Here is a 499,712-nt window from a genome sequence, read left to right as displayed (position 1 = left end):
GCCATCAAAAGAAATAAAAAAGTTGGAAGAAGCACAACTTGGAAGGAAAATGAAAAATTCTACTTTAGATATGTGTTTGTAGAGCTGGCGATATTTCCTTATTTTCCTATTATTTGTCATCTGATCCAGTTCTGAAAAATCCCTACTCATGTCTCTCAAGAACTTATATCAAGAAAAGAAGGTGTAAGACTATCTTAACTCTTTATTTCCTCAAGTCAAGTGAGCAGTTCTGATGGATAAGAAACTGGAAAAATAGAATACTAAGAGCAGTGATGATTTTCATTTAATTGCTGTTGCATCTTTTTATCTCCTATACCAAATCCTTTCCCATACCTTTTGTTGTTGTTTGGTCATATTCAGTTGTGCCCAACTCTTTGTGACCCCTTTTGGGGTTTTCTTGGCAAATATACTGAAGTGGTTTGCCATTTTCTTCTCCAACTCATTACAGATGGGGAAACTGAGGCAAACAGGGTTAAGTGACTTGCCTAGGGTCACGCAGCTAGCAAGTCTAAAGCAAGATTTGAACTCAGGTCTTCCTGATTCCAGGGCTGGCATCACTGTGCCACCTACCTGCCCAACTGTGTCACCCACTTGCCCCTTTCCCATAACTAGCACAGTACTTCATATGCATCAGGGATAATAATAAATGTTTATTGAGTTATATTATTGCAGTTGTGATCCATATTCCCTGTGTCATATACAATAACATTATAACTAAAGGTAAACTATCAGGTTTTCTTTTAAAGGAAAGAAATAAAATAATTATATGCATGATTTTTAAACATACCACTCAGCTGAATCTTAACCACAATGAAGCAACAGGACATTGCCTCAGGTCAGGAAGGAAGGAAGGAAGGAAGGAAGGAAGGAAGGAAGGAAGGAAGGAAGGAAGGAAGGAAGCAAGGAAGGAAGGAAGGAAGGAAGGAAGGAAGGAAGGAAGCAAGGAAGGAAGGAAGGAAGGAAGGAAGGAAGAAAGGAAAAGAATAAGAAGAAAGAAAAGGAGAAGGCAAGTCAAGGAAAAGGTTACTGTAGTGTAATCTATTCTTGATGATTCCTTTGGTTTGGGACCACTGCTTATTTACCTATCTCTGTAATAAGATATAATAGGATATCACCAGGAATCTAAGATCATAATCTTATAATTTGCCATCTCCACTGCATCCTGACTCTTTGTGACCACTGCTCGCTTGTTTTACATACTTTGTCTTCCTCAATTTATCATTGTAAAATGGAGGTAATAATAGCACCTACCCCACAGGGTTATTGTGAGGACCAAATGAGATGATTTCTGTTAAAAAACAACAACAATAGTGCTTAGCACACTGCCTGGAACATAGTAGATACTATACAAAAGCTTATTCTTTTCCCTTTAATGACATATTCTAGGATTCCCCGAGGAAACTAAGTCAAACTCAGTTGTATAGTTTGCAGTTTCTACTCTCTTTTCCTTTTGTATAATAAATTTAATTTGACATATTGACAAGTACATGCAATCAAATACATGAACAAGAAGATAAGAAAAAGAATTAAGGAGAAAGTATGTAAATGGAAACCAAGGAAACCTCAAAATTTCTATAATTTACTAATCATTAACCCCATCCCAAAATAATTTACTTTAAGAGCATAAGGCATCCATTGTCCTTGTCCTTTAATATTCTTTATAATGTGAATAATATAATTTTATTTCTTGGGGGTTTTTTGTCTTTATGTATATGGTCATAGTTACCATGTATATGATTTGTTTCCTCCTGCTTTGTTCATTCTGTATCACTTTATATAAAACTTCCCCCTTTTAAAAACAATTCTCCTTTTGGTTTCCCTCTCTCTCAGGTCCTGGTCACTGGAGCCCTGTCCGGTGGTACCTTTCCTGAGTTTTGCACTCATATTTCTGACATTATTCTCTACCAAATGTGGTCCCTAAAACAGCCAGATATTTTCTCAGATTAGCAGTAATGGAAAGAGCAGCCATGGGACTACAAAAAGAACCCAGAAGACCTGGGTTCTTTCTCATCAGGCTTGAATAATGAACCAGATCAAATTAAATATAATAGATATGCTATAAAGTCCTATATTTGGATTTTATAAAAAGACCTGGGATTTTAGTGAACTATACATTCAAAATGAGTAGACAATACAGTAAATCAAGAATAATAAGACATCAGGCAAACATTAAAAGAAGTTAGTTCCTAGTCCAAGACTAGGAAGGCTATAGTTCCATTGTATTCTACCCTGATCAATTCACATTTAAAGTACTGGGTTCAGTTCAATTTTATCAGTCCTTTAAAAATATAACCCTTCTAACAAATATGCATACTCAGGCAAAACAAATTTCCACACTGTCCAAAAATATATATCTCATTTTGTACCCTGAGTCCATCACTTTTCTTTTAGAAGATGAGTAGCATGTTTCATCATCAGACTTCTGTAATCACAGTTGATCAATATGTTAATAAGTTTATGTAAAGACTTGGAAATATGAGGAATTAAAAATCTATATTTCATCTTTGTATATTATTCCAACTTTATCTGATCAAATCATATTTGAGTGAAGCCTGTTTTCCTTTCACTTTCCAGAAATCATGTTCCAGTTTCTTCTGTTTTCTTATGATGGATAAATAAGACCTGTGTAATCTGTATTTAAGATGGTCCTTTTATTGATCAAAATGTGGGGTTTAGTGACAATGATTCTGAGAGAAATGAATCTTATATTTTTCTCTGTGTGTCTAATAAATTCTATCAATCCATAATCTGTTTTTTGCTCTTACTAGTTCAGAAAAATTGTCTTGATCAATTTGTTTGCATTTCTTCAGGTAATTTGATGGTTGTCAGATTACCTACAAACCTTGCCTTTTAGTCATGTCATATTTCCTTTTAAGTTATCTAGCCTTGCTTTTTTGAGTTGAGCAGTGGTCTTATTTTGCTGCATTTTTTGCCACTTGTTGACTGGCCTTTCACACTGAAAATTTTAATTCAAATTCATTGTATTTCTCCATTTTACTATTTTTTAAACCAATTTATCATGTTCTATTTCCACTTATGTTAGATTTCTCATTATGGATAGATACCATCTCTTTCTTAATAAATGTCATGTCCTTCTCTAGAGATATCATATCATCCTTCATTCCATTTCAAATGTTTATTATCCAGTTTAAAGTGTCTCAATTTAGTTTCATCTTCATTTCTTGTGCTGTTGATGAATTTATTATATTATTTTAACCTCTATTATCTTTCCTTCAGAACCTTTTGATCAATTGAAAAATAATTGATATTTTTGTTGTCCTTGTTCTCCTTATCTGAGAAACTGTCCTTTTCTTGAGATTCTTTGTTCTCTTTCATTTCTCTCTCTTCCCTTTTTTACTTATTGATTTAGTGTGTTTTTATCTATTTGTGCAGGGAAGATTGAGAAACTGGGTACTATGTAATTTCTGACTCCACACACTTGCCAGAATCCTCTCTCTCTCTCTCTCTCTCTCTCTCTCTCTCTCTCTCTCTCTCTCTCTCTCTCTCTCTCTCTCTCTCTCTCTCTCTCTCTTTTGAAATTTAGGACATGTGTCCTTTTCCTTCTCTGCACAAATGAACTAATTTACTATGTGCCACGCACTGTGCCAAATGCTAGAGATAAAAATATGAAAAACAAATTAGTCTTTGCCCTCAAGGAGCTTATACATTATGCATAAGAGATTTAAACCAAGGAAGAGTCTTTGGTCTTGGAAATCAGAAGAATGACAGAGAATAGGGTAACTGACTGACATCCTTTCCAAGAATGACAGTGTTAATTTTAATTCTTATTGATGTCTTGATAATTGTTTTGGTCTTTATATCATATTCATTTCCAAACATGACTTCCTCTCATCCAACAGACCTTTACTTGAGCTAAAAGATTTGATCTCCAATATAAAGACCAAACAGAAGCTTAAAAAGGTAAAAAAAAAAAAAGGAAGGAAGAAAGAAAGAAAGAAAAGAAAAAACATAAAGAATTCAATGGAACTGAACTGTTTACTTCTCTAAATGGGAAGATGATACTTCTTAAAAATTGTACAACTAATAGTATAGTTAGAAGGAATATACATAGACAGAGAGTCTAGGTCTAAGGTAAATTGAAGGGAATGACATAAAAAATAATTAAGGGGTGAGAAATAGGAGTACACTGAAAGCAGAAGGGAGAGTTAGAATGGGGTAAATTATTTCACATGAAGAGGCATGAAAAAACCTATTACAGTGGAGGGAAAAATGGAAGGGTGAGCAATGGGCATTGCTTGAAACTGACTGTCCTCAGAATTGGTTCAAAGAGGAAATAATATGCACAATCAGTTGAACAGAGAAATCTATCTTATCTGACAAAAAAAAAAAATAGAAGGGGAGCAGACTTAGTAAGGGTCTATATCCCAAAGAGATCATAAAAAAGGGGAAAGGACTAACATGTGCAAAAATATTCATGGCAACCTTTTTTATAGTGGCAAAATATTGGAAATTAAGAGAATGTGCATTAATTGGAAGATGACTGAACAAGCCATAGTATATGAATGCAATGGAATATTATTGTGTAATAAGAAATGATGAACAGGTAGATTTCAGAAAAACCTGGGAAGACTTGTATGAACTGATGCAAAGTAAAATGAGCAGAACCAGGAAAAAAAATTGTACACAGTATTAGCAACATTGTATGATGATCAACTATGAATGACTTGGCTCTTCTCAGCAACACAATGAATCAAGACAAATACAAAGAATTCAATCATGGAAAATTCTATTCACATCCAGATAAAGAACTGATGAACTCTGAATGCAGATTGAAGCACACTTGTTTTCACTTTATTCTTTTTTGTGGTTTTCTTTTTCCTCTTAATCTGTTTCTTCTTTCACAACTGTGACTGAAATGGAAATGTTTTACATGATAGCACATGTACAACTTTTATCAAATTGCCTACCATTTTAGGAAGAGGGAAGGGGAGAGAGAGAGAAAAATTTGGAACTCAAAATCTTGTAAAAAGAAATGCTAAAATTGTCTTGACATGAAATTGGTGGGGGGCAGGAGGGAGATAAAATACTATTTTTAAAAAATCCAAACACTTTTTATTCTCCCTTTCTTCCTAACCTTAGTTCATTCTGAGATTTTGGTCTCTAAGCATTATTCTAACAGAACTATGCTTCACTTCACTTTTGTATTCATCCTCCATTACCTAGTCTTGCCTTCATCTTCTGTAAACATCTTCTCAAGTTGATCAATGATTTCTTTGTGCATCTATATTATTTGCTTTAGATAACTCCCACTTTTTCTGCTCCTTATAATCATCCCTCTTGAACTCTTCAGAATTTAATTCTTAGATACTTTCTATTCCTTCTAGACTGACTTCCCACATAGAATTTTATCCATTCTTTCTCTGAACCCTTTGGAATCTGTTCTCCCCAAATCTAGAATACATATCAGACTATGTCCATTTGTGTGTGTGTGTGTGTGTGTATAAACATAGAGTGGTCAGTTTCCTCCAAGATTCTCACTATTTTCATTAGTTCTTCCTCAGTAGATTTTTTTTGTCCTTAGTCAAGTACACTGTCACTGAAGCACAAGATGTTGGAGGAGTAGGAAACCTCAGAGATATATTAATCCAATCTCCTCAGGTTACCAATCAGTACACAAAGAATGAGAAAGGGAATATAATCCATCCAAGTTCATATGGGTACTTAGTAGCAGAGGTGGAATTAAAAACTCAGGTACTAGCAATGCTTTGCAAAATTTTAAATGCTCTCCCTAATAGAAACTAGACACAGAATAGGGTAGAATGAAAATTATGTGAGAAGGGTGGCTAAAGTATAGTTCCTAACAGGGTTTATGATAATAATAGTTTGCATGTATGATACTATTTAGAGCTAGAAAGGTTGTTAAAGATGCATTTTATTTTTTACATATGATGAAACTAAAGCCCATAGATGTTAGGTGACTTACCTAAGGTTATATGGGTAGTAAATAGCACAGCTGGGACTAATACTTGGGTGACTCTCAGATTGACTCCCAATGCATACCACTTTCTGGTTCTCTAGAATTTACAATATAGGCACGTTCCTTCTAACCAAAGGAACTTTTCCAGGAGCAGAGAGTATCAAAAGTTCACAGCACTCACTATCCCTGTTAGTCAATCAGTCAGATGGAACCTAGCCCCGAAACAGAAGATTTTTTTTTTTGAACCAAAAACCAAGAGAACAGTAAATGTCCAGTTTGTGTTTTAGATGGTGAGTCAGCAGGCAGAAAGCCAAAGTTGATTACTAAGACAATAGTCAAGTCAGTCAAGTCCAATGATTCATATTTAGCACTGAGAGATTTTTGCTGCAATAAAAACCATCTCCCAAAATACACACTATGGAGTATCTCCTCCTGTCATATCTGAAACATCTGACTATACCGCAGTCCATTATTAAGGAACTGATTTTGAAGTCCTCTGATTTGGGCTGGAAGAAGTTCAAAGCAATCCCTAAAGGAGGGCAAGTAGACTTGACTTAAAGATGGCTTTCTAAAAACAAAGTGGCTGCCATAGAAGTTGTTGGGGTGAAGGTGGTCTCAAATGGCCTCTATGAGGCTCTAGGCAAAACAAGGAGGGGAGAGAAAAAGCTTAGAATTGTAACTGCTAATTTGGCTGTGTTAAAATGCTTCAAATAGTCTCACCTCCCAATTTAAATCTTCTTACACAGTTTTTATGGTCAGCCTTTGTAATGGGAATTCTCAACTAAAGTTGTTCTGTAAGAGACAATTATTGCAAAATAGCACATTATCTATATATTTTTACATGATTAACCCCTACATCTACTCAAAGAAATTCCACAGGAAAAAAATATATACTTTTATTGTTTCTTGGTCTAAACCTGTGATTTCAGTAACAAAATTCCCTTCACCCAGTGTAGGTTGACAATTGTTCTGTGATTTTTTTTAAATTTTTTAAAACATTTTCATTTAAAGTTTTGAGTTCCAAATTCTATCCCTCCCTCCTTCCCTTCCCCACTCCCTGAGATGGTAAACAATCAAATATATATCATATGTGTGCAATTATGTAAAATCTTTCCATATTAGTCATTTTGTACAAGAACACTCAAAAGGAAAAGAAAGTGAAAAGAGCATGCTTCAGTCTGTATTCAAACAATATCAGTTCTTTCTCTAGACGTGGAGAGCATGCTTCATCTTTAGACCCTTGGGATTGTCTTAGATCATTGCATTGCTATGAATAGCCAAGTCATTCACAGTTCTTCATCAAACAATATTGCTATTACGAGCACAGCATTTTCCGGGTTCTATTCACTTCACTATGCATCAATTCATATAAGTTTTTTCAGGGTTTCCGAAATCATCCTGCTTGTCATTTCTTATAGCACAGTAGTATTACATTGCAACCATATACCAACTTATTTAGTTATTCCACAATTGGTAGACATCCCTTCAATTTCCAATTCTTAGTCACCACAAAAAGAGCTGCTATAAATATTTTTGTATATGTAGGTCTTTTCCCCTTTATTATGATCTCTTTAGGATACAGACCTAGTAGTGGTATTGCTGACTCAAAGGATATGCAAAGTTTTATAGTTCTTTGGACATAGTTCCAAATCACTCTCCAGAATGGTTGGATCATTTCACAACTCTACCAGCAATACATTAGTGTTCCAGTTCTCCCATATCCCCTCCAACATTTATCATTTTCCTTTTTTGGCATATTAGCCAATCTGATAGGTGTGAGGTGGTACCTCAGAGTTGTTTTAATTTGCATTTCTCTAATCAATAGTGATTTAAAGCATTTTTTAATATGACTATAGATAACTTTGATTTCTTTATCTGAAAACTACCTGTTCATATCCTTTGATCATTTATCAATCGGGAATGAGCTGACTTTTATAAATTTGACTCAGTTTTATATATATATATATATATATATATATATATATACGAGAAATGAAGCCTTTATCAGAGATATATGTTGAAATTTTTTTTTCATTTTTCTGCTTTCCTTATAATTTTAGTTGCATTGCTTTTTTTGTGAAAAACTTTTTAATTTTAAATAATCAAAATTATACATTTTACCATTTATAATGCTCTCTATGTCTTCTTGAGTCCTAAATTCTTCCCTTATCCATAAATCTGACAGATAAACTGTTGCATGCTCTCTTAATTTGCTTATGGTATTACCCTTTATGTGTATATCATGTACCCATTTTAACCCTATTTTGATATACAGTATGAGATGTTGGTCTATACCTAGTTTCTGCCATACTGTTTTCTATTTTTCTGATTTTCATCAAATAATGAGTTTTTGTTCCAAAAGCTTGGATTTGGGTGTTTATCATACACTAGATTGTTATGGTAATTTACTATAACATAATTTGTATCTAATATATTCCACTGATCCATCACTCTATTTCTTAGCCAGTAGCAGATTGTTTTAATAATTACCATTTAATAACACAGTTTGAGATCTGGTACAACTAGACCACCTTCCTTTGAATTTTTTTTCATTGAATCCCTTGCTATCCTAGAGCTTTTGTTCTTCCATATGAATTTTGTTATTTTTTTCTAGCTCTATGAAATAATATTCTGGAAGTTTGATTGACATGGCACTGAATAAATAGATTAATTTAGATAGACTTGTCATTTCTATTATGGCCTACTCATGAGCAATTAATATTTTTTCAACTGTTTAGATCTGATTTTATTTATGCAAAAATTGTTTTATAACTGTGTTCATACAGTCCTTGGGTTTGTCTTGGCAGGTACACTCCCAAATATTTTATATTGTCTACAGTTATTTTAAAGGGAATTTCTCCTTTTATCTCTTGCTGCTGGACTTTGTTGGTAACATATAAAAATGCTGATGATTTATGTGGGTTTATTTTATATCCTGCAACTTTGCTAAAGTTGTTAATAATTTTAAGTCATTTTTTAATTGATTCTCTAAGGTTCTCTAAGTATTCCATCATATCATCTGCAAAGAGTGATAGTTATTTTTTTTACTCATTATCTATTCTAATTTCTTTCATTTATTTTTCTACTCATTGCTTTGGTTAACATTTCTAGTATGATATTAAATAATAGAGGTGATAGACCATATAAGATTGCAAGAAGGAGGAGTGAGGGAAGGAGAGAAAAATTTAAACTTATGGAAAAGTGATTGATTAAAATGGAAAACAAATCAATTTGGAAAAATAAATAAATAATAGAGGTGATAATGGGCATACTTGCTTCACCCATGATCATATTCGGAAGGCTTCTAACTTATCTCCATTACAGATAATGCGTGTTGATGGTTTTAGATAAATATTATTTATCATTTTTAGGTATTTATTGCTATGCTCTCTAGTGTTTTTAATAGGAATGGGTGCTACATTTTGTCAGAAGTTTTTTCTGTATCTATTGAGATAATCATATGCTTTCTGTTGGTTTTGTTATTTATATGGTCAATTATGTTGGTAATTTTCCTAATATTGAATCAACCCTACATTCCTGGTATAAATCCCACCTGGTCATAGTATATGATCCTTGTGATATATTGCTGCAATTGCTTTGCTAGTATTTTGTTCAAAATGTTTGCATCAATATTCATTAGGGAAATTGGTCTATAATTTTCTTTCTCTGTTTTGGCTCTTCCTGGTTTAGTTATCAACACCATTCTTGTGTCATAAAAGGAGTTTGGTAGGTGTAACAGCAAGCACACTAGCATGACCAGAATGACCTGCTAGCACAGTTTCTTTGATCTGCTTTTCTAAAAGGAAAGCAAATTTTGAAGGGGTCAGTTTTCTTTCACTACATATACCAACAGAAAAAATACAAGTAGAGAAATAAAGAATAACAGACAGGGCTTCTACCTGTCTGACCATAAGCAATACGTACAACACAGATCAACAGATAGTTCCAACTGACTATTACATACATACATAGTTACCAGAGAGAGAAGCTTCAACATCTGGGTTTTCAAAGCTGGGGGCTGGGGGAGGGGAGGGCTCCTTAAAGGCTACCCAGAGTCTCATCTGGCACATAAAACTTCTTGCAAAGAGTAAGCCTCCAAAGCAAAATCTCATCTCAGAGCTGGAGGGCATTGTGACCTTCATGACCCAGTGCCTCATAGTAATTAACAAAAAGTGTGGGCCTTCCTACAAAACAAGCCTCCCCTAATCAAGTTTCCCTTAAAGGGCTCCACGGGAGGTGGGAGAAGATCTTTAACTCTCATTAACATTACAGTCCGATTCTTTTGTGGACTATATTTTCAAATAGTTTATATAGTAGTGGGATTAATTATTCTTTAAATGTTTGATAGAATTCATTTGTGAATCCATCTGGTCCTGGGGACTTTTTCTTATGAAGTTATTGATGGCTTGTTCAATTTCTTTTTCTAATTTCAGGTTATTTAGGCATTTTGATTCCTGATCTGTTAATCTAGGTAATTTATATTATTGTAGATATTCATCCATTTTATTTAGATTGTCTAATTTATTGGTATATAATTGAGAAAAAAAAAGCTCTAACAATTTTCTTAATTTCCTCTTCATTGGTGGTGAATTTACCCCTTTTATTTTTGATACTAGTAATATGTTTTTCTCCTTTCCTTTTTTAAATCAAGTTAACTAGTGGCTTATTTATTTTATTGGTGGTATTTATTTTCACAAAACCAGCTTCTAGTTTTATTTATTAGTTCAATGTTTTTCTCATTTTCAATTTTATTAATTTCTCCTTTGATTTTCAGGATTGCCAATTTGGTGTTTAATTGGGAATTTTTAATTTGTTTTTTTTTCTAGTTTTTTAGTTGCAAATCCAATTCATTGATCTGCTTGTTTCTCTATTTTATTGATGTAAGGAATTTAGAAATATAAATTTTCCCCTAAGTACCACTTTGGCTGTATCCCATGCATTTTGATACGTTGTCTCGTTGTCATTTTCTCTAATGAAATTATCAATTGTTTCTATTATTTGTTCTTTGACACACTTATTTTTTAGAATTAGATTATTTAATTTCCAATTAATTTTTAATCTCTCTTTCCATTGTCCATTATTGAATGTAATTTTTATTGCACTGTGGTCTGAAAAGGATACTTTTCTGCATTTGGTTGTGAGGTTTTTGTGTCCTAATACATGGTCAGTTTTTATGTAAGTGCCATATACTGCTGAAAAGTACATTCCTTTCTATTCCCATTTTTTTCCTCCAAAGATCTATCATACTTAACATTTCCAGAATTCTATTTACCTCCTTAACTTCTTTCTTGTTTATTTTTTGGTTAGATTTATCTAGTTCTGAGAGAGGAAAGTTAAGGTTCCCCACTAGGATAATTTTATTATCTATTTCCTCTTGTAACTTATTCCCTCAAAAATTTAGATGCTATACCCTTTGGTGTATATGTATTTAGTACTGATATGACTTCATCATCTATGGTAACTTTCAGCAAGATATCGTTTCCTTCCTTATCTTTTTTAATTAGGTCTATTTTTGCTTTTACTTTGCATGAGATCATAATTTCTACCCCTGCTTTCTTTGCTTCACCTGAAACAATAGATTCTTCTCCAGTCCCTTACCTTTACCCTGTGTGTATCTCTCTGCTTCAAATGCATTTCTTATAAATAACATATTATAGGATTCCGGTTTTTAATCCATTCCTCTATCTGCTTCTACTTTATGTGTGAGTTCATCCCATTCATGTTTTTAGTTATAATAACTGCGTACTTCCCTCCATGCTATTTTTCCCTCGTTTATCCCCCTCTCTTTCTTACCCAACCCTTTTCCTTTTCACAAGTGTTTCACTTCTGATTACCACCTTCCCCAATCTACCTTTCCTTTTATCAGTTCCTCATCCCTTCTATTATCCTTTTCCCTTTTTACTTCCTTGTAGGGTAAGATAGATTTCTATAACAAACTGAGGTGTATGTTTTCCCTCTTTGAGCCAGTTTTGATGAGAGTAAGGTTTATGCTTTGCTCACCACCCCCACCCTTCATGTACCCCTCTATTATAGTAGCTTGTTCATGCCTCTTTTATGTGGCATAATTTACCTCATTCAATCTCTTCCTTCATTCTTCCAGTGCAATTTTCTTTATCACCCCTTTATTTTGTTTGTTGGGGTATCATTCTATCAAAGTCACCTTATTTCTATACCCTCTGCCTATATATACTTCTTCTAATTGCTCTTATAGTAATAAAATTGAGTTACAAATATTTATCTTGCCATACAGAAATATAAATATTTTAACCTTATTGATTTTCTTATGTTTTCTCTTTCTTGTTTCTTTTTGATTTCATGTTTCCCATGAGTCTTGTATTTGGAGTTCAAATTTTTTATTCAACTCTGGTTTTTAAATTAGGAATGTTGAAAAGTCCTCTGTTTCATCAAATGTCTATTGTCCCCCTGAAAGATTATGGGAGTTAAAGGCATTTCCCCCCTTTTTTGTGAAGACCTAGGTACAAGCTAAATTCTGGTGTTCTCAGGAGAAATATTGAATGAGGTCATGAGCCAAAGAGAATATTTGCAAAAAAAAGATACTTTCAAGACTGAACTCAGTCCACACAAACTCAGTCTTTTGGTCAAGACCATGTGTTACATGATCTGCAAAGTACTTTCCTCACAAAAGCCCAAGAGGTAGGCAGTTATACTATTATTCTTTCAGTCTCTCAACTTGGTGAGGGCAAGATTCACAAAATAACAGACTATACAGCCTCATGCTCCTTATTTCCATTTCTGTTCCAAAGAATTAAAATACTGGTGCTCACTACTGGAAATTGTCAGCTCCTGGTTGGCAATTTGTGGTCCTGTGAGATCCAGATGGTTCATCTAGTATCTATCATCCTTGTCATATGATTCATCCCCAGTGTCTCTTTATATGACTCACCTGGCCTGTAGAACTCTCTACTTGTCATGAAATCATAATAAAGATTGTACACATCATTCTTTTGTGGGATGCATAGCCACAGTCTACATTCTTTGTTATGGATCAACATTTGATGCATTGATTATCATGTAGCACTGCCAGGCAGAACATTTTTGCCTCAACTTTGTTGGATACTTTTATTCTCAGTCAGTTGTAGTTAGATGTGCTTATGCCTTCTTGTCTAACTCCTTATCCATGCTATCATCCAGCAACAGAGGTGTAAGTATTATTCCTATTTTACACATGAGGCAACTGGAGCTCATGAAATACACTTTAGAATTGGGAGGAATCTTAGAGAGCATTTGGTCTACCACCATTACTTCTCTCCTCATTTTACAGATAAGGACACTGAGGCTCAGGGAGGTTAAGTTCCTTGCTCAGGCCAGCATGTAGCAGAGCCTAGATTTGTATTCAGTCCCCCTGACTTCTAACTCTCTTTCCTCTATGCTGCAATACCTGGATTGTATTTCAGGGCTTCTGATTTCAGGTATAAGACTCACATCTTTGCTAAAATGATAAGATTTCCTACCAACCCTGCTCATTGGGACTTAAGCTTTTGCAAAAACCAAACCAAACAAAAACAAAACAAAACAAAAAGGCCTTTATGGTTTTCTACTATTTTGTCTTATGTATACATCTGACAGAGCATATAAAAGATGCGGTAATAGTCAACTCTGATTCGAATCTAATGCTTAGGGGACTGGGCTGGGCTAACTTTGGAATCCTGCCTGGGATTCCAAGGGAACAGCCACAACTATAATCTTGCCACAGGTTTGAGATTATCTGGACACAGCCCTACATGAGGTTCCCCTCCATACATTTCTATTTCTATCCATGGACCAGCTAGATACTTTTACAAGGTTAACATCTCACACTAGTGCTGCAGAAGGAAACAGCCTGTTTTGTCTCTGCCTCCAGGCTTCTCCAGATCAAATCTGCAGGGAGCCTGATAAGTGGCCCCTGCCTATTTTTCACAAGTGGATTAAGCTGCATAGTCTTCAGCCTCATGGTCCAGGGCCCCTTAGAAACTCAGACACTGCCTTTGAACAAGGACTGACAAGCAGCAGCTGCAGCTACACTGATAACCTGTTTTGTGCTTCTCACTGCCTAAAAGAGCTGCTTTGTATTGATAATTTGCATTCCCGTCTGCCCCAACCCATTGCCATAGTATTGTAGCCAGCTTCAGGAACCTAGAGAATGAGAGCGCCATCTGCTGTAACACCAAGAAGATTTCAGTGTTCAAGCAAGTGCAATTTAGCTCAATTTGTTCTGTCTCTCAGGGGTTGCTTTTTGTATTAGTAACCCAAGGCAAGTCCTCTCACCTTGTGCTGGCTGCAAGGATTGTTAGCCATAGTTAGTCCTGGGAATCAGCAAGGAAATCTATTCTAGACTGAAAAACTAAAGTCAATAGCAGATTGGAGATGGGCTGTATTCCACAGGAGCAACAAATGTGTGAACTCTCAGATGTCTGCATTGAAAAAGCAATAGAATTTAGCCATATAAGGGTATATCTATCAATTAACAGAAACATATTCAAGGATCCAGGCACAAATTCACTCTACAGACAGCACTCCCCAAATTTTATAGCACTTAGGAGCAGTAGGGGGAGGCCAGAACCAGATCTCCCATCTGGCACCTGTCATTATCCCAGCTGCTACCAAACGAAGTGCCCAGCACCCTACCCTCCCCCTCCAATTTTCTCTATGTACAAATTCTATTACCTGTGCAAAGAGCTTAAATAAATACCATTTGGAAGGTTTTCAAGCTCCTATGGAAGATACTCAGCATCAACTAAATTAACTATTGGGTTAAGAATTCAAAAAATCAACAATGACACAGCATATAGATGGGTCTTCATTGCTTAACAACTACATATAATAGTAGTTGGTATGGAGATGTGGTGCCCCATTGAGCAATGAACTAAACCTATAGAACAATATTTGCAAAAACTTCTAAGCCAGTGATGCCATAAAAGGCTACTAGATGAAGATGACTGAAAAGAGGGGAAATGTTTTTTAAATGAATTACATCAGGTGTAAAATTGGGAGAACTGAGGTAATTTTACTAGGGAAAACCTTAAATCACATTTCCTAAAGATTTAGAGATTCCTGCTTCTTTAATGATAATATTAGGGTTAGAGTAAGGCAGATATCATATGGTCAGAGTTTTGATATACATTTTCATAAAATAATAGAACTTCATACTTGAAAGGGACACCACAGTAGGCATCATTAGCAACAGGAAGGAAGGGAAGGGAAGGGATAGGGAGTGAAAGGAAAAAGGAAGGGAAAGGAAGAGAGAGGAAGGAAATGGAGAAGGGAAGAAACTAAGGAAAGGAAGGAAGGAAGGAAGGAAGGAAGGAAGGAAGGAAGGAAGGAAGGAAGGAAGGAAGGAAGGAAGGAAGGAAGGAAGAAGAGAAAATCTACTTTTACTTTCATGCCCTTTTAGAATACAGCACCGTATTGCTAATATTTGGAGTTATTGATTTTGATCATTTTGGCCAATTTTGACCATTGTTATTAATATAGTATAATAGAAAAAACAATGAACTTTGATTCTAAAGGCCTGTGTTGAAGCTATTTGGCTACTTACTACCTACATGATCCTGGGCAAGACTGTTTCCATCTCTGGTCCTCAGTTTCTTACCTGTAAAATGAGGCAATTGATTTAGTTAGGTAGTCAAGGAGGTCCTGTAGTTCTAAACCTATAATCTTACAACTAGACAATCTCTAAGCTTCCTTGAGGATATAAATCCTATGATCCAGGATTTTTTTTTCCTATCCTTGAATTTCCCCATGTTTTGTTTTTGTTTTTGTTTTTTTTTGCTTGAGGTCTTACATTTACAAGTAACCCCATCTTTTGCAGAGCGACTTTTGCAATAGAGCAAAGTCCTTCACATGAGTCATTCAGCACAGGGACACCTAGATTCCTAGGTCTATGAATATGCAGGAGTCAATGACCAGGAATAGTTAGAGTTCTAAATCTAAGGGATTCAGATTATTGCTGAGAATGCTACACATTCCTATTTGGGTAATGGATGGGTTGCTAAGAGAACAGGTGGATACTACTAGGAAAATAAGTACACCTCACATTCCTCTTTGGAAGCCTTCTGTTAAACTCAAGCCCAACCCTGGCTCTGGATTCCTGTTAGTGTTTCCAACTGTTGCCAGAACAGCTGTCTAATAGACTGCTTGCATACCAGTGCCTCCCTTTGGAAGTATTAAACAACTGACAAGTATTGGCAAGAGTTAAGAGCTTGAGCTACATAAATCTCTCTTCTTCCTTCTAGCTACTTCCTCCCATACAGCTAGAAAAGAATTTGCCTAGGAATTATACAAGCAATTTTTAAAAGCCTAGTAATAGTCATTGTTATAATTATGATACATAACACATATATATGTATATATGTAGAAATAATTCTCCACTCAAGTCCTCTTTAATGATCATGATGTCTGGGAGATAACACTGGAGTCTAGAAGCAAAACGCAAGGCTGGGCAGGCCCTACCAATGTGAGAATGCTTTAAGTATGAACCTGTGACATTGTGTATCAGTCATCTGATGAGCAGCCTAGCCAGGTTTGGAGAAGCTCAGCACCAAAAGTTGGACCACCAGGTGACAAATATTCTTGATCACATCTGGATTACTAGGTAAATATATCTGAAGTGTGTAGGGGGTTAAAATCAGAGCATTTGACCATCTCCAGACCTGTGGCATCCCTCTTAGTCACCAAGATTTTTTCAATTACTTAAAACAGGCCACCAAATATATCTACCAGTTCTTTCAGTAACCTAAGATGTTATTCATGTGACTTGCTAGGTGTTCTCTTACATCTCTTTTATCTTGGGTTTCAAATTCTTCTTATTTGTGTTCTGCTCTTTCTAGTTTATACATCATTCTGCTTGACAGAGAAAACAGGACAAACAGGGGTTGAGTAGTTCTATCTCCTTTCCACCATTACTATCGTCCTATCTGTGCTGAGCAGCAATTCTTTATCACAGATACTAGGTCACTTCCTACCAATGTTCCCATCATTTCTATTTCAACAAGCCCTGTTTTGCTTTATCTGTTAGAAACAGGAACAGTATATATCAGTTCTTCTTTTTCTCCCCAACTTTTGCAGAATGAAATCTTCAGGGAGTCCAGTCAAGAATATGGAAGTTGCATTTTTTGTAGTAGTAAAGAACTGGACACAAAATAGATGCCAATCAATTAGGCGATGGCTAAACAAATTGTGTAGTGTGACTTAATGGAATATTACTGTACTACTGAAATGATAAATATGGCGAATTCAGAGAAACTTAGGAAGTTTAATAAAGAACTGATGCAAAAGGAAATTAACACAAGTCCAAAAATTATATACATAATGAATGCAATAATGTCAATGAAAAATCACCAGAATAATGTAAACTGACTGCTATAAATTATAATGATCAAGACTGATCTCCCAAAAGAAATAATGAAAAGACACCTCCCCATGATTCTTTGGAGAGGTCTTTGGCTACAGAACTCTGCCTTTAGTATCAACATAATTTTTCAACATGGTTAATTTTACTGATCTTCAATTTATTCTCTTCTTTTACTTTATTATATGTGATGGTTCTCTGGGAGTAAGAGGGAAACAGAATGCATTAGAAAATGTAGGTGATGTACATACAAATATATCAATGAAAATGTGTTCTTTTAAAAGGAATATATTATCACTCTGCCATGCCTAGATAGTTAAATCTCCCCTTATTACTATACTGTGCTTCTGTGATATAGTAGCAATGATTAGTTACTGAAGTAGAAATGACAGGAATCTTGGGAAGAAGTAACTTTCATAATAATAGATGAAAACAATAGAAGTATTCAGTTTTCATTTTGTTTATTGTCTCTGCCAAGGAAAATGATACCCAGATAAATAATACAACACAAATATTTAATAAGAAATTGAAATCCAAGATAAGTGAGATGGTAAAACGATACCTTACTGCCCTAAATGATTTCAAATCTTCAACACTGGCTGAATCACTTCCTGGGATACCAAAAAATATTATGTATGTGACTGCTAAACCAGTATCAATGATCTTTTTAAAAAAAAAATCATGGGGAACAAGAGAGGAGCCATGGGAATGGACAAAAGTTGTAAGGATTTTTGTAAAGTGAAGAAAATAGAATTTTCATAACCTAAACCAGAAAGCCTTTGATTCTTGGCAAATTATATGACATATTAATAAAAGTATAGGTTATGAGTACTATAAATAAACAAAGGTTCTCATCAATGATCAATTGGTCATTCTGAATATATTTCATTTCCTTTTCTGACAGGACAACTAAACTGTTAAATTAAAGGAATGTTACACATAATATTGGTAGAATTCCAGAAAAGTATTTAATCTGATAAAGTCACAATATCTTTATAGATAAGATGGATAGAAGTAATCTTGATGATATTGCAATTCAGAAGATTTTGAAATGGTTAAACAACTATGAGTTCAGGATCTTGGAAAGAACCTTAGTGCTACTTTATTCATTATTCTATTTTATTCATTTTATTAAAGACTTTGACAAAGGCATTGCAACCAGGCTGCTTACTGGATTGCTTATAAATAACATATGAAAGCTATAATAATGGTTCTGTGTACCATATTTGAATATTGAATCTGTCTCATGTAGATATAGGAGAAATGGGAAAGATTGCAGAAGTAGAGTAGTTGGGAGAGTGGCAAGATTGTTCTGCAGACACCACTGTTTTCCCTGCTTAGTTTTTAGTCAGTCAATAAGAATTTATTAAATGCCTACTATGTGCCGGGGATTGTACTAAGCACTAGGGATAAAAAGAAAAGCAAAAGAGAGTCCCTCTGTCCCAAATAGTTTAACCACAGAGCTTTAAAGAAGACACATTATTTGAATCAATAATTCAGGGATCAGATTTTAGACAAGATTGAATGAATTTGCTAAATGCTGAGGAGACAAATAGAAAACTGACTAGACACTGCTCTTAGGGAAAAAATATTAAAAGAAAATGGACCCTAAAAACCCATTCAAGGTCAGTCTGGGATTCTCAGACTAAAACTTGGCAGATGCTTCCCCACCCCCACCTTCTATAGTAAATTAAAATGGTCCTTGAAGTAGATAACTTAAATGTTCAATAATGATCTGCTGTAAAGCCACCTTATCTCCCTAGAAAAGAAGCAAATGTTTTCAAGGCCAGACAGACTGAAATAGAAAGATATATGCAAGAACAAAGAAATCTATCCCTACCATAGGGAAGTAGGAAACAATGATATCTATGTATTCTGTAGCTTGAAATATATGTGCAAATGTGGACTACATACTACAAAGCAGTTTGTTGGGGAGAGGGGGAGAGAGAAGCCTCCCATCTTCCTGCTCATCTTTTTACCACTTATTCTTGTTTTCGGAAGGGTGATTTTGAGTTGGTGTGGTATTTTTCCCCCTTTTATTTCTCTAGCTCAGAGGAGCTCAAAGGATTTTTTGTCTCCCTACACTACACCTTCTCTGCCTGCTTCACTGATCCCAATACCACCAAGGCTGAGAGATTCAGAAACTCTTGTTTTGGCCAGACCTGGAGGTCTAATGCACCCCAGCAAGAATAACCCAACAAGACACTGGAAAAAGTCTATTATTACTTCTTCCAACCTTCCTAGAGATATTCTAACTGCAAGCTATAACCTCTACTCCTAGTTCTCTCTGTGTAGGTCTCTTCTCTCCATCTGGGAACCTTAGACCTCTTTATCCTCCTGTGTATGTCTTCTCTGTTTGTGGTGTGAGTTACTATTAGACTTAACCTCTAAAGTGACTAATGAAAAGTAATTATTTGATTGAGCTACTTCATAGTTACTAGCTGTGTGAAGTTGAGCAAGTCACTTAACCTTTGCCTCAGTTTTCTCATGTGTAATATGGGGAGCACCTATCTCCCATGGTTGTCATGAGGATCAAATGAGATAATAATAGAGCACTTAGCACTATATCTGGCACATAGTTTTATATATATGTGGGGGAGCTGTTATTAGCTATTATAATTATTCTCATTTGAACAATGATTTGTCTATTTTCTGTAAGCCAGAATTTTCCATGATTAATGTATATATTAATTCCATACATTTGACAAAATCACTCTCCTATTTTCAAATAAAATCATGTGTGAATTATTGGTAATAACCTACCAAGTCAGAATGCTATCAAAACTAAAAAAGCCCAACTCAGAACTCAAGAAATATGTGTAAATGAAGCATATAAGTGACAAGAGTCTAAATACCAACATAGATGGTTTGCTTATCAAATGTGAAGAACACAAGACTAGTAGGTATAGCTAATATTAGAGATAATAGAACAGGGATTCCAAAAAAATCTCAGCCAGCTAGAATGATGGGTCATATCTAAGAAAAGGAAAGTTCTTAGGAACAAAAGTAAAGTCCCATACTTGGGATCTACAAATGAATTATACACAAATATAGAATGGGAAAGGCACAGTTATACCACAGTTTGTGTGTGTTTTAGATGTAGGTTTGAATAGATTACAAACTCAATATGAGTCAACAACATGAAACAGCATTTCCTTAAAATTTTAAATGTGGCAGTAGTTATGATCTGTGATTTCATCAGTATCAGAAACTCCAGGTATGGGGATTCCTTCCACCAATTCAGAGGAGTAACTTCTCCATTACAGATCGTTTTGGAGTTGCCTGGAGCACAAAGAGGTCAAATGATTTGCTTTTAGTCACTGGAGAAGTATGACAAGGGGGCTAGATCTTTCCTAACTCCAAGACTAAATCTCTAGCACCCTAAATTGGCTGTATAGAATGAGGGAGGTTATAGACTTCTCCAGGTCAGATGATATCTGAAGTGCTCCATTCACTTCTGAGCACCCCATCTGAGTAAGAACACTGACACACTGAAAAGCATAAAGCAGAAAGCCAGGAGGATGAGAGAACCGAAGACAATACCATATCAGCTTAAGGAACTGAGGATATTTAAACTTCAGGAGGCAGAAGGGCACCTGGGTACAAAACCAATTCTGCCACTTAGTATCTGTGTGACCTGGGGCAAGTCACTTAAAACTCTCGTGGCCAGAGTTTCTCATTTGTAATATAAGTGGCTTGGACTACATGGCCTCTAAAATCCCTTGCAGTTTTAAATCTATGACTTTCAAGGGAATTGATCACTCTCCTCAAGTATTTGAAGGGATTCTACATTGTGGTAGAAGGATTAGACTTGTTTTGTTTGACTCCAGGAAGCATCAGGGGCAATGAGCAGAAATTGCAGAAAGAACATTTTGGAATTATATAAGAAAAAAAAACCCTAACAACTGAAACCATCCAAAAGTGAAACAAGCTACCTTATGAGGTAATGAGTCTCCCATTAATGGAGATAATGGACCAGAGGCTAGATAACCCCTTATTCAGAGATGTAGTAGACAGTCTACCTTTTCGGGTACAGGTTGTTCTGGATGTAAGGTCCCTTTCCACTCTAACTTTCACAATTCTATAGAATGTTATTAGACAAAGGTAAAAAAAAAAACAAAACAGGAAAAAAACTAATCAGTTCTTATTTTGCTTTCATCTTTTTTTCCCCTTAGAGTAAGCTTTACACCAGAAAAGATAAATTAGATATAGCTTAGGTAGCCTTGTACAGTAAGGGAAAATATAGGTGATGTGACAAGACCAAGAGGAGATACCCTGTTTCAGTATTTCCAAAGATCTATTATTTCATTGACATAGGTAGTTCTTCCATCCAGAATGCAATCCTGAAATCTCTTCAACTCTGCCCCCATGTCCCTGAGACACACACATAAATACACTCCTGAGTATATAGTTTTGATGAGTTGCTGTGATTAAAAAAATTCATCATCTGTTGCCCATTCATTTAGTAATGAGTCTCTCTGTGCATTGGTAGTATGGTGCTCATACAACAATCAATGATCAGACTTACTCAAAGTCTTTTCAGTTTGGTAGGATTTGTCAGAATTTGCCACTAGTAAAACTGAGAATCTAAGATAAACCTCATGCTGTAATGAGGCATTGGAGAGGAATTCAGCATTTATTAAGCACTTATTCTATACAATATACTGTACTAGTTCCAAGGATACAAAAAGAAAAAAAAAAAACCTCTGCTCTCATGAAGCATTTGGCATTTACCAAAACAAATTATTATCTAGACTTAAAAAAGAATTTGCAGATATGATCAGAGAAGCAATGCCAATTATCTTTGACATATATGACTGGAGAATGATTTATAAGATTTTGAGCTAGAATGGAACTTAGAGGTCATCTACCAAAGCTTTTTAACATTTCTTTGGCATTCTGGTGAGGCTTATGAATGCCATCTTAAATGCATAAAATAAAGTACATAGGATTACAAAGGAAACCAATAACAGACCCCAGATTAAGAACCCCTGATCTATTCCAACCTAAGCTGAGAGAGGAAGAATTAAGACTGGGGAAAAGCAAATGTACTGATTTATATAACTTTTTTTTTTTTTCAAAAAAAGACGTAGAATCTAGTGACACAGCCTCAAGCTGATTTCAAGCAAAAGTAACATTTATTCTCTAGGCATGACTTCAAATTGGCATTATGATAATGTAATCACATCCAACTGTCTTTGTCATACTTTTCCTGTTTAGAAGCTTTAAAGACATAACTCACCCAGACCCCAAACTGTACTATTAATAAGGAGCAAGTCAGGAAGTATTCCAAAGCTCTATTGACCCTACAGCTTCCATCACTACTGGTGAGCAGTAAACAATCACCTACCAACAATTAATGGATTTAATGAACCAAGAGCCAACCCCAAGATGTAGTCTCCACATACTTAATCCTACATGGGATACATCTGCCATCACAAGGGTCAATTAGTTTTGTGATCAGATATTCTCAAAGATGTAAGGAAGGACATTCTGGACTAAGTGTCAGGAAGTCTCAGAAGGGACTTGTGCATTTAACCAGTGCAAGATAAAACATCTTAAGATCCAACAAATTGGAAGCTGAATGTATTTTTGTGCTTGGATCTAGTGCTTCTTGTAGGAGGCCAAGTCCCCATTGTACTGAGTGTCCCTCAAAGGAAATGACCTTTCATTCACTTGAGCCTGGGATTTACTTTGACATTTCTAAAAAAATCACCCAAATTGGTCCTTGGGTCCTTTTCAGCTCTTATGCATTATGATTATATGTAAAGGTATGGATCTAGAATAGTGGCACATGCTTATAAAACAGCAGACTTATAGAATTGGAAAAGGCCTCAGAGTTCAAATCCAACATTTACCCAAATCATAAGTCTCATATTTAACATCACCAGGGATCATTCAGTGTTGTAAACAGGAGGGGAATCTAATTAGTTCTACCCTTTTGTAGTAAGGAAAGTATAAGGAGAGGCCAGAAGGCAAATTGTGTGTGTGTGTGTGTGTGTGTGTGTGTGTGTGTGTGTGTGTACAGTGTGTGTGTATGTATGTGTATCAAACTCCCCAAATAATGCTTATTTTGTAAACTTTATTTAACTCTACTTAAGTGAAATACACTTCTGGACCATCCTTCTGGAAGACCCATGTCTCTCTCTAACTGGTGAACTCCTCTTGTGTGACTTCCATTTTATGTATAGGGACCTAGAACAGCCATCATTCCCTCCTAACCCAGCTCCTGAATTCCAAAATTCAAAACTATATTTCTCCTAATGTCTCATCCTGGAACTTCCTTCAGCACCTGAGATATCCTCACCTTAGAACATCCAGCTATCTCTGTGGCCTTCTCAACCTGGAATATCTTTCTACAAGACCTCCCTTTGGTGAGTTTTCCTAGGGTCTCCATTTTGAGGAAGGGTTCAAGTCAAACTTATTTCACCCCTTGACCCTATTCCTGACTGAATTTCAAAACTATTCGCCCATGGCAGGTATCATCATCTCTCTCATTCTTAACTTTTCAGCTCCTCTTTGTGTGTTGTTTTATATGTATGCTCCTTGAAAGCAGGAACTGTCTTTTTTTTTACTTATATTTTTATCCCTAGCACTTCTGTGCCTGGCACATAGAAAGCACTTCATAAATGTTTATTTCCTTCTTTTCTTCATTATCAATATGGGTTCAAACCATGATCAGAAACAAGGAGATGGTGGCCATGAACAAATACCACTCCAAAAGTCTCATAATACTACAGATCATTATATGTGGGTATTAGACTATGTGGTAGTCAATTAATTGAGGCAAAGTATTTATATTAACACTGTACATGGCAGTATTTGTTACTGCTGGTTTGGTGGGTAGCCCTGGGGAGATGTGGGGACTTGTTTACCAAGGGAAATTCATCATTACTCATTTCTAAAAACATTTTGTTCACTTTCACCAAACCAGAAGAGGGACCATAGTGGCTATGCAATTGATGGATTGTTGCCAGAGAGTAGTTAGCAAGGAAATCTCTAACAATATATAGTCTTTACTTTAAAACAACCACCAGGGATAAGGAATTCATTACACTTCCTCCTCACAACCCCAAGATATCCCATTTCATGTTGGGGTACGTCAAATTCTTAGGATTTTTCAAAATCTTATTTAGTTGAAATCTGCCTCACCTACAAGTCAGAGGATGAAAAGAGACACAATTATGAGTAGGGGAAAAGTTACTGTCTAAACAAATGATAAAAGGGATCACAAGATAAAAAACGGACAATTTTGATTACATAAAACTGAAAAGCTTTTGCACAAACAAAAATCAATGCAGTTAGAATTAGAATGAAAACAATTAACTAGAAAAAATATTTGAAGCCAATTTCTCTGATAAAGGTCTGATATCCAAAATATATAGGGAGACAGTGTATATCCACAGTATAGTAGAGAAAGTGCTGGTCTTGAAAACAGGAAATTCTGGCTTTGAATTCTACCTTTGACACATCCTGATCTCAGTGCTCTAAGAAAGTCTAAGAAAATAAGTCACAGAAAAGGTGTAGACCTGCCTTGGGAAGAGTTTCCTATACTGATGAAATCATAGGTGCAGTCCCTATCTTATAAGGAATTGCTACAAATATATAAAAATAAGAGTCATTCCCAAAAGATATATGGTCAAAGGAAATGAAAAGGCAATTCTCATGAGAAGAAATTCAAGCTATCAATGGCTATATAAAGAAAGCATCAAATCATTAATAAGAAGAAATGCATATTAAAATAGTTCTGAGGTTCTACCTCACAGTTATCAAATTAGTGAAGAGGTAAAAATAAAAAAGGAAATTGATGAAGATGGTGAGAGAGGGCAGGCACACTAAGTACTGTTTGTGGAGTAGTAAATTAATCCAACCATTCTAGAAAACAATTTGGAACTATGTCCAAAAAGTCATTAAACTGTGCAAATAATTTGATAGCAATATCAATACAAGATATATATTTAAAAGAGGTAAAGGAGGGCAAAGATTCATATGTGTACAGTTATTGAAGCACTTTTGGTGAAGCATGCCTAGCCCCTCTTGGTGAAGTGGGAGTTAAATGTTAAAAAATGCAGAATGAGATATATACTTCCAGACATGATAAATGCAAATCTAATGTGATTGTTATAATGAGGAAGGAAATTAGTGGAAAGGGACCAACAGGAGGACAAAATGACACTGATGCCCAAAAGAAAAAAGAAAAAATATAGAGAAGAGGGCAGAAGGGAATTCAGAAAGGGATACAAGAAGATGTTCATGTTGATACTACTAGTCCATATTAAATTGTGTGTGTGCATGTGTGTGGCATTTGTGTATAAAAATTCATGTGTAATAGATTCATATTTTCATATACAATACTCTTTCTGGTCTCCTTTACACATGGAAATGTGCATGTTGTTGATGATTTTCTAGTTCTTAATTCAAAAAATAAAATAAAAAGAAATCTGCCTGTACAATTTTCACCCATTGGTCCTAGTTCTGCCCTCTGGAGGCAAAGAGTAAAGTCTAATCTTGGTCCTACAAGTTAACCTTTCAAAAATAATAATAATATCAGGTTTTCCTCTTGTCTTTGATCAAATCTTCTCTTTATCAGGAATCCTCTGTTCCTTCAACCATTCTTCATAGGATATGATTTTTATTTATTTCATCATCCTGGGCAAACTTCCCTACATACATTCCATCAAGTCAATGACATTTCATCTAGACTATATATGTGTGTATGTATATGTGTGTACATGTGTGTGTGTGTGTATGTATTGGTGAGGTAGTTAGGGTTAAGTGACTTGCCAGAGTCACACAGCTAGTAAGTGTCATGTGTCAGAGGCCAGGTTTGAACTCAGGTCCTACTGATTGTCAGATTGGTGCTCTATGGTATGTCACCTAGCAGCCCCTAGACTGTACATATCTTGAGGATAGGAACTGTATCATGTAACACACTGTATTTCCAGTGTTTAGCCTATAGTGGGCACTGAAGTATTTTTTATATTGAATTTTAAAATGCAACACCCAGAATGGGTTACAATATTTTACATGAGGTCTGATGAGAAGAGAGTATAATGGAACTATCGATTATGCTATTTGTATTAACACAGTCTAATTTATTACTGATTTCAGAATTTAGAGTTGGAAGGGACCCCAGACATCACCAGACCAAACTATAACAAAATCATAAATCCCACCTAAAAAACATGCTCAATACATGGTCATCCAGTCTCAGCACAAAGATATGGGAAGAGAAAAGAAAAGAGAACAAGCATTAAATGCCTACTATGTGCCAATGGTACACAGCACACTTTACACATGTTATCTCATCTTTATCTTCATAACCACTGTGGGATTTAGGTGCCTTTATTATCCCCATTTTACAGTTGAGGAAACTGAGGCAGACAATGATTAAGTGATTTACCCAGGGTCACACAGCTAATTAGTGTATAAAGCCATATTTGGACTCAAGTCTTCCTGACTGCAGGACCAGCACTATACCCACTGTGTCACTTAGACACAGAGCACTTGCTATCTCCTGGAGCAACCCATAATTTTTTAGGTTGTTTAATTTTAAGTCTTCTCCTTATAAACAACAAAATTAGTCTAGGTACTTCTTCCTAGGTCAGCTAGGTGGTGCAGCTCTAGGGCTTGGAATCAGGAAGACTCATCTTCATGACTTTATGACATTTATTAGTTGTGGGACCCTGGACAAGTCATTTAAACCTATTTGCCTCAGTTTCCTTATCTGTAAAATGAGCTGGAGAAGGAAATGGCAAACCACTCCATTATCTTTGCCAAGAAAAACCTCAAATGGGGTCATGAAGAGTTGGACACAACTGAAAAACAACTGAACCACAAATAGTAACAAATTTGAAGTGAAGATGTCAAATTCAGGAAAACTAAATGAAAGGCAGATCAAGAACATTCACTTGAGAGGAACAGAAGATCTGTCAGGCAGCAATATTCTCTGTCTGCCTTCTGATTGCAGAGGAACTACTACGTGCCAAGAACTAGTTATTAAATAAGATTCAAAGTTCCCTAATACACTAATAGAGTTCAACATAGTAGGAGGGAGGATATACATGTAAATAACTAGGAAACATGATAATCCATATTGAAAGCCTGAAGAAAATGATGTGAGGTCCCAAGAAGCAAAGCTCAATACTAACTGGAGAGGGTTCCTAGAAAAGGCAGCATTTGTGTTGATCTTTAAAGGATGGGAAGAAATTCAACAAGTGGAGCAGGGAAGCATATTCCAGGTATACAGTACAGAATGAGTAATGGAAAAATGGCATGAATGGGGGTGGTTGGCACATGTGTGAGCAATAGGTAGATCAGTATGACTAGAGCATTAGAGAATGTGGAGGAAAGTACTATGAGATGTGGATGGAGAAGTAGGGTAGCACCAGACTGTAGAGGGCCTTAAATGTCAGGTAAAAAACTATGATCTTGACTTGAGAGTAGCTATGAGTGACTGAAAGTCTTTGGTCAGAGAAGTGTTGACTAGATCTAGGTGTAATGTAGAAAAATCTCCTAACTGCATGTAAGATTTGGATAAAGGAAAGAATGGAGGAATGAAGAACTGTTAGACAAGTGATCTTCATTGTTTTTGATTATGTGCTGCTATCAGTCAAAAATAATTTGAACATGAATTCTCTCTCTCTCTCTCTCTCTCTCTCTCTCTCTCTCTCTCTCTCTCCCCCCCTCTCTTTCTTCGCCCCCCAGTCTACATATATACACAAATATAACATACATATATACATATATTTATGTTCTATAAATGTATATAATGAGCTCAACTGATTTCAATAATTGATTTTCATGGCTGACAATTTTAAAAGATGTGTCATTAAGAGTATGTATATCATTGGCTGCATTTACTAAAATATGATACTCATTTTTTAACCCCAATCAAAAAGTTTATGTCAAAATTCAGCTTGACTCTTCTCTTAACAGCTTCCTTTCCACCTTTCCCAATATCATCAGTTATTCTTGAAAACTGATCCAAAGATATTGTATTTTTATATTTTTTACAAATGGGTTAAAAACATACAGAAACTCTTCATCTGGAGGATTTTTAATAGGTTAGAAAATTCCATATCCATGTTTTTAAAGTGTGTAGATATATGTTTTTATAATCAACACATTTACAACCTTTTGGCAGCAAAATCACATAAGAGTGAAAACATTTTCAAGCATTTTTCTTCAAAAAATTTTTTTCTATCTCATTGCTAAAACATTACCTTTGTCCAAAAACCAAGACATATACAGAACTAACATATAAATATGTAATACCAAAACAGAGACCCAAAAGTGCATTCCTTGATGGTCAAATGTTATGAACAAACAACTCTTGAAAGAATTGCAAACTATTAGCAACCATATGAAAGATTTCTCCATGTCACTAATGATAATAGAAATGGATACAAAACAACTCTAAAGTTTTACCTTACACACAGGAAAATGGCCATGATGACAAATATTGGAATAATCACTGATGAGTTGTGGAAAGATATACACACTTGGAGCTATGAATTGGTCAGAATCATTTTTGAAGCAATTTGGAATTATGCTAAAAGTGAAAAAAATATCCATACTATTTGATCAAAATCCAACTACTAGGTTATAGCTTAAGGATATCATAAATAAAAAGGGCCAATCTATACCCCCAAAAGTTATAGAAGTATTTTTAATAGTAGCAAAGAACTGGAAACAAAGTAGATGCTGAGAATGACCAAACAATTGAGGAATGGCTCAACAGATTGTGGTTTACAAAAGTGATGGAATATTAAGCTATAAGGAACTGTAAATATGAATAATATAAGAAAGCATGAGAAGATGTAAGAACTGATGCAAAGTAAGTAGAGACAGGAAAACAACAGGCACAGCATAAATGGAAACAACAAAATCAAAATTGAATAGTATGTAAGTGTAATGACCAAGCTGAGATGGAAATGCAAAGCTGAGATGGGAGAATGCACATCCTTTTATTCTTTTCAGAAGAGAGTGACTATGGATGTGTGCCACTGTGGTATAGTGTTGTACTTGGTTTATGTAGTCACTGGTTTTGTCAAACTGCTTTTTTTCCTCCTTTTTAAAAAATATTGGTTGTAAGGATGAAAGAAGGGATATATTAAAAAAAATGAAGTTGTTCAGGGTTAAGGTTAATTCAAGCCAGCGCCTTGGTAATTTAGGTTCAATAGCAGAATGAAATTGGACATTTGTAGGTCATTCAACAGTCAACAAAAAAGATATTTCCTTAGCCGGGCAGCTAGGTGGTGCAGTGGATAGAACACCAGTGCAGGAGTCAGGAGGATCTGAGTTCAAATGTCACCTCAGACACTTGACACTCACTAGCTGTGTGACCTTGGGCAAGTCACTTAACCCCAATTGGCTCATCCTGGGTCATCTCTAGTCATCCTGATGAATATCTGGTCACTGGATTCAGATGGTTCTGAAGGAGAAGTGAGGCTGGTGACCTGCACAGCCCTCCCTCACTCAAAAACAAAGTCAAGTCCAAGTCATGTCATTATTTCTCTGATGGCATGGTCTTCTTTGGCAATGAAGGATGAATACACACATTTCCTTAGCCATAATAAGGGAGGAATATTCAATAAGGACACCATGATGTAATTCAGCCAAGTAAAGTTCATTGCCTCTGAGTTGCTCATAATGGTCAGTCAACAAAGGATGAAAGAGGTTAAAGCTCTTCATGGTCATTTTGCACTCAGACAATCAAAAAGTGGTGCCCTGAACATTTTGTCTCCTGAGCCAATATAATCCCAAAATCAATCTCAAAACCCTGAAGGGAAAAAATTAGCCTACCCTATAAGGGGGGGGCAGACATTGGAATATTGCTCCCACCACAAAAGATGATGTAAAATCAGAAGATATTAATAAAAAATGTAATGTCATCTTTACCTTGAAGGAACAGATGTGTGTGTGTGTTTTATATATACTACTCTACTGACAGTCACTTGTCTCTCACAGAAGAGATCATCAAAATTTAGGCCACTTGTAGATTTTAGTAAAAGAAGAATGCATAATATCTTTAAGTTTTACAACATCTTTGCACATTCCTTCCAGAAGATAATCACCTAACTTCTTTTTATGAAGAATATACTGGCATAAAAAAATCTTTCAGGAAGGTAGATGGCACATTGGATAGAGTGCTGAGCCTGCAGTCAGGACGATCTGAGTTCAAATCTGGTCTCAGACACTTACTAGATGTATGACTCTAGGCAGTCACTTAACCCTTGCTTGCCTCAGTTTCCTTATCTGTAAAATGGAGATAATAATAGCACCTACTTCTCATGGTTACTGTTAGAATGAAATGAGAGAAAAATTGCAAAGTACACAGCGGAGTGCCTGGCACATAGTAAGCACTCTATAAACATATCCTTTAGCCCAACATACCACTACAAGGTCTCTTTGCCAAAGAGATTTTAAAAAGGGGTGGTGGGGGGGGGGAGGACCTCAATGTACAAAAATATAACAGCTCTTTTTGTGGTATTAAAGAATTGGAAACTGAGCAGATGCCCATCAATTGGGAAATGGCTAAATAAGTTGTGGTATATAATTGTGATGGAATGGTTGGTTGGTTGTTTTCTATTCTTGAAGAGGCCCAAAATGACATCATCTGATAAAGTGAAGTTTCAGTGTGTACAACTGTGGCTGATCAGACCAATATGAGCTAGGAATGCTCTACCATAGATTGGGCACAGATAGTCTGTGTGAACATTTGGAGTGGTTACTCCAAATCTGTGCATCCTAAGTTTCCTTTGTGCTGCCTCAATTTGATCATAGAGCACAGCACCTTTTCTGATGTGGGCACACCATGCTGAGCAGTCCTGTGCCGGTGTCTCCCATGTTGCACAGTCAGATCCAAAGTTCTTGAGAGAGACCTTGTATTGCTTCTTCTGGCCATCATGTGATCACTTGCCCCATGTGAGTTCTCCATAAAATAGTCTTTTTTGCAAGTGTACATTTTGCCTTCAAACAACATGGCCAGTCCATCAGAGTTGTGCTCTCTGACACATAGTTTGACTTCAATGTCTGGTACCTTATCCTGCCAGGTGATCCTCAGAATCTTCCTAAGACAGTTCAAATGGAAGCGATTCAGTTTCCTGGCATGGCACAGGTAGATTTGTCCATGTTTCATAGGTATACAACAATGAGGTCAGCACAACTCTGTAGACCTTCAGTTTGGTAGTCAATCTAATATCTCTTCTGTCCCAAATTTTTCTTTGGAGCCCCCCAAACACTGAGCTAGCTCTGGCAATGCGTGTGTCAACCTCATTGTCAATGTGTGCATCCTTTAAAGTACACTATCAAGCCAATACTATTGTGATATAAGAAATGATGGGTAGTATGCTTTCAGAAAAACTGGAAAAGGCTTACATGAATTGATGCAAAGTGAAGTGAGCAGAACCAGAACAGTGTACACAATACAGCAATATTGTACCATAATCCACTGCGAATGACTTAAGTTATTCTCGGCAATGCAATGATCCAAGATAATTCTGAAGGACTTATGATGAAAAATGCTATTGACCTCCAGAGAAAAAACTGATGGAATCTGAATGTAGATTGAAACATACTGTTTTTTATTTTATTTTTCTTGGGTGTTTTGGGGTTTTTTGTTTTTGTTTTGGTCTGTGGAAATATATTTTGCATGACTATATATGTAAAATTTGAATCAAATTGCCTGACTTCTCCATTAGGGGAAAGAAGGAGGAAGAGAGAGAATTTGAAATTCAAAATTTTAAAAAACAAATGTTTAACTGTTTTTACATGTAATTAGAAAAAATAAAGTATTTAATAAATATCAGTTATTATTATTGGCTCTTATTTTGGGGATAAAAACTGGGGGAGAGGATTGTTTTGGTAACATTTGCCAAATAAATAACATCATGGTAAAATATTTGCTCTTTCTGAATCCTTGCATCTAATGGTTTTGCAATGTATTGTATATTTTTTTCTCATATCTTGGTTCAGATATACACTTTATTCTTTCTGTAGCTTGTATCATGAAATTGAGGGTTCAGCTAAGTCAACAGATGGTGAAACCAGACAGGTGACTATTTCAGATACTAACAGACCCATGATTTCATCCATTTCGAAGTTCATTCCAACAGTCACTCAATCGAGATGCACTTACATGCCTTCTGCCTTCTCCATTTTGCATTGTTGATATATCTTTCTGAGTTCCTCTCTATTATTTATGTTTGTCATTTCTTATAGCACTGTAATATTCCACTGCCTTCATGTATCATATGGTTAGCCATCCCCAATTGATGGGCATCCACTTTGTTTTCAGTTCTAGTCTATTAAAAAAAGTATAGCTCCCAAACTTTTAACTGAACTTACTGAAAATTTCATTCTACAAAAGGTAAAAGAAATAAAAAGAAGGGCTATCTTCTCCCACTTTTTTGAAGAGGTAGGAGTGCCGTGGGTATGAAAACATTGTACATAACATATTTTTTCAACGTGTTCATTAGTTTTGTTTTGTTTTTTTCTTCTTCCTCTTTTAAAAAAAGTCTTTGCTATAAAGAATGGCTTTCTGAGACAGCAGATGTGGGAAGGATACACAGGGAATTGTAGGCAATGTAAAAACAAATGATATACAAATAAATTTATGTTTTAAAAAGCATCTTCTATTTCCCAGCACCATACTAGGAGGTTGGAGATAAAAGGATAGAAATGACACAGTTCTCAACTTCTAGGGGCTTATATTCTGCTGGAGAAGACAACATGTACTTAAATGAGTATACACAGAATGTACAAAAAACAAACATTTGGTATTAGAGATCAGGAAAGGCTTCTATAAGATGGCGCTTGGGCTGAGTCTTGAAGGAAACAAGATTCTAAGAGATAGAGTTGAGAAAAGAGTGCATTCCAGGCATGAGTAATAGCAGATTGAAAGATATAGAGATGGGAGGCAGAGGGTTGTATATGAAGAAAAGCAAGAAGGCCAGTTTGGCTGTACGGAAGAGCCTGAGGATGAGAGTAAACAACATTTGTCCTCCCAAGGTCCCAACCGTTCATGGAACCTGAACTTCACCACTGGGATAAGTGAGTTTTCACCCTACATTGCCCTGAACATATTTCTAAACTTTGTATACTTCTGGGATAAACCAAGCTGCAATGTATATATCGCAATCCTGGCTTTCTAACTGCACTTTATGTATCCTCTTCCTCTATTAGTAAGCTCTTGAGGGAAGGGATTGTCTTACTTGCTTTTGTATCCCCAGAACTCAACACAGTAACTTGCACGTAGTAAGAACTTGGCAGATGCAAGTACTTTGGGGCCAGGTTGGGAAGAGATTTGAATGCCAAATAAAGGAGTTTATATTTGATTCTAGAGGTTATAGGGAGCTACTGGAGTTTGGCAAAATGAAATGGTCAGACCTGAATTTTAGGAAAATCCCTTTGATGTGTGGAGGATGGATTGGGGAGAGGAGAGACTTGAGGTGAGGAGACCAATTAGGTTATTCTAATAGTCCACATGAGAGGTGCTAAGGGTCTGAATTAGGGTAATGGCTAAATAAGTTGAGGGAATGATATGAGATGTTGTGATGGTAGAAACAATAAAATTTGGCATCTGACTTGGGGTAGGTGTTTTGGAGGGAGGAGTCAAGAAAGACACCAAGGCTGAAAACTTAGAAACTGGAAGAATAGTAATGCCTTTGATAGGATTGGGAGGTTCAGAAGAGAAGTTTAGGAAGAAAAGATAATGAAATTGTTATTGCAAGCTTTGGCCCCTGCATGCTTACCTATCCTGAATGACTCACCCTCACCAAGGGATAAAGAAAGAAGGGTGGGGAAGGGAGTCTTACTCAACAGTCATAGCCCCTGAGCCCAGAGCTAGTCTATGACACAGCCTTTAGGGGATGTTGGGGACAGGGTGTGGGCATACTAGGAGAAAAACCTATAGATTGTTGATGCCTACAGTAGATCATAGTTAAATTATAAGCAAGGAAAGGATGGAATGAAATGTTGAAGAATAACAGGTGGAGCTGTGTTGGAAACAAACTCACAACTGTTTGAAGGAGGAAAGGTGAGACGAAATCCATTTTTCCACCCTCTGAATGGTATATATTCCCATGGGTGCTAGCATGGGTCCTAACACATGAGTATATGGCTACCACTTTGGAAATCTCCGTGTTAGACTATCATAAAAAAACAGGCAGATGGTAAAGAAGAGGCAGTGAGAATGGGGAAAAGGTGGTAGATGTGAGAAATCCTTCAGATTTCTTCAGTAAATTAATCATACAAGAGAGGAAAAAGAGAATAGTCAAAGATAACATCAAGCTGTAAACACAGAACAGACCAGGAGGAGAACAACCAGAGAAAAGAATGATCAAGGTGGTGAAGGGCCTCAAGATCCTGTTAGAAACCTCAACTAGAAATAAAGCAAAGCAAAACAAAACTGGGGGTGTTTAGCCTGCAGCAGACATAGAGAAAGCATAATAACCATCTTGAAGTACTGAAGGATTGTCACTTGGCAGAGGGATGAACCTTGTTCTGCTCACCCTCAGAAGGCAGAACTAAGAGCAATTACTTTCTTAGCTGTCCTGTCATGCTCCTGACTCATCTGGACATTGCAATTCACTAAAACTTCCTCTACATCTTTTCACATGAACTTCTCTCTAGCTAGAGTTATATATCCCACACTCATTATTCTGCAGGTGAAATTTTTTTAGTCCAAGAAAAATTCCCATTTGTGATTGTTACACTTCATGTGCTCAGCTTCAGCCCACAGTTCTAACCTGTCAAGATTATTTTGAATTCCAATTCTGTTACCCAGTGTATTAACTATCCATCTCATCTTCTGCTTCAAATTTCATATAAATGTCATGACTTTATCCAAAGTACTAATAAAAATGGAGAAGAAAATAGGGCTGAGAACAGAGCCCCTCCACTACAATCCAATTTTTCATTCCATTAATGATCACCACTTCAGGCCAGTGAGTCAAGTAGATGAAATTTTGTCCACCAAAGAAGACTCACATTTCCATAACAGTTGCCCTAAATTATTTTCCTTTCCTTCTCTTCCCTTCCTTTTCTTTCCTTTTTTGAGGACTGGTAGTCCCTATCTTACACAGGCTTTAAGTACAGGGGCTACTTGTGGTTCTGGCCCTGCTCTGATCACCATGAGAGTTTTAACATGCTCTGTTTCTGACCCAGACTGGTCCATCTCACTCAAGGCAACTCAAGGTAGCCCCTCACTTCCAAGGCCTCAACACAAGTAGTAAGAACTAGACTTAGCACAAACAGCTTAGCCCATTGCAACTTAGGGTCATAAGATTGACCAGCCCCAACCTCAATGGTTGTAGAGATTACAGAATGTGCCACCATGTCTTGCTCAAATTAATTTCTTGCCACAGTCATAAATTGAAGAAATTATCGCCATCATCCTCATTATGAAGGCAGAAAAGAGGGAGTTAAAGTAATCTTTCATTCTTCTTAGTAATCTCATCAGCTCCCATGGGTTATCCTAACATCTTAATGCAAATGAATCTGTTGATGGTTTTCTTGGCAAAGATAATTGGGTGGTCTGCCATTTTCATTTCCTTCTCCAATGTAAGGCAAACAGAGATTAAGTGACTTGCCCAGCACCACATAGCTAGTGTCTGAGGTCAGATATGAACTCAGGTTTTCCCAACTCCAATGCTCTGTTCACTGAGCCATCTAGCTGCCTCTAGATATAATTGGATTACCTGAGTTCAAATCTTAGCTCTAATACTTAACTACGTGGCCTCAATTGCTATATCAAGGGTTTGTTTGTTTTTTTAATATGAGAGGGTCTAAGATCTAAATTAAATTATCCACCACACTTCCAGCGAAGGTTGGGCAATCACCATATTCCTTACGTAGATATCATCATTTAATTCCAAAGAATCACATCTAAATCTGTTTTCTCTCCCTTTGTAAACAATTTTGTGACCAGCAACATCATTCTTGATAAAGATGATATTCCATATCTATCAAGCTTGTTTTTTCATCTTGTTTCATTATCCCTGTGATTCAATAGCAGAGCATCCTTTGAAGAGTTAGAATTTTACCTCAATGGACCTGATTGGAAATCTGACGAAGACGACTTTCAAAAAGAGCATTCTGAGAACCTCATTCACCTAAGGGGATTTATCCAACTAGGCAGTTTATGAGTGTTTCTGGTGTAATAATAAATGAGTACATCTTAACAAGTCTCATTAATCAGCATGTTATCAGATAAAACTTTCAACATGGAACTAAGAAAAATGAGTAAACAAGCTGCTTTTTTTTCTTGATGCTTCAAATTCTATCAGAGGTTTCCAGTAACTAACTTGAGATTATTTTCTAATCCAATCCAATAAAATGCAGTAAGCATTTATTAAACACCTACAATGTGAGAGACTGAGACACAAAGGGAAAACCAAGAGTCTCAGCCCTCAAGGAGTTTATATGTGGGGATAGGGAGAAGAGGAGCTATAACACCTAAACAGATAAAAATAGGTAAGTGCATGTGTAATCATGTAAGAGTAGAGAAAGCCTAACAACCACAAGTATCAAGAAAAGGATTCCAGTAGGTGATGGCACATGAACCAAGGATTTATTTATCTTCTATTTTACTCCTTAGAAGATATCATATCCTTAAAATTTTTAAGTTTAGCAATTTTGAATTAACTTCCTCAAGGAACTTAGGGGTTCCTTGTTCCATAGTTCTTATCAAATTTTCCACAAATGCAAACCCAAATACAAAATGTGAAAAAGCATTCACTTTATGAGAAACTATAAAGTTTTTAGTAACTGAAAATAGACAAATATGTTGAATTTATAACCAGTTTTGTAATGTTTTATACTCTGAAAGCTGTAATAAAGCATTGCTACTTCCTACATTAACTGTCATAGGAGCATTTATGTTCAAAGAAAACAACTTCAAAATCAAAAGAATTAGAACTACAAGGCTTTATTCCTCCTACATAGAACTGTACAGATTAAAGACGTCTAGAAAATGGCTAACATTCCAACACAAATCTTCAAAATGTTCACTTCCTCTGCACAAAAAGCACTACCTATGTACTAATAAAACTATCATAATTAAAATCAGACATACTAAAATGGAAATTTCCATTTCAGAAATTTTGCCTCCTAACATCCTTCATTTATTTTTCTTTATTGATCCCCCAAATTCCTCTCTGTTCTCTCTCTTTCTCTCTCTTCCCCCTCTTTAGGGACCTTATCTAGTTATCTACCCATACATAGCTCAAGGATCACCAATATGCAAATGACTCTTTCATTTCTATCTCCACCCTTTACCTATCCCCAGAGCTTCAGTACTGTATTTCCGGCTTTCCCAATGGCCCCTCAAATTCAGCATGGCCAAGACTGAATTTATTTCTCACCTCCACCCCCACCTCCCTCACCTCTGCAAAAAAACAAACAAAAAAATATGCCCCTTCTCTAGGATTACTCTTAAATCAAAAAGGTACGTTATAGGTTATCTAATTCACTCCTCTTCACTTACAATTGAGGAGGCTGAGACCCTGAGAGGTTAAGTGATTTGAACAAGTCACAAATAGTAAGTAGGAGAACCTAGGACTCAAAAAAAAGCTGTCTGGCATGGGTGGTAGTTTCTAACATCCACTATGCCACATCCTGCTGATTCAGTTTGAGCCATCTCGAATATATGTGTCCCCTTGTTCCACTTCCATTACAACTACTTTCGTTCAGATTTTCGCCCCTTCTCCCAGAGACTATCGTCACAGCTTCATACTGACCTTCTTGCCCCTGGTCTATCTCCTTGCAAAATCATCTACCCACATCCCTGCCCTGGTAATCATCCAAATGTGCCAGTCTGATGTCATTGTTCCTTAAAAACCTCCAGTGAGTCCCCATGGCCTAATAAATATAAATGATTGATCTTGGTATTCCAGGAACTCCATAATGTGGCTCCACCTTACCTTTCTACCTTTATCTCATAGTCCTTTAATAAACTACATTTCAGCCAAACTGAAACCACTCATGTACTCTGCCCTCTTCCCTGACCTCTCTTCTTGGCTCTTTCCATATCTACCTTTTATCCCATGCCTATAAAAGACCCTTGCTCCCCACTCAACTAAGCCTGTTGAAATGCCTCCTTTTTGTTGAAGGCCTGTAACAATAGTACCCTCCTCCTGTCACCCCCAACTTCAAATTTCCCCCTCATCATATTTCTTAAAGTATTTTGCCTAGAGCTTCTCTTTATATTTATCATACTCCCTCAAATCAGTTGTGTTCCTCTTATGTTTCATATATAATATTATGATGGCATGTTTGCCTGGGTCCTACATAGTGAATAATGCTCTCATGCCTTTACACTCACCAATGGGAGTGAAACAGGGCTGTGTGCTTGCTCCCATGCTTTTTAGCACAATGTTTTCAGCCATGTTGTAAAATACTTTCAATGAGGACAAACACAGCATCAAGGTCAACTACCTTACTGATGGCAAGTTCTTCAATATGAAAAGGCTACAAGCCAAAACCAAAGTGGACGGAGTGTTGGTGCATGATTTTCTCTTTGTAGATGATTATGCCCTCAATGTAGCCTCTGAAGCTGAGATGCAACAAAGTATGGATCAATTCTCTGCTGCGTGTGCTAATTTTGGCCTAATACTTAACACCAAGAAAACACAGGTGGCTCCATCAGCCACCACCACACCATCCATATGTGGAACCATCGATTACAACAAATGGAGTTCTGAATGCTGTTTGGTAGTGTACTTTCCAGGTATGTATACATTGACAATGAGGTTGAAGCTACCTCAGTGCTTGGGAGGCTCTGAAGAAAAGTTTGGGACAAAAGAGGTATTAGACTGACTACCAAACTGAAGGTCTACAGAGCCATTGTGCTGACCTCATTGTTGCATACCTATGAAACATGGACAGTCTACCAGTGCCAAGCCAGGAAACTGAATCACTTCCATTTGAACTGTCTTAGGAAGATTCTGAGGATCACCTGGAAGGAGAAAGCACCAGACACTGAAGTCCTTGCTTGAGCAGAACTGCCAAGCATTCAAACTATGTGTCAGCACAACTTTGATGGGCTGGCCATGTTGTTTGAATGCAAAATGTACACTTGCCAAAAAGACTTATTTTATGGAGAACTCACATGGGGCAAGTGATCACATGGTGACCAGAAGAAGGGATACAAAGACGCTCTCAAAGTCTCTCTCAAGAACTTTGGATTTGACTGTGCAACATGGGAGACACTGGCATAGGACTGCTCAGCATGGTGCACCCACATCAGAAAAGGTGTTGTGCTCTATGAGCAAAGCAGAATTGAGACAGCACAAAGAAAACTTAGGATGCACAAATTTGGAGTATCCACCCCAAATATGCACATGGGACTACCTGTGCCCAATCTACGGTAGAGCATTCTGAGTTTGTATTGGTCTGATCAGTCACAGTTGGACACACTGAAACTTCACTTTATCATGGTGATTTCATTTTGGTCCTCTTCGAGAGCAAAGGACAACAAACCAACCAATATAAGCTTTCTGAACTATGTCATGTCCACATTATTATCAGCTCCTTGAACACAGTGCCTTCCATAGAGTAAACATTTAACAAATATTTTATTCAAAATTGTTCAAAAGTGATTCAAAAATACAAGCTTTATTAGTTGAAATTTTATATCATTTTAACAACAAAATTCACATAGCTAGCATGTATATTGCTCTTTAAGGACTGTAAAGTGCTTTACAATGATCTCATTTGCTCCTCACAACAAGCCTGGGATGGGTTGTTATTATTATCCCTGTCTTACAGGTGAATAGACTGAAGCAGACAGAGGTCAAGTGGCTTGCTCTGGGTTACACAGCTAGCAAATGTCTGAGGTCAAATTAGAACTCATGTCTTCCTATCTCCAAACTCAGCATTCTATCTACTGTACCATATAGCTGTATAACAATCACTCGGGTATCTATATGTATTGGACACTGTGCTGGGCTCTTGGCATATAAACACATAAATGAGACAGTTCCTGCCCCCAAGGAGCTTACATCTAATGAAAGAAACAGCAGGCATATAAATCGGGATATATAAATCATGCGCAAGGTAACCTTGGAGGTAAAGGCAGTTAATAGCACCCCAGGAATGCTCCTTGCAGAAGGTAGCATTTGAGTTGTTTTGACAGAAACCAGGTATTCCAAGAAGTGAAGATAAGAAAGGAGTTCATTTCTGATTGAGGGAGACATGAAGGGAAAGGCATGGAGAAGACAGAATTTCATGGGTGAGGTACAAGGACACCAGTTTATTTGGACCAAAGAGTATGTGGAGGGGAGTAATGTAAAATAAGGCTAGAAAGGTAGGCTTTAAAATGATTTAAAGGTCAAGCAAAAGAACCTGTATTTGACGCCAGAGGTAACAGGGAACCACTGGATTTTATTGAGTGTATTGGGTAAGGCCTAAGATAGGAAGACTTAAACAGTAGACTTTCAATAGTCCAGGTAAGAGATCATCTGGATCTTATCTAGGGTAAGGTGATATGAGTGGAGAAAAGGGGACAGATGAGAGAAAGGTTGTGGAAATAGAAATGATAAGATATGGCAACTGATTGAATATCTTAAGGGAATGAAAGAGGACTGAAAGATGACAATAACATGTCAAGTATGGATAAGTGATGGTTTCCTTGACAGTGACAAGGTATGCTCAGAAGCAGTATGGATTTAGGAAGAAAGATGAGTTCTGTTTTGTACATGCAACCATCCATGTCAGGAGTTAACAAATATCTTAAAAACTATTGATAGCCACCTATAAAATCTCCAAAAACCTTTTAGACTTTGGGATGTAGTTATGAAAGGGAAAACAGTAGCCACAGTGGTTTGCATTTGTATATTATTCCACAACATTTCATAGTACATAGAGGTGGCATGATTTATGGATAAAAGTGAAGGGTTTGCAGTCAGGGATACCTGGGTTCAAATCTCTTCTATTTCGTTGTGACCATAGGCAGGTCACTTAACCTCTTTGGGGCTCATGCTATTCTCTAGAGCCTAGGATTTCTCAAAATTACAGACAGGTTATAATCTGTTTAGTGCTGAAAAACATATCCTTCCTCTATTCAGCTCATATTACTACCCCCTCCCATTTTACAAATGAGGAAACTGAGGCTGAGATAAAGTGATTTGCCTAAGGTCATACAGGGAATGAGGTACATTTAGCAGTTAAACCCAGAACTTCTGATTCCAATACTAGGAATCTTTTTATATCACCATGCTGCTTCTCATGTAACATTTGAAAACATGAGGAATTTTAATGAGTCTGCACCTTTGTTGTTCAGTCATTTTTCAGTCATGTCCAACTCTTCATGACCCCATTTGAGGTTTCCATGGTGAAGATACTGGAGTGATTTGCCATTTCCTTCTGCAGCTCATTTTACAGATGAGAAAACTGAGGCAAGCAGGGTTAAGTGACTTCTCCAGAGTCAAACAGCTAGGTAATGTCTGAGGCCAGATTTGAACTCGGGAAAATGTTTTCCTGACTTTAGGCCTCGTACTCTATCTACTATTTCACCTAGTTGCCCTGAGTCTACAGATACATAATACCATCAGTTCATCAATATATTTATGTGTACACACACATGAAGCAGCATAGCACAGTAGATAGGCCAGCACTGGAATTAGGAACCTCTGGGTTCCAATCCTTCCTCTGATACATACTGGCTGTGTGACCACAGACAAGTTACTTAAATAGTCTCCTAGGCAATTGTCTTAAACTACAAGACTAGGATTTGCCAATCTGCCCCTATGTAGAAAGTTCACAATTAAATCATAGGCCTAATCACACATTCACCAAAAAATACAAACATCTATGTATGGAGAGACATACATACAAGATCCTCATTATATAACTAAGTATCCACCTGTGTAGACCCCTAATCAATTCCTTGAAAAATCTGATTCTTTCTAGTAAATTTTTAGGTATGAAAATAACTAAATAAGTGGGAATTACAGTCAGTGTACCCCTGTTGAATTCCTTTGATGTACCTTGCTCATCTAACTAATTGAACTTACCTATTTGCCCAAGGAAGGTCCAAAAGTTCAAATCTTAAAACCACTTTGTGGCTTCCAGTGTTTTGAAGTAAGAAATACATAACTAATGTTTCTTATATCACCAACATGGGTCAGACTGGTTGTTCTTTCTATACTTCCCACAAAGGGGGTTTTCTTGAGTCATTTCCTAGCCTTGCAGGAAATGCATACATAGGCCTAGTTTAGCTAAAGGAGTGTGGGAATTCAGGCTTTCTCAGATTGTTTAACCTACTTCAAGAATATCTATTAATCACAGAACCTCTACTTACATCAGTTATTACTTACTACCCTTCTAAACTCCTTCCTCCCCTCACTAATTTAGTCAGGGCAAATCTTAAAGTAGGGAACTACCTACAAGGTATATGTGACCAGCATGAACATGGTTCCCAAACCAAAAATATCTACCCTGCCACCTACAATAGATCATGGTGTATGAAACTGGATCTTTGGAGATTTCTTTCCTTGGATTTTCGAGGAGCAGTTACTAACACTTCAGCAGAACTTGAAATGAAATATAATGGAAATAACACTGAGAATCTAGATACTTGGACTCTACTCGTTTTACCAGCCATGCAACCTTGGGAAAGTCAGTAAGTCTTTATTAGACATTTTACAAATCTAGAAAATGATTTTGTTAGGTAAGATGATTTAATGATCTTTGAAGTCCTTTCCACCTCACACATTTTATTCTGTCAATGGACTGAAAGGATCCATGTAGAATGGTCTACAGCAATGTTATCAAACTCAAAGAGAAACAGGGTCATTAAACCATATAAGACTCCCTACAGGCTACATACTGACTTAGAAAAGCATCTATTAATATTATCTATGCTTTATTGTTTTTATTTCTGTTAAGTATTTTTCAATTACATTTTAATCTGGTTCAGCGGCACAGCAAGTGGCATGTTTGACACCTCTGGTCTATAGCATGGCACCTGAGGCCACGGCTGGCAAACCAAAAGAGGGAAGACAACCAGTAAAAGAGCAGGAGGGAAAACCAGAAGCAATCTACCTACTTCAGAATTTTGTTAAGTGCCTGTCTTAGCTTCATTCCCACTCATCAATCAGTTGCCACTCCATGAGTCTACAAGGGCTTCTGAGCATTAGAGGACTGATTAACGAGGCACAAATGAATTTGTACGAAAGCCCCTAAAAGGAAAGTATGTATATGACATTGATTTTCAAGCACAGTTTTCCAATATCTTACCTCAAGTGGTGTTACAAGAGCCCTCAAGCAAAATTAGTTTAAATTCACTTTAATTTAAAAAAAACTAACAATAGTTTCTTTGGGAACATGTGCATGTACACACATGTAAAATGAATTAAAAATCGGCACTTATTAAGTCAAATATATTGAATATTGAAAACTATAATACTGGAAGCCATTGTGATTGCTAGTGAGATGGAAAAGATTCGTTTTGCTAGAAGTAGTAAAACTGGTGCAAACCCAACTATGAGAGATGCATTCTAGTTTGGAACAGTGGAAAGCAGAATGAATGTAGAGTCTGAATGTCAGTTTTGCTGCTTGTTACCTTTTTAACCTTAAACAAAAGACAATCTGTTTCTTCATCTATAAAGTGAAGAGGGTAGATTAAACTGATCTAAGGTCCCTTTCATAATCTAAGTATATTTAATTCTATAACCTACTACAACATTTCTCTTGTTAAAGTCAGTTGAGAGAAACAACCCTATGCAGGGGGCATTAATTTCTCCTAGTCATTATTTTAGGTGTCTGCCATTTGGTGAACTGAGATACCTGTTCAAGATAATAACGCCTTTCATGGCACTTTCAAGTTATCATTTTCTTTCCTTTCCATAATCCTATAAGGTAGGTAGTACAAGCATAATCCTAATTTTACAAGCAAGGGAACCGTGAATATATAATGTGATTTTACTGAAGTTGTATTGTTAATATGCTGGGATAAGAACACAACTTGACAATGGGAAAAGTGTGGTATGATGATGGGTCATGGATAAATATACCAACTGGGGAAAAAAAAGGAGGGATGTGGAGGGGAGACAGTGAGTCTTTCAACCTATAGATCATGAGTTTGACCTCAATAAAGGACTCAATAAAAGATTACTGGAGAAAAGTTGCAAATATTTAGAAAGAGAAGATAGAAAGGGAGGCAGATTGGGGGAAGGGGTAATCAGAATGTATGCCACCTTGGGGTGGGGGAAGGAAGAGATGGGGAGAAAATTTGGAACTCAAAATCTTGTGGAAGTCAATGTTGAAAACTAAAAATAAATTAAAAGAAAAAAGGGGAACAGTACTCAGTAAGAGCCAGCAGGGCTTCATCCCCCACCCCATCTCCTCCACAAAAAGTGAAGTCTGACTAATCCTATTTCCTTTTCTGACAAGGTTATACAAGAATAGATGGGGAATAACATGGGCACACAATGCCTGTATTTAAAAAAGAAAAAGGATTTGACAGTTTCTAATGATATCCTTATTGACAAATCAATAACCCAGTTAAGTGGATTTGAAACTATCTTAGTAATTAATGAATCAACGTCAACCTGGAGGATAGTCTCTAGCAGAGTGTATGTGTCCCTGCCCCCATTTCATATAATATTTTTAATGATTATTTAGATGAAGGAAGAGATGGCATGGTTGCCAAATTTTCAGATGCTGAGGAGGAGTATACTGGATAGCAAGGTGGTCAAGAAAGGAACCCAAATAATTTCTATAGGTTAGCACAGTGAATTAAATTTAATAAGACATAATTGTTTTAGGAAGAAATGTTAGGTTCTATATGAACAGTTGTCCTTCTACAGGCTAGCCTCAGTTTGTCTCTAAAACCAGAACTCTTTTTTCAGGGATGCATAGCTAGTGGAAGCAGAAACATAACACCCAATTTTCGATTTTTATCAATTATACATGGATTACTTTTTTGCCTGTGATAGAAAGAACAAGTTAAGATTTCTAAATGATAAGAGGTTTCCAAACACAAAATGAGTACCTTTGCCACTACTGAACTGTCTTTCCAAGCACTCTGTTCACTGCTTTCTTTTACACATTGAAGGTCATTATCTTTGTTAGGCTTCTATGCCTGTCCTAGTGCCTTTTACAACTCCTGATCAGTCTATTCCTCGTTGTTATTCATAGGAATTTCTTTACACGTTACTGCAAAAAGTATTTCCCTGGTTTCTTTCCACCAAGGTCGTCTTTGGCTTACCATCCAGAAAATTCAACACTCTGCATGGTATCTCTCACCACTATGTATCAAAAGTCACATAACAGATCTGCACCCACATCTTGTTCCTAATTTACTCTTAGATCTCTGGCTTCATAAAAGGGCCTAACATTTTTTCTGAGTATTTTTAAAGCACCAAATAAAACAGAACATGTTTTCAACACAGATCATTTTGGTTCACATGAGTACCTGAGTAAAAATGTGTCTCTTTTAAGACTTGGGCTTTTTTTTTTCCTCTTCCATGAACTTAGCAGCAGTTCACCCTATCTTTTGCCTCTGATTTTGCTATATCAGCAGGAGGCAAAACGAAAAGATAAAAAGCAAGATAGAACTTAAATCTAAAGGTCCGAAAGGTAATGCATTGAAGAGCAAAGTGAGAAGACCAGTTTTGCCAAATAAGTTTCTTTTAATACGGTGGCAATAGGAAGGCAGATTTGGCACTCTGCAGGGAAAAGAGGGAGGAGAGAATGGGAGGAAGGGACTTAATAAGCACCTACTATGTGCCAGACACTGTGCTAAGCACTTTATAATTATCTCACCTGATCCTCACTACCACCCTGGGGAGGAAGGTGTTAGCATGATCCCCATTTTACAGTTGAGAAAACTGAAGTTGTTGATTTGCTCAGGGGCAAATAGTAGTAAATAAGTGTCTGAGGCTAGATCTGAACTCAGGTGTCCTTCACTCCTGGTCCAGTATTCCATCTACTATACCACCTAGCTAGCTCCCTCTAAAGGAATCAGTATTGCAGTCTTGAAAACGTAAGTTCAACACCTACTTCTCAGACATAATAGTTATGTAAATCATTTAATTGCCCAATTCCCTGGACAACTAAATAATATAAATTACACATGATTTGCTGATCTGCATGAGATTCATAGGTTCTAATCTCTACCTCTCCCCTCCAAAAAATGAAGGCTGATGATTCTAACTAGCTCTTTCAATTTACAGATTCAATCACCTAAAACTTCGTGGTAGAATGAGTCAAACTTCAAGGCCTGTTTTTTTTTAACCTGTGAAATCAGGATATATTTAATGTTCCCTGAGTTATTTCAAACTATGACTTCTATAGCTTATTAAATAAATTATAAATTCTATCATTCTAAATTTCATGTTAAGATATGAACTTAACTGCACATGAAGAGCCAGTCAACATGTTTTCTCCAGAAAAGTACTAGTGGTAGTTTTCATATTAATCCTAAGAAAAATACTTTTATAATAAACTAAATGAGATAGGCAGGTATGTCACTTTGTTGACTTGGAAATGATAAGCAAGCCCCAATTAAGATTTTAATTTTCTCCTCAGCAAGTTCTAGCAGTTGTTACCAAGTGAATAGTGCCTCTTTGGGCTTAATTGTATCTTACATTTGTTTAAGAATACTGGATTGAGTATCCTTTCTAGGGCTGTATCCCAAAGAGATCATAAAAATGGGAAAAATTCTCATATGTACAAAAATATTTATAGCAGCTCTTTTTGTGGTGGCCAAGAACTGGAAATCAAGGGAACGTCCATCAATTGGGGAATGGTTGAACAAGCTGTGTTATATAAATGTAATGGAATACTATTGTGCTATGATGAACAGTTAAGACTTCAGAGAAACCTGGAAAGACCTGTATGAACTGATGGCGAGTGAAATGAGAAGAACAAGGAGAACATTACACACAGTAATGGCCATAGAGTGTGAGGACTGTTTCTGATAGACTGAGCTCTTCACAGCAACACAAGGACTTAAAACATTCCCAAAGGACTCCAGGCAAAATGCCATCCACATCCAGAGGAAGAACTATGGAATTGGAACACAGAATGAAGCAGACTATTTTCCCTTATGTTATTTTGTTTTTTCCTCAGGTTTCTCCCATTCGTTTCAATTCTTCTATGCAACGACTAATGTGAAAATATTTTTAATAAGAATGTATGTGTAGAAACCACGTAAGATTGCCAGCCATATCAGGGAAGTAGGGGAGAGGGAGGTGAAGAAAATTTAAGACATATGGAAGTGATTATTGAAAACAAATTAATTAAATTAAAAAATAATAATAATACTGGACTGAGTTAGGATACATGAGTTCTAAACCTGGCCCTGTCACTGATTAGCGATGTAATCTTAGGTAAGTCACTTTCACCTAGACTCGGAAACCTTAAGTTTCTTCATCTGTGGAATAGTTATTGAATCAGCTGACTTAGGTCACCTCCAAATTTAAAATCTGGACCTAAATCAGTTGTTTGTTCATATGTGCATATATGTATATATGTACATACGTACACACATGTGTAAAGTGATATATAAAAAGATATGTACACATAAAAATTGGCACATATACATCTATGCCTACATTTTACATTATATATATATATATGTATACATACGCTCATGTGTATGTGTATATACCCATGCATATACACAATTTACATTTTCATATATATAAACGTCCAGAGCTTTCACACACATTAGTTCCAAGTAAGACTGACCAAGGTATTGATAAAAGAGGGAAGCAGGATTAGAATATAATTTAGTCCATTTCATACTTTTCCATAAAAATCCACTGAAACTACAGCATAAGCATTAGATAATCTACTTTTCTTTTATAAACCCTAGATCATGACATAACAGTGAAGATTTAAAGGTTAGAAATACCTTCTACTAAACACTGCTTACTTAACTTACCTTCAGATTTCCTTCTGATTACAGGAAAACCTTTCCTTTCCTCATATTTTTTATGGAATTTTGCTAAAGATTACATTCCTAGTAGTTACATCCCCAGTACCTAGAAACTCCAGATGAAGTATTCCTAACACTGAGACTCCCTGTAGTAAATTAGCAAGTAAAAAAACACTCTTGGAAACCAGAGGTGGAACAGAGAAAGGTCTCACAAACCCATTATCTTTCTTCCTATAAGATTCTAGACTGCTTTGTGTCTGGTTGGTTTTGCTTAGGTGTCCAAGATACGAGGAAATTTGCTTCTTGAAGATAATACAACAAAAGCACTACAAAAGAGCTTAATTTCATCTAAGTTCTCCTTTCTCTGGCCACAATGAAACCGTACACAATCAGGATAGATGTTACACAAACAGGGACCAAAGAAATGACAGGAAACCATAGAACCTCTTTTCTTCACACTTTTCTGATCAGATAACCTCCCTTGCTCAAAATTCTCATGCCAAAGAAAAAAAGACAGCACATTCACAGAAGCAACAATGTGAGGTTTTTGCAACTTTATTACTTTTTAATACAGACAGATCACAAACAGAAATCCTCTTACACCACACACAACAGTACCATAACCAAACATTTCAGTTTCATCAACATTCATTTGCTATATACATTGTCTTTCCTTTGTGAAAGTGCAATCCAAGACATCTTGACAAGAAACCTTTACTGACAAGAACACATTTCTGAGCTGGTTTTAATGGTGCCCATCCACTATATCTTCTCTCCATTGCCTGGCAAGAATAACAGTCAGCAATAAATGGAAATCAACTGGGTTAGGCAACATCCTGCTGCAGGTATGCACGCACTGAACAGTAGTAGCACTCCCCTCCCCCTCCCAGTACCCCACCCTCCCTCTCCACCCTTCCACTTCCAATCAAAATGACTGAAGGAGCCAGTTGATTAGATAAAAGAGATATGTAAACCGTGAGTCACGATCTAAGCACAGCAGAATCCAGATGATACTTAAAATGAGGCTCTTGGACTAAATGAAGGATTGATTTCTGAAGGTCAGTTATTTTAGATAGACTGTCAAATCCACATCAACATATCTGTTAGTTCTAGGTATCCCAAAATTAGTATGTCCAAACAGACTAGACCACCACATAAAAACATCCCCCCCTTTTAAATAGAGCTGTTAGTAAGTGGTGGAATTAAAGGGAGTTTTTTGGTTTTGTTTGAGAGTTGTCCTTTGTGTATTTGGGGGATCTGAAGGAAGCGGGGGAAGGGAGGAAGAAAGTACTTTAAAAAAAATAAGATTGGCATTCCACTTGGCTACATGATACAACTTCTATCTCAAGAGACAAGCACATGGTCTCTACTGCTTCAGAGGAAGTTAAGGACAGCAAGTAAGAGTGGCAAAGGCTGGGCTGAAAAGAAAAAAAGATCTGACATCAAAACTATCTTTTCATTGTACTGTGATTTACTAATGCAGAGTATTTTATGTGCTCATGATGCAACCATAAAAAACAAATAACAAAGGCCAAATGTTAAAGAAAACAAGCAAAGTCATTTTGAAGGTAACAGTTGCACTTAAATGATGTTTCACTACAGAATGTCATCCTTCTCTACCTTCCTAAGAAACACAAACTGCATTTCTCAGGTAATTCATATCCCTTAACCCTTAATGCTTTTTCTCTCTCCCCCCCACCCCCAATACCCTGCCTCCATAACCCTTTCACTCCTCCCCTATGTCTTTAGTGGACATATTTCTTATTCTTATCAACATTCTGATCAATGAGAAGTAACTCAGGCAGCTTACTTTGTGAAAAAGTTAAGGAATATTAGTTTAGTTGGTTGGCAAAGACATTTACTGACAGCTGCTGTATCCCAGCTTTATTTTATACTCTAAAACAGAATTTCCTTTTAGGCAACAGCAGACTGCTTGAAGGCCAATAGTAGCTTTAAAATTCTAGAACGGCAGAATGTATTATCTTTTTTCCAAAAAGGTAATAAATACATAAATTTGCCTACAAATAGAGAATCCATAGCATCCTGATTTCATCACAGTGCCTTGCACATAAGTGCTTAATAAATTTTTGTTGACTTGAATGGAATTCATTTTTAAAATAAAAGCTAAAAAAGGAGACTTTATCCATTTATAGTCAAAACTTGGCATATTGTTTTTCAAAGGCCTGGGAAAAAGAAAACATAAAGGAAAAAATATGGTTTTAGGGAGAATTTACTTAGTATGTCCCACAGGAATATTTTAAGCAGGTTTTACTGTAAACTCTGTAGGGGAAAAAAAATGTACTGTAGAAACTTTACTCTTTAGTCTCTGAAACAATGTCCAAATGGTGCTCTTAAGACAGAGAAGTTCTTTGAAAATTTAGGTTTCTGCACCTGATATGCTCAACATCAAAACTGTTCATAATTATAGCTTTGTGTCTTAAAGACAAATATTCACAGTCTGCTCCCCATAAACCTTTTGGTTCAATCAAATATTGGCAGACTAAGTACAGTCTTTGGCCTCATGCAAACATTTCAAGTATTTTCCCCATGGTGAAACATTTTTCAGACCACCAAACTGGCTAAAGCAAAGCACATCTGGAATCAAACAGAGCTAAGAGATAAAGGACACCGGATAATGCTTTTGATCCTCCAATGCTGCTGCCTTTCTACTAGGTATCAAACATTGTCTGTGGTACATGTGCAACTCACTGGCAGTAAAGTCTCAACAATGTTAAATGAAAACCCAAACCTGGTTCCTCTGGGAATATAAAACTGGTATAAATTGATTAAGCACTACAAAATGTTCAAATAAACCCTGATTCTAACTTTCAATCAAGTGTGTGACAATGTTTCTGGTGTTCTTTGGGACTATTTACCTCAACACACTTGAAATGACCACAATACTAAGGTCATACTTGAAATTAGTAAATTTTTTTGTTTTGAAACAGCACATTCTATGTCAAAATCTATACTTTTTGAAAGGGAGGGAGGGGGCTATGATTCCTTCTAAGGTCACTAACAGGGATCTAAGGCTTTTAGAAATCTTCAATTGAAGTCTGCATCTTAGAAAGACAAAAAACCCAACTTTCTAAATGCTTAATATTTCTCTAGTAAAGCCAATGAGGTATTGCAAAAATCCTTAGAAGAATAACATCTTAGTGTATGCCTCTTATTAATAGCAATAACCTTCCCATGTGAAAAGGATAAATCCCAAATAGAAATATTAGCCCTTTTTTTCTTTAACACCCTCTCCCACCCTGACTCTGGTCAAATATGCAATTTTAGAAGGCTTAGCATTAACTAGGCAAGACAAGGCCATAAGTCACTCCTCAGAAATTATGGCACTGACTCCTTATGAAGCTCACCAGCATTTTCAAGGATCATGGCTGTGAAGTTCACCTGCAAAACACCAGATGCCACCACTAACTTGCAACTGGTACAAACCTGTATTTGTGAAGACCACACTACTGGTGAATTTCCCAGAGTTTTAACCACACAGCTCTGCAGCCCTGCCTTCCTGAACCAGGGTGCATCAATACAAGCCATTTAATATGCTCTCCAGGTCATGAGAAAACCTTGCCTAAAAACATCTGCTCCACAAACAGCTTCAAACAGATGTTTCATAACTTGGAACTTAATTCTGGTAGGAATCACTTGACCTGACTGCTAAACTACAATACTGATGAAAACAGTGCACCAGGGCCATTTCCAAATGATCTGTCAGTGAAAGTAAATTCCATGTCAACGTTTACTGCAAAGCACTATGCCAAGATGTAGACTCAAACACTGTTTTGCCTCCTGGCATAGATTTACATTCACATGTCACAAAGTTTTCCCAAACCCCTGGGAAAATCTGAAAATAGATCAGCTGGAACTGTCTATCATTTTAGTAAGGGCTTCTTCCTACCTCCTCAAACTGCTGGACTCTACCATGTGATCAGTACCCACACCATCCCTTCCCTAAAATCTCCCCACCCTCCCTGTCATCTTTTAACTTAAAGCTCTATCAAAGACAATCAGTGATGGTGATCCCCCTCCCCAAAACTCACAAGGTTACTCACTGGGGCTCAGGCCCTGACCACTAACTAAACACGTAGGTGTCAAAGGAGGGTGCAGGGTTGGTCCCCAGTTTTAGTAACATCCACATATAAAGAAATTCTTCTTTAAATTAGAAAAGAAACCAATGTCAACAGAGTGTTTCCTATAAAAGATATGTAATAAAGTAGTAATACCCATAAAATAGCTATTACTAAAGCAAAGCTTTCGTCAATAAGCCTCCAGAACTTTAAAAGAAGAAAATGGCTTCACGAAGTGGTAGTCTAGGTTCCCACAATGTGGGCACTGCTGGACATTACTGTATTCTGAGAAATACTGCATTCCAATCCGTACATCTATGACTGGCTTTCCACAATGCTTACAGTTCAGTCGGGCCTGTAAAGGGAGAGAAAAAGAAAGACCTGTGAATAGAAGCTCTCTGTGTTCTTCCTTTCCATAAAAGATTAAAATTAAAATGAATTGCAAATACTAGATAAGTGTGACCCATAAAACTATATGAGCAAGCAGCTAAGCTAAGCTTACTTCCTCTGGAATGGAGGATACATACATTACCCATTCCTCACCCCCAAAAAACCACACAGGATATGAGAAATGAGTCATTCAATTCTGGAGAGTTTCATATTTGTATTCTTTTTGATACTTTTAGTGAATAAAGGGAAAATTAAGTTCTCCCAATTTCTTTCTAGTGGCATAAAATGCTGCTTGTAAATTTCATGACGTTGGCAAGAACACAGAATGGAATCGTGGGAATAGCAGAGTCAAACACTGGATAAGGTGCTGTATTTGAGAGTCAAGAAGACCTAGGTTCAGATTCCACCTAAGACACTTAGACAAGCTGTGTGATTTTGGGTAAATCATTCAGCCTTTCTGTGCCTCAGTTTCCTCTTTTTAAAAATGAAGTTGACTGTACGACCTCTGAAATCTCTTCTAAGTAAAAACTAAGATCCTATGACTACAAGGCTCTTAAATGAAAGATCCAAGCAACTTATCTGAATAATCCAGGACTTGCAAGTAACCTTCATGTAAGTATCTCAATAATGAAGACCTTCACTGAGGTAGATTCATACTAAAAACATTCACTGGCAAAGGCAACCAAAACAGATAGCCTGCCATAGCACTAGTGTAACCATCTCCAAGACAAAACTACCTGTAAACATACCCACATCTCTGAATATTACTGAAAGAAAGATTCAAAGAAAATGTTTCTATTTGTCCCTCTTCTTGTTTTGAATTCTCTCCCAAAATGTTATGGCTGTTTTTAAAAAAATGCTTCCCTTATAGGATGACATTTTCATAAGTTAATAATGTATGAGATTAGTAGTGTCTTCACATGAAAGAGCTAATTAATAAGTGTACAGTTTGGTAATTAGTTATTTTCCCTCCTCATTGGGAAAAAAGGAAAATTCAAATTTAAGTTGTAATTATAAAAACTATTAAGCTATGAACAGTAGAAGCAACCTGAAGCTGTCATCTGTGTATATAGGCTTTTAGCCTGAAAAAAATTCCATTACCCAGAACTTTAAATCAGTAGGTTTAGTAGCTTGGGGTAGTAGAAAGAGCTCTTGTGAGAGCTGAGTTCTAATCCTCACTTGGCCACAAGCCAGTGATATAACTTCTATGACCAGTTTATATAACTGAGCAAATCAGTTTCCCTCAGATTTCAGTTTCCTCATATATAAAATGAAGGGGATGGACTAGATGGCATCTAAGATTCCTCCTAACTCCAAAATTCTATAAAGTAGGTTTAATATATTTTTTTTTGTTTCTTTAAAGGATACAAACAAATCTTCATTTCCTTTATATCTCTCAATTCATAATTACCCTTAAACTATTCCAAGTAGATGGATGACTCCATATTTACTATGCTTCCCATTTACCACCATAGCTCCCTGTACCTTTTAATTTCCTTTAACTTTAGTTTCACCTCTAAAAAGAACTAGTGATTCCTTCCTTTCTCAACTAATAGAGAGCTGTTATGAGGAAAGTATTATAAAACTATAAAATTACAACACAGAACTAATATTACACCAAAATATTGCTTGAAGAAACTTTAAGACAAAGAGCCAGGCACACTGCTAGGTCCTAAGGACATAAAAACAAAAATGAAACAATTCCAGACCTTAGGGGGCTACATCTTCGCAGGGCAGTCACTATATAATTGCTCTCTATGACCTTTCCAGATTTCTTACAGTCCCCCGACTGTAGCTTTCTAGAGAAAATTCAGTAGAATCACTACCTCAGACCTCTTAAACTATTTATCTTAGGGTTAAAATTCATCTGAGAAAGGAGTTTATCTTTCATGTTTCTCATAAACCTCTGAACTTCAAATTAAAGTTGAAGATCTCGCCAACCTAGAACTCACAGAGATGCAGAAGTCTATATTCTGATGAATAATTAACAGTAAAGGCATTTTCTTTTCAAAATCATTTTATTTCTTAGAAGAATAAGATTGGTAATTTATAAAAGGTTATGCAAAGTTACTTTAATGAAAAATTATATCTTATATTTTATAAGAAAATAAAACTTTTCTATTCCCATTAAGTGGCAACTACTTGAAGACTGACAATTAAATAGCAATTGTTTATTATTTTTTTTAAAAAGCATTAGAAATTACAAAAGATGTTTCTAAGCAATCCAATCAAAATTTTTTTGTGAATTACTTAAATTTATTCTGCCATATTAATCATTTCCTCCTCTCTGGATGTTAGTGAATTGAAGGATTCCCCATAGGCATCAAAAACGCATTGGAACGATTACTATTAACTTCCTTAACTCTTGGAAAATGTGGAAGCACCACTTGCAAGCTACTGAAGCTGCTTCTTCACATTACTCTACTTCCATGCACAGTAAAAACTAAAACGATTCAAATGTCTACAGTAATACTACAGAGTCACACATAGCTGACATAGGAAACAGAAAATTGACACAACTTGTTGTTCTGTTCAAGAGGGATACCAACCTGACAACATGGAGAGGCTGCCAAAATGTCATAGGTATACATGGTACCCAGCTGGTGCCAGCTTCCATCCCATCGAGACTTGCACTTGATGCAGATTATTTTATGAACCCCCTCTAAGCAGTCTACACATACAGCATACAGATGCATAAGCCTCCCTGTAAATAAAAAATAAAGAATTCTGAAGGCACTCACATTCTAAATTTTTTTTCTCTCACAGAATGAAAAGTGTTGCTCTCCTTTGTCCACCAATCAGCTATGAAGCAGATTCTTAAAAGTTAGATTTCATGGATTCAAGGAAACATAAAAGCAAAATACATTACATCATCATGTGCTCCAAGAATGTCCTCTTGTGAGAATAGAAGTAATTGGAAACAGGATAGGATGGAGGGAAATATAGTCAGTCTTGTATAACGCGACTATTATGGAAGTCATTTGCAAAACTACACAGATTTGGCCAATATTGAATTGCTTGCCTTCCAAAGGGAGGGGGAGGGGAGGGAGGGAGGAAAAGAAGTTGCAACTCAAAAGTTTTAGGAATAACTGTCAAGTACTGTTCTTGCCGCTAGGAAATAAGAAATACAGGTAAAGGGGTATAGAAAGTTATTTGGCCCAACAGGACGGAGGAGAGGATGGAGACAAGGGCAGAGAGGAATGATGGAGAAGAGAGCGGAGTGGAGATGGGGGCAATTAGAATGTTCGGTGTTTTGGGGTGGGGGGAGGGGACAAGGGGGGAGAAAATTTGGAGCCCAAAAATTCTGTGAAAATGAATGTTAAAAGTGAAATAAAAAAAAAAAAAAAAAGAATGTCCTCTTGTTACTGGACAGTGAACTGACAACCACATCAGCAGGCCACATGCTTTGAGCTGGTACACAAAGTTAAACTGATTTTTCTCAATAGTGAGAATGGTTTAGGCTAAGCTACCCTTTGAGAACAGGCATTTCTAGGACAAAAACTTCAGTTTGGGGCTACTCACCTTTTTCTCTGCAGAAAATTAACATGACCATACAAAGAAAACCTGAAACATTAGATTCACCAGTCTAAACAACTAAGCTGAAATAGAGAGTGGCACAATGCACAAAGTGCTGGACATAAGAATCAGGAAAACCTGTGTTCTGTCTCTGAAACTAACGGGTTATACGACCATAAAAAAGTCCCTTGACCTCCCTGAGCCTCAGTTTCCTCATCTGTCAAATGGGAATAATAACACCAATAGTACCCACTTTGCCAAGTTTTCATGTGGTGCTTTGGCGTTTGCAAAGAGCTTTTCATAATTTTTTCATTTTATCCTTAAAACAATCCAGTAAGGTAAATATCATTTACAAAGGGTAGTGGTTTAAGACTTTCCTAGTCATCAATGACCTGGATGCTGCCCTAAAGTGAGATGTACTGCTGTAAAAAAGACATTGCTTTTGTACTCTCGGTCAAAATGCAAGCCTAGAGCCCAGAAGTTGTAGTGCAATCAACAAAACCCCTTATTGGACAGTTCCCTTCTATTTATTTTCTTCTTTCCTGATATAATTTTTAAGGATTCATGGGATCAATCAACAAGCATTTATTAAATGTCTATTGTATTTTAAGCACTATTCTAGTTGCTAGGAATTAGGCTCATAGATTTAGCACTAGAAGAGACCTTAGAAACTTATCTGGAACCATCCCCTCACATTTTATAGATGAGGAAAACTGAGGTCAATGTTATTTTCATTGTAAATCTTAATTCAGTTTTTCTTCTGCATATTTTCTCCCTCTTCCATCCTAAATTTCAACTATCCATTTGTCTTCAACTATTCATTAGGCCCCTTTAATGAATAGAGCTCTCTATAAATGAACACATTTGCATGGTAATGAATAACCTTGATTTTAATGAAACTTCTTACATTTCAATCAATACATGTAGTCTGTATGTACTGTCAGGACCCATTTCAATAAAAGAAAGATGCATGTATGACAATACATGTCAGAATAAGAAAAAAAGTTGTTATTAAGGTCTTACTTTCAAGAGACTGGCTTCCTCATATGATAAAATATTCCAGAACTCTCCCATTACACTGTCACCTGCATTACAGGTAAAACAGTGTTAGGATAATACCTTCCTAGTAACTGACACTACAGAACCAGACTCCAAAAACCATTTGACTTGATACTGAATTACTTGCCATAGCAGGCAATATAATGAATGGCAAGGTGCCAATATCCCACGTGCCTGTATTAAATAATCTGAGAAAGACCAATCAGTCAAAAAGCATTTATTAAGAACATATATTCTGATAGGTGAGACATAAATAATTAGGTATATAAGAGACACAGAGCTCATTAAAAAAAAACCCCGAGGAAAGACAGAGCCTGGTAGAGACAGGCTTGTGGAAGGTAGGACTTAAGGTGAGACTTGAAGGCAGGAAAACCAAGAGGTAGAGATGATGAGGGACAGCACTTAAAGATTATGGAACAGCCAAAGAATTAAGATGAGAGACGGAGTGTCAAATGAACAAGTACGCCAGTGTAGCAAGAGCAGAGAATAAAGTGTAAGATCGTAAAAGTAGGAATTGGGCCAGTCTGTGAAGGCTTTAAATATACTGGGTCCTTTAAAAAGGACCTTATTTTTGATCCTGGAAGTAATGGAGAGCCACTGACACTGACTGAGCTGGGAGGGGACCATGGGGGAACAGAAAGGGTGGTGACAGGTACATGCCTTAGCTTTAGCAAAATCACTTTGGTAGATGAGTGGAAGAAGGGACTGGAGCAGAGAGTTGAGGGATGAAGACCAATTAGAAGGCTATTTCAACAAAGTGACTAGAAGTAGAGAAAAGAAGATGTATACAAGAGTTCTTAAGGCAGAAACAGTAAACTCTAGTTTTGGACTGGATATGTGGGACAAGTGAGAAAGGAGTCAGGGAAACTATGGTTTCAAATGTGGGTGAGTCAGAGAATAGTAGTTTCCTCTATAGTAATAGAGAAAATCAGAAGAGGGGAGGGTTTTGAGGGAAAGATGATGACTTCTGTTTTGGACATGCTGATGCCTATATTTCTTGGATAAAGGACATCCAGTTTGGGATGTCCAAAAGGCAGTTGGTCACAGAGGTCTATAGCTCAAGATAAAGTAGGACAAGATAATATGGATCTAGGAAATCATTGTATAAAGATTGTATAAAGATAACTGAACCCAAGAGAACTGATGAGATTTCTGGCAGTCTAGACCAAAAAGAGAAAAGCGCCCAAAACAGAGACTTGTGAGATATTGTTAGTGGGTAGGCCACTAATAATGAACCAGAAAAGGAGCCTGAAAAAGAGAGTGAGACAAGTAAGAGGAAAACCTGGAGAGGAAAGTATCCAGGAAGAGAGGGTGATCAACAATTATCAAATGCTACACAAAGATCAAGAATGATGAGAACTGGCAAAAAAGTCATTAGATTTGGCAATTAACTTTGTAGAGAGCAATTTCAATTTAATGATGTTAGGTTGAAACCCAAATTGCAGAGGATTTAGAAGAGAATAAGAAAAGTAGGCTTTCTCAAGGAGTTTAGTTGAGAAGGGAAAGAGAGATGGAATGGCAGCAGAAATGGAAAGATCAAGAGAAGGTTTTTTTAAGGATGTGGAGGCAATATGGACATTTTTGTAGGCAGTAGGAAAGGAGTCGGGAGATAGACTGAAGATAACACAAAGGGTAGGTGTGATAGTGGGAACAATCTGCTAGAAAGGGTAAGAGGCGATAGAAAGAATTAAGGGTTCATGGAGGGTTTGTCTTCTCTACTTCTTCAAAGACAAGAGCTAAGGCAAAGACATCTGAGTCACTGTGAAATGAAGAAGAGGAAAGATCCCTGAAGATGCTTATGTGACATTAATTTTAGGCACTACAGGCAAAATTTTGGTTATTTCCTACTTAACCACCTGACCAATCTCCACTTAAATCATGAGTGCAGAAACTCTCCCCCAAGGCTGATTTAACTGTCTTTAAATAAACAAATAAATAAAATTAATGAAAGACTTAAGTTAAATTTTTGATTCTAGGGAGCATATGTAGGAATATCTTTCTCAAGAAGGCAACAATCTCCCTCCTCAGAAAAGAAGGCAATAATACTAGGACAAATTCTATTTCGAGTTATCTACATACAAAAAGACACCCTGATTTGCTAGAGTGTTTTTGCAAGTTTAGTTAATTCAGTGGAAAGAATATGGGATTTGGAGTCAGAGAACCTAAATTTAAATCCTAGTTCTAGTAAACTACCTGTGTGATTTTGGGCAAGTTATTTTACCTTCTGGGTTTTTGTTTCTCAATATGTAAAATGAGGGGGTAAGACCAGAAATCTTTAAGTTCTCTTTGGGATCTGATATTCTATGATCCCAGTAAGTCTGACCAATAAAGTAATAAACTAATAAAATTTCTACTCCTAATATTTCTTGCAGTTCAATCTTCTAACTGTGCCTCAAAATCAAGTAGCTATATATATATCTATAGATATGTATACACGCACATATATATATATATATATGAATACACACATACCCACAAATCTGTTCAAAGAAAATTCCAGATATGGCTTTCTCAAACTCAAACCTAAGAAGCCTGAACAATACTCCCATCAACTACAGTGAGTATACTACAAATTTTCATTTTGTTAATTATTATTTAACCAGCAGTAAGAAGTGATCGTTTTTCTATTATATTTTTAATGAATTATTAAATTAGGATTAAGGGTTTTCCCTTCTAGGTCCTCATTCAGGTACCAGATCCCTGTGGATCAGTTAGTCTCTGAAAGACACTGCTGACAGATGAGATCGCCCAAATCCTCCAGTTACATGCTCTGTGATCTTGGGCAGGACCCCACCCAACTAGAAGACCTTACAAACAGAATTAATTTTTGGTGATTACTTAATCTTGCCCCTTGTTAACTGTTCACCAATCAAGGTTGATTTTCACATCAGGGGTACATTCTTTTCCAAAGGTATTTAAGCATTTAAAGATCTCCATAGTTTGGTCTTTGGTTACTGAGAAAAATCAATGACTGTCAATTTATTATCAGCTAGCCTAATTAATAAATTGACTCTCAAGCTTTTCATTCATCTTAGTTGTTATAAGGAAAAGAATTTCACAGACATCTTACAGAATAGGGAGGGTCCAGGTAGATTATGCTGTGGAATAAATAATTTTTAAAATGAACAAAGTTCCCCAGAGATATCTATTATTTCTTTTCTGTATAAACTGTTCTCTCCTTTCCTGACTCATGGTGAAAAAAAATCATGGTCCAAAGTTCCAAATTCCCTATATCTAATTTGGGAACTAGAATCATCTCTTACATTTACATGCCCTTTTTTCTCTGAATCAATAAACGTACTTTTATGTACAAGGCTCATAAAAACTACAAAGCAGCTAAACTCACCTCTCACCTCCTTTACTGTTACAACCCTTCATACCTATTAAGTAAAGACACCATTCTACTTTGGATAAGAGAATGCGGGATCTTAAAGGAATCTTTGTTGAGGTAAAACTGCCCCGTCTCCGTAAGTGAACATTACAAGAGTAACTCTTGCAGCACTAGGGAAAGCTACTGGATTAAAATTTGCAATTTGGGGCCTAGAGTCCAGGGATAAAGAAGTGAACCTAGGAGGTCTTTAATATTTCTAATGTGGAAAGTGCTCACTTGAAACCTCATCATGATAGAATTAGGTAGAATGAAGGGTTAACTGACAAGGGAAATGCTTAAGGGGCTAGGAGGTGGTGGTCACTCCAAGGGAGCAAACTTCAGAATTTTGAGCTATATCCCCATCCTAACCAGAAAGGCTTACAGGATATGCAGGGAAGGGCATGCACTGCAGCCACTAGCCATGCTTCTTCCCTCTAGATCTTTCCTCTCCCTTCTTGATCATGGATGCATTCCACGGGCATGGCCCTGGGGCCACAGAGAGGAAGTCATATCAGGAAGCACAGCTGGCAGCTAAAAGGCAGTTACAGTTGTAAGAGCACTGCATGTGGAGGAAGGTAAAACTGAGTCTGAGTCTTGCCTCAAACATTCAATGCCCGGCAAATCACCTAACCTTTCTGAGCTTCAGCTCAATTTCCTCCTTCATTTCTCATCTCAATTAATCTTGCTCAGTTTTCTGATCAGTAAAATGGCAATAATGATAACACTTTCCTCTAAAAATTATTGTTAGGGTTGAATGAGATAATATGTAAAGAATTTTAAAAACCTTAACATTCTTCTATAAATGCAAGTTACTGTTATTCATAACATTATACCTGATGGCCCAATAGCATGTTAAGCACTGAAGACACCAAGGAGGGCTGTGTCAGAATGCAACAGACTTCTCTATTAATCGGTGAATGCTTAAGAATGAACTGTTTAAAAACTCTGGCCTAGAATAACTTTCCAAATTTGTAGCCATGTTATAACATATTCTGAGCAGAAAATTACTCAAGAGTGTTTCAAATTTCTAGAAGCTAGAGTTGATATTCCCAGTGCAAAAAAACCTGGCAGGCTCTCTTAGGGATTCATAAACTTGTTTTTTAAAAACACATTTTGATAACTTTTTCTATAAAATTGGTTTCCTCTTTATTCTTATGTATTTTATTTTCTTCATCTAAAATAGATTATTCTGAGAAGGGGTCCATGGGCTTCAGCAGACTGCCCAAGAGGTCAATGACACCAAAAAAGTTAAGAGTTTCTGTTCTAAAGGGAAAAGGTCCAAAGAGTTGGAAAAGGAATGTAATGTTCCTTTCCTAAAGAAATAAAGAAGAACCTCACTGGGGAAATCTTATTGCATTCTAAAAACAAAACATGTTTCTTGAAGTCAAGACATAGATGGGAGCTGAGTTGGGAAGGCAGGGGTACAGAAGGAAAGGACAAGTGTTTCAATAAAGCAAAATCAACTCAAGATTTTGAAAACAATGCAGCTTAGAACAAAAGTGTATCTATTTTGTGTTAGAATTTCAAATAAAGTATCTTAAAGAATACCTAATAAGGATACAATGGTAAATGAAAGAATTTACATCAGCATTCTAGAAATGGAATCTCAACAGAATTAAGAGGCCATCCTCCCAAAAAAATGGTAACACTTGTGCTACTGGCAAGTTTGTGGGCACTAGACTTAACACTCTGATGTTTGAACAATTGTATCATAATTAGCTAACCTACTTTAATGTTCTTGTGGTACACTAATAACACCTTCATTTTTCATAACCAGGTCCTGAAAAGGTTGAATGCCTGCAAAGAGCAGGCACTTAAAATGTAATTGAATCTGTTGAATAACCAGTGAGTTACGTCCTCCAACTGTCTCACTGAACCCAAGTGTTCTTACCCCCAGGGTTCTATACTTTCCTTTCTTACACTCAACAACCACCTTGGTAAGCACATATTACCTTCATAACTTTAGCCACCAACATGATACAGATGATTGCCAAATATGTACTTCCAGTATATTCTGAATTTCAGTTGCTTATTTTTGACTACCTACCAGTACTGATCAATGTTTGGGTGTTTCATCAACATCTCAAATTAAGTTTAACAGCTCTTTCTTCCAAAATTCATCCCATTTTCCTAACTCTCTCATTTCTCCCTGCCTATTCAATCAGTTGCCATTTAAGTGGCATCACTTAAGTCCTATCACTTAAACCTCCATAATATCTCTTGTATGCACTCCCTTCACTTTTTATTCTGCCATCACTATGGTCTAGTTAACACTCTCATCACTTCATGCTCAGGTTATTGCAATAACCTACTAGGTGGTCTCCCTGCCTCAAATTTCCCCTTGCTGTAGTCTGTCCTCCATTCAACTGTCAAACTGATCTTCCCAAAACACAAGTCTGATCATACCATCACCCACTTGGCAAATTCTAGTGGCCAAATAAAAATTATCTGCTAAGCATTTAAAGCCTTTCATAACCTGGACCTTTCCTACTTTGCAAATCTTCTTATAGCTCCTTCTCTCCACTTATTATCCAGTTGAACACTGGTCTTCTTGCTGTTTATTGTACAAAACATTCCCATCTCCAGACTCCAGGCATTTTCAGTGACTATGCCCTGTATCTGGAACTCTCCTTTCTCCCCTCCATCTGCTGGTTTCTTTCAAGACTAAGCTGAAGTCTCACCTTCTATAAGAAGTCTTTCCCAATACTACTTAATCTTAATGCCTTCCCTCTATTATTTCTAATTTATCCTACATATACCTTTCTTGGACATACTTGTTAACCCCATTAGACTCTGAGGTCCTTGAAAGCAAAGACTGTTTTACTGCCTTTCTTTGTATCTCTAGCACTTAGCACAGTGCTTGGCATGTAGTGGGTGTGTAATAAATGCTTGATGACTTGACTTGACTTCTGTTGATAGTACTACATTTCTCTCTGTATCCTAGGCTAGAAATCTTGGGATCTAACTCCTTCACTTTTGTCCCCTGCCACGAAGTCCTATAATTTCTTCTTTCAAAATATTTCTGGCATTTATCCTTCTCTATTCATAATTTCAAGACCCTAATTTGTATAGTAATCAACTTTCACCTCCATTAATGCACTAACCTCCTTATCTGTCTCCATTCTCTCTCCTTTCCATCAAGTCATTCTATACACTGCTACTAGATTAATTTTCCTAAAATATGACTTTCATAATGGCACTCCTTTCAATGGTGCCCCAACACCTGCAGGATAAAATTCTAAATCCTTAGCTTATCACTCAAGACCTCCATAATCTGACCCCAACCTATCTCTGGCTCACTGCTTCTAAATGAACTGTCCATTTCAATCAAATATCTCTTCAAGTTTCCTGAAAATGGCATGAATTTTCCCACATCTGTTGTTCTGCTCCCATTTCTCAATCTATCAACCTTTCTACCCCAAATCCTACCTCCCATCAAAGGTTCAGCTCAACTCTACCTTTAAGAAAAAGCTTTCCCTGATTTACCCCAAGTCAAAGCAATCTTTATCTCCTCTGAATATGTCCACATTATTTATGTGGCATTTCTTTACATTTGGCTTTCAAGGACCTCACAGTCTGATGGGGGAGAGAATTCTTTATTACTTGGAAACAGGAGCACATTATCTTAGATTTGGATCTAGAAAACATTTTGAGGGTTCTCTCATTCAACCCTTTCATTTCAAATGCAGAAACTAAGGTCCAGATAATTAAACCCAAAGTCACATGCTACAGTCCAAACTGAGTTTCTAACTACAAATGCAATGCCCTTTTTATTGTACCACAAATTATATGTATCTGCTCTCCCCAAATATATTCTTATCTGTTTGGGGGAATGGGCCATTATTACAGTACCTATTACTGAGTAGGCACTCAGTAAATACTTAATTGAATAAAAATTTGGGTTTAGCAAGAAAGGGTAGAGGTTGACCCCACCCATGTGCTCACATGGTTCATGAGATTACAATCTCTCAATGCTTTTTCTGTCTAGGCCTTAATCCAACCTATCTTCGTGTTTTATTTGAAATGGAAGGTTTCTCAAATACAGAGAATTCTTTTGATTTTTCTTGAGGATTAAGAAAAACAAAAAGTCCCTGCAGGTTCATATAGTCAAAAGGAGCTTCTCTTAAGCCATTTTCACAATAGTCTTTAATAGTCCCAAATTTTGCTAATCCCTACTTCTCAAGGCATCCTTAAATCTACTTTACCAGAATTAAAACCTCTTCAAGCCTTTCTAGCCCTCATCTTCCTCAATCTTGATGCTGAGTGGAACAGATTCAGTGAAGACTTCTCAGAATGTGAATTCTTCTCCCAGAGGGTAAAGGAGACCGAGAGGCTCAGGTTACAGGGCCTTCAGAGTTGAGTAATTCCCATATAAGGATATAGGCTATGTAGTATATTAGGATCTCAATGACTGGATAAAATTCGCTAACTTTTCAATGCCTAATTTGCATGTGCCTAAGCAGTCAGCAGTCCTCAAACAGGTCCGCATCATTTACATATACTCTCAATGCCTTCATTTGCATGTGCCTTATTTACATGTACTCTCAATGCTTTATTTGCATATGTTGACCTGTATTTTTGCGGGCTTTGTAACGGACAGGGGGGAGGGAAATTGAACCGGATTTCAAAGGGGATTGGCTAGATTTCACGCTTAGAATGTAAGACCACATTTCTCAGCCAATGAGAATAATGGTCAGTGGTGGGAGGGGTTTTCACGTTAGAGTCTATATATATCACTGCTCTGCCTATGTCTTCAGCTTCCCTGCTCCAGACTACCTGGTGAAGGGATTGCCCTGCTTCTCAAGAATCGAAAAAAGGAACTTTCTGTTAACACTTTGAGATGCCTCTGAGTAGTCAATTTGAGTAGCGGGTCTTGCCATCTCATGCAATATCATGATATGGAATGAAAAGTTTAAAGTAACTGATTATATATAGCCTTCCAGGGACATTAACAGAAAAAAAAAATTGCAACACCAGCTTATTTCCTACAAGTTGCAGAGTAAGCTATTCAATCATTCTTTGAAATCCTGCAGGATCAAAAGGGAATTGCTACACACTAACAGCCTTGAAGGAAAGCTCTCTTCACTGGAGACACAAACACAAAATGACCTTCTCCACTAAGAAAATATGCCTGTGCTGAGAAGGATGACATCAAGTTTTAAATATATTAGGTAACGCTGAAATAACAAACATTCACATGTTATCCAGTATCTGACTAGAAACAGCATAGCAATATCTAGCTAAAATGGGACACAGAAAACCAATTCCTGGGCTTTAAAAAAGGAAAAGTTGGCAAGGCGAACTAACACCTATACCTTGAAGGTGACAGGGAACATCATATTCAATTTCATCATGTCTTGATGGACTTAAGAACAGGGTTCCATCCACTAGAGGAAACTGTTCAAATACTGGGAGGGCCCGGTGGCAAAGGGCACAGTTTACAACATTTCTGTGGCTGGCACTAAGGGCAGCAAGAATGAATTTCCGTAGATCCTCCCCTTGGCCTACTTGGGCATCATCTTCCATCCTTACGTGGAAAGTGTTCAACTTGTGCCTGGGAATGTGTGCCAGGAGCTCTGAGAGATCAAGCCTCCTCAAAAATTGCACTGGAGCATCAAAATGCCCACCCCTGTGCGCTGGCAAGCCAGCTGCCCCATAGTCAAAGTGGGCATTTCGGAACATGCTCCCTCCAGCCATATTCTTTTTGTGAGGCTCCAAGTGAATGGCATTCTTTAAAAATTCCCCAAGGTATCTTGAGGAGCGGGGACCACTGAAATGGGCTGGAGAGAGAATAGAGTACCCTGTAGGAGGAGACTGGCCAGGAGAACCACAGGGAGAACGCACTCCATAGCCCCCCGCATTGACCCCTTTCTCCTGGGAGTTTTGTCTGTCCATAGAATGCCGCCGAGGGAGGTCATGACTCAGTCCTTTCTGGGCCTTGTTAAGAGGCCTGCACTTTTTCACCTCCTCCCCAGTCTCTGCCATTGGCCTCCCAGCACTCTTCTCTGACATGGACTTCTTCTTTTTTTCATCCTGCATTCGCTTTACCTGGTACCAATCCGTATCTTTCTTCAAGTGACCCTGTCCACAGCGGCAAGAGCAGAAACGAAAGGCCAAGTCATATCCCTTCTTGGTCCACATGTTCTGGCGACACTGCTTTTCATTCCAACTCCGTGCTCGGCCAATGCAGTTAAATTGGACCAGGATACTGCTTTCCCACTCATAAAAACACTGAAGATGCATCCAGGTGCTGTAAGGGCAGTGCTCATTATTGCAGACCACCTTCTGGTAATCGTCCTTGTCAAGATCAACTGGCCTTCCAAAGCTGCAGATGAGTGGTGTGGCACAAGGTGCTTCTGAGGAAAACAAAACAGACAAGTCAACGAGGGATGAACACTTACTGCTGCTCACGTTACACTACACTGAGCTTTATGTTGATGCATATTCTGAGATTAAAGCTATCATTCTGACTCATCCTGATAAAACAAAAGATATAGTGAAGGTTTTGCAACTGAGCCAAAAAATATATATACAATGAGAAAGCACTTTGCTCTAGTTTTATGTTTCATGGACACTCCTAACTCTGGGGAGGGAGAAAAGATTCTGCTATTTATAGGTAACTATTCATGAACTTGAGAACATCAAATTCTCCAAATGGTAACTAGATGTGTGTCAAGACTAGTAGTATCTGGTATGTTTTCCTGACATGTTTTTATTCAATCATGTTCACTATTTTTTTTTTTTTTAACAAAAGTCACCACAGAGAACAACATAGTAAGCATATATAATTGCCAGTCATGGTCAAGTCATACCAACACAACTGGCAAAAATGAATCTAAAGAAGGCAGGTACCCAACTCCTACAATCAAAACAGCATTCCTATAAGACTACCTCATGTTCATTCCTTGCACAAGGAAACATATCACTGACATGTCAGAGTAAGAACTGGGACACAAATGGGACTATACAATTAATCAAAGTCCATTTAATTTAGCATCAGAACTCACTGACAGGCTGAGAGTGGGGCAGAGGGAAGACCTAACATATACACAGGGTAAATTCAAAGTAATCTGAGACAGGAGAGAGCAGTGAGGTTTCAGGAAGATTGCCTAAGGAATTGGAACCTGAGTTGCACCTCAAAGAAGCTAGGTATTCCAAAAGGTAGGGAGGAATTCTATTCAAAGCATAAGGAATAGTAAACATAGAGATACTAAAGCTAGCAAGGAACATGAGCTCCTTGAAAACAAGGACTGTCTTTCACCTCTTTTTGGATCCCCAACACTTAGCACAGTGCTTGACGGACAGCATTCACTTAATAAACTTTTACTGATTGACAGTATCAAAGAGAAATACATGAAAAGTTGGGAAAGGGAGGCTGGATCAGACTCATAGACACCTCCTACTGCCCCGATGGCAGTGCATAGTGCTACTTATGTAAAATGTTTTAAAACTGGAGCTGTAATTTCATTGGTGGAGGAAGTTCCTGGTGAAGAATTTCATCTCCCACTGTGGATTGACACCTTCTCTGCAACTTATAGGGTGAGTTTCTGGAGGCACTCAAAGATTAAGTCACTTGCAGGTCAAAATCATTAAGCTTCATAGGCAATACTTCTGACTCCTGTGTCAGCTTGCTGCCTCTCTATGTGTACATAGTATAGTACTTAGTCTGTTATCTGCTTGTGTATGTATCTTACTTTCTCTAAGGTTTGGCTTAGAATCAGTGTTCTTAACCTAGGGTCCAAAAGTCCCTTAAGGATTCTAGGTTCATGAACTTGGATGGGAAAAAAAAAATTACCTATTTATTTTCACTAACCATTGACATTTACCTTAGGATTTTCTTTCATTTTGAATGGAGGCAATAAACCATTATTCTAAGAAGGTTTTCATCACACTGCCCAAAGGGTCCTTTCATCAAACAAACAAAAATAGCCGGATAATCTCTAAAGTTTCTTCTAGCTCTAGATGATATTATTTTATGATTGTCCATCTCACTATAAATGAGGGTAGAAGAAATGTACTAAAAAAAAAAAATTCTTATATTCTGCCTCTGACAATGGCAGCAGACATTCCAAAGGCTTTTTAAGAGCCCCTAAACTAATACAGTTGGCAAGACTATCTTTGGCAATAGCAGAGTAATCATCTAAAAAGAACAAACTCAGTGAAACAAAAACTGATACAAAATTAAACCTCAGTCTGACCAATTCACCTGAACGTCAAGAAAATATCATAATTGTGCATCCCACATAAACTAAACTGAACTACCCAATACTTAATTACAAATATGAAAAATTAGAGCAGGGCTTTAAAACAGTAAGATCACTTGATTTTTAAATTGAAACAGGCAAAAAACTAAAACAACACTTTAAAATAAACTTTTATTTCCCTTTGTGATCAATGAGGGTTGGGGGGGGGGGGCGGTGTCAGTTTCCTCATCTATAAAATGAGAGTTGTCATAAAGATAAATTCCTAAGCTCTAAATCTATGATCTTGTCCCACCACGAGAGGGGCTGGGGGAGTGAGGGAATGAAAGGTGGGAAGAGATGAGATAAAAAGGATGACAGTGAAACAAGAAAGCTGAGTAGGAAGGTTGGGAAAGAAAAAAATTATAATCTTAACACAGGAAATATACAAATCCCAGCAACCCAAAGGGAAAACCACCATTAAAGGTAGACCTTGAGAGAAATGAAAAGGCAGAGAAGCATAGAACCTCCTAAAATCTAAATATTAGCCCTGTCAAGAGCTAGAACTGAGGGACTTCACTATTAACAACTTTTTTGATATGATAGTCAATCACTGTGCTCAGCCATTTGATTCTTCAATCTCAAACTACACTAAAAAAAGTAAACAAATTCAATCAAATAAACATTTTTTAAAACACCTGTTAGCTGTCAGGTCTTGTTTTCAAAATGCTGAAAACAATCTGAAAGAGACAGCAAATATGCAGGGTAAGGTACAGGGAAGGGAATTACACAGCCCCTCTTAAACTGTAGTGGCAGCACCCATAGTAAAATTAACCTAGCGGGCCAGATGCCAGGAAGCTCTGGGCTGGAGGTTCCCTAACCCTGATGACATTTTTCAGCTTGCCATGGCCAAAATTAAAAACATATGGTATGAGACTTTTTTAAAAAATTTTTAAGTATTTTAAGCAAAAACTTTTAAAAATCTAATTTTTACACTAGAGAAGCAATTATCCACTATGAATTCTTGATTCTCTCACTTTTATGAGATTCCAGCTCTACAGCAGCACTAAAATTCCCACCCTTCATCAGCTATTTGTCACTTCTGACAACCCATCTTGTCTGCTGACCTCAATTCCTTGATTTGTAAAATGAGAAGGTTAAATTACATTATCTCTTAAGATGTTTTCCAGCTCTAAAAATCTTACAATCTTACATTCCTTCCTCAGTTCACTTTAATGAGAATCTCTATATGATACCTCCATGATGCTGCTTTCTGAAATATCACAGATCTTCATCAATAAAGCTGATAAAAATGCTGCTGGGCACAAATTCACAGTACAATTTGCTAAATATGATATAAATTGTATATTCCCAAAAGAATTCTTCTGAATAGAAATCTTTCCTAAAGGGCAACAATTTTTTAGGCTAATAGGATCAAAAGAAAGACCTATTAGTGTTCAATCCAACAAAACACTTATCAAACTGCTCACTACATGCAAGGTACTGTTGGATACAAAGATTTTAAAAAGAAAAACTTGCCTCCTTTAAGAAGATTACAATTTAGAAGGATGATAAGCACACGTAAAAATAACCACGATTCAAGTCTGAATCAAATGAATGTGCACCGCACATCAGAAAGCCATGAGAAATTTATGAGCTAGCTGTGGGAGGATAAGAGGCAGGAGATTCTGGGAGAATTAGAACTCAAAACCATTCACTGGAGGGTACAACTTGGGCTGAACTTGGAAGAAAGGAAAGCCTCTGAATATTTTTCACAAGAGGATTCTACTATACCTGACTTTCCATCTAATATTTTCTGTGTCTGTGGAAATTTTCTTTAAAATTTATTTCACTAAAAATGCTCTAAATCAGTATTGATTAGAGAAATGCAAATCAAACCAACTAAGAGGTACCACTTCATACTTGTCAGATTTGTTAATATGACAGAAAAGAAAAAATGATAAATGTTGGAGGGGATGCGGGAAAACTGGGATACTGATGCACTGCTGATGGAGTTGTGAACTGATCCAACCATTCTGAAGAGCAATTTGGAACTATGCCCAAAGGGCTATAAAACTGTGCATACCCTTTGTTCCACCAATGTCACTTCTAGATCTGTATCCCAAAGAGATTATAAAAAATGGGAAAAGGACCTACACATACAAAAATATTTATAGCAGGTTCTTTTTTGGTGACAAAGAATTAGAAATTGAGGGAATGTCCATCCACTGGGGAATGACTGAACAAGTTGTCAAATGCAAATATAATGGAATACTATTGTGCAATAAGAAATGATGAGCAGGCAGATTTCAGAAAACCTGGAAAGACTTACATGAACTGATGCAAAGTGAAATGAGAAGAACCAAGGAGTATATTGTACACAGTAGTATCATGTGATGATCAACTATGAATAACTGAGCTCTCCTCAGCAATACAATGATGCAAGACAATTCCAAAGGATTCATGATGGAAAATGCTATCCACATCCAGGGAAGAACTGATGTAGTGTGAATGCAGATCAAAGCATACCATTTTCATTTTATTTTTCTGTACTTTTTTTTCCTCTTGGCCTATTCTCTCACAACATGACTAATATGGAAATGTTTACATGCCTGCACATATGTAACCTATATCAAATTGCTTACTGTTTTAAGGAGGGATGAGCAGAAAGAAGAAATTTGGAACTGAAAAATTTTTTAAATGAATGTTAAAAATTGTCTTTACATGTAATTGAAAAAAATAAAATACTATTTAAAAAAATCTGCTTCACAAGCTTGCCTTCTAGCTAAAACATGGCCCCCTCCACGCCACCCAAAGTAACTACAGTGCTAGTCCCTCACAAACTTCTGTGTTACCTTTTCAGTCTTCTTACATATTATCTACATACTTTTCAAGCACCGACCTTTTTGTGGTTCCTTAAACAAGGCACTGCATCTCCCAGCTCCAGGCATTTTCACTGACTATCCCCTATGCTTATAATTCTTTTTGTCCTCATCTCCATCTCCTGACACTTTTTTAAATCAAAGCTGTAATGTGATACCAGACAGCCCTACCCAATGAGCCATGCTGATTGATTCTGGCCTCTTTATTCATGCTGTTTCTCCCACCTGAAATGCTCTCTCTGCTTTGCACTTATCATGTACTTATTCATGTACCATTGAAAAAATATTGCTAGTCACTCACCAGTACTTAAGTGATTATTATACTATGTGCTAAACTCTGTACTAAGATCTGGATATACAAAGAAAAGCACCCCCCTAAAAAAAAAAAGTTCCTGCTCTCAAGGAGTTCACAGTCGAATGGAAACTAAAAATACAAATTTTCATCACTTATCAGATTTTCATCCAGCTTATTATTCAACTGAATAAGTTATATTCAATCAATAAGCATTTACTAAGGACTTTTTTTTATTAAATAGCATATATTTCAGGCACTAAACTAGGTTAGAACTAGGGAAAGAGTACTAATATGATAAACAAGGAGATTGTCCTACCCTTCCTACATACAAAATCTCCAGGGATATCCCTTAATATCACACCATTTACTTATTTACATAAAATGCCGATTTACTAGATTCTTTTGAGCTTGTGTGAGCACTCTGATCTTTTCTTATCATTTTAACATAGAGCCAGTGTAGCTCATCTCATATTAGCTTTCCTCCCTGTTGTTTGGCATATGTCCCTTCCAAACCTCAGTCTACTTAAGTCTAAAATCTTCAAACACTTGTCACCCTCCTCACTCTTAATTGTTACCACATTATCTAAGGTGCCTAACCCAGAGTCAAACAGAGCTGACACAGAGATCAGGAAGTCCTGAGTTCAAGTCTTACCTCTCACTTGTAAGACCTTTCCCTTTACAACCCCCTCCCTACCCCATTTCCCTGCTCCCTAGTTTTGAAAGCCTCTTATGAAATCAATTCTTCCATTGCTCTTGGAATGTCTGTGCCTCAATTCCACTCCTCCATGTACCCACTCACAACCTAAAGTACTGAGCCCCTCATTAATCACCACTCCCATAGGTGTGTGGCCTCCCTTTTTATACTAATGGAAGCTCCTATAGAGCTAGGACTGTCTTTTCTTTTGTTTCTGTATCCCCAGTATTTAAGCGGAATGTTTGGTAGGCAGAAAACAATTCATGAATACATTTTTTAAAAACAATTTTTACATCTCTTCACTGAAAATTTAATAAAAATTTAATAATCAGTTTTCCTTCACAATTATTACTTTCACTGAGAAAATCGTTCACTCTTCTCAAAACCCCTGGACCCCATTCTATCCTCTCTCTTCCTTTTCCCCTGTATCTGATAATGAGGTGACCTTTCTGGCCAAGATCAAGGGTGCCCCTGATTTCATTTTTCCCTTGACCTTTACAGCAAACTACACACTCAATCATTCACATTCTTTCTCTAACCTACAAACTCTACTTCTGTCTACTGAGGTATCCCTTACTGCTTTCAAATAAGCCCAACTCTCCTTCATCCACCTCTTCAATTCTTTGTTCTGTCTCTCCTCCTTTTCTCAGTCAACTATCAGGAAAAAAGTGAGCTATATTTGCAGCTTTGACACTTCCTTTCCTCTCATTCAATTAAAATTTTTATTATGAACTTAACAAAATATGAAAATTGCAATGTACAATGGAAAACACCACAGAAGGGTGGTATTTAAACCTGCTTTCTCACTTCTCCTCCCTTTATGATGGCTGCTGAACTCACCACAATTGAAATGGCTCTCTCCAAAGTTACCAATGATCTAAATGTCTGATTATATTTTCTCAGTCCACATCCTTTGTGACCTACATTTGACATGTATTGACAATCTCCAACTCCTACATAATGCCTCCTCTCTTCTGGCTCTCCTGCTACCTGTTCCGATCACTCTTCCTAAGCCTCCTTTGCTGGCTTATCATTCTTTCGGGTCCCCTATGTATATTCCCATAAGATTCTGTCCTGAGTTCCTTGCTTTCCTATCCCTACAAGCTACCCTGCTGACCACATTAGGTTTTATGGGTTTATGATCTCTATGCAAATGACTCGCTGATTTGTATATGCAGCCCAGTCCTCTACCCTGAACGTCAACCCTGAATCACCAACTGCATACTGTATATATTCCAAAATGAATGTGCCATGGACATCATAAACTCAACGTCCAAAATAGAGCTCATTTCTTCCCAAACCCACTTCTCTTTTCCAAACTTCCCTATTTCTTAAAGGGTGGAGTCAAAGGCAGACAAAAGGCATTGACTCAGCTGAGCTCTCCCCAAAACGTCCCTGAACAACACCTTTAAATAATGCCATAAGACGATTCCTGGAGCAGAATCCACAAAAGGACAGGGTGAAATAATTTTCCAGACAAAGACAACTTAGAAAAAAGGACTGTCACATCTGGGTGAAAGTGGAGCACAGGACACACTAGCGCAGACCTAGACCCAGTAAACCAGACGCAGGCCTTGGGAACCACCGAATCAGCAGTGCTAGCAGCTGTTTCTGGAGCTCTCAGCCCACAGCCAGTAATTGGGTGGGACAATTGATCAGAAGGAGATTACAGGGGTCTCTCTGCTGGCCGTAGAACTCTGTTGCTTTGCCCATACTCGGATCCAAGTCTCAGTCCTGGGTGGCAGTTCCAGTACAAGAAGAGGAGCACTAGCACATCAGAACCCAGGGCTACAGTGGAGCAAGAACCCTTCTCACAGTTCCAGGGCATAAAAGAGGGCCTGTGGTCACTCACAGACCAAAGCACAGGCCAGAGAGGTGTTTACTTCTCTCCTTAGATCTCACCACCTTAAAATAACTGAAAACCTACAGGTCCTACAAGTATCTCTGAAAATAGCTGCACAAAATCCCTGAAGCGTGGGACAGTGAACCCTCCACCCTGGAAGCAGAGCCCAACTTTGAATTAAAAATCAGGAAATAGGCTGGGAAAATAAGCAAACAACAGAAAAAAAAAATTCTGACCACAGAAAGTTACTACAGTGACAAGGAAGATCAAAACACACACTTAGAAGATGATAGAGTCAAAGCTCCTACATCCAAAGCCTCCAGGAAAAATTGGTCTCAGGCCATGAAGAGCTCAAAAAGCATTTTGAAAATCAAGTAAGAGAAGTAGAGGAAAAATTGGGAAGAGAAATGAAAGTGATGCAAGAAATTCATGAAAAACAAGTCAATAGCTTGGTAAAGGAAACACAAAAAAACCTGAAAAAAATAACACCTAAAAAACAGATGAGATCACATAGTAAAAGAGGTACAAAAAGCCTATGAGAAGAATGCCTTAAAAGGCAGAATTGGTCAATGGAAAAAGAAGCACAAAAATTCACTGAAGAAAAAAAATTAAAAAGTAGAATTGGACAGATGGAAAAGGAGGTTCAAAACCTCACTGAAGAAAAGAATTCCTTAAAAACTAGAATTGAGCAAATGGAAGCTAACTTTATGGAAGTCAAGAAACAATAAAACAAAACCAAAAGAATGAAAAATAGAAGATAATGTGAAATATCTCAATGGAATAACAACTGACCTGGAAAACAGATCCAAGAGAGATAATTTAAAATTCACTGAACTACCTGAAAGCCATGATATAAAAATAAAAGAGTTGAGATGACATCTTTCAAAAAATTATCAAGGAAAACTGCCATAATATTCTAAAATCAGAGGGTAAGATAGAAATTGTAAAAATCTATCAATAACCTCCTGAAAGAGAGTCCAAAATGAAAACTCCCAGAAATATTATAGTCAAATTCCAGAGTTCCCAAGTCAAGGAAAAAATACTGCAAGCAGCCAAAAACATAAATTCAAGTATTATGGAGCCACAGTCAGGATAAAGATTTAGCACCTTCTATATTAAGGATCAGAAGGCTTGGAATATGGTATTCCAGAAGTCAAAGGAGCTAGAATTATAACGAAGAATCACTTAATCAGCAAAACTGAATATAATCCTTCAGGGGAAAAATGGGGATAATCAATGAAATAGAGGGCTTTTACTTATTCTTGATGAAAACACCAGAGTTGAACAGAAAATTTGGCTTTCAAATACAAGATTTAAGAGAAGCATTAAAAGATAAACAAGAAAGGAAAATCATATGAGACTTTAAAATGTTAAACTGTTTACACTGGTACATAGGAAGATAATTATAACTCCTAAGAACTTTCTCATTTTAAGGGCAATTGGAAGGAATATATACAGACAGAAGACACAGGTTTAAATTGAAAATGAAGGGGTGATAGCTTAAAAAAAATAAAATTAGGGGGTGAGGGAGGAAAGTCCTGGGAGAAAGGGAAAGAGAAGGGGAGAATGGGGTAAATTATCTCACATAAAAGGGGCAAGAAAAAGCTTTTATACTGGAGGGGAAGAGTGGCAAGTGAAGGGGTGTGAGTTAACCTTACTCCCATCAGAACTGACTCAAAGATAGAATAATATACCAACCACTCAACTGGGTACAGAAATCTATCTTACCCCACAGGAAAATAGGAAAGGGAGGGGATGAGGGGGGGTAATAGAAAAGAGGGTAGATAGAAAGTAGGGGGTAGTCAGAAGCAAAACACTTTTGAGGAGGGACAGGGTATAATGAGAGAATAGAATAAACAAGGTGGGGGGGTATAGGATGGAGGAAAATACAGTTAGCAAGAGTAAATGTGAAAAAAATTGAAGCAAATTACTCTGATAAAGACTTCATTTCTCACACACATGGAGAACTGAATCAAATTTATAAAAATAAGAGCCATCCCCCAATTGATAAATGATCAAAAGATACAAACATTTCAGACAAAATAATCAAACCTATCTGTAACCATATGAAAAAATGCTCTATTGATTGGAAAAATGCAAATTAAAACAATTCTGAGCTACTATCTCACACCTAAAATGACAAATGGTGGAGGGAATGTGGGAAAAATGAGATATTAATGCACTGTTGGTGGAGCTGTGAACAGATTCAATCATTCTATAGAACAACTGGGAACTATGCCCAGAGGGCTATAAAACCATGAATACCCTTCGATCTAGCAATACCACTACTAAAAAGTTGTATTCCAAAAGAGATTATTTTAAAAAGTGGGGGAAAGGACTTATATGTACAAAAATATTTATAGCAGCTCTTTTCCGGTGGCAAAGAATTAAAAATTGAGGGGATGTCCATCAATTGGGGAATGGTTGAACAAATTGTAGTATGTGATTATGATGGAATACTACTGTGCTTTAAGAAATGATGAACACCTGGTTCAATATTATGAAAACTATCAGCATTATTGATCATTATCAACAATAAAACTAACAGAAATCATATGATTATCTCAATAGATGCAGAAAAAGCTTTTGACAAAATACAACACCCATTCCTACTGAAAACAATGGAGAGCAATAAATGGAGCCTTCTATAAAATAATAAGTAGTATTTACCTAAAACCAGCAGCAAGCATTACATGTAATGGGGATAAGCTAGATGCATTTCCAATAAAATCAGGTTGAAACAAGGATGTCTATTATCACCACTGTTATTCAATATGGTACTAGAAATGTTAGCTTTAGCAATAAATGAAGAAAAAGAAATTGAAGGAATTAGAATAGGCAAAGAAGAAACTAAGTTATCACTTTTTGCAGACAATATAATGACATACTTAGAGAATCCTAGGAAATCAAGTATAAAACTACTTGAAATGATAAGCAACTTTAGCCAAGTTGCAGGACACAAAATAAACCCATATAAATCATCTGCATTCCTATACATTACTAACAAAGCCTTAACTGCAAGAGATAGAAAGAGAAATCCCATTTAAAGTTACGATAGACACTATAAAATACTTTAGCAGTCTATCTGCCAAAACAAACACAAGTACTATATGAACACAATTACAAAACACTTTTCACACAAATAAAGTAGATCTAAGTAACTGGAAAAACATCAGTTGCTTGTGGGTAGGCTGAGCTAATATGACAATTCTACCTAAATTAATTTACTTATTCAGTGCCATCAAACTACCATAAAATTATTTTGTAGAGCTAGAAAAAAATACGAAAATTCACTTGGACGAACAAAAAGGTCCAGAATATCAAGGGAATTAATGAAAAGAAATGCTAGAGGAGATGGCCTGGCCATTAACAGATCTCAAATTGTGTTATAAAGCAGCAATCATCAAAACCAATTGGTACTGGCTAAGATAGAGAGGCAGATGAGTGGAACAGGTTAGGTACACAAGACACAGTAGTCAATGATTATAGCAGTCTACTGTTTCATAAACCCAAGGACCCCAGCTTCTGGGATAAGAATTCACTGTTTGACAAAAATTGCTGGGAAAACTGGACAATTGTGTAGCAGAAACTGGGCATAGACCAATACCTGACACCATACACAAGAATCAAGTCCAAACGGATACATGACCTAGATATAAAGGCTGATACTATAAACAAATTAGGGAGCAAGGAATAGTTTATTTGTGAGATTTATGGAGAGTGGAGAAATTTATGACCAAACAAGAGATAAAGAACTTTGTGAAATGCAAAATGGATAATTTTGATTAACATTAAATCGAAATGTTTTTGCACAACCAAATCCAATGCAACCAAGATTAGAAGGGAAGCAGAAAACTGGGAAAGAATTTTTACAATTAGTGTCTGTGATAAAGGCCTCATTTCTAAAATATATAGAAAACTGAGTCATATTTACAAGAATACAAGTCATTCCCCAATTGATAAATGATCAAAGGATATGAACAGGCAGTTTTCTGAGGAAGAAATTAAAGATATGAAGTCATATGAAAAAATGCTCTAAATCACTATTGATTAGAGAGATGCAAATCAAAACAACTCTGAGGTACCACATCACTCCTATCAGATTGGCCAATGTGACAAAATAGGAAAATGATAAATGTTGGAGAAGATGTGGGAGAGTTGGAACACTAATTCATTGCTTGTGGAGTTGTGAGCTTATCCAGCCATTCTGGAGAGCAATTTGGAACTATGTTCAAAGGGCTATAAAAGTGTGCATACCCTTTGACCCAGCAATATTGCTTCTAGGGCTGTATCCCAAAGAGATCATAAAAATGAGAAAAGGATTCACACATACAGAAATATTTACAGCAGCTCTTTTTGTGGTGGTCAAGAACTGGAAACCAAGGGAATGCCCATCAATTGGGGAATGACTGAACAAGTTGTGGTATATGAATGTAATACTATTGTGCTATAAAAAATGATGAACAGGCAAGACTTAAGAAAAACCTGGAAAGACCCAGATGAACTGATGCTGAGTGAAGTGAGCAGAACCAGGAGAACGTTATACACAGTAACAGCCACAGTGTGCGAGGACTGTTTCTGAAAGACTTAGCCCTTCACAGCAATGCAAGGACCAAAGGATTCTTGATGCAAAATGCCATCCACATCCAGAGAAAGAACTATAGAATCAGAATGCAGAATGAAGCAGACTATTTTCTCTTCATTATGGTTTGGTTTGATTTTTCTCATGGTTTCTCTCATTTGTTTTAATTCTTCTATGCAACATGACTAATATGAAAATATGTTTAATAAGAATGTATGTGTATAACCCATATAAGACTGCATGCCATCTTGGGGAGGGAGGGGGTAAAGAGAGGAAGAAAATTTAAAACATATGGAAGTGATTGCTGAAAACTGAAAACAAATTTCAAAAAAAAGAAAAACAAATAAACAAAAGAAATGATGAACCGGATGCTCTCCGGAAAAACCTGGGAAGACTTACATGAGCCGATGCAAAGTGAAATGTATCCTGTACAAAGCAACATCAGTATTGTTTGTAAAAGGATCAGTTGTGAATGACTTAGCTACTCTCACCAATACTATGATCCAAGACAATTCCGAAGGACTTATGATGAAAAATGCTCTTTATCCCCAGAGAAAGAATTGATGGTGTCTGAATTACAGACTGAAGTATTCTTTTTTTTTTTTTAACTTTATTTTTCTTGGGGTTTTAGTTGGTTGGTGGTTTGTTTTTTTTTTTTTTTTGGTCTGTATTTTCTTTTACAATATGACTAATATGGAAATGTTTTACATGACTACACATGTATAACCTACATCAAAGTGCTTGCCTTCTCAAGGGAGGGGGGGTTGGGAGAGGGAGGAAGGAGGAGAATTATGAACTCAAAAGTTTTAAAAACAAATGTTAAAAACTGTTTTTACATATAACCAGGGGAAAATAAAATACTAATTTTTTTTTAACTTCCCTATTTCTGTCAAAGGCACCATGATTCTTCCAGCCTCTCAGGTGTGCAACCTGGTTCATAATCCTGGTCTTATCCTTGATTCCTCACCCTCCCTCATTACACACATCTAATCAGTTGCCAAATCTTGCCATTTTCATCCCGTAACTCTTGACTCTAACCTATTCTCTCTAATCGCATAGCCACTTTAGTTCAGTCCCTCATCACCTCTCACCTGCTGTTCTGTCTTAAGTTTCTCCTTACTCCCATATGCCATCCACACAACTGGCAAAGCAATTTTCTTTAAATGTTTCTGCCCTACTCAGAAAATTCCAATGGCCACCTACTATCTCTAGGATAAAATATAAATTCTTCTGCTGTGTTTTAAAGACCTTCACAAGCTACAGCCAACCTCATCCCATTACTCCCTTTCAAACACTGTCATCCAGCCAACCTGGCCTTTGTTCCTCCACACATGACACTCCATCTCCAAACTCCAAGTCTCTGCCACAGTCCTACCTTCCACATGCCCAGAAATACATTCCTTTATCCTCATATTCACCTCACAAAATCCTTTTCTTTCAAGACTCCATCCACTCAAGAACCACTTTCTACATAAAACCTTTCCTGAGGTTCATGCCCTCCCTGCCCTCCCTTTCCCTACCTTGTATCTCTTTATTCTGTATGAGGAATGTCTCAGAAGACTCCTGGGACACTATACATAGCTAGCATCTTTGACATTTGAACTCAGGTCTCCTGACTCCAGGGCCAATGTTTTATCTACTTTGCCACCTAGCTACCCTAATATTACCCAAGCATAGATGTGCTTATGTCAGCACCTTCTTCAGCAGCTGGTGTACACCAAGGAGCTTAAATTCAGTACAGGTATATAACTAACTTGATATATATCATAGGAGGCAAATATATTTGTTAACCTTGAAACCATTCCATTATCCAGATAATTAATGAAAATATTAAAGAGCATCAGGCAATAAAAATTTTGTGAACCTTAGAATATATTTTTCCTTAATCTATTACTCAGGCCTAATCACATCTCACCAAAAAAAAAAAAAAATATATATATATATATATATATATATACACACACACACACACACACACACACACACACACACACACACACACACATACACACATACCCATAAAACCATTAAGACAGAGCACTGAAATTCAGAGTACGCTGTACCAATAAACAGTCAAGGAGATCACTGGAGATAATTTAGAAGAGCATTTTTTCTGAAATCTGAGGGTTCAAAATTACTTTTCAGTCACTTTCTATATATAACCGTGGGCAAATAATGACTTCCCTTGGGCATCTCTTCATCTAGAAAATGAGGCAGTGGGTTCTGAGGTTCTTTCAAGCTCTATGACGATATATATTCTATTAATAAACAATAGTAAAAGTAGCCAATAATTATGTAGGAAGTATTAACAAAATACTTTCATTTGAAACTCATAACCATTCTGCCACATAGGCTCTATAGATATTATTATAACTCGTTTTATAAATTTAAAAAAATGTGTCCTAGATAGAGCAAATGATCTGCCCAGGGTCACATGGTTGGTAATTGTTAAGGGGTAGAATTTCACTTTGTTTCTTCTTGATTCTAAGTCTACACTTGCCTCTGATCTCTTGTGACTTTCTCAGATCCAAAATTCTGTAGTTCTAAGTTGTGTATTTTTGTATCAAGCCTAAATTAAACACAGATTTTAGGCTCAATTCTACACATATTATAGATACATACCCATACGGGTATGTTATCTCTCTTTGCCAATAGATGAAGAAGAAGCATGTGGAAGAAAGACCAGGGGTGGGAAACCTGCAACCTCAAGGCCACATGTGTCCCTCCAGGTCCTCAAGTGCAGCCCTTTGAGTGAATCCAAACTTCACAGAACAAATCCCCTTAATAAAAAGATTTGTTCTGTAAAACTTGGAATCAGTATTACCTGTGTTCCAGAGTACTACATATATCTATATCTATTCAGGGTCAGTTCCAAAACCTCACCTCAACCAAAATATGTAACCTCTCATCAAGTTAACATTATCTTTTTTTTTTCCTAATATGAAACTGTAACCATTAATATCAATCTATTGGGATAAATACCAAAGTGGGAGAATTATTTTTGGTTGTCAATAGGTGTTCTCCACAAGTGTGCTGAGATCAATTAAACTAGTTAAGCCCACTATTAAATTTTCAGTGTTAGCACTTACACCTCAAAAATCAGCAAACACTACAAATCATGGTTTGACTTACCGTTTTGTTTACTGTTCAAACAAGAAAAGGATAGAGAAAATGTTCATAATGCAGATTAAACTTAGAAATGTAGAGTGGTACTTTTTCCCTCCAGACAGCCAGTTGTGACATATTTACCAGCATACTCCTGGCTTTTCTTCATTCAGGTAAAAATCAATTTTCCTTTAGGATACCTACATGATCAAAAAGTTTTACACCAGTGTCTTCAGATTTTCATATGACTTAACTTTCCACATAGGTCTACCTGACATAAGTAAATAAACAGCTTCTGACCTACCCAGAAATCTAATCACATTTCACCGTACTTAAACATACAGATTTTTATTCTTTTCTCCTTTTAGTGAGGATCCTCATTCTTCCAAGAGAGATATAATTAAAGCAACCCTAAAAATCTCACCTGTGGGGTTGAAATCTTGTACAACAGAGAAATCCATGGCTTTCCCAGCACATATCTTTTAGTTTTCTCCTCATCAAGGGCACTCTCTTACAGGATGGTCTCTAGCTTAATGTTGTTTCCGAAATGTAGTACTCAGAAAGGAACACAAGTAATACAAAATAATAGCTATCACTTTAAAGGCATGGTAATGTTTTATCATTAATGTCAATCAGGGATTAATTATATATCTGAGCTGTCTGAAACGAGCAATTTCAAAGAAATCTTCCAACCAAAAAACAAAACCCAACATAACCAGTAAGTTTAAATATTCAAAAATCAGTTTGAACGCAAATGAAATTAGTATAGTTGTATGTCTATTCAAAGATCTCATACGTGTATATATATACACATATGTATATATATAAAATAAATGTTTTATATAAATGTGTACATGAATGTCCAAGTCTGCTCCCCAAAATGAAATTGTTTTCAAAAAATGTAGTCTTCAAATGAAAAAGGTTTGGTATAACATTTTTATTCAAGAATAGAGTAATATTTAAATCAAGGTAGAAGAGGGATAATGCCCCTGTGTCCCCACACCAGGTGGTGAAGTAAATAGCAAGTCTGAACTGTAAACATACTGTTGTTTAAGGCTATAATTTTCCTAACAACGAATGAATTTTTTCTATCACCTTCAAAAACTAGTACAGTAGAAAGATCCACTCACTGGATGCAGAGTCATTCAACCTAGATTCAAACCCCAATTCTGTTGCTTATAACTTCCATGACCTCTGGCATGTCACTGAAATTCTCTGTTGCCTCAGTATCTTCATCTTTATAAAAAACCAGAGAACTAAACAAGCTCAGGGGTTCTCAAATTTTTTTTGGATCATGTTATCGCTTTGGTAGTCTAATGAATATCAACACTACTGTAGTTGGTTGCCTAAAGGAAAGAAGGGGGAAAGGAAGGGAAAAAGAAGGAAGGAAGGCACTGAACTCTGTAATCCCCAATCAACTAGTAATAAACATCTATTCCTAGAAAATCCTAGATACCTTTTATCTACACTCCTTCAATACATAGTAAACTCACAGAAACCTGGCCTTTTCTTAAAGACACCTCACCTCTGGTTTTACTCTCTAATACTGGTTGCCACTTCTTTCATGTCTCTACCTTACCCCAAACACTGAAAAAGGAGAAAATGCCATAGTCCTTACCCTACAATAAATAACCTTTGTTCACTAACATTAAGAAATCTTTTTATTCACATTTGAATAGCTCCCTCACTCCACAGATAAAATAACTGCTAAGTTTTATTGAATCTACCTCCACAGTATCTCTGACATCTATCCCATTCACTTCATTTTTGTCCCTCATCACCAAAAGTCCAGTTCTCATCTGGCATCCTAACTGTTCTCCTTTCTTCCATTACAACTCCTCTCCAACCCATTCTCCACACAGCTGCCAAAATAATCTAAGACACTGGTTACCCTACCTTTCCAGTCTTACTTCTGGTTCTTTCCAATCACTTGCCACATGAATTCTACATACCAGCTAAAATGGAATACTTACCATTTCCCAAGCTCAATACTCTACTCTCTGTATATCTGCAAATTATCCCTCATGCACTCTTTCTTCAAGTCTTTATTTTCCTTCAAGTCTTATTTAAGGTGCCAACTCCTCAATGAAGCTTTTCCTCATTCTCCCTCCCTGTAATTGTTAGGGACCTCTCCCTCCTCAATTCTCCTTGTACCTAACTTCCTTGTATACATATAAGCTCCTTGAGATGAGGGACTGTTTCCCTCTTGCTGTCATATCCTTTATACCTTGCACAGTGCCTTACATATAATATTCATCTTTAAAAAGTAATTTGAATTCAACTGAATGTATAATTTCTTGTACGTTATTAATAAAAATATTGAATTGAATAAACAGCTAAGAATATAGAGACTTCTGGCATTGCATATCAGACATCTTCATCCAGGTTGATATTAATCCTGCAGGGAAAAAAAAAAAACACTCTCTGGGATATAAAACTCCGTTTTTCAACTGATCATTCAGCCCAAATCTGCCTTTCTTAGGTAGAAAGGCTAATTTGGTATACAGCATATTGGTAACCTGATGTACATCGTGGGCAGAATGTCAAAAAATAGTTCCTCAAATAGATGATTTGTGAACTCTTAGAAGGGGAAGTGATGATTACTAGCAGTCAGCATGATGGACTCACTAATACTCAATTATGTAGATACTTGTCAAAATCTACATGGTAGTTAAGGGGCAAACCTGGAATTCAAACTCAGGCCTTCTGATTCTCAATCCAGTGTTCTTCGCACCACACCACACTCAGGCCACTCCTTCTTAGGGGCTTTGTTAGCATCTGGGCCAGGACCAGAACCCAACTCTGCACTCTACCATACCCCAGAGAATATTTGTTAGAAACAGTATGATGCCTACCACAGCATGCAAGTAAGAAAACCATTATAACAAAATGAACATTCCCCAGGTATATAGCCAATTCAAATTATAGTTGAACAAATCTGCTTTTTAACTTTCTCCCAAACCTAATTTCTTTCACAACTTCAGTTCAAACCCATAAATCTAACTACCTTTAAATAAAGAGTATATAAACAAGCCAAAGAATCAAGTATTTCTTTCAATAATTTAACTTTCTATTCTTTCTCAGAAGTTTCCAGGTTTCAGTGGAAGACTGACACAAATGATGCAAATGTATGCTGGAGACCAAGATAAAAAGTCCTAAAGGTCCTATATAATTAATCCATGCCAAATATCTGGAAGAAATTAGCATTACAGCTTTTCTAGCATGACTCCTTCAAAAATCAAGTAAAGTTTTAAGAATATAAATTGGGCAATTATCCTTTCTCCAGTTTTATCCACATTCACTGAAGGAAAAATAAAGACAGGGAAGGAAAAAAAACAATTTACATAATTTACAACAATTCTAACTATGTCTAATATAACTAGAATGTTCCAATCAAATTAATTTTCCTACATATTTAAAACAATGCTAGACGTGGATTCTACTCCACATGGGAGCTATTCTTGTTAGGTTCTAGGACCAAGTTAAAAAAAACTCCAGTTTTCCATGACCTAGATATTGAACTATAATACCATTTACAGTACTGACCAATTTGTAATCAACTGATTCTACTAAGAAACCATTTAACTAAAAGTTAGTTCACTAACTCCAAAACTTTAGTTCTTTACACCAAGAATGGGATATACTTTGATACAAAAAGAAAAGAAAAAGAAACATCACTTGCAAGGATCTACTTTTCGCCATCCAGTTAAAATGAAGAAATTCTCAAAGGCAATGAAGATTTAAGTGAAGGAATACTATTTTATGTGAAGTTATTTCATTAATGTTGAAAAAAAAATAAGCAATATACCAACAGAGAAAATAATAGCAGGAAGGCACTTAGGAATCGCAGCTTCTCAGTGCTTTACTTTAAAAGCTCCAACTTGCCATGTGCTTAGTCATCTAGAGGGAACACAAACTTACCAAAGAGAAGAACACACTGGGAAATTTATTATACACGCAAACTATTCAGTGATGATACGTGTCTTATAAAGTACACAATACACATACACTATATGCCTTTCCCATTTGTGCCAGTTTCATGTCAACATACCAACTCCCAAGATTGTTTTCACACTAACACATTTTAGGAAATAAAAGCCAGCACCCTGTAGCAAATTAGGCCATCACTTTCAAATTAATTTCCCTGCTTTCCCATACCCTAGACAAACTAATACCAGATATTGTCATGCAGTATGTAATCACTGCCCTATGGTGTTCCTTGAAACATCTCCTCTTCTTTCCCAACTCTCTCCTCCCAATTAACCTTTAAAAAGGCCTTAGAAAGATCCCACCCAGTCAAATTGCTATTCTCCTAGGGTGTGGAGCTGACAGATAAAGCCTTGGGGGCTACAGGTCAAAAACTGTTTTTAAGAGCAAGACCAGCCAGCAACCAACAGACAAGTTACAAGATCTGTTTCAACAAAGAGAGGCTTGCCAAAGGAGAGGGAGTGTCAGCACATTTTACATACTTAGATTAAAATTAAACCACACATTCAAGAACCACAGTCAAGCCTAAATTCTAGCAATAAACCTAGCTATCTAATAATACATACAACATAACACATAAGGTTTAATAAAATTCTCTCCAACACACAAAGTTCAAAGTAATGGGAACCACTGAAACTTTAAATTAGTCATGTCAAAATACTAATACACAGTCCTCTTTTATCCCAAAGACAGTACCTTTAGTTGGGAATACTGAGGTATTATTAAAACCCAGTAGTACTTTGAGTTAGAAGTACTGACTGGATATTCAAAAATTTTAACTTGTTTATTATAATCTAGGCCATATACCTTCTTCATCCACTAACTTTTTTTCCTGTAACTTTACTAAGGCCAATGTGTTAAGTGACTGCAGATCTCATTAGTTTCATTAAGATTCAGGACAGGAGATCTTAGAGATCATTTAATATAACTTCACTTTCCTGATGAGAAAACTGAGGTCCAGCAAAGATAAACGTATTGCCCAAGGTCACACAAAATAGTAAGTAGCAGAGTTTGAATTTGAACCAGAAGCCCTGCATCCAAATTCAGTGTTCTTGCCTATATACCACCAATAAGGAATCCCTGTAAGTGATCTAGGGTTCTATGTAAATCAGAACACCTAGAAAACCCTATTAAGAGCACAGGCTCAACCTGGGGTTAGTGAATTTGGATTTTTCTGTTTACTTGCTTTACACTGTGATAACTGTTTCAACATAATTTGATTCCTTTGTAAATCTATATTTTATTTCATGCACTTAAAATGATTATTCTATGAAGAAGTCCATAGCGTTCCCCAGATTTCCAAAGAGGTCTACGTATAAAAAATGTTTAGAACGCTTGGTCTCTAGAGGGAACGTCTCACCTATCTGGACTTTGTACAAAGTATCCTTCTTTGGTGAGTACATTTTCCTACTTTATGCCTTGTTGCTCAGTAGACTGTTGAACAAAAGTCATCTTTGTGATTGCAGCTATCATATAGAAGAGTCTTGTACAATCCTAACATATGCATGGCAGACCCTTGATCAGAGCAGTCTTAAATAGGCCACATGGAAACTGGTCTACCAACTCAAAAGCTTTTTTATAGTCAAACAAAAAACATCATAGGAACTTATAATCATTATACTCTGAAGGTGTGGTCTATGAGAGAAAATATCTGCCAAAGCCTGTTTGTTCTCTCTGAGGACAGATAGTCAGATGGCATCTGTGAAATTGTACATCACTTTTTTTTTATTTCCAAAGGGGTTCATTTTATTGCAAAAAAAATTTGCAAAAGTTTATATTATGACTTTTCAAATTACCAAAATGCTTGACAGCTTAAACTATCTCTCCCAAACCACCTTATAGCAGCAAGGAAAGACCTATAGGTAGTTCTTTGTAATGCTGCCTTTAAATGTTTTGTCAAAACCATAAATGATCTTATTGGAACATACCAGGGGTATTGAAATAGACCAAGATGTCTCGAACCATATGTTTTACAAATAATTCTTGTGCACAAATTCTCATTGTATATAATTTCCAACTTAGTGGTTCCCCCTGAGACAAACTCACAATCACTCACCCAAAACTGTGGACAACTGTAGCATTTTATTAAGAAGAGATTCATCTCTAACCAAGAGTAGTTATGTTACAGACTGCCCTCCTCAAAGGCTTTTTTGTACATCACTTCTAATGCAACCAAACAGCTCCTGCTACAAAAATCAGTATTTTTTAAAATATCTACAGGGTAACATATAGCATTTAATAAATTATGTAACAGTATGATTTCCGATGAATCAAAATTATTATTACCAACAACTAACAGCATGCAAGAATAGTAAAAGAATAAGGATCAATCATTAAGAGAGAATGAAATAGTAAAAGAATGGGAGAAAGGCCTCAAGGACATTTAAGAGATTATCTATGGAAACTATGTGGAAAAGTTTAGACAAGAATCACACAGGATGAAAAGGCATAAATGGGCTGATCTTTAAGTGAAAGAAGCATTCAGTTCAGTGGAAACACTGAACTATCAGAAAGCTATAGAAACAATAATTTGTTTAGCTTAAAAAGCGATCAAGAAACAACCATAATTATGAATTTGCTGTAATAAATCATTATTTCTGTATAATTGTGTTAATTACTTCTAAATAAGCCTGTTGAAATCCTTTGAAAAAACAAAATTTTAAGCTAATATTCTCCCCCAAGATTCCTCCTTCTTAAATTCATCTATAACCTATACAGAATAGAACAGATTTTTAAAAATAAAAACTGAACTAAATTAAGCTATTCAAATTATAATAGTTTAATTTTTAAAAGGGTCTGTCTCAAGGCTTAAACTCAAAAAGAAACGTTTTTAATTTAAACCTCAAGAAAAACTTCAAGTCAAGATGTTGAACCAACATACCCAACATCATGTCTAAATAATTCATCTCAGTAAAATTTTTAAGATATTTTCATAGAATTCATGATGCTATTACTATTTAATTTCAAAGAAATAGGTACTACACCTTTTATTTCATTAATATAAAGAACTCCCTGATGAGGAAATTCCATCTACCAATGCAGGTAGGTACGTTCTCCACTACCACCTACACTCTTTAGAGCTGCCAATAGTGTCAAGGCATTTAATCTTACTCAGTGTCACACAGCCACTATGCCATCAGGAGTAAAATCTGAATTTGAGTCTTCCTGGTTCCAAGGCCAGCACACTATTCACTAAGGAGGGACAATGTCTCCTCCTTAATTTTAAAAAGCAATATAAAGTATGATAAAGGAAATCAGTGAAACTGGACTATTGAGACACCAATGGCATTGCCCCAAATGGGACAGTTTGAGTTGAGATAAATCAACCAATAAAAGCAGGATGTGGCATTTATGTTGTTCACTTAAAAAAATTAAAGAAAAGCACAAGAATCCATTTGTCTGTGGATTTGTGTTCCTCTTACACTATGAGAATAAAATATCCCCAGCATTTAGCACAGCACATAGCTTAATAACTGCTTATTAATAGATTCACTGATCCAGTTTACCTCTTTAAATGTATTTCACAAGCTCCATATATTTACACAAATGAAAGAAAAATTCACTCCTCCTCTGCAACAAGGTTGTTTGGTTCCTCTCAACTCTTCCTTTATCAACCTGAAATGTACCTTGTGTCACTTCAGCAGCAAACCTATATTTTAAGATTACTTAATTCTGGCCCCAGCCCTGAATTTAACTCTGCCATGGAATCAGGATATGATTTGGGGGAAATGACTCACAAGTATCTTGGTAACAGATTAAAAAAACTTTCTTCAGGAGAAGAAAGGGATAAATTCACAAGGGGCAAATTCAAACATCTCAGTAAAAATCCCAGTTTAGATAGAAGATGATTGAACAAATCAAAATTAACCATCCCCTTCTCTTCTTAAAATGGTAAACACTAGCAAAAGCCATTATGTTGTACCTGAAAGATCTCTAAAATCCTTCTAAGTTTTCTGCTACTTAATACTTTTTTAACTGGGCAAATTAAATAGCATTAGCTGCCCAGGCCTCAAGTGAAATAGATAATCTCTAAATTCCCCTTCTGGTTCCAACATTCTATGACTCGATAGCTCAACTAAATAGTTTACCCAAATGAGGGGCTCATTTAAAGATCCAGATGTGATCCAAAGACCAACACTAAGACCAGCTGTTCCAGGTATCTTAGGAAGAACTGCAATGCAATGTCTCCCAACCAGAATTTGGTGCTACTCCCAAGTATTAAAACACAAATCTCATTAGTCACTTCTGTCTCCTTGGGGGAGGATCTATATTGGTACAACAGGGAAGCATTCCCCATATTTGAAGGTGTTCACTGCAAGCTCTGAAAGCAAAAGCTTCCTTCTCCAGAGGAAATACCCTTGATAATTATTTATCTCAAGGTGGAAACAAAGCACAGTAATCACAAACACATTTGTCAAAAGCCCACTTGTGCCTGGAAGAGCAACAAAGTTAAAATATGATCAACAAAGCATCACATTCAGGAAATTATTTTGGCTCATGGTCATTTGGGAAAAAGATACAAGCAAGTGGGTCAACATTAGTGCATGAAGTTAGAATAAAGTGCTGCTTTTGTTAGTGTGTCATATTCTTGTTAGTATGCAAATTTATTTTCAATTAAATAACCAAAATGAGAACCATGAGGTCTTTTTCATGGTCCAAGATTTAAGCTTGTTATAAAAGTAAGGAAGCTATGTGGCAATTTAGACCCAGTTTACAGCTGGGATGCTGGGGAGAAGAGATTCAGTAAATAAGTAAATAATGAATTTCAGCACCTACAGGTTTCACAGTAGGAAACTAAACTACCTTGGGATGAGAACAGTGTATGGGAGGATAACAAGGCAATTTAGATATGTGCAAGCAAGCAGCAGGTGGCAGGGGTTGGGGCTCATCTGTCAACAAGGCAAGGAAAGAGGAGAAAGGCAGGAGTGTGCTGGACTGAAAAAGAGAAAAACCTTAGGTATTTAGCAGGAACAGTGTACCTTACTGAGTTCAGAAACTCACCTTTTGCAAAGTCTAAGCAATTGCCGACTCTCTATACCCCACACTACTTTCCCAGTTGTGGGTTTGCCAGTCTCTCTGAAATCCTGCAGACGTAGAGGTTCATCATTTGCCCATTTTGTTTGCTGCACTGGACCTACCTCATCCAAAAAGTTATTCAGCTGGGACACTGCAGATGTTGCTTATTCACCAACTGCCAGAGGCACCTTCCCCTTTTATGGGGTTTCCATAAATTGGTTCTACGCCAGCCTTTACCATTACTCCCTTTCTAATTTTCTGCTTCAAATTTACTCTATGATGTGAAACAGCATTTGATACTACAAATTCTGTAAATAAGGTTCTGAGTAAGGGCTTTTGGAGATATCCAGAGAGAAAAGTTCCTGGCTTTGTGACAGCTTCTTTTGGGAAATTTCTTGCTTGGGTTCTCAGCTCCAATCCAGATTGCGAAGGGTATTTGAAATCTAAGATCTAGTTAGAAGGGGTATTGCTATAATAATTAGCCATGTTATAATGGGTTCTGATTGTATTTTATACTACAATAGTTGCTACATTTATATGTGCTCATTCAGAAACTTAAAACAGAACATATCAGCTTCAGAACTGGAGTGCCAAAATAATTTCTTTGGCTGCTAGCTACTATGTCTTGAAGGAAGATGGCACAACGTTAACCTGATCCTTATGCTTATTTCTGGGGAAAACAGACATACTTAAAATTTGTCAATTATCTCTATACTTGATATGAGTAACTGGGTTCCAACTAGTTAGGTTATCTAAATGTACATAGGCATTCAAAGTTGGAACTTAAAAAAAAAAACTACAAACTATTTGTACCAATGCAAAAATATAAAATACTTTATAATTTATAAGATTAGTAACTGAATCACAGAAAAACCTTACTTTCTATTAGGCTTCTGCCACAGGTATACAGTCATTTTTAAGGGAAGTCCATGATACATGAGTCCATGTGGGATAAGCTGTGCTGTAAATGTTATTAGAAAATTCAACTTGTTGCTACCACAATTCAATTAACAAGACTAACAGTTAACACACACTTCCTCTTAACTCTTCCTATCAGTTCAAACGTCCCCTAAAAATCTCTCCCTTTACTATACCTTTAAAATTGTGTTTAAGTATTTTGACAGCAAAATATTCTGGATTCAGCTTCCACTTAAAGATAAAAATATATAATTTTTAAATGATCAAAAATCACCCATTTTCTGGTGGTCATGCTTTTTTTTTTTTTTTTAAAAGAGAATGTATAAAAACTCATTCAATCAAGCTAAAACATCCTGTGTCAGAGAGTTGCAATTTCACCAGCCATTGAGAACTAGCTTTCTGAAATATAGGCAATTCAAAAGCCAAAATTCCTCATTTTTGAAGTACAAAGTTCTCCAACAAGAGTTTGTTTTAAAATGTACTGAAATAATGACCAAAATATAAAAGTATATAACAAGGTAATTAGTCCACTGTCATAAACAGGAATTAGCCACTTTCTACTGCTGCATGAAAAACAAAATGAAACCCTCCTCCCTCTCTCCTCATTGATGGAGACTTTTTACTCAGTCAGTCCCAAAGCCTTCCCCCCTGGCATTTAATTATTCAAACAGAACCTCAATTGGCGAACCTCCCATGGTTCAGGAAGCAGAGAGAGCTTGATGCCCAAAATTACCAAGGACTCTGCACACAGCAAGGTCTGTGAGACTCTCAGTCCTGAGTACTGAAGTCAGTTAGTCAGTTATTAAGTACCTACTATGTGCCAGGCCCTGTGCTAAGCATAGCGAATACAAAGAAAGGTAAAAGTCTCTGTTCTCAAGGAGTTCAATCTAATATAATGGGATATCACAACTACAGGAAGTCAGGAGGCAGATAATGGGCTGAGATGTTGAGTCTTAATTTATGGAACAGCTAGAAGGTCAACGTCACTGGATCAAAGAGTACATGGCAGGGCATAGAAGGCTGGAATGGTAAGACAGGGCAAGATTATTAAGGGTTCTGAATGACAAAGATAGCATTTTCTATTTCATCAGAGTTTACTGAGTAAGATGGTGACGTGGTCAGACCCGTGCTTTAAGAACAACCCTTTGGCAGCTGAATGAAAACTGGACCGGAGGATGGGGAGACTTGAGGCAGAGAGACCCATCATCAGCCTATGTGAGTCTGGATATGAGGTGGTGAGAGCCGGCACCAGAGTGGTGGCATCAACAGTGTATGAAGATGTAATGACCAGGTCAGATTTACGCTGAAGACCATCAGGCCCTCAGGAGGCCTCCAATTGATATATCTTCAGTTATTTTAAAGAGAAATGAAGGAAATCTTTCCCATCTAGCCATGAAGTTTATGATCTAAAGCAGTCAGAAAAGAGAGTAGAGTATTCTGGCCAAATCTTGATTCTTAGCAGTACTGAACTCATAAAAAACATTTAGCTGCAACGTCTTTCTAAAGGTCTTTTCAAAGAAGCATTTTATTGGACTGACTCAAATGGCTAAATTTCCTGACCCTATGACAAGCAATACGAAGTAAGCAACAAGAAGTCATTTTCCAGGTTGAGAATAATTCATCCTTCCCACTAATAGACAAAACATAAAGAATGGAAATGAGGTGAAAACATACCAATCCTAATTACAAAGAGGATTTTAGAAGATAAAATACTTTAAATCCCAAGTCTTTTAAAACACCTGACAACTGCATTCTAGATAGGGAAAGAAAACATCTCCAGTTAACAACCCAGAATAATGGCTGTTGAATTGAAGGGCAAGTGAATGTTCACATAGTCTTCAATGCAAGGTGGTGGAAAAGCAATTGAAATGACTAAAAGTTCAACTCATTACTTAAGCAGGAAATTATCCAATGTCTAGAGTTCAACAGACATTATAAACCTAAGACTATATGAATATAAAAAGGTAATCTAGTCCACAATAAATGGGTCATATTCTCAAAGTTCACTGACTATCTAGAATCCAAAACATATCATTCTAAAGAGGTAAATGGTACTTAGGTTCCAAGGCTAGACCACAAAAGCCATTTTCATCAGCAAAAATAAGCATTTGGTAATACACCTACCAGGTGCAAGTTGCTAGAACTAGAAAGAGTTTGTTAAAGAAAGGCAATCCGTGCTCTCGAGTTTACCAAATCAATTATTTAATCTACAATAAATTTTATTAAGATTTATTCCTCCTTACTTCCAAAAGGAGTCAGTATAATTAACCCCTAACGTAACTGAATTACAGCAGTAGGGACAACTCACATTTAAACAGCACTTTAAAACAGACAAAATGCTTTCCTCCCAATCAGGTGGTGAGATAATAGCTTACACTTCTCCAATAATATAAGGAATACAAAGCACAGTCCTCACAACAACCCTGTGAAGTGAGGTAATAGTTTACTATATCAATCTGATTTTACAGAGGAAGCCCCTGAGGCTCACAGAATAAAATTTAATTGTCCAAGATCCAGTAGGAAGAACTAGGACTCCAGACAACTCTGGTGGTCTTTCCACTATACTATCATTTCTCAAACTCTTTGATCTCAGGATCCCCTCTACACTCTTAAAAATTATTTAAAAATTATTGTGGATTAATCAATATTCATGATATTAGAAATTTAAGCTGATAATTTTTAAAATTATTTAAAAATAGCAATATTAAACACGCTACATTTTAAAATAAATATCCTGTTTTAGGAAAAATAACTTTTCTAAAATAAAAACATAGTTAAGAAGAGAGGCACTATTTTGCATATTTCTGCAAATTCTTTAATGTCTAGCTTAGTAAAACACAGCTAGATTCACATATTTCTTCTGCATTCATAATCTGCTGCAATATGTTGTTTCAATTTAAGTGTATTAAGATCTAGCCTCATACTGATGTGTAGTTGAAAAAGGGAGTAGTTTTTTAGGAAGCAAATAACATCTGAGTATCATTATAAAAATAGTGTTGACCTTTTGGATCCTCTGAAAGGGTCTCCAGGGTTCACAGACCACACTTTGAGAACTTTTGCATTACACCATATGACCCAATGAACTGAACTACCATGTATATAATTCAAACATAATTTCTATGTGATCAGAATTCAATCTCAAAATGCTAGATACACATCCTCTCCACCCTGAGAATGCAAAAATTAAAAATAAAAAATAAGAAGCAGCTAGGTGGTGCAGTGGACAGAATGCTGGGCTCAGAGACGGGAAGACCTGAGCTCAAATCCAGCCTCATACGAGCTATGTGACTCTGGGCAAATCACTTAACCGCTCTGTGCCTCAGTCTCCCCATACCTCAAGAGCATAGTTGTAAGGACAGAATGAAGTAATATTTGTAAGCATTCAGCACACTGCCTGGCATACAGTATATGCAACATAAATGTTAAGTTGTTTTGTTATCATCCTGACCTGCATTAATTTCCTTCAAAGTTCATTACCTTCTCTTTGAGGTCTTTTCTAATCCCTCCAACTATTACTGCCTTTCCCCAAAAAATTTTACCTTGAATATATTTTGTATATTCTTATATACATTGTTTTCCCTGATCATATACAAAGTTGTGAGGGCAAAGATTGCTTCATTTCTTTCTATTATGAGGTCCTAACACAGGCTTGGACCATGAATAGGAATTCCTTACATGCTTGTTAATTAACTGAAGGAGCTTATTCTACTTAAACACCCTACTTTCCTCTGCACCATGAAATAGAATTGGGGACTTTCCAGTTATCCTACCACTGGCTCCAAAAATTACAAACAACACCCAGATAAAATAATAGAGTAAGAGTAAATGAGAGGCCTCAAAGGCCAACCTCCTTACAATACAAGTGACAATTTAGGCCTAAGAGAGGTAGAGGTGAGATTTGAATTGAACCCCAGTACTATAAAGCCAACATCCTTTTTACTTACTATATCCTGCTGCTCAAGAAGAGCGCCTCACTGTGGGAAAACTGCAACACTAATGCATTGTTGGTGAAGTTGTGAACTGATCCAACCATTCTGGAAAGCAGTTTGGAACTACATTCAAACGGCTAAAAAATTGTGCATATCCTTTGATCCAGCAATACCATTATTAGGTCTGTATTCCAAAAAGATCATAAAAAAGGGAAAAGGATCCACATGTACAAAAATATTTACAGCAGCTCTTTCTGTGGTGGCAAAGAATTGAAAATTGAGGAGATGCCCATCAACTGGGGAATGGCTGAACAGGAGAGAGGGAGAAGAAATTTTGGAACTCAAAAATCTTATAAAAGTGAATGCTTAAAACTATCTTGGCATGTAACTGGAAAAAAACAAAATACTATTAAGTGGAGGGGGGAAGAAATAAAGGGGACATTAAAAGGCAACATGTTAAAAAAAAATTGAAGTCAGAAGACGAGCACTTGAGGGAACCCAGAGGGTGTTGTAATAATGAGGCAGGGCTGCAATACTAGCTCCAGCAACACTGATCTGTTCCTTCCTTTCCACCTCCCACTGCCACCAACCTAGCTGAGGACTTAATTTTTGCCCCATGCTTATTTTAACACACTTCTAATTAGTCTCTCTGTAACCAGACTAATCTTTTAAAAATACCATTTTGTGTCCCTACTCTTCTCAAAAATATTCACTGGCTCCCCACCACCTACAAAATAAGCCCAAACTAACACAAACATTATGTTCCAGATCATCTGAACTACATTTTCCTCTACATGAATTATACTTTTCAATTCCACGCCTTGCCTCATGTGCCCATACTGCCCTCACCTCACATCTTTGTCTACTAATCCTTCAAAGCCCAGCTCAAATGCTACTTCCTCTATGATGCCTTATCACATTACCTCAGCTAGTAATAATCTCCTTTTCCTCCGCACTCTACAGTATTTAGTTCAAACAACTTTTATTGCATTCACCCTAAACTCCCTTGTATTGTACCACATTTCTGTACCTCTTATCTCCCCTACTCAATCACAAGCTTGTAAAAGGCAAGGGCCAGTATCTGCTAAAATTTTGTATACCACATGGTGCCTTGTACAGTCAATACTCAATCTTTTATTGAATGCACTGAATGAATAAAAGAATTCCAGGGTGTACCTAGACAGTGGTGGTAACAGAGATAAACAATAACAAAAGTTGAGGACTATTGTAATCAATACAGTACAGAGATGTTATATAATGGATTGGGAATCAAAACCTTACAAATTTATATACCCTAAGATATACGAGATATAGTCATCAGAATTTCACAGACACCAAGAACAGGGTAATAATGTCATGACAATCTACCGCTTATGAACAACGGTATAACTGAATAACTCTATCCCTCTCCCAAAAGATGTGAATAAAGTATACACCTGAAGTCATAATGCCACAATACATGTTTAAGAACTATAAAAATGAAGCTTTTATCCTTTACTAACATATTCCTACAAAAAAATCTCAAATATCCACTTTTGTGAGTAAAAAGAGATGTCTTTATGTGTTGAATCTTTTTGCAGAAAGCACAAAGATATTACAATTAATATTCAAGTTATCCAAGATCCATATAGTAGTTCCTATCCCTCCATTCCAACCAGACTTACAATCACAACCCACAGCTTTACCCAGTGACTACAGGGTCTTCTTCACGTGTTATGGGAACCAGTTGATATTTACTTGGATAAAATGACAACTAATAACTAAAATGGAAATGCTGAGGTAAGTAAATACTGCACAAGTGAAGTTGCTAAGAGTTTTTACACCTGAAAATGATGGTCCAAGGAGAGAAGGAGAAAGAGGAAGGAGGAATAAGGAGAGTAACTGCGAGGGTAGTGACAATAATATTAAAAAAGGGCATCAATTTAAACTTTTTGAATTTTTTAAATATTGAAAGCTCAAGAGTTTATTACAGTTTAGCACCTACATGACCTTGGCCAAAATCACTTACCTTCTCAGAGATTTCACCCACAATGGTAAAAAGGAGTGGTTAAGTCTACCTAATCTCCAGTCAAATATGTGAAAGCACCCCCAAAACACTGATGTGCTTTAAAAAAACATTCCACAGATCCTTTTTCTTGCCTCTTCTTTTCATTATAAATTTACCAGAATTATTCTTCCAACACTACCCTCCACCCCAAACTGTAATCTCCTCATACAGAATACAAAAAAATTGACAATGGACAAACAGGGCTCACATGCAATTTTTTTGAACCAGAGCCTTCTCAGATTTGTACCAATTTTACTCCCATACTAGAGGTATGGATCTGATCTCATACAATCCTGTCTATCCCCTAACATGAACCCTTTAGTAATGTCTGCTTTGTCACTTCATGGCAATGCAAACATCTCTTGCTTTTCTTTCAGTTTTTCAATCTAATTATTAAACAAGACCCAACTCACAAACACATCCTCCAAAGGATTAAATATCAATCTCTCAGCTCATTCCTTCAAAGAAAAATTAGATTTCCAGTTATTTTAACACATGAAGAACTTGCCAAGAGATTCCCAGTGCCACAAGAGATGATTTCACTCATACTACCCCAGTTTACACTCTGCATGGGCAAGAAAAAAAGGGGAAGGAAATGGCCAGGAGTTTCCACATAGGCACCAAAATATACTGAAAGCTTACCGACTAATTTATTGGAGTTCTTATAGAAATAGGCATGTAAACAAAAAAGAAATATGACTCTAAGTCCCTTAGACTTTTAAAAAAGTCTCTGATAAAAAGTTAAACACCGAAGACCATAACAAAAATTGAATCACCATGGAATTAGTGTTGCAATAGGGCTCTGTTTTATCTTTGACAGGGAACTGACTGGAGACAAGAAACACTAAGGATAAAAAGTGATTATTTCTGGATATCCAAGTAAGAAGGCCTTTCTTTAGGAATAAATATTAGGATTGGTCTTGTTGAATATGTTTTATTAACTACCTGGAGAGTATACAAAAACTCCCACATCTTCAGATGACACTAAACTTTGCAAAGTAGGAAAGTGCCAAACTAATGGGGGCAGAATAAGAAGATCTAATAAATCCATTCCATGAAAGAAAAAAAAATACAAAGTGTAATACAGATAAATACAAGATATGCACTATTAAAACACTGGAGGTATAAGACGACGGTTTTTGAACTATTATTAGTCAAACACAGAAAAAGGGAATGGTCGTTTTTTAAAGGTATCATAGTAGAGTAGAAAGCACAATGGACTTTAAATAACACTTGGTTCTGTTTCTAGGCATTTTAACTTATAAGAAAATCAGATTCTCTACTAATGTCTCAGTTTCTTCTTATGTTAAATAGGTCTGATACTAATAATGAAATTACGGTTCTGGACAAAAAAATAGCAATAACTAGTCATTTAACACTGAGGTGTATTATGTGTCTTTCTCACTACCACCTTTTTGGGACAGGTATATGCCCCTATCCACCTGTTACTGAGAGGACAAAATAAAATAGCACTTATGTGAAAGGATTTCTGTAGAGGACTCAAAAATAAACTATTTCAATACTTCAACAGACTTATGACCTCAACAAGGTGACCAAACTCCTCCCCAACCACCACCACCACCAAGATGTCCATCACAATTTACTCATGCCCCCTAAATCTACATGTCTCTTGTCCAGGTCCATAAGTATTCAATGGGCCAACCCAGGAAAACGATGCATTAAAGATGCTGTTACTATTACTACTGTTCTCTGGGGATGTCCTCCCAGTAGGTTGCAACCAAAAATGGAGAAGAGGAAGGATAGGGAGGTCATACACATAGAACTGAAAGGGAACTCAGAATCAATCTGGTATAGCCTCTTCATTTTAAAAATGAGGAAACTGAGATCCAGAAAGTTTGTAAAGCAATTTACCTTGGGTAACAAAGATGATTAAGTGGCAGAAAGAAGCATGACCGAAATCCAGCTCTTTTTACTCAAGAGCCAGGGCTTTCCCCATTATATCATGCTAACACTTCTCAAAATATGACATTTGGACTATAATAAAATTAAGGAATCTTCATCCTAAAAGGCAAAGGTTAAAAGGGAGCAGAATGAAAATCTGAAAAATCACGAAAAATCTGGTAGGACAAAACAACAAAAGTTGTTCACCAAAATCTTGTATTAGGAGAACAGGGAGACACTGTCAATCTGAACAGGGTGTATTTAGGACATATCAAGTACTAATTAATGGAGCAGGTTAAAAAATGGAACTCATTATTACCTCCACCACCACCCCCAAGACATGGTAGGGGCAGATAATTTAAATGGATTTTTAAAAGCCTAGACATTGATTAACGAAAGACTATAAGCAGTTACCAAGGGAAACTGATGTTTTATAGCTATATAAACTATAGCTATATACGAACATAGATATAATTACATATATACACCTAATCTTTAAGGCTTAATTAAAGGAGGATTCATCCTTCCCCTGCAGGTCCCTTGGACCTCTCTGTAAGCAACAAATACCAACAAGAGGCACCATGGCTCTGATTATGGAAAGCCTCTGGTTCCTTGCGGAAATCAGAAACAATCTGAAAAAATCAATTTGGAGTTAATAGAGTGTGTATTTAATGCATCCCTAACAACAATTCTCAATCTTTCATTGGCACTCCACTAGTGGTATCCACACAGACCTTGCCTGGATTTCTGAAGTTCAAATCTTTTATCATAACCAAAAACGGTTGAAGAGTGCCAAAGGGGTTGGAAACCCAAACCCAAATTAAACCAATTCAGTGAATTTTAAGGTAAAATTAAGTATCCCTAAGGGAGAATCAAAAGGTCTATCAGCAAAAGTGGGCAAAAATTCACCCTAATTAGTCAGTTATTCAAAACCGTGTGTAAAAAGGTCAATTCAAAATCACAGAACCGTAAGAAATGAGGCCTGCAGTTTTGTATTTGTTAACCTGCGTTCACTTGGTCAATCTTCTCCCATTAACACCGGTGCAGAAGTGCTTAAAAAAATGCAGGTGACCCATCTACCTAAGGAATTCTTCCAAAGGTTAAAAACGACCACTGGAACTGGCTCCAAAAGCATCCCAATCTTTCTGCCTTTCCTTCACATTCTCTCTCTCTCTCTGTTACCTCTCTTCCACCCCATCCATCCACAAACCCCCATCTTCCTGCCACCTTTCCTCTAACCCTTACACACACACAGAAGCATCCCATTTTCCTACCTTTTCTACCCCTGTACACACACAAGCACCCCAATCTTCCTGCCACCTTTCCTCCACCCTTACCCACACACACAGCACCCCCACTTCATGAAAAAGGTTGCCCCAGACCAGAACAACTCCAAGCACTACTTAGAAACTTTTCTACGCCCCAAGAGCTGCAAACCCGTCCTATTTCGGCTAACCACCCCAACACGCTTCCCAAAAATGCAACGTAACTTAGGATCCCCTGAAAACCGGGGGTTCTCCGCACAAAAAATGCGTAAAGCAGGATTACAAATAGTTTGAACTCCCGATAGAGAACGGAAGTCAAGTCGAGAGTCTCTTCCTCCAGCAAATTCAGCAGCCGGTCTCACCCCGGTGTGAATGTCTCCGGGGAGCCCGGCCACCTGCGGCCACGAGGAGGGCAAGCCCCGCTTGGCGGACCTGATGCCCGCGTCCTCCCTCCTCTCGTTTAAAGGGGGGAGGAGGATGCCCAAGTTTTCCATGGGCTCATTCTCCTCAACTTCGCAGCCCCTTCCTTCCTTCGGCCGCCCTCACAAAGCGGGGAAGGAAGGGCGGGGGTCGCGAGGGCCGGCCCGCAGGGGCCCGTGCCCGCCTGGCCGCCGCGGAGCCCCCGGGCCGCGGGGCGCTGTCACCGGCGGGGGCGGGGGGGAGGAACTTCCCGACTCCGGCATTGTCCACGCGCCTCGGGCGCCGGCCCGGGCGGGCCCCGCCGGAGCGGGAGGAAGTTGCAGCCGGGGCGGCGCGGCCCGGGCCCCCTCCCCGCCGAACCCCGGACGGCTTACCGCTCTTGGCGTCGCTCGAAGCGGCCGCGGCCGCCGCTGCCGCCGCTCCCGCTCCCGAGCCCGCGCCGGGCGCCGCTCCCCCGGCTCCGGCCGCTCCCGCTCCGGCTCCCGCCGCTCCCGAGCCCGCCGCCGCTCCCGAGCCCGCCGCGGCCAGGGCTCCCCCGCCCGCCGCGCCTGCCGCGGCCGCCGCTGCCAGGGCCCCGGCTCCATTTTCCTGCTCGTCCCCGCTGCTGTTGGCGCGTTTGTTCTTGCGGCCGCCTTTACTGCTTTTGGGGTTGGGCATCTCGCGAGGATCCGGGGCCGCCGGGCTTCAGCGAAGGCGGCTCCCCCGGGGGCGGCTGTTCATGGCCCCCGCCCCACGCCCCTCGGGCGGCGGAGCGGAGAATGAAAGGCGCGGGCTGCGGTCCCGCTCTATTCATGCATCTCCCGCTCCATCCCTCGCCAGCTTCCCCCGCCCGCCCCGCTTCCCGGGGCTCGGCGGTGCACTCGCAGGGGCAGCGGCAGCCGCGGCCACCGCCTGTTTCTGGGGCGTGAGGGAGACACTTGGGAGCCGGAGGGAAAAGGCGGGTCTCCAGCTTGTTTTGATTCTGCTTCTCCTACACGCTCTGTCCCCGCCCACCGCCCGTGACGACACCGAGGAGCCCTGCTGGCCACGCCCACAGGGTGACCTCATGGGTGGTGGGGCCGCCCCTGTGGCGTCACGAGGCCCCGCCGCCAGGGGCTCACCTTCTTTTGGTGGAGTTGTGCGAATGGGCTTTTGACAGACCCCGCCCCCTGTGATGTCACCGCAGAGCCCCGTGCCATCCTTTCTTTGGAGGTTCTGAATTTACTTACAGTGGAAATTGCTAAGGAGTTGGAGACCGGGAGTCCAGATTAGCCTAAATCAAACTTTTGTCAACAGATAATAATAGCTCTCACTAATCATCCTACAAAGACAGAAATGCTGAAAACCAAGATGATAGAACAAAATTTAAGTTGGAATAAAGCATTGTAGATTTAGAGATGGAAGGGACCTTCTAGGTCATCTAATCCTGTCTCCTGTATACAGACTAGGAAGCTGAGGACCAAGGAATTGTCCAAACTTCTCCAAAATCACAAGGAGCCAGTGGAAGAGCCAGGACTTAAACCCATTTCCTCCGACTCCAAAGCCAGCCTATAGGAGAGGAAGGGAAATGGGCAGAGACCAAGCATTTATTCACCACCTACTATGTGCCAGACCCTGAGCTGAGAGCTTTACATACATATCATTTGATCCTCACAACAATCCTGGGAGGTAATTCAAGTCCAGCATCACACTTCCTAGCTGCATGACCCTGGACAAGTCACTTAACTTGTTATCTGTAAAATGGAGATAATAATAGCCCTGACCTCCCACAGTTGCATAAGATAATTGTAAAGCATTTAGCATAGTACTTGGCACACAGGAAGAGCTATATAAATGTTAACTATAATTATTATTTAACTATTATGTATATTGTTTAAAAGTTTTCAAAGTGTTTTACATTGATGACCTCATTTAAATCTCACAGATCCATTAGGTGGAGAGTATTCCCATTTTACAGGTGAGGAAACTGAGTTTCAAACTTTGAGTTAGGATTTGAAGTCAGGTCTTCCTGACTTCGAGCCCAGTACTTGACTATACCACCTACCTGCCTTCCATCAACTGATATGAAAAAGTTGCCTCTTGTACAGTTTCATATTGCTACATTGTATAGATATGTGGTCTTGACCTGACTCACAGCCCTGTAGAAGTGAAAAGGGAACGAGAATTGCAGTCCTGTTCTAGTCGCTGCTTCTAGGTTTACTAGTATGGTGACTTGTCAGTGTGTTCTCATCTATAAAATAAGGATGATGATATAAACTGTACCTCACTAGGTTGTTGAATGGAAGGTGCTTTGTAAGTAAAATCACTCTATAAATGTGACTTTATATTCTAATAAATAGTAAAGAATTCAGAAACATATTGGTAATTTTAGATCTTCTAAGACTTTAGTTATGGGGAAAAAAATCAAATGTTTCAATGGATAGGAAGAAAAAAAAAGCACTCTCTTAGACCATACAAAAACGGAGGAGATGCAGCACAAAGTGTAATATCATCAAAGGAATTTTATTTATGTAGATAGCTGTGGGTACCTTCCAGAAATTCTCATAGCTACCACCTACCATTCATCCAAGACCTGAGACTGAAATCTGTCCTTGCAAACATGATTGTTAATTGATTCAAGGGGCACCACCATCTGAGCTCCTTGTTATTCCTTCTAATTGAATGAACTATCCTTATTCAAATGAACTTGATGAATTAAAATGGGGGCTGGAGAAAAGCCAAGTGATTCCTTTCCCAGTTCATTCAAGATGCTAAATTATCAGCCTAAATCAAACTTTGTGAAGAGATAATAGATCTAGTTAATCATAATATAGAGACAGAAATGCTAAAAAAAAAAAAAAACCCAAGATAATAGAAACTAAATTTAAACAGGAGTAAAGGATATCTAAGAAGCAGCATAGCTTAATAAATAAACAGCAAGTTTTGAAGTCACTCCCTTTCTCTCACCCCACGTATCCAATCTGTTACCAAGGCCAGTCAATTTCGTCTAACATCTCTAACATATTCTTCTTTCTCTGATGTTGCCACCATCATAGTGTAGGCCCTCATGAATTCATGCTTGGGGTACTGCAAATAGCCTTTTGGTGGTTCTTCCTGCTACAAGTCTTTTGCCCACTCTAATCCACCCTCCACTTAGCTATCAATTCATCTTAAAGCACTGGTCTATGTCACCACTTTATTAATAAACTCCTCTGGCTCCCCTATCAACGTTAAAATTCTCTTTTTCAAAGACCTTCATAACCAGTCTTCTTTCCTGGCACCTAGCAATCTCCCACACACACCCCCTGCTCTTCAATACAATAACACTGATCTCCTTGTTGTTCCTCGTAAAAGACATTCCATCTTCCAATTCTGGGAATTTTCTCTATCTCCCATTCCTGGAATTCTCTCCTTCAACATCTCTGCCTCTTGGTTTCCCCGGTTCCTTTCATGGTCTAGCTAAATTCCATGGAAGCCTTTGTGTATGTGTGTGTATTATCTATCTATCTATCTATCTATCTATCTATCTATCTATCTATCTATCTATCTATCTATCTGTCTATATATTTGTGCATACCTGTTTGCATTTTACAGGGAGCCATGAACTCCAAAGCCTCCATTTAAGGAGGAAGCTTAGAACAGACATTTCATTTCCCACCTAGCTGCACTGCTTTGAGACTTTTCTGACTTCATTATGCCACAGCAAACTCATCTTTGGGAAAACCTCATCATCCTGCAAAATCAAATCAGCCTTAGTACTCATAACTCATCACTCTCCTTTGCCCCCTCTGATTGGAGGGTGGAACCACAAATTCCAAAGCACCATTCCCCACCACCACCATTGGGCCGCTTCCCCCAACCTTTCAGCTTCCTTTTGTGTTTTGCCTTCTCCCTTTAGATTGTAACTCCTTTCGGGCAAGGACTTGTCTATTTTTTTAATCTGTATTTTTAATACCACTCAGCATAGTTTTTGGCATATAGTAGGTGCTTAATAAATATTTATCGATTCTTTACTGCCTTATTTCTGAAGACTGAAATGGTGAGTGAGATCCTACAAAATATAAAAAGGAAAAATGACATATAAGAAATCCCAGAAAGAACATTAGGAGCTTTATCAGTCAGTGAAGCTATATTAATTTTGCCATTATTAGTAATTGACATTTAAATAAGTTTTGAAGTTTACAAAACACTTTAAGTACATTCTCATTTGAGCCTCAAAACAACTCTGGGATGTAGATATTGCAGATTTTATTATCTCTGTCTTACAAACAAGACAGGCAGTATGGGATATTGGTAAGTTGGTGGTCTGGGATCAGAAGGAACTAGATCCAAGTCCCACTTCTGACAAATTATAACTGAATGATCCTCTCTCACTCAACTCACTTAAATTCTCAATGCTCTAAAAAGCTGTCCAAGATTATACATAGCAGAGAAAGTAACACTCCAGGTGGTTCAAGGAGTTTCCTTCTCTAGGAGTTTCCTATACCATTAAAATCATAACCCTTTAAAGAGCAAGGAATTGAGAATTAGAGAAATTGTGGCCCAATGTCCATGGTCACACAGTTAGTGAATGTCTAAGGCCAGATACTACCATACTATATAGAAAGTCTTGTACATTTGCAACAGAATGAGACTATATTGCTTTATAATTTGGATTGCCTCAACTAAACAGTTCTGCCTCCAGCCTTATGTACTCCCAAATGAACCTCCAGAAGAAAGGGGTGGGGGTGGAGATGCCATTAAAGAAGGAAAGTGAAATCCCTAGAGAAAAGGGGCCTCCAGTTCTGGATGGTATCTTCCAGAGTTCAAATAAACAGTTATTGTTCCAGTGCCCTAGTTTTTGGACACTCTGGATCTGTGTCCTGAGATCTCAAGGTAATTGAGTTCTCCTGGTTATTAATTAGCAACACAGAAGTGGAAATGAAAAATTAGTTATCAAAACTGAGGTTATTGAGAATCTTAGAATTGACTCTGGAATTAACTTTGACTAACACAAAGAAATACACATACAGCATTCTAGAAATACAAGTAAGGATGATAGTTCTAAACCCAGCACTGCAAAAATCTTGCTTGAGGTGATACCACCTAATAATTGACATTATGTTTATGTTTCCTTTTCTTCTTTTGGAAAATAGAAATAATGATTCATTCTTTCATGGCAGGATTGCTATGATGAATACTGACATGTATGTTGTAAACAAAATGTATGAATGTCTTGTCAATGATATTCAATTAGATAGACAACACACACATGTCAGAAAACCACTTGTGAATGTCCATGCTGGAAGACTGTAATGTAAATGCTAAACAAGTATAATCATTATTCTCATTCATGTATTACTTTAAGGTATGCAAAATATTTCGTATGCATTTTCTCTTGAAGGTCCTGTGAGGTAGGTATTCTCATTATTTTACAGATGAGGAAATTGAGGCACAGAACAATTCAACGAGTTGGCCATGGTCATACAGCTAACAACTGTCAAGGGAAAGATTTAAACCCAGATCTTTCTGACTCCAAGTTCAATAGAGAGTTAACTATGTTATGATGCTTCTTAAAAGGCCTGCTATCCTCTGTCTTGTTCAGTCATTCAGTTGTGCCCCATTCTTCGTGACTGAGGTTTTCTTGGCAAAGATACTAGAGTGGTTTGCCATTTCTTTCTTCAGTGAATTAAGGTAAATGGAGATTAAGTGACTTGTCCAGGGTCACACAGTTAGTAAGTGTCTGAGACTGGATTTGGATTCAGATCTTCCTGACTCCTAGGCCCAGTGCTTTATCCACTGAGCCGTCTAGCTGCCTCTTTGCCCTCTGGCTAATCTATTCTAAAAAAACATAAATATATAAAAATACATACATATACAAATACTTACATACTTATGTACATATACATATGTGTGTGTATTACATAGTGTATATGCATATATATGTGTGTGTATGTATATATATAATATATATATATATATATAAATATATTTATGTATGACACCTAGGTGGCACATTGAATAGAATGCCTGGCCTGAAATCAGGAAGATTCTCCTTCCTAAATTCAATCTGGCCTGAGATACTTGCTAGCTGTGTGACCCTGGGCAAGTCATTTACCCCTGTTGTCCTCAGTTTCCTCATCTGTAAAGGTACAAAAAAAAGATTAATTCCTCCACTCTACTCATTTCCACCTCTGTTTTGTTTATTCTGTTGACTCTATAGAGAATGCCTTTCTCATTATTTTCTGATAATCAACAAACATTTATCAGGTATTTACTATATTCCAGACACTACGTTAGGTGCTGGGATTACTGATAAAAAGAATGAAATAATTCTTAACCTCAAGGAGCATATATTCTAACATGAGAAATTTGCTGAAATAGGGTTGAGGGAAAGACAGTCACTAATTAGGAGGTGGAGACATCAGGACAGAAGTTCTTCCAAGACTTGAAGGTCTGTGGGGATGGTCATTGAAGCTGTTGTTTAGGGATTTGTGGAGGAGATGGCCAAAGAGGTGGTGTGGCAGGAACACAACCATAGTGCTCCACTAATATTCTCATTAGGTTGGGAGAAAGCAAGAAAAGCCTCTAGTGTATTAGATAAATCTTAGGGCAAAATTGTGGTAGGGCCTATGCAGAATGGGCAGTCTTATATGGATTGCAATCTGCATCTTTGGAAAGAACATCCACATTGATCAATTAACATACTCATTTGAATAGGAAGTGTTTATTTGTGACTCTCTACCAATTTGTAAGCTACATAAAAGTAGACCTATGTTTTATTTAATTTTTACATATTCTCCAACTCATAGTATAGTGTCCAGTGCAATAGGCACTTAATAAATGTCTGTTGCATTGTAGACCCTTGAAAGCATAGGATCTGGAGTCTGAAATAGTGTGAAATATGGAATTCTTGGTCAGGGCAATGACGTAGGGATTCAAAGAAGTCTTAGCCTACGGAGAAGATATGGTAATCTTATAGGGAAAGGCAATAGCATCTCAGAGGGCCAGCAAAGGATGTGATTTGAGAAGAGAAAGCCAGCAACATTGAGATAAGGAGCAAGAACCTATAGTATCAGTTGGGAGGAGAAGCATAGAAAGGTAGGAAGGGTCAGGTTACAGAAAGCTTTAAATGCCAAATAGAGGATCTTGTGTTTGATTCTGGAGCTAACAGGGAACTCCTGGAGTTTACTGGGGAAGAGGATAACAAGGTCAAGTCTGTGCTTTAATGGGAAAAGCACTTTGGCCGTTGAGTGAAGGATCAACCTGAGTGGGAGGAGACATGAAGTAGAGAAACCAATTAGGAGGTCATCGAATTACTCCAGTCAAAAAGCAATGAGGCTCTGAGCTAGAATGGTGGCTATGTGAATGATGTGAAGAGGACCTATTACAAGAGATTTTGTGAATGTAGAAATAATATTGTGAATAAAGTGCAAGACTCCATAGCAGATTCGGTGTTAGTGTATTAGTTGGGGGATAGGGATGGCAGTGGGGAATGAAACATTTTTGTTGTGTTCCTTTGCTTTGTACTCTCTATCCACATGCCATCTCACTGAGATATCCTGAACAGTAAACCAAAATCAGTAAAGTAATAGCATTTTCTACCCTCTTAAAGCTCCTAAGGGTGGGAAATGACCCAAAGTTTTTTGATGTTTTTTTTTTTAAAGATCAAATTAAACAAATTTGTCTGACCAATTTTAAACCAAAGGAAGTTCTGTTCTGTCCCTCAGACCTGTAAACTGTAAACCCACCTATCAGTATTAATAACTCATCTATAATTCATGGTTCTATGGAGTTGCTAAATGCTAAAAGTCATTTGTCCCAGTCATGTAGGAGTCTAAGGCATCTCCAAAAACCAAATCCACCAGTCTATTTACTATACAACGCTATGTTTCTAGATAAATGACTTTAGTCTCTAAATAGATGACATAGTTAAATCAAAGTACTCCCTGAGAGGAGTGTTTTCATGCTGGCTCATGACTGATGTTAGTGGGACTGAGTTATAATCAGTTTCCCATCACTTCTTAGCTTTTGGTCTGAGAGGAAAGCTATGCCAGGAACTCCATGCCTTCAAGCTTTGTGGGTCTAAGTATTATTCCCCAGGACCCCAAAGGTGGATATCATAAGCATAGCTTTTCATTTCCTCGGTGTGTTGTGAAATAGTTCCCAACATCCTGTAAGAATTGGTGAATCGCTTTTATTTTGGGTAGATGGCTAGGTCAGTTCCACTTTGTGTTTGGTTTGGTTTTTGTTTTGTTTTGGTCTTTTGCCCTTTTACCTCCTACTATAAAGAAAATAGAATCTACAAACTACAGGGTGATTATTGACTTTTGAAACAGCAATTGTTGTTTCTTGCCTAAATGAAACAGACCAGCAAGTTCTAGCAGGAAACAGGCGTGTGAGTTTCTGGGTGTTGAGAGAGAATTTCCCTTCATTTTCATATAGAACTTGCAAGTACTCACAAGTGTCTTCAAACCCTTGGCAATGCACTGAACCTTCTCTGAATGAATGAAATATATTTTAAATGAGCATTTGTACTATTAAAACAAATGTGGTCACTTTTACAATTGCCAATGAAAACATTTTCAATGGTTTTTTTTTGCCCCGATTGACTTCTCCTATTTCAATCATCTTTTAGAAGCTATGTAAGTTTTGGCTTACCTGCTTCTTTTAAATATAAAAGTACACGGCATAATAAACTAAAAGGGCAAGATCTATGAGCCACACAGCTATGAATTGGTGCTCCTCATTATTTTTAAAAAATCTTTTGTTATTGTGAACCAGAGATCATCAACAAATATGACCTTTTTTAAACACAAAGAAGATTAGAAAAAAATTGTATATGGTACTGCAAATTTTAGCATCTACAGCTGTTTTTTTAAGTACCTACTCAGTGCAGTGCAGTGTGTTAGTGATAAAACTGTCTATTGTTTTGCCTTTTAAACCTCCTCCTAACCTTCTTTGTGCATTTTCTTTTAAAAGCTTCACTGACGTAATTTTCTTTCATTTTTTTGGCATATTATCACTTTTCTACCTCCCCTTATCCCTATTTATGACTCTTCACAGAAAATATCCCTCCTTTGTAACAAGTTAGCATAATCAGGCAAAACAAATTGGTCTGGAAAAACGTGTCTCATTCCATACCTACAGATCTTTACCTCTCTGTCAAGAGGAGTAAATGTGATTCATTATCAGTCCTCTGAAGTCATGGTTAGTCATTGCATGGTTAGTCACTGAATACAGAGTTCTGAAGTCATGTAAAGTTGTTTTTCTATACAGTGTTGTAGTTATGATGTAAATTATTCCCCTGGTTCTGCTCAAATCACTCTGTATCAATTCACATGTATTCCCAGGATTTTCAGAATTCATCCCTTTCCCTATGTCTCACAACTCAATAATATTCCATTACATTCATATATAGACCTTGTTCAATTATTCTTCAATGGATAGACACCACTTTAGTTTCTAATTCTTTGCTATAACAGAAAGGGCAGTTACAAATATTTTTGTTCACATGAGACCTTCCCTTCATTCTTTTATGTTTTAGGGGTCTATTATAGTTAAGAGTGGTATAACTGATCAACAGTATACATAATTTAATGTATTTTGGAGGTATTGTTCCAAAGTGCCGCCCAGAATTTTGGGACTGATTTGCAGTTCCATCAACAAGGCATGTGTTCTTTAAACCCACTAACAACTGTGATTGTCCTTTTTGGTCTTGTCAGTCTGATGGATGGGAGGTAGAACCTAAGAGCTATTTTGATTTGAATTCCTCTTATCATTAGTGATTTGGAGAATTTTTCATGTGAATATTGAAAACTTGGATTTCTTCTTTTGAAAATCATCTGTTTACAACCTTTGACATTTGTATATTGGTGAATAACACTTTTTCTTATAAATTTGAATATTTCCTCTATATCTTAGATATAGAAGGATTTTATATGAGAATTTCATTACAAATACCTTGTCTGATTAACTATTTCCCTTCTAAATATACCTTTGTTGATTTTGTTTGTGCAAAAACATTTCAATTTTATATAATAAAAATTGTCTGCATTATGTCCTATGATTTTCGCTATTCCTTTTTTGTGAGAAACTCTTCCCCTCCCCTCTAATATGTTAATGATATTACTTTATATGTCTAGATCATGCATACCTGAAAAGTTATTGTGGTAAATCGTGTGAGATGTTAGCTTAAAACTAATTTCTGCTAGACAGCTTTCCTGTTTTCCCAGCAGTTTTTAATGAGAAAGTTCTTACCCCACTAGTGGAGAATCTTTGGATTTCTCAAATGCTTTTTAACTGTTAATGGTTGCTGTGATGTGTACCTAATCTGTGCCACTGATCAACTTTTCTACATATAATGCCAAATAGTTTTGATGATTTCAGCTTTATGAGGTAGTTTGAAATCTAATATTCCTGTGTCCCTTTTTTCTTTCTTTTTTTGTTATTTCCCTTGAGATTTTTAATCTTTTTTTCTCCAGATTATATTTGTACTTTTTTTTTTTGCTCTATAAAGTAACTCTTTGATATTTTGATTAGTATGGCACTGAATAAGCAAATTAATTTGGGTAGTCTTGTCATTTTTATTATGTTGGTATGGCCCAACCAAAAGCAACTAATATTTCTCCACATATATATATCTCTGATTTTGTCAAGACTATTTTGTAGTTATATACATATAAATTGTGTATGTGTCTTCATAGATGAGTTCATAAATATTGTGTAAATTCTTTAGTTCTTTTGAATAAAAGTTATCTTCCTGGTAATTTTTATCGGTAATATACAGAAAGACTGATGAGTTGTATATTGTATAAATACTGATTGTTGTTTATTTCACATGCTGCTATTTAGCTGAGATTATTGTTTTATCTATTTTTTTAGTTGAATCACTAGGGTTCTCTAAGTAGATCTTTGTATCGTTTGTTTTCCTCTTGTTTATGCCTATCCCCCTAGTTTCTTTTCCTTATCTTATTACTATAGAATTCCAAGAACTATATCAGATAATAATGCTGAGAGTGAACACCTTGCTCTACTCCAGTCTTATTGGAAAGTGCTCTAGCTTTTCTCCATTAGATTTATAATAATATAAGCCTTTGGTTTTAGATGGATACTATACATATATACATACACATATACATATATATGTATTCCTATTCTTTTAACTTTTTTAAAAAAGAAATAGGCTTTTAGGGATGCAGAATTGGTTCAACATAAGGAAAAATAAAAGATAATAAACCATTAATAAGATAAATAATGGAAATATATGCTTGTATCAATAGGTACTGAAAATGCTTTTGACAAAATGCAACATTTGTTTCTGTCAAAACCTATAGAAATACAGACAGGTTTCTTTAATATTATAAATAGTGTTACTCAATATCCAAGAGCAAGCATTATATGTAATGGTAAAAAGTTAGAGGCCTTTCCAGTGAGATCAGGGGTAAAGCCCATTGCCACCATTACTATTTAACTTAGTGCTAGAAGTACTAGCAATGGGACAAAATGAAAAATGAATTCAGTGAATAATCGTAAGAAAAAATAAAATAAAATGATCGCTTTTTTCAAATTATATAATGGTATACATAGAGAACCTTAGAGTTAATGCAAAATTAATTAAAATAATTTATAAGTTCAAAGGTATAAGATATAAGATAGATCCATATGTCATCAGCATTCCTATATATATAGCCATCAAAACCCATCAGTAAGAATGTAGTTTCTGAGAACAAATCCCAAAATCTGAAATAGTTTTTAAAAAGAAATTCATTAGATTGTTTGATAGAGCAGAGCAAGATGGAAAGGTGGTATGGTTCCCTTTCTTCCAGGTTCTGAAAGTTTTACATTATATAGGACTTAGACAAGGGTACCCACACACAAACCTCACATATCCTCTTAAGCAATTTTGTGGAGAGGACAATTTAAAAGCAAGGTAGATTGAAATGGATATGAGTATATGTAAACATTCAATAAGATTTGGGCAAAACCAAAGCACCAGGGGATCCCAAAGCACAAGTTTGCCTGTAGCCAAAACAAGACCTAGATGTAGACATCCTAAAAATCCTTGTTTTAGGTGGATCCAGGACCTGGGGAAAACAAAAATCCTTTCGATCTATCTCCAGCATTCTTGGAGATTTGCTCAGGTTAGGGCAACATTCTACATTCAAACAATCTCTAGTTAGATTTAAGTAGCATCACAATTAATAAGCTTTCTGAACATTATAATAAAGCATTTTCCTACAAGAGCTAGAAAGATAAATTCCTTTCAAAGCTACAAAATTCTTGGAAGTTTATCTCCCAAGAGTCACACAAGAACTCTATGACTAGCTATAGAACCCTCTTTGAAGAAATAAAGTCAGAACTAAATAATGGGAGAAACATTAATTGCTCATTAGGAAGTGGAGTAAATATAATAAAACTGACAATGCTACCCAAATTAATTTACTTATTCAGTGTTGCATCAGTGCTTCTAATTCCATGCCTCTCAATTCTTTTCCTAACTCTACAGTCTGGCCTCCCAATCTCACCATTCAACCAAAACTACTCTCTTTGGTAACTAATAATCTCTTCGTTGCCAGATCTACTTTTCCAAATGCTTATTCTTGATCTCTTTGCAAATTTTGAAACTGTCAATCACCCTCTTCTCCTTGATATTCTCTTCTCTCTTGGTTTCCATGACACTATTCTATTTCTGTCTTCTTTCTACCTATGTGACTACTCCATCTCAGTCTACTTTGCCAGATCTTTGTCAAGGTCATATCTACTAATTGTGGGTATCCACCAGAGCTCTATCCTGGGCTCTCTTCTCATTTTCCTTTATAATATTCCACTTGGTAATCTCATCAGCTCCCATAGATTCAATTATCATTTCTACACCAATGATTCTAAAATCTGTTTATCTAGCCCTAACCTCTCTCCTGACCTCCAGACTTACAGAGCCAACTGCCTCTTAGACATCTTGAACTGGACATCTTAAACCCCATATGTCTAATACTAACCTCATTATATTTCTCCCCTAAACACTCCATTTCCTAACTTCTGAATTGCTTTTGAGGGTACTACTATACTACCAGTCACCGAGGCTCATAACTCAGATGACTCTTCCAACTGACCCTGGGTGACCCTCCCAGGCTCATGACTCATCATCCTTGTCTCTTCACTCTACCTCATCCACCCTCCCCCATATCCAATCTGTTGACAAGGCTAGTAGATTTTACCTTTGTAATATCTTTCATCAACACCCCCTTCTCTCCTCTGACTTGTTACTTCACACCTAAATTATTGCAATAGCCTGTAGCTTGTTCTCTGCTTCAAGTCTCTCCCCACTCCAGTCCATTCTCTACTCAATTGTCAAATTGATCTTCTTAATGCACAGGTGTATTAACCATGTCACCTTCTATTCAATAAACTCCAACAGCTTTATCACCTCTAGGAACAAATATAAAATCTTCTGTTTGGTATTCAAAACCCTTCATAATCTTGTCCCTTCTTACCTCTCCAGCCTCCTTATACTTTACCAATTGGTAAAAGGATATGGTCAAAGGATATGAATAAGCAATTTTCAGAAAAAGAAATCAAAACTATCAATAGTTATGTGAAAAAAATGTTCTAAATCACTAATTAGAGAATGGTACATTAAAATAATTCTGAGGTACCACTTCACACTTATCAGATTGGCTAACATGACAGAGAAGGAAAGTTACAAATGCTGGAGGGGATATGGAAAAATAAGTATACAGGTGCACTGTTGGTGGAGTGGTAAAATGGTCCAGTTATTCTGGAGAGTAATTTGCAACTATGCCTAAAGGATTACAAAACAGTGTATATACCCTTTGAAACAGCAATACTGTTTTAGATCTGTACCCTAAAGAACAATACTCTTCAAATTTTACCCAAAAGAGATTTTTTAAAAGTGAAAATGACCCACATATACAAAAATATTTATAGCAGCTCTTTTTGTGGTGACTAAGAATTGGAAATTGAGGGGATGCCCACCAACTGGAGAACTACTGAATAAGTTGTGGTATATGATTGTGATGGAACATTACTGTGCCATAAGAAATGATGAAGGTGATGATTTCAGAAAAATCTGGAAAGACTTATGCAAAGTGATGCAAAATGAAATGAACAGAACCAAGAAAACATTGCACATGGTAATAGCAATATTATAATAATAATCAACTATGAAAGATTTAGTAACTGATCAATAGGATAATCTACAACATTTCTAAAGGACTTATAATAAAAAATACTACCCACTCCCAAAGAGAGAATCTGGGTACAGATGGAAGCATATTTTTTCACTCGTTTTATTTTTCTTGCTATTTTTTTTTTGCAATGGCTAATTTTTTGTCCCATGGCTAATATGGAAATATGTTTTATATGACTTCACATTTATAATTCACATATTGCTTGCCTTCTCAATGAGTGGGAAAGGGGCTAGAGTGAGGAAGAGAATTTTGGACTGAAAATACATTTTTTTAAAAATACCCTATTTACCCCTATGTATTCTGTGATCTAGTGACACTGGCCTCCTTGCTATTCCTTGCACAAAAGACTCCATCTTTCAACTCCAGTCATTTTTTGTTGGGTGTGTTCCATACATGGAATTCTCTCCGACCTTGTCTCTGTGTCATGGTTTACTTCAAGTCCCAGATAAAATTTCATATTCAAAAGGAAACCTTTCCTAATCCTCCTAAATATTAGTGCTTTCTCTCTATTGATTATCTCCAATTTATCCCATAAAGATCTTGTCTGTACAGTCATTTGCATATTGTCTTCCTCATTGACTGTGAGTTTGTTGGAACCAAGAATGATCTTTTACCTTTCTTTTTATCCTCAGCCCTTAGCACAGTGCCTAGAACATAAGTAGTTACTTAATAAATACTTGTTGATTAACTGGTTGATTGCTATATCAATAAAACTATCAAAAGAATATTTTAGAAAAATAATAAGGTCATATGAAAAACTAAAGATCAAGAATCTCAATGGTACTAATGAAAAATGTGGGAAGGAAAGGGTAGCATATTTCAAACTGTACTATAAACCACAACCATTATAATAATTTGCTACTGATTAATAGAAAGAGAAGCGGATCAATAGTATTGATTAAGTATGTAACATATAGAAGTAAACAAACCTAGTATCATAGTATTTGATAAACCCAAAGATTCTAGTTATTAAGTTAAGAATTCACTACTTGACAAAAACTCCTGGGAAAACTAAATAGCACACTGGAAGAAATTAGGTTTGGACCAACACCTCAAGCCATATGCCAGGATAAGCTCTAAATGCATATGTGACTTAGATATTTAAAAAACACATCAAAAACAAATTAGAGGATCAAGGAAGAAATTACCTTTTGAAACCATGAATAGGGAAGTAGTTCAGTACCAAATAAGTGATTCAGAAGATCACAAGATAGAATGGATAATTATGATTATATAAAATTTCAAAGGTTTTGCACAAACAAATCTAATCTAATAAAAATTGGAAGAGAAATACTAACTAGAAAAAAGTCTTTACAATAAGCTTCTCGGACAAAGTTTCTCATTTTATTATATTCCTTGATCATCTTCCCCTTATATGTAATTTCCAAGTTATATAAGGAACTAATTTAAATTTATAAGATTAAGATCCATTTCTCAATAGATAAATAGTGAAAGGATATGAACAGGCAATTTTCAAAGTAAGAAATGTAAGCTATCATATATATAATATTATGAAAATGCTCTAAATCAATAATAATTGGAAAAATGCAAATTAAAACTACTTTGAGCTTCAGTCTTACAAATAAAAGACTGGTGAATATTAAAAAAGAAGAAAATAACAGTTTGGAGGGGCTGTGGGAAAATTGGTAACTTGAGTACTGTTAATGAAAACCCAGCCATTTTGGAAAGCAATTTGGATCTCTGCCCAGAAAATTACTAAACTGTGCATACCCTTTGACTCAGCTATATCATTACCAGGTGCATATCCTCAAAGAAAGCACAGAAAAGAGAAACAGATCTATATATACACATGTATTTATAGGAGCAATTTTCAAGGTAGCCCCAAATTGGAAAATAAGGGACTGTCCTATTGGGAAATGTCTAAACAAAGTGTGATATATAAATGTGATGAAATATTACAGTTCCATAAGAAATCCTGAAATGGATAATTTCAGAGGTAATTGGGAAATCTTTTATGAAGTGAAGCCAAGTGAACAGATCTAGAAGAATAATTTATACAATGAAAACAACACTGTAGAAAAAAGAAAAAGCTTTGAAAGACTTTAGACCTCCAATAAATATATAATGACAAATCAAAAGTCCAAGAATGAACCCCACAAATCCAAAAGAATGAAGATGAAATGTGTTACTCCCCTTCTGTCTAGACAGGTAATGAGCTTTTAAAATGCAGAAAAAACCAGACATTTTCAGATACAGCTAACGTAAGAATTTATTTTGTCAGACTATGCAGATATTTATTGAGGGTTTGGGTTTTGGGTTTCCTTTTGAAAAGAAATTTGTTCATCTAGGTTGGAGGGAAGAAGCCTGGTGGGGAGGAAAGGATCAATAAAAGTGCTTGTTAAATTTTGTCAAAAACTTTTACTATATCTATCGCTATAGTGATGCAATTTTTGTTATTAATATTTTCAGTTATGCTGACCTAATGTTGAATGAATCCTGCATTCCTCATATAAATCCAATCTTATTATACCATATTTTAAATATATATGTATGTATAATGTATATAAGTGTGTATTATATATAGTACATATATATAGTCATAGCCTCTTTGCTAGTATTTTATTCAATATTTTTTACATCAATATTTACTAGGGATATTGGTTTATAGTTTTCTTTCTCTACTTTTTCTCTCATAGTCTAGGCATCAAGATCATATTAGAGAGAGTTTCTTCATTTTCTATTTTTGAAAGTAGTTTATTTAATATTGGGTTTAATCACTTTTTAAAATGTTTGATAGAATTCATTTGTAAATTCATTTGTTCCTATGAGGTTCATCCCACCCCACCTTTGGAAGTTTCTTTGTGGATTATTCAATTACTTTTTCTGAGATTGGGTTAAATGTTCTTTCTTGTTCTGAATCTGTATTAGAGAAATTAGAGTATTTTTATAATATCTTCCCATTCATTTAATTGATCAATTTTGTTGACATATAATTGAGCAAAATAATTTCTAATATTTTCCTTTATTTTTATTTCATTTGTTGTAAATTCTCCTTTTAAAAATTTGATATTAATAACTTGACTTTCTTCCCTTTTAAAAATCAGATTAACAAATGATTTATCTATTTTATTAGTTTTTTTCATAAGAAAGCTCTTTGTTTTGTCACTTTAATGGGTTTTTTTACTTTTAGTTTTGTTAATCTCCTCTTTGATTTTCAGGATTTCTGTTTTTGTGTACTATATATGCTAAGCACTGTGGATACAAAGAAAGGCAACAAGATGGTCCCTGGTCTAAAAGATCTCACAGTCTAAAGGGAGAGACAATATTCAAGTAACTACATACAAACAAAATAAATACAGGATAAATTGGGAATAGTCTGAAAGAGAAGAGTAAGGAAGAATGGAAAAGGCTTCTCAAAAAAAGAAGAAACTTCAGTTCAGACTTGAAGGGAGCCAGGAAAGTTAGAAGTCAGAGAGGAGGAAGGAGAAAGTTGAAGAAAATATTTAGCTATATAAATTTCCATCTAAGCATTGCTTTGGTTATATCCTCAAAGTTTCGGTATATTATCTTATTGTTATTATTTTCTTCGATAAAATTATTATTTCTGTGATTTGTTTTTTAACTCACCAATTCTTTGGAATTAAATTATTTAGCTGTCACTTAAGTTTGAGTCCTATCTCTGAAAGCCTTTATTGATTGTAATTTTTATTGCTTTGTGTTCAGTAAAGAATATATTTTATATTTCTGCTTTACTGAATTTTTTAAGCTTTTGCACAGTTACTTTTTCTAAAGATGTCATGCAAAGTTCATAAACATGTACATTCTTTTTATGTCTATTCAGAAATCACCAAAAGATCTAACTTATCTAACTTTTGTAATTTTTTTCTTATGTATCTTTTTGTTAAATTAATCTATGTCTGAGAAAGAGTACATTGAGGTCCCCAGATATTATGATTTTGGTGTCCATTTTTTCCTGTAATACAATGAACTCTTCCCTTAATTACCTAAAGGCTATTGCATCCTGTACATGTGTGTTAAGTATATTGATATGATTTCATTGTCTATAATACCTTTAAGCAAAATATAGGTTCCTTATTTATCACTTTTGTTATGTCTATTTTTACGATTGCTTTATCTGAGCTCGTAACAGCTACTGTTAAATTTCTTAGTTCATCTGACACATAATAAATTTTGTCCGTCATTGTAACTTTATGAGTCTTTGTTTTTCAAGTTTGTTTCATGTAAACATGTTGTTTTCCTCATACCTTCTCAATTTTCTTTTCTGGATCTTCATCCAGGTTGTACTCTCTAACTATAGGTGTCCCTCAGGGTTCTGTCCTAGACTTTCTTCTCTTCTCTTTGTATACTACTTCCCTTGGTGATCTCATCAGCTCTAATGGACTTAACTACCATTTCTACTCTGATGATTCTCAAATATAGCTAGCCTGTCAAATTTCTCTGTGGCCTTCCATCTTCACATCTCCAATTGCCTTTCAGACATCTCAAATTAGATGTTCAGTAAACATCTTAAAATCAACATGTCTAAAACAGAACTCATCTTTTTTTCTTAAACCCTACCACTTCATCATCACGTAACTCCTTGTAATTGCTCAAGAGCATTAAGGGCATTTATCTTTCTAGGCTCCTCTTAACATGTTTTGCATTTCAAAGTTTCTACTTCTGTCCTTTTCATCAGAATTGTTTGGAAGTCCTATATTCTATTCTAAGTTCCATTTCCCCACCTTCCTTGATCCAGTATCTGCTTCAGATTTCCATCCCAACACCTCCCTGAGAATGTTCCTGGTCTAGGTGCTATTTTGAATTTCTATCCCTTGGAGTATTCCTGGTCTAGATGCTGATGCAGGCTTCCAGCTTATTCACCTGAGTTCCAACTAGCTTTCCTGTGGGGATGTCTGTTCCAGAGCTCATGGCTTCTGGCTATTTTTCTATTCTGTCCTGATCTAGGTGAAGTTCTTACTGACATTTTTCTTTGAATTTCATGATCATTACTCTATTTGGTACAATTTTTTAGATGAGTGCTGAAGTACATATGAGAGAGCTTAACTCATCCACAACTTTTATGTTACAACATTAAGTAGAAGTTCATCTTCGGTATTTCTTTCAATGTTCAATATTCAGAAACCCATATTCATAACCTTAGGGTTATTATGAACTCTTTCCTTTACCTCATCTCTCAGATCTAGTCATTAATCAGTCCTATGAATTTCATCTCTGCAATATCCCTTGAATTTAGATCATTATCTCTTTTCCCACTTCAATTAGTCTAATACATACCTTTCTGACACCCAACTGGACTATTGCAATAGCCTCACAGGTCTCCCCACCTTCACTGTTGCACCATTCTAGGCTATCCTCAATACTACTTTATGAATAATCTTTTTTATATAAAAGTCGGATCATAGAAACATAACCTAAACAATTTCACTTAGCTCCCAATAGGTCTCCACTATCTCTCAGCTTCAAATCATTTTATGTATTGCTACCAGAAAAATATTCCTAAAGCAGAGTTCTTAGTGTCTTACTCTCATGCAAAAAACAAAAAACACAGCCTTTTTGTTAACTTCTTTTTGCCTTTCAAATAAAATTTAAGCTGTTTAGCTTGGCATTCAACAACCTAGAAAAGTAAGTTGATTTCAACCTACCTTTCTAACCTCCTTTAACACCATTTTCCCCTACTTTCCCCTAGGGAAAATTTCCCTAGTTTATAGTCTTACTCATGCTCAAACATACCACATTCTTTCCTGCCTCCATACTTTGGTCCATGTCTCCGTATCTGGAATATTTTTATTACCTGCTCATTCCTTTTAACTATTGAAGTCTTTCCTATATTTAGGGGCCCAGTTTAAGTGATATCTTCTTCAGGAGGTATTTCTTGATTCATCCTTCACCTCAGTCTCAGACATATATAACTCCTTTTTGGTCAAGATTGCTGATAGCATTTATGGACCATCAAGAGATGTGGGCAGCATAACTGTGCAATTAGGCAGTGCAGTTCAGAACTAGCTGAATGATCGGTCAAAGAGTACCACTAATGTATTAATACCAACCTGGAGAGAAATCTTTTAGTATCCCTGTCCCAGTGCTATAAAACATTTTTATCAATGACTTGGATAAAGATGGAGATGTTTTGTTTATTCATTTTGAGGGAGACACAAAACCAGATTTGCAAGAGATAACTAGCATGTTGGTTGAAAGTCAGGATTTAAAATATATAATGATTTGCCAAAAGGATAAGTCTAGTGGAATAAGATGAGACTTAATAGGAATAAATATAAAGTCCTACAAGGGGGTTCAAATAGTCAACTGTACAAATACAGGATGAGGGAGGTATGGCTAGGCAACAGTTGGTGTACAAAAGACCTAGGGGATTTAGTAGACTAAATGTACACTATGAGTCAACAATGTGGCAAAGCAGCCAAAAATTGATATGAGACTATGTAGAAAGTTGTATTAAAGGAGGTATATAGTATGCATAACAATGGAGATGAGAGTTCTGTTATGCTGAGCCCATAAGTGGAAAATCATGTTTATTCTGGGAAGTACATTTTGGGGATTACACTGGCAAACTAACATATCCAAAGGAAGATGAGCAATATGGAAAGGAGTCTGAAGACCATGTCATATAAAGATCAGTTAGAAAAATTGGGTATTTCTTAACATGGGAAAGAAAAGACCCTAGGAGGAAATATAGTAACTGTCTTCAAGTATTTTAAGGGCTGTCATGCAAAAAAAAAAAAAAAAGGTTTAAAATCATTCTATTTAACCTGAAAGAGCAGAATTAGGAACATAGGGAAGCAGATTTAGAGTTGACATAAAGAAAACTTCCTAATAATTAGAGCTCTCTAAAAGTATAATAATTCACTTCAAAAGGAGTGAGCTCTCCCTCATTAGAAGTCTTCAAAGTAAAATTATATAACTACATAAGTAGAAGACTGTACATGTGTGGGTTAATGTGTTCTAAATGGCTGTTGAGGTCTTTTTCAACTCAGATATTTTCTACTCTGTGTATAGTTTTAGGTTAAGTAGATTCATATTAACAGGTTCTAACAGTAATACTTAAACTCCTAAGAAAAGGGTTAAAATGTCACAAAGTAAAATGGCATTACCATTCTGTCTTCTACTTGATAGCTGTTTCCATCTTTTTGTACTTGGGTGTTTATAAAACCCTGGTTAAAATTATGAGGTGAAAGAGGATGAAAACTAGAGACCAGAAGGTTTAGTGAGACAGACATAGAACACAATCAATCAATTACAAGTATTTATTAAATACCTATTTTGTTCCAAGCACCTGTGCTAGGTGCTGGGGATACTACACAAAGAATGAAACAACCTCTAATCACAAGACTTTACATTCTAGAGAAGAAAAACAACAAATACTTATATCTATGTGTAGCACAGGTTCTAGACTTATTCTCCCAATTCCCACTCACACTGGCAAGCTAATTGCCCAGAGATAGACTACTACTTTTCACCTCAGATCATAGGGGTACCCCTGAGGGGGTTGGGGGCTGTGTTTTTTGATTCTACAATTCAGATGCCTCCTTCCCATGATTATCAATTAATATCAATTCATCAATCAGACAATTAGCTTTTAGGAAAGAATATTTACTGAGGTAGGATAGCCAAAGTAATTCATCCAGAACATCCTTCACCCCCCAAAAAAATCTGTGACATATTCTCCCACCACTATATACAGAGTATAGAGAAAAGCAGGCTTTAGTTTATGGAATATATGGAGCAAAAATCTAAAAGTTGTTGGAGACCTCAAGGTGTTCCCCTTAGGGTTTCCCTTTAGTATCTGCTACCCTTGGAGAGCCTTGAATCTACTTTTCCTCATTATGTACAATCTGTTTTTGCTTCTGAGACAGAAATTGCCGTGAACCATTGCTATCCCAGGGACACTGCTGGGACATTGATGGAAAATTCCAGATAGTCTAACTTCTAAAGTTCATAACCTTCAATCATAAGTGAAAGGAGACTGAGACAGTCTTCCTTCACCCAGTAAATTCCTTCTCAGGGCTTTAGCTGAAACAGTCTTTCCAGGATCAGGGACTTGAATTTCTTAAGCCCAAACTGGCTCGATATTTACATGCACAAGGTATGAACAAATTTCCTCAGTCAATCTGAATACATTTTCTGGATTTAGTCAAGGACATTTACCACACTTAATCTAAAGCCTAGGACTGACTGATTCAAAAGAGAAGTATTCTCAGCTGGTTAAGGTATCCAGGCTTAGTATTTTGACATTTCCTTTAAATGAGGTTAGGTGATTTGATCATTTACTCAGTTGATCCACACTCTGATGGCCCTGGATGGTGAGGCTGGTGACTTTGCATAGCTCTCCCTCACTTAAATGCAATTCATTTGCAAGTCATGACATCACCTTACCAATGTCTAGGTCCTCTTTGAGAACAAAGCACAAATACAAGGAACAAGAAAAGAACAAGCCAAACCCTTACAAGCATATAGACTTCATGTGGAAGATGAAACTTGGGCTTTGTATTAAAAGAAGAAAGGGATTCTCTGAGGTGAGAGTGAAGAAGGAGTAAGAATCTGAGATGGCCAATGAAAAAGGATGGAGATAGGAAATGAAGTGGGGTAGAGGGGAGCACTTTGGCTGGATCACAGAAGGTGGGATCCAGAATAATGTCCAAGGAACAGAAGGGAGCACCAGACCAATGGAGTTGAACTATGGGCTGTTCTTCAGAGTCTTACCCAGTCCCTTATTCTCACACCGTAGTATGAATCTCACAAAGGATCAATTAGCTTGACATCTGTATACTCGTATTAATTTCAACACTGATCTCACCTCAGTTCTTTCAGTCCTCTAACTCAGATGAGAAGGGAGCTTCCAGTGCTTATTTCTAGTATGCATCCCCAGCTATGTTTCTTCCCCATCATGGGTTGTTCTAAATGACCTCTGAAGTCTTTTCCAACTCAGAGACTTTTGTGAAATGTTTTATTTTTCACTCTACACATGGTTTTAGGTTAAGAAGATCCATTTGAACTGGTTCTAACAAACTCACTCGTAAAGAAAAGGTTAAAATGCTACAACTGCTAATAAAGCAAATATTCTTTAAAAGAAAACACTTCAAGTAATTTTCAATCTCTTACACTTTAATTAAAGAAAAGGGTCTAAAAGCAGTTTAGAAGACTGGTGGGAAAGGGTATTCAGTTCAAATGAATATTTATTAATTACTTGATGCATGTCAGGCACTGAGCTAGGTACTTGGAATACCAAAATTTTTTAAAAAATCTCTACCATTAAGGAGCTTACATTCTATTGGGGAACATAATATCAATGAAAAGAAGGCAGAGAACATGAATAACTCAAGAAATGTAGGGAAGGGTTCAAAGAAGAAGTAGCATCTAAGCTGAGCCTTACAGGAAGAGCATTTTGAGAGGTAGTAATGAGAAAGGAATATAAACCAGGCATGGTAGACAATTTGTGTGAATGCATAGAAGGGGGAGATGGAATCTTGAATTAGGAAAATGGCTATTAGTCCATTTTGGAGGAACACAATATAAAGCAAGTACCAGATGGGAGAGGGAAGCAAAACAGGAGCCTGGGTAACATGCGATTTAGAGTTGGTGTTTATACAGTTATAACAATGGGGTAGGCACATAAATTGCTGCCTATAGACAGTTTGCTTGAAATGTACATCAGCAGGTAAGTATAAACATTCAATAAAGCTTGGGCAAAGCCAAAATATGAAGTATTAGGTAGACCTAAGACACAAAACTTTTGAGTGAACACAAGACAAGCCCTCAGTGGGATCTAAGCATTCCTTACAACAGTTTCTGGCTTCCCTGGACAATTTTCAGGGTCAGCATAACATTTACAGTAAGTTTTGAATTAGACAATTTCTAGCCACATAAAGCTAGGTTCAAACAATATTAAAAAATAAGAAAGCATTTTCTTCACATTAGAAGGTCTTTAGAATCATTTCATTCAACCCCCTGAAAGTCACACCTTGCCATTCTCACAACTTTACCTACGACTCACCCTACTTATAATATAACTAATTTAATCTAATAATAAAGTGGGCAAAAATTCACTAAGTGAAGAAAATGATTAAGGATTCAACAATGAAGTACTTAGGGAACTGGCCATGTTCTCAATAATGCCCTTTGCTCACACATTTAAAAACCACACATGCATATCAAATCTCATAGCAGAGGCCATTATAGTGAAAATTTTTGTATTCATAAAAGATTTACAAGCTTCAGCTGAGGGCTGAGGAAAAAATTCAATATGACAAAATTTCAATGCAACAGTCTCTTGGAATTCATTCTAATGGAATCTGACCTACCTATTAAAAAAAATATACAATTGATTTCTTCCTGTAAATTCACAAGATTCCACGTCAGATCATAGATTCAGATCTAGAAGAAAAGTTAGAAGCTCTCTAGTCTAACTTCTTCATTTTATAGGTGAAAAAGCTGAAGCCCAGAGAGTAGTCTTGACCACTGGGACAAATGAAGTGACTTACCCAAGGTCATGTAAGTTGTAAGTCAAAAACTGTATGGGATATCATGGATAATCTAATTCAACTTCCTCATTTTACAGATGAGAGAAGTGAGGCACAGAGAGCTAAAATTTTTCATTTGTGGGCACAGAAGTAATAAATAGCAGAGCTAGAATTCAAAACCAGGTCCCTGGACTTCAAGTCCAGTATCCTTTTCACATCATCTCCTTTTTTATTGTTCTTGTAACATTTTGATTAATCATCAAGAAGGAAGGAAAGGAAAAGAAATAAGCATTTTTAAGTAACTATTATGCACCAGGCACTGTGGTAAGCACTTTGCGAATATCTCATTTGATCTTCCCAACAACCCTGGGACGTAGATTATCCCCATTTTACCAGCTGAGGAAACTGAGGCAGACAGAGGTTTAGCAATTTGTCCATGGTCACACAGATAGTATCTTAAGCCAGATTTAAACTTGAGATTCTTGATTCCAGACCCACCACTATTTTCCTTGTGCTAGCAGAGAAAGAAGGATTTGATGGTAAAATTAAGCTTAAATTGGTTATCTGTTGCTGCTAAAGATAAGAGGTCTAAGATATCCTGGAACCTAATTTTTTAGTCAATCAAAAAGGATACTCAATCAGTAAGAGTTCATTTGCTGGCTCTGTGCTATGGGTAGCTAACACTCATAGAAAAATCCATTCTCCCATTCTTAATTAGATCATTAAAAGGAAGGAGCATTTATTTAGTTGGAGGAGTTATTTTAATTGAACAGATGGGACTAGCCTGGGAAGCCCAGAAAGGAAGAATGTTGCAGAAGCATTGTCTGGGCCTTCATTCATTCTTTCCCTAATTGTCCTATTCATTCAAAGTCTTTAGATTCCTGCTACCTCACCTCCCTCTCGCCCTTCTAAGAGAGTGAAAAGGGCTTTGTCTTTCCAACTCCTTTCTCCTTCTCATCTCCTTCAATGATCTGCCTTTTGACAGCATTGTAAAGACTGAAAATTCACTCATAAATATCAGAGTAAATAACTATTATTTACATAAGACTTCAAGATTTACAAAAGCCTTTACAAATATTATCTCATTTGGGCCTCACTTCAACTCTGGGAGGTGGATGGTATCATTATTCCTATTTCACAGATGAAGAAATTGATGTAGATAGGGGTTATTAATGGTGCAGGGTCATGTAGCCAGTGTCTGAGGCTGGATTTGAATCCATCTTCCTGGTTTAAATACCAGACAGAGGATTTTATATTTGATCTTAGAAGTGATAAAGACCTGCTGGAGTTTAAGTGTGGGAGACACAATCATGCCATATTCACTTCAGGAAAATCATTTTGGAATCATTGTGGAGAATGAATTAAAGTGGGGAAATGTCTGAGTTCCAAATAGGAGTCTATTTCAATAACATATGACAGAGATCGGCTAAGATCTGTCACACTCTATTTTTTTGAGATGGGGTAGGGGAGAGCTCTGGAAGATCAGGAGTGAGTAAGGTACAGAGGTATAAGGAGGGTAGGGTGACTACAGCTTTAGTCCAGGGCATTGAAATTAGAGTGTGTGAATAGCAGTTGCAGTCCTTCAACAAGGTTGAAGCAACAGAGTCCAGCACCTAATGAGTATGAATAATTAAACTAGGAAGTTATCAGATGTTGAGCTGGGTGAGCTCCTTCCCCAACCCTCTGTGTTCTGTTATTAAATGTCTACAAATCTCTCTCTCCACCCACCATGGGATGATGTCCTCCCATCCTCCCCTTCTCTCCTTCTATAGTAAAAGGCTTACTGTGTGCCATTTTTGCCACACAAATGTTTTTGGCCCTTGCCCTGGGAGTAAATATTCCTAGTTAATGGCTCTCTTGGGGTGCTACAATATAGGATTTTAAATATCCTAAGATATTATGAGACAGGAGGTGAGACTACCCATTTTCCAAGGCTGTGGTGGTGACTACTACTACTACCGCTACTGCTGCTACAGCTACTAGTCTTTTAAGAGCCTTTTCTGAACTTCCTCTAATTCCCTAGAGATTCCATGTGAAACTGAAACAGTTGCCAAACTAACTAGCTTTATTTCAGTGTAATTAAATACCCAGTCAGTCACCAAATCTTTCTGCCTCCACAATTTATCTCCCATGTTACAGCTTCTTGGAGGTACAGGAAAGAGCTGGGTGACAGATGGACACCAAAAGTGGATGAACAGTCCTGAAAAGGGCTAAGCAAGCTCTCATATCAGAGGTGCTAATTCCTCCTGAATACCCCCAGTAAAACTGAGCAGACAGGTTAAAGGTAACCTACAGGTCTCAAACCCATCAGCAAGTTTAGGGGATGTCTATTCCAAACATGTGAAGTCTTCCCCCAGTGGAATGAGCACATGAGAACAATTTGTTCCAACAGCCATGAAGGCAGCTGAAGCAGGTGCTGTAGAGAACTTAGAACTTGGTCAGATATTGAAGACACCAAGGTGGTAAAGTGGTGAAGACACCACTGCGTCCTGGGCCATCACCAGTTAGCCTAACTTTTGTCTAGCCACTGGATTTCAATGACTGGAAGAGAGAGTTGGGCTGACAGGTTGGTACAACTCTGCCTCATTTAAATCCAATTCATGTACAAATCATAGATGATGTCATTGGTCCTCTTTGAAAATGAAAGATAAGGGAGCAGCTATGTGGTACAGCCCTGGAGTCAGGAGGACCAGGGTTCAAATCTGGCCTCAGACACTTGACACTTGCTAGCTGTGTGATCCTGAGCAAGTCATTTAACTCCAACTGCCTTGCAAAAAAGAAAAAAGAAAAAGAAAATGAAAGATGGACAACAATAGGGCAGAGAGGATGAATTATGATGTCATTTTGAGTAGAGAAGAGGGGTTTTTTGTGAAAGAAAATGCTTGAAGGACTGTGGGTAAAAAGTGGGAGGATACAGGGAGAGGAGGAAATGGGCAGAAATCTCTAGCTCACACCAAGGAATAAAAAAGCAACTCAAAGTGGAAGGTTAATTGAAGAATCCAAATAAATTATCCAGGAATTTAAATTGCTTTTCCTCCTCTAGATTCTTTGAGGGTTTAGAAGTTAAATTCATTGTCCAGGGGTTCTTAACCTGAAATCCATGAACTTTTAAAAATATATATTTTGATATCTGAATTTTAATATAATTGGTTTCTTTTGTCATCTGTGTATTTTATTTCAGGTATATAAAACATTATTCAGAGAAGTCATCCTAGACTCCACCAGACACACACAAAAAGTTAAGAATCCCTAGTCTAAGGCATCTGGCCAGAATTCTCAATTGCTAGATGGTATTTTCAGTACTCAAGCTCCATAGGCCTATTTTGTCACTGACCCCGATATTAGTGAGAAAAATGGAAACATAGTTTCAGAACTGCAAAGCATGTTAGAGATTATCTGACTTACCTCCCTTATTTACAGATGAGGAAAGGAGGCCCAGGGAAATAAAGCGACTTACCCAATGTCACACAAGGAGCATGTAAACAGAAGAGATGGGATTCTAACTTCAAATACGGTGCCCTTTCCACTCTACCATACCATCTGTGGACTGAAGCAGGTAATTGATTTGTCAGGGTGGCTCCAACTATATGAGCTCCTGAGCCCTATTCTCTAAAAGTCGGGATTTGTTGTTCATATCTGACTCTTTATGACTCCATGGACCATGCTGTCCATGGGTTTTTTTTGTTTTTTTTGTTTTTTGGGGTTTTTTTGGCAAAGACACTGGAGTCGTTTTCCATTTCCTCCTCCAGTGGATTAAGGCAAACAGGATTAAGTGACTTGCCCAAGGTCACACATCCATTAAGTGTCTTAGACTGGATTTGAACTCAGGTCTGCCTGACTCCAGGCCCAGCTCTCTATCCACTGAGCCACCTGACTGCTTCTTAGGAGTTAGGGATACCTATGTAAAAAGGCTACTACTCCAAGATAATTTTAGTTCTAATATCTCATCTTTTTCATTACCCCATCTAAGCTTTCTTAGACTTAAGAAAGGATATTTGTTCCTTCATAAGAAGTAAAGTATAACTTCAGAAATAACATAAAGCTATCTAGTACAGATTTAGCTGGCTCTCTATGTTTATGAATATAGGCAGTTTGATAATAAATCCCCAGATGAATCCTCAGTCTGGCCCTGAATCATCCAGGTTCTGGATCCCATGCTTAGTTGTCTCAATCTCCTCTGCTCTAGCTCTAAACAAGATTGGCCTCTTTCTTCTCAGAATACCCCCTGCAGATTCGGCACTCTGGATGGAACTCATTTGTCCAATTAAAAATCTCAGGTTTATTTTTAGCCAATCAGTAAGTCTCCTGGTCAAAGGCAAACTTTTGGGCAATCCACTCACATATTCCTCTTAAAAACAAACTTGCTCAGCAAGCCACCCCTTCCCAGCTGTAACAGTAATTTAATGGAAAGATCTTTCTTATTCATTAATAGGCCCATATGATCCGCTTAAAGCACCAGGAAGCCTAAATCACATGTGGTAGGAGGAGCTTGCTGAATGGGTGAAACAGGAAGGGTGCAGCGGAACTGGGAGGAAATGAGTGAGCAGGGTCAGGTCAGAGGGGAAAGAACACAAGCCAACAGACACAGCAAGGCTCGGGCTTGTGACATTTGATAGTGAGAAGGCCCTGACTGAGCGGGGGAGGTTTGGGAACGGCTTTGTCCCCTGCTGTGATCATGGTTACTAACTTTTTGGTCACCATGACGGATTTTGCTTTCTGGTTCTGGAATTTGGCTTTCTGGTGTTTAAATAAATGGCCTTTTTCTACCTGCTATATGGAGAGTCTTTCATACTTGGCAATTGAGAACTACGCTGGCATATTCATAGTTAGCACCAGTGCTGTGAATATTGTTTTGGTGATACACCAACCCCAAAGGAAAGGAAAAGAAACATAATATCCAAGAAAATACAATCTCAAAAATGTCACAGCTGGAACTGAGAACCAGACAGGTGAAGTAATTTGACCAAAGTCACTAGTAAAGGATGAGCTGGGATTAAAACTCAGGCCTTCTGACCGTTAAATCCAATAGACAGATGAAAACATTTGTTATCAAACAAAACCAAAAAAAAGTTTTAAAAATTTTTTTAAAGTGTTACTGTATCTCATAGTATTATATACTTCTTATAGTATTTTGCAAAACTGACTAGCTTGTCTTGACAGACTCCAAGTCTGTCTTGGAGAATGATGCAGTTCCAGACATGAATACTATATCGGTGCTCAACAAATACCATATTGGTTCAAATAAAGACAAGTTTTCTATGCCTTTTCCCCAAAGTCTAGCTTATATAGAAAACTGAGTAGGGCTTATAATTGTTCTCTCTTAGTGTTGTGGTAGAAAAGCTGTAATGTAAAATGTGATCTCAGATACCATGCTGAGTTTTTGGTGAAATAGAATCTTATGAATCTCATCCATGATAAAAAAAAAAATGCTTTTTGAATTTAATGGATAGTAGTAAAGGTGACTGATTGTGCAAATCAGAGCAATTCAATTCAAAAGCACATTTATGAAGTGCCTACTATGTGCAAAACATCATGCCAAGTGGTAGAAAAAAATGCCTGCCTGCCTTCAAGAGAATAAAAATTCTAGAGATTAAAAAAGAGACAAGGGGTGACACAAGTGAATAAAACACCAAATTCATATGAAAACTAAAAGAACTGTGGAAACATTTTTCAAAGTGAATATATTTTATATGGTTACTTTGGACAAGCAAACTATTAAGATCATCTATCCATCGAAGTATCTGTAATGGTAATTTAAATGGAAAGACCTTTCCCATTCTTTAATAGGCCCATGTGACCTCTCTGGGTCACATGGAAGCCTGAGTGACATGGAACCTATGGTGGGAGGAACTTGCTGAATGGGTGGAGCAGGAGGAGGCGGAGCTAGAGCAGAGCTGAGAAGTTAGTCATGAGAGCAGTCAGAGCTAGGAAGGATGCAGGCAAGCAGGCAGCTGGCTAGTGTGAGAGCCTGTTTGTGATTTGTTTATTGGAGCTGGTTTGTGGGAAGCCGAGCACAGGGAAGGCTTGGGGATGGTATTGCCCTCTACGTTGTTATTGTGTATAGATTTTTTGTTACTTTGATGGATTTGGCTTTCTGGTGTCTGAATGAATGTCTCGGTTCTGTCTTCCATGTGGAGAGTCTGTGGTATTTTCTGATTCAGAAGTGCACCAGGATATTCATGGCCACGGTAGGGGCTGTGAATATTGCATTGTCACTATAGTATCTAAGTAATTTAGAGTAATTTTTCAGTCTTTCTTTTACACTTAAAGAATCCTCAGAAGGGAAGACAGACTGGAGGAAGGACTTGATGGGTTGCATGCTGCCCTGGGGTGGGGGATAAGGTGAGACGGGGAGAAAATTTTGAATTCAAATTCTTGTAGAAGTGAATGTTGAAAACTGAAAAATAAATAAATTATATATTTTCAAAAAATAAAAAAAGAATTCTTCTATTTTAGAGGGATGGCCTATATTTTAACATTAGTACTTGTAGATTAATATGAGTGAATCTTTCATAAGAAATGTATAAATAGGTATGAAAATTGGACAGACCTATATAAATATGGAATCTGAGGGTTTAAGTTGTTGGCTAAAGCCCTAGCAAGCTAAGATTGGACTTCATATCTGAGCATATTACTTGGATTTGGAGGATCATTTGAATTAATGACTAAATGCTGATATCTCAAAATTAATATAAAGAAGGGAAAAAAAGCTTTACCTAATAATTTTGACACAAAGAATAACATTGTCCTGCATTCTCTAAACTTGGATTTAAGAGGAAAATTGCTTAAGTAAAATGAAGAGTATATATCATCTTGATCAGGAAATATCTAAAGTATAAATGGAGCATTTTTTTCACTTTATTTGTGCTCTTTCTTTTTTCATTTATGACCACATTCTTACTGTCTATGGAAGACTTCAGATAGTGTTAGCTTCCATAAGAAGCTAACATTTATATAAAGTCTAAATGGAGATATTTTAGTCCAAAATAATTCTTTCACTAAAAATACCCTTCTATTTTGGGTCAGCTTTCTTGAATAACATGGTTTTGTTTTTTAAATTCATTTTTATCAAGAGAGAAGCTACACAGTTTGAAGGAATCCAGAAATAAGGCCAGAGAAGAGAGACTAAATTTTTTCCCCACTATATACTTTCCTAATTTGGACTGAATATCTAAGGTATTTCATTAACACTGTGTATTGTATATTTCTGCTGTGATTATCATCTCATTTTGTTGCCTCAGAAAAATCTGACAGGCATCTCTGTAGTTGCCCTGGTTATAGCCTTAGACTACAAGCCCACTGGCCAGGTGCAAGGACAATGGCTGTCTATTAATGTCACCACACCAGCTGTTATCCCCAGCATGCTCAGCGTCTGGGCCTTGAAGATGAAAACTCCGTTATAGAAGCATTGAGGTTACTTTTTAATTTTTTTATTTTGTAAAGACTAATCTTTTTCATTCTCTTTGAAATAATTCTTAGCACGTGCAGATATCATCAATTACACAGTTTATACAGATGAGGCAGATTCTAAGAAAACAAATTTAAAGCCCACAGCCAAAACTAACAAGTCTGAACACATTTTATCCAAATTCTTATACTGAGATAAGGGGAAAAGTGCAATTCTCTAATGTTTTGAAATAAAATTCTGCTGTGCTGCTTCATTCTCTCTTATATTGCAATTACTTCACACACAGAAAACATCCTATAACTGATGGCATGAGGAATAGGAAATAGAAAAGGACCTTTTGGTTATGCCAAATTGAGGAAATTAACCTCTCTGAGACTCAATTTCCAAATCTATAAAATGAGAGAGTTAGATTAGCTTAGTATTTCTCAAATATTTTAGCTTCTTTCCTTTCAACCATTACTCTAATTTCTTTTAAAATTCTGTTCAAGACTCATCTCCTCCAAGAAGTCATTCTAAAACAATCTCAACAGGTTCTAGTCATAATCACATCTTATCCTTTAACACACATATAAACATATTCATGCACATACACATAAACACGTACATCTGTACATCAGTAGCTGATTTTGTATGTAACCCTTGTGTCAGGTCGTTTCATGACACAAAGGACCCAAAGACACTCCAGGGAACTTTCTCCCATCTCTTAAGATGGTATGTACTCACTAAGAAATCTGAAGAAATATCTTTACATGATATATTAAGACCTGGTATAGTAAAACCAAATTTCTACCTAAAAACATACAGTTCACAATACTGTAGAACAATAGAAGAAACAGAAAGAACCTAAAAAGCAACCATCTCCAGAAATCTATCCAACATTCCAACAGACTTACTATCTTAATATGAGGCTTATTTTTTCAATGTAGATCCCAATGTTAAAAGAAATCTTTGTTTGAATCTCTCCTGACCAAGGAGACAAACTTAGGAAAAGAAGATAAAAGAATTTTATTAGCACACCAATACAATATGCGGTTGGGTATGGCAGGCCAGGATTCAAACTTCCACTGCTATTTTTTATAGGCAAGAGTAAGCAACTTCCATATAAAGGCAAAAGTATGGTGACTGGTACATGTAATCAATGAGGAGATGGGATTAGTGCTGCCTTAGCTCCTCCCTTTTTACACTATCCTATGGAGGTGGGATTGGTGTGCATGTGGACATCCATCTCCTACAAGCTGGCTGGGTCTAAACAAGGTTTAAAAACAGGGTTACCCAGACTGACTCTGCATAAAACTGACTTTGCACACCTGCAGCTCTGGGATACACAACTTACTCTAAGTGCTGCCCTCTACAATCTCTTGTGGTGCTAGCCTAGGAGCTGGCTCACTCTGCAGATCCCCATTGCTCCCAGGAAGTGGTTTCAAGTGCTGTCCATCCACTGCTGTTCTCCCCCAGGTGGCTGACTTGCATTTCTGTTGCTTTTTCAATTGAAAGTAGCTTTTTGGCGATATTGAAATTCTTCAATGGATCCATGATCTTATTCAATTGAGTATTCCCTTCAATTGGGCAGATTACACCCTAGTTCATTCTTGGAGAACCTCTAAAGTTTTGATATCTCAGACAGTACAGCTTCTCTTCTTGTGTGGTTCTTCTCATGACATTTATTCAGTTATATCACCCTGGAAAAGTCAATTAACCTATTGCATGTAAAGTGAAGGAGTTGGACTAAGTGACTTTATGTAACAAACTCCACACATTATTTTCAAAAGTGTTCTTGTCTGTGCATATTGCTGAACTTCATTCTGTTGTCTTCTGTGCATTTTGAAAAATGTTTCAGCAGACTTCTTTTTGGGGGAGATTGCTAACTCCTGCTTTCCCTAATTCCTTTTAACCCCACCCCTAATTAAAAACCAAGGGGGGAGGAGGAAAAAAACCAAGTGTGCTGGAGCTAGCTCTAACTGGCTCATGACAGCTGATTGTCAAGTTTTCAGAGTATTTACACCTTAGAAAATGGCAAATACAACAATTCAAGGCTTGATTTATTATTTCATTAAATGTCTGGACTTAATAAAATGATGGAGAAAATGGTAACAATTTCAGATTAAACTTAAAAGTATGTTGTTGTACATATGTATGTTGGATGTCTCCCCCAGTGAGTTAGTTGCTTAATAAGTTCAATTATTTTTCAATTATTTCATTTGTCAAACAAAAAATCCCACCCCTGCTTATAACAAATAGCCAAAAAGAACAGATTCGCAGAGTAGCCATATCCAAAAATGTGTCTATCACCTCTCTGACCAAAGATGAATAAGAGTCTTCTCCATAGGTCCTCTAGAGATGGTGGCTGGCAATTGCAATGATCAGAGTTCTTAAGTCTTTCAAAAGTTTTTCTTTACAATATCACTGTCCTCATATAAATTGTTCTCCTGGTTCTGCTTATTTCACTCTATACAATTCACACTACCCAAGATCCTCTGAAGTCAGCCCTTTTGTTCCATTAAATTCACATGCCATAAGTTTTTTAACCACATTCCAATTGTCCAAGAAGCAATCTAAGATACCCCCTTAGCTGCTAGCTCTTTGTCCCCCTCCCCCCTTTTAATGACCCTTCAGAATTTATTTTAACAATTTATTTTACTTATGACTATTCTCCCTATTCTTCCTCCTCTTTTAAACCTTGCTTGCTTTCTCTTTGTATTTGATGTATTTCTAGGCCAAATTCTTTCTGCATTAAGTGTAGGTATGTTCAACCAGCTTTGTTTCAAATAAGAGTGAGTTTCACCTGACGTCCACTACCCCATCTTTTCCTAAATGTTTTTTATATTTTTCTTATAGCACACCCAAATTATAAGAGACTGTAAGTTCCACGCCTTTCTTCTTCCTTTCTATGCCCATTAGTGTATATGTGCAATGTATTCCTCCTTTTACTTTCCTATCTTTTTCCTCTCTTAAAACCCTTGAAACCAAAGCAATTCATCCTCAGTTTTTGAGGATGGGTTTTTCTTACTTACCTCCTCACTATCCTTTGAAGAAATTAAGGCTCTCAAGGAATAGTTATGTCTTCTCTTCCAGTTAGAATACTAGCACTTTATTATCTTAGAGTCCCAATTATCAAGTAAATTAAACTTTCTAGTTTTCTCTTGATTTATGTTTGCACCTCATAGTTACTAGTGAGTTCTGATATTTTTATCTGAAATATTTCAAAAGATAGGATTATACCTAGCCTTACAAGGTAAAGTTATTCTTAAGTGAAAGCCTATGAATTTTGCCTATTGAAATGTATTCAAAGACTTTCTGTCGTTTAAACAGAAGCAGCCAGATCACGTGTGACTTCTTGGTACTTGAATTGCTTCTTTCTGGATGCTTGTAGCATTTTTTTCTTTGATGTGGGAGCTTTGAATTTTAGTTATGGTATTCCTGGACTTTAGCTTTGGGGGCTTCATTCAGAAAGCTGATCAGTAGAATCTTTCTATTTTCCCTTTGCCTCCTGGTTCTGGGTAGTTTTCATTTATTTCTTGAAATATAGCTCCCAGACTTTTAAAATCATAGCTTTCAGGGAACCGAATGGTTCTTAAATTATGTCTGTGACTTGTTTTCTAAGTCAGTTGCTTTTTCATTTCAGATATCTTACCTGTTCTATTTTTCTAATCTTTTGATTTTGTTCTAATATTTCTTACTGTCTCATGGAGTCCATTACTTGGGTAAGATTTACGACTTTTTTTCTAAGCTATTTATTCTCCTTTTAGTTCTTTCCTCCAGAGTCTTTATTTCATTTTGTAATTTTTGCTTCATCATTTTCTAGGTATTCATGTAGTCCTTGTGGAAAATCCATGTTTCCTTTGATTCTCTGCTTGCAGTTGTCACAGACTTTTACTCTCTCCTTCTTTTGAGGGAGCTCTAGAGCTATAGTAATTTTGATACTAGACTGAATATTCTTTGGTTGACTTATTTCTACAGCATTAGTTCCCAAATTAAGGCTTTGTGCCAGGCACAGGCTCCCTGACTTGCTATGCTTTGGGGCGGAATGGTTGGGCCTAAATCTTTGAGTTTTGGTGCACTGAGTCTTTTTTTAACTTCAATTATTTTTTAATTTTATAATTTGTTAAATATTTATGAAGGATGTCTGGAGAACAAAATCAAACACTTTCTACAGTCCAAATGTTTGCAACCTGGTAGCTAAATGTTGAGTTGTGGCAGGGAACCTCGTGGCACAATTACTTCAGTTTATTCTGGATCTTTAATATCCTTTATGCTATCTCAGGACAAAGTTCTAGGGGCCTTAGAGATCTTGGGCACCTGGTTTGTCCCCATCTGAGTGCCTCCATGTTGCAATACTCATTGTTAAAATTTTCAACCCTGGGGTTTTTGGCTCCTCTGCCCAGACATTTCTCAGGGGATCCCTCTGTTCTTCATGCCTTTGGACAGAGAGCATTTGTCAAGCTACATATGTCTGTGGTCTATCCCTGGTCTCTTTGTGAGACTGTGGGCTTGTTCACCTACAGTAACAGTGGCTTTGGTAGTGATGCCTTTTTCTGTTGCCTGTGGGCTAATGGCTAGCTTTTGGTGCTATTCTGGAGTAGAAGAAGTAACTTACCATAGTTTATTATTGGATTTCTTGACCATTATTTGGTCTGGTATGAATTTCAGGTTTTTGCAAGAGTAGGTATACGGGAGTTAAATGACCTACTTTCATTTGGGCAGCTGTCTTGGTCTGAGGTTCAGACTCTCTTCTAGAGGCCAAACTGAAGAGTAAGATTTAGGTGTTTGAACTAGCTATGAAAGTGAATCAAATGACAAAATGAAGACCTCATTTGTAAGAAAGGTGGACTGAGGGAGAGAGTTAACACCTTCTCTAGAGAATTCACACCTTGTTAAAGAAAAATAAGAGTCTTGCGTTTTAGAAGAGGCTTCTTCTAGGCCTGGGCACACCTGCTATACATATTCGAGCACCTGCTACATGTATATTCTATATTTCTGATTATTTGTGTGTATGTGTGTGTGTGTATGAAGGTAGATCAAGAGATACGTGGACATTGATGTGCAAAGGGCCTTGATCTTTCCTGCCAAAACTGAGGCAATCCTTTAGGGCTTTGTTTAAATTAACTGTATGAAAGAGAGCTATTAAAGAATGCTAAAGGAAAATGCCTCTGATTTCTGATAAGCAGAGCAAAACAATAAAGATCTTTTAAGGAAGTTGTGAAATATTTTGGCAGCTTGCTTTGGTAAAGCAGAACTATTTCCAACTTCGGAATAGATTTACATACTAAATCAGAGATAGTTGTCTTAATGATTTCAAAAGACCCAAAATAGGTTCTTAGCATCTGGACAAAGCTAATCTGTCCATTTCAATGCAACAAGTGTAGAGGACATGTCCATGGACTCTATTTCCAACATGCAATGGACTGGGAGAGCTTCACTCAACGGGGGAAAAGTCTCTAGAAAATATTACCCAAAAGGCTGAGTGTGAACCTACAATGTCCTGGTATCACCAAACAAAGACTGACTTAATGATAAAGTTGGGGAATAGGAGGGTTGGAAATGGAGCTGAGAAAGTCACAGTGTGATGTTGTAGAGGGACATTGAGAGGAGTGGGAAGAAGAGATCAGAAGTCAAAGAGAGATGATATGTGGCAGTGCTGGCACTGAATCCCAGCACCCCATCAGGATCAGGATAATTACAAACTCAAAGTGAAAACTGTTGGCCATTCTCCTGCCTGCTCAGAAAGACTTTAATAAGTATCCTGTAGCACATGCTGAGCATTTACCCCTCAGCCTAAGGGCAAAATGACTGCACTCTCCCACTAGGCTGAAGGAAGATTCAATTATGATTACCCTGAAGGTTTAGGACATTTGTACACTTTCATATATTAATAAAGAAGATGTTTTGCTATTTGATTTCACTTACTTGTTGTTTATTTTGCTTCTTATTTAAATTATACTTAACAATTTAACTCATTTTTTCTTTTTTTATTATTAATTTGTTTTCATTTTTCTACAATTACTTCCATGAGTCTTGGATTTTCTCCTCCTCTATCCCCCCTCCCTCCTCAATATGGCATGCAGTCTTATATGGGTTCTGCATATACATTCTTATTAAACACATTTTCACATTAGTCATGTTGCATAGAAAAATTAATATGAATGGGAGAAACCATGAGAAAAACTGAAACTAAACATAACACAAGAGAAAATATTCTGCTTCATTCTACATTCCAATCCCATGGTTCTTTCTCTGGATGTAGAAGGCATTTTGCCTCAAGAGTCCTTTGGGAATGTTTTAGGTTCTTGTATTGCTGTGAAGGGCTAAGTCTACCAGAAAAATTCTTTGCATATTGTGGTTTTTGCTGTGTACAAAGTTCTCCTGGTTCTGCTCCCTTCACTCAGCATCAGTTCAATATGAGTCCTTCCAGGCCTCTCTGAAGTCTACCTGTTCATCATTTCTTATAGCACAATAATATTCCATTACATTCATATACCGCAACTTGTTCAGCCATTCCCCAATTGATAGACATCCCTTTGATTTCCAGTTCTTGGCCACCATAAAGAGAGCTGCTATAAATATTTAGGTACACATGGAACCCTTTCCCATTTTTATGATTTCTTTGGGATACAGTCTTAGAAGCAATATTGCTGCCTCAAAGGGTATGTACATTTTTGTAGCCCATTGGGCATAGTTCCAAAGTACTCTCCAGAATGGTTGGAGTAGCTCACAGCTCCACCAACAATGAATTAGTGTTCCACCTCGCCCACATCTTCTCCAACATTTATCATCTTCCTGTTTTGTCATGTTAGCCAATCTGATAGGTGTGATGTGGTACCTTAGAGTTGTTTTAATTTGCATCTCTCTAATCAATAGTGATTTAGAGCATTTTTTTCATATGACTATAGATAGCTTTAATTTCTTCCTCTGAAAACTGTCTGTTCATATCCTTTGACCATTTATCAACTGGGGAATCTGATTTTTTTCTATAGTATTTGTCTCTGGTATGCCTAACACTACAGTGACACCTCAGGTAATAACTTTAACCATAGTTTGAGTAGTTATAACCCCCAAATGTCATGATGATAGAACTGTACATAACCAAAAGGAGTGCTAGCCAAGTACGTACCGTGTACCTAGTGCTTTCTTAGGGACCACGAGGAATACCAAAGATAATTCATAATCTCTATCTCAGAAGATCTTACAGTCTTATAAGCATCCTATGAAGAAAACACTAACAAAAAAGTCTTTTAAGTGTTCTTTTCAAAATATATTTAGGATGTAGATCTATGACCCTTATGATTATAAATTCATTTTAAAACTTCAGATAGAAAAAAAAAAAACAAGTTCTGGCCCTTTTAAGAAAGTAAGTCTCTGGTAAGAATCCAAATTTTAAAAAAACAGAACTGGGCAGAAGGTATATATGTTAGAAGTTAAGAATGAGTGAAAAAGCATATGTCTGAGCAGGGGAGAGAATACTAGAAAAACTGGCTGATGAAACACTTATAATCTATGCTTAATTTAAAGCTGTGAAGGCCTCAAGGAGGAAGGGGAACAGGAAAAGTAGGAAATGTTTAACTAGAGGATTTTTTTTTCTCCTGAAAAATTGAAGAGATAGGGAAAGTAGGAAAAAAAACCTATAAATTTTTGTTTGCTTTGCTTTTTTTTTCCTCCTAGAGACCCTTGTACCTCTTACAAAGGTACAACTCATCCCAAATTGTCTCTCTGTACTTTTCTTAAAATATAATCTTGAAGTTTTTTGTATTTGTATCCTGAAAGGCTTTTCCAGCATCAGTATCTTCTCCTCCTGTCATGTCTCCAAACCTATTGCCTAGACTAGAAGAACCTGGGGTTTCTCTTAATGGAAAAAAAGTTCTTCAGTTCTTTCTCCCTTTCTGACTCATTCTGAACAAAGATCATAAAAACACAGCATTGCATAGACAGTTCTTGTCTTTTGTGGCTCTTGTCCCCATTTCCACATGTTAGGTTAATTCAATGAACTGTAAGGTCTGTTCCAGATATGTGATGTGAAATTCTATTTCCCTGACAACTTGCTGATATTTTACTTATTCCTGAATCCTCTCCGCCTCCGTGAGAAAGTATGTTCAGGAACTTAGAAACAAATGTGAATAAGCTGTGTGCAGAGTTGAAACAGAAGCTATAACTGAGGACCAATTAAGGCGTGCCTTCCCTCCTGCTACTTATTGTCTCAGTGCTCTAGCACAGTGATCTGAAATGCCCACCAACAGTAACCCCAATTCTTTTCTTCCCATAGGCTGAGTGCTAGTTTAGCAATTGCAAAGGAAATTGTTTCACATTGTATTTAGGTCATTTCAGCTATCCTGCAAAAAAAAATCCCTATTGTTGTTTTCAGTACTCTAAATCAGATTGGGTGCTCAGCAAATGGTGACGAACATTTCATTTCAACAATGTTTCTACTATATGTGCCTATAAGGAAGAACCTCAATTTCTATGGGTGATCAGAATCACAGAAGAGTTGGAAGCCAATAAGTTCACAATGATTATCCCTCAACAATGTAACCAGCCTGTGTGGCCCATTCCACTTGGTAGGGTTATAATTGTAAAGAGTTTTTCTATGCATGGAAGCCTAAACATGCCTCTCTGTAACTCCCATCAAACTACTGTTAGCTCTGCCCCCTGGGGTCAAGCAGAAAAAAATCTAATCTCTTTTTCACATGATACACCTTCAAGAACTTGAAGGCAGTAATCTTGTGGTTCCCTCCCTACCCCACCCCTCAAATCTTCCTTTCCCCAACCTTTTTCCAGTTCCTTCAAAGGATCTTCATATGGTATAAGACCTTCTTCTAGGTACTTATTCTTCATTCCATACTAAAATATGGCATCCAGAACTAACATGATCCAAACATGATCCAGCCAGAGCAGACTATGGCAGGATTATCAAATCCTTGGTTCTAGATTGAATTCATAGTAATTGAATTTAATTTTAATTAGCCTGAAATCTTCTTAATGGAAAACTACTAGCTGATTAGAATTAAATTTTATGCTTATCATTACATCCAGTTAATCCTAAACCTGTTTTTTTTAGGGATTTAAGAATATTATGACCTTAGAATCTTTCTCTTTACTCTTTCTTTCTACTAAGAATAATCTCAGTGATCTGACCGTAATGATCTGAAATTCCCACCTACAGTGGCACCAGCTCCTTTCTTCCTATAGTTTAACATTTGCAGTTACCTCACAGAACATTTGCAGAATACCTCACATGGTATTCAGGTCACTTCAAATATTCCATAAAAATCCCTATAGTTGTTGATATAAGTACCACAATAAGATCGGGTGCTCAGTAAATGGTAATAATACAACTCAACTAGTATTTGTTAAATTTCTAATATGTGCCAGGCACTATGCTCAAGACTGTGGAGTCAGTGACAAAAATAGAAAGGTCCCTTTCTCAGGAAGCTTACAGTCTATTGGAATGCTGTATATTGGTGAGATCTTTTTAATTCGAGTCATTTCCTCTGAAAAAAACAACTTAAATGCAGAGATCTATTGAACATAGGGGTTTCCCTAATGATTGGGGCTAATATTCTAAATAAAATGAAGATATGTATATGTATATATATATATATATATATATATATATATATACACACACATATATATTTATGTAAGATATCTTTAGACATCTTTTTGACTTGGAACACTCCTTTTTTTTGATTTTAGTTCAAATGAAACTTGAAGAACTAGTGCAACATGTGGGGAAACCATTATGATAGTTAATTAAGCAATCTTTCCCTTAAAATGCAGTCTTGAGACTTTATCAGATAATGTGAAGAAAGTGGAACTAAAAGAACCTCATTCCTGCAGGAGGAATAATGTATAGAAAAGGACAACAAATCCTGATGTGACTTAGAAGTAGTTATTTAAAAGTTGATAATAAAGTTGATAATTAAAAGTTAATCTAAGCTCATCTATTTAAGTGTAAATTACTACTCAGCAAGTTTAGTTGGTTCAACTGACGTTCAGCAACAAGTTTTTTATATTAGAACACATCTATTTTTTACTTATTCTTCTATTTGTTTATTCATTTATTTGTTTGCTTGTCCATTCATTCATTTATTTATTGCCTTATTCATTTATTTATCCTCTCATTTATTTGTTCATCATTTATTTATCGTTAATTCATTTGTCAATTTATTTATTTATTATTTAATTGTTTGTTTATTTTTTCATAGACTGAATATTCTTTTCTCACCCAGGTACTAAATAACACAGGAACTTTGACCTACTCTGTTTTTGACTTGGGTCAATTCCTCCTTTAGCAACCTGGTGGCCACTGTTCCTGGGAGCTCTCTATATTCATGCTGGACTTTGTGTAGATACCTAATTGACAACCCACTGATGCTCAGAACTCCAGAAACCAAGAGATCTACTACCCTCAGCTTTACAGGTAGTGAGGATTATAGGTGCATGTCATCATGTCTCATGTCCAATATGTAATTATTAAGCATCCAGTCTTGAGAATTTGACAATCTGGATTTGCCCAACAGAAGTTTAGCAGTTTTGTTTTTGTTTTTTTGTGTTGCATCCCCAGATCTTAGCACAGTGTCTTTTGTGGAGGAGGTAGTTAGTGCTAAAAGGTGAGGATAGGACAAAACTATGTCAATGGAATGCTTGTTCTATTGGATTGCATTGAATTATATTGAACTACATTGGATAACTAAGGCAGGTATTCATAGCAGTTGGGGTAAAGAAGAGAAGAAGGATCATTGAATTTGTTTCTTGGAGTGATGGAACATGAGACAATCTAGTTTGTGGGAACATAGCCAGGCCCAAACTGGGAAGTAGGTTATAACTTTGGGTAGATGCTGTCCTCCCCACCTCATTACCAACACCCAATACTATTCCTTTTGCAACTTGTTCAGTATCTTAATGCTGCCCTCAGATTCCCAAAAACAACTACTAGGCCTGCTCATTCCTCAGCTCTCCCTCAAGCTTATAGCCTCACAGAGCTATAAGGAACTCCAGAGGTCATCTACCCAACAACCTCATTTTATAATTGAGAAAACTGAGGCCCAAAGAGGTTAAGTGACTCCCCAAAGTCACAAAGTTTTTAAGTACAAGAAGAAGGTTTTGAACCCAAGTCTACTGATTCCAAAACCAACACTCTCTCTCCTGAACCACAGTGCCCAATCATCAGAATAAATTTGTATTTTCTCCCATCTGGGCCTGATCTAGGTTAATGTGACAGCAAAGGAGAGAAAATGCATTGATAGATTTCGCAAGTAATTACCTGCCTTTTCCCCAAAAAATGTCAGCAGAAGCTTCAATTTTTGTTTTTGTGTCTGCAATGCCTAACACAGTGCCTTATATATAGTGGGCACTTAATAAGTGTTTGTTAGCTTACAATGGAGCTGCCATTTCATCAGTATAGATACCCAATGTGGAAACTCCCTCTACTAGTACAATTCTGCCACTCATGCATAACTTAACATTTTTTTTAGAGAGTTTACTGTTTATGTTGGTGTTTAGTCATGTCCAGTTCTTTCATGACCCCATTTGGGGTTTTCTTGGCAAGAGACTAGAATGGTTTGCCATTTCCTTCTCCAGCTCATTTGGTAGATGAGGAAGTTGAGGCAAATAGGGTTAAGTGACTTACCCAAGGTTACACAGCTAGCAAGTGTCTGAGGTCAGATTTAAACCCAGGAAGGTGAGTTTTCCTGACTCCAGGCCTGGCACTCTAATCACTGTGACACCTAGCTACCCAGAGAGTTTGCTAAGGTACTAGGAAATTAACTAGGTAACAAAAAAGTTAATCTACTTGCCCAAAGTAAAACAATTAAATGTCAGCAAATCAAGCCTTGAACCCAAGTCTTCTTGGCTCCAAAGGTAGCTTGCTATTCCCTAAGCCATGCTGCCTCTTAGTGTCATGCCTTGAACCCATTCAAATACACATATTTTAGAAGGCCTTTGAGAAACTATTTCAATCTCAAGCCTGATTGGTAAGAGATTTTTTGTTTGGAAAGATTTGCATCCATGCAGGTTGCAGCCTACTCTGTCTCTGGGTAAAGAATTAGGATGATCTTTAATGTAACATACATTCTAGCAATATAATGTTAAATTCTGGGCTGTTAAGAAAAAAATTCAGTCAACAGAAAATATTTATTAAGCATGCAATACAGGAGACACAAAGCTTAGATAACTACACTTGAATAAGATAATAACAGTAAGAGCTAACAGTGTTACTGTGTAATATGAGATAGTGCTGGATGTATAGAGTGATGTCAGATTATGAGGACCTTGACTATCTGGCAAAGTTTGGACTTTACAAAGTAGGCAATAGGGACCTAATGAAGGTCTTTTGAGCACACTAGTTATATGATGATCTATGCACAGTGAAGGTTAGTTTGGCAGGGGTAGGGAAGATGGATAAGAGGGAGAAGAGAGGGGAAGAAGGAAGATTTGTTAGGAAATTATTGATAAGAAGGGTGTATACTGGGGTGGCAACATTGGGAATAGAGGACGGATTAGAGAGGTGTCAGGGAGATGGAATTGATGGATCTTATTAACTGTATTTAAGAGGTAAAAGGTGGAAGCCTCAGTTCAGCCCAATAAACACTAGGTAACTGAGGATACTATAATAAAGAAATGACACAGTCCTATCATTAAAGAGCATATCATCTACTAGGAGAGGTGTGTGAATAAGCATAATATATCCTAATTTGTGATAAGGGGAAAGAGATCCAAATAAGCTGAAGTTTTCAAACATGGGAGACTGGGTGAATGGTGGTGCCACTGTTGGAAATAGTCAGAATGGAGAGTGAGATTAGGAGAAAAGATAAGATTTATTTTGGATGTGTTGAATTAGAGATGATAATTGCAGATCTGGGTGAATATGTATAATGGTAATTTAAAGTTAATGGTGAGGTGGGGGGGAGGGAAGAGTTAAAGATCTTCCCAGCCCATTAATAGGCCTTAAAATCTTTTGTTAATTTATATTGAGCCACTGGATCAGAGGGTCCTGCCCTCCAGCTCTGAAAAGTATATAAATACTCTGAGGTAAAGTTTTACTTTTGGGCTTACTCATTGGAAGGGTTTGTTTGGCCAGATGAGATTCTGGAAAGCTGCTAAGGAGCCCCCCGTCTTTGAAAACCCAGATGTTGGTGCTGGTAACTATGAATATATTGCTTATGATCAGACAGTTGGAAGCCCTGTCTATTGATTTTTATTTCTTTGTATTTTCTCTAAAGTTCAGGGTGCTGACTTTTCCCTCTGAACTAAGTGAATTATATTTGTGCTTGATTAAAGTAGATTCTCGACCCCTCAGAAGTTACTTTCCTTTTAGAAAAGTAGATCTAAGAACTTGTACAGCAGACCCTCTGTGTATGACAGGGTTCTTGCTGATATAATATGTCCTATAAACAACTGGAGATTCAAGAACAACACTCAGAAGAAGGGTCAGGGGTGCAGGTGTAGATTTGGAAATCTATGGCATAAAGATGCAAATTGAAGCCAGGGAGTGTAAGGATAGAAGAGAAGGGAACAAAAGTACATCCCTGGGGAGGAGACCCATTTTAAGAAGTCTGTAAAAGAACAAGGAAACAATTAGCAGGAGATAGAAGAATAGTATAAATGAAGGAAGAGAGCCAGGATGGGATTGCTTTAGGGAAGGAAAAACGTCCAGGGAGAATGAGTGATTAGTAGTTGTTGTTGTGTTTGTCCTTCATTGCCGAAGAAGACCATGCCATCAGAGAAATAGTGACATGACTTGCACTTGGACTTTGTTTTGAGTGAGGGAGGGCTGTGCAGGTCACCAGCCTCACTTCTCCTCCAGAGCCATCTGAATCCAATGACCAGATATTCATCAGGATGACTGGGGATGACCCAAGATGCACTGGGAGACCTTGGCCAAGGTCTATTCAGGTACTCACAGTGAGGTAACATGCATTCATTGAATAGGCCTCTTTAAGAAGTAGCCAGGGCATGGCCCCTTTAATGAGGCAACAAAAACAAAGACATCAGGCTGGGAGGGAAACCACAGCAGTTACTATTGATAACACTCTGAAGTAGAGAAGTGATAGAGTGAGATGCATGGATTTGGCAGCCATTAGTGGCTTTGGGATTATAGAATCTGAACTAGAAGAAATCTCAGCCTGTGTCTTCTAGTTCAATCTATTCCTAACAAGAATCCCTCTACAACCTTCCCAACAAGTATTCATTCAACTCAGACCTGAAGTCTCAGGAAATGAGAAGTGACTAGTTATAGAAAGGGAGCAGCAAATCAGTGCAAATGAAATCATTCAAAGGGCTTGTGGAGAGAGTGGATAGTGAAGAGACAGAGGCCTTCAAACAGGCCTTTAAAATTTTGTAATGAAAGGGAAGAGAGATGGAGTGGTGACTAGAAAGTGGGAGAAAAGTCAAGCAAAAACGCTTTCTTAGGATTGGGAGAACATGAGAATGTAGGGTTGACTGGTTGAAAGAGTGCCTTGATTACTACAAATCTATTCCTACCCCTGGAAAAGCATTTCAAAATTCCTTCCCTTTTGATGACTACATATTGGAAATAAATATACATACAAAAAAAATGAGTAAAACTGCCCCAGTCCTGTGTTCACTGTTCCTGAATCTCATGCTTAAGGAGGTGTATTTACTCTTTCATGCCAACATGGGACTATTTAGTAAAATATATTGGAATACAAACTTTTGAGAATATAGTTAAAAGGAGGGCTTTATCACCAGGAAGGTATGATAAGTTATTCAAGGACCCATTTAGTTCCATGACTATTTTAATCATCAAAAGTCACCTTAGCCTCAAAGAGTTAATACAGCTTCTCCCAGCATGTAATTTAATTAAGAAAAAGTAGATTAGTCATTGGAAAAAACTATGCACATCACTGTTCTGGTACAGTTCAGGGATTTTTGTAACTGTCGGGTATAACATATTGGTGCATCCTGATTATTTTTTAAAAATGTTCTTTGAAAGGGTGCTCTGGAACACTTTATTACTAGCAAATTTTAACAAACTCAATTTCAACACATCAAATTGTCCAAATGATTTCTAGGTTTAGTCTAAAAGTTAAATAAAGATGAAAAGGATCATTTTGACCACAGCTCCAAGAGTATAATAAACCTCTGTGTCCTATAAGGACAGTTCGATTAAAGTGCTTGATGAGAAACTATATAATCTGCTTTTAAAACTGTCATATGTTTCCATTGTAATATGTTCTGACAATTTTTTATTAATGTAAAAGTTAACATTTATCTAGTTTTATAAGATTATAAATAAAACATATAAGACAGATAGCTGACAACTAGATCTATTTCAGTTACTTATATATGATTCTTGGAATAGCATCATGTGAGTCGGTCTCACTAATATCCAAATCATATTAGGGATGTACTAGGGGTGTACATTCAATTTTATTTTGGAGGTTGGCTCCTGTATTGATACTAGGGTATCATTTCATAGAATCTTTTGTCATCAAATTTAATTCCCTGGACTTGATCCAGAATCCCCACCATAGCTTCCCCAATATCCAGCCTCCACTTGAACAACTTCTGTGATGGGGAAACGTTACTTCACAAGGCAGCTCATTGTATTTTCAGTTGATTCAAACTGTACAGAAGCTCTTACTAATACTGAACCAAAAACAACTTCCCTGTAATTTCAACCCATTCCTAGACCTGTCCTCTGGAATCACATGAAATAAGCCAACTCCATTGTTCACATAACAACCCTTTAAATATTTGAACACAGCTATCATGTCCCCTTAAGACTTCCTTCCTCTAGGCTAAACAGCTCCAATTCTTTCAACTAGTATTCATATGACATAGTTTCAAGTCCCTCTTCCGAGCCCTTGATATCCTAGTCACCCGCCCTGCTCCCTGCACATGCTTCAGTTTGGCAGTCTTCCCTTTAAAATGAAACACCCAGAACTGAACAAAATACTCCATTTGTGGTCAAATGAGGCCAGAGTACAATACTTCTATTAATTCAGTCCAAGATCACATTAGCTTTTTTTTTTTTGGTAGCTATGTCATACCCTTGGCTTTTATTGAGCTCTAAGTCAACCAAAACCCTAAGATCTTTTCATGCTACTCCCATCCTATACTTATGTAGTTGATTTCTTAAAACTAAACTTAGCTTTTTGTAGTAGGAAAGAACTAGAAACCAAGTAGATGTCCATAGATTGGGAAATAGCCAAACATATTATAATACATGAATGCAAAGGAAGAATATTGAACTGCAAAAAATGATGAACACAGAGAAGCATGAGAAGACTTTTATGAACTGATTCAAAGTGAACTAAACATAAACAGGAAATCAATAAATATAATAATTAAAACAATGTAAATGAAAAAAGAACAGCAAAAAACTAATCTAAACTGAATACTGTGAAAATATAAATACCAGATCTGGTTCCAAAGAAGGCCTGTGAGAAAGCACCTTCTCTCACTTCTTCTTTGCAGAAGCATAGATCTATGAGTCTAGAATAATGCAAGTAGCATCAGACTTCCCTTACATGTGGGTTAGTTTTGCTGAACTTTTTTCTCTCTTTTTTATTCTTCATTAAAAGTATTCTAGAATCACAGATTCAGAGCTGGAAGAGACTCTGGAGGCCATCTAATTCAACTCCTTTGTTTTTTACAGGAAACTGAAGTACAGAGAGAGGCTATATGACTTGCTCAACGTCACAAAGTTAATAAGTGTCTAAGATGGGATGGCTTTCTGAAAAGGGAAGGGATACACTGAGAAATGTAAATGATATACAAATAAAAGATATAAATTTATTTTTTAAAAATATTTTTCCCTATACAATTACAGCTTTTTAGAATTAAGTCATCATCCTAGGCTACTGAGATATTTTTGGTTCCTGATTCAGCTAATCATTTAATTATGTACCCAAAGCTCCATGTCATCCTCAAATGGCACAGGTATGACATCAACAAGTCACCAGTAAAAATATTGAATGGGACAGGGCCAAATAGTGAGCTGTCTGGGACATGACAAGAAATCTTACGGCAGGTTGACTAAAATATAAAACATCTTGGGTATAATTATTCACCCAATTATGAATCTACTTATATTTCTAACCCAAATTTCTCCATCTTATCCAAAAGGTTATCAGAGGTGATCTTGTTAAATTCCTTGCTAAGATCCACATTATCTATAGCATCTTCCTTATTTACCAGTCAAATAATGATGACAAAACAGGGAGTTTAGTGGAAGCGCACTAGATTCTGGTGATCACCACTTTCTTCTCTGTAGGCTCGCAAACCATCCATTTAATAATCTGTTCTGAAAAATTAATGGGAATTGATATCAAGTTAATTAGTTTATAGTTTCTAGAACTTTTTCTTCTTTCCAGTTTTGAAAAGAGGAAAATTTTCTTATCTCTAATCTTCTAGCACGTATCCCATTCTCTCATAGTACCTTAATAGATTTAGCCCATCAATTCAATCCAACAAGCATCTGTTAAATATCTTTGTGCCAGGTGCTGTTGGCACCTAAAATAAAAAGACAATAATAAAACATTCTCTGCTTTCTAGAAACAATTTGCTGGGGGGCGGGGGAAGTAATAAAATATATAATATATATACATTTAGTGACCCCTAGTGGCACCTTCTTTGGAATATGCTCAGTCAGCATTCCAGTCAAGGGTATTGACTCCACCACCACCCCTCCCTTCCAAGAGCAATGACAGATATCTTCTGTTTCCTGTCAACCAAGATGACTCAAGAGTTTGTACTGTGTAACAACAAAAAGTCTTATAATTGTCTAATTAGCCACAGCTCTAGGGATACACAAATGTGGCAGTCCACTCCTCTCTGCTTCTCTTCTTTTTCCAGTTTCAAACTGTGCAGACCATTTGGAATTGTGTCTAGGAGATTCAGGTAGAGAGAACGGTGGAAACTTTATCCTTCATGTGGCCCCATGCGGTCATGAGAATATATTTTTCCTAGGAAATCCTATGCCTTCAGTCTTGACATGGACAAATCATTGTGAGTTTCAGATCATGACATCTTATTGAGGCAACAACTATATAAACACCAGAACGGCTCATTTCAGATGCAACAGCAGCCACAGAAGTATGTTGGCTCTAAGGGAAAAATCAACATTGGAGAGAGAGGGGCCTCAAATATGGTTAATTTGCAAAACTGACAAACTATTAAAAGTTTAGATAAGGCTTACTCCCAACTTCTCAGACAATTGTAACCTGGCTATGCTTTGAGCTTCTGAATCCTATTTAAATCATTCTGTTAATATATAATATGCTTGTGTTTATCATGGCTTTCTAGATGGGAATAAAACTTGCTCTAGAATTGATTCATGTAATGCACTGAGTAGTTCTTTTGCTTCTGCCCCACCTTTTGGAGAAAATCCTAAATTTGAGCCAAAAGTAAATTTGTTTCTTGGGAATCCAATGCAAGAATGGAATGAAACACTAGGAAGCCCAGTTTTACAACTGAAAAGGCAGACAATCCCAGCACAATGGACTCAGGGCAAACTATGCTAGTAGATAGAAGACAAGAATTGGTAAAAAAAAAAAAAAAAATCAACAATTTTGGTCTTATTTGAATAGCTAGACACTATGCTAAAAACAAAATAATATGAAGTAATTTAGCTGTGGGAGAATCACTAATAAATGGGAGAATCATGGGAGATTATTGATAGGAGCGCATTCATTTGTACATCACTTTAGCTGAGCCTTGAAGAGAATTCAGGGTTTCAAGAGGTATAAATAAAAAGGAAGAGAAGTCATATGAAATGACCTTACAAAGACATAGAGGCAAAATATGGAATATAGGGTACTAAGAACAAGTAGTCCAGTTTGTCTAAAAAAGAGTTTGTAACAGGGAAAAAAATCTAACTGATCTAGAAAGATGGGTTGGAATCAAATTTAAATGTCAAGTAGAGGAGTTTATATTAGTTTGACAATCAAATCTATGAAGATTTTTTTCCCCTTAAGTAACCTGGATGACTTGAAAGCATTTATAAAAAGTAAGTTCAAGGCATTCAAGTGAATGGGTACAGCTGAGCAAGAAGGCCTTCTCGTATTTGTCACACAGTAGCCAATCTACTGACTTTTCCATACATAGAGAAATCATGTTCTACTGTCTGAAATGCTAGAAGCATTGCCTAGGGTTAATGTATGCTGTGTTCATCTATTGCCCTCCCACAGACATTGTGTCAGATCTCCCTCCCCCAGTATCTGGTATAACTCAACTCCCAACCAAGCTGAGTAGAAGACTGTACTTGTCCTGCATGCTTCCTGTAGAACGTAATTCTGGATTAGTGGAAAGAATGATGACCCAATCCTACATAACTGAATGAGGAGTTGGATCAAGGACTTTGGAGAGGAATAAACATTTCGTGCCAAGCACTATGGCAAGCACTTTTGCAAATATCTCATTTTATCCAGACAACAACCCTGATTCTGGGAAGCAGGTGCTATTGTTATCCTTCATTTTTATAGTTGAAGAAACCAAGGTAAACAGAGATTAAGTGATTTGCCCTGGATCGTACAATTAAAAAGTACCTAAGACCAAACATGCAGTCTTTCTAACTTCAGGCCAGGGACTATCCTCTGACCATTTAAGAGGAGAGGAACTATTCTTTCCTTCTTCAAGAGAGAACATGAAGAATTCCAGACTCTCTTTAGTATCAACTCCAGGAAGGAGAAAGAAAAAATGCATTGGAAACAGCAAACATTTGGGGGAGCTACATCCTCAGTGTGTACCTGATTCCCAACTTGTCTCACTAGAGACTTTGAGGCTATTTCCTCTTAAGTGAAATTGAATTTCTCTCTTGATTACACAGAAGTATCTCACTTCCAGTGGGAGAGCTCATTGACTCTGCTTATTTTCTAGTATATTCTAATCTATATTACATCTCTGATTTCTGTTTACTATTTATTTGGATATTTATTTACTTACTATTTGCCACTTGTGATAGTCTAGTGTTTGTGACGTGACTAGTTTTTTGTGGGAACCCTGCTGCCTTTTAGGGTTAGTGACCAGGGAAACTAGTTGCTTTTTTATTTTTTGCTTTCAAACCTAAAATCAAATCATACCCCCAGACCAGCAATATTTAGGGAGGCAGATCAATACAATTCTATTCAGGCACTCCCTCTCTTAGAGGGAAATAGAATGACTCATTTTGTGGCCCCTTCTCCCTTACTTCCCTTGAAGAAAGAGTCAAAGTCTCCCTTGAAGAAAGTAGTCAAAATTTCAGAGATATTTAACCTGTCTATATGTTTAGACATTCTATAAGGATATACACATCTTTCATGGGCAGCATACACCTTACATTGGAATTTAGGAACATTTACTAATACATAGCTATATTAAGTGTGTTACTTCTGGTTGACCCAGTTTCACTAATCATTCCCTCAAGTGTGACTCAACCAGAATTCCTGGTGAAAACAATGTAAATGTGTCCATCTGTCAAGACTTTGTTATCTATTTGCTAAAAACATAGAAACAGATTTTTCTAACCGCTTTAAAAACCTTTCAAATGAAACATTTTAGTGAACCTTGAATTCTTTTGTTAAAAATTTTAAAATGTAACAACTTCTGGTTTTCAGGAACAATTGGCTGACATTAATCAAGGAGACTGGAAAGTTATTAGCTCCATGTCAACAAAAACCTTTGCAAAATGGTAGTTATAATTGAAAAATGAGTACCATGATTTTATAAGCAGAGCTAATGATACATTTCTTCCATTTGGATCTACATCTCTTTGTGAAGTATTTTTTTTCATCTGTGCAGTCATTAAAACCAAGTATTGAAATAAATTAAACCTAGAATCAGACTTTGGCCTCACTTTATTAAGCCATGACTTTTAAAAAATAATGATGCATATATGATCACATTACTCTCACTAAAAATATAATTATTAACAAATATTTGGGTGGAAGCAAGAAAGGTTTTGTACCATATATAAAACATTATTTCTTCTTTATCCTTTTAAAATGTCTACTTTTTATATGTGTTATGATACATATAACCATTAGTATAGTAGTATATGCATATAATTTATTAAAAAGTAAATATACAGGTATTGAACTTTCAGCTCAAATTTTTTCTTAAGCAGGTTGGAGACTGCTGCTTAGAAAATAGGAGAAGAGTTGAATGGGAAAATGAAAAGGAAAAAGAGAAATTTCTAGTTTTGCTACTGCCACTAACTAGCTATATTATATCTAAACATGGAACTTAAAAAAATGGCTTTGGAAAAATAGTAATTTAGAGATTAAATTACTGGTAACTTTAAAGGGATCGTTGGTAATGATGGGGGCTCAGGAAAGATAGAGGAATGATAGAGGAACCCCAAGACTGGAGTTCCTTGTGTGGGCCATCTGGAAAAGAATTCGTGGACTCAAGCATTCTTGAGGTCAAGATAATAAAGATTTATTACTCTTTTCAGAGGGCAGATTTCTTAGGGAACCTGTAATCCTAGAGGGGTACAATTAAAGTTTATATAGGATATTCTATAGTATATGTGCCAAGTATGCTGACTGGATGATTCAGGGCAGTATTAGGGAGTGGTTAAAGGGTGGTTAGTTCTTAAAGGAACATGCACTTTTAGTATCTACTATGTAGGTATTTTACCCAGAGTTCACTGGGAAAAAGGGCAAGGTAGGGGGTGGGGGGGCAGGCTACATGGAGGTGTGGTTTAGGTTTGAAATGTCACTAAGTCAACTAATGGTCAGAAGTGACTAAGTAATACTAGTTTGCTCTCATCAATGCCTTGTTAGACAAGATAAATGTAAGGGAGTATACATATGTCTAAGTTGGATACATATGATTGGTCAGTCAGTAATAAATGTCGTTATGACATACAGCCAGTTCAGTCAGTACACAGATGGTTCAGACTAATAAATTCTATAGGTACAGCTGGCTACTGTAGCAAGAAGAGAGATAACGGTTTTTGCTGGGGCAGGCTGTTCTTGAGCTAGAAAGAAACTACCTGTGATAGCGTTTTGAAGCTAGGGAGAAATGTGATTTTTAGAGAGGCGTGATTTTAGAATTGGGGTCCAAGCACATGCACTCAAGAACCCATCAGTAATTTTGAATAAAGCAGTTTAAAGTTAAGAGAAGGGTGAGAAGACCAAAAGGATATGGTTCTGTCCATGGAAACAGGAAAATTTGGAAGAAAGATGGATAGAAAGAAGATAATGTAATGAGATCAGCAATGTAGACTGAAACTTATTCATACTTGTTCATCCTGTGATTCTCATTGTTTTCCTCTGAAAAGTGGACTTTGACTAAGGCATAAGGCCTGTGACAGTCTCAGGATAACTAAAGGAGAGGGGGAGAGGTGGAAAGGTAACTTGTGCTGTGTGGGGATAGAGGAGGGAGAGGGAATTTTGCTTGTGCAACTGCTGCAGCTAACTAGGTTTAAAGTTGTTTTAACCACCCTTAGGGACAAATACCCAGAAGGAGGTCAACAATTGTGAGGGGATAAAATGAGGAAGCGTTGACTTACAGGTGGGACATCTGGTATAGTTGTGTTGGAGATGAGTCCACACCTGGATGTGCTGGTCAGGATCGGATGCAATCCATTTTTCAATTAGTTGATCAAACACCTTTTGGAGGTTTGGTCATGACTCCCTTGGGGTCAGGTTACATATCTCCTCTAGGGGCTGTGGCCCTCATTTTGGAGATGCTTGTTCTAAGTGGCAGGTGACTTCTGTCTGCTAGTACAAACTGTCCTCCACTTCTTTGCAACCTTCCTGCTTGCCAGATATTGATCCCAGCCAGAGATTTAACATATTTATCTAAACTAAAGTGTAAATAAGACCAGAATCTAATGTGTTATCTCATTCAGGGTAATATACTTCTTAGTGAGAAACAATGCTCCTGACTCCTTAAATCAAAGGACCTTGAATGAAAGGAATGAAGCTCTATTTGCAGAATTTCAAGAAGCCCTGAGCTGAAAGGAGAAGGACTTTTTTATGTGGGGGACCAAAAGGGGGTTCCAATTGCCCATAAAGTCACACCACATAAGGATATTTGTGAACCTTTCCTAATTCAGTGGTAATACATTACATAAGGAAAATTAAATAGTAATCAAGTATATTGGATGTTTTTGAATTCACTATGTAATCCCAGAGGGCATGCCAGCCTCTGGCTAAAAGAAGTACAAATTAGTAGAGTACAAACTACGTACACAAGTGCTTAGCAGATATTGCATATCAAAGTGAACCAAGTCAGGTGGAACCCAGCGCAAAGGATTCCAAAATTTAAATCCACAAGCACACATACAAATATATTAAGTTAATAAATGCCATCAGGAGTACTGTATGGATAAAATGGCACTAATCATGAAAGTGTCTGGGAACCTTACAATATTTTCATTAGGATATGTCACTGAACATCACTAATCGGTAATAACTTGCAGATACTTCTTTGACCTCAGGCTAGAGAGGAACTAGAAACCTAGATATCTGAGTCTCCAGAGCATATCGCCAATCCCCACTGCAAATAGTGATATTAAGCATAATGAGTTGGAATGAGTCAGTCAGAATATAAAAATGGGCTGCTCAAAGCCAGAGGCTTCAATTATGTCTTAAGAAAGGCTAAAGCCCAGAGTTTACGGAACCTTTTGCTGGGTGATGAACTCCCCAGATCCCAGACTTCCAAAATCAATTCCAAAGTTGCCTTTAGTATCTACTGATCATTTGCAGATCAGGCTCCCAACACTGCACGAGTACCTAGTTTCTATTGCCTCAAAAAGTAAGATCATTGCTGTATCAGTTAAGATTGAATTGTATAATGTAAAGTGTGCCATCTCTAGCTGATTTACAATTTCAATCCTAGTACATATATTAATATTCAAGTGGCCTGTTAAATGAAAAATATATTTTTGGGAAAAAAAATAATAAAAATAATAAATATACACATATAAAAAGTATAATAGAGCCTGTGCAATGCCACCTATTTTGAAAGCAAAATCAAAGTTCTAATTAAATATTTAATTTTGGATTTGAAAAAAGAATGAATTGTGCACAAATAAAAATCAATGCATTTAAAATTAGAAGGAAAATAGTTAACTGGGAAAAATTCTTTGCAGCATATTTTTGTGAAAAAGGTCTGATATCCAAGACAAGGAACTGATTCAAATATACATAACAAGAGACATTCGTCTGTAGAGAAATGATCACAGGCAATGAACAGCAGTTCTCAGAAGACATCTAAGCCATCAATAACTACATTAAACAATGCTCCAAATCACTAGCAATAAGAGAAATGCAAATCAAAACAACTCTGAGCAAGTTACACTGACCAGACTGGCAAAAATGACAAAAGAGGAAAATGACAAACTCATATTCCAAATAACTGTGAAACACATAAAGTGTCTGGGGATCAACCTGCCAAAGCACGCAAAAACCTAGCATAGAGGTTTCCAAATTTATTTGATCTTCCACCTCCTATTCAAAAAAAATTACCCAGTGCCCCCCTGAAAATATTTAACCCTGTAACTTTTTTTGAAATTTGCATCATTTCAAAAAATTTTAAATATTTTAATGTGTTGCATCTTAAATTTAATAATTTATTACAAATTTGTGGTGTTTTTCTTGCACTGAAATTTTGATGATGCAATATTGTATCATAAAGTATCATATTATAAGCAAGTCATTACATGCACATATTCCTACTGATGTCTGTTGGACTTCCAGACAATGTGCTATACACTCACCTGCCAGCACTTACTTGTTAAGACCTGTCAACAGACTTGACCACTGATCAATTAAAACAGGCCCACAGAACATATAGCTTGTGGCCCACCACAGGATTTTGGGCAGCCAGAGAAAAATGTAGGGTTGCCATTGTGCATTCTTCTCTTTGTTATGTGACCCAAGGCAGCCAATCATTGTCAATCTGTCTCTGATCTACCCCATCTGTGCTCCAAAGAAGCTTACAAGTTGTGCAGGTCCGGGTTATAACTTGCATTTTTTGTGATTATTTGGAAAACAATGTAATCACTGCAACTTTAACTCTGTTACACAACAGATAAAACTTTCTTATCCTCTCATCTTTCTTTATTCTTCCATCTCTCCCTTATTTTTATTCAATACCCTCGAATTGCACCCAAGGCTATGACAACACCCTCCCACCATGATCATTCTAGTGCCCCCTAGGGGCAGTATTGCCTGCTTTGGGAACCTCTGTCTAGCATGTGCTCAATTACAACGTGTTTTTTCAACAAATAAAGATCTTAAATAGCTGGAGGAATATTCAGTGCTCATGGTTGGGCTGTGCCAATATAATAAAAGTGACAATACTATCAAAGTTAATTTATACTTTTAATATTATACCAATCAAGCTGTCAAAGAAAGAGCTTATAGAACTTGATAAAATAGTAACAAAATTCATTTGGGGGACAAAAAGCAAAAAAATATCTAGAATGTCAAAGGAAATGATAAAAAGAATGAAACAAAAGGATAATAATACTTGCAGACTTTAAGATATATTACAAAGCAAAAGTCATCAAAAGTATCTAGTATAGAGAAATGGAATACATTTCTCAAAGGAGAATTAGAAACAATGGAACTAAATAATCCAGTATTCAAGAAGCCAGAAAACAGAAACTGCTTAGAAAATAGATCTATATATGATAGAAACTGTTGGGAAAACAGGAAAGCAATCTGGCAGAAATTAGGCTTAGACTCAACACCTTCTGCTATTTCTAAAATGTATGCTAAATAAATATATGACCTTAATATTAAAGATCATGCTATTTTTAAAAAATAGAAGAGAAGTAGATCATATACCTCTCACAACCATGGAGAGGAGATGTATTCTTAAGCAAACAAGGAACAGAGGCAGTTACAAAAGATAAAGTAGATATATTTTACTGAATAAAATTGAAAAGCTTCTGCATAGACAGATTAATGCAGAAAGGACAAGAAAGGAAGAGATCAAATGGGAGCAGGGGGAAGAATCTATGTATCAAATTTTCTCTGATAAGGATTTGGTATCCAAGATGTACATATAATTAGCAAAAATACCACAGACACACACAAACACATATATATGACCAAAAGCCATTTCCAAATAGATAAATAAATATCAACAAATACTTCTTAAAAAATGATTTGCAAACTATTAACAACCCGCATGAAAGAATGACATCACTAAGAAGAGAAATGCAGATCAAAACAAACCTGAGTTTTCACCTCACATCCTGCAAATTGACAAAGAGGAGAAAAGATATGAAGTCAGGGTTATGAGAAGATAGGCACGCTGGTGCATTGTTGGTGGAGCTATGAATTGGTACAACTGTTTAACAAAGCAATTTTAATTATGCAAATGAAGTGACTAAATATCTATACCTTTTGACCCAGTTTCCTTTCCTAGCCTTTACTTTAAGAGAGCCAATGTTAAAAAGAAAGCCTGCATGCTAAAATATTTATACCAATACTTATTGTGATAGCAAAGAAATGGAAACAAAGTATATGACCATCAGTTGGAGAATGGCTAAGCAAATTGAGGTGCATGAATTTAATGGAATATTAATGTGCTGTAAGAAATGATAAATGTGATGAATACAGAAGGATGGAAAGATCTCTTAAATGCTGAGGGTAATAAGCAGAGTCAGGAAAACAATATACATAAGGACTACAACAATGCAAGTAGAAAGAATAAACACGTTTGCGCACACTCACACAAGCACAAACATATCAAAAACTGAACGCTGTAAAATTGTAAAGAACAAGCATCACTAGAAGAAGAGATCTGAAAAGACATCCCTGCTACACCTTTTTGCCTAGGTGAAAGGTTCACAAGTGTTGCACATTGCACATATTTTCAGATGTTTTCTATGCTGATTTTTTTTCTTTTTTGTCTTTAAAAATCCTATTTGCTGTATGAGATAACTCTCAGGGAAGGAGAAGAGGAGAAATGCTGGAGGAAACTATGTTGGTAAAAATACAAGACATCAATGAAAACTTTGGGAAAAAAATTTGAGAGAAAAATGGTGATTGGAGAAACTGTGGGAGGGCAGGCACACTAATCTACTATTGATGGAGTTATGACTTGGTCCAACCAAATATTCTGGAAAATAATTTGGAATGATACTCAAAAAATCACTGAAGTGTATGTACCCTTTGATACAGTGACATTACTATATTAGCATATGCCCCAAAAAGATCAAAGAAAAAGGGAGAGGATCCATATGTACTTCTAAGGGAGTTCCCTATCCTGGGTTCCAAAGAACCCAGAGGCAATCTGTACATGAGGCTACAAGAATGAGAATCACAAAGTAAACAGCTAAATTGAAAGGAAAAGAAATTTATTAGCGCACTAAGGAAACTGCTCATTAGGAGCAGTTTCAGCTTCTTAGGGCACAGATTGGAATTTTGTCAACAAGTGAAATTCCCTAACAGAACAGAAAATGGGAAAATGAACAAATCTTGGAGCACAGGAGTTGCTAAAGGTCAAGCTGATTTCTGTGGGAAATGCATTTCTCAGTGGTTAGTCTTATCAGAATTCCTTGTATTGAAAGGAAATATCTAAAATGGAGGAGGCCCTATTTAAAAGTAGAATCATTCTTCTTCATCCTTTTCACTTATCCAGTAACTACATTGGAAAGAAAACAAAAATTAAAAAACTTTGAACCCAGATCAATACGATGACCAGGCAATATTCCAGCAAACCATCAATGACAAAGCACATTAGCATGTTACCCATCACTTGAAAGAGAAGTGAGGGATTTGAAGGACAAATTGAGATGTATATTTTCATATATGGTCATTGTCTGGATACATTTTCTGGTTTATTCTTATTTGTTATAAAGGAGAGTTATTGCTTTTTTCCCCCACTGGAGGTGGGAATTTGAGAGGGATAGGAGGACTGTCAGATAAAAACAGAAGAAAAGAAGGTCCTTGTAGCTCATTATAATTTTTTTAATGCATAGAGGAGAACGGAAAAGAAGGAAACAGACAAGCAAGATAGCTTTGAAACAAATGTGTTGAATTTATTATATTCTTTTAAAAAATTATACTGTACCCAACCCCACCAAACGCCACTAGTATCTTCACTTCTTTCATCAGCTTTTCCTTCCCCAGGACCTTTTTCATTGGGGGTGTGGGAAGCAAGAATGTGCGGGTAAGGAAGAAGAGCACTTGATCTACCCTAGGACAAGAATGCATTGCTCTACTACTCAGGGCAGCAGCAGCCCTTATTTTTCTACAGCAGGCAGCTATGACCCCCAACTCCCTAGCAACCATGTCAAAGGGACCTGCAGTTGGCATTGATCTTGGCACTATTTACTCCTGTGTGGGAGTCTTCCAACATGGGAAAGTGGAGATATTGCTAATGACCAAGGAAACAAGACCAGCTATACCGCCTTCACCGACACAGAACATTTAATTGGTGATGCTGCAAAGAATCAAGTTGCAATGAACCCCACCAACACAGTTTTTAATACCAAATGTCTGATTGGTCACAGACTTGATGATGCAGTTGTACAGTCAGACATGAAGTGCTGGCCTTTTACATTGGTAAATGATGCAGGCAAGCCTAAGGTCCAAGCAGAATACAAAGGGTAGACCAAAAGTTTCTATCCAGAAGAAGTATCTTCTATGATATTGACCAAGATGAAAGAGATTGCTGAAGTTTACCCTGGGAAGACTGTCACAAGTGCCATAGTCATAGTACCAGCCTGTTTCAATGATTCCCAACGTCAGGCCACTAAAGATACTGGAACCATCACTGGTCTCAATGTGCTCTGAATCATCAATGAGCCAACTGCTGCTGCTATTGCTTATGGCTTGGACAAAAAGGTTGGTGCCAAGAGAAATGTGTTGATCTTTGACCTTGGAGGTGGTACTTTTGATGTCTCCATTCTTACCATTAAAGATGGCATCTTTGAGGACAAGTCCATGGCTGGGGACACCCACTTGGGTGAGGAGGACTTTGACAATGAAATGGTCAACCATTTCATTGCTGAGTTCAAGCAAAAGCACAGAAGGATATCAGTGAGAAGAAGAGGACTGTTTGCCATCTTCACACCGCTTGTGAATGTGCAAAACGCACCCTCTCTTCTAGTACCCAGGCCAGTATTGAGATTGACTTCCTCTATGAAAGTACCGACTTCTATACATCAATCACTCGAGCCTGTTTCAAAGAGCTGAATGCTAATCTCTTCCGTGGCACACTGGACCCTGTGGAAAAGGCCTTAAGAGATGCCAAACCAGATAAATCACAGATTCGTGACATTGTCCTACTGGGTGGTTCCACTCGAATTCCCAAAATCCAGAAGCTTCTGCAGGACTTCTTCAATGGCAAGGAGCTCATCAAGAGTATCAATCTTGATGAGGCTATTACTTATGGTGCAGCTGTCCAGGCTGCCATTTTGTCTGGAAATAAATCTAAGAATGTGCAGGACTTGTTGCCTTTGGATGTCACTCCTCTTTCCCTTAGAATTAAAACTGCTGGTGGAGTTATGACTGTTCTGATCAAAGGTAATACCACCATCCCCACCAAGCAGACACAGCTCTTTACCACCTATTCTGACAACCAGCCTGGTGTGCTTATTCAGGTTTATGAAGGTAAGAGAGCAATGACAAAGGATAACAGCCTGCTTAGCAAATTTGAGCTCACAGGAATCCCCCCCCAGCACCCAAAGGTGCTCCTCAGATTGAAGTAACATTTGACATTGATGCAGATGGCATCCTCAATGTTTCTGCTGTGGATAAGAGCACAGGCAAGGAGAACAAGAGCACCCTCACCAATGATAAAGGACGTCTGAGCAAGGAAGACATCGAGCGTATGGTCCAGGAGGCTGAGGAGGAGAAGCAGAGAGACAAGGTGTCTTCCAAGAATTCTTTTGAATCTTACGCTTTCAACATGAAGGCTACCGTGGAGGATGAAAAACTGCAAGGCAAAGTTGCTGATGAAGACAAACAGAAGATCCTTGACAAAAGTAATGAAATAATCAACTGGCTGGATAAGAACCAGACTGCTGAGAAGAAAGAATCTGAGCATCGGCAGAAAGAGTTGGAGAAGGTCTGCAACCCTATCATTACCGAGCTATACCAGAGTGCAGGGGGCATGCCAGGAGGCAGGCCTGGTGGGTTCCCAGGTGGTGGAGCAGCCCCATCTGGAGGTGCTTCTTCTGGACCCACCAATGAAGAGGTGAACTAAACAATGGAAGAGGGAGCATTCCATATAATTTTCCAAAAATTGAAGGACTCAAAATTTGTAGCCAAGGCAGTTGCCGTTTAAAAGTAACATTTAAGCTACTGTGTAAATCTGAATTCTTAATACTTGAATGTGTGCAGAGGGAGAGAAGTGAACAACATTGCACTTTATCAGTACTGTAAACAAGTAGAAATGCAATTCTTGTCCTGGAGAATAAAAATTATTTAAAATTGGCACCATAAAAAAAAGAAAGAACCCATTGCTCTGATCCAAGCCCAGGTAACCAACTTCAGACAAGACTTAGCCATTTGATTCTTGGCTTCTATAGCCTCCAGGGTCTTCTCAAGTACTGTCCTATTCTTGTTGAGGTTTGTTCTTCATTCTCAAAGAAGATCATGACATCAGGAAGCTGATGCCATGACTTTCAAGTTAATTTAAGTGAGGGAGGGTTTTGTAAAGTCACCAGCCTCGCTTTCTCCTCTGGAGCCATCTGAGTCCAGTGGCCAGGTATAGATCAAGACAACTGGAGATGTCCCAGCCCTATCCTTGGAAAAGATTCCTCTAACTTCTACCTTCAATGGCCTTCTGCAGCCAGACCAGCACTGCCTCTTGACTGGCCTTCCATATCTCTTCCTGGTCCTGCCTGCTATGAGGTGAATCTGGAACTCACAGGATATAACATTACCACTTGCTGTAAGGTTGATCTTCTAGTAAAGGTTTTGAACAATTTAACCCTCGTCTCTCACTGAACAGGTCACTCTCCAACAGCTGATACTATGATACTCATTCCTTAGTGGTTGGCTTACTCCTTAACCCTTAGATACTTTTCATCCCAGTTATTCCATCTGCCAATGTAAAAACCCTGTTCCGCATTCCCAACTACTCGCTTCCTCATTCCTATCTACCATAACAAAAGCACTCTAATGTGCCATTCAAGATTTGTCCAACCCTCCACCATGCCCTGAGGAAGGCATAGCTATCTAGGTGGCACAGTGGATACCATGACCTGGATTTAGGAAGACTTGAGTTCAAATCCCATTTCAGAGACTTACTAGCTGAGTGATCCTCAGTTCACCCTGCTTTTCTCAGTTTCCTCATCTGTAAAATGGGGACAGTAACAATACTTATCTCCCAGGTTTGTTACGGGTATCAGATAATATTTGTAAAGCACTTTTTAGATCTTAAAATCCTAGCTATCACTGTTATTAATTATTAATTTATGTTATCTAATCTCAACTGAGGCTCTGGTATAAAAAGGCAGTCATTTTAATTCTAGTCCATTCCCTAAACCACTCTCCACCTTCCTGTTGCAAATCTCTTCCCCAGTCATGCTTCTCATAGCACAACCCTCCCTCCCCACAATCCTGCCTGCTGAAGTTTTTACCTCATACTTTCATTAAAAAAAATTAAGGCCATTCACTGAAAGTATTCTATTCTCCCTGTCTCTCACAGCACTTAGATATCTTGTCTCATGATTTCCTTCTTTGTGGACTCAGGTAAAGAAGTCACACTTTTCTTTATCGAAGCTTCCCTGCTAAATGCACTCAATCTTCTGGCCTGTCCAGCATTTTGCCCTCATTATTATCCTCACTTATCTTCAGTTTCTCCCCACGTACTGACTCCTTTGCTGCCTAAAAGCACATTATCCCTAAACCCTTACTTGATCCTAACATCCCAGCTGTCTATAACCATAACCTGCCTCCAAAAGAGCCAAACTCTTTGAGAAAGATATCTACTCTATAGTCCATACTCTAGGTATCTCCACTTCTGTTATGCTCATTCTCTGCTACGTGTTTGGTAATCTGACTTTCAGCCTCATCATTCATCTGAAACAGCTCACTCAAAATTACCAATGACCTCTCAATTGCTAATGTCCTTCTTCAATCCCAATCCTCCTTGATATCACTGCAACATTTGACATTTCATCCCCTATGTTTTTGGATATTCTTTCCTCTCCCGGTTTTTGTGACACTGTTCTCTTCTATTTCTCCTCCTACCTGTTTGACTAATACTTTTGTGTCCTTTATTGATTTTCATCCATGTCATGCCCACTAACTGTTGTTGTCCCCCTAAAGTTCTGTCCCAGACTTTCTTCTCTTTTTCCTCAATACTACCTTGGTGATCTCATCAGTTCCTCTGGGTTTGTTTAACATCTGTATCCATGGAATTCCCAGATTTATATATACAGTCCTAGTCTCTCTCCTGAGCTTTAATATAGCACCAGCAACATCTCACACTGAACCTGTCCAAAATAGAACTTATTAGCTTTCTTCTTCTTCCTAACTAACCTATTACTACTAAGGGCACTGCCATCATCTCAGTTCCCCAGACTCAAAACCTCAGTATCATCCTCAGTTCTCACTCACCTCATCTATCCAAGCCATTGACTCTACCTTCTCTACCTTCTCTACCTTCTCACCATCTCTCATATACAATGCCTTCTTTCCACTCACAAAGCCAGATCTATTATAACACTTTCCTAACTGGTCTTCTTGTCTTATATTTCTCTGTACAGCAATCTATCCTCTAGTCAGATGTCAAAATGATTTTCCCAAAGCACCAGTCTGATCATGTCACCAACCTATTGAATTAGCTCTAGTGACTCTCTAATATCTCCACGATCAAATATGAAATCCTCTTTTTTATATTTCTTAATTCTTTTCAATCAAGAAAAATCCCCCTTCTCTCCCTCCTCCGTTCTCCCCATCCTCTAATAAGAAATAAAAACAAAACACTAGTTACAAACATATATGGTAAAGCAAAACAAATTTCCACACTGGCTATGTCCAAAATAAAAAAAAATCTCATTTTTGTGTTCTAAGCCTTTAACCTCTCTATCAAGGGATGGGTAGCATTTCTCATCCTTAGTCCTCTGGAATCATAATTGGTCAGAGTCCTTACTCTTTCAAAGTAGTTTGAGTTTACTATATTGTTCTGCTTCAGTTCCTACAAATCTTTCCAATTTTCTTTCCTCCTTTGACTGGCTACTTGCATTTTTTTTTAATTTGACCTAGATACTCTGGATATTAGTCCTAATATTCCTGGGAGTTTTTGGTTGGGGATTTCTTTTAGGAGATGACCAATGTATTCTTTTAATTTTCATTTTGCCCTTTGATTCTAAAATATCTGGACAATTTTCGTTTATTGAAACATAGTGATGTCTAGGCTCTTTTTTTTTTGTTCATGACTTTCATATAGTTCAATAATCCTTAAATTTTCTATCCTCAGTCTATTTTCCAGATCTGTTGTTGTTTACTATGAAATACTTTAAATTTTCTTCTATTTTTTCAGATCTTTGACTTTGTTTTAGTATTTCTTGTTGTCTTATGAAATCATTAGCTTCTGTTCAGTCCAGTCTAGTTTTGAGAGAGTTTGTTACTTTGGCCAGGTTTTGTATCTTTTATGCTAAGATGTCATTTCCCTTTCCAATTCTTTCTTTCATAGTTCTCTTTTTTTTCTAATTGTTTCCTTTACTGCTCTCATTTCATTTATAAAAACATACAAACTCTCTTTAAAGAAAATAGAACTCTTGCTTCGTCTCTTGTTATAATTCTAGTTGAATTTGTGCCCAAGCTCTGTTTTTCTTTAAGACTTTGTTCGTAAATGTTTTTCAGTCATTCTCTTCTTCTGGGTTTTCATCTTGAATGTCTCTGCCACTGTAATAGCTTTTTATAATGAGATTCTTTCATTTGTTTGTTTGTTTGATCATTCTTCTAGCCTACTTTCTGACAAAGGTCAGGTTCAGTTCACTTTCAGAGGGAATGTCTGGACTAATACTATTACTGCTTTCCTAGGGTATTGAGTCTCATATTATTCTAGGATCTCAGAAACAACTCAGACTGGGGACATGCAAGCTTTCAGTACTCTCAAAATGTTCTGATCCACTGCAAGTCTAATCATTATCTCCCTGCTCTGACCTTGCAAGTCCTGATCTAGGTTTAGTTCTTTGCAAGAAGTCTATGAGCTTGTCCACTTGCAGTTCCAGTAGACTGCTGATGGACTCAGTCGCTGCCATCTAACTAGAAAGTTCTGCTGGTTCATAGTGACAGAACTATAGGCTTCCCTTCAGGTTGGAATTCCTGTTCTGGTTATTCCTCTTCAGCTTTCAGATTGTGTTAAAAGTTGAAATTGCTACTTGCTTTTGATCTAGGAGAATCTTCTAGATCTGTTTGAAGGAGTTTGGTGGGGGGAGCTTGCTGCACATCTTTCTGATACCTTGTCCTATTAATCATCTTCACCCTACTTCCTCTGTTTAATACTTTAGAATCTTTGTAACCTGTCACCTTCCATCCTTTCCAGACTTCTTATACTTTACATACACTACAATCCAGGTACATTGCATACTTATCTTCTTTTACTTTCCTGCACACAACCCTGCATCTTCCCTCTCAATGCCTACAATTTTTTCCCTCTTTGACATTGCCTCTTAGTGTCTCTGTTTTCCTTCAATTTCAGTTTAAATTCCATCTCCCAACAGAGGCCTTTCTCAGTCCCCATCCCCACCATCCCAGCTGTTAGTGTGTCCCCTTTGAGAATACTTCTCTTCTACTCTGTATATAGCTTGTCTATATTTAGTTATTCTTAAATGTTCTTTCCCCTGTTAGAATGTGAGCTCCTTAGGGGCAGTAACCAATTTTGCCTTTCTCTGTTATGTCCAGTACTTAGCATAATATCTGGCACTTAGTAAGGGCTTAATAAATGTTTTTTGATTGATTGGTAATAGAGATTTGTGATTTTATAGACAATCTTCTTTATCTGATCTTGCACATGGAAATACTCATGTTTGATTATGTATGTAAAGCACAGAATAACAAGAAAAGAAATAAATTTTGCTAAAACTTGGGTTGTATGATTTGATAGGCCTTATTTTCTATATCTATTAGCTTTTTGTTTGCCTCAATTAGCAACCATAAAAATATTTAACACACCAAGAATAGAAGTGTAGAAACTAGATGATTGCAATTATTTAAAATTAAATACTTCTTAAATTCTTTTTGAGACGGGGAGTTTGGTCTCCCTTGGAGATAGCTTGGGCTCATTGAAATTGTTGCACAATTTCCCAATATAATCTAGTCTACTTTCTTCCTCCTATTCAGTTCAATTAATCTTCAGTGCCTGTTCAAGTTACACAGCTTTGTATCAACTCAAGGTATCATCGGGTCCACATCATGCCATGATCTCAGAAATATGCATTTTTCATCTAATTTCTTTTCCAGTATGGATTGCTAAACTAATCTCTTGTTAATGATCACAGATCTCACTGACCATACCCCATCCAGAGTTTTCTATAATTAGCATTTGTGGAGAGGAACACCTGTAGAAGTTTTCTGTTGGGATTCTCTTCCTTTAGAATCCTGTCAGGGAGTTTTCCTGCCTTACTGGGGAGGACCATGTGGAAATAATAAATAAATAATTACATCAAAATCTTACTTTTGTTTATATGCATACCCAGACCCCAAGCTAGGTGATAAATAAAGCTAGCAGTGTAATCGAAATTTTAAAAGAGGAATGAATGTTTAGGAGAAATTGCTCTAGGTATAAAGTCAGAAAATGTGAAGATTATCAAAAGTAAAATCATTATTCATTTATTCTTCTAACAAGCATTTTTAAAGCCCCACTACATCTGAGCACTCTACTTACACAGGACAAAAAGACCAAAAAAATCAAAAAACCCAAAACCAGAAAAGTCCCTACCCTCAGGGAGCTTACATTCCCTTGGACAGAAAACAAAAACAAAAACAGGCACATAGATGAGTTAGTATGAAATATGCAAAGTAGACACTTAAATAATTCTATGGGTCAGTATAGGGAGAGCACTAACAATGGGAAGGAAGGCAGGAAAGCAAAATGGAGGGTAGGAGGAAGGAAGAGAGGGAGAAAGAGAGGAAGGAAGGAAAGAAGGAAGGAAGGAAAGAAGGAAGGAAGGAAGGAAGGAAAGAAGGAAGGAAGGAAGGAAGGAAGGAAGGAAGGAAGGAAGGAAGGAAGGAAGGAAGGAAGGAAGGAAGGAAGGAAGGAAAAGAAGACAAGAATTTATTAAGAACTTACTATGTGCCAGACTCTATTCTAAATAATGAGGGAATGTGGGTGGTGCTCAGAAAAATCATTTGAGAAAGAGGAATTCTAAAGACCAATGTACTACAACTGTGCATGCAATTTCTAGCAGAAATAACGAACTAATAGAAATTTTAAATACAAGATAAGCACAAATTCAGTTCCATTTTGTTTAATGTAAATGCTGATGCATTTTACTGCATTAGAAAAATCCAAGTTTCTGCAGAAACTGGTGATAAGCAGGAGCTGCAGGGTTTTTTAATGAACACATCACACAAGTCTCAGTATGTTTTGTGACTTTTGGAATTTTATCATCATCTCTATTTGTTTTATGTAGCAAAACATTACTGGACATTTAGCATATCTGATTAACTCACATTGTAGAGGCCCTAACGATAGCATCCATATGTAAGTATTTAACACATATTTGAGACTAATGATGATCTTTTAATAATAATGTGCATCATTCATTTCTTTTCCAGGCTTTGGGAAACACCTTGTATTCATCATTCAAAATTATGTAATCAGGTCTTACAATAGACAATGATGATCAGATTTTTGTGGGAATATTTTAAGAAAGGTACTGAATTTTGAACAACATCTAGTCCTCATTTGGCTCCCTGTTACATGCGGTGATTAATAATTTTTAAAATAGTCATCACCTGCAGGGTTTAGGTCTTATAATGTATCTTAAAGAAAAAAGGAAGAAGATAGAATTTAAGGATATGATATTGTTATACATTAGATGTATATGGTCATCAGGAATTAACTTTTCATATTGTACTTTACATTTAATGGAAACACAACTAATAAAAATAGTATTACTATGATGTGAAATGTGCAAAGAAAGCGATTTCACTGAAATAGAATAAATTTGATATATTTATTCTGACAAGACTTCAACTGCTCTCCCCTACTGTCTTATATGCTTACATGTCCATGGATACAACTTTTATTATGAGCTTACATACTTTAGCAGAAATCATATATAACTACTGTTGATACATGTCTACAATTAAAGAACCACTCCTGGGCCCCAGTGGGGCTAAGGCAATATACTCATTTCCTTCTTCACTAAGGGCACTCTATGCTCTGGACTGAGCCAAACATGCAGTTTAGATCAGTTTCAGACCTGGAGGATCCTGGCCTCCATAGGCAAGTCTAAACTTCCATTTTCTTTGGCTTGTAGAAGCTCTACTAAAGTGCCCTGGGATGAATTTCTTAAAGGTTAGATTTTGGCTTATGTCTAGGGTCTTTCCAAGAGTTAGGAGTAGAAGTGTATTATATGCAATTTGAATCAGATATAGGATTGTTATTTATTTCCTACGCAAAAAAAGAAATGCTAAGGGACACAAAACATTCACAAGCACACATTGACAGAATGACTTTTAACAGGATTCAGTAATTTAACTACTATTAACTACTAATTGTAGCTACTATTAATCTCTCTCAGGAGACTGGTAACTTAAAACTCATCAGAATATAAAGCATTCTGTTGCATTGTCCAATCATCTCCTGGTCCAAGTCTTCTGCTAATGCTCATTTTCTCTTATGTAGAGTCTCGCCTTGCTCCTAGTCAGCTCCATCTAATAGGCCCAGGGTCTTCCAAACTCCCAGGTCACCTTCAGTTTTGAATATGTCCATTTCACGGATGTTCAGTCACTTACTTAGTAAAGGAAATGCATAGCAGAAAAGGGGCCCAGGTACAATATCATCTAGTACAATCTCCATATGGGAACAACCACCCACTCTCCTTCCCCTCACAGAAGACTAGTGATAAAGAGAACTACTTATAAAACAAGGGGACTGAAAAAGTAGACAGAACCAGAAGCTTTCTTTTCTGCACTGAAACAACACTCTCAGGGCTGACTCACACACAGGAAAAAGCAGCCAAAGACTTGTAATCCCCAAAGTACCAAAATACAGCTGGCCAGTAGCAGGAAGATCAGCTTTGCACAGTGCCTACTCAAATGCAGCTCCTCCATTACATTCTCCCCCTAGTCAAATGTCTTGAACAAATCAGCAAGATGCCATTTGGCACATTTGTCCATATCCTTAATCTTGGAGTACCAAGGAGCCTCAAGAATTTTACTTTCAAGAACCTGTATGCACAAAAATATTTATAGCAACTCTTTCTATAATAGCAAAAAACTAAAGGAGTGCCCAGCTATTGGGGAATGGCTAAATAAATTACAGTATTTGAAATAATGGAATGTTATTGCACCCTAAGAAATGACAAAATAGACCGTTTCAGAGGAAACTGGGCAGACCTCTATGAAACAATTATAGAGAAGTAAGCAGAAACAGGAGAACAGTTTGTTTAGACAATGACAACAGTATTATAAAGAAAGACAGCCTAGTAGGAATTTAGAACTCTCATCACTGCAGTGATAAATCACAATTCCAGGAAGTTGACAATGAAGCCTGCTCCCCACCACCTGCCAGAGAACTGATGGACTTAAAATGCAGAATGAGACACGCATTTCTGTGCACAGCCAATGTGGCTATCTGTTTTGTTTAACTATGCATATTTGTCCTGAATGTTCTTCCTCACTGAGTGTTCAATGCAGGGGGAGGGGAAGGGAGAGAAAATAAATGCTTGATAATTAGGAAATAATTAAATTTGAAAAACAATTGCCCTTAATATGTTTAATATGATCATATATATTCTCTATCAGACTGCATGCTGCCTTGGGGAGGGGAAGTGGCGTGGAGGGGTGGGAATTTAGAACTCATAATCTTATAAAAGCAAACATGGAAAACTAAAAATTAATTAATTAGTTTAAAAAATTATCCTTTCAAATGCTCCATGACAGTGAGTTACACTAAAAAGTCTGAAAGCGTTCATGTGGCACAGTTATTAATTGTCTTCAGTATTCCAGTCAAGGGAAGACAGCCTGTGCAACGGTATGGAGGTGGGAGAATCAAATGAACAGAACCAGGAGGTCAATGGATACACTCTTTACAACACTATAAAGAAAAAACAACCTTGAAAGACTCAGCAACTAGGATCAATGCAATGAGCAACCATGACTCCGGAAGACTGTTGATGAACGTTTTCCATCTCTTGGCAGAGAAGTGACAGACTAGAGGTGCCAAATAAGGCATACGCTTTCAGGTAAGGCTAATGTTAAATTTGTTTTGCTTCTTATGGTGGGGAGGGAGAAAGAGAATTATGAGGGATTGGGGATATTGAAGGTGACAAAAAAGAAACATTTTTGTCAATGAAGCATTTCTATATATACATATATACATGTACATATTAAAAATAGCTAACATTTCTGCAGCACTTATGATGTGCCAGTCACTGTTTTAAGAACTTTACAATTGTTATCTAATTTGATCCTCACAACAGCTCTGGAAGTAGGTGCTATTATTATCCCCGTTTCATAGATAAGGAAACTGAGGCAAACACAGTCTAATTTTCTTGCCCAGGGTCACATAGCTAGTAAACGTCTGAGACTGCATTGGAACTCAGGTCTTCCTGACTCAAGGCCAGGCACTCTATCCACTCTACACACAACATACAAATATATGTGTGTATACATATCTACACATATATATGCATAAATGTAAATAAACAATATGTGCATATATACACATATCTATCTAATCTCCTCTTACCAAGGTCAGCTCTGGATGTACTCATCTTGCTCTGTAAAGGATTAGAGACAGCCACGGAAGCTTAGAGGTCTCTGCTGGAGACAAGATGGCTGAGGTGAACAGTAGTTGCTTTTATTTTCTCCCAAGTCTACCCAGATCCCAAGTCCATTCTGTGAGTTCCAGGATCAGAGTTCCTCCAGAATTTCAGCATTCTCTTCTAATACATCAAGCGTTAGGTGGGCACTTCTTGGCTGTTTGAATGGCAGTAATTACGGGAAACTAAATAAATTCAAAATGTGCATTTCTTAGTTCTAATTCAATAAATTCAAAAAACATTTATTTAGTGTCTATGTTCCAGGCATTGTGCTAAGTTCTGGGGGTACAATTAATAAAAAGAAAGAGTTCCTACTCTCAGCTGAAAATAGGTTCAATGTGTGAGAAACTTCAAGGGTTCCGGAAAGCAGCAGGCTCAGAGCTACTTAGTATATATGTTCTATTATGTTATTTGTCATTGTGCTCTAATTCTTGCACCTTATTGTTTTGCTCATAGATTCTATGTTAAAGGTAAATGCTGACAGTATCTCGAATTACAGTATTAAGTACATGTACCCAGTATTACGGAAAGCATTGAGCCAAGGTCATGTGATTTGAACTCACTCAAATCTCAATTTTAAAAATTTAAATTCTCAATTTTAAAAAAAAGAGAGAGACAGGATCTACAAATCTAAACACTCCTTGGCAATGAGTTCATTCTTCCCCATAGTGAGGCAGAACTGAAGAGATAGAGATTTGCTGACTCTCTGAAAATCATAAAGAATAAGATACTTAATAGCAATTCCACCCAAAAGGCAAGGCACAAATGGTTAGAGAGAATAACTGTCAGTGCCACCTGATGGTTCATTCTGGAGAAAGGCATTCTTTGTAAAAGGAAGAATATGAGCAAAAACCTGGGAGCAGGAAAAGGATAAACAGCAAGTCATCTAATTTGTTTTGAGTTTGAAGGAGTAGTAGGAGATAAGGCAGGAAAGGTGTATTGGAACTAAATCATAAAAAGTTCTGAATTTCAGGAGAAGGAAAGTTATAGAAAGGAGTTCATGGTTCCAATAGATTTGAGGACCTCTAGATAACCTCAAACGTCCTTTTAAAATCTATAATTTTTTTATGAACAAAAGACTTTATTTACCGTAGATACTATAAAATATCTGGGAGTCTACCTGCCAAAACAAACCCAGGGACTATATGAACACAATTACAAAACACTTTTCACACAAATAAAGTCATATCTAAGTAAGGGGAAAAACCTCAGTTGCTCATGGGTAGACTGAGCTAATGTAATAAAAATGACAATTCTACCTAAATCAATTTACTTATTCAGTGCCATACCAATCAAACTACCAGATAATTATTTTCTAGAGCTAGAAGAAATAATATCAAAATTCATCTGGAAGAACAAAAGGTCCAGAATATCAAGGGAACTAATGAAAAGAAATGCTATTGAAGGTGGCCTAGCCCTACCAGATCTCAAATTGTATTATAAAGCATCAATCATCAAAATCACCTGCTACTGGCTAAGAAAGAGAGGGGTAGGAATAGGTTAGGTACTCAAGACACAGTATTCAATGAATATAGCAATCTACTGTGTGATAAACCCAAGGACCTCAGCTTCTGGGATGAAAACTCACTGTCTGACAAAAATTGCTGGGAAAATTAGATAACAGTGTGGTGGAAACTGGGCATAGACCAAAGCCTGACACTGTATACAAGAATAAAGTTCAAAAAGATACATAATGTAGTATAAAGACGGATATTATAAACAAATTAAGGGAGCAATGAATGGTGTATTTGTCAGATTTATGGAGAATGGAGAAATTTTTGACCAAACAAGAGAGAGAGAATATTATAAAGTGCAAAATGGATAATTTTGGTTACATTAAATTCAAAAATTTCGGCACAAACAAACCTAATGCAACCAAGATTAGGAGGGAAACAGAAAACTGGGAAAGAATTTTTACAACTAGTATCTGTGATAAAGACCTCATTACTAAAATATACAGAGAACTGAGTCAAATATACAAGAATATAAGTCATTCCCCAAATGATAAATGGTCAAAAGAAATGAAAAGGCAGTTTTCAGAGGAAGACATTAAAGATATCTATAATCATATGAAAAAATGCTCTAAATCACTATTGATTAGAGAGATACAAATCAAAACAGCTCTGAGGTTCCATATCATACCTATCAGACTGACTAACATGACAAAACAGGAAGATGAAAAATGTTAGAGAAGATATGGGAGAGTTAGCACACTAATTCATTGTTGGTGGAGCTGTGAGCTGATCCAACCATTCATGAGAACAATTTGGAACTATGCCCAAAGGGCTACGAAAACGTGCATATCCTTTGACCCAGCAATATCACTTCTAGGACTGTATCCCAAAGAGATGATAAAAATGGGAAAGGGTCCCACGTGTACAAAAATATTTATAGCAGCTCTCTTTGTGGTGGCCAAAAACTTGAAATCAAGGGGATACCCATCAATTGGGGAATGGCTGAACAAGTTGTGGTATATGAATGTAATGGAATACTATTGTGTTATAAGAAATGATGAACAGAAAGACTTCAGAGAGGCCTGGAAAGACTTATATGATCTGATGCTAAGTGAAAGGAGCAGAACCAGGAGAACTTTGTACACATCAACAAGAAGTGTTCGAAGAATTTTTCTGGTAGACTTAGCCCTTCGCAGCAATGCAAGGACCTAGAAAATTCCCAGTGAACTCTTGGGGCAAAATGCCTTCCACATCCAGAGAAAGAATATAGAATTAGATCGCAGAATGAAGCAGACCATTTTCTCTTGTGTTAGGTTTTCCTTTATTTTATGGTGTCTCCCATTCATTTTTAATTCTTCTATGCAACATGACTAAGGTGAAAATGCATTTAATAAGAATGTATGTGTAGAACCTATACAAGACTGCATGCTGTCTCAGGGAGGGAGTAGGAAGGGAGGGGAAAAAATCTAAGATACATGGAAGTGATTGTAGAAAACTGAAAACAAAATAATTTAAAAACATGCCTTTAAAAAAAAGACTTTATTTAGTAGATAATGGGGAGCCCCTAATTTGTTTATTTGTTTTAGAAAGGAGATGAAAGTGCCAGATATATGCTTTAGAAAGATTAATCTAACATAGTATTTAGATTAAATACTAAGGGGACTGAGAGAATGAAGGTAGGCAGAGTAGTTAGGAAGTTGTTTAAATACTGCATCATCCCCATTTGTCTTCCTGTCTACTCACTCACTCCCTACTCTCTCATCCTCAAAAAACCCTCACTTGATCTTTCATCTTCCTATATCTCTTCTGCCCTTTGTAGTTAAATGCCTCAGAAAGATGCCTCCATTTTCTTTCCAATTACTGTCTTCTTAACCTATTACAACCTGGCTTCCAGCCTTACCATTCCACCAAAACTGTTCTCTCCAAAATTATTACTAAATCTATTAATTTCTGACTCTAATGACCTCTTCTCCATTTTTGTTCTTTTTTACCTCTCTGCAGCCTCTGGCACTGTTGAGCACCCTCTTCTCCTTGATATTATCTTCTCTGTAAGTTTTGGGAACACCACTGTCTCCTGGTTCCCTTCCTATCTGACCATTCTTTTTCAGTCTTCTTTGCTGTATCTTCATCTAGGTTAAATGTCCCACAGAGTTTTGTCCTGGGCCCTCTTCTCTTCTATACTATTACTTCTTCTGCACTACTTGGTAATCTAATCAGCTCCTCCCATCTCTATGCAGATGATTCTCAGACTTACCTGTCCTCTCCTAACCACTCTAGTAACCCCCAATTCAGAGCTCCAACTGCCTTTCAGACCTCTTGAGCTAGTAGTAGATATCTTAAACTCATTATGTCCAAAACACAATTCCTTCTTTCCCCTTCACCCTCCACTGTCCCCTAACTTCTCTATCATTAATGAGACCAACACCATCCTCCCATTCCCTCGGTCTCAAAAACAAGATATCCTCCTTGAATTCTCACTATCTCTTACCCTCCATATCCAATCTATTGCCAGGGCCTGTTGATTTTACCTTTGCAACTTCTCTTGGGCATGCAACCTTCTTTTCATTGATACTTCCACATCACAGGTACAGGCACTCATCACCTCACAGTGGTACTATTGCAATAGCTTGGTTCTGCCTCAAGTCTCTCCCCATTTCATCTATCCTTTATTCAGTCACCAAATTGATTTTCCTAAAGGGCAGAACCAATCAGGTCGTCCCTTTCCCTACTCAATAAACTCCAGTGGCTCCCTATTTCCTTTGAGATCAAATATAAGACTCCTTGTCTGGCTGCTCCATTCAGTTTTCAATCTTTTGTGCCTTATTCCCCTCTATGTCAAATGGTTGTGGGACATTAGAGAAAAGAAGACTAGAGAGCTCACAAGAAGAATCTCTACCTTATCTGTAAAATATGAAGTGTGATCCTTTGTTTAGGAGTGGAGGGGTAGAAGATTTGAGAGAAGAGAGAAGGTTGATCTCCAGGGCAACAGTTTCAAAGTTTGGAGAATATTTCACATAGAGAAATAGCAGGAAACCACTATATAAAAGGAAGGATGGGACACTAAAGAGTGACAATTTATTTCATGTAAAGGGAGCCAAACTTAGTATCACTGTATGACAACGGTATGCTAGGGAGTGCGCTAATCTTGACTCCCCACAACTTCCCTTGAGCTGAAGGCATGGTATGTGGGTTCATACAGGAAGCTTTGAGGCTCACTCTTTTTTTTGTTAAAACTTCTAAAGTATTGCTTTAACTCTAGCAATATGTGCATGTGAGACATTTATACATCTAAATTTGATCATTGCTCTGTGTGATCAAATGGATGCGAGGTTTGCTGCCACTATACATGTTCAAATTTACAGATTCAGCCTTCCAAGGCCCTTAAGAGACTTTATTTCCAATCTATGAGAGGGATGTTGTTAAGCATTACAGTATCATTGATGGTTGTTGTCCTTTGTTTTGGAAGAGGACCAAAATGACATCACCATTGTAAAGTGAAATTTCAATGTGTCCATCTGTGGCTGATCAAACCAATACAAGCTTGGAATGCTCTACCACAGGCTGGGCACAGATAGTCCATTTGAATATTTGGGGTGGATATCCCAAATTTGCTCATCCTATGTTTACTTTGTGCTGTCTCAATTCTGTTTTGCTCAAAGAGCACAGCACCCTTTCTGATGTGGGCATACCATGCTGAGCAGTCCTGTGCCAGTATCTCCCATGTTGCAGAGTCAAATCCAAAGTTCTTGAGAGAGACCTTGAGAGTATCCTCGTATTGCTTCTTCTGGCCACCATGTGATCGCCTGCCCCATGCCAGTTCTCCATAAAATAGTCTTTTTGGCAAGCATACATTTGGCATTCGAACAATGTGGTCAGCCCATCTGAGTTGTACTCTCTTGAAGCATAGTTTGAATACTTGGCAGTTTAGCTCAAGCAAGGACTTCAGTGTCTGGTACCTTATCCTGCCAGGTGATCCTCAGAATCTTCCTAAGGCAGTTCAAGTGGAAGGGATTCAGTTTCCTGGCATGGCACTGGTAGACTGTCCATGTTTCACAAGCATATAACAATGAGGTCAGCACAATGGCTCTGTAGACCTTCAGTTTGGTAGTCAGTCTAATACCTCTTCTGTTCCAAACCTTTTTTTGGAGCCTCCCAAACACTGAGCTAGCTCTGGCAATGTGTGCATCAACCTCATTGTCAAACCATCATTGATACAGTGGAGTGAAGAGATAGAGCTTACATGTCAGCACTGTAAGAGAGAGCTGTCTTGAGCTGAGACATCTGGGATAATTTCACTGATTCCTAGTGTATTACTTCGACCATCACTGTATTTTCCCTGACCTCTAATCTCAGGCTTTGAGCCATACTACAAATGCCTTTACTCTTACCTCCTAGGCCTTTGGTTTTGTTCACTCCTTAAACCCTCAATTTCCTCTCAGATCACAACTTTGACCTCTTAAATCACAACTAGGAACATATACTCCCTCAGTGTTCCCCTTCACCTTCCATTTATTGCCTCATCACCATCCTTGATCTGGCAGTCAGCTCCACAAAGGCAGGTAGGTTAATATCTTATTCTTTTTTTACGTCTTCGATGTTTGGGGTATTGCAATATTAAGGGAAGACTAGCACCTCTAATGTGAGGGCTTGCCAAACCCTTTTCAGGGCTGTTCACTCAGCTCTTACTTGTGTCACAAGTCATGTGCCAAATGATCTAAACCAGACTGAGGGTAACTGATAGGTCTCAAACTTGTTGCAAATTAGGGGCATGTCTACCCCAAACATGTGAAGACATCCCCAGTGTAATGGGCAGATGAGAACAATTTGTTCCATTGGCCAAGAAAGTAGCTGAAACAGACTCTACGGAGCACTTAGAGTCTGGTCAGATGTCTAAGATATCAAACACAACCACTGTATCCAGAGCCATCACCAATCATCCTGGCTTTTGTCTTACCACTAGACTTTGATGACTGGAAGAGAGAGGAAGATTGATAACTTTATGAAACTGTCTCACTTATATCCAATTCACAAGAAAGTTAAGACATCACCTCATGATGCCATTGGTCCTCTTTGAAATTGAAGGACAAACAACAATCTCCCATGATGACTAGTGCTGTACTTTGCACATAGTATGTGCTGAATAAATTTGTTAAATGAATGAATGAGTGCCACTATGCTGTATGAAGATCAATTAAGTGAATTGGAAATGTTTAACCTAGAGAAGACAGGGACACCTGATTGTACTTCAAGTACATAAAGAGCTATCGTGTGAAAGAGGGATTAAATTTATTTTATGTGGTTCCAGAGGGTAGAATTAGGACCAATTAGTTTAGGTTTAATTACCTTTTAAAAGAAACATCTACACCAATAAATGCTGATAAGCAGTTCACAGATGCTAACAAGTCTCTTATCTCCATAAATTGAAGCATAGACGTTAATTACTACTCTAGAATAGATTTTTCAAGCTTTGTTAACCCAACAAATTTTTAGCACCCCAATATGAATAATTATTCTTTGATCATACAAGATTTATTGAAGTTCTCCATTTCCCATGAGAGTAATTTCCTATTTCAAAGAGGGGAGGAAATTCCCAAAGATCTAGCTATGACAAAGAAAAGAGTCAGGTATTCCTCTTTACCTTGTGGTACATTATACAATGGCATAGTCAATGGAGAACTGGCCTCAAAGTCAGTGAGTCAGAGAATTTTTTGGATTCAAGTCTTACCTTTGATATATACTACTGGCTGTGACCCTGGGTCAGTCACCTCTCAGTGTTCTAGGCTGCTCTTTAAGACTAAAAATTGAAAAGAATGTGCTGACCTGCACTGAGAATGGGAATTTCCTCTCCCAGGAGTTTCCTATAACAATAAAATCATAGGTCTAGTCCAGGGGTGGGGAACCTATGACTTTGAGGGCACATGTGGCTTTCTAGGTCCTTAAGTGCAGCCTTTTGACTGTGTCCAAGTTTTACAGAACAAATTCTTTTATTAAAGGGATTTGTTCTGTGAAGTTTGGATTCAAAGGACTGCACTTGAGGACCTAGAGGGCCACAGGTTCCCCACCCCTAGAGTCTCTCCCTCTATCTTTACACCAAAAAAAAAAAAAGCAAAAATTATAAAGCAATGCCAGGCCTAGAGGCCTGTGTGGGCTACCCGAGTCTTCTTACCTCACCTCCGAGGTCTTCGGTTGGCCAAAACTGGATGCTCATATGAGAGAAAGGACGTTCCAGAGTCGAACAAGGGTTGAGCTTTATTTCAGGGTCTCGGTTACAAGTGCAGGGGGGTCTTCCTAGGAGGAAGAGGGGGAGATTTCCTAAGGAGGTTAAGATCTTAAGGGATTGGAAGTAGAAGTACAAGCAGGGAGAGAGGGGGAGGGGAGAGAGGAAAGAAGAAAAGCAGAGCCTACTGTCCTCTTGGCTCCTCACGTGCTAAGAGAGCTTTCAGGCTTCCTCAATCCTACTTAACCTTCAGCCGCATAGTTTGCATCTAAATACCGTGCTGTTAGGTAACTAGGTGTGCTCCAATCCGGGACAATCTCGAGGGCGGGGAGATCTCTCTCCCATCACGTTTCTCACGGGAAGAGGCGGAATTACTCGAGATAGCTCGGTTCACCTCGGTTCCCTGCTGTTTCCTGGGGGGGTCTCGTGAGAGCTCTAAGATTTAGAAGCTCCCACCTTTACCCGCCCGAGACTGTCCACACGGAATTGAGCTTCCAATCCCAACAAAGCAAAATGACTGATTTGACCAAACACAAAAACCTGCCTTATTCTCTTAGTTGTACCTCATATCTATATCATGGATCATAGATTTAGAAAGGTATTTTCAAGAGCATCTATTTCATATCCCTCTGATGCAATCTAGTTGAGACTACATCTCTTCTCCAAAATGGGAGACAGAGACAGAAATAGTGAGAATGACTGATGGATCCATGGATGGATGCCCTTAGTCCCAGAAGAATTCTGTTAACCCCTGTAACTAACTTTATCTGACCAATCTGTTAATTGATATATTTTCAGTTGCTCACATCTCCTCATTCTTGATTGTTATATTTGCTAAAAGTGTTAGCTTTCCTTGGTCTACCTCAGTTATAAAAATCTGCCTACGCCACTCTGGCCACTCAATCCAGCCTGTAGTTCTGGGCAGGCCTGGTCACTCTTGGACATGTGTTGGAATCCCTACCAAGACCAGAGCCAAACAACTGGACCCCAGAATGCAGGAAATGAGCTAAGACAATGATCCCTTGTACTACCAATAAACTCTATAGTTACAACAGCTGGATGTGAGGCTCTGTTTCTTGAGATCTCAGAGCACAAGGGCAGGTCATTTCATTTCAGAGTCATTAAATGATTTGCTAATTTCACACAGGTTATAAGCAGATACACCAGGATTTGAACTGAGGTCTACTGAGACCAAATCCAACACCCTTTCCACTATATTTCCAGATTTGGCTCCACTCTGTGCACACATCCTTTTCTTCCCTTTTTCTAGAACTATAGGGACTAACTCAGGAATCAGACAAATCTGATTCATAAGCGCTAAATAAATAACCATTCAAAGAAGCAGACATTTATCTATAGCTTTTAAATTTATGACTCCAGGCTGCCAAATGATGGCTGAATTTGCAGCAACTGGAATGGGAAACTTGGGATGTGGGTTGATAATAATATGCAGAAATAAAATTTTCATCAGTTTCCAGGGAGACCAGTCATGTAGATATGATAAACTAGAGTTATCAGTTGTCTCAAATAAACTCCATGTGCAGAATTTTGCTATGATGACATTTATCAATAAAGGTAGCCCTCATTTTATGTGAAGGCATATGTCATTTTATGGCTTGTGTATACTATATGGGATCATAATCTGTAGTTGGAATGGGACCTCAGAGGTTCTCTAGTCCAATTGCCTCATATTATAGATGATAAACTGATGCTCATAGAAGTTGTTCAGCATCACACAGGTACTAAGTGGCAGAGGTTTGATTCAAATCTAGATCTCTGGATTCCAAATTCAAGGCCCTTTTCACTGTACCATAAGCAATTTTCAGGCAAGATATGAGCCCAGATCCTCTGATTCCAAAGCCATTATTGCACGTTCCATATACCATGATATTTCTGTGTACTATATATAAGACATAAATTCTCTAGTAAAGAATTTACAAAGTCTTGAAGCCAGAGGAACAAATGTCAGATGTAAGAAATTTTTTAACATGCACCCAAAAGAGTAACACGGCATAGTGAATACAGGAATGGACTTTGAGTCAATAAAAGATGAATTAAAATATTGCTTCTGATATATACCAGATATGTGACCGAAGGAAAATCACTTACTTTCTCAGTATGCCCAAGAAACTCTAAGACTGTCAAATAAAAAAAAAAAAAAAGAGTTGTAGATCTACATTGCTGGAGGGAGTTTCCACACCAGGATATCCCAACCATGCTGAAATCACAAATGTGAACAACAACAAAAACCCTCACCATCAAAATTATTTTGTATGCACACATTCTACATTTGCTGCTGTTCAGTGGTTTCAGTCATATCCAACTCTTCGTGACCCCATTTGGGATTTTCTTGGCAAAGAGTGATTTGCCATTTCTTTCATTTCATTTTACAAAGGAGGAACTAAGGCAAGCAGGATTAAGTGACTTGCTGGGGTCACACATTTAGCAAGTGTCTAAGGTCCAAATTTGAACTCAGGATGATGAGTCTTTCTCAATACAGGTCTATCCACTGTGCCAGAATGAAGTGAGGCTAGTGACTTTGCACAGCCCTCCTTCACTTGAATCCAATTCACTTGCATGTCATGGCATTACCTCCATGATGTCAAGGTCCTCCTCAAGAAGGAAGGACAAGCACCAACCCTATCCACTGAGTCACCTAGCTGCCACACTACATAAGTAGATGTTTATTAGATTATAAATTCATCAAGCTTGGATAATTTTTATCTATTTCTACCAACCAGATGTTTAATAATTTCCAAGTTACTAATGAATTTTTCTTAGGAAAGCTCTCTGACCTAAATCTTTTGTCAGCTTCTTGACAAATGTTTAATAGACATATTTGTTTTCCCTGAATATTTTTCACTGATGTAAAATTGGGTGCCTAACTTTGTCAGGGTAGGCTCTTGTATACTCTGTTAATGAAAAATATTAATTTATTGAACCTGAGAAATAAAATGATGATCACAACAAATCCTTATCATCTTCTCTGTTGAACCAGTTCCTCCTTCAATTCTTCATTCTCTAGTCTCCCAATGGAATAACTCCCCCCAATCACCATGACTCAATCTTGAAGTTATAGTTTACTCCCATTCTCCTTCCTTCATCTGCGTCAGTCATTAAATCCTGTTAATTGTTCCTTCATCATATCGTGTATTCATCTCTTTCTGTTTTATTGCCACCAAGTCAACTATGGCCTCCCTTGTATCATGCCTGTACAACTGTCACAGTAAGTTACTTCCCTAACTTGAATTTTTCTCACACCAATCAAACAACCCAGACTAGTCTTCCTAAAGCACTCGTTCCATAAAATCTTCATTCCCCTTCCAGCTAAGCTTCTGACTCTCTAGACTTCACCATGATGCCTCAACTACCTTCCCACCCTGGAACTTTTCACATTAGAACATTCTTCTGTTCCAGCCTCCTTATCACCTTGGTGAATTCATTCTGTAACTGTTCGTCCTTCATTCCCCTCAACACTGTGCTTCTGCCCTGACAGATTTTGCTATCATGATCTTGTGTGGATATCTTCTTCTCCCAGCCACCCCAATCTTTCAGCTCCCTTAATGTATCATCTTCCTCCATTAGAACATAGGCACCTTGAGGACAGGGAGCTGCCTTTTTGCTTTGCCTAACACAAAGTGAATGCTTGCTATCTGCTTTTATCTACTTATGATACTATCCTATTCTTGAACATACAATGGTGCCCTACTCCCTACCACTAATCCAAACTCTTGTGCCTGACTTTCAAAGTCCTTCCTAATCTAGTGCTATCTACCCATGCTGGTATTTTTGCAGTCACAAAAACATTCCATGATCACCAACTCTCCCCTGAAATCATCACTCATGTTGTGACCCTCTTCTCTAATGTTCCCTGATAGAATACTGGACCTCAAATAGGGAAGACCTTACTGTCTGTGTGACTTTGGAGCAAGTCACTTGATCTGTCTGTTTCAGATTCCTTATTCGTAAAATGGGGATAATAATAGCACCTAGTTTACAAAGTTGTTGTGAGGATAAAACAAAATATTTGTAAAAGTGCTTTGCAAACCTTAAGGTAATATATAAATGCAAGCTATTATTATTAGTTTAAGTCCTATCCTACTTCCCCATGAATCAATCCTTGACTCTTCTATTTCTATCTCAACCTCATCTCCCCCATCTCTCATCGCAAAGCCTTTGCGTTAGCTGTCCCCATTACTGGGGTGCTCTCCCTCCTCAATTTGAGCTTGGCTTCCTTCAGCTTTCAGCTTGCCCTTCCTGGTCCCCCCACTTGCTAATGACTTCCCCTTCAGAATGCTTTCAACCTACTTTGTGTCTATTTTGCACATACCTAGTTATTTTTGTTGATCTCTCTCATTAGAACATGAGCTCCTCAAGGGCCAGGCTGTTTTTGCCTTTCTTTGTGTATGTGGCGCTTAGCACGGTGCCTGGAACATGATAAATGCTGAATAAAAATGCTTGTTGACTAGCTCACTAGATGAAACCGCATGATTTAGAGCTTAATTATAACAATAGATAAATAGCCAAAGGTTATGAACAGGTAGTTCTCAAATAAAAGAGTGACATTAACAACCACAAGAAAAAATGTTAAGACAAGTAGAAGTTAAAATCTTCTAAGGTTCCACCTCACATCCAAAGGATTGGCCAAAAATGATAATACAAGAAAATAGCAACTGTTGGAGATGTGGAAGGACAGATAACACAGCAAAAAACTGGAAACAAAATAGGTATTCCTCATTTGGGAAGAGATGACAAAACTATGATGTATGAGTGTAATGAAATGTTACTGCACTATTAGAAATGAGGAAAGGAATATGACAGATTCAGAGACATTTGGAGTAGGTTGTATTGAACTGATGCATAGTGAAGTAGTAAGAACTCGGAGAATTTACTAAATGACCATAATACTATGAAAGAAAACAATTTTGATAGATCTCAGAATGCTGACCAAAGCCACATCCCATCATGACTTCAAAAGACTGAAGATGAAAAATAACTTGTACCCCATGGCAGACAGGAGATGTATTAGAGGTACAAGAACAGATACACATTCTTAGACATGACCAATCTGATTTATTTTAATAATATGTGTGTATGTATAGATACATACATATACATATATATAATATACACACATACATACATATATACTTGTTAGAGGAGCAGGAAAAAGTAGGTAGTAACAGACATAGGAAAAAAGAAAACAATATGTATTTTATTCATGGAAACTGATTAATTGTAAGAGATTATAAAACAGGTTTATGTAATTGTATTGATGTTCAATAATGTTTTCAAGAAAACATTTAAGAAATATAATTATTAACATTTATATAGCACCTTATGATTTTATAAGTCACTTTTCTGGAATCAACTCCTGTAAGGCTACAAGTATTATTATCTCTGTTTTACAGTTGTGGAATGTAAGGCTCATAGAAGTTATGAATTTCCCATAAGTAGCTGTATGCTTGACTTTAAAGAGGTGGCAGTTATTGCTTGTTGTTTGGTCATTTTGGTTGCTTCCAACTCTTCACAACCCCACTTGAAGTTTTCTTGGCAAAGATGCTAGAGTGGTTTGCTACTTCCTTCTCCAGCTCATTTTATAGATGAGGAAACTGAGGTACACAGGGTTAAGTGACTTGTCCAGAGTCATACAGCTACAAAGTGTCTAAAGCCAGAACTGAATTCAGAAAGATGACTCTTCCTGACTCTAGGCCCAAAACCGTGTCACCTAGCTAGCTAGCCCTGGTAGATAAAGGAGACTTCACAGATTCCTGTGGTTGTGGATTACTACCCCTACCTCCTTGCTCATTATGTCCTCACATATGAGAATATCAGGACATCTCTTCTCTTCATTACACCCCCATGCGGGTAATGGGCTTGTGTAGTTGAAAACCAGCCACTAGGTGTTAGTGTGAAATGTGAAGCAGAGACAGAACAGTGTAGATAAAGCTGTTGTTGATACTAGCGTTGGGTTTTGAGTGATTCAGGATGTATGTTAGGGAAAGAGAATGATTAGTTAAAAGTAATGGTTAGTTAGTGGAGGGAACTAGGTGGTGCTGGGCCTAGAGTCAGGAAGTCCTGAGTTCCAAGGAAGAGTGAAGTCAGGGTGTGGCCAGTATGAAAGCCAGCAGCTTGGTCTGAATTTGTGGGAGTATGGGAAGGACTGGTCCTGGTGATAAATCCTAAGAAAGCTGCCCCCAGCTCCAGTGTTCTAGCTTCCTTATAGGCCCCATTGAATAGCAGGCCCACTGCACCTACTTAGCCACTCACCCCCCTCCCATACTCAATATCCTGACTTCTTCATATAGGCCTCACTGCTCACTAGAACAATAGGTGTGTCCATGAACTCATATTTCTCATAGAAGTAGCAGGTGTGTCCCTGTGATGGGATCCCAGCCACTGCCTCTAGCTAGCCACTGCCCCCAGATCCATTCCTCATATTTCCCACAGAAACAGCAGGTGTAGCCATGTACTCAATCACAACCACATCCATCTAGTCCCAGACAGGACCACAATACTCAGCCAATCAGAAAGCAGCACCACCAGGATACCCAAGTAGGATGTGGACCCCAAAACAATAGGAGGGACTTTCCCTAAGTAGGCGCCTGCTCAGTAATAGTAAATTATTGACCTAGAGAGAACTTATGACATAGATTTACAGTATCATATATACATAACCCCTAAATGGATCTTTCTGTATGCATTGTGGGTAATCACATGTGCAGAGGCTGGGACCCCTCCCCTATTACCTAATCCTTAACAAACCCCTCCTTCCTTTTTAATATTCATAATTTGTGTTATATAATAGCATCTTTACCCTATAAAATGCAGCTTGCTTTATCTGAAGTTGCTAATTCCTCTTAGAACTTAGCCTACTTCATGAGAGGCATCAATCTCAATAAATGCCTACACTTGGATTACAGGTAGTCTGACTGAATTCTTAGAGCTCATGCCCTGGGTGAGCAGAGCCTAAAATCCAACTCTTGGTGGGCAGAGTTTAAACCTCAACAGGCAGAGAGTGCAACTGTACCTTGTTGTGCTTCTTTCCATGGAACAGTATCACTATTTTGAGAATTATGAGAGCAAGCCGTAGCAGATATAAAAAAGGGAGTATCTGTTAGGAGCAGTGGGCAAGATGGAGCTAAGGCCAAGAGAAGGCTTAGAACCTGGGAGTAGCTGAACTTGAAAATTTGTGTGAATGCATCAGTATCAGGATGACTTAAATTCAGGCTTTCTGACTCGGTCTGATATTTTTTCCTTTGCAACATGTTGGCTGTTATCTAAATATTTTGTATTGTTTTCTAACAGTGTAACTATTCTTTTCTCTTTAGCTAAATTCCAAGATCCACAGGGACAGGGACCTTGTTTTATATTTTCGCATCCTAATACTAAACAAATAAAAAATATTTGACAGAATCATCAACTGGTCAACAGAAATCTCAGTTTGAAGGAACCTCATTCATCCTTAAGGTCAATCTATACTGGACAAGTAAATACCTCAAGTGAAGGAGAACTAATTTTCTTCTATGGCAGGCCACTTCATTTTTTGATAATTTTGATAATAATTGTAGTAATAGTAATAGCTCACACATATAAGATTTAAGGTTTACAAAGTACTTTATAAATATTATCTCATTTAATTCTCACAATAATCCTAGAACTTAGATGCTATTATTATTCTCATTTTACAAAAAGAGGAAACTGAGGCAGTCAATGGTTAAATAACTTGCCCAGCATTACACATCTAGTAAGTCTGAGGCTGAATTTGAACTCGGATCTTTCTGACTCCAGATCTAGTGCTCTATCCATTCCAAAACAAAAACAAACCCCAAAAACAATCTATTAAGAATTTTTTTTACATCAAAACTGCTTGTCTTTTTCCGTCTTCTACCTATTACTCCCAAGACCAGGAAGCATAAGTCTAAGCTTTCTTCTATTTGACTAGCCATTCAAACACTTGAAAACATTTATTGTTTCCCCTCAGTTTTCTCTCCAAAGTGAACACACTTCGCTCTTCCAATTGATTTTTGCATGGCATGACCCCAAAGTTTCTCACCATTCTTGGTTGCCCTCTTCTATATACTCCCTGTTCCCTTTCTGAAATTCAGCCCCAAAAGTGAATATTCCAGCTGTTACCACCAACTGACATTAATTAAACCATTAAAATTTAAAAACCTATGGTTTAAGAGTATTTTTTCTTTGACTTTACTTTCAGAGAGTAAATTACATTGTAAAATGCACAAATACATTTAAACATAAAGAAGGCAACTCTAAAGTGATGTAAATGACTTTATTACATATTAACTGGAGATTCTGGTCATCAAATTAGGTAAATCACCATTATTTGTTGTTTTCACATGATGGCAACAATATCGAATTCACTTTAAGTATAGATTTCAAAAACAAAACATCTTCTCCCACCAAAAAAACAACAACCCCATAACACCACACAAACACACGCACAAATTTCATTTCCTACATTTTCAAAATGTATTCCTGAGAAAAATAACAGTTATCATTTTTTTTAATATTGTAATGCAATACACCAACCTGTTCTAAGGAGTACAAAAAGGACTGTCTTCCAAAATACAAGTCTTTTGATTACAAAGTTATAGAAAAATACATTAAACACTTTGATATTTTTTCTTTCAAATCAGAATCCTATCCTTAGTTTATCAGAAACAAAAACAACAATGCTCAAATGATCCACAAATTACATCAATTTTGAAGCAGTACAATCTCAACATTATCATGGACACCTTGTAAGAGCAGTTCTCCTTCGTAAGTTACAATCTTCCGACGCTTGGCTGCCTTGAGGGTTCCCACCAGGGCTTCAAAGAGGTTGGCACATCTTTCATCCTGGAAGAGCACCCCAAACTTCACACTTAGTTTTCCATCAGCACCTAACCAGTAGAAGAGAAAGTTAGCAAGGAGTTTCCTGACTCCATCTATGATGGGTTGATAAAATCTTTAACAAGCATCTTCTAACAAGCTAGTCCATGTCATAATGTAAAAGTTAATGCAGTCTCCTAAGTTTAATGAATTTCCAAATGAGCTTCAAGAAGAATGAATATATATATTTTCCTCTCATCCCCTCAAACAAAACAAACAAACAAACAAAAAGTTCATCCTTGCCATACACCAACTAGCATAATCACTACTGAATATCTTCCAAAAAGGTATTTAAGAAACACAATTCTTCATACACAGCAGGCACTTAATAAATGGTTGTTACTTTATTGTGTTATTTTTAAAATTCATTCTTCAAAGTCCTGCTGTGATGCCTCCACCTGTGTGGCAACAACTCAGGGTCCTCAAAATCTGTGCCAATGGGGAATCAGCAGGTCCTCCTTAGCTGGAAAGGCACCCTCTCTATCATCCAAGGATCAGCCTCGTTAACTCAGCTAACTCATATGCCTAGAGGGGCTGGCCACCAGGTGAAGATGATTTTTTTGGCCATAATTTTCTTGGTTAAGCCAACCAAGAAAAACCAGAAGGGGTTTCAATTTGGCAGAAGTAACACTCACACTGAAGCAATAAAGTAAAAGGTTATTATCTATAATTATATTCAGTTTGGCAGACGTAACACACTGAAGTAACAAAGTAAAAAGTTCTTATCTATAATCACATCATTTGTTTTCATGCCATCTGACTCAAGAATAGAACAAAACATTAAACACAATTTGACAATTATTAAAAAGTCAAGCCTACTATGTGCCAGATGATATTCTAAGTGTCAGGGTTACAAAGAAAGGCAAAAATAGCTACTGTTCTCAGGGGAAGGCAACATGCAAAACACGTGCAAACAAGGCATAAGCAAAACACACTGGAGATCATCTCAGAGGGAAGACACTAATATTAAAATAATATGGGAAAGTTTTCTTGCAAAACGTGTAATTTTATCTGAAAATTGAGGAAAGGTAGGAGATCGAGGTGAGGAAGGAGAAAATTCCAGGCATGGATGACAGTCAGTGAAAAGGCTCAAAACGAGGAGATGGGAGTATCTTGTATGACAAACAATGAGGCCAAAGTCACTGGATTGTAGAGTACATGAAAGGAAGGAAGGTGTAAGAAGGCTGGAAAGAGAGGAAAGGGGCAGGTTATGAAGAAAGGCTTTAAAAATCAGAGGATTTTATATTTTATCCTAGAGTCAATGAGAAGCCACTGGAGTTTATTAAATAAGGCAGTGACATGATCACCTGCATTTTAAGATGATCATTTTGATAGCCAAGTGGAGGAAGGACTGGAGTGGGAAATACTTGAGGCAGGAAGGCCAACCAGAATAGTTGCAATAGTCCAGGATTGACTGTCTATTTAAATTAGTTCTGAGGTCCAGAATCTCGTTTCTTCAAAAAACAAAAGTCAATTCTCAATTACTCTTTTGTGTGGCACAGAAATGCCAATGGTCTTCTAACCAGTACTAGAATAAAGTCTGTGATGAAGATAATACTTGACAGATGTTGTCAAATGCCAGGCTGATGCTGAATGTGCCAAAAACCAGTGAGACACATTTATATCTCCTTTTTTTCAAATATAAGGTCAGCTATGAAATGATGATGTCCATAGGAAAATAAAATATATAAAGTTTTGCCAGTAAAATAGACTTTTATCTTCAAGATTTGAGTTAAGATCCTTTGACAGAGTTCAGATATCATCTTTATCGGAATGTTCATCTCTCCAAACTACCCTGTGTTCTAACCCTGATAAATTACTGCCTTCTCTTCTGCAATGCTCCCTGCAATGTTCTTTGTTGGATTGCTTGAACAGATGGTCTGAGTTCAAGTCCTGTTTTAGACACTAACTAGCTATGTAACTCTGGACAAGTCACTTAACTTCTCAGCCTGTTTCTTCATCTGTACTTCATAGAGTTATTGTGAGAATCTAACGAGAAAACATATGTATGATGCTTTCTAAACAATAGAGCACTATATCTAGCTATGTTGTTAGCTAGAGCAGGCAATTCTGTTAAACTTGGCCCATCATTTGTCTGAAGGACTGCTCGCCTTTTGCCTTCAGTTTGTTCCCTCTTTTCAAGCCCCAGAATGTCTCTAGCAATGTCAACTCTCCTGCCATCAATGTCAATTCTCCCACCATCAATATCAACTCTCCCGCCATCATCTTCAGATGATTTAACTTTGTAAAGCACAGCATGAATTTTAAGAAATGCTCCAATTTAAATAGCTTTTCAACAGTAGAAAGATATTTCATGCTTCAAATATTTTGATGGCTATTTTAAGCTATTCCTACAAATAGGCCAGGTGATAACAAAAATAAATAAGTGTGCATACCCAGTTTTCCCACGTAGCATAAAAGCAGTATACTATGACATAGATATAAAAAAGTCAGATTTTCAACACAATTGAATGAAGCCAAGAAACATTACTAAAGGTGCCTGCAGATCTTTATATCTGTCTCTCATGGATCATAGTGTTTACAGCTGGAAAGAACCTTCGAGATAGCCTACTCCAACCCTCTTATTTTACAGATAAGAAAACTGAGGCATAAATTGCCCAAATCACCCAAATAGTTATCACCAAAGGAAATACTAAAACCCAAATCTCCAGATTTCTTTTTCTTATGACCTTTCCACTTCTATACCATGCTGTCTCCAACCTCAGAGTCCAAAATCCCCCCCAAAAAAGTGCTACTTAAAAAAGGTTATATACTTGGTTCTCTTTTACTTGGAGAGTAATGTGTCCTGACAGAACTTGGGAAAAAATGAGGATGCGGGAGGGGGCCAAAAGTGAGAGAATGAAAATAAGACTTTAAATACCAAATAGGCTGGTTGATTTTTTTTTTACAATAAAATTCTTAGTTTGTGGACAAAAAAACTCTTTCCCATATTTTGTCTCCCTCTTCCTTTGCCTTTTTCTTCATACTTGATTCATTATCAAATATTGACTCATGCTATTCAGCTCACATAACAGGCCCTCCTGTCTGCAAACCTTACCCATAATTCAAGACCCAGCTGAAGTCCCATCTGCTTCATAAAGCTTTCCCTGCCTTCTCTAGTTTCCATTAATATTCCCCCTTCTCAAAATTCCTGTTGCATATAATTTCTCCCTTGATTTTTCTCTTGATTGTTTCATGTTGTTAGATCTGTCTCCCCAATTAGACTATGAGTGTATTCTGCATAGCATCTAGCATGCTTCTGAGTATACTGTAGGTAGTCAACATTTATTTATTGATTAGTTGAATGACAGATCATTTTCACCTGGTTGGTCACACTTTTACAAACTAGTCAAAAAAAAATGTGTCTATTTTTTAAAAGGGTTATCTCAATGAGGGTGAGAGGAGGATTGATCTGTGAATTAAGGGTAAGTAAGGTAAATAAATAAGGAGCATGGTGATCAGAGAAGACATAATACAGGACAATGAATTTCTAATCCAAACAAATACATTCAATTCCAATCCACTCCAATGAACATTTGTTAAATGCCTAATTAGATAAGGAACAAAGAAAGACAAGCAAAATATAGCTCTTGACCTCAAGAAGTCTACATTGCTTATATTCATTAGGGGGGTGGGGTGGAACAGGTATAGCAGTGGGAGTGGTGGAGAGGTGTAGCAATGGAGATAGTGATAATAACATGAAAATATATAAGTATGTACATGATCATTTGAAACGGAAGGAACAAGCACCAACAACTAAGGAATCAGGAAAGGTTTCCAGTATAAGATGGCATATGAACTAAACCTTGAATGAAGCTAGGAATCTAAGAGGCAGAAAAAAGAAAGAATTTTAATCCAGGCATGGAAGTCAGCCTATGCCAAAGCATAGAGGCAGGAGATGGCAGGCCAAATTCTCAGGAAAAGCACGTAGGCCTGGATGACTGAAATATAGAGTGTGCAAAGGAAAGTAATGTGCAATAAGCCTGGAAAGATAGGCTGGAGCCAGATTGCAAAGGCCTTTAAATGCCAAACAAAGTTTGTATTTTATTTTAGGAAGCCACCGAAGTTTCTTGAGCTGGAGTTTCATGGGGAGATATGCTTTAGAAAGATTATTTTGGCAGTTGGGTGGAATATTGATTGGAGAGAGGAGAGAATGTACACTGGAGGTTATTGTCAAAAGTTTGGGCAAGAGGTGATGAGGGTCTGAAGTAAAGAGTTAATGTGAGTGCTAACGTGAGTAATGGTTATGTGAGGAGAGAGAAGTGGATAGGTGTAAGAAATTGTGGAGGCAGAATTGGCAAAAACTAGCTACTGATGAGTTTGAGCATTCTGGCATTTCAAAAGATTCTCATTCTTAAGCAAAGAAAATGGTAATAAGGAGAGATAAAGCTACAAAAACAAAAACAACTTTCCCAAGATGCTAATGTATGCTATTTGTGGGTTTATCTCATTTTTTTAAACTTTGGGTTGCATTATCCTAGTTGCTAAGTATTTATATTGCTGTTAGTGTTTTCAAAATGCTTTCCAGTGTCTTGTATAGCTAATCTGAACCAACTGAATACCTGAATTTTCACATATAATGGTAGCTTTCATTGTCACTAAAGAAAAAAGTCCAAATGCTACCAATTTTACATGTCATTATCTTCTGATGAGTGTGTAGCTGAAGGAAATGTAGATTTAAAAAAATAAACTACACAAGAATATGAGGGGAAAATAGCTTATTTTGATTCTATGTACATGAATATGCAGTTATGTAAAACTCAAGAATTCTGAGAAAATGAAGACAATTTAGTATAATTTCAATTTAGGTTTCTCATCATTTAAAATATGTAAAACAACAGCTCAGTTTAGGACAAGAAAGAAATTCAAACACTAGAGCTGACTAAGATTTGGGCCTGACTAGAATTTCCTTGACTTTAGTCAACCCAGGATGAGGAAGGTCCATGGTCTTACTCTCTTGAGAGGATGAAATATCTTTTGGCCACTGTCATCAGAAAGAGGTCATAACATGAAATAACATGGCTCCAGGGAGCATTCTGAAGGATAAAAGCAGGATGAAGGGACAAGCTGGCTCCAAAACCACCAGCTTGGTCTCCAGTTCCTGGATGCCTGCTAGTGACCTTTCCTCAACTGGAGAACTATGACAGATAATAAGAAAGAAATATAACTTTATACCTGTTGTACCCAGACGTTGCATTTCTTCAACCAAGAGGTTAATTTCATGTTCCACATTCATTGTGATCTTAAAAGAGAAGGGAAAAAGAAAGGTTGTTACCATTATTAATTTCTATCTTGTTTAAAGTGTGCCTCCCCAAACCAAAAATACAACACTTGGTAATTTTGACTGCCCCTTCCCTTCTCAAAACTCTTGCTTACCTTGGGATACATGAGGGGTCCCAAGGAAGGTATGTGTAAACTAACAGGAACAAGTGAGGAATACGTTATATTCGGGGAGGGGCGGGAGAAGTGGAATTTCCCTTCAGACAAGACAGAGTGTCTCCTGAGACTTCTCAAATTGACAACTCCAGCCCACAACTGGAGGAGCACAGGTAGCGTTTTCATGATGGATACAAACTGAAGGGAGGAATCTCAGAAAATAAAGGTGGACATGGGAGATGACTGGCTTCGTCATGAAAACAGCCTTCAGCAATAGGATCTGGATTTCTGGACCAAGGATTAAGACATAGCAATGCTAGCCTCTTGGCCACAAACAAAGTGCATTTAAAGAATAACGTGTAAAAACATTTTTTGAAGAAAAGGTTTATTACCCTGAAATCTTATGGATTTGATCATAAGGGATGCAAGCTGAAAATAACAACTAGCACTAACATAGAACTTTAAGGTTTGCAAGATGCTTTACAAATATTGTCTCATTTTATCTTAACAACAATTCTAGGAGGTAGGTACTATTGTTATCCGCATTTTGCAAGAGAGGAAACTGACACTGATAGAGATTAAGTGATCTGCCCAGCTAGTAAGGATCTGAAGCTATATTTGAACTTAGGTTTTCCCGTCTTTGGGTCCACTGTCCTATCCACTGTACCACTTTGCTGCTTGTTGTGTTCGTTCTTTGTTTTTGAAGACCACCATGACAAAAGAGAAATGAGGACATGACTTGCACTGGACTTTGTTTTGAGTGAGAGAAGGCTGTGCAAGGTCACCAGCTTCACTTTCTCCTCCTGAGCCATTTGGATCCAGTGACCAGATATTCATCAGGATGACTGGAGATGGCCCAGGATGCAATGGGAGACCTTGACCTTTTTGGATAAGGCCTTTTTAGGTACTCACTTAAAGTGAGGTAATACCCATTCAGTGAACAGGCCTCTTTGAAAGTAGAAATGGGGATGGCCCCTTTAATAGAAAAGGAAAAAAAGAGACAAAACACACTGGGAGGGTTGGGACCAAGTGGGACAGCAACCAGATTCTTAGAGAAGAAGTTAAGGGAATTACTGGAAGAAAGAGAAAGCAAAACTGTACCAGTGGGAAACCCCAACCGCTCCCTCTCAGAATTGGATAAATCTAGCCACAAAATAAATAAGAAAGAAGTTAAGTAGGTGAATTAAACTTTAGAAAAGTTAGATATGATAGAACTCTATAGAAAACTGAATGGAGGTAGGTGAGGGAAAGAATGACCAGCATATATCTCCCAAGCCAGTAACCAAAGACAGTAACAAGTATGACAAAGTAATATTATCACTGGAGAGGCCTGGCAATTTACTGAAGGCAATGTCCAAGAAAAATCACAATGATAATGACTCATAATCTCAGACATTTATACACAATTGCAGAGTATGAACTACATACAAAGTGAATCTAAGAACTTAATGCAAGGAAATAAATTTGGCCTGACAGATATTGCTAAGACCTGCTCAGATGTGACATATCTGGAATATGAGGATGAAAGATTGTATCTTATTCAAAGCAAACAAAACAGATAAAAGAACTGAGAGAATAGTGTTGTGTATCAAGAAAATATACTCAAATGAGAAAATGAAGAGCAGGGGAAAACGTGGTAGAATGCATATCCCAAATTCTACACTTCAAATCACTTTCACATTATCCTCTCACCTCCTTTGATCTAGTCTCAGAGGAAGAGCTGGCCCATCTTTGCTAATGCCAACTCTTGTATGACTTTGATCCAGTCTCTTTCCTTCACTCCCAGGAACTTGTCCCTTCAATCATCCCGTTCCTTATTCTAATTTTCAATCTGTCCTTATCTAGTGATTACTTCCCTTCTGCTAACAAATATGCCCAGCTCTTCCCCATCATTTAAAACCCTTTGCTTGATCCTCCATCCACTTAAGCTATCAACCTATATCTCTTCTATCTTTCACAACAAAACTGTATACTTATTTCCTCTACTCTAATTTTCTACTAATTTCTCTCAACCCCTTGCAAACCTGCTTCAGAAACTGTTCTCTCCAAGGTTACCAGTGATCCCTCTGTAGCATTTTGATATTGCTATCAGAGATATTTCTTCCTCTTTTCCCAGCTCTCCTCCTACATGTCTTGTTCCTCCTCCTCCTCCTCATACTTTTTGGCATAGATAATTTTGTAAGACTTTGTCTTGGGTCCTCTTATTTTTCTTTCTACACATTTTCTACTGGTGATCTCACAAACTCCCAGAGGTTCAAATATACTCTATGCAGAAGTCTCTCAGATCTATATTTATCTATATATCCATCCCTACTCACTTTCCTGATTTCCAGTTCTGAATCATCAACATCTCCACCTGACAGCTCAAATTCATCATATCCCGAACAGCATTTATTACCTTTCCCCCAAAATTCTCTCATCTTCCTAAATTTACCATTTCTGTTGGGGGTACCACATTTCTTAAAGTCACTGAGGCTCATAACATCAGTCCTCGTCCCTTTTTGCTCAATTTGCATAACAAGCAGGTTGCCAAAACTTGTTGATTCTACATCCAAAATATCTTTTTTATCCATCTTGTCCTCCCCCTTAATCAGCTATCACCCTAGTTCAGACTACCATCACTCTTTCCAAAATTGTCGCATAGTCTTCTAATTGATCTCTCTCCTGCCAATCTCTTCTCTCTCTGATCAGTCTTCCATGCACTTGCCAAATTGATCTTCCTCAAACACACTTCTGACAATGCCACCTCCCTTCTTAAGAAGTTCTGGTGGCTTCCTCTTGCCTCTGGGCTAAAATACAAACTTTTTGTTGTTCAGTCATTTCCAACTCTTTGTGACCCCATTTGGTGTTTTCTTGGTAAAGATATTGGAATAGTTTGCCATTTGCTTCTTCAGCTCATTTTACAGATAAAAAAAATGAAGCAAACAGGGTTAAGTGATTTGCTCAGGGTCACATAGCTAGTGTCCAAGGTCAGATTTGAACTCAGAAAGATGAGTTTTCCTAACTTCAGACCCAGTACTCTATCCACTGCACCACTTAAATGCCCTAAAAATTGCCATTTCCTTCTCAAGTGGATTACAACAAACAAAGGGTAAGTAACTTGCCTAAGATCACAGAGCTAATAAGTATCTGAGACTGGACTTGAACTCAGATCTTCCTGACTCCAGATCTTGAATTCTGTTCACCAAGCCACCTAGCTACTATTCTAATTTTTAAAGTCCTTCATGGTCAGACTCCAGCCCACCTTTTCAATTTTCCTGTACATTAGTCCCCTTTGCACACTATATTCTAGCTAAATTGGCCTACTTGCTACCCCCCATACATGGCATTCCATCTCATCTCAGGCTGTTGCACATTCCTGGAATGCACTTTCTTCTTACCTGTCTCAAAGAATCCCTAGCTTCCTTTAAAGGTACCTCCTACAGGAAACTTATCCTTACCAGTCCCATTTCCTGATGACTTCCTTTAAAAATTACAATGTGATTGTACTCTCCCAACCCCAGCTCAGACTCTGAAATCAACTGATGCTGGTGCTTTCCCTGAGATGACCTTCAGCTTATCCTGTCTCCATGTTGTTTGTACACAGTTGTCTTTAGTCTGTGAGCTCCCTAAAAGCAGGCACAATGCCTGGCACATAGTAACTGCTTAATAAATGTTTGTTGACTGTTTAATTTGCATGTTTACTTGTTTAGATAGGTAGCATGTCACAGGAGTTAAAGAACTTGGGACCAGGACTTGGGGCCAGAAAGATGTTGGGGCCAAGAAGACTTTGGTTCAATTTGATACATATTGACCACATGATCCTTGGCAAGTCCCTTAACCTCTCAGTATTCTAAGCAACTCTGTAAGACTCTAAATAGTAGAGAAAGTGTCAAGATGTACTGATAGAAGATGAAGCAAAATTTTTGGCCCTATATCTAACTCAATAACCTAATTTGTCTATCTATTGTACTTACTTTTCAGTGGAAATATTGTTTTCTGAATGGACAATAAGCTTCTTGAGGCTAACAATATCCCTAAGTCACCATGGTTTGTAAGGTTGGCATCAAAATCAATTCTTCATTCTAACTTACTCCTTTTCAACAATTAGTTGCCAAATCTCAAGCTCCCATTAACAATTCTCCTAGGTATCTCCTTTTCTCCACTTAGAGACACCATAATGGTTCAGGCTGAATCATTAGTTATGGTCTCAGTAAAAATCATGGAGAAGAGGTACCATATACATGGAAAAAGGAAAATGCAGCAAGTTTCAAAAAACAGGTAAAGAAGGTATATTCTTCACTCTATAAGCTAGTGAGTTTGACTTGAATTCCTAACAAAATTCAAGAATGTACTAATAAAATGATGATTTGTAAACATTTAGGAAGGGAAATAGATCAGAGGACCTAGAACTGGAAAGTGATTTTGGATGTCATGTAGCCTAACCTCCACATTTTAGAGATAAAAAAATTGAGGCCCAGAGAAGGTCCAAGGTTATACAGGTGATAAATAATACAGGACCAGCATTCAAATACAGGTGTTCCACAAGAATATGTTGAACTCATTTCCTTTTTTAACAGGGCAACCAGATTTATCCACTAGTGGGATGCTATGGATAAAATTTAATCATATTTCAGCAAAGCCTTTGAGAAAAGCTCTCATGATACCCAATAAGGGAGAAAACAAGACAAGATATAAACAGATACAATAGAGGCATAAACAAGTACAGACAAAATATAAACAGAATAAACTGGAGATTATCTCAGAGGGAAGGCACTAGCATTGAGGGGGATTGGGAAGTTTTCCTATAGTAGTAGCATTTTATCAGAGACTTCAAGAAATCCAGGAGGCAGGGATGAAGAGGGAGAGCTTTCAAGCCATGTGTCTGGGACAGCCAGTGAAAATGCACAGAGTTGGGAAATGGATCATCTTGCTCAAGGAATAGCAAAAAGGCCATTGTCAATTGACTGCAGAGTATAATGTGACTGGGGGTTGGGGAAAAGGCAAGGTTTAAGGAGGAAAGGAAGGAGGGGGCCAGGTTATAAAGGATTTCGAATGTCAAACTGAAGAGGTATTCAACTTTACAACGAATGGGAAGGACTAGCTGTTCTTTCCAGTCTCACTCATACCCATGGATAACCCTTGGCATCAGTAAAAAACATGAATCAGCTAATCAACAAGTGTTTATCGTTTACTATGTGCCAGGCACCGTTCTAACTGTTAGAGATGCAAATTAAAAGCAAAATCAATCCCTGCCCTCAAGAAGCTTATTTACATTCTTAATTTTTATTTTATTTTTATTTTCAGTTCCAAATTCTCTCCCTCCTTTAACTCCCTCTACTTCCTCTCCCAACACAGAGAAGGCAAGAAACATGATATCCATTATATACATGAAATCACACAAAATATATTTAAGCATCAGCCATGTTTGTGGGGTGGGAAGAAAAATAAAGAAAGAGGAAGAAAATATGCTTCCATCTGCATTCTGAGATCATCAGTTCCCTAGCTAAAGGTAGACAGCATTTTACATCATTAGTCCTTTGGAGCTGTGGTATATTTTTGTATCATTCAGATGTAGAGTTTTCGTAGTTGATTAGCTTTACAATAATGCTGTTACTGTGTAGATTGTTCTGGTTCTACTTACTTTACTTTATATCAGTTCATATAAGTCTTCCCAGGTTTTTCTGAAACCATCCCCTTCTTATTTCTTATAGAACACTAGTATTCCATCACATTTATATGCCATAACTTAGTCAGCCATTCCCCAGTGGACAGGCATCCTCCTCAACTTTCCAACTCTTTACCATCGCCAAAAAAAAAAAAAAAAAGCTGCTATATTTTTTATACATACGGGTCTTTTTGCTTTGATAGAAGCTTACATTCTAATGAGGAAGACAAAATACATTTTACATAAATAGGTATGTGCAAGATATATAAAGAGTAGATGGAAATTATGTGAATACCAACAGTAGTTTTGTGGTTTTGCTTAAAATGTCCTTAAATCTATTCTCAGACTGAAGATTTTCTTCCCTACAGATATCCTTTGTCAAAATACTAAGCTCTAAAAATAAAATAAAGAAAATAATCTAAATAAAAGACGTGTACTAGAGGTGCATGAAATGGAATTAATCTATCCTCGAAAGATGGATTTAGAGTAAAAAAAAATTCAGATTCTGGGAAGACTTAAATGAACTCATGCAAACAGAAGTGAACAGAACCAGGAGAACATTGTACACAGTAACAGAAATATGAAGGATGATCAACTAGCAAAGCATGGCTACTCTGATAAACATAATGATGCAAGACAATTCCAAAAAACTCATAAAGAAAAATGCTGTTCATTTCCAGAGAAGAACTGAGGAACTCTGAATGAAGATTGAAGCATACTCTTTTTTAACTTTATTTTTCTCCTTTTATTGTCTGCTTTCTTTTGCAACATGGCTAATATGGAAATGTTTTGCATGACTTCACATGTATAATTGATATTAAATTGCTTGCCTTCTCAAGGAAGGGGGTGGGGAGAGTGGGAGAGAATTTGGAACTCAAAATTTTTAAAAATGAATGTTAAAAATATTTTTACATGTAATCAAAAAATAAGTAATGAAATAAACAAAAACATATTGAAAAAAATCAGGTTCAAATTCTGATTGCCATGTGTTTCCCCCTATCTGGAATGCATTTCTTCCTCAAAATCTCTGACTTTCTTCAAGACTTGGCTCAGGCACTTTATCCTAAGCATTATCCTAATCCTTTCCTGATTCCCCTGGTTAGTGGTGCTGTCTACCACTTTCTTCGATTATCGATTTGTCATGTATGTGCTTTATCTGTTTGTATTATGCATTCCCTCTGTCAAATATAAGCTCTCTAAAGGCAAAGATTTTACATTTTATCTTTGAATCCATAACACAGTGCCTGGTACAGAATGGGCACCTCATAAATGCTTGTTGGATTGGATGAGTTACAAGTCAATTATCCTTTCACAGGCCTAGTTTTCCTTACATTTAAAATAAGGGGATTGGGAAGGCAAATAAAACACTCTTTCTTTCTCTAGGTAAAAATGCACTGTTACATATGCTATCAGGGACATATCTATCAGTTTTGTTTAACTGTTTTTCTTTGTTACAAGAGAGGAGGTCTCTTGTGGGGGTGGGATATTTTGGGGAAGTAATATTGATGTAAAAATAAAAGACATCCATATCATTTTTAAAGGAAAATAAAATAAGAAGCTCTCTAATGCACCTTCCAGCTCTAAATCTTATCATTCTAATATTATCATAACATGTTCTATACTTTAAATCAAAGGATAAAAAGGTTTACCACATACAATTCGGCTTCATAATTTCGAATCACACCTCCTATTTCCTATCTAAATACTGGATTTCATCTGTGAAAATAAAGTAAGGAAGCTGGTTGCGTATGATGCCCTCCAACTCCAAACTCCGATCTAAGGTGGCAGTACTTTTCAGAGTACTTAAAAATTCTGCTTCTCTCCCTCTCCTGCCTCTGCCTCTGACTTCATGAGTCATCTGACCAACTGATCTAAGATCTTGCTTGCCTTGACAGCTCTCGGTAAGAACTATTCACTGTTATGGAGAGGCTGAAACAGCAATAGATACCTTAGTAATATGTATAAATAGGTATATCACAAATATACGGGTTTAAAATATAAAACAAAAAAAATTGTATAACATTTTGAGTCATAGAGAGCTGGGAAAGGATGGGGTGTATGTGGGAGGAAAAATCCTGGCTCTTTCTTTGTCCTCTGTCCTACTAGCTTAGCACAGTGCCTACCTAACACATAGCAGGAACTTAATAAATGTTGATTAATTGACACTATACAGTCAAAGTTCTTGAAATTTTCAGCATCCATTACTGACATCATAGGACATACTGTCCTATCAAAATAGGACAGAAGGGAAGGGGAAAGATCATGACGATGATGCTACTGATTTGGGTGGGTCCAGGTGGGTCATTTATAAGATGGGAATGACCCAAAGGCAGCATAAGGGTCCAGGGTACCTAAAGACTTGTTATGTGGCAGAGAGATCTGACCTCTCTTCTGAGTTTCAGACATGAATTTCCAACTATATTTAGGTCCCCTTTACCTATCTGTCTCACAGGAGCCTCAAACATATGTTAGGTAGAGCAGTGGTTAAAGCTGTAGACCTGGAGTCAAGAAGACCTGAGTTCATATCTAGACTCAGACATTTAATGACTGTGATCCTGGGCAAATCATTCAACCTCTGCCTCATCTGTAAAATACAGGTGTTATAATAACACCTACCTCCCAAAGTGTAATGGTAATTTAAGGTTAATAGTGAGTAAGGGGAAGAGTTAAAGATCTTCCCCGCCCATTAATAGGCCTCAATACCTTTTGTTAATTTCTACTGAGGCACAGAGTCAGAGACTCCTGTCCTTCCAGCTTTGAAAAGTGTATTAATACTCTGAGGTGAGGTTTTACTTTGGGGGTTACTCATTGGAAGTGTTTGGCCAGAGGAGACTCTGGGCAGCTGCTTAAGGACACTCTCCCCCACTCCTGCCCCCACCTCCCGGCTTTGAAAACCCAGATGTTGGTGCTTCTCTCTCTGGTAACTATGTATCCATGTGATGGTCAGGCAGTTAGATCTGTCTGTTGATCTATGATGTATGTACTGCTTATGGTCAGGCAGCTGGAAGTCCTGTCATTTTTATTTCTCTGCTTGTATTTTCTCTGAAGTTTGGGGTGCTTTTTTTCCCTGAACTAAGTGAATGATATACACCCTGGTGAAAGTGATTGTTGACCTCTCAAAAGTTGGTTTCCTTTTAGAAAAGCAGATCTAAGAACCTGTATAGCAAGCCCTCTTGTGTACGCTAGGGTCCTTGCTGTGACACAAAGTTATGAGGATAAAATGAGAAAATATCTGAAAACTGCTTTGCAGACCCTAAAGTGCTATATAAATACTAGCCACTATTGTTGTTATTGTTATATTCCCAGATGAGCTCGTTATCATCACTCTAAACCTGTTCCTCCTTCGGACTTCACTATTTCAGTCAGTGGTGAGCAATTCCCACATTCAAAAGCCTATCACCTTTCACTCTTCCTTCTCCCTCATCTCTCAGAGTCTGTAATTCTCCAAGTCTTATAGATTCTAACTCCACAATACCTTTTATATTCATTCCCTCCTAATTACAATGCCATTTTGCTATTGTTTAGTGGATTAGTTATTTTTTAAAAATTAAATTAAAAAATAAAACAAAAAACCTCAAATGTTTATTCAACTAATTTTTTAAAAATGTAATAAAACGGAAATGAGGAAAAATCATAAACTTCATCTTAATTTTACAAAGGGCTAGGAATTTGATGCAGATATATAGCCAGGAAGACCTGTGCTCTATTCCTCCTCATACTGTGAATGTTTTTAGATCATGGGTTCTTAAACTAGAGTTCCTGAACCTTTTTTAAAAAATAGTTTAGCTGTATTACATTATAATTTGTTCCCTTTTTAAATCTGATGTCCTTTATCATTATGCATTTATTCTGAGAAGTCCACATGCTTCACCAGACTGCCATAGGGGTCTACAACACCAAGGTTGGGTTGGTTTCCAACTAAACGCTTATATATGAGACAGAATAAAATACTATTATAAAGTACACCAAAAGCTAACTTATTTTGCACAAAATATTGAAAGAAGCACCTCGTTATTGGGTAGATTGAGAACTGACCTTGGAGTTAGGAAAACCTGGATTTTGTGACGCATAATGGCTGAGGGGACCATGGGTCTCTTAGAGTCTGTAGATGATGGAAATAACCAGATAACTAGACCAAAAACTTGAACCAGTAAAGAGTTTATTGAGTTTGCCAGTGAGGGGAGATCTCATGCTTGAGTAGAATCACATCTTTTTGGAAGGGAGCAGTGCTTATATAATAGGGTTTGGGGAGATGGAGGTGGCTTTTCAGTTCATTGTATAAGGCAGTAGGCAAGCAGCAAGTCATCTTCCAGGGTGAGATTGGACTAGACAAAGTAGGCCTGACCAGAGGCATTAGAAGGGGTTTGCCAAACAAGAATGCAAGTAGTGAAAGGCCTATACTTTGACGCGGAAGATTGTGAATTTGCATTAGGACAATGAGGAGAGCAGTGACTTAGGACAGTCCCATCTGTTCACAGACTTTAGCAAATCTGGTTTCTATGTCCTGGTTCTGTTATGGTGACAAGATATGATGCAGGGTCATCTAGAGAGAATTCCAACCCAGACCATCTCCAACCCAAGCAAAGGCATTTATTGAGGATTATACTCTCCCAGTGGGCTAGGCTCTGGGAGTTGGCAACAAGCAAACCAGGAAAGGGATTTTAAAGAACAAATGATGAAATTATATAACAGAATATATGAAGATGCATTGCAGAATATATGAATATTAAAATATAGGAGGGGTTTGCTAATATGAGAAGTGGTCCTCATCTTGGAGCTGTGCATGTGGCTACCCAGAATGCACACAGAAAAGCCCACGGGGGGAGAGTATATTAATGTATGGTAATGATATTATAATAAGCTTCTCTACATCAAAAGTTCAACTGTAAGACAGCCTTTGCTGTGGCCACTTGGTAGCCTACCTGAGCCCTTGTTCCTACTGACAAGCTTCTTTGGGGATGGATTAGATCAATGAATTGACTACCTGACTCTCACACTAAGACTTGTGGCAGCCAAACTCCCTTGAGGCTGGTGCTAAGAAACCAAGGGCCACATTTTTATGTGCTGTGAGCCTAAGAGGACTCTGCTCCTCCTACCCTCCATGTCTATAACATGACTAACTTCTGCTCTTTTCTCTTTTTTAGACTTCTTTTGCTCAAATACACTGGAAGACATGTTGAAGACTTCTTTCCAACTGCCTTCAGTGAGGCTAGGCTAACATTTTTGGCAGCTGGAATACAAGAGCTCCCTGAGACCATTTACAAAAATGGGCCTTTAAACTTTTTTGCCTCCTCCAGATCTTGGAGGCCCCAAAGTTGTAAAAACAGTATTGTTAATAGGGCAAAGTAGTTTCTAGGATGTTCATTCTTTTGCTGGACACAACTAATTTCACCCCAATCTAGCTAATTAGAAAATATTTCCTTCAACCCTTATAGGACATTCTTGTGTGCCCACCCCATGTTATTCAGGTCCCAAGGGGGTTCATTAGGCCAGGCTTACTTTTCTTGGACCTGAGTCCAGATATTCTTCTGATTAGGACCTCCATTAACTGTTTGGTATCTGTTCAGGTTAGTCTGCAGGCCTCAAATAAAACTTTCAGTTTCTCAGTAAATTCCCCAGATTTTTCTTCTAATTTGGAGAAATTAGATTACAAGTATAAAATTCAGTGAGAGACCAGGGGATGTGGACAAGTTGGGGAGGGCCACTGGACTGGGGAAATTCCTGGAGGAGCATGAGAGTCTCAGGAGCTTCTCCCTCAGTTTTAGCCTCTGCCTAGTGCTTCATGGTGATTTTGGTAGACATATGCTCAGCAACCTCCCAGCAAAGGGAAAGTGCATCTGTGATGGAACCTGAGATAGGGGCATTTTTTTTCTGGGAGAAGATAGGCAGACAGAGAGGATGGAGAGAACAACCACAAATCCAGGAGGTCCTCAGGGATAGGAAGGAGCAGTTCCTTTGATAACTGAGGGATTGGTGGATATAAGGGACATGGAAGGTCAGGGTTCTTATTTTTAAGGGTCTTAATGTACTCCTTTAATTCCTTTTCATTCTCATCCTGGGAATTAACAATGGAATCAATGTTCTTTTTAGCAACCTCCTACCATAAAAAGGGGAGTCCACCTGATGTGGGTGTTTAGTTTCAATAGCCCCCCAGAGGGTAACTAATTTGGCTAGGCTGAATGGGCCTTCCAAAAGAAATTGAAATATCAAATCATCCCACATATAAAAATGCCATTTACGTAGATATTTGGTGGCTCTGAGATCATAAAGCTTAAACATTTTATCTGCAGGCATGGTCAAAGTGGGTTTTGAAGTACTGAAACCCATTTTGAGGAAAAACAACCATAAACAGGTCTGCTACGTCAGTACACCTGTGGTTGGGACACAGGAGGCAGGATACAACAGACCTCCCAGTCTTGTTTGGCTACTCATAAACTATGGGAGAAATCTGCCCAAGGAAATTCCTCCTGACAGCTCAAAGCACATAAAAATGTGGCCCTTGCTTTCAGTGCTACTTTCATAGTACCAGCCTCAAAGGAGTTTGGCTGCTACAAATTTTAGTGCCAGTGCCAGGTAGTCAATTCATGGATCTAATTTATCCTCAAAGAAGCCTGTTAGCAGAAACAAGGACTCAGGTAGGCTACCCTGTGACCACAGATGTCCCTGTCCAGGGAAATGACTTATAGTTCCAAAATACCAATATAGATCACAAACACACACAAAATAGGCAGAAGTGCTCACTGACAAAGCAGTTACAATGATCTCTGGGGTTGGTTCAGTTATTATCAAGGAAACCAGCTTCCAGAAGACCCAAAACCGTTGGTCAACCTGAAGGAAACTCACCAAATTCCTACTGCAGGAGAGATTCTGAGTAGGCAGAATGTATGAGACTTCTGGGATCCCACTCTGTATTTAGAATAATGGGAATAACCAGGTGACCAGACCAAAAATTTGAATCAATGTAGGTTTTATTGAGTTCAGCAAGGATGGCTCTCCCACTCTGGTAGTCATACCTTTTTGGGAGAGAGCAGTGCTTATTTGGGTTTGGGTGATGAAAAGGAGCAGGGATGGGTGTCTAGTGGTGACTGGTAATAGAGCTATCCCTAGGCCTCTGGGGCAGATCTTAAATCATATTTATTTGTCCACTGAACCTAGGTTTTTGCATTTTAGGGTACAAAATAGGGCATGTCAACATTCTGTTCTGTGTTGTTTGTTATTATAGGTGGAGAGACAGGCAGAGAGCATAAGGAGAGGAGGGCATTGACATGTGACAGGATGGTGGGGTCAAGACCTACAGGCCCCCAGGCAACTCAATGTGCATCAGTGGTGAGAATTTTCACATGAGGAATTACCTATGCTGATAAAATCACAAGTACAGATAAGACCAAAAAAGAAAAAGACCCATCAAATTAGGGCCTCCAGGTACATATCAATATTTAGTGCATCTCTCTCACTACACTAGGAAAAGCCTAGTAAGTGGGTGCTATCTTCTCTCCATCTGAAACACCAGAATTCTAATAGGATTCTACTGCATTAGAGTAATGTCTAGCGATAGCTCCACAGGCCCTGCCATTTGCATAACTGCTAACATAAGGTGGGAAGAATGTGTAGAATACTTTTATAACTTTCAAAGTACTTTTACATGGAAAGATCCTTTCACTGTGGACATATGGTATATGTACTGACTTACAAGTATAAGAAGAAAACCTGCAGCTGTTTAATTGTACATACTTTCAAAGAGAGCAGTTTTTGTCATGCAAATGACTTGTTCATTAGAATCTATTCCTTGCATTGTGCAAGGGTCAAATTCATCCTTTAGAATTTGAACAAGAAGTAACAGTGCATCTTAGCTCCACAGGACCATCCAGATGTGCACAGTCATCATTTTTGGAAGCCTTAAAACTCAAGAAATTTAGAATTAACTTTTGGACGCAATTTTACATACAAATCATTAAGAGCAAAATCAGATTGATGAAAAGAATGAAGAAGAAAAAGAAACTAAGAATTTCTATGGCCTACTATCTGTCCATTCATTCATTCCTTCAGTTAATTAACATTTATTAAGGATCCATGGTGTGTAATGCACTGTGCAAAGTATTGGGGAAAATACCAAAATAAATAATATACAGTCTCTGTGGCCGTATTTTATATCTGTGAATGTGATCATACTAACATTGTTAGAAATCAAAGGGTGATAGAGGAAACTGAGTCATCCACACTCTGTTGTTCAAGTTCCTTCAGAATCAATACCAGCAGTATCAGGATGGTTGCTAAAACATCATGGTCATGGAGCAAATCAGACCTAACAAAGCCACGTAGAGGTCAAACCCTTAACTGTGGTTTCATTCATTTATTCAACAAACATTTGTTAAGCCTCTAATACAGTAACAAGCATGATGATAGGGCCTAAGTAGGACCCAAAGATAAATAGATAGAGTCCTCACCTCCAATTCCTATAGTCAAGGAATTAAGATATATGCACAAATAAATATAATGTTGAATACAGCAAGTGCCTAAAAAAGGTATAAAGAAAGCTAATCAGTCAACAAGCATCTATTAAAGTGCTTACCATGTGCCAGGTACTATGCTGTGAATTCATGAAACTAGGAAGGAAAAGAGTTAACTGGGAAAAAAAAATCTTTGAATAAAAAATCTCTAAGAGCCTGATATCTAAGATACAGAAATAACAAACTTATAAATACCTAAGATCAAGCGCCATTCCTCAATGGATAAGTAGTCAAAGAATATAAAAAAAGAGTTTTCAAAAGAAGAATTTTAAATTATTAACAATCATAGGAAAGACCTCTTCCAATTACTACTAATAAGGGAAATAGTAATCAAAACAATTCTAAAGTTTCACCTTGAACTCTTGCAAATTGGCAAAGATGACAAAAGAAGGAAAGAATTAACCTTAGAAGTACTGTGGAAAGATATCAAGGCACACTAGTACACAACTGGTAATTATGAATTGTGAATTATAGTCATTGGTAATTATGAATTGGTAATTGTGAATTATTCATTATTCTAGAAAACACCTTGAATTACACTTTTAAAAGAAAATATTCATAATCCAGTACTATGCATGAGTTCTAAAATAAAGAAGTCTTATATACATCAAAATATTCAAAGCAGTTTTTTTTTTCTGTAGCAGCAAAGAACTGGAAACAAAATAGATGCTAGTCAGTTGGTGAACGGCTAAACAGATTGTGATGCATGAACGTAATGTAATATTATTATATCATAAGAAATAATGAACATGAAGAATTCAGTGAACCATGCAAAGAGTTATATGGGCTGATGCAAAGCAAAGAAAGCAGAACCAATAGAACAGTATATACAATGACCACAACAATGTGAATGGAAAGAATAAAAATCAAAGTTAAATGCTATGCAATTATAAAGACCAAACTTGGTCACAGGGATGAGAGAAGGTACCTCCCTAGTCCTTTAGATATGGAACATAACATTTCCCATCAGCTTTGGTTAATATGTTGGTTAGTTTGGCAGAACTGCTTTCTTCTCCCTCTTTGTTTTTTAATTCTTTAGTGTATTGATGTAAATTGCATTATAGTTATTAAATACTGTAGAAATTTAAGGAAAGGAGATATCAACATGCACTGCAGGAACTGCAGGGAGGCTTCATGGGGCAAGTGGGACTTGGGTTGGGCCTGGAGTGTTCTAGAAGACTTGGATAGCGAAGGAGAAACAGGAGAACCAGAATAATTAATGGTCATACAAACCAAAGGAAAGAATTAGCCAGGTGTTTACTATGTCAGATTCACCAAGGAGAAGGACCTAGACCTAGAGGCTCTTCTGAGTAGGGTTCAACCACCAATCACCTTTTATCATATAAATTGAAAGGAAATAATGAAATGGGAATAGACTGGTTACTTTTTGTTACTACTGTTGTGTTTAAGAATACTTTTTGTTTTTCCTTTTTTACAATTTAAAGAAGACAAGTAAGTTCTTTCAGATAGAGCAGAACTAGTTCTTTGATTTTGAAAAATAAACATACTTTCCCTTTATTAATAGGCTAGTAAGAGAAGAAAACTAGTAGATAAGGAAAATATTGAAGGAATTCAATTCAATATCCATGAATTAAGGACCTACAGAGTATATAGCCCTCTACTAGACTCTGAGAGTGATCAATACAAAGTGTAGATAAGATTTGTTCCCTAACCTCAGGGATGTTTATAATCTTATAGGTTCCGATTCTTCATACGAGCTGTGACATCATCTGTGAAACAAAATGGACCTGGAAGATCTAGAAAAAGGAGTTATGGTAACCAAAAACAAAAAGTGATACACAAAATTTTTATCAAAGGAATTTAACTGGTGATAATTAAGCATTAATAGCACTGAAATGTATATTACTCAACAGAATAATCACATAGGTAGCATGACTTACCTATCAACTAGTGATAAATGGGCAAAAGAAGTAGATCTTTATTACTCAAAAACAGAATAATCATTTATGTAGCATGACTTAACATGAAAACATGAACAATTGCTTTATTCCCATATCACATCTCTAAGACTACGATCTCTTCACGTGGCATTTAACAGGAAGTTAAGTTTATTTGAATGGTGATAATTGAGTTATTTTAGCAATTTTGGCCTCAGTTTCTTCATCTATAAAATGAGGAGGTTATACTAGATGACCTCTGAGGTCCTTTTTATGTCTAAATCTACTATCCTATGACCATATTTTATATAAATGATGAACTGAATAATTACCATTTTCCATAATACTTATGTAAAAGCTGCCACTTTAGAGTTTTACATTCAATACAATGCAAAATTTTAACAGCATCTATTAAAAATTCAATTAATCTATGGAAAAGGACTTATTTGAAATAAGAACATTAACTCAGATTTATACACAACATTATTACATTCACAGTTTTCCTCACAACAAGCCTATGAAGTAAGTAGTGTGAGTGTTATTATCCCCATTTTACAGATGAAAAAACAGCCTTGGAAAAATGAAATGTCTTGCCCACAGTAAACATAGCTAGTATCAGAGTTAATTCAGCTAATAAAGTACCATAGTTCTCACTGTTAATATTGATCACAAATAGGATTTGAACTCAGTTCTTGTGATTTCAAGTCCTGTCTCGAATATACATTAACAAAGGCTCGCAAGAGAGTGACAGAAAGACTATAAATTACAGATAAATTGCTGATCTTCATAATGGAGGGAGTTTCCAAATCTGAAGTTCCCTACACTGACAACAATCATAGGCCAACCCCAAAACCCTCTCAAACAATTTTTTAAATGTCATAGTAAAAACCAGCCATTACTTGTATTCTTTATAAACTGGGGATCTAATTTCATTTTTTTTAACTAAAGTTATCCCTTTGTGTGTATATATATACACAAAGGGATACCTACATACATATATATAGCACCTCAATATTGTTATATTTTAATAGAATTTAGTGATTAGAACAGTGATTTTCAAATTTTTTTGATGGCATAAAAACTTCCAAGCATATTTCCTGTACATGTATATATATTTAGAAATATACATATATACACACATATATGTACGTATGTGTTAGTGTCTAAAATATTAAATATGTAATGAAATATAAAAAATAAATTTTAAAGGACAAGATAAAGATAAATAAACAATTTTACTTTTTAATCTTATCACCAATCTCAAACTCCTTTTGTTCACACAAAAAATACTAACTTTTGAGTGAAAGCCAAGTGACTGAATATGCTTTGTTCTTTTTAAATTTTTCATTTAACACTTTTTGATAAAGCAGTTCTATGGTCTGACTCCAAGTTCAATTTATTTCAATATTTGATTTTAAAGACTCATAACTGAAAGATACCTCACAAAGATATGTCCATTCAAATGGAAGACGTATGTGCAATGCTGACTATACTTACTAAATCATGATACTCATTTTTCAATTTCATCCACCAAAATGAAAATGTATTTGTTCAGCTAGTAAATTTCCGTCTTTCTTGATGTCAATCATTTGTTCTTACCAACTAACCAGAAGGTGATGCATTTTAATATTTTCAACAAATGGGTTCAAATCTACTGAAAGTCTTTATTTGGAAGATTTTTAAAGAGGTTAGAAAATTCTGGCTCCAAGGTTTTTAAGTATGTAGATCTGAGAATTTTTATGGGTAATACATTTGGATCATTTTTGGCAACAAAAGCTCTGTTGGTTTGCTAATATCTCAAGGTAATACATACACTTGGGGTAAGGTTTATTCTTACCAATAGTAAACATAAATCCATATTTCAAATAATATTCTTGGTAATTTCGAAATTGTATTTTTGAACTTGCCAGATCTGATTAGACTACCATTGTTATCACCTTGTAATACGGCTGACAAAAAGCTCATACTAAAAGAAGCATCAGCTCAGCCATTTTCTTATGTTCACATTATTGGTATTATCTTGTGCCTGGAAGTAGTAAGTGCTTAATAAATGTTTATTGATTGATTCATTTTCAATCTTTGTTTTTTTTTCAGGAATCTTTAAAAGTTACTTGTCCACTTTATAAGGGATAATTTAGTTAAAATTGAAGAACACAACATGACTAATTTAAAAATATGTTAATATGAATGTATATGTAGAGCCCATATCAGATTGCAAGGCTATCTTGGAGAGGGAAGAGGGGAAGGAGAAAGGGGGAAAATTTAAAACTCAAAAGCTTATGGAAGTGAATGTCAAAAACTAAAAATTAATTAATTAATTTTTAAAAACTAACACAATTTGTAAATCCATTTAACTGGTACACATAAACTGCAATATGTCAAAATATATTGAAACTGGATAAATGAGTAAGAGTGCAACTGCTAATTCCAATGTATTGTGGAACTCATACACACCCCCCAGATGTGGTATATGTGACACATGACCAACTGATCTATAGACCAATCAATATACTAAGTATCAGTAAAGCCTAATTTCTTTTTTTGGGGGGGGTGGAATTTAAGTTGGGGGAGGAGCCAAGATGGCAGAGTAGAAAGACACACATATGCTAGCTCCAAACCCACAGCCCATAAAATATCCATAAAGAAGAACTCCCAACAAATTCTGGAGCAGCAGAAGCAACAGAACAACAGAGAGGACAAGATTTCTGTTCCAGAGAGCCCTGAAAACCTGACGCGAAAGGTCCATAGCGCACCGGACCTGGAGTGGAGCCCAGCCCTGCCTTGGCCTCGCAGCACCGAGAGGAGCAGATCCCAACAGGCTTCAGGGACAGATTCTCCAGTGGCCCAGCAGGTCCCTCCACCCACAGGTGACAAGGGTCGGTGAGAGAGTCTTTTTGGGTGGTCAACAGGGGAGTGGGGTGAACCCTGTGGCTTGGGCCTCCTCAGGAGGCAGCAGCGGGGGTGGCAGTGGACAGGGGCTCCCAAAGCAGGCAGGAGTCCATATCCATTGTTGAAGGTCTCAGCATAAACCCCCGGGGGGAACTGAGTCCCCTGTGGTGACTCTGCCCCCACCTGAGCACCTGAACTTAATCTCACACTGAATAGCAGCCTTGCCCCCACCCAAAGCCCTGAGGCTGGGAAGCAGTATCTGAATCTCAGACCCCAAGCCCTGGCTGGGCAGATCTGGAGGCGAGGTGGGGGTGGAAAGAAAACTCAGAAGTCAAGTCACTGGCTGGGAAAATGTCCAGAAAAGGCAAAAAAAATAAGACTATAGAAGGTTACTTTCTTGGTGAACAGATATTTCCTCCCTTCCTTTCTGATGAGGAAGAACAATGCTTACCATTAGGGAAAGACACAGAAGTCAAGGCTTCTGTATCCCACACATCCAAAATAAATATACCATGGACTCAGGCCATGGAAGAGCTCAAAAATGATTTTGAAAATCAAGTTAGAGAGGTGGAGGAAAAACTGTGAAGAGAAATGAGAGAGATGAAAGAAAAGCATGAAAAGCAGGTCAACACCTTGCTAAAGGAGACCCCAAAAAATGCTGAAGAAAATAACACCTTGAAAAATAGGCTAACTCAATTGGCAAAAGAGGTTCAAAAAGCCAATGAGGAGAAGAATGCTTTCAAAAGCAGAATTAGCCAAATGGAAAAGGAGGTTCAAAAGCTCACTGAAGAAAATAGTTCTTTCAAAATTAGAATGGAACAGATGGAGGCTAATGACTTTGTGAGAAACCAAGAAATCACAAAACAAAACCAAAAGAATGAAAAAATGGAAGATAATGTGAAATATCTCATTGGAAAAACAACTGACCTGGAAAATAGATCCAGAAGAGACAATTTAAAAATGATGGGACTACCTGAAAGCCATGATCAAAAGAAGAGCCTAGACATCATCTTCCATGAAATTATCAAGGAAAACTGCCTTGAGATTCTAGAATCAGAGGGCAAAATAAATATTCAAGGAATCCACAGAACACCGCCTGAAAGAGATCCAAAAAGAGAAACTCCTAGGAACGTTGTGGCCAAATTCCAGAGTTCCCAGGTCAAGGAGAAAATATTGCAAGCAGCTACAAAGAAACAATTCAAGTATTGTGGAAATACAATCAGGATAACACAAGATCTAGCAGCCTCTACGTTAAGGGATCGAAGGGCATGGAATAGGATATTTCAGAAGTCAAAGGAACTAGGACTAAAACCAAGAATCACCTACCCAGCAAAACTGAGTATTATACTTCAGGGGGAAAAATGATCTTTCAATGAAATAGAGGATTTTCAAGCATTCTTGATGAAAAGACCAGAGCTGAAAAGAAAATTTGACTTTCAAACACAAGAATGAAGAGAACCATGAAAAGGTGAACAGCAAAGAGAAGTCATAAGGGACTTACTAAAGTTGAACTGTTTACATTCCTACATGGAAAGACAATATTTGTAACTCTTGAAACATTTCAGTATCTGGGTACTGGGTGGGAGTACACACTGACACATGCACACACGCACACATACATCGAGGCAGAGTGCACAGAGTGAATTGAAGAGGATGGGATCATATCTTAAAAAAAAAATGAAATCAAGCAGTGAAAGAGAAATATATTGGGAGGAGAAAGGGAGAAATGGAATGGGGCAAATTATCTCTCATAAAAGAGGCAAGCAAAAGACTCATTAGTGGAGGGATAAAGAGGGGAGGTGAGAGAAAAACATGAAGTCTACTCTCATCACATTCCACTAAAGGAAAGAATAAAATGCACACTCATTTTGGTAAGAAAACCTATCTCACAATACAGGAAAGTGGGGGACAAGGGGACAAGCAGGGTGGGGGGGATGACAGAAGGGAGGGCATGGGGAGGAGAATGCAATTCGAGGTCAACACTCATGGGGAGGGATAGGATCAAAAGAGAATAGAAGTAATGGGGGACAGGATAGGATGGAGCGAAATATAGTTAGTCCTATACAACACAACTATTATGGAAGTCATTTGCAAAACTACACAGATTTGGCCTATATTGAATTGCTTGCCTTCCAAAGGGAAGGGGTGGAGAGGGAGGGAGGTAAAGAAGTTGGAACTCAAAGTGTTAGGATCAACTGTAATGTTCTTACCACTAGGAAATAAGAAATACAGGTAAAGGGGTATAGAAAGCTATCTGGCCCTACAGGACAAAAGAGAAGACGGAGACAAGGGCAGAGACGGATGATAGAAGAGAGAGTAGATTGGTCACAGGGGCAATTAGAATGCTTGGTGTTTGGGGGGGGAGGGGATAAAAGGGGAGAAAATTTGTAACCCAAAATTTTGTGAAAATGAATGTTAAAAGTTAAATAAAAAAAAAAAGAAATTATCAAGGAAAACTTCCCTGAGATTCTAGAACCAGAGGGCAAAATAAGTATTCAAGGAATCCACTGATCACCACCTGAAAGAGATCCAAAAAGAGAAACTCCTAGGAACATTGTGGCCAAATTCCAGAGTTCCCTGGTCAAGGAGAAAATATTGCAAGCAGCTAGAAAGAAACAATTCAAGTATTGTGGAAATACAATCAGGATAACACAAGATCTAGCAGCTTCTACATTAAGGGATTGAAGGGCGTAGAATATGATATTCCAGAAGTCAAAGGAACTAGGACTAAAACCAAGAATCACCTACCCAGCAAAACTGAGTATAATACTTCAGGGGAAAAAATGGTCTTTCAATGAAATTGGGGTCTTTCAAGCATTATTGATGAAAAGACCAGAGCTGAAAAGAAAATTTAACTTTCAAACACAAGAATGAAGAGAAATATAAAAAGGTAAACAGCAAAGAGAAGTCACAAGGGAGTTACTAAAGTTGAACTGTTTACATTCCTACATGGAAAGACAATATTTGTAACTCTTGAAACTTTTCAGTATCTGGGAAGTTGGTGGGATTACACGCACACACACACACAGACAGAGAGCACAGAGTGAATTGAAGAGGATGGGGTCATATCTTAAAAAAATGAAATTAAGCGGTGAGAGAGAAATATATCAGGAGGAGAAAGGGAGAAATGGAATGGGGCAAATTATCTCTCATAAAAGAGGCAAGCAAAAGACTTTTTAGTGGAGGGAAAAAGAAGGGAGGTGAGAGAAAAACATGAAGTTTACTCTCATCACATTCCACTAAAGGAAGGAATAAAATGCACACTCATTTTGGTATGAAAACCTATCTTACAATACAGGAAAGTGGGGGAGAAGGGGATAAGCAGGGTGGGGGGGGATGATGGAAGGGAGGGCAATGGGAGGAGGGAGCAATTAGAAGTCAACACTCTTGGGGAGGGACAGGATGAAAAGAGAGAATAGAAGCAATGGGGGGCAGGATAGGATAGAGGGAAATATAGTTAGTCTTACACAACACAACTATTATGGAAGTCATTTGCAAAACTACACAGATATGGCCTATACTGAATTGCTTGCCTTCCAAAAGGAATGGGTGGGGAGGGAGGGATGAAGAGAAGTTGGAACTCAAAATTTTAGGATCAACTGTTGAGTACTGTTCTCACTACTAGGAAATAAGAAATACAGGTAAAGGGGTATAGAAAGTTATCTGGCCCTACAGGACAAAAGAGAAGATGGGGACAAGGGAAGGGAGGGATGATAGAAGAGAGGGCAGATTAGTGATAGGGGCAATTAGAATGCTCGGTGTTTTGGGGTGGGGGAAGGGGACAAATGGGGAGAAAATTTGGAACCCAAAATTTTGTGAAAATGACTGTTAAAAGTTAAATAAATTAATTTTAAAAAATTAAATAAAAAATAAATAAATAAAAGGAAAAGGAAAAGAAAAGAAGAAAAAAAAAGAAGAAATATAAGTTGAAATATATTCTTCCCTTAACCCAATGGACCACATATTGTATAAATTCCACTTTGGAAACCACTGCACTAGGGAATGGATACTGTATAGTAAGTAGAAAAAGCAACTGATACCTGTGGAATCAGAGGTTCTTAGTTCAATACAACCTATATGATCTGGAGCAGATCCTTTCCTGGGCCTCAGTTTCCTTAAAAAAAGGGGCTATAATAGATGGTCTCTAAGGTCCTTGCTAGCTCTAGATCTTTGATCCTGACATATGACCCCCATTCATAGAATTTGGTGGAGTCTTAAAGCAACAGTTTCTAATGGGTTCTCTATGTATAAGCTATAGTATCATCCCACCAACTCCACATGTATATGCATCCCGGAGGACTGACAGTACTCTGCTGTGTGAGCACCTCTGTGTCATGGGGTAGCATTGACATCAGATGGTGCTATTAAGGCAATACTCCTGAAAAGAAAGAAGGCTTTTAATACTGCACTTCCTAGGGCTTAGTTTTCCTCCAAGGCATTTCACTTCTAGAGAGAAGGTAAAGTTGGCAAAGTTTGTCTCTGGTAGACTCCATCCTTTCCTTCCTGTACCCCTCTCACACCTACAGTTGTCCCCTCCTCTCTTCCTCCCCGCTCCTGCCTAATGCTTCTGGCTGCCCAGAGCCCTCACTCCATTCTCCCCCTTCCCCATGCACACACACACACACACACACACACACACACACACACACACATATACACACACGCACACACACACACATACACACACACACAAGAATTTCCTTCAAGTTTGACCTCTCAGAGGCTAGAACTGCTTCAAAATTCAATGCAACCTACACTTATTAAATGCCTCCTGAGCTAGGTAATGGGAAGGCACAAAATAAAAAACCATAATTTTTTACAGGGGAATGTGGCATTTACACAAGTGAACATTACATTTTTAAAAAACTGTGATGAGAAATTAAGTGTTCTTTATTTCCTCAGATATTCTTAAAATACTTCGGATTTCTCCTTATCACATTTTACCTTGTGTCATGTTAATTTCAGCTTGGGGAATCAGGGAAAATTTCATACAGAAGGTGACATGTGAGCCAGGTCTTAAAAAAGAGGAGTTCAGGAATCAGAGGTATGGTGGAAGGACATTAGTGAGCAGTTGGGTGGCACAATGGGTAAAGCATGGAACTTGTGATCTGTGTTCAAATCTGGCCTCAGATACTGATTAGCTGTCAGGGTCTGCTATGTGACCCTGAGCAAGTTACTTGGCCTCTCTCTGCCTTCCTTAGCTGTAAGATAGGGGGTAATAGTAGCACTTACCTCACAGATTTTTTGTAAGGATCAAACAAGGTAACACATAAGGTGCTTTGCACATCTTAATGTGCTATATAAAGGATTATTGTTATTACTATTATAGCCTGAGTGAATTAAGAAGTAGTGTGAAATAAGACTGGGAAGGTAGTTAGAGCCAGAGTACAATAAATCTGAACCTCTCCACTTCCCAACATAGCAGTTACATCTCTTCAACATGGATAGGTATTTAATAAATAATAGCTTAGATGACTTACTGACCAACTGGTTAAATCAATTAATTCAAAAGTATAAATTACCATTCCTTAGGGCATTAATATTTTTAAGTAGGCACATCAACCCCTCAAACACATCTCAAATAGTAGTTTTTTTGGCAACAGGATAGGTCAATGAAGGCTAGATCTTTGAGCAGGAAAGCTTTCCTCATACTCTTCAAAATCATTCTACAACCTATTATAACCACATGTTAAGACCAAATTTGACCCAACATAGGGGTATATCATTTTTAGCATTGTACTTTTGATGCCTGGCTCAAACAAAAAAGTTAATTATTATTATCAACATAATCACTGAATCATCATTACCAGGCTGTGAAACATGAGCCAGAGTAGTTTTTATTTGATGACAGAGGCAATAGGGAGTCATTAGAATTTATTGAGAAGGGGAATATCATAGTTAGATCCAAACTTTAGGAAAATCACTTTGGCAGATGTGTAGAGCTTAGATTGGAGTAAGAAGAGGCCTGAGGCTATGAGATCAATTAGGAGCCCACTGCAATACTCCAGGAGAGGTGAAGGTTTGAACTAGGGTGGTGGCTGTGAATAAAAAAGAAGGGACATATGCAAGAGATGCTGTTTAGGTACAAATGAGTTTTGGCAATTAATTTAAGGATATGAGTACAGTGAAGATTCAAGTAGAGTGAGGAGTCAAGAAAAACACCAACTTTGAAAACCTAGGAAGGATGGTGGTGCCCTTGACAGATCTAGAGAAATTTGGAAGAGGGATGAGTTGGGAGGGAAAAATAAGGTCTCAGACCCTGGGCTTTATTTGATGAGCTTTCACTTTATTTACCTGGGTCTGGTCCTACCAAACCATTTCCCAGCTGTGTCCAAGTCATGGCACCATGCTCCATCCAACCTCTCTTTCCCCCACTCTTCAACTCTTGCTTCCTTCCAGGTATTGTGTTCTTCTACTAGAATGTAAATTCTCTAAAGGTAGGAACTGTTTTGCTTATTTGTTTTTGTATCTTTGGTACTGAGCACAGTTCCTAGAATAGTGTAATATTAATAAATGCTTTTTCATTCATTCAGTTTTGTTTTGGAGATAATCAACTGGACATCAGAATAGACACTAAGGCTGAAATATAGATTTTGAGAGATATCTGCATAGATCCGATTAATAAACCCCTGGGAGTTGATGAGGTCATTTAGTGCGAAAAAGTATAGAAGAGAAGAAATATCAGAATATAATTAAAAAAAACAACAACACCTCCCTCTTATCTGGATTGAAAAGGGAAAAACTATACATCTGAAGAGATTTAGAAGTTTTCTGAACTTCTAGAAAGGTGAGAAAACTTGGGGGAGGGACTTTTAAAAGGGTTTATAGAATAAGATTAGGAGGGTGGGTAGAGAAGATAAGGAAAAGAATTTTAGAGGGATGAGTAAAAGAAGGGATACAAGGATAAAAGATAAGGTAACATGGATAGGTTAAAAAGAGTCTGGGAAGGAAAATGAGTAAAAATAAGATGGAGGGAAATTCACAAATAGTAATTATAATTTTGAATGTGAATGGGATAAATTCACCCATAAAATAGAAAAGGATAACAGAATGGATTAAAAGTAAGAATCCAATAATATGTTGTTTACAAGAAACACATTTAAGAATGAAAGATACACACAGAATCAAAATAGAAGGTTGCAGTAGAATTCATTATGTATCAGCTGATACCAAAAAAAAGGCATGGGTAACAATTATGATCTCAGACAAAATTACGGCTAAAATAGATTAAATTAAAAGAGATAAACAGTACATTTTGATGAAAGGTACCATAGATAATGAAGCAACATCATTATTCTGATAACATTAAATTAAAATAAAACAAATGTAACCAAGATCAGAAGGAAAGCCAAAAAGTGGGGGAAAAATTTTTTCAACAGTTTCTCAGATAAAGAGCTCATATCTAAAATACATAAAGAACTTTGTCAAATCTATAAGAATGTCATTCCCCATGAAAGAAAAAATGAAAATGAAGAATGAAGAAATCAAACCAATTTATAGTCAAATGATAAAATGCTCTAAATCAATATTGATTAGAGAAATATAAATTAAAGCAATCTTGATTGGGAAAAATGAAAGAAGGAGAGAGTATCACATTTTGGAGGGGGTGTAGAAAAACTGGGACACTAATTCATTGTTGCTAGAATTAGAAACTGATCCAACTTTTTTGGAAAACCATCTGGAATTATACCTGAAGAGTTATTAAATTACTGATACCCTTTAACCTTGAAATATTACTATTTGGTGTATTTCCAAAGATCATTAGGGAAAAAGGAAAAGAACCTATATGTTCTAAAATGTTTATAGCAGCTCTCTTTGTGTTGGTAGAGAACTGAAAATTACGGGGATACACAAGGTGTTGTATATGATTATGATGGAATACTACTGTGCTATAAGAACTAATGAGCTCAATGATTTTTGAAAAACATGAAAAGACTTGCACAAAGTAATGAACAGCAAAATGAGTAGCAGCAAGAAAACATTGTATATAGTAACAGCCATGTTGTTTTAAGAACGATTTAGTGAGTAAGTTATTTTGACTATTATAAATACCCAAATTAACTATAAAGAACAAAAGAAGATACTCTCTATATCCAGAGAAAGAACTAACAGAAGTATGTATAGAATGATTTTACATATATGTAACTTGTTTATGTCACATGGTGGCTATCTCTAAAATGGGGGGTAGTAGAGAAAATAAAAAGACATTTACACAATAATTCTGTTGTATATTTGAAAGGAATAGCAAGTTGTACACAGTAGATTTGCAGTTTCATATAAAATCATCTTTTTATTGTATTATGTTACGGAAATGCTTATTTTATTCCATAATTATTTTTTTAAAAAAAGATGCACCCACAGGGGAGAAATTATGAATGATGAAACAGCAAGAAAGACTGAGTAGGACATTTAGGAGAACCAAGAGAAAGTGGTGTCAAAAATCGAAAGAGAATGTGTACAAGAGGAGAAACTGGCTAACAAAATCAAATGCTACAGAGAGGCCAAGAAAAGTAAGGATTGTGAAAAGGACATCAGATTTGGATAATAGTTAGCATTTAATAATAGCTAGCATTTATACAGTGCTTTAAGTTTTGCAAGGACTTTACATAAAATATCTCATTTGCTCCTCAAAAAAACCCTTGGAGATTCATGATGGAAAATGCTATCCACATCCAGAGAAAAGAACTCTGAACTCTGAAAGCAGACTGAAGCATACTAGTTGCTCTCTTTTTTTTTTTGGTGTTTCTTCTTTCTCATGGTTCCTCCCATTGGTTCTAATTCTTCTTTACAACATGACTAATGTGAAAATATATTTAATATGAGTGTAAATGCAGAGGTAAATGTAAATGTAGAATGTAAATGTAAATGATACGGGTACCAGACTACACCATCTTGAGAAGAGGGGAGGGGAAGATGGGGGAGAAAATTTAGAACCCAAAATCTTATGGAAGTGAATACTGAAAACTAAAAATTAATTAGTTTTTTTTAAAAAAAACCTTTGAATTAGATGCTATTTTTACCTCCATTTCAGAGATAAGGAAACTAAAACACAGAAAGGTTAAAACTCAGTTTTTCCTGACTCCAAGTCCCAAGCTCTATCTATCATGCCACCTAGGTGCCCCGATAGGGTACAAAATAGCATACTATATGGAATCCTCCCTCCTATAAATCATAACATTTCCTTTTGAGAATCATTCCTGAATCTGAATGTCTGTGTAGAAAAAGTCAAGATGGAAGAGTCGTAGGAGGAAGCACAGTTGAGGTCTCCCCTACAATTTCTCCACCAAGACCAACAGACTAATTTGTAATTGAAAAATATAAGAAAATCTCATTTTTCCAATCGTGGTCGACATAGGGAGACACAGAAAGAAATGTGAACATTAGGGACAGGGTCTATCCAGCAAGAGCAATGAGGATTCTAGCACAGGGACTGAGAGTCAAGATAATGAATGAGGGTAAGAGGAAGTCCCGGATCCATTACAGAGAGGTGTGATCTTGTGTAGGATGGAGGAACGGGTGCTAACCAGAAGCTCTGTCATTCACTTTCAGTTCTGACACAGATCCAGGACAGACTGAGGAGGAGAGCTGTCCTTAGGGCTGGCATTTGGGGTAAGGAGCCCTTGGCTGTGTACAGAGCAAGGACAAAGTTCAGAAGCAAGCAGTAAGTATATGACTGAATCTGGGAGCAAAGTTTAGTGGAGAATCTTACTTCAGTTGAAGCCTGAAGTGGAATAAACAGAGCAGAAAATCTAGACCAAAGGAGAATCTGCAATTCTATCACTGAGCCAGCAAAGCTTTTCAGCTAACTAATAGTGACTGAACCTAGCAGAAATTTATTGCACTTCCAATGAGAGACAAACTCACAAATGTGTTGCCCAGACACAAACTCAGATCAGGAAACTGTAGAGCTCATGCCAGGAGGGCTGTGATCACAGTTTGCCCTGCATCATAATACTCTGGGAGCACTGAAAGCTAGGAAGTCCCAGACTGGGATAACGGAATATTGGAATAACATAACACTCAATTGCCACCATCACCACCCCTCTACAAAGAAAGCATTAGTAAGACTCAAGAGGATACAAGTCCAGCCCAGATATTCCCTCCAAATACAAGTCTAAAGTCAAGAAGAAGACTGAAAGAATAAGGAAACAAAAAAGTAAACCCACCATAAATACCTACTATGGTGACACAAACGGAGAAGAGAATGACTCTAAAACACCATCAAGAAAAGCCTCAAAGAAAAATATAACTCAGGTCTGAGTTCAATTGAATTCCTAAAAGAGATGAAGTAATATTTTTTTTTAAAGTTTCTTATAAATGAAAAAAAGTGTTACATGAAGAAAATCAGAAAAGAAATGAGAGCTCTGGAAGGAAATACTGGAAATAAAATTATCAGCTTTTTATAAGAGTTACAGTACCTTGCTCAAACAACAAAATCCCTGAAAAATTTGAATTGACCAAATAGAAGTCAATGACTTCATGACACCAAAAGAAATATTAAAACAAAGTCAAAAGACTGGAAAAATAGAAGAAAATTTAAGGTATCTTATAGAAACACAAGTGACCTAGAAAAAATATGGAGGAGAAATAATTTAAGATCCACTGTACTACCTGAAAGATATAATTTAAAAAAGAGCTTACACATATTTCAAGAAATCTTAAAAGAAAACTCAGATCTCTTAGAACAAGGAGGCAACTTGAAAATAGAAAAAACAAAGCCAACAGTCACCTCCTGAAAGAAATCACAAAATGAAAACTTCAAGATATTTTAGGGTAAAAATCCAGAGTTTCTATGTCAGAAGAAAAAAAAAATACTGCAAGCAGCCAGGCTGATATAACATCTAAGAGCAAGAAAAGATATAAAGTGACAACTGGTACTAATGCTTTGAGATCAGGATTGAATCTGTGATTTGCTTAGATGAAATTCCCAAATGAGGAAACCCTTTCTTCCGGTGCAAGGCAGCATCTTCTCTGAATCTTATAAAGAATTAGGACACTGAAATATTGACTTCCCCAATCACAAGACAATGTGACAGAGGAACTTGAATTCAGATCTTTCTGAGCTATAAGCCAGCTCTGTGTTCACCACACCATGACATGCTTCTCTCCTTCCTTTTTGGATTTTTCCTATCATCTGGAGTGTTTTTTAGCATAAACATCTCTGAGTTAACTTATTTGTGATTTCTTATCTAAGAAACATTAAAAAATGCAGAAAACTGCACCACAAGATGCAACCTTTTAGGTACCCACTTCCAGAAACAAACTTCAGGTCTTTTTCAAGATGAAGTATCATATTTATTGTATATCTTATGGTGCAGTAAGAGCTATGGTTGGGGGAGAAGAGCTGGTGGGCCTCATCCCCCATGCCTTATACCTTCTGTCAGGGTCTCTAGCCTTGGGGCTTGGAGTTGTGGCCAGGCTAACACATGGGAGCCTTTGCTAGCCTACTCCTGTGAGAAGTCAGGTCAGCCTGAGGCTGCTGACAGCTGAGACTTCTATTTATGTATTTCTTAACCATCTAACATGTATAAAACTGTGCTAACATATTTTTAGGTTGCTATCTTTTTTTAAAGTGTCAGAAATAAAGTTTTTGAGGGTTGCGCCCCAACCTCATTTCCCCCGCAAGTCCTGCGGTTTTTATTGCTCGATTTGGCATAACACAGCACTTTTAGAGGGAAGCATATGTCAAATTAGAGCATAACTGACTCTATCACAGTCCCAAAAGTGCTTCTAGAGGAAGCAGAAATGGCACAAAATTGAACAAAGAATCAAAAAGGAACTGTATTAGATAGTGTACATGGAGTTAAGTCCATGTTAGAGGAGATATAATTGTGAGGGTGTTAAGTTTTCAATTTACAAGGTATCTAAATTGGAAAAAGAAAAAGGACAACAGAGAGAAATATCAACAGTTACCCAACTATATAAATACTTTCCCATTTACGTAAAATTTCCGTGAAAATCATATATCTATGAATCCAGGGCATTCTTGACAAGATAAATAGTAGGAAACAAGTAGATTTTCATAACTGGTATTTCATAATGGAGAAGAAAATGGAAACTACTCCAGCATCTTTGCCAAGAATACTCCAAAAGGAGTCACAAAGAGTCAGATATGATTGAAAAATGACTGAACAACAAGAAAAATTCCATAGTAGATTGACATCTGAACTGAAAGATGAGATGAATACATGGTATCACTGAATTTTTTGCTTGTTGAACATTAAAAAAAATTCTTAATTTGAATAAATTGCTGTTCGAAAGGTTATCTTTCAACAAGGTGTCTCACATGCATATATCAAAACTGTGCAAGACTCCTTGAAAGGTACAAGAGATCATTCTGTTTGATGATCAGTGATCAGTAATATCAAAGGATGTATATTACAGGGCTATCCATACTCTCCAAAAGTGTTCCATATTGTAAAGGAAGAAATACACAGAAGAATTCCTTTGGATTTCTTTTGGATGACAAGTTTTCCAGATACTCCTGGTTATAGATAATATGCGGGTTGCATCAAGTCCTAGAACACTGTAGAGCCTTCTGGATGAAGTCCATAACCACTCAAAAGAATCTGTCCTAAACATCCATATAGAAAAATCCAAGTAGATGAAAAATGGATTTCATCTAGAATGTGACAACATACATTTCAATAGACTCTAGAGCATGTTCATCAGTGTATGTGGGTGTACATGTAATATCACATTCACATATATGTACATATTCGTACAACCTGTGATTTCACCACCGTGGGGAATTATCAAGGTGAAGAATCGCTCTGCAACTTATAGTCTTAGTTACCTAAATAAGAGAGCAAAGAGAAGGTTTAAAATGACAGGTTCCTTGTTCTCTGCTACTTCTCATCTAAAGGATGGCCATAATATACTTACAATCTGAATAACTTCATTTTCTGAGGAACAGAAAGTTAAGAGATACTAATTAAAATTTGGTTGTAAGTTGAGTTCTTAATATGGAGGTATTTAAGCAGGTGCTTTCTGCCACTATCTCCTCCTTTACCCCATTCCACAAGAAGAGATAGTCCTCCTTGCCAAGGATAAACCCTCTACCTACACAGGTGATCCCATTCTATCCTGTCACATCCAACAGACTCTCTCACTTATCTGCAATCTCTCCCCTTCTAATTGGCTTCTTCCCTAGTGCCTATCCTTCTATCCTCAAGAAAACCTTCATTTGATCGGTCCCCACTAGCTATGGTTCTATATCTCTCCTCTCTTTTCAGCCTAAACTCCTTCAGAAGGTCATCTGCAATAAGTGCTTCCTCTTCCCTTCCTCTTATTCTCTTAACTCTTTGTAGTCTAGCTTGCAACCTCATCACTCAACCAAAACTGCTTTCTCCAAAGTTATTTATGATTTCTTAATTGCCAAATATAATGGCTTTTTCTCAGTCCTCATCCTTCTTGACTTCTCTATATTCTTTTAAACTAGCAATTATTTTGTTCTCTTGGATGCTGTCTTCTCCCTAGGTTTTCATGACATTGCTCTCCTGATTCTCTTCCTGTCTAATTGTTCCCAGTCTCCTTTGCTGGATCTTCATCCATGTCATGTCAACTAAACATGAGGCACCCTTCACAGATGTTCTGGACTCTCTTCTCATTTATGTCTATAATGTTTCACTTGGTAATATCATCAGCTCCCATGGATTCAATTATCATCCCTATGGAAATAATTCCCAAATGGACTTGTCTAGTCCTAACCTTCCAGTCTCATATCTCAAACTGCCTTTTAAGATATCTCAAACTCAATGCTTATAGACACATGAAACTCAGCAACTCAAAAACTGAACTCATTATCTTTCCCCCACCCCAAACTTTTTTCTTCCGAACTTTCGTTTTACTATTGAGGGTACCATCATCCTCCCAGTCACGTAGGTTTGAAATCTAGGTGTCATCTTCAACATGTTACTCTCCTAATCTTCCCCTGTACTTCATATTTAATCAGTGATCAAATCTTGTCATTTCTATACTTGTAACATCTATTGCATATATACACTTCTTTCTTTTGTTAACTACCACTTCTCTAGTGCAGGCCTTCATCACTTCGTGCCTAGACTATTGCAATAGCTTTCTGGATGGTTTCCCTGCCATAAGTCTCATCCCCTCCAGTCCCTCCACTACTCAGTTATCAAAGTGATCTTCTAAAACACAGGTCTAACCATATCGCCCTCCATTCAATAAACTCCAGTGACTCCCCATCACCTCCAGAATCAAATATAAAATCCTCTATGATATACAAAGTCCTTTATAACCTGCCTCCCTTTCACCTAATAATAATAATGGCATTTATGTAAGTGTTTTGAAGTTTCAAAAGTACTGCACATTTGTTGGCAGCTGGGTGGTGCAGTAGATGGAGAACTGGGCCTCAAATCAGGAAGATTCATCTTCATGAGTTCAGATCTGGCCTCAGATACTTAACTAGCTATGTTACCCTCCACAAGTCACTTTGCCTCAGTTTCTCATCTGTAAAATGAGCCGGAGAAGGAAATGGTAAACCACTGAAGTATCTTTGCTAAGAAAACCCCAAATGGGGTCCCAAAAAGTTGGACACAATTGAAAGTACATTTGTCATCTCCTTTGATCTTCACAACAACCCTGTGATATTGATGATCATTTTCATTTTGCAGAAGAAACAAGTTGAAAGAGGTTAACAACTTTCCTAGGATAATGCAACTTGCAAATATATGAGGTAGGATTTTGAACTTCAGGCTTCCTGACTCCAACTTCAGAAATCAACCACTGTGACACACAGGTGGTAGAGGTTGTCGTGTTTGTTTTTCATTCTCAAAGAAGGCCATGACATCAAGATGATGACATGACTTGCAGTTGACTTTCATTTGAGTGAGAGAGGGCTGTGCAACTTCACTTTCTTCTCCTGAGTCATCTGGGTCCAGTGGCCTGATATTCATCAGGATGACTGGAGATGGCCCAGGATGCAATGTGAGACCCTTCCAAGGTGTTAGAGGTAACAGCACAGAGAATGGTCCTAGAGGAGACCCTATCAGGTAAAATACCTAATGGCATTTAGAAACAACTGTGTGAAAGCTTCATAAGACAGAGTTTTGTTCTACTTAATTTTTTAGCAGAAGATAAAGACAGTTTGTTTAAAAAAAAAAAAACACAACACACTAAATTGCTAAACTACAGGGAAGAGGAAGAATAAAGAGAAGACTGAGACCAGACTAAGCAAGGTGAAAACTGGATGAGGAGACTGGCATGGGCAGAATGGAGCAAAAAAGGAACCAAAAGGTTAAAAGACACTTAATACAGAGATGAACTACCAAAGAAAAAAACAAATACAAGAATTCCTTAAAAAACATACTAATTAGGACCATAAATTTGGACAGGTATTAATTAGGCCTTCAATCATTAGGAAACCCAAGAGAAGAGTTGAATTCTTGGTGGGGCTGGAAACATGCTGAGATTGCTGACCAACAGAAAAATAATACCAAGGGGTGTATTTGGAGAACCAACATCTGTTATTTAATAAAGGGGGGACAAGTTTCCCATTTACTGTCTCTCAGGGATGTATCAAAGATACCCCAAGGCATGAAGGTGTGCTAAATCTAGGAGTAAATTCAAAGGCCAAGAATTATAAACCTTTTCTGTTTAAACAAAGTGCTAGTTAAGAAAAACCGTTTCAAGTGATCTCAGCTGTCAGTGAATGGCAGTACAAGAATGCCCACGCTCTAACTTCCTACCAGATCGTGCTTCTGCCCACCTAATTTGATTACCCTGGGCTCTGAGCGGGTAGAATGGACGGGAGGAGGTCGTTCATTCACCGGCAGCCAGGGTGCTAATAACATGGGGCGAGGGGCAGACTTCGGGAGAGCCTGTCCTCTCAATTCCTAACCCTCTCCGTGGATTCAGTCATCCAGATCTCTAGGAATAAAGGGCCCTGGATCACAAAAGCCATTGTCTCAGAAATCCGCAGGCAGGCCGCCGGGAGCAGCCCACGCGCGGCAGCTGGCGAGGAGGCGCAGGGGAGGGCAGAGTGGAAAACCAACTGGGAGCCCCGACCCGAACAGAAACAGGGCCGAGTGAGGAGGGGCAACCGTAGCCCCCCAGATCCCCAGCTTCTCTACCCCACATCGCAGCCGCTGGCTAAGGCGGAGAAGTCCCCAGCCGCACCCCAAGATTGACACTACGACATCTCCTTCCTTGTGGCTGGCACTTAAGAGTAGCCTCCCAGGAAAGGTTTCTTTATCACCCCTTCCTCAGTGGGGGGTGGGGGTGGATCGAGATCCTCTGAGCCAAGCATAGATCAAAGGGGCCACTCCGGCAAGAAAACTGACGTATGGCTTCCCTACCGCACCCCACCCACCCCCACTTACACCCCCACCCGGTTCGGTCCAATGTCACGTGGGCCCCGGTGCGGAAGTGCCACCGGTAAAGTCGGGGTGATCAGAAATTTCCCTCCCCAGCCTTTCTGGAGGGGAATCCCACGCGCCCTCCTCCCGCAGTCTCCGAGCCCAGACGCTCCCCCTGCAAACTCCCGGTTCATTTCACTGTCCCTGGGCGCCCCACTCCCTCATGGCTCCCTGGGCACACTCTCCTGCTGCTCCCCAGGACTTTAGCCCTTGTACTCAGCCAGGCTGGAGGGATCTTCCCGCGGCGCTCACTCACCTCCCAGTCCTCAGTCACTCGTTAGGGTGGCTGGGGGTTTCTTTCTTTTTTTCTTCAATGAAAAAGGATTTCAGTGACTGCACAGACCCGGTTGTCTTCTGCCAGACGCCGGCAGGAAGAGCGGCCAGGAAGGAAACGTTAAAAACAGAGAGAAAGGCGTCTGAGGGGGAAGAGGGTGGGGAACAAGTACGAGTAAAAGTGCCTAGGAAAGGGGCCGCCCACACTCCCACCCTATAAGGAAGGGTTCAAGGGGAAGAGAGGAAAAAGGGGAGGGCCAGTCCCTAGTCTGAAACAGCGGGACCAACGCTTGGATTAAAGCTAGTATTAACCGTGACTGCGCGCTTTAACTTCTGCAACTTCCTTCCTTCGACAGAAAAATTAATTTGTGTCTTCTCTGCATAATTCACTGAAGTGTTAATGCCCGCCAGGCAGCATTCAGGGTCAGTAATACTCAACAGCTATACCCTCTGGGAAAAAACTTAATGTCTAAGAGCAAGAAAAGGTGTGAAGGGACAAGTGAGACTGACGCTCCGGAATCAGGATTGAACCTGTAATTTCATTAGATGGAATTCCCAAATGAGGAAACCCTTTGTACCAGTACAAGTCACAGAGAATTGGCGCACTCATAAGACAATGTAAAGGAGGAACTTGAATTCAGACATTATGACTCAGAGGCTAGCTCCGTGTTCATTACTCCAGGGCATACGTTCTGAAGCTCAGGAGGGAAAAATCAACTGAAGGGTGTCTGAATTCAAACCCGGGTGCTCTGATTCCAAATACAGTGTGCTTTTTTCACTTAGTCACTCATTTAAAAAAAAAAATCTAGTTTACTAACCCACTCATCTTCTTTGGCAGTTTTTGGCACTATGTTGATCACCATCTTCTCTCTTCAATATCCTCTTCTCCCAAGGGTTTCATGACACCACCCTCTCCTGGTTCTCTTGCAATCGGTCTCTAACCACTCCTCTGTCTCCTTGCCAGATTTTCACCAAAGTTACTCCTACCAAACCAAGGAGTCCCCCAAAGCTCTATCCTGGGTCCTTTTCTCTTACACTATTTCACTTGGTGTTTTCATGAGTTCCCATGGTTTCAGTTATCATCTCTATGCAATTCACTGTCAGATCTACTTGTCTAGCCCTAACCCTGCTCTTAACCTCAAGTCTTGCATCTCCAACTGCCTGATGGGCATCTCAAACTGGATGTCTCATAAATATCTTAAAATTAACATGTCCAAACCTGAACTCATTACTTCTTCCCCAAGTCCTCCCCTCTTCCAAATTTCTTTATTATTACTTAGGGTGCAATTATCCTCCCAGTCATTCAGGTTCATAACCTAGGTGTCATCTTCCGCTCTTCATTCTCTCTCTCTCTCTCTCTCTCTCTCTCTCTCTCTCTCTCTCTCTCTCTCTCTCTCTCTCTCTCTCTCTCTCTCTCTCTCTGTCACATACACACACCGTATTCAATTAGTGGTCACATCCTGTCATTTCCACATTCATAACACCTCTTATGTGTCTCCTCTTCTCTAACACTTACTACCCTAATGTAGACATCAACTCAGCTGAATGAGACAGTTGTGTAAAGTCTTCAGCCTTACTCTCTCTTCCAGAGTCGTTGAAAGTCCAGTAGCAAGACAAAAGTCAAAAAGACCCCTGATGACCTGGAATTCAGTGGATGACCTTGGCATCTTCAATGTCTAACTAAACTCTAAGCACTTCCCAATGCCTGTTTCAGCCACCTTCATGGCAGTTGGAACAAATTGTTCTCATCTGCCCATTTTACCAGGAAAAGTCTTCACATGCTTGAGGTAGACATCCCCTAACACAGCAACAGGTTTGAGGCCTGTCAGTTACCCTCAACCAGGGTGTGGCCATTGCCCATGCTGCTGCTTCTTGGAGCCACAGGTAAGAGTTGGGTGATAGGTGGACACCAAAAGTAGATGAGTAGCCCTGAAATGGCCCAGCAAGCCCTCACATCAAAGGTGCTAGGTAGTCCTCCCTGAACACCCTCCCCTTACCTGAGAACTAGAGGAGAACAGTCAAGACAGCAGAAAGGAAGGTATGTAAAGAATTAATAAGATAACTAGTCTTTTTCCTTCTACATGAGAATGTCAACTGGAACAGAACCAGGAATGACTGGAGCCAAACAGAGCAGACTAGAGACAGGTGTGTCAGGGATTAAACAAGTTTAATTAATTTCATAGTAAGGAAAACACTTGCAAATGGAAACCCACCTCCTGAGAAGAAAGACTTAACATGCTAGGGCAAACACAGGTTTTATGTACATAAAAAACCACAAGTAGCCTGGACCACAACACCAACATTCTTCACAATTCCCATGGCAGGCTTCTGTGGACAATGCAGGTGTTCCTGGATCCTGTGGGAGCAGTTCTTAAATTGATTGTCTTAAGTCTTAAAGGTCATTGAGCTTTGTGATTATTCAGTGGGGTAGAGAACCAGAGTTAGCATAGCAGAAAGAGAAGTGCAGTACCTGGTTCAATTCACTTGGCTGTTAGAAGAAACAGGGATTGTGAGGATGTCAAGAGATGTGATGGATGGCATTAGGCATATTGACTCTCAGGCCCCTGAGAAATAGGGTGAGCTCCAACAAATCTAAACAGTTATTGATTAATATGAAAATCATATATCCCTTAGTGAGCACGGTGCTGGTCAAAACAATATACTTTCCCAGAGAGTGAGATCATCCAGAGTGCAAAGGCTTGTTGTGCTAAGCTCAGGGCTTAGCGGCTTGCTGTGCTCTACAAGAACAACTGTAAGTTTCTAGACTTTTATGTAAATCATGTTTAACTGTAAGTATCCCATTCTGTAGCCAACTTTAAAATGTCTGCAGGGTAAGCAAATTTTAAAGTAAATATGTCTTGGGAAGTAATCCTGTATCCACTTTATAATTAATTATAATCATTTTAGAAAACAGTTCTTACTTATATGATACAGAAGAAATGAGACTCATGTATAATTGATATTATATTGCGTGCCTTCTGGTTGGCTGGTTGTTGTCCTTCATTTTCAAAGAGGACCAAAATGACATCACCATGAAAAAGTGAAATTTCAGTGTGTCCAACTGTAGCTGATCAGACCAATATGAGCTCAGAATGCTCTGCCACAGGTTGGGCACAGATAGTCCATGTGAATATTTGGGGTGGATACTCCAAATCTGGGTATCCTGTGTTTACTTTGTGTTGCCTCAATTCTGCTTTGCTCAAAGAGCACAGCACCCTTTCTGATGTGGGCACACCATGCTGAGCAGTTCTGTGCCAGTGTCTCCCATGTTGCACAGTCAAATCCAAAGATCTTGAGAGAGACCTTAAGAGTATCCTTGTATCGCTTCTTCTGGTCACCATGTGATTGCCTGTCCCATGTGAGTTCTCCATAAAAATAACCTTTTTGGCAAGCATACATTTTGCATTCAAACAACATGGCCAGTCCATCAGAGTTGTGCTCTCTGAAGCATAGTTTGAATGCTTGGCAGTTCAACTAGAGCAAGGACTTCAGTGTCTGGTACCTTATCCTGCCAATGATCCTCAGAATCTTCCTAAGACAGTTCAAATGGAAGTGATTCAGTTTCTTGGCATGGCACTGGTAGACTGTCCATGTTTCACAAGCATGTAACAATGAGGTCAGCACAACAGCTTGGTAGACCTTCAGTTTGGTAGTCAGTCTAATACCTCTTCTGTCCCAAACTTTTCTTAGGAGCCTCCCAAACACTGAGCTAGCTCTGGCAATGCATGCATCAGCCACATTGTCAATGTGTACATCCCTGGAAAGTACACTACCAAGGTAAATGAACTTATCCACAACATTCAGAACTTCTCCATTTGTTGTAACCAATGATTCCATGTATGGGTAGTGTGGTAGTATCTGATGGAGCACCTGTGTTTTCTTGGTATTAATTATTAGGCCAAAATTAGCACAGGCAGCAGAGAATTGATCCATATCTCACCTTCAGAGGCTGCACTGAGTGCACAATCATCTGCAAACAGAAAATCATGCACCAATGCTCCCTCCACTTTGGTCTTGGCTTGTAGCCTTTTCAAATTGAAGAATTTGCCATCAGTATGGTAGTTGACCTTGATGCTATATTCATCTTTATTGAAATCATTTGTCAATATGACTGAAAACATCATGCTAAAAAGTATGGGAGCAAGCACACAGACCTGTTTCACTCCATTGGCAACTGGGAAGGCATGAGAGCATTGTCCATTATCCAGAATCTGGGCAAACACACCATCATTAAATTGATGTACAATATTTATGAACTTCTCCAGGTAACCAAATTTTGACATAATTTTCCATAAGCCCTCATGACTAACAGGGTCAAAGGCCTTGGTCAGATCTACAAACTTTGTGTACAGACATCTGTTGTGCTCCTGGCATTTCTCCTGGAGTTGTCAGGCAACAAACATCATATCTACTGTTCCTGAAGGCAATCAACTGATTGCCTTCTAAAGGGGTAGCAGAGGGGCTGGAGGAAGGGAGAGGATTATAATGTGTTTTGATCCATTTTGAAACATCTCAGAGGTTTTTTTTAAACTTTGTTTTTAAAAAGCTATTTAAAAAAATATTTGTAGGCTTTTGTGGTTAACACTTTTTAAAGTAAGAAGCACATGAGATCAGTATCATTTCCAAAACCAGGTTTTAAGTCCTTAAATAGGATCATTGTGAGGCAGTCATTTTTAAATCCTCAAAATTTAAAAAGAAAAAGAATCTTTTTAAATAAATGTTAAAACAAATAAAGTATAATTATAAAATTATAAAAAATAAAAATACAAAAAAAGGAAGACATTGCAATATTCAGTTGGGAAAACATTTGCTGCTGGCTATAGGTACTTCAAAGTATTAGTTTTTATAGCTGCTAACGCTGTAGAAATAATCATTTTGCATAGAGCTTGATATAGAATACAGTATGTGTGTGTGTGTGTGTGTGTTCATCCTTCATTGCCGAAGAAGACCATGCCATCAGAGAAATAATGACATGACTTGCACTTGACTTTGTTTTGAGTGAGGGAGGACTGTGCAGGTCACCAGCCTCACTTCTCCAGAACCATCTGAATCCAGTGACCAGATATTCATCAGGATGACCGGAGACGACCCAGGATGAGGCAATTGGGGTTAAGTGACTTGCCCAAGGTCACCCAGCTAGTGAGTGTCAAGTGTCTGAGGTGAGAGTTGAACTCAGGTCCTTCTGACTCCTGCACTGGTGCTCTATACACCGCACCACCTAGCTGCCCCAGAATACAGAACAGCTGGCACAATAAATAGAGTTCTAGGCCTAGAGTTAGGAAGACTTGAATTCAAATCCAACTTCAAGATACTTACTAGCTGTGTGATTCTGAGCAAGTTATTTAACCTCTGTCTGCCTCAGTTTCCTCAACTGTGAAAAAAAGGATAATAATAGCCATGACCTTCCAGGCTTGTTGTGAAGATCAAATGAGATAGTATTTGTAAAGGTCTTAGCACAGCATATAGTAAGTACCTAATAAATGCTTGTTCCCAGACATAAAAAACACGAAGAGTAAAAGCACAGAGGTAGGAAAGTATGGAGTGAATACTAGGGATGATCAGTGGCCTAATTTGACTGGAAAATATGATACATAAGTAGAAGTCATATTGAAATAATCCTGGAAAGGCATATTGGGACCATGGCATTGAGTGCGTTAAGTATCAAGCTGAGGAATTAGCATTTAATTCAGAAGGAAATAGAAAATCATCAAGAGTCTTGAAACTAGAGAGAAATCTAACCAGAACTAATTTTTTAAATAGTATTTTAATTTTTTCCAGTTATAGGTAGAGACAATTTTTAACATTCATTTTTATGAAATGAGTTCCAATATTTTCTCCTCTCCATCCCCTCTCCTCTTCCTGAAATGGTAAGCAATTTGATATAGGTTATACTGTGCAAAATACAAAAATGTGAAATGTAAAATGACTTAAGTCATTCATAGTTGATCATCACACAGTGTTGCTGTTACTGTATACAATGTTCTCCTGGTTCTGCTCATTTCATTTTGCATCAGTTCATACAAGTTTTTCTGAAATCCATCTGCTCATCATTTCTTATAACACAGTAGCATTCTGTTACATTCTTGTACCACAGTTTGTTCAGCCATTCCTAAACTGATGGGCATCCCCTCAATTTCCAGTTCTTTGTTACCACAAAAATAAATATTTTTGTATGTATTGCTATATTTTTATATATTGCTACAAATATTTTTGTACCTATAGGTCCTTTTTTCCTTTTTTATGATCTCTTTGGGATACAGACCTAGTAGTGGTATTGCTGGATCAAAGAGTATGCACAGTTTGATTGCCCTTTGGGCATAAGAACTATGTTTTTTGAAATAATAGTCTAGCAACAGTGTATAGTATATATTGAACGGAAGAGAAATTGGTAGTGAGGAAGCCATAGAGAAAGCTAATGCCAGAATCCAGGTGAGAGATAATAAGGACATATCTTGGGGTAGTAATAAAAATGATAAGGAGGGAACAAATGCTAGAGATACTGCAAAAATAAACTCAGCAGGACTAAGTTGTTGACTGGATATATGGGAGAAAGGGTAGGAAGGAATGAAATAATCCCAAGATTAAGATTGTGGAATATATAGCTGAGGCTCACTTAATGATGGTTTCACTAACAGAGACAGTAAAAATTTTTTTTAAAGGGGGAAGATTTAGGGGCAGGCATTCTTATCTTAACCTTTTTGTGTGTGTCTTAGAACCCTATGGCAGTCTAGTGAAGCCTATGACTTCCTTCTCAGAATAATGTTTTTAAACACATAAAATAAGACACATAGGTTACAAAGGAAACCAGTTATATTGAAATATAGTTTAAAATATTTTTAAAGTTCATAGATGTCAGGTTAAGAACCCCTGGTTTAGGGGGTAAGATAATAAGCTTGTTTCAGACATTTTAAGTTTGAACTGATGTGAGACATCTAGATAGAGTTGTGGGAAGCTGAAACTGTTAGTTGGTTAGTTAAACTAGAAATGTAACTTTTGGAGTCATCAGTATAGAAGTCATAGTTAATTTAAAAAAATAAACAACTTAAAAATAATCACTGATATATTACTTGACTTGTCAGTGGGTAGGGAAGAGAGTGGGAGGGAGGGAGAGAAATTGGAAAAATATAAAAAGAAAAGAAGGTTTAAAATAAATAAATAAAAGTGATAGTTTAAACCATAGGAGTAGATAAGATAATCAAGAGAGGAAGTGCAGACAGAGAAAAGAGAACTAAGAATAAAACCTTGAGCAAAGCCTATGCTAAGGGTTTAAGAGGATGAAGAAGAGATAGAGAAGGAATGGTTTGGGATACAGAAGAATCATTGGAAGCAAAAGAAAGGAGAAGGAGGCAGTCAGCAGTGTCAGATATTTCTGTGAGGCTAAGAAGAACAAAGTTTGAGAAAATTTAATTGGATTTGGTGATTAGGAGGTGCCTTTTCAGGGAATAGTTTTAGCCTAATTTTAAGGCTAGAGGTCAAATTACAAGGGATAAGAATGAGTTGGTAGAAAATGGAGGCCACAAGAGTGGACTACTTGTTCAAGTGATTTTGCAGTGAAATTCAATTCAACACACATTTACTCATGACCTACTATGTGTTTAGGGATAAGGGATAAAAACAAGGCAGAAAAGAAAAATTGTCTCTCCCTAAAGGTGTCTACTTAATGAAATACAAGGTAATTTAATGGGGAGGGTTGGGGGGGAAGAAAACTATTAGATTTCAGAAAGGCTTTCCATAGCAGGTGGCGTGTATGCTGAGACTTGAAAGGATGTGCAAGGTTCTAATTGGCTAGAGATGAGATATAATAGCTAGAGAGGATGGTAATATTGAGGGAAGAGGGTTTTGTTCTTTGTTTGTTTCTTTGTTTGAGGATGGGGTGATCTGAATATGTTTGAAAGAAACCACTATAGAGGGAGAGTGAAGGCATAGAGGAGAAGGAATGATTAATGGAGGAAGGTCATGGAGGATATGGAAGTAGGGAAGAAGGGAATAATACTAATCTTTATAGACAGGAAAGAAGGAAGGAAGCAGTGAAAATGAAGACAGCTTTTGAGACAAGAAGGAAGAAAATGGATGGAACTCACAATTTGCTCCATAGAGAAGGAGGCAAGGTGAGAAGTATGTGGATAGAGGTAGAGGAAGGAGTGGCACTGATGGACTAGGAGGTTTAAGGAGAGAGCAGAAGGTTTGGGATAGGTGCTGTGGAAAATAATACAACAGGGAACTAATTTGTAGTAGAAACATATGTTGATGTGAGAGCATGCAGAACTCTACTGAGCCAAGTTACTCAACACCCATTTATTAAGTATCTACCATGTGCCAGGCACTATCCTACCCACTGGGGATACAAAGAAAAGCAAAAAACATTCCCCTTTCTTAAGGACGTAACAGTTGAATGGAGAAAACAACACATAAACAACTATACACAAATAAATCATATTTGGATATAAACTGGAGATAATCATAGAGGGAAGGAACTCGCATTAAGGAGGATTAGGAAAGACTTTTTAGAAAAGGTAGGATTTTAGGTGGGAATTGAAGGAAACCAGGAGGTGGAGATGAGAGAGGTGAGAATTCTAGGTGTGAGGGACAGCCAGTGTAAATACACAGTGTACTAAATGTGTGGAAGCCAGAGTCATTGGATTACAAAGGTTATATAGTTTACATTAACTTTCATGACTTTCCCCATTAGTGTGTGGCTCCCAAAAGCAAGAATGAAGTAACAGATGTTTAGGGTAGCCAGGATTAGCTATTACCAGGGCAGAAGCAACAAAAAATCAAGAGTGGATGGATTCTAGGGTGGTTGGTCTGAACTTCATTAATATGAATGACTGAATATGAATCCACTCTAGATAGTGAGGTAGGAGAAACCAGAGAAAGGTTAGTAAACACTACAATGATATGGAGGAGTTGATTGAAAGATTGAAAGCCACAGTGAGGTGAAAACAACATATCCAGGAAGAATGGGAAGTGGGAATAATATAAGAATAGGAAATTGTGATTAGACCATAATCATAAAGTTCTTAACCTTGGCATCATTTCTTGTGATTTCAGAGGAACTGGTATTAGAGAAAAAAAATATTGGTAAATAAATCTAAAAAGTCCAATCAACCAACAAGTATTTATGAATACTTAATACTTTGGACCTGTGAACAAAATAAGAAAGTGAATCAGAGGAGAAACTTGGAGAGATTTTAGAGAATTTGAGGACAAGTTGAAGAGGAGCTTTCAGAGTGGAAGGATCTAGAAGAGGAAAGAGACTGAGGAAAATGGACCTGAAAAGAAAGGCTGAGGGAGAAAAGCAGGATAAACAAGCTGATTAAGTAAACTGTATTTATTTATAACAAATAAATGAGGTTAGCTAGAGAAGACAAAGGAAGTGGGGTATGATTTTAGTTGTCAAGAGGCTTTCCAAGGTTAGCTAGAGAAGACAAAGGAAGTGGGGTATGATTTTAGTTGTCAAGAGGCTTTCCAAGGTTAGCTAGAGAAGACAAAGGAAGTGGGGTATGATTTTAGTTGTCAAGAGGCTTTCAAAGTCTTACTCTGGTGGTTAAGAGGTAAGATATAAATACCCACTAGTTGTTAGGCTGAAGACCTAATTCAGCATAGGAAGCAGGGTTAAGTACAAACTTGAATGCCGGATATTAGTAGCTATGTTCCAAGTTCAGGTTGGTCTCCCATCCACAAGAGAAGGTGAAGGGACCCTGCACATGTTGGGTTATAATGGACAAGTAGGCATTCCTTTAAAAAATAAAAACAAAAACTAGAAACAAGACTTTAAGGATTCATTTTTTTTAAGTATCTGAAGTGGCAGAGCTAAAACTCCACTTCCACTTGGAGAGTGGAAAAATATCACTAAGATGAGTAAGGGATAAAGGACTACTGTATACTTGGAGCCTGGGGCAGCCAGGTGGTACATTGGATAGAGCTCATGTCCTGGAGTCAGAAAGACTCATCTTCCGGAGTTCAAATCTGACCTCAGCCACTTATTAGCTATGTGACCTTGGGCAAGTCTCTTAATGCTGTTTGCCTCAGTTTTATCACCTGTAAAATGAGCTGGAGAAGGAAATAGCATTCTGGTGTCTTTGCCAAGAAAACCCCAAATGGGATCATGAAGAGTCAGACTCAGCTGAAGCAACTGAACAACAATATACTTGGAGCCTAAAACACAACTCTGGGCCTCTTTTTGAACAGAAGGAAGCTATACATTCTAAAGAAGAAGCAACTGCTTATCCTTCAAGGTATGTAGTCCACTAAAACCACCAGATCTTTCTCTTTCAGACAAATGGTTATCCAGCTCTGTTTACCTGATCTTACTTATGAGACTGCTTTTTTTAGACTCAAGTGTAAGATTTTACATGCTTCCAGCCATCTCTTGTCAACTTGGCCAACTGCCTTGCCACCAAGGCCAGAAACTATTCCCTGCATATTTTAGGCCTTTCATCTCCAAAAATTGCACCCTGGGACTCCACTAACCAAATTGGTAACAACATGGTTCATTATAGCAGGCCCCACCTATGCTTCACATCACTCCCTAATCTTCTCAAGAGCTCAACCAGCTTCCTCCCAGAGACTGACTGCCTTGGAAATTTTGGCTCTTTCATCTCCAGAATTTTCATTTTGGGGCCCTACTGTCCTTATTGATGACTGCCTAACTTAACCCACTCAAAGTTAGAACCTAAAAAGGCCTTAGCCTAAAAGGGCCAGGGTCTCCCATTGCATCCTGGGCCATCTCCAGTCATCCTGACGAATATCTGGTCACTGAATCCAGCTGGCTCAGGAGGGGAAAGTGAGGCTGGTGGCCTTGCCCAGTCCTTCCTCACTCAAATGAAAGTCAATTGTAAGTCATGTCATCATCTCCCCGATGTCATAGTCCTCTTCAAGAATGAAGAACAAACACAACTTGACCCACCAATTACAGGCCCCCTGTTTCACTGCATTCCCTATTATAGGCCACTAAGTGGTGCAATGGATAGAATGCTAGACAAGGAGTTAGGAAAACCTGAGTTCAAACATGGTCTTAGATCCTAGCTGCATGACCCTGGGCAAATCATTTAATTTCTGTTTGCCTCAGTTTCCTCACCTGTAAATGGGGACATTAAAAGCACCTACTTCTTGGGTTGTTATAAGGATAAAATGAGACGATATTGGTAAAGTGTTTTGCAAGTCTTAAAGGGCTACATAAATGCTAGCTATTATCCTTAACATCATTATGATAACTATTGCTCTCTGACCTTCTTGAATGAAGGAATGCATGAAGAGGCATTTATTGATTGCTTGCTATCTCTGAGAAGACACAGACCTTCAGGGCCTCCAATGTCCCTTCTAGCTTCAAATCTATGATTCTAGAGCAGCCCTCAGACACTCCCACAATTGTCACTACTTGAGGAGTCCATCTCATTTTTATGATTATACATTTCCCAAATGAAATCCCTTTCACCATGTCTTATACACATATTAAAAATATATTGCAATTTACTTTTGCCCATTTTAAACCACATTTTTATTTTTCTGAGATCCAGAATTCTCTAACTTCTATTCAAGTCTTGGCCCAGTGCATTATCTATCTGAAGTGCCTGTCCTAGATACATATTCTAACAGATGGATTAACTCAATGGGCAGTCACATCCAAGAGTATGGCAGAGTTTTTGTTAATAGGTAACTTTTTTTTATTCTGAACTTACATACCATAAAAAATAGAATTTCTACATATCTAGCAGAACACAGAAATAAGATTGTAGACAAAACAGTAAATCTCCATTTTAAATCACTTGCTTTGAAGAAAAAGATACATAATTCACATATTGCTTTCTTTTTATTTTATTTATTTTTTATTGTTTTATTTATTTATTTATTTTTAGTTTCTACAAGATTTTGAGTTCCAAATTTTCTCCCCATCTCTCCCCTCCCCCCACCCTAAGAAATCATGCATTCTGATTACCCCTTCCCCCAGTCTTCCATCCCTTCTATCATACCCTTCCCTTCCCTTATCCCCATCTCCTCTATTTTCTTGTAGGGCAAGATAGATTCTATATCCCACTACCCGTATTTCATATTTCCCAGTTGCATGTAAAAACAATTTTTAACATTTGTTTTCAAAACTTTGAATTCCAGCTTCTCTCCCTCTCTCCCTCCCCTCCCATCCCCACTGAGAAGGCAAGCAATTCAATATAGGTTATACATGTGTAGTTATACAAAAGACTTCCATAAAAGTCATGTTGTGAAAGACTAACTATATTTCCCTCCATCCTATCCTGCCCCCTACTTATTCTATTCTGTATTTTGACTCTATCCTTCCTTTAAAGCATTTACTTCTAATTGCCCCCCCCACTGGCTCTCCCTTTTATCATCCCCCTCACACCTCACTTATCCCTTTCTCCCCTACTTTCCTGTAGTATAAGATAGATTTTCATACCAAATTGACTGTGCATGTTATTCCCTCCTTAAGCCAAATGTGATGAGAGTAAACTTAACTTTTTCCTTCTCACTTCTCCACTTTTCCCCTCCATTGAAAAAGCTTTTTCTTGCCTCTTTTATGAGAAATAATTTGCCCCATTCCATTTCTCTCTTTCTCCTCCCAATATATTCCTCTCTCACCCCTGAATTTTATTTTTTTTATATATCATCCCTTCTTATTCAACTCACCCTGTGCCCTCTGTCAATATGTATATAATCCCTCCAACTACCCAAATACTGAGAAAAGTCTCAAGAGTTACAAATATTATCTTTCCATGTAGGAATGTAAACAATTCAACTTTAGTAAGTCCCTTATGATTTTTCTTTCCTGTTTACCTTTTCATGCTTCTCTTGATTTTTTTGTTTGAAAGTCAAATTTTCTATTCAGCTCTGGTCTTTTCATCAAGAATGCTTAAAAGTCCTCTATTTCATTGAATGATCATTTTTTCCCCTGAAGTATTGTACTCAGTTTTTCTGGGTAGGTGATTCTTGGTTTTAATCCTAGTTCCTTTGACTTCTGGAATATCATATTCCAAGCACTTCAATCCTTTAATGTAGAAGCTGCTAGATCTTGTGTTATCCTGGTTGTATTTCCACAATACTCAAATTGTTTCTTTCCAGCTGCTTGCAATATTTTCTCCTTGACCTGGGAACTCTGAAATTTGGCCACAATATTCCTAGGAGTTTTTCTTTTTGGATCTCTTTCAGGAGGTGATTGGTGCATTCTTTCAATATTTATTTTACCCTCTGATTCTAGAATATCAAGGCAGTATTCCTTGATAATTTGATGAAAGATGATGTCTGGGCTCTTTTTTTGATTGTGGCTTTCAGGTAGACCCATAATTTTTAAATTGTCTCTCCTGGATCAGTTCAGTTGTTTTTCTAATGAGATATTTCACATTGTCTGCTATTTTTTCTTCTTTTAGTTTTGTTTTATAATTTCTTGATTTTTGATAAAGTCATTAACTTCTATCTACTCCATTCTAATCTTTAAGGAATTATTTTCTTTGGTGAGCTTTTGGATCTCCTTTTCCATCTGGCCAATTCTGCTTTTTAGGGCATTCTTTTCCTCATTGACTTTTTAGATCTCTTTTTGCCATTTGGGTTAGTCTATTCTTTAAAGTGTTATTTTCTTCAGCATTTTTTTGAGTCTCCTTTAGCAAGTTGTTGACTCACTTATCATGATTTTCTTGCATCGCCCTCATATCTCTTCCCAATTTTTGCTCTACTTCTCTTACTTGATTTTCAAAATTCTTTTTTCAGCTCTTCCATGGCCTGAGAGCAATTCATATTTTTCTTGGAGGCTTTTCATGGAGGTGCAACTTTGTTTTCTTCTGTTTGCATGCTTTGGTCCTCCTTGTCACCAAAGTGAGATTCTATAGTCTGATTCTTTTTCTGGTTTTTGCTCATTTCCCCAGTCCTTTACTTGACTTTCAAGCTCTTTGTCAAGGTAGTTCTCTGCTTCCGGTGGAGGTGGGGAGTGTACTCTCAGCCACTCGATCCCCCCACAATCTGTGGAACTGAGAGCTCCAGAAACAGTTGCTGTCTTTGTGCCTGCTGCTGCTGTGGCTGCCATGGGTTCCTCTACCCCCTTTCCCCTCTGCCACCCTGGGGCTGAGGCTGGACCACTCCACTCTCCCACATTGGTCCCACAGGCTTTTTCTACTGACCTTCCAATTTGTCCTCAGTGTTTTGGGGTCCTGAAGTCTGAAAACTGCCACAGGTGTGAAGGATTCAGTCTCCCCAATGTTGCTCAGGTCCTGTCTGTGCAGGCATGGCCCACACTGGACTGCGCCCTACCCCCAGCATGGCACGATACACATTTCCCAATGACTTTCCAAGCTGTCTTGGGCTGGAGATTTGCTTCATTCCATCATTCTGTGTGTTCTCCAGCTCCAGAACTTGTTTAGAACCATTTTTACAGGTATTTGTTTGGGCTTGGGGGCAGAGCTCTAGAAAGTGCATGCTGTTACTCTACCATCTTGACTCCACCCCCTCACATACTACTTTCAAAACTATCCAGCTAAAATTCCTTCTATACCTTTCTAGGCATTCAAAAAAATGTTTCAATTGTCTTTTTTTTTTTTTTTTTGGCATCTTATCAGCTAACTTCCTTCCCTAAGGTTGCTCCTCAGCCAACTAAAAGGAAAGAAGAAAACAGTAAAAATCATCAAGTAAAATGAATCCATACAACGGTCATGTCCAAAAATGTGTACTTTTTTTCTCCACCTTGATTCTATCACTCCCTATCAAGAAAAAGGTAACATGCTTAATCAGAGCTTCTCTGGAGACATGGTTTGTCATTGATCTGAGTTCATAAGTCTTTCAAAGTTGTGTTTCTTTACAATGTTGTTAAATTAGTATAAATAGTTCTCCTGATTGTACTCACTTCATTTTGCATCCGTTTATATTACCCAAAATTCTCTGAAATGGTTTCTTTTATAATTTCTTCAGTTCAAAAATATTCCATTACACTTATGTATCATAATTTGTTCAACCATTCTACAGCATATGATGAACCTCCCTTAGATTCTAGTTCTTCGCTTTTCTTTTTCTCTTTCAATACCCATCTTCAGGATCAGAAAATTTTTCTTGCTTTCTGCTGTTCTTTCTACCTCTTATAACTCTGGCTGTGTTCAACTTTCCTTTGTCCATTTCAGATAAAGACAAGGTTCATTGGTTGGCCTCTCCTCCCCTCAATAGCACCCCTTCCTCCATCTTTGTAGATTCTTCTCACACACTGAAGGTATGTAAAATAGAAAGTTCCCCTCTCTTCTTCTTACACTAGTATATTTTGTCCTTTCTTTTTCTCCTCTTCAAATCCTCAGGACAGAATCCAACTCAGAACCTCTGTTTTCCTTATTTTGATGACATTGAGGTCTGAAAAGACACTAATTTTTCTCTCTGTAATAGAATGTTAACACCTGCATCACCGTACAACTCCTTCTGATTGTTTCTGACTTGTTTGCATGTGTTGGCTAGCACTTAGGCTTTACCAGTGGGCCCCTCTCCTATTGCCAATGGGCTATAGACAGACTTTTGCTGGGGTAAACAAAGTCACTATAGTTTCTCATTAAATATCTTGATCATTATTCAGCCTTATATGAAATTCAGGTTTTTCATGGAGTAGGTATGTAGCAACCTCAGTGCAGGTAGCCATCTTGGCCAGAAGGTGATAATAGACATTTTTATTCTTTTTTTCTGTATGGATTATTAGATTATACTTCTTTTATTTTATTTTTATTTATTATTTTATTATTAGATTATAGCTCTTTTGAAGTGACAAATAATGAGGCTGATACAACTTTCAAAATGACAATATATAATAGTGTTTGTGTAAAACAGACATTATGTTCAAATTTATTAGAAAAGGAGGCTTCCTAGATGATGTATATATGTATGGTTTATTGACATTTTATTGATGTTTGATGATGATGGTGTATTAATAATTTGGTCTGCATATATCATAGAAAAAATAACTTCAATGTATCATTATAATTAAGTCATAAACTACACAAGAAGAAAATAAACAAAATTGCTTTATGCTACACAAATAGACCATCATCACAGTCTCATAGAATATAAAGCTGGATGGAATCTTAGTGATTATTTAGTCTAGGTTCTCAAATCTTTTGATTTCAAGACCTTTCTATACTCTTAAAAATCACTGAGGACTCCATGCAAGAGCTTTTGTTTATGTGGGTTATATCTGTTAATCTTCACCATATTAGAAATTAAAAACACTATTATTGTGAAAATAGTTTTGACTTCACAGACCTGCTTGAAAGGATCTTGAGAAGCCTGAGTTTTCCCCAGACCATAGTTTGAGGATTGTTGATCTCATCCAACTCCTTTATTTTATAGAAGAGAAAAAGCAAGACTAAAAGAGGTTCAGTGACTTACCCAAAATCACACAGTGGCAGAGCCGAGATTCCAGCTCTGGCATCAGGCCCCTATATTTCTGCTACTCCATCCTGCTTTCCTAATCAGCTAACCCATTGCCCACATGTTACAGATGATGAGCATACAACTTAAAAATGGCAGAGTCAAGATCCCATGTCTGCTTTTCTGACTTGAAATTCAGTGCTCATGCCACCATACCCTGCTTTGGGCTTTGTTCTCTCTTAAAAAAAAAATATCACCAATATTGAATAATTACTCCCTGCATGACACAAATGGTAATTTACAGACGGTGTTATGTAAATGTGTGAAAAATCCTAACAAGATTGCAGAGTTTCTTCCTTGCAATCCACCTGCCCCCACCTCTGTTTTCAGTCTCCTATTCTTCTAACAGAAGGACTTCCTGTCCCAAATATATTTGGCAAGAAGGCAAAAGCTGGGATTGTCTCAGTCAATCTAGGACAAGTGGTTACTTGACCTTTCCCTCACCCAAATCCTTTGTGGTTTATTTATTTTGGTTTCTAGTTTTCTTTCCTAATCCTAAGATTTTGTTCCAATTTCAAATAAGAATGAAGTTACACTGTCATCTTATCAGTCCTGGGCCAGGCATCTGCCACTAGTGTCAGGCAATGGGTTACACAGTTTCAAGGTCACTAGTGTGTAACAGAGTAATAATATGCTGCTAAGTGATACAATAAGTGGAGTATTAGAGCCACCTGGAATCCAAAAGGCCTGATTTTGTGTCAGGCAAATCACCACCTCTCACAGCCTCAGTTTTCTCATCTGTAATAATGGTACCTATTTTATTGAATTGTTATGAGGATCAAATGAAGTAAAATATGTAAAGGACTTTGCAAACTTTAAAGTGACTATATAAATGCTATATAATCATTATTATCACAGTTATAATTGTTATATAGAAACAATAATAACTTGCTTTCAGATTATACATTACACAATAGGTGTCTAAAGGTATTTTCTCCCATAGCCAGTGAGGTAATAGTGTCAGGAAGGGTTAAGCAGTGCGAGGGAAAACCCTGGGAATTCAGAAATAAGTCATCACGACGTTAAAAGTTATCACAACATTGTCCCTCACAGAAAACCTCATTTCAATGCATTTTTGTATACAAGAAGGTTTCTGAAGTATATTGCTTATGGCTGAGTTATAACCAGTCAGTCCTCATTTACTAATTCCTCCTCTCATTCCATAGCCATCCCTTTGGTGCATATAATTTCTGTTTAGGGCAGGGAAGGAGAATAGGGAGAAATGCTTTATCCTGTAGAGAAGCTTATATTCAACATCTATTATTCTTGGCTACCATCTAGATTCTAGGCCCAGTAGGCCTACTAGTTGTCAGGGTACTGACAGGCTACATGATCTACTGGAAATCATAAGACTCTTAACGGCTATGTGACTAAAAGCAAGTCAGTTTACCTCTGAACCTCAGTTTTTTCATTTGTAAAGAAGGGACAGTAAGGCTTGCACTACCCATCTAAATGGGTTGTTGTGAAGAAAATATTTCCTAATCCTTAAAGTATGACAAAAATGTGAAATAGCATCATCATTCTTCTATTTTCCAATAGCTCCCTCTACTGCTAGACGTTGATGGGGCCTCCGTATAACTCATATTATAATCTATCCAAATTATTTGGAGGGTAATTCTTATCGATGGGTAGCTTGACCAACTTCACATCTACTTACAAGTTTTTCCTTCCCATTCTTTCCCTCTCCCTCCTGTCCACCAAGTTATACATACAGAGATTTGTGAATCCTACCAGTGACATCAATCAATAAATAAACATTTGTTAGGCACCTAATATGTGCTAGGCACTGTGCTAAGCACTTGTATAGTAAAAATCATCTTTCATTCAATCCCTTACCCCAAGGATGCTATTTCAGAGAAGGAAGGGACTAGCCACCAGATGGACAGCTAGGTGACCCAGTGGATAGAGTGCCAAGCCTGAAGTCAGGGAGACTCATCTTTTCAAGTTCAAATCTCACCTCACATACTAGTTGTGTGACCCTGTTCAAGTCTCTTAACCTTGTTTGTCTCACTTTCTTCATCTGTAAAATAAGCTAGAGAAAGAAATGGCAAACCTCTTTAATATCTCTGCCAAGAAAAACCCAAATGGGGGATGAAGAATCAGACAGAACTGAAATGACTGAATAACTAGTTATTTACCAGATACTGGAAGGGACAAGGTCCCTTAGCAGAACAGATCCAACATGAACTTCCTGGCCCAATCTCATGTAAAGACACAACTGTATAAATAATCCCCTATCAGAGATAGAAAGCAGAAGTCAATAGATGTGACAACTTCAAATCATTATCACTAGAAGCCATGTGGCCTCAATGGTAGGAGCCATCATTCCTGGAAACTCTTTCTCTCATTTCAGATGTGTCCAATAAAACTTCCATGCCTTTCAAAGTTTGTGCCCCTGTTGGTTCCACCATAATGTTCCTGTTTCCTGTATAAGTTGGGGTCTTTGGACATTAGGTCATTTGCAAAGTAGAGATGATTGCTATGCTCTGAGACTAATGAGTAACTACATCATACTTAGCTTGGCTTCCAACCCTACTCACTTACTCTTGCTATTACTACAAGTTTACAATAGAAAAATGCTTTATACATATTATAACAATAACATTATATTTTATCAATTATAAAAGAAAGAACATTCTCTTAGAGACATTTAAGCCTCTAACACTTAAAAGCTTACTAGAAGACTATCCAGTTTGTAGACTGTGTTTATCACAGTCAAGTAGTATGGTAAATACATGGAGGTAGTCCTTAGACCCAAAGTCTTGATAGTACCTGAGAAATCTATAGAATAACATCAGAAGGATTAATGGGTTAATGCAGCAGAGATTTTTGTAGCCAATGTTGTTATGCCAGTTAGAGGAGGTCCATGATAATACTTGTTCCATCAGTTCTGTTGGGCTTCTGTTGCCTTTTAAGAAAAAGCAATTCAGGACTACCAATTTAACTCTGCCCTGCCTAGTCTGCCTGGCTGACTTTAAAGAACACTCATTGGTCTCTGGTTAGGTACCTTCACTTGTAATATCCTTTGGAAGTAGCACCATCTCTTGCCACAATGGAAAGTCCAGAAGGGGATCAGAATAGACTGGGAACTTAGAATACAGGTCTTCCTCTTTCTTTATTATTCTCTAAATCAAGGCAAAGGCCCTTACAGTGAGGAGCTGGATATCATTTTCCCCTTCCTGGGTCTCCCTGCAAGGGTGTGCAAGGTCCAGCTCTCTTAGAATTCTGGTGATATAGATCCTGGACCTGCTTATTGCCACATTTCTTGGAGAAATAATTCTCCTAATCAATCAGGCAATTGACACAAGAGTCTAAGATTTCTTAGACTCTGACACCTGTGTGATTATCAAGGGCTTAGATTGTTATACAGCTTTTTGTTTAATTTTGTAGTAGTGTAGTTCTGTAAAAGGTAGGAATGGAATACACTGTATATTCCAAGAATCTAAGAAGGCTAGACAGAATCCTATAGGGTTGACCCCATAGATGTTAGTGAATAGACCCAAAAACATCCTACTAATTTTTTTGTCAATAGCCCTTCTTGAACACAGTGGAAAGACAATCACAGGTGGTCACCTGTCTACAGATATTTCCCTAGCCATCACATTTGATGTGCTAGTGCTTGTTTAGGCTCCTTTAGCTCCATTTAACAGTGTTTGGACATCTTTTCAGATGACTCAAATTTTATTTAGATTGTGTCATTGGTGCAAAAAGTCAGTGGAGTCAAGGGAAGCAGGTGACAATCTATTGTGTTGTTGTGTTTGTCCTTCATTCTCAAAGAGGACCATGACATCAGGGAGATGATAACATCACTTGCACTTGACTTTGATTTGAGTAAGGGAGGACTGTGCGAGGCTACCAATCTCACTTTCTTCTCTGATGGAATTTATAGCTCTCAAAGAAAGGCATCTCTCTGGAGATACTACAGCAATGATCCTCTTTCAGTGAAAAAAGCAGCTGAGTAGCCCCTATTTGTATTTTATTTGACTTTGTATTTTACTGCAATTTAGACTTGAGTGATTCTACAGATTATTATAATTTTTGTCTATGCTTTTGGAGGGTTGTAAGTGTTTTTTGAGAGAGTGTACAGCCATTGAAGTCCTCTTTCAGTGCCTTATCATGACTTGCACTTGATCATGGATTTTTCAAGGCTATGCCAAGAGAATACAAGTTCTCATAGGTCCTATCAACATTCAAAGGCTTCAAGTATAAACTCAATATTGGATTATATGCTTATCATGCAAGTACCAACTAAATGAGGAGAAGTTCTCCTCCAAAAAAAAAAAAGGAACCTGGTTTATCTGGTGGTTTAAAATGTTTACCAAGTCATTAAGGTGTTATGATCTGTGTCAGTGAAGGGAGGGCCCACACTAAATAAATCACAGATCCTTAAAATATTGATTTAAAAAATCAATTGACATTTCTTGGCTGAATCACCCCAGGTTTCCAGCACTCTCTCCCATTCAGAGAGGATTAATGGCCAGTTTCCTTGAAGCCTAAAATTTAAGTCTCAGTATTTTATCTGGTGAAATCTAGAAAAATGAGTTGAATACTAGCTTAATGAATATACATTTGTCAGGTAATAACAATGACAGTGACATTATTAATGTCATAATTTACTTTAAAACATGATATGAATTTTAAATGTTATTATGTCCATAATTCTTTATAAACAGCTGTCTTTTAGCTGTCTAATATTAAATAATGATTCTTGACTTAACTGCATTGCTTTTTTTCCAGAGGGACATTCTATTTCAATATAGCAGAACTATGTATTGATGTTTAATCTTCATAAATGTATTTAAAAGGCCATTCTTCAGGGAAGTAACTCTCAAATAGCATTAGTATAGTTGTTCTATTATGTAATAAAAGGGTATAAATAACAAAACTGTGCTAAAAAGTCACCAATGACATCATATCTTTACTCAGTGGCATCAAACAAAGATACTGTTCAGGTGTTCTAAATTCAGTAAACCATATGACACTGAACAAATAGTGAGAAGACATATGCATATATATGGTATTTTTTAATGAATACAGAGTTTGCTCTGGGGCAGTGCTCATCACTTCATTGATTCCTCAGTAACTATGAATATGCTTTATTGCTGAAAGAATCTCATTATCTTCTTTTGCAAGGAGTTAATTAGATCCCTTGGTGAATTAAATAGTTCTATTTAAGTTTGTGTTGTGTTGGCCAACAGCAGATCACATCTTCACATCTTTACAGTCACACAACTGAGTGAAAGGTGTGGAGAATACAAAATCCCACTGTATTTACTGTTTATTAACTATAAAAAGCACTTGATTCAATAGAGCAAAATGCCACGTTGTAGTCTTCAACAAGATGTCTCCCATACATATGTCAAAAATCACTCAAGATTCCTTAAGAGAAAGGACAACATAGATAAGCTTATTCAATCACATCTCATTACTAATGTGCAAGATGAAAACAGATGTATACTCACCAAATGCATTTGCCACTGTCAAGGAAATTGCATAGTACAGAGTCCAAATCAAAACGATATTCCTTAAAGGTAGAAAGTCCCTCAGATACTTCTGTTTTTTTTATAACATTGTATTAATTACATTAAATCCTAAACCAGAGTCTGAAATTATATCCATTTAAAAGTTACAATAAGGATAATGATGATGATGACAGCTTGTTTTTACATAGCTCTTAAAGATTTTCAAAGAACTTCACAAATATCTCATTTTGTCTTCATAACTCTGAAAAGTAGGTATTATCCCCATTTTATAGATGAAGAAACTGAGGAAGGCAGAGATTAAGTAACTTGAATAAGATTGCACAGCTGTACATGTCTGAGGCCAAATTTGGATTGATATCTTCATAGACAGAGACAAAAAACATTTATTAAATGCCTACTATGTGTTAAGCACTGTGCTAAGTGTCAGGGATGCAAAGAAAGACATGACAGTCCCTGCCCTCAAGGAGCTCACAGTGTAATGAGGCATATATGAGGAAGATATTTAGCCAAGGTGGGAAATGTTAATTTCATCTTGCAGATTGATGAGTTTCTGGAGGTGATAATGAAGTCCAGAAAAGTTGGTCTTCCTGACTTTTGGTTTAATACTTTATGCATCATACTAACTAGCTGCCAAAAATCTACATAAGAAAAACAAAATGGATGAAAAATGCTTATTGTCCAAATCATGATATGCAGTTAATTGAACAATCCATTGGGCTTATTCATTAATATATATTTTATTATATAATTAATAATATTTAATTAAATATAATATTAATATATAATATATATCTTAGATATAATTCAAATAGATGATGAACTGGGTCCAGAATTGAAAAGGAGGAAAGTGGGCCAAATTATCTTTCAGTAATCACACATTTTTTTTTAAAGAATCCAAGAAAGGGCCTTTTATTTATTTTTTAAATTAATTAATTTATTTTTAGTTTTCAACATTCACTTTTATAAGATTTTGAGTTCTAAATTTTCCTCCTTTCTACCCTGCCCATTCCCCAAGATGGCATACAATCTGATATAGGCTATACATGCACAATCATATGAAGCATATTTCCACATTAGTCACATCGTAAAGAAAAATCAGAAACAAAGGAAAAACCATGAGAAAGAAGAGGAGAGAGAGAGAGAGACAGACAGAGACAGAGAGAGAGAGAGACAGAGAGACAGAGAGAGAGACAGAGAGACAGACAGAGACAGAGAAACAGAGACAGAGAGAGAGAGAGAGAGAGAGAGAGAGAGAGAGAGAGAGAGAGAGAGAGAGAGAGAATAGTATGCTTCAATCTGCATTCAGACTCCATAGTTCTTTCTCTGGATGTAGATAGCATTTTCTGTCTTTAGTTTTTTGGAATTGTCTTAGATCACTGCATTGCTGAGAAGAGATAAGTCTATCAAAGTTGGTCATCACACAATGTTGCTGTTACTGTGTACAATGTTCTCCTGATTCTGCTCTCTTCACTCAGCATCAGTTCATGTAAGTCTTTCCAGATTTTTCTGAAATCTGCCTACTCATCATTTCTTATGGAACAATAGAATTCCTTTACATTCATATATCACAACTTGTTCAGCCATTTCCCAAATGATGGGCATCCCCTCAATTTCCAATTCTTTGCTACCATAAACAGAACTGCTATAAATATTTTTGTACATATGGATCCTTTTCCCATTTTTATGATCTCTTTGGGATACAACTCTACAAGTGGCATTACTGAAACAAGAGGTATGCACAGTTTTATAGCCCTTTGGCCATAGTTCCAAATTGCTCTCCAGAATGGTTGGATCAGTTCACAGCTCTTCCAACAATGTACTAGTGTCTGAATGTTCCCACATCTCCAACATTTATCACTTTCCTGTTCTGTCATATTAGCCAATCCAATAGGTGTGTTGTGGTACCTCAGAGTTGTTTCAATTTGTATTTCTCTAATCAATGGTAATTTAGAGCATTTTTTCATAATACAGATAGCTTTAATTTCTTCATCTGAAAAATGCTTGTTCATATCCTTTGACCATTTATCAATTGGAGAATGACTTGTATTCTTATAGATTTGACTTAATTCACTATATATTTTAGAAATGAAGCCTTTATCAGAGACATTGGCTGTAAAAATTGTTTCCCAGATTTCTGCTTCCCTTCTAATCTTGTTTGCATTGTTTTTGTTTGTGTGAAATCTTTTTAAATTAATGTAATCAAAATTATCCATTTTGCATTTCATAATATTCTCTATCTCTTGTTTGGTCATAAATTCTTCCCTTCTCCATAGATCTGACACATAAACTATTCCTTGGTCTCCTAATTTGCTTACCCTTTATTTCTAAATCAGATACTCATTTTGACCTTTTCTTGATATATGGTGTAAGATGTTGGTCTATGCCTAGTTTCTGTCATACTGTTTTCCTATTAAGAAGGAGTCTTTTAAAAACACCAATATTCTTCTTGTCATGTTGTGGGAATCATAATCTCCAGACAACTCACATTAAGGATCATTCAAAGAACAATGGATAGGCACTTTGTTGATGTACCTGGACTTCAGCACCTGACAAGTAAGCAATTATATGGGAGAAGCAGTTCAACAGATGTGATGAGAGAATTACATAACTAGGAAAAAAGATGGTCCAATCACATAGCAGTAGAGAGTCATAATAAAAGAACTGCTCACTATTGGTGTCATGTGCTGCAGCATAATGTTGAGAGAATGAGAAGGCCCCTAAGACACTGAGTGGATGGATCCCTTATGGCTGATTTATGGAAGATATGCACAAAGTTTCCATCAGATAGGCAATTTATTGCAGAGAATGCACATATCCATGAGATATCAAGTATATGTATATTCCCTGTAGCCTTAGAGAGTTGCCTAGAGCACTAAGAGACTAAGTGACTTGCTCAAGGTAATATAGCCAATATGTGTCACAGGCAAGTCCAGTTCTCTAGCCATGTCTTGCACCTTCTTATACAACCTGAATATAAGATTTTTATCATCTTTCCCATTGTACAATTTCTCTTCTTACTCTCCCCTAGTTGATTTTATTTGTGCAAAAAGCTGTTAAATTTTATGTGATAGAAATTTTCTATTTTGTTTCTTTTTATTTCTTCAATCTCCCATTTGGTTTAGAATTCTCCCCTTAACTATAGCTTTGAAAAGTATGTCCTCTCATTCTCTTATAATTTTTTTTATAATATTAACTTTTATATTTAGATTGTTTATTGATTTTGAATTTATTGAAGTATATGGTATGAGATGTTAGCCTAAATTTCATTTTTACCAAACAGCTTCACATTATCTCTAGGAATTTCTATTTAAAAGGGAGGCTTTTCCCCAATAATTTATATTCTTGTGTTTATCAAACATTACACTACAACATTCAATAACTTCTGTTTCTTAAATTAGTACCAAATCATTTCAATAACTAGTGATTTATAATATAGTTTCAATTCTAGAAATGCTAAACCACTTTTGTTTGTAATTTCTTATTTCCATTGATATTCTTTCCTTTTTATTTCTCCAATGAATTTTGTTATTATTTTGTCTGGTTCTACAAAGTAGTTCCTTGCCAAATATATACATTAATTTAGGTGATATTGTTTTTACCACATTGGTACAACAAAGACCAATAAATACCTCTCTAGTTATTAAATGATATGTAACTCAAACTCAAGGGGCCCAATCCTACCTTTTGTCTCATTGCCTCTCATTTGCTTGTGTCCCTTGAAACCTATCATGTATACCCATTTAACTCTCTCCCCAGAGTCCCACAGTGGGAGTTAGTACACATGATGCATAGAAAAACTGTTCTCTGAGAGTGTCAAATATTCAGATAATTTCTCATGAGTTCTTAGCCTTGGAGTCAATTGTATCACCCCAGTAATAGCCATTTCTTCTCATAGGTCTGATCAATAGATCATAGATTTGGAAGTGGAAAAGACCTTAGATGCTCTCTTATTTTATAAATGACAAAACTGAGACTGAGAGAGGTTAAGTAACTTGCCCAGGATCATATAACTAGTATTTGAGGTGGAATTTGAACCCAGCCCTCCTGACTTCACATCCTGTAGCAGAATTTAATCTATAGATGAGAGTTCAGTGGCTTCAGATAGGTTTGGATGGATGCGTGGGAAAAGTCATTAAAAAACTGGTCAGATCCAGACTAAATTTCACACAGCCTGATGTAATACTCAGCTCAGGGACCACATCTCTCATGTACTCTTCTTTAATTTTTCCAACTTTGTATTGTCTCTCCTCAAACATTCCTAGGAAAGTTTGTCAGACTTCTCTTTTGTGCTTCATCATTCCCTGTGTATTTTTTAATGCTTTACTCTATGCCTGTTACATTTCTCCCTTCCTCCTTCCCAGGAGAATATAAGACCCTTGAAGGCAGGGGTTTTTCATTTAATCTTTGTATCTCTAGCATCTAGTAATATAATTATTTATTGCTTAATTATTGCTCAAATAATAACTATGTTAATATTATATATAACATCATATATGCATATATATTACATATAATGTTATTATATTGCTAATTAATTATTATTTATTGCTTAGTAAATGTGGAATTAAAACATAAGGAAATGCTACTATGGCAGCAACCTCAGCTCTTAATTCCTCCCCACATGTATTATGTCCTTAGGCATTTACTATAACCAGTGCAGTCCTTAGAAGCAGATGAACTAGATGTTTAACCATGTGGTAGAACCTGAGGGTTGTCCAAAAAAAGTGTCACAGATACCAAAGTATTTAAAAAGTCTATGACTAGGAATTGTTACTTGCTGTTCTTTTTAAAAATACAAATACTCCTCAGAAGGGTGATAATTTTATTTTACATTAAGATTTTAGAGACTAATAAATTTTTCCTTTCTTCCTGACAGGAGGTGCTAAAGCGTGAGAAAATAGTTTCATCATCTATTAAATTTGAGATTTGGATAAAATGATCTCTGAAGTCCAGGCCAAACTCTGGGGTTCCTTGAAAATTCTAGGACTATGAAATGGGGAGAAGGGAGTGAACAAGCATTTATTAAGTACCTACTATGTGCCTGACACTGTACTAAGTTCTTTGCCAATATTATCTCATTTAATTCAGAGAAAAATGGGAAAAAAATTCAAGGTGAGGAGGGACTTCAACAAGATGATTTAGTGACTGACCATGACTTTGTTGTTTTTTTTAAGGCAATTGGGGTTAAATGACTTGCCCAGGATCACCCAGCTAGGACGTATCTGAGGATGGATTCAAACTGAGGTCCTCTTCACTCTAGGGCCAGTGCTTTATCCATTGTGCCGCCTAGCATCATGTTTTAGACCTTCGTCCCCTCAAAACAGCAATAAATGGGCCAAATAATATAAAAGAAAAGGGGCAAAATAAAGAGAAGAAAGGAAAGCCAGGAGGTCATCACAAGAAATCTTCACATAAATGCCAAAGGAAAGACTAAAACAAATAGAAAATGTGTTATTTATTTATTCATTAATATAATGAGTAACTACTATGGGGTTACAATGAGAAACTATGTAGCACAATGAATAGAGTGTAAAACCTGGATTTGGGAAGATTCAAATTCAAATCCAGTCTTGGACACTTACTAGTTCTGTGACCCTATGCAAGTCACACAAAAAAAATCCTGTGTATCACACATCAATAACTATATTGAACTATAAATGAAAAAAGGCCGGAATATTATGTTCTCTAAAGTAAGGAAAATTAGTTTGTAGCCAGAAAAAATAATATCCTACAAAGCTGAGTATGCTTCTCTACTAAAAAAGATGACACTTCAAGAAACTCACTAATTTTCAATTATTCTTGAAGAGAAAAATAAAAAATGACTCATTTTTTAAAATGTGAATTAAAGAAGAAAAAGAAACTTATAAAAGGTAAATAAGTTTCTAGGTGAGAGGAAGTAAGGATTTACACTTATGATTTCATTGGTATATGTAACTTTCAGTGAAGAAACTCCCTTAACCAATGCAAACTGGCACCTAAATAATTAGCTCAATACATGCTAAGTGACACTCAGTTTATATTTTTTCAATGAGGAAACAAGACTGTTATCTCTTACAAATTTCACTTTATCTGAGGGTCACTGGGGGAACAAAGAGAGAATATCTATGAGCTAACCCCATAAATCCATATTAGATAGAAGCTGCCAAGAGAAAGGAGGACGAAAATGAGAAATAGTAAATTAATATTTCTTGGAATAAAAGCACCATAGATGTAAGCTATTTTCAAAAAAAGAAAAAAAAGAGCTAAGAGGATAGAGAAAGAGTTTGGATCCTGAACTATATGCTCTTAATATAATATGGTATGTAGTTTAATACTATGACACAGTATATAGTATTTTTAAAACACAGAAATAAGAAGTGCTTAAAAATCTTATTAGTAAAAATAGAATCAAATGTTGTGGATTTGGGCTGCATTGGTGGGAGCATTGTACATGTGTGACCGTGACTGTTATTATTTTTCTCCAATTAGAGAGAGAGAGAGAGAGAGAGAGAGAGAGAGAGAGAGAGAGAGAGAGAGAGAGAGAGAGAGAGAGAGAGAGAGAACTAGGTTGGATTTTATAAAAATCATTCATTTCAAACTTAAATGCAAAAAGACAAAAAAATTTTTCCCATGTACACAGGACAAACATAAAAAGAAGATTCAATAGAAAGTCATGAATTTCCATTTCACAGTTTGCTTTAAAAAAAAAACTCTGTGTAATAAATATTATGTAACATTTTCAAAGCTCCCCTGCTTTTCTGTGCTTCCTTCAAAGTTTTCTTTAGTTCTCTGCTGTGCACTCTTTATTTCTTTTTTCTCCCTCCCTTCCCATCCTGCCACAGAGAAGGCTACCATTAGACAGAAAAGTGTGTATATATGTAAAACCATAACATGCATATTTCTACTTATCAGTTTTTTTTCCTCTGGATGTGGATAGCATCTTCCTTTTGTTGATCTGAGTATTTATGATATTCAAAATGACTTAGTCATTCAAAGTAGTTCTTAGAGCAATGTTGCTGTTACTGCATACAACATTCTATTGGTTTTGCTAATTTCACTCTTCATGATTTCATATGTCTTTACATCTTTTTCTTAAAAAAAAACTAATCATTTCTTATAGCACAGTAGTATTCCATCATAATCTTATATCACAACTTATTTAGCCATTCCCCAATTTAAATTTCTAGTTTTTGCCATCACAAAAAGAGCTGCTACAAATATTTTAGAACATATGAGTTCTTTTCCTTTTTCCCTAATCATCTGGAAAAACAGATTTAATAGTGGTAATTCTATTGTTAATGGTCAAAAGGTATACACAGTTTTATAACTCTTTGGTCATAATTCAAGACTATTCTCCAAAATGGTTGGATCACTTTGCAGTCCCCCCAACAGTAAATTAGTGTCCCAATTTTTCCCCATTCCCTGAAACATTTATCACTTTTTCATTCTATCATTTTAGCCAGTCTGATAGGTATAAGATGATATCGCAAACTTGTTTTAATTTACCATTTCTCTAAACAATTTCTCCAATCAATTTCTCTAATCAAGAGCATTTTAACATGACTATATGTAGTTTTGGTTTCTTCATCAAAAAACTATCTTCATATCCTTTGATCACTTATCAATTGGGGATTGATTCATATTTTTATAAATTTGACAGAATTCTTTATGTATATGAGATATGAGACCTATATCTGAGAAACTGTCTACAAAAATTTTCCCCAAATTTTCTGTTTTCCTTCTAATCTTGGCTACATTGGATTTATTTGTACAAAATATTTTTAATTTAATGTAATGAAAATTATCCATTTTATATCTTATAATGCTTTCCATCTCTTATTTATTCAAAAATTATTCTCTGTTCATAAGTCTAATATGTAATATGTTCATTGTTCTTCTAATTTTCTTGTGGTATCTCCCTTTATATCTAGGTAATGTATCCATTTTGACCTTATCTTGGTAAATGGTGTAAGATATTGGTCTATGTCCATTTTCTGCCAGACTGCTTTCCAGCTTTCCCAATAAATTTTTTTTTTTACCAAATAATGAATTCTTATCCCAAAAGCTTAAAACTTTACATTTGTCAAACACAAGATTACTATAATCATTTGCTACTGTATGTCTCCTCTGTTTCACTGATCTACCTTTCTATTTCTTAGCCAGTACCAGCTTATTTTGATAATTACTGCCAAATAATATTATTTAAGATCTGGTACTGCCAAGCCTCTTTATTTTTTTTTCATTAATACCTTTGATATTCTTGACCTTTTGCTCTTCCAACTGAATTTTGGTATTATTTTTTCTAACTCAGTAAAATACTTTTTTGGTCATTTAACTGGGATGTCATTCAAGAAAAAGCTTAGGCAAAATTGTCATTTTTATTAGATTAGCTTTGCCTATCCATGAACAATTAATATTTCTCCAATTATTTAAATCTTACTTTGCATAAAAAGTGTTTTATAATTATGTTTATGTAGTTCCTGGGTTTGTTTTGGTAGGTATACTCCCAGGTATTTTATACTGTCTACAGTTATTTTAAATGGGGTATCTCTTACTATCTCTTCTTGCAGGGTTTTATTGGTGATATATAGAAGAATTGGATTTTTTAAGGTAAACATTCAGGGATTTTTTATTTTTTATAAGAATCTAGATATGAGCTGAGCAGTAAAAGGAGATATTTTTTAGTGCAACAGTGTATTATTTCAAGTAAAACAAGTTACAAGTTATACTGGTGCTGTATATAAAGGTATTATAATGGAATCTGATGGAAGGTAAAACAAGGAATAATTATAACCTTAAATACAGTGGCTGGCACATAGAAGGTGCTTAACAGATGCTCATTCATTTGACTTGAATGGACAAAACTTGTCAATAAACAGAAAAGAATTGCAGAATAGATTAAACAACAAAATCTAAGAATTAGTACCATAGAGAAAGAAATATTACAGCAAGCAATGTTAAAGAGAGGGAACAAAATGTGCGATGCTTTAGTTGAGTCCTCCAAATCAGATAAAGCAAAAGTAAAAATTGTTTGAAGTCACCATAGATAAAATCACATTTATACACAAATGACCACTCAGTGTTCTAAGTAACTCTCTAAAACTATATGTTACAAAATAGTTTCAGTCTGTATAGATAGGAGGAATTTCTTTACCTGGAACTTCCTCATATCAGTTAAATCACATGTCCAGTTCCTATGCATATTATTAGACAAATATGCATACATATACATATACACATACACATATGCCTATACATATACAATTAAGACCTGTGAGTGCACGGATAGGAACTTCCCATGAGAAAATGCTCCTCCAACAATGCAGACTGCAGGCAGCACATTGACTTAGAAAACCATATATTTAACCTTATTTGTGTTCTAGTGTATTTTTATGTTTTTGTTTAAAATTTCCAATTACATGTTAATCTAGTTGGCAGCATTTGAGAGTGGCTGACAACAAAGCTAGTTTTTTGACGTTTCTCCCCTGACACAGGTAGCAAGTACAGAGGGGAGATTTGAACTGAAATCTATTGATTTCAGTCAGGGCCCTTTCCCTTATAGCATATTGCTTTCTTCTGAAGGCTCTGAAAACTGATTGATCTCTTTATTCCTAATCTTATGTGGAAAAATAATTCTATTTCTAATGTAATCTCTCAGGCATATTGGTTGATATAATTCTAATATCTCCAAAAACAACAAAGGCAATACAAGCGGATGCGCTTTGCATATCAAAGAGACTTTTTAGACATGACTAATAAATTTGTTGACATCGAGGAGGTTTCAAAATCAATTTCTAAAACTTAGGTTATTTCTTTATGTACAGGAAAAACCATAAGCTTTCAAGGCTAAATAAATCTTTATTTAAAAAACTAATTTTGAAGTTGACAAGTTATTTCCCAGTGTAGGGCTGGAGAGCTCATCAGAATTTCAAATGAGATGACTTACTTTATTGCCCACAGCCCAGGTGAATTGTAAAACATGACAAAAGCTATTCACTTTAGACTAAGGCATTCACCTTAATGCCTCCTGAAAGGGAAAAAAAAGCTATATTTTAAGGCCCTGGTTATAGAAAAAGATTATATTGAGCTATTGCATTAATCTAATTTAAGAGAGGAAAAAAAATGAAGCATACACACATATATAAGTTCATTGACCCTAAGTTAAGAACCTCTAAAAAGTATCTCTAGTGTTTTCTCTTAAATTGTCGGGGGGGGGGGGGGGGGGGGGGGGTGTGCGTGCATGTTCATGTTGTTTAGTTCTGTCCAACTCTTTGTGCCCCATGAATCATAGCACATCAATACCGTCCATGGGACTTTCTTGGCAAAGATACTGGAATGGTTTGCCATTTCCTTCTTCAAAGGATTAAGGCAAACAAAGTTTAAGTGACTTGCTCAGGGCCTCACAGTTAGTAGTGTCTGAGACCAAATTTGAATTCAAGTCTTCTTGACTCCAGCGCAAGCATTCTATCCACTGAACCACCTAGCTACCTCAGTTACACACACACACACACACACACACACACACACACACACACACACACACACTCTACATTACATATTTAACATATTTATATATGTTTAATAACTCAATATAATTGGTTTCTTTTGTAATCCTTTTTTTTTAAATTTAAAAACATTATTTTTCAAAAAGGTCCATAGATTTCAAATAAAGGGGTATGTGACATTAAAAAAAATGTTAAGAATTAAGTCAGGTGACATCCATCCTATGACAGAGGTTAGGACTATTGTAAGAGAGTGACATTTGACATTTTCCTCTTACTCAGTTTGGGTTTTTCTCTTCCTTCTTGTTCTTTATGTTCCCTTTCTTCTGATCTCTCCCTTTTCTCTCTCCTCAGACTCCCCACCCTCTTACGTCTGTGTGTACCTATCTGTTTTTGTCACTGTGTATGTGTCCCCTTCCTAAGAGTATTGTCTTTTCCCATTTATCTCTTGCTATCCTCTTGTTATCTTCCTCTCCGTCTATACTTTTTGTCTTTCCTCTATAACTGTCAGATGAACAAATATAAGAAAGTAGGCAAAGCATGTAGTAGGGATGAGAGTGGGGGGGAGAGATCAGACAATGTTTCATTTCCCATTTCTCACAATCTAGCCAAAGACTAGCAACAAGAGCATTTCAATTTTATTGCCTGATCCAGATAGCTCTCCCCCATGGACCCAGGATCCCCAACTTTTTGAATTTATGAGTTTATCTCCAAAACCAAGTATGTCTATCTTAAGAATACTGTTGATCACCTATGCTGAGGCAAAACAGAAAAGGTAATGAAATCTCTTTCCTCTCTGGCTGTGATCAAGGGAAGATGTTCCATAAGTTTATGGGTGGGGAAAGAGGTCTCAGGTCTTAATATCCCAGCATAGTCCCACAAGGCTATGAACACAAGTTTCTTTTTTCTCCCTCTGTATGTGTTCTGCCTGCTCTTAAGAGTATTTTATTAGTCTGGGACCTTCTAAACTTTGAAAAGTCTGAATAGTGAGCCCCTAGAGGTATAGAAGATGAAGTTAATTCTAGGCCAAATTTGTTAAGGAACAAAATCCCTAAAGACCTGTTCAACATAGCATAGAAGTGGATGGAAGGCATATGCAAGGGAGTGATAATAACTCATCCATCTACTATTCCACATTTGGAAGTGAAGTTGGTGGGGTGAACAATTGTAGCAACTTCTTAAAATTTGAGCCCACTTTCCACAGGGAACAAGATGGTAAAGGGAGAGAGTATAATAGTTTGGGGGAATATTTGTACTTCTGCGCGTGCTCTACCTTGTTGGGAAATATTTCTTTGTAAAAGCTATAAATAAATAAATAGATAAATAAATCTCAAAAAGGAATAAATGAACGAACAAGCAAACAAATAAATAGAAGAATGAAAAAGGCAGCCAGAGACCCAGTTCAGGTAAACCTCATTGAGTCCTTCCTACCCTCTCACATACATTATATGGCTAAGATGGAAGAGAGCAGAAAATCTCCATATCCACCTTCTGGTGAGAAGCTAACAGAGAAGATAAAGGGTCAGTTAAGTGTAGATCAATCTCTTTTAAAAGATATTCCTGCTCAGTATCCAACAAGAGGATTGTGTTATCATACTCAAAATGCTTAGAGTGAGCTAGAACATGTGGTTGGCTAGAATCAGACAAAAAAGCTCTGGGAATGCTCTATGTGTCCCCAAAGCACTTCTTTTCCTTTCTTCTCCAGTATTTCTCTTTCTGTGACCCATTAGTCTCTCTCAAAAAATTAACCACAATAAGGAATTTATTGGTTTTTTTTAACATATTGAGTATTTTTATGTTTTCATTTTTATACTATATTTTATGTTCCATATCCTCAATTCTAAAATACAGTAGGTTCAAGCTCACTTTCTCTGGACTTTTTATGTCCTTGTGAGAGAATGTGTCCTAGGTTTTGATATATTTATACCAACTGTTCTTACTAAACCATTTTAGTTCATTCCTTTAAAAAAACCAATTAATTCTGTCTGGAAACCAACAGCATACCAAATTTTGGCTCATGAGCAACAGTACTAGAAAACCATCCCCAGCCTCTTAGAGTTACCCTGTGAAACCCTAAGGGGAGAAGTAGTCAGCCACCCACTAGGAAACCAACTTGCTAGTGATTGTGGGAGTTAGGTGCTATAAGAGCAAAGTGGGAGATCATCGTAGGCTTGCATAATCAAGAAAGGCTTCATGGAAATGGAATAAATTAAAGTGAACCTTAAAGAATGAATGAGATTTAGATAGGGGAGGGAGGATAAAGGATAGACAAAGAGGACAAAATTAATAAAGGCATACAAATGAGAAAAACTATGGTTTATTTATGAGGCAGGGAAAAAAGTCAGTCTAATTGAAATAGGGGTTTTCTATCTACTAACTAAAAGTAGTTAGGAATAAAGTTGGATCCAATCATACAGGTTCTTGAAAGATAATTAGAACCTCTTTTTGCTGGAGAGGTTGGGAATCATGTATGGGTAGAGAGTATTTCATTTACTGGGGTCACCATGTAATGAAATCACAGCAGTGTGGTGTAGTTTAGGGGTGGCACACCTGCAGCCTTGAGGCCAGGTGTTTTGTTCTGTGAAGTTTGGATTCAAAAGGCCATACCTGAGGAGCTAGAGGGCCACATGTGGCCTCAAGGCCACAGGTTCCCCACCCCTGGTATAGTTGATTGGTTTTACTTAATTGTTTTCTTTATTACAGTAGAAGTAAAATGGTGGTGGGGCATATCTACAAATGATTGTGATATAAAAACAAGGCATCAACACAACATATTTTTAAAAGAGAAAGTCAAATAGAGAATTCAAGCTTGATGTAAAAGGTTATAAGAAATTATTATAGATATCTAAGATCAGAGATAAAATAATGTTTTGGGGGTATGTTGTGCAGGATGATTTTGAAGGGTGAGAGAATGAGGCCAGGAAGCCAATTAAAAGGATATTGCAGTCATCCAAATATCAATGGCTTGACATCTGAGTCATACATGAACAGTGATGAGCAACAGCAATAGGGAGGAAGAGACACATCCAAGAAACATGTCAGAGGAAGAATTGAAAGGACATGGTGACTGGCTGACTATAGGGGATAAGACACAAGGCAACATGACATGAAAGAAAAAGCTCTAGACTTAAGAGTCAAGAGACCTAATTTTGTATACTACCTCAAACATGTAACAGCTATGTGAATGTAGATGAGATGTTTAATCTGCCCCCTCCCACCCCCAGTGATTTAGTTTCCTCATCTGCAAAAAGGGGATAATAATGCTTAGCCTTAGTTTTTTGTATGTGATGTAGTAAGGAAAATGTTTTGCAAACCTTAAAGTGATATATCAATGTGAATTATTATTAAGGAAAGATAAATCAAAAATGGGTGACTAAAGGAAGGATAATGTCACTGAGAGAGAAAGAGAAGTTGGGAGGGAACTTTATTTGTAGGGGAAAGATAGCTTTCTTTTTGAACATGATAATTTTGACATGCTTCTGTGCTAGCATGTACTGGTGGTAGTTGGAGGTCCCTGGAGGACATGTAATAGGAGCTTAGGTAAAAGGCCTGGCTGGATCAATAGGGGATTTAGAATTGATAGTGAGTCCATGTGAATGGAAAAGAGAGGAATGGAGGAGTGAGCCTTGGTGGAATACTAATAATTACCATCTTAGTGATACATGGATGACAAAAAAGCAATAGCCCCCTTCACTGATACGCAGAAGCAGTATTTCAGGCTTATAGCAAAAAATTACTCTACCCAGAAGTAAGACTAACATGGGAAGTTATCAAAGATGTCAAGATTAGGAAGCATATAATAAATAAAACCACAAGCAACACCCACTTTGGAAGTAGTTGCGACTAAGGAGTTTTTAAAGTCTCTGGAACAGAGAGATGGAAGACACATTGTCACATTACTGAAGGAAAATAGCTGCCAGAGAAGAAAGAACACAAATAGGAATAAGGAACATTTGGGAAGGACTGTGTGAGATGAGATGAGTGAGATGAGGAGATTGTGAAGACTTTTCATTATAAAAATACGGGGAATATTGAATTTTCTAAATAAAACATCCTTTCCTTTCCATAAGGCCTCTCTGCCTGGATACCTGAGTTTCAGGTATCCAGGGTCTGTGGACGGTCAGTTGCCTCCCCCCCTTACCAGCTACCAGCTTTCTTTGTGAAAGTGCTGTGGGCTGTAACCGAAACTTGGAAGTTACTCAGATCTCCCCTTTGTTTGTTGTACTGTTGCCACATCAACATTACTAGTTCCCCCTTCACCCCCTCCCCTCTTTTCTAAAGTCACATCAACAGTTAAGTTAGGTATTAAATGAGGTAATTGTGTTAGAATAGATGAAGATTTTCCAGGGTTTGTCTAGTTTTTCCACGCTTAGATTGTGAGCCCACCTCCCAGTCAATGGAGAGGTGGGATAGTGGGGAAGTGGGATTTTCTGCATTAGGGTATAAAAATTGTGCTTCAGTTTCTGTAAGTTGCCTCCTACCATCAGATTCCCCGACCTGGTGGAGGGACATCTCTTTCTCAAGAGAATTGTAATAAATCATTTTTCTGTTCTTATTGAGAAGCCTCTTCATTTATTTAAAATTTTGAGTAAGGGTCTTTTTATCCCATACAGTATGAAAAAAGACTTAGATTTTACTTCTCCAGGATTGGTTGTTGTTCTTCGTCTTCAAATAGGACCAAAATGACATCACCATGATGAAGTGAAGTTTCAGTGTGTCCAACTGTGGCTGATCAGACCAATCCAAGCTCAGAATGCTCTGCCACAGGTTGGGCACAGATAGTCCATGTGAATATTTGGGGTGGATACTCCAAATCTGGGTATCCTGTGTTTACTTTGTGTTGTCTCAATTCTGCTTTACTCAAAGAACACAGCACCCTTTCTGATGTGGGCACATCATGCTGAGCAGTCCTGTGCCAGTGTCTCCCATGTTGCACAGTCAAATCCAAAGTTCTTGAGAGAGACCTTGAGAGTGTCCTTGTATCACTTCTTCTGGTCACCATGTGATTGCCTGCCTCATGTAAGTTCTCCATAAAAATAGCCTTTTTGGCAAGCATATATTTTGCATTCAAACAACATGGCCAGTCCATCAGAGTTGTGCTCTCTGAAGCATAGTTTGAATGCTTGGCAGTTCAATTAGAGCAAGGACTTCAATGTCTGGTATCTTATCTTGCCAGATGATCCCCAGAATCTTCCTAAGACAGTTCAAATGGAAGTGATTCAGTTTCCTGGCATGGCACTGGTAGACTGTCCATGTTTCACAAGCATGAAACAATGAGGTCAGTAGACCTTCAGTTTGGTAGTCAGTCTAATACCTCTTCTGTCACAAACTTTTCTTAGGAGCCTCCCAAACACTGAGCTAGCTCTGGCAATGCGGCCATCAACCTCATTGTCAATGTGTACATCCTTGGAAAGTACACTACCAAGGGATAGACCCAGTCAGATCTATGTTTTGACCTGATGGTACAAGGAGAAGTTCTTTTGCATTGATGGAAACCCCCTGCTTAGAGGGGACTCAGAGATGGATCTGCATTCTCTTTCATAATTTCATCATACCAGCATGAGCCCAGTCCCTGAGTCTCTTGAGAGGAGGTGCTATAAAGTACCAAAATGAGGTCCAGAGATTGATTAGAGTTGAGGAGCATTGTTTACATCCTGAAGACAGTTTAAAAGATCTTACATTGCAGAGTGAGGTGGGGGGGAGGGGAAAAACCATGGTGGATAAGATCTTTAAATTCCAGTTTCTGACACAGATGGAAAAACTTTGGGGAAATGAAGTTTCAGATAGGCAGAAGAGAACAGAATTGATATCTGGGGCAGGGGGCAATGGGCAGATGCTGACTAGTGGAATCTAATTGCACTGACACTTCTGTTAGGACAGTTAGGTGGTGAAGCCAAATAGCAGAGAGGGAAATGGTATAGGTTCAAAGTACCCTTGCACAGTTACGAAAAAGCGTACTGTGAGGGTGAATACAGAAAAGAGGAGTCTTGGAGTCTGGTGGATCAGCATGGCTAGAATGAATGAAGGAAAACATTAATGAAAAAAATTTATTAAGAACTTACTATGTACAAAGCTCATTTCAGTCGTTTTCAACTCTTCATGACCCAATAGAAATTTTCTTGACAGATCACCTGGAGTGATTTGCTATTTCCTTCTCCAGCTCATTTTAATGTTAAGGAAACTGAAGCCAACAGGGTTAAGTGACTTGCCCAGGATCATAAAGCTAATAAATGTCTGAGGTCAGATTTGAACTCAAGAAGATGAGTCTTCTTGACTCCAGGCCCAGCATTCTATCCACTTTGCCACCTAGCTGCCTCCTTAGAAACACAAATAGAAAAGTAAAACTGTCTCTCTTCTCAAGTTCACATTCTAATAGAAGGAGACAACACATATAAGAAGTTTCAGGTACAAGTCAGATCAAAATGTTCCTTGATCCTTAGGGAGCAACATAACAAAGCAGATGAAAATGATTCTGTTTGGGGTTGCTGGGAACTCTGAAATGTCAGAGTACAGGGCAGCATCTACCTGGAAAGAATTCACAAATTCAAACTTTCTTCCAGTTAAAGTGGCAAGGTCTATTGTAATGCCAGTGGAGCAGGCTAGATTCCTAATGAATATGCTTATATACAAAAAACGGACAGTGAAAAGATCTGGATGAGTGGTAAATAGTCTGGAGTGGGCCAGGTGCAATAATGAAAGGAGTATTAAGTAGTCTGGGGCAGATCAAGAGCAACTGTGAACGGACTGTCAAGTATCTAGGTGGGCTGGAGTGGGCCAGATGTCTTGGGTGAGAGGCCAGTGATCTGGGCTGCTGAAATGTGTGGGAAAATTCAAGGACCGGATTGCTTTCCAAGACATGGTCTTTTCCTTTTAGGGTTCCAGGTCCTTTCACCCCATCAGTAATGCATCTTTAATGTAACTTACATGAATAAAACCATATCCACTCTTGATGTTGACTCATTTGACAATGCCAAGGTCTTTGGTGGGGAGAACTTCCTTTTCAGGATTACCAGTAATCATGGATGTGGATAAAGTAGAGGGTGCAGCACCTGCAGAAGAAGTTGCCAGGTCACATCTCCACAAGTGTTGATTCCCTAGACTATTGCTGTAAGGGCAAAGCAAAAAGTAGGACTGATCTGGTGGGTATAGGTATTTCCAGGGCCTCTTGGGAGGGCTGTTGACAGTTGGCCATTGGTCAGTAAGTGGTGGGTGTTGGTGGTGAATAGCTTGATGGACCCCTTCATAAGGATGGTTTCCCTTCATGATGATCACAAGGGACAGAGCTAGTCACAGGGCTGGTAGTCTAGGAGTCATGGCTTTTTCCAGACTCTTGGGCCCATGTATTTGGTCCCGGGCCTTTCCTCATGCTGAGTGGGAGGTACTAAGGGTAACTGTACTGTTCTGGGATTTTACCTTATGCTCCTGCAAAATCTATACATATTATACAGCAAAATGAGAGGAGACAATGAAAGTTCTATTAAGTCCAATCTAGGCTGCCCCTATGAATTCTATCAAATAATCTTTAGAAAAAATGCTTAGTAGCTGGGAGCATTGAACATGTGACCTTGTTAATAATTTAACATTTTCCAATACCTATACTCTGCAGTCTAAAAGGCAGTTAGGTGGCACAGTGGATAATATGCCAGACTGGAATCAGAAAGTCTCATCTTGCTGAGTTTAAATCTAGTCTGAGACACTGACTAGCTGTGTGATTGCTTAACCCTGTTTGCCTCAGTTTCCTTATATATAAAATGAGCTGTAGAAAGAAAACCACTTTGCCAAGAAAACCCAGCTGGGGTGACAAAGACTCAGACATGACTAAAAACAACTGAACAACAACAAAGCAATTCAAAAAGAGGGATCAAATTAAAAAGATGATTGCTGGTGCTAATGGGAATTGGCACAACTTACAAGATCAAAGGTGACAAGGTATGAGAGTTCATTGCTGTGGTAAATAAGGATATCAATGGGCTGAATTGGAGTCTGGTGTAGCCAGGGGGAATTAAATAAACTAGTTAAAAAAGAGAGGAGTTGGTTAACTGGAAGATCCAGCTTGAGTGAGATCAGTTTTTGCTGATCTAGGGAAGCAGAAAGATGGAAGATAGGAGATTGTGGCTGGGGATGAAGAGCATTCTCTCTATTCAAGATTCCTGAGATGAGGCCTCACCTTGGGTGGGCTGAGGGCCTGGGTGTGACCATGCTGGTAGGAGGAATGGAGATAGACATCAAAAGAATCCAGGTATGTTAATATCACAAAGAATGATAATGAGGGACATACTGAAAAGGAAAGAAGGTGAGGTAACTGTTGATATTTTCTCCAAAACAAAAAATAGACCTTCATTTGCAGCAATGATTTAGAGGGAGTAGTACAAATGGATAACCTAAGTTTTGAATGATGAGGAGTGGAGAGGGGGTGATGGTTACATGTAATGAGTCAGGGGCTAGTAACCTAGCATCAGAGATGTGATTAGTCATCCGTCAGCCAATCAATTGGCATTTATTAGGTGCTTATTATGTGACAGGCACTGCGCTAGGTAATGGGAATACAGAGGAAAACAAAAATAGTCCTTGCTCTTGCTTGGTAGTTCACTATCTAGTAATGGAGACAACATGCAAACAACTACGTACAAACAAAATACATAGAGGATAAATTGGAGGTAATCTCAGAGAGAAAGCAACAGGATTAAAAAGCAGTGGGAAAGAATTCCTGTAGATGGTGGAATTTTACCTGAGACTTGAAAGTAGCCAAGAAAACTAAGAAATGCTCAGAATGATACTGGTTCTGTTCAAGGAACAGCAAGGAAACCAGTATCACTGGATCACAGAGCAGATGACCAGGAGAAAGCTGTAAGAAGACTGGGAAGCTAGGAAGGGGCCAGAGGATTATATCTTTAATAATGGAGGTAATAGGGAGCTAATGGAGTTAATTGAACAGGAAGGTGATATGGTCAGACGTGTGCTTTAGGAAGATCACTCTGGTAATTGAGGGGAGGAGAGACTGGAGTCAGGAGAAACTTGTGGCACGCAGACTAACAAGTAGCCTATGCAATAGTCTAGGCATGAGGTGATGAGGGTCTGTCTGGCCTATGGTGGTGGTAGTGTCAGAAGAGAGAAGGGAGTGTATACAAAAAATGTGATGAAGATAGAAATGACTGGACTTGCTATCTGATTGGATATGGGGTGGGGGGCACAGAGTGAAGAATTAAGGATGAACTTAAGTTGAGAGGATCAGTGACTAGGAGGAGAGGGTACCCTCAATATTAATAGGGAAGTTAGATAGAAAAAAATAATAGGACAATTAGAAAGAAAAGGGGTGAGGGTGGGGAAATGAGTTCAGTTGAATTTAAGATGTGTACAGGACATCCAGTTCAAAATGCCCAATTAGCAGTTGGAGTTGTAATGCTAGAAGTCAAGAGAGTTAGGACTATACAAGTAGATCTGACAATCATCTGCATAAAGATGATAATTTAATCCATGAGAATTGATGATACCACCAAGTGAAATAATATAGATGGGGAAGAGAAGAGGATCCAGAATGGACCTTAATGTTAGCAGCCATCACCAGGATAAAGATGCCACAAAGGAAATGGGGAAGGAATAGTCAGCCAGGAGGAGGAAAACCAGGAGACAGTAGCATCAAAAAACCTTAAGAAAAGATAGCATCAAAAAAAAAGAGAGTGATCAACAGTGTCAAGGCTGCAAAGAGGCTGAGAAGAATGAGAACTGAGAAGTCATTATTTTTGACAATTAATAAATCATTAGTAACTTCAGAAAGAACACTTAAAATTGAATTATGAGGTCGGAAGCCAGACTGAAAAGAATTAAGAAAATCTGAAGAATGGAAGTGGAAGCACCAATTGCAGATGACCTCAGGAGGTTAGCCATAAAAAAGGAAGAGAGATATAGGAGGATAACCAATAGGAATGAAAGGTTAAATGAAGTTTTGGGTTGTTGTTTTTTTTGAGGATGGGGAAGACATTGTCATGTTTCTACGCAGTAGATAAACAGTTTAACAGTAGATCTGGAACAATGGAAGATTAGTGAAATAGTAAGGAAGACAGAGGGCAATCTGCTGGAGAATTTGGAATGGATCACTTGGTACATGTCTTCATGTGAAACAGGCATGAAGAAGGAAATCATGGCAGGAGACAGCTGAGTTGCATTCAAAAGGGGACAAGATGCTTTCTGTAAATGGCCTCAATTGTTTTCAGTGAAATATCAGGTTTAGAGTTACAAGGCAGAGATAGAGGTGGAATGACAATAGATTATGTCCAGATAAAAGAGTCTAAGAGTTCTCGAACAGTTCAATGTGGAACAATTGTGAGTGATGGCAAGATCAAGGTTATCACCACCTCTGACTTTAGCTGTGGTTGGGTAGAAGAGTAAATCATGGAAATGAGTCAGTTGAGGAATTGGGAGTATCAATTTCTATGTTGAAGTTTCCATTATTTTGATTGCTGTGTGGTAGACCTGTGGTCACAGAGTAGGAAATGGTCCCTCAAGGCTCTGAACTAGACCCTTTTCTCATTCTATATACTCTGCCTTGATGATCTCATTAGCTTCAATGGGATCATTTATTTCTTTGAAGATGAATGATTCTGACACACAATTCCAGCCCTTATCTCTCTTGGAAGCTCTGTTCCTACATTACTAACTGCTTCCTGAACAAAGGGAGAAGCATAGCATGCTAAATACAACTCATTTAATGTGATAAACTTCATTCAATGTGGTATGGCTACCTGGGTGCTCAGATTACTTAAGGGTAGAGAAACTTGGCTACCTAATGACCCTTGATAGGTGCTACTTCTGTCTTCCAGAAGAAAACACATTCATTCCTTTTAGGCCTGTGAAGCATCCTGTGTTGACTGCTTATATCCAAAATCAAGACCCAATATCTGTAAGATGTCTACAAGGCAGTAAGCACTGTTCCACATAGCTCAATCTCTGTTTCTGTACTTGTAGGAATTCTATATCTTAAGTTTTTATCTCCAGCTTTCTGCTTCTCCATTTCAAATTTGGGCTATTATTTAAATTAGTAAGAAGACAACATATTATCTTTTGCCTGTATTTCCAGACTTAGGTGTGTGTTCTTTGGATATTACTGTTGGTTGAACAGGCTAAAAAAGAATTAGTGGTCCCCTTCACAGGCTTATGGCCTTGAAGTTAGTCATCTAGTCATATTTATATGAATCTTTCGAGTGGGAGGATTGACAGTGAAGCCACTCAGAAATTTCAGGAATGTGACAGGCAGGCAAAAATTTCTCAGTTTATACGTGTGAATATGCTATTAAACACTGTGCCAGCATTTAAACATGTCACAATATAACTATATTACTATGTTCATCACTTTAAGATACATTTAAAATAATCATATAATGGTGATAAAATTCATATGGTATTTAAAGTTTACAAAACTTGATTCCAATCACAGAATCAAAGAATCACAGAATTTGAAATTGAAAAGGCAAATCCATAAATGAAAGGGGTCCCCACTTTCAACATAGTAATATTTTTCATTCTTTGCCAGGCTTCACTCTGGACTTCTGTGAAGCCCCAGAGACCTCTTCACTGTAGATCACTCCAGCCCTGGAGTTCTCACCTTGAAGTACCCTCTGCCCCTGAAGTCACTTCTGATTTGATGGCCCCTCCTAAAACCTCCTTTCAAGGAGAGCAGCCAGGCCAACCACATCTTCATTTCTCACCAGACTGTATTCTGGAGTTTTCTACCACACTCCAGTCAAGCAACTTCATTCCCCAGCTCAACTCCCTTTTAGGTGTTGTCTTCCCCTATTAGGATGTAAACTCCTTGAGGGCAGGGAGTGTCTTTCTTTTTGATTACATATGTATTCCCAGCACTTAGACACAGTGCCTGGCACATAGTAAATATTTATCCAACCTCTGCAGGAAGGCCCCCAATGAAGGGTGCTCCATGTTCCTCTGCCTTGTTGATAGCTTTTATATTCTTGGTTTTTCCTGGTGTGAAGTTCAAATCAGCCTATCTGCAACATTGTTTCTCTTTTGTTTCTCTCTCTCTCCCTTTTTTTTTTCTTTTCTTTTTTTTTTTTTGCTTTGGAGGCAATAGGGTTAAGTGACTTGCTCAGGGTCACATAGTTAGTAAGTATCTGAATTCAAACTCAGGTGCTCATGACCCCACGACTGGGGCTCTATCTAGTGAGCTATCTTACTGTCCCTCACCCACTGTTTCTTGTTCTGCACTTTCTAATCCTACTTTTACATGGCAGTCTAGTCAATACTTGAAAAAAGCTATCTTTCCCCAGCAATCATTTTCTTGTTCAGACTGAGCATGTCTAGTTCCTTCAACTAATCCTTATATTACACAGTCCCTTCATCATCCTGGTTGCACTTCTCTGGACACTTTCTAGCTTTTCAATGTCCATCTTAAATCATGGTGTCCAGAATTCAATGATGTTAAATCTTGTTTTAAAGATGTGTGAGTATAATGTGCTATCTAACAACAGACATCTGAAGCATCTAGGTAGCATAGTGGATAGAATGTTGGCTTTGGACTTAGGAAAACCTGAGTTCAAATCTTGTTTCAGATGCTTACTATGTGACCCTAGGTGAGTCATTTAACCTCTCTGAGACTCAATTGCCATATCTGTAAAATGGAGATAATAATACCTACTTCACAGAATTGTTCTGAGGATTAAATGAGCTAACACATGTAAAGTGCTTTACAAACTTTGAAGTGCTGGTTATTTTTATTATATCCATATCTATAATAATCATGTGTGTATGGATGTGTATATACATACTGTTAACTACAGATAGAGTCAGCTGTAAATTCAGACATCTATCTCAAAATGTATGGCTTGGCACATATTGGAGTTATAGTTTGACTCCAGTACAGTCTTAGAGGAAGATAGCTAATAAGAAAGGTAAAATTAAGTGTAAGGGAAATCTCTGTTAGTACTTAAGGGAAGCTCAAAGGCTTTTCTATCTCACAGTCTTACATGCAGTTGCATAGCAAACAGGGAACATGTCAATGCCTGTATAAGGATTCTGCTTAACATCAAGGAAAATAATTTAAACCTTTTTTCCCCAACTGTCAAACTCTATTTACTTGAGGAAAGCATGAGAACTCTCACTACTTACAACTTAATATAAGTGGCCTAAGTGGCTCCTACAGCCATGAGTTTGCTACTGCCGTGTTTGAACTGCCATGAATTTGCATTCTACAAACATGCGCTCCATTTTACCACAATATTGTGTATATGTATATGCATGTATATATGTATATGTGTGTGTATATGTGTGTGTTTCTATATATACATACACACACATATACATATACACAATACACATACATACACACACACACACACACACATATACTATATGTGGGAAGAGGCTGCCAATTGGAGGGTTGAAGGAAAAACGGAGATAATATTTTATCTTCTTTGTCCTTTCCTTAGCATTGGCTATCACTCATACCTAGAATGTCACTGTCCTCACCTCTTGCCCTTAGTCAGCCTGGTTTCTTTAAAGCAGGGGTGGGCCACACTTGAGGACCTAGAGGGTTCCCCACACCTGACTTAAAGAGTAGCTCAGGTCCCACCTTCTACAGAAGGCTTTTCCTGGTTCCTCCTTTCCCCCCAGATGCTGCTGCCTTCCTCTTTGAGATTACCTTTCATCTATTACTTTTCATTCTATTCTGTAAATATATATGTATGTGTGTATATATGTATGTATATGTACGTATATATGTGTACCTATTTATTTACATGTTGTCTCCCTCATTAGAATGTGAACTCCTTGAAGGCAGGGGCCATATTTTTGCATTTTTCTCTGTCCCCAGCACTTCACTCTGACAGCAATAAGCACTTGCTAAATGCTGATTGCCTTGAGAAGAGGCTTAGCCATGGAGTAGTTCATGACATCTTCTAAGCAGTTTTGTATATGTATCTCACTCTTTAGGGGACAAGAAGCGAAAAGCATTTGTAGTTTTCTTACATCATGTTGGTGGGCTTAAAGATTCATACAAATGGTACTCAGAAAAAAGATCACACATTTTATGCTATATATAGATAAATATAGATAGATATGGTAAAGAAACATTGAATAATGATCAATTTATATATTATATGTATATTAATTTCACCTTATATATCAATTATATATTGTAAGCAATGACTGCAAGCATCCTAAAAAGCTTAAAGGTTTTAATGCATTGATCTCATTCACTAAAAAAAAATTATCTTACGGGCTCTCTGGTTAAAAATAAAGTCCAGTCACAGTTTTACAAACTTCTATTACTTCTATCTATTGCAGAGGTACCTTAAAGCTTTGTCCTCTTCTTAAGATACTTCAAGATTCAGTCTCAGTGTCTTTTCCTAATGGCTACCATTTATATATTGCTATATAAAATTATGTATACTTAATTTACATATATTAACTTATATGTATTATATGATGTACATGATAATATGTATATTATATAACATATGAGCTAACATTATATAATGTGCATATTATATAATCTACATTAACTTATATATAAACACATGGAAATTATATATATTTAAGGTTTGCAAAGTGCTTTTCATATGTTATCATTTAAATCTCACAATAACCCTTTGAGGTAAATGCTATTATTATTCCCATTTTACGAATGAGAAAACATATTGAAAGCGGTTGAGGGACCTGCCCAGGTTCACTGGATTTGAACTCAAGTCTTCCTAATTTCAAATGCTCTATCCACTACACTTCCTTGCTACTTAGAGTGCTATGAATTTTACATGGTAGATAACCCAAATTGACTTGTTTGCCCATGAGCTTACTTAGTGATTCAGTTATGTGTGGTTCCCACATTTCAAGATGTCTTCAGCAATTGAATTTGGCAAAGGTGAAGCTGTTTATCTTACCTGCACAGCCTCTTCAGATACCACCTTCCCCATTACAACAGCAGCACTCTTCTCAATATCTCTGTTATCCTAAGGAGTGAGTCAACTAACCTTTGTCTGATATTCAGATATAATCAAACTCACTATCTCAACTATATATTAGGTAACTTGGACAAACTGTAATGATTTTTCTTGCAACAGAATTATTTTCAGCAAATGTTCCAGGGATTTCAAGTCTATTATGAAACAGAAAATCCAGCTCCAGCAAGTACAGGCTATTCTTAAGTTATTCTTAGGCCTGGAGATTCCTAGGAGACTGAACTAGTTTATCAATATAAGTTAGGTGAGGAGTTCAGTTTAGTTACCTCATTGCCCCCCACAACTAATTATAGTCTGTATTATTGCAGCTTCCAAATTTGCTTCTAAAATAAAATAAGTACTAACAATATTGGATTCAACATGTTATTATACAAATCCATTTTATGTTAGTTACACAGAGGTATCACATTTATTCTTAGCAACCAATGGCTTCCATGTTCAGCATTTCATATTTTTTAAAGACATAAAGGAGTGATTTATAGATAAGTTTGATTTTGCCATTGTTTCTATGTTGGGTCTTTTAAAATCTTTGGTGATTTTTTATGTTTGGATACTTTTAACAAAAGCAGGTAAATGCGATAGGTCAAGGAGAATATATACTCAAATGACTTTTTTATGCAATGGAGGGACTGGACAATGAAGGCCCCTGTGTCATATACTTTGCCTTTTGCATATCTATGTAGAGATTTATTGAACCTGCTTCTAAAATTTTATGATGGAGGGGCCCTTCCCCTTCCTGAACAGATAATCCAACTGTTTCCTGGAAGCTTACTGAGTGGTGATAAAAGCCTTTTATTTGATTACTGACCCAGAACTGAATGGGTATACAAAAGGATCTAATTGATGGCTACCTCATAATGCTCTCTCTTCCCTGGCAGGTTTTGAGTGAAGAGATGTGAGAAATTTACAGAGAAACTTGTGAAAGAAGAGACAGTAATAATGATGGCAGTGGTCTGCTGCTAGTAGCTGCCTATTTTCCCTAACATATCACTATGTGGCTATGAAAACATGGTGCTTCCTCTGTTTCTGTCTCTGTTGTGTGTGTTCTTCTCTGATGTTAGGTGAATGAACATCAGAGATGGAACATAAATTAGGACATTTTAAGCTTTGACAGGTCAGAAGAGTCAATAGAGGTTGGGCAATTACTGAAGCACCATGCCCTGAAAGCAAGAGTGACATCCATCGATTATGCCACCTCCAGAAATGACCTTGGTGGGGGCAGAAGATAATTTTAGTTCAGCAGCAATGACTCTGAGCACACTTTCCTGAGGAACTGAGGTGGTAAAGACAAGTTTGCTTTTAGTTCAGGAGAGTTTTACTCTTCTATCCCTATTACACTTTCTCAGTAAATATTCCTTTATAAAAAGGAATTAGTTAAATGATATTAATTGGTTAAATTACATTAAGGAAAGATCAATTGGTCACATTGAGACTGGGTAGATATTAACTGGCAAACTGATATTATGGTGAACACACTGGATAATGTGTGTTCATTAAAGATATGATCATAATGAACAATATGAGAAAGATAGACCTGTGAGTTTACTACCCTAGAACCCTGAGGGGAGCAGTAGCCAGTCTAGCTTTGATCTAATGGCATAAAAAGAAATATTATAATATAGTATATCTAACATTTGAGTTAGAGTGATTTAAGAATGTGTCTGAAGACAGACACTGTGTAAGTAAATATATATCCTTTTAAAGTTGATACACATATTTAACCAGAGCCATAACTAGCAATTTTTATGCCAAGACAAATACCACAAACTGTGCCTGTAGTGACTGGCAGGAAGCATCCCCTCAGTTGGTCCCAGGAGTGGGGAGGGGCAAAGGGAGACACAAAAAGAACCTACCCCCTGGTAGGTTGCTATTTTAACTGACTACCCTTACCAGCCACAGCTTCTGGAGGACTCCAAGTTCTTTCAGTACCCACTAAACTCAGTATTCTGAGGCATATCTTTGTGTGCCCTTTCCTAGTTGTGACTCTGTACCTGACATTAATAAACTGTTATTTGCTGCTACTTTCACATGAGTTCCTACACCTTCAAATCTGCAACCCCACTTTGTAGGACATACCTTTAAAAATAGATGTCTTAAGACATCAGTTTTGAAATAGATATGCCTAGGAATATATAGGAAAGGATGCTGCTTGTGCCTCAAAAAAGACCTTGTGTTAAGTTATTGAGAAGAGTTATGAACCATCACTCTAAATGGTTCAAAATGTAAGTAAGGTTGAGTTAGAAAACTAGAAAATGGGTGCCTAAAACATTCTGAGGTTAATTGAACAGATTGTCTCATTTTTCCTGTTTACTTATTTCTGACATTGTATTAGTATGAATTAGTATGGTGAAATATTAAAAAGTCAATTAAAAAGTCAAGGGGTATTATCCCTTTGTGGTAGAGAAAATATTCTAACCTACCTTGCCTCCCTCCCCAAATGATAGATTATTTTTTTTATTTAAAAAGTACTGAAATATTCCCCAAGGAATTGGCTGACTCAGGAGACTAAAGATTCAGACTTTGGGCACCATCTCTTTGTCACCTGAATACCCATATCCAAGAAGAGCTCTGGGGACCCTCTGAGGGCTTGACTGATGGATCACAATGAAGTACTTAGGCAAGGGAGTTCCCCTTGGCTGAATCAATCCTCAATGCCTAGTCTTGTCCTCCTGCTATGGCTAAGTAAATCTCATTTTGTTAAATATCGAATGACTTAGGAGAATCTTATTTTGTTCCCAGTATTGAACTTACACTGCCAGGGAACTTGCCTGAGTCAGGCCCAGCCAAGAACAATTGGCTTAATGTTGAAGGACTGGAACATAATGATCTCCTTGAAATGGGAGGAGGGGCAGTGCAGAGGAAGATGAGTTTAGATTAGCTTAATGATGTCTCTACAAATGGTGGGTTCTTACTGTGAGACACCTCTGACTCCTGGGAGATTAGAAGGTTAAACTGCCTGTGGCCTTTCAGCAAGAAGTGAACAATGTATGTTCTGTGTCCTAAAACTTCATCTGGAAGATAATTGTGGTCAACTGTGTTTCAGGCCCTCCAGCTTTGTTGGGATTTCTAACCTTGTAATTTAAGTCTCCTCAAACATCTACTAGGGAATCTTTTTCAGAACTCAGTTTAGCCCCAAAGAAGTCTGGAGGGGGATGAGTTTTGGGAGATGGAAAGATTGCCCTCTCATTAGAAAAGGATAAATGTGGAAGAACCAGTTGTGTTCTTCCCTTGCTAAGCCTCAACGCTTTTTTTTTTTTAATCACTAGTAGTCATTATCACCCAATTGCTGCTTGGGCAGACCTCCTGAAAAGGGCCCCTCTTATGGTTTAAGGGTATTGTATTTTGTATAAACTGATTGGTTTTGAGCGACTTTTTGGAAATGACAATACAGCTGAATTAGCACTTTTCAGTCCTGTAAATATATATGATATAGTGAGCCGTCAAGGGATGGCAGGAAGGCCCCTAACAGTGAGAGAATACAAACCAAGGCAGAATTTTATGATTGTCTGACAACCGTGATGAATAAACTGAGTTTTGCTTGCTTTTTAATTTGGAATTTGAAGAGACCAACTGCAGTTCTGCTACATGCATTTTGCTGTAATTCTCTGATGCAAGTCATTGGGGGAGGTACTTGAAATAATAACACTGAAGTCTCTCCAGGATCCCAGAGACATTTTTAGAACTAGATATATGAACAAATGTGCCAATGACACCCCATTTTATTAGCTGAAAATAGGTAGGGCTACTACATCAGTTTAACTAGTTCTCCCTCTCACACTGAACTGTGAACTATAATTCTCTCTGGCGATTCAGTTGAGGGGTGCTAGAAAAGCATAGAACCTAGGCTCCATGAGCATTTCCCTAACATGAGAAGAAATAGCTATTTGTACATGGGGAATAAAATACATGCATTCCGGCCAAGAATAGTCCTTGGCTCTGCTGATTTTTGTGTTGCTTTATATCTTTCCCTGAGCAAAGTGGGGTATAGTCAGAGCCCTGGAGTAACACTATTCACCAAAGCTGGAAGGCCCTGGAATGCCATAATGCGGTTGAGTCAGGCCCTAGCAGTTGCAAGATAATCATGTTAAGGCCTACAGCAACACTCTTCCCCCAGAATAGGACAGAAAAGGTTAGGTCTTCAAAGTGATAGTTACACAGAAATGGCACAGAGGGTAGCAGTTGACTCTGGCAAAGCAGGCAGTGGGGAACAGATCCTGTCAAGGGGCTGAGACACAGGCTCCCGCAGTGGAAGGCAGTGGACAGTGGCTAGGTCCCCAGAAACAGCTGCAGAAGAGTGAGCACTGTGCAGTGACAAAAGGCAGGCCACTGCAGCCCATTGTTTACCTTGACGTAATACTGGTTGGTGCATCCACATTGCTGCCAGTTCAGCACTCTGATCACCGTATAATTCCTCCCCACAGATGGTTTGGAGGACTATTGCTGGAAGGGCTCTTTGCTTTATTGGCAACAAGGCTGAGGTGAAATGAAAGTGTCAAACCAGCTGCCACAGAAGAAGGGGTGGCAGCAAGTCCCTTAGAAGTCTTTCATGGGAAAAAAGTTTGGCATTCCCCTCCCAAGACTTATGTGTCCAAAAGAGATTTACTAAAAGATGATCTTTACACATGCTGAAGGAGGGAGTAAGGTGCTGCAGGCTTCCAGTCTGCATCATGAGTGGTGGTATAGTGTGGCAATTCTTTAGATTAGGGTGGTGTGGCAGTTTTCCCTTTTTGCATAGGAAAAAGTCATCAGTAATGTGCGTTAAAGGTGCTTTCCTTTTACGGAGTTCCAGGATAATCATTAGTGGAAAATGATGAGTAATCTGCCCTCTTGGCTTCCAGATCTAAGTTTTGGGATCTGAGTACAGTAATTAGTTGAGAAGGATGAGACTATGGGACTGAAATGGTTTCTGATTTATTCAAGACTTGCTAACAAGTTGGGCATAGAGGGTCTTTTCTATCATACTAGATAATATGGAGTTGTCCAGACTCAGAAGAACACTTTTACTATGAAGTGATTATACCTAGAATAGAGAGATCTTCTCAGTTGTGCTTAGGGGAGAAAGCAAAAAGCAAGAGACAATACTTTCAGGACACATGCTTATTATCTGTTATGTGCCAGGAGAATGATTTTGATTATTCTCTCAAGTGATACAAGGTATTTATGGCTTTTTTTTTAACCTCTTGAGATTCTAAAAAGGAATCCTAACAGATTTCATAGGGGAATGGGGAATAAACTCCCAATAACCAAGCATGTAATAAGGAGGAAAAGGCCTTATTTTTTTAATATAGCTATATATAAATATAAGTCTGCATGTATACATTTTATAATAAGCAATGCTGGTTCATTTTTATTCTTCAAAATGAGAAAGGAAAGTTTGTGCGGCCGCAAAATTTTAACACACAAAAATAAATCATCATCATCCTAATGCTAGCATTTATATAGCACTTACTATGTGTCACACATTTTACGACTATTATCTCATTTGATCCTCACAACAACCCTATAAAATAGGTATTATTATTCCCATTTTTACACATGAGGAAACTGAAGCAAATAGAGGTAAAGTGACTTGCCCAGGGTTATGCAGCTAGGAAATGTTGGAAGTCCAATCTCATACACTTAAGAAAAGGATCTAGACCTATAAAGACCAGATATTATAGAAAGCATTATAGCAGTTAAGGTCAAGCCACAATTTCAGGCTTCCTTATCAACCTTTAGCATTCCCAAATCACAGAAAATACCTTTGTATTTTTGGAAAATAAATTAAATGTACAGCTATTAATAAGAGAAAAAAAGGATATAATACATTAGGTAATTTGATATCAGAACACTTTATGAGGCTGAATTTGAGTGGCTGTATTTAAGCAGTTGTATTATAGGGTGGTTAGCAAGGACAGAACTGGAAATAAAAGTCATTATTATGGAAGTAGATAGACACAGATCTTCCCATCATCTGATACCATCATCTGTCACTTGCTCTATGTCATTAAGGGGGTTACATCTAGAGATAGCAACTGAGGAAATGGCAATTGTTGAGGTCCTTTTTCACCATGGGACCATCTTTCCTGCTGTTACCATCACTGTTGAGCTTTCCCATACTTGATACTTCGCCTTCCCTAGCCTCATGGCTAACACATTTCTACCTCTTGCTTCCTCAACCTCTATAATCCAGACTCTCTGTCTGCCAAAGTGAAAACCTCTCTCCCGTCATCTCCACAAGCTCAGCCCTATGATTTCCTTTGCTCTCTCCTATCATACCCTCTGGAATCCCTATTCCATTATTTACAAATTCCTCTTTATCCCCAATATGGTTCTTTTACACTTCTTTGGTGTGCCTGGAAACCTGGATTTCTCTTTAAGATGCTCTATCTCACAGTTACTCTTTGTACAATCCTACTGTTACTATAAATAGTTTTCTTTCTGTTCATTTCACTCATTATTTCATGCAAGTCTTTCCACGTTTTTCTAAAATCAGCTTGCTTATCATTTCTTACATTATAGCAGTATTTCATCACAATCACATACCATAATTTATTTAGCCATCCCCCAACTGATGGGCATCCCCTCAATTTCCAGTTCTTTGCTATCACAAAGATAGCTGCTATAAATATTTTATAGAACATATAGGTTCTTTTCCTTTTTCCATGCTCATCTTGGGAAACAGACCTAATAGTGGTATTGCTGAGTCAAAAGGTATACATAGTTTTATAACTCCTTAGGCATAATGGTTGAATCATATCAAAGTTCCATCAACAGTGTATTAGTGTCCCAATTTTTCCATATATTTCCAACATTTGTCATTTTCTCCTTCTGTTATTTTAGCTGATTTGATAGTTATGAGATGGTATCTCAGTTATTTTGATTTACATTTCTCTAAGCAATAATGATTTAGAGCAATTTTCATATGACTATATATAGTTTTGCTTTCCTCGTCCCCAAAGTGTCTGTTCATATCTTTTGACCACTTATCAATTAGGCAATGACTCATATTCCTATAAATTTGACTAAGTTCTTTGTATATTTGAGATATGAGACCTTTTTCTGAGGAACTGTCTATAAAAATTTCCCCTAATTTTCTGCTTTCTAATCTTGGCTGCACTAGTTTTGTTTGTGCAAAACCTTTTTAATTTAATGTAATCAAAACCATCCAATTAACATCTCAAAATGCTCTCTCGTTTATTCATAAGTTCTTCTATCCATAAATCTGATAGGTAATATGTTCCATGTTCTTCTAATTTACTTATGATATGTAAGAGTAGCTAACTTTTGCAGAGCTGCTAAAAACTTTACCTAGCTTGTCTTATTCCTCACAACCCTTTGAGGTAGGTGCTTACTAATAAGTCAGTAACATGGCAATAATGTCTCCTATTAATTCATTAACTAATTAATTAACCTCCATGAAGTCAAGGACTACGGTTTATTTAAACACTGCATTTCCCTCAGCACCTAGCAAAGTGCTTTGTGTGAAGTAGGTGCTTATCCCCAGCTACTAGTGCCTTCTCTCCCAAAATTACCTTGTATATATTCTGTGTATACTTATATATGCATGTGTTGTCTCCCCTATGAGAATGTACACTCTTTGTATGTAGGGACTAGATCATTTTTGCTGTGTCCTCAGTGCTCAGCACAGTGCCTGGCAAACAGGAGGTGCTTAATAAATACTTTGTAACTAGTTACTTGAAAAATAAACAGTTGTGAAGTTGATCTGAATTAAATCAATAGGAGAGTGCAAAGGTTGCTGACACCTATCTGGTCAGTCAGATTAGAGAGCAAAGAGATTTTTTGATAGACTATTCCTCCCTCTACAAATTTTGGTGTGGTCAAGCCTTTAGACTTGGAAAAGTTCCAACTCATATGTTACTTAAAATATTAATATGTAAAGTGTAGATGGCACAATGGACTGAGTCCTGGCCTGGGAGTTAGGAAGACATGAGTTTAAATCCCGCCTCACGGTTACTAGTTGAAGGCTCTGGGTCACTTTAACCTCTCAGTCTCAGTTTCCACTCACTTGTGGCTCTAAGAAGCTATAGCACATGCAGTAGCCACATCTGTCTGGTCAGACAGGCTAAGTAAGTCAGAAACTCTTCAGTGAGTTGGGGGATATCTACTTCAAGCATATGAAGTTTTCTTTTGGTGGAATGGGTAGATGACAACAATTTGTTCTAAGAATCATGAAGGAAGCTGAAGCAGGCACTGTGGAGCACACAGAGGTTGGTCAGACATCAAAGATACCAAGATGATCCACTACATCCCAGGCCATCATCAGTCTTCTTGACTTTTGTCTTGCCACTGTTATTTCAATAACTCTAGAAGACAGAGTAATGCTGACCATTTTGTGCAACTCTGACTCACTTAAATCCAATTTATGTACCCCATGATGTCACTGGTCCTCTCTGAAAACAAAGTATGAACAACAACATTCATCTGTAAAATGGGGATAATAATAACACTTAAATTACACAGTTCCTGTGATGATTAATTTAAAACATTATCTAAATGTTGGCTATTTTAAATGAGATGTAAAGAAGATGATATGGTATCCTGGACTGAGCAATGGACTAGTGGTTTGACTGTGGACAAATAAGAATTCTGTTCAGCCTTATTTTCTCACCAGAAATAAATGATAATAATAATCCTTACCAGTCTTACAGGGTCAGTGAGGGAAAAGTGTTTTACAAATTACAGACTGCTATATAAACAGAAATGTAAGATTAAATAGCACGTACCTTAAATTCTGCAGGTTTCCAGAAAAAGAGATTGTTTTCAGATTAAGACACAGGACAGAAGAAATGGCACACTTTGTGTTAGATAATCTAAAATATTTATACGTACCAAATTAGTTTCACCTTTCCTCTACTCAGCAAACTATTGCTTCTCAGATAAACAGTTACTGTTGATGTTGAAATCTTCAAATATTTGTGAGGCTCCAGGAACAAGCTTTGGGAGGAGGAATTTGAGTTTATCTTCAGTGATATCTGACATCAAAGGGATGGCAGTAATGAACACATCAGAGGGTTGAGAGAGGAGTATCAAGTGTAAGCCTACACTTGAAATTGGGATGTGAATTCAATATGGAATCATACAAGAGACACCACAAAACAGTAATTATCTTGGGAATATTTATTAATTCTTGAATTCTTAAATACTTGGGAATAATATGTATATATAGCATAAGATCATAATGAATAAAAATATTTCATCCTTCCAGCCTAACCTGCAATAGGGCAAATGTTATTATGGAATCTAAATATGGGAATGGGGGTCAATTTATGCTAAAAAAAAATCAGCTATTTGCCTGGCAAGGTATGCAGAAACTTTCCCTCCAGATGGGATAGAGAGATTTGATGTAGCCTCCAGTCAACTCATGGTCCCTCTGATGGCAGGTTACTCTGTTGTATGCTTTAGGGTCACAGATTTAGAATTGGAAAGGAATTCAAATTTCATCTCATCTAATCTCCTTATTTTTGAGATAAGAATGCTGAAACACAGAGCAATTGTGACACAGAATAACCGAACTAGGATTTGAACCCAGGTCTTTTGATTTCAAATCCAACTTCTTTCCATTTCACTAGACTCCTAAGCCTCGACAATGAACTTAAATGTTAGGGAAGACCTAACTCTATTGATGAGTAGGATCATGAGATTATAGACAGATCTAGCCCTGAAAGAGACCTTTGAGACCATCTATTTAGTCCCACCTCCTTCATTTTACAGTAGCCCATGCTGTCTATCCCAACTCACATTTACACTGAGGAGTCAGATCCCTTAAGTGGTTATCATGATGCCTTCAGGGATCTATGTGTTACCTGAAGGTGTTGGGGGAGGGAATGTCTTTTTAGCACTCTCAGCTCAATCCCCCATTCTGGTGTTCATACTTCCCAGCATGATTATCAATGAGTATCATTTAGTCAATAATCATCAATTAGCTTTCAGAAAGGGTAATTTACTTAGTTCAGTTAATCATAGTTGGTAGAAAGTCATTCAATGACATACTCTCCCAGCAGTACATACAGAGTTCAAGGGAAAATGGACTCAGATGCAGAAAGTACACGTGGCAAAGAGGTAACTCATAACTCCTAGTTACTTGAAGAACTTTTCTTCCATTCCAGGGTACTTAAGAAGTTCTCCTTAAGCATCCTGTCACTTCTTTGCCAAGCTCCTGGTAGAACAGTAAAAATGCCCTCCCTAAATTACACCTTGTTACTAATATCCCACAAGATAGTGTTCAGATATGAATGAGAAGTACAAAATAGTATGGATCCTGGGAAGCTTGCAAGGTCCTCCCTTGGCCAAAATGGGGATCTAGATGGAGGTGAAAGCTGAGGCTTCTCCTTCCTTCCTCTCCCCAGGTCCCTTCTCAAGGGTTTTACTGGAATGTCACACTTGTTCTAATCTTCTCATCTGAACTAGCTTGATAACTTCATAGAGAACTCCTAGGGTGCGATCAGGTTACTTTAACCAATCCAAATAGGATTTCTGGGTACTGTCATTCCAGTTCCAAAGCTATCACATTTAGTCTAAAACCAATTACTAAAATTGAAAGATAGAGAATTGCTTCATCTCTTTAAGATATCGGGATATTGTAACACAGTTTGAGTAGGGTTGAGTGACAATAAACCACCCAGGCCCCACAGACAAATGAGGAAACTGAGGTCCAGAGAAGTGACCTGACTTGTCCCAAGTTGGAGGTCTGGAATGATGGAAATGGGATCCCTGGGTGTTCAGTTCTCCTCATGGTGCAAAAGGAAAGGATAAGAAGAAAAGAACTTACCTACTTCCCAGGGAGATTGGGAGAGTAAAAAGGCACCTGTGTAGCCGTTAATGTGGATGTTTTGAAAAACTAAAAGTGTTACACCAATCGATATCGATATCAAGCTTAGTTATTAAAAAAAAATAAATCATAGTTATTGTAGAACTAGTAATAAAGAGTCACCCCTTGGGCAATGTAACAACAATAATGATTAATAATAATAATAATAATGATACCGATGCCCTCACCCCTGCCATCAGTTTAATTCATTACACATTAGCCATTTTACTATTTATCTGCGCTGAGTACTTTGGGGATAAAATGAGGCAAAAGAGAATCCCTGCTTTCGGAACTTACCTCGGAATGGGGAAAACCACGTGCAAACAAACATACACAAAGCATGCTGCAGGAAATAACGAACAGGGAAGGCCCTGGAATTAAGAGAAGTGAAGGAAGCCTTCCTGTAGGCGGTGGGACTTTAGCTGGGACTTCAAGGAAACCAAGGGGGTCAGTGGTGGGCGCGGAGGAGGGAGAGCGTTCCAGGCCTGGGGGACCCCCGACAGGGGAAAAAAATGTTTTTGGACATTTCCTAGGGCTGGGCTGCGCCTAGGGGGCGGGACGCCGCCGGGCTGGGCTTCTCTCGCCTCGGGGGCGCCCACCAGCAGAGGGCGCTGTTTCCGCCTTCCTCTCTCGGGAGAGGCACGCGCCTCTGCTGGGGGTTTCTCTCTTTCTCTCCTCTGTCTCTCTCTCTCTCTCCCTCTCCCTCTCCCCCCCGCCCCCACCCCCTCGCGCTCGCTCGCCTTCGGCCTCACATCCGGGTCTGGCGCTGCCGCCGCCGCTGCGGCCGCTGTCAGTGTTAGTGCGGGCACGTCCGTGGTGGGGCCGGAGCGCAGTAAATGGCGGCGGAGGGAGGCGGAGCGGCAGCCGCGCTCAGCCAGGCGCCCCTGAAACTTTAGCTTAAAAGCCCCACAACTTTCCCCGGGGCGCAGCCGCTCTTCGCGGGGGTTGACCCCGAAAGGGTGGGCGGAAGAGGAAGCTAGGCGGGAAGTCGAGTGGGGAGCAGGGGGGAGGGTGGTAGAGGGGGCGGCTCGAACCCGCGGCGAAGGCGTAGGCTAGGAGAGGTCTCCTTCGCCTGGCGGCGCCGCGGTGGGTGCCGGAGCCCGAGCCCGAGCCTGGGCCTTGCGCCTCCGGGCCGGCTCCGGATCGGGGCGAGCGGGAGCCTCTCCTTCGGAAGGTGCGGGCGCCGGCGGCGGCACGCGGAGCCTCCTGCGCTTCTCCAGCTCTTCTCCAGCCCTGTTGCTTGTGTCCCGGCCGCCGGCGGCGGGGAGAGGGGAGGGGAAGACCGGGGCTCGGGCCGGAGCGGACCCGCTGTGCGTGCGTGCCTGCGAGCCGGGCTAGGGCGGCGGGCTAGGGGCGCTGCCTGGCGCACGGCCCACGCTCCGTCTCCCCGCGACCGAGTTCGAGGGGCTCGGAGGCAAGCCGGGCCCGAGGCCCCGCCGCCCAGGGGTCGCGGGGCGGGGCGGCGGCGAGGAGCGAGGGAGGGGGTGGGGCGGGGAAGAAGATGGAGGGATTAACGCTGAGCGATGCGGAGCAGAAATACTACTCCGACCTCTTCTCCTACTGCGACATCGAGAGCACCAAGAAGGTCGCGTCCAACGGGAGGGTGGTGGAGCTGTTCCGGGCCGCGCAACTCCCCAACGAGGTGGTCTTACAGGTAAGTGCGCCCTCTCCCTTCCCCCAAGCGATCCTCCTGGCTTGGCGTCGGCCAGGCCCGGGTGGGTGTCCGGGCAGGCCCCTGCCCTTCTGGAGCGCCGGCTCCGCTACCTGCCTGCCTGCCGCAGGCCGGAGGAAAACGACCCCGCATCGACGGAAGGGCTGGGCATCGGCCGATTGAATGTTTCTAGCTCCCAGCCGGGGAAGGGGGCAGCAGGTGCCTGTGGGTGGTGTCAGACTTTTAAGTGAGCAAAAGAAAGAGGTAAAGGCTAGTTTCATAGGAATAGTTGAGGAGCAGCAGAACAGTCTTATAAAACTTTGAAGTTTTCAAGTTATAGTATCCACTTGGGTATTATCTGTGTACATATTTTGCCCCTATTTAGCTTGCCGCAGACAGGGACGCCTTGATTTTTGGCGTGGACCTACGTGGACCTACGTCCAGCCCAGTGAGTGCCTGGTACCTACTGTGTGCTCAAATACTGGAGTCAAATTGATTTATAACTTTCTGTATACTCTGCTCTGCCCGTGAAAGAATTTCAATAGAAAGACTTGTATAGTTATAATTTTGGATACAAAATGTTGGGTAGCTGGGAGAACAGAGAATTAAAGTTCTCCGAACAGGTAGAAACTTAAAATTCTACTCTTGCCCCGCTCCCATCCCTTTCTTTTCCTAGTAAAAGGCCCTTGGAGAAGTGAAAGAAAACTAAATCAGTTTATATTTTGCATACAAATGTGAAATGAAAAACTTTTAATTATTAGTGGGATTTTGCTCTTGAATGAACCCTATAAAGTAGGGTAACATTTGAACCCCTCGGATTTTAAAATGTTTTTTCTCCTCTCTAGACTGTGGACATTTGACTCATCCTAAAAATAGTTGCAAAATAGACACTGATTTTAAAAGCTGTTCTTTTTATCTCCTAGCCTTTAAGAAAAAGAAGTGTTCTGTTTGTAATGTGTTTTAATGTTTAATATAATATCTATTTAAGAAGCAGCAAGAAAGATCTTGCCTAAACAGGATATCTTTAATAGGTCCTTTCACTTTTAACATAGTGATTTAAGCCTCTTATTTGAATCACCAAGACTTAGATCAATGCATACACTTCCATAGTAAAGGAGCAAATGTACTGGCCTAGGAATGTGAAACTGTGGCTTTCAGTTCCATCACTTCGTCATTTAATCTCTTTGAGTTTTGATTTCTTAAGTTGTAAAATGGGAATTTAAGTACATTAGACATTCCCATCTTCAAAATTCTTTTAATCTATGAAAATATACAGAAACATAGGAAATTGTAGCATCTCTGGAGGTATAACAACTCATATCTTCTGTAAGCTATATCTCTCTGGAATGAGTACTATCTGTTTATCTTGTATATGTTAAATTGCTTCATTTAACCTTGAAGCAAAAAGTTTAGTGTCCTATGTATCAGATTTGGATGACCGCTAGAAATTGCAGGCTTCTCTTAGTAGATGAAGTTGCCTTACTGTTTTGTTAAAAGTATAATACTGAACCGTGATCGTGTCTGAGCAGTTCATTAAAGGTATGCTTCTTTTTATAGAAATTAGCATGTTATTTTAGGGAATTTCTTGTATTATTTTGGAACTAAAACTAGGGTAGGAATTCTTAACATAAAAAAACTTTTTTTTTAAATCATTAAGGCCTTTGGACCCTTTCTTAAAAGAGTGATTTTAATTTTAGATGCATAAAATAAAGTTCATAGAATTGCAAAGGAAATGAATTATATCAAAGTACAGTTAAAAGTACATAAAATTACAAAGGAATCCAATTATATTGAAATAATTATCAAAATCTCGAAAAAAACTCATCCCTCACGTTAAGAATATTCTCGTTTTAGACTATATTGGAAAGGAAAACTGATGATAAATTTCTAGTCTGAGGGGACTCGGGGACAATCTGGGTTCTCAGATTTAGGATATGTTGATAGGTACAATGAATTAATTACTCCTTTTTCTTAAAATTTGTTAGATCTACACATATTATTCTAAAATTTCACTATTATGAAACATATCTAATTCGATTGCCCTACTGTGTGTTAGACTGTGGAAATACAAAAAAAATGAATTCATTGAATATCATCGAATTGAGATTTGAAGGGCGCTAGGGATTCCAAGAGTCAGAGTGGAAATGTTTGTAACATGGAGCGATTCAGCCTGTGCAAAAGTCTGGAGGTGGGAGATGGAATGCTAAGTTATGAAATTGTCCTAGTTTGGCCAGAACATAGAGTGCATGGAGAATAATGTGAAATCCATCCTGATGGCTTGTTTTCAAGCCAGATTTTGAAGGGCCTTAAATGCCAAACTGAGAAGCTTATCTTTTATCCTAGAAATAGTAGAGAATTACTAAGGCCTCTTGTGAACAGCTAGGTGGCACAGGTGACAAAGCAGATAGAATGGACCTAGAATCAAGACTCTCTTCCATAGTTCAAATGTGACCTAATACACTTAATTAGCTTCATTGACCCTGGACTAGTAATGTAACTGTTTGCCTCCCTTGCTTCATTTTCCTCATCCGTAAAATGAGCTGGAGAATGAAATGGCAAACCACTCCAGTACCTTTGCCAAGAAAACTCCAAATGGGGTCATGAAGTCAGACACAACTGAAAAACTAACAATGCTCCTTGAGCAAATGAGTGATGCGGTCAGATCTGTGCCTTAAGAAGATAAATTTGTCAGCTTTGTGAAGGACTATGGACTGGAGAAAGGAGAAACTCATGCAGGTGACCAGTTAGGAGGCTGTTGCATTTGTCCAGGAGAAAAGACTAGGTAGTGGCTGGCTACATGAATGGAGAGACAGTATGGAGAGATGTTTTGCACGGGTTGGATTGACAGTACTTGGTAACTGATTGGAAAAAGAGTGGTGGAAAGAATAGTAAGAAGCCCTCAACCGAAATAGAAAGATAGGAGAAGGCATTGGGGGTGGGGGGGTAAAGTGGAGTTGAACTCAGTTTTAGAAATGTTGTCTTTGAGATACCTTGAGACATCCTAATGGAAGTGTCCAGCAGGTGTTTCAAAACCACTGCTCAGAAAAAAGATGGTCTAGATATGTACATTTTGCAGTTATCTTTCTAAATAGAGTCATAAACCAATGGCAGCTGTTGAAATTACCAAACTAGAGAGTGTAGAAAAAGAAGAGAGGTCAGGATAGAGTTCTGGGGCATGCCCACACATAGGAGATGTGGATGGAATTACCTTAGTAAAGGAGACTAAGAGGAAAGGGTCAGACAGATGGGAAGAAAGTCAGGAGAGATCACAATAATCTGGGGAAGAGAGACTATCCACAAGAACATTGTGGTAGAAAGTATTAAATGCTGGTAGGAACTCTTTGTTTTTGTATCCCTGGTGTCTTGGACTTGCTCAATTGAACTATGGCAGTGTTTAGAAATAGTCGACCTATTTTCTATTGCCCTGAGTGAAGTGTAAAAATAAATAAATAACAAAAGCAGTCAGGGTTGGCAACAGTGTGGAAACTCCCTGAAGCAGTACTTCTGTAATACTAAATAGCAAGCTGAATGACTTGGAGGGAGCTTACTAAAAAGTTGAGATAATTCATAGCACATGGGAGAGCATGATATATAATTTAAATGAACTTTGTTCATTGGAGGAAAGGCAGAGGGAATTTCAGATTTGGAGGAACACTATATTCCAAGTCAAAAGCACATTGGAAAAGCTGCTATCTACCTAAACCTTACTTTCTAGCTTTTCATATTTTTTGTCCAAACTTTCAGTTAATAATATATTAATGTCCATCTTATGGCTTGTTGGCAGTTATTATTGAGCACTGTGGCATGGAGGGGCCTATACCTATATTGTGTAGAGGAGGAGAGAGAATGCTGGGCTAAGATCTAGTTCTAATTCTGCTGTTAAATAGATGTATGATCTTTGGCACTTCACTTAACCTCTCTTTATGCCTCAGTTTCCTCTGGGTAAGTTGAAGAGACAAGACTAGCACAATGAAACTAATATAAGGCAGCAAGTATATACTGAAAATGCAATAAAAGTTCAAAGAAGGAAGGAATCAGTATACACTGGTGCAGTTAAAGAAGACATTCAAGAAATAGTACTTGAGCTGGGCTATGATGGGGTTAGGCAGAGAGGAGGTAATAGAGAGGACAATGAATAAAAACAGGAATGATGAGTAAGTTGGCTTAATTAGAGCAGAAGATGCCTCTGGGGAAGGAGTGAGAAATTAGTTGGATAGGGCAAGATTAGGATAGTTGATGTGATAGACGTAAAGAAAACTTTGTTGCTTCTTGAGTGCAATAAAATAAATGTTGAGAGTGATATTTTAGAAAGGTTAATTTGGCATTGTTATATACAATAGATTAGAGCAGAGACAGACTACTAGTGTGTCTGGAAGACCAGGTTAAGAGAGCGTAACTCAGTAAGTTAAAGAAGGCTTGGACTAGTATGGGGGCTGAAAGATTTAGTATAGCTATGTCAGGGAATGTAGGAATAGCATGAATCAGCAGAGTTGAAAGTTTCAAGATTTAGTGTCTAGAAGAATGACGATGACATTAAGTGGAGAAGTTGAGGAAAACAGTTGGCTTGAGAGAGAAGATAATCAAGTAAATCAAGCTCAGTTTTAGGTTTCATGAATTTTGAGGTCAAGATGGGGCATTCTCATCAGCATTCCATATGGAACCAGATCTATAAATGCCTTCAATAATAAAACCTAATCTACTCAGCTTTCCCATGTCCCTCTGCCTCCTTCACCAAGGTGCATATCTTTCTTTTAGGGTTTTTTTTTTATGTACAGTATGCAACTTAACAGTATCATTGCATCAGTAATAACTCTCTCTGTTATTCTCTTCCAGTGTACCCTGTTGTTAATCAGCTCTCCTATACTTTACTCCTGCTTCCTTCCATGTCCTGATCTTAAGCTTTTATAGTGGTGCCATTTGTCATTGCATTGTGTTGGGCACATTTTTATTTTTTGTCTGTTACTTTCCCTAATCTCCATGAAAACCATCATTTTTCTGTTTGCTTTTGTAAATGTCAAAATGATCAAGATTATAGCTTATTTTATATTGTTATTTCTGTCATCTTTGCTTGCATTCAGATTGTAGTCTTTATAGCAAAAATCAAAATTAATACAAAACTAGAAAAAAAAGATAATGCATGTGATTAGCACCTTATCTTAACAGGTTATGTTGAAAATAGAAAATGGATGGATTTGAAAGAACTTCTGTACTGGTTATAACAATTTTATACTGAAATTTAACCAATTAGAATAATTTCCAATGATGAGGAAACAAAAGAAACTTTCTCAGCTAGCATCTCTTTGTCAAGCAGAGATGGTAACTTATATTTAAACTCTTGGTAAACTTCTCTTATGGAGAATAATGCTGTACAATTATGAGCAGTATCATCTCAAAACATTGAGAAGCAGCTGAAAAATGTGTAAAGGAAGTTTGTGAAGAAATCCAACTAAGCAAAGTCATCCTAAAGGATGAAACTGGAAGGACAATAACAAATGGGAAAGGTTTTTAAAATTTGTATAATTCTTTATACCATCAAGGACAATGAAACCACCACACTTTGATTCTAATACTTTTAGATGTGTTACTTGAGAAAGTGCAAACAATACTGGAAAAATGATGAGAAAAACAGATGAACTGTGCCAATGTAACACAGAAGAATTCTGTGCTGGAGGTGACATAATTTTTTTTTTTTAATTAATTAATTAATTTAACTTTTAACAAAATTTTGGGTTCCAAATTTTCTCCCCTTTTGTCCCCTCCCCCCCCAAACACCAAGCATTCTAATTGCCCCTATGACCAATCTGCTCTCTCTTCTATCATCCCTCTCTGCCCTTGTCTCCATCTTCTCTTTTGTCCTGTAGGGCCAGATAACTTTCTGTACCCCTTTACCTGTATTTCTTATTTCCTAGTGACAAGAACATTACTCGACAGTTGTTCCTAACACTTTGAGTTCCAACTTCTTTACCTCCCTCCCTCCCCACCCCTTCCGTTTGGAAGGCAAGCAATTCAATATAGGCCAAATCTGTGTAGTTTTGCAAATGACTTCCATAATAGTCGTGTTGTGTAAGACTAACTATATTTCCCTCCATCCTATCCTGCCCCCCATTACTTCTATTCTCTTTTGATCCTGTCCCTCCCCATGAGTGTCGACCTCAAATTGCTCCCTCCTCCCCATGTCCCCCCATCCATCATCCCCCCCACCCTGCTTATCCCCTTATCCCCCACTTTCCTGTATTGTAAGATAGGTTTTCATACCAAAATGAGTGTGCATTTTATTCCTTCCTTTAGTGGAATGTGATGAGAGTAGACTTCATGTTTTTCTCTCACCTCCCCCCTTTTTCCCTCCACTGAAAAATCTTTTACTTGCCTCTTTTATGAGAGATAATTTGCCCCATTCCATTTCTCCCTTTCTCCTCCCAATATATTTCTCTCTCACTGCTTGATTTCATTTTTTTATGATATGATCCCATCCTCTTCAATTCACTCTGTGCACTCTGTCTCTATGTGTGTGTGTGTAATCCCACCCAGTACCCAGATACTGAAAAGTTTCAAGAGTTACAAATATTGTCTTTCCATGTAGGAACGTAAACAGTTCAACTTTAGTAAGTCCCTTATGACTTCTCTTTGCTGTTCACCTTTTCATGGTTCTCTTCATTCTTGTGTTTGAAAGTCAAATTTTCTTTTCAGCTCTGGTCTTTTCATCAAGAATGCTTGAAAGTCCTCTATTTCATTGAAAGACCAATTTTTCCCCTGAAGTATAATACTCAGTTTTGCTGGGTAGGTGATTCTTGGTTTTAGTCCTAGTTCCTTTGACTTCTGGAATATCCTATTCCATGCCCTTCGATCCCTTAATGTAGAAGCTGCTAGATCTTGTGTTATCCTGATTGTATTTCCACAATACTTGAATTGTTTCTTTCTAGCTGCTTGCAATATTTTCTCCTTGACCTGGAAACTCTGGAATTTGGCCACAATGTTCCTAGGAGTGTCTCTTTTTGGATCTCTTTCAGGAGGTGATCAGTGGATTCTTTCAATATTTATATTGCCCCCTGGTTCTAGAATCTCAGGGCAGTTTTCCTTGATAATTTCATGAAAGATGAAGTCTAGTCTCTTTTTTTGATCATGGCTTTCAGGTAGTCCCATAATTTTTAAATTGTCTCTCCTGGATCTATTTTCCAGGTCAGTTGTTTTTCTAATGAGATATTTTACATTATCTTCCATTTCTCATTCTTTTGGTTTTGTTTTGTGATTTTTTGTTTTCTCATAAAGTCATTAGCCTCCATCTGTTCCATTCTAATTTTGAAAGAACTATTTTCTCCATTTCTTCAGTGAACTTTTGAACCTCCTTTTCCATTTGGCTAATTCTACTTTTTAAAGCATTCTTCTCCTCATTGGCATTTTGAACCTCTTTTGCCAATTGAGTGAGCCTATTTTTTAAGGTGTTGTTTTCTTCAGCATATTTTTGGGTCTCCTTTAGCAAGGTGTTGACCCACTTTTCATTCTTTTCTTGCATCTCTCTCATTTCTCTTCCCAGTTTTTCCTCCACCTCTCTTACTTGATTTTCAAAATCCTTTTTGAGCTCTTCAATGGCCTGAGACCATTGAATATTTATTTTGGATGTTTAGGGTACAGAAGCCTTGACTTTTATGTCTTTCCCTGATGGTAAACATTGTTCTTCCTCATCAGAAAAGATGGGAGGAGATATCTGTTCACCAATAGTCTGATTTTTTTCCCCCTTTTTTGGACATTTTCCCAACCAGTTACTTGACTTTTGTGTCCTTTGTCAAGAGTAGGGTATACTCTGGGAATCTGTAAGATCTCAGTTCCTCCAAGGTGGCACAATCCAGCGTGTATACTGATCTGGAAATAGGGAGAGATTTTTGTGTCCAGAATCTTAGCAGTTTCCTCTCCATAGCCACCTGGCCTCCAGTTTTGCCAACTCAGCGCTGGGGGCTGATTTTCAGATAAGCTGGATGGGCAGGGCCGCCATTCAGTGTGAGACAAAGACCAGCTCCCTCAGGGCGTCTACACAGGGCTGAGGTAATATTCAGCTCCTCAGTGCCCCCAGGGGTTTTTAGGATCCAACAGTGGATATGGCTGCTGTAGGGGGCTGCTGTGAGAATTGCTGCCACCTGCCACATGTGGCCTCTGGGGCTGGCTGCTGCCTGAGGTTGGAGCTATGGGAAGACCCTTCTCCCTTCCTGGCTAGCTGAAAAAATCCTGTCACTGACCTTTGGTGCCTGTGGGTTGAGGGATCTGTGAAACCGCTGCTACTGCAACTGGAGATTCCGCCCCCGAGGTGTCCTTCTCCCAGAGTTGTGCCAAGGCTGGACTGGGCTCCTTGCTCTGCTCCCTCTCCAGTGCAACCGACGTTTCCTGTGGATCTTTCAGGTCATCCTGGGCTGGAAATCTCCTCCACTCTGTTGTTCTCCACTTCTGCTCTTCCAAAATTTGTTGAGAGTCCCTCTCTACAGGTATTTTATGGGTTGTGTGGGGAGACCCTGCGTATGTGTGTCTTACTCCGCCATCTTGGCTCCACCCCCCCCCCCCCATTGCATTATTGTTAAAAATACTCCTGTCTCTGATTGCTACAAACTTATTTTGGGTGATGTTTTCCAATAAAATTTTGATGTTAGTACTGTGAATTTTTGTTTGTCCTGCAAGACAAATTTTGCGAAAAATTTTTCCTCATCCAGCGAAACATACGTAAACCAGGTTTCTCATAAACCAAGGTTCTACTGCAGTTGTATAGTCCTATGACATTACCCATAAAATGTTGTATAAAAGAAATGGGCTTTTATGGAAGTGAGAAAGTTGAAATCATTGAAAGATGTATTTATATGCAGATTAATCTATATATTACAAATATATAGATTTTATATATTTATACCTGTATATCCTCTACATGTGTATAGGTACATCCACACACATCCACACATGAATGTTAGCTGTTACTATCATTGACTTCATGAGGACTTGGAAATAAAGTCCATGAAAAGAATAGTGTCAAGGGAGATGAACAAGCAGTTTTCTAAAGAAGATATTTAAGCTATCAGTAGCCTTATGAAAAAATACTCAGAGTCACTAATAACCAGAGAAATGCAAAATAAAAGACACCTTTGGAGTTTTACTTCATACCTATAAGACTGAAAAAGTTAATTCAAAAAAGAAAATGATAAATGTTGAAGGGGATTGGGAAAATGGACACACTAATGTATTGTTGATAGAGTTGTGAATTAGTCCAGCAATTCTGGAAAGCAAAATAAAACTATGCCACAAAAGCTCAAACCGTAGCATACGCTTTGGTTCAACAATACTGTTACTCGGTTTATATCCCAAGGAAAGCAAAGAAAGAAGAAATGGATCCAGCACACACACATACATACACACATATGTAAAAGCTCTTAAATTTGTGTTGTGGCAGAGAACTAGAAACTTAAGAGACTAAGTACCCTCATTAGTTACAGAATAACTGAACAAATTAAATTGCCTGAATGTAATAGAATACTATCTTGCTTTTAGAAATGATGAAGGGGAGGATTTCAGAAAAACTGCAAAAGCTTATGTGAACTGCTGCAGTGAGTAGAATCATGAGAACAATATGCAGCATGCTAAGACAAACAACTTGGAAATATGTTAAGAACTGATCAACACAGTGACCAGCCAGGATTCCAGAGTACTAATGATGAAGCATGCTACTTGCCTCCTTTCAGAGATATGATGGCATCAGAATCTAGGTTATGACATAGATTTTTGGGGAAATGATGTATATGGAAGGGTTTTTTTGGCTTAATAATATTTATTATGAGTTTAACCCCTCTATCCAGTAATGGAAAAGGTTCCTGGGAGGGGGGATGAATTAAATTTTTGTAAATTTAAAAAATAAATTATAAAAGGAAAAAAAGTTAAGATAGAGAAGAGACAACATGATGTCACTGTGGATAGAGCAAGTAACCTAGAGTCAGGAAGATCTGTGTTCAGATCTTGCATCAGACACTTAAATAACTGTGTGACCCTGAGTATGTCACTTAATTGCTTTCTGTCTCCATTTCCTCAGCGTAAATTGGAGATAATAATAGCACTTACCTCACAGAGTTGTTGTGAGGACTAAATGAGATAATATTTGTAAAGCATTTAGTATAATGCTTGGCACATATTATTCATTCAACAGTACACTTCCTTTATAACATGATGTTGTTCTTTATATGCTGTTGGGCACTATATTATATAATATTCAGTCTAGCTGTATTTTAATAGATTCTTGAAATACAGTTTTGTTGAAGGAGTATCTTCAAGTCTGTATTTTGTTCCTATACTTTTAGTCACTAAAAAGACATGAGTTTAAGTCTCTTTACTTTAGTCAGCAGTCTGTCCCTAAAAATGTGGTCTGCTCTGTCAAAGTCTGTCTAGTTCTTTCATACATGGCTGTCTTTATGCCTTTGTACTGGCTGCCCCCATAAACTGAAATACACTCTTTTCTTACCTCTACCTCTTAAAATCTCTCTTTTCAACTCTTTGATCAAATATCACTTCTTGCAGGAGGAGGCTTTTTTTGGAAGCCTTCCTTCCCTCTTCCCCTCGCCCAGCTGCAAGTGCCTCCCTCATCAAATTATCTTGTATTTTTTTTTATACTTGCCTTCATATATACATATGTTCCTCCCTATAGAAGATAAAACTTCCTGAGGGCAGAGAGTGTTTTAAATTTCTCCTTGTGTCCATGGCACATAGTGAGCTCTTAATAAATTGACCTTGAAATTCATCTAGTTTAACCTTCCTATATTACTGATGAGGAATCTGAAACTCAGGTAGCTTAGGGCACATATATACAAGCAGCCGATGTAGATGTAAACCCAAGTCCTCTGACTCCATATCCCGTGTTGTTGCTATTTTACTAGCTCTTCAGCATATGTTTTTCTAAGAGAGAAATGTGAATGTTATAGGAGGATCTAAGTGTTATTTTACTTAAGATGAAAACATCCTTTTGGTATTTTGATAGTGGTGGATATCTTCTCTAATGACAGTATCATTATGTATAGAAAGTTGTACTCTGCTTACTGCAAATTCTTGTATAATCTCTTACTGTTTCAGCTTTTTCTGGAGCCATAGGAAATTCACTGTTCAACCCTGATAATTTCCATGTTCCTCACTTTGATGGTTCTTAAGACTATAAAGATACCTCAATAAATGTGTGTGTGTGTTCTTCCTTCTTTGCCGAAGAAGACCATGCCATCAGAGAAATAATAACATGACTTGCACTTGACTTTGTTTTGAGTGAGGGAGGACTGTGCAGGTCACCAGCCTCACTTCTCCTCCAGAGCCATCTGAATCCAGTGACCAGATATTCATCAGGATGACTGGAGATGACCCAGGATGAGGCAGTTGGGGTTAAGTGACTTGCCCAAGGTCACATAGCTAGTGAGTGTCAACTGAGTTGAGATTTTAATTCAGGTCCTTCTGACTCCTGCACTGGTGCTCTATCCACTGCCCCACCTAGCTGCCCCAACTTCAATGAATGATAGAGAGTATGGAGAACTAGTAGTGCAACATGTAGTGTTGCTGATTCAACAGTTACTCATGGTTTAGTAATTGTTTTGGACTTTGTTCCAAATTGCTTTTGTTAATGACTAGACCAATTTGTAGCTCATCATCAGTACATTAGTTTTCTTGTAGCCCCTTGGACATTGGTCTTGTCATTGTTGTTACAAATTTAGCAAATAAGAGCTCTTTGGTGGTCCTGTGGAAGAGGAACAAAAGGTATGTAGACAATATAAAACAAAAAATATCAATAAAATTTGTCTTTTTTTAACAAGAAATAATTGCTAACTTTACAGTGAACATAGAGGGCATAATTATGAAATTTGCAAGTAACATGAAGCTAGAATGATATAAAAGTAACTTGACAGTCTAGAACAATGAGCCAAATCCAGTAATATGAAATTTAATAGGTAAATATCAAGGCTTACACTAAAGTTATTAACTTCACAAGTACAAGATTGAAACTGTTGTGTCAAAACAATAATTTTTTTTAATACAAGTGTAAGGTAGAAAAGGCATAGCTAAAGATGAGTGAAGAATATTTGGAGGTTTTAGTGGCTTGTATAATGAAGAGGACCAAAAAATCTAACATGAAAGGCAAACCATTTTTCAGGTTTATAATCAGTATTATCTTCATCTCCTCACTCTCCCTTACCCCATATATCCATTCAGTTGGCAAATATTACCATTTCTACCATCCTATTTTGCATGTAATTTCTTTCCACCCATACATCTACCCCATTAGTACAGACTTTCATCCCCACCTTATTTATTGCAGTGGTGTTCTAAATGATTAGCTTCCAGTCTCTCTCAATTTCAGTCCATCTTCCGCACCAAAGTGAATTTTCGTTAAGTATAGATTTAACTATGTCACATTCCTCTTCCTAAACTCCAGTGGTTCCTTACCCTTTCTAGGATCAAATATAATCTCTTCTATTCAGTTTTCAAAGCCTTTTGTAATCTGGCTCCCCCTTACCTGTGTAGCTTCATTGGACATTATTGTCCCTTCAGAGAAACCCAGTTTATCTAGATCACAGTACTCTGGCATGTGCAGTGTTTCTTATAGTGGCACTCTTTTCTGTCTCTGTGCCTTTGGATTGGCTGGCCCTCATTCCTGGAATGCACTCCTTGCTTACATCTGCTTCATAGACTCCCTCTCTTCCTTCTAGACTCATCTTAAACACCAACTTGTACATGAAGCCTTTCTTGATTCTCGCAACTGTTAGTGCCCTAAGTGCTTATATTTATATATACTTATTCCTTTTATTTATATTTATTTATTTTTATATTTATTTATATTTATTCCATATATCCTTATATATGTCTTTGTTTCCTCATCCATTAGAATAAAACATATTGTAAGTAGGGATTATTTCATTCATCCTATTTGTTTCCCCAGGGCCTAGCACTGAATCTCTTACAAAGCAGGTGCTGAATAAATACTTGTTGACATCCACCAATAAAAATGTTAAACTTCTTAAGACCATGTACAAGATACCTAGGATTTTCCACTAGAGACTTGCCTTCAAATTGACTTGAACTTTTTTTTTTTAAACCATTGATTTCATCTGTATAGAGAACTCTCAGTATAGACATTCCCTCCAACAGTGCAGATAGGACTCTGGTGTGTAACTTACAGTCTTAGAAGTCTGGAATTTATAACCTAATGTTATCTGGGTCACTGACTGTTGAAGTCACTTGCCTGTGGTCACAGGGGTAGTAGGTATCAGAGGCAGACTCAAACTTTAGTACTCTTCTATCCACTCTGCAGTGATGCTTCTACCTGTTGATGAGTATTTGGGAATGTGGTCCTTCATGGCTGTTCCCTCCTTACTATACTGTTACTCATCCTCATCTCTGTCTCATCCATAAGGATAACATGTGAAACTGTCAAATTCTTTGTTAAAATCTGGGTATACTCTTGTCTGTAGCATTTACCTGATAGATTAGTCTGGTGAACACTTTTCTTTCTTTTTTTTAAAGGAGATAAAGTTAGTCTTGCATGGACTTAGAGTCAGGAAAATCCGGGTTTGAATCCTAGAAGTGACAAGCTATGTGACCAGGAGCAAGTCCCTTACCCTCTCACACTTAAGCTTCCTCATTTGCAAAATTGAGGTAAATAGTACTTATAGAACTTTACTCATAGGGGTGCTTTGAAGACCAAAAGAGATAATATAGGTAACGCAATTTGTAGGCCTTATCAAAACATAAATGTTAACTCTTATTATCAATGAGGGAATCGTCCTTTTTTTTTAAATATTTTTTTCCAATTACATATAAAAACAATTTTTATCGTTTTTTAAACTTTGAGTTCCACATTCCTTCCTTTCCCTCCCTTTCATTGAGAAGCCAAGCAGTTTTATATAGGCTATATATGTACAGTCATGCAAAATATATTTCCATATTAGTCATGTGAAAGAAAACACTGACCAAAAAGAAAAAAACAACTAAAAAAATAAAGATAAGTAAAAGTATGCTTTTATCAGCATTCAGACTATTAGTTCTTTCTCTGGAGGTGGATAGCATTTTTCTTCGTAAGTCTTTTGGAATTGTCTTGGGTCATTGTATTGCTGAGAATAACCAAATCATTCAAAGTTGATTGTTGTACAATATTGCTGTTACTGTACACACTGTTCTCCTGGTTCTGCTTTCTTTGTATCAGTTCATGTAAGCCTTTTCCAGGTTTTTCTGAAAGCATTCTGCTTGTCATTTCTTGTAGCACAGTAGTCTTCCATAATAGTCATATATACCACAACTTGTTTAGCCATTCCCCAGTTGATCTGTATCCTTTAAATTTTCAATTTTTTGCTACCACAAAAATAATTGCTATAAATATTTTTGTATATATAGGTCCTTTTTCTTTTTTTAAAAAACTCTTTGGAGTTCAAACCTAGCAGTGGTATTACTGGATCAAAGGATATGCACAGTTTTATAGCCCTTTTAGAACTGATTTAACTTTCCCCCCCTACCTTTATAGAAATGAGTAACCATCAGATAAATATGCAAGAAAGAACAGTAATATTGCCTTATCTGGTCACCTTTTTTCTTGATCCTTCCCACTGAAGGCTTCCTTTTTCTGATGTACTTGGACTGCCTCAAAATCTGTTTTCATTAACTATTTGCATTTGTGTTCATACTGAGCAATCAAGGATTGTAATTATTTATCTGATCCAGGGGTAAATATGGCCTCAGTATTAAATGTATTTCTCTCATCTTCTAAATGGACACTTACTAGATATGTGACACCTTGATCTTCTCACTTTACTACCATCTGCCTCAGTTTCCTCAACTGTGAAATAATAAAAATTATAATACGTGGTGGTGAGGATCAAATGAGATATTTGTAAAGCAGTTAGTACAGTATCTGCTTCATAGTAGGCACTTAATGTTCCCTTTCCTGTCCCTGGAGTTTTATTTAAAATTTTAAAATTATGTAGATACAACTAAGTAAAATCATTCCAAGTACATTTAAAGATGAAAATGAAGAAACAAAAAAAAGGAAAAGATTTATAAGGTTTTTTTGTGACACAGTTTTGTTTTTGTTTTTACCATCAAGGGTGAATAGAACTAACATCCTTTTTGTGTTATATTTCTTGGTGTGCTACTGAAAGGAGGGGGGGATCAGAGAGGCACGAGGATTGGTTCAAATGTACATGGTGGGAGGGAGTTGCTAACTGTGCTGGAGGATATACAGTTTTGAGGGAATGATTCTGAGAGAAGATAGAAGAGGGAGAGAAGCTAAAGGCTTTGAAAAAAATCTCATAATATTTTAAAATCCCATAATATTTTAAATCAGTAACTAGTGACCCATATTCATATTTTCATGGTTATATACATTTTTCTGAGAATATATATAAATCAAAGTCACCTTAGTGAGATTAATAGAAGGGAACAAGCAAGCTTTTGCAAACAATATTTCATATCTCTTCCGTCTCACAATTGACTGCAAGGTGTACTGCTGACAAAATCCCACTCATCAATTGCTATTTTTTTAAAAATTGGTTTGGTAGAGAAAAATGATAACTTAGGGCTTTTTCCCAATAAGGTATCTCCCATGTGTATAATACATATATATTTCAGCAGTTTGACTCTGATTATTAAGACAGAAAGATACAGTGTATGGTTTCAAGTGGTAGAATACTACAGTCTCCGAAGAACTGAGGTTAAGGCTCACCCATGTAACAATAGCAAGATTCAAAGTGTGCAGTGAGTGGGCTGCAAAATATTACAAACAAGGAATTGTGCATTAAAAGTGTTCACTATGTCATCAGGGAAATGTATTAATAGGGGGAATTGATGAGCCAGTCTTGTTGTAAGATCATGAGACAACTGATGAACAGCTCATGTTCAGTCCATGCAATTTCAAGAGACTACAAAAAAAGCTCTTAATATTTTGGGGTAGAGTCATGAGAGGGACATCAATACTCATTTACAGTCTTTGGTCAAGTTTCTAGTCATTAATATAGAGGACAGAGAACTTAGTACTAACTTTGTTCTTTTTTGTCTTTAGTGTAGGCAGAATTAGTTGAAATTATTCCTTAACTGTTTCTGGATGGTGGCAAGCAAATCTTACAATACACATAATTGTTATTGACCTGTCTAATCAATGTTAGGAATTGGTAAGGAGTAGTTGATTTTATAAGAACAAACATGGATCCTACCGCACTCTCAAAGGGTTTTGTTGTGTTTATAGTGGTGCTTGGTTATAATGTGTTAGTGATATTAATTTAACAACAACAAATAAGATATGTAACTACTAGTCGCAAGACATCATAGATACAAAGACACAAACTTGCCTGTAAGCAGCTTACATTTTTTTGGAGAAGGATATAGCATGTGCGCATATATATATATTTTTTAAATTAATTTATTTAACTTTTAACATTCATTTTCACAAAATTTTGGGTTCCAAATTTTCTCCCCATTTGTCCCCTCCCCTCACCCCAAAACACCAAGCATTCTAATTGCCCCTATCACCAATCTGCCCTCTCTTCTATCATCTCTCCCTTCCCTTGTCCCCATCTTCTCTTTTGCCCTGTAGGGCCAGATAACTTTCTATACCCCTTTACCTGTATTTCTTATTTCCTAGTTGTATGCAAGAACAACAATTGTTCCTAAAACTTTGAGTTCCAACTTCTCTTCCTTCCTCCCTCCCCACCCATCCCCATTGGGAAGGCAAGAAATTCAATATAGGCCATATCTGTGTAGTTTTGCAAATGACTTCCATAATAGTCGTGTTGTGTAAAACTAACGATATTTCCCTCCATCCTATCCTGCCCCCCATTGCTTCTATTCTCTCTTTTGATCCTGTCCCTCCCCAAGAGTGTTGACTTCTAATTTCTCCCTCCTCCCATTTCCCTCCCTTCCATCATCCCCCTCACCCTGCTTATCCCCTTCTCCCCCACTTTCCTGTATTGTAAGATAGGTTTTCATACCAAAATGAGTGTGCATTTTATTCCTTCCTTTAGTGGAATGTGATGAGAGTAAACTTCATGTTTTTCTCTCACCTCCCTTCTTTTTCCCTCCACTAAAAAGTCTTTTGCTTGCCTCTTTCATGAGAGGTAATTTGCCCCATTCCATTTCTCCCTTTCTCCTCCCAATATATTTCTCTCTCACTGCTTGATTTCATTTTTTTAAGATATGATCCCATCCTATTCAATTCACTCTGTGCTCTCTGTCTCTGTGTGTGTGTGCGTGTGTAATCCCACCCACTACCCAGATACTGAAAAGTTTCAAGAGTTACAAATATTTTCTTTCCATGTAGAAATGTTAACAGTTCAACTTTAGTAAGTCCCTTATGACTTCTCTTTGCTGTTTACCTTTTCATGGTTCTCTTCATTCTTGTGTTTGAAAGTCAAATTTTCTTTTCAGCTCTGGTCTTTTCATCACGAATGCTTGAAAATCCTCTATTTCATTGAAAGACCATTTTTTCCCCTGAAGTATAATACTCAGTTTTACTAGGTAGGTGATTCCTGGTTTTAGTCCTAGTTCCTTTGATTTCTGGAATATCATATTCCATGCCCTTCACTCCCTTACTGTAGAAACTCCTAGATCTTGTGTTATCCTGATTGTATTTCCACAATACTTGAATTGTTTCTTTCTAGCTGCTTGTAATATATTCTCCTTGACCTGGGAACTCTGGAATTTGGCCACAATGTTCCTAGGAGTTTCTCTTTTTGGATCTCTTTCAGGAGGTGATCAGTGGATTCTTTCAATATTTATTTTGCCCCCTGGTTCTAGAATCTCAAGGCAGTTTTCCTTGATAATTTCATGAAAGATGGTGTCTAGGCTCTTTTTTTTGATCATGGCTTTCAGGTAGTCCCATAATTTTTAAATTGTCTCTCCTGGATCTATTTTCCAGGTCAGTTGTTTTTCCAATGAGATATTTCACATTCTCTTCCATTTTTTCATTCTTTTGGTTTTGTTTTGTGATTTCCTGGTTTCTCATGAAGTCATTGGCCTCCATCTGTTCCATTCTAATTTTGAAAGAACTGTTTTCTTCAGTGAGCTTTTGAACCTCCTTTTCCATTTGGCTAATTCTGCTTTTGAAAGCATTTTTGTCCTCATTGGCTTTTTAAACCTCTTTTGCCAATTGAGTTAGCCTACTTTTCTTTCTTTTTTTTTTTTTTATTAATTTTTAACATTTATTTTCACACAATTTTGGGTTACAAATTTTCTCCCCTTTTATCCCCTCCCCCCCCCAAACCCGAGCTTTCTAATTGCCCCTGTGACCTATCTGCTCTCTCCTCTATCCTCCCTCCCTGCCCTTGTCTCCATCTTCTCTTTTGTCCTGTAGGACCAGATAGCTTTCTTGACCCCTTAACCTGTATTTCTTGTTACCCAGTGGTAAGAACATTACATTTGGTCCTAACACTTTGAGTTCTAACCTCCTTAGCTCCCTCCCTCTCCACCCCTTCTCCTTGAAAGACAGGCAATTCAATATAGGCCATATCTGTTTAGTTTTGCAAATGATTTCCATACTAGTTGTGTTGTATAGGACTAATTATATTTCCCTCCATCCTATCCTGTCCCCCTTTACTTCTATTTTCTTATGGTCCTTTCCCTCCCCATGAGTGTCGACCACGTATTGCATTCTCCTCCCCATGCCCTCCCCTCCATCCTCCCCCCTACCCTGCTTGTGCCCCTGTCCCCCACTCTCCTGTATTATGAGATAGGTTTTCCTATCAAAATGAGTGTGCATTATATTCTTTCCTTTAGTGGAATGTGATGAGAGTAGACCTCATGTTTTTCTCTTGCCTCCCCTCTTTATCCCACCACTAATAAGTCTTTTGCTTGCCTCTTTTATGAGAGATAATTTGCCCCATATAACTTCTCCCTTTCTCCTCCCAATATTTGTCTCTCACTGCTTGATTTCATTTTTTTTTTATATATGATCCCATCCTCTTCAATTCACTCTGTGCACTCTGTCTCTATGTATGTGTGCGTGTGTGCATGTGTGTGTGTGTGTATTCCCACCCAGTGCCCAGATACTGAAATGTTTCAAGAGTTATAAATATTGTCTTTCCATGTAGGAATGTAAACAGTTCAACTTTAGTAAGTCCCTTATGGCTTCTCTTTGCTGTTCGCCTTTTCATGGTTCTCTTCATTCTTGTGTTAGAAAGTCAAATTTTCTTTCCAGCTCTGGTCTTTTCATCAGGAAAATTTGAAAGTCTTCTATTTCATTGAAATACCATTTTTTCTCCTGAAGTATTATACTCAGTTTTGCTGGGCAGGTGATTCTTGGCTTCAGTCCTAGTTCCTTTGACTTCTGGAATATCCTGTTCCATTCCCTTCTATCCCTCAATGTAGAGGGTGCCAGATCTTGTGCTATCCTGATTGTATTTCCACAATACTTGAATTGTTTCTTTCTAGCTGCTTGCAATATTTTCTCTTTCACCTGGGAATTCTGGAATTTGGCCACAATGCTCCTAGGAGTTTCTCTTTTTGGATCTCTTTCATGCGGTGTTCTGCGGATTCCTTGAATATTTATTTTGCCTTCTGGTTCTATAATCTGAGGGCAGTTTTCCTTGATAATTTCATGGAAGATGATGTCTAGGCTCTTCTTTTGATCATGGTTTTCAGGTAGTCCCAGAATTTTTACATTGTCTCTCCTGATTCTATTTTCCAGGTCAGTTGTTTTTCCAATAAGATATTTCACATTATCTTCCATTTTTCGAGTCTGCGCGGTATGTTCTGAGATATCTGTCTTTCTCGAAAAGTCCTTAGCGTCCATCCGTACCATTCCAGTTTTGAAAGATCTATTTTCTTCAGTGAGCTTTTGAATCTCCTTTTCCATTTGGTTAATTCTGCTTTTGAAAGCATTCTTCTCCTCATTGGCCCCTTGCACCTCCCTTGTGAGCTGAGTTAGGCTAGTTCTCAAGGTGCCAATTTCTTCAAGATTTTTTTGGTTCTCCTTTAGCAGGGAGCTGATCTGCTTTTCGTGCTTCTCCCTCATCCCTCTCATTTCCCTTCCCAGTCTTTCCTCTACCTCTCTAACTTGATTTTCAAAATTCCTCTTGAGCTCTTCCATGGCCTGAGCCCATTAGGTGGGCTGGGACACAGAATCCTCGATTTCTGTGTCTTTGCCTGATGGCAAGCATTGTTCCTCCCCATCAGAAAGGAAGGGAGGAAGTGTCTTTTCTCCGGTAAAGTACCCTTCAATAGTTTTATTTCTTTTCCCTTTTCTTGGCATTTTCTCCAACCAGTGGCCTGACCTCTGAATGTTCTCCTCACACCCACCTCGCCTCCTGGTCCTCCCAGCCAGCGTTTGGGGATTGAGATTCAAATGCTGCTTCCCGCCTTAGGATTTTTGGCGGGGGCAGGGCTGCTATTCAGTGTGAGAATTAAGTTCAGGTGGTCAGGGGCAGGGCTGCCTCTCAGGCATAGTTCCCTCTGGGGGTTTATGCACAGACCTTCCACAATGGATCCAGGCTCCTGGCCGTTTGGGGAGCCCCCGTCCACAGCCGCCTCTCAGCCCCCACCTCCCCGGGGGGCCCAAGCCTTGGGGGCACCCCACTCCCCTCTCAACTCGCCAAAGAGACTCTCTCACCCACCCCCGTCAGTCACCTGTTGGTGGGGGGGCCTGTGCCGCCGCTGAAGATCCCGCCTCCGGAGCCCTCTCAGATCTGTGCCTCTCGGAGCCGTGGCCGCCGCCAGCGCCGGTCCGGGCTGGGCTCCGCCTCTGCAGCGCGACGGACCTTTTGCGAGAGGTTTGCAGGTCCCTCTGTGGGTGGGGAGACCCGCGTGGCCACTGGAGATCCCGTCCCCGTAGCCTTCTCGGATCTCCTCCCCTCAGTGTCGCGGCCGCGGCAGGGCCGCACTCCTCTCCCTGTCCCGGCGCCCAGTCCGCGGCACGAAGGACCCCCTGCGAGAGATCCGCAGGTCTCTCCGGAGCAGGAATCTCCCTCACTCCAATACTCCGTGGTCTCTGGGTGCAGAATTCGCCCTGGCTTGGTCCCCTCTAGCCGTTCTGTGGTTTGTGTGTTCGGAGCTATGTGTATGTGCGTCTTTCTACTTCGCCATCTTGGCTCCGCCCCCCTAGCCTATTTTTCAAGGTGTTATTTTCTTCAGCATTTTTTTGGGTCTCCTTTAGCAAGGTGTTGACCTGCTTTTCATGCTTTTCTTTCATCTCTCTCATTTCTCTTCCCAGTTTTTCCTCCACCTCTCTAACTGATTTTCAAAATCCTTTTTGAGCTCTTCCATGGCCTGAGCCCATGGTATATTTATTTTGGATGTGTGGGATACAGAAGCCTTGACTTCTGTGTCTTTCCCTGATGGTGAGCATTGTTCTTCCTCATCAGAAAGGAAGGGAGGAAATATCTGTTCACCAAGAAAGTAACCTTCTATAGTCTTATTTTTTTTCCCTTTTCTGGGCATTTTCCCAGCCAGTGACTTGACTTCTGAGTTTTCTTTCCACCCCCACCTCGCCTCCAGATCTGCCCAGCCAGGGCTTGGGGTCTGAGATTCAAATGCTGCCTCCCAGCCTCAGGGCTTTGGGTGGGGGCAGGGCTGCTATTCAGTGTGAGATTAAGTTCAGATGCTCAGGTGGGGGCAGGCCCGCCACACAGGACTCAGTTCCCTTAGGGGCTCTATGCAGAGACCTTCAACAATGGATCCGAGCTCCTGCCTGCTTTAGGAGCCCCTGTCCACTGCCGCCCCTGCTGCTGCCTCCTGAGGGGGGGCCGGAGCCACAGGGACACCCCACTCCCCTGTTGGCCACCCAAATAGACTCTCTCACCAACCCTTGTCACCTGTGGGTGGAGGGACCTGCTGGGCCACTGGAGATTCTGTCCCTGAAGCCTGTTGGGATCTGCTCTTCTCGGTGCTGCGGGAGGCCAAGGCAGGGCTGGGCTCCGCTCCAGATCCAGTGCGCTACGGACCTTTCACGTCAGGTTTTCAGGTCTCTCTGGAACAGAAATCTTGTCCACTCTGTTGTTCTGTGGCTTCTGCTGCTCCCGAATTTGTTGGGAGTTCTTCTTTACAGATATTTTATGGGCTGTGGGTTCAGAGCTAGCTTATATGTGTCTTTCTACTCTGCCATCCTGGCTCCTCCCCCATTGTACATAAATATATTACAAGATAATTTGAGGAGAGAGAGAACCTTAACCATGAGAGCTGGAATGAACCTTAGAGGTCATCTAGGCCAAAACCTTCAATTTACAGATTAGAAAACTGTCTCAGAAAGGTGAGGCATTTCCATGTCTAGCTTGGTCTGAAAACATTAATCTGTTTTGTTTTTCACATGAGACTGCTTTACAAAGTACATTCCTTGAAAAAAAAAAAAAGTTAAAGTCCACCTATCAACCCATTATATCTCCTCAAATATCCTAGTTTCCATTTTATAGATTTCACCTCTTTACTTCACCAGTCACCCATAGGTATGGGTCTTACTTTAGATCTCACACTACTCATAGTTTTGCTACTAACATGATTCTGAACTCTGAAATTTCTCTTTCTGATCCTGTCGTTCCAGTTGTCCTTCTTTCTTTCTAAACCAGTTGTTTCCTCATCACCTCAACTGTTAGTCCCTCTATACCTCCCTATTCTACAAGTCCTTTATCACCCCTGCTCTGGCTTCACTTTTCTCCTTCATAATCTTGGCCTTATAAAAGTCCAGTGCAATTATATATTCTCATGTACTCTTGAATCCCTTATCCTGTCACCACTTATCTCTTGCCAAACCTCAAAGACAGATAATACCACCTTCCTTTTCTTCTTTTTATAATGCTGCTGATCACTGCTGGAAAAAAAGTCACATTTATTCTTTCTAACAGGAGGCTACCATTCTCAACACAGCTATCCTTATATTCTTCCCTACATTATAGCAACAAAGATCTGCTTATGTAGAGATTATAGGTTATATAGATAGAAACTATAGATTAAGTTATGTTGACAAGAGATGTAGTAAACCTCAAAGGAAGAGAGGTTGTTGAGGGATGATGGCAAAGAAAAGATCTTAGTTTGTCAAGGAGGAGCAAAGAGTGTACGTCTTCCTTCTGGGCCAGAGTTTTGGAAATATGACAGGAACATCCTGTGTCAGAGAGGGTATGGTTTTTGGACAGGATTACTAAAATAATAGATGGAAGGAAGTGTTGTAGATATAGTTTTACCTGGATTTTAGCAAAGCTTTTTGATATTATTCTTGTGGAGAAGATGGAGAGGTATGGATTGGGCAATTGTAGATGGATTCAAAACTGGTTGAATGTGGGACTCAGATTAGTCTTTGAGGTATGCAGTGGAGTTCTTAAGAGATCTGTCCTTGTCCATCTGCAGTTAAACATTTTTATCCATGACATGAGTAAAAAGCATAGATAATATTTTCATCATATTTTCACATGACACAAAACTCAGAGGGATAGCTAACACTTTGGATGATAGGATCTAAAAGAACCTTGACAGGCTAGAACATTGAATCTAATAAGATGAAATTCAGTAGGAATGAATTTAAAGTCTTAAACTTGAATACAAAAAGTCAGTGTCATAGTTGTATGATGTAGAAAGTAAAAAAAAAAAAAAGTTGCTAGACAGAAGTTATATAAAATTTGGGGATTTTAGGGCAGTCTTAATAAGAGTGCAGAAATAAGAAACTGATACTCCTGTTATTTTCTATCCAAGTCAGACCACTTCTAGACTATTTGTGTGCAGTTCTGGGTGCAGGCGGTTTAAGAACATTGATAAAATGGAGAGTATTCACAGGTGGATGACCAGGGTAGCGAATGACTAGTTGTCCTGGAGCTTAACTGTATTTATATTGTACACTATTTCCTTTGCTTCATTCAAACATTGGTGGTGCCCACTGAAGAGACACTCCAGATATCTGGAATGTATTCTCAGCTCTTTGTTGTACTTGGTGGTTAAAAAGCCCGGTGTGTGAAGTCCTCACAGGGCCCTGGAGAGGCCTAACATCTGGGTATTTGGTAGTTATGAAGAGCTGTAGTGGGGATATTTTTTCAAATATTTTGACAGTAGTTTATCTTTATTAGTAGTAATAACAAACTTTAGGGTGAAGAAGTCTCCAATCTCGATCCTTCAAAGGCACTAAGACTGAAGTCTTACTCTCCCAGTGCAGGAAATGACAAGGTGGGAAGCAGGTCTTGGTCCAGGAATTTTATGTCAGCAGTGATCCCTACCTCTCTGAGGCACTGTAAAATAACATTGGTCAGGGCCGCTTTACATGGGTTATTGTTGATCTCCAATGGGATTTGTTCTTTTTTCTAAGTCTTTAAATGTCTAAGAACAACCTTTTAATCATTTGTACTGGTTTGGTTTGAGCTGCTTGATGTATGCAGACAACTGTAGACATGTGAAGTTCAGGTTTAAGCGAAACTTGTTATGCAGTTCTTTGATGAGCCAGAAGTTCACTTACATATTCCTTTGTTTTGGTGGTTAATAACAAAATTGCTAATTCTATGGAAACTTGAAGTAACTTTTGATTTTACCGTAAATTAAGTTCTTGACCCAGTATTTGGGAGAAATTTTTAGATCATGTCTAACTTTAAATGTTTTGAATCATCACTGCCAATAGTCATAAAATCTAAAGTTTTATTTAATTAAAACAACACTTGGGGAAAAAACCTGAGTAAAAAGATATCCTTCTTAATAAAAAAAATATGAAGTTTTCTGGTCATAATTATATTACTAAGCTGAAAGTTTGCAAAATCCAAGGTAACAATTTATGGTATCTAGCTTTCTTTTCCAATATGGCAGATTTTTAGTAGGATCATAGATTTAGAGAATTTAGAAGTAATCTTATCCAACAGTCTCATTTTATATGTGATGAAACAGGCCCAAAGGGGTTAAATGACTTGCTGAAGGTCACACAGGAAGTAAGTAGGAGAGCCAGAATTCAACATAATCCTCACTACAGAATTAGAGCTTATTTCATTATACCACGGATGCCTCTTAATACATTTTTGAATTTGATTTGGTAGTTATGGATACAAATGAGTTAGTCTAACAAATTATATTTTAAGATAATAAAGTTGCTTTGGATATTGGAGAGAAACTAGAGGGGATTTTTTGTTTTGTTTCAGTGGAGCAAGAGGCCAGCATTCTTTTTTTTTCCTCTTTGTTAGGCAGATTATAATCAGTTTCCTGTCAAATAATTGTCATTTCGTGTGAGCTGTTAAAACAAAAATCTGTCCTGTTGCTTTTCTAGACTAATAAGAAAATAAAATTCTTTCTCTGAGAGTTCATAATGAATAGCATAGGAATTTGATTTTAAAAAAAGATAAGGTTTCTTTTTCACCTCATTACTTAGTAAATGTAAATGAGTGTTTCTGAGATACAACTAACTATATTTTTCAACAACTACCTTAGATCTGACTTGACTCTGTAATTACTCTAAATAATATCTTTCGAGGAACTTTTGGCCAGATTTATTCATTTTAAGGAAAAAAAAGCTGGAAAATGTTTTGTATTGTAGAGATCAGTTGTATTACTTTCTTACTAGATTCTCCCTGTTTTAGAAACTGGATAGGATAACTTTGTCCTTTTGCAGGGAGGAGAGTTTGTGGTTTCAAAGTTTCAGATAGGAGCCTGTAGTCTGTAACACCCATTCAATAAATAATTTTGGGATAACATGGCCAAGGTCAGTCCTGCCTAGTGAAATAAATTTCTCGGTTTATTACAACTCTGCATCTGTGATACTTTGGGAAATACTGGGCCAAACCATATGGGGGTGGGAGAGGGTTATAACAATTGCCACCCACGGGTCTCTCACTCCACCAAGAAGTTGCTATGGTATGAGGTGGCCTGGCTAAGCAGTCATGTAGCCTGGGAAACCCTGGGAACATTCTCTAGGGCCTTGGACTCCTAGCAACTTAATGAACTCCTAGTGGGGGAGGACTTCAAAGCAGCCTCCCTCACTAGTTTTTATTGTACAACCATGGTGTTTCCCAGAAGTGGCCTTATATGTTAAGTGGTGGAATACTCTAAAATATCTATTTACTTCCTATCATTGCATCATTTTATGTTCATTTCTTCAAATATAGATGTAAATACAATGTAAATAACATACCAAGGTAGGGACATAGATAAAGCAATGCATTTTACATTAATACAGTCAGCCAAAGAATTGATGTTTAGTTTTAAAGTGTGTTAGAAAATTAAATTTACATCATATCAGTTAGATTCTTCTTATATAGAGTATGAATGGAGCCAGCTTGATACAATTAGATAGAAATAGCAGGATATGTGACGTAGAACTATTTTCACTTTTTGAATAGAACATATCTAGGAACATGTACTAACACCTCAACAGTGTCAGGCTGTCAGGAAGAATTTGTGAATAAGGAAGACAATCATCATAAAAACATAATAGCTTAATTGTATGTCCCATCTGTAGTCATTAAATTATTCTTATGTCACCCTCTTCCTTCCCTTTACCCCTGAATTAATGTTCCATTACCTCTTTTTAAAAAAATCCCTGTTTCCTAACTTTTCTTTAGTTGCCTTTTCTCCCTTTAGAGGCAGAAATAGGAACTGCTGTCCCTCAGCAAATTTTCTTTAAGAATGAAGTATTCACAGCTACTTTCCTCCTACTTCTGCTAGAGGACTTTTTCTTTTCAGAGCCTGGCTTGATATTGACACTTGCATTTTTATAGTTATAGACAGATATCATTTGACTTCAAATTTTATTTCACATCACTATTCTTATGAAACTACTGAATATATGATATATCATTTCAGGGTGGAAGAGAGTAGATGATTATAGAATTTCAGGGACAGACAGTATAAATTAGTTAGTCAATATAAAAACAGTGGGGCACTACACCTGAGAAAAAAAATCAGAAACCTCCTTCACATCAGGATTCTGCTGGCCACCAAAAACAAGCTGTGGCTCTGCCTTCTGCTACCGTAATCACCTAAGAGATTTCTATATGAAAAGTAGCATTTTTAGAGATGACATTCTCTGTTTAATCTATAAGCTTTTTCATATTTGGTACTCATTGTCTTATCCTCTAGCAGATATAGGATAAGACTATTCCCATTCTTTTAATCCCTGTGATTCAAAACAGTTCTACTTGAAGACTTTCCCCCCTGCAATTCTCATCCATATCCAGTTCTGTGCTGTCTCGTTTTTAATATTCCTGTGCCTTTGAGGACTTTCCTTTTATTTTCTTTGAAAAACTCCTAGTATATTGTTAACAAATTCTCTGTCATTCTTTATTGCATATGTACTCCTTCCTTCATTTGGTGTTCACAGAAATGTGGTGTTCTGAAGAAACCTCATTCTTTAACATACTCTCCACTCATGGCTACTTTTCATCTTTTTGTTCCTGAACACTTAGCGCAGTGTGAGGAATCTGTATACTCCTTGATCATCACCATTGTAACCTAAAGAACTTTTCTCTGCTACTATCTCTCGGTAACTTCTCCTTTGGAGAATACAGTATCTTGTTATTTCACTTTGACCAGATATTTGTTACTGTATCTGTTAAACTCCAATTCAGTTTTCTTTTTTTCTTAACTTAGTTCATTACCTTGCTTACAGTTTTCTTCTCTACTACAATCTCTGCCCATCCTTGGTGATTTGGGTATATGCTTTGATGTACTTTTGAACATGTTGGCCTCCCAGTTTATCAGCCTCCTCAATTGCTATGATCTCTGTATTGTACTTCTTTAAGTACCTCTGGAGATATAGTTGGTCATTGCTTTGAACAGACTTCTTAAATATTTCAAAGTTGTTTTTCTTTATTGCTTTCTTTTTCTGGGTTTCTCTGGATTCTTGAGTTTGTGTTTCAAAGTTCCTATTCAGTTCTGGTGTTTTCATCAAGATTGTTTGAAGGTCTTTTATTGTATTATTAAAGGTCAGTTTTCCCATTTGAGGATCACACTTGGTTTTCAGGGTAAGATGTTTTTGGTTGCAAACCTTCTACTTTCTGCCTTTTGGAATATTGTATTCCAAGTTCTCAGATCTTTTTTGTAAAAACCTTCGGCTCTTGTATGATCTTGACTAGTTCTTTGGCACTGCAACTGCTTCATTTTGTCTGATTGTTATAGTTTTTCTTTGACATGGAAGCTCTGTATTTTGGCTGTAATGTTAGTGGGGCTTTATCTTTTGAGGTTCCCTTTTGAGGTTCCTTTCAGGAAGTGCTCATTAGGTTCTTTTTATCTTTACTTTTGCCTTTTGGTTTTAAGAGGTTTGTGATGTTTTCATTTATGATTGCTTAAGATACAGTGCTGTGGCTTTTGTTTTTATGGTGTTCAGAAAGTCTAATAATTTTAAAATTATTTCTCCTTGATCTGTTTTCCATATTTGTTTCTGAATCAAGATAGTTTACATTTTCCTCTATTTTTTAAAAATCTTTTTACTGTGTCCTAATATTTCTTAATATCTCATGAATTATTGATTTCCATTTAGTTGTAGCATTCATATTTTTGAGTTAAATTTACTACTTTCTTTTCTAAGTTACTTAATTCTTTCATTTCTTTTCTCCAGAGCCTTTATATCATTTAAAAAATTTCTTGCTTTGTTTCTTTGGGGTATTATAGTCATTTTGGACAATCCCATTTTTTTTGCCTTTGAGTTTCCAGATTTGTTAGAAAGTTCGATATGTAATGATTTTTTTAATGCTAGTTACTCATTTACTCATTTCTCCAGCATTAGTTCTTAGATTGGCTTTGTGCCCTCCCTCCCCTTCTCTTTTGGGTGAAATGATTGGCCCTGTTTGGGTTTTCCTTGGGTCCCTTGGGCATTGGCTAGACCACCCAGGGATCTCAAGATTCAGAGCCCTGGATCTTTAGGGCTTTGAGTATGAGGGACTTCAGAGCCATTGGTTCTGGTTTTCCTACCCTAAACATCTCTCTAGTCCCTATCTTTTTTTATTCACCTAGGCTTACAAGGTCCCTACCAAGAGACTTTTGAAAGTGAGATTTCTTCTTTTGCTTCTTCTGGACATAAAGCCATATAGGCTACATGTGACCTGTTTCTAGATGTGCTGGCACTCATTTTACTTAAAAGTTCCCATTCCTATTTATTGCCCATAGGCTTCTGACTGATTTTTTGGGGTGCAGTTTTTAGGGTAGAAAAAGTCACTATAATGTTTTGTTGACTTTCTTGATCATTTGGTCTGATGTGAATTTTAGTCAGTCAAGCAAGCACTTATTAAGTACCTACTATGTGCAAAATTTTGAGGTTTTTTTCAGGTAACCATCTTAGCAGGAAATCTTATGTATATATTTTAGAACTTTTTTATTAATATTCTTTTCTTTGTATCATTTTGTACATCTTCATTAATGATTGATCATAAATTATTTGCTTCAGTATAATTATTTGTTTGATATACTGTATAATATTTATTGAATACACTTTTAAATTCATTTTTTCCCCACATAACCATTCACAAGAATAGTTGTGTCTTAGATCTCACATAACCCCAAACTGTTGTGCCTCCAGTATCTTGAAATCTAACTAAAATTTTTGTCTGAGCATTCTGTTGTCCTTTCTGTCTTCTCTTCTTCCTAAACCCTGCTGTGACTTCTGGTCCTTAATTTCTGGTTCTCCAAGGCCATTCTAATTGTACTTTTCCTCTCTTCAATTGAAGCTGTATAGTTAAACAGTTAAAAAGTATTTTCTTACACCTCTTAATTTTTTCAGCCCCTCACCTACCCTTGCATTGTTCATGCCTTGCTAGTTCTCAAACTTAACTTGACTTCCACCTCCCTCTTATCATCCACCTTTCCCACTCCTATTTCAGAACTGAACCCTGCTAGAGGAAATCATAAAATTCTACTAACTGAATCTACTACAAATTCTTAAGTTCATTTGGGCCTTTATTGCTATACAGCAATTCTTTTAATCATCTTTGGTAGTCAATTTATGAGATTCCATTTGTTCCAAACCTTTTCTTTGAAACTCACCTGCTCTACTCCATGCCCACTCCCACAACCTTTCCTTTCTCCATATCTTAAAACTCTTGCATCTTTACTTGGCTCCTCTTTTTGCTCTAGCTTCAAAAGATGAGTTGTAATCCCTCTTCTGTTTTAGAAAGTCTCATTTTATCTTAATCTGTCCCTTTATACCAAATACCTTCTGAATCTACCATACTAGTCACTGTCATTTTATTAAATTAGTCATTATGAAAGGCAGCAAATAGAGTTTCATCATTAGTTGTATTAATGAAACCTATGGGGGAAACATGGAACAGATTGAAATTATGAAAGAAGGTAGATTTTTAGATATAAAAAGGGATTATTAAAAATTATTTTCAAAGTCTTTCTTACAATTCTGTTTTTACATCTGCAAACCTGAAAAGTTAAGAAGTTGAAAATCAATTAAAAAAAGAGAATAGTATCAATACAGTACATTCTGTTTTGAAGAAATTAGTAAAAAGAGTTAATTTCTTTCAAGCAAAGTATTTTGAGGGCACATAATCTTACATTAACATTTTGTTCTTTTGCAGATTATGGAACTTTGTGGTGCAACAAGACTTGGCTATTTTGGAAGAAGTCAATTCTATATTGCTTTGAAACTTGTTGCTGTGGCCCAGTCTGGTCTCCCATTAAGAGTTGAAAGCATAAATACAGGTAAATATGGAATTTATAATTGGAAACTGAAATTAATGAACATTTAAAATCACATATGACATGGTTAATAGAGAATTCTCAAGTCTTGCTTATTTTTATAGTGTGATGCTAGTCATGTAAATATGTATTGGATAATTTTTAATGGCTCATGATCATGTGTGATATGCCATATTTGTACAGTTCTTTTTGTGGATACTGGGAAAGAGGATTTCTTTCTACCCTATTTATATTCACAGATGTTAAAACTAGAAAATTAAGATTTTCTAGATTTGTATCACAGAAAATTGGACTCAATCCAATCTTTTCACTTAATCTCTTAGGTGAATAGTTATATTGAAGCAAATAATATATAATCAGTAATGAAGGAGGTGTTTTTTGCGTGTATACGTATTTGTATTTCTTTCCAGGTAAGTAAGTTAAATAGCATTCTGTTTTTTCACATTGTCAGTGTTTCCTTTCTTGTACAAATCAGACCTTGAAGGTTCTTCTGTACTGGTTTGAACTGCCACTTGGTTATCTATAATGGCAGATTAAAGTCATAGTTATTGGGATTAGACCAGAGAAAGAAGATAGAAATTATGTTTAAAATTTATTCAAAAGTTGTTTTGCAAGTTCAAAATTAGAACTTTTTAAATGGATAAGGTGGAGGGTAAGATGAGCCACAAAATTTTCTGATGTAGTCAGTAGCTTTGGAGTCACAGAATTGGGGATACATCCACTTTTGAGCTGTACTTAACAGTTAAATTTTCGAGAGGCTCATTTAAGAAGACAATGTCTTAAGTTCTTTTTGGTGGGTGAGAATTTTTGACCACGTGGGGTAACATTTCATTTTGAATTATATGAAGGATTAGATGCATAATTTTGAGCATATTTATCAGAATGTTGAACTCAATTTAAACTTTAACCCTGGGTTAAGCTGAATGATGAGGTAACTAGGAGTGCTGCATGAAGATTTAAAGGGTTATAATGTAGAAAAGATATCAGACTTTTTCTGCTTGACTCTAGAAGCAAAACTAGGGACACTGGGTAGAAGTTGCAAGGAAGAAAATATAAGCTTGATTAACTTGATCCAACACAGAGTCCATGTTGAAGAGGGATTCACTATGAATGGTGAGGTTTTCCACATCCTCTTTTTTCTTTGGGTGACATATTGCAGAATGTTCTAATATATTGCACAGCTTCCTAAATGAGTTCCAAAGTCTTTTAAAATTGAGAGTTTGGCCTAATCCACTTAGGAAAAACTAAGTGAATTGAGAGTGCCTATTGTCTGTATTATGCTTATGCAATTGAATGGACAAACTAATAGTTTATGTTTTGAACAAATGCTTTAACCAGACAATGACGTGAGCCCAAATTTCAGCAGGAGAATACTTGAATTGCCTTTGGGAAATTGCATTGTTTTTTTAATGAGTCTAAGCTTTTTCTTGAAACAAAACCCCAAGTTTTAAACTTGTGTTCTTTTTTTGATATTATATGACTCTAAGTCATAGAACATTACAGTCTTCAAAAAATTGAACTTTGTGGTAACTCGTAGAACAATAATAAGAGTAGCCAATATTTATTTAGTACTTTGTTCAAGATACTGTGTTAAGTGCTTTACAATTATTATCTCATTTGATAAGACAGGTATGTGGTATGAGGATGCTGTGGTAAATTAAAAGCCACACCCTCTCAAAAAAAAAAAAAAAGAAATCGTGTAGTAAGAGATGACCAATAGACATTCCTCTTGATACTTTGGGATCCTCATTATTTCAAGAGAAAAGAAAGAAGGCTCCCAATATGTTAGATGGACCCCCTGTGGTTAACTTAATGGAAAGACTTGTTGAAGCATCACACAAGATGAGCAGTATTGGATAGGTTGCAATTTGGATGTTAGCTTTAACAAACAAGTCAGTGAGATAATGATCCTTTGGGGAATTAGAACATAAAAACAATTCCTAACAATTAGAACTAACCAGAGACAGAATGGGTTACCTTAGGAGGAAGTAGGTTACCTTTCATTGGAGCTTCATTTAAAGTCTGAATGATCACTTGTCAGGTATGCAGTAGAGGATATTCTTGATTAAGGGTGGTTGGACTAGAATCCAATTGAGGTCCCTTCCATCTCAGAGATTCTTTTATTCTGTGTAAGGCAAATATGATGGCTTATTGGAGGCAAGGTTATGTTATGCCTAGCCATCTAACCCAATTCTACACCTCAGAATTTTTAAGCATGGACAATTTTTCTAGCTCCATGTTTGACCCAAGTAGATATGTTCTATCCTGTTTTCAGTTCTAAAAAGGATTAACAAAAATATTGGAATCAAGAATAGATGTTTTTAAAAATCAGCCTGAAAATAGCTCCTTTATGATTTCTAGAACTACATTTTATTTTATTTTTTTAATCAACAAATATTTATTGTTTGTCTCATTTTGATAGTATTAGAAATGCAAAAAAAAATTTCATAAGTACTTTATACCTCAGCCAAACTAGAGTACTTACTGTCATGTCTGTTTTTGATACTCTATCTCTGCATATTATTTCCTATAACTAGAATGTCCTTTCCTTACATTTTCAAATTTTGATATTCTACCCTTTTTAAAAATTTTTAGTTTTCAGTATTAATTTTTATGAGATTTTGAGTTCTAAAGTCTCCCCCCATCTCCTCCCTAAGACAGCATGCAGTCTGATATAGGCTATATGATCATATTAAACGTATTTCCACATTAGTCATATTGTGAAAAAAAATCAGAACCAAAGGGAAAAACTATGAGAAAGAAAATACAAAAAAAAACCCAAAAAGAAAAATAGTATGCTTCGATCTGCATTCAGACTGCTTAGTTCTTTCTCTGAATGTGAATAGCATTTTCCATCATGAGTCTTTTGTAATTGTCTTAGATCATTGCATTGCTAAGTTTAACAAAGTTGGTCATTGAGCACTGTTGCTGTTACTATGTTCTCCTGGTTCTGCTCACTCCACTGAGCATCAGTTCATGCAAGTCTTTCCAGGTTTTTCTGAAATCTGCCTGCTCACCATTTCTTTTAGCACAGTACTATTCCATTACATTCATATACCACAGCTTCTTCAGCCATTCCTCAATTGATGGGCATCCCCTCAATTTCCAGTTCTCTCAAGAATTGAAAATTCACCATATGGTGATCTTCACCTTTTCGCAGCCTTGCTGAGCATGTGGGTCTAAATGCCTATTTCTTTATCTGTCTTTCCTTCTATCATTGGGACCCTTTTCTTCTTATCTCAGTGGTCCTTATGAAATGAGATTTTGAAAAATAAAACCAAAAAATGGGCATGTACTGAGATTGATTCCATAAGACACCTATTTTGATCTTATCTTGAATCATTTCTTATATGGATTATTTTTTCCCCCTACAGTAGTTATTATTCCACCTGCTAGCCAAATTGAAAAAGGAGCCTGAGCCGAGGACCGGGTTATGATGAATCAAGGTGTCTGGGCATACTCTTTGGTTTACAGGAAATAAATTAAATATTAGTTAATGCCTCATTGTAGTATTACACAATTCACCATTGGTACCTTGTCCCTAATAGGTGCCAGGTAATCACAGAGAAGATATTTTGAGTAAATACTAGTGTGTTAAACTTAAAAATTAATCATTACGCTAAGCATGCTTTACTTAGAAACTTGGTATATTAGAACGAAGACACTTTGGTAGTACAGTCCATTGTTTCTAAGTAAGGCCCTACTTCAGAGCAATTAGGTCCTGCAGTAGATAGAGTGTAAGACCTGGAGTCAGGAAGACTCATCTTCCTGAGTTCAAATGTGGCCTCAGACACTTACTAGCTATGTGACCCTGGGCAAGTGCTTAATCCTGTCTGCCTCAGTCTCTAAGTCAGTAAAATGAGCTGGAGAAAGAAAAGGCAAATCACTTCACTATCTTTGCCAAAAAAGCCCCAATGAGGTCACAGAGAGTCAGCTATGGCTGCTATGACTCAACAGCAACAACAAAATGTCCTACCTAAGCCATTAAAGTTCTTTTCTAGTATTGAGTTCTTTTCAGTTCAGCAAACACATAAATTGTGCTGTAGCTACTTATTAAATTCAGAGTGTCTGATGGAAATATCTCTTGTTCTATTAATTTTAAACTGATTAAAAATTACTATTAATAATTATGTCTTTAACAGTAAAGGATCTCCCCCTGCCCAGATTTGGAGCTTCAAAGAATGAACAAGAATCTCGGCATACAACCTCATACTCTTCAGATACTGAGAATCAGGGTTCCTATTCAGGTGTAATTCCTCCACCACCTGGTAGGGTACAAGTCAAAAAGGGCTCTGTAAGCCATGATACCGTCCAGTCACGCCCATCTACAGATCAGCAGGTAATCTGTATTGTATAAATATTATCAGTTGAGATACTGTTCAGCAAGCATTTTTTGAGAATCTGCTTATGTGTATTGGTGCTATAGTAGATTCAAAAATAGTAACTTACTATACAGCATCTCAAAATTCCAAGCCATTGAAGCTTAAGACTGCTCTAAGACTTTTGGGGCACCCACGTGTGGCTTTCATAAAACCTGAGGTATGACTTTTAATAGATTGAAATAAAGAGAATGACAATGAACATAACACAGAGATAGATGCCAATAAACATCAATAAAACATCTTTATTTGAATTGAAAGAAATGTATAAAAGTCTTCATGGAAATATTTTTGATAGAGTAATTTTTTGTAATTATTTTTCAATGTTCATCTTTTTCCTTTCAAAGAAATCTCACTTTACGTATGGGGTAAACTATATTGAGACCAGTATGGGATAGTTTAAGCCTTTCCCTGGGCTCCATGAACTTGTTTTTCAAAAAAAAATATTTTGTTAACTATATTTCATTGTAATTAGTTTCGTCCACAGTCATTCCTTTGTAGTAGGAAGATAGACCTACCATCAGGAAGACCTGATTTTAAATCTTGCCTTAAACGGTGATTAATTATGCGACTCAGGGCAAGTTACTTAATTTCTCTCAGCCTCAGTTTCATCATCTGTAAAATGGGGATAATAATAGCATCTACCTTATAGAGTTGTTGCAAAGACCAAATTAGATAACCATATGTAAAATATTTTCCAAACCTAAATCATATAAATGCTAGCTGTTGTCAAGCCTATGTACTTTATTTATGTATGTAAAACATTATTTTAAGAAGAAGTCCACAGGGTTTACCAGATTCATGAAGGGATCCATAACATATAAAAGTTAACCCCTATTTTAAAAGAAACCTCTTGAACCCAAGTCCACAGATATTCTTTTGCTATATAAAATTGGAGCACTCATGTAATGTGTTGCTATTATTACTTACATGTTTTTGCTTTCTAGCTATTCATGTATGTGTAATATCCTCAACTATATTACGAGCTTTGCCTTTTTTTTTTTTTTTTTTTTTTTTTTTTAGCCTATCATGTACATTGTCATCCTAGGTGAGATAAAGGAGACTCAGTTGCTAAAATAAAATAATATATAGTGGAAGTGTTAGCTTGGACTAGAATGGTCTCTGTTCAAATGAAAGAGAGGATCAAATTAGAGCCATAGAGGAGGTTGAATCATAATTGTTGATTGATAGGCCATGGGATCAGGTATTAGAGGGGGCAGGAAAAATAAATTAATAATTAAAGATTTGGCAAGTCAAGTTGAATGGGGTTGCTATCAGTAGTAACTGGGAAAAGGTGCTATTTCAGACAGTGAATTAGTTCAGCATCAAGTTTCAGGTGCAGATGAATTATGGGTTGTTGAAAACGTAAGCCTGGAATAAAAGACCATGATGAGAAATATAAATGCAGAAGTATGATGCAAATATATATTCTGAGTAAAGAGCATAGCTAAAGCTGTAACAGTAGTTAATATCTCCAAGAAATTGTGAGTAGAGGAAAGAAGAGCTAAAGACCAGAAGAGAATTTGGAATGATGTTATACGGGTGCACTTTTAATATTCTTTGAGTTCCTTTTATTTTTTCCTATAAAGTTGCTTTGTAAGTTTTGAGGATTTTTTGTTTTTTTATTGTTTGGTTGTGGGGTTGTTCTTGGTAGGTGATTTTGATTGTTGGGTTTTTTTGTTTGTTTGGTTGTTTGTTTTTTTAACAGTATCTCCAGTACATAGTTTATTTAAGCTAAAAAACACCATTGTCAGTCTTGTAGGCTATTTTTCAGTGAGTCTGACATACCTACTTGCTGACGATAATCATAAAGAAGAATGTATGTCTTTCCCTTTATGTTGCAGTTAAAAAGGGATCACAGTATACTGACAAGGATTAACATTTTGTATAGTTTCAGCTTTTAAAGCTTTTAAATAAGACATTGTCTTCTCATTAACCTTCCCCTAGCCCGCCACTCATCTCCCATAAAGGAAGCTATTTTTATAAAAATACCTCATGTCTATGTAACTGAAATCGGTGTTTCAGGATGGGAAAATATGGATTTCTCAGTTATTAAACAGCTATAGCTCCTTCCATAATAGTCTGAAATTAATTTAACATTGCTTAGTAAAGCAAAGAAATTCACAAAAAGAGTCTTCTTTCCGTAGGCTATTTCTAACTTCCTGCCTCAATTCAAGATGGTATCAGTACAACACTAAAACATCTACATGTGAGGTGGAAATGTTAACTAATTATATGAATGCTTATTCTTTTGACAAAATAATTCCAAGTGAGATGATTCCAGGAACTTTTCACCTTTCATGTAGATACTCCATGACAATTTTTTAAAAATCGTTTCCAAAATATATCAGAGGTTAAGCTATATGAGAACTGAGAAAAGGTAATTGAGTTGAGAAAATAATAGAGTATTGACAACTTTAACTGTTTCAGTGAATTGAAAACTAAATTCCAGGTGGTTAAGAGATTGGATGGCAAAGAAATGGAGCCAGCAAGTTCTACAGTAATTAAAATGTTTATTTTTCAAAGTAGATCTTTATTGATATTTTTTGTTTTTATATTTCCTAGATTTCTTTTCTCCCCTCCCAGAACACCATCAGTTATAACATAATTTAAATGAGAAAAAAAAAAAAAACCTGTGAAGATGATCAATAAATTGAAAGTAGCTAATACAATTCCCTACCTCCATATAGGAGTGGGGAGAGGCATGTTTTCTCTCTCTCTTTGGGATGATGATTGTTCTTTCCAGTTATATTATTGTAATACACACACACAAACACACACAATTTTCTTGAGTCTGCTTCCTTCTTGCTTTCATTTTGCTCTGTTCATGTCTTTCCATGCTTTTTATTGACAATGTTTGTTATTTCTTATAGCCAGTAATATTCATTTACATTATTAATGTCATACTTTAGCCATTCCCCGATTGATGGCAATCTACTTTGTTTTCTAGCTCTTTGCTACCACAAAAAAAAAAAAAAAGAACGCTACCATAAATTTGGGGGTGTGCTTGGAATCTGAGTTTATTGTAAAATATGATGATGGTCTAACCCTAATTTCAATTGAACTTCTTTCCAATTTCCCCAGTAGTTCTTAGCAAATAGGAAGTTCTTTCCTACATAATTTATATTCTTGTCAAAAACCAAATGACTGTGTTCCTGTAGCACCAGTGTAATATTCACAGTGCCTAGTATGACTATGGGTATGCCAGAACAGTTCTGAATTGCAAAATATAGTAAACTCTCCATATGGAAGACAGAACCAAAACATTTATTCAAATGCCAAAAAGCTGAATCCCAGCACCAGAAAACCAAATCCATCATAACAACAAAGAAATCCATACACAATAACAATGCAGAGGGCCCTACTATCCCCAAGCCTTCCCTTGGTTAGGCTTCCCACAAACCAACTCCCTTAAACAAATCACAAACAAGCTCTCCTACTCGCACTAGTTGCTGCTTGCTTTCTCTTTCCCAGCCCTGATTCACTTCTGCTCCACCTGTTCAGCAAACTCCTCCCACCACAGGCACCGTGTGACGCAGACTTTCATGTGATCCATGGGCCTATTAATGGAAGGGAAAGATCTTTCCATTTAAATTACCATTACAGTTCCATTATTTCTGTTTCTCTTGTCTTCCATTGATAAACTTTTCTATTTTTAACCATACCAAATAATTTTAATGTTTGCTGCTATATAATGTAGTTAGTGTGAGGTTTGAAAATGCCTACCTTTTTTTCATCATGTCTCTTGATATACTGGATCCTTTGTTCCTGAAAATGAATTTTATTATTATGTTGTCTAGCTAGTAGCCCTTTGGTCTGTAAATGAACTCAAGTATTATTTAAAAAAATTTTTTTTATTATATTGGCATGGCCAACCATGAGCAGTGAACATTCCTTCAGCTATTGAAGATATTCTTTATTTAAGAAGTACTTTGCAACTGAATCTGTACAAGTATTATGTGGCTCTTTTTTTGGTAGATAGATTCCCAAATATTTTCTATTTGTAGTTATTTTGAATGGGATTTTTTTATTGTTGACTCTTCAGTTTTTGTTGTTGTTACATATAAATGCTGTTGACTTTTTAAAACTTACTTTGTAGCATGCAACTTTGCTGAATTTCTTATTAAAATTGATGCTAAAATTCTTATAAAGGTATAATTGGTATTTTTAAAAGAATATTCTAAAATATCTAAAACCAAAAGCAAACATCAGTATACAGTGAGGATACACTATAAATTTTATCATTCTACATAGGGGTCTGTTAAGGATACCCGTTGTTGTCCTTGTTATTTGATATATATAGTTCTGGAAACGTTAACTATGAGAGTAAGACAAGAGAAAGGAAATAAAGACAGGCAAAGAAAAAGCAAAGCTGAAGTGTTAATTTTTATGTGATTTGTTACAATTCCTTTACTCTCTCCTTAGGAATCCACGTCTCCAGTAGTTTCACCCCAACAGTCCCCTCCAACTTCTCCACACTCATGGAGGAAGCACAATCGTCATCCTAGTGGAGGAAATAATGAACGTCCTCTTACTGGACCTGGGCCTTTTTGGTCACCATTTAGTGAAGCACAAACAAGTATGTTTTATTTTTATTGTGATTTATGTACTCTTAGGGTATAAAGTGATTTAGAAATAATGGTGATTAGTGTTTAAGGGAGTTGGGTAAAAGAAAGTCAGTCTTCTAAGACATTTTAGAATTTTAGTTTACTGAGTTTAATGCCTACATACAGCAGTTGAAATCACTATGAAGATTTATAAATGGATGAACCCTTATTGCATTTTTTTTACACTGAAATATTGAAAGGCATTCTGTGTTTTTTGTAAGATTCTAGGGAGAAAAGGGGACTAGTATCTGCTTTCCCAGAATGTTGATTCTCATCTATATATTAGAATGACAATGTTGGATGAAAAAACGAACTATTTAGGAGATGGGATAAGTTTTTTAAATGAACAAAACAATTCTAAGAGGCTAATTCTTTTCATCTAAATTTAAAGAAAACTTTTGTGATTTGCGTATTTTTATTTGTTATAGACTTATTTCTCTTCTTCCAGGTTCTTCAACTGGTGATGCAATGTGGTCCGGTCATTCTCCACCTCCACCTCAAGAAAACTGGGTCAGTTTTGCAGATACTCCACCAACCAGTACTCTTTTAGCCATGCATCCTGCTTCTGTCCAGGTGTGACATTTTATTGGTATTGCATTTTATTTGCTTCATTTCAATTATTGCTGCAGTCATTTTTTTTTCATTCTTTGCTATTGCAGATTTCATAAGTAGAAGTTCACTATTTTGTAGAGAACAGTAATCTGTTCTGTACCCTTTTCTGCAACAGTCTAGTTTTACTGGAATGTTCACTAAAGGTTTTGGCTTCATTTAAAATAAAAATTTTCTAAAATTTAAAGAGAATTTTTAAAAGGTTCCCATATGTAGGAATATCTTTGCTTGGCTTTCTTAGCATATATTTCTCATAACTTTGAGTTGCATACATAATTATCATCATTTCTACCCATTTATTTCATTTTGCAAATAAACTCCTGGTAACCTAATTGTCATAAATATGTGGCTTGCAGATGAGTTTGAAGCTTTTGATGTTAAAAAAGTCTACAAAAAGTTTATTTTACTTCCAAGGACAAGTAGTCTAGAAACGATGGTCCATATGGTCATATAGATAGATAACATACTGAGGAAAAAATGTTTCATTACAGGACCAGACAACAGTACGAACTGTAGCATCAGCTACAACTGCCAATGAAATTCGTAGGCAATCCAGTAGTTATGATGATCCCTGGAAAATAACAGATGAACAAAGACAGTATTATGTAAATCAGTTTAAAACCATTCAACCTGATCTAAACGGATTTATTCCAGGTGAGTTGCTAAAAAACAGAAATTATTATAGACATGGCAGGCCCTAGTCTCAGTTTCATAACTTCAGGTACTATTTCAGAGACTTTTCAGTTGTCATATTTGGACAATCTGTAAAGAATTTATAATTCTTGACTTGGTATGATTTATTTACAAAGGGTTTATATTCACTGGGACCAAAAACAACCCACCAAAACCCTATGCATTTTACTCTAAAGAGAACTCTCCCAATAATAAAATGTCCTCTTATACCTCAGATTTTTGTCCTTAGATCTGTAAATTTACAATCAACATTAAACATCACTGTTTTAATATTTCAGGATCTGCAGCTAAAGAGTTTTTTACAAAATCAAAACTACCTATTCTTGAACTTTCTCATATTTGGTAAGTGTGGAGTGTCATAGTTGGGCCGTATATTTTGTTTCAGAAGAATTTCCAACTGGTAGTCTTTCAGAGATAACATCATAGTAGACTGTCTACCATAAACAAACCCAGTGATGCCCAATATTAACTCATCACAACCATTGACATCTTTCTTTCTACAATAAAAACCATAAAAGATAATACAAAAGTGTCAGTTCATACTTTCTAGAAGTCTAGAATCCATAAAGCTGTATCAGTTATTTCATACTGCCAACATGATGCTGTTGAAATGCATGGAATTAAAGTCAGTTTGCTCATGCATGGTTGAGTTGATCACTTGTCTCTGAACAAGTTTGTGATAAGTCCCATACTAAGACATGGGCTTAATCACAATACTCACCTTCCATCACAGACATAGACTGCTATGTGATTTGAAACACAATCATTGGATGACTTGTTCAGAACAAATTGTTTTTGAATGGATGATGAAAATCAAAGTAGAGTATGTCAGATTAAATGACAAAACATTTTCTTGAAACATTACTTATATTTTTCCTAAGAAATTTAATTGTAGAACATTATTGTAAAATTATAACAGTACAACTGTAAATTCCAAATTTTGAAGATACAAGCCAGTACATATAAATGAATCATAGTTTAAGTCTGTTGAATTTCAAACTATAAACATTAATTGAAAGAGAACGTTTGTTTTTAGAGCATTAATTGCTAATTATTTTTTATAATTAAATTTTCTCTAAGATAATTTCCTTATTGAGAAATAAAATGACTGGGAAAGAATTTGATCATCATTTATAGTGAAGTTTATCTTTTAGGGAACTCTCAGACTTTGATAAAGATGGCGCTTTGACACTGGATGAATTTTGTGCTGCTTTTCATCTGGTAGTTGCCAGGAAGAATGGTTATGACTTACCTGAAAAACTACCTGAAAGTTTAATGCCGAAACTGATTGATTTGGAAGATTCAACAGGTAAGATAGATAGCTTAAGAAAATTGCTGTTTATGTTTTGGTAACTTGTAAAACTTTATGGTCAATTCAAGCTTAATGATTTATTTGAAGAAATTTTTTGAAATGTAAAGTGCCATGGGCAATTTTTCTCTAAGTGGCTAAGTTGTCTTTTCTGCTGATTCCAAAGAAATCTGGAAATTTAGAGTTTGGTTAAATTATGAGTTTGGTTTTTATTTCAAAGATAAGCTAAAAAGGGAGATGGGCATAGTTTTATTCTTATATTGAGAAAACCTTAGTAATATACATATATCTATCTATGTAGATATAGATATATATACTTCATAAATCATAAATAGATTCATATCTTTAGAAATTATGGAATATTAAATTCCTTCTAAATTGATTAAGATCATATAATGGTGTTTGGTGTTCCCCTATGCATGATGAGGTATTCTTTAAAATAAAATTAAAACTCTGAAATAAGCTTTCAACAAGACAGTACACATATATGTGGAAGCGTTTCTCCAGTAGCCCAGAAAATATAATTGGTTGGCTTTACTGCTGCCTATTTTATGAGTAGGAAAAGGCATGAAATTTCTTTGTTGATAAGAGCAAAATCCTTAGAGTCAAGAATACTAAATTTCTTCTAGCTTTACAAATTACTCATGTGACCTTGGGCAAGTTTTAAACATTCCCTCTCTGTTTCTCCATCTGTTTTATGAGTCCAAGACCATTATTCTAATAGGTCTTGGTTTTAGTGTTCTGAAATTCTTGTGAAACTCACTATTTGATATATAAAAATAGTTAGGGTAGTGCCTGAAAAGATCCATGGTTTCATTGGTGTGGGTATTTCCTTAACTAACAGCTCAGAACCCTTCTGTATCTTAACAGAAGGTTTTTATAAGTTGGTTATGGACAAAAACATTCACCATTTACTGGCTAGTATATTAGTAACAAGTCTCTTTGAATTTAGGCTGGTTCTTGGATGTCAGACACAGTCTATCCCGTATTTTAAACTTTTCCAGTTTAGTAGGACCATGTGGAGCTTGTGCTTGCTTGGCTGGCATGGTCTTTAAAGACTCAGGGTTACTTCCCCATTATAATGAGGTATTGCATTATAACTTTAATGTAGCTATATATAAAATTTCTTTAATGTGTGTGCATGTGTGTGTGCGTGTATGTGTTTCTTTGAGTATGTATTTCATTCACTTGTAAAAAGCCCTAGTTGTTCTTGCTCTGCTGAAGACGTGTTAAGGATTATTGGTGGTTGGTATGACTCATAAATCATATCATCTGATTGTAAATTAGCTAGTTATAAGCACCAGTTAATTTAAATCTCAAGGTTTTATAAATTAAATCCCATTTAGTACATCGTTTGGCAGTATAAGGTCAGAATTGCAAAATTGTGTGTAAACTGTGGAGTAGGGATAATAATGTAGGAGATGATGGATGTTCCACATAACTTAAGTCTTTTGAAAGCTAATAGCATGGTGAGGCAGATTGACAGGTGCTCAAAGTAATCTTAATCTCCTGTGTGTAATTTTGTTAAGATTTCTGATGTGCTGTCATTTCTTAGGTCATCCAAATTCATCAATCTGTTGTTTGGTTTCTAGATTTTGTGTTTGTTTTTAAGATAATTCTTATCTGTTCTTTTTTTTAACCTTGATTTGTAGGTGACTTTTAGGACTTCTTTGATGAATACTATTACTTGGTACATTTAACTTTCTCTAAATTTAGACTTGTTAGACTTGTTCAGGAAATGGGTAGTTCAGATTTATTGACAATTTAACTACACTGTTAATTAACCACATTGAAAATTTAAGGATACACAGTAAGAGACTTTAAATTTTTTTCCATCATAACAAGTTTGTACTTGTATTCCTCATTTAGTACAATAATATTTTTATAGCACAGATTCAGGTCTTGTTTCTTCCTCTTGTTTCAAAAATATATATAAAGTTTTTATCTCGGCCTTACTGAGTACTTATTAAAAATAAACTTCCTTTTGCATAAGAGAATTTACTTTTATCTTGCTATCATAGGTCCATGGAAGTGATTATAATTTTAAATATTATCCTTTGAATGTAGAAATCATATCATACTAATGTTATTATAACATGAGAATCCATTATTAAATTCAATTTGAGAAATATTGTTTTATGTGTAATGCATTGTGCTAAATACTATAGAAGATAATAAAGTACAGTGCCTACCTTTAAGGAGTTTACAGTTCAGTTAATACTTACTCCTGCTGCTATCATGCTCTTGATTTGAATTTGTGGTTTAGCATTTTAGATATTGGTTATTTTCCTATTAGGTACTATTGTTCATTTTGGCAGCTGCCACCAAATGATTTGAATTTTACCTTTGTAGACCAACAAGGCAGGCTTTCTCCAGACGTAGAAAGTAATAGAGAGCTATATCTGCTTCTATAAGGGTTGATCTCAGAGTTAAACAGAAAACAAAATAGTAGGACAGTTAAAAGTAAAAGAATACATACCTTCTAAAAGGAACATAAGTATTTCAAAAATGCTACCAAGCTTTTGATATGAATACTGCAATTGAACATGAATTTGACTATTTAGTTTCCTAGTAACTAGGAAAAGGAAATTTAAAACTTAATTCTGATTACTTTAGGTGGGGGGGGCATAGGGGGAAATCACAATACATGCATTATTCTCTAAGACTTAAGATCAGAGCTAGTTAGTTTTTTATGTTGAGTTTTTTTCCTTCTAAAAGTGGCATTTAAGGTAAATAGAAGATAAAGTGAACTTTGACTTGAGGCACTTAGGGTTCATTTTAAATTTGATAACCTAATAGAAGAAAGGAAAAGGACAGATAACTAAAGGATGAGTAAACATACTCTTTGAAAGCATAATAGTGTTAGTGGATTAAAAAAGTACAGTCTGGTTCAAAATAAAATTTAAATAAACCAGTTAGTGTAATATCAAGAAACTAAGTTCAAATGGTGCGTATTGTCTATCAGTGAATAAGATGAACGAGTATCATCAGTCATATAGGGTTAGATAGCTTTAGGCCAAGGAGTATATAGCTTAGGAGGAAGAGGGATGAGAGGCAGATTTCTAGGATATTTTAGGATCTTTCCAAATAGAAAATATTGGCAATATTTTGTCAGGAGCTTTTTGACTTCCTAATCTTACTTGAGTGAGTGGTCTCGTCTCATTTAATGCAATCATTACATCTAAAAAGTAGGTAAACAGAATACTAGTGTAGTTATAGTGTGTTATCTCTTCCAGAGCACTCTTTATACATGGAAAGTGCCTTTTGAGTAAAAACACTTTTGGGGTTGGCTTAAAAAATAATTTAGGATCGTACTCTTCTTTTTCAGCCCTGATGCTCTGTGATGATGTCAGGGGCAGAACAGAACCAGCAGGAGGGAGGCAGGGTTGACACAGTGTTCCAGCAGGAGGCTAGGTTGGAACACTGCATCAGGTAAGAGTAAATTTACACCCCTGCCTCCACAAGGATAAAGTCTTAAGGACTAACTTTTATATGTGGATATGAAGCTATAATTTGCTGGATCCTATATATGAAACAAAGTTGATGAAGGTGTACATTATTGTCAGACCTGATGCTCCTTCTCAAATGAGTGACTGCCAGCTTCTCGTAGGAATGAGCTTTTTTTCTTTTCCAAATGTACTTTACTGCTTTTCTCTTACCATTCATAGCTTTATACAAGAAATAGGAGCCAAACTAAAACATCATCATGTGGCTTTTGTAGAGGTACATAGCTGATTTATGCTTGGAGTAATTATTTAGATGGTCTGGAGGATGTGGGAAAACAAATTGTATTGCGTATCTAATACATGTATACACTTAAGTGATTGTAGAGACTAGGTCCATACTATGCTACTCCTACAAGTATAAAAGTTGAGTTCCAGAGTCTGCTGTAATACAGAGTAGCTCTAGATTGCCCAGAGTAGCCTAATATCTCAAAGCTAAAGGATAACAGTAAGCTTGAGCCAGTAGTTTTGATTCGAGATTGAGTCAAGGTCTTGGGCCTGCCTTGTAGTAGACAAATTCCTCAACTTAATTCTCTATAGTTTTCTTTCTGTGTATACTTGAATCTAAATGGAGCTAAAATAGCCTTTATAGCTACATCTGTGTAATACAGTTTTGCTTTAAATTGGCCCCTTTAAAATGTACCACCTTTAAAGTGTCATTCTGATTTTATCCATTTCTCTTCCCTGAAATGTCAACCTGATTTTAGTCTCCTTGAGACCTTTTTCAATTGTCAGTTCCTATTAGAGAGTCATTTCAGTAATCTGTCAAGGTGTAGGTAACTGCTTTCCACTTTCCCCACCTCCCTTTCCATTCATACTTTTATTCATTGCAAAAAAAAAGGCCTGAATTTCTTTCCATTTCTAACTCCAGAATATCCCAAAAGTGAATTAATGCTGTTATTTTATCACAGTACATTAGTTTTGTAAAATATCATAGAAGTGTTATGATCAAGTTATCTTGTAGAACAGTGCCTAAGGCCGGCGTCTGTTTTATTGTTTCTTTATTGCTCCTCACATTAGCAATACTAAGGCAGGTCCTTTATTAAGAACTGAAAGGATTGAAAAGAAATATTAATATTTGAGAGGTAAAAAAAGAAAAACAGTCTAGATTGAAAATTAGAACTTATAGTCCTATGACTTGCAACAGCAGAAAATTAGGGTGGTGAGGCAGAACCTGGTAATACTTTGAATTAATCACTATATCTATGATATAACACCAAGAAGGAGAGTGTGTTCTCATCAGATATTTAAAACACAATTAATTTAGTTCTAGAAAGATCTAATAAATAAAGGAATTTAGAAAAAGGCATAAAAAATAACTGTTACTTGAAGTATCTACTTGCATATACTTTGAAATGTCAAAAAAAATGCATCCAGTGCTGCTTTGTATTATGCAACAGACTTTAACCATTTATAATACAATATAAATTTTGACAAATATTCTTTTCTTTTGATGGAGAAATTGAGATACTATGGTTTACATGACTTGCCCAAGGTCACATTGGCAGTATAGTGATAGATCTGGGAATAAAATCTAAATTTCCAGATTCATGACCCAAGTCCTAACCACTATTCATGCTTGTTTTATTAATTTAGCAATTATTTATTCTTTTAAACTGTTGAATGTATTCAAGGATATGTATAAAACATAGGAAGAATAAAATTATTTCTGTTGGTCAAAAGGAATTATAAATAAATGTTTTATAAAGTTTAACCTGAGCATAAATAAATTTCTCATGAGACTAGCCTTTGTTAATGGATTGTGATGAAAATTACTGATTATTTTAAACTAAGCATTATTCATAGCAATAAGGGAATTTATTATGGTTAAAGAAGACTGATACCTCATAAAATGCTTGAGAAAACAATACAAAATAGCTTCATGGATCTGTGGTTTACCAGCTTAGTTGGTTAAGAACCATGTAAGAACCATGTAATGAGTTGAATTCCCATTCATACTAGTTAACTGTATGCCATTCCATGGCTACATACTTAAATCACTGGCTGTCTTGTACGCTGTTGGTAACAACAGTGAGAGATAGAGAGAGAATGTAAATGAGTTAGTGGAAATTCATCACCATTTCTAGGAAAAACAATTTGAGACATGTCTTACTGATTGATAGTGGATAAATAGTATTACATTATTATTAATATACTGTTTCTTCTTCCTTTATCACTAAAGAATTTGTTTTCTTGGAAAATGAGCATTTTGCTATTAATTTAAGAATTTTTTCCTTGAAATTCCTTAATTCTGAGATCATAGATCACATGTAATTTTGTGTATGTATATATAACAGGTGATTTTGTGATTTAAGGTGAAGACAAATACCAAGTAGCAATATTGTCTAGCAATTTTAAATGTCTATCCAAGGAAGATGAGATGAAAAATACAAACCATATAAACTGACCATTATGTAAAAGAGTTTGTGGGCATTTTTTTTTAAATTAGTATTTCCAAATATGGTATCTGACTTGTTTTTTGGTTTGTGTGTTTAAATTTCAGATGTTGGCGATCAGTCAGGTGAGGTAGGTTACTCAGGGTCCCCTGCAGAAGCACCTCCAAGCAAGTCACCATCAATGCCATCATTAAACCAGACCTGGCCAGAACTGAATCAAAGCAGTGAGGTTAGCAAACCTTCCCTTTTCTTTGATGTGGGAATATTTGCTTATTAATTCATTTATGGAAGATTATAAAATTAAGCAAAAATATGAAAAGAAAAAATGAGTACTTCAGATGTTGAGTTGTTAGGTAGTTACTTTTCTTATTCTTCAAAGTGTTAAGTTATTTTTGACACTGTCATGGAATCTTAAAATCAAAAGGAAATTTAGAGGTCATGCCAATATCCTACTAAGTAAAGTCATCATTTCTGTAACTCAATATATATTTGTGTATGTGTAAAATTTTAGAAAGTTTTCTTTTTGAAGCAGTGAGCTTTTGATTCTTACTGTATCATCTTATACTCTAAGTTAGGGGGTGGAGTTGGAGAAAGAAGAATAACATAGGATAGGGTAGTCCCAAGCTGTGATTTCATAAGTGAAAGTTTCCTCCAGTGCAAACTGGAAATGTGTGTACAATTTATAGTCTTTAATAGTTGCCTGGGACACTGATAGGATAATTGACTTGCCCTTCCATACAGTTGTATATGTCAGAGACAGGACTTGAATCTAGGTCTTTAGGTTTATAACCTTCTATCCACTAGGCTGCTATGACTTTTCTGAACTTTAATTTAATATAATAATTATCATTATTTGTACTACTTTAAAATTTGTAAAATGCTTTTCATATATGATCTCAGTTGAACTTCATTGCATCCCTGTGAGGTAGGTGCTCTAGATATTGTTATCTCCATTTTACAGATAAGGATTTTGAGATTCAAATGTGTTAACTGGTTTGTCTGTGGTCATACGTTTGTCTGAGGCAGAATTTGGGCCACGTTTTCCCAAGTCATAAGACTACCACCTCTATCCAATGTGCCACCCTACCTCTTATATTTAATTTCCCTTTTAGACCATACCCAGTACCAGAAAATTCATAGCTTTCCAGATCTGATCTTCATTTTCAGTAATAAACATCCAGAGATTTTTCTTAATCACTTTCTTCTTTGTTTATATCTGTCTGTATTCCAGTGTACTTGAGTATATAACGGATCTAGTTTTTAATTCTGAAGTAGAGATATACACAAGATGACTTTAAAAATTTCTTTAAGTAATAAAAGTTGTCATATATAAAACTAACTTAAGGTTTTTGTAGTGTCAGTCTAGTTTTTTAAAGCATTTTTTAGAATGCTTATTATGATTAAATATAGCATAAGATTTTATTAAATTGAAATTTAATTAGCATTAAAATGTATAAATATTGTTTTAATAAGTTTAAAATTTAATGGAAAACATTCCCCCTTTCTGTTCTTGCAAAAATTCACAGTAGCTGAACCATTTGAAGTCTTACACCCACATGAAGCATGTTTAAGAAAAAGAGGGCCTGTTATTCTTTGACTCTAAGTGGTGTCAGTTAACCATCAGAAAAATTAGTGAGTTGGAGATAGTATAGAATTGTGGAATTAGAGACAGTATAGAAAATATACAAAATCAATAAAATCTATATGAATTTCTATTTCAAATGGTACCATTTTCTCATAATTTAACCTATTATAACTTTCCCTTAATAACCAAACTTTTAATGTCATTTCAGTGTTCTTTTTATTTTAAACCACATTTAAAATCGATTCTAAGGCAAACAAATGTTAGTGTTGTAGTATAGAATGTAGTTTTCATATTCTCATTTGAAAGGCATCGGTTAATTGGTTCCCTTTTCTTTAAGAATCTTGGCATAAAGCACAAATGTCACTTCAGAGATACTCTCAGGTAATTTGGGCAATGTAGAAAGAAAAAAAATAGCATCTCAAATTTCCAGTTTTTTTGATAGTAAATGGTGACAGCTATAATGACCTTCATGCCATGATACTGAATAAAGAATCATAAGTGTTACACCATTAATTTTCAGGGCATTAAATTCGTAAATTTGAAATATGGATAGAAAGCCATAAGTGATTTTGCTTTTTCAGTGGCCAAAATGAATATGAAGATTAGATTTTGAAGGAACTTAAAGGTCTACCAGGGACTTATAGGAAAAAAGCATTGAAACTATAGTTTTTCCAGCTTTTGTTCTATCGGGGAAATTTTTTATATTGAATTTTTTAAAAGTATATGTAACACTTAAGATTTATAAAACAGTTTACTCAAAACAGATCTGGGGGTTAGGTAGTACAAGTGTTACCATTCCTCTTTACAGATGAAGAAAATAAAGCCCTAAAAGATTGACTCATGCAAGATCATACTAATGAACATCTGAATCACAGTCTGGATTCTAGGTCTTCTGACTCCAAACCTAATGATCTGTCTGCTGTGCCACATTTATGTTACTTCATTATTAAGACAAGTTGCTGATGACAGTATGGAAAGAACACTGACTAGAGTCAGTTCCATCTCTTTATGTTTTTACTTTTGTGACCAGAGCAGGTCACTTCAATTAGCCTGTATTTTCTTATCTGTGAAAGAAAGGGAGTTGGACTGGATGGTCTCTGAGATCTTCTAGTTCTAAAGAAAGCTGTAGTGCTTAATATCCCTTAACATGACTAGATACTTTATTCATTAAAAACCTGTTATTGGGTCTTTAGTCTTTATATCTGTTTGTCTTTCATCCTAATAATAGCAGTTCGTATTCACATAATGCTTTAGAGTTTCAAAGATTTTTTTTTTTACACATATCTTTTTGCTTTATCCTCACAAATAACCTATAAAACTAGGTGTTATTTATTGTTATTCCAATTTTAGATATGAAAACTGAGGTGGAGGCAGTTAAGTCACTTAACCAAAATCATAAAAAACTGTGAAGCCAGGACTCAAACCTCCATCTTCTAAGACCAGTATTTGTTGTATTCCCTCATGTGATCAAGTTATATTCCTATTGGATGATTTAAGAAATTGAGTTATACTGGTGTAACCAACTTTGATATTAAGGACTTATTGATCAAACATAGTGTATAAAGATCAAAATTATTTACCTAAAAACATGTAGGAATATAAAGAAGAGTAAGCCATAGGCTTTGACTTTGGAATTTAATCAGTCAACAAACTTTTGTTAAGTACCTACTATATATCCAGCACTGTGCTTAAGTACTAGGAATACAAAGACAAAAATCAAAAGTCACTGCCCTCAAGGAGCTTACAGTCTAAAATTTAAGCTATTCATTTGACAAACAAATGTAAACAAAAAGATTAATGTTTATTTCATTTGTGTCCATACAGTAAGCATCAGTGACTAATTTATTTTCCCTAGCAGTTGTTGTTATTAATAATAATAAAAAGCAAAAAATAAAGATTTCCTGATAAAATTTCTACTTCTATATGAAATAAAGTGGTTCTTTAGCGAAGGGGAATGCTAAATTATCCTGTTCTTTCCCCAGGTAATTTCAACAGTTTAACCTAGAATATAGAACCTTACACTTGGAATGGACTAGAAATATGCTTATATAACATTTTACTTCATAATATATCAAATTGGGTACTTCTGAAGTGGTAGGGAGATATAAGAGGCACAACAGTTCCATTCTGAAGTATAGATGGAGATTTGGGATAGATGGGATAGATGTATATGTATGTTGACATTAGTGTGTATATATACAGCATTTATGTTGGTTTCTCCCTCTCCCCCATTTCAAAGGTTAGTTGTCCTCCTACCCCTTCTCTCCAAAACATATTTTGAGTTTATATAGTTTTTATATTACAAGTTGCTGTAAAAACTAAATTTTATATTGATATTGTTAATGTTAATTTCTCATATGAAGGTTCTTATTTATAGTCTCACTAAATTGTTCTGCAAAATAGCCTTTTTCATTTTGAAATTTTACCTGCCATACGTATTAAAGTAGACCCATCATTCCACTGATATATATGTGTATATATAGATATATATATATATGCAGAGGTATAATTTTTTTCAGTGTACCTCTTTTAGAAGAGTAGTTTTTTTTGTATTTAAAGATATATAATGCTTGATTTGCTCTCATTGTGGCTAATTTTTCTAGCATGAATGGGGATGCCTTGATTGGCAGTTCTGTCTTGTTATCTGGCATGGCCATGTTCTGTAGTGCTGATTGCAGGGGTTGACTTGCTACAAATTGACAAAAACTCAAATATATATTCAAGAATTCTTTGCATTATGTCTCAATTATATATAATTAAATATCTATACATTTGTATTAAATATGTGCACATACATAATATAATCATCCTTCAGGGGTTGCACTGCTAAGTCATACTCGAATAATATTTTCAACTAAGAAATTAATAGCTTCATTAAATTCTGTACCAGCAATATTTTGAATAGAGTTTTAGTTTTTCTTCTAGAAATCAGGGGTGGGGAAACTGTAGCCTTGAGGCCACATATGGCCTTCTAGATCCTCAAGTGACCTTTTACTAAAAGGATTTGTTCTGTAAAATTTGGATTTGATCAAAAGGCTCCATTTAAGAATCTAGAAGGCCACATGTGGCATCAAGGCTGAAGGTTCCCCACCCCTGTTCTAGATAATTCTCTTAAAGGAGTTTTTTTTTTAACTCCTGAGAATCGTTACCACTTAACATTTTACTTTCCAAATATTTTGTGGTACTTTTCTGACCTTCAAATTTCCAACATTTCTAAAGAGTTCAAAATAGATCAAATATCTCTGACCATATTAAAATGGTACACATTTAGGATAGGAAAGTAAATTGGAATATGTAAGATATTTATGAAAAATAAATAATATTATGGGATTTTATTCTAAGTGAGGCCTACTACGCATAACTTGCAGTGCAACTCCTGAATTACTTTGCTAAATCTTCTCCAGTGATCTTTTACTCCATCTTTCTCATCATGCTGACTTGTCTCTCCTCTGTCTGTTCAGCAGTGGGAGACATTTAGTGAACGCTCTTCAAGCTCACAAACTCTGACCCAATTTGATTCTAACATTGCACCAGCTGATCCTGTAAGTCAATCACTTAGCTTGCTTGTTTGAAATTAATTTTATTAACCCTGAATTTCCATTCATTGTTTTGGTCTTTTTTTTTTTTTTAAAGCTGTTATGCATGGTTCAGTGGAGTGCTTAAATGGGAATGGTGGCAGGCTTTGGTTTTTTGTTTTCTTGTTTTTTAATTTTGTGTGCTTACATAATGGGAAATATATTTTTGCCATTTTCCGTATTGTCAAGTCATCTTAACATTAGGTGGAATATACGTTCTTTTAAAATCTGTAAAATGGTTGTCACATCTAAAGGAATGATCTGTGACAGCTAAATTAATTGATTTCAAGTGTTCATTGGCTAATTCATTGTTTTATTGACCATATACAAGTATTACTGCACTGTTATAACTACTATTTTATTTGTATGCTTTATACATTATATATATTTATATGCTTATGCCTCTGTAAATATTTATGCAATGTCGTTGTGTAACACCGCAAATGGTGTAGCTTTGGGCTTATTTGGTCTGGGTTCTTTGCCTGTGTTGAGTTCTTTTGAGGTTTTTTAATTCAGCATAACATACATGTTGTCTCATTGTATAGCTGAAACTGTATTTTGTCTGTGGTTTACTTGTATTGCCTTAGGAAAGGCTACAAATTTTATATCCTAGTTTGACAGATTCAAAACCTACCTTAAAAGAGCTCCCCAAATTATTTTAAAACTTCAACACTTGGCTATTCTTCATTTATCTCTGTTCCCTACTTGACTTTTTCTTCCCTTTGTTGTCATTGAGAGGGATTTGCTAAAACACCTTCTTGAAAACAAAAAGGGGTAAGTAGAAAGGAAAGAAGAGTGTAAAGGGAGGTAAGAATGGAGGAAACAGGATTAAGGAAGATTTAGATAAAGTAACAAAATGTAATCATGTCTTGTGTTTTTGACCACTAGCATTTCTTCACTACAGAAAGGATTCTTTCCTACCTGTATTTTAGATAAATGATGTGAAAAGGAAACTATACCTCATTCCATGAATACTTGGAATTAATAGAACTTGGTTGTACCTTAAAAGGATTATAGATATAAGGCTGGAAGGGACTAAAGATTTCATCTAGTCTAGATTCATCTTAGTCTAGTTAAGTGACTAAGGTTTTAGAGTAATAAGTGGCCAAACTGGGATTTGGCCTCATGTTCTTTGAATTTAAATTCAGTGCTTTTTCCACTGCACAAATAATTATTGTATTTGATTGGAATGTTTAGAGTACTACATCTTACAGTAGCATGGACATCATGTTTGAAATTTTACAAATATTTTATCAGTCTGTGCTTGGTTATTCCAGGGGCAGATTAATCAGATTAGCCATTCTTTTTCCTTCTTGATGTCAGACTGCTAAACGTTCATTCATATCTGTGCCAAATAGTGGGCAGAGGAAATAGAAAGAAAATGAAATTCAAAACTTACCAATTTTACTAATTGTAATAGCATTTTCTGGAGAAGATTTAACATTTGTTAATTTAAATTGTGATATTATTCATGTCTCTTATTGACAGTTTGCAAGTACTTAATGAAAATGCAGTAGTGGCAGGAGAAGTTTAATTAGCAGTGGAAAAAAAATTGCCTTCACAAAATAGTGAGTTGAATTTAGAAGGTTATCACCTTGTTTCCTTGGGCTTTTGTGAGACTCAGCAAGAATACTATTCAGAACAACTTGGGATTTCAGTGTTGGGGACTAAGTGCTTCAGTTTCTCTGTCGTGGCTTTAGTTTTAGCATTTATTCCTATTCAGCTTAATTATTTGTTTAAGAAAGACTTGTGATTCCAGCTCTTGATGGATGAGGAAAAGAAAACCCTTAATTTTTTTCTCCTTACTGATTGAGGTGGTTTTGTTTTGTTGGGTTTTTTTAGATATTTTCTTACCTACTCATATCATCATGGTGGCTGGAAACTCTAAGGAAATGATAAATGGTTGCACAGCCATAAAACTTTTAGACTCAGTACTTAACTAAAAGTTATCTGGCCACTTAACTAAGGTGACCTCAGACACAAGAACCACTTCATGAGGATCCCATCATTAGACAATACTGATTGCCAAAACCTGGGAGATGTATTACCTTGTGATTATATTTGGCCCAGGCATACAATGAGAGAAAACCTCATCAGGGAGTTTCCTTACTTTCAGTGTGTTTGGTGATTCTATTCAGTTTACTTTAACTGTCTTCTATACACAAGAGCTGTTTTAGGTACTTTATTATTTAGTGAGTTATAAAGATGAATAAGACATCTTTCCCTCAAGGAATTTGCAATCTGTTGGGAGAATTAAATTCCATCTCTAGGTAAATATGATAGCAATAACACCAAGAATGCATAAAACTGTGACACTTTAAAAGACTGAGAGATCATCTCTCCCTGGTTGAGAGGAAGAATATAGAGAAATTAGCATTTTAGCTGAACCTTGAATGTAAAGTAACCTCAATAGGTTGAAAAAGGGAAGATGACTTTTTAGTGATGGAGAAAAACCTGAACAACATCATAGTTCTAGGAAAGTGTGGGCTAGGGTTCAGGAATAGCTGTGTAAACAAGTGAAAGTAGTATGAGATAGGCCTGGAGAAGGGTAGGTTTTGGAAGCAAATTGAAAAGGTCATAAAATGTCAGGCAAAGAAGTTTGTATTGTATCAATCCAGTATCCAACTGAGAGTCATTGAAGGTTTTGATCAGGAAGGTGACAAGATTAGACAGCCTTAGGCAGATAAGTCTTGCATTGGCTTGTGGTGTAAAGTGTCTGAGAAGTAGTGGGTATGATTGCTGAGCCACTGTCAGTAGAGAGAATGTTGTCTCACTTTTCAGAAAATGAAGAGAATGAGCAATCCAAAAAATAGACCAGTGAGCTAAATTTCACTAGAGTATATTATTAAAAAAGATGGTTTATTGACATCTAGAAAAGAAAGAATTGGTATAGCTTCATCAAAAATGCATCAAGTAAATTTAAATGAACAGAATCAGGAAAATAATATATGCAGTGACCACCAGAATGTAAAGGAAAGCAACACTGAGAAATATCAGATCTCTTCCCAATGCAGTAATCACTTATGACTTTAGACAACTTTTGGTGAAAAATGGCTTCCTTCTTTTGGCAGAGAGGAAGTAAGCTATTGGTATAGAATGAAGCCTACATTGTTAGATGTGGCCAGTGTTATTTTTTGTTGTTGTTGTTGATTGTTGTAAGGGAGAATTCTGTGGGTTAAGGCAAGCCAGAAAAAAAAAAAAGACATGTTAAAAAGAGGATTAATAAGTCATGCTGGCTAGCCCATTTTTTCTTTTCTTTTTTTTTTTTGCCAGGGTCACTAGATTTGTAGATTAGAAGAATGCTGAGGATGTAGTTTACCTAGATGTTGACAAAGCATTTGGCAATCACGTACTGTTCTTGCAGACAAGAGAAAGAAATGTAAGGTAGTTGTAAATATATTTAGATATGTTTGAAACTGCGTAAGTTGCCAGACCCAGCAAGTAAGAAATTTATTAATGGTCCACTGTTATCTAGTGCAGTGTCCTAGCGATCTGTGCTTGGCCCTGTACTGTTTTAACGTTTGCCAGTAACTTAGATAAAAATACAGGTGGCATGTTTATCACATCTGCAAATGTCACAAAGCTAGGAGAAACCAACAGAAATCCAAAAAAATCTTGAAAGAGTGTTAGCATAATTATAAAAAGATAAAATTCAGTTGGGATCAATGTAATTATAAGTAATGTGGAGTCTTGCACTTGAGTTTTAAAAAATCATTTTCACAAGTATAATATGGAATGAGTGTGGCAGATAGCATGTCATCTGAAAATGTTCTGAGGTTTTAATTGACCACCAACTCAATAGTGTCATACTACTGAGAAAAAGTTGATTTAGTCTTTGGTTAAGAGGTACAGTGTCCAAGATAGGGAGGTAATACTTTCCTAAATCAAGTACTCTTCTGAGTGGCATCTTTCAGAAGGATTCTATTAAGCTAGAGAGCATACACAGGAAGACAACCAAAATGACACTAGACCTCAAGGTTTTGCCATTTGGAAGTTCACATAAAGTAATTGGAAATATTTAGTTTGGGGAAGAGAAGACTGAGGGGACACGCACTAGTTATTTTCAAGCTTTTGAAGAGTTATCAGTTATAAGAAGGATTAGACTTGTTCCCCTAGAAAATAAAACTAGAAATGGTGGCTAGAAGTTACAAAAAGGCAGATTCAAGCTTAATATGAGAAAAAACTTCCTAGCAATTAAAATCTATCCCATACTGGATTTGCTAAGTGTGTTTTTCACTAGAGTTCACTGGACAAAGGCTTTGTTATCACTGGGAAATGTTATTGTAAGTATTCTTGTTCAGGTATGGGTTGAAGTAGATTCTCATCAATCCCATCTAACTCTTAAATTATGTTGTTGTGGAAGGAAACTTTACAGATGAACAGATTAAGTAGGTTGTTCCTAAGTAAGAGATAATGAGGTTGTGAACTCTGGCATTATTGGGGCCCAGGAAGTGTGTGAGGAAGAATTCATTTGAAAGGGGAGTATTGTAGAAATATACTTGAATAGACTTGAAGGTACTTGGATATGAGATGAGGGGAGCTAGTGATGAATAGTTAGATTTTGAGCCTAATTAACCAGAGAATGATGGGAAATTAGCAGGTTTTAAATATTGGGGAGATATTCAGGTAGCAGATGGTTCAGCAGGGACTCAGGAAAGACTGGAGAATACAGATCTAGGAATTACCAGCATAAAGGTAACTAGAGTAGAGAAAATCACCAAGGGAGAGTTATAAAAAGAAAGAGGTCAAAAAGAAGACATTATGTACACCTGTGTTGAGGGGAAAAAGGAGGAGAGCTTGCGAATGAGACAAAAGAAGAAAAATTAAAAAATAGGAAGAGAACCAGAAAAATGTGTTGTCACAGAAACTAAGGAAGGAAAGGATATCAAGAAATGGGATACAGCTATCAAATAGCTGAGAAAATTGTGGACTGAGAGTAGGCCATTGGATTTGGTCACTAGTGACTTCTATTAATTTTTAAGGTATTGAGTGAATGGGTAGAGAGGAAGTGGAGGTTGTGATTATATGCTCTTTCTTTGCCTTTGAAATGGAGGAGAGATGATATATATTAAACATATAGGATCAAAGGGATGTTTTCAGAATGTGTGGAAGACTTGAATGTGCTTGTTATACAGAAACCAGTGGAGAGGGAAAAATTGAAATCGCAAGGCATTCTTGGAGCAAGTTTGGGGAGCAAGGAAGTGGAAATAGGATTGAAGATTTAGGCTTAAGAATTAAGAAATTAAGAGGATCCCAGGTTTTGGCAAATAGCAGATTCCAAGAGTAAGGTTAAAGAAATACTGTTGGAACTAAGACACTGTTGAATTGTATACTGTTGAAGAAGATGATTAAGTTTGAGACCTTAGAAGTGAATGTAAGCTTCTTGCAAATAAGGATTATTTTCCTTTATTGAATTTGCATCTTCAGTGCCTAGCACTGTGCCTGGCATGTAGCTTCTATTTAATAAATATTTATTGATTATAAATGATAAGATCCAGTTACAACCACACTATTAGGTGGCTTAAGTATTATAAATGGTAGAAATCAGTGTATAGCCATCCTAAACAGACTGCTTAACTACATGTCTTCATGTACTCCTTTGAGGTAGAGATCTTTGGAATTAGAGTAGGTCCTAAATAAGTATTGACTGTCTAACTGTGAAACCAGTGGGTGAAAGATTATCAATATATGTTTGTAATCAAGCCTTAACGATTTAACCAGGCAGTTAGGAAGAGGAATGAGTCTTTTAGGCTCTTACTGATACTAGTCAGTTTATTTTGTTAATATAGAAGTTGGGTTGTCGTACATATTTGCTTACCTATCTAAATAGCTAGTGAGAGAGAATTTAGAAGTGGAAATGGAGCAGCAGGCAGGGATTGGAGTCAGGAAGTGTTCTTTTTCTTTTTAAAAAATTATTTTAAGTTTTAGACATCACTTTTATAAGATTTTGAGTTCTGAATTTTCCCCCCTCCCTCCCCATGACAGCATGTAATCTGATATGGGCTATACATGTATGATCATATTAAACAAATTTCCACAATCAAAACAAAAGGGTGGTTTTTCACCAGAGAAACAAAACGAAAAAAGGGGAGAAAATAGTATGCTTTGAAATGTGTTCAGATTCCACAGTTTTTTTCTCTGTATGTGAATAACATTTTCCATTCTGAATCTTTTGGAATTGTCTTAGATCATTGTATTGCTCAGAAAAGCTAAGTCTAAAAAAGTTGGTCATCACACAGTGTTGCTGTTACCGTGTACAGTGTTCTCCTAGCTATGCACACTTCACTCAGCATCAGTTTATGCAAGTCTTTCTAGGTTTTCCGAAATCTGCCTGCTCATCATTTCTTATGGAACAGTATTATTCCATTACATTTATATACAACAACTTGTTTAGCCATTCCCCAGTTGATGGGCATCCCCTCAGTTTCCAATTCTTTGCCACTCATAGTATGAGCTACTATAAATATTTTTGTACATATGGGTCCTTTTCCTTTTTTTACGATCTCTTTGGGATATAGACTTAATAGTGGTATTGCTTTATCAAAGGTATGCACAAGTTTTACATCTCTTGAGCATAGTTCCAAATTGCTGTCCAGAATGGTTGGATCAATTTGTAACTCCAACAGTGTTCCAATTCTCCTACATCTTCTCTGACATTTATCATTAGGAAGTGTCATTTCTCAAAGCATTTCTTGTACATTGCAGCAAAGTCAAAAATAAGGGCATAAATAAATTACTTAGTCCAAGCATCTCCAGTGGGTCAATTAGCCAGGCTGTTAGTGGATTACAAAACTTTTCAATGACTTTTACTGGAGTATTGACATGAAATCAGACCACCAAGGAGTCCCATAATACTGGTTTTACTGTCTTAGTAATTGCCATGATTTCTTCTTAATCCTAGAGGACTATAAAACTTTTGAAGAAGTTAGCATATAAAAAAGAGAAGTCTACTTTTCTTATCCATTTTTACCTCTGGCCAGTCATTCCGTTTTGGAACAGCTAAGTCAAATTTAATCAAACTTATTAATATGAATTTATTTTTCACTGATATTATAGGCAAATGAATTTATACATTCTTATACATACATATGTAGAAGTATTGTGTGGGGTAGTGGATACAGTGCTGGGTTTTGAGTTAAGAGCTATATTCAGTTCAGCCTTTGACCCTGACTAGCTATATGTTAGGTAAATCGCTTAACCTCTATGTGTTTGTTCCCAGGCAACTGCTTAGTGAGTTAAATATAGTACTAAATCATAGACCCAGTATAGAATCTGTTGGTGGAGAGAGTTCCTGCACTAGGACAAAATTATATGTCTTTTGCTCATACACACTCATCAGTTTGTTTGAATATGTACTAATTATTTACTAAGGAATGTGTTTGACAATATTTTTTGTGTTTTTGGAAGCATTCTTAAGGTGGTTATATTTGTCTTAGTTTACCCAACCTCGAAGTTTCTATTATATGTTTGTTCCTTTTTTATGGAAAATTATTGTCAGTGCTAAGTAGTAATGTCAAGTTTGGTAAGCATAAGAATTTTTAAATTGATTTTAATGAATATAAAAATTATTAAATTTCTCTTTTTCATAGTATGCTTACTTAAAACTTAAAAGATTGTGATTAGAACTTAACATTTAAATCATTGATATATTATTCTTAAAGATGAGATGTGTGAATGCTCTTGTTAAAATTCAGGAAAGGGAAGCACTATATATTTTTCCTTCATGTTTCTGAGACCTTCTACATCGAATTAAATGCCTTCCATGTATCTGTTTTTCAGAATAAAATCTGTCATGGAAGTCACTGCCCTCAAAGGACTTAAACTGTGGTTAGAGAGAAGAAACATTTAGCGAACATTACAAGACAAGATATGATAAATTATTAAATTGAATATCATCAGCTGTTCAAATATGTGGCATAGATAGCAATACTGGAGTAGTCAGAAAGGACAGAAAAAAACATTTTTAGAATCATGAGGGAAGGACGTTCATGGTCGAGGAGAGAATTTAGATATGCTTTTAAAGATTGGTAGGAGTTAGATGTATAATGAGAAGGGCTTTCAAGATAGGAGGACATCAGCCAAAAAATTCTGTGCATGCACAGAAAGGGAGGGGAATATTATTTATTTTTTAAACTGAATAGGAGGCCCCTAAGATGCAACCTAGATAGCCCTTTTGACTTGACTTTCTGATTCTCTTAAGTTATTTCTATAAATATGAATTCAGAAAAACCAATTCATGTCATGTGTCAAAAATTTCTAAATTTTTATCATCCAGAAAGTTCAGGTATATGAGTCATACCCATAATTTTAGGCATATAGGACATTAGTTCGTATATCTTAGGTGTTTTATCATGTGTATCCTAGTCAAAATTCTGCTGGTATATTTAAGCAAGGAACAACAATTAGTTCATTAATTGTCATTATGTAATAACTATCATTTGTGTAATACTTTAAGGTTAGCATTGTATTTTATGTATATTATCTTATTTGATTCTCATAGTAACTTTATTGGGTGCTCAAGTTATCTCCATTTTATGGATGAGGAAACAAGTAACTTACTCAGAATCACCCAGCTAGTAAATATCTCTGGAAAGCTTTGAACTCAGGTCTTCCTGACTTGCAACTCCAGTATTGTAATCATCATACCACCCAGCTGCACTAATCACATTTCACATTCTCAGTTATAATTTGTTTACATTTATGTCTGTATTGTTTATGATACTAGTTGCTACTTTTGAAATGACATTTCATATATTTAGTTTGCTTTTATATGGCAGAGTACTAATAATTGAGTTGCAAGGTTTGTCTTAAACTAATAAATCATTAATTCTCATTCTGTCATTGCCAAATCCTTTGATTTTACCTTTCTAATAAGCTTTGCATTTATTGCCTTCTGTCCTCTTTCACTGCTGTCAATCTTGATAAAGGCCTTTATTGTTTTTTGTCTTGGACTATTGTAAATAGTCTCTTTGTCTTTAGTCTCTTCTTTAATCTATCCTTTACTCAAATTATTTTTCCCTGCTGCATGTATGGTCATTGTCACTCAAAAAACTTAACCCCATTGTCTACCAAATCAAATAGAGCCTCTTCAGCCTAGCAGACAGCTCCTCCCACAGTTTTCTAACCTGTCTCCCCACTTGTATTTCACAGAACTCCCTTTCCTTCACTCCATGCTTTAAGCAGATTGTTTTACTTGTTCTCTTAATCTTGTGCTGCCCTTTACTGCCACCACACATTTCACATGTCCTATCTCCCATCCCTGAAGCAAATTCTTCCCCACATCATCTTCAACTGTTGAAATCCTTCTTTTTTTTTAAAACCTCCTCTCACTTTCCACTTCCACCAAGAAGCTTCCCTGCTCTTTCCACACTAGAAGTGACCTTTCTCTCCATGAATTTTTCTTAGCATCATGTTCCACTCTTTCTGGTCACTTAATCATATTTTAAACAAATATTTGGTACATATCTCCACTGTGTTCATTAAGGGAACATCAGTGTTTTTATTCTTGGTATATCCATCACCTAGCAAATATCTTTTATACAGTGGATATTCAGTATATTTAGTAAATGTTTATTGAATTATTATCCTAAATAAAAGAGTTTAATTTTTAGCTTTAACATCTAGAAATCATCAGGTAGCCTAGCTTGGAAATGCAGTTATTAAATGTACCTGTGGAATCCTGGAAATGGTTATTAAACTCCTCTCTTAGCATAATTGGACTCTTGGACTCTTTACCTAGCTCTGGCTCAGTCCTCATATTGCTCATGTATGTGCCTAACACCATTGCACCATTTATTCTTTGCTTCCCTCTGTTGTAACTCTGTCTTTCTTACATTTTCATTAAGGGTCAGGTCAGCAAGCATTTTTAAGCTCTCGTGTGCCAGGCATTGTGTATTGCTAGGAATGCAAAGAAAAGCAAAAACATATCCTGCCCCCATGAAGCTCACAATCTAATGAGGACAAAAATCAGTGTACAAACAAAATATGCACAGGATAAAGTGGAAATTTTCTCAGAGAGAAGTTACTAAGCTTAAAGAGGCCTAGAAAAGACTTTTTGTAGAAGCTGAGACTTTAGTTAAGGCTTGAAGAAAGCCAAGAGATAAAGGCAAGGAGAAAGAGTATTACAGGCATGGGGCACAGACAGTGAAAATGCATGGAGCGTTTGGTGGAAATAAAAAGTAAGTAGGCCAGTCACTGGATCATAGATTATATGGAGGGGGGAGTAAGGTGTTAGATGGTAGAAGGGGACTAGGTTATAAAGAATTTTAAAAACTAAACAGAGGATTTTACATTCAGAAAAATATATATTTTATATTATACCTCTATAGTTAAAGTACAGTAAAGGGGTGCCGCTTGAATTTCTTGAGAAGGAGAATGACATGGACAGTCTTGCGTTTTAGAAAGTTCACTTTGGCAGTGGAGTGGAGGAAGATGAACTGGAGTGGGGAAAGATAAGGCAGGTTCTCATTTGCATAGTCTGAGGAGGGAAGGAAAGGTATAAAAGAATTGTCTCATCACATTGAGGATCCATTGAGATAATATAACATAAATTTATAGCAGACCCAGTCATCACAGTTCAATAATTTTTCTCCAGCTTTGTTCAGTGGCACAGACAGTACATAGTGAATAATCCAAGGCTGGGGTGTGTTAGGGCAAGATTGGCAGTAGAGTAAGGGGGAATGGAACTTTAGAAAAGAGGATAGCGTAAAGATGAATGAACTGATTGCCAAAAATCAAGATGTGGAAAGACAGGGAATGTAGCAAGTGCAGGGATGATAGCTTGGGAAAGAATTGAGATAGAGAGATTAAGAAATCTTGGTGAAGACAAAGAACAGGTTAAAGCAGAGATGGAATGGCAACAAACTATGATCAAACAAAGGAACCTCAAAGTTCATAAAGATGGAAGTGGAACATTTGTGTGATTAAAGTTATGACCATTTCTGTGTGTAACTAAAGTAGGGTTGAAGTTGTAGGTCAAGGGAAATGAGTAGGTTGAGGAACTGTACCGTTAAGGTATTTAATGGAGTTGTTTAGATGTTTGTGTTGTAGTCACCTAATATGAGGCAGGGGTAGGGGAAAAGAGAAAAACTGAGCTAGGTGCTTAAATTCATTGAGAAAGGCAAGTCAGAAGATAGTTCCTACCATTTTTGGTGGGGTAATGAACCTCAGCGAAGTAGAGGTTGCTGGGTTATAGTGGTAGAAGGTGGAAGAGTCTGAAAGTGCCTGCTATGTACCAGACATTGTGCTGAGTGCTGGGGATAGAAAAAGAGACAAAAAGACAGTTCCTGCTTTCAAGTGGCTTACAGTCTAATAGGGGAGACAGCATGCAAACAAATATGTACAAGATAAATAGGAGGTAATTAACAGAGGGAAAGTGCTGAAATTAAGAGGGGTTGAGGAAGGCTTCCTATAGAAGGTGGGATTTTAGTTGTAATTTAAAGGAAGCCATGGAGGTCAGTAGTTGGAGTTGAGAAGGAAGAGCACTCCAGGTATGGGGAACAGCCAAAAAAATGTCTGGAGCTGAGAGATGGAGTATCTTGTTTGTGGAACAGTCAGGAAGCCAGTCTGACTGGATTAATGAGTGATGTGTCAGGGAATAAGGTGTGTGAAGATTAGAAATGTAGGAGGGGACTAGGTTATGAAGGGCTTGGAATGCCAAATAGAGGATTTTGTATTTGATTCTGGAAGCAGTAGGAAGTCATTGGACTCTATTGTTGGGAGTGGAGGCTCAAGGAGGGGTAAGAGCATGATCAGATCTGCACTTTAGGAAAATAACTTTCATGGCACAATGGAGTGGGGAGAGACTTGGGACCATGTCCAGAAATATCCTTCTTCACCTTCTCATACTCACCTCTTTGTCAGAAGGTAGGTAACATACTTTATCATAGTCTCCTGGAGACATAGTTGGTTATTGTGTTGATTGAAATTCTAAGTCTTTCAGTGTTGCTTTTCTGTGTGCAGTTGGCCTTATTGTTCTTCTCACTACACTCTGCATCATTTCATGCCAGCCAGGATTCTTTGAAATCATACCTTCTGTCACTTCTTAGGATACAATAGTATTCCATAACATTTATGTACCATAATTTGTTCCCTTCAAGTCTAATTCTTTGTTTTCTTCCTCTCATCCGCTTTAATTTTCCCTTCAGGATCAGAAGTTTATTTTCCTTGCAGCTACTCATTCTCTGATATCCTTCTTAATTGCCTGTGCTTCACTCCACCCTGCAGTCTCTATTGAATTTGATCTCTTTCTATACCAGACTCTTGTGTGTGTGTGTGTGTGTGTGTGTGTGTGTGTGTGTGTGTGTGAGAGAGAGAGAGAGAGAGAGAAAGAGACAGAGGGAGAGAGAAAACCTTCCTTCTCCATTTCCTATAAAAGTAAGGTTTATCTGTTACTGGCTCCTCCTACTCATTCCTCCATATTTGTATACTTTTCTTCTCACACACATGCTCCATTTATGGAGGAAAAAAAGTAAATTCCTTCTCTTTTGTTCCTTCTTTCTACTTTAGTATAAAAGTAAAGATTCTTGGTGTGTTAACTGCTTCTTTCTAGCTACTTGCGATAATTTTTTTTCTTTGACATGGAAGTCTGGATTTTTTTGGCTATAACATTCCTGGGAATTCCATTTGGCATTCTTTTCAGGAGGTGACTGGTGTATGTTCCTATCTTCCCCTGACTCTCTGGTCCTAATAGATTTTAGCAGTTTACATAATTTTCATCAACAAGCCTTTAAAACCAGGGGTAGGGGACCTTTGGCCTCGAGGCCCTTTATGTCCTCAAGTGCGACCCTTTGACTGAATCCTTAAAAGGATTTGTTCTGTAAATTTGGACTCAGTCAGAAGACCACACTCAAGGACCTAGAAGGCCACATGGGACCTTGAGGCCCCAGGTTCCCCACCCCTGAAACCCTTAGTATGTGCCAGGTGCTGTTTTAAAACCTGGGGTAATGTTCTCTACCTTCTAGGAACTCACATTTTACTGGGAGAGACAATATGCAAACTACTATATAGATACAAGGTATGTAAAGGTAAAAGGGGAAAAAAAGGAAGAACCTCTTGAAATTGGTGGATTTGAGCTAGGTTTTTAAGAAAGTCAATGAAGCCAAGGGACACTAGTAGTGAGGAGGACATCCTAAACATGGGCAAGAGCCAGTAAAAAGCCCCAGAATCAGGAGATGAATTGTTGCGTGCAAGAAACAGCAAGAAAGACCAGTGTCCTGGGATCAAGGAGTGTTCAGAGGGGAGTACATTTTAAAACACTGAAAATATATAGGTCGGGCCATTTGGATTTATTGAAATAAAATGTCCAAACTTTCCCACTCTTCCCCCAGTGGTTTTGAAGGGATTCCAATGATTCTTTAGTTATTCCTCCTAGAACCCAATTCATTTGTTTTGAAAATGAATTTTCAGTCATGTTTTCAGTCTTGATTTTGATTTAATATTTCTTGTTTGCCAGAGTCACTGATTTGTATTTTATCTGTTTTAGTTGTCTAGGAATCCATTTTTTTGACTTCTAAGCCAGAGTGTGTGGCAAGATTAAAATGTATTTAAGAAATGCTTAACAAAAATAAATTTTCAAAAACTAGACCATAGGTATTGTAAGTATGTGGTTTCTAAGTCATTATGGAGCCTTGTAGGGATCTCTATTTGAGTTTGATGCCACTATTCTAAGCTATTTAATTCTTCCAATTCTTTCCTCCAGGGTTTTTTTTTAATCTTTTGGTTCATTTCTTCTAGGAATTCATGTAGTCCTTAGAATGATCTCTAGATTTGCAATAATTTTTTATGCTGATTGCTGTTTTCTTTGATTCACTCATCTTTTCTGAATTGAGGCTTTGTGCCAGGGCCAGACTCCACCCCCTACACTTCTTGGTCTTTCCCTTCTTTGTCTTGCCCTGGATCCCTTGGGCTCTTATGCTGCCTTCACTTCACAAGATTATGCCCAAATGGATCTTTAAGGTTCAGAGCAATTAACCTTGTGATTTCAGGACAGTATTTGGATGCTTAGAGAACTTGGGTTTCTTAGTTGTCCTACTCTGAGTACTGAAGGGTGGCACTGTTCTTTGGAGCTTTTTGACCACTATAGGATTTTCTCTAGGGCACCTGCCTTTGATGTCTCAAGACCAGTTTTTCTGGATAAGTGTGTCTTATCTCCAGTTATTCTTGTCCCAGCTTTGCTAGAGAGGCCCTTTCCTACTGCTGGTGGTCTTCTTACTGATTCTTCATGAATTCTGGGGTGGAAGAAGTCACTGTAATTTTTATTGGATTTCTTGATCATTATTTGATTTCGTGCAAACTTCAGGATTTTACTGGAGTATGGTAGCTGAAAACTGGGCAGTCTACAACCATAAAGAAAATCAAGGAAATAGTATAGTTGTGAGAGCTATTTTTAAAATCCACTTCATTAGAATTATAACCATATTCACCTGGGTGAGTACCCTTGTCCTGAACAAGTCTGGGCCTCCTTTGCCAGGTAGCATTGTTCAAATTATTTAAGGAACATCTGAAACAAATTACCTTTTAAACCATCAGGATTATAATTGTAAAAACTGTCCCAAACATATCGAAAGAAGTTTTTACATTTACTGTTTTCACTGTATTCCATGTTTACGTTATAATTAGCTTTTTTATGGTTTCCATGAAAATGGAGTTATAGCTTTATTTTTTTTTTTAGTCTTATGTTAGCTGGCAAATTTGTGATTGAATTTTTGCTTCTTTTTTTTTGAAGGGACTTTTTTTTGTACTTTATAGGCATAGGGTAGTTTTGAACTTGCCTTAGGATTGGGTGGGAGAATTGAATTTTCTAGTTTTCAGGCCCTTGTTTACTTTGAGCCTTTAGAGTATAATTTTGTTGATTTTTACATAAACTGTCCAAAGTAAAAAATTATTCCCAAAAGCCAAAATTCTTTGGTTCCTGAAACTTTGATTTTGAATATGGGTAGCAGTTGAATTTTTATATGTTATTTTACCTATTTAGGTAACAAAGTTTGATTAAGCATATATAAATTCTTTTGAGCTGTATTTATTAGAAAACAAGTAATATTATTCTCCATTTTAGTTTCTAAGTAAGTATCTTTTCAAAAAAGTTTAACTAGTTTATAATACTAATCCATGTTTTCATGCCTGACTAAATATGAATGAATAATAGAGTTTTTAGGTTTTAGTAACTAGCATTACATAAAAACCTTATATGGTGTTAACATGCTCTATTTCCTCATTTTTATATTTAGGATACTGCTATTGTTCATCCAGTTCCCATTCGAATGACTCCAAGCAAAATTCACATGCAGGAAATGGAACTTAAAAGAACTGGAAGTGGTAAGGAAACTGTTTTCTATAAAAGGTCCTATCAATTTAAAACAGCCAAATAATTATTCTTTTAGTGATCAGCTTTAGTTCTTAATTCCTTACTCTTTTCATGGCAATTCCCTGCACAGAGCTCACTTTAAAATTTAATATTTTCTCTCCATTTCACAAAAATATACAGAACAGCTGAACTCAAAACTTTAAGTTGAATATAACATGAATGAAAGATTGATAAGAAAATGAACAAGGAATGAAAGCTTGCCACTGAACAATCAACAGACGTTTGTTAAACACCTGCTATGTATCAGACACTTTGCTAGGAGCTGGTGACACTAATTAAAAGAAATGAAACAATCCCTATTTGCAAGAAGCTTGCATTTTAATAGGGCAAAACTTCATGGACATATGTAAGTATTTACAGAATTAATAAAAGTTTATTTACCTTGGAAGAGAAACTAGAAGTTAGTGGCAATCAGGAAAAGCTTTATTTAGTACTTACTGTTTGAGTTATGCTTTGAAGGAAAAGAGGCAGAGGGTGAGGAGAAAAGACATCCTGGCATGTGGCAATCAGTACAAAGGCACAGAGATGGAGTTGGAGTGTTATCTATAAGGATCAAAGAGAAGGCCAGTTTGCTTTGATTATAGAATGCAAGTGGGTTAACAGTATCCACTGAGCCTGGAAAATAGACTAGGAGTGGGTCTTTAAGGGCTTTAAAAGATAAACAGTTTACATTTTATCCCAGCAGCAGCAGGGCACCACTAGTAGTTTGAGTGGGGGATTGCAGTCAGATCTGAGTTTAAGAGAAATTGCTTCAGCAGCAATGTAGTGGATTGGAGAAGGGACAGGTGAAGAAGGAAAAACACAGGAGGCTGGCGCAATAATCTAGGTGAGAAATGATGAAGGCTGAATTAAGGTGGTTGTGTGCATATGAAAGGGAGGTGGATGCAAGAGAATGTTGTAGATACATGAATGGATTGGGTATGTGGGATAAGAAAAAGTGAAGAGCTGAAGATAAACACCAAGGTTATGAACCAAGGGACTGGAAAAATGGTGATTTTTCAACTGAAATTAAAATTTGGAAGTCAAGTTTTAGGGGAAAGATAATGAGTTATCTTCAGACATGTTGAGTGTGAGATGTTTGTGGGATATCCGGTTTGAAATGTCCATTAAGCAGTTGGTGGTGTGAGAGACTGAAGTTGAATATATAAATCTAGGAGTGATCTGCATAGAGTTGGTAGTTAAACCCATGGGAGCTAATAAGGTACTGAAAGAAGGAAAAGTACCCACAGCTGAAGACTGTAGTGTAGAAGATAAACTAGCAGAAGAAACTGAGAAAGAACATTTAGCATGTACCACAAAAACCACTAGAGAAATTAATGTCACAAAAATCCAGGAGAGAGTATCTAGGAGGATTGAGTGGTCAGCAGTATCAGGTGCAGCATATAGGTTGAGATGGAGGAAAAGGTCATCAGATTTGCTCAAGCCTTTGGTAACTTTGGATAGAATAGTTTCAGTTGAATAATGCAGTGTGAAGCCAGACAGCAAAGGATTGAGTGAGTAAGAAGAGAGGAAGTAGAAGCAATGCATATAAATACTTTTTCTAGGACAAAAGCACTGGCTGATAAAAGGCAAAGAGATATGGGATGTTACCTTGACAGAATAGTAGGACCTAGCAAAAGTTTTTTTAACGGCTTGGGAAGACTTGAGTATGTTTGAAGACAGTGGGGAAGGAACAAGTAGATAAACAAAGGCTGAAGATTTGAAAGGAAGGGAATGAGTTAAGGATGCAGTCTGTTGAAGACAAGAGGGTGTGGAATTGGGCACACATTGGTATTGGGCAAGGAGAAGAGTCACTTCATTATCTAGGGCTGGGAAAAGAAAAAGAAGGGAATTTTCTTTCTTTTTTTCAGCTCCTGTCACAGTGTCTGGCACATAGTAGGCACTTATTAAATGTTTATTTACTTGCAAAATACTTTTACATATGTAAAACAGCTCCTTGGGGTATATGATTGCTTACCGGAAATTGTCCTTTCTTCAAGGTAAATGAATAAATATGGTATATTTCTAAATGTTAAGAGAGTAGTTGGAGAAGAGAGATTTTCTAAATAACTTACCTTTTCATGTTGTTGTTATGAATTTGTAATTAAAATATATTAAACATACATGTTTTAACCATAGAACCTACATTATAAATTTGATATTTAAAAAGTAATCATTAGATGCTACTTAAAAGTCTGCCTAAAAACTAAGAGAATATATAAAAGATAAACATTTGAATTTATACTTGCATGAAGTAAATGCAAGTAATAGTTTTGACAGCCTTTTTTTTCTATCTGCAGATACTTAAAGGAAGTATCTTTTATGACAAATTTTATGGATTTGTATCATTTTAAAATGTATTTAATTTTACCTAGATATTTTTGTGTAATACATTTTTTTATTAGATCATACTAATCCCACTAGCCCATTACTTGTGAAACCACCTGACCTTTCAGAAGAAAATAAGATAAATTCATCAGTGAAATTTGTTTCTGCAAATACAGTTGGTAAGTTAAAATGTAGTTTTTCAAATCTAGTCTTGATTTAGGCACTGAGGAAATTAAAGGAATAGCCATTTTGCAATGTTTGTATTAAATGCACCTAACTTTAAAACCTCCTATACTTATGAGTGAAATTATAAAGAGACTGTACACTGCCTCTCCTACCCCTTTTGGACTCCCTTTGCTGTGACTGGAACAGTAGTCAGGCTTCATTGGGTAGATGATTTGACCTATTCGTTATTTTTGAGAACAGTCTGACTCATTCTTAGCTCCTCTACTACCTTTCTTCCACATTAGGGAAATTGTATATGTAGAAAACTATATCCTTTTCCTTCTTTCACAGATCACAGTTCATTTATCTTCATCCTACTCAAAGGAAAGCTATTTAATTCTCCAACAAGTATCTTTCTTTTCTCCTCTATTTGAGAACAAAAAACCCCAGCTGTAGTCAAGATTGATAGGCTTAAGTGCAATGCTTGTGTTATATGATGTCAAGTTTGACATTAGATGAAACCAGAAGTTTTGAGGTGAAATTCAAGATTGTAATGAACTCATGTCTGAATGTCTGTAACCTTTGAAAAGTACCTTTAAGAATAATCGTAGAAGTCTACTCTTTTAATCCTTTTAAGCAAATCTTCTTTTCTTTAATTGGCTTGCCAGTTGACCAAATTATCAGCTTTTGTTATAAAAACTAATAGTTTTGAAATAACCAAATAGGGCTACCTTAATTCTAAAGCTGACAGGGTAAAATAGAAGTGCATCCTGTACTGAGTAAAATTTTAGTTACATTTTATTGTTGAAATTTGCTGCAAAATTGTAAACACTACGATGAATGCTTTAATGAGTTATTATTGTTATTGTATAGCCACCAGCATTTATTACTGTGTTTTAGCCATGCCAAAAATTTGAATTAATAATGATGACTAGCATTTATATAGTGCTTTAAGGTTTGCAAAGAATGCTACAGATATTTTATCTTCACAACAATCCTGGGAAGTAGGTGCTATTATGAACCCCCAGTTTATGGGTAGGAATTTACAAGACAGAGGTTAAGTGAATTCCCCAGGTTCATACTGCTAGTAAGTGTCTGAGGTTGAATTTGGATTCCTTTCTTACTGACTGTAGGCTTACATTTTATGCACTACCCAGCTGCAGTCTTGCCTTTCTGAAAGGATTCTTGGACAGGTCTTGGTTTCTTAGGTAATTCGGGAGATATTCTTCATGGGTGCAGAACCTGTGGCTTCAAGGTCTTCTAAATCCTTGAGTGAAACCTTTTGACTGACTCTGAGTTTTACAGAACTTATCTTTTATAATTTGTTCTGTGAAGTTTGAATTCAGTCAAAGAGCTGCACTTGAGAACCTAGAAGACCACATGTGGCCTCGACGCTGCAGGTTGTCCACCCCTGCATCTGATGTCTTCAGCAATTCATTGGTTAAGAAGAAGAAGGAAGGCTGGATTGCTTTAAGGAAATTAAGCAGTATGTTTCAAGTCCTGTTTTATCAGTAATAATAACCAGATTTATAATGCATTTGTAGTATAGGTTTTCAAAGAAACCACTTTATTAATATTATTTCATTTTAATCCTCACAACAGCTCTGTGAGATGGGTAGTGTTATTATCCCCATTTTACAAATGAGGAAACCTAGGAAGATAGGTTAAAATGACCTACTTGTCCAAGGTCTCATGGCTAACAAGTGTCTGGGGAGGGATGTGAACTTAGGTCTCCCTGACTACAAGTCCAGCACTGTATCCATAATACCTGATTTAGCTACCTCACTAAGAGCACTTTCTAGACTAGTTTGCACCATTGTGAAGATACTTATTTATAAGGATATTCACAGGCTGCTGGACAATACAGGTAGAGTGTGGTAATGTCAGGGTTAAAAAAATTAATGACTGTAGGAATGTAGGTCTAGAGCTAGTCTTCTAGAGGTCATCTGATCCAGTCTGTTAATTAAACTGAGATGAAAAGAGGTTAAGTTACTTGACCAAAGTCACGTAAGTAATAAGTTAAAATAAATGCACTCTACTATTCTGCCTCTAAATATTATTCATCAACAGAAACCATTTGAATTCCCTGCCTAATTGTGTTGGTTATTCCTAGCTCTGAAAATTTACATTATAAGGTCTATCTAAGTTAGGGCTTTTCAACTGGCAAAATATGATTCTCTACTACTATTCTTATGTCTTGATATCCAACCTGCTACTATTGCCACAGTCAGAAATAACCCAACAGGAGAAGGTTGTGTTAAATCACAACTTGATAATTTTTTATATTCCTTGATAGAGTTTTTATTTCTAATTTTCAATTTTAAAGTTGTTTGATACTTAATTTCTTCATCTGACTATGATTTCATTTGTCAGTCTCCACTAATATATAATGCGTAAAATCTAAAATTGATAAAGGAGTAAAAAATGAGGTGACTAATTATGAAATTGTGGTGTGTTTTTTTTTTTCACTTACCACCAGCAGATGGGTACAGTAGTTCAGATTCTTTTACCTCTGATCCAGAGCAGATTGGAAACACTGTAACTCGGCAACGGTCAGTATTTCCTGCAATAAAGACCTTTTAAAATATTTTGAACACAGCACAAATTATTCCATCATCCAAAGGCTATTTAGTTGCTAGTATAGCTGAATAGGAACCAGATAATTGTGGTATTTGCTGTTTTAATTAAGTGTAGAAGAACTTTTCTTTTATGTACTTCATAGAGACTTTTTAAAAAATTTAAAATGTTTGAAAGCATGTTGTTATGAATTTAAACATCAAGAAACATTAACACTTTCAGTATACGTGGAATAACAGAAGAGAGGATTGTATGTGAAATTCTCCTATAAAACTTAGCTAATGGTAATAAATAATAAATAATTACTACTAGTAATAATAAAATTGCCCTGTTTGTTTTGTATCCCCTTCTGAACTTCCTTCTCTCTGGAGGCTTTTTAAAAGAGTTTTTAAGTCTTCCATATTGGAGATATAAATTAGTCCCTTTATATCTGAATAGTGGGAATCTAAATAAGGTGGCAAATGAGTGAACTTATTGAATGTTATTAACTTAAAAGTAGCAATAGGCTAACTTTAGTTTTTAAATGACCTCATCTGTTTCTGTGTTGAAAAAGCTCCATCCATAAATTCAGATATTTAAGTCTGATATTTTTAAAAAGCTATGGGTTTTCTGGTGTTAACTGTTTACAAAGAATTATATGTTCTTGACTTGTGTACAGGGACAAAGACTTCTTTCTCCCTCCATTCTTGCATATAGGCAATAACCTCTGTTCATTCGTACAAGTTTTCTTGTCCTGATTGCATGTATATCCTTTCTCATTTTCTTGAGTTTCCCACATTATAGAAATTTATATATCCAATTTTCTTCCTTGTGACAAGATTAAACTGACAAAACCCATGGAACAGAGTACCTTTTCCGGGTATGGATAATGCTTTGTTTAGTTATTGTAAAACTGGGATATGGCAGCAAAAAAATGTTTCTCCAGGGACAGCCAGGCACAAGCTCAACTTCATGTAGGAATCTGCCCTGCAGGGTGATAAGAGTGTGCATTTCCTTTCCTTCAGAGCTGTGTGTGTTACCCTGAATATTTCTGCCTGGTTCAGACCTTATTTCAGAAAACCACCTGGACCAGAGGGTAGACAAGTATGACAGCCGATCAGTTAATTTGGGGATCAGTAAAATTGAAATGTTTGTTATATTATGTCAAGTTAATATAAAAATTAAGCTACAGTAACTATCACTGGTTCAAGTAGTTACTTTCATGAATTTTATTTTGCAGGTCACATTCAGGAACATCTCCAGATAACGCTGCACCTCCACCCCCACCTCCAAGACCTCATCCCTCCCATTCTAGATCATCATCTTTAGATATGAATAGAACCTTTACAGTCACAACAGGTAGGGATTAGAGAACTGTGATATGTTAAAATTAATTCAATTAGACTTTGAAATTGCACCAAATAAAGGGATATAGTGTCATAATTTTAACCTATTCTTAAAACATGTGCTGTTTTGAAACTATTATTTCCTTTATAATTAGAATGACCAAGCTTATAAGAGCCCAAGCAAGTATTGAGAAAATGCACCTCTGTCCCTTCATTGCAGAGATGTGGAGGATTACGTGGTTGGATCCTCCATGTCTTGTGAGGGACGGCCACTGTGTTGGTTTTGTTAAACTGCTTTCATTGCTCCTTTGTTACAAGGAGTGTCTTACTGGAGATGGGAATGGGAAGAGGGATTTACTCAAAAATGAACATTATACCACAAAATACATCAGTAAAATGTATTGAAAGGACAGCTTTAATACCTAATTGTTTGAAGTTAACTCCCTGCATAAGGTAAAACTCGCTAAAACTGACAATGTTCCTTGACTTCTTAGCCTTTAAAATATGAAAACTTCATGTTCATTCACTTTCAAGACATTGCAGTTCTGTGTAACTATTTATTGAGTCTTAACACCCTAGAAATCAAGTGGAGGCTTTTCTCAACTACATCGTTTGCTTTTTTTTTTTTCAGTCCATTATGAAAGACAGGGTAGATTACTGATATGACTTTACCTGTTAAGGTTCATTTGCTTCCAACAATGTACCAAAAAAATTTCACTCTTAAGGTGTACACACTTGTTACTACAAATGCTTTCTACACGATAAAATTACCAGAACCAAGTTGGTTTGATAACTGTTATTGAAATTTCAAAGAACTTTCAGATCCTCTTATTGACAGATATTTATTGAGTGCATCTTGATTTTTAGGCAGTAGAGGGCTATAAAATCAGTAATCAACAAGCATTTATTAAGCTTGTTATTCTGTACTAGGCACTAGGAATATAAAGACAAAAAAAATAACTTAAAAGAGCTTACTACTTTCTATCTGGAAGCAACCTATAATATACAAATATATATGAAATAAATATGAAGTAGTTATGAAGCGGAAGGGGAGTGACTTTTGAGGGGGGGGAGAACACAACAATTATAATGAAGTGGCATTTGCCCTTGTGTTTGCAGCTGACATGTTGATATGTCCCTTTGATGAACAGCGTAGCTTCCCATTTCATCAGTTGCTTTAATTGTCATTATATAAAAACCTAAGCCCACCCATAGGAGCGGTCATACCTTAGTTCTCACTGTCAGCTAAAACTGTTTTACCTCTGATGGTGAATTCTGACATTTTTCTCTGATTATTTCTTGTCCTTTAGTGTCTCTTTGCTTCACTTCCAGTTTTATTCTTCATCTCCATGATCTCTTGTCATTTCGTCCATTTCTGGTCTCTCTCCTCTAGAGCACTGCTCTAGATTCACTTTATTCTCTTTGTAGTCTTAATCCTGTAGGTAATCAGTTCCACTAACACACTGTTCTCCAACCTTTGATCCATTTTGTATTTGTCAGCTCTCAACCCCTAGGTCTGATGTCATCATCATCTTCTTTGAGCTTGGTCCCTGAACTGCCAAATGCTGTTGGAAAAAGTCATACACCCATGATGCAGTGGGTAGAGCACTTGACTTGAAATTGGGAAGCCCTGGGTTCAAATCCTGCCTCAGATTCTTAGTAGCTCTGTGACCTTCAGCAAGTCACTTAACCTCTCCTAGCCTCATTTCCTGGGCTCAATAATATCTGAGGTCCCTTTTAGCTCTTAAATGTGTAGAACTCGGTCTCCTGAAGCTCCCAGTACTACACCACCCCTTTCTTTTAGAAGGTGGTTCCTGTCTCTTGATATTTCTGTTACTTTGATTGTTGTTTTTGCCTTTCCAATGTCTTGTTACATAATAGGAGGTCAAAATCTCTCACATCAAAACCCTTCTTCACTTTATTCCAATCTGTGAGGAAGAGTTGCTTTCTCCTTGCCAAAGTTAATCCAGTTACTCAGTAAACTTGAGGGCAATAACATTTCTTTATATTTCTTGTTTGAATCCCTAGAATTTAGAACTTATACACCTGACACATAGTAAGTAAGCACTTAGTTAATGCTTGTTGATAAACTGAATTCCTTTGATCCCATCCTATGCTGTCTTCTCAGAAAACATGCCCCTCCAATCATTTTGCCCTCTCTTTTATGTTTTAAAGTATAGATTTCTGTTTGATAGTTGAAGCCCATCATAATCTGGTTCAGCCTTTCTTCAAATTGATTGCACATTATTACCCTTCTCACTACATTTCAGTCTTTCATAGGCCCATGTGTTGCTAACTATACAGAACAATCCCTATATTCCCTATGACTGGAATATTCTGTCTCCTCATTACTAGAATTTTTTCAAAGTTCAGCTTGTCACTTCAGAGCTCTTTCCTGTTTTACCCTAGTGTTTAATGCCTCCTTTGTCCCTCCAAAAATTGTATTTTGTTTATGTGTATATTTTCTTCCTTTAAGCAGTAGTAGAACATAGGTTCCTTGAGGATGAAGATTCTTTTGTTTTTATCTTTGTTTCCCTAGAGCCTTGAACATAAGTAGGTGCTCTTTTAAAAAAAAATTGTTTTTCTCAATTACATGTAAAAACCATTTTTAACATTTTTTTTTAAGTTTTGAGTTCTGAATTCTCTCCTTCCCTCTCTCCCCTACTCCCCTGCCCCACATGTAAGCCCTCTGATGCAAGTTATACAGGTGTGATCATGTGAAACATATTTCTGTGATAATAGGTACTTAATAAAGCATTGAACTGAATTGGTAGCACTGTCATCCCCGGAATTCTAAACTAGTCTGGCTAATTCTCGACTGTTCTTTATTCCTCACCACTCATTATTCACCTGGTAAATCTTGCCCGTTCTATTTCCATATCTCTCCCATCTGCCCCCTACTCACTACTTCAGTTCAGGCACTTATCACTCCTCTTGCGCCTGTGATAGCCTTCACATTTGCTCAGCTCTGCCTGGCATTTAAGGCTCTTCAAAATCTGGCTTAACCAACCAGATTTCGTATTATTTCTCATCATATACTCTTTATTCCAGCCAAATTGGAATATTTACTGTTTCCCAAACTCAGTATTCCATTTCCTATTAGTGCTGTCTCCTTCATATTCCCTTTTATTTTCTGACTTGTTTACACATTGCATCATCAACATAGAATCAAGCTCCTTGAATGCAGGGACTGTGTCATATTTGTCTTTGTGTCCCCAAGGCCTCAAAGAGCACATTGCATACAAGTGTTTCATAAGTATTTAATTGAACTGATTCTTTAGAGTTTACTTTATGTGACTGAGCCCATATATTTTACAAAATAATTATGATATATCCCTGTAGGACAACAACAGGCTGGAGTTGTTGCCCATCCTCCTGCAGTGCCTCCAAGACCACAGCCTTCACAGGTAATTTGATTAGTTCAGCATTTCTTTTTGAATTTCATTTTTTGCTGTCCATAATCCCTTTTTGCTTATTAATCATTTGATTCTCTCTTAGAATTGATTTTGAAGTAATAAAAGGAGATGCTTAATGACCATTACTAATTAACATTCAACTAGGTGAAATTAAACCTAGTTTTACACAATGGAATTAAAATTCTTTGAGTTCTTGTTGCTTATTGAAAAAGCACAAAATGTTTTTTCTTTATCAGGGAAGACAACTGCTCAGAATTATGGTACACCTTTTAGGTGGTTACTTCCCACATCAATTAATTCGGTAGATTGTTCTGAATTAAATACTCACTTTGAGTAAAAAGAAAAATCACTCTTAGCATAGTTGTATGAAGCAATGGCAGCAGTATCCAAGAGTAGTGACTGCTCCTTAAAAAAATATTTAAGGAGCAAAAGGGGAAAAATATCAACTGAAACAGGAAAGAGCTAGAGGAAATCTTCTATAATAATTAACTGAACAAGCAGTGGAAACTCAAATAGAAAGGAAAAGCCAATCATCATGGAGTAATCTATAGAAATATCAAAAGGGTAAAATTAGGTTGAGGTAGAAATAACTTTTGAAAAACATAAGGGAAAAAGAAATTAAAAGGTCATCCCTGAAACTAGAGTATTGAACTTGGCAAATTGTTAAATAATGATTGTTCACACTAGTTGTACAAGGCAACGGAATGTGAAAAGAGCAAGCATCTTTAAACCTTTATTTGATCTGGCCACTTTCCTTTACGTTTTCTCTCTTCATTCCTCTGCCAGCAAGTATCTTCAAAAAGTAGATCCCCTCTCCCCAAAATTAACAGTCCCCCCCCTTTTTTTGAGCATCTTTCACACCTCGTAGATTTACAGATTTCCCTTTTTCTTTTCTTTTCTTTTTATTTTGTTCTGGAGGTCTCCTAGCTCTTAAAAAAAAAAATCTGTGAATCCCTAGTCTAATATTACAGATAAAGAAATCGAGTAGTACCTTTTTTTTTTTTTTTTTTTTTGGTGACATGATCTTTTTTGATCTTTTAAAAAACTGTAGTCTTTGATGATGAGCCCTAGGTGGCTCAGTGGATAGAGCACTGGGCCTGGAGTCAGGATGATCTAAGTTCAAATTAAATCTCAGCCATTCACTAGCTGTGAAGCCTGGGCAATTCACTTAACCTCTGTTTGCCTGAATCCACTGAAGAAGGAAATGGTGAACCACTCCAGTATACTTACCAAGAAAACCTCATATGGGGTCATGAAGAATTGGACATGATTGACCCACAACAAAGTGTATAATGATATGTTAAGAAAAAATGTTGAAGGAAAAGTAATTACTTAGGTGAATCAAGCATATGCTAAAACTACTTTGGGAATATGAATAATGTATTAACATATATTGCAGAAATTTGGCTTGGTGTTGGTATAGTAATGTGTACAGAATAGATAAGTATTGTGCTAAATTAAAATTCACATTAGCTAGTCTCCCTGTGCCATTTTCTTGATATTTTTGTAGGCTCCAGGTCCTCATGTGCATCGCCCAGTGGATGCTGAAGGCCTGATAACTCACACTAGTACCTCACCTCAACAGATACCAGAACAACCAAATTTTGCAGATTTCAGCCAATTTGAAGTATTTGCTGCATCTAGTGTAAATGAAGAACCTGATGATGAAACTGAAAAGCATCCAGAAGTCTTTCAGGTTAGTAGTTATGAGCATATATGATTTCCTTTTCAAGTAATGGATCTTTGCTCTCTTTCATTCATTCAATAAACATTTCTTGAACTTTTGTTTTGTGCCAAGCCCTGAGTGTGGGGTTTTAAAAAAGAATAAGTCATGGTCTTTTCCATCAGGGACTTTACATTCTAACAGGGAATTTTACTTCTAATAACAGGGAACAAGCTATGGCATGTACAAAAGTAGCTAAAATACAGGGTAGACTGTGAAAGCACAGTACATTCAAGATCTGTAATTTCTGTTAGCATGGATGATCCCCCTCCCCACATTGACACAGATCATGTATTACCCCTGCTTTTAATGGTACTCTGAACATAGGTTCTTTTTCTTCAGGAGAAAAGAATCCCTGCAGGGAATTGGGGAGTAACCCAGTACCTAGTGAGAATAAGCAAAAGAGTTCTTCACTCCATTGACAAGTAGTCAAAGGCTGTGAACAGACAATTTCCAAGGAAAGAATTACAAATGACTAGCAACTATATGAAATATTTCTCCAATAAACTAATAAGAGAAATGCTAGGTGTCAATTTTTAAAATTTAGAGAAGATTCTGGTCAAAATGTGGAGATCCATCAAGTTCTGATTTCTTACAGAAAAAGAATTCACTACTGCCTAGAAAGGGCTGTAGAGCATCCAAAGTTCCATTTGTACCAATAATTATTATAACACCTTGTTTCACACCTTCCTAATTGACTACCATATTTTGTTGACTAGAGACTTATAGTTTAGATCAGATCTGGTTGCTTGAAGTCATGAACCTGAGTAGAAGAAATTCAGAACCATGTACAAATTAGGGAGCATGCAACTCCCAACCCATATATCTACTTTCTTACCTCTACAAAATCTTTGTGAAAATGATGTAACACACAGTCAGACTTTCACAAATAATATTGTATGGCAGACCACATCTTTATAGTCATATGGCTGGCTTAAAGGTTCGGGGGAATACAATCCCAATTGTTTCCTTGATAGAAAAAAATATTTGACTTGGTAGAGGCTCTCCCATTAAAGGATCATCTTCCATTGCGTATGCCTAGATCATACAGATTCATTGTTAGTTACAACAGTAGAGACAATTTCCTTTGCCTCTGGTTATCAAGGGGAGCAGAAAGAAGAAACAAATTTGTTCATCAAAGGCATTTATTATAATCAAAGAAATTTCTAGCCCTGAGTCTAAATGGAAGAGGTATTCTCTATAAATGGTATGATCCTCCAGGTGTTTCTTTTGTCAGAGAGCCTGATGATCCTAAATAAGAGCTTCCTTAATGAGGTGAATAACTACTTCAAAGTTTGTATTACCAATGAGTCACTCAAAAAATGTAAGTTGATAAAGAATGTCTATTGTTTATACTGTGATGTACTGTTGGCAAGATAGGCAGCCCATTTAACCTGGTCCATTGGTACATATTACTTATGTAAGCCTTGCAAATGGACAGTGAGCTCTGCCCTGAATTAAGTAGAATAGATTGGATTGGATTGTACTTGGAAAATTTCATGTTGTTTTTCAATGACCTTATATTCTCTCTGAGGGAAAAATATTCAGCCTGTTAGCTGCACTATACTTGTAGTGACTGTATAACTGGGAATTATGTAATACTACTGCCCGTGAGACGTCTTTATTGAGGAGAGATGAAAGACATATGATAGGATGCATCATTAATTACATGCAAGAAATGGCATAAAAACTATCATCAAAAAGATATAGTAACAGGAAAGGAGGTGGGTTGAGTCATGTAGCAAAAGCCCATGGGTATAGCTCAAGTTAAGTGCTCTACTGAGAAATCTAGAGGGAGGCCTCCAATATGTCCACTTTCTGTGGAGAGTTTATGGGAGAATATGGATAAGGCATAGAGGAGAGCTCAGATAGATTGTGACCTGGAAGAATCAGGTGAATCAGTGATCAGATCACATTTGATTGAAATATCTTCTTAATATAAAGATATGATATTTTAATTGATATTTAACATGCAGCCCAATAGCTTACACAAATATATATGTAATAAAATATAAGATTGAAGCCTGGAATAACTGAGGAAAAACAGTTTCACTTATGTACTTCTTACTTTGTATTAAATTGTACTCAGTATTTTTCAGGTACTTTCATGCATATAATATTATTAGGTCAAAGCATGCACGGTAATTCTGTATAGTTTTAAAACTTAATACTGTTCAAAAAAGTTATTCTGAAGCATATTAGTTATTGATATCTTTAAATATATGTAGAAATCTTAAGAATGAGATTCTTACATGCTTCATTTGAAGAATGGGGAAAACTTCTATTATATAAAGCATTTCTGTTTTGTATATATTTGAGCTTATATTCTCAGATTTTATGAAAACAAGATGATGAGTCTGGAGTTTGTTGCAGTTATTTAATGCCACTAGTAATGCTTCCAAATGGTTTTACATAATGAAGACAATATTTACTGTTTGCACTTCACTAATTATAAAATTTATTTCATGCCTCTTGCTCATACAGTTTATTCTCAAAACTATCCTGTAATCGATTTTTTAAATTATATATCAACTTCACAGAATAATCATGCTTTAGGCTATGAGGAAATTAAAACAAAATCACCATTGGCAAATTAAATTAGGTAACTGTTTTTTATTATCCCTTATGTATAACAGATGTAGAGTGGGTTAATAAATCTTGAACTGGTACCTTCTTGATGTTAGCTGAAATGTTGCACTAAAGTTTAGAAGCTATTAGCCATCCCAGAAATGCTATGTAAGTTTTTTAACCTTTAAAAATAGTTTATAGTCAATGGTCACACTTAGAAAATCATCATTTATTTTACTTAGCTAATTAATTATTCACTAAATGCTTAATTATAATATGTATTTGTAGGTTGAAAAATCTTCTGATCCTTCAAGTTCTCTTAGAGTTGCCAAAACAGATGGAAGAGTTGAGGAAAAGACAGCTGCTAGTGCTCCTGCCAATGTGGTATCCAAAGAGCCTTTTAAAATATTTATTGATTGTTTTTATGCATATTATATATCATAATTTTTAACTTTTTAAGAGACTTGAGAAGTTAGAAAACAATATATATGAACTTCAAGAAAATGAGAGATCTAATCCATTCTTTTGCCTTTAGATAGTACTATACTCTAGTCACTTTATTTAAAAGGAAAGAAAAGTAGTGACTTCATAGTTGTGTACCTGAGTTCCTAGAGGATGATGTTTTATTCTGTTTTGTTCAGTAAAAGTAGAGAGGTTTTGAGGAGGGATGATCATTTTAGAGAGGCAGACAGTGAGTTTTGTTTTGGAAATGATGAGTTGAGATGCTGTAGATGCCTGCATGACATCTAGGTAGAGGGATCCAGCCATGGTAATTAGTCATGTAGGCCTTGAGGTCAGGGTACAGACTGGGGCCAGAAAGACACATCTGAAAGTCATCTGCATGAAGATAATTGAACCCATGGGAGCTTGTGAGATAAAGGGATAGAACTGTGGGGAGAAAGACCTTGACACATATATATATATATATATTTTTCTAGTTTGTCAAGTTTGCGGCAATAAATTCCCTTGGCTTAAACATTTCTGGATAACATGAATACTTGTAAGTCAAAACCAGTGGCCCCATTAATTTTAAGAATGATTTGTTAAAGTTCCAGTACAGAAGAATCTGAGCCATTCCTTAAAGATTTTTTGTATGGGATTTTGAAAGAACAAAAATGTTTTATTTTATTAAATTCTTTTTAAAGCCTTCATTATTAAAGACTGTTACTTTTAAAGTCAAGGCAAACTAATTACCTATAGTTCTTAGTTAACAACTGCCACCTACATTCTTTTTTCCATTCATCATAATTTGTTTTATATATACCAAGTCTTTATTTTTAGAACATACAGAAAAAGAGGAAACAATGATGTGTTGGTCTGTACCTCTGGGCCATTTCCATCATTTAGATTACTTAAGAAATAACAAACTTGCATTTCTGGACCCTGTCCCTGCATATATACTATTGTTTCTGATACAAAGAAGAGGAAATGATTTGAAGTTTATGATAATATGTGTGTAGAACTTAAATATGATCCCCCAGAACTCAATGGGTAATGATGCCAGAATATTTGTTAACTGTTTGTAAAGGCCTTTGAATAATGTTCTCTATCAAATTAATTTAATTTAATTTTATCATATATGTGTATATAATTTTATTAATGTCCTATATAGCAGGGCACTGGGAACTAGGTATTTATTCTTTTGTTTTATTTCTAGGGCAAAAGCACAACACCTCTTGCTCCACCTCCTAAGCCTATTCGTCGAAGATTAAAATCAGAGGATGAACTAAGACCAGAAGTTGATGAACATTCACAAAAGACAGGTGTCTTGGCTGCTGTTCTTGCTTCACAGCCTTCTATACCTAGGTAATCAAAGCTGAAATTTTTAAATCATTTATCTGAAATCACTTGAACAATGTTGTGGTTGTATCAGTTTGAGTTGGGTAAGGTACACTTGTTCTTTGGGCAATTTTTCCCATTTTATTAGTAGGTGTAGATGGCTTAAACTTTCTGTTCCTTGTTACAAGCCCTCTGCTTTCCTTCTCTCCCATTCTCATCAGAGTCCAGAGTGACTGGTTTGGAAAGCTGAGAGAAGCCATTATAGTTCTTTTTTTCCTACCTATTTAAGTAAGTCATGGATCATAATTGTTAAACCTTGAAAAACATTAACATTTTAACCATAGTTGTTCTAAAGTTTCTTCTCTGTGTGTAGTTTTACATTCTAGAATATAGATAGCTATGAGTTAAATTGCTATAAAATAGCAAAGAATTTCTTATATTCAATATCTTTATCTAAAAGGACTAGGATAGAGTTACTAGGGATGAAGAGAATTCAGAGATAAAAATTGGACTATATTTTTTCCCTTTTATCTTCTCAGATCAGTTGGGAAGGATAAGAAAGCTATTCAGGCATCAATTAGACGCAATAAGGAAACCAACACAGTTTTGGCCAGATTGAATAGTGAATTGCAGCAACAATTAAAGGTAATGACATTTTCTGGGTTCGTAACTATGACCAAAAAAATGTAGTATGGTAGTACTTTATTTCTGTGGGGGAAACTTTATTTTAAAAATATTTTTATGAGATTTTGCATCTTTCACAACAGCACTATGGACAACTATTTTAATAAACTCTTATATGCATAGTGCTGTGTGAGGTACTGGGGATACAAAGACAAAGTAAAGGCCCTGTCCTTAAGGGACCTATATTTTGCTACACAGATACTACATGTATAAAGATAAATAGAAAATCATTTCAGAAAAGAGAGTACTAACAAATAGGGAAACAGAAAGGTTTCCCATAGGTGGTAGTGGCACTTAACTCTTGAAAAAGCTTAAAGAGTCTAAGTATCACAGGTGAAAGAGGAGAGATATTCAAGGTATGTGGAGCATCTTCTCAAAGGAATGGAGACAGGAGATGGAATACTTAGTTTGGAGTAAGAATATGTACTTGGCTCCCTATAAGACTGAAAAAAAGAAATACTGTCCTATTGTGACCAAAAAGATCTTTATAAATTAATATTTGTTTTTTTGAATTAATATAAGGAATTCCCCTGTTGAAACTCCCCACTTTGATGTAGATCACCAGATTATGTACAGCTCAGTCCTGGAGGGTTGCCTAGAACACTGAGTTTATGACTCATGATCAGTCGACTAGTTGTGTCAGAGGGAGTAACTGAATAAATTTTCCTGATTCCAAAGCTAGACATATATCCACTCTACCATGCTTGCCAACACTTTAATGTTTTACTAAAAGACAAACTTCTATTGTAATCTGTGAGTGGTTGTTCAGACAAAAATTTAAAATACGTTATGTGACTTAAAATGTGAGAAAGAAAAAAAGCAAGCCAGATATACTATCATAATGTACAGAAGAAGGGAAAGAAAGTAACTGAATTTGATGACCTTTCCGATTGGTACATCGAACTAGTTGGGTATAGAGAACCAACAGTGATCACAATGTGGCTATAAAGAATAAAATTGCAATATTTATATATAAAATATAATGACGCAGCCAAGAAAATTAAATATAGCCAGGTTTGATCACCTGAAAAGGGAACTAAGCTGATGGATTAATTTCTTCTTTGAAAGTTCTTGTACATGCTTTCATTAATTATGTGTTGTAGAATTAATCTTGATATGAACAATCCCCTTTTTTCTGATTTTTTTTTTAAGGCAAATGTACTCAGCTTTATTATATATGTAAAAAATTTGCATAAATCCTAATTTTTTAAAAAATAAAAAGTTTACATGGGGAGCTCTTTAAAAATCCTTAAAGAGTAATTTATTTTGTAAAATGAATACTCACTTCCTAAGTGTTTTACAAGTTGATATATTCAAATGTAGTGCATTCTTAAAACAGGGCATATTGGTGTTATTAAGAAATGTATCAATTGAAATATTCCTGTATGTGTAACTTTCTAATCTTTTTTAGGATGTTCTTGAAGAGAGAATTTCCCTGGAAGTTCAACTGGAACAGCTTCGGCCATTCTCTCACCTATAAGCCAATTGCCGTTAACTGTGAACATACTCATTTTTAATGGGGTATTGGGCTCTCTCTATGCCAGTTTGAAGACCAGACATTTAGCTCACTGCTCTCTTCAACGTTGAGTTTCGTGATTGTTTTGTCCTTGTATGTTCACCATTGTATTTAAGGGTTTTTTTTGTTTTTTAATTTCAACAATAAAGAGGGCCAGGATGACCTTTTTCTGGAAGGAATGTTGTATTTGTTGCCACTTCCAATTCTTGCTGAGCTCCATCATAAAGAGTATATGATATTGGTCCATTGTATTATGTTTAAGTGGCCAAAACTTTAAACTGGAATTTATGTACATAATTGGCTTCTTCAGATGCATGTTGAGCACTGTCCACAGAAATGTCTTTGTAGAAAAGGAAAAACAGTAAAGTGTAATGACTCTTAGAGTTGTTACTCTTTGGGTTTCATTCTTTCCATATTGCACCTATATTTGCTTTCTGAAAGTAGATCATTAAAACAAATTTCCTTCATAGTCTTAAAAATTGTCAGTACTGTAGTAGGCAAAGCATTCTCTGCCTACATACTAGGTACAGAAAAAGCAGCCTGTCTCTTTGCAATAAACCAAATCATTCAGGGTGCCACAGAGTCTTTGCAGGTTGCCTTGCCATATCAACCAAGTTGTCATATTTCCTGATTTCTTAATAACCCTACGGAGTGTAGCTAAAAGTCATCTGTCATATTTTTCTTCACTTTTTTGATTTAGCAGAATTCATGCAAACAACTATGAAGTAGGGAACCTAGTGATCCTTTCCCAAGTCTCTTCTGCAGAAAAAAAAAGGGGGGAGGGGTGTGGAATTTTGTCTCTAACAGAGAGATTAAAATTTCCCCCCAGCCATCACTTCTGTCTGCATGTTCCACACACTTATCTTTTAATGATTCATATCCACCAGTCTTTACTGTAACAGATTGTCGTATATTGTGTGTCAATACCTCTACGGACTTTAATTCCAACAAAAAGTACTTAGGATTTCTGGGTTACTGTCTGTCATCTTGTCACTAGCCTTATTCTTTGGGCATATAGACAGGCTTTACACCATTAACAGAGTTCCCTGAGTGTATCCCACTATTTGGGTTGATGTACTGTATTAGGATTTGTTGTATATTGTATGATACATGCCTTTTGATCTCATGTAAATTTGCTTTAATTGCTGACTAACAGCAAATAATCTATTTAATGGCTTATTCTGGCTGTGGGATCATAGATGTCGAACTGCATGGATGTATCTCAGCAGAATCAGAACTAGCAATTGTGTGATTTTTACACCAATAAAACAGCACAATATTTTCACTTTTGTTCCTTTCTTAACTAGGACTTAAAACCTACGTAAGTCATAGTTTTCTGCATCATGAAATGACACAGAAAACCATTAACTAGGTTTCTCATCTTTTGTATCAGTTCAGTCTGTCTGCACACTACCACTGCTTTAGAAACCAAAAAGGTAATGAAGGTAGTAGCCCTTAGAAATGTGTTACATTTAATTAATGTTCAGTAGGTGAAGGTACTACATCTTATTGTATTAGTTTCTAAATTCCTGTCCCAGAAGAACTGTAAAATTTTCTTAGGATAGTTTACTCAGAATACTACAAAAACAAGTGCTTAGTTCAGCATTAAGTCTGTTAACATTCTGTTTTAAAGATTGTCATCCTAATTTTCTTACATCATATTAAATGTTAATATAGTCTCATTTGGTTAGAGTTCTTTAGTCATTTTTAAGTTAAGTGAAATAAAAAGGCGGGAAGAAGCTCTTCCAGGCTGAACTGTGTAATGAAAATGAAATGTCTGAAATATATTTAAACAGTTTTTGGAAACCTCCCGCCTTTTCTCCCCCAGCCTAGATCTATGATTTCTTCTTTCTAGGGAATTCCCCTTAATAAAAAAGATTTGTTCTGTAAAACTTGGACTCAGAAGGCCACACCCAAGGGCCTAGAATGGCCACATGTGGCCTCGAGGCTGCAGGTTCCCCACCCCTGGGTTAAATGATTGAAACCCAGAGTGGGTTTTCTGTCTCAGAAGGCTGTTTATGTAACCCATTTGCTTTGTAGCCTTTCTGAACCCCAGCCTTTTAAAATAACATATACAGAATTTTTGTGAGATCTATATTTAGGACTGTATTAACATTAAGAAAACCTTCCAAGTTTTTCAAGAAATAAATTGTTTCCATTACGTAGACCTCTGAATATTATTAATCTATTCGCTTGAAGAAAATTTAAGATGGGATATGCCTGACAAATGTGAAGATCTTGAAGACTTATCATTTTATAAAAAATCATAGAATACTAAAACTAGAAGAGAAGTTCGAGATGACCTAGTCCAGTGTCCCGAATTTTACAGCTGAATTTTGCAGGTCCTGACACAAGTAGTAAATGGAAGATCTGAGTCTAACATCGAGGTCTCTTGATTTCAAATTCACTTTTTCTGCTATTACACTGGGAATGTGTGTGTATGGTGTATGCTCGTGCTAATGCAATAATTTCTCCTGGTTTTCTTCATTAGAACACAGAATCCAAATTTACTGCCTTCCTTGAATCATTTGTTTAAATCATTGCAAGTTAACAGTGGGCATTAAAGTCAGTTACCAAAGGGAGGGGCTCAAAATGTTGGGCTTAATTATTGGGAGTTCTTTACAGGTATTTTATGGGCTGTGGGTTCGGAGCTAGCATATGTGTATCTTTCTACTCCACCATCTTGGCTTCTCCCTGGACTTAATTATTTTTGTTAATTATAATAAATGTTTGAGCATAGATCATATAATCATAGCATTTAGAGTTCGAAGGTGCCATCCTAGTGAACCGTCCATCCAATGAGAGAGTCCTTTTTAATATCAGGTCTTAGACATTTAGCCTGGATTCCTCAGAAGTACTAATGAGTTCCCTTTGGTGTTTTCATTAAGTCTAGACATACTTCTCAATGCTACTTCTGATTGCACTCTGCAACACTGATAACCATACCAATTTATCCTCATTCACTGTTGAACAAATCCATTGACATTTTGGGCCATGTAGAACAAATGCATTCTTGATATCTGAAACAACAGAAAGGTTTATTGTAGTTCTGCTAGTAGGATTCAAAAGAGATTTTAGGGCTAGTGAGTAAAGATATTTACAGATAATTATAGAATTTGGATTGGTTACTAACAATTTTCTAAAATATTTAATCTGATTATCCATTAGATTGTTTTATAACAGGTTTTAGCCACAGCTTTTCCTAAAAGATTCTCATTTATCTTAGATAAGAAATTATAATTAGCATTTTTCCAAAGTGTACAGTGAATGGGTTGGTTATTACAAAGAATCATTTTTATAGTATTGTGCCATACACCAAGTTTATTAATAAAAGTTTGCTTTCCTAATGAATACATAGATGGCAAATCCTGTAAACGCTTGATAAACTGCCTATAGCATATATGTCATAAAATAAATGAGTACAATTGGTAGGAAGCTGTTCTTTTCATATTGAATATCATTTCAGGTTAGTATTGAGAATAACAATACTGAAAAAAGCTTGAAATACTAAAATCAAATGAATTCTCCTTAGAGAAGCTTTTTGATTTCCATGATTTAAAAAAAACCCTATACGTTTAGAGATAAATTCAACTAAATAAATTTAAATAAATAAAATTAATTAAAATAAATAAAAATTTATTATTATTAATTTATTTATTTATTGTTTAAATAAATTCAACATTCATTGCCTTTGGTAATGGAAGAGAACGATCAGAGACAATTTCAAACATTTTAAAACTAAACCATAAGAATGTTTATTTTTTATACTACACACACACACACACACACACACACACACATTGTTAGGAACTAATGTTTTGTCAAAATCTTGTCTTTTTATAATTAGTAATAACCTTCTGGCCTTACTAACAACACTGTCACAACTTCCACAAAACAGCCTTTTAAATATTTGAAGATTTGTAATCACGTCTTCTGTTAACTTTTTCATCACCAGGATAAACGTTTTCAGTTCTCATGACTATCCATCATACACATTGGTTTTCAGATCTCTTACCATCTTCATCACCCTTTTCTGTTCATGCTCCTGTTGATCAAAATTGTTCTTAAAATGTAGTGCCTAGAAGCAGTCGTAAATCTCCAGACTGAGGTCTGATTTATGCAGACTAGATCTATTACTTTCTTTAATCTGGATGCTATACCAATATTAATGGTAGTGAAGATGGTATTACTTCATAAGCAGCTAACCACCCTGTTTGTTTGCTGTGCTTGTCAACTAAAATTCCCAGGTTTTGCACTTGAGTTAAGTCATTATATAAAAACAGCTTCAGAGCTAGAGGTCACAATCCAAACCCCTCATTTTTACGGACAAAGCAAGTTCAGAGAGGTTAGACTTGTTCAAGTAAACAGCAGAATTCAGATTCATAGTTCTATCCTGTTCTCTAATTTAAAACAAAACCTTTTTGTTGCCTTTCAGTTCAGCTATTCTGACCCAATTCCATTCTTACAACTTTGGGTCACTTGTTCATATTTGACCTTGGTTGTATGTGCCTTTTTTATGTGGTCTTATTTCATGATGTAGGCATAGCCATTTTCAGTCTACAGTCACTAGAAAACTCCCTGTATGGTCATAGAAATTTCTTTAGATGCCACCTTCCTTTTTCTTCCTCATTTGGATTTTGTCATTGGATTATCAGGATTTAGTTTGTTGGAGCTCTTCATTGCACTTGAGCCAAGTTTAATCTGAATTTTAAGCCAAAGGAATAGTATACTTCTTTTTCTTGAAGTCTGCTTTTTCAGACACCAAGCTAATATGTCTTACTATACCCAATATTCTCTTCCTTTAACATCTGTCCTGAAGATAATTTAGAATTTGCTTAGTACTTAATATTTGAATTCTCATTCTTTGGGGATTGTAAATTTCAAACTGGTATATGAAAATTTTAATTATGTACCTTGCTACTATTTTGTGCTATTTTATGAACTCTAGAATTCCTCAGCATCCTAAAGCTACCCAACTTAAGAAGAGTGAGGACATACATTTGGAGTCTGGGATGTCTTCTATTAGCAGCTGGTGAAGGGCTACCAGTTCTAGAAACTGATAAGTTGTCTGAGTAGTCCTTTGGAATGGAATGTGAGCTACAGTCCGATGAGAGACAAGAAGTGAATCATTGAAGAGGAAAAGGCTGAGGTCGTGGATGTGTTCATAGAGCCTGTGTAGAAATGGGAGAAAACAAGAGCATGGATTTGGTTTGAATCTTATTGCTGGATCCTATTTTTTTAAACTTTCCTTTAAAACATTCCATTTGAATGTTTTTCTTTGGTTTTGCTCTGATTGTACTTATCTGAATAATATTCCCATGTATGTGGTGTAAAACAATATCGCAGAGCTACTAGGAAGATTCTGGTAGACTAGTCTGAACTGCTGAGTTAATGCATATTTCATAACACTTTCCATCAAGAAAGCCAACACAGTGGGACTTTTTCTCCTATTTTTTTAATGGCACAAGTGCTTTGGATTTTCAACTTTTTAAAAAAAATTTGTAAGTCAGAAGACCTGGCTTTCAGTCATGACTCCTCTACTTAGTGGTTGTGTGATCTTGGGCAAGTCACAGTTTCTCTGAAATTCAGCTTCCTCATTTGTAAAATGAGGTTAATACTTAAACCACCCATCTCACTGTATTTTGCAAAACCAAATGAAATGCTTTATAACATAAGGAGCAGTAGAAAGGACCTACAGTTAATACTAGAAACTCACAATCCCATAAAAGTGAAATTGCTTATTAGATAAAGTCATGCTTGAAAGCTAGCAGAAACAACATCAATTTTTTAAGAATTTTGTGAAGGCCTAGACGATTGGTAGGACTGAGGAGAATGTCATTCTGTGAGATTATCACCACTGTTTTCGAAGTAAGGAAACAGGAACAAAGATGTCAAATGTCTTGTATGAAGTCACACAGCCATTTAATAGTTTACCCAGTACTTTCTTCCTGTTGTGTTTTGCTCATGTTTCCCACAGGGCTACTTAGACTCCTCCCCTAGGGATACAAACAAACATACAAAAAGGAAACAGTCCCTACCATATTCTACTGGACTACTCTCTGTTCCTGAAGCCTACACTTCAGCAAGATAATGTCAAGTTTTGTGGGCATGGCTTGACAGAAGGCTGACAGTATGCTCACTGGAGTCAAGATTGTACCTCACGAAGAAAGTTTGGGGTTTTCTGATTTTTATATATTGAAGTAATTTAAAATGATCTTATAATTGACAAGTTAAACATTGAAGCTTGAGTTGTAATCACAGAGAACCTAAGCAATTTTCTTGTGTGTTTCCTCATCTCATCAGTATGCCTGGAATTTCTAGTTTGATAGTCTCCATCCATCCATATAGTTCTCTGTCTTACCTGACAGATTATATTTAAAATCCTATAGAGACAGAGGCATGGCACAATTGTGTAATCTGATTTTTACATAAAGCAAAAGCTTCATATGTCACCTGCCATATGCCAGTGGGAAGAATTCTGGGAAGTATTAACTTGAAGTGATATGTAATTCTTCCCCTGAGAAAAAAGATATATAGAAGCACTGATTTCTCCATATTTGGCAGCCATCATCTTCAGGAATATACTAGCTTTGATTTCAATACAGTATTGAGAAAAAGCTTTAAAAAAAAAAAAGGGAAGGTTAATAGATGACATACATTTGTACTTCAACTTCATGTAAACTAGGTGATGTAAATTTTTTTCCATTGCAGATTAGGTATACTGAATTCATAGCATAGACTCCAGTGTTCTATTCCAATTACCTACAAAATTCTGTTTTCTGAGCTTCAGTTTCATCATTCATAAATTACAATACTAGCATGTAATACCCAGCACCAGAAGGTTGCTGTGATGAAAGGGCTTTGTAAACTGAAACACTATGACAACAGGCACCAAAGAAGAAGGTGACAAGCCCACCAAATAATCTTGCCATTTGACTTGGGAAGCAATAAGAATCTCTTTGACCTCCCTGGACCAGCCATCAAGAATGCAGAGACTAGAATAATTATTGATCAGAGAAATGCAAATTAAAACAACTCCATGACATCACCTCACACCTGTCGGAGTGGTTAATGTGACAAAAAGGAAAAAGTGTTGGATGTTGAAGGGGACGTGAGAAAACTGGGACACAAAGACATCCAAAATGGGAAAAAAGATCTTTTTGTACAAAAATACTTAAAGCAGCTCTTTTTGTGGTGACTAAGAATTGGAAATCAAAGGGATGCCCATCGAATGGGGAATGGCTAAACAAGCTGTGGTATATGATTGTAATGGAATATCATTATGCTAAAAGAAATGACAAGCAGGATGATTTCAGAAAAACCTGGAAAGACTTACATAAACTGATCATAGTGAAGTAAACACAACCAGAGGAATGCTGTACACAGTAGCAGCAATGTTGTTCAGTGAAGAACTGTGAATGACTTGGCTGTTCTCAGCAACACAGTGATCCAAGACAATCCTAAAGGACTCATGGTGAAGCATACTATCTGCCTCCAGTGAAAGAATTGATATTGATTGAATACAAACAAGCATGCTTTTTTTCTTTTGTCTTCTTGTACAAAATGACTAATATAGGAATGTTTTACATAATTGCACATGTATAGCAATCTGATTACTTACAATCTCAGGAGGGGGAGAGAGGGACAGAATTTAGAACTCAAGATTTTAAATAAAAATGTTAGAAAATTTTTTTAAAAGTTCAGAGACTAAGAGCACTAAAGAATTCCCAATGAATTGTATCAGGGTTATGTCTATGCTTTGTTATATTCTTTTTTACCTTAATGAAAAGCTAACTTCCTCATTGCAGCAGCGAAGCTGGGCCACATCTTGTACCCTGATTAGGAATCTGTTGCCTTCTGAAAGAATCTGTGAATTTGAATACAAAATTCAAAGCAGATCACTAATCTACTAAGAATGTTAAAGTATCTACTATGTGCCAAGCACTATGCTTGAAGCTGAGGAGATACGAAATATATATGTCATCCGCTTTTTAATATTAAAAAGTCCTTTATTGTAGTGCCATTCTACAAACCATTTAACTTCTCAAATAACTATGCAACTTCTGGCTTATTGCTTAGTTCAATTTTGAAAACTATGTTCAATGAACTAAATTATTTAAACATTTATTTCTCAAATTGATCCTAGAACTAGGTGATGTAAAATATATTTGGGGAAGTTGATTTCCATTTTCAATTTCTTGAACAGCTTTGGGGGGGGGGCAATTTAAAAGGCAGAGAGAAGCAGGGTGCCATCTTAGATGGAGAATCAAAGGCAGGTCTCTTGATGTATAAGGCTAGATGATACTGGATAAACAGTCCATCTCTCAGTGCTCTAGGCAATTCTATCACATATAAATTGCAGGAAGGTGCTGACCTGCATTAGTCAAAGGAATTTCCTCATCTGGGAGTTCCTTATTATCAATGACATCACAGATCCAGTCTCTATCCCTTTAAAAGTCAGACTAGATCAGAATGAGAAAAAGCAGCTTAAGGGAAATTCTAGAGGAAAATTTACAGAATGCAGGTTAAGGAATAAGACCCCCCAATACATGCAGCAGAGAGATAATCTTGCTAATACTAAAGGAAAAGGAAATACCAGAAATTGTTCTCATCAGTTTCGAGTGCGAAAAGACATTTTTTTCTTTCGCTGTAACTCTTCTTTTCCTTGCCCAACTAAATGTAAAAACAACTGCATTTCATCCTACCCAAATGACAGAATTCAACTGAAATTACTAGATGTCCAGCCTATTAATATTTTCTGAACATTTTACTGTGTGGAGTCCCATATTAGCTACTGCTTTGGGGAACAAATGTGGAGGGTACCCCTAGTGAAAGTCTGATTGCAGTGTAGTCCTGAAGCTCTGCTAAGATTTGATAAGATCTGCCCCTTTCATAAGTAAATTCTGGGCAGCAGGTCTGCTTCAGCTACCAGAGGCCTAAGTAGCCATGGGCACAAGAGTGGGCACACTGGGATACTTACAGGGCATCCACAGACACTCTTTTCTATGTCTGACAACTGATCTTTCCTATTGATGGTTTGCTTCAACTGAAAAACAAAAATCATTATTTTAGAAAAACAATAATTGTCAACTTTGCTATTTATGAGGGGGAAAAGATTCAGTACAGGGACCCTTTCTACAGCATCTAGGGCAATACTTTCATTATTTTAGAAAAACTGAGTAATTGTCAACTTTGCTATTTATGAGGGGGAAAAGATTCAGTACAGGGACCCTTTCTACAGCATCTAGGGCAATACTTTCAAAATCTCTACCAGAATCTTTTTTTGTTCTCAGTCTTATGAGAGAGGCAAAAAAAGAAAAGAAAGAGAGAAAAAGAAAGAAAGGAAGAACATGCTCATGTGAACTGTTTTAAAAAGCAGCTTCCTGGGCATGTCTTAGCACCTGTCTATATTCAGTGCAAGTCTCTTATGCCTTCTACAAATGCAGCACTCGAAATACGCCAAGTGATCATTGTCAGCTCCTTGAGGGCAGACTGTCATTCTTCATCTTTGTATCCCCATGGCCTACCAGAAGGCGTGACATATAACTGGTAGTTAAATGTTTATTGAATTAATGAAAAAGTGAATAATAACCACGAGATACTTAAAGATTCAGAATTAGTGAACTTCAATGAAACAGGCAGAAAAGTCAAGTGATACATTTTAGAAAAATTTTAGTAATATGCTCTAGAGGGAAAGAGAGGAGGGGAAGAATTTTATAACTTCCTTTTAACCAGAAGATTATATTCCATTCCAAAAACTTTCTGATTGATCAAGATTCTGTTTGGCAGCATTAGTTCTTACAGGGGTGGGGAACCTATGGCCTTGAGGCTATATGTAGCCATCCAAGTCCTTGGGTGCAGCCTTTTGACTGAGTCCAAATTTTACCCAACAAATCCTTTTATTAAGGGGATTTGTCCTCTAAAGTTTGGATTCAAGTTTAATCAATTTGGGGAGAGGGGAGGGTATTTTGAATCACAAGGTTTGGATTACTTTGCCACAGCATTGTTAGCTTTAGAAAGGTCCAAAATCAATTAACACAGGTATTAGAGAATTTTCTTTAAAATGTTGGTCTTCAAAGAAAAAGTTGCAAGGAACACAAAGCATCTTGATCAAAATATCTTTAAATTAATTTCTATAAGATCTAGCTGCTGCAGTTGCAGAAGATGCAAGATCACATGCATGAACCAACCTGATTTATGTAACCTATGTATCTTTTCATTTGCTTGATTGCAGTAGTCAGATCTCCACGGTCAACATGTTCTGAAGGTGTGTGAAGCCTCAGACCATACAGAAGGTTAATGTATTCCTCAAATCTTCTCGGTGGATACAAGAGCAGCTCCTGCAGGCTACAGATAACAAAGGGTAGATCTAAAACACCTGGAAAACCTAGACTCTTTCTTGCTAGTGACACAGAAATGCTCCACGTCCAAATTCACCTCATCATTCTTGTAACAATGGTCTTGTCTTGTCTCTTCAAAAATGCCCGGAATGATGGAACCATTTCTCTACACTGAAAAATGAGAATTAGATAATTTTATGATTACAACTTTGCTGCATAATATTACAGCCTTTTTTAACCATTTACTTGTAACATTTCTATCCAAATTCAGTGACAATCAGTATACCATTGGTAGAGGAGAACCCTACTATAATGTATTCACATACACCACAGGGCTAACTGATCCAACCCAAATGTAACTGTACAAGGAAAGCTTCCTCTAATATAGACACAACTGAGCCACAGTTTTCTTGTCTGCAAAATGGAGCTAATAATACTTGCAAATGTGTACTTCACAGCTGGTTATGAGAAAAGTAGCCTTATAAACCTTAAAATGTAAATGTGGGGTTCTTATTAAAATAGATGTGCTAGCTTTGTCCTCCAATATTATTATAAGTGGGTTTATACAGGTATACCAGCATTTTACAAATAAAATCTTCATCAAGTAACTGATCAAGCTGGATTCTAGGGCAGGTTTCATCATTAACTAACAGGTTACTTAACCTCCTCCAGTCTCAGTGCCTCACCTTCAAAATATAAATGAAATTTGCCTTATTTGTCTCAAAGGAATACATTATGAAGGTCGAGAAAGATGGCAAATGTGAAAATGCTTTGCCAAATAGGAAGCACCATTCAAACACAAAGTGGTCTGAATTATGGCCAGTAATGAATCAAGATCCCAATCTAATTAATCAAAAAAAGTTACCAAATCAGTTCCCCAAATAAAAGTACTAGAAATAACAGTGAGATACATCTGGCCAGGTTTTCCACCCACCTTAAGTTGCTAAGTTTTTAATTTGATGTAATCAAGTTACCATGAGTGCTGTTTTTGTCTGGATGGGTAGATATAGGTATATAGATATCCATGCATCATATGTATGATATATCACAATCAAATGTGTGATATTTCATATAGATCATACATGTGTGACCAATCACATATCGTACACACCTATACAATTCTATATCCCATGTGTATTATATTGCAACATAGGTCATGCTTATATATGATATATAGAATATATTACAATATGATCTCATATATATCTTCTATAATAACTTACTTCAAAGTCCCTTTGCTGCCATTCATTGCCCGATGGAATCTATTAAATTTTACTCAAGTTTTGCTTATGATGGAGCTTTTCAAAATGCAAGTTGGTGGTTCCAGTCATAGATTTTTTTTTTTACCAATAGTATGCTCTCCCTATGTGATATTGTTCCTTTATTTTGAGAGGGGAGAGAGGGAAGCTTATGAGACCCCAAAGCTAGATTTCCCTTCTACTGGGGCAATAACTGAAGCTAGAAGGAGTTGTATAAATCTTAGTTTTGTCATTCCAGTGACAGAGACAAGAGAACTGAAGAAAATCCAAAAATATTGTTACCCTCAGGTCTTCTGGGATAACATTAAAGAAATTCCTTGCTTTTCAACATGGCTTTGTGAAACTGAAGTTTCTTATTCTAAGAACAACTGTGCTAACAATAACAACAATAATAACTAGCTTTTAGTATAATCTTTAAGGTTTGAAAAACACTTTATAAATGTTATCTCATTTTATCCTCACAATGACCCTGTGAGATAGGTGCTATTATTATTTCCATTTTGCAGATAAGAAAATGGAGTCAGAAAAACATTAAGTGACTTGCTCAGGACCACATGTCTCCAGCAGGACTGGAATTCAGGTCTTCCTGACTCCAAATCCAGCATCCTCTCCAATTCACCAGCTAACTGGCTCTAACTGTCAGTCCCTTTTATATACATGAGAGAAATGGACCAGAAAGAAGCTAAGGGACTAGCTCAAAGTCACATTAAAATTCTAATAACAGAGCAAAGATTGAGGTGAGGGGACTGTAGATGGGGACCTATGACTTAAGTAGAATGTATAACATTTCTACAATAAAAGACAACCAAAGGACACTTTTTTTTCCCTTGTCAGAGCTGCGTCAATGTAACTCTGGTAAGTGCCATCAAGTCCCCTGGGGTTTTCTTATCGTTCTGAGTGTCTCATCTATTCTTTTATCCAGGGAGTGTCTTTCCCAGACTGAACCATAAGCATGATTTTAAAGACAAATGATTGTGTTATGATCATTTGCAGGAGGCAGCCCAAAAACTAAGGGGAAAGACTAGAGTTAAGGACTACATCTATGACTTCATTCATATGAGAAACTCCCAGAGGAGAACATGTGCACAAGTCAATTCCTTTTCTGTATTTTAGAAAATTCCTCAGGCACTGAGAGGTTAAGTCACCTGCTCAGGGTCACACACCTAGTCTGTGTCAAAGGCAGGACTTGAATTGTCTTCAAGGTCATTCTCTAACCATTATACTATGTCTGGAAAAGAATAAAGAGGATGGAGGGGAGGGGGATTCTTTCCTATTAATAATGATCCTTTACTCAAGGAATCAAAGCTGAAGTTTCTTCTTTGTAACTCAGAAGAACACTTGTGAACACTATAATAATTTGATTATAATAATAATGATATTCACAAAGTGCTTTAAGGTTTGCAAAGCCCTCTACATATGTTATCTCATTTGATAACTCGCTAATGTCTTGGTCTTTGGTACCTTCTCAATTGTTTTCAGAACAATAGGGTAGTTGTTGAAGAAGTTGGTATATGTTTTCAGCTGAAGTCCAAAGTTTATGAATATTTCTCCCAGGCATTGTGCTGGACCCCATTCTTGGAGTCTCTCTGTCAGTTCCTCCAGAAAATGCCTGTAATATGAAACAGACACGATGGGTGAACTAGAACCAAGAAGCATAATTCTTTGCCCACTGGGTAAGACATTAACATTTCATCCTCTTAGTCCACATTTTTAATAAGACTTGTGGCTAGTTTTTTCTCTTGGCTTTGACTCTGACCTCCAGAAGTAGAGGGTGTGGCAAAAAGTAGACAGGGAAAAAGCCCCTGAGCTCCGAAGGAAGTAGATTCTCCTCAATATTAAGTGCCCTCCTCTTTGCTATCACCTAGGGCTCACAGACTGCAGGGTGGCATTTAGTAGTCCACAGTACCACCCCCACCTAAGAGTTTCATCCCCTCATCTTCAAATATTTAGAGATATTAGGCTTCCATAGAGAAAGAATTCCCTAAACTTCTTTTATAGATTCAATCCCACAGAAAGTTCTCACCAATGTCTAAATGCAAATTCCTCAGGAGAAGGGAAATGGGGTGGGAGCAGCTCAAGGTCAATTCCTCTTATTCTGTCTTCATTAGAAATGACTAATTATCCCTTCCCCATTAGGGTTTCAATATATCGCAGGTCTGCATAAGAAATTCAATGGGAACTTTGGGAGAGTTTTGCAAAAGCCACAGATGACACAAAAAAGCCAGCAGAGACACAGAATAAGTTTAGAAACTCAGAAATGCATAAAATATATGTATAGCATTGCATAATATCAACCCCAACTTTATAATAAGATACTGTAAACACCCAATAAAAAAATTCATTCTTCTTTTCTGGTATGAAGGGAGGACCAAAAAATTTTCCAGGATTTTCCAGATCATGGGGGTATCATGCTCCTAACCCCCACTATGTGGAAGGGATAACTGTACTCTCCTTTCTGTAACAGTAGGTACTCAATGAATTGTTCGTCAGGGAATTGTTAGGGAATTGTTCGTCAGACTTCTCTTATCACACTTGCCTTTATTCTTTCCTCATTTGAGGTTCTCAGCTCATAAATAAATAATGATTTCCCCTATTTCTCCCAACTACTTGATTACACTTTGGGAAATGATGCATGGGTTCCTTTTCAGTACACAATCAATATTTTGGTAGTATACCTATTGAGATCTAAGACATCCAGTATATCAGAGAAGATGATCTGTATGTCCGTGGAACTCAGGATGGCTCTGTTTGAGGCCAGGGCTGCTTTCAGTGGAGTGACGTAAACATCTCTCACAGTTTCCAACATCTGTACATACTTTCTCTCACTTTTCAAGAGTTCTCCAGCAATTCTAGTCCTTTTTTCTGCCAAATCCATCTGGAGTTTCCTTTCCTATGGAAAAGCATAAAAAGTTAGGAAAGTTAGAAGAAAACACACCCTTAAAGGTTTACTATGCAGGGGAACTAGCCTATTTACAAATTAACTTTCTGCATTGGGAAGTGGTTTTTAAGTGCAAGATCTGAAATATTAAGTAGAATCTTGATAATACTAGCCACATATTCTTATGTATAATCTCTGTCACTGCATCTTTCCAAAACACCATGATCAAACGGTTTTTCTTAGGATGATAGACATTTAGAATTGGAAGGGACTGAAGAGTTCATCTAGAGCAGAAGTGTGGCTGCACATATCTTGAGTGTAGGTGAACCAGTTTAAAATGTAACTGAGAAATGCTTAATAAATTACAAAATAATATTATTTATTTAATAAATTAAATGATTAAAAATATAATACAGTATAGATAATATTAACCTATAGTTTTCTAAGTCAGTATGCGGCCTGTAGGAATCCATTTCTATTTGAATTTAATACCCCTGATCTACAGATTTTCATCTTATAGATGAGGAAACTGAGCCCCAAAGAAGTGACTTGCTCAAGGTCATATAAATAGTGGCAGAACGAGGTTTTGAGCCTAGGATCTCTATCTCCAAATCTTTTCACTGTCCTCACTGCTCTTTTACCAGATTGACCTTAAAATTCAGGAATATAATATGATCTCTCTGCATGGTTTCCATGGTATAGTTCTTTTCTGATAAGAGATAAGAGCTCTCTTTTTTATAGTCTCTCTCTGTGATCATATCAGCTCCCATAGATTAAGTGACCATTTCTATGCAAATGAATCACAGATCTATGTATTCAGGTCCAGTGTCTCACCGTGAACATCAATTCTGGACCACCAATTGCCTATTAACTATTTCAAACCAGATTTCTCACAGACATCTCAATCTCAGCATGTCCAAAATTGAATTCACTGTTTTCCCCAATCCACCTGTCTTCCAAATTTCCTTCTTTCTATGAAAGGCACCACCATTCTTCTAATCTCCCAGGTTTGTAATCTCAGCATCATCCTCAACTTCTCACTCACCCTCCTTCCATACATCCAATCAATTCCCAAATCTGGCTGTTTTTACCTCTATGTTTCCCACATCCAACCATTTCTGTCGATTTACAGAGCTACCACCATAGGTCAAGCCTTCATCACAGCTACCTAGATTATTGCAACAGCCTCTTAACTGGTCTCCTTGCCCCAAGTCTGTTTCCACATGGCTACCTAGCTAGTAAAAGTTAGAGTTTTCCTCTTAGAGTTCAAATGGCATAAAGTCTTGTTACAACAAAACAAAACAAAAAATCAGAATGATTTTCATAGAGTAAAATTAAAATATACAAAGCAAATTTGTCAGAAAAATAAGATAATAAATAAGATTAATTAGCAGGCATTTGTTAAGTAGCTACTATGTTCTAGAAAATGCACAAAAGGAAAAGTCAATCAGTTAGAAACATATGTATTAAGTACATACTACGTCAGGCACAAAGCCATAAAGGTACAAAGAGAGGCAAAAAAGACAGTCCCTGCTCTCAAGAAGCTCACAGTGTATTGTGGGGAGACAACATGCAAACAACTGCATGTATAGAAGGAGGCTATATAGAGAATGGTAAAAAACTATATACATAGTCCCTACCCTCAAGGAACTTATAGTCTAGCTGAGGAAAATTACATTCAATCTGTCTTAGAGATACATTTTACCTAGTCATTTTATATAAACATGTTTGAAGCACATGGTTCATATGGTAACGTAATAATCTAATTTTGGGAGGGTTAGGAAAGATTGCTATATTCTATTTGGTAATTAGAAGTGTGAATCATATTCCTTATGTTCTTGGATCATTCCAAAATTCGGGTTTTGCTTACAGATTTATACATTTGATTTTTCAATGTTGTCTCAAGACCTGTCTGCCATGGGGCTTTTATAATGTTAGGAGGAGATATTATAGCATTCAGCCTTGCCTTATAAACTCATTACTACTTATTAGTTACTGGTAGTAGATCTCATTGTGCCAAGACTACTGCAGACCAGAATCAATGTAGTGTCTAGATCAATCTATTACCAACAATTATTGAAAAATCATTTCTTAATGAACAGGAGGACTTCAGAAAAACCTGGAAAGACATATATGAACTGATGCTGAGCGAGGGGAGCAGAACTAGGAGAACACTGTACACGGTAACATCCATATTGTGTGATGACTGAGTTTGATAGACTTAACTCTTCTCAGTAATGCAATTCCAAAAGGACTCATGATGGAAAATGCCATCCACACCCAAAGAAAGAACTATGGAGTCTGAATGCAGACAGAAGCAGACTATTTAGTTTTTGTGTGTTTTATTTTGTTTTTTTCTTTCTCATGATTCCTCCCATTCATTCTAATTCTTCTATACAACATGACTAATGTGAAAATATTTTTAATAGGAATGTATATGCGGAGACGATATTAGACTGCATGCCTTCTTGGGGAGGGGTAGGGAGGAAGGCGAAGAAAATTTAAAACTTATGGAAGTGAATGTTGAAAACTAAAAATAAATAAATTAACTTTAAAAAAAGAGAAGTAATTTCTTTACGTGACAGAATTAGACAAAATGCCATCTTCTATGGGAGGAGGTCCTCATCAACGTACATTTTAAAACAAGAACTGAGATATCAACAATGATGATAATAATCACACTTATATGGAGCTTTAAGGTTTACCATAGAATAACTCACTGGGAAGGTACAATGATTTCCATGCATTTCTAAGTCAGAGAGTAAAATTCATTAATGGACAAATAAAATACAAGACCCATTTATTACTGTAGTGCCAGTTCTTTAACTTATATGTCAATATAATGCTGAGAAAGAAAATAAGAGCATGTTTTGGACTTGTTCACAATTGAATAAACTGGCATCCCTCTCTGGACTATTCCTTTCATGTTTCAGATTTCACAGAACCATCATTTCAAAGAAGGAAAAAAAGTGTCTGCTAGCATCTCTCTAAGTTGGTTAAGTTATTTTTGTTTGTTTATTATTAGAAAAGAAAACTTCATGCAAAAGAAAAAAGAACTTCAGAAGATAGAGTCAGAAAGTTGACAGGAGTGATCACAGGGGAAAATGAGAAATACTTCATAAGTAACTTACCAAATTAACAAGCACTTCGAGTTTTAATTCATCTTCAGTGATACCAGTCTTTCTGTCCTGAGAATTATCTTCTTTCATATTTCTTTCCTAGAAATTGAATGAACCTTTTATTGCATGGGGACAGTAATGGTCATATTTCTTCTGTTTCCCCACCATCATATGCTGGACACATGACAAATGATTTTCAGCAGAGGAAAATACAGACTTATCTATTCATTCATTATTTGTATGATAAAAATGTAGGTCAATAAATAAAATTTGTCCAAAAATAATTATAAGTTCTTTAGTAAAATTCCTTGACTCCCTGCTCCATTATATGATTTTATATATTAAAACACCCATCTAACTTTGACCATCTTAAGCTTGAGAAGGTTCATACTTGCATGGAATTCCATTATCTTCCATCAGCAAAGAGCAACAGAATCACGCAGCTGCTAGCCAGATCACTAGGCTGAGGGGATCATGCTCATCCTGTGATGATAGCCCTTACCTCAACTCAGACCAGTCCTTACCAGCTGAGGGCAAATTTGTCACTTTATTTTTAAGACCCTAGAAAGGAAATTCTCAGGAAACTTGATAAAGTCTTATTTCTTTTATTTTCTAATGAAAATAATTTCCTATACCCATTGCAATTACCTGTATCCCTCCTGTCTCTTCATAGAATCACATCAAATTTATTTTTTTCCTTTAATTTCCCTTAATTTGTTGTTGTTGTTGGAGGGTAGGTGGAATTGCACATGGTGAAATTGTATCTGAAATCTTTGCTCAAAAAAAGTGCCCACCATTTCTTAGAGCTGGCTAATCTATCTGGAACAGGCATTTTCCAGCCATTCACTGCTAAGTCACACAGTTTAGGGATTCAGTTATTTCATTTGCCCTCCCTGCTTGGTGCTGCCCTATATGATTGTTGTAATAATGTGTAATAATGATGGTCAGGACAGAGAGATTTGGTCTGGATGGGACAAAAATATCTCTACAGACCTACCATCTCAACAGAACTTCATCCTTACTCTGTTTTCCACAACAGTGAACATGGTTTCAATTGCTCATGGCACAGTCAGAATAATTTCTAATACCACTAAAAAGTAAAATATATGCCCAAGTTTAGGCTCACAGGATCCAAGATTTAGAACTCAAATGAATCTTGGAGGCCATCTAGACCCATCTCTTTATTATACAGATGAAGAACCAAGTTCCAGATTAAATAATTTGCCCAGGGTCTCACAGGTAGGAACTGGAAGATCTGGGAATCAAACCCAAGTCATCTGACTCTACATTCTTCTCTCTTTCCACTGTAAGGGCTTATAGCAACCATATGAAAAATAAGCTCACCTGATCTGGGCAAAAGGTTAACCACACCCATATGGATACAGCTCTGTGGCTCTGATAGATTTAGAAATTCTGAGAAGAACCATGTGACGGCTTCTAGTATATGTCACCCTATTGTATAGATTGACCTAGATTTTTTCTATATAAGCTCTCCATGTATATGGCCCTCACCTCAAACATCATGCCTAAATAAGCAAATGAAGGAATCAAGACACTATAGCATTAATCAGCATTACTAATGCTTTGTTTCACTTCTGGCTGGCCAGCTGCAGCTTCTGGTGTATCTAGCTTTGCTTCCGTGAAGTTGGTCTGAGGTTGAAACTGGTTCTGGGAAGTCTGAAGTTGATTAAACTTCTCCATTTAAGCTGAAACAGTCTTGGGCTTGTGCTAAACTTCAAGCTAAAACTCAACAGGACTAGATTTTTGCCCTTCCTGAACACAGTAGAAGTAACAGTAGCAGTAAAATGAGCACATTTAGAAGAAAAGCATGAAAGATTTGCATGAGTTTGGCTTGGCCACCTTCAGTCATGTTTGGCCATCGTGGGGTTTCTGTAAGCAAGTTTTCAAACCTACATGAGAACGACAAGGTAGAAGGTATCTTCCAGCCAACCAGGCAGTCCCACTGTTGTGGGTGACACAGCTATTATTGTTGCTAGTATCAAGGGGACAGTAATGCTCCTGCTCCAAGGTATGTGATAGAGAGATCTCTCTGATTAGTGGCTCAGTTGCCATGGAAACTATTGCCCTTATTTAGCTGCAATGTGTGGTATACACATGACCAGTATCCAGGGGTAACTATCAGGATGAGAGTCACTGTTTTGACAATCATCCCTTGGTTAGGCAGATGAATCCTTTCCACTTCACCCCTTTAGTTTTAGAACATTTCCTGACACTCCCGGAAAGGTCTTTAAAAAGGTCTTTAAAACACTTATCTCAGCAGGATATATATGTTCCCACTGCTGTAAGAACAATAGTTTTTACGAAGTGGTGGCAGGCCTAAATGTATTAAAAAAAACAACAACAACTTGGCAAATGCTTCCCATTTCCTTTGGTACTCCCTTAATCAATTCCCCTTTGGACTATCGGAGGAAAGCTAGTCGCCAAAGCTTCTCTTCTCGGTCAGCAGGCCACGATGCTGCCTGGTTTTGTCCAAATGGCTCCTGGGATCCCATGAATCAGAGCCATAAAATCATGGGCAAACAAATGAAAAACTAATATATGTTTGACTAATTTGGTAAAAGGCCAAAAGGAATCCTCAGCATTAGGGAGTTTAATGTGCCTTTGACTATCACAGGCGCATGAAGGTAGCAGAACATCAGGAAATCCTGCTTTCTACAATACAGCATTTTTTGAGTCCCAAACCTTTGTTTTAGAACATCAGTGACTGATTTTGGTGGAATAAATCTCCTTGGAGTGTTCAGAGACGTAGGCCTGTTGCTACTTGAAATGGTATCAGTATATGACTCCAGAGAACTCATTGTAGGTTGACTGTAAATTCCTCTGTCCTCTACGTGCTATATGAAGAATGAAGGCCAACGTATTGATATGTTTTGCTTAACTGCATTTCTTTGTCACAAGGAAGAGTTCCATTGAGGGAAGCTTCAGGGAGTGATATTTATGTTAAGAAAGAGTAGTCAACACAATTTTTAAAAGAAGACATTGATTACAATCACTTCATTTGAGATTTAGTTTGAAGGAGAAGATGACTAATAATAGTAGAGGCAGCAACATTTATAAAGCATTCACTCTGTTCTAGGCACTTTTCATCGATCCTCACAACAACCCTGGAAGGTTGGTACTATTATCACCCCCATTTTACTGATGATGAAATTGAGACAAACAGAGGTTAAGTGACTTGCCCAGGGTGACACAACTTTAGTGACACAAAGTTAGTAAGGTTGGATTTGAATTCAGGTCTTCTTGGCTCCCGTCCTGGAACTCTATCCACTGTGCCACCTTGCTGCTAATGTCAGCTTGGAAGGAGGCTTCTAGTAGAGGGTCCCAGAGATCTGCACCAAGAGCTTCCCTTTTGGAAGAGGGAGTAGACTTGTTCTATTTGATCCCAGTGGGCAAAGCCAGGAATATCGGGAGGGGTATGCTGGAACCAGCTCACAAGAGCTAGAATATTGTTAAATTTTCAGTGTGAGTATTTATACCTCAGAAATCAGCAGACAACACAAAGTAAGGCTTGATTTATTGTTTTGTGGATTGTCTACACTATTAGAGAAAATGTTACTAAACATAAAAGTGTTTTGTGTCTATTTTTTTCTGAAGAGCCGGTTGTTAAATGTTTACCAGTATATCCTTGTGAAATGAATAAAAGCTACAGAGATAGATATAGGTTTGATGTCATAAAAAGCTTTCTAACAGATCTATCCTCAGAAGTCTTTATGCAAAGACTTGTCAGATATACTTTAAAAGAAATTCTTTATCAAATATGGGTTAGACAATAAGTCCTATGAAACAGATTCTTTCCACCTCTGACATTCTGTGATTCTGTGATAAACTCAAGGATAAAAATATCTTCTCATGCTGGTTACCCAGAGGCTTAGGTCATCAGTTAAAGAAGGTTTTCTTAGCTCACAAAACATTTCTATACTGCCTACTAGGTCCCAAGAAATGTGCAAACTGCTTTTTACAAATATTATTGCATTTGATCATAAAAAGGAAGAATATATATAAACACACTCAGTTCAATAGGGAAATAGAAGGGGAAGGAGATAAGACAAAAAAGAGGATAGATTAGGAGAGGCAGCAGTCAGAAGCAAACAGACTTTTGAGGAGGGACAGGATGAGAGAGACAGAGAGAGAGACAGAGACAGAGAGAGATACACAGAGAGAGACACAGAGACAGAGAGAAAGAAAGGGAGAGAAAAAGGGAGAGAGACAGAGAGAGAGGGAAAGAGGGAGGGAGAAAGAGAGAGACAGAGACAGAAAGACAGAGAGATAGAGACAGAGACACACAGAGACAGAGACAGACAGAGAAGAGAAGAAAAGAGAACACACAGAGAGACAGAAGATAAACAAGAAAATTAGGTGGATGGAAATGCACAGGAATCATAATAGTGAACGTGAATTGAATGAGCTAACCCATAAAATAAAAATGTATAATAGAATGGATTAGAAACCAAAGTCCAACTATATGTTGTGTATAAGAGACACACTTGAAACACAGAGACACAGACATTTAAAAAATAAATGGCTGGAACAGAATCTATTATGCTTCAGCTGAAGGAAAAAAGGCAATGGTCGCAATCATGATAGTGGTGCAAAGGACAGACGGCTGGGCCAGATCTCAGGAAGACTCATATTCATCTGGCCTCACTTATCAGCTGTGTGACCCTGAGTAAGTCACATAACCCTGTCTGCTACAGTTCTTCATCTGAAAAACTATCTGGAGAAGAAAATGACAAATCACTTCAGGATGTTTTCCAAGAAAGCGCCAAATGAGGTCACAAAGAGTCACACACAAGTGAACAGCAACAACAAAGCGATCATGGTCTCAGACAAAACAAAAGCAAAAATAGACCTAATTAAAAGAGATAATCAAGGAAACTACATTTTGCTAAAAGGTAGATAAGCAAGTAATATCAAAAATTTTTATAGCAAGTTTCTCTGAGAGGCCTCATTTTTCAACTATATGGGGAATGGATTCAAATTTATAAAAATAAGAGTCATTTCCCAATTGATAAATGGTCAAAGGATATGAACAGGCAGTTTTCCAAAGAAGAAAACAAAACTGTGGATAGTCATATTAAAAAAAATGATCTAAATCACTATTGATTAGAGAAAGGTAAATTAAAATAACTTTGAGGTACCACCTCACACATCAGAAATGACAAATGCTGGAGGAGATGAGGGAAAATAAGTACATTAATGAATTGTTGGTGAAGTAGTGAACTAATCCAACCATTCTAGAGAACAATCTGAAACCATTCCCAAAGGCTATGAAACTGTGATTCAGTAATACCACTATTAGATCTGTACTCTGAAGAGATCAAAGAAAAAGGAAAAGGACTTTTATGTACAAAGATATTTTTGTGGTGGCAAAGAAATGGAATTTGAAGGGAAATTCATCACTTGGAGAATGGCTGAACAAGATGTGGCATATGATTATGATGGAATACTATTGTGCTATAGGAAAAAGCGAGGGTGTGGTTTCAGAAAAAGCATAGCAGGAACTACATGAACTGATGCAAAGTGAATTGAGAAGATCACTGCGCATAGGAACAGCAATGCTGTAATGATGATCAACTGTGAAAGACTTGGCTACTCTGATCAATACAATGATCCAAGACAACTCCAAAGAACTCATGATGAAAAAATGATATCCACTTCCAGAAAGAGAATTTATGAACTCTGATTGCAAAATGAAATATGATTTTCTCTCTTTTTTATGATATGGCTAACATGGAACTATGTTTTGCATGATTTCACATGTATAATTTATATAATATTGCTTGATTTCTCTATGAGTGGGTGAGTGGTGGCAGGAAAAGAGAGAATTTGGAATTAAAAATTTAAAAAGAAAAGAATTTTAAAACTAAATGAATAATAAACTGAGTGGGAAGAAAATACTTCTTTTTGGATGGTAGTTTTCTAATGAGGTAAATATTGCTCATACTTTACAACAGATCAAACAAATTTCACTTCTCTAGGATCTCCCAGGTAGAGAATGTCATTTGAGCTCTTAGGAGAAGTGGCATTTCTGAAACCATGCCAGGTGTTACCACAGTCACTGGGCAGCAGTAAGATGTCATAGGATCATGGATCTAGAGCTGAAAGCGACCTCAGAAACTAGGCAGTCCCTCATAAGAAAAGTAGAACATTGGTCCAAAAATCAGAAGGCCTGCATTCTAGTTTTGTAATCTTACTATGTCATGTAATCTCTGTTAGTCTCAGTTTCCTAACATTTCAACCTGGAATAGTAATATTTGCATGACTTATTTTACAGGTTTGTCATGAGCAAAGCATTGGGTAAACCTCTAAGTATGATTACACATAAAAAAGTAGAGTTAACCATAATCCAGGAAATGAATGATTAGAATAGGAGGAGGGCTGGTTACATAGGGATAGCAAAAGGACAACCAAGGGTTGTTGACACAGACAGAATATTCAAAGACTTAGGGAAAGTCTCCAGCAATTGGATAGACATGCTACTCCACTGCAACTGTGGAGGATTTATGGGAGGACGGTGAGAATTTATGGGAGACAAGAATCTCACTGGATGAGAAGTACAGATGGTTTGTAACATGCACCCTTACAGAAAAATCCCACATCAATGAGATCACAAATCTACCAAAGTAGTGAAGTATGAATTAATTATCTCTGGGTGTCTTCCTCTACAAGAAAGGCATGGGAATTACATCCTCCTCCAGTGTCTATTTCTTCAGAACAGACTGCAGTTGAAAGGACAAAAACAGCCTTACCTTTGTTAATATATTGAGAGTAGTTGCATCACATTTTGTCGAGATAAAATTTTCATCAAATTCTTTGTTCTTTTTGCTAGATTTCTTCAGCAGAAAATATGACAGATATTCTAGAGGATTTTCCTGGGGGGAGAAAACACCCAGAAAGAATTCCTATTTAAAACAATCATCACCCAAAATTCTTTGAGACATATTAAATACGAGGGAAGGGAAGACTTTTTTTTCTTGACTCTTTGTGTAGTGTAATAAAATATCTTTAGAAAACAATGATAGTAAATGTTGTTATTCAGCTAGGTGAGGAAATAATGTATTCCCTTCAGTAGGAGTACCAGCCATACCATTGTTTTCTAAGTTCAGGTCATGACACAAATCAGGGTAACATGGAGCCTATAGAAAAGTGTCAAAGTATTTCCAGAAAAAAAGACACTTCCCATTCTTTATGCCAAACATGGAACAGGATGAAGAAGAGGAAGGTTTCTGTAGGGAGGAACCTCTGAAGGAAAGGCTGTATCCAGGCCCAGCCCATTTCCCACCCATTATATAGACCCTGGAGATGTATTCCTACTTAGCCTCCCAAGGAATGTAAATATGCCAATCTGTGTATGTGTTGGAGAGAGAGAGTGGGGTTGGGTTGAAACGTGGCCTAGGACTCCCTATTTTGGTTTCCATTTATATCTTAACATGCCTCAACGTGCTGCTGCTGTCCAATTTAGGATCATGGCAAGAAAAGGCAGGAAACCTTTGAAATATGCCATTACCCAATTACCTATCGTTAAAGAATTCAAATACAATCAAGTGCATTTTACTTTAAAATTATTTGGAACATGATTTTCTTTGCTAATGCAGCAATGCCTCTGAGACATCATTATGAACATAAATTATTGCCGTAGCAGCAAAGTCCAGAAGTGACAGTTAATAGGGTTCTAGTTGACAGAATGAGACATAAGCCACTTATGGCTTTGTGTTGAAAGACTAATAAATCATTCTTAACTACATTTTCACAGGTTCAACACAATATGGCACCAAAAAGGCAATTTTGAGAGATTCCTGTTAATCTACCCATGAAATCCATCACCTATTTAAAAAATAAATTAGTATCCTATCCATGTTCTAGTTGAAACTGAAGCAGAAAAAAGATAAATAAGAACAAGGAAAAAAGTTAAATTGGCCTATAAACTTGTAGAGTTAAATTACTATTATTGAAAGGAAGTGTTTGAGAACTGATTTGGGTTTGTTTTTTGGACCTATAATTCATTGTTATCTGAACTTTATCTTACACTATAACCCTGGCAGCTTCATTGTGACTAATAGTGTTAGAGAGTTGTTTGGGGCACTGAGAAATTGCCATGTGCCAGGGGTTACACTTGAACCTGGGTCTGCCGGATTCACAGGCAAACTCCCAGTGATTATGTCATGTTGCCTCTTCAAGAACTATTTCCTGAAAAATTTAAGGGAACTAAATATACCATGGAAACATGAATACCTCCCTCTTCTTCCCTCATTTTCTTACTAACTCCAAATTTAGAGGCTACCACTTCATTTTCTTCTCAGTCTTTTTATTTTCTCTTGGTGTTTCCTGAAGTTTGGATTCCCCTTGACACTTCTGACATATGAATGGACCTCTCTAGAAGCCTATTTTGGATCTGATGGGATTTTAAAAAATCTCTTCCTTCCTCACACTCAACACCAACCACCTAGTTCCTTTCTCTTTGTGTTTGCTTTCCTTCTCCTTTAGCTTCCCTCTCCCTAAACTTTTTTCTCTTTATCTTTCTTCTCTTTTCTGGTTTTAACCATTACGCAGTTTCTCCGATATTCTCTTTCTTCTCCAGTAAAGGCCACAAAACTACTGCATTTATCTGTCTTCTTAAAAAAAAAAAGGCATTTCTGATTGGAATCAAGGGCAAGAGAGAAAAAGATTCATTATATCAATGACTATGTTACTTAAGGAATTTTAGCATAAGCTCACTTGTAGACTTGATGCAGGGAAGGGTTCAGAACTTTTTAACCATAGCCCTCACAGGATGACAAAATATCTCAGAAGATGACAAATCTACACTTTATTTTAAGGTTAATCTGTGAAGGAACAGACATCTTGACTGAATCAATCGAAAGGTGTGAATAAGACCTTAATTAATTTGAAAGAATCATTGCGTCTTTGGACCAGTGGAGGAAAGGAAATCTTTTTATTGGTCACGGCAATCAGTCGTACCCTTTGGGTTACGTATAAAAACAGCAAGCAAGTTCAGAGCCAGTGAATTTCTCTCTCCTCCCTCCTCCCTATTGACTTATTCTGATGACCTTCTGAGCCTTGAAAAATCAAAACTTCTGGAGTTCCCAGTAATCCTTTCCCTGAAGTAGTAGTGGCTAACAGCAGTGTCTAAATTTAGAGATGGGAGACCCAGCAAACACTAAGGAAAAGCAGCTTCGGGTTGTGTCTTTGGGCAGAGAAACTATGAGCTATGATCTCCAGAAAGGTATCGATTCTTGGATCCCAGCCAGAGTCTAAGGAAAAGGACCCTGGATGATCAGAAACTATGTATCTATCTTTGCCACATGTATCTATCTTTGTACTACTAGTAAACCTACTCTCCCCAGGGATCGTGTGTGTGTGTGTGTGTGTGTGTGTGTGTGTGTGTGTGTGTGTGTGCGCGCGTGCAAGGAGAGGCTGTGCCCTCGGATTGGGGGCATTGTTTTTCTAACAACTGTGCTTGGTACGCAGGCTAAGCAAGGTATACCTCTCTAAAAGTTAGTTGAAACTACTTGCTTACCAACGGGAAGCATGCAGGTGAGGTTCAGAATCAGGTTTAAGCATGCAGGAGTTCATGAATGACAATCTGAGAAAACTTATCCCTCACAATTACCCCTAAAACCATGAAGGGAGTAGTAGTCCTCTGCCCTCTGGGGACCCGCCTCACCAGTGTCAGTGGGAATAAGGGAAGGGACCCCAAAAGGATGCTACAGTAACAACCATTTTTAAAAAGCTTAGTTCAAACATTTTTCATTCATTGTTTTTGTTTTCATTTGTTTGTTAATGCTGGTCTTCTCCCAGGAGGCACTTACTGATTTCTCCTTTGACAGCTCAATCAATCCATCAGCTAGGACCTGAGCTACTTCTTGATTAGCCAGAACATTAGCAAGGCTCAGAGAATCAAATATAAACTGCCCTGCAAGGTAAAAGATCATAAATAACATTAATTATTTAAATGGTTTAACTGGATTTTGTAACTGGATTTTAAGGGCAGCTAGGTGGCAGCTAGGTGAATAGAGTGCTGGGGTCTCAGACATTTACTAGCTGTGTGACCCTGAGAAAGTCACTTGACTCTGTTTACACCTCAGTATTTCATCTGAGCTGGAGAAGAAAATGGTAAAACACTCCAGAATCTTTGCCAAGAAAACCCCAAATGAAGTTACCAAGAGCTGGACCTGACTGAACAACAACAACCAAGAACCCCAACAACCAGGACCACCAATGTCAGCCAACAACAACCACCTGCCTTTTGGCAAAGGTCCTTGTCTACCTACAGGCAGAGATCGTCCATAGAACCTGGTTAAATAAAACATGTGCCAAAGGAGGCAGCCAGCTAACTGGATCTTGGGAGTTCCTGTTTTAGTCAAAGCAAAAAAAGCACAAAAGCCAAGATACAGAAATACAAATACTATTATACATCATATTGTAAAACCAAAACAAACATGAGGAAAACCATCTCTGGCCATATATCAAAAATACCTATTCTTAAAAAGTCAATGCAAAATGAAATTGGTAAGGTTTTGGAGGAGAAAGAAGGGGAAGGAAAAGCAGATACAAGGAAATAAACCAGTAATGTAATATTTTGATTCTGAGGCATGGCAAAAATCCTTCTATTTTTTCCAACATATTTCTGCATAGCCACGAAACATTTTTAAAAAATCAAATAAAATATCACTCACTTCCTTGTTTTTTAAAATAACATGCTTAATAACTTTGTGTTGCCTTGCTTTAAAAAGCAAAGCACATATGTGTAGTTTTATGTATGCAAATGCTATATTTTATGCATATATACAAATAGTTACTACATTCAATGAACTGAATCTAATTTCTATAACTGTTCCCACCACTTCTCATTTTCAGACTATGAACAGCGATTTCTCTTCCTGGTATGAGCCATTATTTCTGTTAAAAGTTTCACTTCCACTGTTCTCTGGAATTCTAGATGCAAGAAAGATCACAATACAATGTCACACCTCTTTTGTACCATCATTTTCATTTTTTAAAAAATTATTGATTATTTATTTGTAAAGTAGCACTGTGGACAGAGGGGAAGTGGGATATGGCCCTGCCTTTGAAAAGTTTAAAATCAAAAGGAAGGGAGGAGCCAGGATGTAAAACATTTGCTGGGAAATATAACCTAAGGACACACACACACACACACACACACACACACACACACATAAATCTGTCCACAATACTTGTATACATTTTGCAGCTAGACAAGTAGAGTATAAGGTACACAGCAGACAGGAGCTGGGGAAGGGAAGAGCAAAGGAAAACTGGAGGTCTGAGGAATGTAATTTAAGTCATTTGGGAAGAAGTCAGGGAAAGGGTAACCTTGAAGAGAGAGTAACAGTGAAAAAAGTTATCATTTAGGTGAAAGAAAAAGCCTACAGTGCCCCAGATGAAGTTTAAAGTGGAAAAAGAAAAAGATTCAAAGTGGAACCAGTGAAGCTTGTAGATATTAGCTTTTTATCCACAAAAATTAATCATGGGACTACACAGGAGGATGAGTTCAGTGAGGTAAGATAAGGTCAAATGGTGCTGGACCTCAAAGTCCACATTCAAGAGCTTATTTTTCAGTTGGAGAATGAATTAAAATAACTTCATCAGGGGTTGGTATGATCTGAATGGTGCATGGTCAAAATGATTTGTGCAGAAATAGCATGTAGGACAAACATGGTGGGAGACGAACCAAAGAAAAGGGATAAAGGGACGAGGGTTGTGACAGTAGAAATGGGGCCTGATCACATACAGGGCTCTTGGATGATAAGGTGGGGGATTGATGAGAGATGAATCATTGCATTTCAAGGAAGCAAAAGGACAGATCGGGGGAAGATGTGGTTAAACTTGTAGTAGTTCCTGCCATCACAGCCAAAAGATTTCCTTAAGCAGTCCTTAAAAAGGAACTTCAGTCCTGGAGGCTCGAGTTCCTACTTGGCTCAGGTTTTAATTGTTCTTCATTTTCCTACCCTTGTCCTACTTACATCTGGGTCTTGGATATGGAAACAGTATTTATGAAATTAGAAACAAGATTTTAGTCTTTAGAGTGGTTCTTAATGGGGTGTGTGTATGATAGACCTACCCTCAGAACAATGTTTTAAGTGTATAATAAAATATAAAGGAAAACAAGTATATTGATGTGTTACTAAAATTAAACATAAAAGTTCATGGATCACATGTTAAGAATCCTTGGTCCATGACATCCAGATTGCAATTGACTCACGTGTAAAAGACAGGGGGAAATTAATTTCAGGAATCTGTTTACTAGCTGATAATTTTGGCTAGATGGGAATGCACCAAGATATAAAGCCAGCATTCAAAAGAGGCAGTAACAGGTAAAATGTGGAAGGGCAGAAAAGGAAAAGTATAGGAACAACTTTGCTAGAGACTTTGCTGTACCCCGAAGCAGACATTTTTCCTTCACTATAACTTTGGTCCTAGCATTTCCTTGCTAAGGAACCCATGAGGTTGTCAATTATCCCTTCCATCAAATCTCTACCACCTTCCTTCAGGCTGTTCTCCTTGGTTCTCCATCACATTGTCTCTATTTGCTTTTATTATTCAGATGGGAATCTATCTTTCTGCCATGTTAATCTGCTTATTTATCTGCTTTCCTAATTCTAGGCCTCAGAGGCCTTTAGCTTTCCATACCTTCCACAGTGAATTCCTTCCTTCTTAGAAGTATGTATGTGTGTGTGGGGGGGGGGAACAGCAGCAGGATTGGATTTCAGATCTGTCACTAGTCCATTGTTAGATCTCAAATGACTGATGTAATGATAGTACTAATAAAAACATTTATATGGTGCTCACTACATGTCAGGCACGTGCTAAGGGCCTTACAAATGTTTTCTCATTTGATCCCTGGAACAACCCTGGGAGAGAGTTGCTATTATTATCCCTATTTTACAGTTGAGGAAACTGAGGCAGACAGAGATTAAATGACTTTCCCTAGGTCTCACAAGCTAGTATGAGTCTGAGGTCACATTTGAACTCAGGTCTTCCTGACTCCAGGCCCAGGGTTCTGTGCACTAAGGGTTGCAACCACTTAGCTGCTGGGCTTCCGAATCACAGAATCTCAAAATTGAAAAAGGACTTCAGAGCTTATCAGTTTCCTTATCTGCAAAATGAAGAGGTTAGATTAGATGATGACTAAGCTCTAAAACTTTTTCTCTATATACTGATATGACTGCTTAAAACCTACCTTCCCCATTAATATCCATAAATTCTTTTTCCCCAATTTTTTAACATTTTATTTAAAGTTTTGGGTTCCAAATTCTATCCATCTCTCTCTTTCCTCTCCCCTCCCTAAGAAGGTAAGAAATCAGAATACACATAAATTAAAATGATACCTACCTTGATCACTCAGCATTTATGAATGAGCAATTTATGAATATTATGAAGAGAGAGCACAACATTCATATAGTTCTACCCTGTTGTTTTAGTTTTATAACTTTCACATGTTCTCATCTGTTCTTCTGTGTTTTTCATGCTCATTTGTTGAGTCTTCATGCTCACATTGTTGTGTTTAGAATATATGTTCTCTGAATACAGGAGCCCTATCTATTTTTTTAAATCTCCATATAGCTCCTACAATAGAGCAATGCTCTGTTCCTAGAGGATACTCTCTACCCGCTGTTGTCCCTCTGAGTTACAGAATGAAGGATCATGGTCTTGCTGCACTTGAGAGCAGATGCTAGCTTCAGTATTACAGAGAAGTACACACAAGGGCTCAATACCTACTACATGAGGATAGCTGTAAGGGAGATAAAAGATATAAGGGACTAGATGACACTAAGGAGACAGAAGAATTCATTTTTACTTAAGACCCTTCTAACCTCATCTAATTTATTTCCAAAATATTTTTCTTGCTTTCTTATTTCAAAAAAATCATCCTAGACATGTAACAACGCATTCTGTAGCAAATCTGTGACAGAAGTGGCGAGAGACCTTACCAAGAATCTTGCCACTGATGTTCCTTTGCAGCTCCTCGAAATGAGGCCTCAGTTGCTTCCGGGCTGATTTCAGGGTCTCTTCCAGGAATTCTGTGAAGCTGTGCCATGTCTGGAGCTTGTGGTCACAGAAGTAAATGGAAGGAGGGAAAGTTCCTTGCTTCTGTCCCAGCCAATCACTAAGAACTGACATGATTTTCTCCTCTTATTTTCAATGACATGGAGTACAGAAGGGACAATTCAACCTCTTGTCAAAGGACAGCCAAACCCAGTTTACACTGATGTCTGCTTATGAGCGAAATGAGAGAAAGACTGACTGGCTGACATTCACGGGTGAAATCAGAGATTTCTGACATGCCTAGCTCTTCTCTTCATCAGGGTCACATTCAGAGGCTTTAAAGGTCATTTAATCCAGTCCCCTGTAACAGCTAGGCCTGCCGTGTCCACAGCACACTTGGAGCCATCCAAAGAAAGAGAGAATGGGGAGGGGGCTTATGATACCAGAGATGGCCCCCTAGCTAACTGTTCTGGGATAGATGGCAGCTCTCCAAATGCAGAAAGTCCTGTGAGAGGGCAACCACTGTTCTCACATCGAATGCAAAAGAAGGCTTTGCAGGCTCCTAGACAAAGGGTGAGGATAGGTGAGGGAGGTAGGGTGATTTTAGGGGTGGGGATTTTTGCTGATAAATGCAACCAAGGAGTTCCTTACAGATCAGAAATTGAAACTCTTTCCACTGGACCACAATACTTCACATTTTGACATAAAGCAATAGGATTAAAAAAAATTATATTCTAATCAGGAGATTTAGTCATTGCTAATTGGGCAACCCCATGCAGATTCTCTTGGGCCTGTAATTAAATGTAAGAATATGGCACATTTCTTTTTGACTTGGTCTCTGATTTGTTCTGAATCATATCTATTACATAGTGCCAGTACAGACATGACCTTATACTTTCTTACATTGCTATAATTTATATGGCACTTTAAATTTTGAAGAGCACTTTGTAGATATGATCTCATTTGAGCCTCACAACAATTATGGTAATTATCTCATTTAACTGATGAAGAAATCTGAGCTAAGGAAGGCTAATTTACCCAGAATCACATGCCCTGAACACATCTGAGGTAGAATTTGAACTCAGGTCCTCATAACTCCAAGTTCGACCAGCACCTCAAGAATTAGTACTCCTTGATAATGATCAATGTTTTGGAAAGGCTTCCTCTAGGATAATCAAATCAAACCAGTCATATATTTCTTGATGTTGACATACAAAAAGTTCATCATATTTGGCATGGCACGGCAGTGCACCAGGTGCAGGAAATAGACGTTATAAAATAAAATGAGCCCCTCCTTTAAGGGGCTTGTACTCTGTTCTCTCTGAGGCATGTGTGTGTGTGTGTGTGTGTGTGTGTTTTTAAAAAACCTGGGGCAAAAACGCCTTCCACATCCAGAAAAAGAACTATGAAATTGAATCGCAGAATGAAGCAGACCATTTTCTTTTGTGTTATGTTTTGTTTTGTTTTATGGCTTCTCCCATTCATTTTCATTCTGCTATTCAACATGACTAAGGTGAAAATATATTTAATAGGAACCTATGTGTAGAACCTATATAAGATTGCAAGCCGTCTCGAGGAGGGAGTGGGGAGGGAGGGGAAAAAAATCTAAGATATATGGAAGCGATTGTAGAACATTGAAAACAAATAAAATAAATTTTAAAATGTTTTCCTAAAAAAAGACAAAAACTTGAGGCAGCTAGGTAGTGCAGTAGATAGCACAGCAGCCCTGGAGTCAGGAGGGCCTGAGTTCAAATTCACTTTTAGATGCTTACTAGCTATGTGACCCTAAGCAAGTCACTCAACACCTATTGCCTATAAACAAACAAACAAAAAGACTCCAACCCTGATTGGTGTAAATTTATGCCCTGGTTTAATAATCCTGTCCATAGCAGAAATCATCGTGTCCATGTAATGTTAATAGTAATGGCTTGAATTCTACTAATGTCTCCACAAACAGGGTTTAACCAGGGGTGATTTGATAAGGCTGATATACAGAATTAAAGTGAGCTGTGATTTCAACATCAAATAAACTTAAGATCCATTTATTTTTTGTTAAACCCAAATGGAGAAAGACAGCATGGTACAATGGATAGACTCGGGTTCAAATCCTGCCTCTAACATAAACTATACACAACTCAGTGGTCTAGGCAACTCTGTAAGGCTTTGCAAGCTGTGCTGGTAGGGCTTGAATCTTCCTGACTCCAAGTTTCTTCTGGCTGCATGAACCATGACACAGTATAGAAAAAGGATAGCATTCCTTTAATGAAGGGCCAAATTAAAGTCACTTATGCCAGCAGTAACTAGTTGCCATTTATGGATCTGTTCTTTCTCTGGGATTGCTCTGTTTTGTGATTTTTCCAAATGGGAAGTTGGGTGAGGTGGGTGAGGAATCAGTTCCTCATCCATACTTACTGTGTTGGTAGGATCCGGTAGCTATCCCTGTAGGGGAGCTAAACATTGTTCCAGTCAACTGAGACAGCTGGGAAAGGACTTTGGTGCCTGCCTCTGCAAAGCCAGAAGTACTTCTATTAGTTTACAGCCACTGTCAGGGAACAATTAAATATTACTGAGAAAGTACAGAGAATGGGCCAAGTCCATTAAGAGTTCTCTTTCTTAATCCAGCCTCTATTAGGAAGCTGAGGCCAAAAGCTTTCACAGAGTTATCCTTAAAAGCTGAACACAAACACTTCGTTTCTCTGCTTCTACTTTAGTAAGTCAAAACATATTATTCCCCACTTTTTTTCCCCAGGAGGATATGTTTGTTTAAAAGTTTGGAAGAATGAAGTAGATTTTTTTTTCAGACTAGAAGCAGATATTAGACATTTAAAATGGCCCAATCTAAGTTTGATTTAGTATCAAAAAATCCAAAGAGGTCAATTTAAATCATAAGCAAGCACTAGGATTGAGTGCAATCAGTGGTCACAGCTTGCAACGTGTTTCCTTCCCCAGGGTTTAATTGAGTGTCTTTGAAATTGAGGTAATTACAATGGCATAGCCTAAGACATTTAATGTTCACTCTTTCTATTAATGTCTAATAATTGATGTTCTAAATAGCTGTAGTTATTATCCAGAACTAGCAGCTGTGAAGGTGGACTCTCTCACTCATTTTTTTAGTCGAAGTGTCCTTCAGTCAGGCTCATGCCTTTTATCTCTGTTCTCAGGAAGACTGAGCCTTTTTTTTTTTTCAGTTCAATTCATAAGACTCTCTGTCAGTCCAGAAAATTATTTCTAAAAGTTAATTAGATCTGATAAAATTCTATTGGTCAAGCAAAATATGGATGGACTCCACCCACATTCACAAAAGTTATCTCAGGTCTCTTCTATTTCTCCTCTGATTATTCTATGAGAAAAAAAAGCATCTAAGAGCAGCTAATAAACTCAAAGCCTTCTCCCAAAGGTTCTCAAGAAAACAAACAAAAACTGAATAGAAAGAATAGGCAGAAAGTAGTCTGTTTACTTTAGGGCTGATGCCTAGCTTTCAGTGGATTCAGCCTGAATTAGTGTAAATGTTCTACCTTTGTAGGCCATGGATGATAATCTACATTTAACAGGTTTCCCCTGACCCTTGGAATATATGAAAATATGTTATGTATCAGTAGATTGAGTGCCCTCCCCGCTTCCTTTCCCATTGGTTGCTCTGCTAGAAAAGCTGATGATGTATTTCACATATGGTAGAAAGAGATGCTACTTCCAGTTCATGAGTCTCTTTGGAGAAGACTTTTGAAAAGACAAGACAAGAAGGAAGGGAGTGGAGAAAAAGAGAATTTTTCCCTACCTCAGCCTAATGGCCAGACCAGATTCTTCTGGGATGCCAATCTTCAAATATATGAACTGGATTCAATTAGCTGGGTTTGTACCAAAGACCTCTGGTTGTTTTTTCCTCTTTTTATATTTCCTTTCCTCTATCATTGACCTTTTGAATGTCAAACCAGGTGTAAGAGGCAAGGACAAGGCAGTTACCGGTTTACCAGGGCAGTTGTGATAAAGTAGCACTGGCAGGTTTGGACTTCTGACAAGGAAAGGACTTATATCATTAATCAGATCCCTGGAAAAATGATCCCACTTGGTGTCTGACTGGATCATGCTCAGTGGAGGTGAAATGTCAACTGGCTAATTAACAATCTTGCAAAAATGTTTATATCCCAACAAGGCTTAAATATGAGCCTTCCAGCCTACTGTGCTACCAAGGGATAATTTACTGTGTTGTGTTCTAATCATTCTATGATTCTTTATTGCTCAGTAATTTTGTGTGTGGGAGTAAATTACCTGTTCCCATACTTTCACACACACACACACACACACACACACACACACACACACACACACACACACACATATATATATATATAACTATCCCCCTTGCTGGGGAGAAGCCTTGGATTTCAAGCCCACAATCATTTCTATATTTAGCTACTCTATTAGTAGCAAGTAGGGTGGGGAATGAAGAGCCAATGAATGTAAGAATTACAAAGTCTGTTTTCCCCTATTGAGAAGCCAGGCAATTCCAGGGTGATGAGCCCAGGGCCAACTGTGATGACAGGTAAAAGACAGGGATTAGAGCAAATTGTCATCTTGCTGTATGGCCTCTGCCAAGTCAAGCAGTGTCATTCACCGTACTGGAAACAAATCTTCAAACGGCCACATTTGGGACTTCTTGCTAAGATGGCTGCTTGAATGAAGGCAAACTGCCTGGTTCCTGTATACTTACTCTAGCAAAAACCTAACAATAGCACTAGGTCAAATAATGATCAAGAAATCCAATGAAAAAAAAACTGTCATAAGTAACTTCATCTACCCCAGAACTCTATAAAAAAAATCAACCAAAAAACCTCAAAAGCAATAAGAAAGGGAATCCACCCGAAAAGCCAGGACCAGGACAAGCAAACAAGATGGAAGCCTCCTTGCCCAGTTAGAGATCAGACACCTGTAACCTTCAAGACCCAATAACTGGAGGCAGCAAGAACAGAGGGCTCTCAGGACAAAACTCTAGGGTGGTTGGAAATCCCCCAACGTGGACCTGGGAAGCAAAGAGGAGCAGCAGTACTCAGTACAGAATGGACACCCTAGGTTTAGGGTACTATCCCAAAATCCAACCTAAAAGAAGAGTGACACTCCACAATTGTAAGCAAAGACTCAAAGAAAAAAATGGATTTTCCATAAGAAGTATATGAATAACTGGAGAAAGTGAAGCAAGAAATTTAAAAAAATAAAATAAAAGTTCTAGAGAAAATAATTGGAAGGAGAATAAACAGTGTAGAAAAGATAAGTGGTAAAACTTACCTTTCAGGTAATTGGAAGAAAATTAGAAGAGACCAAACAAATTAATGACTCCATGCAACAATAAGAAATATTAGAACAAAATCTTATGTGGATGAAACTTTTTCTTTTTGAAATTAGTTTTGAATTTGTATGAGAGTTATAGGTTCTAGATGGACTACCATCTAAAAGCACATATGCTATAATCATTATTCAGGAACAACAGATGGTGGGTTTGTGTTACTATCATTTTGGTTAAATCCAAGTCTAGGATGTAGTCTCTATGGTAATACTGGTGAGAGTTCTGTAGGGTGGGTATGGAGGACTGTGTAAACTTCATAGAAAAAGGATAGGCAAAGTGCCACTTGGGCTTTTACCAACACCCTCTCCTACTTCACACCTCTTCTGGGGAAACTGTGTGATTAGTGATTAGAAGAAGGCATATATGCATGAAGCTTCTTTATAACCTACAAGTTTTTGCTTTCTCTCAATCATTACTGAGAACAATATTTTCTACTTGGTCTAATCCCTCTCTGCAATTCAGATAACTCAGTGTAAGAAGGAAGAGATAATATCTAATGAGTAATAATTTGACCTCATTTCAGAGTTCCAGGAAACCAGTGGTAGTGGGGGAGGGGCATTTTCCATGCAGTCACTACCCGCCCAGTACTTCAACTCACTATCCTCCACTGGCTGGAAGAGCTACACTCAGGCTTTTGTTGCCATAACACCCTCTTCAAGGGCTGGCCTCCTTTATCCTTGTTTTTCTTCAACAAATCTCTAGGATACCACACTCTGATGTGCTGGGAGAAATGAAGACCTCCTCCCAACACAATCACACATGATTGAACCATCCTCTCTTTATCACTGTACTCTCACCTCCTGCCACTGTTTCTTATGTCACCTGCTTTTGCCCCAAGTAAAAGAAATTTCTAATTATGGCTCTGCAGTGCCAACTTCATAAATTATCATTGTAATAAATTGGGCTAGGACTGTTGTATTCTAACTAAAACTTGGCAAAGCCTGACCTGATGCTGCCAGAGGGACAAAGATATCAACATGACCGCCTTCTTCTTGAGTAGCCACACAGCTTCCAAGTTTCTCCCAAAAGTCTTGCACCTCAGGGGTCAGTACATTTTCAACACCAATTGTATAGCCTGATACAAAAAAAAAATACATTTGGTACAATATCACAGCCAGGAGCTTTGTTTTTACATTTTGTCACATGAGAAAAAACAAAACAAAACATCACATCATTGAAAGTCACTTTACAACTCTCACTCTATGGGAAATGCACCAAGCTAACTCCTGTGTCTAAAAAATGTATATATCATATTAACAGATCAATCACTTATTTGCTCAGAAAATATTCAGTCGACTTTTGTTAAGCACCCGCTCTGTACAGATTAGGGATTAGGGGAATACGCAGAGGTTACATAAACTAGTATCCTTTCCCACATGGAGTTTTCAGTCTAGTAGGAAGATAAGACACAAAGATAATGCCATTAAAATAAACAGATCTATGGTCTCATCATATGTGAGCATAGAACATGGACCATCAAGGGAAAGGCCAATGAGAATATGCCCTGAGTGTTTACTGGCACTTCTAACTCATTCTTTGTGAATATCCATGGATTTCATCAACTTGGATATGAGGACCAATGGTGTTATTCCCATCCATTCATGCCTGACTCTCCTGTGTGACTCTTGTGCTTTTCCTATATATGTTTCCCTATGCTTTTGTTATATCACAGAATCTATGAGTTAAGAAGGACCTTAGCACTCATCTAGTCTAACCCATACATGATGGAATATCCACTGTAAAATACATACCTGACAAGCAGTCATCTAGTCTATACCTAAAGACTTACCTTCAAGGAGGGGAAATCTACCATCTCTTAAGGCAAACCATTCAATTTTTGGATAGTTATAATTGTTGGTAAGTTTTTCCTAATTACAAGACTAAATTGAACTCTTTGCAACTTCAACTCATTCCTCTGGTTCTGCCCTCTGAAGTCAAACAGAACAAATGTAGCCATTCCTTTGCATGAAAACTCTTCAACTACTTGAATACTGTAATCATTCCTCCTTAGTGAAATTATCATTAAGATAAGTCAAGAAATTATTAACTGCTTTGATTTTGGGAGGGGTGAAGGAAAAAAAACACAGACATGGACAGATACAGACATATATGGATGCTGGAGTTAGCTGTCCTTGACTTGTGAGAGACAAAGGTTAAATTTTCAATGCAAACATTTATAGTTCAGATCAGCAAATACTAGATACAAATAAAGGCTTGATTTATTATTTCATTGATTGTCTAGACTTAAGTGATGGAGAAAATGTTAATAATGCAGATATAATTCACTTTTCTCCTTAGAAAGCTGGTTGTTAAAAATTTGTCAGCATACCCTTGGTTTTATCCCACTAATTCTTAATGACACCTATGAAGTTAAATTTGTCCCTTGTGTTAAGACCTTTAGTTCCACTTGTTTGTTGCCTAAACTTTAGGTATTTGTGTATAGATAGTGGAGACCACAGATTTTACTGCTGATTCTTTCCTTGAGTTTTGACTTCTGTGAAAATCTTAGTGTTTCAGTCACTGGTTTTCCCTCTTTGAGGTCACTCCCTACGATGTCTAACTTTGAGGACATACATACAGGCGGTGACTTCTCTTTCCCATCCTTTTTAGTTTAAAGCTCCTTTGATTAGATGTGCAAGATGCCTATTCTTTCTCACCATGTGTTTCTCCATTGTCCTCCATATTACACTCATTTTTAACCTTTCAGCAACTGTACTGTCCCATAACTCACAATCATACACTACCAGTAGAATCTTGGCATTAAAATTGGCATTTATTTTCTAGAAGGTGAAAGCTTTGAAATTTTCTGAAAGCAATCTAAGTTTTCTTCCTCTTGTTTAATTCTTTGCCCAATTTATTGTGTACTTGTACTGTCTGTTCAAGATTTTATACATACTAATGTATATATAGTTCTATATGTATAATACATACTAATGCATAGTATCATTCTATAGGTTGCCTAACTATAAGTCATAATCTAGACAACAGATATTGACTTCATTTTTATTATTGGGAAGACCAGGCCAAACTCTTTTGATTGGTTGTCCAGCTCTTCCAGGAAGTTTTATAATGTTTCAAACTTTGATGCAACCAGAATCTTGTCAATAGGAATTCTTCTTCATCATGGACTCTGGGCAGGCTCTCCTCCAAGGCAGTGGAAAATACCTTTGGTATTTATGGTCTTATGCCTCACTTGATATTGATGATTAGAGGGCAGTCAAACAGGGTTATTACTATAGTTATATCTTTCAAAGAACTTCACATAATTTTGATATATGAAGGGAAGACATCTTGTTAGAACAGTATCTTTAAGGCAGCATTTTACTCCACCAAATGCATTTTTAAAAATAATTAACCCACAATAAGTACAGTAGAATCTTGTCTTCTCTAAATCTTTCATTCAATTATATGATAGTAAAGGTAGGGTTTACTGTGGAATATCCCTTGAGAGAGCCCGCCTGTCCTCCATTCTGTACATTTATAGATGATTCTCATAAACATTTTGTATAGATGGAAAAGTAGATATATAAGTCAGAATGTTTGGTAGGTTACATTTTTTACTTAATAAGCAATGAGATTTTTTCCCATGCCTTTGGTATCTTGCCCTCCTTCAGATACCTTTTCTGTTGCCTTCACAATTATGGTGTCTCCTGCACATGTATACATACTTGTGATTATCCAGCCACTTTCCCCAACTTTGTTCCCTTTAGTGACATTTATATCTCTTTTATAAGCACTTTGGGGAATGTGATGTTAAAATTCTAGTTTGATAACAATTGTCATTCATATTTTAAAAAGTTTTATTTTTCATAAAAATCTTTACTAATCTTTATGATTGTTTTTAATTTTTTGCCTTCCTCTCCATTTCATATTTAAATGACCTTGGGGTGGCTGGTTATCTAGAATCAGGATTTTAGGTCTATCTTATCTTGTGCTTCTAGAGAGTCTGTCACTACTTCAAAGGCCTATAGGTAGACTAAGTATGAGAAGATTTTGCTAACTGAAGAAATTATGAGTAGGAGAGGTTGTCTTTCCCATGAGAAACTTTGCTATCTTTAGGTAGAACAATGGGAAGCACCTGCTTGTAATACTTATTCTCTGAATGTTCTAATCATGACCTGATCATTGTGTCTTCTCACTATAACTTTATCAGTCTCCTGACTTTGTGCCACCCTTTCCCATATGACTGCGTACATTCATTTGAATTTTGTCATGTCCAAAGGTTATACAATTTCAGCCTTGCTCTAACTCAAGAAGGAGCTTTTCTTCATGGTGCTAAGATTTTGTGTATGTGTTTGAAAGGCTTTCTTCTCTATAGCTTTAAGTTATAAAGAATAATGACTTCATTAAACCAACATGGTAGAGTACTGAATCAATTCTTCAACCTTTTTTTTGAATCTCTAATCAAGTTTTTTAAAAATTGTTTTTGTCTTTCACTGTTTCTCTTTTATTTATGAGAAAACATTGCTCACAATCTTCTACAACCCTTCTCCATAAGATTTTACAAATAAGTTTATATTCTAGGCCATTGTGACCTTTGGGAGGGAGCGTAATACAATGTAAAGGGTCCTGGCTCTGAAGTCAGAGGACTGTGGCTGCCAGCGGAGTGGGATTTGTTTGTTTGGAGTTGTTTCCCAGGCTCAGGTCAGATTGTGAGCACTTGAGGGTACAATCCCCTTTGAGCCCCGATGGTTCACAGCTGTGCTGAGTCATGTGGGTTTTGTCTACTGACTGATGCAATCAGAAGCCAAATCTTCATTATATATACTCGGAGGTTAGTATTTCACTTTGGGGGTTCACTTATGAGAAGGATCTTGAGACTACCTGGTCAAGACTCTGAGTGGCTGTGTGTTCAGACCTCCGACTGCTCAGATATAAAGGCTCTCTTGAACCAGGGATGTATGTAAATTACATAGTAATATTGCTCTGATTCAGGCAGTAAAGCCCTGTCGGTTGATTTTGATAAAGATAAAAAGGTGTGTCTGGAAGTATTTGTTTGAACTAATTAAAGTGATTGTTGACCCCTCAAAAGTTGCCTTTCCTTTCATAAATGCAGATTTTAGAACCTGTGATAGTAGGTTCCCCTGTGCACGTTGGAGTGCTTCCTAATACAAGGACCTAGGTTGAAGTCTTGCTCTTGATGTCTACCACCTGTGCTCTTGGGCAACTCATTTAACCTTCCTTGGCTTCAATTTCCTCATCTGTTAAATTACTAAAATTAGAAGGGAAATGGGTAACTGGGGAAAAAATCTGCAGAGAGTTTCTCTGATAAAGGTCTCATAACCAAGAAATACGAGGAGTTGATGCAAATTTATAAAACTAAGAGCCATTCTCCAACAGATAAATGGTGAAAGGATATATAATAAACAATATTCAAAGGGGGGAAAATCTAAGCTCTTAACAACCATATGAAAAAAATCTTCTAATAAATAAATAATTAGAGATATGTACATTAAAACAACTCACACCCCTTAGACAGAAAAACATAATGAAAGAAAAAAAATAACAGATATCAGAGGGGTCTTTGGGAAAAGAGGTATGTCGATGTGCTCTGCTGATAGAACTGTGAATTGGCCCAGCTATTCTGGAAAGCAGTGTGGAAATATGCTCCCAAAGTTACTAAATTATAAATACCCCTTGATTCAGTTATACCATTATTAAAACTATACCCCTAAAGAGATCAAAGAAAGAATAAAAGGGTATATATGTATAAAACTATTTATAGCAGCTCTTTTCATAGTAGCTAAAAATTGGAAACTAAGGGACTATTGAGGAATGGCAAAATAAATTGTGGTACAAAAATATGATAGAATATTACTGAGTTATAAAAAAAAAAATGAAATGGACAGTTACAGGCCAAACTGTAGAGGCCTCTATGAACTGGTAAAGAGCAAGGTGGGCAGAGCTAGGAGCACAATTTGTACAATGATTACATTGTATAGAAACACAACTTTGAAATACTTTATCACTCTTTGATTGACTTTGATTTGTCAGTTAAACTTTCTATAAAATTTATATAATATGTTTCTATATAATTTTTTTTCTATTCACATCCCGTGTTCCACAATCAATAACTTGTTTGAATAGATCAGGATTAGTTTCTATTGTATACTATTTTTTCCCATTTTTCCATTCTTTATTTCATTTTTATTCATTCTATATTTGTATTAATTTTGATTTTTGTTTTAAAATATTAGTGGTCAGACTGCCTACAAAGAGCTGATTCTATTGATTCTTATCATTTCTGGTACCTATTCATTCTTTTCTTGAAGAACATATTCATTATACATAGGCATATCAAAGTATATACTGATTTAATTTGGAGGATCTTACTCAGTTCTTTGTGGAGTTTCTCTGCCTTTGCATCTTATGTAGCAGATGTTGGTGCATAAATTGAAATTATTTTCATGGTGGCCTTTTTACAAATACCACGAATATGGTAGTACAATACAAACAATGTCCTATGAAAGGAGATTTCCTGTTGCCTTTGAGCTCCCAATAAAACCAACTTTGTCAGCTCTTCTATTTACTCCCTTCAAGAATCTCTGTATAATTCCTTCCTCTTGGTCACAACTTCATTTTTCTGGTTTTATTTAAAGTGAAAATGCCAAGACTGATATAATTTATTTCCTCCAAACTTTCATTCCTTGGTCATTGGACAGGTATCTCCCATTTAAAATCCAATATCTGTGTTAAAATTTATAGAGGGTCTAAAACCCATGCTTTTTAGTACTTTCTGTTTCTTTCTCCACTATTCTGCCCATCTCACTACAGAGGCAGAAGGGGACTATTTTGCCCTCTTGGGACTGAGGAATATTTTGCATTTTAACTGTGGTACACATTATTACATAACTGGGCCATCATAGCACTACCAAAAATGCTATTACAAATTATCATGTCTCTTGCTTTCTTTGGACCCATGTCTCATTACACTGTGAAACACTGTATACTCAGGGTTCAGAGGGCTATAACTACTGATTAAATAATTGTTTATTGAAAACCTATTATGTGTGAAGCATTGCGCTGGGTCATATCCAGTCATCCTGATGAATATCAGATCACTGGACACAGATGGCTCTGGAGGAGAAAATGAGGCTGGTGACGTTGCACAGCCCTCTCTCTCTGAAATCAAAGCCAACTGCAAGTCATGTCAACATCTTGATATCATTGTCCTCTTCGAGAACGAAGGGCAAACATAAGCTGTGAGTGAGTAGCAGTTCCTCTCCTCTCCTTTCCTCTCTATTTCAGAGATACTATAGAGGGAGAAATTTCAAGAATTACCGACTGAGTAGATTACAGTTAGAGGTGAAAGAGAAGGTGAAGGAGAAGGAAGAATCAAAGCTGACTCTAAGATTTCAAGCTTGAGAGAATGGGAGCGTGGTGGTGCAACCAACAAGGACAGGGGAAATTAGAGGGAGTACACTGCACTGTCCTTTCTCTTTCATGAGGCTTCAGAATTCTAGAGTCAAGTTCCAGGCAAATATATGTGTCAATAAAGGTAAATCAAAGAGAAGTAAAGAATTCAAGACAAAAATAAAGCCCTCAGGACTTTATCAAGATGAATCAAACAAGAACTTCTTCCCTCTCATTCTGAGAGCTATCAGTGATGAATGCACTAAATCACGTTCAAATGAGAAACCTATTCCAATAAGAACAAGGTATGTTGCTTGACTACTGTAAAGGAATAAGAAGGTTTAAGTAAAATTATCTGATAGTTTCACTCCTTAATAGCAGTCACGGGCCCCAGGGAAAAGCAGTGGGCACTGAACAGAAACCACTGTGGCGCCAATCAGCATAATATCCTAGAACTAAGAATGAGACAGCTTAGCTATTCAAGAGCTCTGTGGTATATGCATGTAATGGAATATTTTTGTGCCATAAGAAATTATGAAAAAGACAGTTTCAGAAAATCCTAGGTAGTATGAACTGATGCAAAGTAAGCAGAATCAGGAAAACAATTTGTACCTTTGTACAAATATATATACAAACATTGCAAAGAAAAATAACTTTGAATGGCTTCAGGACTAATTAAAGTTATGACCAACAATATTTCCAGAAGACTTATGATGAAACATATTACCCACCTCTTTATGCAGTTAAATGATGTCTGTAGCAATCAGTTTCCTGACTATGTCTATTTGCTAAAAAGGGTTTGTTTTCTTTCTTTCTCTCTATTTTCTACTGGGGGTAAAGATTCTGGTTGGGAGAATTAGCAATTATGTTGCAAAAAAAGAGGGCCACTATAACATTTTTTTAAAAAATGCACAGAAAAGAATAAAAAGAAAATCAAAAGGAAGCACAGAGAAGGAGGGTAGATTTGAAAATAATATACAGAATTAATTATGTACTTTAGGAAATATCAAGTGGGATGAAGCAGAGATTGATGGTATCTCCTGTTTTATGTTCTATTGTAAATACTGAAATGTTCTTTTTTAGTGTTTAAATTCAGATTAATTTTTTAAAAAGAAAACATTTAAATTAATTGGCAAATGATGTGAAGCATTGTCTTATTGATACATGAACAATATAGTACGTAAAAGGAGTAGGAAAATAAGTTCTAATACAAATTGCTAACATCTATGAGTAAAGAAACAGCTTTCAGATAGGTTGTGAACACTTTAGTTTTAAAAGATCAAAAAGTGAAGTATGGCATCAACATGAAGGCTCAAATCACCTGATGATGGTTGTAGAATGATGTCCTCTTTTGAATGCAAACAGTTTGATGACTTGAAAAGGTGGAGAAGGAGATTTTATTTAGTAAAAGCTGCTAAAATTTAATTATGAAGAAACATAGTTGAAAGCACCAACTGTTAAAATGAAGATCTTTGAAAACGATGGAACGGCTAGAGTTGCTGGGCATTATGTTCCTTCGGTTTATTTCCATTTAATGGTTTTAAAATTTAAGAGGACAAAAGTCACAAAATGAAAAATCATTTAATTGTTTGGAGACTGAGATGATCAAATTAATATTGTTGATTTCACAGTGGATATTTGGCAAGTTTTTAATCTTATAAGTGAAAAGTGAATCTCTGAGAATCAGAAGGCTCTGATTTAAGCCTGTGATGTGTGTTAAAAGTAAGTGAAGAGGTTAAAGAAGCTTAAATAGAGTGATCCAGAAAGGATAAGAGAGGAGTCAACTCTGTTTGAGCTGTGTGAAGGAACTAGCAGTAGGAGTGATCAGCTAATAAGAAAGCTTCAGCTGTTGCATCTGATTGGCTGAATAAAAGTTCAAACTCACTGAAAGAGAGCTTCAATTTCAACTATTGCTCTTTAGTTCTACTTACAGTTGGAGAGAGATAAATCCTCTCACAAGTGCCTGTTACTCTCTGCTGCTCTCTCCAGTTTAAGAAAGAAAACCAGAAAGGGGATGGAGGATTTGCAACTATTTTGCTGAATAGGAAGAGATGCTGAGATCTAATGGAACAACTCAGTAATCTAGTGAGGAAAAAGCTGGCTGGGCTTAACTGTATTGTTCAAAAATTCAACCTGAGTTGTTTTGTTGAGTACTGTTTACTACAAGGTAAAAGGACAATGCCGAATCCTCATAAGTGAAGAGCTAGCTCAGATTATCTGAACTGCTCAGAGAGAGGCAGCCTGATCATATGGAGATCTCTAGCTTAGAAAAACTAACTAAATTAAATGCTTTCTCTGCACCCTTTTAACAACGAATATAAAGAAGATATGCCCAGCTAAAGAGCAGTGAGAGTCAGAAGGAGAGTAGTTCGTGTTAGTGCAAATATTCCCAAATGGATCAATGATCTCAAAACCTGTAGTCTAAGTTGTAAGTAACCCTAAGAACAAGGGTTTTCTTCCCTCCTGTGCTTCCTTTCCAGGTTTCTGTGTTTGCTTACTCTTTCACACAGGTACTGATTGCAGAGTATGATCCAGGTTTACATATGGGTTGTGATATAATTATTTTTTCACTTGTTTTATTAAATGAGTATCTGTGATGTGATTATTAGTTCTTTTGTCTTATTACTAAGTAAGTAGTTATTTTTTAAAGGTGTCATCACTTTTAATAACTGGCTTGTGTAAATGGAATTATATTGGCGGGAGTTTAATAGCTAAAATACTGAGTAGGGAGAGTTTATTCTCCCACAACAGGGTTGCCCCTAAAGCCTGAGAGATTTTGAATGTACCTGTGAGGGTGGTCCTTCTCTAGGAACCTAACCTGCCAGTGTGAGGGCAGTTTAGAGTGAGCAAGCCATCCTAGAGACAGAGAAGATGATTCATGCTTTGTATGAGGGATGACATTGAAGGGGTTCATGTGGAACACTCCAAGTGCACACTACAGAGGTATAAGCAAAGTCCAGTTCAAGTTATAATATAGAAACGCTCTGAAAGCAGCTTTAATTCTAAAACATTCTTTTCTGCTAACAAAGTAATTATAGTGATTTCTGAAGGAATTTCCCCAGCCCCTTACAAAAAATTTCAATCAAGTAGGTTTCAACTAAGTCTTTTGGCTGTTGGTCCAAGATGAATGAACCAATGTTTTTATTCCATTTGATGTATCTAGGTGGTTCAGTAGATATTGCACTGGGCCTGGAGTCAGGAAGATCTGAATTCAACTCCAGCCTCAGACAATTATTAACTACATTATCGCTGGAAAGTCACTTGACCTCTGTCTGCCTCAGTTGAAATGGGGATAATAACAACACCTACCTTGAAGGGTTGTTGTATGGATCAGAGATAATATTTGTAGGGGAAAAGGTGCTTAACATAGTACCTGGCACATAGTAGACACTATATAAATACTTATTCCCTTCTTTCTTCACTTTCTAACTGGATTAATTTCAATGTCAGTTAATATAGATCTTATTTTTATATTGATTCAGAAATGCCTCCATTTAAAAACTTAATTCAAAAATTTTTCCTTGACAAAATTGATCTTAACTCTTAACGTTACTATAGAGATTATCAGAAAATGGACGTATTAGATCGTAGCAGATAAACAAGTTTCTACTTTCTTTGAAATTACCTTGTAGTAAATTGATTTCTCTGGAATCTCCATCACTAAATATCCCAATACTCTGTACATTCCGACCATCAAGAACTTTTTCTACAAGCAGAAGTAGACTTTCCAAAGTCAAGCCGCTATATTCATACACCAGAGGAATGACATCAGTCTTAACACTGTCCACAACCATCTAGAGGAACAATCTGAGTTTCAGAAAATGAAGTTCACTTATTGACAATAGTTATTAATAAACAAAATATAATTAATTTAAAAATAACATTTATTTTTTAGGAGTGATTTTTTTTTTTTTTATTATAAGACCTCTGAAGGGGGAAGGTATACCCCATGGAAGCCTCTTCCTCCATCACTTCTTAATATTAATCCACAAACTTCCATCTTAGTAGCTGCATGTTTTTATATAGATCTATCCTTTCCTATCACCTTGTATCCAAGAAGGTAGCTAACCAGGCTTAGGAGTAAAATCTGGAACCATAGAATAGGGAAAAATTAATTGACTCCCAAAAGGAAACCTACAACCTTGGTCTTTGCCCTGGTTGTTCCCATGAGTACAATGCACTCCCTCATCATCTCCAACTCTTAGGATCCCTTGTTTCCTTCAAAACTCTGATAAAGCAATGCCTTCCACATGAAGCCTTTCCTAATGTCCCCAACTTCCAGGGCACTCCCTCTTCCAGCAAAATAAACAAACAACTTATTTTGTTCACACACACACTTATATACATGTTAGCTTCTCTGATAGAATGTAAGCTCCTTGAGGTCAGAGACTGTCTTGTTTTTGTGGTATTTCCTAGCACCTAACACACTGCCTGCCAGGTAGTAGGTACTTAAATGCTTGTTATTTTATTCTTTTCATAGACTTCTAATTAAATGAGCTACCTAATTAAACTCCATCCTGTTGTATATATGGGCAACTAGATGGTACAGATGATGGAACACTGAGCTTAGAATCAGAAAGATTCATCTTAATGAGTTCAAATCTGACCTCAGACACTCACTAACTGTGTGACCCTGAGCAAGTCACTTAACCCTGTTTGCCTTAGTTCCTCATCTGAAAAATGAGCTGGAGAAGGAAAATGGCAAACCATTCCAGTATCTTTACTTAGAAAATCCCAAAATGGAGTCACAAAGAATGAAAAACAATTGAAAATGGCTGAACAACAATTGTGTATATATCAATAAAGAATGGTGTGTACTCTCTCCACATATATGTGTGTATACATATTTGTGAACATATATTTATTCATTTTCTTATGAAAAATAATTTTTTAAAAATTTGAATCACATATTAAAAATTTCTGGAATAACTCAATGAAAAATATTTTTTGCCTCTATAGAAAAGTTTGTTTTTATTGTGAAAGTTTCTCTAAATTGTTTATTTTTTTAAATTATTGATATCTAAGTGAAAAATTTTAAATGTTTTTAGATAAGATCTTTTACAATAAGTTCAAAAGAACATTTCAATTCTTTGAGAATCTATGTGATTTCATTCATAAGGTCTCCTTTCACTAATGCAGACAGCAAAGTTTTCCGTGCCTTTTCATGACTTGTGGCTAATATATTCATCACCTAACATATTCATCATTGATTTTCTCTACCCTTAGTTCTGAAATTAGTATAGACTGGTCTAGTCAGTGTCAAACTTAAATAGATAAGGATCCCAACAGGCTGCATAGTGGCTTAGAAAACCAAAAATTAACTAAAATCTATGTTTTACTGAAGTTTTGTGTATTTTGTTGAACGTTTACTAATCACATTTGAATCTGGCTCTGGGCGATGGGCAGTTTGATGCTTTCTGGTCTAGCTGACCCTTGAGGTCTCATTTTAGTTCTGAGTTTCTAAGCTAGGCTGGGTCTCAGAAAACACATATAAGTTCTGCCTCAAAAAGCACACCTCAAATTGATTTTTGTGCTTAAGTAATGATACAGAATTGAGTTTCAAACATTCTTTGGGGAGGCTGGTCTCATGTTATTATTTTAGTCTTAGAGAAATTTGGGGAGCATTCTGAATTGTATTGCTTTTTGTTTTTAATGTGGCATAGATAAATTTCATCATTAGATCATAGCCCTAGAATTAGAAGCCTTCAGAAGCTATCTATTCTAACTCCTTTATTTTCAGATGGGAAAACTTGAGTGTGAGGGAGGGTGAGGGATGTGGCCAAGGTCACAAAGATAGTTAATATCAGAAGCAGAATTTAAAACCAGGATTTTCGACTCCAGAGACATTGCTTGTTCACTGTACCATGCAATCCTAAGTAGATCAAACTACTTTCTTTTTATAAGTGTAGAAGATGAAGCATTGAGGATTGCCAGTGTTACTTTATTCCAGACCAAGACGGAAGATATAGAAAAGTACTGGCCTTATGACAAAATTAATACCTCATATGCAGGAATCCGAGATGATATCAACACTAGAGAAGTTTGAACTGAATGTGAAAAGCTGCTATACTTCTGATCACTTCTGTGGTAATGCTTATTTGATAACAGAGGATAAGAATGACTTCCAGACACATTCTTTCTACAAGAGAAGAAATGGGGGAAAAAAGGAATACAGTAAGTTGCAATTTCTTCTACATGGATTATGAAAAGTAGAGAGGAATCAAAATACATCCTGACTATCATAAATATTCCACTAGATCTGTTGATCTCATCAATTTGAGAGTTCATTCCATTGATGCAGATTGTTACCAATCCACATCTGCCCGTCCCATCTGACTCTTATCTATGTTCTCCCCAAAATTCACCATAGATGGTTCATCCAACACACTGGCAACCCTTCTCACTTTTTTGTGATATTGTGAAGACACCAGTGGAGCACACTGGCTATCCACAAGCCATTATGTGTTTTTGTATAATTATCCCACCTTCTCTTTATGTCATAGAGTTTCTCAATGTCATTCTTTTGCCCTGTTCTTCTTTGGAGTTCTTTCTTGGTCATCTATTATAGCATGCTGGCACTCACCAAGCACCTTCCTATTGTCCTCTGTAGAATACTATTCTTTATTTCATAAAATCATAGGATCAGAGCTTTAGAACTGGAAGGGACTGCCTCATTTTACAATTGAGGAAACTGAGGCTAAAAGAAGTTAAGAGATTTGCCCAGAGCCACGCAGCTAATAAGTGTCTGAGGTGGGATTTAAACCCAAGTACCTTATTCGTTATATCATATTGCTTCATTTCTAGAAGCAGGCATGTTCCATGTCTTGGTGCTATATAGAAAGACCAGTAGAATGTTATTATTTTTAAAATCAACTTTCAGTATCAATGAGAAGCTTGGAGTCAGGAAAAGGGTGCAATTTCCTGAAAGGAATCCATCCACTCTCTCCTTCTTTTCAACTTTGGCCTCAACTTATTGTCCAGTTGTTCTATCTATCCCAAGTATACATAATATTAGGCAACCTGTATCCAAAGGCATGTTGAAATCCAGACAATAGGCAGTCTTCACTCACTTGGCCTTTGCTGTGTAACACAGGTCAAACCCCTTTGAGTGAGTCAGACTTCATCCAGGATACTCTTCGGTGTCTTGGAGACTTGATACAATCAACATAATATCATCTACAAATAGGAACATCTGAAAGATTTCATCATCCACCAGGAATTTCTCTACTTGTATGGTGCTCTGGATCTTCTCCATCACAACAGTGAACACATCTGTTTAATGTCTCATCTGAATTTTGTCAGTCATTGAACAGGTTTTTCCTCTGTACTATCTTCCAAGGAATCCTGAATAATCTTGATATACGAATGGGAGGCGTTTGGAAGGTAATATTCTGTTACATCAAATAAAATTCTTTCTTTTGTAATCCCCAAACAATAAACACAGTGGGATCTTATATTCTCTACATGACACCATAAATCAAAAGTTTAATCTTAATTTATACAAAAAAAAAAATGCTATCTCAACACTTAATCCTGCCTTTATTTTCCCTTGGTGGCTCTGCAAATCCCCTTCTGGAGTCTAACAGGAGCTAAATCTTCCTGTTTTATTACAACCTTCCTGGTTAAGCAAGCAGAGGGGAAAGATCATGGACACTAAACTGTAGCCTATGGGGGGGCACTAATTATGGAACAAAAATGCTACCCACAGTATCAATAGCAGTGACATTTTCAGCTTTTCAGTTCTTTTTGGTCACCCTACGTTCTGCAATGGAAAACAGCGCCCTTGTTTCTTCCAGCACTCTTGGTTACATATCATCTATGCTATATTGTCTTCTCCTGATAGCTTCATTAAAATGCATATGCTTTTTACAAATCTTCAAAATGTAGTCTATCTTTTGGGTTATAAAGTTTCAAAATTTCAATATTGGTGGGTGCATGTTTTATCTATTTCCTAATAACAGGGGAAAAATCCAAATCTCACTGTTATTTGAAGTTTTAAGTGTTTAAGAAGAGTTGGCTGTGTATAGACACTCGCAACAACAATAATGACTGATGTCATAGCACTTTAAGGTTCACAAAACTCTTTCCCCAAAACAGCTTTGTGAGGTTAGATAATGGAAATGATATCATTCCTGTTATATAGATGGGAACACTGAGTCTCAAAAAAGTTAAGTGGCTTGCTCAAAATCACACAGTTATCAGTGCTGGGACTGAAACCCAGTTCTCTGATTCTAGATCCAGTTCTCTTTCCACTACAAAATTCTTTTGCCTACTTTGTAAATATGAATAAGTATGTAAATGAATATTAATTGATTCACAAGCACTTAAGATATTGGATTCTATTATCTCTAGTGCTATTCTCTGACCATAAGAATCTTAGCCTTGTGCCACTTTTTTTTTTGGACCATACAATGTCATATAATAAACTGTAGCAGCAATGCATGGTCTAGTTGAATTTTTATCAGTAGATAGTTGGGGAAGAGGGTCCAGGAATTTTAGAAAAGTGTACTGCTGAGAGCATCATGCTAGAATCAGTGCTGGATCTGAGTCAGCAAGACACCTGCTTCAAATCCTGCCTCTGTGCCTTTCCAGCTGTGGAACCACAGGCAAGTTATTCAATCTCTCTGAGCTTCAGTTTCCTTATCTGTAAAATGGATATAACACCTCTAGTATTTATCTTATGGGTCATTATGAGGATCATAACAAATATGATAATTTGAGATTATGAATATATAATATTTTAAAATCTTAATTTTATCATAAATATGAGTTATTAATTCATAAAAGTTAAGTAAATTTGATAATGATGATAAAGATGATGGCTGTGTTTTGAATGTCTTTTAGGAATATTTCTAAATCCAGCTGGCTCTACAGTAACATTAGTGCAGTAGGAGATGACTGTCATGTGACTATATAAGAAACAACAACACAGTCCTAGGCAGAGAAGTTATATGAGGCTTCAGGACTATCTAGTGATGTCCTCTCTATAGCACTTTCTTTAAACCACTTCTCTCTCTCTCTCTCTCTCTCTCTCTCTCTCTCTCTCTCTCTCTCTCTCTCTCTCTCTCTCTCTCACACACACACACACACACACACACACACACACACACACACACACACACACCGAGAAAGAGAGAGAGAGAACAGTTACTTCTGACACAATCACATCAGAGAGAACATGGAAGGATATACCTTCCATTGACCTTATAATATCGTAATATCTCTACCCAGCCCTTTGATGCATGTTGTACCTAAGACCCCCAGTGGTTGCAGTATAACACAAAGCAAGTTATTTTGCCCAAGGACATGCATAAAAGAGCTAAATTCATGGGAAAGTCACCCAGAAACTTAAACTTCCCAGAGCTGTACTATTCTGACACAAAGTCTGCTCTCTCTCCTTTTTCCTAAAATACTTTGTAATGCGTCACAGTATAAAGGTCAGTTATCTGTACTTTTAGAGGGGAAGAGATACTCTCCTTCGGGTTATAAGCAGCACCCCACAAAGCAATTGCACTGTTTTCTTGACTGTGTTAGCACCAGGGCTGAACAAAAGTCCATTGTTAAATTTTCATTATTAGCATTTATAGCATAGAAATTTAGTAACTGTTACAAATCAGGGCTTGATTTATTGCTTTGTTGATTGTCTAGACTTAGGAAAGTGTTAATAATAAAGATTAACTTTAAAGTGTATGTATCTGTGTGTCTGCATGTCTGGATGAATGGATGGATTTTTCCCCCCGAAAGTCATGTTGTACAACAGCACTCCTTGCTCTGTAACCATTGTCTGAGTTCAGGAGGAACACAGAAGACTCAGGAAATGAAGTCATCACCAGGTTAATAATGACAAAAACAATAACTGGCATGTGGACATACTACAAATTCCTTCAAAACTTCACCAGGTTACATCTCATCTTCTGTGACTTTTGTCCGTGTCTTCCACAGAGAGTGTGTACCCAACATGGGGTCTTCCTTTCTCTCGATATTACTGGTTATAAGTGAAGTACAGTCCACTGGTTATCCGTCAATAGCAACATCTTCTGCTCTCTCATCCAGGACTCTCACCAAGATCCTCAGCCCACAAATCTAGCACTCTTTCTGCAGCACCATTTGGCGCTGGATAGTTAGCCTAAACTCTGTAAAGTCATTGTTGATTTTGATTAGGAGGCTTTGCAGTCTTCTGGGATTTGATGTAATCACCAGCACAATGTCATCCACAAACATCCATCTGGAGGACCTCACTAATCATAGGAAATCTGTTTCATTTGGACTCTATGCTAGACTTTCTTCATGAAGGTAACAAATTCTTTCTTGTTTTATGCCTCACTTGAGATTAATCATCACAGAATTATCAAAGACATCTCTTATGTTTCTCCAGTTATTTCATATGATGCATGAGCTACCTGTGTAGGAGAATATATGAACAAACAGGAAGCACAATGGATCACCTCTATGATTTTAAAGATATATATATATATACATGTATATATATATATACATGTATATATGAAACCCTTCTCATATATTCATCAAGGATATCCTTAAGATGTGGGTACCGTGTTCTCATAAATATTTTGTCGATCCAAGAAAGGGGCTATTAATATAAATTGCCTTAGTCTGTCCTGTCTCTTTAGCAAAAGATTGTTTGTGGTCGCAGAGCAATTTCTAGACTTTTTTCTTTTTTCTTCATTGTGGCTACTGATTTACACAGGTTAATCCTTAAGAACTGATAATAGTTTGTGTTGATTTCTATTATTTTTTTCCCATTTCCTATTTTTGCTACCATTAGCTTGTTTAAATAGTTAAAGGTGGAGTTATTAATTGCAAGTCATATTGCTTCATTTTTATTCTACTTGGGTATTGATTCTGATGGTGATAATAACAGTCTTATATTCTGACTATGTAATTGATTTAGAAATGGCTCTCACATTGCTAATAAGTCATTTCCTATCCACTAAGGTAGAATCGATTTCATTTTTTGATGTTATTCAATATTTGCCAAGTCTAGTACTTCCCAATCTTCTTCTTCAAGAAAATATTCATGACATGAGGGCATAGGCATTTGTATGGTCTACCAGCCTTTGACCTCTTTAATTTCTTTATTGTGAACCATATATTGTAATATTTTTTCACCATCTTCCTTTATGTCCATCTATTCCCTGAGTATTAAAATGTTGATTTAATTCAGAGAATCTTAAATTCTTAGTAGAATTTCTTTACCTTTTCCTCTTCTGTAATGCATAAGTTGCAATTATTTTCATGGTAATTTTTTTTTTTTACAAATGCTTACTATAAGCACTGCCATAAGAGATGAGCAAATGTTCTATGAAATGGTCTTTCTTGTTGCCTTTGCATGAAGGATAAAACCAATTCTGCCAAATCATTTATTTGCTTTTCCACTGAGAGACTATGACACATCCTTCTATTAAGTTGTAACTTCCCTTTATCTACTGGTTTCGTTTATAGCAAGAATGTCAATGTTGATATGGGTCAGTCCCTTCAGCAGCATGTTTATTCACTGGTCACTAGATAAAGATCTTATGTTTAGGATAACAACAGTTAAGTCAATAATAATCCTATAAGACTGTCTAAACATTAAAGAACTGATACTAAATTATCACCAAATGCTACATATAAAATCACAACACAAGCTAGAATGATGTTTAAAAGTAAAAATCTAAAATCACATGAAACTACATATTATTAGAGTTGTAGCTGAAAACAAAATATGAACTGAATCATTTTAAGGAAGTACCTACCACATGTTAATTAAATGGTTTGAAAGTTAGATACTGAGATGTGGGAAATGAGCTCTAACCTATAGAAAATGGAGATTTACTTACTTTTTAGGTAAGGCTTCTAAAGATGCTAAAAGAAGCTGTTTCTCCAAAGCTGTACTCAATCCTATACGATCCTTTATAACCTGTGGGAGTTGTGGCTGGTATCTGGATTTTAACACTGTAGAGCAACATGCTCCACTCATCCAAGGTGGCCGAACTTTGAATAACTCTCCTGAAAAATAAATACCAACAGAGTTTCCAACTTACTTACAGGTTTCTCTAAAGACATGGAGATATAAATAAAACTACCAGAAATAAAATAGGAAGCCTTAGGGGTGATAATCTAACTGAAAACAACTGTTAGATTTTATTTGCTCTTGGTATTACAACTGAAAGTACCAATTGATTTCAGCTAGAAACCAACAATGATAAGAAAATAATTCATTCAAATATTTGGGGTATTGATTATGTAATTTACATGCTTCTCCTTCTTTCTTCCTGAATTTAAGCCTTTTCTTTTTTGCTTGCTTCCATAGTAAAGATGAATAGGTACAAAGGAGACACTCCTTTCAAATCTCAAACTCAAATCAATCTTGCCACTTACTTTTGTGAATCCCAGAAATATGAAGCCTTAGCTACAAATGTGACCTGTCATATTTCAAATTCTTTCCTATGTACTCTCTCTAATTTACCCATTCTTTGTCACACAGAAGCTCATAGATTTAGGACTTGAAAGGACCCCTTTAGTCCAAGCCTACAGGTGAGGACGCTGAAGCTCCTGAAGGTTACGTAACTTGCCCAGTCACATAGGAAATACATCACAGGCTCAAGCTGAAACTAAGAACCTCTACCTCCAGAACCCATGATCTTTCTTCATATCTTATGATGTCTCCTAGTGCCCCATCCACTTTCATGCTCCTACCCTCATTTTCTTTCTTTCTTTTTTCTTCCTTTTTTCCTTTCCAAATTCCCATCCAGGCTCTTATTTTTACTCTATTTCTCATCCTTAATCCTACTGACTGCTTTCCTTCATCTTTTTTTTATTTGTAAAAATATGTAGTATACCTAGATAGCAGTGAAAGTGATCTTACTTGAGCTTGTATAAAATCTTTCATCAGAAATCTTATGTGATGATACAGGAAGGAAAATAGCAACAGGGAGGGAAGAATGCTTTAATTATGTTTATTTCCAGTGCAATATTGAGAACAGACCAATAAGACTATCAACAACTACAATAACTGACAACAATAACAACTGACATCTATATAACACTTTAAAGTGTGAACAGTGCTTTACATACACTATCATTTACATACACTATCACACATACACAGACAAGTTGTTCGTAGGGGTATCTGCACTTTCGGATAAACAAAAAGGTTGTTACAGGTTAAGTGACTTGTTCATGACCATAGAACTAGTGTCAGAAATAAGATCCTGACTCTGAGTCCAAAATACCTTATAAAGACTTCAAATTTTACAGAAAAAAATAAGAAAGACTATTCTTTGCTTTTACTCCACACTGGGGATTTTTATACTTAGGAAGGATTTTGTTTTAGAAAATATAATATGCACTTAATTCATCTCTTGTCCTATTTAGGTAAATTGTTAATAAAACAAATCACAAAGCATTTTTTGCCTCCTTAAATAAAAGGAGATTCATGATATAATGAAAGCAGTGCTGGACTCACAGTCATCAGAACTGATTTGGAGGTCCAGTTGTGGGAACTGGGACCAGTACATAACCTCTATGGGCCTCATTTTCCTTATCTGAAAAGTATGAACTAGATAACCTCTAAGGCCCCTTCCAGCTTTAGACCTATGAGCATCTGATCTTCGATGAATCGAAAGGAAGTGAAATTTGAAGTAATTGCCTGGATGAGCCAATCCTCCACTCCCTTGGTTGAAAGCAAAATTATGGTCTGTGTTACTGGTTGAACAAATCCCATTATGACAAATATAATTATAACTATAAATCAATGAATGAATACCACCTCTCTAAAAAACCCTTTGCATAACAAGATTTCCAAATACCAACTAATGACCTACTTCACTTCAAGTTGTATTTGATCATGCCCCAAACTCTAAGTTCAGCAAAATTATCTGGACAAGTCATTAGAGTTCATTGTAAAAAAGAATTAAACTTCATCTAGAGTAGCTGTTCACATTCATTTTGAGTTTACACCCAACCAAAAGATGTTTTCCCTACTTTGGAAGATTATTACAATTTCTGAAGTGTTACTGACTCTTCTGGAGTGCTAGTCTCCCCCAGATCACTTTTCTTAGTTGTCTTTCTCTTTGCCTTTCTCCTTGCTCCTCATTTTCTGATTTGGGTTCATTGAGGGTCCCATAGATGGCAGAAGCTTCCCTTGGGGTTAGCCAATCCAAGGTGGCAACACAGGCGATGTAATGACGCTTCCAAGCACCATACTCATTATCTGGGGAATCATAAGGCAGAAACCATCCAAACCTGATGCACTTTGGTCTCCACAAGCAATCCTTCAAACAAAAGATGCACAAGGGAAAGAGAGGCTGTCATTTTTTTTCTTCAACACCAGTTTCCAGATAATATTTTAAGATTCTCAAGGAAGTTTTCCCATTACATTTAGAATTCCTTCACAGGTAACATTAATTCAGCTTTAAACTTTCCATTATCTCATAACTTGCTGTGTTTCTGAGTACAGAGAAGCAGACTCCACTCTTGTATGGCACCATATGGCTAATCTTGATCTCCATCTCCCTCACTTACCCTACCCCACCAGAGTATTTTGTTCTCCTGACCCTAGAATTTAGGGAACATTTAAAAATGCCTTCAATTTAGAGTTCAAAATAAATCATTGTGGACTTACAAAAGATGAACTGTTTACATTCCCACATGGAAAGACAATATTTGTAACTCTTGAAACTATTCAGTATCTGGGTAGTTGGTGGGATTACACACACACACACATGCACACGCACGCGCACATGCACACACACATAGAGACAGAGTGCACAGAGTGAATTGAAGAGGATGGGATCATATCTTAAAAAAATGAAATCAAGCAGTGAGAGAGAAATATACTGGGAGGAGAAAGAGAGAAATGGAATGGGGCAAATTATCTCTCATAAAAGAGGCAAGCAAAAGACTTATTAGTGGAGGGATAAAGAGGGGAGGTGAGAGAAAAACATGAAGTTTACTCTCATCACATTCCACTAAAGGAAGGGATAAAATGCACACTCATTTTGGTATGAAAACCTATCTTACAATACAGGAAAGTGGGGGATAAGGGGATAAGCAGGGTGGGGGGGATGATGGAAGGGAGGGCATGGGGAGGAGGGAGCAATTTGAGGTCGACACTGATGGGGAGGGACAGGATCAAAAGAGAGAATAGAAGTAATGGGGGACAGGATAGGATGGAGGGAAATATAGTTAGTCTTATACAACATGACTATTATGGGAGTCATTTGCAAAACTACACAGATTTGGCCTATACTGAATTGCTTGCCTTCCAAAGGGAATGGGTGGGGAGGGAGGGAGGAAAAGAAGTTGGAACTCAAAGTTTTAGGAACAACTGTCGAGTACCGTTCTTGCCACCAGGAAATAACAAATACAGGTAAAGGGGTATAGAAAGTTATTTGGCCCTACAGGACAAAAGAGAAGATGGAGACAAGGGCAGAGAGGGGTGATAGAAGAGAGAGCAGATTGGTGATAGGGGCAATTAGAATGCTCGGTGTTTTGGGGGAGGGGACAAAAGGGGAGAAAATGTGGAACCCAAAATTTTGTGAAAATGAATGTTAAAAGTTAAATAAATTAATTAATTAAAAAATAAAAATAAAAAAAAATAAATCATTGTGCATAGTTCCCCTTCACCCATTCTAGGGTTAGATTAATCTGCTCTCTGAGGGTCCCATTACAGACCTTCCTTAAAAAGTATCTCTATTTTAAATGGAAAAAATAAATTTAAATGTTTGATGACATAGTATGCACACAATAAAACAGAAAAAAATGGAATAGAAATGATTTGTCATGAAGGGAAATTCCAGGGGGAAAAGGTGCCATCTATTTTTTAAACAATATTTTCTCCTGAGTAATTGCATTTAACATTTAGTGGTGTTTCCTATAATTAGATGAATAGCTCATAAATATTAATTTTGATGGTGGGAAGGGCAGAGTGCATCCAGGCTTATGATTTCATTGGTATGGGGAAATTCCAGCATTGAAATTTCCTCCACCAATTCAAATGAGCAAATTAGTTACTTAAGGATACTAATAGACTAAGTGACATGTCTATAGCCAAAAAGGAGGGGCAGAACTGAATTTTGGTCTTCTTGACCCTAAGGTCAGTTCTTTATCCACTATGCAACATGGTCTAGCCACCCTAATTACCAGGTAAAATGCTATGTTAAGGAGTGTAATTTTAAAATTATTTTCCTCGCTCTGTCACTACTAAAAAGATTACTTAACCTGGCTCCAGTTTCCTTATCTATAACATGAGGGGGGTGGAACAGAATACCTCTGAGGTCTCTTTGAGGTCTAAATCTACAATCCTATAAACTTGAGTACAAGTTTAAAAGCAGTTTTGTTCCTCAAAACTTTACCACAGTGCTTGGAATCACAAAACAATGTTATTCACAGGACAGACCACCAAAATATGTAGCTGCCTTTACAGATATGTTTGTATTTTGTGACAAAAAATGGACAATCCATAGACCTGTTCAGTTAAAAACTTCCAAGGCCAGTTAACTTGTGCAGCTGAACACAAATCCATGGGATTCAGGAAGGAGAAGATGTGCAGAGAAATGAAACGTGGTAAGACTGTACAGAAATCCACTTTGACCATGGGAATCTTCTCAGAAAACCAGTCTTTGACAAACCTATAAAAAAAGATACAGGAATTTAGTTCTTAGCACTGATATCCAAAACTGACAGTGAGAACTGAGGTTCAGAGTACTGTTCTCATATCGCTTTTCTACTTAAAGAACACGTTAAATCTTAAAAAATAAAAAAAACTACATAAATATAACCAGCTTTTAATTATCTACATGACATCAAGGATAACTAATTTTTTAAAATATAATTTCATCCATCATCTTACTTTCGTATAGCAAATTTTCTGTTGTGAGGAAGTATTAAGTCAGTCAATCAATTACCCCCACTCTACTTTGCCCTGACAATTCAGGTGAGAATAGCTATATTGAGTCAACAAATCAGAGGTATGAACTAAGTGTGAGCAAAGTCTAGATACCTCTATTGATCTGGTCAATCAGAAGCTTTAGACAAAATGTGAAATGTTTCTTGATTCATTTAGAAGTCCTTAAAAGCCTTTGGATCAAATGGAGAGACATTGTACAGGCAGCTTATTTGGACTGGTTGAGGCCACTAGTGGTCATACCTAATTTTTTAAAAAATATAAAATGGCAAGACAATTAGGAATTCATTTGGGAATGGAGTATGTAGAAGCTTAGTAGTGGAAGTTGCATAGCTTCCTCCACTGAGAAGAAATCCTTTGGGAGCCAGGATAAGAAAGTGTCTCCACTTTTTTCTCCATACTCTTTTTTCCTGCTCCTGCCTTGACATGAGAATAACCTTATGAACTTTGAAGAGTTGGAAGAGTCGAGCATGGCTGTCCTAATCCTAGCAGCATCCCCAGAAAAGGTGATATATTATCTGCTTTGGGAGCCAAGGAAAAATTAGACACAATGAGGAAAATGAACTTCAAGTTTCTACAAGGAACGCAGAAGAAAACAACACTATTCTTAAGCAAAACTTCCTAAGTATTCCACAAAGGTGAAGAAAAGACTTGTAGCAACCAGGAGCTATGAGTCACCTCATGTGCTTTTTAACTATGAGCCCTCTTTTCCTTGGACTCGGTATGTACCATTGGGAGAGTATGTCACACAATTTGGGAGGAATGTTCTGTATCAATTTTTTTTACTATACTACCTTAGTATGTTCTTCTCTTAAAGCTAATTAAGACATCAACTGATGATCACAGAGGAAAGAATACCACTGGGGGCTTGTGAGCTATAGCATTAGATGGACACCTCCAGCTCCTCAAAGCTTCCAGTAGAACCCTGCTGCTACCTACGGGAACAAAATCAGCCAATACAAGAGTACAGGGTAGGTGAGTCCCAAACGTGCTATATTTCCTTTTTCAACTCCTTATTACTAATATTCTAATGAATAAAGGCAGTAAGAGAGGAAAAATGAAAGGTCTTAATTAAACTGTGCTTCAATATTTTCACATTTTTCCCTAATCCATATTCTCTTTCTTGATCCTCCTTGCCAATGTGGAAGAAGAAATGGCAAAAAATTCTTCTTTCCCTCTCCTTCCCCAATCCTACCTTATCCAAGGTTGGCTTTCCTGGGAAGAGCAGCAGGCTTCAGCCTTTAGAAAGACCAAGTGTTTGTAACCTCAACATGGGATTTTTAAAGTACTTGAAATTAATTTCTGAAAGAATTTATATATCAAATTCTGGAAGAGTGTACCCACTTGTATTTTCTAGAAGATTGTTATTACTTATCCCTGTTGTGTTTTCTATTATTTTCCCTTGTAAAATTAGACATCTGTCCCAGAGGATTTTTGAAAAGTGATGTTCTCACATAGTCAACATAGAGGGCTCTATTCTGCCAATTTTCCCAACGTACTTTAAATTCAGAGCAATGATGCACTCTGCTTTTGCTATGGAGTGTTTCTGTTGTTATTGTTTTATATTAAGTCAAAGCAAGGGATTGATGGAATGTTTCTTTATACTCCAGCTGCTACTTGCATGTAACCTGGTTTTTTTTCAAAGGACTGAAAATGAAATCTAAAATGCCTACTTGTCTCTGATATAAGTTTGTCAGAATTTTCTTTTTCTGAAGACAGATTCCCTACTTATTATTCTCTAACATAGAATTTTACTTTTTTTGTCATAGACTTCTTTGACAGGCTGAAGCCTATGCACCCACTCTCAGATTAATATTTTTGAAGGCATAAAATAAAATAAATAGAAGTTCAAAGGAAATCAATTATATTGAACTGCAGATATCAATTTTTTTTCAAAAAAATTCATGGGACACCAGGTTAAGAACCTCTACCATAACATAATCACTAGCCTGCACCTGTAGGCCTCTGACTAGTCGATCACTAGTGACTCAGTTGCCAACTCCCGTTTGAGCAGCAAATATTGAAACCTCTTGTTTGAGGGAAAAGATGCCTCCATTTTAATATCTTCTTTTCTCTGATTCATTGCATCTTTGCTTTGAATCAGAGCATTTTCTCAACTTGCTCATGGGTATTTTCTAACTCTTTACTTAGTCTCTAACCCATAGCTTTAATGTCTGACTCCTGTCTTTCAATCCCAGACCTGTCTTGATTTGATTTTCCTATTCTTGGTTCCTCATATTGTGTCTATAAATCTTGGAATGCTGGCTATTATAGGAATAAACAAGCCTTTCATCTACATCAATAACATCTGTTTATATTTATACGGCTAATTATGTCCTTTGAAATGTGGATTAGCCAAAATCTGCTTATACTTAGAGCCTTGAATTCTATAGGGGAAGGAAAGGTGCTGTGACTCCATTTACAAAAAAAAAAAATTGTAAAAATTCCATTGAATAAATCTTGCTGCTCTCCCTTCCTTGTTTAGAAATAAAAAGTCTGAAAGGGGGGGGAGAGAAGGGAATAGGAAATAGAGTCAATACAGTAACAATCCCTGGGTCATCAAGAATTGCCTATAACTTCCCCCTTTCAAGAAACATTTGTTGAATGCCTAATATTTACAAGGCAGCATTCTAAGGCATTTCTCTAAATGTGGCCTAGGGATCCTTAGAGGAGCCACACCTGTTAGGTAAGGTCCAAAAGAACTCAGAACTTTCCTCAGAGAGCAAATGCATGACTGACTCACTAAGCAGAGAGATCTAGCCATCAAGATCACTGCCACTTTACAGCACAAGCTAATCTGTAAAGCATTATGAGGAGGCAAACGGAAGATAATCAGTATGACTACTTCACAAAACAGTGAAAAAACAATAAAGTAGAAAGGAAGTCAGAAAGTGGTGTGAAAACCAAAGAGGTCAGATCATCACAAAACTATTGATAGATGCAACTAGGAATAAGACAACAAAGGCATGAAATGGAACAGAACTGATATCATTTCAATAGCAATTTAGAATGGAACCACATCATATGGACTCTGTCATCTCATCCCAGAAAGTGAAGTGAACAGAGGGCTGGGCCTGGAATCAGAAGACCTGAGTTTAAATCTAGTGTTATAAACTTACTACCTGTATGACTCTGGGTAAGTCACTTACTTAACCTCTGCTTGCCTCAGTTTTCTCAATTATAAAACAGGGATAATAATAGCATCTGCTTCCTAGAATTGTTGTGAGGATCAAATGAGATAATGTTTGTAAAGTACTTAGCATAGTTCCTGGCACACAGTAAGCAGTATATAAATGGTAGCTACCATCATCATCATCATCATCATCATCATCATCATCACCATCATCATTTGAAGTCAAGGGCAGCTAAACCAGTTTAAAGGCGCTCAGGAATCAATGTCCAAGATACCCAAAAGAGGCAAAGATTCCAAAAGAAGAGAAAAAATTATGGAGAGTATTGTTGCAACCACAAAAAGGCATCTGAGAAGACATCAACAGCTACTGACTCTTTTACCCATTCAGATAAAACTGTTAGGAGAATTTTTATGCACAAATCAAGTATAAGAACTAAGAAGTTTTTGCAGATTTTCTACAGCAGACCACATCTTCACAGTTACATGACTGAGAGGAGCTATCCAACTGCCTTTTATCTATTGTATATTGATTCCAAAAAAAGAATCTCACTGGCAAAAACTGCAGCCTCAAACACTCTCCTGAAACAAGGCGCTCCACAAACAATATATTAAGAGCTCACAAAATTCCACTGCAGACGCAATCCCATAGTTCTGTTCAGCAATCCACCAAGCCAGGTAATTAAAGAAGAAATATGCTTATCAAAGGTTTTTTTTTTTGCCAGCATCACAAAGGACTTCCTTCACAAAGTCCAAATAAAAAAATAGCTCCCCTTCAATAGTAAGGTTCTGTGGGTGTGCCTGTCTGCAGATTACACCCAATTGTATCAAATCCTAGAACACTCACTGACCTTCTCAATGATATACGAGTCACTCAAAAGAAATCATTCTGGACATCCGTATGGACAAAAAAAAGTGGATGAAATGCACGTAGCTCAGGCTACCATGTGCAGTGGGATAGGCCAAGCACTGAGTGAGTTCATTCCTCAGAGAGGCAGTGTAGTACAGTGGGGAAAATATTGGTTTTGGAATTAGAGCACCTGCTCTTAAGTGCCATACTTATATTACTTGCTACCTGCACGACCTTGGACAAGTCACTTTATTAAGCATTTATAATGAGCACTGGGGATAGAAAGTAAAAAAATGAAATAGTCCTTGACCACCGGAAGTTTCATTTTAAAAGGAGATACATGTATATACATTTCTATATGTAAATACATTTCATTACATGTATAATTATATACAAAATAAATATAAGGGACTTTTGAGGAGGGAAGCACTAGGAACTGAGGGATCAGGAAAAGCTTAATGTAGAAGGTGGCACTTGAACTGAGTTTTAAAGGAAGATTAGGGAGGGAGTGAGGAAGCAGTGTCTTCCAGGCATGGAGATGGTGGAAAAGTATAGAAATAGGAGATGAAGTCTGCATCCTCATGGATGAAGGAAAGTAAGAAATCCAATTTGGCTGGATTTTATAATGTGCTAAGGGGAGTAAAGTAAAATAAGACTGGAAAATTATTTGGAGGCTAGGTTTTCAAAGGCTTTATCTATTAAACATAAGAGTTCATAACTGATCCTAGAGGTAATAGGTGCCAAGAGGGTTTATTAAGTAGGTGGTGAGGCAGGTATCACAGGAAGACCTGAGCTTTAGGAAATCATTTTGGCAGCTCTATGGAGGAATGAAGGAAGAGATCTGAAGTAGGGGGATCAATCAGAAGGTTATTGGATGGACTAAAATGGTAGCTGTGTGAATAGAGAGAAGGGGACTCATATGAGAGATGTTATGGAGGTCAAAACAACTAATTTAAAAAGTAAAAGAATAATTAAAACCCAGGCAATTAGGAGGCACAGTGGAGTCAACACATGAATTCAAATTTAGCTTTGAAAAATTAATAATGGGGTGAATCTGGGCAAGTCACTTGACCTGTTTGCCTCAGTTTCCTCAACTGTAAAACAGGAATGATAATAGCACTCACCTCCTAGGGTTGTTGTGATGATCAAATTATATAATATTTTTAGTCACTCAGCATGGCTGGTCCTTGGCACATAAGAGGTGCATAATAAATACTCTTTTCTCCTTTCCCTCCCCAAAACATACAAGACTACAAAAGTTTCTATCTTATTTTCCAAAGAAGGGACCAAAGGCTGAATTATGATAATTTCAGAGAAACAAGCCTTTCCTCCCTCTGTGGATCCATAAGGTGTGTTTTTGCCTTATAGCTAGGAAGGGAGAAACAATGTGATTTGATTTAAAATATGTGCTTCAGTTATTTATATATATATATATGTATATAATTTATATGTATACATATAATGCTTTTTCCTACACTACATCATATTTCAAGGGCACATTAAAACATAATGAATCTTTAGCAATGAGCAAATGCATTAGCCATACAAAACGTGCACACATACAAAAAAAATCAATACATGAACAGCAGAATGCTATAATAAGAGTGTGGCTCATTACATTTTAATTAACACTGCCAAGTAAGAAAAACAGAAAAATGAGAAAATGTAAGGAGACAAGGAACAAAATGTTCCTTGCTCATTTATTGTGACAAGGATAGTTTAGTTTAAATTATTCATGATTGTGTTTTGCACTGTGCTACTGAATGTACAATGTGTATTTTGCAAAGATAAAGCTTAGCAATCTGAGACCTGAATCTGGCTCTGTGCTCTTAAATCTCTTATAAGAGTTAGAGAAAGACTGCCAAAATTGTAATCAAAGTGACTGGGTTGGCAGATTAGCAAGGTGAGTCTTAGAAGAGACTGGGTGGCTTTGACGGAGTTATTTATTTTCCTAGTGGGAGCATGACTTTGTGTTCCCTCTTTCTGGGTCAGTAGTTTTCAAACATTTTAAGACTGGGCAAGATTCTGCAACTGTTTTTCATACCTTTATCCTCATCCCTAGTGCAGTGTTCATGGAGTAAACTGCTGGGAAGATGACACATATATAAATTTAATATATTCAAACATGACCATATTTTATTTCAAAAAAGTCCTAGGAATTCTTTGCGGACCCCAAGAGGTCCATGGAACACACATTGAAAACTATTGCTCTAATAAATGAGGCATGGAAAATTGTAAGTATTTTTGCCCTAGAACTACCCATTTTGCTAGGTTAAGATAAATAAGAATGTTCCTTTATTTTTTTGATAAATACAGCACCTTAAGTGAGAGGAGCTACCTAGAGCAGATGTCCAAATTGTCATTATCAAATGCTCCTTCTCCACTTTCCTCCCATCATCATCATTATCTCATTCATCTCATTTTTTCAGTCAGGTTCAGATGGAAACAGTCCTGGGACAAATGGCATGTGGTTATTATTATATTATTAAGTTATCATACTGCTATTGTTCTCTCATATTTCTTTGGAATATTGGACAGGTGAATAAAATAGCTGCTCTCTGTAGTTAAATACAAGCATTATCTTATAAACTCATCTTTTTATAGGTTCACTGAAAATATCCTTTATACAACCCCAGTAGCAGGCAGGAAAATAGGGATGATATAAATCTCATCCTGTTCCCATATTTTTTCCCATTTAGTTTGGAGACTATCAGTATTTGGGATGGCAATAATTATTTTTAAAAAGTTCTAAACTTTTATGGATCAGTTTTATGCCTGTCATTATAATAGTTCAATCTATGATAATGGTCAGCTTCTAGTAGGGCTTTTTGCTTGTTTTTCTTTTTTCAGTTCTCCAAGTTATTTTTGAGGTCTGTATTTATAGCACAGACATTTGTCACCTCTGTTCATGAAAGTTAGTGAGCTTCTAAGATATAATTCTAATCCCTAAGGCATGTCTTGAAAGGTCTTCAATAGGTGCTTAAATGATTATCATCTGCAGTGATATATTACACAGTTTTTACTATTTCCTTGAATAATCTATAAGATTGCTAAGTCTAAGCTCCTTAAGGGTACCCTTTTTGTAATATCTGGTGCCAATGATCTTGAAATAGCATCATAAACTGATCCAGTTCCCCACATACATGCCCACGTGCACACATGCACATACACAATCATCATGACTCAGTTATTTTTTGAAACATATTTCTCAAAACACTGTTGGGTAAATTCTTGTAGATGTCACCCACACGATACTTTTAATTCTACTCTGGGATCTTAGCTGTTTCATAGGCTCTATCTGGAAATAAACCTATTACATTCAATAAATCCAGTGACAAGTACCTGTTACAGCCTTTGCTATTGCTCAATGTTATGATGTCTTCTTGTTTTGAAAGGTTTCTTTTGGGTATGTTCTAAGTATATCTATCATCATCTTTTTTTCCCTCAAGAAAGGGTTACTCTTTCTATAGCTACCTTAGGTTGATAGACCCTGTATGGGTTTTTTGGTATGAATACTTTTCAAATCTGTTATGGTCCATTTTACAGACCTAAAAGTATACATTAAGACTGGCATGATACTTGATACTGGCTAAGAAACAAAGGGGTAGATCAGTGGAATAAGTTAGGTACACAAGACACAAGTAGTCAATGATTATAGGAGTCTATTTGATTAACCTAAGGACCCCAGTTTCTGGGATAAGAACTCATTGTTTAACAAAAACTGCTGGGAAAACTGGAAAATAGTGTGGCAGAAACTATAGACCAATACCTGACAGTCCAAATGAGTACACAATCTAAGTACAAAGGCTGAATAGTTTATTTGTCAGATTTATGGAGAATAGAGGAATTTATGACCAAATAAGAGAGAACATTATAAAATGTAAAACTGACAATTTTGATTACATTAAATTGAAAAGTTTTTGCATAAACAAAGCCAATGCAACCAAGATTAGGAGGGAAGCAGAAAACTGAGAAAGAATTTTTACAAGTAGTGTCTGTGATAAAGGCCTCATTTCTAAAATATATAGAGAACTGACTCAAATTTACAAGAACACAAGTCATTCCCAATTGATAAATGGTCAAAGGATATGAACAGGCAGTTTTCAGAGAAAGAAATTAAAGTTGTCCAAATTCATATGAAAAAATGCTCTAAATCACTATTGATTAGGGAGATGCAAATCAACAACTCTGAGGTACCACATTACACCTATCAGACTGGCTGTCATGACAAAACGGGAAAGTGATACATGTCGGAGAAGATGTGGGAGAGTTGGGACACTAATTCACTATTGGTGGAGCTGTGAACCGATCCAACCATTCTGGAGAGCAGTTTGGAACTATGACCAAAGGGCTATAAAAATGTGCATACCCTTTGACCCAGCAATACCACTTCTAGAACTGTGTCCCAAAGAGATCACAAAAATTGGAAAGGATCCACATGTACAAAAATATTTATAGCAGCTCTTTTTGTGGTGGCCCAAAACTGGAAATCAAGGGGATGCCCACCAACTGGGGAATGGCTGAGCAAATTGTGGTATATGAATGTAATGCAATACTATTGTGCTATAAGAAATGATGAACAGGAAGACTTCAGAGAGGCCTGGAAAGACTTATATGAACTGATGCTGAGTGAAAGAAGCAGAACCAGGAGAACTTTGTACACAGCAACAACCAAAGTGTGTGAGGAATTTTTCTGGTTGACTTAGTCCTTCCTAGCAATACAAGGATCTAAAAACTTCCCAATGAACTTTTGAGGCAAAATGCTTTCTACTTCCAGAAAAAGAACTATGGAATTGGATCGCAGAATGAAGCAGACCATTTTCTTTTGTGTTATGTTATGTTTTGTTTTATGGTTTCTCCCATTCATTTTAATTCTTCTATTCAACATGACTATGGTGAAATTGTATTTAATAGGAACATGTAGAATGTATATAAGATTGCAAGCTGTCTCAGAGAAGAAGTGAGGAAGAAGGGGAAAAAATTCTAAGATATATGGAGGTGATTATAGAACACTGAAAACAAATAAAATAATTATCTTTAAAAAATTAACATAAAAAACATGTCATTGATCAGAAAAGCAAAAAGAAAGAAAGAAAGAAAAGAGAAAGAAAGGAAGGAAGGAAGGAAGGAAGGAAGGAAGAAAGGAAGGAAGGAAGGAAGGAAGAAAGAAAGAAAGAAAGAAAGGAAGGAAGGAAGGAAGGAAGGAAGGAAGGAAGGAAGAAAGAAAGAAAGAAAGAAAGAAAGAAAGAAAGAAAGAAAGAAAGAAAGAAAGAAAGAAAGAAAGAAAGAAAGAAAGAAAGAAAAAGAAAGAAAGGAAGAAATGATGAACAGAAGAACTTCAGACAAAACTGGAAAGATTCATATGAACTGATGCTGAGCGAAGTAAGCAGAACCAGAAGATTATACAAAGTAAAAACCACATTGTACAAGGATTGATTTTGGTAGATTTGACCCTTCTCAGGATTGCAAGGACCTAAAATATTTCCAAGGACTCATGATGCAAAATGCCATCCACATCCAGAGAAAGAACTATGGAGTTGGAACACAGAATGAAGCAGACTATTTTCTCTTTTGTTATGTTTTGTTTTTTTCATGGTTTTTCCCATTTGTTTTAACTCTTCTACACAACATGACTAATGTTAAAATGTGTTTAATAGGAATGTATGTATAGAACTCATACAAGATTGCACACTGTCTTGGGGAGGGAGGGGGAGAAAAACTAAAACTTATAGAAGTGAATGTTGAAAACTGAAAACAAATAAATTAATAAATTTGGAAAAAATTTTTAAAAAAAAGAAAACTGAGTTCAGATAAAGTAAGAAAAATATTGGCATTGTATAGATATTGACTGTTTTAAAATTGGTTTTCCCATTAAACTTTGATTCCAGGATGTCAATAAGCCTCTACATGAATTCAATCATATTCTTTTTCTTATCTTGTCTTGCATGTAGGAGACCCAATATTTGTAGATATCATCTTCAAATATTGGTTCAGTGTGCCTTCTGGCACCCAGCTCAGATCCTTCAATCTCTATATTTCTTTGGGAAATGCCAATAATTTTATACTTATTGAATCCAAATGATAATTTGAGATTTTTTTTACATCATTGGAAAACAATTTCATGAGATGGAGTTATTTAATTTTTTGGTGCTGCCTCAGAACATGATGTCATTATATTCATTAATTATTATTCATTAATATTCATCAAATAATTAATATAATATTTTGGTTTGACATGATTAATTTGGAATCCATACTTAGTGATAGAGGCACTCTATAGATTCTTTTGATTAGTGCTGAGTTTTTTGTAGTTAGAACTTCTGGGAAGTTTTCTTATATTACTTACATTATGGTATCTAGGGTTTTTTTTATGAGTCAGATCCTTCTAATAATACTATGATCCTTAAATTGTTTCTACGCATTCTATTTTCAAGATGAATGTGTTTTGCTTACATACAGATCATGTATTGTTTTAATGTTATTATTTTTTGCTTCTAGATTTTCCTTCACTTCATATTCACAATCTGTTGTTCTTTCTTTCTCTTCTTGCAGAGACTTGCCACTATGGATTTGCGTTTTTCTATTTTACTGGTTTTTTCTTCTGTTCTGACCATAAATTCCATCAAACTTCCTCTCAAATTTCTGATTTCTCTTTTTAACTTTTCTAGAACATCCTTTGGAGCTTCCATGTTCTCCTGGGAATTCATGGGGTTCTATACTTCGTCAGATATTGGTTCACTTTCCTTTATCTTACAATATTTATTTATACATATTTACAATTTTTTAGATATCTTGTTGCTCGTTTTCCCTTTGTTAAAACTGCATTTTAGGGGAGGATATAGCTTGCTCTATTTTGAATTCACCATTTTACTGTGTATGAATCCTGCATTGACAGCAGGACTGGAAGCAACAAATGATTCCCTTCAGTGTCTTCTTTCCTCCCCAGTTGGTACAAAAAGACTTAATCGCTTCAGTTTTTGAGAGAAGATAGAGTTTCAGTCACTCCCCTTAATATAACTGTTCCATTGCTCGTTATATTAATGATCCACAAACTTCCTGTTCCTCATTTGATTCTGTGTTTTGCTGTGTTGGACTTTTTGCAATTGTATAGACAATCAGAAATTTTCCCTTTCCTCCTCCTTTGGGAGTTTTTGGTTGCCTCTGGTTTCTACGTTATTGTAGTAAAGTTTTTTTTAATATTGATATTGAATGATATTGTTCTTTTTTAAAAACTGCTTTGACTTCCTGTATTGCCTTAGCCTTTTGATTTTTGTTTTTAATTGCTGATTGAAAGTATCTAGAATTTCTGATGAGCTTTTGTTTTCCATATTCTTTTGAGTATACATATTTTTGTTTACTTTTAATCTGGCAACATTGTATTCAGGTTTTCTATAAAATATACTAGCTAGATGGTGATGTAATCTTCCAATGCCTTCCCCAGAATTTACAATTCTTACATGTCATTTTCTGCCATAGTGATGTTTGATGCCTGTCGTTACGATTACCTTTTCCACTATGGTTCTTACCATGGCAGTAGCTGCCACCTACACTGCCGTGAGCAGGTCTTAAAATGTTTTTATATTTTCTGTCAAATACTGTGGATGAACATGCTCATTCTTGTTGGCTATAGCAAATATTAGCTTTTATAAATTAACTTGGAGGTTGTGCAGCCAAGATAGCAGAGAAGAAGCAGGAACTTACCTGAACTCTTCCAATATTCCCTTCCAAATATTAAAATAATGCCTCAGATTGAATTCGAGAGTGGCAGAACCAACAACAGGTCAGGGTGAAACAATTTTCCAGTCTGTGACAACTTAGGAGGTCAGAAGGAAAGGTCTGGCTCACCCAGGTGGTAGTCAGACCTGGAGCACAGTACAGCACAAGACACATACCACCAAACCAGCAACAGGTCTTGGAGGTGGCTGCATCAGAGGATCAGAGGACTTAGAATGTAATACTCTGGAGGCAAAGAAGCTAGGATTACAATCAAGAATAACATCCAGCAAAACTGAGTATAATCCTTCAGTGAAAAAAATTGAATATTCAATGATATAGAAGACTTTAAAGCATTCCTGATGAAAAATTCTGAGCTGAATAGAAAACTTGAGTTTCAAATACAAGACTCAAAAGAAACATAAAAAGATAAACAAGATAGAGAAATCATAAAGTATTCAATAAGGTTAAACTGTTTACATTCCTCAAGGGAAGATGATACTTGTAACTGCAAAGAACTTTATCATTATTAGAACATTTAGAAGTAGTGTATATAGACAGAGAGCATGGGTATGAATTGACTGTGATGGGATGACTTCAAAAAAATAAAATCAAGGGGATGAGAAAGAGGGATGCACTAGAAGAAGGGAAAAAGAGGAGGAAGAAAGGAGGAAATATGTCATATAAAAGAGGTACAAAAGGAAGAGATTTTGTGGTGGAGGGGGAGATGGTAGCAGGCAACACTTGAATTCATCAGGATTGGCTCAAAAAGGGAATAACATACATACTCAGTTGCGTATAGAAATCTATCTTACCCTGCAGGGAAGTAGGAGGGGAAGGGGATAAGAGAGAGGGATTCTGATCGAAGGGGAGGCATATTAACAGAGGCAGTGGACAGAAGCAAAACAGACTTTTGAGGAGGGAAAGGAGAGAGAGAGAGAGAGAGATAAAGTGAAAAAATAGGATGGAGGGAAATAGTAACCACAACAGTGAATGCAAATGGGATGAACTCACCTATAAAATGGAAGCAGACAGCAGAATGGAACTAGCATCCACTAATGTGTTGTTTACAAGAGACACATTTGAAACAGAAAGATACAACCAGAGTAAAAATAAGGGGCTGGAGCAGAATCTATTATAATTCGGGTAAGATTTTAAAAAACCAGGGGTTGCAATCATGATGTCAGATAAAGGAAAAGCAAAAACAGAACAAATTAAAAGAGATAAGCAAGAAAAATACATTTTGCTAAAAGGTACCATAGATCATAAAGTAACAATGAACCAAATGGTAGAGCATCTAAATTCTTAAAGGAACAGTTAAATGAGTTACAGGAGGAAATAGTGAAACTATGCCATGAAAGTACAGGCATAAATGGACTTTTCCTTAAATTGATAAGAAGCATTTGCCTAAAACCTGTAAAATCAGATGTGAAACAAGACTGCCCACTGTCATCAGCATTATTTAATATTATATTGGAAATCCTACTAATAGCAATAAGAGAAGAAAAAAGAGAAGGAATCAGAATAAGAAATGAGGTAAAAAAAACTATCTCTTTTTGTAGATAATATGATGATATATTTGGAAAATCCTAAAGACTCGACAAAATAGTTAATTGAAATAATTAATAACTTCAGCAAAGTAGCAGGATATAAGGTAAATTCACATAAATCATCAGCATTCCTATATATCACCAAAAGGATCCTGCAGGAAGAAATAGCTAGAGATACCCAATTTGAAATAACTCTAGACAGTATAAAATATATGGGAATGCACCTACCAAAACAAACCCAGGATCTATATGAACAAAATCATAAAAAAGCTTTGTATACAAATAAAATCAGATTTAAATAAATGGATAAATATTCATTGTTCATGGTTAGGCAAGGCCAATATAATAAAAATGACAAATTTACCAAAATTAATCTATGTATTCAACGCATCCCAATTAAATTACCAAAAAAATATTTTATAGAGCTAGAAAAAATAATAACAAAACTCATTTAGAAGAACAAAAGGTTAGGAATATCAAAGGAACTAATTGGAAATGTAAAGGAAGGAATTTAGCAGTACCAGATCTTAAATTATATTATAAGGCAGTAATCATAAAAACTATCTGATACTGTCTAAGAAATATAAAGGTAGATCAGTGGAACAGAGTAGACATTTCATCTACAGCAGCATATGAATATAGTAACTCATGTGTGACAAGTGTAAAGACAAGTTTTTAGGATAACAATTCATTATTTGGTTACAAAAATTGTTTTTAAAACTGGAAAGCAGTCTGGAAGAAATTGGGCATAGACTAATATTTTATACCATTTACCAAGATAAGGTCAAAATGGACACATGACCTAGATATAAAGGGAGATATTACCAGAAATATTAAAGAACATGGAACATATTAACTATCACACTTATGAGTAGGTGAACGATTTATGAACAAACAAGAGACAGAGAGTGTTGTGAGATGTAAAATGGATAATTTTGATTACATTAAACTAAAAAGGTTTTGTACAAATAAAACAAATGTAGTCAAGGTTAAAAAGAAAGCAGAAAACTGGGAAGAAAATTTTATTGATTTCCTCAGATAAAGGGATCATATCGCAAATATACATAGAACTTTGTCAAATTTATAAGAATGAAAGTCATTCTCCAATTGATACACGGTCAAAATATCTGAACAGGAAGTTTTCCAATGAAGAAATCAAAACAATTTATAATCATATAAAAATGCTCTAAATTATTATTCATTAGAGTAATGCAAACTAAAAAAACCTTGAGATATTTTTATCAGATTGGCTAAAATGATAGAAGTAGAAAGTGACAAATGTTGGAGGGGATATGGAAAAATAGGGACCTTAATTTGTTGTTGGTGGATCTATGAGCTGATCCAACCATTTTGGAGAGAGATTTGGAATTATGCCCAGAAATTATTAAACTGCCTATACCCTTTCACTCAGCCATACCATTGTTAGACCTGTTTCCCAAGATGATCAGGGAAAATGGAAAAAAAAATCCTGCATGTTTTAAAGTATTTATAGCAGCTTTCTTTGTGGTGGCAAAGAATGCAGATATGCTCATCAATTAGGAAATGACCAAATAGATTATGATATATGTTCATGATGGAATATTACTTTGTTATAAGAAATGATGAGTTCAATGATTTTAGAAAAACATGGAGAGACCTCCATGAAATAAAGAAGAGTAAAATGAGCAGAAGCAAGAGAACACTGTATACACTAACAGCAGTATTGTTTTAAAAACAACTTTGAGCAACCAAGTCATTCTATTATAAATAGCCAAATTAACTGCAAGGATCCTATGATGAAAGATGCTGTTTGAATCCAGAAAAATAATTCATATATATATGCATATACATATATACATGTGTGTATATGTATATTATTTATGTTTATATGTGTGTAAATATCTATATATATACATACATATTTGTGTCCAGTGGTAGTTTGGGGTGGGAGGAAGGAAAAAAAAGAAAGGCACAAGATAACTTTGTTGTATATTTGAAAGGAATAACAAGTTATACATAATGGATCTGCAATTTCAGGTGCAATCCTCTTTGTTTATGGAAATACTTATTTTATTTCCTAAGTATAGAATGAAATAAATAGATTTTCAAAAAAAAATATTCTAGTGGAGAATTTCAACTTTCTCCTCTCAGAACTATATAAATTCAATCATAAAATAAATAAGAAAGAAGTTAAGAAAATGGACAGAATTTTAGAAAAGTTGGATACAATAGACCTGTGGAGAAAAGTGAATGGGAATAGAAAGGAGCATACCTTTTTCTCAGCTGTACATGACACCTTCACCAAAACTGACCACACATAAAAACCTCACAAAAATGTAGAAAAGCATCTCTGATTAGTCATCTTGTCTCCAAGGAAAATGGTGTCAGTTCTTCATATGACATCATCTCCAATCCTTTTACTTAGGCACTCTCTAGTTATCAATGTTCCTTTTAAAAATATGGTACCCAGAAATGAATGCCACACATTCAAAAGGCAAAAGATAATTGAGTGACAAAGGAGTGGTTCAGATTCACAGAAAGGAAAAGATAATAGCATATGTGAGTAGTCAATGAAAGAGAAAGATGCAGTGCCTCATAAAGTGCACTCAAATCAGTTTCAAAAGATTCAAATTCATTCCTGTCTTTGCTATTTACTGGTTGTTCAACATTGGGAAATTTCAAAAGAATATAAGGTTTTAAAGACTAGGAATCCATTTCCATTTTTTCTTTGTATCTCCTGTGCCTAGGCTGGGGGAAGGTTAGGATCTTGAAACAAGAGGTATAAGTTTGATTCCATCCTTTATCCATTTCCCTAAGAAAAGTTTTTATTTCTGCCCTCTTACATGTATTAAGGTAGGGAAAAGTCCAAAGGGATTTAGGTTTGTAAACACTTTTCTTAATAATTTCAACTGAACTGAAAACCAGATTTTTATTTGCATGCTTTCACATCTTTATCCATATGCTTCATCAAATAGTTCATGCTTTTATTCACAATTAACAAATCTTCAAGGTGAGGAAACAGTATCCAACTTTGTGCTGACTAAAGCAGAATAGGTACTAAATAAAGTTTTTAAATGTGGTCATTGGCCATACAAAAATATTAATAGCACCCTGTTTTGTCACAGCAAAAAAACAAACCAAAAACTAGAAACAAAGTATGTGCCCATTGGTTGTGCCCACAAATTGTGGTATATAAATGTGATGGAACATTATTTCACTTTAAGAAATGGCAACTATGAAGAACTTGAGACTTGTATGAATTGATACAAAAAAGAAAAGTAGAACCAAGGTAAAAATATACACAGTGAAGACAATAACAAAAATGAAAACAACCCTAAAAGGCAGCTGAATCCTCATTAAAAGCAATGAGCAATATTATTAACTGAAGGGGACAAATAATAGAACACACCTCCCTTCCAGAAAAGAGGTGTGATTTACAGATGCTATATACTGAATGCGATGTCTAACACTTTTATTGTGTCAATAGGTTTTCCTTAACTGGTTTTCCTTGTCAAGGTACTGAGTGGATGGTTGGGGAATATAGGAGATGTCTGTGGTATAAAAAATGAGACATTAGCAAAACTTTTTTAAAAATATGATCATTGGCAGCAAGAGAATGATGACTTTCTAATGTTTAACACTGTATTTGGTTTAGTTCAGATTTTGCTCCATCTTATTTAGGTTTTCTTTTTGAGCAATAACTTTATTCACATTCCCTTGTAACAGTTAGAGCAACATGATGAAAAGAAATCTAAATCTAGTAGAGATGCAAATCTGCTCTTAAAAATTTGTCTTAAAGATCCATTAAATTAACTACAAATAATACTCTTAGCTGATTTGAAGAGAAGTGGTATTCAACAGAAGATTTCACATATATGTATATATATACACACTATATATATATACACACACATAGATGTATATGTATATATATATGCACATATAAACCATTATGTAAATAGAAGATATTATTACTATTTAAAGTTCTTCCTATAAATGGTGCCTCAAATGAATGAAAATCCTTGAAAGAAGTGAAGAATGAATAATCAGATTACATAAATTACTTTGAAAAAAAATTCCCTGACAGGAAAAAAAGCCAAATAAAAAAAATTTTTTTCTGTCAAAATATCCCCTAAGAATACTGTTTTATGCATTTTAGAACCATCCTATTGTTGATATGAAAAGTAAGAAATTTGACTAGATTATGATGGATTGTGTCCTGACACAAGCCAATGACCCAAGAGCAAATTAAAGTAGTCATTGGTTTATCTCTTTTCCTTGCTTTGAAATAATGTATTTTTTAGTGTCTAGTGTCATTGCCCCATACTTTTCCAATACAGAGACAAATGCTAATACTTAACAAGGTTATCAATAACTAACTTGACTTACAAGAAAAAACAGTATCCTTCCTAGAATATTTAGGGAAGAATGGTAACAGAAAGAAACGAAGGGGATAAACACCAAGGTTGATTGTACAAGTGACCTGCTTTTCTAAAACTGTTTCCAGATTATTAAAAAAAAAAAAAAGTAGCATGCTCTCTGGGCTTACTTTTCTGACCCACTTGCACTGACAGGTTGTGTCCCCACAGAGTGATGACTACTGCTCCTTTCAGAGTTCTAGGGGTAACTTTGAGAGATTGGCATTTCTACATTCAGTATGTTCCCCATTATTAATCATCCAATAGATCTCTATTAGCTTTTAGAAAAGGGATTTGCTGAGAAGGCATAGCAAGAATAATAGTTACAAAAACATTCTCCCCCCCACTTCAGGGGGGCCCTCTCCCCTTTTACATACAAGGTTCCTTGGGAAAGTGGGCTCAAAATTTAAAAATTAAGAGTAGTGGGGTACATGTGTAGGGAACAAGGAACAGCACATGAATCATGGCTCCAGAAGTCTTTTTCTCCCTTTGTGGAGTCCTCATAAAATTCTTTTTAGACTAATTGTCTTCCAGGCTCTAAGAATTTATAACAATATAATCCAGAGTCAGTATAGAAATACTCTGTTACAAAGTATCATGATCCCTGAAGCTGACAACATTCTCAGGGGGACTCTCTTTCCATTTCCATCCATAGGCACTTCCTCTGCTATCAGCTACTATTACTCTGGTGGATTCTGCTACCAAATTCAGTTGCTGGTGGCAACTCTAATAATTCTGAGGGATGTACTGGTTACCTGAGAATTCCTGATTGGAATATTTATTCACTTATGATTAGGGAAAAATAAATCTTTGCTTCCAGGAAGGAAAAGAAACAAAAAAAAGGATCGTTTCATCCCTTTTATATGAAAAATTCAGTTCTATTTTAGCATCTACAGAGTCATCAGTCTTTCTAGTTCCTCAGCCAATTAAGAGGCTTTTGGTCAGTTCATAGTGCTAGCCTCTTAATCACTAGTGAATGGACATAGGTTTCCCTCAGTTCTAAATATTATATTGAAACCAGTCAAGTAATATCTGTACACACCAGGAAGGACAAATATGATCACACTCTAAGGACTGATCCCTCATTTGTCAGTCCATCCAAACAAACCTGAGATGTTTGTTGCCAGGCACTTATAAATAGAAAAGCAGAAATATAACCTAAGAGGATAGAGGAAAATGACCTTACAGTTTTCACTGCTCTTAACTACATTTATATAACGTCAATCTAAAAACTTTGAGAGAAAAGTGGGCTATGTCATGTCCTAAAATACACACATCTTCCTCCTCTCCTTTCCTTTAGTAGAGGTTTCTTTGGCAAGATTGCCTTAAATGAGTTTTGGGAGAACAAGTTCCCTATAAAGAATTAAATGAGAGTTACAATGACTTTCTAACCCTAAATCAGATAGTCTTGGGACATGAATTTGATTGTGTTATCAGGAAGAAGAAAGTTCAACAGATGGACTATATATTCCTGTGAGCTATAATTAATTGTCTGGTTGCTCTGTATTCCAGAGTTTGGCCTTGGGAGCTAAGACTCTGGAAGCTGATAGACATATCTGCCTAGAAAAATAAAGTTAAGTGAAGTTTTTACTCTCCAGTGATTAAGTTTGAAGAGGGCATGTCTGAAAGGACTGAAGTTTAAATTCTGAGCTTTAAATTAAAATAGAAATGGCAGACATCATTACCTATTCTTATGAAGGAGAGGTAGAATTTCAGTACCCTATAGGTAGCAACAGTGAAGACAGCATAAGGAGAGGCAGAGGACTGTAAAAGACAAGATGCCTCGCAGGAAGAACATAGAAATATTACAAAACACTCAGATGTAAGCCCAGCAGGACTCAGTCTCAGAGTGCTCAGGGCAACCTCCTTGCCAGGATGCCTCCTGGCATCACCAGAAGACATATGATGGTCCTGTCCTATTAAAGAAGTAAGTTGTCTCTCCTTCCATATACTTTGGCTACCTGCCTTCCCTTATTTACGTACCACTCCAGGTTTGTTCCCTATGCATTGATGGTTTATGAACTTATAGAATAGCGTGCCCCACATTTATGGGAAGGACATCTGCTACTACATTTCTTACTATACTATTTCACTAAAAATCTTTGTTTTGAACTAATTAACAGTCCTTTAGAGGATGAGTAAAATACATAGGTTTGAGTAGATGCAGAGCCACAGAGTACTTTGTGCTTTGGGTACATTTTCTAGAGACCTACCTATAAGAGAAATACCCCAGATGTTAAATATACATAATAAACACATTTTGGCCTTCTTTTTTTTACTCTACATGTGCATATATCTTACTCTTATTGAGAATTTCCAAGTCTTTGCTCTCTTGTTCTTTCTCCTGATGGAAATTGAAATGGTATTCTCCCTTTTTCTTCTCGCAAAAGTCTGTGTTCTACCCGGTCCAACTACCCTCTCCCTAGGTCAAGCCACAATCTTACTTCTCCCCATTCCACTTGAAGAGCTAAGTATCTGGAGCTGTGATTTAGAAAGGCAGTTTTAAAATTATTCTCAAGAGACTCTTTGGTTCATTATGCATACAATCAGCACATATCACCCTCTCTTCCAACTGCCCCTTCCTACTACCAACAACATGAAAGAAACAGGCCTATCTCTTCCTTTTCCACACAATCCTTGGAGATGTCTTTTTAATGATACCTTCTTCTTAGAGGTTGTTCTCTTTATTTTTAAAAGCCATCTTTCCCCCAAGCTCTTCCATCGCTATTTTTATTTTTTCCAAGATCAACAAATTTTAATCCACTAATATGTAACTCAAGGGCATTTTTCATGTTATCTGATTAAAATCACTTTATTTTTATATCTTAACTAGATTTCACCTGCGGGGTAACCATACACTAAGAGCGTGTAGTTGGCCAGAAGTTCCCATGAACCTTAATATTGACTCTGATGATCTATGCAAAGTTGTTCTGTGTACCTTTACCTCATTTCTTATGTCTTCTTATATCTCAGTCTCTTGCCACCTCCTTCTTGATGCCATAGTAGGCAAAAAAGAATCAGGTCTTGCACTTCAGTGTTGAAATGAATTTATTAAATAAGGCATGCTGTTAATACCCTACCCAAAATCTGCTACAGGGAATCATGTTATTATACTGAAGTTTCTCCACCCACCTATGAGAAACAAGAGCTTGCCTGTTTGAAAATAACTAGCCTTTAGAAAGGGGATCTTTGCATAATGAATAATCAGGAAGCATGTCACTACCTGGCCGTTTATGAAAACTCGTTCTACAAGTCTAGCAAGGAGGTTGACTCAGCCAGTTTGCACAAGTTCTTCCATGTGTGACAGACCAAAAACACCTGACTTTCTCCTGCTGCTGTAGTCTTAAGAGCAGAACTGAGGAAGTATCAAACCTGACAGTTTTGGAATTGGCTTCTGAGTGGAAATCAACAAGAAAACACTTAGGACATGTCTCTGACACACACATCATTGGTATATTTTTTCATGTATATAGACCTGGTGGAAACAGTAGTGAAACCCTCTTCAAAATATTTTTCAAAGGGCTAGTTCCTAAAGCTTCATGAGGAAGAATGTTTCACATACTGTAATAAGTTGCTTAGTGATCTTCCCTACAACATTTATCTGCACTTCTAATTTCGTATGTCATAAGCAAAATAATCATAATCGTATTGGATAATGGAACATTTCTCTGTGTGTAAATAAGAATACAGCCTGGTTTATTTACAGTGTAATTTATAAACTAAGTCCTTCAAATAGCATGACTTTTTTCCTATTATTTATGTAGATGATTATTTTTGCTCATGGGGACGGTGTCTGCATGGATTATATGAGAAATCCTAAAGCTCATTTTCCCCAATAGTTTTAACCAGGGATATATTGATAAATGTTTACCAAATGGTCCTGTCTGAGGACACATTTTTAAGTTTAATTTGTATTATTAACATTTTATCCAACACTTTATTGTTTAAACAATCATCAAAACAATAAATCAAGCCCCCTTTGTAGTGTTTGCTAGTTTCTAAGGTGTAAATACAATGAAAATTAAACAAATAGCATTCCTCAGGTAGGAGCTGGCTGGAGCTCACCCCTGGGTTTAACCTCCTCTTTGAACAAATCTACTAGAACTACTAACTGGAAAAATTTACTTTGAGTTTCACATCCTTTTTTCTCCCTCTGCTATTTAGTCACAATTCAACCACAGGATCATAGATTTACAGTTGCAATGATCCTTAGAGACCATAAAGTCCAATATTGAGTTTTTAGATCATTTTAGATCATTACCTATTCTTATGGAGGAGAGGTAGAATTTTAGTACTCATACTTATACCCTACAGGAAGCAACAATGAAGACAGCATAAGGAGAGGGAGAGAATTGCAAAGACAAATGCCTGGCAAGAAGACATAGAAATATTATGAAACACTCAGATGTAAGCCCAGAAAGGTTAAAGTTCTTGCTAAAGGTCACACAAGTGAGTAAGTAGCAGATCTAAGATTTAAATGCAGCACTTCCAACACCAAATCTTGTGCCTCCTGGCACAAGAAAAACTCAAGGTCTCTGGACGTATAGGCCTCTTTTAGACTTCAGCAAAGTTAAAGCTTATGGGAAGCAGACAGATGAAAAGTTAGGGTGTGACCCTTTCAGGTGTAAATTAAGCATTCCATGTTTTTTAAAGGAATTCTGAGGTTGAGGGTCACTCACGTGAATATGAAAAAGTCAAGAGAAACAATGAACTCGTCCCCGACGGAAAGATGGACTTATTATCTGAAGCCACTCATTTGTTATAAGATCCCAACAGGAATTTGGGAAATCTAACTAGATGAGGTCTCTAGCTCTGGACCAGGCAGAACCCTCTGAAAAAAGAAGTAACACCTCTCTCCCATTCCCTGCCTGGGAAATGATAGTCAGAAGTCCTAAAGGAGCAGGACTGGAAAGACTTCTGCCAGCTCTAGACTGAGTCTCTGTCCTTTCTGAAGAATCACAGCAGCATACCAGCTGAAAGAACCTAGTCATACAGAGCTGAGCCTGAGGGTGCAGCTAATAGAGGCTGCACCTGCCTATCAAAGAGGCCAGCAGATTAACTAATCTTGCCTTGGCACTGTTACCTGTGAGGATTCAGCCCAACAGAGAATCAGACTGTCCAGTAGAGACACTGTCCATTGCAAGGAAACAGCCCAAGGGAACGAGAGACTTGTCCATTGACATGGACACCTGTCCCACAGTGAAGTGCATGAGGATGCCTCAGCAAAGAAAGAACAATGATATCCTGTGCTATCAGTGTCCCTACTTTTGTGCCTCACTAATACTATATTTTAAGTTCATGGCCACTCTTTCCCCTCCTCCATCCTCTGGAGTCTATGTGTTTTAGTGGGAAAGGATATCCCAAGTCTGGATGAAAGGAGTGAGTTCTTTGTAACCACAATTCTTGCTGTGCCATTTGAGGAAATATCTTCTAAGATCTGAGTCTACTGACTGATAATAAATGGGAAACACATTGGTGGGGGCTTGTGAGCTACCATGTTAGGAGTAGTGATCCACAGGGTTGCCCCTATTGAAGTAGCTGTTATACTTTGGATACCCAACTTACTAGTGTGAGTAGGAATTGGGACAATGAACAATTCCTGAAAATCTTAGTGCGAACTGTTTTAGTGTTAACCAAAAGTGATACAGTGAAAAAGCCTCATGTGACTCAAGATGAGCCAAGCAGGCCATTTTCTTGTCATTAAATATTCATACTAATTTTACTAATATCAAAAGGCACCTAAGTATTTGAGGGCAACATCTGACCTAGAATATTTAGTAATCATTTCACTGAACTTTGAAGGGTATATACCTCCATGAGGAAATACAACTATTATTAAATAGGGCAGAGTATTGTAGACATCACCAAGATCATTGGTCCTGTTTTCAGTTCAGTCCCCAGAGCCATGGTCCAGGAGAGGAAACATTTGTGGAAAAGGGCCTGCTATCCCTCTCCTCCCCCAGCACCAACTCTCATCAACAAAGCAGGCAAATCAACTCAGCTGAAGAAGCAGGGCATGCTGAGGGAGAGATAGGGGATGGCATGTGTCAAATGAGTCAAACCACTGCTAATCATCTTGACCATCACCTGCCCTTTGTTCTTGATGACAGTAGGGTAGAACCACATACCCTAGAGCCCTGAATATAGCAGCTACAGCTTAGACTGCTGTCCCTGCTACATCTATAGCCATCAATAAAGTGAACAATCCTTGTGGATTATCATTCTGCTATCCCTACCACCACCCTCATCAACTGCTGGGCCCAAGAGTCCCAAGAAGAGCAATTCCTTTCAGACAACCACCCCAGCTTCTAACCACAGACATCATCAGCTATGCAGTCATCATTTAGACAAGCAACTGTTGTGGATATGACACCTGGCAACTGCCTCTCCAGGTGCTACAATCCCTACCTCCTCAGGAACCGTAGCTACTGAAGTCCCAGGAAAGAAAATTCTTACCACCAAATCCTTGGCTTCATTCAATGGTTCAGCAGGTATGATTTTATCAATGTGAAATGACATTAAAAAGGAAGCATTACCATCTGATTTGTCACTGACCCATAAAAGCCACCAGTCTTTTCCATCTGACTTGAAGTTAAATACCCTTATAAGAATGTGAGCTCCTTAAAAACAGAGATTTTCTTACTTTTCTATCTCTGTCCTTAATTATTAGCACCGTCTTTTGCACTTTGTTTCTTTCAAATGGGCTAATTACAGAATTGATGTCATTCTTGTCCTACAAAAGGAAAAATTGAAATGCCACAGAAATGTTTCCATGAAGACAGAATTTCAGGTCTAATATTGGTATTTCTTGAAAAATGCCACAAGATCTCTAATGACCTCAAGTGGTTACAGCTAAAATTGCTTGATTTGTGATATGGGATAAAATTATAGCACACTGCAAAATGACTGGATTTGTTAACTCAAGGGCTGGAAAGAGAAATTGAAAGGAAATAAACTACAACCAGGATTTATCATAAAACATGTGCTTAAAATATTCAGTGATTTGGATATTTTTCTTGCTGCTTATTTCAGCAGTTTCTTTGAAGATGGACAAGTGGGTATCTGTCTCCAATCAGCCACTCAATAAATTAGCATCGAATGCATGAGTGCCCAGTATTATAGAGGGAAATATTGGGAGGCAAAGTGGGTGAATAGGAAAGAGAAGGAATTGATTTAAAATGTAAGTGAATTAGAGAGAAAATAGATAGACTGTGAGAAGAGTGGGGTGGGTAGGAAAGAGTACAGAAGAGTAAGCAACAAAGAAAGAGGAAAGAAGAGGTGAGAAGAGAGAGACCAGGGAAGGAGGATCAAGGAAAAAAAGGGATTTCAAATATTCGTAGCTATACGTCATGTTTGTAATAACAGATGCTGCTGTTGGCATTATTTCACAGGCATTTCATGTGCTATCTGTTTCGCTTTAATTATGATAAATACAACATGAGCCTGATAGTTCTAGGGAACACAACTGTATAATGGGAGAAAATTGCTGAGACCTTTTGTAAGTTCCTGCTACTAAAGTAAGTTCCTATACTAAATTAAGAGTAGCAGAGTATGATAGCATGCCTGGATTCAGATCCTTACTCTAATAATTCCTGTGTCACTTTGCAGAAGCTACTTCCCTTCTATGCCTTATCTGTAAAATGAAGGAATTGTATTAGGCCATATCTAAGCTTCCTTTCCAGTTCTAAACTGTATATCTCTGCTGCCTGAGGGAGTTAATGTTCCTTTCAAAGTATCTTTCTCTCAGCAGTGAGCTGTGTACTGAAAGATTCTGCATAAAGATGGTTTCCAAAATTGGTTACTTTCTTTTTTATTTTTAAGAAAAGAAGTAATTTTTAAGTTCAAATAAACATCTTACCATATTTTACTTTCTTTAAAAGATAATAAGCATATCCTTGTGTTAAAACTTACTTTAGTTGTGAGTGACTGCAATTTTGCAATATTGTAAGTAGAAATTCTTTACGTTGCTTATCAGTCCACAGATCAAACCAATGAGTTATAAGACCAACTCTTTCCTGAAAGAGCTGTAAGAAAATAAAATGAAATCTTTTTATATATTTCAATTTCTAAGATGTGTTCCTAGTGCAACATGGCATTAGCCAACTAGGCAGAATAAATAAAGATTGCTAAGTAACTATATCTAGAGTGATTCGATCTCCATTTAAAGAAATTCATTACTCTAAGGTCTATAATTTTGTGATTTAGTGGAAAAAACACTGAATTTCAAATAAGAGGACCTGAGTTCAAATTAGTATTCAAACTAATTTTCAGGTGCTTACTATGTGTGGGAATTTGGGCAAGTTAAATAATCCTTCTGGGTGAGGCTCAGTATCTCAAGTGTAAAATGAAAGTGTTGGACTAAAAGACCGCTGAGTTCCCTTCCAGTCAAAAATCAATGAATCTAGCAACTTTGAGGGAAATTTTTAAAAATTTGGCAAAACATGGATCCATACTTCACAAATGGGTAGCTCACAAATGAGTAACTTACCTGTTTATTTAACGATTTGTTGATAATTGGTGTCCAAGCACTGAACCTCCTTTGAAAGCATTCAATCCCCTGGCTGTTGGAAGAGTCTCTTAATGACATTTCTGCAAAGATTTTTCTATTCATGATTCCAGAAGCTAAAAGTTTATTCCATTACTGGGATGTTTGATAAAGAATTCCTAGAAGCATACAAGAGATCAAAAAACTCTATTAAACTATTTTAATAATCATCATAATATTGCAACATCTCAGTGCTGATGTGTTGGGGGTGAGGTGGGTGGGGAGAGTCTAGACTCTAGACCTATGGGTTCAGCATGGGGACGTCCTGGTGTAAAAACTCCTACACCTCTCCTTAGCATTTCTCATCTATTGCCTTCTCTTTACTCACATCACCACCACCCTTGTTCAGACCCTTAAAATCACTCACCATTGCTGACACAATAACCTTCCATTTGATTTCCCTGCCTCAAGCCTCTGCCCACTCCAATCCATCCTCCACAGCTACCAAAGAGATACTCCTAAAACAGAAGTCTTCATGTCATGCCCACTCCTCAATAAATTCTAATGGCTCTTTATTGCCTCTAAGATCAAATATAAGCTCCACTGTTTGACATTTAAATCTCTTGATCTATAACCCTTTTTTAGCTTTCCAGTCTTTTGACTTACTTCTTTGCACTTTGACATCGTTGTATTGACTTTCCTGCTGTTCTGCATCCATGAAACTACATCTCTTATCTCTGTGACTTTGTACTAGCTATCCTCCATGCCTGAAATGTACTCCTTTTACTCTTGCCTCTTGGAAGAGTGGGTTTCCTTCAAGACTCAGCTCAAGTATCACACTACTTACTTTTGTATACTCTCTCCCAAAATTACCCTGTTTGTTCATGTTGTCTCCCTAAATAGAATTTAATACATACTTGTTGATTAAGGTATATTAGTAATTCTCCTGAAGCTTAGAGTCTTAGAAAGTTGCCTGGGGAACTGAGATGTTTAAGTAATCTGCCCAGTGTCACACAGCTAGTGTATCAGAGGCAAGGCCTGAACCCACATCTTCCTGATTCTCTAGACCCTCTATCTACTATGCTGAACCACTTTTTACAGCTGAATGTTGTTCCTCCTTTGTTTGTGAAGAAGACCAGTTATATCACAGGGTGATGTATTGATTTGCTTGTGAATTTAAGTGGGGCACAAAGTCATCAGCCTTATTCTTCTTTTTAGTCATTGAGGTCCAGCGGCAAGACAAGTCAGAATGACGGGTGAGGGCCTGAGATGCAGCGGATAGCACCGTTGATGTCTGACCAAACTCCATAATGCCTGTTTTAGCCAATTAAAAGGAATTTCTTCTTCTCCACATGCCCTATGGTGCTGTAAACCATCCCCAGCCTTCCCTTCCTTCCTCTTAGCTTTCAGTTCATGTGCACACACGTGTGTATGTGTGTGTGTGTGTGTGTGTGTGTGTGTGTATTCTCTTGGATTGTAAGCTCCTTGAGGGTAAGGACTGTCTCTTACTTTTTTGTGCCCCCAAATAGTGCCTTGCACACAGTGGGTGCTTAATAAGCAATGCGTTTCTTTAAATAGAGATCTAATCACCCTAGATATTATTTAGCAATATTTATTTATTCTGCCTAGTTGGCTAATGCCATGTTGCACTAGAAATCCTTATCTTAGAAATTGAAATGTATAAAAAGATTTCATTTTATTTTCTTACAGCTTTTTCAGGGAAGAGTTAGTCATTGGTTTGATTCTACTTACAATATTGCAAAACTGCACACTCACAACTAAAAATGGCTGTTGGAACAAATGGTTGTCATCTACCCATTCTACTGGGATGTCTTCACAGGCTTGGGGTAGACATCCCCCTACATCACCAATGGGTTTGAGGTTGGTCAGTTACCCTCAACTTGTTTAGTCCATCTGCCAAGACAGTTTTACCAGGGTGAGGCCAATGCAAGTGCTACAGCTTCTTGGAGCCACAGGTAAGAGTTGAGGGACAGGTAGACACCAAAGGACAAGCAGTCCTGACAAGCACTTGGCAAGCCCTCACACTAGAGGTGCTAGTCCTCCCTGAAAACCCCATATTCCCCAGGGCTGAATACCTCACATTAACATAAATACACCAAGAAAATTTGGAGGTAGAGAGCTGGAGTGGTATTTGGATGCTTTTCTTGGTTTTATTACCAATTTGTTGCATAACACATACACATAGAAACATATGAACTGCTTAAATTTAAGTTATTATTATTGCCTATACCTTTACTAGCAGCTTCACTCCTTGGACTGGACCCCACCATGATCATGTTGTCAGGAAACCTCATTGGGAAACATCATCCTGAGGGACTGCATCAGCTTTGGTACCCTCTGCCCTTGGTACCCTCTGCCCTTAGTACCCTCTGCCCTTGATACTCTCTGCCCTTAGTACCCTCTGCCCCTCTGACCCGAGGGCTGGAGGGCAGAGCAAAGGACTCCTCCCAAAGTCTCCATTTAAAATGAGATCCTGTAATGCTAATGAGAGCTATATACCTTCCCCACCCATTAATGGGCCTGTCCATTAAGGGAAGCTTGATTAGGGGAGATTTTGTTGTTGTTGTTGTTGGAAGTCCCACGTCCTTTGTTAATCTCTAATGAGGGACTGGTTCTGAAGGGTTGTGATGTCCTCTGTCTCTGAAAAGTATATAAATACGCTGAGGTGAAGTTTTACTTTGGGGCTTACTCATTGGAAGTGTTTGTTTGGCCAGATGAGACTCTAGGAAACCACTAAGGAGCCCCTACTTTGAAAAACATGTTGGTGCTTCCACCTCTGGTAACTGTGTGTATTGATTATGGTCAAACAGTTGGAAGCCCTGTCCGTTGATTTTTATTTCTGTATTTTCTCTGAAGTTCAGGGTGCTGACTTTTTCCCCTGAACTAGGTGAATGATATATGTACTCGATTAAAGTGATTGTGTGTGTGTGTGTGTATGTGTACATCTGTGTGTGTGTTATCTTCTCACATTAGTCCTGAGGGCAAGGACTGTCTTTTTCTTTTTTGTACCCCTAGTTCTTAGTGCCTTGCACATAGCAGATGCTTAATAAACACTGACTGACTGACTGACCTACAATCTAGTCTCTTGCCCTTGGTTGCGTCAGTGCCCATGACCCAACCTAGTCTAGACTTGCTAGTTATTTTGCAAGGTAACTGAGAGGGGAAAATTAAGGTGCTTCAGGAAGTTCTGTTTATGACTCAGAGAATGGCATATTTCTTTTTGAGCCAGACAATGTGAATCTACTTATAACCCAAATGAGAAATCTGGAATGCCTGAGTGAGATTTCACCTCCCTCGGTGTCCCCTTTCCCACACCTTTGTGAGGCACATGGAGAATGGAAAAGATCGAAGAAAGAGGTGAGAAACTAATCTGATGCGGCATCCCTTCTGCCAAATGTGTAGAGAAATTACAGTAACTTAGGGAATGTCATGAGATTTAGTGCTGGAATAAAGAGACCTTAGAGAACATTTAATTTAACCTAACATTTCATTTAACAGATGAGGAAATTATAGTCCACAGAGAGGAAATGATTTGTCAAAGCTCATGTTAAGGAGAAAAGACAAGATGTGAACCCAAGTCCTCTGACTTCAAATTCAAGACTCTTTTTTTAAATACTCCCAATAATGTTTGTATGACTGGTGATCCTCCTGCCCTCTTCTGCTTCCCCTCCCACACTCCAGAAGAGGCAGCAAATATCTAAGGAGAGAGTAGAAAAACTCTAAAAGCATAAAACAAGAAAGACACAGTTATGATCCCCAGGTGAGATTATCTTCATTTCTGGAAGGTATTGCCCTGGCCCAGTTCATATTCTTTTCCTCTGGAAGCCACTTGGGACTTTAGAATGGATGTTTTCTGTCACCAGGCCCCAGAACTCTGGCTTTTTTCTTCATGCTCTTTAACGTAAGCCACATTCTTCAGCATGTCCAGAAAAATCAGGGTGTGTATTTTGCAACCTTGGATGTAAACCTGCTATGGCTGGGAAGGAAAGTGGAGAGCATCTTCTATCCCCCTGATTTATATCTTTATTGATTGATTTATTTTTATAAATATTTATATTTATAATTTATATTTATTTGTTATTTATATCTTTCCACTGGACCAAAATGGCTGTGGAGGAGAAAATGAGACTGGTAGTTTTGCACAGCCTTCCCTCACTTAAATCCAATTCACTTGCAAGTCATGGCATCACCTTCCTGATGTTGAGGTCCTCTTTGAGAACAAAGAACAAACAACAATATTAACTGGGCCATTCATCCATTCTGAACATACCCATAAAGCTAAACACATGGCAGTTCATGTTGTCCTCAGCCTTGTTCAACTTTCCTGGAGGCCTGCCCTAGAGTTGGTCTCAGGTAATGATTGTCTGCTTTACATAGACTCTTAATTAGAATCTCCATCAATAATCTAGGAAGAAAAAGCTGCGGCTCTGGCTCCCTAGCTCCCCATGCTGAATGGTCAGCAATGACTAAAAAGCAGACCTCCTCCAGTGCTCTTTCTTTTCCAACATATAGGACTTTTTCAGCAGCAGGGAGGCACAATGATACTCTCTCTTATCCCTAGAGGCAATAAGATGCTTCTATCCAAAATTCACTTAGCCTCTCAGTGCCTCTAGTCAACTCTCAGGTAGGCCAATACTTTAAAAATTATCTCTCCTGGATCTGTTTTCCAGATCAGTTGTTTTTCCAATGAGATATTTCACAGTCTTCTTTAATTTTTTTCATTCTTTTGGTTTTGTTTCATAATTTCTTGGTTTCTCATAGAGTCATTAGCTTCCATTTGCTCCATTCTAATTTTTAAGGAATTATTTTCTTTGGTGAGCTTTTGGACTTCCTTTTTCATTTGGCTGATTCTGTTTCTTAAGGCATTCTCCTCATTGACTTTTTGGACCTCTTTTTCCATATGCTCTTATCTATTTTTCTTCAGTATTTTGGGGGGGTAGGTCTCTTTTAGCAAGCTGTTGACTCATTTTTCATGATTTCCTTGCATCCCTCTCATTTCTCTTCCCAATTTTTCCTCTACTTTTCTTACTTGATTTTTGAAATCCTTTTTGAGCTCTTTCATGGCTGAGACCAATTCATATTTTTCTTGGAGGCTTTGGATGGAGGAGTTTTGACTGTTGTCTTTTTCTGTTTGTACGTTTTGATCTTCCTTGTCACCCAAGTAAGATTCTATAGTGTGAGGTTTTTTCTGCTGTTGACTAATTTCCCCAGCCTATTACTTGACTTTTTAACTCTTTGTTAAGGCAGGTCTGAGCTTCCAGCGTGGAGGGCGTATTATCCCAAGCTTCAGTGGTTTTGTGCAGCTCTTTTCAGAGATACTTCTAGGCACCTGTAAGTTTTCAGTTCTTCCAAGTCGGTATGATCTAAGGAGAGGTGTTTACTCCTCTCCTGGCCTGTGCTCTAGTCAGTGAGTGACCATAAGAATTCTTTTCCACTCTGGAACTGTGAGGAGAATTCCCCCTCCACTTCTGCCACAAGCTCTGCTATGCTAGTGCTCTTCCTTGCCCCAGGACTGCCACCTAGGACTGTGACCTGGATCCTAACATGGGCAAAGGAACAGAATCCTGAGTCAGTGCCAGCAAAGAGATTCCTGTAATTTCCTTCTGATCAGATAGTTGATCCCCTTACCATCTTTGGACTGAGAGCTCTGGAAGCAGCCACTGTTGTTGCCTGCCCCTGCTGCCACAACTGCCACTGTCCAGGGACTGTACTGGGGCTGGGGCTAATCTGTACTCCTCTCTCACCTAGATCCTAGCTGTAACACCTGGTCAAGGACAGCAGTCCATTTTTTAGTGGCCCATTATGGCCTAAGCATTAGGAGGAAGGTGGCAGAGTGGATAGAGTGCCAGACTTGGAGTCAGGAAGACTTCAGTTTTAATCTGGCCTCAGATACTTCCTAGCTGTGTGACCTTGGGCAACCTCAAATGTAAAATGAGGATAATAATAACACCTACCTCCTAGGGTTGTTAGGCTCAAATGAGATGTATTTGTAAAGTGCTTGGCATGGTGACTGGCATATTTAATAAGTACTTATTTCTTTCCTTCCTTTTTTCTTTCCTCCCTCTTTCCCTCCATCCCTTTCTTCTACCTTTTCCCCTATGGCATGGTCAGATATGAGTACATCCAAAAATGCAGTCAAGAGATTGCCAAAGCTGACTCAGGCCTTAAAAAAACCTAGAGAAAGGTCTTCAGCACATTGGACCTCCTAGACCAGATTTACGGAGACAATGGGCAAAAATGAGATAGGAGGAAATATGGATAAGTTGTGATCACCACCTTTGGAGGGGAAGCCCATATTGATAAGATCCTAGCTCCACAGAAGCATATTTTGGGGATACTTTCATTGCAACGGAGGCAAAGATTATATTAATTTCATCTACTTCCTCAGAGTCTAGCAAACAATCAATACACATTTGTAAGCACCTTCCTATGTGGCAGGCTTTGTCCTAAGTTCTGGGGTATAAAAAGAGGCAAAAGACAACCTCTGCCCTCAAGGAGCTTACAATCTACTGGGGGAGACAATATACAAACCAATACATACAAAGCAGGCTACATACAGGATAAAAAGGAAATAATTAACTGAGGGAAAGTACTAGAATTAAGAGGAATTGGAGAAGGCTTCCAGTAGAAGGTGAGATTTTAGATGGGACTTAAAGAAGACCAAGGAGGTGGGTAGTCAGAGTAAAGGAAGAACATTCCAGTCGTGGTTCACAGCCAGAGGGAATGCCTAGAGCCCAGAAACAATTTCTTCTTTGTGCATCAGTCAGTGTCACCAGCACACAAGAGGTACTTAACAAATGTATCTAAATTGATCTGACTTACCGAGCATACCTTAATCTTTGAAAATAGAAAAAAAAAGATTTTTTTCTTAGGCAATTCACAAGTCTCATAAATAAAACATGCAATTCCAAAGTGGCACCAATACGCTTGCATATGTCCATTTTAAAAATCAAGTGCTTATAAGAAAGTGGCTCAGAAATTAATAAAAGATAAAAACTTCTCCCTTTTGGCAGTTCCTTCAGTGATAAATAGGATTTTTAAAACTTGCTAAATGTTGTGTGTGCCAAATCCTGCTGCTAACAGTAACTTTCATCAATTAATATTTGTGAGACACAGGTGTGAGGCACTAATACAATAAACAGTGTTGCTCTCAAGAGCAATTTGAATTTATATACTTACTATCACCTCAGCGTAAACATTGAGTGTAAGAATTTAAACTCTAGAAAGAGACACTCTGGGTCTGGCATGCAAGAGAAAAGAGAAGGGAAGAGTTTGGTGAATTCACTCACTTGTCCTGGAGTAGAAGTAGCTTCTAGGTGTAAGGGTGAGAAAAGATCATGTATACAATATGGTGGTCATCTATGGATTATCCCTTGGTAATTCCTACCATCTGATTTCTCTGCTTATGCTCCAGGGTTGCTGAATGGAGACAACGAGAAAAATGAAAGTGGACTTCATTCACTGTGAATTTATGATATATGACCACCTTGCTGTTGCTCAATGATCATGCTCCTCTATCCCATGACTTCCTACCTCATCCCCCACAGTTTCCAATCCAATCCCTCCTTTGCACCTACTACATCCCTTCTTTGTGCTTCACACTTAGAATGGGTGGTGTAATTTCTTACCACCTCACACACACTCAGCTTGGTCCCCTCCTCCATTTCTTATACTTAGCATCAGATTCACTCAGTCTTTCTCTCTAGTCATTCAGTCAATCAATCAATAAACGTAACAAAGACCAAAAAAAGCAGTCCCTCATTTCAAGGAGCTCACAGTCTAATAGGGGAGACAATATGCAAACAACTACGTACAAACAAGCCATATAAAGGATTATGAATCTCTATTACTCACTAAAGCTAAAATCTATGTCACTTAGTCCTTTTCTCTAGTCTCCTCCAAAACCACTTTCCTCCATTCCTCTCTCCATTTTCTTTCATGCAAATTGTGTTAGTATCCCCAGCATCCACAGTGCACTGTGTACATAGTAGGTACCTGAGAAATGCTTACTGATTGAATCTCTCTTTCACCACTGGCTTTTTTTCAAACATGTTCAAGTCTTTTCATTCATAAATAAAAGCTTTCTATTTATTCTTCTCTTATATCACCTACTATCCCATCTCTCTACTCCTCTTTACTGCTAAACTTCTTGAAAAACTTCTCTACTACAGATACTTCCACTTTCTCACTACTCACCAGTGACTTTCTAATCATTAATCCCAAATGGACTTTCTGAAAAGTTCTCATTTTCCTTGATTTCTCATTAGCTTTGGACAGAATTGGTTATTCCACTTACTAAGTTTTACATTCTTCCTAAGTTTCAGAGGCTCTACACTTACCTGATTCTTATCTTTCCTCTCTAACCATTCCTCTGCCTCCCTCCCTAGCTCTCTTCTTCCCAACCACTTAATACATGTGACTGTCAAGGTCCATTCATGGCTCTCTTCAACCTCTTGCCACTTTATCCCTTGACTATTTCATCTACTCCCATGGCTTCAACTCTATGCAGATGACTCCCAAATCTGTATTTCCAGCCCTGAATTCTCTTTCAGATTTCAGATCTTATCTCCATAGCTTTCCAGATATCTTCACCTCTAAGTTCCATTGCCACACTAAATTCAGCATGCTAAAATATGGTCCCCTTGACATTATTGTTTTAGTAAATTGGGTGAATTTCAGTAAAATTTCAGTAAAAATTGGGTGAATTTTTTATTCACTCAATCTCCCTAATTTGAAATTATCTTTAATTCTTCCTATCTTTCCATTCTTCCATCCAACCAGTTACTAAGTCTTGCTGTCTCTATTAGTGAATTGTCATCCAGACCCTCTCCTCTATTCTCACTGGAATCATATTAAAACAGGTCCTGATTATCACCTACCTGGTGATAATAGTCTCCTTTTAGGTCTTCTAACCTCCATTCTCTCCCCTTCTTTAATTCCCTTTCACACCACTGCCTAAACAATCTTTTATTCTTTTTAAACAAAGCTCTGGTTATATTATTGCCCTGAACAAAAAGCTTTAGTGGCTCTACTGAAACTATAGTTGAAGTCAGGAACACCTAGATTCAAATCTCAACTTTGGCACTGGTCATGTGACCATGAATAAACTATTTAATCTCTTTGTGTTCCAGTTTATTCATCTGAAAAATGCTGATAATATTGTACCTACCTATCGCACATCATTTTTCTGATGATCAAGAAAGGTGATTATTTTAAAAAATCAAAGGGTAGGTAAGCATTTTATTAGATAAATTCCAATTATTAATATTATCTTTTTAAAGACTCCATGCTGAGAAAGATGATTCTAGCCTCAATTATTTATACCTACTTTTCAGAAAAGTTAGAACTCATGAGTCTCCAGCATTCTAATTGTAAGGATGTTGTTAATATTCACTGGATGAACTATAATAGTACTGGACACTTCTGTCGTCCATGTACCTCCTTTAAAAATCGCCATTAAGTGATGGGATGGAAATCAGAGTAGTATAAGAAAAATGATGTGGTTAGTACCAGCCAGTGTGGAGCCCTATTAAAAAAAAAATCAATGAGGAGATTTCTTCCCCCTCTCCACCCACTGGGAGCTGGGGCTGATGAGCATACTACAGTATCATGTGTGCAAAGAGCATTGGATCTGGCTTCAGAGGCCTTGGACTTCAGATCTTAGTTCTGCTAGCTAATGTCTTCAAGCCTTTTTCCTCCTCTGTAAAACAAGGATTATAACACAGTATTACAAACCAGAGCTGTTGTGAGAAAAGCACTTTGTTAAATCTTAAAGTCACATCTTTAGTAAATAGTTATTTTTCAATTTAGATACTGGATTTTTTTTTTCAATTAACAAGCACTTATTTCCTCTTCCACTTCAGAAAAGCAACAACCCTGAAACAAATATATATGTGTGTGTATGTTAGTCAGGCAAAACAAATTTCCAAACTGTCCATCAGACACTGGATTTGGAGGCAGATGACCTGGGTTCAAATTCCTCCTCTGTCACTTACTCCCTGGGTGACCTTAAATCATTCCATCTCTAAGGACCTCAGTTCCCTCATCTGTAAAAAGAAGACTGGCCTAGAATCATAGATTTAGAACTAGAAAGGATCTCAGAGGTCATCTAGTGCAGCCCCATCACTTTAAAGATTGGGGTCAGACAGCCAGCAAGGTAAAGGAATTGACTCAAGTTCACCCAGGTTGGAGGTGGCAGTATTGGACCCCAGAGTCTTTTATTCCAAATCCTGTGCTCTTTCCCCCATGCCACACCGACTAGATGACCTGTCTCCGTGTACCTCTAAATCTGTGATCCCAGGAAAGTTTGTTTCCCAGTCTCAGTCCTGCAGCCTCCTCTCTCCACTATGGGGCTAAGGCACTTTCTCCTGGTCCAGGGTGGCGGAAGGAAAGCGGGGAGCTATGCTATGTAAGGGTACCCGAATATCCCACATGCATTTTACCTCTGGAGAGGTAGGAAAGGAAACGAGAAGAGTGAAGGGAGTTTCTGGAGGAAGCTGCCTTCGCCGCCTTCTTCCAAAGCCTCTGGTTCGGAAATCACTGGACAAGGGGGATGGGAGCACAACCCCATCTCCATAGGGACACTAAAACAAGCGAGCGCCAAGTCTGCCAGTCCGGCGTGCGCCGCGGAGGAAAAGGAATTCAGAGTAAAGGGCCGAGACTGAGAGTCCCGCCCATCATCCGTGTCGGGGCGCAGCGACCCTGAAGTCCTCTGTGCCCAGACAGAGCGAGGGGTGCTGTTGAATAGTTCTCCAGGGTCCTGTCTGCATCGTGGGTGCCCAGGCACTGACACCCTTTAAGGACCCCAGCTGCTCCGGGGAGCTCCCGCCCATCCCGCTGCCTTTTTATCCTCGGACAGGCTGAAGGTGGTCTCCTACGCCTTGTGCCATGGGGACGGGGGCCCTTACACTGCTGTTGCCCCTTCCAAGTCCTCTAACGCGGTCACGTCTGTGCAGCAGGGCTGGCGAACCAAATAAAGCAAACTGCAGTGACCCAGATGGCCATTGTTTGGTCCCTGTAATCAGCATGGGAGAGGTTCATTCTTAACTAAAGAAACAGGCCCATAGATGTTAACTGACTTAGGGTTACATGGGCTGAGGTAAATTGGAACTCAGACTCTCCACATCATCGGAATGCTTTTTAAATAACTAGGGTTAAACCAAAATCCTTGCCATCATCTCTCTCCGCGTAGATTTGGTATTATTGATAAGGGTTTTATTTATTATTACTTGCAATTTATTATTTGGATCCAGTTATATTTAGCATGTTGAACTTCAACATTTAATGAAGATGTCAAAAGTACAGGATTTTGGAACACTGATAGCCTCTTGATGGTAGTGTTTAAAAGTGACTTTTTTTTCCTCTGGAGGCAACTGGGGTTAAGTGATTGGCTTAGAATCACACAGCTTCTAACAGACCGAGTCCATATTTGAACTCAGGTCCTCCTCAGGGTGGGTGGTCAATCTACTGTGGCACCTAGCTACCCCAAAAGTGACTCTTAAAATCAATTCTGCTTCTTAGAATGGCTACTGAAACAATCCACACCAAAAACTTTTCCAGTCCAAGTCACAATCACCTTAAAATATTTTTATTTACTGGGAAGCCCTTTATTTCAAAAGAACCACTGATTTTTTTTGTTGCTCTTAAAATAAAAGCAACACCACTAACTAGTTGTGTAACATGAGTTGTTACTCTTTGGGCTTTAGCTTCCTCATCTGTAAAATGAGGGGAATGGATCAGATAGATTGTAAGAGGCCTTTTAAGGTTTAAATTTCTATACATGTAGGAAATGTAAACAAAGGATATGTTAGATAAATCCAAACTGAGGTACCTGAGACCCATATCTTTTGCAAAAGACAAAACAACAAAAGTGAATGAAAAGGTCAGTCTCTTGAATCTGCCACCAATCACAGGAAACAGATTTTGTTTGACTTAGACTCAGGAACTTTCCAAGAAAAACATTTAACATGTTTTTGGTAAATTTTGCTTTTGGTCTTTGTCACACGCTATGTGGTATTATATAATACTCTGCTCTCTCCACCCAATTGACACTGCTAATGAGTTTCCCTTTTTTCTTAAATATTTTTAAAATGAATGGTGTAAAAATTAATTGGGTAATTTAGAAATAAATTACTAAAAATGACCTTTTTTTCAATGTATATTTGTAACCTAATGCTATTTAATTTCTAAGGACTAATAAATGTAGCAAAAGGCTACTCAGAGGAGTAAACAGTATAGTTTGTGTGAAAGTTAATTTGAGAATTTTATAAACATATTTTACCAAAATTCTGTCTTGCATTGGTAGACTACACCATATATTTCTAAATAGATATGATCTTCTAGATTGAAAGAAGAAAACATATTCAGCGGGTAATTTAAAACAGTTACTTTATTAAAAATAGCAAATTCACAAATACTTAACATCTTGTTGCCATCGGCCACTGAAATACACACTGAGTAGTGTGCCGATTGTCTACTTGTAAACTGAAGCTAAGCTGTCACAAGCCAACTTAGGAATAAAAATTGGAACAAGGCTGATGAGCTTGGGAAGGCTAAATCCTTCAGTCCTGTGAACGACACTTAGCATGAAATAAATGCACTTTCAAGTCTTACCCTCAGCTTTTAGACGATAAGGCAGTAATATAAAGCAGAGCAGCACAATCTTGCAGTCACATTTCCTGATTTGAGACTTCAACATAGCCTGGCCTCCAGCTATGGTGAATTACAGCAGTCAGATTTACTAAAAGCAATGTGTGAAAACAATCAGTTGCATATGCACTTTAATTCTTTGTTGTAGAGAAGATGAATCAGCTTCTGAATTCAGCTGGATTCAGATTATGTTTTTCTCTGAATCACAAGACAAATGAGTGAACTGCGTTGTGTTTTAGCTGGTAGAGGTATTTGGAACGTCTTGAGCATCTGCCAAGTGAAGTTTTTGTCTGAAGTGACCAGTTAAGAAGCTTTTTGTTTTTAAAATACATTTTTAAACATCAAAAAAGTCTTACCATTTAGAGGCTATTAAAATAAGAAAATAAATTTTGGGGCTGTAGGGGTGGGGTAAATATATACTGAAAAAACACTATCCAAGTTTTGTGGCAGGAAAAGCTCTTAAAGAACACTCTAAATTGGTATTCAAAATTGTGTTTGTGTTTAATTTTAATAGTATGTCTTAGGTGCTCAATACTGAACTGTATTGAGAGTGTGTACTAGGTTTCAATAAAGTGTATGGACTCATTTTGGTAGAAGGACCATTTTAAACTATGGTGTTGAATTAGCAGCATATTTTATGGTTAAAATAAATAGCAAAAACAAGAGTTACTTTAGGTTATATAGAGTACTCTAAAGTTTATATAGTTCTGAAAATTAAAAAAAACCACTTAAATAATCATCATGATTATTAGCAACAGCTCACATTTATGTAGAGCTTTAGGGTTTGCAAAATACTCTCCTTACATCTGTGTAAGGTGGGCGATGTGACAAATACTGGTAATATTTTGAATGTACTTCCCTCAGGGCACAGAAAAGTCAAGTGACTTGTCACTTAAATTTCAACACTAAAACTTGAACTGAGGTCTGTTGACACTGACAAGTGCTCTTTCTACAATGCAAGGGAAGTATTTAATATTAAAGTATTTAGAATTTAATGCCTTAAATTCTAAAGTCATATTAAATATGCTTTGGGGGTGATTTAAAAAAGACATTGTTAATATCTTTAATTCTCTTTTCTACAATCACTCTTTCCTATTCTTTTCACCTTAACTATCTTTCCCCTGATCACAGAATATTAGAGTTGGAAGGGGCCTCAACAGCCATCCAATCCAATCAATACAAATATCTGACAAGTAGTCATTTAGCTATAAAGACCTCCAAAGAGAAACAACTGCCTTCCAAGGAAACCCACTTTATTCCGGACAGCTCTGTTAGGAAAATTTTTCTGATATCAAGCTTTTCCTGACACATTCTTTGTAACTTCTACCCACTGCCTGCTCTGTTTCAAATACAGCCAAAGTAGAGCAAGTTTAATCTGTTGTTCACATGGTAGCCCTTCACATATTTGACGATACCTATCATAGCCTCCATAAGTCTTCTATTCTCCAGGTTTCACATCTCTAGTTCCTTCAACAAATCTTTATGTCATAGACTCAAAGTCCTTTACTATCCTGGTTGCCTTCCTCTGGATTCTGTTCAGCTTTCAATACCCAGACAGATCTGTGATTTCTCTGATTTAGAAGTTCCCTCTGATTTTGCACACAATCATCTACACCTGCCTGCTTATTCTGTGATTCTTGTTCACACCTTCCCATAAGTTCTCCACAGGGGGTTCACTTAATACATAGTTTTTCTTCCATTTCTCATGAAGTGATGAGGATCACTGGAGCTGTCCACCAGTCGTCATTCCTCCCGCTCACCATATGATTGTATATTTCTTAAATGACATGCTTTACTTCTGTTCTTTGAAGTCCTCACTGGGATATGCTGCAGCCTGATCACACCACTGTGTGCTTCTCTGTAGCCCACTATGGGATATTAATTGTTAATTCTTCAGAGACCATTGCATTCCATGTCTCACTGCCATATAACTATGTCAGTAGAAAGAAGGGATTAAAAAAGATAGCCTTTTGTGAGAATAATTGGAGTCGTTCCAGGAGCTCTGAAATGTCTCAAAGGAGATCTAACATATTCTCTTCTTCCTACTCAACTATGAGCCCAATTTATTGTACATGCTAGATGCTGATGGAAAAACTCTATAGGTTGCTCATCCAAGTGCATATCATAATTTGAGCAAGACATTCTTTAGCCACTTGGTCTTTGTGGATGGAAGGTCAGGCTAAACTCCAGTTGTTATGGATCTCTTCCAGGAGGCCCTACAATGTTCCAGGCTTGATATAAACAATCTATCATCTAAAAACAGGAACATCTATAGGATTTCACAATTTATAGAGACCCTCTTCAACTTGGATCTTGAGCTGGATTTCCTCCATCATATCGACAAACACTTATTGAATATATATTTTCCTATTTTATGCCTCCCTAATAGTTATGAACAGAGGGTCACTGAAGAGGGTTTCTTCTGTTGTTATAGCTTATTTTATTGGAAAACAGCCTTTGCAGTATGATCTTTTTTTAAAATACATTCATATTTTATTAAATATCTTTCAATTACATGTAAATTTTTTTACTTTTATATGTAAAAATTTTAAGTTCCAAATTCTCTCCTTCCCTCCTACTCTTCCCCACCCCTTGAGAAGGCAAGGAATATAATAATGGTATCATTTTTCTTTATCAAATCAAATGATTTTTATATTATCTACATCTTTCAATTATGGAATGGTAAAGATGTGGCCCATTACTGAATATCCGTTGTGAAAGCCTGCTTGTTCCCTACTAATACCCTCATCAAAGATATCCTTGTTTAGTTGAGAGAGGATTTTAAAGCGTTTGATTTTTTTTATAGATGGCAGAGTAGCCACATGGGTTGAGAGTTGTTGATATTTTCTTGGGTCACCTTTTTTGGATATTAATAAAGTCCAAGATTTTTCCTATGCCTTTGGTACCTTCTCTTCCTTCACATACCTTGCACATTGATCTCTTACCACCCTCACAACGATGTGGCCTTTAGAATAGATCTCCTGGGCATACACCTGGTCTTAATTTGGCTTCCTTTTCCATCTTTGTTCTCTTTAGTGCCATTTCTACTCACCTATAAGCACAGTGAGAACTCTGACATTATGGTCCATGTGTGATGGTTCCACTATTCTTGGGGGTGAAGATAGTTTTTTACTGTATGATTGAAACTCTTTTCCATTTTTCTTCTGTTTGAAGTCCTTCTGGAAGTTTTCATCCTTGTATACTTAGCTGTATGTCTTATTATGCTTAAAGTAGTTTACTCTAATTCTTTGTTTTATGAGACCATATTGCCTATAAAGTTCCTTCAACTTTCTTCATAAAATTTTTTAAATGAATCTATATGTTGTTCCAGTTTTGCCTTTGGCTGCTCTTTCTTCATTTGGCAAGTGAGTCAAATGTTTGCTGACTAAGGTGTTTTATGGATTCTTTTGAGCTTCTTGTGGCAATAGATTCAGATTAAATTTCTGTATAGAATTATTAAAATCACTGTCAGTATTATTTCTGCTTTCCATGTACCATCTTTTCTTTGTCAATTACTTAACTAAGTAATAGGGTTGTTTTAATTGTCCTCTACATTTTTCTCATTCTTCTTCTTATTGCTGATTTTTGTTCAGACAAATTGATGGTGTAACTATACACTGGGAGCTGATTCAGGGATAACTCCCGTATCAGTAGTCTTTTCCTGTCCATTAAAATATAATCTATTTCATTTTTCTGTGATATTGTTTGGTGCCTGCCATGTTAAGCACCTACCAATTCTTTTCTCCAAGAAATGGTTCCTAATATAAAAGCATGAGGTTTTATTTCTGCAGAGTCTACAAGTCTTTGGTCTCTCATGCTTTCCTATATATTTCTTGCCACACTCACCTTTCTCCTTCCCCCACCTTTGTCCCAGAGGACACACTGATTTAACTTCTGAGTTCTTCATAAAATTTTCCCAGCTCTTCATCCTCATTAGTCACATTGGCACATAACCTTCAATTGTTTTTGCCTATTTATTGGCACTCAGAATTCAACACAATAATCCAGAAGTGGTTTGTATTACAGTAAAGCAGTACTAGCACCTTCTTCTTACTAGAAGCTGTGCTTCTCAATGCATCTGAAGATCACATTATAATTTTTGGTTACAATATCACCTGAAACTTAGTCTTCTCTATACTAATATGTGTTACGGTGATCGACGGAATATGAGTGACCAGGAGAACAGATAGTATGACTGATAGAAAAAGAGAAGCTAGGAAGAACTGATTCATGAAGGGAGAGAATGAGTTCCATCTCAGACATGTTAGTGACAACAAGGCATCCAAATGGAATGTCCAGTAAATGTTTACAATTCAAATGAGAAGCTGGAACTGAAGACAAAAATTTGGGAGTCATCAATATTGAGAAAATAGTTGATACCATAAAAGGAAGCTCTCTCTGAAGGAAGGAAGATAAAGGGAAAGGAGCAGAAAAGCAAGTACTAAGCCTAGAGGGAATATTTACTAGTCTTACCTCACTGTCTGAATTTTTTCATATGACAGTGCAGCCAGGATCAGTTTCTGTCTTCTCCAATTCATTTTGCACTTATCTGCACTAAACATTGTCCTATTCTCTAACTGAATAATACAATGTGGCACTTTATCAGTATATAATGTTGTAATCTACAACAGTCTTGTTCACTAATTATTTATCTCCCTAACTACACAAAAAGAGGGATGTTTTATAGGGTCTAGGGAGTATTTAAAACATGAACAAGCTCTTCACATAGGGCATATTCAATAAATACTTGCTGATTCCTTGATTCCTGAAAAGTTGAATACAAATCAAAATTTTATAAATCAAATCACATAACATTTTAAATGCACTAGTGAGAAGTAATTCTATGATGAATATTCAACTTAAAAAAGTAAATGCCCTGTGATTAACAAAACAGATGTCATTATATAGTACATAATCCCATAGGGAAAGCCTACATTTTAATGACTTTGAACTAATTTTAGGCATTTTAGAAGAATTTTAAAAGATGTTCTTAAATTCTATGCATACTACTATACTCCATATAGTTCTTATTTTGCTTTGCCTCAAAGTGATTAACTTTCCAAGGGTATTTGCTATCTGCATGAAAGTTTCCTTATGATAAAACACAAAAAGTTACAAAATTAAGTCATAGAAATGACAGGATATTATGTCCAGAGGTCTAAGGTGCAAAGGGAATAAACTCCATAAGGAACAGCTGGTTGTCACTACTATTAGGTGCTTCTGAGTAGCACCCTTAACCAAAAATTTCCCTGGAACTCATCTCTAGGAATCCCATGCAGTAAAACTTTCCCTGTAGATATTTAGCAAAGGATACATGGAAGAATTCAGTTCTTCTAACTGTAACAAATCAGAAAAATATTTTACTTCTTAAAAGAAAAAAAAACAGACAAAACCCTATTAATAATACAACTTTCCACAGAATAGACACTTTAAAAAACCCCCAAAGATAACTACTTATAAATAGGAAAGAGAAGCCACTTAATGTACTGCCTTCTCTCAGATGGAAAAAAAAGTTCAGAATATCTACACACATACACATATATTTATTTTAACTTAAGAGACTGAGAATATATTTAAGAAAAAAAGTAGTTTTTTATTAATTTTTGAAAGTCTGGATATCATTTCACTGGTGTAAGGAATACTTAGTGAGGAATTACTTCAATCAAGGCTAACCGGTCTATATTCTTAGAGTTGCCAAGGTAGTGACAGGTTAAGTGACATGCCAAGAGTCCCATAACCAGTATGTGGCAGAGGCAAGACTTGAACCTAGGTCTTCTTGACTCCAAGGCCAGCAGCTCTCTATCTACTATGCCATGTTGCCTTAATCAGTTAAAACTTTAAAAAGATAAGCCAGGACAACACTAAAAACTGAAGTTTTAATACCATTCTAAAATTATCTACGATTAATTATTCAGAATAAAAAAAAATCAAAAGAAAGATTTTTGATAAGTGAAAAATGTATAGTAGATTATGCAAATATTTATTTTCTGCGGCTAACTGCAAGAGATGTATAAATACATATTATACTAGGTAAAATATTTGATATTACAGACTTGAAACATGAACAAAAATTTAACAGTTGCCCTGCTTGAATGAAAATTAAATGAAATTGACACTCTTTATTAAATAGTAATAGGTAAATACCTGGAACAGTCTGTTGCTTTTGATTGGTAATTTACAGATTCTAAGGCTGGAATTAATATAGCTGAATACTAAGAATGCAACTGTCAATGTATTAAACTACATGAGCATAATAGTTCTTTAAATATAAAAAAAATCCAAAGTAATTTTTAAAGATAGCATGATAAAAATATATCAGATATAGGAAATCTTTGAACAAAAGGACCTTTACATCTAGGTCTTAATGGAATCTGTACAGAAACATATATTCCCACTTCTAGTATATACATTTAAACATAATAACTCCTTTTATAATATATTCTTTTTTAAAAAATCTCTTTTTCAAATTGTACTCACATCTGACAGAAGCCTATCCAGATTAGCGTCACTGGCTATTTTTCTCTTATCCTCAGGAAGTTCTTCTAACTCCCCATAGAGCTCCAAATTCAATCGAGCTAACTTCTCCTGCATTCCTCGAACGTGTTCCATCTGTTCTATGGAACATTCATTTCCTAGTAGGAGGTGGGGGAAGAAATAAGGAAAGAGAAAAGGAAAAATAAAAGGACTCATAGCTTTAATTAGATGACAAAAAGTATGAGCATGAATGGAATTCAAAGTCAGCAAGCATAAGGGGGGAATGTTTTTCAAAATGAGAATTCCAAAATTAATTGATCTTCCTTTTTCATAAGCTTCACATAATGTTTTTATTTCTGTCTACATAGTAACCTTCAATTACATTCAAATTTCTTACAAAAAATAGAACAATGGCTAAAACACAATAAAGGACAACTGAAATATTTTGAAATCAGGCAAAAGAAGCTAGATTATAAAATCAAAGTATTTATTAATAAGCATAAAATATAAATTCACAGCAATAATGCAGTAAAGAAATATTTCTACCTAGTTTATTTCAGCATGGTCACTGCCTTTTAAATTAGATAAGTGTGATGGTTTGCATGAAATCAAAGTCCAAAAGAACTCAACTTTAAATCATTTTATCATTCAAGTATATAACATTTATGAAGCAGAAATAATCTTCAATTATTACTGATTATAAGAGAAGAGAAACAAACTTGTGGCACTTCTAACACTGGTAGCAAACAGATAACACTTGCAATAAAACCTCATCAACTTGAGCTGAGGAAGGCCAATTTAAAGTAGTAAAAAATGTTAATTACAAACTTCAAATAAATGTTATAATATTACTTTTAGGTACAGGCAGCAAAATAATTTACACTATCAGCTAAAGACGTTGGTGCTGGTAGGTACTGTTGCATCTAATTATCCAGTAAGTTTTCTTTGAAATTAGTAGCACCATTTCTATATTCAGTTTACATTACAAACCATTAATGTACTGAAATAATTTAAAATATCAAGGTTGGTTAAACATGCCTCTCTGTGATCTTGTTGTATTACAAACTCAATTTTAAAAACTTTTTCCATAGATAATACCAAGGTATACTATATGTCAGCTGAAGTGAAGCAAAAAATCCAGAAGCAAGGGAATCTGAATTTAAAAGAAAGTTAGTGTTTCTTCTTGCCAGGTCATAATATCCACAAAATAACCAAGCAAATGAAGGAGGAATATTCACATCACACTATATTCTGAATTTAATCAGCTGGTTCCAACAAAAACAATTCTTTCTGGATAAGGCATCTCACAGTTAGCTGCTTATATATAATTAAAAATTTTTTTGTTAATATAAATCCTGATTCTGCTAATTTTTTTGCACTTGAAAAATATCATACTATCACAAATTTACTAAGGCATTTTGTTTCAATGAACAATAGTAAAATAATTGTCTAGTTCCTCCAAGAAGAATAAAATAATGGGGGACATGAACACTGGAAAGGAATAGGAAAACTTTATAAATTGTCAAAAGTGAACTTTTTCATAAAATGTGGTATAGATTCAGTTTATTTTGTTAAAAATAGCTAGAAAACAGGAACCTGGGATCTCATATGTGTAAGAGACTGAACCCACAGGCAGGAAATAAGCCTGTGTTTGGAAGGAAGGAGGAAAATAACCTTGAGACTTTCCTAGCATGAAACACTAATACAAGCTGAATTTTCCAAGCCCATTCTCACTTTCAACATTCTCAACACACTTATTTGTCAACAATAATCCACTTTATGGGTTCAAGCATATTCTCTCTTACTTTTTTACTTGAACAATTTTATTGAAATCTTATAAATCAAATTTTGATTTATGCCTTTCAGCATGAATATTAACTAGGGATTTTTATAATTCCTATCGGAGGAAGAATATATTTTATTAAGAAGATAGATACATATAAAATAACTACGAAAATATACAAAGATCCTGAAAATTAGGAAACAAAGATAACTTAAAAATCTTAAAGAAAAATTCATGGTTTGTTACCAAATGCTTGAAGTTTTCCAGAATGGAAATCATTCAAAAGGCTCAAGAGGCCCCTCTCCATCTCCTGAACATCTGAGACATCAGTGAGAAAAGAGTGCTGAATTGGAGCTGCCTGGGCACCTTTTCCTTCCCCTCCCTGAGGTCTTGGCTTTTCTTTCATGCCTCTGGAGAGATCAAATATGCTCAATATGAAACTTTTGTCTTCAGAATCACTTACAGACAATACATTAAAACCAATTCTACAATGCATTATGCAATGATTAGTAAACTTAATGAGGTGTTTCTAAAAATCAAAACAAGGAAAAAGCTAACCAAAATCCCTATCAACCAAAGCAAAGACAAAAATAAAAGCATAAGATATAGATAAGCCTTATATCTAAGCCATATAAGATATAGCCTTAAAACTTAAATAAAACGATATCAGATCACTAAAGCATAGAAGAAACTGAATTTATTCACTGACAGCTAGGTAGAGCAGTGGATAGAACATTGGATCTTTGGGACTGGAAGATCTGAGTTTAAATTCTGCTTCAGGTGGCCATGTGACTGTGGGCAAGTAATTTAACCATTGTTTACCTCAGTTTCTTCATCTGTAAAACAGGGATCTCGATAGTACCTATCTCTCAGGGATGTTGTAAGGATCAAATGAGATAATAATTGTAAAGGACTTAACACAGTACCTGGCACATAGTAAGTACCATATAAATGTTAGCTATTTTTGTTATTTAAATAATACTTAAATAAGAAACATATAAGGTATCCCATATAAATAAAGTCTGAAAAAAGAATTTCCTCTTGAAATCAGGATTTTCTAAATTTCTTATTTGCAAATGATATTGCACTGATTACAATAAACCCTGAAATGCTACAAAAAATCCTCAGTAAAACTAACTACATAACAAATTTAGCCTAAGCATCTACACTTGGGGAAAAGTGTTTATCAATCACTGTTTAATTACTACTGACTTCTAGGAAATGATATCTTCTAATTCTTCTCTTATCTCTGTAATCCTTCTCCGGTTCTGTTGCTGAATTATCATCTATCTCCTGAACCCTAAGTAGAGGTGTACTTCAAAGCTCTGTCCTGGGCCCTCTTCTCTTTTCTTTCTCCCTTTCATGGGTTCCATTACAACTTCCAAATCCATAAATGCAGCCCTAATCTCTTTCAAACGCTCCAGTCCTACTGTACATAGTCATGTGAATGTTCCATCAGCATCTCAAACTCAACAAAGAACAAATATAAAACAGTACTTGTTGTCATCTTCCCCCTAAACCCACCTGTCGCCCAACTTCCTTATTTCCAGTGAGGTAGACTTCTGTCTTCTTAGTCATCTAGGTTAATTACCTGTGAATTATCCTGGACTATTTCCTATCTTTCTTCCTGACATCCCTTGATATCCCTTGTTCAAAAGCTTGCAGTAGCTCTCTAGTTCCTCTACGATCAAATAAAAAATCCTCAGCTTAGCATTTATAGACCCTTCACAATATGGCTCCAGTCTACCTTTTGGCCTTATCTCATACTACGCTACATGCTAGCTGTTTCCCAAACTCAATATTCCACTTCCTGCATTTGTGCATTCCTATGAATGAGTACCATGAACCAGAATGAACTCCCTCATCTCTGCTTCTTAGAATCTCTATCTTCTTTTGAAGCTCCACTCAGGTGCTACCAGGGGCAGCTAGATGGTGCAGTGGATAGAGAGTACAGGAGTCAGGAGGACCTGAGTTCAAATCTCACCTCAGACACTTGATACTCACTGGCTGTGTGACCTTGGGCAAGTCACTTAACCCCACTGCCTCATCCTGGCTCATCTTCAGTCATCCTGATGAATATATGGTCATTGAATTCAGATGGCTCTAGAGGAGAAGTGAGGCTGGTGACCTGCACAGCCCTCCCTCACTCAAAACAAAGTCCAAGTGCAAGTCATGTCACTATTTCTCTGATGGCATGGTCTTTTTTGGCAACAAAAGACAAACAAACAGGTGCTTCCAACCTGAAGTCTTCACCAACCCCATCGACCATGAAAGTTCTTTTCTTCTTCAAATTACTCTTTATTTTATGCATGTAAATTTTGTATTCTAACATACCAAAGCTGCTTGAGGATAGGAAGAGATTTAATTTTGTCTTTGTATCTATGATGCACTGCACAGTGCATTTCACATAGTAGCTGCTTAATAAAAATTTAACTAAATGATTAGTCTTTCTCTCAAATCATTATATTTAAAAAATTTAGTTTTATATATAGTCATGCTTGAATTCTTCTTCTCTGGAGTCTTCCTCATTTTCCTAGCCTGACACATTGCCACCCTGGAGAGAATTCCTCCATTGATTGGTGACCACCTACCTGGCATCATCATTTTAGGAAAACCCCCTCTGTCATGGTTCACTTCACTCATAGGGACTTTTTTTTTCACCACCCACGCCTGGGGGTACCATTCCTTAGTCTTTCCCTCTTTCCAGCTTCTCTGTATAGTATTTTCTTCCCTCATCAGAATATAAGCTCCTTGAGCACAAGAACCCTCTTATTTGCTTGTGTCTGTATTCCCAGCACACTGACTAGTATGTAGTTAGTCATGACTTAATAATTGCTCTAACTACCTACCTACATCTTGATCACAATTAGTGGGAACAATGAATCCCATGAAGTGAGGACTCATATTCAAACTCTCACTACATGAAGTTATAACTATGTACAATATGATGGTTCCAGTCCAATGGAAATATGCATATTTTGAAAAATGGATAATTTTGATTACATTAAATGGAAAAGTTTTTGCACAAACAAAGCCAATGCAACCAAGATCAGGAGGGAAGCAGAAAACTGGGAAAGAATCTTTACAACTAGAGTCTGTGATAAAGACTTCATTTCTAAAATATATAGAAAACTGACTTAAATTTACAAGAATGCAAGTCATACCCCAATTGATAAATGGTCAAAGGATGTGAACCAGCAGTTTTCAGAGGAAGGAATTAAAGCTATCCATAGTCATATGAAAAAATGCTCTAAATCACTATTGATTAGAGAGATGAAAATTGAAACAACATCACACCTATCAGATTGGCTAATGTGACAAAACAGGAAAATGATACATGTTGGAGAGGATATGGAAGCTGAAATACTAATTCACTGTTGATGGAGTTGTGAAGTGATCCAACCATTCTGGAGAGCAATTTGGAACTATGACCAAAGGGCTATAAAAATGTGCATATCCTTTGACAAAGCAATACTGCTTGTAGGGCTGTATCCCAAAGAGATCATAAAAATGGGAAAAGGACCCATATGTACAAAAATATTTATAGCAGCTTTTTTTGTGGTGGCCAAGAACTAGAAATTGGGATTCCCATCAATTGGGGAATGGCTGAACAAGTTGTGGTATATGAATATAATGGAATACTATTGCGCTGTAAGAAATGACAAACAGTTAGACTTCAGAAAGAGTTGGAAAGATTTATATGAACTGATGCTGGGTGAAATGAGCAGAACCAAGAGAACATTATACACAGTAACAGCCACAGTATGCAAGGACTGTATCTGATAAACTTAGCCCTTCACAGCAATGCAAGGACCTAAAACATTTCCAAAGGATTCATGATGCAAAATGCCATACACATCTAGAGAAAGAACTATAGAGTCAGAATACAGAATGAAGCAGACTATTTTCTCTTTTGTTATGTTTTGGTCTGGTTTTTCTCCTTGTTTCTCCCATTCATTTTAAGTTTTCTATGCAACATGATTAATGTGAAAATGTGTTTAATAAAAATGTATGTATAGAACCCATATAAGATTGCATACTGTCTTGTGGAGGGAGGTAGGAGATGGGGGAGAAAATTTAAAACTTAGGGAACTGATTGTTGAAAAGTGAAAATAAATATATATAAAAAAGAAAAATGTGATCTCTTTACAAGATTCATTATTTGTATTAACTAGGACCTAGCTGAATCTACCTAAATGTATTTCTACCAAAATATAAAACCTGGGTCTTTTGAACTTTATCCTGGTTTTTTAAACTGACCATTATATTTTAAGTAATGCATTGAAATTTCTTTCTTTTTTTTTTTATTTAACTTTTAACATTCATTTTCACAAAATTTTGGGTTACAAATTTTCTCCCCTTTTATCCCCTCCCCCCCCAAACACCAAGCATTCTAATTGCCCCTATCACCAATCTGCTCTCTCTTCTATCATCCCTCTCTGCCCTTGTCTCCATCTTCTTTTTTGTCCTGTAGGGCCAGATAGCCTTCTATACCCCTTTACCTGTATTTCTTATTTCCTAGTGGCAAGAACATTACTCGACAGTTGATCCTAACACTTTGAGTTCCAACCTCCCCACCTCCCTCCCTCTCCACCCCTTCCCCCCGGAAGGCAAGCAACTCAACATAGGCCAAATCTGTGCAGTTTTGCAAATGACCTCCACAATAGTTGTGTTGTATAGGACTAACTATATTTCCCTCCATCCTATCCTGTCCCCCATTACTTCTATTCTCTTTTGATCCTATCCCTCCCCATGAGTGTCGACCTCAAATTGCACTCTCCTCCCCATGCCCTCCCTTCTATCATCCCCCCCACCCTGCTTATCCCCTTATCCCCCACTTTCCTGTATTGTAAGATAGGTTTTCATACCAAAATGAGTGTGCATTTTATTCTTTCCTTTAGTGGAATGTGATGAGAGTAGACTTCATGTTTTTCTCTCACCTCCCCTCTTTATCCCTCCACTAATGAGTCTTTCGCTTGCCTCTTTTATGAGAGATAATTTGCCCCATTCAATTTCTCCCTTCCTCCTCCCAATATCTTTGTCTCTCACTACTTGATCTCATTTTTTTTTTAAGATATGATCCCATCCTCTTCAATTCACTCTGTGCACTCTGTCTCTACGTATGTGTGCGTGTGTGCATGTGTGTGTGTGTAATCCCACCCAGTACCCAGATACTGAAATGTTTCAAGAGTTACAAATATTGTCCTTCCATGTAGGAATGTAAACAGTTCAACTTTAGTAAGTCCCTTATGACTTCTCCTTGCTGTTCACCTTTTGATGGTTCTCTTCATTCTTGTGTTTGGAAGACAAATTTTCTTTTCAGCTCTGGTCTTTTCATCAAGAATGCTTGAAAATCCTCTATTTCATTGAAAGACCAATTTTTCCCCTGAAGTATTATATTCAGTTTTGCTGGGTAGGTGATTCTTGGTTTTAGTCCTAGTTCCTTTGACTTCTGGAATATCCTATTTCATGCCCTTCGATCCCTTAATGTAGAAGCTGCTAGATCTTGTGTTATCCTGATTGTATTTCCACGATATTTGAATTGTTTCTTTCTAGCTGCTTGCAATATTTTCTCCTTGACCTGGGAACTCTGGAATTTGGCCACAATGCTCCTAGGAGTTTCTCTTTTTGGATCTCTTTCAGGCGGTGTTCTGTGGATTCCTTGAATATTTATTTTGCCCTCTGGTTCTAGAATCTCAGGGCAGTTTTCCTTGATAATTTCATGAAAGATGATGTCTAGGCTCTTCTTTTGATCATAGCTTTCAGGTAGTCCCATAATTTTTAAATTGTCTCTCCTGGATCTATTTTCCAGGTCAGTTGTTTTTCCAATGAGATATTTCACATTATCTTCCATTTTTCGAATCTGCACGCTATGTTCTGCGATATCTGTCTTTCTCATAAAGTCCTTAGCCTCCATCTGTGCCATTCTAATTTTGAAAGAACTATTTTCTTCAGTGAGCTTTTGAATCTCCTTTTCCATTTGGCTAATTCTGCTTTTGAAAGCATTCTTTTCCTCATTGGCTTTTTGAACCTCTTTTGCCAATTGAGTTAGGCTAGTTTTCAAGGTGTTAATTTCTTCAACATTTTTTTGGGTCTCCTTTAGCAGGGAGCTGATTTGCTGTTCTTGCTTTGACTTCATGTCTCTCATTTCTCTTCCCAGCTTTTCCTCCACCTCTCTAACTTGATTTTCAAAATTCTTTTTGAGCTCTTCCATGGCCTGAGCCCACTGGGTGGGCTGGGACACAGAAGCCTTGATTTCTGTGTCTTTGCCTGATGGTAAGCATTGTTCTTCCTCATCAGAAAGGAAGGGAGGAAATGCCTGTTCACCAAGAAAGTAACCTTCTATAGTCTTATTTCTTTTCCCTTTTCTGGGCATTTTCCCAGCCAGTGACTTGACCTCTGAATATTCTCCTCACAACCACCTCGCCTCCTGATCCTCCCAGCCAGCGTTTGGGGTCTGAGATTCAAATGCTGCTTCCAGCCTCAGGGCTTTGGGCAGGGGCAGGGCTGCTATTCAGTGTGAGATTAAGTTCAGGTGGTCAGGTCGGGGCAGGGCCGCCTCTCAGGCTCAGTTCCCTCAGGGAGTTTATGCACAGACCTTCAACAATGGATCTGGGGTCCTGCCTGCTTGGGGAGCCCTGGTCTGCAGCCGCCCCTCAGCTTCTGTCTCCCGAGGGGGCCCGAGCCATGGGGGCACCCCACTCCCCCCTCGACCCGCCAAAGAGACTCTCTCACCAACCCCCGTCACCTGTGGGTGGAGGAACTTGTGCGGCCGCTGGAGATCCTGCCCCTGAAGCCTGCTCGGATCTGTTCCTCTCGGTGCCGCGGCCAGGCCGCGGCAGGTCTGGGCTGGGCTCCGCGTCTGCAGCGCGACGGACCTTTTGCGAGAGGTTTGCAGGTCCCTCTGTGGGTGGAGGGACCCGCGTGGCCGCTGGAGATCCTGTCCCTGAAGCCTGCTCGGTTGTTTTCCTCTCGGTGCCGCGGCCGCGGCAGGGCTGTACTCAGCTCCCAGTCCCGGCACTCAGTCCGCGGTGCGAAAGACCTTTTGCGAGAGGTTTGCAGGTCTCTCCGGAACAGAAATCTCCCTCGCTCCAATGTTCTGTGGCCTCTGGGTGCAGAATTCACCGTGAGTTACTTCTTTGTAGTTGTTCTATGGGTTCTGGGTTCGGAGCTATGTGTATGTGCGTCTTTCTACTCTGCCATCTTGGCTTTGCCCCCCTAAAATTTCTTTCTTAACATATTAACAATCTACGTGTGAACATACACTAGATTCTCTGAACTGATAAGTGTAAACTTAATGTATATATTCTTAATGACTACATATATATGTGTATCTAGGTAAATACATATACAATGTATATGTGTTGTGTATACATTGTATGCAATATCTTATATATAGGTATGTACATATGTACAATGTGTATATATTTACATGTGTATATACACACATATATACAAAAACATATTTCACTGAAACAGTACTAGCCCTAGTATTCACACCTCTAGAGCACTTCCCTTCCCTTACATATATTACTTTCCCTTAAACCTTAATAAATTGATAAGCGTATATACTAAGCTCTTATTACAGTCCAGATATTGTCCTAGGAACTGGAAATACAAATTCATAAATCAAAAAATCTTTCCTTGCAAGGAGCTTATATCCTACAGAGGAAATAAGTATATTATACACAATAAGGTGACTAAAATACAAAGTAGTTAAATACCAGGTAGTTTGAGGGGGTAGGAATTAGAAGTTGAAATGATCAGAAAAGGCTTTATGTAAAAGGATGTTTGAACTGCATCTTGAAGAAAAAGAGGGTTTCTATGAGGTGAAGGTGAGGAGAGAGTACATTCAAGGCATGGAAGGTAGAGAGGGGTGCAGTTGTGAAAAAGCAGGAAATGGGAAATGGAATGTCTTATGGGAGGAACAGAGGGAACAGAGAAGTCAGTTGAACTGTATCAGAGTGTGGGAGAGAGTAATCTACAACAAGGTTAGATATGTTGGAAAGACCTTTAAAAGTTAAACAGAGGAGTTTATATTTGATTCTAGAGGCAATAGAAGTCACTGGAATTTACTGAGATGGGGAATGTCAAAGTTAGAACTGCAATTAAGGAAAATCACTCAGGCAGTAGTGTGTAGAAGATGAAATGAAATGGGGAGGTCTCAAGACAGGGGTAAGAGATGGTGAGGGACTGAACTAAGGGGGCAACTGAGTGACTAGAGAGAAGTGGTTGAATGATAGAGAGTGGATGTAGAAAGGCAAGATTTAGCAAATGACTTATATATGTATGGTGAGGGAGAGTGAAGAGTCAAGGATAAGGCCGAAAGTCACAAACCTGGAAGAATGGAAAAGTAGTGATGGTTTCAACAGGAATAGGGAAATCTGGAAGAAGGGTGAAATGAAGACAATGAGTTTTGTTTTAAATGTGTTCAGTCAGAAATATCTCTGGAATATACACTGTGAAATGTCTAATAGGCAATTGGTGATCGCAGAATTGAAGCTCAGGGGAGAGATTGAGGTTTGACATATAGCTCTTGGAGTTATCTTTATAAGAATGATAACTAAACCCAGAAATTTAATGGGCTGCCTTCACATGGACTGTTATGTGATATATATACATATATATGTGTATATAGCTTTTTATTCATTTTGAATATGAGGGAGAGGGATTAATCCCTCTCCTCTAAGTCCTAATCATTCTCTCAAATTATTCTCCAACCTAGTTTATTGTATCCAGACAAGACAACCTCCTTACAATACCTGTATACAACACGCTATATTCTTGCACCGATGCTTTTACTCACGCTATTTTCCCCACTCTGAAATGTCTCCTTACTCTTTTCCCAATAATCTAAATGCTTCACTTCTCTTTCAAGAGCTAGCATAAAATTCTAATCATTCAAGATTAAATCTCTCACCATTTTTTGACTAAAAGTAAAACCTCCCCACTTATGCATTCAATCTATGTTATAATATTAACATTTATGATTAATATTTACGTAACATTGTATGGTTTGCAAAACATTTTACAAAATTTATCTCATTCAATTCTTACAACAACCCTGTGAGATAATGCCAATCATTATCTGCAGTTTACAGATGAAGAAATTAAAACTCAAAACAGTCAAATGACTGGTTCAAGGTCACATAGCTAGTTCATAAATATAGATGAGTTAAATCTTCTGGACTCCAGGTACAGTACCCGATCCATTATATCGCACTGCCTTCTTAACACTAATAGCATTGATATACTGCTTTAAATTCTGCAAAGTATTTTACAAATATTATCCAAGTTTATCTTCATAATCACCCTGGGAGGTAGGTGCTACTATTATCCCCATTTTACACTTGATGAAACTGAGGCAGATAGAGGTTAAATGACTTGCCCAGAGGCACATAAGTAATAAGTATCTGAGGCCAAATTTGAACTCCAGTTTTTCTGATTCCTGGTCCAGCACTCTATCCACTTCACCACCAACTGCCTCGAAGGTTGTATTTGATATACTTCTCTGTAAGAATTCTCATGTCTTCATTAAAAATGTTTTATTTCCCCACAATTTGTGTAAGAGTATCCACAAGTAAAGCAACAATGTCTTCACACACACACACACACACACACACACACACACACACACACGCAAAATGTAGGCAGAACTCCTGACAGATTTTGTTCAAAAAAGTGCTTTTCCAAGAGAAATTTCAATAATAAATTTTGTATTTGAATGCATCTTTTAGTATTCAGAAAGCAGACTGTGATAACTAGAAATGTTATCATGCTACTAAAGTATTTAATATAGTAAGAAAAAAACTCATCTGGGTTGAAAATATATTTCAATTTAATTTTTAAAACCATCCTGCTTTCCTTTAAATACTGCCAAAGGGAACACATTCCTTTCCATTTGCCTTTTTCAAGTTTCTGGTTCATTCATTAGCTCCAGTCATAACTTTTTTTTTCAACTCTCAGATCATGACCTTTGATTGTTCCTCAACCAAGAATTTTCTTATTGTGCCTATAAAATCTCCATACAGTCATCTTCATAACAGAGTTTTTATTCACTTTCACTAGACATTCACCTGACTGAATCATTAATTTCTGTCAAACTACACCACAAGATATATTATTTAGCAAATAAATAAAAATACTGCCAAGTGAAAAAAGTTTTTAGGAAGTAATAAGAAATATTTCACTATTTCTTTAAACAATATTTCCTCCAACAGTTCAGAAGATGAAGGCTCACCTTTTTAACTTTGGTCTTTGTGAAGTTGACTGTGATGCAGGATTTGAAAACCCCGTGCTTTTACTAACTGGCATAGAGTTTTTCTTGGAATTAACCAGCTGAGTAGAATGAGAACTAAAGGATTTAGGACTCTTCCTTTTTATTTTCCTTTCTTCCATAGTTTTACGTTCCTTGATGCACCAAGATTGATTTTTAAAGACCTGATTAAGGAAACACAGTTATTATTCATTCATGTAATATTCCTTCAGCAAACATTTATTTTTTAAATATATTTTATTTTGTTAAATGTTTCCCAATTACATTAAAATTTTAACATTCATTTAAAAAAAAAAATTGAATTCTAAATTCTCTCCCTCCCGCTACTTTCCCACCTCTTGAGAAGGCAAGCAAAATTATGTCGATTATACACGTGAAGTCATGCAAAATGTATTTTCCATATTAGCCATCTGGAAAACATTTATTAAGTGCATGCTGTGTGTAAAAAACATAGTCCTAAGTATGGGAGAGCTAGAAACATAAATAAGACAGCTTCTGTCTACAAGAATTTTATAATCTAGCTATCATATATGTACAAGATTCTACAGCAAAAACATTTCACATTCTGCAAAAAGAATTTAAGTAGTGGCATACACCTATAATCCCTACAGCCAGTGTAGCCGAGGTTCATTGCTTGAGCTTGGAAGTTCTAAACATCAATGGACTAAGTAAGCTTAATGAATGGTTAAGGCATAAATATGGGGGTACAGTGGTGAAATAGGGAAAGAAGAATCAGCTGCATAAGGAGGTGTAAACTGGGCCAAGCACTGATCTAGTGGGATCAGGCTGTGACTAAGTGCTGAGATAGGGAGCCCCTTTAAAACCAATTAATTAACAAACAAAAACCCTAGTAAGAATTGCTAAAATGAATAGCAATGGTTAGGATAATCATTCCTAAAATTCAGATCCATATTACAGGATCTAGAAAGATGAAACTAGCTTTAACCCCAACCTCTTTCCCTAGCTTCCCCTCACTCAAAAGTGAGCCTTTCCCCCTAAATTTAATGTTTTTTCTCTTCTAAATCTGATCCTATGAGCCCCTAAGTGTCTATTGTCTTCATGGTCTTTCCCTTTCCACATCAAAATTTGCTAAGACAAAGTCCGAAAAATTCATTTACACTATAGAGTAAGTCAATCATTCAATAAGCATTTATTAAGAACTTATTATATGGCAGGTGGAGCGTGTAACATCTTCATGTCATCTATTCCAAAAGGTATTTGTATTTTAACAAGGAAGAAGAATTCCTAAGCTAATTAAATTATATTCTTGTGGAATTTAAGGTATTATTAGTCAGCTGGCAGGTAAGGTAGTAAAGAGCCTAAGGAGCTTTCATTAACTGAAATCATGCAATATACATGGCTGCCTACTCTATGTGGAACGTTGATTCTAACCATATGCAAAAAAACCTCCACTCTGTTTCCAAATAGCTTCTAAAGTGATTACTATATATGGATTCTGCCCTCCCCCAAACTGGAAGACAAATGTCAGCTATATGACAGTAAACGGCCTTCTGTCAAGAACAGCAGATATAAAATCTCCCAGCTTTTTTCAGTTACCAAATACTAATCTTAACAGATACAAAATATTTTTCATAGCTGACTGCACAACTTATATTTTTCTATAGGCCAAGGCTACAGTAATCCTCACTAAAGACATTCTTTTCTTGGATGATATTTTACAACTATGTAATATGAAAAATATACTGCCGTTTGTCTGATTTGAGTTTGTTTCCAAGAGGGCTCATTATTTTTTCATTCAGGAAAAATCAAATCAAGAACTGCCACGCCTAAAAATTATTTAACAATTAGTCCAGATTTTTCACTATTATCCAGATTAAAATCCACCAACACTGGTTATATAATTCTACTCAGGGTGAATTTACTCAACCACCAATCAGCTGGAATTTCTGCCGTTCCCTAGGAAAGCAAGTTTTTACTTCGTTGGGATCAGATATCCAAGCCCTGATCCTCTGAGTATGAATCAGCTTAAACAAAAATGCTGCAGTTCCCAAGTCAGCAACTCTGCTCCTTCGCCAGTGTTCCACAAAAGGCCACTTTCCAGGGGTTCCCTTTCAGCCAGCACAGACCCAAAATTAATGCAAAGATGGTTCAACAATCTGCCCAAAACCTGAGCTCTTCTGCCTACAAAAATCCAGGATGCGTACACGTTCAAAAGGGGTATTCAGGCTTATACGCTGGAAGGAGCACTGCACCAGGAGTCAGGAATCCTGGCCTCTAATTCCATTTTTGTCCCTAATTTACTGTGTAACTAAGCTTTTGAACCTCTCTCTCCTCGCTAGGCCCGTATTCTCGTCCATAAAATGAGGAAGTTAGACTAGACGATCTCCATAATTTCTTCCGTACGTCTCCTTCACCACCCAAGAGCAATAAAAACAAAAAAAACCGGGGAGGAAAAGCCAGGCCAAAGGTCCCCTCCAGCTCCAAACCCTCCGAGGGAAGAAGGAAGGACAGAGAGATGCCCGGGGAGTCCCTCGCGCCACTCAGCCCAGGTCTCCTGGACAGCGCCCGGCCAGAGGGCAGCGTGGGAGCTCGGCAGGGCCGCGCAGGTCTGGCGGGGGAGCGGCTAGGGGCATCTCCAGCCCGTACCTGAGGCGGGAGGAGCAGGGCGCGACAAGGAGTACCGGCCCGCACAGCGGCTGCAGTCACATCGCAGCCGGGACACCTTCTCAGACTGTTTTGTTTACGGAAGTGACGAGGGAGGATGGCGCCCCGGCAAACCAGGCAAGAGCCCCGCCCCTTTCCGCGGGATAAAGCGAGCCCCGGCCTCCGCCCCTTCTCACGCATCATTTTGTGGTTTCCTGCTCTTTCTTCTCCTCTCACTCGCGTGGGAGCAGGGAGAAAGAACCCGGAACAGAAGTAGTCATGTGGAGATAGAGAATCAGAAAGCGGCCTAGGGAGAATGGGTGAGGAGGTGTGGAGCGCTGCCTTCCCCCTCCACCAGGGTCTGAGACGCGGCGAGGCGTACTCCTGGGAAATGTAGTCCACATGCCTGAACGCCGGCCCCGCTCTCCTGCGTAGTAAGACCAACCCGGAGAACTTGCCTACTCTATTTCCCAGCATGCTCTGCCACTAAATGTTGGGAACCGGAAGTTACTGTGTTACCATAGTGACTTTTCCGGATCTGGTCCCTATTGGGACCTTAAAAGGAACTTCTAAGAGATTTTTTTGCAGCCGAAGCCGTGTCATTATAGTATCGCGTTAAAGTCAATAAATCATTGGACTGGAAAGGACTTTGAAGAAGACCTCTCCGCATAACTACGCCCGTTCATGATAGAGAGAAACCATCCTTATTTTTAATGGTATTTAGAAAAAGAACAAGGGACGCTTTCCCCTAAACGTTTCCGTTCGTGTTGGGTATTTGTCATTGATTGGTGTTAAAAGTGGGATAGTTTAGAATTCTCAGTTTCTGCTCTCCGCGTCTTTGTACAGGCTGTCCCGCATGCCAGAAAAACTCCCGTGCCCTCCTCTAGGACCTTCTCCATCTACTCCCAAGGTTCAGCTCCTGTGACAGTTATCAAAGACCTTTCCGGATTTCCCCCAGTTGTTAACTCCGAAATTACTTTTATTTTTACCCATTTAGAAAGAAATTTACCTATTCGTGTAAATACACGAAATGTTATATTCAGTCCCAAGTAGATTGTAAACTTCTTGACATTATTTTTA

General features: G+C 37.1%; 5 protein-coding genes and 1 pseudogene across 18 annotated transcripts; 2 read left to right on the top strand and 4 right to left on the bottom strand.

The window, feature by feature from the left end:
* Positions 1 to 52,323: 52,323 nt before the first annotated feature.
* Positions 52,324 to 102,562, bottom strand: HECA (hdc homolog, cell cycle regulator). The gene is made up of 4 exons (XM_072643467.1): positions 102,028 to 102,562; positions 65,904 to 66,944; positions 55,193 to 55,347; positions 52,324 to 52,608 (listed from the first exon to the last, which is right to left on the bottom strand). The coding sequence occupies exons 1-4, from the start codon at positions 102,308 to 102,310 to the stop codon at positions 52,444 to 52,446; spliced, it is 1,644 nt and encodes a 547-aa protein (XP_072499568.1). The 5' UTR covers positions 102,311 to 102,562; the 3' UTR covers positions 52,324 to 52,443.
* Positions 102,563 to 161,856: 59,294 nt separating this feature from the next.
* LOC140522943 (heat shock cognate 71 kDa protein-like) lies at positions 161,857 to 163,776 on the top strand (annotated as a pseudogene).
* A 25,687-nt stretch (positions 163,777 to 189,463) lies between these two features.
* On the bottom strand, positions 189,464 to 287,129 carry ABRACL (ABRA C-terminal like). 2 transcript variants are annotated; one of them, XM_072643466.1, is made up of 3 exons: positions 287,105 to 287,129; positions 195,260 to 195,326; positions 189,464 to 190,095 (listed from the first exon to the last, which is right to left on the bottom strand). In XM_072643466.1, exons 2-3 carry the CDS (start codon positions 195,318 to 195,320, stop codon positions 189,911 to 189,913), a joined length of 246 nt encoding a protein of 81 aa, XP_072499567.1. In that variant the 5' UTR covers positions 195,321 to 195,326; positions 287,105 to 287,129; the 3' UTR covers positions 189,464 to 189,910. The 2 variants fall into 2 exon arrangements, with proteins under 2 accessions (XP_072499567.1, XP_072499566.1); XM_072643465.1 differs by lacking the exon at positions 287,105 to 287,129 and adding an exon at positions 231,037 to 232,363.
* REPS1 (RALBP1 associated Eps domain containing 1) lies at positions 271,291 to 378,762 on the top strand. Of its 12 annotated transcripts, none has more exons than XM_072643462.1 (20): positions 271,291 to 271,344; positions 321,277 to 321,400; positions 325,540 to 325,736; positions 330,202 to 330,355; positions 330,832 to 330,956; positions 331,484 to 331,646; positions 331,964 to 332,027; positions 332,840 to 332,994; positions 339,001 to 339,122; positions 343,940 to 344,020; positions 359,281 to 359,368; positions 361,802 to 361,903; positions 364,369 to 364,441; positions 365,686 to 365,804; positions 369,134 to 369,198; positions 370,718 to 370,903; positions 373,787 to 373,882; positions 375,156 to 375,304; positions 375,817 to 375,922; positions 377,373 to 378,762. In XM_072643462.1, exons 1-20 carry the CDS (start codon positions 271,306 to 271,308, stop codon positions 377,439 to 377,441), a joined length of 2,277 nt encoding a protein of 758 aa, XP_072499563.1. In that variant the 5' UTR covers positions 271,291 to 271,305; the 3' UTR covers positions 377,442 to 378,762. The 12 variants fall into 12 exon arrangements, with proteins under 12 accessions (XP_072499563.1, XP_072499556.1, XP_072499554.1 ...); XM_072643455.1 differs by lacking the exon at positions 271,291 to 271,344 and adding an exon at positions 290,234 to 290,842 and having other exon boundaries at positions 343,943 to 344,020; positions 364,372 to 364,441; XM_072643453.1 differs by lacking the exon at positions 271,291 to 271,344 and adding an exon at positions 290,234 to 290,842 and having other exon boundaries at positions 343,943 to 344,020.
* On the bottom strand, positions 378,441 to 477,114 carry ECT2L (epithelial cell transforming 2 like). 2 transcript variants are annotated; one of them, XM_072643449.1, is made up of 23 exons: positions 475,290 to 477,114; positions 472,137 to 472,266; positions 464,830 to 465,005; positions 464,253 to 464,365; positions 438,264 to 438,426; positions 435,816 to 436,068; positions 433,633 to 433,801; positions 427,793 to 427,931; positions 425,418 to 425,586; positions 415,386 to 415,514; positions 411,514 to 411,606; positions 409,047 to 409,229; positions 404,904 to 405,007; positions 401,844 to 401,966; positions 395,086 to 395,172; positions 391,752 to 391,966; positions 390,538 to 390,685; positions 387,915 to 387,988; positions 387,668 to 387,824; positions 386,458 to 386,523; positions 385,256 to 385,344; positions 382,476 to 382,648; positions 378,441 to 380,497 (listed from the first exon to the last, which is right to left on the bottom strand). In XM_072643449.1, exons 3-23 carry the CDS (start codon positions 464,950 to 464,952, stop codon positions 380,367 to 380,369), a joined length of 2,901 nt encoding a protein of 966 aa, XP_072499550.1. In that variant the 5' UTR covers positions 464,953 to 465,005; positions 472,137 to 472,266; positions 475,290 to 477,114; the 3' UTR covers positions 378,441 to 380,366. The 2 variants fall into 2 exon arrangements, with proteins under 2 accessions (XP_072499550.1, XP_072499551.1); XM_072643450.1 differs by lacking the exon at positions 472,137 to 472,266.
* Positions 477,115 to 477,217: 103 nt separating this feature from the next.
* On the bottom strand, positions 477,218 to 499,118 carry CCDC28A (coiled-coil domain containing 28A). The gene is given in 8 exon segments (XM_072643463.1): positions 477,218 to 477,785; positions 482,810 to 482,832; positions 483,973 to 484,127; positions 485,999 to 486,162; positions 495,993 to 496,192; positions 498,636 to 498,746; positions 498,748 to 498,776; positions 498,779 to 499,118. Coding segments are annotated over 8 exon segments (1,068 nt in total). The 5' UTR covers positions 499,110 to 499,118; the 3' UTR covers positions 477,218 to 477,730.
* Between the last annotated feature and the right edge of the window lie 594 nt (positions 499,119 to 499,712).

The sequence above is a fragment of the Notamacropus eugenii genome, chromosome 2 (genome assembly GCF_028372415.1).
Source record: "Notamacropus eugenii isolate mMacEug1 chromosome 2, mMacEug1.pri_v2, whole genome shotgun sequence".
In the NCBI taxonomy this organism is placed as follows: domain Eukaryota; kingdom Metazoa; phylum Chordata; class Mammalia; order Diprotodontia; family Macropodidae; genus Notamacropus; species Notamacropus eugenii.
Note: the sequence above shows the minus strand (reverse complement) of the source record. Positions and strands in the feature narration are given on the sequence as shown.

What these genes read in the sequence shown, in the direction of transcription:
- ABRACL (XM_072643466.1), bottom strand. Translation starts at nt 195,320, where the DNA reads ATGAATGTGGAACATGAAATTAACCTCTTGGTTGAAGAAATGCAACGT. An exon ending in GCAACGTCTGGGTACAACAG is followed by an intron (nt 190,096 to 195,259) that starts GTATAAAGTTAT and finishes TCTACTGGTTAG; the next exon opens with GTGCTGATGGAAAACTAAGT.
- HECA (XM_072643467.1), bottom strand. Translation starts at nt 102,310, where the DNA reads ATGCCCAACCCCAAAAGCAGTAAAGGCGGCCGCAAGAACAAACGCGCC. An exon ending in TTCGAGCGACGCCAAGAGCG is followed by an intron (nt 66,945 to 102,027) that starts GTAAGCCGTCCG and finishes TGTTTTCCTCAG; the next exon opens with AAGCACCTTGTGCCACACCA. An exon ending in CAGCCTCTCCATGTTGTCAG is followed by an intron (nt 52,609 to 55,192) that starts GTTGGTATCCCT and finishes CTCCCTTTACAG; the next exon opens with GCCCGACTGAACTGTAAGCA.
- ECT2L (XM_072643449.1), bottom strand. Translation starts at nt 464,952, where the DNA reads ATGAATAGAAAAATCTTTGCAGAAATGTCATTAAGAGACTCTTCCAAC. An exon ending in TTAGAAGCCTTACCTAAAAA is followed by an intron (nt 427,932 to 433,632) that starts GTAAGTAAATCT and finishes CTTCTCTTGTAG; the next exon opens with AAAGAATGTGTCTGGAAGTC. An exon ending in CTCGGATTCCTGCATATGAG is followed by an intron (nt 425,587 to 427,792) that starts GTATTAATTTTG and finishes TTGTTCCTCTAG; the next exon opens with ATGGTTGTGGACAGTGTTAA.
- REPS1 (XM_072643451.1), top strand. Translation starts at nt 290,690, where the DNA reads ATGGAGGGATTAACGCTGAGCGATGCGGAGCAGAAATACTACTCCGAC. An exon ending in CCAACGAGGTGGTCTTACAG is followed by an intron (nt 290,843 to 321,276) that starts GTAAGTGCGCCC and finishes GTTCTTTTGCAG; the next exon opens with ATTATGGAACTTTGTGGTGC. An exon ending in AACCTTTACAGTCACAACAG is followed by an intron (nt 365,805 to 369,133) that starts GTAGGGATTAGA and finishes ATATCCCTGTAG; the next exon opens with GACAACAACAGGCTGGAGTT.